This window comes from Eubalaena glacialis, chromosome 8 (genome assembly GCF_028564815.1).
Source record: "Eubalaena glacialis isolate mEubGla1 chromosome 8, mEubGla1.1.hap2.+ XY, whole genome shotgun sequence".
Classification (NCBI taxonomy): Eukaryota; Metazoa; Chordata; class Mammalia; order Artiodactyla; family Balaenidae; genus Eubalaena; species Eubalaena glacialis.
The window spans coordinates 58305355-58882070 of record NC_083723.1 but is presented as its reverse complement, the minus strand read 5'-3'; the positions used below and the strand labels follow the sequence as shown (position 1 = coordinate 58882070).

At 36.7% G+C, this 576716-nt stretch overlaps 2 protein-coding genes and 2 long non-coding RNA genes across 8 annotated transcripts; all 4 read right to left on the bottom strand.

The window, feature by feature from the left end:
• Positions 1-101124: 101124 nt before the first annotated feature.
• LOC133096220 (uncharacterized) lies at positions 101125-178722 on the bottom strand. Of its 3 annotated transcripts, XR_009701751.1 has the most exons (9): positions 178399-178722; positions 128418-128565; positions 127557-127632; positions 122408-122467; positions 119650-119729; positions 116898-117069; positions 112445-112597; positions 109519-109558; positions 101125-101203 (listed from the first exon to the last, which is right to left on the bottom strand). It is a non-coding gene; the product is annotated as an uncharacterized LOC133096220 (long non-coding RNA). The 3 variants fall into 3 exon arrangements; XR_009701752.1 differs by lacking the exon at positions 122408-122467; XR_009701753.1 differs by lacking the exons at positions 101125-101203; positions 109519-109558; positions 112445-112597 and adding an exon at positions 116125-116205.
• LOC133096703 (uncharacterized) lies at positions 154929-165123 on the bottom strand. Its single transcript, XR_009701805.1, has 3 exons — positions 165080-165123; positions 162928-163060; positions 154929-154959 (listed from the first exon to the last, which is right to left on the bottom strand). It is a non-coding gene; the product is annotated as an uncharacterized LOC133096703 (long non-coding RNA).
• Positions 178723-182149: 3427 nt separating the features above from the next.
• CRPPA (CDP-L-ribitol pyrophosphorylase A) lies at positions 182150-508621 on the bottom strand. Of its 3 annotated transcripts, none has more exons than XM_061197723.1 (10): positions 508365-508621; positions 496711-496987; positions 475019-475168; positions 399177-399281; positions 391164-391209; positions 361709-361806; positions 322774-322848; positions 322221-322313; positions 302008-302139; positions 182150-182482 (listed from the first exon to the last, which is right to left on the bottom strand). In XM_061197723.1, the coding sequence occupies exons 1-10, from the start codon at positions 508619-508621 to the stop codon at positions 182378-182380; spliced, it is 1338 nt and encodes a 445-aa protein (XP_061053706.1). In that variant the 3' UTR covers positions 182150-182377. The 3 variants fall into 3 exon arrangements, with proteins under 3 accessions (XP_061053706.1, XP_061053708.1, XP_061053709.1); XM_061197725.1 differs by lacking the exon at positions 182150-182482 and adding an exon at positions 225415-225543; XM_061197726.1 differs by lacking the exon at positions 182150-182482 and adding an exon at positions 288294-288394.
• A 28845-nt stretch (positions 508622-537466) lies between these two features.
• SOSTDC1 (sclerostin domain containing 1) lies at positions 537467-541754 on the bottom strand. Its single transcript, XM_061197722.1, has 2 exons — positions 541436-541754; positions 537467-538937 (listed from the first exon to the last, which is right to left on the bottom strand). Exons 1-2 carry the CDS (start codon positions 541638-541640, stop codon positions 538522-538524), a joined length of 621 nt encoding a protein of 206 aa, XP_061053705.1. The 5' UTR covers positions 541641-541754; the 3' UTR covers positions 537467-538521.
• Between the last annotated feature and the right edge of the window lie 34962 nt (positions 541755-576716).

The following is a 576716-nucleotide window of genomic DNA, read 5'->3' as shown; positions in this document are numbered from 1 at the left end:
CTAATTTAATTCTTTTATATGGAGCTGTCCAGTTTTCCCAGCACCACTTATTGAAGAGGCTGTCTTTCTCCACTGTATATTCTTGCCTCCTTTATAAAAAATAAGGTGACCACATGTGTGTGGGTTTATCTCTGGGCTCTCTATCCTGTTTCATTGATCTATCTTTCTGTTTTTGTGCCAGTACCAGACTGTCTTGATTACTGTAGCTTGGTAGTATAGTCTGAAGTCAGGCAGCCTGATTCCTCCAGGTCCGTTTTCTTTCTCAAGATTGCTTTGGCTCTTCGGGGTCTTTTGTGTTTCCATACAGCTTGTGAAATTTTTTATTCTAGTTCTGCGAAACACGCCAGTGGTAGTTTGATAGGGATTGCATTGAATCTGTAGATTACTATAGGTAGTATATCCATTTTCACAATGTTGATTCTTCCAATCCAAGAATATGGTATATCTCTCCATCTGTTTGTATCATCTTTAATTACTTTCATCAGTGTCTTATAGTTTTCTGCATACAGGTCTTCTGTCTCCTTAGGTAGGTTTATTCCTAGGTATTTTATTCTTTTTGTTGCAATGGTAAATGGGAGTGTTTCCTTAATTTCTTTTTCAGATTTTTCATCATGAGTGTATAGGAATGCAAGAGATTTCTGTGCATTAATTTTGTATCCTGCTACTTTACCAAATTCATTGATTAGCTCTAGTAGTCTTCTGGTAGCATCTTTAGGATCCTCTATGTATAGTATCATGTCATTTGCAAACAATGACAGCTTTACTTATTCTTTTCCGATTTGAATTCCTTTTATTTCTTTTTCTTCTCTGATTACTGTGGCTAAAACTTCTAAAAGAATGTTGAATAAGTGTGGTGAGAGTGGGCAACCTTGTGTTGTTTCTGAGCTTAGTGGAAATGGTTTCAGTTTTTCACCATTGAGAACGATGTTGGCTTGGGTTTGTCATATATGGCCTTTATTATGTTGAGGTAAGTTCCCTCTATGCCTACTTTCTGGACAGTTTTGATCATAAATGGGTGTTGAATTTTGTTGAAAACTTTTTCTGCATCTATTGAGATGATCATATGGTTTTTATTCTTCAATTTGTTAATATGGTGTATCACATTGATTGATTTGCGTATATTGTAGAATCCTTGCATTCCTAGGATAAACCCCACTTGATCATGGTGTATGATCCTTTTAATGTGCTGTTGGATTCTCTTTACTAGTATTTTGTTGAGAATTTTTGCATCTATGATCATCAGTGATATTGGCCTGTAGTTTTCTTTCTTTGTGACATCTTTGTCTGGTTTTGGTATCAGGGTGATGGTGGCCCCGTAGAATGAGTTTGGGCGTATTCCTCCCTCTGCTATATTTTAGAAGAGTTTGAGAAAGACAGGTGTGAGCTCTTTTCTAAATGTTTGATAGATTTCGCCTGTGAAGTCATCTGGTCCTGGGCTTTTATTTGTTGGGAGGTTTTTAATCCCAGTTTCAATTTCAGTGCTTGTGATTGGTCTATTTATATTTTCTATTTCTTCCTGGTTCAGTCTCAGAAGGTTGTGCTTTTCTAAGAATTTTTCCGTTTCTTCCAGGTTGTCCATTTATTGGCATATAGTTGCTTGTAGTAATCTCTCATGATCCTTTGTATTTCTGCAGTGTCAGTTGTTACTTATCCTTTTTCATTTCTAATTCTATTTATTTGAGTCTTCTCCCTTTTTTTCTTGATGAGTCTGGCTAGTGGTTTATCAATTTTGATAATCTTCTCAAAGAACCAGCTTTTAGTTTTATTGATCTTAGCTATTGTTTCCTTCATTTCTTTTTCATTTATTTCTGATCTGATCATTATGATTTCTTTCCTTCTGCTAACTTTGGGGGTTTTTTGTTCTTCTTTCTCTAATTGCTTTAGGTGTAAGTTTAGGTTTTTTATTTGAGATGTTTCTTGTTTCTTAAGGTAGGATTGTATTGCTATAAACTTCCCTCTTAGAACTGCTTTTGCTGAATCCCATAGGTTTTGGGTCATCGTGTTTTCATTGTCATTTGTTTCTAGGTATTTTTTGATTTCCTCTTTGATTTCTTCAGTGATCTCTTCATTATTAAGTAGTCTGTTGTTTAGCCTCCATGTGTTTGTATTTTTTACAGATTTTTTTCCTGTAATTGATACCTAGTCTCCTAGCATTGTGGCTGGAAAAGATACTTGATATGATTTCAATTTTCTTAATTTTACCAAGGCTTGACTTGTGACCCAATATATGATCTATCCTGGAGAATGTTCCATGAGCCCTTGAGATGAAAGTGTATTCTGTTGTTTTTGGATGGAATGTCCTATAAATATCAATTAAGTCCATCTTGTTTAATGTATCATTTAAAGCTTGTGTTTCCTTATTTATTTTCATTTTGGATGATCTGTCCATTGGTGAAAGTGGGGTGTTAAAGTCCCCTACTATGATTGTGTTACTGTCGATTTCCCCTTTTATGGCTGTTGGCATTTGCCTTATGTATTGAGGTGCTCCTATGTTGGGTGCATAAATATTTACAATTGTTATACCTTCTTCTTGGATTGATCCCTTGATCATTATGTAGTGCCCTTCTTTGTCTCTTGTAATAGTCTTTATTTAAAGTCTATTTTGTCTGATATGAGAATTGCTACTCCAGCTTTCTTTTGATTTCCATTTGCATGGAATATCTTTTTCCATCCCTTCACTTTCAGTCTGTATGTGTCCCTAGGTCTGAAGTGGGTCTCTTGTAGACAGCGTATGTACTGGTCTTCTTTTTGTATCCATTCAGCCAGTCTATGTCTTTTGGTTGGAGCATTTAATCCATTTACATTTAAGGTAATTTTCGATATGTGTGTTCCTATTATCATTTTCTTAATTGTTTTGGGCTTGTTTCTGTGGGTCTTTTCCTTCTCTTGTGTTTCTTGCCTAGAGAAGTTCCTTTAGCATTTGTTGTAAAGCTGGTTTGGTGGTGCTGAATTCTCTTAGCTTTTGCTTGTCTGTAAAGGTTTTAATTTCTCCATCGAATCTGAATGAGATCCTTGCTGGGTAGAGTAATCTTGGTTGTAGGCTTTTCCCTTTCATTACTTTAAATATGTCCTGCCACTGCCTTCTGGCTTGTAGAGTTTCTGCTGAAAGATCAGCTGTTAACCTTATGGGAATTCCCTTGTGTGTTATTTGTTGTTTTTTCCTTGCTGCTTTTAATATTTTTTCTTTTTATTTAATTTTTGATAGTTTGATTAATATGTGTCTTGGTGTGTTTCTCCTTGGATTTATCCTCGATGGGACGCTCTGCGCTTCCTGGACTTGATTAACTATTTCCTTTCCCATATTAGGGACGGTTTCAACTATAATCTCTTCAAATATTTTCTCAGTCCCTTTGTTTTACTCCTCTTCTTCTGGGACCCCTATCATTCAAATGTTGGTGCGTTTAATGTTGTCCCAGAGGTGTCTGAGACTGTCCTCAATTCTTTTCATTCTTTTTTCTCTGTTCTGCTCTGCGGTAGTTATTTCCACTATTTTATCTTCCAGGTCACTTATCCATTCTTCTGCCTCAGTTATTCTGCTATTGATTCCTTCTAGAGAATTTGTCATTTCATTTATTGTGTTGTTCATCATTGTTTCTTTGCCCTTTAGCTCTTCTAGGTCCTTGTGAAACGTTTCTTATATTTCCTCCATTCTATTTCCAAGATTTTGGATCATCTTTACTATCATTACTCTGAATTCTTTTTCAGGTATACTGCCTATTTCCTCTTTATTTGTTTGGTTTGGTAGGTTTTTACCTTGCTCTTTCACCTGCTCTGTGTTTCTCTGTCTTCTCATTTTGCTTAATAACTGTGTTTGGGGTCTCCTTTTCGCAGGCTGCAGTTTTGTAGTTCCCATTGTTTTTTGGTGTCTGCCCCCAGTGGGTAAGGTTGGTTCAGTGGGTTGTGTAGGCTTCCTGGTGGAGGGGACTAGTGCCTGTGTTCTGGTGGATGAGGCTGGATTTTGTCTTTCTGGTGGGCAGGTCCGTGTCTGGTGGTGTGTTTTGGGGTGTCTGTGACCTTATTATGATTTTAGGCAGCCTCTGTGCTAATGAGTGGGGTTGTGTTCCTGTCTTGCTGGTTGTTTGGCATAGGGTGTCCAGCACTGGAGCTTGCTGGTCGTTGTGTGGAGCTGGGTCTTGGTGTTGAGATGGAGATCTCTGGGAGATTTTCACCGTTTGATATTATGTGGAGCTGGGTGGTCTCTGGTGGACCAATGTCCTGAACTGGGCTCTCCCACCTCAGAGGCTCAGGCCTGACACCTGGCTGGAGCACAAAGACCCTGTCAGCCACACGGCTCAGAAGAAGAGGGAGGAAGGAAGAAAGGAAGAAAGGAAGGAAGAAAAATAAATAAAATAAAGTTATTAAAATGAAAAATAATTATTAAAAATAAAAGAATTAAAAAGTAATAAAAAAAAGGAAGAAGAGAGCAACCAAACCAAAAAACAAATCCACCAATGATAACAAGTGCTAAAAACTATACTAAAAAAAATAAAAATAAAAAACGGACAGACAGAACCCTAGGACAAATGGTAAAAGCAAAGCTACACAGACAAAAATAACACACAGAAGCATACACATACACACTCACAAAAAGGGAAAAAGGAAAAAAATATATATATATATCGTTGCTCCCAAAGTCCACCTCCTCAATTTGGGATGATTCATTGTCTATTCAGGTGTTCCACAGATGCAGGTACATCTAGTTGATTGTGGAGATTTAATCCGCTGCTCCTGAGGCTGCTGGGAGAGATTTCCCTTTCTCTTCTTTGTTCGCACAGCTTCTGGGGTTCAGCTTTGGATTTGGACCTGCCTCTGCGTGTAGGTCACCTGAGGGCGTCTGTTCTTCGCTCACACAGGACGGGGTTAAAGGAGCAGCTGATTCGGGGGCTCTGGCTCACTCAGGCCGGGGGGAGGGAGGGGTACGGAATGAGGGGCGAGCCTGCGGCCCCAGAGGCCGGCGTGACACAGGCCTCTGTGACCTCTGTGACACAGGCCTTCGCTCACACAGGCCGGCATGATGCGCGCTGTGCGTTCTTCTGGGGAAGTTGTCCCTGGATCACGGGACCCTGGCAGTGGCGGGCTGCACAGGCTCCCGGGAGGGGAGGTGTGGATAGTGACCTGTGCTTGCACACAGGCTTCTTGGTGGCGGCAGCAGCAGCCTTAGCGTTTCATGCCCGTCTCTGGGGTCCGCACTGATAGCTGCGGCTCGCGGCCGTCTCTGGAGCCCGTTTAGGTGGTGCTCTGAATCCCCCCTCCTCACGCACCCCGAAACAGTGGTCTCTTGACTCTTAGGCAGGTCCAGACTTTTTCCCGGACTCCCTCCCCACTAGCTGTGGTGCACTAGCCCCCTTCAGGCTGTGTTCACGCCGCCAACCCCAGTCCTCTCCCTGGGATCCGACCTCCGAAGCCCGAGCCTCAGCTCCCAGCCCCCGCCCGTCCCGGCGGGTGAGCAGACAAGCCTCTCGGGCTGGTGAGTGCTGGTCGGCACCGATCCTCTGTGCGGGAATCTCTCAGCTTTGCCCTCCGCACCCCTGTGGCTGCGCTCTCCTCCGTGGCTCCGAAGCTTCCCCCCGCCGCCATCCCCCGTCTCCCCCCGTGAAGGGGCTTCCTAGTGTGTGGAAACCTTTCCTCCTTCACAGCTGCCTCCCACTGGTGCAGGTCCCGTCCCTATACTTTTGTCTCTGTGTTTTCTTTTTTCTTTTGCTCTACCCAGGTATGTGGGGAGTTTTTTGCCTTTTGTGAGGTCTGAGGTCTTCTGGCAGCGTTCAGCAGGTGTTCTGTAGGCGTTGTTCCACATGTAGATGTATTTCTGATGTATTTGTGGGGAGGAAGGTGATCTCCGCGTCTTACTCTTCCGCCATCTTGAAGGTTTCCCATATACTCTTTTTTATTAGAATTTAGTGGCTCCCTTGCTTGAAGATTGTGTAGAGGCCTCAAGTAAGGTAGATGCTTTGTAAGATGACACTTACGTCTCCAATGATCTCCTCCCACCTACCATCCTGGTAACTATATCAATAAGCATATCAAAAAAAGTCAAATCCCAGCATAGTCTGAACAGGAACTTGAGCCTGATCTGCCAAGGAAGGAGAGGGACTCTACACTGAAGAAGATCCAGGATCTGGCTGATACATACACTACCAGCAAGAGCAGGGAGAGAATGTATAGAATGGGATTCTGAGATGTGCTCAGGGAAGCAGAAACACATCTGATAAGGAAAAGTTTATTGATGTGGAATAGTTTTCTGTGGAATAAGATTTAAAAGTCTGACAAGGATCCCAGGAGATAGTACTAATACATGGCTAAGGTGACTCTTGGAAACTTGTAAAAATCGATCATCCTCCCTAAGTGAAGTATCAATGTCAGAACTGCTATAGTGGTAGTGGAGTAAGGGTTTAAAAGTCTCCTGGAGATAAACTTTCTATAGTAGATATACTACCTAAGGCTGGCAAACATACCAGTTGAATAGGTTCCATGGCAGGGCCTAGGGAACATTCCGTTTCCCAAATAAATTAGGAATGCCTAGTGAGAGTAGCAGCAGCATCATTGGGAAGTTCAGTGGAGGATTTCTTCTGTAGGCAGTAGCTGATCGTAAGACATTCTGCTCCTAGTCTGGGCTTCATGATCGTGATGGGGATGATGGGGCGATAGAATGAGAGGAGCCCAGGTGGCAGCACTTAACTGTTAGATGCAATGGTGGGTGCAACTTTCACAATGAGCAGCACAATGAAATTGTAGCCAGGGCTACAGTGAGAGAGGTATGGAGAATTCTAATTAAACACAATGTCACTGTAGACAAAATAGGCATCCAAGAAGGGTATGTCTTAATTATACAATATAAACTAATTGAGGAAAGGGGCATGTGGATGGACCTACAGCAGTAAGCATAGCGTGTGAAGATATTTGTATTGCATGTTAATGCCCACTAGAGAGCATAAACCCCAGAAGAGAAACTAAGTAAAAAGGTAGAGATAATGACTAAAACTGTTAAAGATAGCCAGTTGTTGTCATTGGTCACCCCAGTACTGGGACAAGGGGAGAATAATGGAGATGCTGTGATGGCAGAGATGGAGGTTACACATGGGCTGCCCCCGCTGAATGTTTAACTGGCCAAAAGAGATACCAATGCTGAGTCTCATATGATGCCAGCCCTAGAGAAAACTAGCCAACTACTTGGTGGAGAGTTGATTGCACTTGACTTCTCCCACCTGGAAAGATGAGCAAGTCAAATTCATACACTGCTTATACATTTGCCCTTCCTACCCACAAAGACTTGGTCATCCTCTCTATCTGAAGACATACAGAAAATTGTATTATCTACTGACATAGCATCCTGCATGCCTATGCCTTGAACAAAGGGACTAACTTTATAGCAACCAAAGTATGGCAGTGGGCACATGACCATGGGATCCACTGGGCCTAAAACATATAAAACCACCCAGAAGTTACTGACCTGCTGAATGGTGGAATGGGCCTCTTAAATATGTAGCTGATCATATGCATCAGTTTGGTTTGAGAGTGTATTACTTTGCTAGGGCTCTCATAACAAATGCCACAGCCTAAGTGGCTTAAACAACAGAAATTTATTTTCTCTCAGTTCTAGAGGCTGGAAGTCAAAGATAAAAGTAGTGGCAGATTTGGTTTCTCCTGAGGCCTCTTCCTTGGCTTGCAGATGGCCACCCTCTTGCTGTCTTTTCACATAGTTATCGCTCTGTGCAAGCACACCCCTGGTGTCACTTTTTTGGTCAAAATTTCCCCTTTTTATAGAGACACCAGATTGGATAAGGCCTCATTTTAACTTAATCACCTTTTTAAAGCCCCTGTCTCCAAATACAGTCACATTATATGATACTGGGGTTTATGACTTCAAAATATGAATTTGGGAGGGGGACACAATTCAGCCCATAAGAGAGAAGGAGGGGTGCCATCCTCCAAGACACAGTATATACCCCAAGTCAAGGAACTTTATATGTTGGTTTATCCTCAATATCTCAAACACCGGAGACTGGGAACCAAAGAGTTGGAGGTAGCAATCGCCCGACTTCTTATCACTCCCAATGACCACTAGGAAAATTTGGGCTCCCTGTGTTACCAGGGACACAGTAAGAGTCCCACTCAACTTTCAACTTGAAAGTTGCTGTCCAGTAACTTCAGACTCCTTGTACCAAGAAAACATCAGGAAAAATAAGAGAATCACCATCCCGACAGGCATCTTGGTAAGAAACCCACCCTAAGCATCATGCTGCAAAATGGGACTGAACATATTTTGTGCTCAAGGGATTCACTGGGGTATCTCGCTGCTTCCATGACCAGTTTTAATAATAATGAACAAGCACAGCAGCCATTGTCTGAGAAGAGCATGGTAACTAGGGACTCAGATCCTTCAGGGACAAAGATCTCATTCACTCTACCAGGAAAACCACCTAGCAAGCAAAGGCGTTAGCTGAGAATGAGGAAAATGTGGAATGTGTGGTGGAGCAGGGTGATGAGCATTAGTTACTGCTAAGAGGTCACACGAAGCAACTGTGGTTCATCCTATAGCCCTTTTCTTGTAAGTTTCCCAGGAAAGGTCAATAAGAACCCTGAAGGAGCTGCTCCCAGATAGGGAAAACTTACTAGAAGTTGTTGGTGGATCTGTACCACTTGGTAATAAACTATAATTATTACGTGGTGCTTCACTCACATACCCTCTATAGGGCTGACACACCACCCCCAGCTGCTGGGAAAACAGGCTGCTGAGAGCTCACTGATACATCCTTCGCTGTGAATTTCCTCAGCTACCGCAGAGAGTGCCTTACCCTTTGTTATAAACTCTTCCAGGGAAGCAACTTATAGCCAGTGACCATGAAGATGCAAAGCTCTGTTCCCTTGCCTTAATTTGGGATAGCTTTGAAGGGCCGTTCCAGCAGCCAGACTTCCATAGGATCAGCTGAGACCTCAGGTGCATTGTGGCCCAACTTCTCCCTCAACCTAGTCCTGCTTCCTCGATGCCTCCACGAGTGTCCTGAGAACACTCCACAATAAATCTTCTTTGTGAAGCTACCATCCTAAATGTTTCCAGGACATGCAATCTAAAGCATTCCACCCTCTTAGCCTCTCACCATATATCTTAACTTTCTTTCAGAGCAATTAATATTATTGGTAATTATACATTTATATGAGTATTCATTTGTTTCTATCTCAACTACTAACATGATTGAGGGCAGGACACATATGTAACCATTTTGTTCACCCCTGCATCCCCTTATACGTGGTACATAATTCGTACTTATTAAATAGTTCTTTCTGCCGCTACTCAAACTAGATAAAATAATCTATTTTTTCAACTCCTCTATTAGTAATACATTGACCTTCCTCTAATGAATTCTTCAGTTACCAGTATAGAAAAACACCAAGCATGAATGAATATAGTTGTCTGCCTTGAGCAGGATGCTGAATTCTGGAGAAAATAGTACCAGCTCCCAGATCATGCCATGAGCTGTAGCCTCTACTTGTTCCTCAACACTGTTTCCTGATCCTTTTAGATTCCCCTAATCAGCTGCTTTCCTTTTCCCCTGAAGAACTAATTCAGCCTTCTCTAAGCTCCTTAAGCACCTCCACCTTCTAACTCGCTGTATCATTGCAGAAGACTTGAACTTCTTGACACGATGTTCATTTTTGCAAAACAAAAACACCGATGCCTGTATCTAAGTCTACTTTTTTAGTGCCCAAATCATTAGGAGTACTTTTTGTCTAAGCTTATCGGCCCTAATTTTTAGGCCAGCACTAATTCTTGCCCCTGCCCTTCACAGATGAGCTTCTTGAAGAGTTGTTACATTTGCTGTTTTTGCTTCTTCACCTTCTAGTTTTTCCCCATCAACTTCAGCTTCCTTTGTGGAGTCCATCATTCCACTGAAATTACTCATACCAAGATTGCCAACAATCTCATTGTTAATAAATCCAACAGAATTGTTTTCAATCATCAGATTACAAAGCCTTTCTTAAGAATGTATGACACTTGTCCTGTCTCCTGAAATGCCCTCTTTCTTGGCTTTCGTGATACCAGCTAGCTTTGTATTCCTTTCACCACTGTTCAAAATTATTGTCAGGCAACTTTATTAACTCCTTGTCTTCTGGGACTCCCATAACTATTGGAATTTTCCTGAGTCGTTGGCTCTCTTCTCTCCATATTTTATGATGCTCAAAAGATAATCCCATTCAGTTCCTTGGCCTCATTTATTCCAACCATATCTCTGGTGCTAATCTCTATGTGATTGTCAAATTCTACATTTCCAAACCCAAATTTGTTTTCTTTCTCACTAGCTCCTCCTCCACTCTCCTTATATACATACTCCATTCACCCAGCAACACAAATCAGAAATTTAGGAATTCAGGAATAATACTTGACTATTTCTCAACTTTTCCTTCAGTTCATCACAGAGCTTTCTGAAATCACACCTAATTATATTAGTGCCTCACTTACATCTGCTCAGTGATCTATACTGTCCCTAAGGTAAATCCCTATTTCATTTATAAGACTCCTAGACCTTTCAGGAGCTGAACTCCCTCTCACCAGAAATATTTTAATCATTCTTTTCTATCGAGAAAGATAGGATAATTCAAGAGAATCAAGATGCCTAAATTTGAATTCATCATGTACTATCTGTGTGACATTTATTATCTGTGTGAGGCAAGAGAATTAATTTGTCCATGTCTTTTTCCTTTAATGTTAAAAGAAATGAATAATAGTATCCATTTGTATATGTATGAGAATCAATTCATATCTGACATGTAAAATTCTACAATGGTCCTGGCAAGTAGGAACCACTCAACAAATTTTACCTATATTTATTATTATTATTACCAATAGTAGTAGTAGTATCTCATTCTAGACATTAAATTTCTTCAGAGAAGGTACTATGGTAGGCATATAATAGATATTAATTAAATGATCATTGTATGGATAAAAAAATACAAGAGCTCTTCTTTTGAAAACCAACTCATGACACTATGTAATATTTTACTACTTTAAATGCTGAAATACTTGCAAAAATAAGCACATTTCAAAGAATTTCAGTAAGTGTAAACGCTGAACTTATGGCAGAAAGAAAATACTCTGATACGTATAAAATGAGAAGGGACATTAAGACTATCTCAGGAGACTCAAGCACTTTACATGTAAGGGCTTGAGAAGCAAATATTTTCTGAAATAATCAAAAAGAAAATGAAAAGTTACGCCATAAATTTATCATGCCTATGGCATAGGAGAAAGCAAGTTTTGCAAAATAAAGCTCAACCAAAGCTGACTTTCAAACTGTCTTATTTAAAACTTCTGGCAGAGACCGAAAACTCAACAACTTGGTTTATCAAAGACCGCAATCAATATAGCAAGGCTTACAAAAGATTGGAATGAACAAGCTGCTCCACAGACTCTGAACATTATTAGAGCTCAATAGAGTGAGAGCCAGCCATAGCATATGGTTGCTGAAAAATTCACTCATCAAGAAGAGCCATAAAATTGCAGTATATTTCCAGAGGCATAAAACTTCTGCCTATTAAGGATTAAAAAACAAAAAACAAAACAAAACAAAACTACAACAAAAAGCACAGAGAACTTGCCAGGAAGGAAAGGGAAGCAAGATTAGAAGTCTTCTAAAATGCTCTTAGAGTGTTTGTGCTACATACAGCTACACAGCAGACAGCGAAATATGTCCTAGGAGCTGCAGAGATAACAGCGATGCACAGAAATTCCAGGCTGTTTGTGAATTGTCTATAGACATTACTGACTCAATACTCACCCACTACTGATAGATGCCCTTCCAATGGCCTTTTCACCCACTACGTGTCCTGATTCAACTACTGCCATGCATTTCCTTCTATTCCACAAACTTTTTGGAATAAAACAAGTATTATGTTTTTCAAATAAAACCACAACATTTAGGTATCAAAACATATTTCTGAATAAAAATAAAATTGACTCTCAGTCACTGGTGAGAAATTCAGTCTCTCATATTACAGATCCTCAGGTCCCCCAAATTGTATAAAATCCAGAATGTTTAAAGAGGGCCTCATGTTTTTTTGGATTTCATTTTCTATTTGTCTGTGCATATCAATCAAGTGGGACTGGTCTCCTGAGGGTGGGAGGCACCACTGGTTTGTCACCAGGCTGAGGAGAGAGCATTTTGCCTAAATTTACAGCTTCAAAGTCCACCATCTGTTCTTCTAGGGATGTCCTGAAGCTCATATCTTCTGACGCCTTGCTACCCCCTCCAAAGTAGCAAGAATCATGCATTGTAACTGATCAAAATGCAACTTTATTTTTGTTTCCTGCAGCCCCATTAAGTCTTATTCAGTGGTAGAATTCTTCCCTATTCGTGAATGAAAACTTGGATGAAATCAAAGTCCCTTTATTTTGTGCTCATTCTTTATGTAATTGGTCACTTTGTCACAAACACTGTCTTATTTCAGTTATTAGCATGTCCAGACCAAGATTCATATTAACCTCTTAACTTGATGAAGCAAAAATCTCTTCTCTAGCCTAGATCAGCCTTAGGCTAGAGCCTGCAAAAGGGATCGCAAAACCAAGTCAGATATTGTAAGTCAGCTGTACTCCTGGCCTTGGCCCGTGGTTAAACTAGACTTTCTCTTGTGATGACTTTCAGTCTCTTCAGGGACCCTCACCTGTGGAAACCTCTATTCTACAGCCCCATGCCAATGTCTATTCCGAGCAGATACTTTGTGTTCTTCTTCAGCATCCTGTGACACACCCTGTGATACCCGCTGTGATACACCGCATCAAGTCTCTCTCAGCTGAGGTCTCCTCAGTCTTCTAATCACCATTCTTGGCATGATCTTAGGTGACCTCATCCCAGCTCACATGGCCCATTCTGATCTGCAGAACATACTCTCACATGCTTTGCCCTGAGAAACTCCACAGTGCTGCAGCATTCTGCTGGCTTGTCACCAAGCAATTAGTTGGCACTTCTTCTGCCCACTAGTGCTTTCGATGTGACCCCCCCAACTGCAGAGACACACACATATTTTAGCTCTCCAAGTCTTCTTGTGAAAGTCCTCCTCACCAGGCTTTAGGAAGTGGTACAGAGCCACGTGACTTTGGTGGAGGGTGCCCAGGTTGGTTACAGAGCTCACAGCACCATCTTCTGCACAGGTGTTATTCTCAGAAATCTCTTGAATAACATCATCTGCTGAGAGTTCTTGGAGTGGCAACACTGGAACTCAGATATTTTATGAATATACATTGCATATAAAGATGTGTCTTATGTCCATCCTGCTACCTCAGTCTCTCTTACTGGAACATATTTGAAACTGAGTCAACATGAGTCTCATTCCAGCATCCTGTCATGGTAGCATGACCTGCTAACACCGTAGCATCTTCAGTTGGGGGCACATTCTCAGACTTTATACTCTTGCTGCTCTGTTTTCCTCCTTGTTGCTTTCTCAAAAAATACACACGATTTCCCCTCAATTTCAATTGGCTTTTAAATCCTCTGTTCTTACAGTGGAGTGGGTAAATAAGATGCAAAGACCAGTCTTACATTTTTCTCATCAACTGATCCCACTTTAAGAATAATAAAAATGAAAGCAAGAGTTTCACATAACTACACAGATCAGTAACTACTGAGAAATAATACGTATTTATTATATAATTTCCCAATAGTAACGGATAAAAGTATACACTTTAAAATTTTGCTAGCCAAATATCCAATGCACTTGAAAGCTCTGATAGTCTTTGCAATGAGTGAGACATCTTTAGTGCTGTTGAAACATTCCTTGGACATACCATGAGTGTTCAAAAGGAAATTTAAAACTTTTAAGGAGGGCAGATATAACAAAACCAGTAATCACAATCAACAACCTGTGGTTATTCCCACAGATACTGTGACAGGTGAGAGCTAAGATCATTCATCTCTAAGTTTCCTTTCCTCTTCTTTCTCTAGTTTTTGTCAAATGATGAGTGTACCTGGGCCTCAGTTGTGTGCAGAAGTATAAATAATGCAATGAATAATCTCAAAAGAGGAGCCATTTATTTTTCAGCTAACAAAAGAGAAAGACAAGCACCAACCCAAAATACTTGCCTGGGATCCCGGAGCTGAAGCTCAATACCTGCATCTTAATAGAAGTTTGAAATTACACCAAGTATTGGAATAGAGAAGTATGTAAAAAATGACAGTGATGTCAATTATTTGAGACATCAGGTAAAATATCAAGTAAAATCTCATGTGGATAAGGAACTTGACTATAGATGAGGGTATTGCTTTGCTGTCTACACATAAATTATTGCAAGGGAAGGGCAAGAAATATTTAAACTGCCAAATGAATAACTAACAATGCCACTTATCTCCCTCAAATACAATGAATATTCATTTAGTTCAATTCAAAATTATTTTTCTTAAGCCTCATTGTTTTAGTTGGTCATAGAATTTCCGTGTGTGTGTGTGTGTACACGCGTAAATGGAGTGAGACTTAGCTCATTAATGGTACGGAAGTAATTCAGTTGATGAATGAAACTGGCAGTGTGGGAGAAGAGTGGTTCATTGTAAATGCTGTACAAGGTATGATATATTACCTGTGATCAGAAAATAAGGAAGGGAGTGATGGTGTTCCTATTCTCTACAGCAACAGGAGTGTGTTTGGGGTGTGCTGAATGGCACATTTTTAAATGTATTGGGATGAACAATAACTCACTTAACAATGTGCAATTAAGAAGAGAAACATGACACCAGTTAACATTTTAAAAATGACAGAAAGAGCTGAGAATGTTTTCTGTGGAGAACAATATTCAGTTGGACATGTAAGCTGAGGGATGTGAGTACTATCTTCACATGTTTGAAACTACCATGTAGAACAAGAGATAGATATTTCTTTAGATGCAAGAGGAAAATGAGCAAAAGGTGAAGGGAGATCATGTTTGGATCAAAGGTAAGATGGGCTATCTCAGAAGGAAGGAGGTTCTCTGCCATCTGAAGTGTTTCGATAGTAGATGTTAATCATATCTGAGGTAGAATCTCACTTGGCTCATGTTTCTGGACTCATGAATCCCGGTCCATCACCTACTAACACATTAGACTCATATGGAACATATTGAAATAGGTTAAAGAGGCAAATGTATAAGAATACCCCGTGGCTCCCTATCCCAATTAGGGACCCCATATTGACTCCTACCGTTGAGCCTGGGGCTGAGTAGAGGTGATAACCAAATCACAGAATTCTTTTGTGTCTTAGACCTTTCCAAGTGGATAGCTCCCTCCACTAGGCTCTGAATCAGTTCTAAAGAATCCTCTATTTCTTTGTTCAATTAATCCATACCCTCCTTTTTTGTTTTCAGTCATGAAACTATTTTTCATGGATTTCATAACTTAAAAATTCATGTGACACATTGACAGACCAAAAAAGCACTTTCCCTTTTCAACATCTGTACTATTGTGATTTATGACCTCTTTTTATTTAGTTTGCTGTCCTACATTTTTTAAGCAGTAGGTAGAAGAATGAGAATCAGTTCTTTGAACTGTATTGTATATAAATATCTGAGCTGAAGTACAATAACGGGTCTGTTGTGCATCACAAAGTAGAACCAGTAAGATAAATAATGTAGCCACATAAAAATATCTTATTATTATAAACACCTCTGATTTTACCTAAACATGGCCAACTACAGAGTAACCTTATCATCTTGGTGTTGTGCATAGCAACTGTGAAGCATATAAACTTGTATGGGTGTTTGTTTTCAATATTTTCTAATCATTAAATGGAGGTTAGCATTAGTTCATCTTTAAATTCAGAGCATTACTCTATACATATGGAGCTTTAACATTTTTTCCCATATGGTGTCATATTTATTTCTACAAAGGAAAAGTGATGACAGAATTTTTTTTTAAAAAAAAGTTCCAAAAAATATGTATTAAAACAGCAGTAGATTTCCCATTAAGCAAAGAATTCCGTACCTCATTTTTCAGCCAGTTGAAGGAGCGCCGAGAATGTACTGGCTTTGGAAAAGATACATCTTTCCAACCAGTCTTCAGAAAAGTTCAATAAGAATAATTTCCATTCAGGAATTCCATCTTTCATATGCCAGGTGTCAGGACTGTCAAATCTTTGGACTGTTTAGTCTTATCAAACCTAATAAAACAATCATACATAACCACTAGGAAACATTTTGTTGTTCTTTTCTTCACAGCATCACTTTTAAGTTCAACTTGGTTTACTAAAAACCAGTTTTGCGTTCTTGAACATCTTGTTCAGATTTCTAAAGAAAATTTTCTTGAAAGTATGTCAGTATAAGGAGTTATTCAAATATACACATAATACAAGAGCGATATTCAGATGCTTATATATTGAATGTAAACTATGAGACATAAAGTTTAAATGGTATTCTTTCTGAGGAAAAAAAATCAGTGGTTGAAACCTTTTAGCCTTATCTTACTGACAGTTCATGGGGAGTCGGATGATGCTGGCTGGATATTTCTTTGTGCCAAACATTTGAAATTCAGTAGAGAAAAGGGGTGTGCAGATGGCCTCCTTGCACCATGATTCAGTTTCGTGATATGATGGTTTCCCTTGTAGAGCTTTGAGTTGAAGGGGTCCTTGTTTTCCTTAGTTCCCATAACGTGTAGTTCTACAAAAGGAATGGGGTGGAAAGAATTTCTCAAATCAAATATTTTAAGTGTCACCTACAGTTGATATTGTTAAAACCAATTCCTTGGCTTAATAACATTAAGGTCTCTTAATTTCTTCATCAATATATTGGTGAATAAGAGGGAAATTTATTTTCAGAGGGGGCTGATGCGATTGCTAACTGTTGCTCTGGCACAGGATGAAGCATGATATAGACTGCATTTTTATAATCCTCTGTGGTTTAAATTTCTCTGGATTTATGAGAGAATAATAAACAATAAATGCTGGAGAGGGTGTGGAGAAAAGGGAACCCACTTGCATTGTTGGTGGGAATGTAAATTGATACAGCCACTATGGAGAACAGTACGGAGGTTCCTCAAAAAACTGAAAATAGAACTACCATACGACCCAGCAATCCCACTACTGGGCATATACCCTGAGAAAACCAGAATTCAAAAAGAGTCATGTACCACAATGTTCATTGCAGCCCTATTTACAATAGCCAGGACATGGAAGCAACCTAAGTGTCCATCAACAGATGAGTGGATAAAGAAGATGTGGCACATATATACAATGGAATATTACTCAGCCATAAAAAGAAATGAAATTGAGTTATTTGTAGTGAGGTGGATGGACCTAGAGTCTGTCAAACAGAGTGAAGTAAGTCAGAAAGAGAAAAACAAATACCATAGGCTAACACATATATATGGAATCTAAAAAAAGAAAAAAAAGGTTCTGAAGAACCTAAGGGAAGGACAGGAATAAAGATGCAGATGTAGAGAATGGACTTGAGGACATGGGAATGGGGAAGGGTAAGCTGGGATGAAGTGAGAGAGTGGCATGGATTCACTTTGTTATACAGCGGCAACTAACACAACAATGTAAAGCAATTATACTCCAATAAAGATGTTAAAAATATATATATATAAATCACTCCTTTGCATACCTGTTCTGGCATGGTTGAGGATGATCCTAGTGCATTTAAAAAGGAGAAAGAAACTTTATTGACCAACTGTCAGATAATGGGCCAGGTGCTTTTAGGTATATTGTCTCCTCTTACAGTCTCAGTTGTCCCTGAGGTTGTCAACCAGTCCTGCCATTAGTTAAGAGGAACTCTAAGCCATGACTTGTTTTCAAATCATCGGGGCCACTAGATCTTTTTTGACTGTAAATTATACTTCTAAATTCAAGGATTCTGTGTTAGGTTTAAAACCAAGTCCTTGACCTTTGTATCAGTTTTAGTACAGGAGTGTTTGGTTTATTCTTTCAATACTGGCCTGATACTTGAGTTCATCCAAGAATACTTGGTTCTGTTTACTTTAACCATGCTTCTCCAGAGACTTGAGTTCAGTCCTAATAGTTGTCACTGGGTCCTGATGACCAGTGGCATCTGACTTCCAGAATATCCAGTCATCAAACCGTTGTAGCCTCTATGATAACCATTACTTTGGAATTACCACTAGTAACTAGTGGGATAGAAATATTCATAAGCCTGTATATTCTCATAGCAGAACAATGCATTTGAATATCAGCTATCATATGTGCCACTTAAAAAAAAAAAGTTGAAAATCATCAGTTGTGGGAATTTTGAAGGTACCGTCAAAGTACAGTTTGTCGTTTTGTCCCCTGAGTGCATAAAATCTTCAAAGCCAGAGAGCCCTTTTCATCATTGTATTCCTTGCAACTAAAATGGGGCCTGGCCCCAGATGCCTGTGTCCTATCTTGAAAAGGCAGGTCTAGTTGCTACATTCTAATCCTTTCCAGTCTATTTCCAGAGTTTGATTCTTGTATCTGATAGCTTCTTTTTTTAGAGCCTTAGGAGCTTAATTTTTTAAAAAAATGTTTAAATGAGATTAGCAGTTGCAGAAGTTGGTGGCAGAGCAGAGCTAACGGTAAAGAAATTGAAGTGAAAGGGAGAAGAAAGAAGGTATACCTCTTATTACCTCCAGAAAATATCATAGGTGATTTTGTGATTGGTCATAGAACCATATTTGACAGGTAACATTTAGTTTAAAAAGAAAAGCTTAGTTTAGAAAATGGGTATTTTAGGGGGAAAGTCATATAATTGACCTATATCGTCTTCTTGAAGAATACTTAATATACTTGTAGGATACTTAATATACTTAAATTACAGTTTTTTTCCACATCAGTTCCCATGGCAATCGATGTTCCCATACCTGACACTATGTGGTCATATCCACGTTTAGGCATCAAATCTAGAATTTTCTCCCCAGTGGTCAAGAAAGCAAGGAAATGAGGATGACACAATACAGATTATGTATTCTTGGTTCTTGTCTAATCACTATTTAAAGTAAAATTTATATGTTTATAAATTAATAAAATTTACAAATTTGGTACATCTAATCTTGTTAGTAGGAAATGTTTAAGCAAAAACAAACCATTAATCATAATTATGAAATAAGATATGAAGTGAATATTAACGAAATGTGAAGGTAAATCTCTATACTGCTAAACAAGTACAATTGGAGCACAGAAATACGAATTATCCAAGAGAACAAATAATTTAAGAAATGCAGGAGAAATCATTTGTTAGGCAAGAGAAATGGTTCATATTTTTTAGAGACTGTGTATAGTCTGCTTTGGTAAAGAATAGCATGTCCTCTCAAACATTAAGTTAAATGATCACGTAGCAGGTGCAAAAGAAAATATTTTGGAAATATGCCAAAATTTCGTAAATTAATATATGCAAGCTCCATAAAAGAATTTCTAAGTGATAATTGTTACACGGTGGCATATAAACATTCTTGTAACTTATAGAACTCAGCAGTATATTACCCTTCTTGAAGAAATATTCTTGAATCTCAGTGATGATTTACTGGGGTTTGTAAGAATATTAAAAGTAAAAACCAATAATTACAGTGATTGTAAAACTATATATAGAGAGAGAAATCATTTTTCAGAAAATGTACACAAGTAATTAATATGGGGTTGAAAAAACTTTCCTCCAGAAGATAGTAAGAAGCGGTTAATACCAACAAACTTCTTAGCAACATGTTTTCATGGACTCTCAGTCACATCTATATTCTTATCTCTTGTCTAAAATCTCCAGCATTTCACTGAATAATTTTAGTTGAGATTTTCAGACATTGAAAAGCTGACTCTGTGAGAGCGTACGTGTGAAATACCTTCTAAAGTGGGTGCCTTTAACATGATTTCTTTGTATGTTTATTTTACCCATATTTTTACTCTTCTATTTTTTTTTTAACGTATTTTCCTTCAAACTTTGACCTGCATATCCTGAGGGTAGATGCCCCTACTTCCTGACACTTCCAAGTACAAAACTCTCTCACTCCGTAGGTCTCATGGGGATCATGGTTTCTTGTCATGAGAAGGGTGCTGTGAGAGTCAATCTACTGCCACTCAATGTAACATCTTTCTAATCCCGGGCGATGGTCAGAGGTCCAGGTGGCGTATAATACTGTCACACACATAGCACAGTGGAGCACAAAGGATGAATATTCATATTTAAATGCTTACAAGGATATCCATGATGACACAGTTGTTAGTAGAATTTGTGAGAAACAAGATTTTTTAAAAATCTCAGCTGACATATCTTCAGGAGATTATTTGCCATGTGTAATTTTAAAATAGATTTATGCTTTAAAAATACAGTCTTGAAGGAAATATCATAATTATAACTCATGAAAAATCAAACCGCAAATAGTGACCAGAAAATATTTTCAGCAAGTTGAAAACTACATTAATTGTTCATAAGAGTATCAGTTTGATCATCTTTTCAGACTTAGTATTGAATTATTTTCATGTTTGAAATTATTTTTCTATTTTATTTCTAAATTTCTCATGCCATCCATGAAAAATCATACTTAAAGATTCAGAAACATTTCATAAATATATTTATTTATATATTATATAAATATAATATACATTTGTATATGTCTATATGTGTGTATATTTCTGTATACACACACACACACACTTTGGAGAATAGAATATTTATCTGTGTTTCTCTGTTTTGCCTTGACTTAATTCAAAGCCTGTGTTTTGAATAAGATTATAAGTGGTTTATTGGTTAAAATTTAATGAAATCCTCTTCGTTTTTTGCATGTACATTCTCCTTAATGATGCTCATTTTTTTAGCTACCTTCTCTACTACAAATTATCATTCCAGATGGCATTCCATTGTTTAAAAATTGATGCCACTTGCCTTCTTTTAGGAAAAGATTGTATTTAATAGGAAGTCTGGGCAGTGTTTTTCTACAGAAAGGCAGAGAGGGTGTAGCTTGAGGAACAATATTAGGCTTTGCAATTGAATTGTTCTTCTGTGAATTACTTCCTAAAAACTGATGTAAGCAAATAACTCTTCCAAGTCTCTAAGAACTGTTTTACAATAGGAAGTATCTCAACAATTTGCTGAAAATATTTTCATCCCTTCACTCAGGAAGTGAAGATCAAAAGTGATTTATTATTTCTTTTTCCTTAAAGAAACACATCATAGGTGCCATGTGTCATAGAACACACACCTTAGCTGTGGGTGTGTACCTGTGTTGAGAAACACTAGTACACTCTTGACAAGAAACATCTCCCTTCCCCCGCCCCCGCCGACAATATGTTTTTAAATAAATTAAATGTAAAGATCACTGGGAGTAGGAAGAGACTTTTATATACTATGGTCATCTCAGTGCCTAGCTCAGGGTCTGACACAGATGCTTGATAAATACTGACCCGATGAATGAAAGAAAGCTGTTGATAGTCTCAGCTGCTGAGCGGCAATCTCTGAGTGAACTAAAGGACGATGGGCTCTCTCCTCACTCACTATATTAGCCCCATACCTGAGAAAGGCCTCAAGGATATCTCAGTATCAGTTTACCCTTTCAGGTGATAAGATGATAAGAACTGTCTATATTATGTCTGGGAAACATCAACTATGGAGATAAAGGCTATATAGAAAATTAGGAGGAAACGAAAAAATCACACAAGACTGAGCCAGATAGGGACCAGATTATCACTAGCCTGTTGTTAGGTGGAGGAGATGGTCTAGGTGTCTGGATCTCTTTCAGGGTCTATATTCTATCATTCTGTGACCATTTTGCCCACAATATACACTAAGTTTGCTTATATACATGGGTGTTCTTGTACTAACAATAAACAAACCTAGATTAGATATCTTAGGAACTCCATAAAGTCACTCAAGAATGTAGAACCTAGAGGGTCCTAGCATCTTCCCTAGTTCTGTTTTTGACATTTCTCTCCATGTAGAGTAACTTTTATTTCAAGTTGAGTTTCACACTCCCTTTGTAACTTTTTCATCGGTTGAGATTCTGCAGGATGTGAATTTTAAGTCCTGTAATAACTATTTTTTAAGGAATGGATTTTAAGGTTATAGTATAGTAGTTAAATTCTGGTTCATCAGTAATCATTTCCCTTTTTTCGTTTTCTTTGGATTTTTCAACTGGCACCCACTGTGCCCTAGACTCACAAAGTCATGCTGCTCTTTCTCTTCTAACGTTCCAGTTAATAATGTTGATCTAGGGAATTCCCTGGTGGCGCGGTGGTTGAGCATCTGCCTGCCAATGCAGGGGACACGGGTTCGAGCCCTGGTCCGGGAAGATCCCACATGCAGCAGAGCACCTGAGCCTGTGTGCCACAACTACTGAGCCTGTGCTATAGAGCCCGTAAGCCACAAGTACTGAGCCCACGTGCTGCAACTACTGAAGCTCACGTGCCTAGATCCCGTGCTCCACAACACGAGAAGCCACCGCAATGAGAAGCCTGCGCACCGCAACGAAGAGTAGCCCCCACTCGGCCGCAACTAAGAGAAAGCCTGCGCGCAGCAACGAAGACCCAACACAGCCAAAAATAAATAAAAATAAATAAATTTATTTTTAAAAAAATAATAATGTTGATCTAAATATCCCAGAAACTTTATTTTTAGTGAAAATAGGAATGACAAGTTCCAAATTTTTAAATTTTATATATGCTACATACTAAACTTTTATGGTTACAGTAACTTACATAAGGGCATGCCATCTAAGAATTCTGAGCACTTCACTCATTTACCACATTTCTTATACTGAGAAAAGACAAGTGACTGCTTCTCCCAGACCCTTGGTGATGAACCTGAAGCAGTTCAAGTCTCACTTCCACTACAGGTTATTCTGCTCACTTTCACTCTGCTGGGGCCTTTTGTAGTAAAGAAACATTGTTTCTACCAGCCCAGCATCCCGTTCTCCTTCTTCTAATATAAATACCCTGATTTTTCTTAGGGAGCCACCCCTCCCTGAGTCTCAACTACATGGTTAGAATGTGCCTGGCATTGCTACTAGATTCAGGACTGGGCTTGTAACCGGAGTTTGTCAGATCATTTACATGACATTGACACAGCAGCTTGTTCAAGGATAGGTGTGTCACTCAGTCCAGTCTAATAAAACTCAAATCTAGAACTTTATTTGGAACTATTAGGAAAGAGAAACTTTTACTGGATTTAAAGGTGACACAGATATTTTCGGCACCGTAATGTGGAAGAGTCCTTGGGAAAGAGGATAGTATGGAGGGATAAAAGGTGATACAGAGACTAGTTATGACATTATTTAAGACATGGATTCAGCTACACCAAAGCCACGAGTCTCTGCAGTCTACAGTTATATGAGGCAACAAATACCCTTTGTCTTCAACAAGTTTTTTGGGGGAGTGGGGTGGTATGGTAGTCAGAAGATAATAGAGAGGTAAATTGTCACTTGTAACTGATTGCATCTTAGTAGCCAGTTTTATCTTTCATTTCTGGAATTTAATGGTAACTTTAAGTCAAATTCCTTCATTCATATGCAGAATAATAAAAACTCACCTAAATTTCAAACCTTGTATCAAATCATCTGGAAATGGATCATGGACCTAAATACAAAAAGTAAATCTAAAAAAAAAAAAAAAAAAAAAAGTAAATCTATAAAATTTCTAGATGAAAGCATAGAAGAAAATATGTATGAACTTGGGTCAGACAAAGAGGTTTGTGACCCAAGTTTGATGATTCAGACACCAAAACACAATGCATGAAAGTAAAAATGGATAAATTGAACTTCATTAAAATTAAAATTTCTCCCTGCAAAATAACCAGTTAAGAGAAAGAAAGGAAGGACAAAATACAGTGGGGGGAAAAAACCTGTGCAAAGTATATATGTGATAAAGCTATCATATTAAAAAAAGTTTTTTAACTCTAAATATTCAACAATTAATAAAAAGCGAATAGCCCAATTTTTTAAATAGGCAAAAGATTTGAACAAACATTTCACAAAAGAAAATGTAAGAAGGGCTAATAAGCATATGAAAAGACGTTCAAGATCATTAATCTTTAGGGAAATGCCAATTAAAACCACAATGAGAGACATCATAACACATCGATTAGAATGTGTAAAATCCGACAACTAGCAATACCAAATAGTGGTGAGCTTGCTGAGCAGCTGAAACTCACATACATTGCTGGTAGGATTAAAATATGTCACAGCCATTTCCAAACTGGAAAAGAATTTGGCAGTTTTTTAATAAAATTCAACATACACCTATTGTATGACCAAGCGATCCTACTCCTAGATATCTACCTAGAATAAATAAAAAGGTATATTCACACAAAGACATGAGTATTAATATCAGCTTTGTCCATTATTGCTAAGAATTGGAAACAGCTACATGACCTTTAACTGCTGAAGGTATAAACAAACTGCAGTATGCATATACCTGCAATGAAGTATTAGCCATAAAAAGAAGCAAACTATTGAACCACACAACAACATGGATGAATCTTAAATATATTTTGCTAAGTGAAAGAAGCCAGTCCTCAAAGGCCACATATTATATGATTTCTTTTACATGGCAATGGAAAAGGTAAAACTACATGGTGAAAGACAAGTCAGTGGTTGCCAGCAGTTGGGGAATGTCTAGCTTGGGGGGAATGTTGAGTGATAGAACTGTTGTATACGGAATTGCTGTGATGAACAAATGACTCTGTGCATTTGTTAAGACCCATAGAATCGTACACAATAAAAATAAAATTTTATTAAGTGTAAATTAAAAAATAAATCAGCCAGGTAGGGGATATTGGGGAGGAAGGGGAAGCAATATTACATATAAATCACTTAATCACATTCAAGGGGATGGGGGCAAAAGGAGCTGAAACAATGTGTTCTAGTGTGTAAATTTCTCTCAGGGGTATGGATTAGAAGTCTAAAACTATTCTATTTGTATACTAGGGCTGAACAAATAAGTGAGTAGACATAGATAATAAGACCCAGTCTCATGCTAGCAGAGAGAGAAGTTGTAATAAGGAAAGGGGAAAGGTGAGAATGAATCCTGCAGTGCTGGATTAGTGTGGATGGTACCAGTATTGACTCATTAAAAAAATATAGGTCTATACACACAGGTAAATAGAAAAATAGCTATGGATACGTGTGCATGCATGAGTTCGCACACATATTTCTTAGCTTTATCCACTGAATGGGGCTAGCATCAGTGACATCCTATTCGCAAATTAGCACACCTCATGCCCAGATATCGGTTTCTTTTTTTTTAATTAATTAATTAACTAATTAATTTATTTATTTGGCTGTGTTGGGTCTTAGTTGCGGCATGCGGGATCTTCGTTGGGGGCTTCTCTCTAGTTGCAGTGTGTGGGCTTCTCTAGTCGTGGCATGCGAGCTCCAGAGTGTGCGGGCTCAGTGGTTGGAGCATGCAGGCTCTCTAGTTGTGATGCACGGGCTCTAGAGCACGCGGGCTCAGTAGTTGTGGTGCATGGGCTTAGTTGCCCCATAGCATGTGGGATCTTCCCTGACTGACCAGGGATCATACCTGCGTCCCTTGCATTGGAAGGCAGATTCTTAACCACTGGGCCACCAGGGAAGTCCCCAGATATTGGTTTCTAAATGCTACTCTCTAATAAAGGAACCAGGGCTCCTGGGAGAATGGTTTTCTCAAGGTGTGAGGCAGGAAAATATGAGATGAGCCTGGAATATTATGTAGTGCCAGAAGTAAAGGAGTGTGGAGAAAAAAAGAAAATGAAGGAGGTAGGCATATGGAAGGGCACAGGAGTCAAACTGAAAGATCTCCCAATGGACAAAGTTTGAATAGCTTGAACAACAGAATAAGTTACTGTGGTATTTGAGATTAAAAACCCCGAAATAAAAATCTATAAGTATATAATAATGTAAATTAATTAATTAATGCATAAATTTAAATGGGAAAAATCAGTGACTCTCCTTACAGAAGAATTTCACTTAACACATTCAAAAGTACTAAGAGAAAATAGAAAACCACCATTTGAACACTAGAGTAAAAATTATCACAGGCAAGATCCAAAGATGGATGCTAAAATGAGTTGGATAAAAGTTTAAGCTCAAACAGGATATTTGCACAGTATTTCTCTATAGTATTTAACAATTACAACAGAAAAAAAAAGTTTAGAATGAAAAATCTTAGCAGACACTTCCATGACCAAGTGGTTAAGTTTACCATCTCCAGTCATATGTACTGACTTCATGTAGCCCCTGATACAATGTATTGAGAGGGGCACAGCACTTCTGTGATAGTCTTCTCATTAATCCGCAGTGTCAATCTAATCATGAGAAAACATTAGACAAACCCAAGTTGAGGGGCTTTCTACAAATAACCAGTACTTTTCAAACGTGTCAAGGTCATAAAACACAAGTAATGACTGAAGACTGTCACACATTGGAGGAGACCACATAGGCATGACAATTAAATGAAATGTGGAATCCTGGATTAGATCTGGAACAGAAAAATAACATTAATTTTTTAAAAATGGTAAATTTTGAATAAGGCCCGTACTTTAATATTAGTGTGTCAAGGTTAATTTCTTAGTTTTTGACAAATGTTTATAAGTATAAAATTTTCCCAGTATTAAAAAAAACTAACTAATTGATCATTTTAACCAGCAGTAGGCTATCAGTGCTATTTATTCCATGTTGCCAATTTGAGTTTTTATTATTTAGGACATTTCCTAATTTTCCCCAATGTGTTTTCTGTGATCATAGAGAAAGCATGGAAATACTGCAAAACATCATGTATATAATTTTTATTAGTTAAGATTGACTAAGCTGTTGTATCGAAAAGACACCAAAGAATCAGTGACTTAAAAACTACAGTTCTCTATCCAAAACAGTACAGGGTGGGGCTTCGAGGGTATCGGGCAGCTTTGGTCCACGGAGTGATTCAGAGATCCAGTTTTCATTCATATTTTTTCTTCACCATCCTCTGTGGTGTCTTTCTCATATGTTACCACCATGTCCAAGTTAGAACTGATGGGAAGTAAAAAGAAAAACTCAGGAAGCTCTGCCTTGTCTTAAGAAATTATCCTGGAAGTGGCACATATCACTTTCACTTACGTAAACTGGGACATCTGTAAGGATGTCTAGGAACTGAATCAACTACAACTCTACTGCTATGGAAGAAGAGAAGAAAGAGTTTGGTGGTTGGCTACCAATCTCTAAAGAACACTTTTAGGAGATTCCCAACTGTTTTCAATAATGAAGAACTTCATATATAGAAAAGAATCTTTAAGAAATATGAATAATGTCATAAGTATTAATGGTAATAGCTGACATCTGAATAGTAGGTTATACTTCAAAAATGATTTTCCTGTGAAATGTCACATTTAATTCTGTGAAACAAATATATTAATCCCAATTTACAGAGGAAGAAATTAAAGCAGAGAGAGATTAAATATTAAATAATAGTACTGCAGGAATACAGTTCTAGATTATCTGACCCAACATGGGCATTTTCTTTATAGACTGTTCATGGATACCCTCAGTTTAATTGTTAAGAATGCTTTGAAATTTTAAAAATCTCACCTCAGTATCATTCAAATTACATTGTTGGAAAATTGTATACACTGGTTTCAGGGAATTAGGAGTTTAAGAATGAGTCAAACTCTCCTTCTGAACATGACCTCACCATATTTGTTCAGTTTGTAATGACTGAATGTTTTATTTAGACCAAAGAACCACCAATTCTAGGCCCTGGTTAAAAGCCAGACCTCAAAGTCTGCTATTATTCCAAGACTACATTTCTAAATATTTTATTTCCTTAATTTGTCTCATGCACTGGTTTTGTCCCAGGCAGTTCTCGTTCATCTCCAAGTTCAAACAAGAGCCTTCAGTCTCACAGTCTCTCATCTCTCCCCCAATTTGTTTTGGCTGATTGCCTCCCACTGTGGCCACATGATTTCTCTCATTTGCACAATTGATGCCATAAGTCACGGCTGTTGACAAGGGAGTACTTGAAAGGGTAGGTTCCTCCATAGAGAGTGTGGTTAAAGGACAGATCCCAGAATTGAGGACCTCTCCAGTCCATAACATTCCATGATCAATCTCCTCCTTGTGGAGTGATAAAATAAACATCACCCCTATACAGCACAAGATTCTAAATAAGTATGCTGGTCCTTTCCTAACCACACAAAATTGATAATAAGATTATAATGAAGCTGCCAAAAATGTTACTTTGATTTTTTCATTAATGGAAGTTTAGGTATCTGAATGGAGGAGTTGCTATTATGTCCTCGCTCTGTGATAGACAAAGCAGACCAGAAACTTTAGGCAAAAGTCATGGTCTCACAGCTTAAGAGGCCTATTTATACCTATGTAACCGTTAGAGAGGGGAAAGGACTCAGACGTTCCAAGAGGAATAAGAAGGGTTCCTTTTAAGACTGGAGAACAATTGTCTCCAAATATTTCAAAGGCAGCCCTGTAGCAGCCCTTAATAAGGCATCATTTTGCATTAGCTAATAGGGAAAGCCCAACTTTGGTAATTATTAGAAATCATATATTAGCTCAACATGAAGAAAAATAGGTATAAACATAAGAGCTATCTGAAAAAAAAAATGGGGTATTTCTACAGTGAGCTAGTTTCTCATTCCTTGGAAGTCTTCAAGCACCAGAGCAGCAGTATCAGAGTCTGTGGTTAAGAGAATAAATGCTGAGCCACACTGCCTGGGTCTGCAAACTTGGACACAGTATACTTTAGCATCCTTGCGACGTAAGTGGAATAATAATGCCATCTATTTTAAACAGATTTGTGGTAATTAGTTTATATGGAAAGTACTGAGATGGATGAATCTTTACTAATTCTAAATGCTCAATAAATGTTGTAAATATTTCATAACAGCCAGAAATGGAGAAAAATCTGATGTAAATGAGAAAAAAAAAAAAAGTATAGGAGATTGAAGAGCTGCATTGAAGATTATAACAGATCTGTAAACTCCCCTTAAGACTCTATATAGTCTGCTTTCCATCTTAATCTTTATTAAATTGCAAAGTATTAGAGGGCAGAGAATGTATGAAGAGAATGCCAATTTGAAGCCAGGGAAGATAGGGTAATGCACTGTTTTACAACCAAACTGTCATGGCTTATTAATGGGCTGTGAATGGGTTACGGATATGGTTAAAGGAGATAACAAAATGTAAATCCATTTTATAACCATTTAAAATTTTTATCAATTGAAATTATTGTATGGAGCTATTTCAAGCATCAAAACTGATACAAAAAAAGTTATGTTCATTTAGCAAGCTTAAGTTGTTCATTAAAACTTCTGAAAACATTAATTGAGACTTTTTATTACTGATAAATAAAATACAGAAAATATGATATTTCTCATCAAGTCTCACATAGACCACCCCACCCCTGAAATCACTTCCAAATGATGCCAATGTGCCGATTAAAGATTATGATTTCCCACGTATTGTGACATTAAAATGTATTAGAAGTACTAGATTCCATGCTCTCTTATATACAGTCGTCCCTTGATACCTGTGGGGGATTGGTTCCAAGACCCTCCCCACAGATATCAAAATACAAGAATGCTCAAGTCCTTTATACAAAATGGTGTAGTATTTGCATATAACTTATGCACATCCTCCTGTATACTTTAAATTATCTCGAGATTATTTATAATACCTAAAGCAAAGTAAATAGTATGTACATAGTTGTAAATACAATGTAAATGCTATGTAGACAGTTGAGAGTACACAGCAAATTCAAGTTTTGCCTTTTGCAACTTTGTAGAGGTTTTTTTTTCTTTTTAAATATTTTCCATCTGTACTTGGTTGAATCCATGGATGTGGAACTTGTTGATACAGAGGGCTGACTGTAATCTTTTTTAATTATTTATATCTTTTACCAAATCCCAATATAAAAATTGCAATAAAACCAAGTTAATCTGGTCATAATGTAAGTTTTTGTTTTTGATTTGAATTTTATTTTAATTTATTTTTTTATACAGCAGGTTCTTATTAGTTATCTATTTTATACAAATTAGTGTATATATGACAATCCTAATCTCCCAATTCATCCCACACACCCCCAGTTCCCCCCCTTGGTGTCCATACGTTTGTTCTCTACATCTGTATCTCTGTTTCTGCCTTGCAAATGGGTTCATCTGTACCATTTTTCTAGATTCCACATATCTGCGTTAATATACGATATTTCTTTTTCTCCTTCTAACTTCACTCTGTATGACAGTCTCTAGGTCCATCCACTTCTCTACAAATGACCCAATAGCGTTACTTTTTATGTCTGAGTAATATTCCATTGTATATATATTACCACATCTTCTTTATCCATTCCTTTGTCAATGGGCATTTAGGTTGCTTCCGTGACCTGGCTATTGTAAATAGTGCTGCAATGAACATTGGGGTGCATGTGTCTTTTTGAATTATGGTTTTCTCTGGGTATATGCCCAGGAGTGGGATTGCTGGGTCATATGGTAGTTCCATTTTTAGTTTTTTAAGGAACCTCCATACTGTTCTTCATAGTGGCTGTATCAATTTACATCCCCACCAGCAGTGCAAGAGGGTTCCCTTTTCTCCACACACTCTCCAGCATTTGTTGTTTGTAGATTTTCTGATGATGCCCATTCTAACTGGTGTGAGGTGATACCTCATTATAGTTTTGATTTGCATTTCTCTAATAATTAGTGATGTTGAGCAGCTTTTCATGTGCCTCGTGGCCATCTATATGTCTTCTTTGTCTATTTAGGTCTTCTGCCCATGTTTTGATTGGGTTGTTTATTTTTTTAATATTGAGCTGCATGAGCTGTTTATATATTTTGGAGATTAATCTTTTCTCTGTTGATTCATCTGCAAATATTTTTTCCCATTCTGAGGGTTTTCTTTTCATCTTGTTTATAGTTTCCTTTGCTATGAAAAAGCTTTTAAGTTTCATTAGGTCCAATTTTTTTGGTTTTGTTTTTATTTCCATTACTCTAGGAGGAGGGTCAAAAAAGATCTTGCTGTGATTTATGTCAAAGAGTGTTCTTCCTATGTTTTCCTCTAAGAGTTTTATAGTGTCCGGTCTTACATTTAGGTCTTTAATCCACTTTGAGTTTATTTTTATGTATGGTGTTAGGGAGCATTCTAATTTCATTCTTTTACATGTAGCTGTCCAGTTTTCCCAGCACCACTTATTGAAGAGACTGTCTTTTCTCCATTGTATATCCTTGCCTTCTTTGTCATAGATTAGTTGACCATAGGTGCGTGGGTTTATCTCTTGGCTTTCTATCCTGTTCCACTGATCTGTGTTTCTGTTTCTGTGCCGGTACCATATTGTGTTGATTACTGTAACTTTGTAGTATAGTCTGAAGTCAGGGAGTCTGATTCCTCCAGCTCCGTTTTTTTTCCCTCAAGATTGCTTTGGCTATTCAGGGTCTTTTGTTCTGTAAAAAATGCCATTGGTAATTTGATAGGGATTGCATTGAATCTGTAGATTGCTTTCAGTAGTATAGTCATTTTCACAATATTGATTCTTCCAATCCAAGAACATGGTATATCTCTCCATCTGTTTGTGTCATCTTTGATTTCTTTCATCAGTGTCTTATGGTTTTCTGAGTACAGGACTTTTACTTCCTTGGTAGGTTTATTCCTAGGTATTTTATTCTTTTTGTTGCAATGGTGAATGGGATTGTTTCCTTAATTTCTCTTTCTGATCTTTCATTGTTAGTGTATAGGAATGCAAGAGATTTCTGTGCATTAATTTCGTATCCTGCAAGTTTACCGAATTCATTGATGAGCTTTAGTAGTTTTCTGGTAGCATCTTCAGGATTTTCTATGTATAGTATCATGTCATCTGCAAACAGTGACAGTTTTACTTCTTTTTCAATTTGGATTCCTTTTATTTCATTTTCTTCTCTGATTGCCGTGGCTAGGACTTCCAAAACTTTGTCGAATAATAGTGGCGAGAGTGGACATCCTTGTCTTGTTCCTGATCTTCGAGGAAATGCTTTCACTTTTTCACCATTGAGAATGATGTTTGTTGTGGGTTTGTTGTATATGGCCTTTATTATGTTGAGGTAGGTTCTCTCATGCCCACCCTCTGGAGAGTTTTTATCATAAAGCAGTGTTGAATTTTGTCAAAAGCTCTTTCTGCATCTACTGAGATGATCATATGGTTTTTATTCTTCAATTTGTTAATATGGTGTATCACATTGATTGATTTGTGTATATTGAAGAATCCTTGCATCCCTGGGATAAATCCCACTTGATCATGCTGTATGACCTTTTATTGTGTTGTTGGATTCTGTTTGCTAGTATTTTGTTGAGGATTTTTGCAACTATATTCATCAGTGATATTGGTCTGTAATTTTCTTTTTTGTAGTATCTTTGTCTGGTTTTGGTATCAGGGTGATGGTGGCCTCCTAGAATGATTCTGGGAGTGTTCCTTCCTCTGCAATTTTTTGGAAGAGTTTGAGAAGAATAGATATTAGCTCTTCTCTAAATGTTTGGTAGAATTCAGCTGTGAAGCCATCTGTTCCTGGACTTTTGTTTGTTGGAAGATTTTTTATTTTTTAAACATCTTTATTGGAGTATAATTGCTTTACAATGGTGTGTTAGTTTCTGCTTTATAACAAAGTGAATCAGTTATACATATACATATGTTCCCATATCTCTTACCTCTTGCATCTCCCTCCCTCACACCCTCCCTACCCCACCCCTCTAGGTGGTCACAAAGCACCGAGCTGATCTCCCTGTGCTATGCGGCTGCTTCCCACTAGCTATCTATTTTACATTTGGTAGTGTATATATGTCCATGCCACTCTCTCACCCTGTCACATCTTGCCCCTCCCCCTCCTCATATCCTCAAGTCCATTCTCTAGTAGGTCTGTGTCTTTATTCCTGGCTTGCCACTAGGTTCTTCATGACCTTTTTTTCCCCCCTTAGATTCCATATATATGTGTTAGCATACTGTATTTCTTTTTCTCTTTCTGACTTACTTCACTCTGTTTGACAGACTCTAGGTCCATCCACCTCACTACAAATAACTCAATTTTGTTTCTTTTTATGGCTGAGTAATATTCCATTGTATATATGTGCCACATCTTCTTTATCCATTCCTCCAATGATGGACACTTAGGTTGCTTCCATGTCCTGGCTATTGTAAATAGACCTGCAATGAACATTTTGGTACATGACTCTTTTTGAATTATGGTTTTCTCAGGGTATATGCCCAGTAGTGGGATTGCTGGGTCATATGGTAGTTCTATTTTTAGTTTTTTAAGGAACCTCCATACTGTTCTCCATAGTGGCTGTATCAATTTACATTCCCACCAACAGTGCAAGAGTGTTCCCTTTTCTCCACACCCTCTCCAGCATTTATTGTTTCTAGATTTTTTGATGATGGCCATTCTGACCGGTGTGAGATGATATCTCATTGTAGTTTTGATTTGCATTTCTCTAATGATTAATGATGTTGAGCATTCTTTCATGTGTCTGTTGGCAATCTGTATATCTTCTTTGGAGAAATGTCTATTTAGGTCTTCTGCCCATTTTTGGATTGGGTTGTTTGTTTTTTTGTTATTGAGCTGCATGAGCTGCTTGTAAATCTTGGAGATTAATCCTTTGTCAGTTGCTTCATTTGCAAATATTTCCTCCCATTCTGAGGGTTGTCTTTTGGTCTTGTTTATGGTTTCCTTTGCTCTGCAAAAGCTTTTAAGTTTCATTAGGTCCCATTTGTTTATTTGTGTTTTTATTTCCATTTCTCTAGGAGCTGGGTCTCAAAGGATCTTGCTGTGATTTATGTCATAGAGTGTTCTGCCTATGTTTTCCTCTAAGAGTTTGATAGTGTCTGGCCTTACACTTACGTCTTTAATCCATTTTGAGTTTATTTTTGTGTATGGTGTCAGGGAGTGTTCTAATTTCATACTTTTACATGTACCTGTCCAGTTTTCCCAGCACCACTTATTGAAGAGGCTGTCTTTTCTCCACTGTGTATGCTTGCCTCCTTTATCTAAGATAAGGTGACCATATGTGCATGGGTTTATCTCTGGGCTTTCTATCCTGTTCCATTGATCTATGTTTCTGTTTTTGTGCCAGTACCAAACTGTCTTGATTACTGTAGCTTTGTAATATTGTCTGAAGTCAGGGAGCCTGATTCCTCCAGCTCCATTTTTCGTTCTCAAGATTGCTTTGGCTATTCGGGGTCTTTTGTGTTTCCATACAAATTGTGAAATTTTTTGTTCTAGTTCTGTGAAAAATGCCGGTGGTAGTTTGATAGGGATTGCATTGAATCTGTAGATTGCTTTGGGTAGTATAGTCATTTTCACAATGTTGATTCTTCCAATCCAAGAACATGGTATATCTCTCCATCTATTTGTGTCATCTTTAATTTCTTTCATCAGTGTCTTATAGTTTTCTGCATACAGGTCTTTGGTCTCCTTAGGTAGGTTTATTCCTAGATATTTTATTCTTTTTGTTGCAATGGTAAACGGGAGTGTTTTCTTAATTTCACTTTCAGACTTTTCGTCATTAGTGTATAGGAATGCAAGAGATTTCTGTGCATTCATTTTGTATCCTGCTACTTTACCAAATTCATTGATTAGCTCTAGTAGTTTTCTGGTAGCATCTTTTGGATTCTCTATGTATAGTATCATGTCATCTGCAAACAGTGACAGCTTTACTTCTTCTTTTCTGATTTGGATTCCTTTTATTTCTTTTTCTTCTCTGATTGTGGCTAACACTTCCAAAACTATGTTGAATAATAGTGGTGAGAGTGGGCAACCTTGTCTTGTTCCTGATCTTAGTGGAAATGGTTTCAGTGTTTCACCATTGAGGACAATGTTGGCTGTGGGTTTGTCATATATGGCCTTTATTATGTTGAGGAAAGTTCCCTCTATGCCTACTTTCTGCAGGACTTTTATCATAAATGGGTGTTGAATTTTGTCGAAAGCTTTCTCTGCATCTATTGAGATGATCATATGGTTTTTCTCCTTCAATTTGTTAATATGATGTATCACGTTAATTGATTTGTGTATATTGAAGAATCCTTGCACTCCTGGAATAAACCCCACTTGATCATGGTGTATGATCCTTTTAATGTGCTGTTGGATTCTGTTTGCTGGTATTTCGTTGACGATTTTTGCATCTATGTTCATCAGTGATATTGGCCTGTAGTTTTCTTTCTTTGTGACATCTTTGTCTGGTTTTGGTATCAGGGTGATGGTGGCCTCGTAGAATGAGTCGGGGAGTGTTCCTCCCTCTGCAATATTTTGGAAGAGTTTGAGAAGGATAGGTGCCAGCTCCTCTCTAAATGTTTGATAGAATTCGCCTGTGAAGCCATCTGGTCCTGGGCTTTTGTGTGTTGGAAGATTTTTAATCACAGTTTCAATTTCAGTGCTTGTGATTGGTCTGTTCATATTTTCTATTTCTTCCTGGTTCAGTCTCGGCAGGTTGTGCATTTCTAAGAATCTGTCCATTTCTTCCAGGTTGTCCATTTTATTGGCATAGAGTTGCTTGTAGTAATCTCTCATGATCGTTTGTATTTCTGCAGTGTCAGTGGTTACTTCTCCTTTTTCATTTCTAATTCTATTGATTTGAGTCTTCTCCCTTTTTCTCTTGATGAGTCTGGCTAATGGTTTATCAATTTTGTTTATCTTCTCAAAGAACCAGCTTTTAGTTTTATTGATCTTCGCTATTGTCTCCTTCATTTCTTTTTCATTTATTTCTGATCTGATCTTTATGATTTCTTTCCTTCTGCTAGCTTTGGGGTTTTTTTGTTCTTCTTTCTCTAATTGCTTTAGGTGCAAGGTTAGGTTGTTTATTCGAGATGTTTCCTGTTTCTTGATGTAGGCTTGTGTTGCTATAAACTTCCCTCTTAGAACTGCTTTTGCTGCATCCCATAGGTTTTGGGTTATCGTGTCTCCATTGTCATTTGTTTCCAGGTAATTTTGATTTCCCCTTTGATTTCTTCAGTGATCACTTCGTTATTAAGTAGTGTATTGTGTAGCCTCCATGTGTTTGTATTTTTTACAGCTCTTTTCCTGTAATTGATATCTAGTCTCATAGCGTTGTGGTCGGAAAAGTTACTTGATACGATTTCAATTTTCTTAAATTTACCAAGGCTTGATTTGTGACCCAAGATATGATCTACCCTGGAGAATGTTGCATGAGCACTTGAGAAAAATGTGTATTCTGTTGTTTTTGGGTGGAATGTCCTATAAATATCAATTAAGTCCATCTTGTTTAATGTATCATTTAAAGCTTGTGTTTCCTTATTCATTTTCATTTTGGATGATCTGTCCATTGGTGAAAGTGGGGTGTTAAAGTCCCCTACTATGATTGTGTTACTGTCGGTTTCCCCTTTTATGGCTGTTAGTATTTACCTTATGTATTGAGGTGCTCCTATGTTGGGTGCATAAATATTTACAATTGTTTTACCTTCCTCTTGGATCGATCCCTTGATCATTATATAGTGTCCTTCTTTGTCTCTTGTAATATTCTTTATTTTAAAGTCTATTTTGTCTGATATGAGAATTGCTACTCCAGCTCTCTTTTGATTTCCATTTGCATGGAATATCTTATTCCATCCCCTCACTTTCACTCCGTATGTGTCTCTAGGTCTGAAGTGGGTCTCTTGTAGACAGCATATATATGGGTCTTGTTTTTGTATCCATTCAGCCAGTCTATGTCTTTTGGTGGGAGCATTTAATCCATTTACATTTAAGGTAATTATCGATATGTATGTTCCTATTCCCATTTTCTTAAATGTTTTGGGTTTGTTATTGTAGGTGTTTTCCTTCTCTTGTGTTTCTTGCCTAGAGAAGTTCCTTTAGCATTTGTTGTAAAGCTGGTTTGGTGGTGCTGAACTCTCTCAGCTTTTGCTTGTCTGTAAAGGTTTTAATTTCTCCATCAAATCTGAATGAGATCCTTGCTGGGTAGAGTAATCTTGGTTGTAGGTTTTTCTCCTTCATCACTTTAAATATATCCTGCCACTCCCTTCTGGCTTGCAGAGTTTCTGCTGAAAGATCAGCTGTTAACCTTATGGGGATTCCCTTGTGTGTTATTTGTTGTTTTTCCCTTGCTGCTTTTAATATGTTTTCTTTATATTTAATTTTTGATAGTTTGATTAATATGTGTCTTGGCGTGTTTCTCCTTGGATTTATCCTGTATGGGACTCTCTGTGCTTCCAGGACTTGATTAACTATTTCCTTTCCCATATTGGGGAAGTTTTCAACTATAATCTCTTCAAATATTTTCTCAGTCCCTTTCTTTTTCTCTTCTTCTTCTGGGACCCCTATAATTCGAATGTTGGTGCGTTTAATGTTGTCCCAGAGGTCTCTGAGACTGTCCTCAGTTCTTTTCATTCTTTTTTCTTTATTCTGCTCTGCAGTAGTTATTTCCACTATTTTATCTTCCAGGTCACTTACCCCTTCTTCTGCCTCAGTTATTCTGCTATTGATCCCGTCTAGAGTATTTTTAATTTCATTTATTGTGTTTTTCATCATTGCTTGGTTCCTCTTTAGTTCTTCTACATCCTTGTTAAATGTTTCTTGCATTTTGTCTATTCTATTTCCAAGATTTTGGATCATCCTTACTATCATTATTCTGAATTCTTTTTCAGGTAGACTGCCTATTTCCTCTTCATTTGTTAGGTCTGGTGTGTTTTGACCCTGCTCCTTCATCTGCTGTGTGTTTTTTTGTCTTCTCATTTTGCTTATCTTACTGTGTTTGGGGTCTCCTTTTCACAGGCTGCAGGTTCGTAGTTCCCGTTGTTTTTGGTATCTGTCCCCAGTGGCTAAGGTTGGCTCAGTGGGTTGTGTAGGCTTCCTGGTGGAGGGGACTAGTGCCTGTGTTCTGGTGGATGAGGCTGGATCTTGTCTTTCTGGTGGGCACGTCCATTTCTGGTGGTGTGTTTTGGGGTGTCTGTGGCCTTATTATGATTTTAGGCAGACTCTCTGCTAATGGATGGGGCTGTGTTCCTGTCTTGCTAGTTGTTTGGCATAGGATGTCCAGCACTGTAGCTTGCTGGTCGTTGAGTGAAGCTGGGTCTTGATGTTGAGATGGAGATCTCTGAGAGATTTTCGCCATTTGGTATTACGTGGAGCTGGGAGGTCTCTTGTGGACCAGTGTCCTGAAGTTGGCTCTCCCACCTCAGAGGCACAGCCCTGATGCCTGGCCGGAGCACCAAGCGCCTTTCATCCACACGTCTCAGAATAAAAGGGAGAAAAAATAGAAAGAAAGAAAGAAAGAGGATAAAATAAAATAAAATAAAGCTATTATAATAAAAAATAAGAAAAAAATTATTACGAAAAAATTTATTTAAAAAATTTTTTTTTAATTTTTTAAAATAAATTTATTAATTTTTTATAATAAAAAATAAGAAAAAATTATTTTAAAAAATTTATTAAGAAAAAAGTTTTTAATTTTTTAAAATAAAAAATATGAAAAAACTTATTAAGAAAAAATTTTTTTGAATTTTTAAAAATATTAAATAAGGAAAAAATTATTAAGAAAACACTTATTAAGAAAAAAAATTTTTTTAAGTAAAAAAAAAGAAAAAACAAACAAAAAAAAAACGGACGGACCGAACCCTAGGACAAATGGTGAAAGCAAAGCTATACAGACAAAATCTCACCCAGAAGCATACACATACACACTCACAAAAAAAGGAAAAGGGGAAAAATTAATATATCCTGCTCCTAAAGTCCACCTCCTGAATTTGGGATGATTCGTTGTCTATTCAGGTATTCAACAGATGCAGGTACATCAAGTTGTTTGTGGAGCTTTAATTCGCTGCTTCTGAGGCTGCTGGGAGAGATTTCCCTTTCTCTTCTTTGTTAGCACAGCTCCCAGGGTTCAGCTTTCGATTTGGACCCGCCTCTGCGTGTAGGTCGCCTGAGGGCGTCTGTTCCCCGCCCAGACTGAACAGGGTTAAAGGAGCAGCTGCTTCGGGGGCTCTGGCTCACTCAGGCCGTGGGGAGAGAGGGGTACGGAGTGCGGGGCGAGCCTGCGGCGGCAGAGTCTGGCGTGACGTTGCACCAGCCCGAGGCGCGCCGTGCGTTCTCCCGGGGAAGTTGTCCCTGGATCACGGGAGCCTGGCCGTGGCGGGCTGCACCGCCTCCCGGGAGGGGAGGTGTGGAGAGTGACCTGTGCTTGCACACAGGCTTCTTGGTGGCGGCAGCAGCAGCCTTAGTGTCTCATGCCCGTCTCTGGGGTCCGCGCTGATAGCCGCAGCTCACGCCCGCCTCTGGGGTCCGCGCTGATAGCCGGGGCTCGCGCCCGTCTCTGGAGCTCGTTTAGGCGGCGCTCTGAATCTCCTCTCCTTGCGCGCCACGAAACAAAGAGGCAAGAAAAGGTCTCTTGCCTCTTCGGCAGCTGCAGACTTTTTCCCGGACTCCCTCCCAGCTAGCTGTGGTGCGCTAACCCCTTCAGGCTGTGTTCACGCCGCCAACCCCAGTCCTCTCCCTGGGATCCGACCAAAGCCCGAGCCTCAGCTCCCAGCCCCCGCCTGCCCCGGCCTCCTTGCCTCTGAAGCTCCCCCCTCTGCCACCCGCAGTCTCCGCCCGCGAAGGCTGTTGGAAGATTTTTTAATCACAGTTTCAATATCATTACTTGTGACTGATTTGTTCATATTTTCTGTTTCTTCCTGGTTCAGTCTTGGGAGCTTATACTTTTCTAAGAATTTGTCCATTTCTTCCAGGTTGTCCATTTTATTGCCACAGAATTGCTTGTAGCAGTCTCTTAGGATGCTTTGTATTTCTGTGGTGTCCGTTGTAACTTCTCCTTTTACATTTCTAATTTTATTGATTTGAGTCCTCTCCCTCTTTTTCTTGATGAGTCTGGCTAAAGGTTTATCAATTTTGTGTATCTTCTCAAAGAACCAGCTTTTAGTTTTATTGATCTTTTCTATTGTTTTCTTTGTTTCTATTTCATTTATTTCTGCTCTGATCTTTATGATGTCTTTCCTTCTACTAACTTTGGGTTTTGTTTGTTCCTCTTTCTCTAGTTCCTTTAGGTGTAAGGTTAGGTTGTTTATTTGAGATTTCTCTTGTTTCTTGAGGTAGGATTGTATAGCTATAAACTTCCCTCTTAGAATTGCTTTTGCTGAATCCCATAGGTTTTGGATCATCGTGTTTTCGTTGTCATTTGTTTCTAGGTATTTTTTGATTTCCTCTTTGATTTCTTCAGTGATCTCTTGGTTACTTAGTAATGTATTGTTTAGCCTCCATGTGTTTGTGTTTTTTACGTTTTTTTCCCTGTAACTGATTTCTAATCTCATAGTATTGTGGTTGGAAAAGACGCTTGATATGTTTTCAATTTTCTTAAATTTACTGAGGCTTGATTTGTGACCCAAGATGTGATCTATCCTGGAGAATGTTCTGTGTGCAATTGAGAAGAAAGTATAAGCTGCTGTTTTGGGATGGAATGTCCTATAAATATCAATTAAATCTGTCTGGTCTGTTGTGACATTTAAAGCTTTTGTTTCCTTATTAATTTTCTATCTGGATGATCTGTCCATTGGTGTAAGTGAGGTGTTAAAGTCCCTCACTATTATTGTGTTACTGTCTATTTTCTCTTTTATAGCTGTTAACATTTGCCTTATGTATTGAGGTGCTCCTATGTTGGGTGTGTATATATTTATAATTGTTATGTCTTCTTCTTGGATTCATCCCTTGATCATTATGTAGTGTCCTTCCTTGTCTCTTGTAACATTCTTTATTTTAAAGTCTATTTTATCTGATATGAGTATTGCTACTCCAGCTTTCTTTTGATTTCCATTTGCGTAAAATGTCTTTTTCCATCCCCTCACTTTCAGTCTGTATGGGTCCCTAGGTCTGAACTGGGTCTCTCATAGACAGCATATACACAAGTCTGGTTTTTGTATCTGTTCAGCCAGCCTCTGTCTTTTGGTTGGAGCATTTAATCCATTCATATTTAAGGTAATTATCAACATGTATGTTCCTATTACCATTTTCTTAATTGTTTTGGGTTTGTTATTGTAGGTCTTCTCCTTCTCTTTTGTTTCCTGCCTAGAGAAGTTCCTTTAGCATTTTTTGTAGAGCTGGCTTGGTGGTGCTGAATTCTCTTAGCTTTTGCTTGTCTGTAAAGCTTTTGAGTTCTCCATGGAATTTGAATGAGATCCTTGCCAGGTAGAGTAATCTTGGTTATAGGTTCTTCCCTTTCATCACTTTAAATATATTGTGCCACTCCCTTCTGCCTTGTAGAGTTCTGCTGAGAAAGCAGCTGTTAACCTTATGGGAGTTCCCTTGTATGTTATTTGTCATTTTTCCCTTGTTGCTTTTAATAATTTTTCTTTGTCTTTAATTTTTGTCAATTTGATTACTATGTGTCTCAGCGTGTTTCTCCTTGGGTTTATCCTGCCTGGGACTCTCTCCACTTCCTGGACTTGTGTGGCTATTTCCTTTCCAATATTAGGGAAGTTTTCCACTATAATCTCTTCAAATATTTTCTTGGGTTCTCTCTCTCTTCTCCTTCTGGGACCCCTATAATGTGAATGTTTGTGCGTTCAGTGTTGTCCCAGAGGTCTCTTCATTTCTTTTCATTCTTTTTTCGTTACTCTGTTCTGTGGCAGTGAACTCCACCATTCTGGCTTCCAGGTCACTTATCCATTCTTCTACCTTATTCTGCTATTGATTTCTTCTAGTGTATTTTTCATTTTAGTTATTGTATTGTTTATCTCTGTTTGTTCTTTAATTCTTCTAGGTGTTTGTTCTTTAATTCTTCTATGTCTTTGTTAAACATCTCTTGCATCTTCTTGATCTTTGCCTCCATTCTTTTCCCGAGGTCCTGGATCATCTTCACTATCATTATTCTGAATTCTTTTTCTGGAAGTTTGCCTATCTCCACTTCATTTGGTTGTTTTTCTGGGGTTTTATCTTGTTCCTTCATCTGGTACATAGTCCTCTGCCTTTTTGTTTTGTCTGTCTTTCTGTGAATGTGGTTTTCGTTCCACAGGCTGCAGGATTGCAGTTGTTCTTGCTTCTGCTGTCTGCCCCCCTGTAACATAAGTTTTGATCAGACTTGGCATAAGGTTGGCTAGATATTTTTCTTCCAAGGAACATAATTTTAAAATTTCGTTAAAACCACACATCAGTGATCTTTCATGGTATGGGCTATGATCTCCTTTTGGGCAGAAAGATTTTACCCAATGGATGAAAATTTACCTGAAATGCAAGTTTTTTCTTCTGTTCTTATGACCAAATGATGGTCAACTCCACACACATATATATTTATGTATAACTTAGAATAACATTTTAAAGTGAATTATTGTGCCTTACTAAATGTAATTTTTATAAATAAAAATTAATGCATTCCACCTGTTTACTGTGGGTTTTTTCTACAGTGAAGTCTGGCTCCCAGACCACATTCACCAGTGTTGCAAACCTGCTGTTGAGTGGTACTCATATACATTGGTTGGAAATTTTTCAGTGTCCAAGAAGGCATCATTTGTTTTAGTCTTGAGTTGGACATATTCAGTATTTTTCAGTTGCTTTTCTTGCTTTCTAGTAAATTCTGTTTTAAACCACCCTGAACAAATTTTGCTTAAGCTATGACATTTTATTTTTATTATAATTGCTCTTCCTCCACCAATAAGAAAGTATAAATGGAAAGTTTAAGTGGACTTCGTATACCTAATGTATTATTATCAAAATAATCTGGGAGCCAATAGTACAGTGAAAGAACAATGAAACTTGAGTCAGAATATTTGACTCTTAATTGTTAAATTACTTTAGACAATTTACTTAACCCCATTGGGTCTATTTCCCCAATAGTAAAAAGGGTAACAACATCCCTATTGTAGATCTGTCACAGAGAATTGATATACTGTAGAAGCTTAGTGATGTGAGCTGTATCTGTGTCCAAATGTTTTTAATGATCAGTTTAGTATTAACATTGTAATCGTGGATTCAAAAAGGGGCTACCAAATAGAAGCCATGGTAAAAAAAAAAATCTCCAGTAAAAACAAACGAAATGAAACAGGCTTTTCTTCAATAAGTTTCTCCCAGAAGAGCCACTGACCACTGACTAGCTGTGATGCAGGCATTCATTTATAAATACATTCAGGCATAGAGTATAATGACTAGACAGCTGCAACATGCCTGACAAAGTTTATTTAATCATTTTAACAATCGTCTTGGGTTTATTGCTGAATTTATTTGATTAAGTGTGCATAAATCTGTTAAGATAAATATAGATAAAGGCTAATGGATCCAATCAAAGCCAAAAAAAAGCGGGGGTGGGGAATGAAGAGGCAAATACAGGTCAGTTGCAAAGTAACAAGGTGTGCTAATTAATTTCTAGATGCATATCTTCCATTGTGATTTGCAGAATACTATAATACCAACATGAAACCCACAGAATGATCAGAAATTAAAAATACTTAGCAGGCATTGATGGATGTAAACTCGGATACAAATGTACATTGAATGTAGTTGCAAAACTGAAAATAATAGAAGTAAAGTCATGGCACACACATGGTTAGGTTAGATATCATCAGAAAACTGCATGGGCTGACAGCTGCATTGAATATTCATGGTTAAAAGTCAGCACTCTTACTGGTCACAATATTCCTGGTGCTTGGGGGCAGAGATCAATGAATTCTGTGAGAATGGTGAGGATTCGGGTTATTAGACTCAGAAGCAACAAAAATAAAGTCTTCCGTAGCAAACTTTCACATTCTATCCCTCATCTGAACAGTACCTGTCAACCCTCCCAAATGAAGTAATAAAGAGGAAAAGCAACATTACATGACTGGCAGCCTCATCTATGCCAAGGAATATTTGTTATTCTTTCTTACCAGGGCTGTTTCCTCTAGTGGGCACTAGTGGAGTCATACAGGCAAATTTGTGAGGAAAAGCATACAGCCTAGGGAACCTTTCCAGGCACTACTTGGAGGAGACTGATTTTCTATTGTTAAAGAAAGTTGAAAGGAAAAAGTCTATGTCTTTAAATCTTATGCACATTAACTTCAGGTTACTTATTCCCTTGACTTTTTCTTGAGGTAGACAATAGTCTGGAGTTATTATGTATATGTACAGGAAGGTTGTACAACATGCAGAGAAGAGTATATGACTATCAATTACAGAAAAATTACTTTGATTTTATTTTTTATATTCATTGTATACATGGTTTGGAAAGAGCAAAAAGCATCACTTTGCGTTCAAATGAATAAAAAGAATTTATTAAGACCAAAGGATCCTAAAGAACAGGGATCACACTTATATGGGCTTGTTGTGTCTTGGAACATAAGCTAAATCAGCCTAGTAAGCTGATTAATTAACTATCTTTGGGTTGATAATTGACCATTTTTGCTGGGTTGACAAGAAATCTAAATCTGCAACCCAAAAGGTCTTCAAATATTCTGTTAAAATTATGTGTAAAAATTAAAAGAAATTCCAATATTTTGAGGATAAATAGGTTTCCTGTAGGGGATACAATTTGGTAGGGAATCATTGTCTCCAGAGCTTTGGAGCTGGATGCCTTGTTGAGATTTTAATTTCTTTTCTCCTTTGCCTGTCAGGCAGGTAAGCAGCTCTATATGTAATCATTTCAGGATAGACGTACGGCAGAAAAGAGGAATGAGCCACAAGTCTTTGTAGACATTTTTCTCAGTGTTTAAGCTCTTAGGAGAACCTAGAGGATTTTATTATGAAGCCAAATCTTTCTTGGTTTCATGAGCATAAATTTCTGAACACAGAAGGAGGATTGACTAGGCTGTGAATAAGAAGAGACAGAGAGAAGGTGATAGATTCACAGACAGGGGACACATCTTGTTCTTCAGCAGTTTCTCTGTGGAGCTGACAGGCTATTGGATGGATGGATGGATAGATAGATAGATAGATAGATAGATAGGTAGGTAGCAAAAGGGTCCTGTCTGCCAAGCATGTGCAGGAAGCAGCAAGGAGTAGCTGAATTCAAAGAGCCTGTCAGCCCTCTACAGCAGTCATCACAAAAGCAAACCATAGGAACCAAAGACTAGAGTCTACATCTAGGATGACTCACATGTCCCAGGTTACCTAGGACCTCCCCAGTTTTAGCACAGAATCCCCTCAGTCTCAGATAAATCAAGACATTTGTCATCTCCCCCTTTCATCCCTCTCCCCCTCCCAAATACAATGTTTAAGTACATGGAACTATGCAACAAGCCTTCTACCCCTCCCCCTACCCCAACCACAATGTTTAAGTACATGGAACTATGGAACAAGTCTAAGATGAATATTTCAAAAAGGACTAAGATTTACACCTGACCTAAGAAATAGGGATTGAGATTCAGAATTCAAAAGGAATTATGGATAGTAAAGAAAGTTCTATTTTTTACACACCAGAACCTGTGTACTAAGTGATATTTACAATAACTGAATACTAAAAGGAAACAATGTCAAGAGTTTTCCAGTGAATATTACTAGCCTTAAATTCTGTACTGAGCTAAAACATTGTGTAGACCCACCAAAGAAATAGTGTCATAATTGCAAAATTCAGAAAATCTGACAGCATTCCTGAAGAAGGTGCTTGAAGGACTATTAGTTGATATAGAAATGAATCAAAAGAAAAACTCGGGAATTAGAGTAATGAGAAATTAGAGTAGTAAGAAATTATGTAATAAGAAATCACATGAAAGCTTGAAGAACAATTAAAATTAAGTCTAAATAATGTTTCTAAAAATGATAGTACAACTAAATGTTAAAAAGGTGAAAAGGTTCTCAAAAAAAAAAAAAGAATTTGACACAAGAATGATAAATCAAAGATAACTTTCATCATGTCGCCTATACACATTTGCAAATTGTACCTTCGATGATGGGGAAGTAAGATCATTTGTTTGTTTATTTTTATTGAAGTATAGCTGATTTACAATGTTGTGTTAATTTCTGCTATGCAGCAAAGTGATTCAGCCATACATATATGTACCTCCTTTTTTTCATATTCTTTTCCATTATGGTTTATCATAGGATACTGAATATAGTTCTCCATGCTATACAGTAGGACTTTATTGTTTATCCATTCCATATATAATAGGTTATATCTGCTACCTGCAGCCTCCCACTCCGTGCCTTCAAACCCCTCCCCCTTGGCAACCACAGTCTGTTATTTATGTTCATGAGTCTGTTTCTGTTTTGTAGATAAGTTCATTTGTGTCATATTTTAGATTCCACATATAAGTGATATCATATGGTATTTGTCTTTCTCTTTCTGACCTACTTCACTTAGTATGATAATCTCTAGTTGCATCCATGTTGTTGCAAATGGCATTATTCTGTTCTTTTTTATGGCTGACTAGTATTCCATTATATATATGTACATCTTCTTTATCTGTTCCTCTGTTGATGGACATTAAAGTTGTTTCCATGTCTTGGCTATTGTAATTAGTGCTGCTATGAACATAGGGGTGCATGTATCTTTTTGGATTAGAGCTTTGTCTGGATATATGCCCAGGAGTGGGATTGCTGGATCATATGGTAATTTTATTTTTAGTTTTCTGAGAAACCTCCATAGTGGCTGTACCAACTTACATTGGGGAAGTAAGATTAAAATCATTCTCTGTTTTTAAAGTTTACCAAAAAAGAGATCAAAAGATTTGTTGACATTTGATTTTTTTAATAATATATAGGGTAAAATAATTGTCTAGAAACCATAAATAGATATTTTTTAATGAAAGAAAAAGAAAGCAAAGGATGAAAGAAAAAGAAAGCAAAGAATAAAAGAAAAGCAATAGGAAGATAGTATAAATAGGATACACAAAACAATTACAAAAGTAGGTCTAGTCATATTGCTTACGATCATGCAGGTTAATGAGTTAAACTCCTTAAATTATAAAACTCTCCATTTACATTATAAAAAATAATTTATTATATGCTGTTATAAGAGAAATGCCTAACTTCACAGTTATCTTTGGGCCATCCAATAGTGCTGAATCTTGAAACCCCATTGTAATATCACTAAAGGGATTATTTTAAAAGACATAAACCCGCAAGGATGAAGTAGGAGTAGAGACAATAGCGACAGAACTTTGAAGCCTGGGAAACAGATGAACGAGTGGCCTTGGCCTGATTTGCACCACAGAATCTTCAAAAGACTCAGGAATTGCTGTCCATGTGTACCTCAGTTAGTGGGGGTGATGGCTGAGGAAAGGGATGGTGGATGAGAGCTATTTGAGAAGCAGTTGTCTGTCTAGATCTCCTCTCCCACTCTCTCCCCCAACTGCCCCTCCCCCACCCTATTCATTGTCTAAAGCTCCCTGAAAACTTGACAGAGGGGATATCTCAACTGAGGGAAACAAGGAAAAGTTGAGGGCAGGTGTGCTGTGACAAAAAACAAACAAAAAATCCCGGAGAGATCAAGGGTACACCTGCCAACTGCATAATGAGACTTCCTCCTCAAGTCCCTTTGCCTTTTTACCAGTGTTACAGGCAAGACTTGACTTAACTTCTGGACAGGACTTGAGTGAGTTGTTCAGTGGGAAATACAATCACCCCCAAAGAAGAGGACTAAAGACACTGGCATGGAGAGAGCCACAACACGTGGCCAAGTCAAATCATCTTACTGTCAGTCTCAAGAGCAACAGGTCCCATCACAGGCACAGAGCTTATAATCAGCTTTTCAGGTCCTTCAGTCTTGAATATAGTAAAGAACCCAGGATTACCAAGCATTTTAGGAAAGCCTCTAATATGAAAGACAGGGGATCAAAACATACAGAAAAAGAAAACAATTTGGAGGAAAAGAAAATTGTGAGAAGAGAAAGAAAACAGAACATCATAATCACAGGGAGGTACTGAATCTCAGACATAAGTATACAAAGACTATATTATTTAAAAAATGGCAAATTATATCTACAATGACACCTAATTTTAATCTGTCTAATGAAGGTTAAAAACAATAATTATTCATGCTATCAAAGGTATGATGTACTTTGCCAAAACCTTGTAGGGGGCTTCCCTGGTGGCGCAGTGGTTGGGGGTCTGCCTGCTAATGCAGGGGACACGGGTTCGAGCCCTGGTCTGGGAGGATCCCACATGCCGCGGAGCAACTGGGCCCGTGAGCCACAACTACTGAGCCTGCACGTCTGGAGCCTGTGCTCTGCAACAAGAGAGGCCGCGATAGTGAGAGGCCCGCGCACCGCGATGCAGAGTAGCCCCCGCTTGCCGCAACTAGAGAAAGCCCTCGCACAGAAACGAAGACCCAACGCAGCCAAAAATAAATATAAAAATAAATAAATTAATTTAAAAAAGAAAGAAAAAAAAACCTTGTAGGAAAGAAATCTTGAGTAGTAAACCAAGAGACATAAAAGTTTATATGCATTTTTGCCCAGAAAACCCAGTTCTAGGAAATGATCTTATGTAAACAATTATACATGTACAAATAGATATATAAGGACAGTCAATCTGAAAGTATTCATAATAACAAAAAGTGAGAAAAATTCCATATGTGCATCAAAAAGTGGATGGTTTGCGTGTAGAGTGACTAAGATTGTTTTAGTCATTAGAAATCATATCATGTAACAGTAATTGAAGACTTTGAAAATTTTTGTAATATGACATTAAATTAAAAATGAGTTGCAATTTCAATTTTGAAGAAGTTTGGGTATATGTGCGTATGTGTTTAGGTATATATATATAATTAATAAATGCTAAAAAATAAAAGACTGAAAAATATATCAAAATTTAACTGTTTATTTCTGGGTAATGGGGTTATGGGTTAAATTTATTTTCTTTTTATACTTTTTATTCATGTTCTAATTTTTAAAATTCAGAAATAGTAAATATTTTGAATAGGAATTTGAAATTCTCTTCAGTTGAATTGGCTAGTGTCAAATATGGGATGAATGCTTTTCCTCCAAAGCATTTGATTGCTATTATAGACGTAGTCTTCCTACTAGCAGAAGAAGCCCAGAATAACCAACAAAAGTTGTTCACACAACTGTGCTGACAATGATATTAAGGCCTAGAACAACATAACAGTTAACTAAGTGAAAACCATGTTGGGTTCAACTCAGTGAGAACCAGAGGAGGGTAAAAGCAAATGGAGAAAGATGAAATTGATGGGGAAAACTGATGCTCAATTCAAGCTCCCAGCCTGGGTGGGCAGTTTGGGTGGGAAACTAACCTCTCCAGAGTTTGGGTTCACTGACCACAAGTGGAACAAAGGTTTGCAGAACAGGCCAGATTGAAGCAAGTAGCTATAAAAGTGTTCTGTTCTGTGAACACCACCCTGCAACATAATTGGCCACCTCAACAAAGGAAAACAGTGCCCAGGGTTTCTCCATTCAGGAAGCAAATATGAAGAGCAGGAACTGGAGCCATGTGCCAACACTTCCCCAAGATCAGAGGCCAAGAAAATAGTATAATATCTGAAAAACAAATCTGGTCAATTTCTCATAGGACTTTCTAACTCAACTATTTTGAATTGGCAGTATATTTCTAAGGGTCTGGGTATTGGTTCTATCCTAAAACCATGAGGTTTTGTGAGGTTATTTTTACATAGCAACAGACTTTGCTATATGAACTATCATTTCTGATATTGGAAAGAGAGCTAGTCTACCTGGATTGTGGGAATACTTCTGCTACTTTAAAACAAAACAAAACAACAACTATACACACACACACACACACACACACATACACATATATACACACACACACATATATATGAAATTAATAGCCTCAATTCCTTTTTTTCATTAATTCATTTGAGTATTCAGCCTCAGTTCTGTGTATATAAGGCATTGATTATGCCTAGGCATTGAAGGGTATATAAAGACAAGTCCCACACATTCTTCTTCAAACCTAGTGGGAAGGGAATAAGATTAATATATAAATGCTTTATTTTTGTAATTATAAATATAAAGGGCTCTTATCAGTCAGTATAGCTAGGCTATGTTGCAGTAATTGGAAAAAAAAACACCTTGATATATCAGTGACTTCACATAATAAAGCTTTATTTATCACTTATAAAAGTCTAAAGAGGGCAAGAAGTTCTCTAGAGCAAAGCTCCACCAAATGGTGACTCAAGAATATAGGCCAAAACATGGCCTCCAAATTTGCTGCCAAAAAGGGATGGAAGATGCACATTGGCTCTTTTTTTAAAATTTTTTTTTAATTGAAGTATAGTTGATTTACAATGTTGTGTCAATCTCTGCTGTGCAGCAAAGTGACTCAGTTGTTTGTACACATATACACATTCTTTTATTATATTCTTTTCCATTATGGTTTATCACAGGATATTCAGTATAGTTCCCTGTGCTATACATTAGGACCTTGTTGTTTATCCATTCTAAATATAATGGTTTGCATCTACCAACCCCAAACTCCCAGTCCATTCCTCTGCCTCCCCCCCTCCCCCTTGGCAACCACAAGTCTGTTCTCTATGTCTATGAGTCTGTTTCTGTTTTGTGGATAGGTGCATTTGAGGCACACTGGCCCTTAAATATCTCAGATCAAAAGTGATATTTGCACCAAGTGTGAGCCTATGTGTGTGTGGTGAGAATATGTAAGATCTGCTATCAATAAATTTCAAGTATGTAATACAGTATTATTAACTATAGTCGTCATGTTGATTTATTCATCTCATTAATGGATATTTGTACCCTCTTACCAACTCTCCTCACTTCCCCCCCAGCACCTGGCAACCACCTTTCCACTCTCTGGTTTTATGAGTCCAACTTTTTTAGATTCCATATATAAGTGAGATTATGCAGTATTTATATTTCTATCTGTCTTATTTCACTAAGCATAATGTCCATGTTGTCTCAGATGGCAGGATGTCCTTCTGTTTTATGGCTGAATAATATCCTATTGTGTGTGTGTGTGTATATATATATATATATATACATACACACGCCACATTTTCTTTATGCATTTATCTCTTGATGGACTCATAGGTTATTGCCATATCTTGACTATTGTAAATCATGCTGTAATGAACGTGAGAGGGTAGATATCTTTTGAAGATACTAATTTCATTTCTTTTAGATATACGCTCAGATGTGAGATTGCTATTAGTTCATGTGGTATTTCTATTTTTAGTTTTTTTAGGAACTTCCGTACTGTTTTCCATAATGGCTGCACCAATTTACATTCCCACCAACAGTGTAAAAAAAAAGTTCCCTTTTCTCTAAACCCTCCCCAACATTGGTTATCTCTAATCTTTTTGATAACAGCCATTCTAACAGGCATGAAGTGATAGCTCATTTTGGTTTTGGTTTGCAATTCCCTCACGATTAGTGATGTTGAGCACCTTTTCATGTACCTGTTGGTCATTTGTATGTCTTCTTTGTAAAAATGTTTATTTAGGTCCCAGGTCCTTTTCCCATTTTTTTCCCTAGATATTTAATATGTTTTATTCACCAAGTTAGGGGAGCTATTGTAACATTTGCTAATGACACCTGCTGTCTTCTCTCAGTGATTTTCTTTTTTTTTAATTGGGGTATAGTTGTTTTACAATGCTGTGTTAGTTTCTATTGTACAGCAAAGTGAAGCAGAGTTCCCTGTGCCATACAGCAGGTTCTCATTATTTATCTACTTTATACATATTAGTGTATATATGTTAGTCCCAATCTCCCAACTCATTCCACCCCCCCCTTCCCCCCTTGGTGTCCATAAGTTTGTTCTCTACATCTGTGTCTCTATTTCTGTCTTACAAACCATTTCATCTGTACCATTTTTCTAGATTCCACAAATATGCGTTAATGTACGATATTTGTTTTTCTCTTCCTGACTTACGTCACTCTGTATGACAGTCTCTAGTTCCATCCACATCTCTATAAATGACCCAATTTCGTTCCTTTTTATCCTTTGCCCATTTTTAAATCATGTTATTTGTGTTTTTTGAGTTGTATGAGTTCTTTATATATTTTGGATATTAACCCCTCATCAGATACATGGAATGAAGATCTTTTCTCCTATTCCATATGTTGTCTTTCCATTTTGTTTACTGTTTCCTTTGCTATACAGAACTTTTTGGTTTGATGTAGTCCTACTTGCTTATTTTTGCATTTGTTGCCCGTGCTTTTGGTGTACTATCCAAAAAAAATCATTGCCAAGACCAATGTCGAAAGCTTTCCCCTACATTTTCTTGTAAGAGTTTTACAGTTTCAGGTCTTACTTTTAAGTTTTTAATACATTTCACGTTCAATTTTTGTATATGGTATAAGATAAAAGTCCAATTTCATTCTTTTGCATGTGGATATTGAGTTTTCCAAACACAATTTATTGAAGAGACTATCCTTTCCCCATTGTGTATTCTTGACACCCTTATCAAAGATTAGTTGACCATATATGCATGGGTTTATTTCTGGGCTCTCTATTCTCTTCCCCCAGGTCTATGTGTTTGTTTTTATGCCAGGACCACAGGGCTGCTTTAGGCTCTGCAATTGGATGGAGGTCTGTGGGCCTGCCTCCGGGGGCCAGGATGAAAGTTTCTCCCACCAAGTGTCTGAGCAGGAAGGACTGCTGTCAGAGCATAGCTGAGAGGGGCTGAGGCTGAGTTACATAGCCATTTCAGGATCTGCTGTCAGGCTGATCGTGGCTGGCCTGCCTCAGGAGGGGTAGGTGGGGGAAACAGGTGGTGTCTCCTGCCTGGTCCCAGGGTGGGCAGAATTGCCTCCAGATCTCAGCCAAGACGGGCTGGAGTCAGGCACAGGACCACACCCAGGACCAATGTCAGCAGGTTTGTTACCCAAGGCACCTATGGGCGTGAATCCTGCTGGGTCCCTTGGGGGATGGTCCTGGGGGCAGGACCAAGGCCGAATGGGGCTATAGCCAATTCCACAGGGGGATGGGGCTATTTCTGGGTCTGTATCCAGGACCATGGTTGGCGAGTCAGCCACCTGGGCATGGGCCTGCCTTCTCAAAGTACCCCTCCTCGGTCTTGGGCTCCACTGGTGTTTCACAGTCACCTACATGGGTCCTAAAGTTCCCACAAAGGCACTTTTGTCTGTGGCTGGCTGCCAAATTATTGTTGCTGAGGGGGCATAGGAGCAGGGGACCTCCTATTTTGCCAGCTTGCTGAAGTCACCTCTCTAATTTCTTATTTTTGTATTTAACATAATAGCCTTAGAAAAAAGTGTTGATACCATTTATTTTAAATTATATATCTATTAATGTAAACCAAGGAGCTTACTTAGCACAATGCCAGCACATAAAAAACTCTTCATGACTATTTTGACACATTAACTAAGAAACAATAATAAGAAAATGATTCCTTAGCAAGCACAAAATAATATCCATGAATGACATGGGTAACTGTTTTTAAGAAATACTCTTTAAATCTAGTAAAATTGACTTGAAAAGAACTGGAAGAGATAAGTAATCAGGTAGAGATTCTAGAAATGTAAGAGCAGCCCTCAGACCCAAATCAAACAAAGTTCTAATCCAAATTAAGAAAACAAAGCAATTTTAAAAATTCAAACCCATAGCAGACATAATTTGTGATCTTTTTCACAGATCTTTCTACCCACAACTTTGTAGGAATTTCTCAAGAAACTTTGTTTCAGTCTTAATTGTTTTATCCTACCTTTTTCTTCTCTTTTGTTTTTAGTTGGCTCCATTTTTGTGTAATTATGCTACTCTTATATGATGATTTCCACATTAGATGATGCAGAATTACTATGCTCTGTGATTATTTTGAAGGTGGGTTATGGCTCAGTGTTTCCATTGCATTTTACCCTTCACTAACCAGTACCAAGAGAATGATACCAACTTTAAAATACACAGTACCTAGGTTTAAACAAACATCTCTGTTGGAAAATTACTGTTACTGAAACTAGCTGCAAAGAAAATAATGTACTAAATTTAAAGGACAAAAATCCAAACAAATGCATTAGAGATATTTCACCCATACTAGTATGCCTTGAAACTTGGACTTCTCTGATTCTAATGGCCTCTCTCATTCTAACAAAGAAAATTTCTAAAGAGAAGTAAGTTCCAAAGACAAGGACTGCTGTACAAAATCTTAAAACATTGCTCCTAAGCATTTATCTTTACAGCAGCCAGAATACAGTTCTCAATTGGCTTTAGCTGCCAAAACACAACCCAAAGAGGCTATAAGAATCCAGGAAATTCAATTCAACTGTTTGAGAGAATGGACTTGAGGACACGGGGAGGGGAAAGGGTAAGCTGGGATGAAGTGAGAGAGTGGTATGGACATATATACACTACCAAATGTAAAACAGATAGCTAGTGGGAAGCAGCTGCATGGTACAGGGAGATCAGCTCGTGCTTTGCGACCACCTAGAGGGGTGGGATAAGCAGGGTGGGAGGGAGACGCAAGAGGGAGGAGATATGGGGATATATGTATATGTATAGCTGATTCACTTTGTTATAAAGCAGAAACTAACACACCATTGTAAAGCAATTATACTCCAATAAAGATGTTAAAAAAAAAAAGCATAGTTTGGAATACCTACTATATGTTGGGCCCCACTGGCCTCTGGAAATACAAAAATGTGTATGGCATTTTCATGCTGATACTGTAGTAAAGACATTTACTCAAACCCTGATACCAAGACTGGATAAATTATTGTTGTCTAAAGAATATTCCCAAAGGTATCCATTAACGTTAAGACTCAGTCAACACTTGTACTTAAATAATAACTAACAGTCATTTATTAAGCTCCCACAGCATTCTAGACTCTGAAATCCACCTAAATATATAGAACTCTCACTCTCATGGTGATACTGGGAATAATGGTCCTATTGTACTAAGATCTCTCATCCCTAATTACTTCTTTATCTGAAAAAAAAAAGCACTATGTACATTTAAATGTTTTATTTCATTATATTAAAGGTAAGTTTACACATGGAGACTGCTGAATACTCTGTACATATGCTGCACTGTTTGTCCTTAAGTCTAGGGATTTCCTTTACTTGGCATGAATTATAGGAGAGGTGCCTAACACCCAGACTGAGTGAGTTATTCTAGCTTATGGTGGTGTTGGAGAGAAAAGCGCATAAACCAGAGGATGTCATTAGACCAGTGACAGTGAAGGAGAAAATATCCAGCGCTGATAGCCCCGCTCACTTGCAAGCTGATGGGTGTCAACGTGTGGAGCAGTACAGACAGAATGGCTTAGGAAGGGGTTTGCTGCATCTGGCGAGAAAGGAAGTGTAACAGCAAAAAGAGAACAAAATATTGTATGTCTGTGTTTGCTCCACCTAGGAAAAGCAGACACAATGAATCTACAGTATGTATAGAGAAGGTACTAACCACATGTATTAATACAGTCTTTGTGCCTCAGCTATAAAACAGGTTCTGGACTTGTAGTTAAAGTGGCTGCCCAGATGGAGCCTTTTCCCCTTTCTTTGCAATATTCCATATTCTAATTATGACTTGCACTGCTCCTGGCACAAAAGCAAGGCCGCTGATGTGGCCCCAAGTGTAGGCATGATAAAAAGCCAGGACCATGAACTTGTGTGACTGCTCTTTTCCACTTCCCTTCTCCTCCCTCAGCTAATTCAGTCTGTTTTTTTATTTTTTTGACAGCATTTGGAATTCTTCAAGCTGTCTCTGGTTGCTTTTCACTCACTGAAAAAAAAAAGAAAAAAAAAAGATCAGATCTTCAGAAGTAACTCTATAGTTACTGGCAGGAGAGGAAGCACAGACTAGTTAATGATGTAGTTTAAAACCCCATAAGCATATAAAGTGCTAATAATTGATTACAGTGAAAAGGACCTTGTGAGAGACAGTGGAATTGTCCAGTGTTCTACATAAAATCCAAGTGCAAATCCACACCATGGGTGACAGGTTTCCCCACTTCATATGGTACTTCATTTTGGCCCTAAATGTTTAGGTTTTCCATTTTAGACCATAAAAAAAATAACATCATAAAATTAACGAAAATCACTAAATGACATGATCTAAATCACGTTGTTACATTTCTGTGATTGCTATTAGAGCCTTGTAAGTTTTCTGTTCTATACAAATTGGTGTTGAACTATTGAGTATTAGAAGATGCATTGAACTATACCTTAACATTTCATCAAACTCTTAAGAAGGACAAGTGTTCATAACAATGAGTCTCATATGAGCTATGTAGCTATAAATATAGGAAAGTATACTACACAATTTGTCCTTATGTCTTAGCTCTTTGAATATAGTACTAACATAATTCTCAGGTAAAGCGTCTTCTATTTTAATGTAAATATTTGATACTTTTTTCCCCCGCTTTTTCGCCCTTGGGAGTCATTTTTTCCCTGAGATCTCAATAATGTGTCATTTAATAATCATGAGTGGGACTTCCCGCAGTGGTTAAGCATCTGCCTGCCAATTCAGGGGACGTGGGTTCGAGCCCTGATCTGGGAATATCCCACATGCCGCAGAGCAGCTAAGCCCATGCGCCACAACTACTGAGCCCGCGAGCCACAACTACTGAAGCCAGCGTGCCTAGTCTGTGATCCGCAACAAGAGACCCCACCACAATGAGAAGCCCATGCACCACAACGAAGAGTAGCCCCTGCTCGCCATCACTAGAGAAAGCCCGCACAGCAATGAAGACCCAATGCAGCCAAAAATAAATTAATTAATTAAAAAAAAAATCATGAGCATTGTTGTATTCATTCACTCATTTATTCATTCAACAAATATTTACTGAGTGCCTGGAAATACAGTAGTTAACACATCAGAATGAAACCCATACTTTACAAAAAGGAGATACATAGTAGATAAAATAAACAAGTAAAATATATAGTAAGCTAGATATTGATGGGAGTTACTGTATAGAGAAAAATAAAGGAAATAAGAGGAATAGGGAATAGAATTTTAAATATGGTGGCCAGGAAATGCTTCACTGAGAATCAGGCTATTTATACTTCAGTAGAAACAGACAGAAATCCAGTCATGTGCATTTATGGTAGAAAATTGTTCTGTAGAGAAAAACGACTGCAAAAGCTTTGAAGGCGGATTATTCATGGAGTATGAGAAAAGCAGAGTGGCTAATATAACGAGAATGGAGCAACCAGCAAAGTTGACCACAGAGACATAACCAAGACCAGATTATGTAGATCAATATAAGGACTTCAGCTTTTACTGTGAGTGAGATGAGAAGCCACTGGAAAGTTTATATAGAAGAGTGACATATTTGAATTTATGCTTCTTAAGGCACCTATATTGATAATAAACTGTTGGGGAGACAAAGGCAGAAATGAGAATACTAGCTAGAAGCTTGTTATAATCATTCATTCAATAAATGATGGCTTGGACTAACTTGATAGAAATGAAGGGAGTACAAAATGCTTGGATTATAGATTTATTTTAAAGGTACAGTGAGCAGTGCTTGGTGATGGATTGAAAGCAGGTTAGGAGAGAAGGAGAAAAATTGACCCCAGAGATTTGGGCCTTGGCAAATGAAATGTGGAGTTGCCATTTACTGATATGGAGAAGACTCTGTGAAGAACAGACTTGAAAGGAACGGTAAGAGCACGATTTTGGACTTGCTGACTTTGAGATGCCTGTTAGATATCTAAGTAGAGAGATGTTGAGTTTAGAGAAGAGGTCTAGGATGGAGATATCCAACTGGGAGCTGTCAGTGGAGAAATGGTTTTTGAAATCATGTAAAAGATGTGATTGGCAAAATAGTGTAGGGAGAGAAGAGAAGGGTCTGAGGACTTAGCCCTGAGTCACTCCAGTGATTCCCGGTCAGGCGATTAAGAGAAACCCTCAAAGGAGTCTTAGCTGAAGCAGCCAGTGAGAAAAAAGAAAACCTGAAGAGTGTAGTATCCTGGAGTCCACATGGGGAAACTTTCAAGGAGGAGGGAGTGATCAACTGTATCAAATTCTGTTGATGGGTCACATGAGATGATGAACAGGAACTGATTTGGATTTAGCAATATGGAGGTCATCGGTGATTAAACAAGAGCAATTTCAGTAGAGTGGTGAGTTTGAAAGCTTGATTGGAGGGGCTGTAAGAAAGAAAGGTAGAATAATTGAGGACTGTTACTTTAGAAAACATTTTGAAAGTTTTTTAGGTAAAAGGAAATGAGAAATTCAGTGGTAGCTGAATGGAATGATAGGGTCAATAAAATCCTTTTCCTTTTTTCAGACGGGAGTAATAGAGCATGTTTGTTATAAATGATCTAGTAGAAAATGGAAGAAAATAATAATTGGAGGGAGAGCAATATCTAGAAGTAGGAAAGTAAGCAAAACAATCTCCTGCCAAGTGGAAGAATTGTCTTTAGATAGGAACGCCCTTAAGTCATCCACAGTCAAAGGAACAGATGCAAGTAGGTGGTTAGTTATTATGGTAGGACTTTGTGGAAGCTCTCTTCTGTTCGTTTCTATTTTATCTGAAAGCAAGGTCCTCAGCTGGGAGTTAGGATTTAAGAGGAAGCATTAGAAGTTTGAGGAGAGAAGAAAAAGTAGGAAATATTTTTCAGGAAGAGTGGGAGAATGAATGGACTAGGGGAATATAATATGATTGCCAGGCAATATTAAGAGCCCACTTGAGATTAGAGGTCATAAATTTAAAGGAAGACAATCGTTATGGTTGTGTTGTTCTGCAGCCATATTCAGCTGTATGGGAACAGATGTGGAGTAGGCAGAGAGATGGATTTAACCGTGGATTAACCATGGGTGAAATTCTGTAAGACAGATACAATGCAAGGAGAGAGAAGAGAGAAATTATAATGATGGATCATGGGATATAAGGTAGCTGAATAAGAAAGAGAGTTCATAAGGGCACAATGAACAAGTGGTATGATCAACCGATTTTGGCCACCATGAGCTATAATATGCATGAACTGGAAAGACAAAAGGTAATAGTCATGGAGAAAGATTCCTGAAAATGCAATTTTTGGAAACTAAGAGTTGTTAGTAATAAGAAACTATATGGTGTAACCTTAGTACTGATTGTCTTATGTAGATGGGAGGTGATCATTTTAGAGCAGTGGTCCTCAGCCTTTTTGGAACCAGGGACTGGTTTCATGGAAGACAATCTTTCCAAGGACCAGGGCGGGGAGGATGGTTTTAGGATGATTCAAGTGCATTACATTTATTGTGCACTTTATTTCTATTATAATTACATTGTAATATATTATGAAATAATTATATAATTCACCATAATGCACAATCATTGGGAGCCCTGAGCTTGTTTTCCAGTTGATTTATTGTGGTCTCTGTGCAGTCAAACCCCTCTGCTAATGATAATCTGTATTTGCAGCCGCTCCCCAGTGCTAGCATCACCGCCTCCGCTCCACCTCAGCTCATCAGGCATTAGATTCTCATAAGGAACGCACAACCTAGATCCCTCTCATGCTCAGTTCGTAGTAGGGTTCGTGCTCTTATGAGAATCTAATGCCACCGGTGATCTGACAGGAGGCGGAGCTCAGGCAGTAATGCAAGCGATGGGGAGCAGCTGTAAATACAGATGAAGCTTCCCTCTCTCACTCGCTGCTCACCTCCTGCTGTGTGGCCCGGTTCCTCACAGGCCACGGACTGGTACTGGTCTGTGGCCTGGAGGTTGGGGACCCCTGTTTTAGAGGAGAGGAGGTCAAGGCACTGAGAAGCTAGATTGAAGGAGCATCTACATAGATTTTGAAGTCAGCAAGAATTAAGACAGCAGTAGTTTAGGAGAGAGTGACTATTATCTAAGAATTAAAATCTTAAGAAAAAAGGGAAGGTGACCTAGTGGTCAGTAAATGAGTGCAACAAGGAAGGGTAATATGAGCTCTCACAGCATGAGCTTTAAAGCAGGAAGAATTGATGAAAGGGGGAGAAAGGATTGCTGAGAAACGACGACAAGCAACAAGTGCATCTGCCCCATCTCCAGGCCCAGGGGTAGGAGAGTGTAGAAAAGAGCCACCAGTTAAGGGGACTCCTAAGGAAACAGTGTCCTCAAGGAAGAACCAAGTTCAGTTACAGGCATGGCTCTCAGGCTTGGCTGCTCACCTCATAGATTGATTAGATAGATAACAGATAGAATAGGTAAGTAGGTAGGTAGGTAGATAGATTTATTTTAGATAAATATTTTTCAGTGTCATTTTTAAAGCTTTCCCCCACAATTCTCATAGAAGTCCTGCCATAGGATTAAAACAAGTAATTTTTCAGTCAACTAAATTCCATGAATGACATTACTTACATCCTCTATTATGTAGTGAGAAAAGTATCCACAGTCACGCACATAATCAGTTTTCATTATCCCAGAAGATTTAATCAAATGCAATTAGGCAGGAAATAAGCTCACTTAAACATTCTTTGAGTATGAAGAATTCTCCAACAATAATAAAGACTAATCCTTCTTCATGTGTAACATTGAAGCTATGGAATTATGTGTGTCACTGGGTACAATTCCGAGATGGCTGCTGATACAGCCGCAGGAAGGCCATGTAGCCTTATTGAACTGGATGTCCACACTGCCTCTATTACAGGCACTATCCCCAAGAAAACCTAGAAATACAACTGTAGTCTGCCATGTTTGTGAGAAAAGCTGTGTTTATATCATTCCTATAAGGTATTATGGTATATAGTTCATTGTGAATTAATGTACAATTGGCGCTAGAGAAAAAGTTCAAGTGCTTAATTCTAAGAGACAAAAGAGGCAATTCATAACTTTTTAAGGCTGAATATTTTATCATTTTAAAATGTGTTCATTTATTCCTTCAGACAACAGGTTCTGAGTATCTAATATGTGCAAGGCACTCTGCGGGCTAATGGGCACACAGCCATGAATGAAACTCTAACTTCCCATAGTTTACATTCTTCTTCACTCTGGTGAAGAGTCTTTTTTATTCACCATCCAAAAAGCAAGATATATGAATGTTCCCGGATAAATATAGGGGGCTGGAATTAACTTTCAATTGGATATTTCCTCCTAAAATTATTTCCTGATATCCCTTGTGAAGACTGAAGATATATAGGAGTCTTACAAAACTTGGAATGAGAACTCACAAACTCAGAGAAAACTAGTTTCTTAGTAAATCTCTTGTGATGTTTGTAATTTCAAAAATCAGAAACAAATGTTTCTGTCACCCCCTAACAAGTGGACGAGGCAGCTAAAATCAACCCATACATCTTTTTTTTTTTAAAAGATGAATACTAAAACATAGATGAGATTAAATAAGAACAAGAGAGATCTGAGGGTTTAAAAATAAAAAATGTGGCCATAATTCCTCTGAGAGGAAAAGCTAAGACAAAATACAGTGGTGCTGCAGAAAGAAATGAAAATCCCCAAGGCAACCCAGCAAAGGAAGAAGAGGTTCTCTTAAAGTATAAATGGGTCTTTGTTGAATTTTAACAAGCCCTCAAAGGACAGATTCCCGGAGATGTCTGAAGTTCTTCATTTAATGTGAAAATACCTTACACTTTCCTTTAAACAAAGAAATCACCCCACTGGCTAGGAGCCAGAGCTTGCACATTTTTTGAGGCACCACAGGAAAAGAGAAAAGAAGAAAGAAGCCAAGCACTTCCACATTCACCCTAGGGGAAGAATGTGCCCCACTTCCCAGAGTTCTCATCAGTGGCAGTTCTGGATCCTGACTAATGATTCCTTCCATGCTCCTGGCTTTGCCGCCCCCAATGCTGCTCTCCAGTTTCAATTTTCACCCCAAATCTGGACGTGGCTCCTCAGTGAAGAAAGCCCTGAGATGATGTGGAGGGAATAAAAGGGAAATGCAGATATTAGTGCTACCTGACTAGCAGGAAATTTGAACTGTATTAACTGAGATGGCCCAAAGAGCTGTTGAAATGCAAGATGAAGTTCAGAACAGGATTACTATGCCATGGATTTTGGGGAGGGGGGGCAGGCGGTGAGAAACAGAGTTTGAACTAAAAGTTTACCAGTCAGTGTGGCATACCATCACTTTTTCATTGCCTCCTGCTCTGGACAGGGGCTTCTTTGAGTCACAGCTGCAGTGAAGATTTTTACTTAACCTCCTGAAAAGGACTTTTCATGTCATTTGGGTGGCTGAGCTGGGATAGCTTATCTGTGGGTTACGATTTATTTAAGTATGTGAATATGATATTCATGGATACAGATAATCATAACACCTACATTTCATACTATTTGGGCTCTATAAATATAAAATAAATAAATTTCCATAACATGGCCATATGGCATAGCAATGGGAGACAGGGAATGTCTGTGATTCACTCATGGTCCCACAGCTAGGAGATGGCGGTCAGGGCTCCAGACTGTGCTCTCAAGCACTCAACCATCAGCATCTCCTTTCCAAGGGAAACATTGATATGAGCACTAATTGTCACTTTCAAAGATGTACAGATGCTCCTTTGGTCACCAGCAAAGCCCACTGGGATTCCCCAGAAAAATAAGATGGAATCCAGGTGAAAGCTCGACCCTCTTCTTTTGCGCTTAGTCTAGTTCCCTTGCCTATAGGGGGCCACCGTGTACAGAGGTCTTGCACCTAACACATGGGATTAGAGTTTCCAGTGCAGAACTGCTGCTGCCGACACCCCAATTTGGCTGGCCGTGTGCATAGATGCGCCCCCCGCCCCCGCCCCCGCACTGCAGCTGGCAGGCCATGTGCAGAAGCGCTGCCCCTGGCACTGCGATCTGGAGTTTGAGCAGCACAGCTGCACCTGCCCCGGAAAGCTTCCCTTTGCTTCTGAACCAAACTCGGTCTCATTCTATTGGCTTGAAAGACACCGGGCAGGAGGACCCTTCTTAGGGATTGACTGGGGAGGGTGGATAACACTTTGAAGAGAAACTAACATTTTTAATAAAAGTAGAAAAGGAAGTATCTAAGAAGGCAACACAGAACAGCAGTGAAGAGTTAGGACTGAGTTTATTTTATTTTTAACATCTTTATTGGAGTATAATTGCTTTACAATGTTGCATTAGTTGCTGCTGTATAACAAAGTGAATCAGCTATACATATACATATATCCCCATATCTCCTCCCTCTTGCGTCTCCCTCCCACCCTCCCTATCCCACCCCTCTAGGTGGTCACACAGCACAGAGCTGATCTCCCTGTGCTATGCGGCTGCTTCCCACTAGCTATCTGTTTTACATTTGGGAGTGTATATATGTCAAGGCTACTCTCTCACTTCGTCCCAGCTTACCCTTCCCCCTCCCCATGTCCTCAAGTCCATTCTCTACGTCTGCGTCTTTATTCCTGTCCTGCCCCTAGGTTCATCAGAACCACTTTTTTTTAGATTCCATATATATGTGTTAGCATACAGTATTGTTTTTCTCTTTCTGACTTACTTCACCCTGTATGACAGACTCTAGGTCCATCCACCTCACTACAAATAACTCAATTTCGTTTCTTTTTATCACTGAGTAATATTTCCATTGTATATATGTGCCACATCTTCTTTATCCATTCAGGAGAGGGTGTGGAGAAAAGGGAACCCTCCTGCACTGTTGGTGGTAATGTAAATTGATACAGCCACTATGGAGAACAGTATGGAGGTTCCTTAAAAAACTCAAAATAGAACTACCATATGACCCAGCAATCCCACTACTGGGCATATACCCTGAGAAAACCATAATTCAAAAAGAGTCATGTACCACAATGTTCATTGCAGCACTATTTACAATAGCCAGGACATGGAAGCAACCTAAGTGTCCATCAACAGATGAAAGCACTGAGTTTTGATCCCTTCTCTTCGTCCTGTTTCCTAGCTGTGTAGCAACCTTGTTAAGATTCAGTTTTCTCATCTGTTAACCAGGGTAATAATAGTAGGTTTACTTTAAAGATTAAATGAGATGATGCATAATAGATAGAACATAATCTGGACAATAACATAATAAATGGTGGCAATTAATTTAATGTCTTTAACATGCCTCCAAATAATCTAACAGTGAATACACCACAATGGAGTCTAAAATTTCCACTTGTTTTACTCCCAGAATATATATTAGAAGATTGTCTTACCTAGCTCAGGGATTGGAAAATGGCAGGGATATTTCTGGTTACAAGAAAGAATTGTGAAAATTAATTTGAGCATATCCAAATTCTGGCAACAAGCTGACAACATGAAGCAAATAATTAAACTTAGAAGAAACGGAGAAGCGGCTGTCCGAGGAAAATCAGAACAAGTAATGCCTCCTTCTTAGTTTGCTCCCCAGATTGTCCCTCAGTCTTAGATGTCTCCTGGGCTGTTTAGTTTCTAGTCGGTGTGCTCTTGGAGCAGCAGTTGCCTAGACCTCAGCATTGTGGTTTCTAGCACCAAAGGAAGCTTTGTGACCATATCACTCTAAGTCACCGTGTTTCAAGCTGCCAAAGACTTTGGGGTTAAGAATGGTAGAGGACTTCTATAATTTAAGACCAGTTTTCTTTTTCTTTTCTTTTTTTTTTTTTCCCATTGGAGCAATTCAATGTGCATTGTGTGCACATGTGTTCCAGGACCGATGGAGACTCAAATGACTATCAGACCCTTTGGTGTGAGTTCAGATTTCCTGAAGGTGTTGGAATGTCTGTAAAACATCAGATGCCCTTCTGCTTGAGTTTTTCTTAAGTAAAGATAATTTAATTCTCTGCTGATTTGAAATCTCACTTTATTTAGGGAAAGGCTTGGCAGTATCTCTGAAAAATTGTTCATAAAAAAAATGTTTTTGAGTTTCTGGCAGGTAACTGATTTTCATATTAAGAAGTTAGATCTAATTTGTCTATAAACAAAGACCAGGCATTGTGTTTGTGTGTGTTCCCTCCCACCCCTAAAATCTAAAATCTTTGTTCTTGTTCCAATACTATTAGTCATATTTTAAAGAATTATTGGTGAGCTGCTGTCATCACTCTTACAATGCTTTTTCCTACTTAAGCTTCAGAAAGTTTTTTCAGGGAGGCTTGGACAATGTTATCAATGTAAGTGTTGGGGTTTTATTTCTAAGCCTTTCGATAACTGTAGAGTAGCTTCCTCTGACTTCATTTTAAACTAATCACATTTGTCAAAGAGAGGAAAGAAGCCTCCCCCAATACTGTGCTTTGAGTACGGGATTCTGCAGTCAGTGGCTTCCACCAGTTACCTTTGTAGCCGAGAATCAAAACGTTAAGAAAATGCTGTGAAAAGGCGAGGACTTGTGGCAGATAGAATCTTTAGTTCACAAAATTTTCGTTCTCAACCAGAAACTGAAAACACAAAAATATCCATCAGTTAGAACATCACCAGCACGCAACTTTGCAGGTGTGCTGAATATGTAGCTGCTTTTATAACATGGTTTGAGGTGCATTTGTGGTTTCTATTTGCCCAGCTATTCCCCTACATAAGATCTCTTACTCCCTGTCCCATGGCAGAAATTCTACCATTAGAGTCATTCCTACGGACTCCAAACCAGAGACTAAAGCAATGCTGCTAGAATGCTCCTGTGACAATATAATATATGATACTGGTCCCCTCAGGATAGGCTTGCTCATGCTGTGGGAGCAAATGACCACCAAGTCACAGTGACATAAAATAATAGAAGTTTTATTTTTTTCTTGCTTACATGACATGTCCATCATGGAAGCAGAAGGCTTCTGCTCATCACAGACATTCAGGGAGTTCTCTCATCATCATTCCGAAAGAAAAAGGAATTCCTAAAATAGTCTTTTTTCTTCTTTTCTTTTTTTAATGAGCAAGACAGGAGGGGAATTTATTTATTTATTTTAACATTTTATTTATTTATTTATTTATTTTCGGCTGCATTGGGTCTTCATTGCGGTGCGCAGGCTTCTCCTTGCGGTGGCTTCTTTTGTTGCGGAGTGCGGGTTCTAGGCGCACGGGCTTCAGTAGTTGTGGCTCGCGGGCTCAGTAGTTGTGGCTCGCGGGCTCTAGAGCGCAGGCTCAGCAGTTGTGGCGCACGGGCTTAGTTGCTCCACGGCATGTGGGATCCTCCTGGACCAGGGATCGAACCCAGGCCCCCTGAATTGGCTGGCAGATTCTTAACCACTGCACCACCCGGGAAGTCCCGAAGATCGTCTTGAAGTTACAGTTAGGTACTCAGATCTCCAGAGTTACACATATCACTTATAATTACAATTCATCTGTCATTACTGGTCTCATGGCCCCCACAACCACAAACACGGGCTAGCAAGCGCATCCAATATGTGCCTGAAGTGGTGAGAACCTGAAAGCATTTGGTTGGAGCACTAAGGACTCTCGACATTTATCTCAAAGGAGGAGTTCTGAATTTGGAAACATCCTTTACCTTCTGGCTCCAGGAATTCTCAAGATTAAGTGCTGGATGAGCAGAGGGGAAGTAGAGCAAGCCTCATTAGGTTGAGAGGCTTCATGGGATGGAAGCCAGAGGGAGAGGATCCTGGTTGTTTGGAAGCAAAGAGCAGATGTTAGAAAGGCAAAAGTAAGACGGAGATCAATTCACTATGCAACTTTGCTCAAATCAGTTTTGCTTAAAACTATATTGTTGCAGTTAGTGTCAGAGGTTTTTTGTTTTTTGTTTTGATGTAAATATACTTTAAAAATAATGCAAAATAATAAATACTGTATGTGAGAATATTATCATAAAAAATGTTACATACTTGTGGACTACTACAAATAACAAAGCTGGGTCATTCATTATTTGCTTAGCATCAAAAGAAAGCAGCTGAAATTTGAAATGTACAGACACTAAGGTTTATGTGTACAAGTTTCTAAGTTTGCTTAGGTAAGTATATTATAAGTATCCTCAGAATTCACTAATATGGATAACTACTTGTCAGGAAATCAACATTTTTTTTTTGTATAAGAGGCCACTTACAGTTTGTTTCAATCTTAGATGTCAATGTTTTTATAATTAATTGCACTTATTTTTATAGTCACTCTCTCCAACCATGAAGCCACTCATGAATACTAGATTACTTAACTTTTTCTTAAGTGTGTCTCAGGAGTTAATTCCTTTTTATGTTGCAGAGTATTACATTGTATGGATACATGTAATTATTTATTAAATGATCTGTTGAGGAACATTTGAGTTGTTTCCAGTTTTTGGTATTACAGATAAAGGTGCTTTGAACATGCAGGCACAAGTGTTGTATGGACGTATGCTTTCAGTTCTCTTGGGCATATACCTAGGACTGGAATGATTGGGTCATAGGAAAGTGTATTTTTAACTTTTCAAGAAATTGCCAAACTGTTTTCCAAATGATCGTACAGTTTTCCATTCCTTTGAGCATTGTATAAGAGTTCCAATTCCTCCACATTTTCACAAACACTTGGTTTAGCCAGTCTTTTTAATTTTAGCCACTCTCACAGGTGCATACTAGTATTTCATTGTAGATTTAATTTGAATTTCTCTAATATTGAGCATGTTTTCATATGTTTATTCACCATTTGAAATATTTTGTGAAGTGTCTATTCAAATCTTCTGTTTATTTTTTGGATTGTTGTTTTTGTTGTTTGTAATTGACTTGGGAGAACTCTACATATTCTTGATACAAACCTTTTGTCTGATACGTGTTGTAAAGCGTTTCTACCAGGCTGTTTTTTGCCTTTTCATTTTCTTAACTGTGTTTTTGGAAGAACAAAAGACTATGTTAAAAAAAAACAAACAAACAAAGTTTTAGAAGAATTAAAAAAAAAAGTACAGGCAACTTACTTCTTAGGTTAGAAAGTAGCTTTTCTAAAGAAAGGGACTATCCTCAAAGTTGCATTGCAATTCTTCTGAGTCTAAGATACTAGATACTGTTAAGGTATGAACAGTCCACAACTAAAGATAATCATAACAAAAACCACCACAACAACAATATCCATTTCCTGAGTGCTGACGCTGTGCCAGGCAATGTGGTTGGCTACTTAAATAGGAAGTGAGTGAGACAGAAGCCTTCCCAACTGCAAAATTATACAATTTTTTATCTCTGCCCAAGCCAGCACATTTCTGGTAGTGTTTCATAACTACTCTGACAACTTAAAAAACAGTGAATAAAAAATACACATTTGTAAACATCCGCTTCTCTGACTCTCTTTTAAATACTGTGATACTGGGACAGAAAAGTAGGTTGATGCATGTGATAATCTCAAAATGCAGGATCAAATCGCTTTGCATTTATCTCACTTGTTAAGAACTGATCGAGACAATGATATAGCATTACATCAAATAACTAAGAGGTTTTGCTTGTTTTTATTTATTTTTAAATTGTTTTTTCTTAATATTTACCTAACTTATTTTTTAACTATTAAAACAAGTTAGTACACTGAGGAAAATCTTATGAATTTTTAAGGTAAAATGTAGTTTCTGGAAAATATCATTCTTATGTTGGGTTATTTCAACTGTACCCTCCTGGCACAGGGTTTTTTTATTCACTGGCATTTGTCATGTGGTTCTCTCTGAGAAAATAGCCAATAAATGAGTTGCAAGTCAAAGGGAGTTTGATGTTTAAGTCTTGAAGGGTGGTAAAAATTTACACACGTACCCATGCATATGGTAAGCTCTAGCATCAGTGTAACCAGTTACAATTTTCAAGCAAATGAACTGAGATTAAATAATATAAAGAATTCAAACCAAAAGAGGTAGAAAGTAGAGGAAATACGTATATACAAAATGTGGAAAATATCATAAATTATAAAATATAGATTTAAACATAAATATGTCAGTAATTACAGTAAATGTTAATACATTAAATTCCCTATTGAAGTCAAAGATTTTAACTGAATTTATCAACAACAGCAACAATTCTATGCTTGTTACAAGAGACACAGCTAAATAGAAAGTTAAGAAAATAATTAAAATTTAAAAAGGAAATATATGAAGAGCAGAAACTAGACACACACACAAAAAGCAACTGTAGTGATAATAATATTGAGGTGTATAAGTCAGAAAGCATTAGCAGAGATAAAAAGGAAATTTTCCTGGGGATAAAAGATTCAATTGACCATGGTGATAAAAGGTTTAATTCTAAATGCCTAATTATATAACTTCAACTTTATGAGACAAAAATTAACTGAAATTCAAGGAAAAGTAAAAAATTAATATGGAATAGTATATAAATTATGATCACTGGGCTATAAAGCAAGAAATGAAAGTAATATAAACCACAATGTATAATTTTTAAAGAAAACATGTACAAACCAAATCTTGCAAGATGTAAAAAAAAATATTCCAGTCAGGAAGGGATTATTCATGTGATGCTTGGTTTTCAAATATTGAACTATCAGTGTATTTAATTACATTAAAGAAATAGAGAAAAAATCCTGATTTTCTTTATACATTCAGAAAAAGAATTAGACAAATTGCAATAACCATTACTTATAAAAAACTTTTATAAAACTGAATTAAAAAAAATTCCTTCATACTAAAGTGTATCTTCAAAAATCTATAGCAAAATACAAAGTCATAAAGTATTAAAATCTTTTCCCTCTAGTGTCCTGTTATCAACACTGTTATTCTACTTTTTATTGGGTTCCCTAGCCATTATAATAAGACAAGAAAGGAAATAAAATATATATGGAATGGAAAGAAAGAAAATTGTCACCCTTTGCAGTCAGAAAATCCAAAATAATCTATACATAAATTATTAAAATAAGTACGTACATCAGGGTTGCTGGATATAAGGTTGTATTTGGGTTCTCCAGAGAAACAGAACCGAGAGAGAGAAAGAGAGAGAGAGGGAGATGGGGGCAGAATTTAAGAGAATGTCTTACATAATTGTGGGGGCTGGCAAGTCTGAAATCTGTAGGGTGGGCCAGCAGGCTGGAAATTCCGGTTAGAACTGTTGAATTCTTTATTTATTTATTTATTTATTTTTGGCCGTGTTGGGTCTTCGTTTCTGTGCGAGGGCTTTCTCCAGTTGCGGCAAGCGGCGGCACTCTTCATCACGGTGCGCGGGCCTCTCACTGTCGCGGCCTCTCTTGTTGCAGAGCACAGACTCCAGACGCGCAGGCTCAGTAGTTGTGGCTCACGGGCCCAGTTGCTCCGTGGCATGTGGGATCTTCCCAGACCAGGGCTCGAACCCGCGTTCCCTGACTCTCAATTACTACGCCACCAGGGAAACCGAGAACTGTTGAATTTTTGAGTCTGAAATCTTCAGAGCAAGTCAGCAGACAAGGTTTCCAATACTGCAGTCTTATGGCAGAATTGTTTCTTCTTTAGGAAACTTTAGTCTTTGCTCTTAAGGCCTTCAACTGGTTGGATATAGCACCACCACCACCACCACCACCACCCCACCCCACCCCCATGTTATGAAAGGTAATCTACTTTTCTCAGAGTCTAATGATTTAAATATTAATCATAATTTAAAAAATAGCCTCACAACAACATATTGATTGGTGTTGAATAAGTAATTGGGCACCATAGCTTAGCCATGTTGATACATAAAATAAGCCATCACAGTCTACCCCTTGTCAATTTGGCACCCATACACATCTTTTTCAAACATATTTAAACTCTAAAGACATTATTAAAGTCATACTTCTGCTTAATATGATACAACTATCCTGTGTGAAACCCAAGTCCCCTAACCCTTTCACCAGAAGATGATGCAAAATGTTTGAATGATAATCGGTCTTCCCTTCATATTCTGTAACTCAACTACTATGATGTAAAGTTAACAAAACTTAACTACTATGAATCAAAGTTAATACATCTCATGTTATATGACAAGAGAGGAAAGAAAAAAATATTAGGTATACACACACACACAAATATATTCATAACAAAATAAGAAATACTCAAAACAATTATATTCCTAGTTTCTGCAATTGGTCACGTGGCCATAACTGGTATTTAAAACTACCTATTCCTCCATCCCTTCCATATTGTCTTAGCCCTCAGAAAGTACCTCAGCTGGCTGTGGTCTATACCTGGTGGCGTGACCCAAACCTGAAGGTCACGTGACCAATTCCTGACGGTCCTAGGCCATTAGTAATCCTGCCTGAATTGAGTTGTTGTAGTTTTCTATTGACTTGAATCACAGGGCATTGTAGTACTAAGAGATGCCCTAAAGGAACTTCTGCATTACAGATATCCTCTTCCTTACCTTCATTTTATAGTAGCAGTCCAATTTCCCTTTGGCAGTCAGGATCAGTCCCCCTAGCCAGCGTAGTAACTCCCTTATTTGCCTGTTGATTCCGAGGCATGAGGAGCCCAAAGTGGTCAGGTGGCCATCTTCCCTTCCAATTCAGTGGAATCATGCTGTGTTTACTGATGGAAACATTCCTCCCTTTGGAGACCTCCAGACCAGGGAAACATAAGATGGTGAGGACAGGAAGAAAAATTTTTAATGATGGACCACTAGCAGTAATAGTGGTGCCACTTCCATTTCCACCCCTTGATCCCTGGACCCATGAGTCCTGGATATGGTAGAAACAAAACCATATGTTGGACACTGATTTTCAAGATTCCTTGATATTTATATTATATTGTATTATATATTTGTATACACATACACCTACATATAAATCCATATATACATACATATATATCAGGGAATCTTGAAAAAACTAAAAGTAAAACACAAATTAAAGAATAAGTTATGAACTATGATACTATTTTATATAACATATGAAAGCACGCCACAATATTATTGTTTATACATATATAAATAAGTAGTAAAGTATTAAAATCTGAACAGAAAAGATACACAAAATGCAAGAATAGGGTTATTATTAGATAGATAAAATGATATGACTGGAGAAAGGTATAAAAGAACTTTCATTCATAAACTTATTTTAAAAAAACATTCTGAATCAAATATGGCAAAACACAAAATTTTTCAAATGGGGCACCTGAGTCTATGCTATGAACTGAATTGTGTCCTCCCAAAATTCATATATTGAAGCCCTAAACCCAATATAATCATATTTGGAAAGGGAGTCTTTGGGAGGTAATTAGGTCTAGATGAGGTCATGAGAGTGGGGCCTCATGATGGGATTAGTGCCCTTATAATAAGAGACGTCGGAGAGCTTACTCTCTGTCCATCATGTGAGGACACAGCCAAAAGGTGGTCATGTGTAGCCCAGGAAAAGAGATCTCACCAGAATTCTACACTATTGGCATCCTGATCTCAGACTTCCAGACAGCAGAACTATGAGCAAATAAATGTCTGTTATTTAAGCCATGTTGTCTATGGTATTTTGTTATGGCAACCTGGGCTAAGACAGTCATCATTACATTATTCAAAATATAATTCCTTATATTTGAAAAATCACCTCTTTTTAAAAAAAAAAATTCATTGCCATGAATATCAAGGTCATGTTGCCCAAAGGGTACAATGAAAAGCAGAATACTAGAAAAATTAAAAGTGAAAGCATCTTTCAAGTTTAAATCACTACACAACTACCAGATACTGTAAAATCCTTAAAAGTAGGAACTATATGAGTATCCCTGGTGCCTTGTGCAGTATCTGCCATATACCAGTGCTTAATGTCTGCTACATACAGAGTACATAAATGAAACAGAAAGTGTAAAGCTCCACAAACTATTGTTCTTCTGAAATCCCATAATAAAGAGATGAGGTTACAACAACCGCAAAAATATATCTTTTCAGGGACATTTTATCATGTAGCAAGTTTTCAAACTTTAATGTTGCTATAAATAACATGGACCTCTTGGTCTGGTAAAAACCAGTCTCCTAATATCCTCTTTACACAAATTATTAACTCTGGCTTCTACAGTTGTGATTAAGCCCTTTTCCTTGCTTTCTTTACAATCTCCCTTCCCTAGTCTTCCTTTCCTAGTCCAAATCCTGGATCATTTCATACTAAACAGGCGCATGTGATAGCTTCCTTCTTTGCTGTCGTTTGAGCTAATCATCCCAAAGAGGGAATCAATCCTATTTTGTATCAGTCCCAAGAGGTGTACTTCAACTTCTTCAGGAAAAGTGATCCCATTTTATTAACCTGCATCACACAAAGTTCAGAAGATTTTTTGATATACCAATAAGCTGTCATTGTAGAGAACCACATCTAGACTATGGGCCTGGATAGAATCATAGAAATGGAGCTATCAGGGAAAATCTAAAAAGAAAAGCATGGCTCCAAGTAAGAATTGTATGTATGGTTCTTTCTTCTCTCTCTTTTTTTTTTTTAACATCATATGTGTTTATACTTTCACTAAATTTCCAAACGTGTTAATTCAAATTGGTCTCCTAAGTATTCCCTTCTGTTGGTAGCATTTAGCTGTATAGTAAAATGAGCAGCTGCCACAGAGCATTTGCTAATGCTTCCTTTCTCAAAGGGAGATTAGTACAAGTTTAAGTTTGTGTTAATCCCCACCTGTAGCACGATGACCTCTGTTGGGTTTTCGTGAGTTCAAATAATTGCTACAAAAATAGTTTGGTCTTATTTGCATAATATAGGACTATAGCAACAATATCTGCACTGTGTCATTAACCTGTTTGCAGTAAATGGTGTTTACATATGGACTTGGACATGTGGTATCTATTAAGTAACATCTCCAAGAATGGACGCTTACTTACTTGTTAAATAGAAATCAAAGTGTCAAAAATAATTTGGGGGAAAGAAAAAGTAAATAGCAAACGTTGACAGTCATGAGGCTTACTGAAGTTATCAAAAATGCAGATTACTTAGACATTAATAAAAAGAAACAATAATAACAGCTTTTCAGGCTTGACTGGGACCATTTATGGCAAGATTTCAACATCACAAAACATGACACATTCATATTTTCCTAATTCAGTTTTCAATTATAATACGATACAAATTTTATTAGTCGTCTAGTAATACTGTAGAATAATTGAAAGAGGCAGTGCATGATTTTTAAAATGGGGACATTGATTCTGATTCTATGAGGCCTTGATTTAAGAAGAAAATAATTAATGAAACATTTTTTATGTAAGGGAAAAATAACTATCTTCCATGGTTTTATCTTCCATTGTTGAATTTTTTGCTTTATTTCAACTGTCTTTAAAAATGATTTGTAATGGCCTAGCATAAACATAATGAACACGTGTTAATTACAAAATGTTTTTAAATGTAAATGATCAGGACCCATTTGAGAGAGAAGAGTCTTGGGTACTTTGGCCTAAGGATAAACGTGGTGTCTCACCAAGTGTTTTCTGCTCCTAAAGAACTGTTGTTGCTGGCATCTCCTGTGACTTCAGATCCAATACAAGAAATGTTCAGCTATTCTTCTCCAAGACCATGCTACTCAGAACTCGAGCAAGAATTCTTCTGGGAAATTGTTCTGCACAGTTCAACTACCTCATTCATAGTGTGAAAGAATGATGGGAACAGATACAACATCAAAAAATGTTGGTACCACTGCTAAGTAAACACTTTTTTGAGCTATGCCACCATTCAGCCCTTAACGTAGTAGAGTATTATAACATGAATTCCAAGACTGAAGGAAGTTTGGAGAAGTGTACTATATCTATGGATAGGTAGAAGAAAGAAATAAAACAAAACAACAAAAAAACCCTACAACTTTGGATCTTTAATTCTTCGATTTACCAGTTTTCATTGATAAATCATAAAAAACATAATACAAGACATCTGTGTTTCTATTTCTTATTTAATCAAACTAATTTCAAAACTGAGTTTCCATCCTGCCAGGCTGGTGGAAGATTCAGTCTGAGTTTTTCTGGGGATCCTCCTACACAGAGGTCCCAGTGTTAAGAAATAGGAAATCTCTCTGACCAGTGCTGACAGTTGGCCTTGGCTGCTGCAGGGAGGCCTTGAGGTTTTGTTGCTCTCAGGAGCCCTGGTGCTCCTCTTCAGGCATCTTCAAAAAAGCTGAGAAGCTGAGAATCTCATCAAAGTTCCACAGGGTTGTGTGATATCTTGGGTCAGAGAAGAACCCCATATTTTTCTGTTTCTCAAAGGCACAACCCCTCTCTCTTGCCCCCAGAGGATTCCAACACAGTACCTTCACTGATTTTAGGCGGAGTCTGCTATATGTACCTTCTATTTTCTGCTCTGCAAGAATCCTCAAGGAAAGGAACGACAAAGGTCAGCTACCCATCTGGAATGCAGGGACTGGCAAATTTGTAGGGGGCACAAATGCTATGCAATATTAGAATAAAATATTGCCATAAAAATGAATAAAAAAATGATTGCCAGAAAATTTTAATTTTAATGGTAACTGAACCAAAATGTGAAAAATATTTTGTCTTGTGCCTTCAGTGCAACCCATTCTAAGATGTCTTAAAGCACATGATATACTTTTTTCCCAGCCATTTTTGTCTGGTTTCTCTTGGACTCAAACTAAAACTGACCTTATCACTCACTAGACTCTCCTCTCCAACCTCCCCAATCCAGTCACTTCTCCCCTCTCGTCTTGTCTGCACTGGGGACTGCACTGCTAAGGTAATGTACTCCTGAGAAGGGGTACATCTTATATTTATTGACTCTCAGTGTTTCAGAAATAGTGATTGATGCAAGCTAGATTCCGTCATTCCATATTCCTCCACCAGTCAACTGGAGATACTTTGCTCCCTATACACTCAGTTACTGGGTCCTATTGATTTTACTTTGTTCCATGAACTTCTTTGTGTTGGCATTTTTATGATGCTCTGGTTACCTTACAGCACTTCATCCAGAGCCTTCTCTTGAGGAATCTGTCTACATGCAGATTTTCCTTCATTCCACCCTGTACAACATCACATGAGTCTTCTGAAAATACTGGTTTAGCTTGGTGTCCTTGGTCTTGCCCAAAAGTGTTCATTCTTTCCCTCTTGTCAGAAGGATTAATTCCAAGCTATTCAGCATGGAGCTTCCAACCTACAAAAATATGGACCCAACTTTCTTCTTTTACCTTATTTCTTCTTATATCTATTTTTAAAAATCAATCTAGGCATGACTTTATGGTTCCTTCCTTGCAACCCACAGGTCCCTATCCTATTGCTCTCCTGCATCTGAGGAAATCCCTAATATTCTTTAAGTCTGGGTCAAGACCCGCCTTCTCCAAAAAAAGTGCTTCACACCCTGTAGTAGAGACAGTGGCTTCTCTTGTCTGAAAACGTCCAGGTTTGCTTTCTGGTAGCCATTTATTATTTCCTTGAGTATAAACTTGTTTAGACTTGTTGTTGCTCTTTTGTCTTTTTAAATCATTCATATTACTAGTGAAGTTTTACCTGTGTGGCTATAGACTGTGGGCTTTGAGTGTGAGACTATGGTTCTTCTGTGTAGAGATCGGCACAGCATGTGGAGCTGTTTCATCTTGCCATCAAGATGTCTGAAATGAATGTATAGCTGTGCCTCAGCCTGAAGACTATGGCCGAGTATAGAGAAGAAAATGTTTTTGGTGAAAATTAACATAGAATAAATTGTCTAATATGTGTGTGTATATATATGCATATATATGCACATAAGTATGTATGTATATCTATAGCTGCTATTACAAATAAAATGGCTAAGTACACATCTTGATTTTTGATAGGGTTGGAGAGAGATATCCGACATTCCTCTGGAACAAAGAAAAAGGAAATTTAACTAGTGTAAGGGATGTCTTTCCTCCAAGAGAAAGGAAAAACCTTCCTCCAGCAACCAAAATCCAATATAATTTTTAAAAAGTATTTTGTATGCATGTAAAAGTGGATAATATTTGAATTATCCATTCATCAAAGCATTAAAACGCAAAAACTCATTTCTGCTCTCCAGAATGGCGCCATCGCACATTTCTGCTCCAGAATAATTCGTGTAGACGGATCTGGCAGCCAAACATGAAAGTGTGGGTGCTGAACGACTGGCAGCTGGCCCAGTATTTAACCCTGCTGTTTTAGAATGCCATAAAATAAGCACAATTTAATCTTTCCAAATCATTTGGTCATTGGCTGTGATTTCCGCAGAAAATAACTTCAAAGAAGACAGGCACCTTTGCTGATGCTTGTTTAAGCAGCCTTGAGTGCCAATATATTTAAGAATAGGAAACAAAAGCCTCAAAGCCTGTGATACATTTTTGGGATTATAAACCAAGGGGGTGTGTAGACCAGCCTATTAATTTTCCCCGGTGGTAAGGATGTGCTCAGATTGATACAATTAAGAGATAATGTCATCAGGTAAAAAGTCATCACAGGTGGATAGATAATGCTTGTTAAAATCTATCAAAGCAAAGACTTTGCCATAGTTACAGAGAACAGATTGGTGGTTGTCAGAGGTAGGGGGTACTGCTCAGTGAAATGGGTGAAGAGAGTCAAAAGGTACAAACTTCCAGTTATAAAATATATACGTCATGGGGATGTGATGTGTAGCAGGGCAACTATAGTTAATGTTATCCTGCATATTTGAAAGTTGCTAAGAGAGTGAGTCTTAAAAGTTCTCATCTTACTCATTCCACAAGGCCACCATCACCCTGATACCAAAACCAGACAAAGATGTCACAAAGAAAGAAAACTACAGGCCAATATCACTGATGAACATGGATGCAAAAATCCTCAACAAAATACTAGCAAACAGAATCCAACAGCACATTAAAAGGATCATACACCATGATCAAGTGGGGTTTATCCCAGGAATGCAAGGATTCTTCAATATATGCAAATCAATCAGTGTGATATACCATATTAACAAATTGAAGGATAAAAACCATATGGAGGTTTGTATGGAGGTTCCTTAAAAAACTAAAAATAGAACTACCATATGACCCAGCAATCCCACTACTGGGTATATACCCTGAGAAAACCATAATTCAAAAAGAGTCACATACCACAATGTTCATTGCAGCTCTATTTACAATAGCCAGGACATGGAAGCAACCTAAGTGTCCTTCGACAGATGAGTGGGTAAAGAAGATGTGGCACATATGTACAATGGAATATTACTCAGCCATAAGAAGAAATGAAATTGAGTTATTTATAGTGAGGTGGATGGACCTGGAGTCTGTCATATAGAGGGAAGGAAGTCAGAAAGAGAAAAACAAATACCGTGTGTTAACACATATATATGGAATTTAAAAAAAAAAAAAAAGGTTCTGAAGAACCTAGGGGCAGGACGGGAATAAAGACGCAGACCTACTAGAGAATGGACTTGAGGACACGGGGAGCGGGGAGGGGAAGCTGGGACGAAGTGAGAGAGTGGCAATGACATATATACACTACCAAATGTAAAATAGCTAGTGGGAAGCAGCCACATAGCACAGGGAGATCAGCTCGGTGCTTTGTGACCACCTAGAGGGGTGGGATAGGGAGGGTGGGAGGGAGACGCAAAAGGGAGGAGATATGGGGATATACGTATATGTATAGCCGATTCACTTTGTTATAAAGCAGAAACTAACACACCATTGTAAAGCAATTATACTCCAATAAAGATGTTTAAAAAAAATACATTAAAAAAAATAGTTCTTAAAAGAAAATTATGTAACTAAGTATGGTGACAGATGTTACATATGCTTATGGTGGTGATAATTTTGCAACATATAAAAATATCAAATCATGATATATACCTGAAACTAATAGAATGCTGTGTGTCAATTATACTTCAGTTGAAAAAAAAAGCGAGACTTTGCTATGGGGAACACAATTCAGTGTATAAAATTGTGATGTCCTACTATTGACCTAGAAAAAAACAGACACACATTTATTTAGGATATTCCTCACAATAACCTCATTAATTTATGACATCGATCTGAAATGAAGATTGCATCATTTTATCTTATGGTTACTTGGAAACTTATAAGAAACAACTCTTTTTTTTAATGCTGTCATTTGACAGTTTGGAGAATATTATGTGATTTATTTCAGTAATTGTTTCTATCATATGTGGAGACAAACTCTATGGAAAGTAACTGATCTCCCTTGACCAAAGCAGAGGATATATTTTAAATTAAGAAAACCAAACCTGAAGTATTCTAGCAGGAGGGACCCTGTTGTCATAGATGAACAAATTGTATCATGGTCAGTGAAACTCTGAGACATGGTTCATTATTAAGACCATCTCACCTTGTCTTGATTAAAAAAAAATGTATAGAAGACCAGACATTCATTATGTTCCCAGTGCATTTATCTGACTTAGACTACAAACAAAATAGAGTAGTTCAAACCAAAATTACTTCTAATATCAATAATACAAAGCAATTTATCTCTTATTTACCTTATCATCAAGAACTAACATAGATGTCACATCATGTATTTTATTAAGCACCCTAAGGTGCTTTTTCTGTCATCAATTTTGTCCTTTATCTCTTGCGCAAATATTCTGTTTTGTCTCCTTTCTTTATATTTTCTGGTGACAACTTCTAATTATTTCACTAGTTAATAGTCCCTTATGTAGTTCAACACGTCATCGATTTTTAGTTCCTTGATCTCTTTTATATGTTCATTGCCAATCTATATTTATATTCTTCCCTCCAAAACTAGGATGCATGATTTGTCCTAATACCATCCTCAAATTCCTTGCCCCTTGAATATCCTTATGTTGTACTTTTTAGATGATCAATTTCTATCTCTGGTTTACTCGAGCCAATTAAGTTCTCTGTTATTTTTCCTTGGCTAGAAATGATTACCAGAAAAACAAATAAAATGGCCTAACTCTACTAATAAATGCCATTACAAACATGACATTGGATGGAGCAATCTTTATGCTGATTCCCGTTTCACCCAGAGATTGTCGTAGATGTTTACATTCTTCTTAAACCTACATGATTCCCTCTGTAGATGATCTATACTCCTTAACCACAGAGTAAAAATTTCTCCTCTCAAATCCCACAGGGATAAGGGTCTGGATCACCCCACTAGGAGACAAACCTAAACCAAGAGAACAACTAGTTGAGGGTGAGGGGCATCTAAAACAGGTGGTGGAGGAGGGGATGAGAGTATTAATTACTCTCCAAAAGATGACCTACTGAATAACCTCCGAATAAGCCCAATACTTTGTGATCCCTCTTGTAGCAAAGCCCTACCTTTCCTTAAAGATTGATGTCAATCACCCCTGCCACTATGGTGACTCATTTGCTTTCCTCATAGTCTTTAGCATAGGAGCCTGAAGTAACAGATTAATAGCTGTAGCGTAGAGTTTAATGGGACTAACTTTGTGTCCATTGGTGGAAGTGTTCTCCTTTGGGAACTAGCACCTCTCAATCCACAGAACCTAAATTTGTGGCAATGAGAAGCACAAGTTCCCCAAGTATGTCACTGGGAGTGATGGTAATTGATATGGCTGCTATTTCCAACACTTGGTCCCCAGACTCATGTACTCTACTTAGAGACAAAACATCAGATGATGGTCCTTGATTTAGAGTGTACACTCAGTCCTGAGGATGATGCAGTCCTGGAGGATTATTCTTGCAGGGTATCATTTTCAAACTTGTGCCTCAGCTGTATCTTTAAGAGGTCAAACTACTGTGCCACCGACCTAGTGGCTTCTTTCTGGTCTTGTATGGGAAAGAACCAGTGGATCCCTTGGTCTTGTTTCCACTGCCATATCTCCTCTGATGTAATTATTAAATTATTTGGTATTATGTGTCAGTGAATAAAACACTCTGTAAATCCTCAGATACTGGGTCCAGACAAGGCTTTGCTGGCATGAAAGTCGATCCCTTACCAAGCGTGTGTGTCGATTACAGTCAAGATGAGTTGCTGCTCCTTTCAGAGTGGAAGGATCCAATGTAGTCAAACAAGAAGCTGATTGGACTCTTCAGAATACAGTGCTGTAATAGGGTCAAGGATTGATCTCTTTGCTGACAATTTGGGCGTTTAGCAGGGGCAGTCACTAGAATAGCATTGGTGAGTGGGAGCCCATGCATAGTCTCCATGACTTCACTCTTCATGTATCCATTGTGCCAGCACTAGAGTGAACAATGATGAAGGCTGGCTGATGTCTACTGGCCAAGTCTCTCTATCAACTTGGTTGGTTAATACCTCTTTTGTGGACAGTGTGTGTATTTTCTGATGGACATTGACAGAAACTTAAGATTGTCACATTTTGCGCTTACTCCATAGGTCCAAATACACGTCACTTCTCCAGACCTCCTGGTCCCTAACTTTCCATTCTTACTTCTCTATGCCCCTGACCAGTCTGCTGGGCTATTTATCACTGTCCATGAGGTCATGTGCCCTTGGGCTATTTCTGTTTCCACACAAAGTGGATGCTAAATTCACCACTCTGAGCTCTGCCTATTGGGAGAGTTTGCCTCTACAATTTCCTTTCAGGGAAACCCCTGGATTGAACTGCAGTGAATCAGCCATCCATTTTCAACTAACACCAACATAACATACCAACCCTTTAGTGAACCCATTACTGAGGAATACTCTTCTCCATCAGCTGGTTATAAGGGACCTTCAATGCTGCCATAGGTGTGACTTGGGGGAAATCTGCTGGTGAAACAGTGCTAGATAATGTGAGGGTAGGTCTGGGACACCTGCTTATGCATTTACTTTTTCTCTCTGTCCCTGCTTATGCCTGACTCTGAATGTACTACTTCCATCTTACAATGACTGCTGGGTCCACCTGGCCATATTAACTCAGTAATCTGAGAGAACTCAGTTCATGATGGCCACCTCTGGATGCTTGGTCACTTGATGTCACAGGGTCAGAAGCTCCATTCCTACCAAGGCCCAGTTTCATACCAGGAGGTATGCAGTAGGTGTATTTTTAGTAGGTGTGTAGTTCTTTGCAACAAATTGTATGGCCTGTTGCAGAACCCAGGGATCTATGTTTGAATACTCCCACTGCAGGTACCGTAGTCTATGCTTTGATTCTCCCATCAGAGATACATATGGTACCACGGTACAGTATGGCTCAAGTGGCAGGTGCTTGCACCACATCATGCTCTTTCTTCCTTTGAGCCCCACAAAAAACTGGGAGCCTACCATGTCACCCAGAAAATGTGTTGGAACATTATCGTAAGTGCTGAAGATGATGGGTGCAGAATTCAGAGTTTTGTGCTTCATTTTTTAGATTCTTTCTATCCACTTTTCCTAAAAATATATTTAAATTTCTACCATGGCCAAACTTTGCCTTGGACCAGGGGTATACGAACGTGGATAGGAAAAATTTTACCTCTTCATTAAGCATTTTCTTTCATTATGTTCTACAGTTGTGATAGCAATACCTGTTACTTTTTCATTAATAGAAGTCATTGATATTTTCATGTCACATTACAGTTATATCTTGAACTATTGTTTCTTTACTTAATCATTTTAATATTGTGAGTTATAGATCTGCCTGTGAGCTCTTGAGTTTTGATAGTTTACAAGTGCGTATATTACTGCATCAAAAATTCATGATTTTTTTTACATATTTGATGTAATGTTTCAATATAGTTGACTCCCTTTATAGTTCTATATATTTATGTTATATATTTATAAATATTTTTCTGAGAAGGAATCCATAAACTTCTACAGAATTCCACAGAGCTCTCGTTCATGGCATAAATTTTCGGAACCCCTGCCTAGACCAGGCTTCTCTCTCCAGCACGCTCTTTTATGACCCTCAGGCTTTGGCTTACATGGCAACCCTCCCAGGCCTTCCTGACCACCCATCCTAAGGCAGCCTCCTGGGCACTTCTAACCACGCTATCCTGTTTTTCTTTCGTCACAGTATTTATAAACGCCTTATATTTCCTTGTTCACATGGCTGTTTGTTGGCTCAGTCTGTCATATTTGATCTAGTTGACATTTCCTTCTTAAATGTCCACTCTAGTATTTCAGGCTTTTCCCTCTGGATTTCCTTCAAGGGATAGATTTCCTTTAAATGATAATTTTCCTTAGTTTTTGTCCACTAACCTTTCTTCTCTAATTCACTTTCCTACCTGAACAATTTCACCCATTCCCACTAGTCCAAACATGATCAAAAGTGTATTACTCCCAAGGAGATATGCAGGCCCACAATCCATGATCTCCCATCCTGAAATCCATAAAGCTCCTTTTTCTACAAAGTTCATTGGCAGCAAAACAGCACCCGAATTCACAAAATAGCCTTTATTCATCTCATGTCCTGTGGATACTCATACATTTCACCAACAGAACTCATACTTTGGTTTATTACATGGTGCGACCCAAGATTCTGCTAAAGATACTACCTTTCATAGGATGTGAATAACATAATAGTTTTCAAACTATTATAATATTTTCAAAACTGTGACATTGGAAGGGCTGAGATCATTTGTCTATTTCTAGCCCGTATCTAGAGAAGGACCCAACTGTCTTCTTAGTATCCCATAGCTCAGTGCGATTGCGTTGCTCTCCTACTTATAAGCCACAACTTCAGTCACTTCTCTAAGGACATCCAGTGCTTCAGCCGCATCAGACTAGGTTCACACACGCACCTCACTTCTCCACACCCCTGCCCCTGGAAAATAAATCCTCCTGTGTAGTCCTTGTAATGTCTACACGTCTCTGAGAATTTTTCCTTAGCCTACCAAAGCAGAATTACTGAATGTCACTTGGGGACACTTTTGATTGAATAATTATTGCTGAAAACTCTTACAATATTAAATTACAAAAATGCGTGTCCTGGTATTTCTCTTGCCACTATGTGAAGAGCTCCATGAATGGAGAAGCCATGTCATATTCCCACAACAATGTCTGGCTCTGTTCTCACACTATGTTAGATAAATTTACCATTTTTCCCCCGCTCCCTCCTCCCGTTTCATTCCGTTTCTGTTAATTGCACTAACAGGTATCTAGTCACTCAAGCAGCGTTCCTTCATTCTCCCTCCCATCATTCTCTTTAACTATAACATCAGTCATTCATGCCTTGTGAATCCATCTTCTCTTCTCTATCTCCTATGCCACTGCTATATGCCCTCATTATCTCTCGCCCAGTGTTTTGAGACACTGTCCTTTTTCTCTACCTGAAAACTCACTTTCTATGCAGTCTGTTATTATTCTAAATGAATGGTCTAATTGTGTTACCTGCTAATTTTAAATGTTTTAAATGACTTTACACAACCTATACAATGCTCAAAATCATTAGCATGGCATAAATATCCTTCAGAAGTTGCCCCAGTCTACTATTCAAGCATCACTCCGTGTTATTCAACCCCAAAATTTGTACTTCCCAGCAAATCTTCTGTGACTTGAATCTTCTTGCTCTTTCTGGAATATAAGCCTCTATATTGGTCCCATATCACGTTTCAACTCAAGTTAAATAGCCAGCTTAAATACCCACCTTTTAAAAAAATTCTCCAAGTAGAGAAGATGGACATCTCAGCTCAAGGAAAGAGAGAATTCACCCTTCTTCTGCCCATCCATACTGGTGAGGGTGGATCTTCTTTACACAGCCTACTGATTGAAATGCTAATCTCTTCCAGAAACACTGTCAAGGATACACCCAGAAATAATGTTTTACCAGCTATCTGAGCATCTCTTATGGAAGTCAAGTTGACCCACAGACTTAACCAACACAGTTAGAATTAAGATAAGGGTATCTGTTATCACCAGTATTATTTAATTACTCCATAAAGTAGTCAACAAATAATAAATGCATTAAACAACAACAACAACAAGGATGAAGCAAAATTTTAATTATTTGTAGATTATATGATAATTTCTTTAGGAAAGCAAAATAACTATTGTATAAATTATTAGAAATTATAAAAAATTTCAATAAAGTAGTCATTTGCAGAATAAATTCTTTTCTTCTACAACAGTATCACATAGAAAATGTATATTTGATTTACAAAATCAACAAAAATATACCTACAAGTAAACTTAAAAAAAAGAGTTATATCCACATGAATATTATGATAAAACTCTACTAAGGGACATTAAAAAGATCTTTAATGAGATATATATTGTATTACGGGAGAGTAAAATTTTAAAATATTTTAAAATATCAATCCTTCCTAAATTACTGTGAAAATTCAAGGCATTCCCAATGAAAATAGACATTTGTTTCTCTTTGGTCTCATATCAAACATGACGAAGCTGAGAAAATTCTTTGAAATATAAGCAATGAGGGTGACCTAGTCTTACATAGCATTAAATGTCATTATAAAGTTAAAGTGATTAGAAACATTCAGTACTGATGGAGAAACAAACATATCAATGGCACAGAATAGAGAATCTAAAAAACAGATGCAAATATGCATGGGAAAATAATATATGTAAAAACTGGCATTTCTACATAGTCTAGATGATTCATCAAGTGGTATTGGGCCACCTGGCTTATAATTTGGAGAAAAAAATAAAAAACAAAACCTGGAAAATAAACCTTGACAACTACTTCACTTTCATCAAAATAACTCCCAAATGGACTTCAAAGCATTATAATGTAAAAGGCAACAAACACAAGAAATCATTTTCAAATATCTTTCATCTTTGGGGTACAGAAGCTTTTCTAAATATGTTGCAAAATTCAAAAACCACGAAGGAAAAAATTAATAAATTTTCAAACATAAAAATTAAAAATAAGAAAAAAAGGAAAATCATTAACTGGGTGGAAAGACAAAAATATAATAGACAAATGGGTAATAATTACAACAGAGAAAAAAGTCCTATAAATCATAATGTAAGCAAAGAACAACACAAATGAAAATTTAGCAAATTGCCTGGACTGGCATTTCAAATACATTCAATAACCTAAAAACATATGGTCAAGTTCTTCATCTCAACAAGACAAAAAATTTACGAATACAAACAATGAAATATTATGGCCATATGGTTAGCAAATATTTTTAAATGATTAATAAGGTAACTTGGCAGTATTTGCCAGAATTTCAGTTGTGCATATTCTTTGACTCCATATTTCCAATTCTATATGTCTATTCTTCACAAATACACAAGTGGTAAAGATTTCAGTATGAAGTTAATATAAAGTAATCTTTGTAATAGGGAAAACCTGAAAATAACCTTGGTCAACAGGAGAAACATTGTTCAATAGGAGAAGGATTCAATAAATTAGCATACGGACTACATAATAGTATGCAGCCATTAAAAATAAAATAGAAAGTTATTTGTGAAACATTTTTGAGTGAAGAAAAGGATGCTGTAGAATAAAATATCAAATAAGATCCTATTTGTGACTGACAAGTAGTATGTACATTAAGAACACATGCCCAAATAGAGATTTTTGGAAATGCACAGGGATGGTGGCAGTGGAGAGGGCAGAGAGAGTGCTGTGTGAGTGAGGGAAGGAGACAAAAGAGAAAATAAAAATTGCCTTTTAATCTTATTATATACAGTTCTATATTGCTAGATGTTTTTTAGATTAGCCTGTATACTTTGTATTATTCTAAAAAGGAAAAGGGAAAAGAGAGAAATTGTGATAAAATTCATGTTTGTATAGGAGTAATAAAACAGGCATTTTTTTATTTTGACAATTTTGTTGGCAATGCAAATTATTACAGTTTTTTAGAAAGCATTTGTTAGCATCAATAAATTGAATAATGTGCATACACATTGAGCCAATAATGATATTTTCAAAAATTACACAATAGCTGTGTAAACCTAAGTATGCAAAACTGTTTATGAGAGAATGCTCAATGAAGAATTGTTTCTAATAGCTAGAATTTGGAAACAACTTAAATATTTTATCAATAAGGAATAGGTTGAATAACTTATTCAGTTTTAAGTAAAAATAAAAGACACATGTTTCATTTTCACCAAGAATTTTATTGAACAATGTATTCATTGACCGAACGAACTTTTTGGCCAATCCAATATTAAGCGAATACAGTGCAATATTAAAAACACTGGAGCATATCTCTGTGTATCGGCAGAGGAAGTGGCCCCTGTAAAAAGTTGCAGGACAGGACCTGTTTCTCACTAAACTAAATTCTATCTGGTTTCTGTAATTTACATAATAATATGAACCATTATTATATACACTGTTGGTGTATACATGTGCAAAATTAGAAATAATATACATGAATCTGTTAACATATATGTTATATATAAATACACATATGTAATCTTTGTTATAGTTGAAGGGTAAGATTAAGGGGATTCTCTAAATTTCTGTTCTCATATTGGTGATGATTTAGAAGATGATTTAATACTTTCAATATCAGAAAAATAATAACATTATTAATTCAAAACCACCTAAGTTTTTAGATGTCCACACAAATATGTTAACATGAAGCATAACTCCGTGCAATTAAATAAGTTGTCTTCTTTGCAAAAAAGCTAGTTAAAATTAATCTGATGAATGTAAAGACCTATCAATTTGATGTCACTCTTGTTAAAATATAAATATCCAAGAGCTCAGATACTGCTCCTCGGCACACTTCACACCACTCACTCAGGTGATGTTCAAGGGTAGGAAGACCTGCAAATTATTCTCACAGAAATTAGCTTCTCTTTCTGTAGACCTATGCACTACAATGTTCATATCTAAAACTTGGTATTGTTTTCTCATTCAATCACATAAAAATTCTTAACAATGACAAGGTTTTTCAGCCTTACCTCTGTGGGTTACCTTTGAGACTTTCCTCTTTCACAGAATTCTGAATGTGGAAATGGATGAACTATATCATTATTAACCAACCCATCTTCTGCATGACTTGTACACTCAAACAATTAGAGGCTATATTCTCCTGCAAAAAACTTTATTCCCGTAAGATATTATGACACTGAAATTGAAATTCACAAAGGTAATATTAAAAAAGACTATGTTTTCAGAGGATTTTATCTTATTTCAGACTTTGGTCATGATTAAAATCTCGAATCACTTCTAATGTGTGATAATAAATATGAAAATTTTTAGTTTAGTAACATGCATTCTAAATATAAGAAATCAAAGTAACTTATGAACTCAATCTAATATATTTGAAGTTAGGAAATATGTGTTCAATATCTAACTTACATGGAACTGAAAAAGTAGAATAAAAGCATGATTAACATGATCTCCTTAGATGTATGTTGAGTAAAAGACTACCTTAATGATAATATTCATTTTTTTGCTTTAATTTGGAGTTAATTCTGGAAATTTCAGTTTCTTAGACATATAGTATTTATGCATCTAACAAACTCAGTAATTTTCATTTTATAGGGAGTCATAGGAAGGCAAAACTCTAAAAACTCAAACTCTAAAATCCAAGCTGAATGAAAATAACACCAGGATATACATATGCATATTTGTTGGAGGCTCTATCTTATAAAGTCAGAGTTTGCAAAGTAACATAAATGAATTACCATTCCTTTTGCACTTATAATTATATATACATATATAAAATACACATATGCTTGCTGCGTGACATATGTATGTATACATATGATACCTACGTATACATATAAAACACACACACACACCTAATACTGCATTTCCTGGACTCTAGAAGCAGGCACCTCTCAACCACAGTCACCCTCACTTAACAGTTTAAAGGCAAATTTACTCCATCCTTTAATAAGGCTGTTTTTAAATTTTGAATCATTTCCTCTAGCGTTCCATGGTAAAGTACATTTTTTAATATTTTATATATATAAAAATACTGAATGGCCTTATTAGCTGCAAGCTATAAATGCCACAAAACAGATTTGGAAATTGGAACATACCCAACATAAATGGTTACCAACAGTGAATGGGAAGGCATACGAAACAGGGCAATAAAGCCACCACACAATATGAGGAAAATCATTAAACAATCTGGAAAAGCATCAAGATGGCTGGCCTCTTTGTAGTTCCAGCACAAAGACTGAGCCTTATTTCTAAATATTTTCCCTGGTGGGGAATAACAGCTTGAAAATAATCCCAGATGTATTCGTTTGTGTAACCATTTGCTTCTTGTAGCATATAGGCATGGAAAAATTATTGAAGGCTTCAGTTCTGGACTTGTATTTTTTTAAATGTCAGGCTTTTGAAAAATAGCACCATTTTTCTTTAAAACCGTTCATTTACCTGGAATGTTGGCCAGCAGGCCTATAATATGGACTTGGTTTTGTTAAGATTGAAAAAATGCCCAATGGCAAAAGAAGAATGGGCAATTTTAGTGGATATAACTAAATATGAACCCAAACTCAAATGAGCAAATGTCCAAGCAGGGTAAAAACCAGTGCTTTTATGATTCTAAGCTAGCCAAGGAATTCTAGATCCTGTTAAAGAAATATCAGTTTAGAGAGAGAAAGTAATCTAGAAAGTTTTCTTTAAAGATACTGAAAGCAGAGCATTTGAAATAAAGTTTAAGACAGTAGACTTTACACTCAGGCATTTCTTTTTTCTTGAAAGTATCCTCTCATTTTGAGATGATTCTAGATGTTGAGACAAGAGTTCCAAAAGCTAAAAGTCATTTTTTAAAATCAATTTTAAAACACAGTTAGATGAAACAATTTACAGTTCTCCATCAACTGTTGACAAATTCATTTAAACTCAACTTTTCAAAGTTCTAAAAATGTATCAAATGATCTGCTAAGTATTAATTCTGCTTTCTACATTTGAGTATACATTAATTATTTTTAAAGTAGAGTCTCTGCTTAGTGTGGTGTAGGTGTGTCCGTGTGGGTATGTGTGTAGAGAGAAAAAGGGAGAATGAGATTTCAATGGCTTTTTTTTCCCCTCACTTGATCAGATTTTTTTTTGTTTTGAATCACTAGGAAATAGCTAACTTTTTTTGGTAGGCATTACTAAAATGTTGTTGTATTATTATTATTATTATAAACTAGATTGTTGTTTAGAATGTGAAGGGGTATGTTTGAATCCATCATCCATTTTACAGATATTTAATGAGCACCTATGCTATGCCAGGCACAGTTTAGCAACCAGGGCTTCAACAGTGGCAGGGAAACCACAGTACATCACGCCTCCAGAAGGCTTCTTCAGAAAAACTAGAATCATACTCCTGATTACCTAAGGGAAACAACCTGGGACAAGAAATAAATAGGGGAGTATTTTTTCATTTACAGAACTCTAAATATTTTGTAAACGTTACATCAGTTTCCCTATAATTTATGTAAAAGATTTATCACCTGAGTATGTGTAACTGATATCCTGTAGCTTAGAAAAAAGATCTCTTTGACTCAAATGATCTCTTGCTTTGAGACATACTATTAGCCACATGACAATGACACCAGAAGGAATGGATTAGATTAATTTCAAGTGAAAATAAGGAACTCAATCTAAACTATGTAAAACTCACCTCACTATGATTTATTGCTTTTTTCAGACCATTGAAGCTGCAAATAAAATTTATGAGGGAAGAACAATAAATTAGGACTGGATAAAGGCATAATTTTAGGCCTCAAGTTGCTTGTACAGTTAGATTTTAACATAAAATTGGGAGCATAATACTAACAAGTTAATAAAATCAGCCAAGTGCTGACATGTAAAAACATTTTTTTTTTAACAATTGGTTGGTTCAATCAGTTAGCGTTGTTGACAACCTGAAATTTCAAAAATCTACATTACTTATATTCAGTGAACATTAAAAATGTAGAAAAGTTCATAAATGCATGCGACAGAAGTTCACTGGTCTTGGAATATATTTGGGGAGTAGGGGTGGGTAAGTTGCCTTTAAAGTTAAAACTATAAAATTACCACATAATAAAAGCCTGTGCTTTGAACACTAATTGCCCATTTATTAAAAAATAAATAAATCAATAAAGCTCTCTTCCTACAATTCTGAGGGTGTGATGTATAAACTTTCTTTGGTTTTACTGAGATGTGTTTTATATATTTTCAGTTCTACTGCTCTTTTCCATTTATTCTTGACTTTAATTCTACTAACATGCATAGCATCAAGAAAGCGTTAACATCTATGAAGATTCCTACAGTGTTTTAATTGAGAGTAAATTGCCTTCAATAAATGGGGCTTCCTACTGGCCTGGAAGGCTGGCCCACCCTAGTGTCTGGGCACAAATGTTCATTAAACCGAGAGTTAAACCGAGGCACGATAGCCCACTTTGTCAGCTGCCTAGAGGGAAGTTGTCAAGTCTGGGACCCTGCTGCTTTATTCCTATAACTGTGTTTTAGAAACACCTCACAAGTGGAATTGTGGTTGCCTCATCCAGAAAATGTGGAAAGGATTAATGTGGCATGTAAAACAAATCACTCCTGAGCTCAGCTGAGAAAGTGGGTATTAAAAGCACTCCAGTCAAAAGAGCTTTAGTGAGAGGGTCACGGTGATATACAGTCAGCATATGTTGGGCTGGTAATGCTGCAGGGTGTTTGGAAATGGTAATGGTCCATGGGTGTAAAGTCTTTCAAGACCTCTTAAAGGCACATGTGTTTCTTGAGCATGTTCTCCAAACAAGGACCTGTTATGGGTTAGATTCACTGAAGCTTTTAAACTTTATTGATTGGTTTGTGGGATTCCAGGTTCACTTACTGCTTAAAAAAAGGAAAAGAAAAAACAACCTGTTGATAAACACAGGCAAGAATCCCACTTTAATCTTAACCTTATGAATCAATAAACAATGTGGGATGTTGCCTCCTCATCGATTATGGTACACACTGTTTATTTTTATTATGGAAGTGTTTGCTAGTTTTCAGAGTTAATGGCAATAGATCTATGTTGTTCTTCTAAATCCAGGTGCTTTGTAGATTTATTTTTGAGGGGGAAGAAAAGGGAGACGTGAAGATTTCTTGCTATTTGAAATATGAACCATGGCCTTAATAAAAACTTGTGGGTTTCAAGTTGAGAGAGAACAAATAAACGTACGAAGTGTAATTTCATAAACTGAAACGATTTTCTTTGGTATTCCCACTTTAGGTACAAATTCTTTCAGAGCTCACATTATAATGCAAATATGTAATTGTAGCCACAGTTGAATGAACTGTTAAAGAAATAAAATGCACTAGTTTTCTACATATAAGTAAACTATTTTTTGCCAGTTCTCCTCTGTTTGGTTTCTATTTGCACTTTTTTATGGGATGCTTATATTTTTTCTAGGTTAGACCTCATCAGTTCATTCATTTTTCTAAATAACCTACACCAAAGGATCATGCAAAATCTTTGAAAAGATGAAAGCACAGGCAAAGTTTGCAATAAATAAGGAGTGATGCGTTTAAGTAGTTGTCAGCACATAGACTCAAAACAAGCATGTGTCTTTAGGTAAGACCTGATAGAATATCAAGACAGGTTAGCAGGAAGTACTGGTTAACTAACCTAAAAATCTCATCAGTGAAACTAAACAAATAAAAATATTACGTGAGACTGGCAAAAGACAAGGTAGTGTGCTTTTGGGTTTGGGTTCAGTGCTCCTGAGTTTGGCCCCAACTTACAACCATGACTGCAAATATTTTTTCACCAGCTTCAAGCATGACATTATTTGTTACCTTTGCTTTACTGCAGGCCTGGTAAAAGTCAAGATCAATAATTTCTCAGGACCATTTCCACTCTACACTGAAATTACAACCAGCCTGAGGGACACAGCAGATATAAAATTTCTTGCCATCTCTGTAAAACTCATAAAGCATCAGCATTGCTTTGTTTTTTAATTGAACTTCCCGTCTTAGTCTCGTTTACGTCACTACTCTCTGACAAATACATTTGGCTGGGAGGAAGGTGTATGGTGAGCACTCACGGTCATTGTATTGGATATGAAATTGACGTGTATAGAAAGATGAAAACGTTACAAAAGCTAGATGGTAAGGACAAGGGAAGCTGTCAATATCGCTGTATTTTTGCCAGGCGAGCATGGAATAGTATGGCTATGACTACTTTATATTCAAAGAAGCAACTAATGTTGCTGCTCTCCACATGCCCAACTGTGGCTGAAAAGGACACTCAGTTTTCTGTGCAAAATGCTCAGTATACATGAGTCACTACCCATGCACCGATTGCCCTTATAGCCTTTGATCTCCAAATGCATTTACTTTATGTGAATAGTCTTCTTCATTGATAAGCATGCATGAGTCTGCAGCCCTGTCTTCCCAAGTTGCTTATAATTACTCTTTCAAGGTATTTCTGCCTTAGATATAAATGGACGTAACTTGTATGCTCTCTGTTAGAAGCCTCCACTTCCAAATGTAAAACTACTCAAAATTTTCTAGTCTAGACTTAGGATTTTTCACATAATTTGCTAAATATGGTAAACGTCCAGAAGGTCAAAGTGCAAGGCTTGTCTGTTCCATATTATTGGAAAAGGTATTTTCTTTTTTCATACTGGAATGATGATAGGAAGCGGATGATCTTGACAACAGTATTTCTTTCGTTGTTAGGTATGTGTGAGTCTGTGCGTGCATGTGACGTTTTTGCCGCTTTACACTGAAGATGGTTCTGGGCCTGAATGGTAGATGCTGAGATGTCTAACTAGCACTGAGCTGGGAAAATCCCTGTGCTCAGGGGTTCTGACTTGGAACACTTCCCCAAACACACTAATTGGGGACCTGGACTATGTTGACTTTGGGAGGTTTCCACAACTCCCAGGCAAACTGCACATGAGGGCAGACAAACCCACACCAGGATGTGCTGCACACCCGTACAACAGATGACCAATTCTAAATGTGCAAAGAAAAACCTCCACAGAATAACGTGATGTTTCCTTCACGTGGTATACCTGCAATGCAGACAGCTAAGGGGCTAAAGCGTGCCACTGAGCTGTAAGTTTTCATTGCTAAAGAAGACATTTTATAGGGCTTAAATTTTATATAGTCCAGTATCAAGTAGTACTCCTAATTGCATGACTTCAAAGTAGACATGTGAGCCCTACTTTAACATTATTTTAGTGGCAGGCAGTCACTGCCCTTCCAATTGTTCTTATGAGGTCCTATATTAACACTATTATTGGGAATGTTATTTAACTTCAATTTTAGTGAAAACTATGCCTCCTTCTCTGAATGGCAGTTTGAACACTGAGACTAAATTGATAGAGAGAATCAAGTCTGAATCAGTACATAGCCCAGAGGTACATTGTGAATCCCATAAAGCATTGTTGCAGGCACCTGGTTAGTGTTCTGAACACCTGCTTCATGTTTTTTTCATCATCACAAATGTCCAAGTGCTCAGTAAGTCACTGGGGTTTGAATGACAGCCGTGCGCTAAGCAAGAAGTTATGTTTTTTCACTACCAAACTGGACCATAAATGATGAAAAAGAGGTCAAAAAGGAAGTACGGAACCATACAAATTTGAAAGGGGAAACTGCTAATAGCTATAAACCTGGTGCAATCAAAGGCTTGGCGAGTCATTGCAAATTACCTGCTCTGTGAATTACTGATCCCACTGCATTATGATATAGAACTTTCTCACTCCTTTCATCTGTAGTAACAGGGCTTTTAATAGCTCACAGATCAAAAGCAGAACACTGCCAGTGGAATTTTGATACAAATAAGCCGAGGTTGCAAAAGTATAATGCATGTGAACAAAATGTTAATACACATCCAATATCGCTTTCAGTTGACAGATTATTTAATATAGTTTACGCATTTTACAAAGCAAACTTACCAATATAATACTTACAGAAAGGGAAGACAGGTAAGGCATGCCTGACTAATTTAAAAGGAAGAGTGAAATCTTGCATGATACTTTCATTAGGGATTAATGTAGGTTGGTATGCTTTAAGCAAGATTTGGCAATCTTTCACATGGAAGATGTCAAGTCCCTAAATCCTTTTCTTCTAGCCCCAAACTCAGACATGTGGGAGTCAGGGGTACTAAAGATTATCCCTCCAAATATTTTTCTTATGAGGGGAAATATCTGTATCAATAAGTTTCTTTTGAAAAATGTGAAATGCCCATGAAGTGTGAAGTCTGGTGGTCATTTGCATGCCGTTATAATCAGATTGTTTTCCTCTTGCCCCCTTGCTGAAGATCATGGGTACTGATTAAATGGACATTTTTATTCTACGTAAAAAAGTCCCAGGGAAAAGAACAAAAAAAACCTTGGACCATCAGATATGTTATCGCAAAGATTTGGCTGAAGTACTGCCAAGCTAGATTTTTGCACTGATGCAAAAATACCCTGGTGCCTGGGAGGTGGAGAAGAGGAAGAAGCAGATGAAGCAGACAGTTGCCAAAGAGAGATTTTCAGTCATACTTGGATCCTTCATACTTGATAATAACTGATATGGCTGAAATAGAAAATTATTTCCTTATTGGTTCTTGGATCTAAGTTCTTATGTAACCCACTGTAATTCTTTTGTAAGAATAATTTTTTTCATTTGTGATCAATTAGTGTTACTCCTCGCTCTACTGTTAAACACAGTGATGAAATAAGAGAGCCAGCGTTCTTATCGTACAGGAGATGCACGTAAGTGGCCACAATGATATAAAGAAATACAAATTGTGACAGTGCTATAAAGAATATAAACAGAAGGCTGGGAAGATTTTGAATAGGGATGCTATTTGAAGGGGGATTGTCAGGAAAGGCTCACAGATGAAATGCTGTTTGAGCTGGGATAGGATCAATATGAAAAAGCTAGACTTGTAAAGAGCAGGGTAGATGGGAAAGATAAGATAGAAAGAAAGAATAATGAAAACAAAGGTCCCAAGTATGTGAAGGGCTAAGAGTAGTTGATGAAATGCAAGAAATACAATGTGGCTGGACCACAGAGAGCAGGGAAGAGAATAGAAGATGAGGAGGGCAGATGATGTAAGGCTGTGAGTCAGAGTAAGGAAAAGAGCAACATGTTATAACTAGCTATTCTAGGAGGAACAAATGATCTGTGAGAAAGCACTGAAGCAAAACCAGCTAGGTAAACATTGAAGTGCCCAAGTGAGAGATGATGGTGGTTTGGATGAGGGTGGTGGCGGTGGAGGAGGATAGAAATGAAAGCAGTCTGACTACACCCATCAAGTCCCCAGAGAAATAGTGAAAGGCTCTCAGCCTTCCAGCCCATGTGATATAGTAGCCCAACCTTCTGGTTGAAGTGTTCCATGAACAATACTCTACCCCCAACCTCCAGACAGAGAATTTGTCTCTCCCACCAATATTCCCTTGAAATTGGTATAGGATTTTTTTTTAAGTCTATTGAATGAGCTAAGTGTAGAACTCAGGGAAACACATGAATTACTCCTGCAGTGTCTATTTTAAAAGTGATTTCAAATCTTTGTGGCACCAGGTGGGGTGGTCAATAAATCCACTGGTCAATAAATTGCAGCTGATGAAATCTGAGCAGCTGAGGTGAAGTTCCATATATTATGAGAGAGAGAGGGGGGGAGAGAGAGGTTGCTGGGGCAAGGAGTGTGAGATTAGGGAGGACTTTAGGAAAAAATGAGTTCTCCTCTATACATTTTTGCTTATTGTTTTTACAAATAGCTTTCATTCACGGTTCTGTATTTTGTATAAATTAAGAAAGTTTATTTCAAAATTATTTTAAAGCATTTGAAAAGAGTATCTGGAGACTTTCCGCACTCAGTACCAGATCAAAGAGGGGAGGCATGAGCATGGAACGGAAGAGCAAACAAGACAGGTTAGAGGCTGTTGAAGTGTAACAGAGAAATGCATTAGTCTGTGCCTGGGGCCAGGGTCCTGGGAGGGGCAGCTGGTAGATAATACTGGATAGTAATGCCTGCATATCACTTATAGTTGCGGTTGCTAAATAATTATTTTATGAACCACATATAGTTTGTTATAGAGTACAGGTTACAGTTGATTGATCCCTTTATGTTTTATAATTTCTCATGAGAGGAGGAAACTTTAATTCGTTAGTAAAGGGAGGAAGATAACACACCCTTGGTCCTTAAGTTACCAGTAGCCGCTGCCTATAAAAAGACCAGTAACCAATATGCCTTGCTGCAGGGCTTCCCCATGCTTTTCTTGTCATAGCATACAGAGAAAATGACCGGATTTGTATGGCTCACTGGAGGAAACTGGAAGGGATTTAAGAGTGTCTATAAATATCTTTGGGGGCAAAAAGTATTACATTTTCTTGACATTTTATAATTACAAAGACACAGAGCATTAGAGAAAATACTGAATGTTGAAATTTTTATCATACTGGCAAATAAAATCTTTTCAAATATCCAATGAAAAACTTGAGTTAACTTTCATGTATAAACTACTTACCTTTGAAGAAATCATCATGTCTCACTGACAAATGCAATTAATGTTGGCATTTCTGAGGACAAAATAATTTTTAATCCAATTGAACTTTTTCATATATTTCAAACTAGAACTCAGAACGTATGCATTGCTAGAGCATCCAACATGCAACAAGCTTAAATGTCACTGAGAGCACAAATGTCAAAAACTTATATAAGTATCCCATATATATGTAATGACAGAGATTGAGGCTGCCACTCACATCTAAACCTAAGAGTCCCTGCAAAATTTCTTAGTCCCTGCAGGCTGCGTGCCACTGTCTTTGGGGATCTGAGACCTAAACTCAGCTACAATATGTTAGGGTGCCCCAACTAACACAATCTGAACCTGAGTCCTGAATAGATGTCCATGTACAGCAGGGATCCCCAACCCCCGGGGCCATGGACCGATACTGGTCTGCAGCCTGTTAGGAACCAGGCCGCACAGTAGGAGATGAGCAGCGGGCGAGCAATCAAAGCTTCATCTGCTGCTTCCCGTCGCTCGCATTACTGCCTGAATCGTCCCTCCCATCTGTGGAAACACTGTCTTCCACGAAACTGGTCCCCTGGTGCCAAAAAGGTTGGGGACTGCTGATGTACAGAACACTCCTTAGCCATTGAGAAAGACTTCATTTTTTAATTTTTTTAACTGAAGTATAGTTGATTTATAATGTTAATTTCTGCTGTACAGCAAAGTGATTTAATTATATATATATATATATATAAAATACATTCTTTTTATTAAAAAAAACTTTTCCATTATGGTTTATCATAGGATATTGAATATAGTTCCCTGGGCTATACAGTAGGACCTTGTTGTTTATCCATTCTATAAATGATAGCTTACTTCTGCTAACCCCAGCCCCCCACTCTATCCCTCCCCCAACCTCCCCCTCCTTGGCAACCAGAAGTCTGTTCTCTGTGTCCATGAATCTGTTTCTGTGTTTTAGATAGGTTCATTTGTGCCATATTTTAGATTCCATATATAAGTGATGTCATCTGGTATTTGTCTTTCTCTTTCTGAGTTATTCAGGTAGGATGATCATCTCTAGTTGCATCCATGTTGCTGCAAATGGCCTTATTTTCTTTTTTATGGCTGAGTAGTATTCCATTGTATATATGTACTGCATCTTCTTTATCCATTCCTCGGTCGATGGACATTTCAGTTGCTTCCATGTTTTGGCTATCGTGAATAGTGCTGCAATGAACATTAGGGTGCATGCATCCTTTCGAAGTGTGGTTTTCTCCAGATATATGCCCAGGAGTGGGATTGCTGGATCATATGGTAGTTCTAGTTTTAGTTTTTTAAGGAGCCTCCATACTGTTCTCCATAGTGGCTGCACCAATTTACATCCCCACCGACAGTATAGGAGTTTTCCCTTTTCTACACACCCTCTCCAGCATTTGTTATTCGCAGAATTTTTAGTGATGGCCATTCTGACTGGTGTGAGGTGGTACCTCACTGTAGTTTTGATTTGCATTTCTCTAATAATTAGTGATGTTGAGCATCTTTTCATGTGCCTACTGGCCATCTGTATGTCTTCCTTGGAGAAATGTCTTTCAAGATCTTCTGCCCATTTTTCGATTGGGCTGTTTGTATTTTTGCTGTTGAGTTGAGAAAGACTATTCAGATTGTCAGATAGCTGAAGGTATCACTTGGCCTTTCTTGCAACCCAGTGTTTGGGGGTCATTATCTATGAATCATTTCAATGTTGCTTATAGCAAGAGGCTACTGAACCAGGATGCCAGGCACCCCAGGCCCTACCTGGATCTTCCAGGACTGGGGGAATATCTTGCCATAAATCTGCAACTCAGATTTACAGCAAGAGGCCATGTACAGGAAAATTCTATTTTACAGAATGGTCACTGAACCAGGAAGCTGCCTCTCTACATGCACACTAGACTTTAGACCATATAGGCCCAGTCATACTCCAACAGAAGTGTAAGCTCTTTGATACACTCATTCCCAGCAGGCCACAGGGAAATGGGAAAGAAGTGGAAGCAAGGAGAAAGAATAAACAACTGGCTTCCCATGAGGATTGTTGAATTTTTCTCATTAGCATATATTTTTGGCTAATATTTACAATATGGCATGTTCTGGCCTCTTTCTGAAAAAAAAAAAAGATACAGAAATGCTCCAAATCCTTTCTTTCCTACCCTGTGGAAATGAAAAAAAAATAAATTCAGACAGCACAAGTTCACTGCCTGCCTTAGGTGATAAAATTAAATTTATAGTGACAGAGAAGCAGGCATATTAATTACAGTAATGAGGAAAGGAAGATTACTATTAATTTTGATTAAAACACCTTAATATTTCTTTTTGAAACACTGATAGCTAATGTTCCTCAGGAAACCAATTTGAATATTTAAAAATACCATCGCAACCATTTATTCAGAGTGTAACTCGTCCAATATTGAGTTGGAATTTGGGTCCCTCTGATTTTCCGTCTTTGCTTTGTTTGCAGTTTGTGCTCATTGCTAAACTCCTGTTTCATAGTCACAGAATATATTTATTTAAATATTTCTCTTCACATGGGCCCAAAGCATATCCAGAGGTGTCACAGAAAATTAATCTATCAAAATCAGAAGAGTATGTTTCTGTATATATATATATACATACAGCACACTATTTTTGAATCACAATCTATATTTTTCCAGTGTTTTTCCACAATGTGTATTTTTCTCTGAAAAAAGAGAATTTGAAAAGAATTGCCAAATCTGTCTTGGAACTTCCACTTTAAATTCAAAACAGATTCCCAAATGTCTACTGGGATATATCTCTAGTATGACTAAGAATGTGCACCTGTGATTACCTAAACCAGCCAAAGAATGGCACCATTGCTTCACATAAATGTAGTCACAGATATTTTTTATTTGGTTATAGAATTTTATCATAAATCCCATGGCTCAGTGTAGAATTCTATCTGTCCTACAGGCCCACTTTTTGCCTTTAGATAACATTTTACGGCAAAAACCTGATGTATTGCTTCTGTCACACTTTGGCCACTAAAGGAACTTAAAACAGCACAATGGGTGAATAATAAGGAGACAAAGGGAATTCTCTGCCCTTTTGGCTCAGTCCGTGCATATGGTCATAATTTTCCAACTTTATGACAATAAGGGGAATTCATTTATCACTCCTCTGCTCCTTCTTAAGTTGATCCTCCATTGTTAAGTTTAGCAGTTGGCCACATGTCTTATAGAATTATTAAATAATGTGAGATGGCCACTTGAGTTTTACAAGGAAATAATGAATGGTGGAGAAAGAGTGGCAGGTTTGAAGGACAGGTTCAGAGAAGCATTAACCAAATTGGATGATTATCTTACAGTTTCTGAGAGTTAAAGAGAAAGCTAAAGATAGCCTGACAAGTCTCAGGCTAATTTGTTCTGTCATGTTCTGTTGCAGACAGGATAGGCCCACATCAGCCCTGGAGTAACTACAGTAAAAAATCTTATCTTTTTTCTTCTTTATAATTGTAGACCACACCTAATAGTCCTTTACCTGATTTATCTATAATTGCTCGTACAATTTGGATGGTTCTTAAGACTGAGTTTTCAGACAACTAATTAAATGACACAGTGATTTCACTGGTATTCAATATTGCTCAGTTTTCAAAATCAGGCAAGGAAAGCAACAGTCCAATTTTTAAAAACACGCAAAAATACTGGACGGTTTACAAAGGAATAAAGTGTTCAATGTCATGACTCATCAGGAAAATGCAAATTAAAATCACAATGAGATACCACTATATAATCACCAGAAAATCTAAACGTTAAAAGACAGAAAATGTCAAATGTTGGTGAGCTTGTGGAGCCAACAGAATATTCATACATTGTTGATGAGAATGTAATACCATGCAACTACCTTGGGAAAAGATCTGGCAGTTCCTATATAAAACTAAACAAATGCCTACCTTGCAATCCAGCAATTCTACTCTTAGGTATTTACCTAAGAAAAATGAAAACGTGTATACCAGAAAGACTTGCACAAGAATATTCGCTAAAAGCCTAAACTGAAAAACTAGATCAAGTTTTCATCAGCAGAAGAATGGATAAACAAACTGTGATATTTTCATACACTGGGATATTACTCAGCAATAAAGAGGAACATATCACTACAACCCCATGGATAAATCTCAAAAACATAATGCTAAGTAAAAGAAATCTTACACAAATGAGTAGTTACCATGTGATTTGTCTGAATGACTATGAAGACTAAAATGGCTAAAAGTAATCCATGATGTAAAAACTGGGACAGTGATTGTCTCTGTGAGCAGGGGGCTGGGAGATGAGGATTATGTTGGATTTGGCATAGTGATATTCTATACTTTGAAAGAGGTTTTAGTTACGTGGATGCAGATACACATCAAAAATCATCAAATGATGCACATGATTTGTGCATTTCACCTTACATAAAATTTACCTTAACAAAAAAGAGTCAATAAATATTGAACCCTGGTTGATGATATTCATACTGTTTTGAGGTGAAGGGCACTGATATCTGCAGTTAACTTTAAAATGTATCACATAAATAAGATAGATTGGTGGATAGAGAGATTAGTGGATAGAGAGGTGAAAAGTAAAGCATGCAAAATTATAGAAACTAGATGCTGAGTATATGGGTATTTACCGTGTAAAACTTTCAAACTTTATGTTTGGAAATTGCCATAAGAAAATATTAGGAAAAAGAAATCAGGCATCGCTGATTTTTCCTTCTTCTTTTGTATTGCTCCTGACAACTTAAAGCTGAAATGAAAAAAAGCAAGAGAAATACTGAATACAGCTCTCTAGTTTAAATAAGGCTTCGACATTCTGCTTGCTATTCTGTTTAAACCCGCATCTCCGTGATTATTTAACGTGGAAGTGAATGACTTCCTTACCCAGAAGGACTCTGTTCTCACAATAAAGAGCAAGCATGGAAAGCAATGAAGCAAGTGCATTGGCCAGGGGATGCACGATGAGCCAGGCATATGAGAGGCCTGCTCACAGACCTCCCCCGTGCCAGCAAGCAAACAGCAGCAGTTCTTCCTCTACATAAGGGGCAAGAAGACACAGTGATTAACTACAAGGCTTTCAAGTCAGGGGCATCTAAGTTTGAATTTGGGCTCGCCCCACCATTAGCTTTCTTTCCCTATCAACATTAGGTTCAGAAAGGTTCACTTTCTGAGTTTTGGTTTCATCATTTACACAATGGACAAATTATTGGCATGTACTCTTGAGGGTCTTTCTGAGGAATAATGAAGTACTGTGGGTATTAACAATTATTGTCACACACACAGACACGCACACACGAATGGAGAAGAGAGAAGAGAAATGAAGAAATTAAGTTTGATGGAATTTAGAGAAAAGTAAAGTTTTTGGAGCAAAGGGTGTAATGATAAAATAAGAAGCTAGAAAGAAACTATCAAACTACACAACTCCTGGTTTTCCCTTTATTGCTTTTTTGTTTTCTTTTTTTGTACCACGTGGGTTGCAGAAGTCTTTTTTTTTTTCCCCCTTCAACATTAAAGCAGTGACAGCAATGATTATTCCTAAGCACAGGTCTGCATAAAAAGCCACACTATGGAATATTTTACTTTCCCTGTAAATCTCCTCACAACCTTCTCATAAATAAATGGGGCTAAAGTCAAGGAAACTGGGCTAAATCCCTCCCTTACTGTTTGGACTATTCCCAAATCATTCATCATGGACACTGGAGGATGGGGGCTTCTCTGTGGCATATATCTTAGGGAGGTCTGGCAGGGTTAAAAGAAAGAGACAAAGGAGCCTATGCTCAAATATCCAGGGCATTTTTGCCAATCTAATGCTTAAAAAAAAATGCACGCACAGCATACTTTTGTCAGTAAATCCTCTAGGTGCTTACACTGAAGGTGGTGAAAATTGCTTAGGTAGTTCAAAATTGTATCTGGAGCTTTTTGCAGTCCAGTGTTCTGACAAGTGAAGATGATCTCTAGATCCTAAACTCAGTGACCTCCGAGAATTGCCAGTAGTTTTCTATTGGATTAGAACGGACTAACTCTTTCCATTTGAGTGGTATCTATTTCAATTCTACCATTATTTCTGAGCAAGGAGGATGATCTTGTGCAGGGGAAACTGGGCCAGTTTTAGGGCAAAAATATCCTGGTCCCAGGGAAACTATGCATGTTGCGTAAGAGTCACAAAATCCACGATAGATTGCTCTGTACAATTGCTCTTAAGTCTGCCTAGGATTCCATGTCCTATTTTAAATCTTTGAAATGAAACTTTATGCCATAGGATTCTCAATGAGAGGAAAGGGTAAAGGAAAGATATAAAGTAAGGCTGAAGCAAGACAGCACATCTGTTATGGTGTGAATGGTTCTTACAAAATCTCTTCCTTTCACTCAAAAATGTCTTATTGTTAACTGTTTTATTTGGGGGTATAAAATTATTTATGGGGTTTAGAGTAGAAGGCCACCATGTTTTATCTTTTTCTGGCTTCTGTGCTTGAGAACAATTGCCAAATTGTGGTTGTGTCAGGAAGACTTTAAGTGAAAAGCATTTTATAATTTCTTTAATTAAACATGATCAAAGGCGCCCTTAGAACATTTGAATGAGCATTTTCCTAGATATGTGGCACTGTCTATATTCTTTTAACATAGCCTATTGGCTCGATGAACCTGTTGTTGGTTCCATAGTTCCTTCTGCTATGAACAACCAAAATTTTCCACTCTTTGAAACTTAGTGTTTTACTATACACAGATAAAACACACCTGTTTCTGATATACAACCGCTTTCAATTCTTGTTAACTGTGAAAAATTCATGAAATGGATAAAAATCTGTATTCCCCTTTCTGGTGTAAAATATAATTTGGAGCTTCACACTGTCGATTAAAAAACAGTGAGCACCTCCTATGTGCATGGAAGGCACTATGAAAGTCAACAAATCTGAAAACGTTCATTGAGCACCTACTTTGGGCCAGGCTCTCATGCACCGTCTGAAAGGTGGGCTATGAAAACAAAAAAAGAAAACCAGAAACAAACACCAATAACAAGCAGAGAAGGAAGGGGGTGGGTTGACGTTTAAACAGGATGACCAGAGAACTTAGTACTGGGGGAAATAAGATTATAATGGGAAAATATGAAGAAAGATGGATAAAAAAATGAGGGTGCAAAAAAATAGAGGTTGTTGGGGAAGATCTTTCTTTCCCAACAGAGGGAGCCACAAAGGCCTTGAGGTGGAGGAACACTGAACACTTGAAGAAAAGAGGCCAGTGATGCCGTAACTGAACACCTGGGGCCGGAAGAAGCACAGGATGAGTTCATAGAGGTAACAGGGAGCCAAATTATATAGGGCCTTGTAAGCCATTGTAAAGACTTTGGTTTTTACCATGAGCGAGATGGGAGCCTTTGGAGGGGATGAATAAGAGAAGACATTATCTAAGTTTTAATAATATCTAAATCAGGATGGTTGCTCTCTTGAATAGACACACAAATGCACACACACACATGGTAGGATGTGAGTGTAGAGACAAGAGAAACCAGTTAGCAAGCCACTGAGTATCCCAGCTGAGAGATAATTATGGCTTGGATCAGGGTCATAGACATGAAATGATGAGAAGTAGTCAGATTCTGAATATATTCTGAAAATAGAACCAGCAGGATTTGTTGAAAGATTGTATGCATGAATTAAGAGAAAGAGATGAATCGATGATTCTAAAATGTTGGTTGCCATTTACTAAGGAGGGGAAGGTAAAGCAAGTTTTGGTGGGGCGGGGGGGCAGTTATGATTTCTGTTTTGGACACATTTCATGTGAGATGCCAAGTGAGGAAGCAAGTGAAGATGATTCAGCACGCAGGTGGAGATAACCATCTGGAGTTGAGGTAGAGATCCAGGCTTGATACATATATTTGGGAGTCATCAGCATTTAGATGATATTTAAAGCTTTAAAATTCTATATGATCATCTTGGGAGTGAGTGGACATTGATCAAGTTAAAAAACCAAGCTTTACTACATTGTGAAGAGTCCAGACTGAGGAACTAAAACCAAAAGAGAGGGAGGGAAGGAGGGAGGGAAAGAGTGAGAGGCCAAGAAGAAATGGCCAATGAGGGAGGAGGAGAACTGAGAAAGCATGACGCCCCAGAAGCCAAGTGAACAAAAATAGAAAAGAGTGAGGATTATACTTTTTGATATACAGAAACAATTCTTTACCTTATAAGGAAGATATAACGATATAAAAATATTCCAAATTTAGTACAGTGAGTGGTAAGTGCTACAAAAGATCTGTATTCCAACTGCTACAGTCACACACAGAAGGGACTTCCTGACCCTCAGTTCATGGGAGGCCTGCATGAAGCAGGTGGCATTTAAACCCAATGTTGAGAGATGTGTGGAAATTTGACGGGTAGAAGGGGAGGAAGAGAGGACAGTTATATCAGAGGGAACATCTTAAAAAGAAGCTCAGAGAAGGGAAAGAACAAGGTATATTTAAGGAACAGGGAGTGGTTCAAGCTGGCCTGGGTGTAGAGGATGTATAGCCTACTTTCTGCACACCTCTAAGGCAGGTGATGTCAGGTTTTGCTATGTGGTTTTTGTTTTTGTTTTTTATTAACTCTCCAAAAGCAATGGGTATAAGAAGTCTTAACACAACCTTGAAACTTTTTCAATCCTTTCCCCCAGTCTAACTAACTCTTACCTACCAAATCTTATATTTTCATTTGTAAATATGGTAACAGTCATGGAAAACATCTGTATCTGTTTATCATCTGTGGAGTTCTTGTTCTGTGTAAACTCTGGTGGGAGGAAAAAAGAGTAACAAGTATGCAAAAATATTTATTGTACTACGAGTCCCTACTGTGTTTCAACTCTGAAGTTGGGAGGAAGAAGTTAGAGAGAGAAATAGGAAAAAGATAAGGCTCACTCTTTGAACAGTTGCATAAATTTATGAGGACAGTCTGCCTTAATGGTTGGAAAAATAGAAAATTCATTCTATAGATTTGGAGTTTGGCCCGGCATAATCTGACCTATGCTCCAGTTCCATGGAGACGAAAAAGTTGTGTTGCCTGCAACCACATACAGAATTCCTTAAAAATAACAGTCGTTATCTCTGGGGTCTGATCAACTCATGGCACTGAAGAGAGAAAGAGATAGAAAGAAACATGAGGAGGAATCACATGAGATTTTATTTGCAGTAATAGACAGGAAATATATTAATAGATTCCATCCCTCAAAAAAATGAACATGGTAAATTTTCTTACAGATTTTTTAATGTGAATTTTAATTTTAGGGCCAACTGCACAAGTTTTTTCCCCATCTTCGTATTGCCAATGGCACAGTGGGATGAACAGAGAACCTATTATCCAATTCAAACTCAGACACCAATTTATGCCCCCGGTCTCTTTGCTCCTCATGGGTCTCATTTGCAAAATTGAGGGAGAGGACACTGGTATATAATAAAGTGGGAAAGACTGAACACTTTGGAGTCATACAGATTTAGTAGCTATATGATGTTGGGCAAGCTACTGACTGTCTGAATTGCAGTTGTTAAACTGCAAATTAGAGAGAATAACAGCTCTCACACAGTGCTGTGATGAGGATTAAAAGAAATCATGTAGGGAAAACTTCTGGCACATAGTAGACCCTCAATAAATATTCATTTCCTTCCTTCTTTTAACTTGAGCATTTCAGTTCCAATATAATGTCAAGCCCTAATTTGGGGGAAAATTTTTTGAGAGAAAGTACAGAGTTTACCACTATTATTAGTTGTTTTAAATTTTTAAAAATTGGCACCCAGTCTGTTTCAGAAAATAAGACAGCCTCTATCTTTAGGGTAAAAATAAAGAATTTGTAGGGAGCACGTACTACATGAACAGTGAGGAGAAAACTGGTATTCCCCTCAGGAGAAAATTTAAGATTATTTGGGAAAAAAGAGGATGGAAGGAAGAGAGGAAGGAAGTTAGTTGATAAATAGTTTTAAAGCCTATAAATTAAAAATGAACCAAGTAAGAGAAAGAAAGGTATTTGCTCTGCCGCCCTTCCCATTAAGATGTTAGGTATTAGGGCTGGCATGACACAGACATCTTTCTTGTTCCTAAAATGGAAAAATATCTTTTATGAAAGTGAGTGAGTTTACAGCAGGAATGTCAGCTCAGTGAATGATTCAGTGCTCTACGTAAGTGGATATATACTTTACTACTTTGACCTTTCTGTATTTTTCATATTTTGCCTGACAACATATTGCAACCATTCCTTTCAGTTAGCAATTAAAGTCTAATTTGCAGCTGCCTTTATAAAACCAAAGCTTCCCTGCAACAAATGAAAAATTTCAAGTCCTATTGTTTGATCTCTAGTATCATACAGTTCGGTATTTCAGACATATAAAACGCCCAGAGTACGAAAAAAACACAGTAAATAGTCACCGTCCCTTAGCACCGTCCGTTACTCAATGTTTCAGTTTGTCATACAGTATGAAATATAAATGAAAAAGAGAAAGGGAGACACAGCAGTAATTTATGCCTGTCTAGAAAGTTTGGCACTGCAGCTCCAAGTACAGGGAGCCATTTACAGGAGAAAAACCGTAACCAGAGAATATGGAAGCGTGGAAGGTGAGATCATCCACCAGCAGCAATCTTTCAAATTCATAAACACTTTCGGATTCATGAGGTGAGAATGCGCAGTGCAGAGAACTGTGAAGTTCATTTGTAGCGTCTGACTTTGTTAACACGCAGTCTCAAGCTGTCTTTGTTATGAGATGGTGGTCGAATAGTCAGTGAAAAAAAAAATCAGTATGGAAAATATCCCCATTAATTGGAAATAATAATAGTGTTACACATAAAAAAGTTAAAGGACTGTATGTAACTTGAAAGTGTTATTTAAAAGAGAAAAAAATATGTAAATTTAGCAGAACCTTGTACCAATCATTTAAAAAAAAATCTTTACCTGAACTTTTAAATGATTAATTTGAATTAATTTCAATTTATTTGAATGCATTTGTCTTCTATTAAGCATGGTCAAAATTTGTCTCGAAACATTTTTTTTTTTAACTACACATTTTCTTCAAGGCAGAATTAAATCTATCAATGATTTAATAATACCGACAAGAAAAGTAATTTATGGAATGAAGCAATGATCCAATGATCCATGCCTTTCTTACATTTCTCTCACTAAGCCCCACATAGATGTTATTTCAATTTCAAAATCAGAAGAGGGAACTGCCCAATATGTCCTAGTAGTTTCTCTAGAAACAGGCAAATCAAAATCTAGGAATCAAATGATAAGAGTCTTTAAGGTGTTTCGGGGTGAGAGAAGGAAGGGGAGGTAGCATCAATATGGCTTTTGGGGTCTGAGTGTGTACCAGAAAAATTAAAATACCGTGCATCAATAAAGTGTCACTTATTCTGAAAGACTGGTCTAGCAATTCAGAAATTTTAAAAGTAAACATTTGGGCTAACAAAAATACACAGGTATAATAATAAACATGATTAAATTAGGGGTAAGATCAGGAAAATCTAAAAGGATACGTAAGGACCTAAGCTGTAGAGACCAGAGCTTTTCAAATTTTAAAGTGCACACAAATCACTTGGGATCTCATTAAAATACAGATTATGAATCAGTTAGTTTGGGGTGGGACCCAAGATTCTTCATTTTTCACGAGCTCCCAGGCCATGCCAATGCTGCTGGTCTATGGACCACACTTTATGTAGCAAAGCCTCAGATCATGATAAAGGAAGAAGGTTTATCCTAGAAATTGCATCTAGAGAAGTGTGAATGTCATATGATCTTTCTGACCAACGCCTGTTCCCACTCTGTTATTTTCAATGGAATTTACTCTAGAAAACATAAATGAAAGTAACATATTCAAATAAACACAATGTGATATTCTACTAAGGTAAATATATGAATTACTTAACTCAGTTCTCAAAAGAGCCTGTGAAGTAAAGACTTTTATTATCTTCACTTTATGGAAAAAGAAACAGTCTTGGGGAATTGAACTAATCAAGTCAAAACCACATATGCAGGATTTAGAAACAGTTCTGAATTTGGCAAATCTTACTCCAGAGCCTAAATATTTTTGTCAGTTTTACTACAATTGTCAAGATTGCCCTATTGCATTCTTAGTAATCTTGCAAACAAAGCACTAGACACAAAAGATACAGTAGGGATACAATGGTGTATGAACGTTGGGCTATACCATCTTCATTGACAGCTTCTAGAACAGAAGTCACTCAAGAATAACTGCTCTTGACATTAGAGATCTTACATGTGTGGTGAATAGCAGCCTTGATGCAATAAATAATCTGTTTCAAGAACCAGAATGAATGAGAGATGAGAATAAAATACTGGATTAAGCTCCTTACGCTAAAGAGCGGACAAATAGATTCTAGATAAGGACATACTGGAGGCTCCACAGCCCTGAACATATGGGATTACCACTAAAGCTCCACGTCAGAAAAAATAGCCCTTAGATTTTAGAATCCCTAAGGGACTTTTACTCTATGAAGGGTACACTATTAAATATTTTATGCATTTGTTTTTTTTAAAGGGTATAATCCTTCCCCTAAGGTGTGCTGGCCCCAGGGTCTTTGAACAAGTCTAGACCAGAATTAATTAGGAGCCATCATTTTCATTACAAGTATGTTATAATTATGTTTGCTTATTTCACACTGTTCAATATACTCCCTCCTGTTCAACTACAGCACAAGGCCTTTAGCACCTGTTGCTTATTTCTGCCAGACTGAAAATATTCCTTTCTCTTTATTATTCGTGTGCAAGGCTAAGATGAACTTGCCAAGAGTTGTCATTCTTGAATGCACCTGCCAAGTGTCAGATACTTTAATAAGTGAAATGCTTACAGCATATGCTGTGTTTGCCGCAGCTTCCAACTTCCAGTGCCCAGTGTTTCAGAAGAGATTGAATATATTCAGGATGACAGATCCATTCCTTGATACATGTGTATGTGACCATATGCCCATGCGTATACAACACACTTATATAACACACCCCCCAGGTTAGCTTTGGCTGAGTATATATCTTACAGTAATTTACTACCTTACATCTTCAACTTTTTAAAAAAAAAGAATAAATCCCTTGGACTATACTTACTGATTTGTTGGCAGTTGCTTTCATGGCATCAGTCTGTGTACTAAAAAATAAAAAAATAAAATTGAGTTTTGGGCTACAAGGTAGCACCCTACGTCCTGTTTCGATAAGTTCTTTGCTTTCCTTTCCTGAGGATGCCTAATACTTTTCCCACACTTCTGTTAGGTCTTCAATCCATCCAGATAAGAGTACTGCAAAGCTACTGTAATTGAGGGATGGGGCCTAGAATAGAGGCATCCATCCTCGATATACTGAGGTACCCAGCAGGGTGAAGATTTAAAGGAATGCATCCCTTTTCCGTGAGTTATTCAACTTTATCCTGCCAGTCTCATCAGATGTTATCAGAGGTGTGAAATGGAAGGAAGGGTAGAGAAGGCTTTCTAGAATGCTGACATGGGACTAATGCCAAGAAAGATGGAGTGATGATGGTTCTGCTTTCATAGCTTTACCACATTCCCAAGGATGAGTGAGGGCTCCCACGTTTTGTTCAGTTTCCGAGGAGCCCATGTGTTTTATATTTACCTTCCCTGCCCGGCAGAACATTAACTTCCCTTTCCTTGACAGATATCAAAAATCCATGTAAAACTTTCCTGCAATCCACAGTAAAACTGACGTCTGCAGCAGGAAGCCGTCTTATTTTATGAGCACCCTTCTTCAGGTAACCTCAAGATAGAACAATTTAGACAACTTTCCCTTTTGAAACAGTAGAGCAAAATATTCCTAGACCTCTCTCTCCCTCTTTTTCTCCCTCACTTTCTCTCTCTCTTTTGCTTTCACTCTCCCTCCCTCTCATATATGAAAACACCATTCAGAGCCCAAGCTGCTTGATAATTAAAGAAGGAATTATACATCCTAAGGCCTTTACTATTAGAATGTACATGAGTTTAGTTCATGAACAGCAAGCTTTCATGAACCAAGTGGTCAAGAGCCTTGTTGATATAGCACCACCAGAATGAAACCAAGGGACCTTTCTCAGAGGAAGAATTTCCCATATAAGTAAGTCTACAAACCTGTACACTGACAATTCATTACACCTTCTGGAAAGGGAGGTGTTGCTGTATAGGGCTATAGTCAAACTGGATTTTTCTTATCCTAAGTTAACTTATGCCTTGGTAACTATACTTCCTTGGATGTGATTCAGTCACAAGTGTGATTTTCTCAGAGGTTCTTGGCACACTTAATTTCTAATTGATGCCACTGATAACATAAAAACAGGATTGGGTTATACTTGAGGACAGAAAGAGATTCTTCAGGTGTACTCCGAATGAGCTCATTTTATCCAGCAAAGGAACGGAAGAGCATCTGCAGGTAAGGTGACTACAACTCTACTACCTGTAAGTAATAGTAATACTGGATCATTACCTAGGAAAACAACCCTAGAAAAAGGTCAAAGCTGGTAGCTTTCAGAGGACTCAGAAAAGCACATAGGGGATAGAGTTCTCTTTCTTTCAGAGCCTAGGCCACTGATCAAAGAATTCCAAAGAGAATTCTGTGCACAGTCACTGATAAAATTTAAAAGGAGATTAGAGGCCCATTTCCAGCCAGAATCATCTGAAAGCCCTGACATGTACCATTATATTGTTTGATGAACATTTCCAGAAGAATGAGATGTCCGTTTTGACCTTTGCAGTGTGAGTAACACATGTCGAAAGGAGGACAGAAGGCTTATTTTTATACAGATAGCAGAAAGCTGCTCTCCTTGTTAAGAAAGCATGGCAGGCTGATTTTGTCTTTCTTTTTTCCTTTGTAATTTGAAAGTCCTCCCAGATAAACCTTTGCAGTATACAACTTGGTTTTGACATCCTGGCTTTATGCCTCTAACTGTTTATAAGTCATGCAAGGAAGTCATCTATCTTGACCAATATGGCTCAGACATATTTTCCATGTTAATTACACATGTTTGGACTGACATTGCAGTGATACAATTTCATTTGTTTAAAACAACAGAATGGATGGCTCTTTAACTCAACAAATGTAGGTAAAAATTCTTCCCAGAGTAACTGCAACAAGTCTGGAAATTATAAAGGCACAGGCACGAGTGGCTGAAACCCCAGAGACTAAGAAGCTGATATTCTGCAATGATCCCTTATTTAGATTAAAAGCATGTTGGAAAACTACGACATAATTATCAAAAAATTATAATTATAATATATGTGTTAGACACTCCAACAAGATTGGTGTCCTAAAAATAATCACCAGTTGAAAAGGAAGCAGAAGCACTTTTAACTCTAATGCAATGGAACTATTCGAATTTGGGCTGTGTTTTTGAGCAGGACCTCCACATTTTTTTTACACTTACCAGAACACCAGCAGTTAACCCCGTAATGGCCAACTGCTCGTTATTACCCTACATTTGGTCCACAGCTGCATGGTTCTGCTCACTTTATTGTCATTTCAGCCCCCAGCCCCTTAGATGCCTGGTGACCGCTTGCATGCAGAGGGGCCTTTGGTTAACTAAATCCCCATCAGGATCACAGCTGTTGTAAAACATTCGGTGACAAAAATATCCATGTGCAACGCATAGTAGATAAATTTGCGAGCCAATTTGAGCAAAACTTGAAAAACAAATGAGGGGACTAGTCGAATTCTCTGGCTTCTGAACTACATTTCCTCTATTTTGGGGGACTATGCTTTGTAACATTCCAGCATTCCCCTCTCAGTGTGACGGATGATTGGGGCTAAATTTCAGAGTGATAGGCCCAGTTAAGCAAAAATACACTTTTCCACCTTCCTTCACTCAGCCTCAGCAGTTAGAGAATGAATGTCATGTTCAATTATTCAGACAGATTCCTGACTTTGGCATAATACTAACGTCAGTATTGGGTATTTATTCACGATGTGCCTCAGCTTAAGACACCAAACCCTTGTTTCAGTTTCTTCCAGCCTGGAGGCCTAGCACAGTGGCTGCATATGTGCAAGTGTGTCTTACCCCAACCATGTGCAACAGCCAACGCTGCCAGGTCCAGTTCATCGCACAGAGGGCCCTGAAAGTGCCCTGTAGGTGATTACGGCTGGTGTTAGAATGGTCAACCCCATGTCCGGTTATGACGCTGAGAGATTGTGCTGATTCTGCTTCACCTTGCTACCAGAAAACGTTTAAAAACAGGAAGAAGACAAGGAGATAAATGACCTACACCCCAAAAATAGAATGAAGAGATCCATTTCTTGAGTGTATCATTGAATGCCACTCCTTTGTCCCATTTTGTCAAGATCCAAAATCAAGTAACAGATGCGATCTGAGACTCCCTTAGATCTAACTAAATTTAAACCCACAAAGGGGGAGTTGATTCTGGTTCTAACTAATCTGAAATTTGGTTTGTACATGCCTGTGTTGATTGATTGAATTCCTACCCCACACATATTCTGTTCATTCACTAAATTGTTGAGATGTTGCTTAACAGTCAGGGTCCTAGATTTTTCTCCTCCATTAACTCATTCAGACATGTCTTAAGCACTCACTATGTGCCAGGCACTGAGGATAAAATATTAATAAGTCACAGTCCTGGCATGCAAGGAATCTAGGGTTCAGAGGCGTATAATCTCTCAAACGTAAGAGAGGGAAGATTCTTTTTTTTTTTTTTTACCCTTCCATTAATTCTCCAGTCCCCTGCTGCCATAAATTATACAAATTTATGAGAGGAAAAAGTGCCATTAGTTGGTTTTAGGTGTTTCCCCAACTTGGTGAGGTAGGAGAGAACTCGTGTATATTACCTATGCACTGATGAGTTATTGACTTCTTAGTAATGTTCATTGAGGAAACAAGATTCTTTTAATTTTGAAACTAAAAATTATCAGGTAGATATCTGGAGCACAACCAATGGATTATGTGCATGGAGTTAAAAAATATAATTTATACATTCTAGCTTTAAAGAATTTAAGTCAGGGAAAACAAGATTATGACAAATAATTAAAAAACATAATTGTGTGTGTATGTCTATATACCTGTGTAAGATGTGAAAAAATTATGTATAGGAGAGCTCTTGGTATAGAATTGTCAAGGCACACTTAATTAGTTTAGATTCTCATAATCTAAATTATGTTGCTGCACTTCATGATATTTTATCATATTGCTGCACTTAATGATATTTTACAGAGGGTCCCCTCCATCCATAAGATAAAGCACTCGAAGGGCTGTGTGGAATCCATAGGTGAGTGCAACTCTGCTACCTGAAGCCGGTAAGCTTATTAAAGATTTGATCAAGACCAGTGAATTCCAAGCCTACTTTGGTCTATCGCCCTTTTGGATCCCTATTTCTACATATTTTAGCTTTTTCTTCTTGTGTCTCCTCTCTATTGGTTAATTCTGTGCTGTTATTTGAAGGCAGGTCATGGTTCATAAAATAGAGGTTTTCTCTCAAGTTAACAAAATAAAAAGAACTTTCTGGATTTGAATGTGAACTTCTTCCTGACCAAGAAGACCTATAAGATATATCCCTTTACACTAAATATATAAACCTGGGGCCAAGGATTAGCGATTTCCCCTCCTCTAATGTAATAAGAAAGTACAATAGAAAACATTTTCTGAACTTGTTTAAAGTTTTTTTTAAAAAAATAGAGCAGCTCACTTCTTATATTTCTCATAATAGAGGAGAAATGAAGATGTGGCATTCAGTTTAGTCCAAAAATTACGTATTGAGAGAGTGTGTGTGTGTGTGTATCCATCCTAATAGCATATATGTATATATGCTATTAGGTGAGATATTGTGAGCACAAAGGAAAATAAGACAGTCTCTTACATAAAGTTACTTCTAATCATCAGAGAAGTAGAAGAGGAGCCAAGAGCTTAATCATGATATAGATAGATTAAAAGAAGAAGGAAACGTATCATAAAAATACATATAAGGATGAGCACCTGGCCCATACCAGATAGGCTCTCAAGAGGCAGGTAAACTAACTCTTAAAAGAAAAGCAAAATTTAGGAAATCAAAGAAAAAGGAATGACACAGACTCTTACTTCCAAGGAAACAAACAGTTTTTGTAAAGAACAGAGACAGACATACAATATGTTGAATTTTAGGGAACAGCAAATAACTCAATACAAAATGCAAGAGTTGGAGAGATAGAAGAGATTGGAAGAGAGGGCTTTATATACCAGATTATAGAGTTTGAAATTTATTAGATGAGGAAGATGCATTAAAAAATTTTATGGAAAAAGAATATCATGATGAGCTAATAAGGGCCTATGCTAAGCACTATTTGCCATGAACAAGAAAAATAAACATATTGAATATATTCAGGAAATAAAATTGATTGATAGGATTTCACTTGGAAAATGTAGAGGAAAAGCTGGTGTCAAATGTGATTAGCAAGTTTTGCCTTGAGTGATTGAGTGATAGATGTTACTACTTGAAATAAGAAACAGAAAAGGGAATGGGATCAAGAGCATAGGTGGAAGCTTAAGGCTTAAATAGGAAGTAGGGAATAAAATATCTGAAACTACAAAGGAGATAAAAAGTAAAAATATAAATGAGTGTTTTACTCATCAATTTTCTCTGAAAGCTAGATAGATGTTTTCTGACAGATTCTTAAAAGAAAGATTTTTTTAAAAGATTACACTTAATAAGACTGAATCTGAAAGTCAACCCTTTTAACTGAGAGAAATAATCCATATTCTGAGAATGATAACTAAGAACAGTATTTCCTAAGAGCTCTAACTACAAAATTTTGTAGTTTTAGAAAACATTACGTCTCACCATTACCTGAAACTAGATTTCTTTATGTAACATATAAGCTTTGCATTTCATTTAAAGTGAAAATACTGTGCTATAAATCTTATAAAATAAATATTGGAAACTATATATTTCATGAGATAGTATTCAATTTTTAATTAGAAAACTTATAGGCCAGCCATTTATATGAGAGAGAGAGAAGGAGAGAGAGAGAAAGAGAGAGAGAGAAAGGTAATAATGTGAGAGAGAGACAGAGAGGTAGTACGAGAAAATATCCACACGCATTTAATAAAAATGAAATAATTTGACATCACTGTTTACCTATCAATTGGCAAAGTTGAAGAAATAGTAAGAAAACAAGCACTTTTAAATACTGTCAGTGGATAAAAAGATAGAATTCCTTATATAGCAGTTTGAAAATATAGATTAAAACCTTTAAATTTTGCACACCGTTTTTATCAAGCATGTTATTTATAAATTATGGGTGTATTCAAGAATTAAGCTGCAAATATATACACACACACACACACACACACATATATATATATGTAATCCCTGTTGTTTATGTATTACAAATGAAGTGGTAGTTTTTAATCAGTGTTTTTTAAATTTTAAAGAAAACATCATCCAATATTCAAAAATATTTAAAAAATGAAAATTTTCATATTTCTCAAAAGGACTTTTGAATGGGTATTTTAGTCATACTACACAGAACTTCCAAAAATCTTCTCCCGTTTATCTTCCCTAAAATCCTCATTACAGTTTGGCAGCTGCTCCCAATGTCTCTGATTCTCTATTAAAACTCTCCAAAACTTTTTTCTACAATTGAGCACTGGCCATTTCTTCTCTCTCACCTCTTTTCTCCATCTTTTCAACTCAACTTTTTTCTTTTCTTGCATGTGTCTTCCTCACATGAATTAACATAGCCTCTTAGACTTACACATTGCTCTCATTCATCCGTTTCCTGGATCAACACAGCAAAACCCCACGCCTGAAATTGCCAAAACAAAGTCTCCTTCCTCTTTGGAAGGTAGAAGAGAATGCTTTAGAAGAAGAGAGACAGCTGAAAATATGTATATATGTTAATTTTTGAAAGTATCTGTCATAGAGAATTTATCATATTTGTCATATTTATAATTGAGAATATTTGAAATTCTAATTATCCAACAACAGATTGGTTACATTAATTATGCTAAATTGATGCAGAATTTGATGACATAGCTTTCAAAAATTTGTGTGTGTATGTACATATGAAGTATATTTAATGACAATATTCATATACTAAATTTTAAATCTCTAGTTTAAATAAACGTGTGTAGAGTTAATTTCTCCACTTTTTATTACTGGCTTTGTTGATATATCAAAATATATCAGTAGGATAAGAAAGTATGTTTTTCTTTTGTCCTATGTTTTCTAAATGTTTTCTAATTAAGTTATTTGTAAAGGTGAAAATCTTTACTGCTCTAATATAAATAACATGTTAAACTCAGAGAAATGAAAATGTGTCTAATTTCATCCAAACTGAATTTTTTTAAAGTCTCCAATTGACATTCACTTACAATCATGTATGCTAGTAGTTCTAAAAACAGATGTGAGTTATTTTTAGCACTAACTTAAAAAATATAGAACAGTTTCCAACTATATTAATTTGCTAGGGCTGCCATAACAAAATGCCACATACAGGTGACTTAAATAGCATAAATATATTCTCACAGTTCTGCAGGCTGCAAGTCCAAGATCAAGGGGGTGGCAGAGTTGATTTCTCCTGAGGCCTCTCTGCTTGGCTTACAGATGGCTGCCTTCTCGCTGTGTTCTCACATGGCCTTTCCTCTGTGCACGTGTATCCCTATAATCTCCTCCTCTTCTCATAAGGACACTAGTCCTACTGCCAGAAAGTGGATATCAAAATAATAGAAAGATACAGTTTATACAGTAGCACTACTGTATATTTTATTATATTTTAACTCTTTGAAAGTGTGTTATCTACAAAATAACTCTATTAACTAAGAAGTATAATTAATTGAAGATGCCTTTTTTCAGTAATGCTAAAAAATAGAAAGAGGCTGAATGTATTTCCTCCATTTTTAATCTAGCTGTGCCATTACAAGTGTCACATACACAACTGTGCTAACAGATACAGTCATCTAGAATGCATAGCTAGAAAGGAAATACTATACTCCAAGGAATGCCTTAAAAAAATTAGGAGGGCTACTCATTAGTTGTTCTTTGTTTTCTACTTTGGATTACATCAAACTGACCCAAACTCCTATTTATTACTACTCCATTAAAACAAAAGCAAAGTTTAGACAGAGAACATTAATCAATTCATATTTCAATAAGCACAAAGACTACATAGGCCAATAAATCATGCAACCAGCTGTGTCTTTTTTAAAAAGCATTGGTAAATAATCAGTTCAACTGAAATTAATTGCATCTTTTCTTCCCACAATCCCTCATACACATAGCAGTGTGAAAGTATCTGGAGACAAAGAATAAACTGAGATTCAGTCATAAATAAGATAACCAATTTGTCATACAGACCAAGTAGGACATGGTGAGATCATTGAGTTCCTATGTATATAGCCAAAGCAAAACGGAGTGCTAAGAAATTAGATCACAAATTTTTCCAAGGGACATAGGTAGTTTTTCAATGTGTAAAAATTCATCCATATATGAGGACTTTTTTTCCTTTTGTGGTATCACCATCATAATGATTTTATTTACCCAATTACTTTTCTTAAACTTTCATCAAATAGTTTACTCAAATGATTTCTGATTGTAACACTTTGTTGGAAATGTGGGTTTCTAGGATTAGCTATGTGAAATAAGTCATCTCATGACCTGAGGCTTCTACTTCATCCACTACCTACACCAACTTGGCAAAAATCCATGCCCAGAAACTTCCTAAAAACTGAAGTATCTTTCCTCTTTAGAAAGTAGCACATGAGAGTTGATTCAGGATGCTTTTATGTTAAGTATTCAAAACTATACCTTACAGTGTTAACTACAGTCACCATGTTTTACATTAGATCCTCAGACTTTATTTACCTTATAGCCGAAAGTTTATACCCTTTTACCAACCTCTTCCCATTTCCCCTACACTTCAGCCCTTGGCTACCCCTTTTCAACTCTCTCTGTATGTGTTTTTTCTTTTTTAAACATCCCCATATATGTGATATCTTGCAGTATTTGTCTTTCTCTGTGTGGCTATTTCACTTAGCATAATACCAAAAGGTCCATCCATTTTGTCACAAATAGCATGATTTCCTTCTTTCTCATGGCTGAATAATATTTCATTTTATATATATATATATATACCGCATCTTCTTTATCCATTCATCCATTGACTGACATTTAGATTGTTTCCATATCTTGGCTATTGTGAATAATGCTGCAATAAGCATGGGGGTGCAGATATCTCTTTGATATCCTATTTTTATTTTCTTTGGATATATGATGTATGAGGATCTAATGTAAAATATGGTGACTACAGTTGATAACACTACATTGTTTAATTGAAATGTGCTAAAGGAGTGGAACTTTAATGTTTTCACCAAAAGAAAAACAAACAAAAAAAGGTAAATATGTGAGGTGATGGATGTGTTAACTAGATGGAGGGAATCCTTTCACAGCGTATATGTATATCATATCATCACGATGTACACTTTAAATACACTTTACAATTTTATATGTCAACTGTACCTCAATAAAACTGAAATAAAAAAATAAAAAACTACTTTGCAGCTGATTTTTCTTCTTCTTCTTCTGGGGACATAATGAGGACTAATTCTGTCACATCTCACACCACTGTTTACTTTGGTCAGCCCTAAATCTGAGTCTCTCAAGTCATCTATTAACTCTAGGACTGCTGAGAAGCAACACAGCCTGGTAGTTAGGAACGCAGATCTAAAATCAGGCTGCATGCACTCTAGAGCTCGCGAGCCACAACTACTGAAGCCCGAGCGCCTAGAGCCCGTGCTCCGCAACAAGAGAAGCCACTACAATGAGAAGCCCGTGCACCACAACGAAGAGTAGCCCCCGCTCGCCACAACTAGAGAAAGCCCGCGCGCAGCAACGAAGACCCAGCGCAGCCAAAACTAAATAAATAAATTTAAAAAATTATACTAACCGAAAGAAGCCAGACACAAAAGGTTGCATATTGTATGATCCTGTTTATATTAATTGTCCAGAATACGCAAATCCATAGAGTTCGAAAATAGATTAATGGTTGCTGAGGGATATGCGGAGTTACTGCTTCATGGGTATGGGGTTTCTTTTTGGTATGATGGAAATATTCTGGTACTAGATAGTGTTGATAGTTGCACGACTTTGTGAATATACTAAAAACCACTGAATTGTAAACTTTATGTATACATTTTATGGTATGTGAATTATATCTCAATTTTAACAGTAAAAAAAAATTAATTAATAAAATAAAATAAAATAAAATCAGGCTGCAACTTACTGTGACTTTGGGCAAATCATTTAAATTTCCAGTGCGTTAGGTTCCTCGTCTGCCAAAGGGGGAGATAACACCTACCTCACCTGTTAGAAGGGTTAAATGATAATATTGGTTAAGCATTTAAACAATGGTTAGCACATAGCAGCCTCAAACAAAGAAATATAGTATATCCCTTAATCTGACCAAATGCTGCCCTCCCTTCCAAGTCTTTTTCCTAGGCCCAGAATAGGTAGGGCCAGCTTCACGGGCATGCTACCTGTGCAGTCACGCAGGACCCCACACTTAGAAGGGCCCACATTTGACATAATGTTTTGTTGCCATCTTGAAATACATAACGATCCTTTTTTTTTCTTTTTTTTGTAAATGTATTCGTTTATTTATTTTTGGCTGCGTTGGGTCTTCGCTGCTGCGCGCGGGCCTTCTCTAGTTGCGGCGAGCAGGGGCGGCTCTTCGTTGTGGTGCACGGGCTTCTCATTGCAGTGACTTCTCTTGCTGTGGAGCACGGGCTCTAGGCACACGGGCTCAGTAGTTGTGGCTCATGGGCTCTAGGGCGCAGGCTCAGTAGTTGTGGTGTATGGGCTTAGTTGCTCCGTGACATGTGGGATCTTCCCGGACCGGAGCTCGAACCCACATCCCCTGCATTGGCAGGCAGATTCTTAACCACTGCACCAGGGAAGTCCAGAAATTCATAATGATTCTTGAACATGATGTCCTGCATGTCCATTTTGCACTGGGCCCTGAAAATTATGTAGCCAATCCTAGCAATATACTATCCTGAGATTTCCTTATCAATTCAATCTCTTCTCTGAGCATTATCTTTAACTTCTTACCTTAAGTCCTGATGGTACCATTTTCCTTGTCTGATGCAGAGGTTTTTTTTTTTTTCTATTATACCCCATATACCACAGGACCAGAAGGTAAGGGGTTGGCTATGTATCACTCCCTCCCATTTGAAGCTTGCACCATCAGACTAAACCACCCACTACATCGCCTTCTTATTCTCATATTTTGACCCAGTTAGTCCCCCTTGACTCATTCTCTTCTCCATCTCAACTCATGCCATCATTCTTGGTAACTTCAGAATGCATATGGATGAACCATTTACCCTGCCTGTCAGATCCTTCCCTTCCTCACCTTCAATTACCTGTTCCTCCACCCCCTCCCAACCAGTGATGCTGGTTGCATCAGCAGTAACTCACCATACCTGAAAACTTAAAATCAGTCACTCCCTTCCCTGGCTGCCAACTGCTGTTCTTTCGGCTTGCATTCCCAAGTACTCATTTTGCAAGAATTCCTCAACTTCAGTGAAACATCTAACCCATTGACTTCACGTTTCACTCTCTTCCAACTTAATTATGTTTCCTCTTCCCCCTTTAACCTGGCTTTTAGTCCATGTTTCCTAACTGAAATAATTCCCTTTTAATTATTTTACCTTGCTTGCCTCCTTTTTTCTCTAGCATGTTCCCCTGGAAAATCCCAAATATTGGCTGAAACCATTTAAAAAATTTTTTTCACGCCAGCATCTGAGAAGCTAAATGTAATTGTAGATAAACAACTAGGAAGAATACAACCACTTTAAATTTATGCTAAAATTTTCATACAGCTATTTAACACTGCCAGGCAATCCTACTGCATTCACACAGTAGTTTCATTTCCCCAAATAAAATCATAAACAGCATTTTAATACTCTCTTCAGTCTTTTCAAACTACTGCCCATTTCTCTGCTCCCCTTCATTGCAAGGCTGCTAGGATGATTTTTTTTAGTACTTATTAATCCTATTTCCTGCCATTCATTATTCAACTTATGACATTGTAGGTTTTTTCCCCATCACTCCCAAGAACCTATTCTTTTGTTACAGTCACTTATGACCATCATCTTGCCAAATCTGCTGTTCTGTCCTCTTCTTACTTGACCTTCACCAGCATTCTATGGTTGACATTCTCTCTTCCTTTGGTTTCCAGATATTTGACACTTTTCTGTCTTGCCTTTACCTACCTCCTCACTGGTGAGCTCTTCTAAGATTCTCTTTCCTCTTAATATTTGCCTGACTCAATCCTGGTGTGTGATTTCCTTGGTTGCTCTTATCCAATTCCATGGTGTAAATACCATCTACATAAGGTGAAAAACTACCCCAGTTTGCCAAGGAATAAGAGGATTCCCAGGTCTTAGAACTTTCAGTACTAAAACAGGGAGAGTCCTGGGCAAACCAGGATGATTGTTCACATTTTACCTATGTGCTAATAACTCCCAAAATCATGCCTCTACTCCACACCTCTCTGATGAGCTTTATTTCCATTCTGGTGTGTAATACACATTTCAAACTCAAATTTGTCCAAGCCAGAAATCTTGATTTGTGCCTTCAATTTTTTCTTCTCCCATTAGCGCCATCTCCATAGATATCATCATAATGTACCAGTTCTTATGTTAAAAAAAAAAAAAAAAAAAAGGAGAGAAAAGGAAAGGGAAGGAAAGGAAAGAAGAGAAAAGGGAAGGGAAGGAAACTAGAAATCATCCATGGCTCCTCATGACTCTTCCTTTTCTATCCTCCAGTCCAGTTACCACCACCTGGTCCATGCCACCACCATCTCCTACTTGCACCACCACAATAGTCTCCTAACTACTCCCTGTTTAACTCTTGATCCTTTCCAAACCATTCTGCATGATGAAAGCTGGGACAATTCTAGTTTTAAACTAGAAAATTCTTTTGTACGATATATATAAAGAGTCATTTCTTTTTAAAACATTTCAATGGCTTACTACCTCTTTGAGAATAGCAACCAAACATCTCTCCAGGTCTTATAACAGTGCTTCTCCATCAACCTGTGGAGAGGATAAGTTTGTTTTAGTTTATGCTTTTGTTGTTTTTTCTCTATTGCACCATGGACTGACGTGCGGTCCTACTGCATATGACTGGAAGCAATCTGCAACATGAGCTGCACCATCCAAGTTCAAACTCACCTGAACTGAGATGAGTCCGGTGATCAAGGGCTGGAATCTCAGCAATGTCAAGCTGCTATAAAGGTTTTAAAATTTAAGTACTTTTCCTGTTTGCTGACTAGAAGTGGTTCAACTCAAACTTTCTATTAGCAGTGGTCTATAAGTCTCTGCCTCCCTGACCTTAATCCACACCACCTATCCATGTGCCCCCGACACAGCTGGTGCCCTGGCTTCCTTTCTGCCCTTCAAATGAACTGTCGGGCCTGTGGATTCAGCTTAGAATATTCTTTGTCCAGCTCTCCACAATAAAGCCTATTGTTATTCTTCAGGTCTCAGCTCAGACACTTTCCTCAGAGAGGCTATCCCAAAGGCTCCCTCTCTCAGTTGATGGTCTCTAATTACTCTCTGAATCATAATAGAGTTTATTCCCTTTATAATACATTCTAGAATGTTAACATATTTTTAATTTTTGTTTTTTAATGTGTTTTAAATTTTGAAATTAATTAGGACTATAATTAATAATAAGTAAAACCATCCTTTGCTTGCCAATTCTACACTTTCTGAGGAAACCAGAATTAATACATGGATGTGTATCATCTTTTCAGTACAAATACATACAAACACACACCTTTCTTTGTTTTTTTTAATGGACTCATTCTCTACATATTACTCTGTGAAATAATTTTTCATCTAAGAATATATTTTAGACATTTCTAAAGTCTATAGACCAAGACTACACTATTTTATGGTTTCTCTTGAAGCGGGTATACATAACTCAGGTAGGTAGTTTTACATAAATGAGATTTTTGGTTATGTTTTTAATTTACAAGGCTTGTTTTTTTGGTTTGTTTGCCTACTTCTTCTCTGTTCCCTTTCTTCACCTTCATCATTCACCCTCCCCCATTATGATTCTTGTAAAAACTCTGCCATTTTTTATAGTGTGTGTTGTGTGTTGTTCTAGTTGTTTCTCTGCATCTTGCTTTTCTCACTCAACAACTCACTGTCATAATCTCTCCAAGACAAATGACACAGGTCTTACTCACTGTTTGTAATTGCTTTTTAATAGCCCATAGTGTAAATGTATCATAATTTTTTCTCAATTGAAGGCCATTCACTCTTTCAGACTTTTGCCTCTACGAAAAAGTACAATAAACATCCTCGTATGTATATTTTTACACAGTGGTGCTTTTACTTCTGAAGAATGGGCTTGCTTCTAAGGCTATGGTTATTTCAACTTTTAGAGGCACTGCTAAATTGTTTTCCAAAAAGATAGGAATAATTTATAATTCCAGTAGCAAAGAATATATAATTTCCTTCATACCCACCAGCAGTAGGTTTATTGAAATTTTAAAATTTTATCAGTCGGTGATGGTAAAGTGATACTTCCTTGTTATTTTAAGGACAGGAAATTTGAGTTTACTCTTTTGTGAATTCCCTATTCATATCCTTGATGTATTTTTCTATTGAGTGGTTTGTCTTTTTCTTTACAATTTGTAAGGATTCTTTCTGTATTATAGACATTAAACGCTCATCATCATCTGGGTTGCAACCTTTTATGTTCTTCCCCCAATTCTATCGTTTTTCTGCTGACTTTATTTATGTTAGTATAGTGGACATTTGTCACGTTTGTGGCTGTTCCAGGATCTACTGAACACTTTTTCTATACGTGGATAATTTTCCACTTATGAGTTCTGTCTCCTAAACCAGAAAGTAGAAACTTGCTTTCCCAGGTTCCCTTGCAGCTAGGGTACTAGAATATGCCCCAGCCCCTTCCTATCAGATTCACCTGCACATAACTCTAAGGTGGAAATGATCAAGGCAAGACAGTGAATGTGGTATTGATGTCCTACAGAGACAGCAGTGCTATCTTCTCAAAAGCAGTCCCTCACTATAGTTTGGGCATTTTCCCTTCCAAATTGCTTTTCTGAACATACAGTTAAAATGTATCTTGTTTTCAACCAAGAACCTTAACTGATACTGATATCAATGTGTATACAAAAGTTATAATTTTTATGTCAACTATATCTATTTTATTTTTTCTGGGTTTCTGGTAATGTTACGAAGTTTCCCCTTAACCCCTATATTGTATAGGTAGCCTTGGTGATTTTCTTCTGTTTTATTTTTTAATTTTAAATCAATAGGGAACAATTAAATGCACATGTATACATATATTTATATTTGTATTTTTGTTTATGTTTATGTGAATATTTATATACATGTAAATATTATACAGAGAGAGAGAGAAATCAGTGCTGTCCAACAAAACATTTTGCAAAGATGGAAACCTTCTATAATCTACACTGCCCAATAAAGTAAACACTAGCCACACTTTAAAACATGACTAAAGCAGCTGAGAAACATAATTTTTAAATTTAATTTAAGTTCCATTAAAATGTAAATAACACTTGTGGCTAGTGGCTACAGCATTGAACAGCACATATAGTGAGAGTGGACCCAACTTAGTTTCCTTCTGGATAAATAGCTAATTGTCATCCCCACTTAATAAATAAGTCATTCTTTTCCCACAGAATAGAAATACTAACGTTCCCATATATGAAATTTTCATATACAGACATTTATTTTCTAGATTCTCTATTTTTTATGGATCCATATGGCTAATACCATATTGATTTGATTGTAGTGACTTTATAGTCTGATGAATAATGTGTGAAGCGTATTTCGCAGCTTCTGATTCTCCTATAATCAAACTTTTCTTGGCTGCTTCAGACATATATTCTTCCAAGTGAACTTTTATATCATTGTATCCAATTCTAAAATCAACCTTGATGAAGTTCTATTTATTAGTACCTCAAATTTATAGGAGAATTTTGAAGAATTGACATTTTTACTGTATTAATTCTTCCCATCCAAAATCACACTATGTTTTTCCATAGTTCAAAGATTGTTTTATGTCCTTTAATATTCTATGAGTAAGATTCACAGATTTTTTTTTAACATAGGTCCTGTGTTTTCTTTTTAAAAGTTATCTGTGAGAATATTATGCTGTTTACTATAAACAGATATCTTTCCATTTTCATTGCCATTTGCTTATAGACAATATAGACAAAAGCCCTTGGTCTTAACATATTTATCTTGTTTTTATCTTAAATTCTCTTATCCATTATTTTTCATTGGTTCTGATTTTAATTAGAATCTTAGGGTTTCTAGACATATAATATTGTCATTAGGAAAAAAAACTTCTATTTTCTAATGTTTTTACTAAATTTTTTTTTAACTTACCATTCCAAAGCAATGGCAGCAGTAGAAATTTACATCTAATTTTTCATATTAATTGCAATGAGAATTTTCTAACTTAATGATAATTAGTTTAATTTGAGGTTGATTATTTTGTCATATTTTATTCTTATTAATTCATAAAATTAAAAAAAATATCTTTATTGGAGTATAATTGCTTTACATTGTTGTGTTAGTTGCTGCTGTATAACAAAGTGAATCAGCTATACGTATACATATATCCCCATATCCCCTCCCTCTTGCATCTCTCTCCCACCCTCCCTATCCCACCCCTCTAGGTGGTCGCAAAGCACCGAGCTGACCTCCCTGTGCTCTGCGGCTGCTTCCCACTAGCTATCTATTTGACATTTGGTAGTGCACATATGTCAGTGCCACTCTCTCACTTCATCCCAGCTTATCCTTCCCCCTCCCCGTGTCCTCAAGTCCATTCTCTACGTCTACGTCTTTATTCCTGTCCTGCCCCTAGGTTCTTCAGAACCTTTTTTTTTTTTTTTTAAGATTCCATATATATGTGTTAGCATACGGTATTTGTTTTTCTCTTTCTGACTTACTTCACTCTGTATGACAGTCTCTAGGTCCATCCACCTCACTACAAATAACTCAATTTCGTTTCTTTTTATGGCTGAGTAATTTTCCATTGTATCTATGTGCCACAGCTTCTTTATCCATTCGTCGGTCGATGGACACTTAGGTTGCTTCCATGTCCTGGCTATTGTAAATAGGGCTGCAATGAACACTGTGGTACATCACTCTTTTTGAATTATGGTTTTCTCTGGGTATATGCCCAGTAGTGGGATTGCTGGGTCATATGGTAGTTCTGTTTTTCATTTTTTAAGGAACCTCCATACTGTTCTCCATAGTGGCTGTATCAATTTACATTCCCACCAACAGTGCAGGAGGTTCCCTTTTCTCCACACCCTCTCCAGCATTTGTTGTTTGTAGATTTTCTGATGATGCCCATTTCACTTCACTTCTAACAGTGAAGTGAAACCTCATTGTAGTTTGGATTAATTCATATAATTTTTTCAGAATGTATTGATATTACCATATGATTTTTTTTAATAGATTGATGTACGTCATTATACTGATAGGTTTCTGGATATTACAACTATCTCTTTTTTTTACAAAGATCTTTGTGTATTTACATAGGAGTTTGAGCTGCATTTTTGTTTTTTATGATAACTTCATAAGGTTTTATATTAAGAATTTTTTCCAGGGGAGTAGTAGCTTAAGTAACATAGGAATTATCTATTTTTTATAAAGACTTGATACAATACAGCTGGGAAAATCTGTGGCCTTAGTGGCTTTCATTAATGGCAGATTTTTAACCTTCTCAATCACTTTTTGATTACTGACATTTTTTTTACCTTCTCGGGATAATTTTAGAAATTTAAATTATGTTAGAAAAGCATCTATGTCACCTATGTCTAAGGTTTTCAGATTTGTTGTCATAGAATTGTCTGCAGACATACTTTATTATTTTATTACTATTTTAATCACACCTCTAGTTATGTCTCATATCTCATTCCCATTCTTGCATATTTTGCCCCTTTCTAGTCCCTTAATCAGGCTTCTTTTTCTTGCTCTTCAAATCTCACTTGACTTTCAGTATAGTTCAGTAGTTGAAGAAAATGTGATCTCTGAAGTCTGAATAGCTATAATTATATGCTATTATAAAACATTTGTCACTATGAATAATAAGAAATTCTATTGTTACCTTGAGTCTTCAAATACAGCTCAATCAGAAGGTCTACTCCCATTCAGTGATCAAAGCTCAGTCCCCCGTTGAGGGCCTATCAGGGGAAGAGAGGAGAGATGGGGCACAAACTGTATTTAGTAAGCAGGTGAGGGCAACTGTTTGTTGGCAGCGATGAGGAGTAGAAGGAAGCAAAGAGAACAGGAAAATTCTTGTTTGACTGGCATTGTTATGAGCTGGCGTGGTGATCCCTGAGGCCTGCAGACATAAAGCTGACTCTGAGAGTATTTCTTAGGTTCTTCAGAAACCTCCATCTCTAGGGAAGAGGTTGGTTGATTACTCCCTCTGTATTCATTGAGAATCCTTCAGGGTCTGGGCCTCTTCAGTATCTCTCCCTTGAGATCACATTCACCCTTCAGAGAGGAGCCTGCAGAAACTGAGATGATCTCATGCAGGTTCCTTCTCACGCACGGCCCGTATATGGTGTGGGTCGGATAGCTCAGGTGTCTTTACTTTGAGAACTTCTAAGCACAAGAGTTAGTCCCTGCTTCCCCACTCCTTGGCTTATCTACCAGCTGCTGGCTAGTCACTCATCTGTGACCTTTATACTTAACAGCCGAAGTCAGACACTAGGCTCCGGTGTCTCCCCCAGTCTGCCATGGACTGAACTAGATTCTCAATGTTCTCTTAAAGCCCTCTCTTTAGATCTGAAGTGAAGAACAAAATAATCCCCACCTTCTGCCTTTATAGTGCGAATTCACAGAACAGCTATTTCTAAATAATTCCTTTACTAAATTATAACAACGGTTCAGTCTCAGAAAAATGAACGAACTTAAGCAATTTTAAGCAGAAAAACGATTAACTCACTTAACTGGTGCCTACCAATCTGGGCAAGGCAGCAGAGGACGCTCCAAGTGGGCCTGGAGGACTGACTCCCAACCACTGCAGAGAGGACCCATCAGGCCTTGGCCACTCCTGCCACAATCAGGAAACTCCACCCGACACTATGTACCAGTTTCTACTGCAGTTCCTGAGGATGCAATGGTGAGCAAATCAGAGAGTAAATTCCTGCAACCATGAAATCTTACTTTCAGGGGGAAAGTGGGGATGGGAGACAGGGAGCAAGAGAGATAAATATGTAAAATATACATTATGTTAGATGCTAATGATTGCTATGGAGACAGATAAAACAGAGGCAGTTTGCAATTTCAAGTAGGTTTTTACAGTTGAAACATTGTTACTTTTCTTACAAGATTGACACATACAAACATATCTGAACATTTTTTGAATAATCCTTGATATTTTCTGCACGTGTTACCTCTTGGGATAATGCCCCAAGTCTCTCAGCCAGTCTCTCTGCCAGTAAATGGGGAGTGAGAATTCGAACTCAGGACTGGCTGTCTCCAAAGCACATGCTCTTTCCACTACCCACTAGTTTTTATAGTAAAATATAAACGAGTTTTAGATTTGCCACATCTCAGTTCTTTTATTAATGTGCATATAATTAAGAATTGATATTATTTAGAGAAATCACTGAATCTAAGTAGATTAAAGCAAATGCCTTTGGGTCTTTCTAGTCATACGGCCATTCCTGGAAAGTTCTGAACACCTGTCTTAATGCCTAGTTATTGCTCAATCTGAAAACATGGTGCCTTGAGTTGGACCTTGGAAGATGGTAACCAAGATGGCTGCAGAGTTGGTGAGGTGTGTTTGGTGTTATCTGTACATTCTCCCAGAACTGCTCTAGTCCTTCCAGTTTATATATTGAAATGCTCAGGAGTAATCACCATTCTTAACAGACTGGATCTTGTCCAGGCCCAGATTCTTGGGCTTCTCTGAATCTCATATAATGGCCCCAGAATCAAACCCTATTAACTGCTAAGGACCACCCAGGAGTAGCCCTTAAACTGGATGTAGACATGTCGAATTTCCCAGAGCTCCTTCAAGCTAAAGTGGGTCACCCAGACCACACAGAGGCAGGACAGGAGATCTAGTGGAGTTTTGGTTTGGACTCCACTTCCAAAGAATGTGTGATGTCTTCTCCAGCACCGAGGAAGCAAGCCAGAAAGGCTAGAGCCTATTCACTCATGGAAACAGCTTGGATGCAGTATATCATCCTACCACTTGGCTTCAGTAATGTGCATGAGTATCCACTGTCCTCATCTGAGGATCACAGCTTATGAATCCTAAATTGTGAATTTTCCCAAGAATGTGGTAAAAGCCATCTCTCCAATCTAGCCTAACCAATAGATTAAAGAAAGCTTTCACTTTGTTTTCTCTCAATTGTCTTTGTCTGATTCTTGGTAAATTCAGATTATTTTCATCAGTATTTTTCTAGAAAATTATTAACTAGGTAATTATATGTGCATTACAATTTTTAGATGACATGTGTTATATATGTGGAAGAGTCACATCGTTTGTCATTCAGTTTATTTCTGCCCATGAGTTTTGGGAACAACACAATCAGAAATATCTACAACATGAAGATTATATCAGAGTGAATTCTGTGAACTGACAGTAGTAAATTGGGATTTGCTTTACTTTTTTTAAAGCCTGATTGTGCTAGTACAGTAGTTGAACTTACACCTAGTTGTATGTCTTTGTTTTATATGAGCAAAAGTAGAAAGTGATAAATGAGCATATTGAACCATTCTCTAGCTGAGAATTTTTGACCTTCTGAGTATCTATTACCACTGCCATGTTGTAAGCCTTTCTACTAAATCGCTTGAGCAATTCCAAATTGATATTGTTATTTAGAAGAAATTTTTCTTGTGTAAAGAGATATTAGTATGGTTACACTACAAGTCACCACATAATCTGATCTAAGCATAGAAATGCCTCTGAAAAACTCAGGATGCTGCTTTTCCTTTAACCATCCATCAACTCGATGACTGAGAGTGTAAGACAATTTTATTTATGATATTCCACTTTCCCCCGAAACCAAGAACAAGAGGTCTCATCAGTTTATAAAATGTTTAAAATTTCATCTAAGATAGATAAATAGATCTGCAAGTGATAGTTCTACAGAGAAAAGAGAAAATTCTGCTAATTTGTCTATTTCTTGAATAAGAGGGGTGGGGGGCTAACCCAAGAGTCATTTGTCAACCACCATGTGGAATCACTTATGCCAGACCGGACCATCAATTAAATTGGAAAGCACTGCACTGCACTTTCTAGATTGTAGAAAAAATGCTTATACAAATGAAAAAGAGGGAGCAGCAAGACTGTACCTGGTTGATCCAATCCCCCAAGTTCCTCCAGTTCTATTACCATAGATTGTCTTTCATCACCTCCTGGATTTTCACTACAACTGCACTGCAATACCAGCATCCAGTTACACATCCACACCACTGGTTAGCAGACACCCTAAGAAATCTCTCCAGTTTAGTCATTTATGTGTCAGTGAGCAGGGAGCCCCACTTCCCTCATTGCCAGAAAACTTACTTCTGCAGGACTGGAGTGATGGCCAGACATTTACAAGCCATTTTCTTTGGCTGACAATTTAGTTTTTAAACCCTTAATGGAGCATCTGCAACTACTGTTTTATTGACATAATTTCAAATGCAGTTGTGTTTCCAGTAATCTATGACAGTTTTAAAAGTTTGAAGAGACCAGGAGCTGGAGACAACAGTAGAGCAGATGTGTTTCATTGGGATTTGTTAACATCTTACTAAACTACGTTATAGAGACATTTCAGGAGGCAGGCATCAGCTCAAGCAACAACTCATCTTTAAACATACATCCTTCCATGTCAAGTGATAAAATGAGAACACACAAGCCACCAAACACCCAGCCCAGTATGCAACTATCATAGATATATATAAGGTGAATGAGTAAAACACAGTCTCGTAAGTGCCACAGCACAGTCATGTTATTAATTTTAAAGAAAATACACCTATTAATTAAGAAATGAAACAACCACTGAGCACCTATTATATGCAAGACACGGCCTTAGGTTCATGGGATCCATCAGTGACTAAGTTACATGAGTTCAAGGAGCTTCTGTTCTGTGGGGGGGGGGGGGGGGAGCGGGTGGCAAAATCAGACTGAAACAAAAATAACAAATAAGTAAATTACAAATCTTCCCAGAAGGTGATAAGTGCAATGAAAAGATGAACAAGTGGAACATGGTAAGGGAGCTCCGAAGTACAGGGATTGGGGAAGGGTGTCAGGTCACAGAATCTTAGTCAGTATACTGTCTGACAAAGTGATGATATTTGAACAAACACTTAAAGGATGTGAGGGGATTAGGAATTATTTTTAAATAATAAATTATCAATTAAATATGAAAGTATAAAAAATTAATACGATAAATTGCACAACAATCTGATAAACAGAGCTGAAAACTAAAGTAAGTTGTCAGAGAGCAAGAATGACGGTAAAAACAAACTTTCCTCAGTTCTCACTGTGCTCCTCCCAACTGCTTCTTTTCCATAACTTCCTTCTTCCTCATTTCCTGCTTCGCTCTTCTTTTCTTTCCCTGACAAATTCACATGCTTTTTCTCCCTTTATAGGTGTATTTTTTAAATTACATGAATAACTAGAAGTGCTTCCAAGAATACATTATTATTTTCCCAGGAAACCAGCACACCCACTTACCTTATTCTTGCTAGAAACACCTTTTTTTCTTTACTCAGGTTGTGACCATCAGAATTATAGTAAGCTCTATGTCTCATTTAATGATTTTAATTTTGTTCCTAAAACCTTGCCGTAAAGTGAAAGGTCGTAAATTGAAAGCAAAATTCATTAATTTTAAAGGGAAAGTATGAGGTATATTATTCCAATCCAAAATACTCAAAAAAATTCTATAGACTGGAATATACATATCAAATGAACAATGAAAACAAGTTTATATAAATAAATAGTATGAATAAATACAAACAATAGTTTGAAAATAAAAGTCTGAACATAAATTGTAATGAAGTTTATTTTACTCACCAAGGAAGGAAGAGACTGAATAAGGGATGGCATTCGCAGTTGGTGCTCATCTTCAGACAGGAATTTGAAAATTGGATCTGCTGGATATATTAAGTTTCCTAGGGCTGCCATAACAAATGATCACAAGTTGGGTGGCTTGGAACAACAGAAATTTATTCTCTCATAGTTCTGAAAGCCAAAGGTCCAAAATCAAGTCCAAAAGCCTTGGCAAGCCTTCTGGAGTCTCCGAGGGAGAATCTGTTCCATGCCTCTCAGCTTCTGGAGATTGCAGGCAATCCTTGGCATTCCTTGGCGTGTAGATGCATCATTTTAATCTCTGCCTCTGTCTTCACATGGTGTTCTCCCTCTGTGTCTCTGTGTCCAGATTTCTGTGCTTATGAAGACATCAGTTGTTTGACGAGCACTCACCCTCCATTATGATCTTATCATGACTTGATTACATCTACAAAGACCCTATTTCCAAATAAGCTCCTATTCACAGGTACCAGAGTTCAAGATTTGACCTTATCGTTTTGGGGGACACAATTCAACCCACTGGAAAAGAATTTCTTTAAGACTGTGACGAAATAAAGGCTAAACCTGAGAGCAGTGGAACATGTGGAAACATGGAAACATGTACAGAAGAGACTACAGATTCAGAAGATGCAACATCTGTCTTCTCACCTGGCATACTAACACAGAGCAAGAATGTTTTGTTTCATCCAAACATGATGCTCAATTTGAATTTGTTGCAAATGATATTCTTATTAGAAATTATTGTTAAGTAATTGGCAATTGTGACTTTTCCTGGAAATATGTTGTTGATTTAGTATATAGTTTTCAGTACATTTTGGGATGAAACAGTTATTTCAAAAAAGTGTTATTTTGAGAAAAGTGAGCTGTTATGGTGAAACTGGTCAATTGAACAGTCATAATGTGAAGTAAATCTATATCTTTAGACTCAAGAGCAACTCAACTGTAATCTAGATTCATTGTTTGTTTTCATGATAATGTACTAAAAGCAGTATTTCCAATGTATGCTACTGAGTAGGCCCTGAAAATTCTTAAATATCCCTATAGTGTATAATTTCTGCATAAAAATGGAGGAAGAGAAAAAAGGTTGTTGCCATGTGGATGTTGCACGTTCATTTTCTGATTAAGTAATTTGAACACCAACTGTTATTGGTTGAATTATGTTATGTTCCCTCAAAATATATGTTGAGGTCCTAACTCCTAGTACCTCAGAATGTTATTTGGAAATAGGGTCTTTGCAGATGTGCTCAAATTAAGGTGAAGTCATTAGGGCCCTAATCCAATATGAATGGTGTCCTCATAAAAGAAATGTGCACAGAGTCAGACACTATGTGAAGAGGTTTTACGAACCTTTATCTTCACATAGATAAAGGCATAACACCATGCATGTACAGATGAAGGCTGAGATCAGGGTGAGGCATCTATAAGCCAAGGCACACCAAAGATTGCCAGAAAACCACCAGAATCTAGGAGAGAGGCGTGGAAAAGATTGGCTCTTACAGCCAATCCTGTCAATACCTTGACCTTGGATTTATAGCCTCCAGATCTGTGAGACAATAAATTTCTATTGTTTAAGACACCTAGTATGTGGTACCTTGATATGGTAGCCCTAGAAAATGAATACATCTCTTAGTGTCAGAAAATTTTATGCCTCTTGGTGTGAAGGGGGCTAAAATTGATATGACATAAAAATTTAAAGTTATTTATTATATGCCATGGACCTTCAAGTTTGGTGTTGAACAATGGAAACCTCAAATACTGAATGCCAGGGGTCTATCCTATACTGGAGCTTCCCAGTACAACCGTGTCCCTACCTCTCTGGGAGAGTATGGTTTAATTATTGCTCCAATGAGAGATGAAACTCAGGTTCCTATAACAAGGGTGGTCAGTGGATGAAGCTGCATCTCTTCTCTTTCACTTTGGGTCACTTAACTCCAAAGAGGAGTCTGAGATGGCACTGAAATGTAACATATGTGTAGCAGTAACTCCTCACTATCAGCATAACCTCCACGTTTTTATTCCTTCCTTTGTGAGAGATGATAGCGGAAGGCAAGTACCCAGCTAAAAATATATTTCTCAGCCTCACTTGCTCAAACGATGCTCAGTAAGATGCAAGCACATCTCATAAGCAAGATGTAATAAACAGTTGGATGAGACCTCTGGAAAAGTTTATTAAGCTGACAAGTGCCCCTTCTTTTCTTCTTCCTCAAAAACTGGTTGTAAGGTGTTGAGGTCCAGCAGTCATTTGGGGACCATGAGTGGAAGGCTAAGAAATTCATCCCAGAATCCCTGACACTCTTGTGCTATTCAACAGCTATCAGTATTGAACAGCTATCAGCAATTGCCTATCTCTATACTTTTTATTGATTGACAAATATACAACCATAGATATTTAAATCACGCAAGTCAGCAGCCTGTCACTGGTAGCCAAATGCAATTCTTAACTGATATTAAAATCTATTCTTGCAGTAGACACTCCCTTGGTTTCCAAGTTTCCAGTTAGCTTGATCTGAACTTGTCACACTTTACAATGCAGATTAATACACTAACATTCTTCATTTTTGTCACTGAAATAAACATTTGACCATGAGAACATTACTGCACATTTCAAGGAACATAATTCTAATGAAACCATAATAAATATTTTTACTCTGAGGATTATTCTTGTTTTATCAGGCGACTACTTCAGAGATAAAGAAAATTCCCCCTCAAAAAAACCTTTAAATTACTTAAATTTTTTTTTGTATTAATCAGAACAAGTAATCATTTTTCAAAGCCACAAAATGGGTAAGACCTAACTATCTGGTGTGAGTTTCACAGAGTTTTCAATTTTGTGGGCAGCCAAAAAGAGATGAAGGTGGCAATGGTTATTCACTGAGACCTCTCCAAATAGCTTCACTAGCAGAGGAGTGGAAATTAGAAAAGGAAGAATGTGACGGATTCTTTGGGGATATTAACTACCTTTTTGGAACCCAAGTAATGTCTAGAGCATAATTCTAAGAGTACTGGTAGGTGTAACATGGAAAACACTTTAAAAAATATACCACAGAGGGCTTCCCTGGTGGCGCAGTGGTTGAGAATCTGCCTGCCAATGCAGGGGACACGGGTTCGAGCCCTGGTCTGGGAAGATCCCACATGCCGCGGAGCAACTAGGCCCGTGAGCCACAACTACTGAGCCTGCGCGTCTGGAGCCTGTGCTCCGCAACAAGAGAGGCCGCGACAGTGAGAGGCCCGCGCACCGCGATGAAGAGTGGCCCCCGCTCGCCGCAACCAGAGAAAGCCCTCGCACAGAAACGAAGACCCAACACAGCCAAAAATAAATAAATAAATAAATAATTAATTAAAAAAAAAAAAACAAAAACCACAGAACCACTTACCTGGGGACCTACCAGGTAAGTTTGTTTTATTCATGTCTTATGGATAAGAGATAAATGGAAGCCATTCTTTGCTTTTATTAATTCCTCTTTCCTTTCTCCATTCAAAGAAAAATTTTAAAAAATAGAGGAAAAAGAAGGCGATCATCTGAATTCCTTAAAAATTGAGGCTACAGCATTGCCTAAGGTTAAGCTTATGTAATCTTCAATATTATAAAGTTAAAAGTATGTGGTCAACAAAAGACAACCCTCAGAATGGGAGAAAATATTTGCAAATGAAGCAACGGACAAAGGATTAATCTCCAAGATTTACAAGCAGCTCATGCAGCTCAATAACAAAAAAACAAACAACCCAATCCAAAAATGGGCAGAAGACCTAAATAGACATTTCTCCAAAGAAGATATACAGGTTGCCAACAGACACATGAAAGAATGCTCAACATCATTAATCATTAGAGAAATGCAAATCAAAACTACAATGAGATATCATCTCACACCGGTCAGAATGGCCATCATCAAAAAATCTACAAACAATAAATGCTGGAGAGGGTGTGGAGAAAAGGGAACACTCTTGCACTGTTGGTGGGAATGTAAATTGATACAGCCACTATGGAGAACAGTATGGAGGTTCCTTAAAAAACTAAAAATAGAACTACCATACAACCCAGCAATCCCACTACTGGGCATATACCCTGAGAAAACCATAATTCAAAAAGAGTGATGTACCACAGTGTTCATTGCAGCTCTATTTACAATAGCCAGGACATGGAAGCAACCTAAGTGTCCATCATTGGATGAATGGATAAAGAAGATGTGGCACATATATACAATGGAATATTACTCAGCCATAAAAAGAAATGAAATGGAGGTATTTGTAGTGAGGTGGATGGAGTTAGAGTCTGTCATACAGAGTGAAGTAAGTCAGAAAGAGAAAAACAAATACAGTATGCTAACACATATATATGGAATCTAAGGGAAAATAAAGGTCATGAAGAACCTAGTGGCAAGACGGGAATAAAGACACAGACCTACTAGAGAATGGACTTGAGGATATGGGGAGGGGGAGGGGTAAGATGTGACAGGGTGAGAGAGTGGCATAGACATATATACACTACCAAATGTAAAATAGATAGCTAGTGGGAAGCAACCGCATAGCACAGGGAGATCAGCTCGGTGCTTTGTGACCACCTAGAGGGGTGGGATAGGGAGGGTGGGAGGGAGGGAGGGAGATGCAAGAGGGAAGAGATATGGGAACATATGTATATGTATAACTGATTCACTTTGTTATAAAGCAGAAACTAACACACCATTGTAAAGCAATTATACTCCAATAAAGATGTTTAAAAAAAAAACAAAACAAAACAAAGGATTGTAATATACGCCAACGCCAAAAATCTGATGATTCCTTTGAAGAATACAGGCTGTTTACTTCCTACATTATCTGTCTGGTTTGTGTAAGCTTGTATTTACAAATTCTGAGAAACATATGACCATTTTAGTCAATAAGTTCAGGAAACCTAGGGAGCTGAATAAAGAGAAACTTGTTCTTAAAAAAAAAAAAAAAAGTATGTGGTCAAAATGTTTTTGTTTTTGTTTTTTTAAAGAAAGTGAGGTTTTAAGAGATTTCCCCATGCTTTCCTAGTTAAAAGAGCTTATTAAAAACCTATGCTTTTTTCTGCAGTTTCCCCCTTAAAATTGTATTATTTCGCTTAAGAAGTCTTAGCTCAATTCAATTACTTGGCATTGTTTCTTTGAAGGTGTCATCGTCCATGTGAAAAAAACAAGTTGCCCATGTTGACCAAGTACCTGAGATGCTTCAGATGGTTTGCTTTTTCTTCTTGGCTACAACATCTAGGCTCAGCAAAACTGTCTTAGTCAAGGGCACAAGTAAAAATATTTTTAATTGATCACCATTCCAGAAAAGTCAGCCAATAAAGCGTTTTTAGGATAGCTCTTCCCGGGCTGATAAGTCACTCATTGACAATCTTAAGCAATGGCAGACTTCACTTAAAAAATACACTGTAGTTCTTAGCCAAAGGAACAAAAGTCACAAGTGGTTCCAGCATTCTCATCTTTCTTTCCTCCTAGTTGAAGATTTTCACTTTAGGACTTCTGATTCTGCTACTATTGTAAGTGCTTCTTCTTCCCTTCCAATCACCATTCTCTCATCTTTTTATTTTCATAGCCATTATCCTTCCAAATCCTGTTTCTGAATGACATCATTCTCGAGTTCTCTGACACTTACCTAGATACTTAAGTGTAACATCTCAAACGTGTTTGGCATCTTGGAGTATAATGAGATTTCATGTTCATTATCTTATTTCTGAGGAGGTAGGTCAGGCTGGGAGAATCATAAATACAAGTTCTGACACTGAGGATCAGAACAGCTACTTATAACTCAGCCAGTATCACATATATGCTAAGTGACAGAGCCAAGACTAGCATCCAGTCTTCAATCCCCTCGTCCAGTTCTTCATTCACTCTTTTGTGCTTCTACACTCACTTTTGAAATGGGTACTTTTGCCCCATCAACTAGGAAGGTGACTGAAGTGACTCATGGGAGATAGAATTCTCTCCCAGTCAGACATGTCTCCAAATTGAATTATTAACATTGCTGAAGGTTTAAGAAGCTACTAAGGTACAGAAAAATGTTATTTTGAAATAAACAATTTATATTATGTTACTCTCGACAATTAGGTCATTTACCAAAACTATAATATTCAATGCCATTCATGCAAATCTAACACAAAGCCATTCTTAAAAGCTGAAAAAATGACAAATGTTTCCAGAGGTATCCCTGGCCTGAATTATGTGGTTACCTTAGGGAATTTTATGAATCCAGGTACAGGATGTCATAACAATGTCTGCTTGGGTCAGAGAGCTTCTGCTCCTAGATTTACAGGACATTTGGCTTGTATTCTTTGTTCCTCTATCTCATCAGTTATTTCTAAGGAGACCTATATTGCCACAGTCTTGAAAAATGGTCTTCAGGGTTAGGGAAGGATGAAGATTGGTGGCAAAAATCCAGTTTTTCTCCTCTGTTCTTCCAATTCCTACTTAATTTTAGCTCTGTCTGTAGCCATGAGAATCAGCCTAGCGTAAACACAAAAATAAGGTTGAGTAAGCACACCCAGAGCCTAAATAAATTAAACCAAACTTTGTAGGTGAGGGTATAAGTAGCTGGAAGCTTAAAAATCATGTATACCTGTATTTTCTCTTGATTATTTTTCTGTTTTTTCTTAGCCATCTTTGTTGGAGAGATATTCTGAGTTTATTTATTAGAGAAAAAAATGTTAAAACTTCTCTCACATTAGGAAGTAATTTGCTGGGACTTCCTTGGCGGTCCAATGGGACTTCTAATGCAGGGGGCGGGGGGTTCGATCCCTGATTGGGGAACTAAGATCCCATGTGCCGTGTGGTGTGGCCAAATAAATAAATAAATAAATGCCATTTAAAAAAATAAATAAAAACGGTTAAGACGGTAATTTAAAAAAAAAGAAGTAATTTGCTAAGTCAATGATCCATTCAATAAGTACCTACTGAGAGCTTATTTTGAGAGACACTGTGGTAAGTACTGGGGATAGAATATGAACCAGACAAGTATGGTCTTGCCTTGATGAAGCTTACCATCGATGGAAATGTACAAAAGTAAAAATAAAAATTAAACATAATAAGGGCTGCAACAGTGAGAATATAGAATTCTATGAGAAAATTTAGAACAAAACATTCCTGTGGGCATAGCTAAGATTAAATACAATCCACTGTATATCTGGTTTAACTCAATTCAAACTTCCTCCTACTCTTAAGAAATTATATAGAAATAAAAATAAATAAGGGTGATATTATTATAAGGATAATCTTGAGCTTGCTATAACATAGAGAAAAATGTAGATCATTCTTAAATTTGAATCCATTAATAATTTTTGTATTCTATTAATTGCAATGTAGTGTCTTCTAATACTATGTGACATCCTCTTTCTAAATATGAAGAGATTATTTTGAACATTAGTTTAGAGTAAAATAAAAAGACATGCTCTTTTATGCTAATAATTTTTTTGTCACAGTAGGACTCCATCTTCCTTGACTTGTGTCTTGAAGTGGCTGCACTTATGGGTGTAATTCCATGTGAAAATAAAGCCACCAAAATCCATTAATATGGTAGGAGATGGGCAGCTACAGCTAATGTTCATCTATACTTTTAATGAAGAAATTATAAATTATTTATTACTTTTAATAAAGAAATTATATTATTCTACAAGATGGTCAGTGCTTTAGTGTGGTCATACAAATATATCACATTTTCAAATTGCTCACCCAAATTCACTGCTAAGAAGGTTTGCCTGATAACCTGATACTGATTTTAATAAAAAAATAATAATGAACTGGAGCACATTACAAATTACTTTTCTTAACTCAGCAAATTTACATAGCGTTTCTATGAGAAATAACCAAGAAACTTGGCAAGATTCTATACTGATTTTACAATGTCATTCCAGGGAAAGAACTTGCTGTAGTAGAACCCCTAAATCTCCACTGCAAAAATCTTAGCTCTGATTGATGATTTGAAAAACAATACCACCACCACCCAAACTGAATGAACATGAACATCTATTTCTGTTTATGAATATGTACTGCTATCATATTGTTTAGGAAATATTTTCCACAAGAACTTTATTCCTATCATCAGGACAACATAACTAGGACATGTGATAATAGATGCTCCAAGATTAGCCAGCTGTAATTTGAACATTTATCATAACTTGAAATACCTTTAAATTTTGATAGTAAGGATCCAGTCTATTGAATTTTAGTCTTGAGTCAGGCCAGAGCTATTTTGGTACTAATTTAATGAAGAAATACCTTGTTGAAGATTTACTTCTTCCTTGTCTTTTTAACAGTATACATATCCACTTGATCAATGATGCAACTCTAACTACAGGAGATCCATGGAGCTGACAGGAATCATGGTACTCCAATCCATAGAATCTGAGTAAATGTTTGCCAAACTCAGATTTACATCAGTCTAAAATAAATACCTTCTAGTTTCTCTATCTAGTCGTGTTTCCTAAAGGGCTACCAAGTCTGACAGCTGCTATAGCTATAGCTATAGGCAATCTTATTTTAGAGCTGATAGTACAAAAAAAACCAAAAAACAAAAAACCACCGCACACACACACACACACAATTTTTTTAATGTTCACATTTCCCAAGAGAGTAGTTGTCAGCTATCCAGGGAATGTGTCTATGTGGGCCAAACCACAGAGAAATATTCTTATCTAATGTATATTTATTTTACTATTTGCCATATTATAAATATAATCCAAATTTCCCTTTCTTCATGAAATGTTAATACATGTTTTCTAATCTGAAGCTGGAAATCTGTGTCATACCAGTGCTCTTAAAAGAATAGCAAAATAAAAAATTTCATATTATATCCAGATATTTTTACTTAATACATTAAAAAAATCTACATTTATATAACTAGCCTCAAATAATAATTAAATTATGCATAATCTTAAAAAATAGAAAAGTGGCCTTAGTCTTTAAATACATTTCAAAAAGAAAGAAAATATTCATGAATTAAGTAATATACTTTCTGTGAATGTTTTCATTGAGTATATGGTATATAGTACACGCTTGAAAAAGATTTTTGAATTTATTGAAAGAACAAATTAAGTATCTAATTGTATACATATACCTAATCACATTAGCATGTTAACTGTGGTATTCTAAACATTCATATATCCAGTCCAATATAAAACCCTTTTTCACTAATTCACTTAAAAACTGCACTTTCAAAACAATAAAAAATAATCATACTTATTTTTTAAAGTTTCTTGCTGTCTTCTCTTTTAAAAAAATAACAGTTTCTAATTAAAATTTGACTTTTTAATAATTTGTAGCTTAAGGAATTTGAGCACACATATTTGCTTTCCTTTCCTGTGGCACCCCACTTAAAATGATAGTAAAACAATAACAACAAAAACAACAACAACAATAAAGAATACACTCATAACAGTGAAAAAAATAGAAGGAGAATTTAACAAGAACAACAAAAAGTAGATGAGGAGAACTAATTTTCTGGCAGTTGGGAAGCCTAGATACTCTAACATAACTTGCCCTGAAAATAACTAAAAATGCTGGATACAATGTACACAGCATCAGTTGAATTTGTGGGTATGCTATAAAGAGGTAAGGATTATTTAGGCAAAAACTTGGTTTTACCTTGAAGATATTTGTCAAACCCAGGTAATCTTGAGCTATAGTTTTCAAAATTTCACAAATCATGGGAAACATGAAGTAAACCCTAGAGCCAAGCCAATATGGAACTCTTACAGATGATTTTTCTACATAAGCTGGAGAGGACATGGTGCCATATTCTTGATTTGAATATAAGCAAATGTTATCTCCTACAATCTCTTACTTTCCCACCCTCACCCTACCCTTCCAACTTCCACCACCACCTACACCTTTTCTGCTAATGATAAAAAGAAAAACTTCCTGAAGTGAAATTTGGTGCTGGCAGAGGAAAAAAAATTAACTCACTTAAGAATTCATAAATACAAATAGTTTGTCAGTGAATTTTACAAATCAATGCTATACTAGCTGGAATACCTAAAGAATTTTAGGTCATGAGCTTATTTTGAAGTGGTCCAAGATCAGTAGTAAGTACAGGCACTGGCAGAAACAACTTCTTTTCTGAGGGACACCAGTCTTAAACCAAGGCCTTAAGGAAATACAGGCTAAACGTCAAAGAAACATTAACTCATACTCAAAAATCACCAAACATGTAGGAAATCAAGCACCATGAAGGAAAGCCAGCAGAATTAACAAATAGCAGAATCAGACAAAAATAGGAACAAAGAACAAGGGCAACAATGAGAAAATAATAATGAACATAGCAGATATTAATCCAACTACATCAATAATCACTTTGAATGCCTAAATGCACCAATCAAAAAATAAGACATTGGGCTTCCCTAGTGGCACAGTGGTTAAGAATCCGCCTGCCAGTGCAGGGGACACGGGTTCGAACCCTGGTCCGGGAAGATCCCACGTGCCGCGGAGCAACTAAGCCCATGAGCCGCAACTACTGAGCCTGCGCTCCAGAGCCCGCGAGCCACAGCTCCTGAAGCCTGGGTGCCTGGAGCCCATGCTCTGCAACAAGAGAAGCCACCGCAATGAGAAGCCCGCGCACCTCAACGAAGAGTAGCCCCCGCTCACCACAACTAGAAAAAGCCCACGCACAGCAACACAGACATAACGCAGCCAAAAATAAATAAATAAGATAAATAATTTTAAAAAATTTTTAAAAAGTATACGTTAAAAAAAAAAGATAGACGTTGTCAGAGTGGATCTAAAAACAAGATCCAATTATACGCTGTCTACAAGAAAACCACTTTTAATATAAACACAAATATAGATTAAAAGTAAATAGACGGAGAAAAGTATACCACACTAACACTAATCAAAAGAAAGCAAGAGTAGCTATGTTAATTTCAGACAGAGCAGAACTCAGCAACATCATCGATCAGTTGGATATAATTAACATCTAAAGATTACTTCATCCAACAACAAAATACACATTCTTCTCAAGTTCATATGGAACATTCACCAAGATAGATGATATTCTGGGCCATAAAATACACCTTAACAAATTTAAAAGGATAGAAATCATTCAATGTCTGCTCTTAGACCACAATGGGATTAAACTAGAAATCAATGACGGAAAGACATTTGGGAAAGATACTGTACTTGAGAAAAGCCCAAAATATATGGAGATGACACAACACACTTCTAAATAACACGTGGGTTAAAGAAGAAATCTCAAGAGAAATTTTAAAATATTTTAAACAAAATGAAAATTAAAATCCAACTTATCAAAATGTGTTGGGATGCAGAAAAAGTAGTGCTTGGGGGAATATTTATAGCATCAAATACATATATTAGAAAAGAAGAAAGATTTAAAAATCAATCACGTAAGTTTCCAATTCAGGAGACTAGAAAAAAAAAAAAAGAGCAAATTAAATCCAAAGTAAGCAGAAGACAAGAAACAATAAGAATTAGAGCACAAATCAATAAAATTGAAAATAAGAAATCAACAGAGAATATCAATGAAACCAAAATTTATTTCTTTAAAAAGATTAATAAAATTGATAAGCCTCTATCCAGACTAAAAGAGAGAGGACACATATTATTATTATCAAAAATGAAAGAGGGAACATCACTATGGATTGCATAGACATTAACAGGATAATAAAGGAATACTATGGACAACCCTATTCCCACAAATTAGAAAACAGATAAAATGGACCAATTCATTGAAAGACACAATTTGCCAAAATTCACACAGGGAGAAATAGACTATCTGAATAGATTTATATCTATTAGAGAAAATGAATCAATAATTGATAACCCTCAGAAACAGAAAGCACCTGGCCCAGATGGGTTCACTGGTAAATTCTACTAAACATTTAAGGAAGAAATTATACCAATTCTCTACTATCTCTTTCAGAGGATAAAAGCTAAGGAAATACTTGCTTCCTAACTCATTTTATGAGGCTAGCATTACCTTAATTTCAAAACAAGACAAAGACATCATAAGAAAAGAAAACTAAAGACCAATATTTCTCATGAACATAGATGCAAAAATCCTCAACAAAATATTAACTATTTGAATCTAACAATGCATAAAAAGAATTATACACCACAACCAAGTGGGATTTATCCCAGGTATGTGAGGCTGGTTCAACATTTGAAAATCAATTAATATAATCCATCACATCAACAGATCAAAAAAGAAAAATCACATGATCTTATCAATAGTTGCATAAAAAGAATTTCACAAAATTTAACATCCCTTTATGATAAAAACTGTCAGTAAGCTAGGAATATAGGGAGTGAACATCTTCAACTTAATAAATAATCTACCAAAAAACCTACAGCTAATATCACACTTAATAGTGAGAAACTCATAGCATTCCTACTAACATCAGGCAAGGATGTCCCCTTTCAGTCCTCCTTTTCAACACTGTACTGGAATGTCTAACTAATGCATAAGACAAGGGGAAAAAAAGATATAGAGATTGAGAAGGAAGAAATAAATGTCTGTTTGCAGATGACATGATCATCTATGCAGAAAATCTGAAAGAACTGACCAAAAACTCCTGGAACTAATAAGCAATTATAGCGAAGTTGCAGCTTATAAGGTTAATATACAAGTCAGTCATTTTCATATGCCAGCAATGAACAAGTGGAATCTGAAATTAAAAACATAATACCATTTACATTAGCACCCAAGGATGAAATATTTGGGTACAAATCTAACTAAAGATGTACAAGATCTCTGTGAGGAAAACTATAAAACTCTGATGAATGGAATCAAAGAATAACGAAATAAATGGAGAGATATTCCATATTCATGGAAGACTCAATATTATCAACATGTCAGTTCTTCCCAACTTGATCTATAGATTTAATGCAATCCCAATCAAAACCCCAGCAAGTTATTTTGTGGATATCAACAAACTGATCCTAAAATTTATATGGAGAGGCAAAAGACCCAGAATAGCCAACATAGTATTGAAGACGAAGAACAAAGTTGGAGGACTAACACTATTCAATTTCAAGAGTTACTATAAAGCTACAGTATTCAAGACAGTGTAGTATCAGTGAGAGAATAAAAAGATCAATGAAACAGACTGGAGAACCCATTAATAGACCCACACAGATTTGATCTTTGACAAGAAGCAAAGGCTGTACAAGGAGAAAAGATAGTCTCTTCAACAAATGGTGCCAGAACAACTGGACTTCTAGGTGTGCAAAAAAAAAAAAAAAAAAAGAATCTAAACACAGACCTTACACCTTTAACAAAAATGAACCGAAAATGGGTCACATACCTAGGTATAAATCACAAAACTATGAAAATCCTAGAAGATAACATGGGAGAAAACCTGGATGACCTTGGGCTGGCAATGACTTCAGATACAACAAGAAAGGCACAATCCATGAAAGAAAGAATTGATAATCTGGACTTCATTAAAATTAAAAACTTCTGCTACGCGAAAACAATGTTAAGAGAATGAGAAGACAAACTACAGACTGGTAGAAAATATTTGTAAAAGACACAGCTGATAAAGGACTGTTATACAAAATATACAAATAACATTTTAAAACTCAACCATGAGAAAATAAATGACCTGACTAAAAAATGGGCCAAAGATCTGAACAGACACCTCACCAAAGAAGGCACACAAATGTAAAATAAGCATATAAAAAGATGCTCCACATCATGTGCCATCAGGGAAATGAAAATTAAAACAATAATGAGATACCACTGCATACCTATGAGAATGGCTAGAATGGTCAGTGTTCAAATCTGAAACACTGACAACACCAAACGCTGGCAAGGATGTGAAGCGACAGGGACTCTAGAACATTGTCGGTAGGAATGCAAAATGGTACAGCCACTTTGGAAGACAACTTGGCAGTTTCCTACGAAACTAAACATATTCTTACCATATGATCCGCCAGTTACACTTCTTGGTATTTACTCCCAAAAGCTGAAAACTTATATCCACACGAATACCTGCACACATATGTGCATAGCAGCTTATTCATAATTTCTAAGACTTGGAAGCAACCAAGATCACCTTCAGTAGGTGAATGGGTACATGCAAGCAATGGATTATTACTCAGTACTAAATAGAAATGAGCTATCAAGCCACGAAAAGACTTAAAGCAACCTTAAAAACATATGACTAAGTGAAAGAAGCCCATCTGAGAAGGCTACATACCATGTCATTTCAATTATATTGCATTCTGGAAAAGGCAAAAATTATGGAAATTTAAAAGGATCAGTGGTTGCCATGAGTTGAGGGAGGGGGAAGGATGAATAAACAGCACAAAGGATTTTTAGGGCACTGAAAATATTCTGTGTGATAACATAATGATACATGTCATTATACATTTGTCCAAACCCATAGAATGTACAAAACCAAGAGGCAACTATGATGTAAACTATAGACTTTGGGTCATTATGATATGTTAATATAGATTCATCAATTGTAACAACTGTACTGGTCTGGTGGAGGATGATGTTGGTAATGAGGGAGGCTGTGCATGTATGGGGCCAAGAGTATACGGGAAATCTCTATAGCTTCCGCTCAGTTTTGCTGTGAACCTAAAATATTCTTATAAAAAAATTTTTTTAAAACATTAGCCTTAGGGAAATAAATGTTTTAGATTAAAAATAAAAACAAGTAGCAGAACACAAAATTAGAACTTAGAAGTAGCTGCCTCTTTGGAGCAGAACTGTGGGTAGAAAGACATGTGGATTAGAAAACTGCTGTTTTTCATTATAAGCCCTCCTGTACTAGGTGATCTTTTTCCTATTAAAATGAACCACCTGCATCTGAATCGATAAATGGATAAATAAATAACACAAAACTAATACAAAAGGACTCTTGCACAGAGCTCTTATCATTCATGCAACTAGTGGCTGCCCAGCCTTCTCTTACATCCTCCACTTGACACTATTTTTACTTCTTTGTCCATATATGCTATCCCATATCATGAGGTATAATGATATCTCTCCTCCTTTGCAGCAAGAGAGTCTAAATAAATCCCAGAGCTGAACTGCAGGAAGTTTCTTCAACAGCTTATAAAATATTTTGTAATCACCACTACACGTGAGCTGAGATGCATGTCAGTCATGGAGGAGGAACAGAAAGAGGCAACTGAGAATCGCTGGGATCATTCAAGCTGATCATTCAAGCTAATTTATAGCCAGAGCACAACGGGAATTTAGAGATCCCTCAGGGCTCCACAGATGGCAGCTCAGCCCTCTGAACAGCAGTGCCCCTTAACTGGAGCACACCCGAAGAGAGACGACAGTGCTCCCTCCACGTCTGAGGTTCAATCAGTGAACCTAGCAGTGACCCAGGACCAGCTAGCATGACTCACCTCTGAGTCAGTCCCATTCTGTCTGTCCCTAGTTAACCTTGTACCAAGTTCCTTTGGTGGTGCTTTTGTTTGTTTGTTTGTGTTTTTAAACAGGCTTCACAACTGAAGAAAATTTTGGAGAACAACATTTTCCCCCTCTCTTCATGTAGGATCAGGAATGACAAGCTATAAACGTATCCCTTAGTAAGGTAGCTGATGCCTCATTGGGTGGTTTGCCACCTATGCAATATCAAAAGGACACAGTTCCCTAGATGTTGTCAAGAGAGCGTAAACTCATCAAGGGACCAAATGTATTCTCTTCCTCCTACAGTTAAAAGAAGAAAAAAGCAAAGTTCCAGTCTTGTCTTCCTATTGCTAGTTGTAATTCAGTCGTCCCTCCAATTTGCTTTCCAAGAGACTTCTCCCGATAAATAACAACCCAGGAACATGGAAACCCCAAATCACACCTTTCTAAAACTATCCCATGTTGACGAACAAACAGTACAGTAGAGAACTGTATTAAAGGGATAATATCCCAGTTTTTATTTTTCTATATTTTGTTTAGTAACTCACCACATTTTCCCATGTCCTGTCTTTACTATGTATTTTCTAAAGCTTTACTTTATCAGAACTGAATGAATCTTGCATTTCGTATCATCTTCAAAGCTATGCAAAAAGAGAAGAGAGAATAATTTCACAGACTAGGTTTCCCAAAAAGAACAGATCAGTAAGAAATCATTGCCAATCTCATGATGAGATATATTTATAGGTTTGGAGTACTTAATATACATTAGCACAATATAATCACTGAGATGACAAAATAACCACAAACACATCAGAATCCGTGTTTCACCTCACTGGACCTGCAGATGCTTTCCATTCTCATGCAAAGAGCAGAGTTTTCACAGAGCAGTTTACCTAAATCTGAATCGTAAATAGTGAAAAAATTATGTAACCAAAATATGTATTTGCCCCAAATCTCTCAGGCATTTTAACGTGCCTACATGTATGGAGCGTGGGGTGCCCTTGCACATATGCGCAGATGAAGTTAATATACCCACATACATGGCACGGACACAGGTTTTCGTGCTGTTCCTCCAACACACCACATGTCCTGCAGGCTTGGGGCTCTTCATTTGCTGTTCCTCTACCTGCCACGCTCTCCCGCAGTTAGCAACACGGCTCACTCCAGCCACAACTTCATGCTTTGCTCAAATGTCACTTTCTTAGTGAGGTGTCCCCAGATTACCGAATTTGAAATCACAGCTCCTCCATCCCAGCAACTCTGAACACTTCTTCCCTGTTTTATTTTCCTCCAAAACACTTAATACCTTCTATTGTATCTATAATATACTTATTTCTTTTGTTCTCTAACATCCATATGCCTTGCACATTGAGATGCTCAAAAAGCATTTTTTTGAATGCTTGAATGAATTTGAAGACGATGCAAATGATGTCAGCTTGGTATCCTGATAAACTTTTTAAAGTGTCAGTTTTCCACTATAAACATGCATTTCCTTTCACATCTCAGTAAAACTATATATTCTTTCCAATGCCCAAATGTTGTTTTGATTTTTTTTTGCTCAAGAGATTTCTTAGCTTCCCCCATTTTCAATTGCTATATCTCACCGGCCTTCTAGCCTGTCTTCATCCAGTGTTTATTTGACATTTCCTAGTTTACTGAGGACTACCTCAACAAAGAGGGGTTTTCCAAGCAAAAAAATTCCCACAAAGAAAAAAAATCAACCCTGCTACAGGAAAGAAGAGAAATTGCTGCAGGAGGTCATGTAAACAAAGTGAAAAATATCTGGGAATTATAGGCAAGTGGTCCACCCAGAAGGAGAGAGAAATTGGACTGCCCAAGGAACCCCTTGCTCCCATTCCTCAGATGAGATGTCTCTGGCAGGGGTCCCATCTACCCCCTCTCAATGGGCAATAATTTTCCAGGAGAGCCATTTGGACACGTGGCTACTTTCCAGTCACTTGAGAAGTCCTCCAGCAACTGTGTCCTAAGATGTCTACAGCGTAGGTATGATTTCAGAAGATGAATCTGCCTGAATGATTTCTTGCCTGGACTTGGCTGGGACTTTTTTCCATCTATTCTAATTTTTTTCAGTCTACATTTTTATGAGTATTGAATAATAAGAGTATTTTAGTTTAGATGTCTCTAGTAGCTGAGATCAAGTCTTAGACAAAAGACTTCTAAGGCTGAAATATATATAGAGAAGAGTTCAGGATGACATCATGTTGTATGCACACCAGAAGTGACCACAAATAACCTACAATAACCTTTAAAATTAGTTTTTTCCTGACTTCATAAAACAATATTTTATTTGGCAGGCATATATTGGCAAGCTCTTTCAAAAGCTCTATTTGTTTTCTGTATCCAGGAAGACACAACCAGTGTTTTCACATAGGTTTCCTTCTATGCTGTGGTTTTGCCATTTTCTGCTTCTCTCTGAGTGGCTGCTGCAGAATATTTTTCTTTGAGACATTTATTAAGAGTAACAAGGATATGAATGAAAAACCATCCGTATAACAATACAGGGTGGGTTTCTGCTTCCACATGCAATGCTGACCAAATCCAAAGGACAGAAGTTGAATATATCAACAGTGATACGGTTGCTTTACTCTGAGGTTATATAATAACATGCAGCTGGATAAAAATATATTATAGTACATTGAAGGGAATCAGTCCATGTGTCCTTTGATGTGTTAATTAAACCCAAGGTTAGAAAGAGAATGTTGCATCATAGCCTAGTTTAAAAAAAAAAGTTATAAAATTATCCAAGCCAAACTGAGGTATAACAGAGAACAGGAAAACAATTTCAAAGTTATCTCATAGGTATGCCAATTGTTCCCCTTTAAAAAAAAATGTTCCTATTACAAAATAAAAGTGATATTTTTTCTAAATATTTTAACATATTATAAAATCCTTCTGAATCTGATTAATTTCATATTACTCAGGTTTCTGAATTAATTCACATCACAGTTTTTCAAACTTCTATTTCCTAGAAGACAAAGATGATTATGTATAAATCCTTTCAAATATAATAAAAGCAAAATTTAAATTTCCCAAATAAACAGCACTTCTAGAATAAGTCACTATATTTCATTTTCTTCTTTTGGTTCCTATTAATCTTTTACTGTCACACAGGCAAAAGAGGAAGGTTCCAATAATTAACCTTGTGCTGTTGACCTAACCAGAATTAACTGGCTATGCAACAATTTAGTTGTCCATATAAAAACAGGAAGAGAGATTTCCCCAAGTAACCCTTATTCACCATGAGAAAAACAGCTGGTGCTCTCTCTTTCCATATAAGCCTGTGAAGCATGGATGAAAGGATGTATATTTCTGATATCCTCTCTTGTAAATGGGTGGTTTTTTCAGTGGAAGTATGCCAACATTCAGTTCCTGAGAAGCAGGGGCCCAAAAAATTCTGGTCAAAATATTTAGAATTTAGAATTATATCTTTATAAGAGGAGGTCTGTGAAAATGAACCAAGTTTCCTCACCAGTGTTACATGAATGATCACTGCAAAATCATAGTGGAAACCTATACCTTTTCCTCCTACGAAAGGAGGGAAAGATTAATTAAAAAACATTGCCCTCCAACAACAAAAATCAAAGTTTTAGTACCAGACTTCTTTGTGTCCTGTTTTCCAGTAGTTCTGCTACATTTCCCACAGTACACTGCTGGGATTTTTTATTTTTTATTTTCGCTACGCATGCTCACACATCTGTTGCACATGTGTGATCAACCGACTAGATTTTTGAGCCAAATGTCCTGTTAAATGGACAGAGTGGGCAGAGCGTTCCTTTGAGAGTTAGATTCTGCCTCTGGTGGATTGCCTCCAAATGCAATGGTGTAATAAAGAAAAGAAATCTGCTCATTTGAATTGCATTGAAATGAACTGTGTCCTCTCCTAAAATACCATATGGTAATGATCCCTGGAGGTATGGCACATAACACCTAGGTCTGGCAGACTCCAGTGGAAGGCTGTAAACGTCCCTGCGTAGTCAGACTGTGAAAGGCAAGATAGTTGACAAGAAGCATGCGGGGTGAAACAAGAATCCTATCTGATGTCCCTCAACCAACTTGAAAGAAAGGAGATTGAACAAAGAAATCCTAGCAAGCTGTCCCGGAGAAATCCTTCTCCCACTGAAAAGCAGTTCTTGGATCTCACCTCCAGTAAAGTGAAACCGTATGGAAAGAAAGCTGTTTCACCTGAGCGGTAGCCAGAGTTTCTTTGCAACAAATTATCTCAATAAGACTCAAGCGTATGTCTGCAAAGCAAAAGGCCGTCTTCAAAATCAAACCTCCACCAAAGCTAAGAGCAGATGGGTCCAGTAACCAGAGGCGCTGAGAGTCCTGCCGCTACTCTGACTATAGCACTCTCAGTGAACATGATCCTACAGTGGGTAGTCGCTGGTGACCTACACGCCATTCTGTGAATCCTCTCAAGGGACACCCCCCGCCCCACACACACACCAGTCCTTTTTAGGGGGGAGAAATTCAGGTAACTCTGGTGGTGAGGTACTGACATGTCTGTATGCCAGACAATAGAAAAGAATAGCCTATTTTATCCCCTATGGCAATAAGGTACTGCTATAGAAATTCAAGTATGCGGTTTAACCACAATAAAACCCCAGTAGCCATTGGTAGTTGTAAAATTTTCAGCTATGTCATCAGTTCAATTCTGGCCTTTCATTTTTCTTGAAAACAGACAAATTTGCCACTAATTTAGTCCCTCATCAAATATGTTTCTAGAAATAATGCAGGAAATTACCTCAAGACATGAAGTTATTCCTGCCTGAATTTTTTTCTATTCTAATAATTTGATCATAATGGTGTATGTCTGCTAATGGGGTGAAAGAATTCCTAAAACTTCAGTTTCTTTTCAATCATCACGTTTTCTTTTTCTAGAAGCTTTGACAACTGAAGTCCATCCAAATACCCAAATTTAAACAATGGATTCATTGTACATGTTCTTAACTTTCCTGAAAATTTGTTTTATTTTTCATGTCAAATGTGACTTTGTGTTTTGATTTCTACAATTCCCTTGTGATAATTTTGAGGAAGCTCAGTTATGATTAATTATAAAACACAGATATTGAGTAATGGGATAATAGTAGCTAGAACATATTGGGCCGTTTTATCTTAAACAAATTAGTAGGAAATTAGTTAATAGTCACTCATTTAATCTTAAACATAATCCAGCAAGATAGGTATTATTAATCTCCCTGTATTTTACAGATGAGGAAACTGAGGCTTGTCAGGATTTTGTAACATGCCTTCGGGCAAAAGCTGACAATTTGGCTGAGGTGTAACCCTATCTTGTGTTTCCAGAGCAGCGTTCTGAAATGACTATTATACCATCATGTTAGAAGGGTTTTTGGTTTTGTTTTGTTTTTGAAATTCAGACTCTAGAACTGGCATTTCAGACATGTCTTCTCTACGTTCTAAGATCATCAAAGGGGAAAATTCGATTTACCTCCATAATCTCATGGTATTTTTAGGAACCATCATGTAACTAAATATTTTTCCTACCTCAAATATGAATCTTTTCCATGACTTAAGTATTAATCCATTGTGTCTAAATTCTGCCTCTAATAACATTATCTGAAAAGCTTAACTTTCTCTTCAATCTTTTCTTTCGTAGAAAAAAACCACGTTTCTTTAATCTTACCACAAAAGTCATCTTTTTTCCCTACTTTCTAAAGCAAGGTACTTTGCCAAAAGTAGAGAGTAAAAATACACAAATAGATTTGATTTTAAGATATTTTGAAGGAACTAAGTGTGTTTAATTGAAGTCCTCCTGTCTATAAGGTTTTCCTCTCCTTGTGTCAATTTTACTTGAGGACCTCTATGAATACTGGGATCACAAAAAATGCCTCTTGGAAATTGTGCAGCAGGCAGCTGACATTTCCAGTGATATCCATATTTCAGAATAATCCTCCTAATAGCAACACAGATGTTTCTTTTTTTCATTAACTGTAGTATCTTCCAATTTAATACTGAAACACCAAATAAATGTCAGCTCTTCTTTGTTGTTGATAAAGACATTGGATTCTGAAGCAGTACTCACATTCATATATTACAACCCTGTTTATTGTTTCAACAGAGGAGTTCTGAGTGCAAAGTGTGTGGGAAGAATATTTATCTTATTTTTACAGATCAGAAAGCTGATGCATAGAGATTAAATTATGTTTACGAGGTCAATGAAAATATCAACAGAACTGTAATGAGCCCAACCTGCATTCCACAAAAGTCTAAAAATAAAGTGGATTTTCAAGTCATATGTAACTAGCATTTTGAAACATATTATAAAATTAAACAATTCATATGTTCATGCCTTTCATTTCAGCCTTAATTTAGGCTATCAACATTTTATCAGATTCACAGGAAATTCCCAGCACAGTTTGCCAATTGATCTAAAAGCATAAAGTCCAAAGGAGTCATATACATATGTATATATATTTTTTAATTTAGAGGATGTATTTCTATAAAATGCATAGTATCATCTGTGCCCAGTAAATGTAAAAGTACTACATTTGCTTTTAGGTGGGGACAAGACTGCAGAAGTACAAGTTCTCACACTTCTCAGCTCAATTCTAAAAGCAACTTTCTGGCCATTTTAATAACGCTACTAATTGTCCTGGATGTAAATTTGGGTGCAGCTATATTTCTTTTTGGATGTTTTGTATCTTTCTTGTAATCCAATTTATAACAATTCCCATAGGGAAGTGATTTGTTCTTGTGGACACACATAAATAATCTCTATCTCTTGCTGATTTTAAGTAAAATTGTTAGCTAGGTTTTAGTGAAAACAAATAGCAGTCTCCACCTATTAGCATAACCAAGAATTTGAGAAATAAGCTCCTAATCAGATATATAAGCATGGTCTGATAATATTCTTGAAAATTATTCCTGAAATTTCACATTTGAAATAAAATTAAGAAATTAACCAGGGGCGGGGGGGGGGGGAGGAGGAAGGAAGAGAGAGGGAGAGAAAAAGGGAGAGAGAGAGAGAGAGAGAGAGAGAGAGAGACAGAAGCAAAGAAGCCCAAAATAAGGATTTTGCAGACTAACCTCAGACAGGTGCCTCAGAGACTTTTTAGTCCAACTGCTGTTTCTCCAGTTAGCATACGATGTGCTGTGTATGAAAACACTCATATATAAACAGGAATTTGAGCTCGGCAACACTTTACTTACTTTCTCTTCCTCTCCCCTCCCTTCCCAATGTCCTTTTACTTCCTAATGTGCCAAATCAAATGCTAAATCAGGAGCAATCGCCTACAATTAGCCTTTTCAATTAAAATGTAGAGTTCAAAGTTGACTCCAGAGTGAGTAATTGCTTTTGAAAACCACAACCAGCAGGCAGCTGCCAGATTATTACAACAGTTTACTTAACCTCAAAACATCTGATCAATTTTATTATCTCAGCAGAAGAGAGATATCCTGGAGAGTAGGGTCTAAAATATACTACTCATCCTAGATGTCTGAGAGAAAATAAAAATTCCTCAACACTATAAATATCCTTTTGCCATCACCTTGCTGAGAAAACAAACTCAGATCACACTTTCTTCATTCGAAAGTCAACAGAAACTAAGAAATTGAAGGCGAAAGCATCATGATATCAGCTGGGGCAAAAGTGTGGGGAAGGGGGCCAGGAACAGACAATTTACAAAATTACAAGGTTTAAAAACATTCAAACATCCGGCTCATGATGTTTGGGGTTTTTAATCATCCAGAAAGGAGACAAAGAGAGGGCTGCCAACCTCACCAAAACAAAGAATATCACATGTCAAGAATCCTGACTTGGCTGTCTCCACACTGCCAACCTTACTTTTCTGAACTCTTCTCTGAGGCCCCAGGGATGAAGAGGATTGAAATCCCTGTGGGATACAAATGGCCTGGGCAGCCCTCAGAGCTCCTGCTTCCACCCAGCAAGGCCAGGGCACAGAATACATACAACCTTCCGGGCCTCCACCCCTGGGGATTTCTCCAGCCCCTTCTTCCTGATCCTTCTATCCCCATCTTGCCAGGCCTTCCCCACAGACCTTTGGATTTCATCTCCTCACTGCTTCTCCAAGCCCACTGGCACCTACCACACTGAACAGGTGGTCTTGATCATTTCACCTTCCCCAGCAGCTTTGTTGTGACGACTGAGTGGTTATTACATGTAAAGTGCTTAGAACCGGCCTGGCACACAGCAAGTGCTATGTAAGTTTTAGCCTTTTGTTTTTATAATTCACTCCGGATGCAGTCTTGACTTTTCTTTGGCTCTGGACCTGGCCTGTTGGGCAGTTCTACCCACTCTCAGGCCCAGCTCCTGGAACATCTCCTCAGATAGTCTGGATGGAGGGTTCAAACAGCTAGTTACCTGGGCTGTTTTGGTGTCCTTACTTAGGAGTCATGTTATAAGAAAGCTTTGATACAATCATATATCTCTCATCTTCCTAGCAATTTAACCACCTTGAACAATGACCCCTAATTATAGTTATTTCCAAAATATACCATCATTCCCAGCCACAGAGGGGTAGCTAGATACCACTAATTCCCATCACTACATTTGAGGAATATTAGTATTGCATCTTTTCTGCCCATTCTAGGAACTGTCAACTTGAAAGAAAAACAACATTCAAAGAACAAGTCAATTTAGGAAATGTTCATGGGAAATAAACCACTCATTTCTACAAAAAGGCTCTTCAGTATCTGAAAAATCATGAAAGCACTGTCTAAATACTTATTCTTTCTTTGAGTTTTATTTTCTGATGATTGTCTTTTATGTCTATTCCCCAATCCCATTTCACTTTTCCTTCTAGAACCATGCTAACATATTTGACAGCCTTGAACTCCTAGGAATTCTTGTGTAATAATGTTTTGTGTATGTTCTAATATAAAGTGCATTGATTTATAACCTAATAATCTATAAAGGTTATTGGTTTGTAAAAATTTTGATTCAATCTGTTTATTACTTTTATTCATTCATCCCAGTGTTCTTACAGTATCTTCATGTTATTTTGTGTACATCTAGTTTGTTGCTTTTAATTACTGCAGACTACTCTAGAGTGTGTGCCCAAGTCATTTTTACCTAACCATTCAATTTCGCCATTAATTAACAACAAAAATATTAACATCCAATACTTAATCTCACATTTGATCAACATGATCTAAAGTCACAGTGATTCTGCTAATTCATTTTTTTCCCTCCAATCTTAAGAGTTTTCCACCTGAATTAGAGACAAATGATCTCTCTTTCACTTTCTAGTAAAGATACACTCAGAGAAATTAGCATTTTTTTCTTTTGAAATCTGATTGTTGGCAACCAACATGTTTTGTCGATAAAAGTAAATATCTTTCACAGACACAGAGCAATATAAAACACAGACATCTTAAAAGCCCTGTGGAAACAGGCCATGAATAAAAAGTAAATAGTTAGCCAGCCACGCTTTCAGCATCTATTGCGTTTTAACCACAAAAACGTAGGAAATGCACAAGATCCCAAAGATGATATTCAAATTCCTGCACTGCAGCACTATTTGAGATAATGCAATAGGGGAAACAATTTAAATGTCTATCAATAGGAAACTAGAGTCTAAATAAAATATGGGATTTTACACAACTATAAAAGAAAATGAAGTAATTCTGTAAGTACTGACACAGGAACATCTTAAAAATACATTGTTAGTGAAAACAGCAGTCCACAGAAGAGTATTTTTCATATGATTCCATTTTTGTTTAAAAAAAAAAGGCAAAAGAAATATCCATGTATAAAAACGTGTGTATATATATATATATACAGGATTGCATGTGCTACAAAGTATCTGGAAAGATTCAAATTGCACCAGAGGGATAGCGAAACCTAAGAGAAGGAAAAAAAATTTACCTTTTAATTTCTGTCCTTCAGTATCAGTATTTACATATTTTTTGGTTGTTTACAAGTATGTATTAATTTCATACTAAATTTTTCTAAATATAAATAAAACAAAAATATAACAAATAAACCTGGCTTTTGAGGAAGGTTGGATATTGGCTTTTTTCACATAGGGCGTAATGGAAGAGCCGACCCGGTGACAGCATCATCCAGGCAAGCAGAAGCAGACGGGAAGAAAGAAACCAAGGAGCATAACAAGAAGTTACCCCTACCCCAAATCACTTATTAGACGGCAATGCAGAATCAAAGTAACTTACTGTTTCCACATTGACACATCACTTGCCAAGCTGTAGGTTTTTGGGTTTTTTTTAAATTGTAATGGAAAAGAAAAAGAAAATTCTCAATTTAAATAGAAGTAACAATTTTCAGTGAACTAGAGAAGTTTAGGGAAGTTTATTTTGTGGCCAGTGATGCTGACAGTAAGGTAAGAAAAAAAGAGATCTGTTAGAGATGCACTTCAAATTAAGTTAAGATGCTAAGAAATTAAAATATATTTGAAATAATATATATGTGCTTCTTTCTCCTTGATGAAGATTATGTAAATTCTAGTTTAAAATATATTTTACCAATAAAAGGCTAATACCTCAATCTTTCATAAATATTTTGCTTTTGAACTTTTGATGTTTTAATGGCCAGTGCTTCAAAATAGATTATAATATTTTAAAACTTGTTTCTCCAAATATTCAAATATTAAAAGTCCAATCCAAAACAGAACTTGGAGACTTCATGTCAAAATTATGGGAAAAAAATAAGAAAATTTTAATGGAAAAAATAGAGTTAAATGCAGAACCACCCACAATAGAAAGAGAATGAATGTGCTTTTATCTCTGAAAAATACCCATTTTTAATTTTCCTAAGACAGACTGGCAGGTTCTTTTAAAAATTTAAGAATGAAACATTTGATTTTGATACTGTGTAATCAAACCAGTTGTCCAGTGGAATAGTTTATCTTAAATGTCTGGGAAAACTATAACATACAGGGAGATTATGGAATTATATCCACGACAAATAAAACAATAGTAACAACAGACTAACAACATTTGGCGAAACATACTCCATGTAGAACCAAGATGTTTTACACTGATAACCACGAATAAGTGATCTGGATTCTATTTCCGCCAGTCATTTAAAATTCGGAATTCTTTACATATACAAATAATATTAATGTTACACACTATATGCTACACTAACTTTTTAGAAGAAAATTTCCTTCGCTTATCAAAATAGTCCATAAGATTTTAATGAGAAAAACATTTTTAAAAGTATGAAATAAATTCTAGGTATTTGCCCTTGAATCTTGCTGTCTTGCTGGCTTACCAGAAGTAAGGCAACAACTGAAAGGCAATATTTATGATGTTATACTCCCTCTAGTGGGCATTTTTTAAAGGGACAGTTCAGCAACCTCCCTACACACGCCAGTGCATTCTGAGTTTTAGGATTCTGATCCTCAGTGGGAAGGGTCTTTGCAGATTACTTAGTCAACCGTCCCTGTGATACAGGAACCTCAAAGGCAGCCAGATCATGTTTGATCTAAGTTTCACTCCCTCAGGAAAGCTACTGTTTCTATCTTGGGATAACTATTGTTAGCAAGTTATGTTTATATCAAAGCAAATTCCATTCTTCGTATCATGCACTTTTGGACCTCTTGAAGAAACTGGGAAGAGTTTATTCCCTTTTCCATTTTGCCCACCCTAAAGTAAATTTATAAAATATCTCATCCTAACAGTAGCCACTGAACAAGTGAAAAACAGTAGCATTAAGAAGCTATTTTAAAAATACATTGTCTCAGGCGGGGGTAACAAAATAAGAATGCCCTATTAATAATCCATGAAATTACAAATATACAATCATTGCTTTATTTGCCATTATATAATACCGTTGCCCATCATATCCAAAACTGAGTGTTGTACCAAATAACAAAGAGTTTATGGAGACAAATATGCCCAATAAATATTTGTTAATTTGAATTAAAAAAAAAAGATCCTTTCACTTTGTATGAAACTACTTAATTAATTTCTATGTGGTGGAAGAACTAGTGCAACTGATTATTTTTTGCCAGTCTACAGTAGTAGAGGAGCCTTGTGTGAAGCCTAAAAGACCTCAAGGGTCTTACTGCCCAAAGGGTGAAGCAAAAACATCTGAACACTTAGTCTCAGTAAAGGGACAAGGTATACCTACCTTACGTACCCTCAGATTCATCTCCCCGATTTAGAAGGCTTCATACTGAAATTCCCACCATTGCGTTAATGCCCCTTGAGCAGAAAATCCTCCTGCCCTTTGCTCCTTTGCGCTAGCACAGAACGTACAACTCAGTAGATGCGTAAGCCATGCTCACTACTGATGAACATGAAGCCCCACGTTTAATGCTTGGGTTCACCAATACTTACAAATTCTCATTTATACCATTTGACAGATTAACTTGGCTTTCTGATTATCTGCTGCTGATAGAGGTGTTTTGGTGGTAAGAAGGAGTGAGGAAAGGTGTGGAGATCAATGAGACTTAGGACAGGTCTTATACTGTGTCATGGTGAGGGAAACCCTGGAGGCAGGGCACTATCGATGTAGGATGGAAGAGACATATTTAAAGAAAGAGACAGGAACATGCAAGACACATACTTATCTAGCCCAGATCCATTAACCCACAGAAAAGGAAGTTCAGCCCTTTTCAGAAGCAAAGCGCCACCTTCCCCAGAGGAGAATTACAGGACTTTTTCTACTATAATAATTTTAATTGTATCTACCACCCTAGGTCTTGGGGTGGGGGGGAAGCATGGCTTTGGAAAATCATTACACGATTGGGTGAGGGGGCAGGTGGGAGGCAGAGGAGAGGTATGGGGATATGGGCAACTGGAGAGCAGTGGATTTCTTTGTAGATTAGAGTACATGGGCACACAATGATGCTTGTACACGTGAACAACTATATAGGCACATCAAGCAACCTAAGGCAACATTTCTCACAGCCTGGCCTTCGATGTCACCTGCAGCACATGTGTACAATTTTTACAAAACACAATTTCCACGATGCAACCCAAGGCCTACCCAATCTGAATTTCTAGGGATGCTGCATGGTACGCAACATAATTAACAATATCTCCACATGATTTTCAGTATAGATATGAAAGTGTAAGAATCAGCATCAGGGACTAAAAAACCTTCTTCACAGGTCCTTATAAAGGAGTGGGGGTGGAGGAAGGTAGGCTCTAAAATTCAACCCTTTCAAGTCCCTTAGAAATTGCCTTTTGAAGGGCAACGTGACATCTCCTGATTCAATTTCCCTTCTGGGAAAGGTATTTGGTTTCTTTGAATAAGCACTAAATTACATAGTTGTCTAACATTTAGAGGCCATATTGAAAAATATCTATCTTTAAATTCTAGGACCACCTTGAGCTCGGAGAAATTATACTCTGAGAATCCCAGAGCAAAGCTGAGACGAGAAAACCACAGCTTTATATCCTACTTTTGGCTAAACCGGAGAAAGTGCCAATACATTGAAAAGCTGGATTTATTCACTCACCCATATATTGAGCAGCTACTATATATAATGTGTTATGTTTAATGACATGAATACCAAGATGATGAGTGAAATTAGTCTGATCCTAACTAATGAGAGTTTCTTAAACTTCCAGAAAATAGCATCATGAAAATTTATAAACTTAATGTGAAAAAGTTTTCAGTAGATACTCTATTTTCAGGTTGATACTTTATAATGTATTAAGAATTCTAGTTAAGTGTACGTATAAGTGCCTGTCGATGATACCACACAGACCACAACAGGTTCTTACTGTGCCATAATCTCATGGAAAAGTTTATGCAGCATCACTCTCAGTGGGCTGCAAAATAGTTCAGCAGTTTTGTGGTTCAAAAGCAACAGAAAAAAAAAATCTTCTATGGTGCAGAGATTATAGGAATCTTGGGAAAAATAAAAGTAAGGTTTTTTGTTTGTTTTTTGCTGCCTTCTACCTTTTGTTAGCTCTTTCAACCATAGGTTTCCTATTTGCAGCTCCACACTGTAGGAGCACAGTTCTTCAACCGTGACCTTCTCTCTCTGCTATGGAGGGGTAGGAGTGGGTTAAAACAATGATTCTCAAGACAGGGAAAAGAAAAGGAGGAGAAGAAAGCAGGAAGAAACTTGCATTGTTCCAAAAATTATGTTTTAGTACAATTTTTATCTTGAAAAAATATGCTTTTTCATAACAAAAATGTCAGAGAACAAACTTCAAAGGAAACTTCTTTGCCAGTATACTAGTTTTTCATTGTTGTTGTAATAAATTACCACAAACTTGGTGGCTTAAAACAACACAGACTTATTATCTTACAGTTTTATAGGATGGAATTCTAACACAGAGCTCCCTGGTCTAAAATCAAGGTGTCAGCAGAGCTGCATTTCTAGAGGCAAATCTGTTTCCTTGCCTTTTCCAGCTTCTAAAGGACACCCACATGCCTTGGTTTGTGGCCCCTTCTTCTGTTCAAAGCCAACAATGTTGCATCACTCTGACCACTCTTCCATGGTCACACCTCCGAGGCTCCTCCTGGCCTCTGTCTCCACTTTTAAGGACCACTGTCATTATTGGACCCACCTATTTAATCCAGGGTAATCTATTTAAGGTCAGCTGATAAGCAGTCTTAGTTTCATCTTCACTCCTAATCCTCCTCTGCCATGTAATGTAATATGTTTACAGGTTATGGGGATTAGGATACGAACATCTTTGGGAGGCCATTATTCTGCCCAACTACAACCGGTGAGGATAGTCAAAGCATGGTCACTACTAACCATAGAAGAGGCGCCCCTTTAAAGGGAGATACAAAATGCAAATCAAAAAAGTGTTGGAGCATGAAATATATAAGTTCATTAGATGTGGACCGGGTTAGGAAGGCTGGGCAACACTGGCTTAGTAGCAATATTCACTGTTCAGGAGGTGGTTTGATTGGGTGGAGAAGGCAAATACATTTATGTCGGTGCCTAGATTTTTAGCCTAACAACTAAAATACTCGCAAAGTGAAAATAAATAACATAACTTCAGATATTTCTCAGTCCAGGAGTTGGTATTTGAAGGAAAATGAAACCTCTAAAATTTGTCAGCCAGTAGTTAGGATAGTCCTTTTCCTTAAATATGATACCATTGGAAGTACACCTATGCCACCAGTGGGGCGTTGTGCAAAATTACAGAGAAAGCAATTTTATACCTTTTGTTTGGGTTGTTTCTTTCACTTTTCTGATGGCTATTGACCCATCTTTCTTCATTTTCTCCTTCGACCAGAATATGAATTTCTCAGATAGGCATCACAGATGAATGCCAGTGGTCCTAAATGTCAGTGCCTACAGAAGCCAGGCAATAAAGAAAAGGAGGCAGAGTGTGATACGTTAAGGAGTAGTGGGGATTATGGAAAATTAGAGTGTGCACCACATCTAAAAAGGGTACTTACTCCTCAGGTTGAGATCACTTGATTTGCGAGAAAAAGACCCCTCATTGCTAGATAGCTGCATTTTTTTAATGAAATTTTCCAATTTTCAAACAGAGGCAATTATTTCATATTTTAGTAGAAACATGAAAAAACATATCTGTGGGTTAAATCCAGCTGCAGAGCTTCCAGTGTGTAAACTCTGGCTAATTTTCTAGTCTTCATAAAGCTATATGCTACAAAATGTCGCTCAACATAAAGGGTAAACATAATACTGCACTCCCTTGCTTGTGAGAGAGAAAGAACATACTCGTGTACTGAGTAAAGGGTTGCACTATCCTGCTTTAAAATATGACTTGAGTTAATATTTTCAAACATTTTTCCATTTTATTTTTATAATTTTATATGAATCATAAAGGCCTTTAAATAAACTTCCTTTAGTACCAAAGCATAAATTAAGTCCTTTCGAAAACCAATTTGGATGTGGGACAGGGGTGGTAGGAAATATTTGGTTTGTGATTATCACACTAAGATCACTCTGGTCATTGCTGAGAGCCTGAATATCATGCAACATTCATAATAATCAAATGCTGAATGCCGTGTTTTAAATGTCAATGTCGGTAAAATAAATTAACAAGCATATTTCACTACTTTTGTGACAGAGGAAAGCCTGCAAAACACACACTCACACACATATGTAATACATATATATACATGTTTGCATATATAGAGATGTGTACAAATTTGTTTCCCTGCTGAATTGATGTCACTGCATGTGCTCAAGTCCAAACAAGATAAGCAAATTCTACCACCAGGTGGAGCTTAGCTTCCATTAAAGCAGCAGATAAGTGAACAAGATTTCAAGAGCTTGTTTGAATTCTTTGTATACCTTAGGAAAAGACTGAAGTAAAAGGTAAACTAGAGTAGAACCTGACTGCAAATAGTGGGGTAGGCTAAGAGGATGGGCCATAACAACAGACAAATGGTGGATTTACTTGCGGGAGAAGTAGGTACAGAGTTATTGAAGAGTGTGGGTCAGGAATGCAGAATGAGAAGAACATTATTTATGTGGCTTATGAAGGGAAAGAAGATTTGGGAGGCCCATTCAGTGTTAAGCTTGCCTAAATTCTTTTACACCTGTACCAACATTTAATAGTCTAGATTCAAAGGAAATAGAGATGTGTAAAACATGCTGTCTACTCTTAACTTGCCTAGTGGTAAGGCACTGTAAGTTCTATAATAGCGTGAAAGTATGACATAAGCACAGATGAAGAAGAAATAAATGTGTGTAAAAATATAATAATAGAGCACATCAGGCAGCAACAGCATGTTCAAAGGCATAAGGCAAAAGAGCACAGCGTGATCAGGAAATGGTAAGTGGTTTGCTGGCATATGTGGCATATAAGGCGTGACTGGCTTATATGGATGAGGGCATAAACTAAAGTGATGGCAGGAGAAATAAGAAAGTCTCGATTTAATGGATAGTTCAAAGGTAGGCAGTTGCAGAGGGAACAAGGTTAAGAAAAAGGGTCCAAAACTCTAAAAGAGGAAGAGCAGCAAGCCCTGGTAACATGAACTTGGAGAACAAGTCAAACTAGGGGAGAAAGTACAACCTCAGTTTTTGATTAAGTTTAACTAAATAGAAATAGTAAGATATCCAAGTGTATAAATGTTGTTTAGGTTTTGTGTGGCTGCGCAGGAGTGCTGGCATGGGTGATTTATCCTGCGGCGGTGTGGGTTTGAGGAGGCGCCCCGCGGGGGTGAGGCGTTTAGGTGCGTGGCCTCCCCACTCTCGTTGGGTGACGTAACAGAGACCTTGGAGCCAGATTTGCTGGGTTTGTACCCCCGCCCCAACATTTACACGCTCTATGGCTTTGGGCAACTCAGGTAGCATGAATCTCATCAGCACAGAGAGAAAGCTTCACTGAAAACTCACTGCAGAGCGGTGGGGGAAGCCGGATTCCACAACAGCAGCAGCGGGGTTCCTGGCAAGAATCACGGCTTGCAGGCCGCCCCGGGTGGTCTCGTCTTCCTGCAGCTTGTAGACCCTCAGGCTTAGGAGCTGTTTCAAACACACAACCTTGAGAGAGTAAGGTGTTCTTGAGACTCTCTGTACCGAATCCGTGACTGAACCCAGTGAAGACCTCTATATAAATGTTTAAGATTCTGGCAGCACATGCGGAGACCTACTCTTTTAGCCACCAGCTGCTGGAGACAGCCTCGTAGACAAATTGCTACCAAGTCAGCCTGTTCTAGCTGAACAGCAATTGTAGACCCTCATAATCTGACTTCATAATGGAGACTGCCACATCCACTGCCATGCGGCTGACAGGGTCTTGGTGCTCCGGCTGGGTGTCAGGCCTGAGCCTCGGGGGTGGGCGAGCCGAGTTCAGGACATTGGTCCACCACAGACCTCCCGGCCCCACGTAATATCAACCAGCGAGACCTCTCCCAGAGATCTCCATCTCAATGCTAAGACCCAGCTCCACTCAACGACCAGAAAGCTCCAGTGCTGGACACCCCATGCCAAACAACTAGCAAGACAGGAACACAAACCCACCCCTTAGCAGAGAGGCTGCCTAAACTCATACTAAGTTCAAACACACCCCAAAACACACCACTGGACGCGGTCCTGCCCACCAGAAAGACAAGATCCAGCCTCATCCACCAGAACACAGGCACTAGTCCCCTCCACCAGGAAGCCTACACAACCCACTGAACCAATCTTAGCCACTGGGGGCACACACCAAAAACAACAGGAACTATGAACCCGCAGGCTGTGAAAAGAAGACCCCAAACACAGTAAGTTAAGCAAAATGAGAAGACAGAGAAATACACAGCAGATGAAGGAGCAAGGTAAAAACCCACCAGACCAAACAAATGAAGAGGAAATAGGCAGTCGACCTGAAAAAGAATTCAGAGTAATGATAGTAAAGATGATCCAAAATCTTGGAAATAGAATGGAGAAAATACAAGAAACGTTTAACAAGGACCTAGAACTAAAGAGCAGACAAACAATGATAAACACCACAATAAATGAAATTAAAAACTCTCTAGAAGGAATCAATAGCAGAATAACTGAGGCAGATGAATGGATAAATGACCTGGAAGATAAAATAGTGGAAATAACTACCCCAGAGCAGAATAAAGAAAAAAGAATTAAAAGAATTGAGGACAGTCTCAGAGACCTCTGGGACAACATTAAACGCACCAACATTCAAATATATAGGGGTCCCAGAAGAAGAAGAGAAAAAAAAAAACGGACTGAGAAAATATTTGAAGAGATTATAGTTGAAAACTTCCCTCATATGGGAAAGGAAATAGTCAATCAAGTCCAGGAAGCACAGAGAGTCTCATACAGGATAAATCCAAGGAGAAACATGCCAAGACACATATTAATCAAACTATCAAAAATTAAATACAAAGAAAACATATTAAAAGCAGCAAGATAAAAGCAACAAATAACATACAAGGGAATCCCCATAAGGTTAACAGCTGATCTTTCAGCAGAAACTCTGCAAGCCAGAAGGGAGTGGCAGGACATCTTTAAAGTGATGAAAGGGAAAAACCTACAACCAAGATTACTCTACCCAGCAAGGATCTCATTCAGATTCAAAGGAGAAGTCAAAACCTTTACAGACAAGCAAAAGCTAAGAGAATTCAGCACCACCAAACCAGCTTTGCTAAAGGACTTCTCTAGGCAGGATACACAAGAGAAGGAAAAGACCTACAATAACAAACCCAAAACAATTAACAAAATGGTAATAGGAACATACATATTGATAACTACCTTAAATGTAAATGGATAAAATGCTCCAACCAAAAGACACAGACTGGCTGAATGGATACAAAAACAAGACCCGTATATAGGCTGTCTACAAGAGACCCACTTCAGACCCAGTGACACATACAGACTGAAAGTGAGGGGATGGAAAAAGATATTCCATGCAAATGGAAATCAAAAGAAAGCTGGAGTAGCAATTCTCATATCAGACAAAATAGACTTTAAAATAAAGACTATTACAAGAGACAAACAAGGACACTACATAATAATCAAGGGATCTATCCAAGAAGAAGCTATAACAGTTGTAAATATTTATGCACCCAGCATAGGAGCACCTCAATACATAAGGCAAATGCTAACAGCCATAAAGGGGAAATCGAAAGTAACACAATAATAGTAAGGGACTTAAACATCCCACTTTCATCAATGGACAGATCAACCAAAATGAAAATAAATAAGGAAACACAAGCTTTAAATGATACATTAAATAAGATGGATTAATTGATATTTATAGGACATTCCATCCAAAACCTCTTCTCAAGTGCTCAAGAACATTCTCTGGGCTAGATATATATTTGTATAGATATCTTGGGTCACAAATGAAGCCTTGGTAAATTTAAGAAAATTGAAATCATATCAAGTATCTTTTCTGACCACAACGCTATGAGACTAGATATCAATTACAGGAAAAAATCTGTAAAAAATACAAACACATGGAGGCTAAACAATATGCTCCTAAATAACCAAGAGATCACTAAACAAATCAAAGAGGAAATCAAAAAATACCTAAAACAAATGACAATGAAAACACGACGACCCCAAACCTATGGGATGCAGCAAAAGCAGTTCTAAGAGGGAAGTTTATAGCAATACAATCCTACCTTAAGAAACAAGACACACCTCAAATAAAAGACCTAACCTTACACCTAAAGCAATTAGAAAGAGAAGAGCAAAAAAACCCCAAAGTTAGCAGAAGGAAAGAAATCATAAGGATCAGATCAGAAATAAATCAAAAAGAAATGAAGGAAACGATAGCAAAGATCAGTAAAACTAAAAGCTGGTTTTTTGAGAAGATAAACAAAATCGATAAACCATTAGCCAGACTCATCAAGAAAAAAAGGGAGAAGACGCAAATCAATAGAATTAGAAATGAAAGAGAAGTAGCAACTGACACTGTAGAAATACAAAGGGTCATGAGAGATTGCTACAAGCAACTATATGCCAATAAAATGGACAACCTGGAAGAAATGGGCAAAATCTTAGAAAAGCACAACCTTCTGAGACTAAACCAGGAAGAAATAGAAAGTATAAACAGGCCAATCACAAGCACTAAAATTGAAACTGTGATTTAAAATCTTCCAACAAACAAAAGCCCAGGACAGATGGCTTCACAGGCGAATTCTATCAAACGTTTAGAGAAGAGCTAACACCTATCCTTCTCAAACTCTTCCAAAATATAGCAGAGGGAGGAACACTCCCAAACTCATTCTATGAGGCCACCATCAACCTGATACCAAAACCAGACAAAGATGTTACAAAAAAAGAAAACTACAGGCCAATGTCACTGATGAACATAGATGCAAAAATCCTCAACAAAATAGTAGCAAACAGAATCCAACAGCACATTAAAAGGATCATACACCATGATCAAGTGGGGTTTATCCCAAGAACGCAAGGGTTCTACAATATACACAAATCAATCAATGTGACATACCATATTAACAAACTGAAGGAGAAAAACCACATGATCATCTCAATAGATGCAGAGAAAGCTTTTGACAAAATTCAACAGCCATTTATGATAAAAACTCTGCAGAAGGTAGGCATAGAGGGAACTTACCTCAACATAATAAAGGCCATATTTGACAAACCCACAGCAAACATCATTCTCAATGGTGAAAAACTGAAACCATTTCCACTAAGATCCAGAACAAGACAAGGTTGCCCATTCTCACCACTCTTATTCAACATAGTTTTGGAAGTTTTAGCCACAGCAATCAGAGACGAAAAAGAAATAAAAGGAATCCAAATGAGAAAAGAAGAAGTAAAACTGTCACTGTTTGCAGATGACATGATACTATACATAGAGAATCCTAAAGATGCTACCAGAAAACTACTGGAGCTAATCAATGAATTTGGTAAAATAGCAGGATACAACATTAATGCACAGAAATCTCTTGCATTCCTATATACTAATGATGAAAAATCTGAAAGAGAAATTAAGGAAATACTCCCATTTACCATTGCAACAAAAAGAATAAAATATCTAGGAATAAACCTACCTAAGGAGACAAAAGACCTGTATGCAGAAAACTATAAGACACTGATGAAAGAAATTAAAGATGATACAAACAGATAGAGAGATATACCATGCTCTTGAATTGAAAGAATCAACATTGTGAAAATGACTCTACTACCCAAAGCAATCTACAGATTAATGCAATCCCTATCAAACTACCAATGGCATTTTTCACAGAACTAGAACAAAAAATTTCACAATTTGTATTGAAACACAAAAGACCCCGCATAGCCAAAGCAATCTTGAGAAAGAAAAACGGAGCTGGAGGAATCAGGCTCCTGAACTTCAGACTATACTACAAAGCTACAGTAATCAAGACAGTATGGTACTGGCACAAAAACAGAAATATAGATCAATGGAACAGGATAGAAAGCCCAGAGGTAAACCCACGCACATATGGTCACCTTATTTTTTATTTTTTTAACATCTTTATTGGAGTATAATTGCTTTACAATGGTGTGTTAGTTTCTGCTTTATAACAAAGTGAATTAGCTATATATATCCCCATAACTCTTCCCTCTTGCGTCTCCCTCTTTTCAACCCCATCACCTTATTTTTGATAAAGGAGGCAAGAATATACAGTGGAGAAAAGACAGCCTCTTCAGTAAGTGGTGCTGAGAATACTGGACAGCTACATGTAAAAGAATGAAATTAGAACACTCCCTGACACCATACACAAAAATAAACTCAAAATGGATTAAAGACCTAAATGTAAGGCCAGACACTGTAAAACTCTTAGAGGAAAACATAGGCAGAACACTCTATGACATAAACTACAGCAAGATCCTTTTTGACCCACCTCCTAGAGAAATGGAAATAAAAACAAAAATAAATAAATGGGACCTAATGAAACTTAAAAACTCTTGCATAGCAAAGGAAACCATAAACGAGACGAAAAGACAACCCTCAGAATGGGAGAAAATATTTCAAACAAAACAACTGACAAAGGATTAATCTCCAAAATTTACAAGCAGCTCATGCAGCTCAATATCAAAAAAACAAACAACCCAATCCAAAAATGGGCAGAAGACCTAAATAGACATTTCTCCAAAGAAGATATACAGATTGCCAACAAACACATGAAAGGATGCTCAACATCACTAATCATTAGAGAAATGCAAATCAAAACTACAATGAGGCACTATCACACACTGGTCAGAATGGCCAACATTAAAAGTCTACAAATAACAAATGCTGGAGAGGGTGTGGAAAAAAGGGAACCCTCCTACACTGCTGGTGGCAATGTAAGTTGGTGCAGCCACTATGGAAAACAGTATGGAAGTTCCTCAGAAAACTAAAAATAGAATTACCATATGATCCAGCAATCCCACTCCTGGGCATATACCCAGACAAAACTATAATTTGAAAAGATACATGCACCCCAATGTTCATAGAACCCCTATTCACAACAGCCAAGACATGGAAACAATCTAAATGTCCACTGACATATGAATGGATAAAGAAAATGTGGTGCATATATACAATGGAATATTACTCAGCCATAAAAAAGAACAAAATAATGCCATTTGCAGCAACATGGATGCAATTAGAAATTATCATACTAAGTGAAGTAAGTCAGAAAGAGAAAGACAAACACCATATGATATCACTTATATGTAGAATCTAAAGTATGACACAAATGAACCTATCTATGAGACAGAAACAGAGTCACAGACATAGAGAGCAGACTTGTGTTTGCCAAGGGGGAGGGTACTGGGGGAGGGATGGAGTGGGAGGCCGGACTTAGCAGATGTAAGCTACCGTATGTATTGATAGAACGGATAAACAAGATCCTACTGTATAGCACAGGGAACTATATTCAATATCCTATAATAAACCATAATGGAAAAGAATATTTTAAAAAGAATGCATATATATGTAAAAACAAAATAAAATAGGCATGGACTACTATATTCTCAAATCAACATTTAAAAAAAGGATACAGGGACCTGGGTCATTTTGCTAGTCTTGATGGCTGGCTTTTTAGGGACAGTGAGGAGTGATGGCTGAGGACTAGAGGGGCAGTTCTGATGCTCTGTTGCTTCTTGAGATCCAGGTTCTTTGTACACCCCTGATGCAAGAGGAGCCTGAACAATGCCAGAGGTTGACTTTTATTCCAACCGCACAGGATTGGGGCCTGAAATCAGGGGTGAGTTGATTTTAAAAAAATAGATATTTTTCGACATATGAATTTATAAATTGAGATTCTAACATATTACATATGCTTCAATGGATTCTTAGATATCATTTGATTTATATATTCTCTCTTGCTCAGCCAGGCTGTAAACTAAACTTGACAATTTATATCCCAACAGATAAAGGCTTAACTAAAGGATTGTTGATACTGCTGCTAGACAGAAATTAAATTTTATACCTGAAAGGGACCTTAGCAGATTACCATTATATTTAATATAAGCTGGAGTTAACCAGAGGACTAAAATTTAACGATTAGCTTCAAGAAGATTTCATCTTAAAAGTGAACAGAGGTGTATAAAGAAAACATTTCAATATAAAATATAATTGGTAATGAACATGCTATGTGAATACCAAAGAAAGATAATGATACCACTAATTTCACTTTTACCATATCACTTTCCATTGCCATGATTTTCATTTGTTTCTCACCTTTCTAGAAAAAGTGTCAAAGAGAATAGGCATCCTGCCTTATCTCTTTGTAGAATATGCCTTTATCTCCTTGTAGAATTTCCATAGGACCCAGAGATCCTGAACATAAGAGATGTTCAATAATTAGGGACCAGGATGTGGTCTGCTAGGTAGTTCTCATCTTAATACCAGGAGATACACATCTACTGTTAATGACTAACTCTGACAGTTGGCCTGAAGCCCATAGAAGAATGAGAATCAAAACAAAAATACACAACTGAATAAATAGATTCTAAAATTTTTATCAATGTATCTATTATTGATCATTTTTTATTGTAATTTAGGATAACATTTAGATCCTATTGATGAGAAGCCGTGTAGGGGGGAATTAAAAAATACAGGATTGTGGTCCTGCTTGTGCCACTTACAAGCTATGTGATCGTAGGATCTTCACTTGGCCTCTAGGAGCCTCCAGCTCTTTTATAAAATATGGAAAACTGTGTTCTCAAGAAAGTTACATCAGATATGCAAAATCTATATGGCAAAAAGTAAAACACACTTAATGGTAATTACTACTGAATAACTAGTTGGTCTCCAAAATACTCTTTTACCATAATAAAGATCACAAAGGAAAAAAGCAGTCTTTTACATACTTTGTCCACTCCTGTGTTACTTTGTATAATTGTCTTCTTTAATTTATTCAAGGCTCATAACATATTTCTCCCAGGGGACTTCCCTGGTGAACACAGTGGTTAAAAATCCGCCTGCCAATGCAGGGGACACGGGTTCGATCCCTGGTCCGGGAAGATCCCACATGCCGTGGAGCAACTAAGCCCGTGAGCCACAACTACTGAGTCTGCTCTCTAGAGCCTGCAAGCCACAACTACTGAAGCCCGCGCACCTAGAGCCCGCACTCCGCAACAAGAGAAGCCACTGCAATGAGAAACCCGCGCACCACAACGAAGAGTAGCCCCCGCTCGCCGCAACTAGAGAAAGCCCGCGTGCAGCAACGAAGACCCAACGCAGCCACAAAATAAATATATAAAAATAAATTAATTAAAAAAAATATATTTCTCCCAGGTAGATATGAGCTATTTGGGGGGGGGGGGGGAATCTTTTTGAGAGTGTTACAAGTGGACCATGGCTGAGACTAAAAAATCCAGACCTTGGGAAATGTATCAATATTCACACTATTTCTCTTGAAGTGAATGGATGACAGCGCTATCACCCATTCTGGGGAGTGTCTAATCGTAATACAAGAAATAAGCTAAGTCCTTTGGATGGGGATATAGTAGAGAGTAGACACTGCTTGCTGTATGATCCAGGTGTAGTTGGGCCCAAACACCCAGGAATCTACAGTGCTTCTGGCAGAGAGCCAAGCGGAGACAGGCCTCCCTCCCTCTGCTTCTCTTTAGTGGTAGCACATGTCCCTGTAGCAACAAAAACATGATTGCAGTTTCAGGGAGAGTCCAGCCTCTACCTCCTGGAACTGCATGCATCTGTAATCAAGCTCTCTGAGTGAGCTGGAAGAGCATTTAAGACCGATACTCTGAACGCAAGTACAGTCCCTCCTAGGGGGCTGCTGTGGGACACACAGGGATGCTTCAGACTGCAGACGGCCGTGCCCAGGAAACTGGTTTTCTCATGAAGGTAATAATAGCGTGCTGACAAGATGAAAACTAAAGGGTGAAAGAAACTAAGGTACTTAGTCTACAGCATGCATGAAATTGCTGGGGAGGATACTGTGAGTCAGGTTAGTTTCTGACAGAAACCACGTGGGTTCATGTTTTAATTTGGGTTTAGAAAAAAAGCGTGTAAAATCATTTTCACATCACAGGCTAGTGAAGTCACCAATATTAAAGTTGTACAATCACAAAAATTGCGTTGAATCTGCATTGCCAATGAGTATTGTTAATTGTATATAATTATGAATATGTATTTATTATGTATAAATATGTACAACATATTTTCTCTATTTTCCCAATTTGAGATAAACCTGGCTAAATCAGTAATACCTAATCTCTACAAGTTCTTCTTGTATGTGCATACAAAACATAAGCTTACAATGCAATTGTTTTAGAACAACTCTTTCAAGAAAATGTTGACATAAAAATATGTGTATATGTGTATATTGCTTTTCTCTTTCTCTACATTCTCATTCTTCCTCTACACACACACAATCAAGAAGAAATTAATAAGACATCATAATGGGGGAATTAAATTTTGGGGTCTTTCTTAAGAGAAAGGTTTACATTTAAGTTTTAACTCTGGTTCAAAAAAATCGAAAAGACCACAATTTTCAATTCATACACTAGAGAGTTGCAAGAAGAGAAGAGTGTGTATCAAAAAAGCTCTACTGGAAAAATCCCCAACCTATCAAACTGTCCTTTACTGTATTCACAGATTTATGCAGATGTGTAAAGAGGTTCATTCACTCTTTATTAACTGTAAAGATAGATAATTGACATTATATATATTTTGTGTGCTAAAAGAATATAAAAGAGTGGCTTCAGAGTTGAAGGTTTGATACTAAGCCACACTTAGAAGTTAGTAAAATAAAAATAAAATTCTATTTAGGCAACACATATAGCTTTGGGAAGGAGTAATATTATGCATAACTCCATGATTAATCCAAATCTTTTAATATCCTTTAAGATTCTCAAATCAGAGCCAAGAATATTTGGTCTATAGTTGATTCTCTCTGCTATCTTATTATAGCATATTGCACTTAATCTTAAATTCCTGATTTATGGTACAATTTATGGATATTCCCACTGGGATACTAAAGCTCTTAATTTGTTTACATAGTTTGGCTTTTTTCCAGATTTATGTGAACAGTAACTGATCCAAGAAACAAACAGGCGGAAATGTCTTTGAATAGCATTCTTTTACTATCAGGTCATACATATCTCCATTCAGTACAACAGGCCACTGAATTCCTGAACTCGGCAGTTCAATAATACATTTTTAAAACTCAGGTGGGATTAAAGAGAATGATTTTCTATTCAAACAAGAAAAGAAAAAGGAACTATGAACTTAACAGGGTCTTAAAAACACATACACAGGATGGAAAAGGAATTCCTCCAAACTACTGAAAAAAATTAGTAACACAGATTTTATCATCTATTTCCTCCTCCTCAAAGGGATGTTTTGTTATCCACTTAGACTGAAGAGCTTGCTTTCAATTAAATTAAGTGCTCAGATGTAAAGAATAGAAAAGAAAAAAAAAACCAAGAAAAGAAAAAGCTGACATACCAACAAACAAACCAATTTCAATAGCCCATTTTATAATGAGGTAGAACAAAGAACAAAATGGATAGCTCCAAAATGGCAAAGCTCCAGAAACCTCATTCAGTTAGTCTAGTAGATGCTTTGCCAAACCTCATCCAAATAACCCAATTATTACAGTCCACAGACTAGTGGAAATTCTTACAAAATTGGCCTCCATGTGAAATCTCAAATCATGTTTCCACTCAGGTCAAAAAGATAACTAGGATTGCCCTGTGGAAGCTTTTGCCTCTGGCTTAACTGCAATTTTGCAAAATGGAAAATAGGGAACGCATCCAGGTAAAATTCTGGATGTAGATATTAATCAGATTTTTTAAAACCTCAAGTAAAGAACAGTCCCTCCTAGTTGTAATCCAATTCCCTGAAACAGTATCCAAGGTAGAATCAGAAATTCTGGATTTCCAAACTCACTTTGGCTTCCAGTGTGCTGGGTGATCATGAGCCCTTTATCTCTGCATCTGCCTTTTTGTAACTGTCATACCACAAGGTTGATACAGACCTACCTCACAGAGACCCTGCAAGGATTAATTAAGGTTAAACAAGAAAAGTGCATTAGACAATCCAGGCTTCATCTGTGCTGCTAAATAGACCCAGATGTTTTAACACCTGTTCAGATTATTTGGTAGCATCTTCACGAAGTAGAGAGTAATTTGCATAATGCATTTCAGCTGTAAAGACTTCTAAAAAATATCCAATTACTTTTATTTTAATTCTATAGTACTTTCATTAGCAACAGAAAACCTGATTTTTTTCCTCAATACACACTAACGTGTTAAAGTCAGATTTTGTGTTTTGTGCTGCACAAATTTAGATGTGAATCTTTTATCTGGTGGTGGTAATGTATATTTTAATAAAGCCTTAAAATTGAAAAAAAATAAGCTCCTTATATAACAGAGTTATTTAAGGACTCGTGATAAAACCCTGCACGATTTTTTTTAGGTTACTTTTTAAGCCCTGGCAATCCAACATCGTCACATGTAGTCGTCAGAGTCCTTTCTCAATCTTCACAGAAAATACCATTTGTAATATTTCATTTACCTAATCAATATTTATTGAGAAAGCCAAACTGATCATTGTTATTTCACCAACTGCAAAATTCAGGTTTCAGCTCCGTGCGCTAAAAAAGAGTTCAGATTATTTATCCATTCACCAAATCAATGTCGAGCACATATTTTGTGCCAGATATTTTTCTAGACAGTCACTAGAAGGTATCATATGAAGATTCAAAGTTCTTGCTTTTATATAATTTAAATTCTAATGAAGAGGCAAAACTTAGAGATGTGAGTGGTAAAGGAAATTCTTTTTAAGGAACTAATTATTAGACTGATGAGCAAATTAAAAAAAAAAAAAGAGCTGGTTATTCGAATATTTAACAGGACAGAACTTCAGACTGAGGAGACACTATATTTGTTTTTGGACACCAATGACAGAATAGGAAAAATCAAAATTGCATAATGAGTTTTTCAATTTACAATAACACCAGGAAAGAGTAAATCACAGCAAAGAAATGTGGAAAGTGTTTGTAAAGGCTATAATTTCCAACACAGTGTTCAGCCCACTCTTTGCTGGTGACTCAAAGTGGGACTTCTCCTTTGAATAATATTATTTAAATTTTTAAAAAATTTATCTTTTTCAATTGAAGTATTATTGACATACAACATTATATTAGTTTCAGGTATACAACATAATGATTCAATATTTGTAGACACTGCAAAATGATCGCCACGCTATGTCTAGGCACCATCTGTAACTATACAATATTACAATTTTTTTTTCTTGTGGTAATTACTTTCAAGATTTACTCTCTTAGCAACTTTCAAATATGAAGACATTTTTAAAAATCGAAGGTTCTAATATTTCAGATAGGAAGAGAAAAAATTCCTGGCTCTGCTCAGGTCAAGCTCATCACACTGACACCGTTCACCCCCAAATTTTCCCATTGAGCAAACACTGTGATCATTCATGCTTAGGAAAGTCTCATGACAAGGGAAGACTTCATACTTCCTCCTGCCTGGGCATTTCTCTAGACCTTCCTTTCTCTTGTAAAGACAGTGAATGGATTTCAACTTTTCAGGTCTTGTTGTGTTGCTGAGGTGCAAATGTCTGTATGCAACTCTGGTTCATCAAGGAAGTATTTCCTTCTACTTTTTCATCTTCCACTTTTGTTATCCAAATATGTCTGATCATTCATTGCCTGAGGAAATCCCAACAACTTTAGAGCTCACAGAGATTGCCATCTCTGTGAGTGATAATAACTGTATGTGAGTATCAGTCTTTGTATGTTTTACTGGCACATGCAGATCCAAGGATGTTCTAAAATATGTTTGTGTGTTGGGGATAGCAATGCACAAAGGAAAGGAAGAGTATAGCAACACTAAAAGGTAATGGGCTTGACCCATTTTCTTTCTCTTGCTATTAACGAAAATAAAACTGAGATTCCCATCTTTGAGAGTCATTCTTTAAGGGATCTTAAAATAGTATGTTTTACAGACTCACAGACTTAGAGAACGAACTTATGGTTACCAGGGGGGAAGGATGCGGGGAGGGATACATTGGGAGTTTGGAATTGATGTGTACACACTGCTATATTTAAAATAAAATGCCGTTCCATGGGGAAAAAAATAGTATGTTTTATAATATTATAAAGAATCATGCTTAGGAATATAAGCTCCAAAGTTAGATAACCAAATTTGAATCACATTTTGCCCACTTGGTGCTTGAATGACTCTGTTACTCAAAGTTATTCAAAATGTATGTGCCTTAGTTTCTTCATCTTTTAAATGGAGACTGGTATACTACCTTGTACATGAAGTTATTATGGAAAAAAAAAGTTATGTACATGCAAAAGCACTAAGAACAGTTTCTGGAACATACTAATCATTCAACAAATGTTAGCTATTTCTACTATCTATTATTTTAATTGCCCGTATTTTAACTCAATATCATTTCAGGTCCAAAAAAGTTTAACTTCTTTTGAAAACTTTTCTGTAACACTCAGGTCTATTTTTCTCCTTCAGTAACTACTAACTAGGGAAGGAGGCATCCAGAGAACCTTCTAATACTTCGGGATTGTTGCCCTAACCAACAGTTCTCCTGGTAAATGTTCTGCTTTAGCAAAATGTGTGTCTCCAGATATATCCTAGACTAGTGAGAGCAAATGTACCACACACTGCCACAGATCTTCTTTCCTTGCTTACCAACTGGTGTTCGATAAAATGATTCAAAACTCAGTACTAGCAAAAAAAAAAAACAAAAGCCAATGAGCATTTATTGAGCTCACCTGTCTGCTGGAGACCCTGCTGATCTCAGCTGGGCTTCTGCATCCATTTGTTGATTAGCTGGAGGTCAGGTGATCCCGGCTCTTGTTTTCCTTTTGGAGGCAGCAGGCCAGGCGGAGTGTGTACATCATGGTGGTGGCAGAAGTGGGAGAGAGCAAGCAGCAACACGCAGGGTCTCTTAAGCCTAGTCTCAGCGGTGCACTGCCACTTGTGACTCACTCTGTTGGTCAAAGCAGGTCACAGGATGAATCCCAAAGTCATGAAGTGGACATACATTCCTCGTATGGAAACTAAATGGAGGGAAAGAATATTGCTAAACAGTAATTCAACCCACCACACCCATGTAAACATTATTAAGTGGTCACAATATTCTTTTCCACTGTGCCTAAGTATAGCTTTTATATCCTTAGCTGCCACAGTAATTGCTGGTAAACCTGCTAAATATGAGGGAAAGAAAAAAAATCTGATTGAGACTTCTGGTTTTGCAAATTTTTAACATATTTTACAGAATAATATATCTGAATCTCAAACTCTATTTTCCTATAATGTAAAACATCACACTTATATTTTGAGAATGTTCTATTCAGTTATTCAGTTGAGACTGAGTCAGTTTGAAAAACATGTACATATACACTAAATATCAATGAAAATTGTCGTTAGATTTTAAAATATCAATAGTTAGCAATTACCTATATTTTGTTGTGTAAAGAGAACATTTAAAATATTTAATAGTAGTTTCTTACTTTTCATTTAAAAAGATCCATACCTCTTCACAGTTTTGAAACTAAGAACATACCAGAACATATATTAATGTTTCAATGCCAAACACCAGCTGCACAGCCACATCTTGTCCACGTATTTTAAACCATATTAATAAACCCTAAAACAATATGTAGTTTTCATTTATTGTTTATTTTTGAATTAAGCTTTCAAAACAATTTCAATCTTTCTTATCTCAAACGGCTTTCTTCACATTTTAATTAAAATATTATCATTTGTTTCCTTGATATAGTGAGTTTCAACATTAAAAGGAAGTAAAATGTACATATTTAACATAAGAAAATGTAGTATTACAACTTGATTTTTATAAAATGAATATTGTATTTATATATATAAAACGTAAAATTTGATAGGTATAATTACAGAAGACCCTCGAACAACACAGGGATTAGAGGCGTTGACCCTCCCAGCAGTCAAAAATCTGTGCATAATTTAGAGTCAGCCTTCTGTATCCATGGTTCCTTCCTAGCTACTGCTGAAAAAAACCCACGTATAAGTGGACCAGTGCAATTCAAACCTGTGCTGTTCAAGGGTCAAATGTACAGTAAACTAGCATAGGAAAAGAGCGTTTTCCTGGTAAACCAATGCAAAATGCTTAAAGTGACCACAGTAAGAATGGCTCTCGGTAGAATATAGGGGTCTGAGGTCTTGGTAGAATATAGGGGTCTGACTTTTATCTGCAGATGAGTGTATTTGCAAGAAGTCATCTCTCAAATTGAGCACTTTCATGAAAAAAAAATACTACCTCTTACCAATATGTCATTAATCAAACTACCGATCGCACTGTTAACTTCCTAAAAAGGTTAACTTTAAATTGCATGTAATTAAGTAGCATACATTTAAAAAGAAAACAGCCTTTCCACAAAATTTGCACAAGTAGAAAGCAATTTCAGCAACCCTCAGGCATACTTACTATAATTTTTAAAGGGATTTTGAAAAGTAAAGTGAAAATGGACAGTTATCATGAAAGTAATTAAGTTTCCCGAAGTGGAGATGAATATATAACTGTAAAGTTGCCTCTGGATCTCTTAACAAATAACAAAAACAACTAATTTATCTTTCCCTCCTGGCCAATAATGTTCTTCATTCCCTTTATCCTTAGCTACAATTTCTGTATGTTGGAAACATGGTTGGAAAGCCAAAAGCTTCAGGACTTTCCTCGGGTCACTGGACTGATCTGTCCCTCCTCGTCCATTCCTCCAACGCTCATTCGGAGCCTCTGGCTCATTTCCCAAGGCCTCTCTGCTGGATGTCCTTTGCCCGCAATCATTGTTACAGAGGAAATGAGCTTAAAACTCATTCTCAGTGGTCCTGAGTTTAAGCCCTGCCTTTTGCTACTAGGCAGACATGTGTCCTTGGAGAAGGTAGTGAGGATCCCTGAGCCTCAATTTCCATCTAAACTGTAAAGGATGTGAGGAGATTTCTTTAAATTATTTTCAATGCTGTGAATCACTTTGTAAACTATAAAGAAAAAAATTAAATGCCATAATGATGATGATGATGATGATTTCAGACGTCATCTTAATATTTTATTAACTAAATCTCATAACACTAAATGTTTACAATTGCCTAGGGTAAAGGCATACTAACTGTCCCAAGATAAATTCTTGTCTGGTATAATATTCCCTTTTGTTGAAATCTAAGGTAACTCAGCCAGCACTCAATAGATACAGTGATGTTGCCTGTGCCAGAGATTGCCTAGTTTCCCACCACGTACCTAAAGGCACTCATTTTCTCCTTAAAATCTTCGTAACTTTTCCCCTTTTGCCTTTATGAGCACTTTTCAAATTCTTAAAACATTTTCACCTGAAGATGTCAAAAGGCGCACCTATGACCTTTTACAGCGTAGCCAACCTGCCTTAATGACGACAGACATTCTAACCAAAATCCACACACTGCCCATATATTTCCACCCTCAAGATTTTTAATTAAATGATTTATTTTATATTTCTTAACATCCCTAGGGAAAGAGAAAAAGTGGCGAGCCCAGGAATTAAGATCCAAGCCTACATTCATTCAAACAACACATTTCATTTAGGAGAATGAATTGCAATAATTATTTCATTTTCTCTATATTCTACTCACTATTATTTAAATGTAAAATATAAACTCTCCTACTATTATGGATACTTGAGAAATGAAGGCAAAATCACCCAACATGCTAAGAAGAGACTGCACAAGGTAGATATTTCATAGTCTATCTTTAACCGAAAACATTTCATGCAATTTTTATAGTTCCCACGTGCAGCCTAAGCCCTGGCATAATCTGATCTAATGTGTTTTTATGAAGTGTATATATAGAATAAAAGGCATCTCTAATGACTGGACTGACAAAACTGTAAAATATAAGGTAGGGAAAAATCATCAATATTTAAGATGTATATACCAGTGGAAATTTGAAAGAATAAGAACTCGATTTAAAAAGGCAGCAGTTATCTGTATCAAAAGAAAATTAATTATTTTATGTGCAATGGACTCTCTTCCTTTCAGAAGAAGACTAACTTAAGATTGACCAAAATAACTTCACTTTCATGAAGCTTTCCAGTCTTCTTTTAAAGTTATTCAGAAAAAATCAGAAGCCTTTTACAATAATGTTAAGTCAAAACTATATTTCATAAACCAAGGAAAACATACAATTTTAAAACATTAGAAAAGCAGGAGATTACATCTCCTTTAGGGATCTAGGGTAATGTGAGGCTAATGGTGCAGATACTCAAAGTGCAGAGTTCACTGCTATCTCCTCTTTTTTTTAAGGTGTGAAAAATTGGAATGCAATTCAAAATAACCCATGGAGAGAGGATAATGTTAGAATTAACAATACTCATTAATCTTATTTATTAGTTTCATTATAGTGTGATTTACTAATTAACAGAGAGATAATAGTTGACATTTCCTAAATTCTCATTCCTTGGAGAATTAGCTGACTCATCATTATTTCTATTTTACCTTTCATGCCTTCGTGAAAAGATTCTTTATGTGAAGGCTATTATTTTCCACTTATCTGTTCTTTTCCGGTTTAAGCAATTTATATTTGACATGCATAAAAAGTTTTCAAGTTCACCTAAGCATCACATCCTCCAAATTATAAAAGACATAAAAGACAACTTAAACATTCTACCATATACAATTCAGAGAGAAGCACAAAAGAGATACTTAGGTAAATGTTTCTAAGAACACAGTAGGTAATTTTCTCCATGTTCTTTATGCTACCAGTAGTTGACCAATGAGTCCGGAATTTCTTTCTTTGATTAAGGCAGCAATAATGGTGGCACCTTGCCTTAAACTTTCCTGTAGCTTCCGTTCATCCTGAAAGAAAAGATAAAACAATAATTATTTTAGAAAGAAAAGATATCAACACATTAAATTTAACAAGGACCTACTTTTCTTTTTAAAAGCAATTTATTTTTAAAAAACTTTACAAACATAAATATAACATTGTATAAGTTTAAGGTGTACAATGTGATGATGTGATACACATATATACAGCAAAATCATTACTAAGTAGGGTTAGTTATCACACCCATCATCTCATATAGTTACCATTTTTTGGAAGGGGGGTGAAAATGTTTAAGATCTACTCTCTCAGGAACTTTGAAGTATACAATACAGTACTGTTAACTATAGTCACCGTCTGTACATTAAATTCTCAGAACTTACCCATCTTATAAATGGAAGTTTGTATCCTTTGACCAACATCTCCCCATTTCCTCCACTCCTTAGCCCCTGCCAACCACAATCACAGACTCTCTGTTTCTATGTGTTCAAGGAGACACTTTGCAAGGCTTGCTGTTCTTTGGGCTCAGCACTGCATAAAACTCAGACCACAGCCATTGTCCCAAATAAAGGAGAAACGCTTTTATAAGCACTTTCATGATAGAAAAAATATCTGCTGAAGGTACCGAAAAACGCAATGACACAATTTCAAAAGCTAATAATATGAAACAAAAGATTATTTTCCCTTAATCCAATATTGAAGACCAACTTTGGCTCTTCACGTAAGTGTGAATATTTCTTTGATGATACAAGCCTTCTCTTCACCTTTTTTTTTTTTTCCCCGAGGGTTCTTCAACAACAGACTTTGTTATAAACTGTGAGTACTGGTGTGGAGGAAAAAAAACAAAACAAAAAACCTGCTTGTTTTTGAAGTAAAGATCAGGCAGATTTGTGAAAAGAGTTATTTCACAAGTTGCTAAAATGTGATTTTCCCTTTGAAATCATATTGCCTATGAAATTCTGTTTTTTCTAATTACTTAGGCTTCTTGAAGGTATGAGGGGATGATAATATGAAGGGAAAATGAAAGCGGAAACAGAGTTAATATCTTAAGGTCCTTGGGTTATGAATTGTGCTAGGTTCAAAAAGAGGGATCTGGTAACCAATTTCTACACTTTGGCATCGTCCGTAATGCCTTATGCCAACATTCAGTATATCACTAGGACCCATTGTTTCTACCTCCTTAATGTTTCTTGAATCCATATACTCCACTCAAACTGCCACTGCCAGCATAATACCTCTGGCCCTGAATTACTGAAACAATCTCATAGTCTCTCTGAAGTCTGTCCTCTTCTATCCTATTTCCCACACAGCAATGAAAATACTGATTTTAAATAATAAAAATCTGATCACATCATTATCCTGCATAAAATCCTTTGAAGGCTATCTTTAAACCTCAGGATCAAGTATTAACCCTTTACCTGGAAGGTCTTTTATCCTTCCAGCCTCTTCTTACCATTCCGTTAAAATCACTCAGTTCTCCAAGCCATGTAGAACTGTTTAAGATTGCCCAATCAAGCCATTTTTCAAGCTTTCATCCCTTTGCACCAGCTAATCCCTTTGCCAGAAAAGCTGTTCCACTCCCTCTCCTGGCCTAGCTTACCCTAGTTACTCTGAGGTTCAACTCAGATATCAGTGACTCCTGAAATCTCCCTTGACTGCTGTTCTTCAACCCAATTTGAGTGAGGTGAATCTATACGTTTCCATAGCTATGAATTCCTCTAGCACACTGAATTCTAATAGTCTTTTTAGCTGGCCATCTATTCCACCAGATGATCAGTTTCTTGATGTAAAGAATATTTTATCTTTGAATATAAAAAACTTAGTTCAATGCCTAACACATGGTTGCCCTCCATACATTATAACAAATTCAAAGCAAAGGAGGCTTGACAATGATAGACATATGTTCACCCTTTCAGTTTGACTCATTTGTTAACAATGACCACTATTTGGTTACTTTGTTTACTCCTATTTACATATTTAGCCAGAAGTCTGGCAACAGTACAAAGAAGAATATTATCTTATCGAAGCCTTCCCACTACCACCACGCCTCCACTAGCCCAGGCCTGGGTTTCTCATCTATGATGATGGTAGTAAGAGATCACCTCTACTTAAACTACTCTTTCCCCTCAGTTTCCCTGATTGTGTTCTAAGAGGTGGAACTGGGGAAGAGGCAGAGGGGCTGAATGTGGCTACTTTGCCTCTTGTGAGTGAGTTTTAATGACATTTCAATAATGGATTTCAAATGCTGTACCGGTTTCCAGAATATCAAATCACATTAACAAATCATTTAAAAGCCAAATATGTTTGAGCTTAAAATGCGATTCACTTATATAGGAGCAGATATCATTCATGACACACCATTTATAAATATAGAAATAGTATTCTAAAACTGAATAAAATACAAACCAACTATAGATATGTATTTGTCACTCAATAATTAATTAATTACAATGTTGCAGGGTATGATACACATCTACTCCCAAGTCTCATTAAAATGAGATATACAACAGATGATGATAATTAAGGTTTCCCATTCAAAAATAAACAGAAAAAGGCTATCTGTATAGCCTCTTTGAAACCAGTTTACACTTATAATGAAAGCAGCATGGTAACAAAGAAATGAAGGGGGAAAACCTGTTTAAGATCCTAGGGCTAGAAAAATCGCATTTCTCTATCTTGGAATAAATATTCCATGCTCATTTTGATTGCTCCACAACTTACATATCTTTAGCTACTAACAAATTTAAGTAAGATTGTTCTTTGAAAGATTACTTTGGCAATTTTTTATACGCATCATTTGGAAAGATTAGAATTCAGTGAGAAGAACCTATGTTATTCCACTAAATATTTGTTTTCCCTCTCTGCCTGACCTCAATCATTTCATCTTTGAAAAATATGGAATTTTAAGAGCTGATTTAAACAAGATGGTGAGACATACATATACTAAGAAAATTCTAGTATGTACAAAAATTAGATAGACAAACAATTTATGGATTTCAAACTCATTTCAAAATTCCATACCTCTATAAAAGTATTGATAACGTAAGTAAAAAATGCAAAGAAATAAATCTTTAAAAAGCATTTCCTGCTGAAAGTGGATATGCAAAACAGTGTTTTCAATCCTTGATGGAGATAGGGAGTGGAGGGGCAATACAGGTGGTCATTTTATTATCAATCATCTATATTTATGCACATGTATATGCATACATTCCTTTATGTGCTCCAAATATTATATAATAAAAATGTTTAGTGTTAAAACTACGTGAGCAAGGTCAACATGAACACTGAAAAATCATGTTGATGGTATGCACTCTTGATATGCTATGATGAAATGGTATTTACCTCTGTGGTCTCCCTCCTCAAAACCCATTACGCCAGTCTAATCATGAGAAAAAACATCAGACAAACTCCAATAGAGGGACATACTACAATATATCTGACCAGTACTCCTCAAAATTGTCAAGTTCATAAAAAACAAGGTAAGTCTGAGAAGCTGTCACAGCCAACTGTGGAGACATGACAGCTGTCTCCTAAGGAGACATGAAAACTAAAGGTAATGTGGTATCCTGGAATAAAAAAAAAAAATTTGGTAAAACCAAGGTAATCTGCATAAACTATGGCTTAGTTGTTAATAATAGGGGAAATTGCACAAAGGGCACAAGGGAACTCTGTACTATCCTCTCAATTTTTCTGTGAATCTAAAACACAAAGTGTATTATTTTTCAAGAAAAGATGTGTTTAATCAGGCTCTAGAGTCAGATTGCTGGTATTCAAATACTGGCCTTCACAACTGTCAAATATCTTTGAGCAAATTATCAAAGTTTTATAGTTCTGCGTTTTTCATCTAAAACTGGGGTAACAATATTATCTACTTTACAGATTTTTCTGTAGGGACTAAACCAGGTAAGACATGTAAATCACAGATACCTAACAAATATTCTATAATAACAGCTGTTAGAATTATTATTTTTATGGAGGGTACTGTTTCAGCCACAACACAGTAGCTGATAACACCTACTCACCATACATAACCATTAAATCTGGTAAACTCTATGTAAAAATGTCGTTTGCGGATCTAAGACAGTAACCAATGCATATCTACAGTCCTTGAAAGCAGAGACCATTCACCTCAGATGTCTTGTTGAGAGAATTTTTCGAAACTATAAAGAAGAGAAATAGAGTCCAAGTGAATGATGGTCTCTCTGGATATAAAAGACAGAGATTACAATTTAAAGTTGTCAAAGTGGCTCAGATTGTGCGAAAAACATCCCTGCGATGGGAGAGTTGCAAAGAAGTCCTAAAATTCTGCGGAAAATTCCCCTTATTTGGCCAATTCCTAATCGGCACTTGCACAGGTAGACTCCATAGGGCCTAGCAGAGAATAATTTCTGGGAAGCTAGAGCAATGAGCAGAGATTTCAGAAGCTGCACTGCACTTAGAAGATTAGATGTGAGGTAGGCTGGAACAAGGAGACCTTGGTGAGCACCCATGGCCTTCAGCCGAGATCTCTGAAAGACCATGCCTATAACCCAGGAATACAGACAAAACTGAACTAGAAATGCCCTAACAAAGCTTTAACAAGCTCCAGAAAAGCAAGTTGATTTCCCAGTAACACACACGCTTGCCAGAACAAATTTTAATATTCTTTGGAGGAAGCTAAAATAAACTAGAGCTTTTATAATGTTTTGTAACTAACAGATGGCATACAATAAAATATTACTTGACAAGTAAAGACCGCAAAACAGCAAAAATAAATAAATAAATAAATATCCATAAACAAGAGAAAAAAAAAATCAATTTAAACAGATCCGGAAATGATCCATATATTGGAATTACCCTGCAAGGATTTCAAAATAACTATGATTAATATATTTAAAAAATAGAGGAAGAGAAGGAAACGTTGATGAAAACTGGAAAATTTCAACATAGAGTTGGAATCTCAAATAAAAAAACAATTTTTACAATTTTACAATATAATACTTGAAATTAAGAATTAATTGACTGATTTAATATGAGATGGGAAGAGCCAGAGTCAATATTAGTGACCCTGAAGTGAAGTAAAAAAATATCCAAACTGAAGCAAGAGAGAAAAATGGTGAATTACTACCATAATCATCTTATACCTTGTAATCACATTACTATTCCATTTCCCTATTCCTTATCTACTGACACACCCTACCACCATCACCAAGAAACCTGCTTGGAACATTTAGAAAACTACATATGGGTTATGTCAGCAGCCATGTCATCTGGGAATATTTACTCCATGAAACAAACAAAAAATTTGAAAAATGTTAACCCCATCCCTAGAAAACCAATGTGATGTAATGTACAAATATATGTACAGGACTAGACTGTAGGTAATATTGCTACAGCTGCACATGAGAGAACAAGGGAATTCAGAGCATGGTAAGATCACATGAGGCAGGAATGTTTCCTCAGGGAGACAGAACCAAATGATGAGAGAAAGAGGAAGAAAATACTGTAGAGTCCAGGATGAGCAAGAAATATTTTGGGACAAGAAATGGCTGATCCTTAGAGTGACATATCAATGTGATAAAGCTATTGTAAGAAGAGTGGGTACCCAAATTTTCACATTAAAAAATTAAGAAAAAAGCACCCAAATTAAATTTATCAGCAGTTTACTTACTATCTGTAACTCCAGCAACATTCATGGCTAGGCTTCAGGTTTATAGTAACCTTGATTTATACTCAGTCATAAAGGGCATAAACTGTGAACATGGCACACCAATGTTTACATACCCACACATAAAAATCAAAAACATTCGTTTAATTAAAAGAAAAACAAGAGGATATTTAATAAGATTATTAAAGTCTGCATTTTGCTTAAATCTAAATTATTGTCGTAACAGTAATTACTTGTTATCTTATTGTTCTGTTCACTTAAGAACAAGGTCAAATTTTTGAAAAACAATAAAAATTGCACTCTATCTTCTCATAAAAAAATAAAAATATAACTTCTAGCTGTAAAATACAACATTCACTCTTTTTCTTGGTTACAGCTGTATTATAAACTAGAAACTGGTCCTAAAGGAAAAAAAAGGATGTAGTAATCAGGTTTCTTAAATTACTGGGAGGGAAAATATCAAAATGTTAACAAGAGTTATTTTTGGATGACAGATTTATGGCTATTTTTATTTCATCTTCATGTTTTGCTATATTTTCAAAATTTTCATAATAAACACACTTTATTCTAATAAGAAAAATAAGTTATTTTAAAACTTAGTTTCAAGACTTTAAATTCGGGGACTAAATTTGATTTGTTATCTCATAAAATCAGTACTTCATAATTGTCTAGATTTCCAGAGAATATTTATCCCCACCAAAAACTTCAAAATCTGTACAAAGAAAACATTTGTTTGAATATTGCAATTTTCAATAAAAGATTTCCAAAAGAATATTAATAATTCACAAAGTTATAGCTTTTTGCTGATTTAGAGGTTAAGAAAGATATCATGGAAGTTAAGCTAAAAGTAACAACAAAAAATGTGTACTTAATTTTATTCAGCATGTTAACAGTTGCTCATTGAGATTTTGAAGAGTTTCTCACAGTTGGGTTTTTTAAATACCAGGAAGAATATTTTAAAAATCAATATAAAATTGCTAATTTTAATTTTTTATATCCTTGAACTGAATTATTTAGGATTAGAATTCACTATAGGTTTTAACCAGAAACTTGTCATATTTAGCTATTTCTCTATCACTTTGTAATTTCAAGATTAGGATGAAATATGCTATGCTTAGATGGGGGCTTCTCTGGTGGCGCAGTGGTTAAGAATCCGTCTGCCAATGCAGGGGACACGGGTTCCATCCCTGGTCTGGGAAGATCCCACATGTCATGGAGCAACGAAGCCCGTGCGCCACAACTACTGAGCCTGCGAGCCACAACTACTGAAGCCCGTGCGCCTAGAGCCCATGCTATGCAACAAGAGAAGCCACTGCAATGAGAAGCCCGTGCACCGCAACGAAGAGTAGCCCCCACGCAGCAAGGAAGACCCAACACAGCCAATAAATAAATAAGTTTATTAAAAAAAAAAAAAAAAAAGATGCACAAAAGTTCTATTACCATTACCTTTTAAAAACAATTTTAAAATTACTCTAGAGTAATTAAGTCTTATCAATGGAATCCTGTACTTTAGGTTTTTTGTATGAGATATACATATATGTATATATATAATTATTATTATTATTATTTTTGGTTGATGGTAGGTTTCTTTCCCATGGTTCTATCTATCATCTTCCATAGAGTAGTGAAGTCTCGATGCAAAAATTCTCATGGGACCTCTAAGCCTTTGGCAAGCTCTTTGGAAATCAGGGAAAGTGGATTTCTTTACTTTCACAGAAGATTGGGAATGAAATGGCACCTCCATTATTCATAGCAGCTTTTTTCCCTGCTCCCCACCGTCTACCTCACAATTTGGACAAGTAACGCCTGCAGTTTCAGAAGTAAATGACGAAGAAGTAGCACCTTGCAAGTGTACCAGTGGTCAATTTTCTGTAATGCCATATCCTCAGAATTCCTTACTGATCCACTGTCCCTTTCAGTTTTCTCAAAGGAGAACTTTTGGCAAAACTATACCCAGTTTTGGCAAAACTTGAAGAACTTTTAAAAAGGTATATTTCAAAACATTAAACCCTATCATTGTACTACACAGATATCAGTACTTGAATTAAAGAGGTATAAACAAGTTTATGGTATGCTGTTAGAATCAAATTTATGTGAAGTTTGTAGGATCTTGTCTCAAAGAATGGCAGGAAAAGCTATGACATCACTGTTCTCCAAATCTTTATAGACAACCTAAAAGGAAATCTTTTGAGATTTTCATCTTCCATACACATCATTCCTAAAGAACACACTGTACTCTGTTAAAAGAAAATCTATAAATTTAAAATATACGTATAAATGTATTATTTAGGCTTTAGATGTCTCAAGAGATTACAAAGGTCTTTTGGAAGGGTAAACATTACATTGTCTCAGCAAATTCCATACCGAAAGCCTAATTCAAGTTCCATGAATTACAAAACTGTCCTGAAATTCAATTTCCTTATACTTTGGTATTAATATCTTTCTGCCATCCATCCTTGTTTTGGCGAACTCATGCAAAAATTATCTAAATGCCACAATATTTCAATCACTCTAAACAAATAAAACCTGTATTTATATATGTCTATATATCTATCCATCCATAACACATACAATATACAAAAATCCTAAGCTGTATACTTTAGAAACATTTTAAGTTTTGTTACATTTGTAACGTAATTAATATCGTATCAAAATAATTAGAGGCTAAATTTCCTTTCTGTATACATTTTGCTGAAATGGAAGAAAAAAAAATCTAATGGTAACACACTGTCCCCTAGTGGAGATGAAAAAAAAAGTTCGTTATTTGTAAATTTCCAAAACTGCAGAAAAAAAGCAGTCACTTACTAATAGTTTGCAAAAAACAAGAGTCCTCTCCAAATGAAAAGTATTTGCCTCTTGCTCATTTGAGTGAAACAAATGTCTTCTGAAAACCTCGACAACAAAATACTAGTGAAAATGCACTTGAGTTTACTTATTAACATAAGTACCACACAGCACTTTTCATTTCCTTTATTCTCCATGCCTAGCAGAAGGTCTTGCACATACTGAAGGTTCTCAGTAAATATTTGTGAAACAAGATAATTAAGAGGAAAGAATTGGTCAAGAAACCCTGAGGGGGCAGCACTGTTACTCTGCTGAATAAGAACAGAGACTAAAGATTAGGAAAGACCCAAACTATGCAGCTCTCAGAGCCAGAGTGCAGTGGGGTAAAACCTGGGCAGCCAAAAGCACCAGACATCTGGCTTGAGAACACGCATTTCATTATCGTGTCAGTTATTTCTAGATCTGGGACTTGTCACACTGTCATACTTTATTTTCTTACATCATTCATAATATCAATTCTCCCACTTAATAAAGTTGAAAAATCTGTCTCATACACAATGTCTCTTTTAATTAGCAAAAATGTTTTGATCCTATACAACTTACCCAACAGTTACCAAGTCCTGCTAGTTTTCTACTGTGACATCCCTCACCAGCTATACTCTGACCACTCTCAGTCTACATCCTTACCATCCTGTACCTAGATTCCTCTAGGATGTCCTAACTGGCTACTTCTCTCTGCCCATGGCTACGGCTCTAATCTCACTAGAACAACCATTTTCACTGTGTCAAGCCCACATTACTTTCAGCACAAACTTCATCTTAGCATTCAAGACTATTCACAATCAACCTAATCAATCCTTCTGACCAGTTTCCACTCCTTTACTATACAGAATCCACTTCTGTGGCCATACTGATATAATCACTGTTTTCTCTTCTCCAGTAAAATGGTTTCCCAACAATTGTCTTTCTAATTCACATCAATTTTCAAGTACCTGGCTGTGATGACTTCCTCTTATGAAATCATTTATTTTACTACACATCAGTAATTTGCATTATCATACTTTGCCTCACAATCTCTTACAATATCTTGTTAGGTTTGCATATGTATAGATCCTATTTTCTTAGCTAAACTGTAGACAGTAAAAGGCAACTCTCCCAAATTAAATTATAAAATCAAATAAAGTACTATACCTATAGTAGGTACTCAGTAAACTAACCAGATTAATTTGCTAGTTAATTCTATAAATATCTGGCTTTATATATAACTATTAAGTCATCTTTGAAGCATCGATGTTTTTAGATAAAGGATATATCATTATAGAAATAACCCCCTAAAAATAAAAATAAGAAAAAAACTTGTATCTATACTTGGAAACTGAAAAGGTGTGAAAAACTATAAATTTGTGCTACATGATTCCTCTCCTATGAAAGAAAGCCTGGTCTCAGAGATAAGTGTAGGGACAATGATAAATTTACACTAACATACCCAAGTCAGGAGGATAAAGGCAGACAATGAGGCAGGCATTCTCTTATTTGAGGTGGCTGCATAAGCAGAAAATCTGTATACCAGGTGTTGGTAGGCAATGAGTCCTGTTTCCACAATGGGTGAGAAAAGATAGGGTGGACAGAAAGATTATTCAGAAGAGTATCTTCTTGAGTGGATGGCCCAGGCGTTAGTAGAAAAATGTGCTGATAATTTCTCTTAGAGCATAAAGATTGGTTGAATTTTTCCCATAGAATTTAGATTCAAACTTACAAACTTAAATCAAGGAAAGATAACTAAAATAGGCCAATTCAAACATAACTTCTTGGAAGCAACATGTGTGTGTGTGGAAAGGGGGGAATTACTATTGAAATAGTTTTGAGCAGTTAAAAAAGAAAAAGATGTCTGGTTAATGACCATTAGACTCTTAAATATTGGTTAGATGGGTGAATAGTTAGTATCCAAAGTTTTAATCTCAAAGTTCCACAGAAAAATATTTACCATTGTATTAAAAACTCTATTTCCTTCCAAGAAGAAGACTTTCAATTGCAACTTACATAAAGAGTTCTATCCTGACCAGAATGGTGCCAATTTTTATCAGTCTTAACTAGCAGATAATTAGCCTTACAAAGTTCCCTCCCACAATGAAGAGCAGAGTTCTTTTTCATGGAGAAGGACACATGGGAGAAGATTACCTATAGAGCTTCTTCCTAATAAGAAGGTAGATAAAAATCAGCAGATATGTGAAACAATTTTCTAGGTGGAAAGAACCTTCTGGAATCGTTAGAATTAACTATATTTCTCTGAAATGATGTTGCTAAATGAAAACAACAAGATTCAAGAAGATACTTTGAACACAGAAGTGGGAACAAAGTAGGAATAATTTTACATCTCTAGAGATTCATGTAGATATTAAGTAAATGTATTTGAATTAAATATCTCATTGGAAGTGGTACACAACCTACCTATTCTATATAAATTTGACTTAGATAAATGGAAGACAGACTTGAAAATTTCTAGAACTCAGAAGAATAAAAGACTTAAAATAATGAGAAGAGAGTCAAGACATTAATTAAAGAACCAAATTGTATAAGGGAAACTTGGGGAGAAGACACAGATAATACAGAAGTCATTATAAATATGTAGAAGAAAATTCCCTGAGTTGAAGAAAGACCAGTGTCTGCAGATAGACAGGTATCAATTTAGACCCTTGCAAAATTAGTGAAAGAACCCCCCCCCAAAAGAAGCCATATTCTGATGATACTTTCAAATTTAAAGATAAAAATTCATCAGGCTGCATCAGGCAATACAGATTATCTTCAATAGATAAGAATGGCTGATGTGTAACTTCTCTGAAATATTAAATACCCCAAGAAAATGGGATCTAAGGAAAAGACTGTTACCTAGGAATCCTGGCTAACTGTAAGAAGGACAAAAAAGGAGACATTGTGGGATATGCAAGGGCTCTGAAAGCATACCCATTAGTAGAGTCTTTCTTTAAAAAAAAAAAGGAGTACTTGAAAAGTTAACTTATTCAATAACGAAATAAGTGAGGAAAAAAATAAGAACAAGACTCCTTTCAATGACTGTATTTCAGGAACTTACCTGATACCAGGATGTAAGTTATATATTAAGATATGAAAAGAGAGATGTTTTTTCCCTTAATGGAATACATAGTTGGGCAAGTCAGACAAACACATAGACACATATATGCATTCACAATAACAAGTTATGAAGAAAACAACAAACCAGTTTAGTATCAAAATGAAACCAGCATTAGAATTTCTAGGCACAAAATAATTTAAACCTATGTAAAAAAAAATCTACATAAACAAACATGGATCCACAGAAATGAGCAGTCTCTTAAACAAGAACAGACTTGAAAAGTAAGAAATACAACTTTTACAAATAAAAAACATTACAAATTTAAACCAAAAAAAGCCTCAAAGTATGGATCAAACAACAGATTAGACACAGCTGAAAAGAGAATTACTGAAACTGAAGACAGAATTGAAGAAATTACTCAGAATTCATATTAGAGAAGACAAGAAATGGAAAATATAAAGAGGTTAAGAGATTTGGCAGACATGATAAGAATGTTTACTATATATTTAATCAGAATCCCAGAAAGGGAGGATAGAGACAATGGGGAGAAATAATATTGCTTAAAAAAGTCCAGAATTTATAGCACATAGGAATTCATTCATAAAGGAAACCCAATGAATTCTGAAGTGGATAAAAAGGAAACTCAACAAGTAGACAAATTTCAGGGAAACCATGGAACACTAAACATAAAGACATGATCCTAAAGCAACTAGAGAGAACAAACCAACAGAGGACCAACAGTTACACTGACAACGGTTTTTCTCACAGCAATAATGGTAGCAAGAACATACTGGCATATCTGCAAACTGCTAAGAATAAAAGCAAAAACAAAAACAAAAACCAAAAAAACCCCAACTCCCTCCAAAAAAACCTATCAACCTAAAATGCTTATACCTCCTACCCACAAACATCATTTATCAAAAATGAAAACAGAAGATGGGCTCCCTCAGATAAACAAAACATAAAATTTTATTCCTAAAAATACTCTGGCACTAAGGGATGTACCTCAGGTGGAAGAAAGATAATTTCAGAAAGACAGTCTAGTAAGTCAGCAAGGCATGGAATATAAAGAAGTAGCTTTAAAATGAGTATATAAATCTAAAACAAGAAGTGTCTTAAGAAAAAAAATAAAAGTAACATACTATTTTTGAAATATTTTGTAAGCCTGAAATTATTTCAAAAATTTCAAGATGAAAAGTTATTAATAACAGAGAAAAAAAACTAGTGAAAAACAAAAATCTTAATTAAACAGTTAAGGAAAAACATGAGAAAAGTAGAACAGACAGAAAGCAAAAAATAAGGTGAGAGTAACCACTCCAAATACTTTTTTTAATTTGAATAAATGTAAATAACTAACTAAGCCCATGGGTAAAAACACAAAGATTGTCATGTTGGATTAAAAACTAAACACAGCTACATGGCCTTCATAATAGCTACACATAAAACACAAGGACACACACAAAAGGCTGAGAGTCAAGTGACTGAGAAGGGTAGATCAGAGAGGCACTAACCCAAAGAAAGCTCGGTTCACTGTATTCAGTATATTCACTATAAAAATACAGACTTTAAGACAAAAAGCAATATTACAGATAGAGGGTCACTACAAAAGTTATAAAAAGTTTCCTTTACCAGAAGCACTTTTGGATATTGGGGGAAATTACAAACTCCATTTTGGACAAATCTGAGATTTGAGGGAGACATCCAAGACAAAATATCAAATAGGCAGTTATGAGTATAGAGCACAGAAAATAGTCATTTTCAAATGAAGGGTATTTAAAACCATATGAGTGGGTGAGAATTCTGGGGGATCACACAGGACAGTGCTCTAAGAATCTGCAGCATTTAGGCATCTAAGAGAAGTAAAGAAGCTGGCAAAGAGTCTCAGAAGGAGCAGACATACTTTGTAGGAAGAAATCAAGAGTGTGATATTTACAGAACCTGAGATAAAAGGGTCATAAAGAAGAAAATGATACCTAGTTGTCCATCAATATTTACAGATTGTTATAGAAAAAAATCATTCAGTTATACGGAGAGAAGGATAATTATTTTAATGGATTATAAAGCAAAGCAATGCTTTAATAATTAATAATTATTCTTCAAAGACAAGGTTTTTTAAAAAATATGTAAACTACATCACAAAATGTTGGAATATGAAGAGGGCTGAAAGTCATACTGAATTTCTTATTTTACACAGTCAAGCCAATATATATTAAATCATCACTGATTTTAAGTTAACAAGAAAGAGAAAAAGTAGATATGCATATAAAACTCAAAAAACAATCAGTAGTAGTATGAAACAGGATACCACCTTACAAAACCACTAGGGAAAAAAAAAGCAAAGAAAATATCACACATCCTATGAGGTAAATTCCATTAACTAGAAATTTAAAACCAAGGCAGCTTGAGTAACTTGTCCAAAGTCACACAGATAATGACTGAAAAATACAGACTTGAAATCAGGATCAGAATATAGAGAGTCCAAGCACTTAACAACTTTAGGGATAATCTTATCCAAGAAAACATGCTTCTGAATGACTAAAGTTTAGACCCATTAATTTTTTTGCTCAGTGTAATATCAACTTAAAAATATAATCCCTCCTGTGGTTTTTTAATGACTCAGCAGCAATAAGTTGGATGTATGGTGTAACACACAGCATGGTACGCATGCCCTGCCCCCAAAACAGCAAAATAAGTAAATAAATAAAAACAACCAAATTAATTTATGTTTTATGATGTGAATATAAACTGATGAGAGAATTAAATCTCTTGGGTCAATAATAATAAAAAGTCTAACTTGGAAATTGGAACACTGATTGCGGAATTTGTGACATCCAGACAAAAGGTAGAAACCAGCATTTTTCAGTGAATATTGATGGAGGAATAAAAAAGGAGTTCTGTAAAACAGATGTAGGGGACATAACACAAATATTTATTGAGTCAAATGTCACCTTCTCTTATAGTTTATGTTGTCACACATATACATTGCAAAGGTAAGCAGGAAGCCTTGTCAATTTCAGGAACTATCACGCCATAAAATGATAAGCCATAGCGAACAACATATACCAGAGTCAAATTGCTAAAGCAAAGGCAAAAATTAAAATTTAAACCAAAACATACATTGATTTGACCGTCATGGTTGGTTGGGTTTGGCATGATCCCTGGCAGGATCTGTTTTATATTGAGACATGATGAACGCTTGCTTTCTGTGCTGACATGTTTTCAGTGAGGTGTAGAACATAGAAAAGGGTAGGCAACATTTTAACTATTTCTCCAGCATTATAATAAACTGAAAAAGATCTGGGGAGAACACAAATAAGCAGCACATTAGAAATCTCCTGTGGCACTCTGGAAACCTTACAAAGGAAGCACTAACATGTTTTCCATTCACCCAGCCTAAGGCATAATTCTCCAGTTTCCTGGATATACTAATTTCATAAAGAATAATTTAAGTGTTATATAGAACACACACGATCAAAAGGAAAAGAAAACCTACAAAATCTTTCTTCCTTTTAATTGTTTATTCATTCTGATTGGGATTGGAAGGCCTTTAAAAGACAAATAAATGCCTGATGGCTATAAATAATTAAAATACTGGCAGAGAGGAGTAATAATTACAAGAAAGAAAATGTCTGTCTGGATTATATACATGTCCAATGAAAACAGCAAGAGACACTGCTGTATGGTGAACACTAAATCATAAAAGCAAAAATGATTGATAATCTTTATAGGAATATATTAAAAGACATTTAAAAGTAAACTCAAGTTCAACGATAGGAAGTTCTTATAAGTAATTATGTACATCATTCTTACAGGAAGTATAGTCCTCTCACAGAATGAAATATTTATTTCTGTGACTTGATAAATGAAAGGAAAACTTGCACTAAAAAATCTAGCCTGCTCAGATTTGTTTTGTTTGGATTCAAGCATTTTACTTGGAAATAAGTTCACATCATTGCAGGACAAAAACAAAACAAAAATAAAAACACACACAGAGATTACCTAAGAAGACTGTAGCTTACAGTGACATTCTTCTGGATATTATATGTCTCATTTTTAAAAATAAGCATTGTGAATTTCAGGGAATGAAAGCTTGGGGAGGTTTTTCTAATTATTATGGAAGAAGCCTTGGGTTTTGTTCTTCACGGTCTCAATAATCAATACTGAAGGGACATCCTGATTTACAATCATTATGTTCCTTCTGAGGTAAAAATTTCTTGTACATCCGTTTATAGCATGTTATCTTTTTGCTTTCAACTAGTTATGTGCTGTTTAGAAGGAATAAAGTGGATGTTTTATGAGGGAAACAAAATACAAATGTTTAATCAAAGAGTAAACAATTCCTTGGTTTTGACTAGGCACATTTTATTTTTTATTTCCTATTTTAAGAATTTTTTTAACCATTAAAAAAATTGACGTATAGTTAATTTACAATGTTGTGTTAGTTTCAGGTGTACAGCAAAGTGATTAGTCATACATATATATATTCCTTTTCAGATTCTTTTCCATTATAGGTTATTACAAGATATTGAGTATAGTTCCACTGTGCACACAGTAGTTCCTTGTTGTTTATCTATTTTATATACAGTAGTGTGTATATGTTAATCCCAAACTCCTAATTTCCCTCTTCCCCCTAACTAGGCACAGTTTTCAGAGAACACAAGATAGTGTGGAGTTTTTAATATCTCATAACATTAGTCTGTTTGCTTATAATAGGCTTATTAATCCAAAAAAAGGGAGTTATGGGAAGATTGTAAATATGATGGATTAATACTATATTTTAATATACTTAACATCTAAACTCTCTGAGAAATGACACTAAGCTTCTCAGGACTTACTCATCTGCCCTTCTAAAAAATTAATTAGTAGTCATTCCCTGCCATGTGATATGTTGGTAATTCCTAGGGTATATAAAACAGCAAGAAAACAGTTTAAGTTATAGAAGAGGAATACTGAATATAGATGAGCCGTAAGGGACTCAAATTTCAGATAAGTCCAAAGGCAAACTATGTTAAGACTCATGAGGACCTACTTGTTTGTTGAGAAACAAGACTCAGAATCCTCAGTAACTTAGAGCTTTGTCCAGCAACATCCACTTTCACATCAACCACAAGAGGCCAAGAATATATTTTAGAAATAACCGTTTTATAGGTCTTAGCAGAGGATCGCCCAACATGCTAGGCCACCCAATGGATATCATGTGATGGTAATGATGAACTCTAAAATATGGATTGTATGCCAAGCTGTATGCTGCTTAAGAGACATGGGAAGAAGTCACCATGCCACATTAAACTATGAATATCCATGGATTGGGGATTTAAAAGGAATATCGAATTTGTGGGGTTTTAACTACTTTTCTTACAACCCTCTACATTTTAGAAAAACAGCTTGAAAAATTGAGGGAAAAATATGTAAAGGTTTATTCCAGCACCAAAAAATTGACAAAATGCCATTTTTATTAAATAAATAAAAACAAAGCAAAAATTGTGAATAAATTTGACATAAACAAGAAACATCCTGATTTTAAACTGCTAATCATCTCTTTTTAAGAGCCACTCAGAAAATGAATACCTGAAATGGCATTTAAAATACAATCTCTTTTTTTTTTTTTTAGCAACTTTATTTTATTTTTAACATCTTTATTGGAGTATAATTGCTTTACAATGTTGTGTTAGTTTCTGCTGTATAACAAAGTGCTCATTGTGGAACAAGGAGAGGAAGCCACAAAAGAAAGAGGAGTTCCATTTAGTTCCAAACTAAAACTAAAACATGATCTTTTAAAAGTGTAAATAAATATAGAACAGAGTTTTTGTTACTTTAAATATAGTAACTATTAATTTTTTTTTTTTTTTTTGCCAGTAATAAAACAGTACCAAGCATAGTCTTCACCATTTACTCACGGCCATCTATGTAATGTACATTTCATCTGAAAATAGCTGATTTGTTTCATGTAACCCAACAGAATAATTCAGAAGCTCATTAAAAATAAACTCATGAATCAACCAAAGAGTAATCACCACAAATTTGAAGATAATGTGAGAAAGAGAACAGCTAGGAATGGACGAGCTTTCAAGAATGGAATTATGAGTAATGAGAATTATCACTGTGGACTCTTTGGACCATCTTCCCCAGCCCCCCTCCGCAAATAGTTATAAATTCTAAGTACAATTTTAATTAAGAAATCAACTGATTATTTTTTAATTTTATGAAGTAGGTTGTCTAATGGATGTTGACTTAAAGAACAAGACCATTCTTAGAAGGATTTCTCATTTTAATAAATCATTGAGAAGCTGGATCAGATGGTAACCTGATGACACATGCTCCCCTCATTTTAAACCTCTGCAAATGTGTATTGGTAATGATGGTGGGATTAAATGCACTCTGGAAGTACACACATGCACACATAAATGCATATATGATGATACTGGAAAATAAAGAAGAATGCTATGATATGACTAGAAATTTTGGAGAATTTCTGAGAAATAGAAAAAGATGGAATCAGACCGGAAACAAAAACCATAGACCAAAACACGTACAAGTTAGGACTCTGTGAAAGACAATTCTGGATTGACTTAAGCCGAGGATGAACAAATTCCAGGAGCAGAAAAAGATCTTGGGCCAATCTTCAGGGTAACTATTCGTTAGCTATATTCTAAGGAGTCAACAGGATGGCCCATCCCCTCACTCCCCACCTGCATTAAAGAACTGGCAATAAAGATAGTTATTCAGAGCCTAAAGCAGATCATGTGGGCACTTGGTCCAGAGAAATAACTATGCTTTAGGTTGGCAGGAAATTCCAAAAAGAAAAGGGGTCCTCTATAAGGAAAACAAGCTATCAGAAGTAAATGACATTTACATAGTAATAATAATGTGGACACAATGCTGTGTTAACTAAAAGTTGTGATAATATGGATGCAATGTTCTCTCATCATAATACATTGTGGAAAAAACAGTTTATACTAGGTTTTCAAGTTTGCTTTCACCATATAAGAATCTATTTCGATTTAACACATTATGAAATTAAAGAAAAAACACAATAGGAATTTTTAATTAGAGGTCAAAAAGCATTCAGTACTATTCAACAACTATCCCTGAGTAAGAATACAAAAAGGGATAAAAAAAAGTGGAACGAACACTCACTGTTTCATTATGTTAAGAATTTCCCTTAAAGTTACAGAAAGCAGAAGGATAAATGGCATGACTACTATAATGTATCATTGCATTGGGTTTCTTAGCCAATGTAACAAGACAAGAACATAAATAAGATGGTTAAATATTGGAAAGTAAGACATAATCCATCTTACCTTTTAAATATAAAAGGTAATCATTTGAAAATATAAAAGAACCACTAATAGTGTTTAGCAAGTAGCCAAGTACAAGATCAATCCATAAAATAATGTGAGTTTTCCTACATAATAGCAATAACCAATTATAAAACTTAACATTTTAAAATATTCCACTCTATAAAATTTGATAGCTCTCAAAACACTGGCAATAACTGATTATGAAATGTAATAAAATTAAATAATCACAATAATAAAGATGAAAATCCATAAAATGGTCATAATTAACTCTTGAAAACTGTCAGGTAAAGCATTGATATTTCCAAATTAAAATAAACTAATCAACAATAAAAATTAGTAATTGCAACTGAAAATAAGTAATTTGACTCTACATGTGTAGGATGTTCAAAAAGAATAAAAATAAAATACACTGTGTGTGTGTGTGTGTGTGTGAAAAAAAAAAAGAATAAATCACAAAAAACTGCTATAATGTTAAATATTCTTCATCCAGTAGTTTTATAGCTAATATTATTAGTTGTCTGAATTTGGATTTATTTTTATTGACTGAGAAAACAATCAAATATGTTAGTTTTGGTTGAGTTTTCACTTACAGAAATAATAAATTTATGCAATTTTTGAGGCTACCCTATTCTTCAACTACAACAACTAAATCTGTTTTGCTACTCTTAGATGTTATATGGGAAAATAATAGAGAAATATTATAAGTTTGTAAAAATTCATCTCAACCTCCCCTGAACAATACCAGTGACTAAGAATGCCATTTCCTTTTATTTTCTCAAACTGATATATAGAACTTTAAGAAAGCAAATCTGTCGTTAGGGGAATCAAAAGTGTGTTTAAATGAGAAGTCTGAATCTGGGTTAGAGCTAATTCTGTGACTTTCACATAGATGATAATCAGGGGGAAAAAAAAAAGGTTTTTAATGTAAAGCGAAACCAAAAGACAAATAAAGCCAAAGGAATAACTTGGCAAGAAAGCCAGATTTTGGCTAGAACATAAAACAAGGGAGTTTTATTTTATTTTATTATTTTTTTTAATAGATTTAATTATTTATTTATTTATTTAATTTTTTGGCTGTGTTGGGTCTTCATTGCTACCCATGGGCTTTCTCTAGTTGCAGCAAGCGGGGGCTGTTCTTCGTTGCGATGCGCGGGCTTCTCATTGTGGTGGCTTCTCCTGTTGCGGAGCACGGGCTCTAGGCGCGTGGGCCTCAGTAGTTGTGGCCTGCGGGCTCTAGAGCGCAGGCTCAGTAGTTGTGGCTCACGGGCTTAGTTGCTCCGCAGCATGTGGGATCTTCCTGGGCCACGGCTTGAACCCGTGTCCCCTGCATTGGCAGGCAGATTCTTAACCACTGCGCCACCAGGGAAGCCCCAACAAGGGAGTTTTTAGTGATGGAAAGAAAAAAGTAGACAGTAAAAGAAAAGAAGAATCCATACCAGGTTCCAATTTGTAAGGCACAAGGAAAAACTAGACCCAAATAACATACCATCTTAGTAGGATTTGGTAATGAACAGAATTAAGAAAAAGCCAAATATGTTACATTTATAACAGAGTATGATAGCCATAGAAATTTTTTAAAGTTATATAAACTAAGTTAACCAATCAAAATCAACACAATTCGTCACTATAAGATGCATGAATTTTTAATTAAATTACTTTTAAATAATTCACAAAAAGATCTTAAAGTCATGCCCAGCCGTCAATTAATAAATTTAATTTAGTCCCATCTTTTTAACAACTAAGTATATTAGAATGTAAAGTGTACTTTTTACAGGATGGTTAAGGTTTATCAGTTACTCATCTGAGAACTTCGAGCACCTTCTCAATATAGAATATCATAACCTATTAAATTATCGTGTGACAAAACTGTGTAAAAATGAATTAATAGACACTATTCTATTTCTTCTGACCCTATTTTCTTTGATTTTCCAGAACAATGATGAATGATTGAGTAAAACTAGTAGCTCAGAGATACTAGAGAGCCTTTGTAACAGATGAGGATAACATCTTTTGAGCAACAATCGAATAAATGCACCCACAGCTGAATAGCTGAAACTATCTTTATATTATTTGGCTTCTAATGGCATCTAAGTTTTATTCTTCAAGTTGATCAGTAAGTTGGTCATAATAAGTTATTATGGCTAGGAATATGATGAGTGAAAGAAATGAAAAGCGTATAAGGAGACTAGTGAGCAATCCAAAGACATCAGAAAATAATTATTTTTACTTCATGATTAAATGTATAATATACAAATTATTTTCAGTCTTATAGTATACTTGTAAACAAGAAACACTAGTATATATTGCTTTAATTATTGTAGCTAAGCCATAAGAGTAAAAGCATAAAAGGAGAAGATTCAAAGTTTTAGCAATCTATCTAATTTTAATTAGTACTACCAAACCCATTATTTTTTAGGGAAAAAAATGACATTGATCCCTCTTGCCCCATCACACATTATGCTTCCCTATAATTATGTTCCTCCTTTATCTCTTTCATCTAACACCATTAGCCTATTTTCAGCCCTTTGAATTTGTTCTCTTCTGTGGCAAGTTCTTCCTACATATTGCTTCCTCTCTCTAGAATATTCTCCCTTTCATCTTTACTTTCCTTCAGCTGTCTGCTTGGGTAGAAAAGTTGATTTTCATTTTCATTCCTCTTCTTCAAGAAAGTCTTTCTTGGCACCCTTGCCTAGGTCAAATCCATCCATCTTAGTAGGCTCTCAGTGTATCTCTCCTTTTTAGCTCTTGTCTCTGTTCCAGTTTTGTATTTGTTAATGTGATCCTCTCCTGGCCAAAAGTTCCATGTTATGGTATCAGATACCATGTAACCTTGTCTGTTTGTGCTCAGCATTTGCATCCTGAGTGCCTGTCATGATGCCCAAGAGAGAAAACGCCAATACATACTTGTTCAGAGAAGTACATATTTTTAATAAATATGTAAAAGATGAAATTCAGTTTTTTTGCACTATTTGTTAATGAATTTCTGCAATTCTTTCAGAAAGTAACTTTTTCTTTTTTCCTATTTTAAGTTTATATTTCATCTCCCTACCACCATTTCCCCTTCCTCCTTAATATGGAATTCTAATGATCAGGAAGGATGTTTCTGTCTGAGCATTCCAACCATTCTAATGTTCCGATATATCACTATTCCAACACTCAGGAACCATTCTTTCCTGGTAGATTCCCTAGCTTCATGGAAGACCTGGGACAAGAATGTGAATGCAATCAAATAAATAACTACTGAACTTAAAAAAAAATACGTTTTCACATTCTACCTCAGATCATCTCAGATTCTATCCATAGCATGGCTATAACACCCCTCAGAAAATCAGCTGTCCTGATCAAATTCTTGATAGGAGTTATGTGCGATAAAAATACAACAGCAAAGTCATTATAATGTTAAAAATATTAGATATATTATAATATTTTTGGTCATTGGAAATAGATAAGCTGTTCTGAAAACAAAAGAATTCATTATTTTTCTTTAATGGTGCATACCGGATATTTTCCAGTCAAGAGTAAGCAAGAAAGAGAGAGAAAAAAAGGGTCCCTTTAAATAAAGCCTCCAGAAAATCTTCAGTTACATCTCAGAGACCATCCTAAAGCATATGGCTAGCTAGGAAATGATGTCATTATCCCGAATAAAACTGGCTTTCTGAAATGAGGAGTAGATGGGCACCTAGCAGACTCTGTCTTGCATGTTTTATTTAATCCTCACAACAGAATTAAACAAGTGAATAAAAAGAAAAAATCCATGACTGTAAATTCTTCCTTGTGTTCTACGCAGCCCATTCCTAAATTGAGGAATGGATTTCCAAAGGGCACGTGTCAACTTCCTAACACTGAACCCAGCCCTTATGCTACCAAGTTGTAATAACTGGGAAGTTCCCTGGAAACTTCTTTCTTCCTTTTGTATACTGCCGAGGAGCACATTAATTTATGGGAGTTAAGTAACAAATCTCTGTATCCTATTTGTTAAAAATTAGGTCCAAACTGAATAACACCAGGAAGATATTCCTAGGAGTTTGGGATTTAAAGGTGAGGAGGTTCCTCATTTTCAGAATGGAGTATATTTCCTGTTTTTGGTTCTTTTAGTTCATTTTAGTGAATTTTCAGCAAAAAGCCATATGTATTTACATATTTAGCCCTTATACTCTACAAATCTTCTTCCCAGGCTAAGATTATGCCTTCTGTTTACTTTGTTTCTAGTACTATTTTTTATGACATGGCCCTTTACACAGTTACTAAATACCTATTGTGTATATATACAAAGTGCTGCATAGAAAACCATGAGGTATACAGAAATGTATTAACAGGTAGTTCCTACTATAAAAAATGATATTCTCTAAAGATTTTTATAGTGAAGTATATACCAAAAATTTAAAGAATAATACAAAGGTTAACATCTCAATATTCTCAGATATGGCCTCAAAGCCTGCTTGAAAACAAGCAGAAAATCAAGGAAATTTAAGTGTCTCATTCTGCTCCTCAAGTAGATAAGACTTTGGTTTCATCTGTTTTATATAAAAGGGAATACACTCCATATTAAATTATTTTTGCAAAATGGATTTCAGTGATAGAAACAATCTTTTTAAAACAAAGATAATAGTAGACAGGACGAAATAAATGGTTATAAGTAACATACAGATAATGACATAAACTCATTGGAGTAACTGTCTCTTACAACAGTCAAGTAAGCCTTCGAGGACTTGAGCTGGGAGTTTAGAAATACAGAGAGTAGAATTCCCTGGAACCACAGAAAGGAGAATGCTGTAAAGACACTTGGGGCCTAAAATCCATGCCATATTCTGTGGAAGACACCACCCTGACTAACAAAGGCAACAGAAGATCCCATAGCACAGGGCTGGAACATATTAGTTGCACAAGTCTGAAACCAAGGTCGAAAATTTAGATCATATACTCAAGATAATACCCATGAAGATGCCTCATCAGGTGATTTATGCAATGCGAGTACTATTTTCTTTTTAACATCTTTATTGGAGCATAATTGCTTTACAATGGTGTGTTAGTTTCTGCTGTATAACAAATTGAATCAGCTATACATATATCCCCATATCTCCTCCCTCTTGCGCCTCCCTCCCACCCTCCTTATCCCACCCTTCTAGGTGGTCACAAAGCACCGAGCTGATCTTCCTAAAAGAATCATCTGGGGCTTCCCTGGTGGCGCAGTGGTTGAGAGTCTGCCTGCCAATGCAGGGGGCGTAGGTTCGCGCCCTGGTCTGGGAGGATCCCATATGCCGCGGAGCAACTGGGCCCGTGAGCCACAACTACTGAGCCTGTGCGTCTGGAGCCTGTGCCCCGCAACAAGAGAGGCCGCCACAGTGAAAGGCCCGCGCACCGCGATGAAGAGTGGCCCCACTTGCCCTCGCACAGAAACGAAGACCCAACACAGCCAAAAATAAATAAATAAATAAATAAATAAATAAATAAAATGCTGGCTTAAAAAAAAAAAAGAAAGAAAAAAAAAAGAATCATCTGGAGGAGGAATGATCAAAGATGGATTAGAGCAGCATTTCTCAGTCTAAGCATTATTGTCACTTTGGGCTGAATAATTGTTATGGGGGGCTGTCCCGCGCTTTGTTCGATGTTTATCATTATCAATGGCCTCTACTCACTACGTGCCCATAGGACCATGCCTTCGGTTGTAGCAACTCCACATGTCTCCAGATATTGCCAAATGTCCTCTGGGGAGCAAAATTCTCTGCTTGAAAACCACTGGATTAGAGGTAGGGAGAGCAATTATTTTTAGATGTAAAGTGAGAGGGACCATGACTCAAGTGATGAAGCCAAGATCTATACAGGTCTTACATACATAATGAAGAAAGTATATACAGAATTCCCTTATTGATTCCAGTTTCTAGTCTTTGTAATGGAAAAATAACAATCAAAAAAAAAGAAAATTAGCGAAGGAAGCCTATTTTTTAATGAGGTGAGGGAAGGTATGGAAAAGAGATATTGGGTGGATGATCTCTTCATATGAAACCTAAGTCTACAGAGAATAATAACTATAGAAACCCTTTCTGAACTTTTAACAGAAAGATAAAAATAAAAATATAAGTAAATGATACAGAAATGGTCTGAAAATACAAGCAATCCGGTCATTCCTAAACTTGCTTTAGTAAATTATGATTGAATTGCAGCTAGATCACACACAAATTTATCCCTTGTCAAAATATCAAAAATGTTGCTAAAAAGCTGCACAAAATTAAATCTAACTGTAAAGCAAAGGTTTCATGAGACGTTCCGTATTTAAGTGGATACTGTATCAAACTTTTCCGAAAAGTAAGGAATGAGTTTGTAGTATCATTACTTATTCATATACCTGTTTTGAAGTCTGGATTTTTATACTGTATTTCTCTAAAAGTGAAACACATTATTAAAAAGAGTAAATAAACTCCACTAGGTGTCCTTGGCCTAGATCTCAAAACCACTTTATTCCAGTATATTACACCTAAGAAAAGATGAAGAATTTTCTGCCTTTTGATGATCATGTTTTTATCGCTACTGTTAGGTACTCTTGGAAACGCTCACAACAAAACAGAAAATCTGTAAGTGTATGTTTTAAACAGGCATAATTTCAAATGCACAGCCAGAAGGTTTTACCAAATCTAAACAAGTACAGTGTCGAGCAGTAGGTTAATATATACCTCTATGAAGACCCCTGTTTGACTGGTCCTTGAATATTTTGTGGTTAGGTAAGACTTTATTATATAAACTATATATTGAGCTTTATGCCTTGTAATTATATTAAGTGTTACTTGTGAAAGTTCCTGCAACTTATTTGGAATTTTGCTTCCTCAGCTGGCAGCAATTATAGATTCAAAGACCACCGGAAATAATTCTTCAGCCCCTTTTGAGATCCACAAGCTTGTTATGAACACTTAAGCAACTGTACAGGAACATTATACTTCGGTAATAAACGAGGCCAGAGGGAAGGTTATTCTTTTCCATTAGAAAAAAATCCTGCTCATAAATAATTCAAAAACCAGAAGAGAAATGATAATTCTACCAACATATGGAACTTCATCTGAAATCAGAGCCACCCTCCGCAGGATTTTGAACTTTGAAAATAACAGTTCACACAAATTAGTGACTACTTCTTGCCCAGGCAATACATTCAACTAACAAAGCATCTTCCATTTGAGCAACCACAAACATTTCTGGCTTCAGTTGTTAATCTCCAATGAAAAACTATTTCCGTACTATTTTAAACTTGTATATGGTAATAATTACCTGTTTATCTCTGAAGCATGGACACTCTTACAGTGCCCTTTAGAATGTATTTGTGTACCATTTTCCTTTCCATGTCCTTGACAGACGGAAGTATTCACATCTTCCTCCCAGAACAAAAGTTGAGAAGCACACTACTTTCTTTTCAATTGGCTCACTTTTTGTCTCCCAGATTCTCACACTACTGGGCCTACTTCTCAATAGCTTTCCAATTTTACCTTCTTAGACAAAAAATGCAATTGTGTGATACTTGAAGCCAATTAATATGGAAGAGTAGATTACATGGCAAATGAAATTCATAATTCACCTTGACCACATATGTATAAAATTAAGTTTTAAAAATTTTACTATAAATTAGAAATTGATATTAAAATGGATAAGAATCCTTTCAAGGTAATTATAGATCTTAACTAAGATTTCTTGAATGCCTTGTATCAAGTGTTTCAAATTAACTCGTTTAGTCACTTAATAACCGTATGATATGAATATTATTTTATCTTTACAGATAAGAAAAATTAAGTATCTCATCCAAGTTTACAGAGCAAATAAGTGATGGTCCTGAGTATTAAATCCAGTTCTATCTGAATTTCAAAAATAACATTTTTTTCTATGATTCTATGCTCTATCCTTTCTGAAGTTCAAGAAGGATTCAATTACCAATGAGACTGACTTCAAATATGTACAACCTGAAATAGAGTTACCAGTTAATGCAAACAATTGCTAAGCAACCATACAACCAAACAATTGCTAATGCAAACAATTGCTAAGCAACCATACAACCAAACAATTGTTAATGCAAACAATTGCTAAGCAACCATACAACCAAACAATTGCTAATGCAAACAATTGCTAAGCAACCATAAAGACATGGTCTTTATTCTTAAGGAACTCATAGTCTAGCACTGGAGACACTTTTATTTCTATGGTGTCTTTTAGAGCTCTCTCTGTTGCATCAAATACATGGAACATCAGCACTGCACATAGAAGGTTTCGCAGAAGAAAATAGCTATCCATTGTTTATTAAAGTGGAGTGAGAGGAGGGTAGTGGAATATATAGACATATAATAACTGATAATATTGTATTATTATTGCATATATTATAATTATATTAATATTGTATACAAAATAATATATTACAATAATAATAATATATCATTGTTAATTGTAATATTAATGTATAATAATATATTATATAAACATATATGTAAATCTTTATACATGATATATCTTGCCACTACCCTCCCCTCACTCCACCTCAATCAACAATGGATACCTCCTTTCTTCCACAAAATCTTCTCTGTGACGTGATGTTCCAATATATTTGATAAACACACATACATATTACACAAATATGTATATATCATATATGACATAGCTACACATTATATATACCTTAATATATATGTATGTATACATTTTATTTTAAAATCACAATCTATAAAAGTATTCCCTATGTCTGAGAGCTCCGAGCTCTATAATTTGGGCCAAGTCTCAATTCATTAAGATAATTTCTTGAAACACTATATTACAGAGAACAAGATTAAGATCCTACTTTACAAAGGAGAACTAAGATTCAACTCTAGTGACGTGTAGTGCACCTTTCTTATGCAGTTAACCATTGGAGAGGAGTGGAATGGATGGATGAAAAGGGACTTTTGTTCTCTATTAAATATAATTCTCTATTTTTAAATTGTTTTATAAAAAGCCTGGGCTCATGTATTAGCTCTATTTAATGATAACACCACCAAAGATATGTAGCATTTAAAATGAAATACCCAAAGGAGAGTTGAAATTTAGAAACAGCTAAACACAATCTCTTTTTATTAGCATATGATTAAGAATACTATATAACATTTAAATTTTCAATCATCTTATTCCAACAAGGTTAAATCTTCCCTTTAACTTCAACCGACACTTTACTTGGTCTTTCTCTAGAATATCGACTGTTTTGATGATTCTATTACTTTCTATAAGCATTTCATACAGAAAAACAACTTGAGAATAAACTTAATGAATAATTCTAAGCCACATTTAAAGATAGCTATGACATTTGCTTTTTCATTACCATATTGTATGCAGTATACAAACAACGCATGATGAATTGTAAATTGCATGCTTGCAATTATAATCCTGCATAAAGTATGAGCATTGAGTGCTGATTAAACTAGTAATGCTTTATTAAACTTTAGGAAAATATCCTGTAGGAAACAATGTTTCACAAAATAAGCTTTATTCATTTTTGAAGTGACAAAAAAATAACGTAAACTTAAAACAATAAAGCCAAAATGCTGAAAAATAAGCAAAGTTAATAGAACATAAACTGTCAACTATTCATATATATCTGACATATTTCTCTAAATGAACCGCTTATATATAGCTGAAGATATTTATGTGAAAATAAGATCATCATTTCTAGAGAATATCTGCTGTTTACTTACCCCCTACAATAATCTTTCAGATAAGACAAATCACCTGCAGCTAAAATATCTACAATTTCTCAAGAAAAGGATTTGTCTACGCAAGGGTAGAACTGGCAAAGGTACTATATGTTGGGGTGAGTGGAAAAAGTTAAAACTATCCTTGAGTATAGCCTGAGAAATATTTAAAAAAATAAATAAATTTGAAGTATCTTAAAAAACTATTAACCAGGAATATTTTAGAATCATTCAAGAGCTTTTAAGAGATCATCAGAAGATATCCAAATTATACTGCAAGTCCACATTTACCTGTATTAACCTGTGTTTCAGGTTTATCTTACATCAGTGAGGTGCGTAAGCTCATTATAACTGCAATCTTACACAAGCTCCGAAACATAAACACAAGGAAAAAATGTAATTTGATGACCCTAATATACTTTTCTAGTTATAAAAGTGCCTACATATTGTGAAATCATTTTTAAAAATAGAGTCTTCCTTAAAGTTATGTTGTAATTGAATGGTAGAGACTAAGAATCATTAGTTAAAGTATCTACTAAACATTTAAAGGAACCTATTCAGTCTCTTTCTGAGCAGCTCACTTCACATGAGAAAGTCATAAGGCCATTAACTGAAGAAGAGTCAGGGTGGAGTATTGGAAAGAATATAAGTTTCATCTGCAAAAGAGAGACAACAAAACCTAACATGTCCACCCTGAACCTGCCCTATCCACACTAGAATTTTTCTAAATTGTAAATGGGAGTTCTAAGAAAATCCTGATCAAATACAACATTTTATGAAGTTAACTCTCATATATATTTTATCACTGTTCTCTTTATGCTACTGGGGAAAAAAAGTTAAATAAAAATACTACTTTATAACATGAGTTTTTTTTCTGAGCAAATTAATATTGTTCTAAAGTAATTTAAAATATAAATGTGACACCAAAATCAAATGCTTTTTCTTTCTCTTGCAATTAGACTATACTTGCCTTCAGATCCACGGTGCCTGAAATATAGTAGGCACTTAACAAAAACTGATCCATAAAAGAAGGGGGCTTCCCTGGTGGTGCAGCGGTTGAGAATCCGCCTGCCAATGCAGGGGACACGGGTTCGAGCCCTGGTCTGGGAAGATCCCACATGCCGCGGAGCAACTGGGCCCGTGAGCCACAACGACTGAGCCTGCGCGTCTGGAGCCTGTGCTCCGCAACAAGAGAGGCCACGATAGTGAGAGGCCCGCGCACCGCGATGAAGAGTGGCCCCCGCTCGCCGCAGCTAGAGAAAGCCCTCGCACAGAAACGAAGACCCAACACAGCCAAAAATAAATAAATTAATTAAAAAAAAAAAAAGAAGGAAGGAATGCAAATTGTATCTCTTGTGTTACCCAGACTGAAATTTGCTATGTAGTTTAAGAGTTGATATAATTTAAATATTGCCAACTTAGATACTGGCATAATTTTCTATTTTGTAATTCAAGACTAACCATGTATAGTTGCTTCATTTTTCCAGAGCAGAAAACCTGCTACAAAATACAGAGAAGTGCCATGGTTAACAGACTCATTGTCTGGTCAGCCATACTTCCCACAGACATAATTAACTTTAAGATTACTACTATTTTGCCATCATTAAAATTCTTTGATAAAAAAAGTCAAGTAGAGTCATTGCTCTTAATAAAGTGTACCCAAAGGAACACTACACAGGCTAGGGCAAAAGAACAAAAATGTATGTACCATATTTATGTTATTTACTAATTTACTATTATATGACTGGTTTTTAAGAATTATCATGTTTCCTTTATTCATATAAATTATTTTGCGGAGACATAAAGAAATGAACTATCAAGTTGAACTGCCTCAGTTGAAGAACCAGGGTAGAAGGACAACAGTGAAACTTCTCTTCTCTGGCCCACTCTCTACCCACAAAAGCCCCAGAGGGGATCTGTCAAGTCTTTCTGTAGAGCATAGTTTAAAAACCACAACCTTATACAAGACTTTTTATCTCAATCTTGTAAGAATACCCTTTTCTAATTCATAGGGTAACATAAGATTTGAATATTTCCCAGCATTTCCTGTATATATGTTTCAATAATCCAGGACACATTTATTATAAAATTCTGCCATTTTTAACACAAAGAATTTTGTTTTAACATTTGGAGGTCACTAGCTGCTGAGAACTGTTCATTCATTTATTTTTTTAAACAACTAGTTTTTGAGTACCTAGTATGCCTTAAGCACTAAACACAGGTGTGAAATATTTCACAAGAAAACGGAACCAAAGCACAACATTTTGGATATTAACGCCTAAAACTGGTCAATGGATCTAACGTTCAGAACCTTTCCTTAGCTGGTCCTCCCCACTTGGTCAATTAGCATCCTGCATCTTCCTCCTTCCATGTCAGCTGGGATCTTACACCAGGGGTCAGAAAACTACGGCCCTCAGAACAAATCAAAGCTTTTGCAATTAATGTGCCATTGGAACATGGCTATTCATTCATTTGCTGTTTGTCTATGGCTGTTTTTGTCCTACAATGGCAGCATTAAGTACCCACAAAACCCCATACCTTCTTTCATCTTTTATAAGAAAAAGAAAACTATTTTATAACAATTTATAAAAAATAAAATATTTTGATACCTAGGCTTTCATTATACAATTTCTTAAATATTTAATCAAGACTTGACATCTGAATTTTATACGAAATACTAATGACCAACTTTTCTATAGTTTCTTCACAAATTTATGTAAACGGGTTAAGAAAATAGACCCTAAATGAGCTAACAGCTGTACGGAACTTCTGATTTAGTTTTCTACAAAGACTAACAAATCTAAAATATTAAACACAAGAGATTTAAGTGAGCTATGTAAATATGAATATTAAAACATTTCACTTTAAAGGGCAAAACAAAAGGCATTGTATATATTCTGCTTTTCACTATAATTCTTATCCTTCACAGGCTAGTAATTATCAGAGTGTTAGGAAGATTATTTATTTAACTGCATTTGAAAATGTTTGATAAGAAAAGCCCCAGTGAAGCATTTGTACGAGTAAAATAAAGCAAACCTGGATATTCCACTGAGTAAAAAGTATGCATGCACCAAGTATCAAGGAAGTTCTATATTAATTTAAATACAAGAACACACTTAAGGTGGAAAGGCTTCTAATGTCAACAATAATGTTCTATATTGTATTAAAGAGACTGTACAGGAAGAGAAAGACTTTACACATTGAGATGTGCAAATTTAAATATAAATGCTGATAAAACTTGGATTTTGAGCTAGTCTTGGATAAACAACTGTTCCAAAATAATCCCCATTTCTTAAAGAAAAGTAAAATCTGTGAGAAGAGTTTTCCTAGATTTGTATTCACACACTAATATTTTAAAATTTCTTTGGCTACCTTCCTAGCCTACTCAAAATGCAACATCTATGTTATAAATATAAATATGTAATAAATCTCCTCTTGAGGATAATGCATAATTCAAAATTCTATCCTCTGTTAAATTCTAATGAGGTTTTAAGCACTTTTAGATTTTAGCACATTAATGCGTAATAAAATCACCAGAGCAAAGAATAATGAATCTCAACCCTAGTTCACCTATAACTTAGTTTCTTCATGCTCAAACAAGGATTGTAATAACATTTCACCAAGATGATTTAAAGATGAATAATAAATGCCTGAATTACATCAAGAAAAAATTGTAGTAAATATCTGTATCCAGTTAGGCTTGGCAGTTTTATACTCTATGTAAGCTCATGATTAAAAAAACAATGCTGGGGGAAAAAAATTCTGTATCTTGTAATTGGCTGAGTTAAGGAGTACAAAGCACTGAGAGTAGTATGCAGCATATGGTAAGCAGGATACAAAGTCTGAATCACGAAAATTACTATCACTACCATCACTATCACCTCATCTCAGAAATAAAACAACACAAACAAAACAAACTCATGGAGAGACAACTCTCCTCTATAGGAGTGAAGCACTTGAAAGTAAAAGTGATTGAAATGCATGCTTCTAGGTATTAAAAAGGTGAAAATTGCCAGTATTCTGGAAAGATTTTATCATAAGACATCAGGGAATTAAAAACTTCTCTTAGACAACAATTTTGAGACTAAAGTCTGTAGAAATACAAGGACAAAAAAGTGTAGCAGAAGCTATTAGATTTCATTAGGTCCCATTTGTTTATTTTTGGTTTTACTTCCATTTCTCAAGGAGGTGGGTCAAAAAGGATCTTGCTGTGATTTATGTCATAGAGTGTTCTGCCTATGTTTTCCTCTAAGAGTTTTAGAGTGTCTGGCCTTACATTTAGGTCTTTAATCCATTTTGAGTTTATTTTTGTGTATGGTGTTAAGGAGCATTCTAATTTCATTCTTTTATATGTAGCTGTCCAGTTTTCCCAGCACCACTTACTGAAGAGGCTTTCTTTCTCCACTGTATATTCTTGCCTCCTTTATCAAAAATAAGGTGACCACATATGTGTGGGTTTATCTCTGGGCTCTCTATCCTGTTCCATTGATCTATATTTCTGTTTTTGTGCCAGTACCAGACTGTCTTGATTACTGTAGCTTGGTAGAATAGTCTGAAGTCAGGGAGCCTGATTCCTCCAGCTCCGTTTTCTTTCTCAATATTGCTTTGGCTATTCGGGGTCTTTTGTGTTTCCATACAACTTGTGAAATTTTTTGTTCTAGTTCTGTGATACATGCCAGTGGTAGTTTGATAGGGATTGCATTGAATCTGTAGATTGCTACAGGTAGTATAGTCATTTTCACAATGTTGATTCTTCCAATCCAAGAACATGGTATATCTCTCCATCTGTTTGTATCATCTTTAATTTCTTTCATCAGTGTCTTATAGTTTTCTGCATGCAGGTCTTTTGTCTCCTTAGGTAGGTTTATTCCTAGGTATTTTATTCTTTTTGTTGCAATGGTAAATGGGAGTGTTTCCTTAATTTCTTTTTCAGATTGTTTATCATTAGTGTATAGGAATGCAAGAGATTTCTGTGCATTAATTTTGTATCCTGCTACTTTACCAAATTCATTGATTAGCTCTAGTAGTTTTCTGGTAGCATCTTTAGGATTCTCTATGTATAGTATCATGTCATCTGCAAACAATGACAGCTTTACTTCTTCTTTTCCGATTCGGATTCCTTTTATTTCTTTTTGTTCTCTGATTGCTGTGTCTAAAACAATGTTGAATAATACTGGTGAGAGTGGGCAACCTTGTCTTGTTCCTGATCTTAGTGGAAGTGGTTTCAGTTTTTCAACATTGAGAACGATGTTGGCTGGTGTATGTCATATATGGCCTTTATTATGTTGAGATAAGTTCCCTCTATGCCTCCTTTCTGGAGGGTTTTTATCATAAATGGCTGTTGAATTTTGTCAAAAGCTCTTTCTGCATCTATTGAGATGATCATATGGTTTTTCTCCTTCAGTTTGTTAATATGGTTTATCACATTGATTGATTTGTGTATATTGAAGAATCCTTGCATTCCTCGGATAAACCCCACTTGATCATGGTGTACGATCCTTTTAATGTGCTGTTGGATTCTGTTTGCTACTATTTTGTTGAGGATTTTTGCATCTATGATCATCAGTGATATTGGCCTGTAGTTTTCTTTCTTTGTGAAAAGACAACCCTCAGAATGGGAGAAAATATTTGCAAATGAAGCAACTGACAAAGTATTAATCTCTAAAATTTACAAGCAGCTCATGCAGCTCAATATCAAAAAAACAAACAACCCAATCCAAAAATGGGCAGAAGACCTAAACAGACATTTCTGCAAAGAAGATATACAGATTGCCAACAAACACATGAAAGGATGCTCAACATCACTAATCATTAGAGAAATGCAAATCAAAACTACAATGAGGTATCACCTCACACCAGTCAGAATGGTCATCATCAAAAAATGTACAAAAAATAAGTGCTGGAGAGGGTGTGGAGAAAAGGGAACCCTCTTGCACTGTTGGTGGGAATGTAAATTGATACAGCCACTATGGAGAACAGTATGGAGGTTCCTTAAAAAACTAAAAATAGAACTACCACATGACCCAGCAATCCCACTACTGGGCATATACCTTGAGACAACCATAATTCAGAAAGAGTCATGTACCACAATGTTCTTTGCAGCTGTATTTACAATAGCCCGGACATGGAAGCAACCTAAGTGTCCATCGACAGATGAATGGATAAAGAAGTTGTGGCATATATATACAATGGAATATTACTCAGCCATAAAAAGAAACGAAAATGAGTTATTTGTAGTGAGGTGGATGGACATAGAGTCTGTCATACAGAGTGAAGTAAGTCAGAAGGAGAAAAACAAATACCGTATGCTAACATATATATATGAAATCTATAAAAAAAAAATGGTCATGAAAACCTAGGGGCAGGATGGGAATAAAGACACAGACCTACTAGAGAATGGACTTGAGGAGACGGGGAGGGGGAAGGGTAAGCTGGGACAAAGTGAGAGAGGGGCATGGACATATATACACTGCCAAATGTAAAATCGATAGCTAGTGGGAAGCAGCTGCATAGCACAGGGAGATCAGCTCAGTGCTTTGTGACCACCTAGAGGAGTGGGATAGGCAGGGTGGGAGGGAGGGAGATGCAAGAGGGAAGAGATATGGGGATATATGTATATATATAGCTGGTTCACTTTGTTATAAAGCAGAAACTAACACACCATTGTAAAGCAATTATACTCCAATAAAGATGTTAATAAAAAAATAAAGAAGATGTGGCACATATATACAATGGAATATTATTCAGCCATAAAAAGAAACGAAATTGAGTTATTTGTAGTGAGGTGGATGGACCTAGAGTCTGTCATACAGAGTGAAGTAAGTCAGAAAGAGAAAAACAAATACTGTATGCTAACACATATATATGGAATCTAAAAAAAAAAAAAAAAGAAAAAATGGTTCTGAAGAACCTAGGGGCAGGACAGGAATAAAGACGCAGATGTAGAGAATGGACTTGAGGACACGGGGAGGGGGAAGGGTAATCTGGGATGAAGTGAGAGAGTGGCATGGACATATATACGCTACCAAACGTAAAATAGATAGCTAGTGGGAAGCAGCCACATAGCACAGGGAGATCAGCTTGGTGTTCTGTGACCACCTAGAGGGGTGGGATAGGGAGGGTGGGAGGGAGACACAAGAGGGAGGAGAAATGGGGATATATGTATATGTATAGCTGATTCACTTTGTTATAAAGCAGAAACTAACACACCATTGTAAAGCAATTATACTCCAATAAAGATGTTTAAAAAAAAAAGTGTAGCAGAGAAATCTAAGGGCATGTATGAGATCCATTTAAGACAGGGGTAAGTAGGATGGTAAGTATTTGTCCATAGAAACAAGTTCATGGCTACCTGAAGACAACTACATATAAGGTGACTGGATATGCAACATTGAACACTGAACATTTAATTCTGATTGAAGTAATATTAATAGGGTCTACTTCTCTCTGACGGGGGATGACTAATTATGGTTTGCATAGTCACAGGTAAAGCGCTAATATATCTATCATTGCTCTCTCTTAATGGTAGTAGCACTGTGCCAGTGGTATGGGCAATGGAATCAGATGCGGTCAGATATTTTAGTGGTGGGATGTAGACAGTTTTTAGAAAAGACATAGTAGAGGGACCACCTTAGGAAACTACCCCAGCTTCTGCCAAGAGGCAAGCAGCACCTGACTATTATAGTGATCACAGCAGGAATGAAGAAAGAAAGTGGGAAATGCCAGAAATATAGAATAATTAGAATTCAGAGCATTTAGTTATTGGCTCTATCTAGGGCATGGAGAATAATCAGAAGTGATTCTTGAATTCGGGTAACTGGAAGAACAGTGGCTCCCCTAACAAACAGGAGTGTCAGGAGAATACAATGGTTCAGATTCCTTATCGATAAAATTGGAATGAATACTTTGTGGAAATATCATGACAATTAAAGAGCTAAAGCATGAAGACTAAGCACTGTGGCGTACAAAATCAGGCTTTCAACCCACTAGCCAATATTATATAAATGGAACTGATGGCCTTTGAGAAAGGTAACTACGGCAATATTTGCAATCAAGGGAAAACTGATTCATGTAGCCGATTTATAGCCTCATATAGTATATAAACTTTACATACAATTTGTTCAATAGATAAATGTCGCAGGAGTAAATTGCCATGTAATATACATAATTGTGTGAAGTGGGTAGAGCTTTTGAACCTCATCTAAATTTTCCACACAACTATTATAAGTATGATTTTGGACTCAAATATGGTTCTGTCAAAATATTATTAGTGTATATTCAAAATAAATGATGGCATGCACAATTTTTACTAGAATTACCACAAACACTTTGAAAACAGGCTAGTTAGAATCAAATGGGACATAATGATTATTAGTAATAATAATGGTACATAATAGCAATAATAACAATAATAATTAAATATAAAAGAAACGTATGAAATTAAAGATACTAAGAATTCTCTGTAAAATCCCTCAGAAATACCATAAAACCTTACTAAACCTCTGTGGTTCTCTACTACCTGCAAAATGTAAAGAAGAAGAATATAAAGGAACTAATTGGAAATTTTATTGAGTGTAAAGGCATAGGACCTCCTTCCCCATGTCTAAGCCATAAGCTCCTGAGGCCTCGGTTTCCACATGTGTAAATTTCTGTGTGAAGGCATTTCTCCAAATAACATTACATGATATATATAGTATGTACTGTAATAAAGGGGTGTTATGGTCAACTAAGTGTGGGAAATAATGGGTTAAACTAACTTCTTTCCTGCCTGACTACCCAGAGTCTTCTATAAGTCAATATAAATTGTGAGTCTCCATGAGTGTGAGTGGAATAAAATAATATCATTTGGCAAATAAATTTGATCACACAGTAACTCACTTCTTGGGGGTGGAGTGGAGAAAACAATACTTAGGAACCTGTGCTTTAGGTTATTTCACATGAGTTTCCAATCCAGTATATCATTTGAGCTTCACAACAACCAGGGAAGAAAGCAGAGCAGATAAGGATCCAATTAGTGATAAGGAAATTTAAATTCAAAAAGATAATGAAAGCAGCAAATAGTGAGATTTACCTTTAGATGTTTTCCACGTCATTCTAGCAATACGGTTTTATTAATTGAGACAATTTCTGATCTCAAGGAGAATACCACCCACACGCTGAAGAAACTAATATCTCTTCCAAATATGACATTTTCTTCTACTCTATAAAGCAGCCACAGTACAGCTGACTTGCTGTCTCACTTTGAAACACTTAAGCTATTTGGAAGCATGATTTGTTAAGTTAAGCCTAAATGTGGAGGCACTCAGTTACTAAAGCGTGTGCCATGTAAAGTTTTCACCCTCCCAAGAACTTTCTGTGATATCTAGATTCAAAATACGAGAAGTTCACTCAGTTGGTGGCTAGAAGACAGAGGAAGGCAAAATAAAGCCTTTCAAAGATAAGTAACATTTCCGAAAGGACAATCTGCTTCTAGTTTTTCAGCGACAACCTTCATGAGAGACTCGTTAAAATTCTTGAGAAATTATTAACTGCACGTTTGCTTTAAGAGTCAAAAATACATTTTGCACATGCCTCAGTTTAAATTGTAAAAAATATATATAGGGCTTCCCTGGTGGCGCAGTGGTTGAGAATCTGCCTGCTAATGCAGGGGACAGGGGTTCGAGCCCTGGTCTGGGAAGATCCCACGTGCCGCGGAGCAGCTGGGCCCGTGAGCCACAATTACTGAGCCTGCGCATCTGGAGCCTGTGCTCCGCAACAAGAGAGGCCGCGATAGTGAGAGGCCCGCGCACCGCGATGAAGAGTGGCCCCCGCTTGCCACAACTAGAGAAAGCCCTCGCACAGAAATGAAGACCCAACACAGCCAAAAATAAATAAATAAACAAATACTTAAAAAAAAAAAAAAAATATATATATATATAGTCATTCATTATCTTATGTGAGAGACCGGGGCCCAACACCAAAAAAAATCCTCCTGAGAAATCTCATTATGGTGTTAGTTGCAACCCAGAGAAAATAATTCATATTTTGTTAAAGCACATACCCTACACACACAGACATGCACACACAGATACACAGACTTCATTATGAATTTTAGGAACTTCAACAATATACAAAGGATTTGGGATATCTCTTCACCAAGATCATGACCTATATAGGAACACGATCCTCCAGATTCAAAGTACTTTATTATACTGTTGATATGTAATTAATCTAGGTGCTGGCATATTTATAATCTTGTTATCATACTTAAAAATACATATACCTCCCTTTTATACTCCTTAAATTACATTGCTAAACTTACTTCATTTTGGTTTGATTAAAATTGTTACTTAATCTGCAAGGATTAAAACACTCTCTACTGCCCTAAGGCTTTTATTTTAAATTATACTTGCATCTATTCTGAACAAGATCATGATTTAAAATTATGAGATTAAATTCTATTAATTTTGACATTCCATTCTGTAACTCCTCGTGTCATTAATATGTAATATTTTCTTTCAAACGTCTTCTAACAATAGCCTGTAAATGATCCTTACCACCATTAAATGTTTACATATTAGTTGTCTATTTGCTGCCATAATAAATTACCACAAATTTAGTGACTTAAAACAATACAAATTTATTCTCTTACAGTTCTGTGGGTGAGAACACCGACACAGGTGTCACTGGGCTTACAGCTCTAGAGGAGAATTCATTTCCGTGCCACTTACAGCTTCAAGAGGTTGCCCACATTCTTTGGCTTGTGGCCCCCTTCCATCCTCAAAGCCAGCAACAGCTGATCAGTCTTTTTTCTCACTTCCTTCATTCTGACACTTCTGCCATCCTCTTCCACTTTTAAAAACACATTGGGCTGGGTCCACTCAGATTACTCAGGATAATGTCCCTATTTTAAGGTCAGCTGATTAGCAACCTTATTTGTATGTGCAACCTTAATTCACCTTTGCCATGTCAGGTAACATATTTACAGGTTCCAGGAGTTAGGACCAGGACATTTTTGGGGGGAACCACTACTCTGCTTACTAGAGTTGGCCACAAGCTCATACTCTATATGCTGTCAATCAGTATTTGTGTTTATCATTAAAGGTATTTCTATTTAAATAATGTTTACTACATAAAGTCTTAAATTAGAGCAAAATAGTAAGTGGCTTGGTTATAGAAAACTGGGGACAAAAGCCTTAAGCAACTCAATTAAGATCTTGAGCATAATGTACCATTTCAGAAATGTTAACAGAACCCAACGAACAAATTTGAAATCATGAAGCTAGGATGATCTCTCAAGTGTCATTCCCACCATCTCTCATAAAGAAGCAATTCCCTGGCTTCCATAAAAGCACCTGCCTGATGCATGCCACATGCCTCTCGTCTACTTCCTTTATAAACTCCCAAGGATTCATGTTTTAAATTAAAGCTTCTATCAGTAGCCTGATATAAATGCATGTGGTTACAACAACACCTACTTTAACTTCCTAATCACACACGCCCACATTCTTTTGTGCATGACCCTACCAAGCATAGTTTTTATGACTGATGCCATTTATGCAGTAGTTGCTTAATTATCTGTATTCAAGAATTAATCAAGTAACAGAACTTCCTTTTTGAGAAACATAAAATATGAATTTTTTCTACCTAAATTAGTTATACTCTAAGCTCTTTGATGGTCGGAACATGTTTGTCTTATTTTAGTGCCTTTCACAGATCCAAGCATATAATACAGATCCAAAAAATAATTGTTCAAAGAATAAATGAAGGCATATTAAACATGTATCTTAAGCCTTCTACCATTTTTGTCCTTACTTGCCTAACAGAATCTATTACTCTCATTATATAAATTTTGCTTTAGTTAAAATCCAACATTCAGTCATAATTTACAAATATTTACTGAGTGCCAACTATGTGTCAGGCTCGTCAGATTCTTTATTAATACAGTGGTAATTTAGTTCCTGCCTTCATTCCTATGATTTGTGGTCTTTCAGATTTTTCAGTCTTTTGCATTTGATGCATTTGATGTTGCTATCTATTCCATGAAGGGTTTCTTAATCACCTCAAGCAGAAATGATCTGTCTCTTCTAGTCCTCAATATTGTCTATTCCACTCACCATTTACACTGCCTCATATAGCAATTATTTATATGCACATCTCATCTCCCTTAATGCAATTTCTTATATAGCCCCTTGTAAGTTATCTTACACACACACAATAGGTGGACATAACATGCTTTCCCCTTAAAAATATAACCTCTGCAAAAACTTAAGAAGGATGTTTTCTACTCTGAAACTGTAATTCTCTTTTTCATTTATGTAATTCTTTTCTTTTTATCAACAGTGAAATATTTATGAATCTTGGCCAATAGGAAATAGAGTGTGTGATTATAAAGAAAAACTACAGTACTGTGGGTAAATGTACAGTAATTATTAATTTGCAGATAGATAATACTCAGTTCAATTATCCTAGTATCCTAAAGCAGTTACAATACACAAAGTTTTCCTCTAAGGGCCGACCATTACAATCTGTCCTTCCTAATGATGTCTTTGTAATGACTGACATTTGGAGCAATCATGATACTACAAGCAGATTCATCTCATTACACCTTCCATCACAAGGGAAGTGAGACAAAGGCAGTGCAAGATACACAGTTAAAGATAAAATTCAAAATAACCTTCAAGATATATATTTTATATGGAAATTTACAAGTTTTCTGTAATGTATGTAGAGATGTTTTTTATATTTTGTGGTGTTAATACAACAACAGCACATAAATTCTGCACATGCGTGATAGGGAGGAGTGGCCCTTCATACAGTATGTTTGAGTCTAAAAACTTAAATTAGATGACAATAGATGTGTGGCCCAGATTAGGTAGATTGTGCCCAAGACAATGTGGCTAGTTGGCAAGTGAACTAAGACTTGATCTGGAAATAATTGTCAGCTCTCGTTTCTAACCCTTTCTAATAAGTAACACCGTCGCCGCAGGAAAGGGTACTAATGCAGACCTGTGGAGTAGGGTCATTTCTTTAAAAAATTTTCCTGCCAACTAATATTTTAAAAATGCTCTTCAAAACCTTCTTAAATGAACAAGTCTGCCAAAAACAATAAAAACTAGTTGATATGCTACAGTGAAACAAGCGGATAAGCAATAAACTACATGCAAAACATTTCACTTCATGCATAGGAGGAAACAATTTCAATGGTAAACAAAAATAAAATGCTCTCTCAGTTAAGTTTTTGAAACATCTAAGGTACCCTTTAGGCTTGAAACAATTTGTATCCAGAAAAATGAATACTGTGTGTTAAGGATCAGTGAAGCCTCAAATTTACTTTTAAAGTTAACTGTTGCCAAGTTTGAACATTTCTTCCATTTTATTTCATTTATACTTAATCTTCAGAAAGGAAGAAAACTCTTTAACCTCTAAGCAGCCTCTCTATTCCGCGACCAGCCTTTTGTAAGAATCATTGTAATCGTGATATCATTACTGTACGCAAAGGAAAATCAATAGCAGACTCAAGTCATAATTTCACGTATTTACAATGAAACCAGATTTTAGAAGAACAAAGATGGAATTAAAAATAGTTAGGTCTACATATGGATTGTTTTACCAAGTCACCAAGAATCAAGTCATTGGTGATTTGGAAGGAACTGAGTTGACTCACACTCACCTGGGATGAATCCCAGGAATCTCTCTTTTTAAATGCTTTCCAGAGAAGCCATGAGAAGCCAGGTTTGGCTCTTCCCAGTCCAGGTCACACAGAATGTAAAGGATTTCAATGCTGGAGAAGTGGAAACATTTGCATTCTATCCTGTCATAGCTCAGAAAGACAGAATGCAAGATCTAGAAGCATTGTGCTGGGAATGTACAGGAAACATGCATATGTCTTTTCATGCCACCACAGTGATCACTCATTAATAAACATTATATCACTATATGTACAGGTACTGTGTCAGTATTGAGGAAATCAAGGCCCTTATCTTGTATTCTCCATTTCTTCAAAATTTAGCATTCAAGCATAACAATGTTTTTATTTAAAAAGATAATATGTGGTATACCTATACTTTAAAATAGTTCCTTAGGTTACCAGATCCATCCATAAAAATTACAGTTAAGTTCTAACTATATCTATATATAATCATTTAGCTTCCTAAACAGAAAAAATCAAATATTAATAGAAGCTCATTTTATCTCATTGGGTAATTCTATATACAATAAAACTGGTGCTCTCTATTTGATGCAGTCAGAGTGTTTTGTGCCATAATTATGTAAAATCTTTTATATCTGAATATTTTAATGACATGAGCAAAATGATTTTTTTAAATAAATTTATTTATTTATTTATTTTTTGGCTGCGTGGGGTCTTTGTTGCTGCATGCGGGCTTTCTCTAGTTGTGGAGAGCGGAGGCTGCTCTTAGCTGTGGTGCTTGGGCTTCTCATTGCGGTGGCTTCTCTTGTTGCGGAGCATAGGCTCTAGGTGCGCGGGCTCCAGAGCGCAGGCTCAGTAGTTGTGGCGCACGGGCTTCGTTGCTCCGTGGCATGTGGGATCTTCCCGGACCAGGGCTTGAACCCGTGTCCCCTGCATTGGCAGGCGGATTCTTAACCACTGCACAATCAGGAAAGTCCCCACAAAATGATTTTTTAATGACAGAATATCAAAAACCCTGCACTACACAATTTCAATGGGATATTTAGGGAACTAGGATTACTTAATCGTTTTATTTCCCCTCAGTTTATGGATAATCAGCAACTTCCTTTTTACTTTAGAATTTTTTAAATTTATTTAAACTATGAAAACAAAACCTCTCAGTCTTATTAAGGATACTGTTAAGATTAATAGAATGGCTATTCAGTGTAGGATGCTGAAATGATTCTGGTGACAAACCACATCTAGCATTGTTGAGGATGCTAAATGTCAGGACTAAACCTGCATGAATCCCTTGACACATTTCGAAAGCTTGAACCATGGCTTTTTAATGACTCTTCATCTCATGTTGAAAATCTGGTATAAATAAAGAAGTGCATTCTATTTTGTCATTTTTAGAATTAAAAGAACAGTAACACCACAAAAGAAAACAAACCTGTGAGTGAGAGTTAAGACTGTCAGTCGGCAACATTTCCTGAGTGAGCACCATATGCTGTAAGAAAATACCAAGAGTCCCATCTTCCAATCACTAATAAAAAACTATCAACAAATAGTTGCTTTCTTAGAATTCTGTTAAAGACACCCTGCAAGATTCACAGAATGGTACAATAAAACAATGTAAACGAGGTGGGTGTTGTGTCTCTTAATGCCTAAATGAGCCAAACATAGTAAATCGCATATTTATTTGTTTATTTATGTTGTCCCTTCCAAGGCAGAGAATATTTTGATTCATAACAAATATAAGACCAAAGAGCTTCAAAAACTTAGAAATCACTGCCTGAAACCATCAACTTGCCAAAACCCAACTTGGGAGGGCTCAATTTCCTTTTTCTTTGCTTAACACTCTAGACATATTTCTTGCAGATTTTGAATAGGTAAAAAATCATATTTTAAACTATATGATTTCTTATATTATATATATATATACACACACACATAATACACACTATAGTGGATGCACAGGAAAAATAATCACTATCTTGACCTCCAGAGTTTGATTTTTATTTGTAGAGCACTAATATTACTAACTCAATAAAAATCTTTCTATATATAAAGCTTTCTTCAAAATATCTGCAGAAATATTGATTGGGTTTATTATATCTTAAATGATTTTTTAGTTTCTAACTAATGTATGCTTCCTAGGAAGTTTGATATATATTTTTCAGAAAGAAACAAGACCAGTGTTGTATGTTCTTCAGCATAAATTCTACTCTGTATATTATGGTGTGCTTCTGATTGCCTAAATTATCGAAATAATTGATGTTTTAGATTTTATATATTTAGAAATCCAGCTTTTAGGGCAAAGGAGCACTTTGCTGGTAGCTTGTCTCTTATTTAATCTTAGCTTTAAGTAAAACTAACAATACAAATTTAGGTTTATCCAATAGAATAAAAATTAAAGATCTATTAACCTATCAGAAAGATTTGCTGCCAATTTATTTTCATAATTTCTTTATATATAAACTACCCATAAGGTATTTAAACTATTATTTATAATATCAATATAAGTCAGTAGCCAGAAAACTATAATTAGAGTCGAATCTGGCTCTGTGGCCTATTTTTGTTCAATCCATAAGCTGAGAATGATTTTCATATTTTTAAAGGGTTTTAGATAATGGAGAAAGAAAGAATAGGAGGCAGAGACTCTATGTGGCCCGTGAAATTTAAACTGTTTACAGTCTGTTCCTTTACAGAATAACTTTGCTGACTACTAGTATACTACTAGTATAACTTCCTATAATTTTTTTAAATTAAAAAAACTGACAGTCAACCTTCAGAATTTATTTACTGTATAAAGCAAAGAAAACTGCAGGTAAATAAAAGGTATAGATATAAATATCTACACCAAGTCATATTTCTTAAACTTTTCTCACACAAAGGAATCTAATTCATTCCACATATCACAGAGAGCAGGCAGGTATTATACAAGATACCTCACATTTACTTAGTTGTCTCTAAAATGGTCTCATGTCACTGAAATTACGCTGAACATTTTACAGAGTAGGAACCTGAACCTCTGGAAGATTAAGTGATTTTTCTCTAGAAAAATAAATTGTGTTTAAAATGTACTAATTAACATTTTTACCTTAAATAACATTACCACCTCCTAATTTTGAACTTTCCAACTTCCCTCATGTGATAAACTCTAGGCAGAGGTGAGAAGCAACTGCTGGAATTAAATATTAAGCATAACTAATTTCTCCCAGTGTTGTATTTTAATATTTTTTATTAAAATAATGCCAATCTGATTTGTGTTTTATGTAGCAGAACGCAGACATTTAACCACTCAACTCAAAATTATAATTATAGACTTGCATTTGAGACAATTGTATCTGGAAAGCCTTTCATTGAGTAAATTGTTTAAAATTGCATGGTACGTGGCTCTCAAGTGATTTATTACGTTCTAGCAGTCCAACAACAAGCGGCAATAAATAACTTCACGGGGGTAGAGGCCTGCCTCCCACTACTCGTAATGGGGTGTGCCAAAACCAAATAAAAACAGAACTCAAGCTTTTTATTTCCAGGAGTTTAATATAAACAAATTTATTGAGCACTGGTTAAATATTATAGGCTTGATTCCCTACATGAGTTATATAGTGAACGTGAAGGAATGCTTATACAGAGTGTATCAGGTCTAAATACTTAGAGTGACAAGATTAAACTTCTGTCATACACTGTAAGAGTAAAACCACATGCCTGAGTATTAAATATATAAAAAATAAATAATAAAACACATGCCTGAGTATTAAATATATAATATATAATATTTATATATATAAATATATAAATTAAATACATTAATTTCTTCTTGGACTCCCTAACCAGATTAGAACTAGAGATTACATTTAAAACTTGCTGGGTTTTGAGACTTTATAAGAAAACATGAAAGTGTTTTTAATGCAGTTCTCTTTGATTAATTAACATTAATATTTTACTAGTGATTCTTATTTTAAAGTTTTGAAAAATAATGTTACTGGACTTGAATACTAATGCACTGCTGCTTTGTGTCCACTGTTCTATTTATCTCTTTCACCAAACCGTGGGTCAGCTATCGATCGGTATCATACATATTCTACATATATCAATTGCCCTCTCATTTTAATGGTACAAAGATTCCTGCAAATCATATTTCTTCAATATCCAGGCATGTGATGAGTGGACTTATCTCACTGAAAAAACTATAGGCCAGTTCAGATATTGCTGAATTTAAGGTCGTGAGTCACGTGATAAGCTGCTGGCTAGGCACGTACAGTAGAAACACAATGACAGATTCAGAGAAATTATAATTTAATCAAACAAAAAAACAAACAGAAATGGGTTCTTTAACCTCAGTTAGTTTGATAAGCACTACTCTCCAGGATATGGTAGGGATATAAGTGGAAATCAAGGGGAAGTGGCAACATAAATAAGTATGATTAAGGTCAATATAGATACTGTATAAATTTCTTAAAGACTAAACCATTGTTTAGTTATTAACGAAGCAAACACAAATGAAGCTAAACTCTGTTCTGAGTTATTGAGAAGCAAAAAGTAATCACTACATAATTATGCTATCTGGAATTTGAGAAGTGTGTTTGGGTTAGTTTATTGGAGTTTTGGCCAAGGTTCAGACTCACAAATATCTCTAGGGTCAACACTCATTCTCATTTTATCTCACTTGCTTTATCTCAGTAACTGTCACTGCTCTGTCTGAGTTAGACAAGCTTTTGGCCAGTTTTGCCCACACTTGTACTTTGCAGCCAATTTGTCTGTCTAGTACAGACATTGGCAGCTTTTGCAAAGGGCTGTGCTAAGGGTTTAACATCCCTTCTCGTGGCTTGCATGGGTGAAGGGAAGAACACCCAAACACGCTCCTAGTCTTGAGAGTCAAGTCTGGACCCCACACTCCCTCGAGTGATCTCTGTAACTTCACTTGGTTCTCCCCTCTCCATCCCCTCCTACCAGATGCTGGGATTTTATTGATGGCATCTTAGAAGATCGCAGAGGAAATAAGAAGACACAGCATAACTTAGGAATGAATGCAGAAAATGACAGGTCTACATCTAAGAAAATTCTATACTATGTCATGTGGAATATTTTCACTGCCATTGAAAGATGGAAGCTGTATGGCCAAAAAATCCAGTCCTGATTTCAAATAAGTGCATTTTTAAAAAACTTTTTTGGAGTCCCAGAACCCTAAGAATCTGATGAAATCTGTGGACCCTGTTGTAGGAAAATGCTTGCATCAACAAACAGAATTTTCCATTTAATTTTAGGCAGCTCATGGATCACCTGAAATAAGGTCAACCATCCCAATTTAAGAAACTCTGATCTAATCCAATCTTTTAATTTTACAAATAGCTCAATAAAGCTCCAAAGAGGTAATGTTGTTTGCCTAACACAACACAGCAAGTTAGCAGCAAAGACATACAAGTTTTTTCACTCCAAATCTAATGCCCTGAAGAGACTCTTAAAAATCACAGGAAGCTTCTGAGAAAGAGGAGAAATGCTTATAGTGTTTTCTGAGACATGGGGAAATCTTTCAGAGCACAAATCCTGTTTTTTTTCCCCTCAAGAGCCAAGAAGTGAAATTCATAAGCTTCTCTTTGTTACTCTGATTTGAAGAGACAGAAGTGAGGAAGATAAGCAACTCGAGTTAAAGTACCCAGAAGGACATGTAAGAGTTGGGAGAACGTCCTCATATGGAAACAACATGATTCTGCACCAAGTCTATATTCATTAGGATAAAACCAAGTCAACCTAAACATTATTGTACTTATATTAAGAAAAGAATATTAATTAAATTTCTAAAACAAAACACGTTTCAGCTCCCTCTCTAGCTGCCCCCTCTCCCCCAGTGCCTACCCTAGTTACCACTACCACCAACTAACTACACTGACTGAAGCCTGAAACCTGAGTCACCCTAGGCTCCTCCCCTTCCTTTGGCTTCTAATGCTCTAAGACCCATCAGTACTTCCCCTAAGTGGGTGTCTCTCGAATCCATCATCTGATTTCCTCTCCATCATTCCTGCAAATCTCAAGCTCTAGCCACCTCTTGCCTGGCTTTTCTTTCTACTCATGTTTCTTTCTACCTCCATTTCTTTCCAATTCATCTACCAAACTGCTCTGAAAGGGATCTTTCTATAAAACAAATCTAATCACATTACTCTCTGGCTTGACCCCCGCTTCAGTGGCTACCTGTTACCTATAAGCTTCCTTTAAAAAATTTTGTTGGATTTCTGAAATATTTTCAAATGTTATATAATTACTTTTTCATTTTGCATGGTTAAAGATAAAGAATAATGCTTATTTTAGATTATTATTTTATCAGAGATTATATAAAAAGTTGTATAAGTTATATATAAAAGATATATATAAATATATAGTTATATATGAAAGTTATCCCATGAAGTCTTTAAACTCATTTTATATGTAAAAAAGAGAGTTCTTATTCCTCTCATTGAAAAAGGATGGATGCTATTTGTATTGCTGTATATTTATTTAAGGAAAAAAAAGATTTAGGGCTTCACTGGTGGCGCAGTGGTTGGGAGTCTGCCTGCCGGTGCGGGAACACGGGTTCGAGCCCTGGTCTGGGAGGATCCCACATGCCGCGGAGCGACTAGGCCCGTGTGCCACAGTTGCTGAGCCTGCGCGTCTGGAGCCTGTGCTCCGCAACAGGAGAGGCCGCGATAGTGAGAGGCCCGCGCACCGCGATGAAGAGTGGCCCCCACTTGCCGCGGCTAGAGAAAGCCCTCGCACAGAAACGAAGACCCAACACAGCCATAAATAAATAAATAAATAAATAAATAAAATTTAAAAAAGAAAAAAAGATTTAGAACATACTGCAATTAAAATACAGACTGAACTTTTATTCTATTACATAATGAAAAAAAGATAATACTTTATACCCTAAAATTTGATTTTCATAATTTGAGCTTAATAATTTTTTATTTTTTATGATGATATGTCTTATTTTTTATGATGATATGTCTTATGTTTTATGATGATATGTCTTATGTTTAAAAGCTAAGAAAAAGAAAATATTCTATAGTACCACTTGTAAGGCTTCTCCATAGTGACATAAATCCCAGGGATATGTTCGCCTACCCCAGGGGTTTTAGAATCACCAAATGGGTCATGCTGAGTTACCAGTATGGCATCCAAGGCTCTTCTCAAGACTTTGCTCCATCTCTGGGTCCTTCACTCTATTTACATCAACTAATTTGGAGTTCCCCAGACCCCATGCCCTTGAATACGCCATTTTTTTCTTCCTGTAGGGTCCCTTTGATTCCCCTTTTTGCAAATGTAGACATTTCCATTCATTCTTTACACCCCAGAGTAGGAATCATCCATTCTCTGAGGCCTTCTCTGAAACACTTTTTCCTTTTGCCATCCCTCTATTCCACGTATGACACATTATTGTCACCATATACATTTTCCTTCTGAACTCTTAATCTCTAGGTAGTAGGAAACTCAATACCAAAACATAGTATGGGGCAATACACATTTATGAATAAATTCATCAATGAAATGAAAAGTTAATTTAGGAAAATAACTAAAGCAACTGGAAAATAGAACAGGTACAGGTGAAAATTTTCTCAACACGACATGGCTTTTTATGTAATGTTATATTGTTACTTTCTCCTTTAAGTATTTTTTTGGGGGCGGGGAGGTGGAGAGGATATCCAAAACATGTTATACGAACTTCATGTATTGTGACTGAGTCTACAGTGGTGCAGAGTAATCTGGCATAATATTAATGTGACAATCCAAAATTTTACTTTTCCAAAATCTCTTAAGGAGTGGGATGATGCTCTTAAAACAGTGTCTTTCTCCCTAGACATTCAATTGTATCTATGTCAGATATTGCGAGCTGTCCACTAAAGACTTTCTCCTCCCTCCTCAGTTATAGGAAAGTGTAACTGAGACACAGCTGCTGGCTGGGGACTGCATTTCCTAGGTCCTTCTGCTACATGTATGGCCATGTGACTAATCCCTCATTGCTAATGGAGTGTGAGCGAGAATGATGTGAGCAACTTCTATTTGACTTGCTTAAGAGGAAATCTCTCACCCAAGGCTTCTGTTCTTTTCACTTCTATTTAGAGTAGTGGCAACCGGTGACTTTGGAAGCTGGGCACTAAAAAACGGTAGAGGCACTGTCTGCATGAAACAGAGCTGCTAACAGACATGGATGATCTATCTGGACTGGTTACCCAAGACAGAAATAAACTTCGATCTTGGTTCAGCCACTGAATTTTGGGATCTGTTAGAGCAGTTTAGAAAACTGCAAGTCTTTGTATGTTTCTACATCTACGATATCTTTTTATCCACTTTAAATAAATCCTCAAAGCAGGTCTTTTAAAACTAGCAAATGTTAATATTTATAAGGAGAGATTCATCTTCTGAACTATAAAACTTTTGGATAGCAAATTTTATAAAGCCTGATATAAAAAAGGTAACTTTGTATCTACATTTAGAAGTGATTTGCTGACAAAAGTAAACCAACTTTTATGCAAAAGTGACATGATAACATTTCCTGTTATGAGGCCCTACAGAAAGGGAATTGCCAAAGTACTAAAAGAGAACCATTTGTTGCAAACCCCAACAGGTTGATGTTTTCCAAAAAATGGTTGGGTTACATTAAAATTTTCTGAAGTTTGAGTATACCTCCTGAATCATTAAATAAAACTAAGAAGACTGACAGTTTCTTTTGTTACATATGGGATATTTAATTATTAATGGAATCCTAGCTCCTTGTAAGACAGAACTGAGAGTATAAATACGAGGTAGAATTATTATTTAAAATTTAGTTTCTGCTAATTTTCAAGTTGACTTCAGAATAAAAAGTTATGGTTTGTTGCAATCATACATATTTTATAATTCATTATAGAAATGAACCCTGTAAGTAAAGTTTCTATTCGATTTTTATTGCCAAAGGGCACTCATGAAAAAAATAGGTCTACAATAAAAATTAATTTCCTGTAGGAAAGTATTCAAAGAGGGAGTTCTGTGGTGCTACAAATAAATGGGTAAAGAGATACTTTCTGAATACTTCTTTCTAGCATTTAAATTCAATAAAAAGATATAACTGACAGCTCAATAGCATCACTTCTGGCATTATTTTCATGGCTTAAAATAATCTGGCCTCCTTTTGTAAAGTAGATGTTTGCTTCCCTGGGGATGCTATCAATACCACCATGCTGAAGCTTCACTGCCGATGGTCCTGGCATTGGCAGGGCTCCATTAACGTGCTAAAGCATGAAATCTTGTAATTTCTTAAATAAGTAACCCCTATCAAATGGGTCCAAGACTGGCTCTATTTTGATAGAAATGGTAAAATCTGATAGATTTTACTCCAAAGTACTGAATGGTACACTGCTTCCTACTTGGAGATTGGCTTTTTCTGTCATTCCTCTGAAAAATTTACACCTCTTTATTTCAAAGAGAGAGTACCAGACATCAGACAGGAGCTCCCTTGACTTAGTGCCACCAAGGTTACAAAGCAGCTGTGGCAGGAACCTAGCCTTTCTCCTAGCATTCTGCTAGAAGCCAAGGGTGTCCCTCCTCTTGTTTCAGGCCCACCACTTAACTATGCCCTGTATCCCACCGCTCTGGATGTACAGATGCTGCGCAGTAGCCCCTCTCTCTTTCATATTGCCACTTTCTTAACTTCTCCTTTACATCAGCGTGGTTTCCCATCGTAAAACAAGAAACCTCTACCTACCAGTCTTCTTCAGGCACTTACCTTCCTCCCTGCCCTCTTCACAGGTATTATCACTGTCCTCCAATTGCCCAGCTCTCATTAGACTTGAACTTACTGCCATTTGATTTCCTCCTAACGACTAACACTGTAACAGCCCTTGTCAAGGTTAGCAATTTCCTACATTTTAAAACAAATGCTTTAAAATCCTTAGCTTACTTGACACTGTTTTAGAGTCTGAGAATCTCCTGCATTAACCAACTCTGCATATACTACTCTGTAATACGTGAACGTGGGACAAGGGGTTCTATTTACACAGTTACAACCTAATGGTGGCACTTGGTGCTGTGAAATGTAGCAACCTGCTTTTTTCTTTGTGTCTGGTAATGTTAGCCAATTCTTTTCTTCCTTGAAATGTCCTTTTACCTTAGTTTCTATAATATCATACTTCCTGTATGGTTACTTCTCACCAGGTCCTCATTCCTTTACTCATCCCTTAAATGTCGACTTCATTGGGACTCTATTCTAGGCTTCCTCTCTTCACTGTCTGCCTGTGACATGCTATTAAATCTATGGTTTCAACTGCCTATTATTGATAACACCTATATATCCACATCCTAATAGTAATAATGATGAGATACTATTTCTGTTACTCTTACATTTTGCCATGCATTTTATGTGTGTCGACACATTTAATCACCACAACAATTCCATGAGGAAAATACTATCTTTATTCCAATTTCAAAGATGTGGAAAGTTAAGTTCAGAAAGGTTTACGCAACCTGTCCATAGCAGCAATGTTAGTTGGTGGCACAGCCAAGATTTGGACCAGATAATTTGTCCTTCAAATTTCCTTGGGATGCTGCCAATACTATCATGCCAAACCTTCACTATTGCATAGCTCCAAGTCTAGCTCAAGCCCGTACACTGAGCCTTACCCACGCTGCCTCCTGGACTTTAGATCTTCATGTATGACTACTGGCTATCACCACCTAAGTGTAGCTAACGTTTCAGTAATGCCAACCGTATGACCGGCTAGACCTGCATATGTAAAGACTTTGGTCAATAGGGAGCCTCAACTGAGACAAACTAAACCATCCCCTGGCCAAAGATGACCAAGATGAAGGTGATCAAGTTGGAGCAAAATATGTTCCTACTTCATTCACACAAATATGGTATAGATAAAACACAAAACTTAAATATAGACATAATTCCAACTTTTCCAAGTGAAAAATTGTGTTTTGGGAAACTTCATAAATTCATGATGCTATACATCTGACCATTTATTTACAGGAAATACATTACATGAAAATGCAAAATACGTGTAATATTCATTTCAGTTTAAGAATGCGATTCACTCAGAGCTGTTTGGACCATTCTGGCCACATACTGACCAATCAGAACACAGCAATACCCGGACCAAAGGCAATTCACAAGATGAGATATGTATTTGCTCCAACTCTGGAAGAAAGAGTTGTCATAAAGACGTACATTTTAGGTACCACAGATATATGAAAAAGCAACTTAGTCATGGTAGCTGGCAAAACGACAATGTTTATCTATAATAGGTATACACGTGATAAAGGCAGAAATTCTCATCACTTTATGTTAAACAAGAGCAGTGATAGTTTGTGTAACTTCAACTGAGCTCTGATGCTCTATAGTTCCTTTAGTCTTGAATTCATTATACCCAGAATGGAACTCATCATGTGTTCCCTTGAACCTGGTCCTTCACTGTCAGGATTGCAGTGAAGGACCCCATCATGAAATAGTGGTCCAGCCAGAAACATGGCCATCATCTTTGATTTCTCCCTCTTGACAATTTCCAAAATGCTTTTGTAATATAACATCATATGATGTTTTGATGATAGCAGTCCTGTGAGGCTGTATTATCCTCATTTTATAAATGAAGACATTTATATTCAAAGAGGTTGACTTCCCCAAAGGCACAGACATAAGAGTTAAGATGTTTATTTTGTGGTGCCTCAGTTAATATGTTTATATACATTATCTCATTTAATCATTAGAACATTCCTGTGATTAAGCTCTTTTTTCTCAAATAAGGTAATTAAGTACAAGAGAGATTAACTCAGTCACTAGAGGAAGTGAGCCAGGATTTGAACTCAAGTCTGTCAGGCTTAAAAGTTCCTCTTAATTACTCCTGCCCTCAGGAAATTACAGAGTAGGCATCTAAATCCAATTTATTTTCCCAGTAGGTGATCATTCAACTGACCAGCTATCCTAGTGATGGGACATTTGCCTTAATTTGGGGCTAAAAGTGTTATAAGAACCACTGTTATATTTTAGATCTTTTTCTTGAAAATGATAAACATTTGTACACACCTTTACTTTTGCAGAGACTATTAAACCTAGATGATATTTCAGTGACTGAGAAATTTATAATGCATTTCAAAGTTAACCTTATTAAAACTAATTCTCTATAACAGTGCCGGAGTTTTTTAATAAATTTATTTATTTATTCATTTATTTAATTTTTGGCTACATTGGGTCTTTGCTGCTGCACGCAGGCTTTCTCTAGTTGCAGTGAGCGGGGGCTACTCTTTGTTGCGGGTCGCAGGCTTCTCATTGTGGTGGCTTCTCTTGTTGCAGAGCACAGGCTCTAGGCGCGCAGGCTTCAGTAGTTGTGGCACACGGGCTTCAGGAGTTGTGGCTCGCGGGCTCTAGAGTGCAGGCTCAGTAGTTGTGGCGCACGGGCTTAGTTGCTTCGCGGCATGTGGGATCTTCCTGGACCAGGGCTCAAACCCGTGTCCCCTGCATTGGCAGGCGGATTCTTAACCACTGCGCCACTAGGGAAGCCCAGTGTTGGAGTTTTATTTATAGAAAACATAGCAGAACACAAAGAAAACCTAACACACACCAGACTCTGGAAGATACTTTTCTTTAGAGGACTTTCGTAAGTCTGTTTTCTTGCCATTTTCTTTCTTATCTAAAATAAAGATACCTAACTCTTCTCTATCCATCTTCCCTCAACCTCTCCAAGAAAAACCCAAATGTTCTGGATATTTTTAATTAATAAAGCCTGTAAGTTTTACACATGATTACATATGATAAAAGGGAAAGACTGAGAAATTAAATGATCTGTTTAAGTTATAAAAATGGACCAGCAACAGCACTAGGTTGTATTATACTAGGAGCATAATTTATTTAAATTTATCTTGCAAACTAAACCCAGATACTTGGTTTTTGACATGTGGGAAAAAGAGCCACATTTCTAAAATATGTTCAGCCTTCATTAGTTCTAGGAACTAGATCAATGGCATAAACATATTCTTACCATCGAAGAGCAACATAAGACTATGCTATAGCCGCAATCAATGTACGGGACCACCACACACAAGAAGAAATTATCAATTAACTAGCTTCCTATGTTCATTTTGCCAGATGGAACCCATATATAAATACAAAATTTAAAATACCACTTTTCCTTATAAAATACTTAGAATGAGGTTTTGAAAATGCCTTAATTGCTTTTTTTCACCTCTCTCTCTCTCCTTCCTCTCTCACTTCCCCCAGTTAGACTACTATAAAAATCATCAGTGGCCAAACATGAAAAAAAAATGTATAGCTCATGTTGGTAAGTCAGGTACACTTCTATAGAGGTCCTGCCAGGTGTCCTGGAGGAGTCTCCTTTAGACTGAGGGATCAGACCTAGCCTATAAAGATACTGTAAAATCTACAGGTTGAACAAAGACATGAGGTTCTAGCTACTTTATCCTCACTCATTTCCTTCATTTAAAAAGCTCCATACAAATTGTGAAATTTTTTGTTCTAGTTCTGTGAAAAATGCCATTGGTAGTTTGATAGGGATTGCAGCTCAATATCAAAAAAACAAACAACGCAATCCAAAAGTGGGCAGAAGACCTAAATAGACATTTCTCCAAAGAAGATATACAGATTGCCAACAAGCACATGAAACGATGCTCAACATCACTAATCATTAGAGAAACGCAAATCAAAACTACAATGAGGTATCACCTCACACCAGTCAGAATGGCCATCATCAAAAAATCTACAAACAATAAATGCTGGAGAGGGTGCGGAGAAAAGGGAACCCTCTTGCACTGTTGGTAGGAATGTAAATTGATACAGCCACTATGGAGAACAGTATGGAGGTTCCTTAAAAAACTAAAAATAGAATTACCATACGACCCAGCAATCCCACTACTGGGCATATACCCTGAGAAAACCATAATTCAAAAAGGGTCATGTACCGCAGTGTTCATTGCAGCTCTATTTACAATAGCCAGGACATGGAAGCAACCTAAGTGTCCATGGACAGGTGAATGGATAAAGAAGATGTGGCACATATATACAATGGAATACTACTGAGTCATAAAAAGAAACGAAATGGAGTTATTTGTAGTGAGGTGGATGGACCTAGAGTCTGTCATACAGAGTGAAGTAAGTCAGAAAGAGAAAAACAAATACCGTATGCTAACACATATATATGGAATCTAAAAAAAAAAAAGGTTCTGAAGAACCTAGGGGCAGGACAGGAATAAAGACACAGACACAGAGAATGGACTTGAGGACACGGGGAGGGGGAAGGGGAAGCTAGGACGAAGTGAGAATGGCATGGACATATGTACACTACCAAACGTAAAATAGATAGCTAGTGGGAAGCAGCCGCATAGCACAGGGAGATCAGCTCGGTGCTCTGTGACCACCTAGAGGGGTGGGATAGGGAGGGTGGGAGGGAGATGCAAGAGGGAAGAGATATGGGGATATATGTATATGTATAGCTGATTCACTTTGTTATAAAGCAGAAACTAACACACCATTGTAAAGCAATTATACTCCAATAAAGATGTTAAAAAAAAAAAACCTCCAAAATCCCACATTAAATTTTCCTTAATTGAAAGAAAGTACAGAATTCCCCTGATTACATTTTGTCTAAACATGAACATTTTATGGCTCTCCGTCATCAATCACCTCTTAAATGTTATAATATCCTTGTTTGTACACAAAATTAAACCTGTGTTTCTATTCAGCAAGCTTTGTTAATTACACCAGTTTTGCCTGTTTTCATCTGTACAGTCTTAGAAGAAAGATGTAACTGATAAATATTTCTCTAATTAAATGGTTATTTTTAATAGCACTAGAGTAAACAGTTGCTTGAATGTCTCTGACAGTGTTGTTGTAGCCTAAAACATTTTTAACAAACCATAAAGAAAGATTATACGACTTCTGTTAGTTATCAATTAGTTAAAAACACACGAGCTTCTCAACAGCCTCCAGTGTTTCCGTCTATCTACTGTGCCAAGTTTAAACTCTTTCAACTACTTTTCAGGATTCTCACAGCATGGCCTTACTGGGTCTCCGCTGTTCTTTGATAGGAACCCAACACCCCTCTGCTAAAGGTGTCATGCTTTTTTCCATTTCTTCATCTTTGCCAATGCCCTTCTCTTTATCTTTAACATAAAAATACAATCCTAAAATGGTCTGTCATCTCTTCAAAGAAAGCTTTCCCCATCTTTTCCACCCCACTTTCGTTACCAACGTCTATAAATCTGTAGAAAATTTGTTAGGCTATAACACATACTGGCATTTATTTATATGCTGCTTCCTAGCTGATTGTGTTGAGTTAATTCAATCTTGTCATCTAATTTATAAACTCTGTAAGCACAGGAAATATGTCTTACACTTTTCTGGACATTTCCTAACAGATGCTGCCTATATAGAAGGTGATGGATATATCCAAATGTACTAAGAGATTAAAACATTTTCTGCCCCAGGTTTTCCAAGAAGGGTTATCCAGTCTGGAATAAAGGCATGGGGTCCAAATTGCCAGGTCCATCGCTTATCGGGGCGTTTCGGTCACCGAGGTCGTGTGGTACATGCTGGAAAAGGAATGGGCTTGTGGATATTCCAGCTTTCTACTTACTAGCTATCTTACATAGGCAAGCAAGTTAATCTCTGAGCCACTGACACCTCTGTATAAAGTAAAAAATGAGAATACTTACACCTCACTGACTTCTTTGCTTTCCTTGAATATGCTGTGCATATCCTGCCTCAAGTCTCTTTCTTCTGCTTAAATATTTCTTCCCCATCTATTTACCTAGTGAATGCCTACCCTTAAACATCACATTCTTACAGAAGCCTTCCTTACTCATTTCTCACCTCACTTTATTCAATGACCATCTTCCTTGGTAAACTGTACCCTGATAGAAAGCATGGATTGCACTGGTGTAATTCACACTATATATCCAGTGCACTGTATAAATAAGCAAACATTAGTTACCCAACATTTGTTTCCTTTCCTCTTTCCTCTCATTATGTATGATTTATTTGTATTTAAGATCCCATAAGTGACTTTTCTTATTCCTCGATGTGCTCTTAGCATTTGACCAACCACCATACAAAAATGTGAATTAGAAACACACAAAAATTATGTTATTTACATAAAGAAAGCAACAAGGTCAAGCAAAACAACACAAACAGGGGTCCACATCCCCTTCGTGTGAACTGGCTAAGCAGAGGATTCATGGTAATTTCCAACCTAGCTGCTTACTGGGATACAAGTAAATACTTCTTACAACTTGATTCAATTTAGACAATATTTTTTTAACCTATTAATGTGAAACTGTTTAAAATTAAGTGTACAAAAAGAAAGCACCTCATGATGGAATATGAAAACGTTAATCTGGAAATTCTTCTTTGTATACAAATTATCACTAATAGGTACTATACTGGAATAGATTTCTATGATGGAGAAGATAAAAATTTTAAATTAATAGGCATTAAGATTTTCATACCTAGCATCAGTATTTTCTGTCTCATTAAACCTGCATAAGAATCCAGACCAATACAAGTTATTAAGAGTGAAGTAAAACACACCACACACAAATCACTGACATAACACTGAAATGAGAACTGACAATGCCATTCTCTTTGAAGTGAGAAGACACTTGTTATTAAAATAAGAGAGCTCTAAACTCCATTTAGTAAGAAAAAGTAGGGTATTTATCTAAAAAATTCTAAAAAAAAACCCCAAAACCCTCAAAGGTTGTACAAATAAATTCTCATGTTCAATTTATCCAGAGTGAAGGTTAATGCTAACCAGTACACCCTAAAGGAAAAAAAAAAAAAATGTATACTATGTGGTTTTATTTACACAACATTAATGAAAGTAAAGTTCTCAGCAAACAGGTAATGATAACTATTCAAGCAGTTACAACTAGATTTAGCTCACAGTACTTGGCAGAGCAAGGGTCCCTGAGGGGGCTTCTCAAGTAAAATTATAACCCCACACAGCCAAACACAGGTAGTCAATGCCAACATACAGGGGATGCAGGATTTAAGAAATTGAAATCCAAATCCCAGGAACATGACTTTCTGTAGTCCTTAGCTGGCAGAATTACACCATCATTCTATCTTACACAAATAAGAAAAGACCATGGAAATTATATCTTATTTCCACTTTAATACCTGGTTCACATCTTCCCTAACTTATAAAAGACAAGATGTCATTCAAATAGATAAAAATACTACTGTGCACATTACAAGGTATATGTACTATATTAATAAAAAAGAAATAAAGGATAGGAAATCACAAGGTAAAAAAAAAATTCAATCCATTCTCATTTGAGGAAATAAAAGTTTTTTGAAAGATAAAACAATCTTTAGCTGTACACTTGTCTAACTTGACTTTTTGTCTAATAGTTTCACAATTAAACATTGCTAATTGTAATCTAAAACTGAGAGTCAGGAAGGTGAATTATACCTAAATGGACGATTTCTCATAAAACGGTGAAGTGATTGCCTTGTTTTATCATTTTACAACATATTAAACATTTGCAGGGGATCAATCTTACTCGGACAACAAGAATGTAGGCAGCTTAAGGATGAAATACTAAGGCTTTAAAATTCAAGAAAGAAAAATGAACTTAATGATATTTAATGTCCAGCTAACTCACAGTGACTCAGTTGCCTACAAATAACTGGTCCTGAGCCAGAGATCTTTCTGCCCCGTGTTGCATCCCCATTTCACCAGTGCCTCTCTCAAGGATTACATCAGGGGGACTTCCCTGGTGGCGCAGTGGTTAAGAATCCGCCTGCCAATGCCGGGGACACGGGTTCAATCCCTGGTCCCAGAAGATCCCACATGCAGTGGAGCAAGTAAGCCCGTGTGCCACTACTACTGAGTCTGCCGGCTGCAACTACTTAAGCCCATGTGCCTAGAGCCCATGCTCCGCAACAAGAGAAGCCACCGCAGTGAGAAGCCCACGCATCGCAATGAAGAGTAGCCCCCACTCGCTGCAACTAGAGAAAGCCCGCGCGCAGCAACGAAGACCCAGCGCAGCCCAAAACAAAGGATTCCATCAGAAAAGGAAACTATAAAATTCATATGCTTCTTCTTAGCGATTGGTTAAAATGAGGTTATTTTCAACAATAGTCCTTTCATCTACTTAGATAAAGGAAAACAATTCTCCTTAGATTCAGAAAAATGAGAAGGCCTGTACTGAGGGAAAATAAAGACAAACACAAATGTTAAAAATAAATTATAAACAAATAATTTAGACTTTCCCAGTAGACATGATAATATACTGGTTTTAGGAAGCTCTAAATTTCTGTGACCAGCAGCTAGCATTTATAATTAGTCCACATATTAAAGGGAATTTTCACACCCTAAATAAATTAAAATATGCTATTAGAACCAAATAAAATATGAAAGTATAAATCACAAGCATCCCATAATGTAGGATGTGATTACTTCTGTTAATTTATGGAAATGATTCCCTGTCTTACCTCTTTGAGAGTGCTACCTGCCTATATTCTCCCATTTCCTTTGCAAGGACAGAAAGCAAACAATTAAAACTGTATATAACTAATTAGCAAATAATAAGAAACAGGCAGCCAGAGGAGAAACATTGGAACGTTAGAAAATTTTTACTTTACTTTAAAAAATTTTTATTTTAGAATAGATTTTTAGCTGAAAGGCACTATTTTTAAATCTCTCACTATTGCGTATCAAGAGGCACCTGCACAGCATCAGCAAACATTTAACATGTTACTCCCACCTTTTATGTAACTCAGCACTGACTGTCTAGCTGATTATGATTAAAAATCTAATTCATATTAAAATTTAAACAATGAAATTAAAATGTTTTGCATATTTTTTATATTACTTGTCTCCTCTGCATAATTTTGCTTAAAGTATATCATTGATTTAACTTCAAAACTTCCCCCCCACCCAACTCACTACACAAGTCTAATCAAAAAGTACTTTCTAAGAAAAGCTCTATCGAACAAAGGAGAATTTTCCCCTAGAAATGGTGCTTTCTGTCAGTGGTCCTGCATATTTTTCCCTTGCCAAGAGATTTAAGGCATAGTACACATTCTTAACAGGTCCACTTGCTTCTGGCATCCTCCTGGTACCAAACCTGTTGATAATCCTGGTATAAATATTTTCAAGTAGTTTATTCAGATAATAAAGGTGACCTGTGTTACAAACAGTACTATAGTTTTCTTCCTTTCCTATAGAAAATGCCATTTGAGTCCCATACACTTTCCTCACCTCCCTCCTCAAACTGGCAGAGGAAGTCTGCTCTTCCATCTCCCACACACTCTTAATTTGGTAATTAGAAGGGATTCTTTCCCAATTCCTTTCCCACCATCAATAAAGTAGTAGGGACACTGGGGAATTTCCTCTCTGTAGTCATACAAAGAGGAGTGGCCAGAGTAGACATTAAGAAGCTTGATGCTCACTGTCCTGGAACTGGGGCTGCAACTATAGGGGAAAGTGTGGTTACCAGGAAGCTGCAGAGGTGGACTCCATCCTCAGAGAGTGGAAACAGGGAGAAGCAGTGTGGCATGTGACATGAGGACTGGGTGCTCAGGGACAAAAGGAGTAAAGAGCAGAGGACAGGAATGTCTCATAACACAGAGAATCTGAAAGGATAATTCTTCCTGTAGTGATAGCCTTGTCGCCCAAGAACATGAGCATTGAAAAGATGACTTTTGGATATATGGATCATTTCTATGTCAGGTTTTCAAAACAGGAGTTTGCTAATATTTGAGTGGTCAATAAACACATTCTGATAATGTAGACAAATGAAGACCCCTTAATAGCTTTTCTTTTCTAAATTACACATGTGCAATTATACATATTTTGACCTGTGGCGCTCATATTTATCACATGTGACCTTCATATAGGTCTAGAATAGGTGTGCAGGTGATGGATAAAGGAGATTTAACCTGTCAGTCTCAAACCCAGCTCATTTAAGGAACATTTAAGTAGAACATAAGGGCTCCTGGGGTGAGTAAAGACCTTTTAACACATATCAATTTAGGTATTAAGCAGTCATCGGTATACCCAACATACTATAGGAATGCTTTTCTCCCTAAGAAACTAAAACTGTCTTTTAACATTAAAATTCATGACATCCACGAATAAAACATCGATGTGTTTTGTTTTTAGCTAGAGAAATCCACAATTCTCTATAGTTTTGTCCATATATTTTAAATTATGGAGTCAATATTTTAAATTTTAAACTAGTTTAGATACATATTCTTTAGAGGTTCATTTGTTAAATGGACTTCTCCAGTGATTTTCAACCTAGTTGCCTAAAAGAATCACCTGGGAAGCTTACTGAGGTCTGAGCCCTATCTCAGACCAATTCAATTAAAAACTCAAGGGCTAGAGCTCCAGGTGATTTTAATGGAGGCTGGCAGTAAAAATCACTGGTCTAATCCCATTTCTAGCTCTTTTGTGAAATGTATTAATTTGTATTTTAAGAAAAAGTTGCCCATTGTCAAATGTTTGAGACCTAAACCTAGAACAATCACTATATTTAATTGATGCCTGAAGCATTCTTTTAATGATAGAGAATAAGATGAGTATTTCTACTCTTACCACTCCATTTAATGCAGTTGAGCAAGTCCTGGTCAATGTTATCAGAAAAAAAAGAAAGAAAGAAAGAAAGAAGATACAAAACAGCCTGAGGGAAGATTCAGACGGTTTCTATTTGCAGACTACATGATCTACTTACAAAATTCAACAATAAACTCCTAAAACTAATCGGGAAGTTCAGCACAATGACCAAATAAAACATTAATTTATAAGAATAAATGGCACTCCTCTAATTTAGCAATAAATACATAGAGAATATGATAAAATGAGAATTAACACACTAAGAAAAACTATTCAGTACATAGGAGTTAAAGTATTCATGAATCCCTATAGAAAAAAAGTTAAAGGCCTTTTAAAAGGCATAAAGAACTGAATAAATGAAGAGATACTCCATGTTACTGGATGGGATCACTTAATATTAACATAACGATGCTCTCCAAGTTAAACTATATAGTAAATGCAATTTCAATAAAAATTCCAGTTGCATTTCTTTAAGAATACTCGTTAGTAGGTGGCATTGAAACAAGTAGCTCATTATATTGAAAAACTTGAAAAAATTTCAATTCTTAAAGAGAACAATATAAAAATTGGATTCCTGTTAAAGTTTCTAAATGTGGAAAATAAATCAATGAGTTAATAGAAGAGAATATAGGAGAATACATTACCTTTGTTATCTGTGTGTGAGGAAAGACTTCTTTAAAAATTTAAAAAAAAAAAGGCTACGTATGGTTCAATTAACAAGACTGTCTAGAAAACACAAAACAATAGGGGCAGAAGATAGCAGATCAATAACTGCCAGGTACTGGGTGTGAAGCAGGGGAATGACGGCAAAGGGGCACATGAAAACTTTTTGGGGCGACAGAAATGTTTGATATCTTGATTTTGATGGTAGTTGCAGAACTATACACATTTATCAAAACTCAATAAACTGTATATTTTAAAACAAAGAATTTTATTTTGTGTAAATTATACCTCAGTAAATCTAACCCCAAAATACCTGTAAATTGTAAGGTTGAAAATTGATTAACTTATTACATAAATACTCAGAATTTATATTCAAAGAAGGACAGCATGAAAAACATTAGCATTTGGAACAAAGACATTATTCTCCAAATGTCAAAAACCAATGAAGTTTATTGTGTCAATTATATCTCAACAAAGCTGTTTAGTATATAAAAAAAATATGAAGGACATACATATATATAAGGAATTCCTGCAAATTAACAAGAAAAAGACGGACACCTCAATAAAATTATGACCAAGGATAGGATCAGACCAATCACAAAAGAAGGAAATTCAAAATGATAGTAAGGATATGGAAAAAGTGGCTCAATTCATTAGTAACAACAAAGATGGAAATTGAAGCAAGATATCAGTTACACCCATCAGATCCGTAGTTAGGCGGTTGAATACTGTCAAAAGTGGACATTTAAAACCTTTCATGCACTATTGGTAGAAGCGCAGATTAGTGAAGAGATTCTGGAGACTGACTTCCTATTTTTTAAGATGTCAGTTTTCTTCCCCTACTCATTCCATGTCCTTTTTCTTAGTACTCTTCACCTTCTGATACTTTCTTGTTGTCTGTTTGCTCCCAATACAATGTAAGCTACCGTGAAGTTAAAAGGTTTTGTCTTACTTTCTTTATTTTGTCAATTTTGGTGGGGTTTTTCTTGACTGTTTTGTCTACTATTGTCCTCCTAAGTCTATAACAGTGAATATGACGTTGAAGAATTCAAGATATATTTCTAAATAAATTAATAAATAGACACTACATTACATCTTAAGCAATATTGACAGGTTTTTAGGTATAAAGTCCATATAGTGTTCTTAGCTAAATCAAAAGATTATTTTTTCTACTAAAACTACTTAGAAAATGGGCATATGTGCATTGGAATATGTAACAGAGAATTCATGAGTTACAACAGCTCTATTTAATCACACCCTATTAATTTTACATCTTCCCTTATTGTACAAAAATATGCAAAACAAGTAAACAAAAACTGCCTGTATGTAACCTAAAAACTACAAAGATGAACATAACTGAGGCGGATTAAATGCTAGGCTGCCAATTTGAACAAAGTCAACATAATCAACAAAAAAAGACATAATAGGCTGGTCACTGAGATAAAAATTCTTTCACTGGCAAAAATAAAAAATCAGGTAAAGTGAATATATACTTCTGAAATAGCAACAACTCTGGCAATAGCGTAAATTCTTAGGCACAGAATCAGTGAAACATTGAAAACATGCTTTCAGTGACAATAAGTAACGGCTTGATAACAACATCCTAATGTAACTCAGAAAACTGAATTATATAATAATCTCAAATGTAAAGGAAAATACATGAAAGTTGTCATGATTGGCAACCTTCATCTTGAACTAAGGGTGAACAAATCTTTTCTGTAAAGAAGCACATCGTAGTATTTCAAGCTTTGTGAGCCAAATGGTCTTTGTCAAAAACTACTCAGCTCTGCTTTTGTAGCACGAAAGTCGCCATAGACAACACAAATGAATGAACCTAGCTGCATTTCAATAAAACTTAGTAATTAAAAACAAGCAATTTGCAGATCTAGCCCATGGGCAGTAGTTTGCCAATCCCTATTAAAAAATTTGCTTCCAACTAAAATCAATTATAAATCAGAAGTCACCAGTCTTTCATGCATATTCACAAGGAAAAATTATTAAATGAAAAAAAGAAATTGAGGTTTAAAGAGTTACAGAATTACAGGAAGATAATAGTACCCAATTCTAATTCTATTTTTAACATGAAGTACCCAATCAACTACAAAGTCCTTAAACTGCATAATTTTAATTTTTAAAATGGAAAGTATGGAGATTTATGTGGAATTCTTTAAAGAGAAATTCAATGAATTTTAATTATTTAGAAGACTTACATCTTTCAGTTAATATATTCCAAACAAGATTTCAAAGTAACTCCTACATTATTCAGCAAAAAGTTCAAGTTAGGATCAAAATAGTCTATAACATAATATTCATCCTACTTTTTGAGGGATAAAATAACTAAACTCTAAACATTTCCATACATTTTTAAAGCCAATTACAAGATACACTTCAGGTCTCCAACTGAGAGAATAGGAGGTAATTTTTGTCATTTTTTGAACAACATCTGGGAATTCTTTATAGTTACACGCTCACATGGATTGGTGGAAATGTACTGCATTTTTAGGCAGTACATGGAAACCAGTGAAAATAGTTCTCACAGGCACAGTTTTAATATTAAAGTTAACAGAATGAATTTGTAAACATACATAAAGGGAAGTTGAAAAACTGGAAGAATTTGAAAGCCTGATGTTTAGGAATCTTAAACTAATCAGTTTTAAATATAGAAATCCAAATCACAGTACTCTCTAAAGTATTCTAGTTTCCTCTTCATCTCTACTGAAACTAAAAAGAATACCATTGGAATAATAAAATGTTTAAATAGAAGAGACAGAATGACAGTTTAAATACTGGAGAAAATTGTTTTACCTGTTACTATGAGTCATTCTGGACTTAAAGTTGTTGAATGTTTTGTTATCAGTCCCAAAGCCTCTGAACTTTGACTTAATCCAAAGCAATGCTACGTCTCAAATCCAAGATTTAGTACAAAACCAGACTTTGCATTAACATAGGCAGTTGTATCATTTTTCATATTCTCGTTATTGGAAAAATGAACTCACCAATTAGGTGAAAATGATGTTTTTATCCTAAAAGTAAACTATCCTAAAAAAAATTCATATCTAGGCTTTGCTTAATAGAAATATCTAGAATTTGTTCTACAATATACACAAATTTCATATGGATGTTTCTTATAATGACTTTCCTTTATCCAAAACTCAGCAAAAGCAATCCAAGTCTTTAGCATTTGGCGCTATAAATTCACAGAAGTCCTTGAGAGCCAGGAGTGCAGAGGAACCACAAAGATGACAGAGGGGAAGAAAGAGACCCCCCCTTAATGTGTGTATAAAGTCCTGGTAAACTCTGAACTGCACGTGTGTAGACTGACTCAAATAAATATTGCCAAAGATCTGAAAACTGAACTTTGATGCAGAATGTTGTTCAGGTCCCAGATTTTTCCCTGGTGGCACACATGGGAGATGATTGGATAACACTGCAAAAGCTTGAAAAACTAAACTGACATTGAAACCACAGCCCTCAGGAGGCAAGATAGGATTTGAAATCTGAATATAAGTGGGTGGATAGACTGTTAAAACAAATCAACATTATTGGCAGGATTTTAATAGAATACAGAATTTCACAGTGTAGTACTTAAAATGTACTGGATACAACAGAAAATTTACTCACTAGGACTCAAAGAAGCACGAAAAATCTCAACAACTCTCAAGGGAAAAGAGAATAAACAGACACCAACATCTAGATGACCCAGATGGTAGAATTATCAAAAAACTTTTAAGCATGTATAATAACCATGTCCAATAAAGAGAACAAAAACTCTCAAAATGAAGTGAATGATATATATCTCAGCAAAGAAAATACAAATTACAAACAATTCAACTAAAAAATGGGCAAAGAACTTGGACATTTCTCCAAATATACACAAATGGTCAATAAGCACATTGAAAAGATGCTCACCATCACTAACCATCACAGAAATGCAAATCGAACCACAGTAAGATACCACTTACATCCATTAGGATGCCTATTATCAAAAGATTAATAAACAAAAACAACTGTAGGTGAGAACATAGAGAAATGGAACCCTTGTGCACTGTCGGTGGGAATGTAAAGCGGTGCAGCTGCTAGGGAAAGTGGTGCAGCAGTTCCTCAAACAATTAAAAATATAATTAAACATATATGATCCAGCAGTTTTACTTCTGGTTATAGTACACCCAAAATAATTGAAAGCACAATCTTGAAGAGACATTTATATAACCATGTTCATAGCAGTATTATTCACAATAGTCAAAGGTAGAAGCAACCCAATGTCCATAAACAGATGAATGAATGGGTAACCCAAATCTGACATATACATACAATGAAATATTATTCAGCCTTAAAAAGGAAGGACACTCTGACACACACTAAAACACAGATGAACCTTGAGACATTATGCTAAGTGAAATAAGCCAACCATAAAAAGGTAAATACTATATGATTCTACTCAGACAAGGTAATTTAGAACACTCAAATTTATAGAAGTAGAAAGTAGAATGGGTGTTGCCAGGGGTTGAGGGTAAGAAAAATGAGGGGTTACTGTTTAAAGAGTTTCAGTTTTGTAAGATGAAATACGTTCTCTGAATGGATTGCAGGGATGGCTGTAATAATGTGAATATACTCAATGCCACTGAGCTGCATACTTAAAAATGGTTAAAATGGTAAATTTTGTGCTATGTATATTTACCACAATTAAAAAAAATAATTTAAAAGAAAATAATTATTAAAAAAAAAGGGAAATTTTATAATTTAAAATACAGAATTGAAATTTGTGCTGGATGAGCTCAATAACAGACTGAAGTCAAAAGAGGAAAGAGTTACTGTCAAGACAGACCACTAAAATTTTCAAATCTGAACAAAAGAAATAAAATAATTGAATCAACTCAGCAGAGTCTCAGAAACCTGTAAGACAATATAAATATAAAATCTGACATGTATATTCTTAGAGTTCCAGAAAGAAGAGAGAAAGACTGATGCAGAAAAATATATATTTTAGAAAATAATGACTCTCCAAATTTGATGAAAAAATATATTTAGGGATTCAAAAACAGGAAACTGCAAACTCCAAACAGGAAAAATCCAGAAAATCATGGCCAGATGCATCATTAATCTAACAGGTGAATACTAAAGATTAAGAAAATATCTTAAAAGCAGCTAGAGAAGAAAATAACACATTACATATAGGAGAACAATAAATTAAATGCTTTCATTTTTCTTGACAGAAACCATAGAAGCCAGATGACAGTACAACATCATTCTTAAAGTTCTGAAGGAAAACAAAAATTTTTAAAGTCAAAGTAGAATTCTACAACCAGTAAAAATTTCCTCCAGAAATGAGGGCAAAATAAACACATTCTGAAATGAATGAAAAGTAAGATTTCATGATCATTGGATCTGCTCTAAAAGAAATGCTAATGGAAACTTTTTAGAACAGAAATGATACTAGAAGCAAACGTGGAATTCAGGAATGAAGATCAATAGAATTGTTAAATATCTGGGTAAATATTAATATAATAAACTGTTTTTTCCCTTCATAAATTTGCTAAAGTATGAATGACTGTATGAAATAAAAATTATAACATTGTTGGAAAGATTTCAAAGTGTCCAGACAGAATACACCTGACAACTACAACATACAGGAGGAAGGGTAAAAGGAAACGACATGGTTGAGGGTTTCTATATTTCACTTGGAGTGAAAGACTATTAAACTTAAGTAGACTACGAAAAGATAAGTATGTATATTATGAGAAACCAATGAATCAAAAATACATAAAGAGATAACTAAAAATCTATAATAAATTAAATTGCAAGCAACAAGAATTTACTATATAGCATGGGGAACTATATTTAATATCTTGTAATAAACTATAATGGAAAATAATTTGAAAAAATATGTATAACTGAATCACTTTGCTGTACACCTGAAACTAGTATATTATTGTAAATCAACTATACTACAATAGAAATTTTTTAATAAAATATAAATTAAATTGGAATGCTAACAGATATTCAAACAATCCAAATGAGCGCAGGAAAGAGAAAATAGAAGAATGAAAAAACAGGGTACAAACATAAAACAATTATAAGTGGTAGACCTAAGCCTGTCCATGTCAGTAATTACATTAAATGTAAATGGTCTAAACAAACATAAAAGAAAAAAAAACCATTTGGATTTAAAAAATAAGTAAATAAAAATATTGCCTACAAGAAACCAGTTTTAAATAAAATGATATTGTTAGAGTAAAAGTAAAATGATGGGAGAAAAAATTCAACCATGAATACACCAACCTAAAGAAAGCTATAATGACAATATTAATTTCAAATAAAGAAGACTTCAGGTAAAGGAAAATTCCCAGGGATAAAGAGGGTATTACATAGAGATAAGGGAGTCAATTCACCAAGAAGATACAGACCATATCCCATGTCCCCAACAAACTTTAAATATTTAAAAGAACTGAAATCATACAAAGTATATTCTTTGGCTGTAATAGAATTATACAAAAAATCAACAACTAACATACATCTTGAAAATCCCCAAATATTTGGAAATTAACACATTTATAGCCAGTGGGTTAAAAAGGAAGTCTCAAGAGAAATTACAAAGTATTTTGAACCAAAAGAAAATGAAAATACAACACAACAAAATTTTTGAGCCATAGCTAAAATAGTGACTAGAGTAAAATCTATAGTAGTAAATGCTTGTATCAGAAAAGAATAATGGTCTTAATAATCTAAACTTCCACTTTAAAAAAACAAAGAGAGGGATCTCCCTGGTGGTCCAGTGGTAAAGAATCCACCTTCCAATGCAGGGGACATGGGTTTGATCCCTGGTCGGTGAACTAAGATCCCACATGCCACGGGCAACTAAGCCCATGCCACAACTGCTGAGCTCGTGCACCTCAACAAGAGAGCCCACATGACACAAACTACAGAGCCCACACGCTCTGGACCCCATGCACCACAACTAGAGAGAGAAAAAACAACCTGCATGCCACAACTAGAGAGAAACCCGCGTGCCACAATGAAGAGCCTACGTGCTGCAACTAAGACCTGACGCAGACAAAATAAATAATTTAAATAAATTAATTAAATAAATAAATATAAAAAATACTAAAAAAAAAAAGGTCCACATCAAACAAAAAAAAATCTAAAAAAAAAAAAGAGAAAAGTGAACTAAACCTGAAGCAAGCAGAAAGTAAATAGTAAAGAGCTTAATCAATGAAACTGAAAACAGAAACACAAAAGAAAAAGAAAAAGAATTAATGAAATCAAAAGCTGGTTCTTTGAAAAGAATCATAAAATTGATAAACCTCAACTTGATAAAAATCACTTATGAAAAACCTAAGCTATTCATACTCAATAATTAAAGTCTGAGTGCCTTCATCCTAAGATTGTAAAGAAGCCAAGGGATATCCTGACAACTTTTCTTTACCACTGTAATGCAGGTCCTGGTCAGTGTAGCAAGGTAAGAAAAAGAAAAGATGGATAGATTAAAATAATAATAATACTAGTAATATTCTATTTGCAGACAACATGATTTGATTGCCTTTGTGAAAATCTCAAGGAATGTACAAAAATAATTCTAAAACTAATAAGTAAGTTTATCACAAGACACAAGGTCAAGATATATAATCAACTGTATTTCTGTATAACAATGAACAATTAAAATAATTTTTTAAAGTTATCATTCATGATAGCTTCCCTAACCACTGCCCCCCACAAAAAAAAGATACTCTTAGGTATAAGTACAAAGGATCTGTAATTTGAAAACTATAAACCAAAAATGAAAGAAATTAAAGTAGTCCTAAATAAGTGTATATATATACTATATTCAGTGATTGAAAAAATTAATATTGTTAAGATGCCAATTCACCTGAAACTAATCTATATATCAAAGGCAATTGCAAGCAAAGTCCAAGCAAGAAATTTTATATTGTAAAGCCCATTCTAAAATGTATATGGAAAATCAAAGAAACTGGAACAGCCAAAATAATTTTGGAAAAGAGGGATAAAGTTGAGAATCAGATTTGAAGACTTATTATAAAGCTACAGTAATCAAGATAGCATACTATTGGCAAAACAACAGAAATATAGATTGATGGAACAGAATAAGGAGTCCAGAAATACCTATATCAACACAGTTGTTATTTGAAAAAGGTACAAAGGCAATTCCATTGACAAATAATAGTCTTTTCAATGAGAGTGTTAGAATTTAATGTCTGTATGTAAAGAAAAAAGAGAACCAAAACCTATACCTTATACTTTGAATAAAAATTATTCAAAATTGATCATGCTTCTAAACAGAAAACCTAAAACTATGTAATGTTTAAAAGAAAATATAAAAGAAAATCTTGGTGGCCTTGGATAAAACAAACTTTTCTTATATAACACACTCCATAAAAGAAAAAAAATGATAAATTTAGATTTCACAAAAATCAATATGTTTATTCTGTAAAAGACATCACTACGAAAATAAAAAGACACATTACAGACTGGGATAAAAATAATCATAAATTACTTATCAGATAAAGGACTTGTCTGAAGAACATATAAAAAACTCTGAAGACACAATAAACAAGTCATCAAAAAATGGCAAAAGATCTGAACAATTTAAAGCTAGATGGACAGCAAGTAAGGACATAAAAAGATGTTCAACATCATTAGTAATTATGGAAACAAACTAAAACCACATAAGATATCATTACACACCTATTGGAATGGCTAAAATAAAACTCATAATACCAAGTGCTAGCATTGATGTGAAGCAACTGAAAATCATACATTTCTGGTGGTAATGCAAAATGACAGCTACTCTGAAAAAGAGTTTAGGAATTTTCTTATAAAAGTTAAATGTACCCTTTCCATATGACCCAGCAATCACACTCCCAAGTATTTACTCTAGAAAAATGAAAACTTCTGGTCATATAAAAACCTGATAGACTGGGAGTTTGGGATTGACATGTACACACTGCTATATTTAAAATAGATAACCAACAAAGACCTACTGTATAGCACAGGGAACTGATCAATATTCTGTAATATCCTAAATGGGAAAAGAATTTGAAAAAGAACAGATATGTGTATATGTATAACTGAATCACTTTGCTGTACACCTGAAAGTGACACAACATTGCTAATCAAGTATACTCCAAAATAAAATAAAAATTAAAAAAATAAAATTTTATTTACATGGGTTTTTCAGACTATGAATTTATGGACAAATGAGAAGTTATCATAATATGAAATATGGGGGAGAATATTTTTGTAAACATCATGTACACAAATATGACCCCCAAATATTTTATTTTTCTATATTAAAGGAAGATAATGAAGAACAATTATATATTAGTTTTAAACTATTTAATTTTCAACAGGGAGGAAATAAGGTTTAAAATGATTTTATTTTAGGGAAGTTTTATATTTCCTTAAGGATTTGGTTTGTTTTCTCTTCCAAATTGAGAACTCTATAACAAGTTAGGTTTCCCTTTTTGTAATAATTTTGAAGAAGTTCAGAGTCAAATTTAAAATTATGTTGAATATCATGGCTGGCATTTGTATCGTCATTTTCCTTTGTTCTGACTTTCTATTTTTATTGCATTATTACTTGTATTTATCTTTTATGATAAGCCAATTAAGAAAACTTTATAAAAATGAATTGGAAAATATAAATAACTTTAAATAACAAAAAAAATCTATAATTACGTGAATATATATCTGTATAGATATTAAAAAATGAAGTTTCAATCATCCATATATTTCTTAAGCACCTATTTTGGAAATTATGAATACAAAAATTATTAATAAAAGAAAATCTAAGATAGCCATCCATTCCTTCTCTTTATCATATACTCTAGGATATAAACGTTTAAACTAGAAAAAGGTATTATTTTTTCTTCAATATATTAATGTTTCTGAAAATCCTACATGATTTTTACAAAACATTTTTTTATATATTTCACATTATGAAGATACTTCTCATTTGTCCACAAATTTATAGTCTGAAAACCTACATAAATAAGAATATATACTTGTGATTTCCTACATAGCTCTTATTGCAATCATGCTTACTCCTGTGATTATTTGTTTAATATCTGCTTCTATTCTACTGAGGGCAGGAACTGTACTTACCTTGTTCATCAATTTCCACATTCCTCTAGAGCAGAGGTCAACAGACATTTCTTTGTATAGGGCCAGATGATAAATATTTTAGGCTTTGCAGACCATAAGATCTCTCACAACTCAGTTCTGATGTTCTAGTGTGAAAATAGCCATAGACAATAAGTAAATGAATGGGTGTGACTGAGTTCCAATAAAGTGTAATTTACAAACACTAGTGGCAGGCCATAGTTTGATGATTCCTGCTATAGAGTTCTGTATGCATTCAATATTTTTGAAACTGAATGAATGAGAATCTTAAATTCAACATAAGATCTAGAGAAAGAACAGATTCCATGTTTAACAGCACTAATGGTGGAAGAATTCTTTGTTCTTTTTTTAAATCACATATTACTTCTGAGTTGAAAATGATATTAAATATTCTAAAAGAAATTAGGACTAAAGTTAATATGTTCATCATTGGCCAACTCTGGATGGTAGTACAGTCTAAAGAAATATTATTTTGGTTGTTTGCAATATAATATCGGTGGTTTGTCATTATGATTTTCCCTAAAAGGAAAAATAATAAAATTGTTATCATTAAATATTTCAAACCTTAAAAAAAATACCTGTGCATGAAAATTTATACCAGCATTACTTATAGTCACCTAAATTGTGAAACAAATTAAATATACTCCTTCAGGCTGAAATATGTTACATCTATCAAAGAAGAATACTACTCGGGGCTTCCCTGGTGGTGCAGTGGTTGAGAATCTGCCTGCCAATGCAGGGGACGCGGGTTCGAGCCCTGGTCTGGGAAGATCCCACATGCCACGGAGCAACTAGGCCCGTGAGGCACAATTACTGAGCCTGCGCGTCTGGAGCCTGTGCTCCGCAACAAGAGAGGCCGCGATAGTGAGAGGCCCGCGCACCACGATGAAGAGTGGCCCCCACTTGCCACAACTAGAGAAAGCCCTCACACAGAAACGAAGATCCAACACAGCCATAAATAAATTAAAAAAAAAAAAAAAGAATACTACTCAACCATAAGAACAAACTATTGATATATGCAGGAACATGGGTTGATCTCAAGTGCATTACGCTAAGTGAAAGAAGCTAGACTCAAAAGGATACATGTTGTTGATCCCATTGATATTGATATTGTTGAAAAGCCAAAACTATACAGATATAGAAGAAATCAATTATTGCTACGAGTTAGAGGTTGAAAGAGAAAATGACTAAAAAGGTGCAGAGTGAGGTAATTTTTTCAAGGTAAGGAAACCGCTTTGTATTCTTTTTGTACTGGTTGTTAATGGACATATTTCTTAAAGCTAACAAAAATGTACAATTTGGATGGATGGATGGATGGATGGATGGATGGATGGATGGATGGATTGATGGACGGATGGATGGATACTGAGTGTATTTCAAAATGAAAAAAAAAATACTGTTAAATATAAATATCCAAAAAGGGATCAAGTAGGTAATATGTTCTATTTGGGGCAAATTCATTAACTCACTTTTTTAAAAAAAGTGGTGATAGAGTACTTTAAGTTCACCAAGCCTCTGTGTAACACACAGAATCATAATTCTATGAAGCAGTTACAATTAAGGTTGTGGTCAGATGATCAGTTAGGTCTAGAAATAATCACTTGAAAGTTTACTCCCTATAAATGAGAGAAATGAATATAATAACTCAGAAAATAATAAATGTATATATTTCTATCAAATATTATTCAACACTAAAAAGTTCAAAGGCCAATGATTTAAAAACTCAGAGCACTTAATTGTGAAAACACTCCCTAAACACAAAACATTCCAATTAAATTTCTTCTTCACATAATCTTTCCTTTTTAACTAAAACTACAGTTGGAGCTAAATAGCAAGAGTAAATACATGATAATTTTATAAAACTAGGCAAGTTATTACATGGATCATCAAATGAAGGGCTATTTTCCGTTGGAATTTTTCTGGACCTACTAAAACAACTGTGGTTTTCCAAGCACTGCAACTACTGAGTAAATTTTGTTGTATCTTTCTGTACACCTACTGTACTATTATAACTTCTTCCATCAATTAGAGAGAGAAGATGTGTTAAAAGTGTAAACCACAGAGAGGAGATTAACAAAGTTTTCTTGGCTGTTGCCTAGGATAGGGGAAAAAAAGACAGAAATGGCAACTTTGACTGGAACTTGATTAAGACATCTGAATGTTTTTAAAGGCAGCTTTGAGATCTTCTTCCATCCAAATTGTACATTTTTGTACAATTGAAAAAATATTAGAAAAAAATATTAGAAGCAGCAAGGGAAAAGCAACAAATACCATACAAGGGAATCCCCATAAGGTTAACAGCTGATCTTTCAGGAGAAACTCTGCATGCCAGAAGGTAGTGGCAGGACATATTTGAAGTGATGAAAGGGAAAAACCTACAACTAAGATTACTCTCCCCAGCAAGGATCTCATTCAGATTCGACACAGAAATTAAAAACTTTACAGACAAGCAAAAGTTAAGAGAATTCAGCACCACCAAACCAACTTTACAACAAATGCTAAAGGAACTTCTCTAGGCAGGAAACACAAGAGAAGGATAAGACCTACAATAACAAACCCAAAACAATTAAGAAAATGGGAATAGGAACATACATATCGATAATTACCTTAAATGTAAATGGAGTAAATGCTCCAACCAAAAGACATAGACAGGTTGAATGGATACAAAAACAAGACCCGTATATGCTATCTACAAGAGACTCAGTTCAGACCTAGGGACACACATAGACTGAAAGTGAGGGGATGGAAAAAGATATTCTATGCTAATGGGAATCAAAGGAAAGCTGGAGTAGCAATTCTCATATTGGACAAAATAGACTTTAAAACAAAGACTATTACAAGAGACACAGAAGGACACAACATAATGATCAAGGGATCAATCCAAGAAGATGATATAACAATTGTAAATATTTATGCACCCAACATAGGAGCACCTCAATACATTAGGCAAATACTAACAGCCATAAAAGGGGCAATTGGCAGTAACACAATCATAGTAGGGGACTTTGACACCCCACTTTCACCAATGGACAGATCATCCAAAATGAAAATAAATAAGGAAACACAAGCTTTAAATTACATATTTAACAAGACGGACTTAATTCATATTTATAGGACATGCCATCCAAAAACAACAGAATACACTTTTTCTCAAGTGCTCATGGAACTTTCACCAGAACAGATCATATCTTGGGTCACAAATCAAGCCTTGGTAAATTTAAGAAAACTGAAATCATACCAAGTATCTTTTCCGACCACAACACTATGAGACTAGATATCAATTACCAGGAAAAAAACTCTAAAAAATAAAAATACATGGATGCTAAAAAATACACTACTAAATAACCAAGAGATCACCGAAGAAAACATACAGGAAATCAAAAAAATACCTAGAAACAAATGACAATGAAAACACGACGACCCAAAACCTGTGGGATGCAGCAAAAGCAGTTCTAAGAGGGAAGTTTATAGCAATACAACCCTTCCTCAAGAAACAAGAAACATTTCAAATAAACAACCTAAACTTACACCTAAAGCAATTAGAGAGAGAAGAGCAAAAAAAACCCAAAGTTAGCAGAAGAAAAGAAATCATAAAGATCAGATCAGAAATAAATGAAAAAGAAATGAAGGAAATGATAGCAAAGATCAGTAAAACTAAAAGCTGCTTCTTTGAGAAGATAAACAAAATTGATAAACCATTAGCCAGACTCATCAAGAAAAAAAGGGAGAAGACTCAAATCAACAGAATTAGAAATGGAAAAGGAGAAATAACAACTGACACTGCAGAAATACAAAGGATCATGAGAGATTACTAAAGCAACTATATGCCAATAAAATGGACAACCTGGAAGAAATGGACAAATTCTTAGAAAAGCAAAACCTTCTGAAACTCAACCAGGAAGAAAGAGAAAATATAAACAGACCAATCACAAGCACTGAAATTGAAACTGTGATTAAAAATCTTCCAACAAACAAAAGCCCAGAACCAGATGGCTTCATAGGCGAATTCTATCAAATGTTTAAAGAAGAGCTAACACCTATCCTTCTCAAACTCTTCCAAAATATAGCAGAGGGAGGAACACTCTCAAACTCATTCTACGAGGCCACCATCACCCTGATACCAAAACCAGACAAAGATGTCACAAAGAAAGAATACTACAGGCCAATAACACTGATGAACATAGATGCAAAAATCCTCAACAAAATAGTAGCAAACAGAATCCAACAGCACATTAAAAGGATCATACACCATGATCAAGTGGGGTTTATCCCAGGAATGCAAGGATTCCTCAATATACTCAAATCAATGTGATACACCATATTAACAAACTGAAGAATAAAAACCATATGATCACCTCAAGAGATGTAGAAAGAGCTAATGACAAAATTCAACACCCATTTATGATAAAAACCCTACAGAAAGTAGGCATAGAGGGAACTTACCTCAACATAATAAAGGCCATATATGACAAACCCACAGCCAACATCCTTCTCAATGGTGAAAAACTGAAACCATTTCCTGTAAGATCAGGAACAAGACAAGGTTGCCCACTCTCACCACTATTATTCAACATAATTTTTGGAAGTTTTAGGCACAGCAATCAGAGAAGAAAAAAAAAATAAAAGGAATCCAAATCAGAAAAGAAGTAAAGCTGTCACTGTTTGCAGATGACATGATACTATACATAGAGAATCCTAAAGATGTTACCAGAAAACTACTAGAACTAATCAATCAATTTGGTAAAGTAGCAGGGTAAAAAATTAATGCACAGAAATCTCTTGCATTCCTATACACTAATGATGAAAACTCTGAATGAGAAATTAAGGAAACACTCCCATTTACCATTGCAACAAAAGGAACAAAATACGTAGGAATAAACCTACCTATGGAGACAAAAGACCTGTATGCAGAAAACTATAAGACACTGATGAAAGAAATTAAAGATGATACAAACAGACAGAGAGATATACCATGCTCTTGAATTGAAAGAATCAACATTGTGAAAATGACTCTACTACCCAAAGCAATCTACAGATTAATGCAATCCCTATCAAACTACCACTGGCATTTTTCACAGAACTAGAACAAAAAATTTCACAATTTGTATGGAAACACAAAAGACCCCGCATAGCCAAAGCAATCTTGAGAAAGAAAAATGGAGCTGGAGGAATCAGGCTCCCAAACTTCAGACTATACTACAAAGCTACAGTAATCAAGACAGTATGGTACTGGCACAAAAACAGCAATATAGATCAATGGAACAGGATAGAAAGCCCAGAGATAAACCCACGCACATATGGTCACCTTATCTTTGATAAAGGAGGCAAGAATATACAATGGAGAAAAGACAGCCTCTTCAGTAAGTGGTGCTGGGAAAACCAGACAGCTACACATAAAAGAATGAAATTAGAATACTCCTGAACACCATACACAAATATAAACTCAAAATGGATTAAAGACCTAAATGTAAGGCCAGATACTATAAAACTCTTAGAGGAAAACATAGGCAGAACACTCTATGACATAAATCACAGCAAGATCCTTTTTGACCCACCTTCTAGAGAAATGGAAATAAAAGCAAAAATTTAAAAATGGGACCTAATGAAACTTAAAAGCTTTTGCACAGCAAAGGAAACCATAAACAAGATGAAAAGACAACCCTCAGAATGGAAGAAAATATTTGCAAACGAAGCAACTGACAAAGGATTAATCTCCAAAATATACAAGCAGCTCTTCCAGCTCAATATCAAAAAAACAAACAACTCAATCCAAAAATGGGCAGAAGACCTAAATAGACATTTCTCCAAAGAAGATATACAGATGGCCAACAAACACATGAAAAGATGCTCAACATCACTAATCATTAGAGAAATGCAAATCAAAACTACAATGAGGTATCACCTCACACCAGTCGGAATGGCCATCATCAAGAGGTCTACAAACAATAAATGCTGGAGAGGGTGTGGAGAAAAGGGAACCCTCTTGCACTGTTGGTGGGAATGTAAATTGATACAGCCACTATGGAGAACAGTATGGAGGTTCCTTAAAACACTAAAAATAGAACTACCATACAACCCAACAATCCCACAACTGGGCATATACCCTGAGAAAACCATAATTCAAAAAAGGGTCATGTACCACAATGTTCATTGCAGCTCTATTTACAATATTCAGGACATGGAAGCAACCTAAGTGTCCATCGGCAGATGAATGGATAAGAAGATGTTGCATATATATACAATGGAATATTACTGAGTCATAAAAAGAAACAAAATTGAGTTATTTGTAGTGAGGTGGATGGACCTAGAGACTGTCATAGAGAGCAAAGTAAGTCAGAAAGAGAAAAACAAATACCATATGCTAACACATATATATGGAATCTAAAAGAAAAAAAAAAAAAAGGTTCTTAAGAACCTAGGGGCAGGACAGGAATAAAGACGCAGACGTAGAGAATGGACTTGAGGACACGGGGTGGGAGAAGGGTAAGCTGGAACGAAGTGAGAGGATGGCATGGACATATATACACTACTAAATGTAAAATAGATAGCTAGTGGGAAGCAGCCGCATAGCACAGGGAGATCAGCTCTGTGCTGTGTGTCCAGCTAGAGGGGTGGGAGGGAGACGCAAGATGGAGGAGATATGGGGTTATATGTATATGTATAGCTGAGTCACTTTATTATACAGCAGAAGCTAACACACCATTGTAAAGCAATTATACTCCAATAAAGATGTTAAAAAAAAAACCCAACATTTTTGATGTTAATTTACATCAGCAGAGAATCCTCCATAGAATGACCAATAGTAGCCATATCTGTTACATTTTGATAGATTGCATTCTTTGAACATATTTATATGAAAAAAGCTACACTTTGTGAACATCAGCAATAAAATCATAAGGTTACAAGTCAAAGGAAATGTTAAATTTTTTAGGTTTTATAAAGAAAAATATAAGCCACAGCAGTATATAAAGTTTTAGTCAAATGAAATGTTACAATAATAACTTGATAAGTGTATTGCACTATACAGACTACAAGTCCTCAACCCCTGTTGCACATTAGCATCACCTGGGGAATTCTAGAGATTAAACTCCATTTCCTGACCCTACCCTGAGAGACTCTGATTTAACTGGTATGGGGTAAGACCCAGACATTTGTATGTCTTCAAAGGCCTGCAGGTGATTTCAATATTCAGTGAGGCAGGGCTGGGAACTAGCAATATAATCTTTTATACCAGTATATAACCTTTAATTAGTAATAAAATTTTGTTGAGAGAGGTAAAATGATCATAGTTACAACAATATAAGAAGGCAACAAATACATTATAGAGGAGTGTATCTGTTATGCTGTTATATTGGAGGATGCTATGCTTCATATATAACAATAATGGCAGATTTATTGATCTAGCCATATGTGTTTGTGTAATTTTTCTAATCTCATTAGGTGCTTATGTGGCAACTATTGTTATTCATTGGTTGAGGTATATAGGAATTATTTTAAAGAAAGTATCACATTTAAGTTTAAGACTTTCTTAAAAGAGAAAAAACTGAATACTAACTATAGACCTCAGAAACATATTTACTTTCCAAATTAAAATATACTAATATGCATAAACAACATCCATTAAAATGTTCTAATACAAAATTAGAATCTGTTTTGTTATCACCACAATCAAATTTACAGGTGTAAGAATATACACATAATGCTAAATAGGTTAAATTCTTGAATTTTGTTAATCTTTATGTGTTTTCAAATCTCCAGCTTCAAGGTGTAAACAAAACAAATTATGTGGTATCAAGTGCACCAAAACAAAAACACAAACTTAATGGCATGAAATTGACAGTTTTCACTGCTATAATCCAAGCTTTTTCATTACAGTACTTTTTTTTTCAAACTGACATTCCCTTTGAAAATAAGGGAACACTTTTCCAAGCATAAATTATTAAATTAATGCAAGGATGTGATACTTGCTTGTAATTATCTTACTTTACACACCTAATGATGTCATGGCACTTTTATACTAAGAAACATTTAGAAATAGTATAAATACTAAATATTAGCAAACCAAAGAGCAGTGATTATATCCTTCAAACAAATAAAAATTATTTTTTAAATCAGACCATTCTGTTTACAGTAAATAACTTACACAGATTTTTAATCTATTCCATATACAATCCATACACATACACAGAAACAATGTAATTAATCTCTAATAAGCAACAGAACTAGGGTAATTTTGATTATCATCAGTATTTATTTCTCAATCTGTAAACCTAATGTTCAATTGCTAGAAAGGATGGTAAACATTTACCTGTGAACAATAAATAAAAACATATATAATCCATACTCTGCATTTGTTTAATAAAATCTCTGACATCTAGCTGAAATACATTATTTCAGATTCTTCTATCATTGGCCAACTAATTGGTGTTAGGCAACCTTAATAGGGAAAACAGGAGAAATACTTTCTCCTGGACAAATTACGTCAATGATTATATGCCTGAAATCATTTTCAATAGTATTAAAAAGTTTTAAAATTTTAAAAGTTTATGAAATATATAAAGGTTTATTAGGAATTTTTTAGGAGGTGGGGGCTTGAGGTAAATAAACCACAGTAAAATTTGTTTCAACAGAAAATGATTTAAGAAATAAGTATAGATTGTCACTGTGGTTTATAAACATCATTTCAATAACATCTTAGTAAATCAGCCCATTGGGGACAAAACCCCTCTGTAACAAAGTGTTAAATAGATCAAGTATTTCATAAATTATCCAACAGAAAACTCCAGTGTTAACCAAAATAATGCGTAGGTAGGTAGGGCTTCAGAGAGCATCTACTCCATTCCTCTCATTTTAAGGCGAGGAAATTGATACTCAAAGAATTATACTTATAATTTTCATAGCAAAGTTCATCACTAGTGAAGCATCAGTCCTGGCTCCCCGATTTCCACTTCAAGACCCTACTCACCCATAGCAATTTTTAATCAGTTAGAACTCACCCAAAGTTTAACTGTGACTTGTGCCAAGTTTTTCTTCTCCTTACCCTTTCGAACTTCTTCAGCCAACCCTATGTCCCTCCACTTTCAACACACTGCTCTACCTTAAGTCAAAAAATTCAAGATGAAAAAGGGTCCGATGACCCACCTTCACCCTTGTTAAGTGTACACTTCCATCCTGTGCCAGTGACACTGAGTTGACAAAGTAACAAAAATTGCCTTGAGATTTATTTAAGCACTTTCTGTAAATGTCTAAAGAAAGACTTTATCAGACAAGACTGATAAACACTGAACCGCCAGGGAAGCCCCTAAGACTGCGCTCCCACTGCAGGGGGTGTAGGTTCAGTCCCTGGTGGGGGAACTAAGATCCCGCATGCTGAGCGGCCAAAAAAAAAAGACTGATAAAGAAAATGCTAAATCACATGAGTTGGCTCAAGTCTTACACAATGAGGACATTATTGCCTCAATCTCCAAGTGCTTTACAGTCAAGGCACCAGTTCCCCGTCTCAAGAATGCAGGGTTTCTCCATCATTTTGATTTGCTGCCAGCAGTGTGGACTTCATCTTGAGGTTAGTTTTGTTTTTTGTTGATATATAAGGAATGGAGATTTCCCTGTTTACACCTAATGGGAGTGAAAATGGTCTCCCACAGGCTTCTCTTAAGAGTGTAAACAAACTTCCCAGAAGCCTCCAGAAAATTTCTCCTTGCATCCCAACAGCCAGAATTCAGTCATGCCCTAAAGCAATCATCAGCAAGGGAGTGAAGATTATCTTTAGACCAACTAGTACATCTCTGGCACAAAGGACAAGGTGGTTTTCCCTATGAAACATGACTTTTTACAACAGGAACAACATTTCAGTTCTGCTAGAAAAGAAGAAGGGGATCATGGTTGCCAAGGAGTCAGCCCTCAATGTTAATTACTCCTTAGCTGCAAATTTCCATACACAGCTTTACTGCCTTATTTTCAAAATTTCCAGCACTACCTACATGCTTCTATCCCTTCCCTAAAGGAAAAGACCCAAAGTCTCACATGGTCCCCGCATCAAGCTCCAAGTCCAGTATCTTCAGGTAATAGCCATTATCCCCAGTGGGTCCAAACTGCTTAGTGAACTCTATCTATATGATAAAGTATCTACTCCTTCATATTTACACACCAATCGATGGTGGAATAAGACCAGAAAGCAGCTATAAAATGCCAGATAGAGGATCAATAAAAAGCAATCAAAAGTAAACATGGGTCCAAAGCATGCTCATATCCTTTCCCTGGACAGGGAAGGAGCAGATTTCCAGGTTTGGGAAAGGAACAAGTTCTTGGGGGGCCCACATTTCTGCTTTCTGAAAGGCTTACCCTCACCCATTTTCCTCGATGGACACATTGCTGAATGTGTCTATCAGACAGGATCTAAGAAAGATTTTTAATATTCTAATTTTAGCCTATAATTTAATAATTTTTTCTCATGTACAAAAAAGATGGAAATGAAGTATTTAAGTGAAAGAAAGCTCTTCTTTCATAATTTTCACTTTTCAGAAAAGGTTTTACAGTCACAATTTGGAGGGGACGGCATAGTTATTAGTTAATAAAAAGAAAACCTTTCTTTTTTCTTTTATAAATTTATTTATTTTAATTATTTATTTTTGGCTGTGTTGGGTCTTCGTTGCTGCACGCGGGCTTTCTCTAGTTGCGGCGAGCGGGGGCTACTCTTCGTTGCAGTGCGTGGGCTTCTCAGTGCGGTGGTTTCTCTCGTTGTGGAGCACAGGCTCTAGGCGCGTGGGCTTCAGTAGTTGTGGCCCGCAGGCTCAGTAGTTGTGGCTCACGGGCTCTAGAGCACAGGCTCAGTAGTTGTGGTGCATGGGCTTAGTTGCTCCACGGCATGTGGGATCTTCCCGGACCAGGGATCGAACCTGTGTCGCCTGCATTGGCAGGAGGATTCTCAACCACTGCGCCACCAGGGAAGCCCAAAACCTTTCTTTTTTCAATTTCATAATGGTAGCAAAGTTAAATACAAAATTTCAAATAACTTTAATTGGCATCATCAAATATTATTCAATGATATAGAGATTAAATGACAAAGATAAGGTTTACTTTCCTCAGGTATTACCCTCTTGCTACTTACTTTATTACTTTAGGCCCATTGAGCATATGGATCATATGATTTCCTTTCTGTTTTATTCGTATGTGTTTAATTAGTCATGGTACACTGAAAACACACACTCAGTCACTAAGCAAATTTCTAGGGGATTTTCTGTTCCTGAAACTTGAACCTCATGATAATATTTCTGGATTACGGCCCAATAAGCACATTTACATTCTTTTGTTTAGTTTAGACAGAAAGACATTTTATTAACATTTTAATAATCCATGCTACAACAGAAAAAAACATATGAAATGGGGCATTTTCCTGAATCCTTTTCACACCTATTTTCAGCTAATTAATTTTTTAACTATTCTAACTATTTCATTTTTCTGTTAATCTTAAAAGATCTAAAGCAACTCATTAAACCAAGAGCAAGTAACAACAGTATTCAGCTCAATTATAGCTATCATGAAGGAAATATAGATACATAAAACATCAAAAAACCCCTTAAGGCTCCATATAAAGAGAAATACGATGGCGACTTGGTATACATATACACAATCTGGTAGTTTGGAGGGCACATGGAATGGAGAGGAATTTAATAATTCCTTAAAAACTGGGGAGTGCATGAAGAAGATACACAGATTGATGAGAGGCTGGAGAGCCGAATCTTTTCCACAGAAAAAAAAACCAGGAAAAGCATTAGGAAGAACCTGGAGGTTTATATGGCTGAAGCAGATACTTGTATTAGAGATTAGTAAGCGTGTGTAAGAGCTGGGAAGTGCAAATACCCAGGATGAGCACTTCAGGCTGAAGTGTGACCTAATTTGTTATCTCAGATAAATGAGCTGCATCAATGTGAGAAGATGCATGATTTTGGACAGAGTCATTATTTCCATCTTTAAGTAATCTTTATTTTGTGCTATTTTATAGCTAGGGAAACGAGAACAAACGTGTGGTATGAGACAAAGATAAGACAAGACCGGGGAGTACTGTAAAAAAGATTAGTATCAAAGTACATGTTCAATGACACAGATATTTTTATGGTTTCAAAACCAGACTCAGTGATTGAAATGGTTATTATATATCTATGTATATATAATACATTCAAAAAATGTATCATGGGCTTCCCTGGTGGCGCAGTGGTTGAGAATCTGCCTGCCAACGCAGGGGACACGGGTTCGAGCCCTGGTCTGGGAAGATCCCACATGCCGCGGAGCAACTGGGCCCGTGTGCCACAATTACTGAGCCTGCGCGTCTGGAGCCTGTGCTCCGCAACACAGAGAGGCCGCGATAGTGAGAGGCCCGCGCACCGCGATGAAGAGTGGCCCCCGCTTGCCACAACTAGAGAAAGCCCTCGCACAGAAACGAAGACCCAACACAGCCATAAATAAATAAAAATAAATAATAAATTGCCATATCTTAAAAAAAAAAAAAGTATCATATAGTATTGTAGTTGTTAATGTTACAGGCTTAGATATCAGACTGGCTTGAGAGTCTATTCTACATCCGCCTCTGATAGCAGCATGACCATGGCCCACTTATAGAAACTCTCTGAGCCTCAGTTTCCTCATCCACGGTGATAACCCCCGATAGGGTCATTGTAAGCATATTAGATAATCAACCTAGAGACCTAAATTCAGTGTCAAAACAGCGTAGTCCCTCAGCCCTCAGTAAATAATAATAATATTTGTCATCATCTGCCCAACTTCTCAAAAACAGTATAAGCTATATATGAAATTGCATTTACTTTTATGCACATTTCAAAAGAAGTGTCTCATTTTATAAAGACAATCTGAAGATTATTACAATTGTGTCTTTTTTTCAGTCCAAATGAATTTTATAAATAATAATTGACTAATATACATCAGGTCTTTCAGCTCCTTGACAAGTTCCTTAATAAGTTCAAAGAACCATTATTTCAGCTCTTCTAGCCATGATAATCAAAAAGAGAAGAAAAATAGAAAAGAAGCAGAAAAAAAGGGCAAATTGAATGCAACTGAATGACTCCCATGCAAACATTTAGTATTTTGCAATATCATTCAGCATCTCCTGGCCCCTGGTGGATAGATACACATGAATAATCTTATGTACGTTTCAATGGCTGCAATTTCTTCTCTTTGGTGGCTATAGGTCATCAGGACTAGGGTAAATCTCAGGAAGAGTGTGGCTGAGCCTATCTCACTAGCAGCCAGTAGAGTAACAAGGGAAGATATCCCCTAATGGTGAATAAAAGAACCACAAATGTATTGATAGAAACCTGAGGACTCACAGAAGTCAAGTAGGAACGGGAGAGCCAGTTTGCTGTGACCAGATCTCATTTAATATTCACAGAGACAAAAAGTACCCAAGAAAAATGCATAATGTGCATTCATTCCCTCCCAGACAATAATATTGTCTGGAAAATTGTGGCTACATATTTACCATCTGGCAACTGGGAAACATTAGCAGTCAAGCAGCTAGATGTTTGAGCAAGAGCTACCACATACCAGCATGGAAAATCTGAATCAGCAACAAAGCCAGAAGCATACGTCCTGCCAAAGAACGAATATTCATAGTGTTGCCAATACCATACGGGTTGAATTAAACACAAATGCAAACAACTGTTACAATTTCACATTGATATTCTGCCTGACAGCAACATCAAAGATCAAAACATAGCATGATATAGGATAATTCATCAAGAGTATGTATACAGTTAGCATGAGGAAATGAATCAGAGACTAGCAGTAATCTACAGAGGAATGGCCTTTCTGAGTGGGAAAGAATACTGTAAAGGAACAGAATACAGATCACGTAGAGAAGTAGACAAGGTAAACAGGCTTTGGAAATCCCTTACAAAGATGAAACTGCTTTAGCCTTTCGAATCTGAATATGTTGATTTCCATCTTTCTCAAGTCTCTTAAAATGTATTTATCGCTACCCTAAAACCATTCAACATTAAGTATCAGTAGAGGGACTCTGCTGATAGTAAATATATATTTCCAAATCTCTCATACAATAATTCTTTGGTTTACCATAGTCTATATCAAGATCAAATTTAAAAGTTCAAACACAGAAAACTAAACTTTCAAACTTGAGGCTAAAATGAAAGTTCATCCAAACATATAAATGTCAAATCAGCCTGCAGACACGTAAACCAGATGTTTCCCTGCTAGCATATGCATTTACCCTGACAAGGTTCTGTTTTCACTGTTCCCACTGTTTCATTTCAAGGTGTCCACGCAAGGTAAGCTAGATACCTATTTTTAATTGTTGACTTTTAATAGAGGACATCTCTAACTTGGAAATACTGCTTCAAATAATGTATAATGCAGAGAAATTAGGATCTGAATCTCTTGTAAGCATCAGAAACAATGAATTAAGTACAGTGCAGTTTGGATCATGGTGTTACAAAATGAACCAAGTAACTGTAATTAAACCATACACATTCCTCAGTAGATTTATTCTATTTGGCTTCCTCTGGATAGCCAACAATAAAAAGAAATCTTCCAAAAAACAGGTCTGATCATGCTATTCCTCCAGTTGTAAACTTTCAAAACCCTCCCTTGTCTTTAGAAACAGCAATTTTTAGTGTGGCTTTTGGGGCCAACTTCAATCTGGCAATCTTACAGCGTAGAACAGAGGTCTTTCCAACATTTCCAAGAATGGGGAGGACCCTTTTCAACTTCAGAATTGCTCAGAGTCTATATGCCACCCAGCATGATTACAGAACTTTCAGTGTTGATCACTTGAATCATGCATAATAATAATGAATTTAGTAATGTCTTTATCAATTATAATGTCTACATATATCTGAAAATAATATTATTATCATCTACACAAAATTCTGGGAGCAGAATAGGTTTGAAGACCTCTGTAGTGGCTTTATATCTCATGGTTGAAGAACCACTCCTAAAGTGAAATGAATAAGAAATTAGGAATTCCCTGGGCACTGCTGTCACTCCATTGCCTAGCACTATGCTTGCAGGAAGAGTGTTCATATTTATGTGCTAACAGAATGAACTACTTAAGACCACAGTTTCAGCTGTAGTCCAAGCTTTGAGGCTCTGCTTTAGTTGCTTCCTCTAGTGGACTGGCTCACCTGGGTATCCACAAGGCTCTGTCCCTCAGCTCCTTCAAGCCTCTGCTTAAATTCCACCCTTTTAGTGAGGCAAACCCCATGCGGGATTCTCAAGGCCCCTCTAACTTAGTCCACTGCATTTACTTTCTTCTAGCACTAATCACTTTCAACCATTCTCTAAATTACTATAGAATTTTTTTTGTATTATTTTTTCTTTGTCTCCCACCCACTAGAATGCAAGCTCCACAAATGCAGAGATTTTCTGTGATTTGTTCAGATTCTAAAACAATGCCTGGCATAGTGACTTTTAAAAAAATGATTAAATCTTTGGATAAATCATGTCCTTTTGTTGATTCTGATTGTTCCTCTGTAAAAAACAAAAGCAAAAGGGATAAAACCTCTCCTACTCAATTTACAGACTGGTTTGAGGATCAAGTGAATGTGATCTAATCATTGTTCTGAAATTTATGTAATCAAACTTGTAACTCTTTCACATGGGATGCTGCAGGTGAAGAGGGTGAGAGAAGTGAGGCTTCCCCTCTCTCCTAGAGGCCTACAGTTGGGGATGATAATTCACCTCCTCAGCCAGACACAGTTCAATTCATGAACATGATTGTATTCATTTCATTGACATAACTGATAGTTCTAACTATAAAGATAGGCTACATGTTTTAATTACAAATTATAAGCCAGCCTGCTTCAACTTGGAACTTTTTTACCTAAAATACCTTTAGTTTCCCAGCTGAGTTGAGCATGATTCTCTACAATCATAGGTATGATGATTAGGCTTGGCTAGGCTAAGGTGCTCAGTTGTTTGGCAAACACTAGTTTAGATGCAGCTGTGAGGTATTTTTCAGACGTGATTAACATTTACAATCAGTTGATGTTATGCAAAGCAGATTATCCTCCATAATGGGTGGGCCTCATCCAATCAGTTTAAGGCCTTAAGAGCAATGACTGAGGTTTCACAAAGAAGGAATTTTGCCTCAGGACTAAGACCTAAAAATCCTGCCTGAACTGCCTGCCTGCCTGCCCTACAGATTTCAGACTTGCTGATTCCCACAATCAAGTGGCAGTCTCTCTCTCTCTCTCTCCCCACATATATTCTGTTGGTTCTGTTTCTCTGAAGAATTCTAATACAATAGAGTTCTAAAACTGAAGTTTTAGAAACAATGCTAGTGACATATCTTCTTAAAAAGCAACATGCACAATTTCATTGTTATTGCTTACGGAAATTACTTTAATGTACTTAATGCACAGATTTTAAGTGTAAAGTTTAGTAAGTTTTGACAAACCCAACTGTATATCCACCATCCCCATCAATACACAGAACATTTCCATCACCCCTCTTGCCGTTTTCCACTGTTCTGATTTCTATTACTACAGATTAGTTCTGCCTGATATAGAACTTCATATACAAGAATTCACACAGTGGGTACTCCTTTGAAAATGGTTTCTGTTGCTTAACAGTGTATTTCAGATTCAACCATGTTGTCATGTGTATCTACAGATTTAGTTTTGAACTTTTATGTTTAGGTTTCTGATCACCTTGAATTTTTGTATTAGGTGAAAAGTGGAGGTTGGAGTTCACTGCTGTCTGGTACTCTTCCCAATTGCTCTAGAACAACTTGTTGAAAAGATTTGCCTTCCCTTATCAAATCACCTGAGGTCTTTGCAAATATCAATTCACTATATATGTGTGTCTATTTTTAGACTATGTTGTTCAATTCCTCTTTCTTACACCAATTCCACATAGTTTTAATTCTGTAGTCTTATGAGTCTTTAAGTCAGTTGGTATGAGTTATCCAATTTTATTATTTTAAAAAATAATCACAGCTATTCTAAGTTGCATTTCCATATAAATTTGAGAATCAGTTTGTCATTTTCAAAAATAAAGGCCTGTTGCTATTTTGACTGGCATTGCACTGAATTAAAGCTCAATTGGTAGAAAACTCTCATCTTGTCAATCCAGGAACATGATATGTATCTCCATTTATTTAGATATTATTTAATTTCTCTCAGTAATATTTTGTAGTATTAAGTGTAGAGATCTTGAAAATTTTTTATAATTAGTATTCCTAAGTCTTTTGTGTTTTATCATGCTACTGTAATAGTTTAATTTTTAACTTTAGTTTCCAAGTTTTTGTTGCTAGAATATGAAAATAAAATTTTTCTGTATTGACCTTATATTTAAAAAAGCAATATTTCTCCAAAGTTAGTTAACTATGGAACTTTTTCATAAAATACATTTTAAAAACTCATGAAATTAATATTCTACATAGCAAAATGTAGAAAAACTTGCTTTACTTCTAAGGTAAATTTTGCTTCAGTAAACAACTCTATATTTATAATTTGTGATACACTAATGCTCTCAACCACAAAGTCTCCCATAGATCAAAAAATATAAACTTGGGCTTCCCTGGTGGCGCAGTGGTTGAGAATCTGCCTGCTAATTCAGGGGACACGGGTTCGAGCCCTGGTCTGGGAAGATCCCACATGCCACGGAGCAACTAGGCCCGTGAGCCACAACTACTGAGCCTGCACATCTGGAGCCTGTGCTCCGCAATAAGAGAGGCCGCTACAGTGAGAGGCCCGTGCACCGCAATGAAGAGTGGCCCCCGCTCGCCACAACTAGAGAAAAAGCCGTTGCACAGAAACGAAGACCCAACACAGCCAAAAATAAAAAATAAATTAATTTAAAAAATTTATATATATATATAAACTTTATGATGATAATTTTATATCTTATGTTGCTGCTCTTACAAGCTTAGGAAGAAGTGGAATAAACACTCTAGTATAAATGCCATAATTATAAAAGATGTCAAATGTCAATCTTGTTTTTTAAAAACAGTCTTTATAAATCAATGCAGTAGCACTGCTTTTGCAGAGGCAGGACACAAAGATCTCAAGGTACAACTCCTCCATGTGCTTCTCCCCTCGGTGTGAACAGGGCCAATTCATTCAGCATTTTCTTCTTCATTTATGCAGGATTCTCTCCCCTTCTCTCTTTTGGAATTTAGAACTCTCCCAACCTCTTCACCACCAATACCAACTTTCTTCTCCTTCAACCAAATGGCAGTGAATCTGAGTTTTCATACTTTGTTGCTGATTGATTTCAATAAAACTGAAATATATCTATGGTAAAATTTAGCAGGAGCAGGCAATTTAAGCCTTAATTAAACACCTGTTCACCTATGTAAAAAAAACATTAGCAAGCAGATGCGGAACTACGATGATAGAAAGGGACAAACTGGCCTTTAAATCAAATCGGGATTTTACCTGGAGGAAATCTAATTTAGGCTTTTAAGCTATGCTGTAAAGCAGAGAGGTCTGTGAACCTAGGTCTTCATTGTCCAGACACAACACTATTGTCCTGAGATACACAACATAGGGGCCTTCTCCAAGTCGATGAGACAGGGCACTTTTATCCCTGGCTTCTAGAATATGGAGCCCACTCTGTCCAAGTGGAATATGGAGGGCTCATTGGACTCTTATAGACCACTCCTACTCTGCCCCCAAGGAGATTTTTTTTTTTTTTAAGGAACTAATTTTTTTTCTCTTTATTTGTTTTTGGCTGCGTTGGGTCGTTGTTGCTGAGCGCGGGCTTTCTCTAGTTGCGGCGAGCAGGGGCTACTCTTCATTGCGGTGCGCAGGCTTCTCATTGCAGTGGCTTCTCTTGTTGCGGAGCACGGGCTCTAGGCGCGCAGGCTTCAGTAGTTGTGGCACACAAGCTCAGTAGCTGTGGCTCGCGGGCTCTAGAGCACAGGCTCAGTAGTTGTGGTGCACGGGCTTAGCTGCTCCACGGCATGTGGGATCTACCCGGACCAGGGCTCGAACCCGTGTCCCCTGCATTGGCAGGCGGATTCTTAACCACTGTGCCACCAAGGAAGCCGCCCTCAAGATTTTATACATATACATACACACTTTTGTTCATGCTTATTTCTCAAGTCTCAAGCTCCCTTACCAATGTCTATCCACATCCTTTTTGCCTCTTAACCTTTCCCTAAATTTGATTACAAGGCTTCTAACAAAGTAGCCCAACATGGAGCTACAAGCCATCTGTCAACACAAACATACAACTGTTTTATCAGAAAAGAGAAAAATCTATAGGAAGTTTTTCTCTACCCAGAACAAGCTAGGAAAAAAGAAAACTAATTTTGGTTTTACTCCTTACATGTTTTATTTTGCTGCAGTTTTCATGAATAAGTTTTTGTTTCTCTGTGTCTGTTTTTATTTTGTTTAATCAATTGAGTTGCAGGATTATAAGGTATACTTTCCCTTAAGGTCAAGATAAAGAGGATACCACAGACAAGATGACCAGATTGAACAGTAGTTAGTAGTCTGATCCACCTTAATACTTAGAAACTTATGCAAACTTGGAAATTATGCTCTGTGAGTTTAAAACCTTTTGGTTTGTTTTCTCTCTGGTGTTCTTTTTTTTGGGGGGGGCCTTAAAGAATATGGCATATTTTCCAGGAATGTTTCTGGGGAGGTGGCATCTGGGAATCACTGGGGTGAGAGACTGGAATAGAGATTTTGCAGTTTGAGACATCTCCCCAGATCATCCTGATGCGTTCCTGCACCACCACTATTATTACCTCACCCCCACAAAGACTCATGGGGGCAAATTATAAAAAAAAAAAAGGCATGAAAAACACTGTTTACAACACTGTTCTTTATAATACACAATTAGGAGCCCAACCCAAAACAAAGTAAGCTATACAATGATCCCTGAAAGCAAAGATAAGATAAGCAGATAATTAAGGTGAATGCTATTAGAAAAACCATGTTCTGGCTCCCTAGTGCTCTCTGGAATGTATCTCACTAAGCCAATTCTGGCAGTGAAATACAGCAAGCATCTAAGAACAATTCCTTCTGGAACCAAGTATATCCATAGAGATTTTGCTTTATTTTTTTAACAGGGTTAATTTTTAAACTAACTTAAACTGTTATTCTGTTTCTCTGAAAACTTAAAACTGTTTTTCTAATACAGCCCCACCTGCAGCTGATCAAGGTAGCCCAGGTCAGGAAACTATCTATCTAGGTCTTGATGATGCCACAGCCAGTATCAGATCCAATTGCACCGAGAAGAACATTTCCCAGAAGAGCAGAGAATGGCCTCAGCCTCCCACATTTAAAATGATGCAGAACAAGTCCTAGGAAGTCCTTAACTTCATTCCAGCCACAAGGCAGGTCTGAGAAAGTGCAGTGATATTGAGAAAGGAAGGGGGCAGGGCACAACCTTTAAAAGAATGACACAGCTGTTGAGGAAATGACATAAACTGGTTAGAACCAACTAGGTCCAAGATGACGGAAAGTGATTTCCACTAGACCTTGAGCTTCATTATACTCATTGTAAAACATTAGCATATGCTAAATGACACAACCACCAGTGCTATGACAGTTCCTAGGCCCACCATAAAAGGCCAAAAAGTGGGTGGTGGCCCAATTCCTGGAAATCCCCGCCCCTTCCCCAAAATAGTTGGAATAATCCTAATCATTAGGCTATGAAATTACCCAGCCCTATAAAAACTGACCACCTCGTACCCTGACGCCACTCTTGCCTTCTGAGATGGCCCACACTCTGTGGAGTGTGTTTCTCCCATGGCCTCTTGCCTTCTGAGATGGCCCACACTCTGTCTGTGGAGTATTTATCTCCCTGAATAAACCTTCTTTCACTTTACTATGGCTCACTCTTGAATTCTTTCCTGTGTGAAGCCAAGAACCCACACTTGGCGGCCGTCCTAGGACTTGGACATGACCTGGGATGTGACCATCCTCTCCCACCCCACTCTTTTCCCTGCAACAATACTGTGAGGGCTCCACTGTAAACAGCCTCCTCCCCTTGATAGGACTTTTTCTCAGGCAGTGTCTTCAGGCTCTGCTCTCCAAGCCCCCTCCCACCTCTGCACATCCATTCTCGCCACTCCATGGAAACAGACCATTTGCTTCACCTGCATTGCTTGCTCTTTACTGCTCTGTAAAAACTAAAGACAAAGACTGGTTCTGGGTTTCCAAGCACACCCAGGCCAGGATTCCTTTGATTCACATGCCATAGTCAAGGAAAGACCCTGCCAACCTCCATGGCCAGCAGCATCCCATCCCTAAATAGCCAGGAAGAGAAGGTTGGATCATAAAGTAACCTGAAAAAGAATATGAACTGCTAAATCAAAAGTCCACTAAATATTAATAATTTAACATTTTAGAGGGTGTGTATGTAATCTTTTTTTTTTTTTTTTTTTATTTAAGAAGCCCTTCTACAAAAACCTCACTGGGCAGGTGAACACTGTGGTGCATATGAGGTCCAAATCCAGTTCAGCCACTTATTAGCTCATGGTATGGGGAGTTCCTTAAGATTCTGGGCCTGGGATTTCTCACCAGTGTACAGTGGAACTATTACCACCCACATCACAAGACTTCTCTGAAGTTCCAGTGAGAGTGTATATGAAAGTGCCTAGCACACGCAGTGCTCAAAAAGTGTTAGGCTTCTTCCCATACTCCCTGAATGGCTTATTTTAACAAATACCCTTCATTTAGCAGCTTCACTCACCTAGTGGGCAGAAGAAAAAAAACAGAATATACAATGAGAATTCGTGGGGTTATTTTAAGCTGAGAAAAGAAATGCTGTAGATACAGTCAAGAGAAAAGCAGTGGTGTTTTCCAAAAGCATGGCAGACTGAATTTCAAAGATACAGAGTCTCAAGCCTGAGCGTCTGCAAAGAATTCCAGAATTCACTCATAGTTAACAGAAGAGCCATCTTCACTGATCAAGGGAGAAGATCTGCTCCTATCACATCAAACTTTCTGGTCACAGGAAAACAGCCATCACTCTTAGTTTCATTTCCCCTGAACAGCAAAGACTGTGAACACCTAGATTACTCATAGAATTTTGCTGCTATTTTCATAGTAACAAGTCTCCTCATAACCTAATGATGTATATTATTTTAGTACACAAAATATGCCAATCTTGTTAATTACTCAAATGATGGTAATCACGTTTTAGTGAAAAACAATAGCACTTTGTTCATCTGACAACATAGTTGGGAAAACCACTTAAAAAAAAAAGCAGCAATCTTGAGAAAGAAAAACGAAGCTGGGGAAATCAGGCTCCCTGACTTCAGACTATACTACAAAGCTACAGTAATCAAGACAGTATGGTACTGGCACAAAAAAAGAAATATAGATCAATGGAACAGGATAGAAAGCCCAGAGATAAACCCACACACATATGGTGACCTTATTTTTGATAAAGGAGGCAAGAATAGACAGTGGAGAAAAGACAGCCTCTTCAATAAGTGGTGCTGGGAAAACTGGACAGCTACATGTAAAAGAATGAAATTAGAACACTCCCTAACACCATACACAAAAATAAACTCAAAATGGATTAAAGACCTAAATGTAAGGCCAGACACTATAAAACTCTTAGAGGAAAACATAGGCAGAACACTCTATGACATAAATCACAGCAAGATCCTTTTTGACTCACCTTCTAGAGAAATGGAAATAAAAATAAACAAATGGGACCTAATGAAACTTAAAAGCTTTTGCACAGCAAAGGAAACCATAAACAAGATGAAAAGACAACCCTCAGAATGGGAGAAAACATTTGCAAATGAAGCAAGTGACAAAGGATTAATCTCCAAAATTTACAAGCAGCTCATGCAGCTCAATATCAAAAAAACAAACAACCCAATCCAAAAATGGGCAGAACACCTAAATAGACATTTCTCCAAAGAAGATATACAGATTGCCAACAAACACATGAAAGAATGCTCAACATCACTAATCATTAGAGAAATGCAAATCAAAACTACAATGAGGTATCACCTCACACCAGTCGGAATGGCCATCATCAAGAGGTCTACAAACAATAAAAGCTGGAGAAGGTGTGGAGAAAAGGGAACCCTGTTGCACTGTTGGTGGGAATGTAAATTGATACAGCCACTATGGAGAACTGTATGGAGGTTCCTTAAAACACTAAAAATAGAACTACCATACGACCCGGCAATCCCACTACTGGGCATATACCCTGAGAAAACCATAATTCAAAAAGAGTCATGTACCACAATGTTCATTGCAGCTCTATTTACAATATTCAGGACATGGAAGCAACCTAAGTGTCCATCGGCAGATGAATGGATAAGAAGATGTTGCATATATATACAATGGAATATTACTGAGTCATAAAAAGAAACAAAATTGAGTTATTTGTAGTGAGGTGGATGGACTTAGAGACTGTCATAGAGAGCAAAGTAAGTCAGAAGGAGAAAAACAAATACCATATGCTAACACATATATATGGAGTCTAAAAAAAAACAATGGTTATGAAGAACCTAAGGGCAGGACAGGAATAAAGACGTAGACCTACTAGAGACTGGATTTGAGGACACGGGGAGGGGGAAGGGTAAACTGGGACAAAGTGAGAGAGTGGCATGGACATATATACACTACTAAATGTAAAATCGATAGCTAGTGGGAAGCAGCTGCATAGCACAGGGAGATCAGATCGGTGCTTTGTGACCACGTAGAGGGGTGCGATAGGGAGGGTGGGAGGGAGGGAGACTCAAGAGTGAAGAGTGAAGATGGGGAGATATGTATATATATATAGCTGGTTCACTTTGTTATAAAGCAGAAACTAACACACCATTGTAAAGCAATTATACTCCAATAAAGATGTTAAAAAATAAATAAATAAATAAAAATAAAAATATAGGCCCAGTCCCTGAGAGTACGGTTTGATATTCTAGATTGGGTTTGTGGAATCTGTCATTACTTTAAAAAAAAAAAAAAAAAGGCAGAAACCTACCTAAACCCAGGTCAAACAGAATAAGGTAAACATGATAAACGTGACACACCTTACACCATGACTACACCACTGTGAATCTGAAGAAAGCTTTCAGGTACAGAAGAGAAAACCTAGTTATGAAACCAAATCACACACCCAAGAAGGGCAGATGCTACTGTTAGGGTAGCAGATGGGAACCAGGCTGGTGGGGGTATTATGGTAGAGGCTTTCCGCTGGGTACTACTGTATACAGTTTAAGTTTAAAACCATATGAATTCACTTTTTCTCAAAAAAAAAAAAAAAAAAACAGAAAATTTTAAAAGAAAACACACATCTGTAAACCTTAGCATCATCTCATATGCAAAAAAACTAAACTTTCAATTCAGGACAGTATCTCCTTCATTCCTTTAGATGTCAAATTTTCTATTTTTTACTGGAAAATTAGGGGGTTTTTTCCTTTTGAGTTTTGTATAATACAAAATCATGAGAACTGCAGAACTCTTGGCACATGAAGACTCTGCCCAAACCTCTGCACTAAGACATGACAAAACTCTAGCACAACTTCTAACAGCGTTAAGGCCCTGTCCCCAGGATAACCCTAACCCCTGGGGAAAAAAACCACTGCCAGTAGAATTTACTGTTTGTTCCAGCAAATACCAGATAATCCCCTGACCCCCCTTCAGAGTATTTACTAAAAAGGACTTAAAATTGTGAATCTTTTCTCGGTCCCTTTGAGATGTATATGTATCTCCTACAAGTCAAGAGGATCTTTCTCAAGAAACTCAAAGTCATTCCTTTGAAATGTAATCATCAGGAAGGACAGGGCTTTGGTCTCCCAGACTCTGTGGGAGGACAGAATCATAAGTTTAGTAATTGCCAGCTAACAGACACAGCTGGCCTCATCACATTTATATTGACCAACCTTTTGTTATTTCTCACTTGATGCGCACTCTTTCAGCTCTTCCCCACTCCTTCATTCTCCCTTTAAAAGGCCCACTCACCTAAACACAAATCAAATGGAACTCAACTGCTCCTCCTAGTATTCAGTCAGTAGCTACTGAATAAAATCTGTTTTCATAGCTTCAGCTAGTGTCTGTTTTTTTTTTTAATCTTTGACAGTAGTGCCTTTGATATGTATAAAGAATATATCCAAAGACCCTAATTAATTTTTAAAATCTCGTTTAGCATCATAGCACAAAACTGTCCCAGTAAAATGGATTAGAATAAAAGAACTAAAATATTTACTTGATGCCCTTAAGTCTTCTACCAATTCTATAAACATACACACACCATTTAGTATGAATCTAAGCTGCAACTCTGCTGAATGAGCCAAGAAAAACAAAGAAAACACTAATCCTGTAAACACACACTAAAATTATTTTCATATTACCATTAAAATAAAATTCTCTTGAATCACTTTTCCAAGTAGAATTTATATGTTTCCTGAGTATATACTCAAAGCGTAAATTTTTTTTTAAACTTCAGGAAAGATTTTTATCTTACTTGATGAAGTATTTTTGTATTGACTAGAGAATTCATTAATGTAGATCTATTCATCGTGTTTCTGGTATCCAGATTTTGTTAATTTCATGGACCCAAGCAACCAGACGTTTCACTCTAATTTATTCCGAAACTATCACCTTCAGATCTGTCAGCTTCCAAAAGAAATGCCTTTCCTTCTATGGACATTACTACTTTTCTACAAATAAATGCATTTCTACCACCTCAGATGAGTTCTTGTGCAAGAAGCAAACTGGCTATGCTTCAATACATACTAAGTGGCATATTTCTCACCGTTACAGTAATTCGAATGAATGCCTCAGCATAACTATAAACTGTTAAATGTTATGGATGTTGAAAAGCATTCTCTCACACTAGAAATTGAAAGGGGTAACGCACAAACCTCAAATCTACACAGTATTAAAAAATATATATATATTTTTTCTTACCTCAAGTGCAGTATTTAATCACAGGAATAGCTACATTTAAAATAGACATCTAGAAATACTATGAACACGATCTGCATTAAATATTTTCTGCATGGCATTTATATTCCTACAAATTCAAAACACTTATGGCGTTCAAGAATAATCTGAGGGGGCTTCCCTGGTGGTGCAGTGGTTGAGAATCCGCCTGCCAGTGCAGGGGACGCGGGTTCAAGCCCTGGTCCGGGAAGATCCCACATGCCGCGGATCAACTAAGCCCGTGCGCCACAACTGCTGAGCCTGCGCTCTAGAGCCCGTGAGCCACAACTACTGAAGCCCGTGCGCCTACAGCTCGAGCTCCTCAACAAGAGAAGCCACCACAATGAGAAGCCCGCGCACCGCAACGAAGAGTAGCCCCCGCTCGCCGCAACTAGAGAAAGCCTGTGCGCAGCAACGAAGACCCAACGCAGCCAAAAAAAAAAAAAAAAGAATAATCTGAGGCCTAAAGATTCAATTAAAAATGTAAGTTGATGCCTAATTTGATTTCTACACACCACTGAATTAATCAAGATGCAGCTACTTTATCATTATCTTAAGATGTCTTGTAAGTCCATTAAAATTTTTCTGCAAAAATTTTGCTAAAAGTAAAATCACATGGCTTTTCAAAATGTAAATATCACATACATTTAAATGCATAATATTGTGAAAGATTAATAAATTGGCATGTCATCAATTCCCTTAAGCAATAAAGCAGGTACCTAACAGACACTGACTGTTCACATGATAATGCAGTGAGAAAGCTTGCAGAAACCTGAAACAAAAACATCTAGAACATAGATATAAAAAGCCATTATTGCTTAACAGCTCACGTTGTTGCTAAACTCTTCCAACTCAAAGAGTTTTTTTCATGGTTTTTAATTTCTGCTTTTAATGGTACAAATGAACTTATTTACAAAACAGAAATAGAGTCACAGAGGTAAAAAACAAACTTATGGTTACCAGGGGGGAAGGGGGAGGGATAAACTGGGAGATTGGGATTGACATATACACACTACTAAATATAAAATAGATAACTAATAAGGACCTACTGTAAAGCAGCAGAAACTCTACTCAATACTCTTTAATGACCCATATGGGAAAAGAATCTAAAAAAAGAGTATGTATGTATATGTATAACTGATTCACTTTGCTGTACAGCAAAAACTAACAAAACATTGTAAATCAACTATACTCCAATAAAAAATTAATAAAAAAAATTCTGCTTTTACATTTTTCTAAACATTCTTCTCTCAATATTTTTGAGCTATGTCTGAGAATGAAGATAAATAATTTCAACATATAAATACACTAAGAAATCAAACTCTTTGTAAGGTAAATGAATTAAAAGAGTAATTATAGACCCTGTAAGCTGAAAGGAGATCAAAGGAATACACACCCACCACTTAGTATAATTCTATTTAATAAAAGATAGCATTTAAAGTTTCTGTTTGTTCTTATGTTGAAATATTTATTAGTATGTTGATTATATATGCAAAACTTTCCTGAGTTCTTAAATTTAAAAATTGGTCTGCAGATTCTCAAGGTTTCTACTAAGATAATATTATTGGCAAATACTGATAAGGTTTGTTTCTTACTTTCCAATCCTTTAAACCTTTTATTTCTCTCTTTTGTCTTACTGTGCTAGTTAGGACATCCAGAACAAGGCTGAAGAGAAACGGTGATTGTGGCCATTCCTTTCATGTTCTTTATTTTAAAGGCAATGTTCCCAATACATATTAAGTTTGATGTTTGCTTTAAATTTTTGGTATATCACTTAGCAAGTTAAGAAATTTTACTTCTACCCTCAGTTTGCTAAGAATTTATCATGACCTAGTGATCAATTTTATCACATATTTTTGTTCCAACTTTGAGATAATATTTTTCTTCTTTAGTTTGAATACATGGCAAATTACTGTAGTGGGCTTTTTAATAACAAACTGTCTCTGAATCCCTGGGAGAAGCCAATTGGCACTCATGTTTATGAATGATATTGACTTACAATTTGGAGTTTATTATAACTTTTACCTCTATAAATTCAACTGATAACATAAATGTGGTTTAACCCTTTTTTGTTAATAGTTTACACATTTTCAGGAATGCAGCATTAACAGAAAGCATCAGAGAAGTACAGTTGGTCCTCCGTATCCACAGATGCTGAACCCATGGGTGCAGAAGGTCAACTGTACCAGGCAATTTATATGAGGGACTTGAGCACCCACAGATTTTGGTATCTGCAGGCGGTCCTGGAAGCAATCCCTTGCAGATACCAAGGGATGACTGTACTTTAAATCAGAAAGGTAAGGATACCACTCAAATCTATTATCTTCTGACAATATGTGCAAGTATATGTTCATTTTTGCACAGTACATGTTAGTATATCAACATATAGTTATTAAGGGCCTACTTTGTACTAGGCACCAATCCATATACTAGAAATAAATCAGTAAACCAGATTAAAACACACACATACACATAAACACACACACCTCTGCCTTTTTAGGGTTCACATATTAGGTAAGTGAGATGGGTAATAAGCACATATAAATAAGAAGCATTGTGCGCAGACTGTGTTAAATTGCTATGGAGAAAAAGTATGATAGGTGATGGCGAGTACCAGAGTGGGAAAAGGGAAGGTCAATATATATACAATACAAATCACATCTGGAAAAAAAAAATACAATAAAGGAAACTGAAACTAAGCGTTTAGACAAACAGTATAAATACATGAAAGCTCTAATTTTTTTTTTTAATGAAAAAGACAATTATGGCAAGGCTGATAGATGTGATAGAACAGTAGTTTTCAACCCATTTCCTTCCATTGTCACAAAAACAAAGAATGATGCTCAGAAAGTGACCTATCCTCTCCTTCCTCTCTCAGGGAGCATGGTGGAGTGAAGATGAGGCAAATAGTGGCTATTTTCATTATTCAGAGTCAATGTTTTCCAAACAGTGGAACTATCTTTTAGCAATGTATAATTTACAGTGCGCTTCACAAGTGGCTAAAAATAACTACAGTTGGTAATATTTCAAGAAGAGTCTGACTACCTGCATTTTAAGGTCCCCTAAAAATGTGATACTCTATAATTCCACAGTTAATTAGTAAACAAGCACCCAAATTCACATCATGTGGACACAAATATTTTGTGTCTTTATCTTACACATTTACTAAGATAGAAAAATTTCCCAAATTAAAAATTGTATCAGTTCAGGCTGCTATAATAAATTACCGTAGACTGGGTGGCTTAAACAACAAATATTTATTTCTCACAGTTCTGGAGCCTGGGAAGTCCAAGATCAAGGTGCAGGTAGATCCAGTGTTTGCTGAGAACCTACTTCCTGGTTTGCAGATTGCTGTCTTCTTCTTGTATCCTCACATGTTATAGAATATAAGGGCACTAATCCCATTCATGAGGTCTCTACCCTCATGACCCACTTATCTCCCAAAGGCTTCACCTCCTAATACTGTCACATTGCGGCTGGGATTTCAACACATGCATTTGGGGAAGACACAAACATTTAGTCCATAATAGTTAATAATAGTTAATAATAGTTAATAGTTAATAATCTATCATTATAGTTAATAATCTATCATTATAGTTAATAATCTATCATTTCGGCCTGTCCAGCCTGTCTCCCATGCTGTGGGGAATCGTACCACAATTTTCTTTTGGGAATGCACCCAACCCTTGTACCCATCCATGTAGTTTGGGTGAGCTAACCTGGTTCCAAAGGTGGGCATATGAAGTAGGCCTGGTTAATAAAATGAACATCCACATGGGCCAAAGTAATTGAATCAGAAAATAAAGACACGTTTTACCAATAAGCTTAATGAAAATGAGAGCCAAGACTTTTGTTGAAGATACTGGGATATAGATATTCTCTTTGCACTGAGTTTACTAAACTTACAGAATATAGACCTGCAGCAGCTGGTGCTTATGTTTGATACTATTCAGAAAACCACATGAAAATAAAGACCCAAGTTATTGGGTATATAGAGGGGTGGAGAAGAGACAGACAAGAGAGAGAAAGAGGCAGTCCCCCCTTTGAGCATCTGGGGTCCTATAATGCATAAAGCCATGAACTTGAATTTTTCAGTTATATTGTTAAAGCGATTTGTGTTTTGTTTCTGACATTTACAATTAAAATTTCCCAACTGATAGGGCAATTAGTTCCCCAATTAATTCAACTGGCTTAAAAATCCATTGTGCCTCCAGTAAATTTAGTTGAAACTGACATAAATGCTGCATTTTTTAAGTTTTGAAATGATCATAAAATTTGTTCAGGAAGCAAGATACTGAAATTTATACGTTAACATAAAGCTACATAAAGTAGATTTACACACATTTATTAATAGATAATATGTTTCAGAGACAAAATATCACTATTTTCAAAATTTCAAGGTAACTGAAAATTTAAAGATGAAATTAATTCACAGTTCTATGTTATATAACAAACTATGGCAGGTGTACGTTTATTTCCCAGCTCATTAAAACTGATCAATCTATTTACCTAAGTTACAATTTTATAATTTGCAAACATTGCATAGTCTACGTTTTCCTTTTTAAAATAAAAATCTTAGTAAATTTGGCATTTTGACTAAAAACTTTCATGTTTTCCATCTAAGATATCATATTAGACATAATACATGACATTTGAACTGAGACAAAGGGAAATCTGAATCAAATTCATATCCAAAAAATATAAACCAACTTAAACTCTGAGAAAGCTAGGAGCTAGCAGTAATTTAGCCACCATATCTAAGTCAAACTTTGGATACCTGATGAAACAATTACAGAATTCTAAAATTTCCACTTGAGTTTAGCACTTAGAGTTATATGAAATGTCCTGGAGAGGAAAATTCCCCTTCCTTCATACACCTCGTTAAAGCTACAGAAGCTATAACAGTAGAAACAAATTTAGTAATTTCTCAAACTTTTCTAAGATTTTTAAAAAACTTGGTAAGCTTTTTGGAATTTTACTTATTATTTTTCTTTACTGTACATTTTAGTCAGCCAGGAAATTCACTATTCTCAACGGCTTAAGCAAGATAGCTCTCTCCTATTTCACCTTAGCACATATGCTTTCTTATAAAGTCCCAAAGATACACTAGCTGAAAAGGTCTGTAATCTCAAGTGCAATATAAAGGGTTTTAGAAGGTACAGACTTCCACAGAACCAGCCATGCTGGTGGCAAAAGGCAAAATACTGGGTTGATCATAAAGTTCCTTTGGTTTTTAAGTAAAAATAAAAGACACATTTTCATTTTCACCAAGAACTTTATTGAACGACATATTCACCGTTTTGTTCCACTACCTTCCGCCATTTTTCAGGGAACTTCATAATTCCATCTTCCCAAAACTTTTAATCTTTTTGATCAAAGAACTGTTCCAGGTGCCTTTTACAGTCTTCCATGGAATTGAAATTTTTTCCATTAAGAGAATTTTGTAAAGACCCAAATAAATGGAAATCCAAAGGTGCAATGTCTGGTGAATACGGCGGATGAATCAAAACTTCCCAGCCAAGCTGCAACAGTTTTTGCCTGGTCATCAAAGAAACATGCGGTCTTGTGTTATCCTGATGGAAGATTATGCATTTTCTGTTGACTAACTCTGGACGCTTTTCGTCGAGCGCCGCTTTCATTTAGTCTAACTGGGAGCAGTACTTGTTGGAATTAATTGTTTGGTTTTCCGTAAGGAGCTCATAATAGAGTACTCCCAATCCCACCATATACACAATATCACCTTCTTTGGATGAAGACCAGCCTTTGGTGTGTTGATGGTGGTTCATTTCGTTTGCCCCACGATCTCTTCCATTCCACATTATCGTACAGTATCCACTTTTCATTGCCCGTCACAACTTTTTTTTTTTTTTTTTTAATTAATTTATTTATTTATTTTTGGCTGTGTTGGGTCTTCGTTTCTGTGTGAGGGCTTTCTCTAGTTGTGGCAAGCGGGGGCCACTCTTCATCGCGGTGCGCGGACCTCTCACTATCGCGGCCTCTCTTGTTGCGGAGCACAGGCTCCAGACGCGCAGGCTCAGTAATTGTGGCTCACGGGCCCAGTTGCTCCGCGGCATGTGGGATCTTCCCAGACCAGGGCTCGAACCCGTGTCCCCTGCATTGGCAGGTAGATTCTCAACCACTGCGCCACCTGGGAAGCCCCACAACTTGTTTTAAAAACAGAACGTTTTTGTTACGTTTCAGTAGAGAGTAGCATGTGGAAATATGGTCAAGAAGGTTTTTCTCGCTTAGCTTATGTGGAACCCAAACATCAAAGTGATTCACATAACCAAGCTGGTGCAGATGATTTTCAACGCTTGATTTGGATATTTTCAGTATGTTGGCTGTCTCCCGCGTGGTGTAACATTGATTCTTCTCAATTTATTGTTTTGATTTGATCGCTATCAACTTCAACTGGTCTACCCAACCGTGGAGCATCGTCCAGCGAGAAATCTCCAGCACGAAACTTCGCAAACTACTTTTGACACGTTCGATCAGTCACAGCACCTTCTCCATACACTGCACAAATCATTTTTGTGTTTCACTTGCGTTTTTACCTTCCTTGAAATAATAAAGCATAATATGCCAAAAATGTTGTTTTCTCCCATTTTCAGTATTAAAATGACTATACAAAAATTCACCAATTTTGATAAGTTTTTTTAAAAATGCATGCTAATATGACAGCTGTCACAATACAAGCTAACAAAATTGTTTTGAATGAAGTTAAAGACAAGTAAGCGTTACTAGAGCCATCTTACAGAAAAAAACAAATGAACATTTTGGCCAAAGCAATAGCTATTTTCTATTACTTATTGTCATGAACTTACCACAAGGGCCACGTTTGTTATTGCTTAGCTAACCACTGGGAAACACATACCTGTGGAAATAATTAAGCTCTAAAAAGCAGAAGTTATGCATTTATAACATCTAATTAACCTGACATAGTTCCTTCAGTAAAACCTCTCCCTGAGGGCGAAGGTCAAGTCTCAGCCACCATTTGACTTCCTCAAGATGCCTTACAAAAGGCCTTGCACATATTTAAAAACAAAAAACAACCCACAAAACTTGTCCTTCTTCCCAAGGCCTTAAAACACTCAGTAAAAATTTGAGGAAAGGTAGGAAGCATTCACTTATGATTTACTTGACTTGAGAAAGTATATTTGTGAATAAAACTCACGTTCTTGTGACGGTGCTGGCAAAGCCTGGTGTTCTTTTAGGTTATGAGAAAAACGGTAACTACAAAAGAAGCAGCACGACTTTGGAAAATATGACTGAGGCTTTTTGAAATTATACTGACCAGGTCATTTGTTGAAAATTATTAAGCTGCTTCCCAGTCATTTATATAGTTGTTCAACTGGTTATCTTTTAGGGTAAATGCAATGCCTTCATTATAGAAATTGCTATCAACGTTCAGAAATGTTTGTCACTCAGTGTTTTAATTGTTGCTCTATGATCAGTATGTATTTTTTTTTTAAATTTTGTAACATCTCCATCTAAAAAATTAGATTTAGGGGTCATGCCTCTTCTCTTCATGGGCCAGACCTCAGAATTCAGTAACTAGATTTTTAGCAACTTCTTATCTAGGTTTTTAGCCTATTTCTTCTCTTGAAGGTCAAAAGAGTACTAATAATGTTGTGTTAATGCTGGACTTTCTTAAAAGAGGGAGAAGAGACCACCCTCCCTGAAGAGCTTAAGTCCTTTAATTGCATCAAAACATCTTAAATATGAAGTCAAAAATTTAATAAAGGTATAAAAGGACTAAGATGATGAAGAATATGGCACAATTATTTTAAACCCTCGTATATACATATATTGAGCAAAACTTATTATTCCTATTTAAAATTCAAAACTAAACAGATTAAGTCAGAATCAAAGATATGTACCCAGTAGACGAACAAGAAATGGCCTGACTTTTCACTAGAAAGGAACTAGAAATATATAGTATAATATAGATGCATTAGAAAACCATAAATCTGTACATTTATACATTTAATAATTTTGCCTGTAACTTGATATTTGCTAGTTGGTATCTGTTCAAAGCAGCATATCCTCACTAGAGAATCAATTTTTTAAATTGACTTCACTATCAAGAATAGAGTATAAGATTGGCTCAAACCTACAAACTAAATGTAAGCACATACTACCAGTAAGTGGTATATAGATTACTTTAATGGTCTCTATTTTAATACATTTCACATTGCCCCAATTTCAGCTTGCAAGCCTATGAACAAAAATTAAATTTCCTCTCTTTGAATCTTTTAATGAAAAAGTCTTTGTGGTAAACAATAAAAAAAGTACAGCATGTCCTATAATAAACGTTAAATTCTTGTGTTCCTGAATCCCCTTGTAAAAAGTCTGTCCATATAGCAGATCTGTGGCCTAGTTATGAAATTTATTACGATTCAGAACCTTTTAGGCCATAAATACACATGGAGAATCGTATTTTTAAAAAGGAAATAGAGTAAAAATGCAAAAGATTAAAATAAATAATTTTAGCTGAAAAAAATGGTAAATTATCTGTGGTACTCTTGAACACTCTTTCCTTATATTCTTCGTCATATAGGATTTCAACATGATATAGTGATTAGAAACATACAAAATATAAACACTGACCGAAGCATAATAATAATCATGAATGGTGTCTTTGTAAAACATCTGTGCTTTTTCTGCCCATTAAAATCCAGATTCTAAAAGAGTGATTGTAGATATGTTTGTTATTAAACCAACTCATTTCCTAATAGCATTAGTATATAATTGCCATTATGCATTCAGTAATAGAAAGTTGAAGCTTAATTAAAATATATTTCCTTACCAGTTGTCAAAGATGAGTAATGAGATGGATGGAAAACTAATAAACTTCACTGTTTTCTATACACAAATCCTTACGCCAAACATTACTCATAGCTTCCTGACTCTCAATGGAGAAGGTCCCTCTATATTTCCTTTGTGTTCATAATCAGAAATGTTGATAGGATTCTCAGAGACAATAAACACATGTTCTAAATTTACAAACTATTATCTTTTCTAAATCCTGATGGTTTAGGGCAGAAAATAAGGAAGTTACATACAACCAACTCTCATTCCTGGAACATGGTCCTTAGATAGTCCCAGATTTTGGAAATGTTACCCTTAATCTAAATGACACGCAATAGCTAAAAGTCAATAGGCCCCAAATATTTCTAAGTATTCAGACTTATTGCCATTGGCTTAGAATGCTAAATCTTTATTATCTTGACTTCACATTGCTTCTATCTAGTTTCACTTCCCACTCTGCTTGATGTTTTCAAGTCCTCTAGCATGCACATCATGTTCTCTCTACTTGATTCAGTTAAACACTGCAATTTTAGAGTTCTTTGTACAGCTGCTTCTGCAGTTTGGATAATTAGAGTTACATAAAATGAAAATAAACAGAGAAAGATATCTCCCTCCCTCTAATGTTATTTAAGGAAATTCTACATAAAACTGCTGTGAACAGTATATATATATATACAACATGTTTTATTTCAAAGGGCTGAAATAATGCCACATGCATTAGGAAACTCTCCACTTCCCAGGGAATAATTACTCAGTTTGTTCTTTCAACCTATTTGCCATGCCTATTTTTTTTTTTTCTATTTCATTAGTTAAAATATCAGAATTTGGGTAATGAATGAAATTAAATCCTATTTTCCACTTTTCATTGATGTTAGTAATATGGCAGGAGTTTTACTGGGGAAACAGTTTATAGGAAATCAGATAACGCCCAATGAAGTTTCTCAATGCTTTCTACAAGTGCACAAACACATCTTCCCTGAAGATTACCAAAAGGATTCCAGTTGTCAGATTCACTGGCTTCTTTTAATTTCTAGTTCTCCTGACTTACTACAGCAACTCTGTTTCCTGGAAACTGTTTTTCAAGCCTCTGAGACACAATACTTCTGGGTTATATGCTCCACTGTAATGAGTCTCAACTCCCTCAAATGCAAAGCCACCATTTTATAGCAATTATTTTCTAATACTAGCTTCACTAACCTGAACTGAAATAATAGAGCCTATCTATGAATATATGCTCCCTAATTTATTTGATGTGGATCTGACCTAAATCAAGCTTTTAAAAATTGTACAGATAACATAAAACTAAGTTTCCATTTCGTTGGCTCCCCACTTCCCTGCTATACTGTCTCTAGCTGTTACTACTCTATTCAAGCGTCAAGAAAAAAGTAAGTTTGTGTAATCATATGTACGTGTGTATGTATGTATACATATATGTAAAATCTGTGTGCAAGTTTTTCACCTTTACACATTTCTGGCCCTATTTAGGTTATAAACCCCTTACTTTGCTTGGAGTGGGTAGCAAGAAATATAATTTTTAGCCTCCTATAATATTAGCATTCTGGTATTATTGTGGTGGGCAGCATCTGATATGGCTCCCAGTCATCACTACCTACTGGTACCCACGCCCTATGTAAATCACCTTCCCTGTGTGTAGGTAAAACTTTGTCATTTGTTTCCAATGAACAGAATACAATAAAAGTGACAGGATGTCACTTGGTGATTATGTTACAGAAGACTGTGACTTCTGTCTTCGTTTTCTCTCTCTTGCTTGCTCTGATATTGTGGGATGCTCTATGGACAAATGCCCATGACAAAGAATAGAGGCTGGTCTCCAACCATGAGCTTGTGAAGAACTGAAGACTCAGCCCAGAGAAACTGAATCCTTTCAACAGCCAGCTAAGTGGCTAGGAAGCAGATCATTCTCAGTGTAGCCTTGAGATGACTATAGCCTTGAGAAAGACCCAGAGCCAGAGACCCACAGAGACTGTGAGATTATATATGTAGTTTTAAGCAACTAAGTTTTGGGGTAATTTGTTATGCAGTAATAGTTAGCTAATACATTGTTCAAAGGATTTAGTTCATTAAGAATTTTCCATGGTCTTTTTCATTCATAATTTTGCTTTTTTTATTCAAAAAAGTTAAGGAGGGGGTTTCCCTGGTGGCGCAGTGGTTGAAAATCTGCCTGCCAATGCAGGGGACATGGGTTCGAGCCCTGGCCTGGGAAGATCTCACATGCCATGGAGCAACTGGGCCCCTGAGCCACAACTGCTGAGCCTGCGCGTCTGGAGCCTGTGTTCCGCAATAAGAGAGGCTGTGATAGTGAGAGGCCCGCACACCGTGATGAACAGTGGCCCCCACTTGACGCAACTAGAGAAAGCCCTCGCACAGAAACAAAGACCCAACACAGCCAAAAATAAATAAATAAATAAATATTTAAAATAGTGTGGAAAAAAAAAATTAAGGAGAGTTCTGTAGCAGAAGTTTGTAAGTAATAATCCATTTCATTTAGATATGTCTAAGTATAATAGCTTATTGCTACTCTCTCTGATGCGTCTGCAGAGTAAGCTAACCAAACTCCCTGAAAATAGTTTCAGTTTTTCAAACACACAGTTGTTTTTCTGTTTGTTTGTTTGTTTTAACATCTTTATTGGAGTATAATTGCTTTACAATGGTGTGTTAGTTTCTGCTTTATAACAAAGTGAATCAGTTATACATACACATATGTCCCCATATGTCTTCCCTCTTGCGTCTCCTTCCCTCCCACCCTCCCTATCCCACCCCTCCAGGTGGTCACAAAGCACCGAGCTGATCTCCCTATGCTACGCAGCTGCTTCGAACTAGCTAGCTATTTTACGTCAAACACAGTTTTGAAGAGACATTATCTTTCATAACCTTCCTATTTTCCCAAAGAATGACTAAATCTAAATAATGAAAGCCAAAACAATTTGAAAGTGAAAAATATTTAGTCTCATCAACATTCCCACGTTGAAAAGCCTGATTACTCTGAACAGGGTATTATGGGTTTCTGTAAACAGATTTGGTGCTGCATGTTCGGTGTACATGCCGTATGACGGCATGGAAAGTAATGTGAGTTTAGTAAATAATTCAGTTAAATTCCAAGTAATTGCTCACTGCAGGGAGTAGAGTTTTAAGTCTAATCTCCCCAAAGATTTTCATTAAAAAAAATCTGTGTTCTGCTACTTGATAGCATGCACCTATTTGTTCACCAAGTGATCACACATACTTGATGGCTAAGAACACAGAGCAAATGGGGTGCATTTGAGAGGAAAGATTGGTGTACATTGCATCCTACAAATTCAGGTCTTTTGGCACAAAGGTATCCGAGAGCAGTTGGACCTGTTCATATAGTTCTTAATGTTTTATTTTGAATTTACCTGAAGTAATTACAAAGAGATTCATTGTCAAGAATGTTTTCTGGATGTCCTTTATAGTACACACAAAACCTTCAAAACCCAGACAACAGAGAAAGACAATAGTACTTAACTCATCAAGTAGAGAGATCTTGCCTACACTTTGGACAGAAGAACAATTTACACATCTTTATCTAATTTAATGTTTTGCCAAACAACTTCATTTCACCACTTCACATCTTATTTTGGAGGTTTATAAAAGGATCCTCATAAGTTTTTTACAAACAATTGTTTTCTAAAAAACAAAAAATTACAAAACTGCTTTGGTAACTTTCCTCCTTTTTCTATATGCCTCCCAGAGCCGCAGCAGTTGTAGGAAGAGAGGAAACAGTGGCATTCAGGAGCAGGGAGAAGGTAAGGGCTCCCCTGTTTCACCCCTGACCTCTTCAAGACTTGTTTTCTGTAGCTCTGCCTGATGTAGTCCTTTCCAATGGCCTCATCTTACGAAAACACTAAGCCAACTATTGCTTTCAGAAGTCCTGTTTCCCACTGTATCAAACCCAGTAAAATGACAGTACAAAGGAGAAGAAAGGAGACAAGATAAGGAATAGATAATAAACGGCACATACTCCTGACATGCTAACATATTTAATATTTCCCTTAACCTTTCTCTAATGGATGTTAATTCCTTCCCTGTTATGGACTGAATCTTTGTGCCCCTCCTCCAAATTCATATGTTGAAATCCTAACTCCTACGTGACGTGACGCTATTAGGAAGAGAGACCTTCAGTTGGTGATTAACTCATTAGAGTGGAGTCCTCATCCATAGAATTAGGGCTCTAGAGGCCTCACCCTCTCCCTGCTCTGTGAGCATACAATAAGAAAACTGTGCTCTGCAACCAGGAACTCCCTAGAACTCAAACATGCTGGCACCCTGATCTCAGACCTCCAGCCTCCAATCTATGGTATCTGCTATAGCAGCAGAACAGACTAAGGCACCACCCTTGTCTTCTACTTTATTAAGGTGTCTGACAAAAAAAAGAGAACAGTTTCCTCTCTGAACTAGAATAAAATACACAAACAATAATGAGTAATTCTGAATAAAATAAAGGAAATAATAGTATAGGTGAAGTTTATGGTCACATAGGGAGAGGAAAGAAAACCCAGGCCCAGTTCTAGAATTCCCGTGTCAGAGTGAGAGATGGTTGATGGTACCACATGACACAGCCTGCACACCTCTTGTGTCTCCTCTTTCTCATCCGACAAAGGCTTTCAAACAGAAGTTCTGACTTCTGCATTTTAAAATGGAGAATCCAAGGCCGTGAAAACTTATATCCCTTGTTTAGGGTCATATATCTTGTTTTTCAGTTAGAGGGGAAGATACTAATTCAATGTGTTATCAGTTATAATAATTTTAGGAAATAATTTTAGGAAACTCTTTAACCATGAACCTGTGTGACTCATCTCTAAAGCCCTGAGTACATAAAATGCACAGATTAAATACAAAACTGCTACAGATAAATTTTATAGACTTTGCAAATTTTATTATTATAAAAGTTCATATGCAAAATTGTAATTAAAAATGTATATTTGGGGCTTCCCAGGTGGCGCAGTGGTTGAGAGTCTGCCTGCCAATGCAGGGGACATGGGTTCGAGCCCTGGTCTGGGAAGATCCCACATGCCGCGGAGCAACTGGGCCCGTGAGCCACAACTACTGAGCCTGCGCGTCTGGAGCCTGTGCTCCGCAACAAGAGAGGCCGCGATACTGAGAGGCCCGCGCACCGCGATGAGGAGTGGCCCCCGCTTGCCACAACTAGAGAAAGCCCTCACACAGAAACGAAGACCCAACACAGCCAAAAATAAAATAAAAATTAAAAAAAAAAATTATAATCATTATAAAAAAAAATGTATATTTGTGGCAGACACCATATGGAAAGCCTGGATATAGACAAATAACAAGCCCCTGAATGTAAACACATGTTAAAGGTGCTCTGTTTGATTTCATTCCAACCTAAGACAGGATTCTATAACATAGACGGGGCTGATATTGCAAAGTGGCGCAAGCAATGCCTTCCCTAACCATAGCCCATCTTTCATTTCTGCGCTATAGAGACTACAGAGAAAAAACCAAGCTACGTTTCCCCAGATTCTGTAGCATCTAAATTCTATAGATTCTATTACGCACATGGAGGGGACTTAGAAGGTAGAAGTGGTGCCAGAACAAGGAGACTAGATCTAGGGAAGAGACCTTTCATTTTATGGATCAGCTATGGTAGAGTTCCTACCCATGGTCCCCTAGCATATTATATAAGCAGAATCAGGGATGGGAGGCATTTTTCTTAGCACAGTCCCACAGGATGGTTGAGCATTTCTGTTAACTGTACTGTTCCTGGCTAGCTAGTATCCAATCTTGGTTCTGTGACTCTTGAGAAATTCTATAAAGCTAAAAAATACCTTTTCAAAACCCGTCTTTTAAACAATCAATGATACACTTTTTTTGTTTCCAACTAATTATCTTTATCAATATAACTGCCCTATTTTACTGAGAGTTTTTGAGTGTTTAGAACAGTTGTCCTTAATGAACAAGAAGACAGATTTCGGTTACCTGAGAAACTTTTTCAAATGGCCATTCTTCACTCCCTTACCAAACTTAATCAACATTCTATTATACCACCTGGTATATCGGAGCCTCCACTGATGTGACAGTCCTACACAGATTACAAAGGGAAATCAGTGATTCCAACATGCCAATGGAATGAAGGACCACTGACCTGCATCAGTCATTTAAATCTGGCTCACACTAAACTTTCATCACAGTTTGAGCTTGTGAAACATAGAGCCCCAGGGATATCCCTGATCTCTTGAAATAGAGTCAGGGAGGTACAGACTAGGAATCTGTATATTTAATTCCTCAGGTGACTATAATATTGTCAGCTGGGGATTTTTCTAAGACCCAGTGTTTAAAAAGCTACTGGCATAGAAAATCAATCATTTATTAGCGGGGTCTAATGTATGTTCATTTAAACAACTTAAACTTATTTCTTTCTTTGAGAATACCAGTAGATTACTCAAGCAAGGGACAGCTGTACAAATCCCAGATCTGGACTTCAGGAAAATACCTAATAAGATGTCTCATGATATCTTTGTGAAGACGGTGGATAAGTAAAGCTGAATGCAAAAATCAGTTGAGTGGATTATTCAATGTTGTAATGTCTGTACAAAAAAGTTACTAATCAAAGGAATAATATCGTTGTAACCTAGAAGTTTTACCTGTAAAATGGTCAGTATAGTTTAAGTTGTATTACAGCGACAACGGAGTCTAATTTCTTTTTCATGCTACATGTTCACTGTTAGTTTGCTGGGGACTCTGATTTACAACATTTTCACTAGGCACCTAAGCCGAAAGAATGTCCACAAGTTGGAAAACCTCTGGTGGGATTGGGTAGATAATAGATATAGCAAGTTTTATACTGGCCTAAAGATTAATTGTTTTTCTATTCTCAACACTTCTGCCACCAAATGTGTGTTTTATTTTTCCCACACTAAACAGTTCTGACACTCACTACCTGGAGTTAGCACTGACCACACACCCCAGGCTTAAGGCCTCAGTCCCACCAGGCTGACTTCTACTTCGGATGCCATCTGTACTTCTGACCAACGAGCTATAGGTCACGGGTTCCTGCAATCCGCTTCTTGAATGGCTCACAGAACTCAGGGAAACAGTTTACTTACTATCACAGTTTTAAGGAACATTATTTTAAAATGTAAACTCGCAAACATTTGCCTTAAAAAACAAAGTCATCATGAAACTATTTTAGATTTCAACAAAATTAAGACTGTAAACTTGTAAGCTACTGGCTTGAACAGTTCATGACAGAAATACTAAGTCTGTATATGTTCACTGCCATATTATCAGATACAGATTTTCCAATAACTAAAACATGTTCCCCAAACACATAATTTTATATCATGGACCTCAATGATGGTTTGCATAACAAAGCTGGATTAACAGGATGAAGAATAATATTTTATGCATAGAATTATTTAAAGTAACACTTAAAAAGGGACTAAGATCCTTTATATGGACTCAACTATAAAAACTGGTTTTAATTATTCATAGTTATTTTTGTATGGTTATTTTTAAAAAAGGGATAGGACCTGATTTAAATTCATTCAACAAATTGTAAAGGCAAGCTTTATGCTACATTTCTAGTCTAGAGCATAAATTTCAAATCTTTCCTGATTTGTTTACAACTTGAGGAACTGAAAACTGGATGATAACATTAGAAAACTTTATACTATGGTCAAGTATTTTTTACTTATATTTATATATGTGTGTATATATAAATGTATAGATACATATATATACACAGTGAAGCCTGTCACTTGATCTATAACTCTAAGTTTAAGCTACCCACAAAGAGCTCAGTTTAAATTATTAATTTTTTGAGGCCACTAGAATATTTTAAAGGCAATTTTGGGAAAAAAAAGTTAATTAGTGCCTTACTATGGTGATATAGATAAGAAACTAGCATATTCAATAATTTAGCAAATAATCTCTCTCAAAGGCAGAAAAAACACACACATAAAGCTTATCTAGAGTTAAGTAAAGTATTTGTTAAAGTTTCTTATATCAGTAAAGAAAATATGGAGAAATTGAGTTAAGATATTATAAAATTAGATGCATTTGTCGGTGACTGAATTATTAAATTATCAGTACTTGATCACAGACAACATTGTAGAACATTTATAGATACTAAAGAAGGAATCAATCCTTAGCTTTATCCAAATCAATTTTTTCCTTAAAGGTATATACAAAATATAGATGACATCTAATTTGTAAATTATATGATGCAAGAAACTATAGCTAATTAATCATATGCTATAATCTAGATCAAAAAAGACAATGAAAGACTGAAATAACAGAATAAAACTAATCAGCTTAAAATTGCCAAACACAAAAACTCCTATACATGTGTGTAAAAGAACTCTATACAAACACAAACAGAGGTTTAATAGCATCACGTATTTAAAAAGAAAAGAGCCTACATAATTCTATTTAACTATAAACATCATATACATCAACACTGTGAAGGTGCGGCCAAATATCAAGACCATCTACATTATCAGAAATATCACATACATAACAAGGGAGGTTTTCTTTAAGCCAGAAAGAACATATGTGTAACACAGATACAGAAGTCAATTCGATACGTTCTCTCTTCCAAGAAGGGGCTATCAATAAACTGAAAACCTATCCAAAGAGGAGGCACCTGTGCTAGTGTCTTATGAAAAATGGTTTAAAAAAAAATCTAGAAAGGTTTCACTGATCAGAGACTTAGAAGCATACACAATAACTACCTACAAAACACCTAATGGCTCTTACAGAGATGAATTAGATTTAGGGAACAAAGTCCAGTGTATGAACACTACAAAAAGTTGTATCTCACAGCACAGCGGAAAGCACAGAGCAACACTCTTCACTAAACAGTGAATGAAAGCTCCATCTTATACATCTTCATATCCTTGGTGTTTGCAGTGTCAAGTAGGCACTCAATGTTAGAAGTACTGCTTTAACTAAATGGAAAAATTAGTACTGAAGTAGAAAAAGACTGTACAGAGGTAGTGCTCTCTTTACGTCACGGTATACTTGTGAGGAATGTTTCTCAAAGTTTCTTTTAGGGAACATTAGTCCCATGATTTATCTATGGTTAAAGGATTACAGGAGAAAATGGAAAATGGCATAGCCCTTGTCCCCAGGTTGGAGATATGAAATGCTCATCAGTATATTAAGGATTTGTGAGAAGCCCTCATTAAAGAAGTCTGTTTAACTCTATTCACTGCTGCCTCTCCAATTTTTTAACCACAGCTCTTTCTTAATGGCATATCTAACAAACATCCCAGGATCTCTTAGTAAATGCTCTTTAAGGTGGAATTATGCATTGGACAGTGTGTTGGGCTAGTAAAAGTCAATTCACGTCTGTGTCTTTAAGGACAAAAGTAAACCTTTCATTTTAAACATTTTCACATACTTGAAACATCATTACTGAAATGTTAAGAAGAGACAAGCAACACCTAAGTAAGCTATCTTTGCATCCTAAAGCAATGAGAGACATATCTTGAAGGGCTTGCAGGACCATCTTTTTCCCACTTTTGGTAACTTAGTAGACAGCTGGCTTAGCAGGTCCAAGTTTGCTTAAAAGAGCAGTCAGATACCAAGCAGTGGGCTGCAAAGGCTCCTCCTTTTCAACAAGGCTACTTTTCCAATCAGGGAGCCTTCATAGGTACAGAGTCACATAGATACTCACTGTACTCCATTCCATAAAAGGGTAGAACATGTCAAGTGTGAAAAAAATGAATACTTTTATGTAAACATGAACTCTACAAGTGTTACCAGGTTTAGCAAATAAAACACAAGATGCCCAGTTATACTTGGAATAAAGAATCTTTTGTGCAAATATGGTCCATGTAACATTTGGGACATACTTATGCTAAAACATACTTTTTCTCTGAAATTCCATGCTCTATTTCATCTGGCAACCAGACCCTCTACTAGAAAGTCAACTACAGACCCTTTGTGCTTAGTCTAAATCATAGGACAAAGAGAGTTCCAGAACTGTGTGTGCTCTACCACTCCCCAGCTTTTGAGGTTTTCCTGAGTGAACGCTATTTTATACCTGTATAGCATAGCATTAGTCCATGACTCCTTTGCATGGCACAACAGAAATAACTGATTTCTTTTTCCCACCACGTTAATCTAGGGTACAACCAAAGACAATATTGCAGAGGAAACATTCCTGAAGGAAGATACAGACCTGAGTTCTAATTCTTACTCTGCCAGTTTTATGTCCTTGGGCAAGTATATGTCTCTCTTTAGGCCTTGGTTGCGCTGACTTCAGGAACCATACAGCACTAACGTTTTACAATTCCATGATCCTAAGTGAACTAAACTTTGCCTTGTCCTTAGGACCAACTGGAGGTCATGCTTGTCTATGTCAGAAGCAGAGGAAACAACCTCAAAGTTAAAGAAAACCAAGGAACTGGTTAAAAGATGGCCCTTATATTCAGCTAAAATCCATTTGTTTCAAAAGAAATGTTGTTACCTTCAGGCTAAAAAGGCACCTTAAATATTTCATAAACGATAGCTGTTATTCATCAACCATATAGTACGAAATCACTTTTATTCCAGACCACTAAAAAAAAAAGCAGTTGACCATTTTACTTCCTTGACTCCTATGTGGTACACCTCTAAGACACCATGAAGCTTTCTGCAAGTTCTATGAAAGGTATCTATGCACAAAGGGCAAATCCATCTTCTCTAACAGATTCTCCAAACAGTTTGATTTAAATAGCACTTCTCTGCACAAAGAATCTATAATGCTAATTCATTTTGCCTTCAGCTTAAGTAACTCGCTATTAAAAGACAGCGACAGTAAGAGTTTTTGTCTAGTTAAATACCATGCCCTCATGTAACCCAAATGCCAGCCACTGCTTTCAAATGATTAAAGTCTTGATTACCAACATCTTTAGCACAGCATTAAAGGAATAAACAACTTTAAATTATACAAACGGCTAAGATCGTGACCTTAGAGTTGCCAGTTAAATACAAAAGACCAGTTAAATACGAAATTCAAATTTCAAATTCCAAAATTGGAATTAAAAATAAAATTATTTATTATTTATTTGAAATTCAAACTTATCTGGGGATTCTGTATTTTTATTTGCATATCTGGCCATTTTATGTGGGCTACCTAGTGTGAGATCTTTGCCAATTTTCATCTTTTTTTCCCCCTAATCAAAACACTTGTTTTGATTTTTAATTTTCCCTTAGAGTCAAGAGTTTCTACCTGCTGCAGAACATGAATAGATAAGTAATTTTCCAGCCCAAATTTTTTAAAATATTTCTTTGCTTTTAACAAAATCAGGTTCCCACCAATAAAACCGTAGTCTAAAAAACATACAATCTGAAGAGACCAACATTTTACCTACCTGTGGGTAATATATGAGAAGGCCATATAATAAAATATTTGTTTTTTTCACTTCCTCGGCAAATTCTCTAATCTGCATTAGGTTTTCCATTTTCTGACCAAATGGTACTGATTCATAATCAAGAAATTGCACCTGCAAAATAATATAAAAGGTAACAATCAGAGTACCATTCAGTTTCCCTTGAAAAGTATGACATTAAAGAAACTTAAAACACATATAAATTGAAATTATTTTTATCATTTTATTAACTTCTAATCATTTCAACCCATAAATACTTAATAAAATGAATCAATCATCCTTTATAAATACAGATGCAGTAAACACTAATTGAAAAGTATAAAATGCTAATATTCTATTTCAATTTGTGTCAGAGTCAAGTGTATTGATATAAAGAATATATGATTTCATCAATTCTTTCAACTTACTTCCTAATTTGTAATTTGAAACTAGGCTAGATAGAAATAAATAGGTTAAGAAATTAACAATAACAATAAAATTCAAGGGACTGCTTATCCAAATACATAGTTTTTTAGAAGATTCCCTTTCAAAGTAATAATTGGAATTTAATAATAATCTACTTCTTAAAGTAAATCCAGAAGAATTTTATGTAGAATTCTTTTAGCAGTGTTAGTGTTTTTCTTGAAATTATTCAAGTGACTATTTTTTAAGCATTATTTTTCATTTAAATTTAAGGTCTCAGGGTGATCTGTGCTCTTTTCTACAAACTACTACTACTGAGATGATACAATACTGTCTGTCTTTCATGGGATATAAAAACCTAAATCACAACAATAGCTTCAAAATAAACTATTTAAAATGCAAATGCACATATACAATGAGCATAAAGAAATATGTGTATTCTTTTGCAATATCAAAATTTTAAAACTTAAGAATTATTTGTTCAATTATGTGTATTTATTAACTAGGAGCATTTTATAATATACTCCACCTTATATACTAATACTAATCCCTTATACCAATCTTATACTAATCCCTTCCTCTCTGCTCATTCACATGGAAATGTGCTCTTTATGACAATAGACAACAAAACATCTTATGTTCTTTCTGTAAAACAAGGGAATGAGAGGTTTTTTTTTTCACCCATTACATTTTGCTTTTCCAGGGAAAATTGCTTATATAACATCCATTTTTAAAGATAATTGAGATAATGTGCAATATATTTTAATTTAGTAGATATTCAGTAACTTTCTTGGAACTTTTCATTAAATATAGTCAGTTGAAAACATATACATATAGCTGCTACCTCTTGAAATCTAAGGTAACAATATAGACTTTTTTCCTTAAAAATGTCCAATTCATAAACCAAAAGAACAAAGAAAAGCACAAAAAAATTTTTTTGGAAGATAAAAAGCAGAAAGAATAAGTTTCAGGTTTTTCTATCTGCTGAATAGCTGAAGAAAAGACCATGTAACCCTGAAACCCTGGGCTCACCTTCCCCTAAGCTCTGTTTCCCTGAAAACTTATGAAAGTGAAACTTCAGCTTTTTTACCAGGTGGCATTACTTATGGTAAAACTAACTCCTGACTGGTGAACCACACCCAGGCTGGAAGAATTGTGAATGAACTATAAATACTAGACCTTCCTTGAAAGTAATTCAGCTTATAGCCAGGTGTTCCCCTTGCTGGTACCTGGAAGCTAATGACTATCAGCTGTTGCAAAAGATGTCAGTCCCTATTTGCAGCTGAAGCCTTCTGAAAGGAAGGCTCACATACCACCTTCTGTGATCTCCTTCCCTCACCCCTGAGAAGCCAAGGTAGAGGGAGAAGTGGGGAGAGAAAAGCAGCCCCTAAACTCATGTGAGATGATGGATGAGCTCAGGAGCTAAAGCAGAAGACACGCCCACCTCTGCCCTGCCTTTTTCCCTGCCCTGTAGTCTTTCACAAAGTTGGCCCAACTAGCGCTATAAAGGCTTCTACTCTTAGGAGTCTGAACCTAAAATTGCTGGCGGTGTGCTTGCTACAAAAAGCAGGCTAATTCCCCAACACTGAGGCAATTTTGGAAACGGCAGTCATGGTATGGATCTGAAGCCAGGGGACAGGCTGAGGGTAAGAGTCTCTCCAGAGCCCATATGGCCCGATCACTACATAGCCCCATACCAGCTGGGCTGGGGAACAATACTACTGTTTGCAGTTAAAAGCCTCAGTGGACTGTTTAACTCTTTTAACTGTGTAATCACCTGTACTATTCAGATACCATGAAATGCTAGCGGCCACCTTGCCCAACATATTTTAGGTGAATGGAATGCCCTAGAATTTTGCAATACACAACCTGGGCAACCTTACTGCCAGCCTAGATAGCTAGCTAGACAGACAGACATTTCTTGTTTAATACAAGTCTTCCTGACAAAATTTGAGTTCAGAAAAATCTTGCACTAAAGTAAGGGAGGTGGGTGGTAGGGAGACGGTTTGTGTAAAAATAGCACAAGGAGCAGAAAAGACAAGACCACTATAACTGGTAATTATAGCCTGCACAGAAATTTAAAAGGCACAGAAATGAAAGAGCGGAAATGCTGGTAATGCATTAATTAGAGAAGGAACGATGACTATGATACAACTGGGAATGAGCTCTGCGCCAGGAAGCTGCCATGAGGGTTGGCCCAGGAGGAAACGCATGCTGCCAGGAGCTGGGGAACCTCTCCGGGAAGTCAGAGCTGGGAGCAGGTACTCATTTTTAAGTTTCCTTAAAGAGTGTCCTACAAGAGAGCCTAAAATTAATTTTTTAAATACCAGTTAATTACATTAACTATTAATTGTAAAAATAAATTATAACTCTGGGAGTCTAATAAAATGGTAAACCTAAAACTCTCGACAAGATTATATTGTAATGAGAATGTTCAATAGATAAAGTGTGCTGAATCTTTTTCTTTTTTTTTGAAGGACAGAAATTAGACCTTACACTTGGTTAACTTACAGCTAATTATGTATATTAAAAGTAATGCTATTTAATTAAAGCTATATACAATTATATTGTATAGTTTCCAAACTTGCAGAGGGACTAAAGGATTATTTGTATCAATGCAACAAAGCATAGGAGGAAAGTAAAGTAGCAACAAAACAATTGGCCAACAGCAATAACCAAAAAAAACAAGCTTGTAGAAAGAATCCCAAATATAAAAATAATAAAGATAAATGTAACACTTTTTAACTCTTTCTTAAGTGACAGATTTATCAGATTGGATTTTTAAGAAAAATCGAACTATATGCTAGTTATAATATAAATGTCTAATGAAAACTATCCTGAAAGTATGTACTTTACAGGACAAGATAGTTTTCATTAGACATTTATGCATGTACTGGTATGAAAAGGCATACCATGCGAATACTACCAAAAATTAAGGTTGTAGCAATATAATAGGGTTAAGACAAAAAAAAAAACATTAATACAGATAAACAGTACATAATAAAAAACAAAACTTATAATAACCATAACCTTATTACTAAGAACATAGATTTTTAAAACACAAAGCAAAAAAAAAAAAAAAAAAAAGACTGAATTATGAGAAAACAATATCCAAATCCATAAACACAGAGGGATGTTTGACTGCACTTCTCTTAGAAACTAATGCATCAGACAAAATTTTTTTTTAACGTCAAAGGCTTCTGCTACCAGTGCAGCAGCTGAGTTGAGGGTGTTTCTCTTTCCTCCCAAGGTTATCATTCTATTCCTGTTTTTCTGGCTGTTTCTATCTAGGAAAAGTTGCACACAAGCTGATGCAACTTCACATTAAATGGACCTAACTCCTTTATTTACTAATCACATAGAAACTAATTTTTCTTACAGAAACAGATGTTGTAGCATAGAACATCTAGGTTGAACTGAAGGACATGCTACATGTACAATAGTTTTTAAAAGTTCTCACCAAGTCATGAGATTCTAAACTAGGAATGGAAGGCTTTCACTCCAGCTATAGGTCTGTAAGGTTCAACATACCCTAGCTTCTTGAAAAGAAAAAATGTTAACGGCACTCAAAAAAATCAGTAGGTCAATTCTGTTCACCATAGATTCCACAAATTAAGGAAATGGTGCGTAAAAGTGAATTCTGGGCAAACTATTTATATACCTACAAACTGCCTATTTACCGCATTGTTGACCTAAAACAAAGATGGGTTTATTCATTTGGGATCATCAGAGAATTGTGATTCGGTGTCTGTAACCATGGTGAGCCATGTGCAAATTCTCACACAGCAAGAAAAGGAGAAGGCTTTTATCGAGGGGGAAAAGGAAGTTGGAGGGCTATAGTAAACAAAGAGTCCATGCCTTTCAATTCACTGAGTCTTCGCCAGGAAGGAAGGGGAGTGTTTCTTCTTCCTGCCGGGCTCTGCTATTATCTCAGGGCATGAGAGCTCCCCCTTCTGGTCTCCTAATTCTTTTTAATAGAGGTTTATGTTTATTAATTTTTTCATACTACCAAACCAAGTACTTAAATTATAGGGAAACTTTAAGACATAAAGTAGTAGAACATAGGAGAATAACGCAGCTCCTTTTCTAAATACTTAGTATGTGCTAAATATTATTGTAGCTGACATATGTCACTTTTAAAGAAACAGATACGGATATTGACCTTATGAAATGTATATAATCAGGTTGATAAAATTCGAGCATGAAGAAGTAGGATGCATCTCAAAATTCTCTTTCACCATGTGAGAAAGCCTGATGACATCATAAAAACCGGAAGATAATCTCCAGCAGATGTACTTCCTAATACCAATAACGTAAAATTTAAGCATATACATAACACTGTGCTACTAATTTTGAATTCTAAAATACACCAGATACTTATGAGGTCCAGGAAAACATTGAGTTGGTACAATACAATCAACTTTAATTTTAAAAACAGGACAGATTTATACAACTGTAGCAGAAGGTTGCAAAATGGTCATGATAACTCAAGAAATGTAAATGTTTTTGCCTTAATAAAACAAACAGTTTGGACAGGATACAAGCACTTGTATCCATTGAAATGTAGCAAAACATTTCATCTAGGTTGAGTTCTGCAGATTTGCTTATAGCTACACCAAATATATATTCTTTGGTCTCTTTTTGCACCATTCACTAATTTACTACATGTAAATTATAAGAAAAACAATATTCCCCAGTTAGGATGCCATTTCTAAATGTTCTTTTTCATGCATACATAAAAAAGATATGGATATCTTCCTACCCACCCCCCCCCCAAAAATAATGTAATTTCATCTTTTTTAAAGGTAGCAAATTCACTCCTATAAAATAGTAAACTGCTTAAACATTTAACATGTGGATAACTTCATGGCTTTGTGGGTGGGCGAGGTTTCTGGCACTCAGAGTTTGGAAAAGGCTTCTCTCTGCCTCATGTCTTCTACATTCAGTTCTACACATGCTTTATATTTGTCTTAGTAACCATTTAATATACCCCTGGTCCCCAAGAACTCCAATTATTTTTTTATATTATAAAATGTGATTTTTCACTTGTCACTGAGGACAGGTACATTAATTAATACATTAATTAAAGGACAATAGTTAATATCACGTACAATATTCTTTAAAATATCAGGAAAGTTCCATAACACCACATTTAACACTTCTGTCTCATTCCAGAGTCCATGTTCACAGGAAGGCCTGAGAAGGGAGTCAGGATTTGTGGTAGAAGGGAAAACAAACTCTTTGTTTATTTGACTAAGAAAAAAGTCAACTTGTGAAGCTTATGTATATATCCAAGTAATGCATTGCTTAATGCCCACCAAAGTAGAAGGAAGGATGGTCAAAATGAAAGTTCTGGTAATTATCAAATAATTGAGTTAGAAAGAATTGGTAGATAGACCAGAGGTTCTTTGAATCCACACAATAGATACTGCAAAATTATCAACATATGTGTACAGAAAAGTAAATTGTGTGAATGAGGCCCAGCATCTTCAAAACATCACTTTTCAAAAGAAATATCAGAGAAATCTAAAAATTGATGAAACTGGCCAATACTATGCAAATCAAAGTAAGAGTTTATCTTAAGGATAAAAAAGCCCCAAAAACTTCAGAAAAATTTTCATCTCACTTCAACTACTTATGAATTACATGGATTTTATTAATGAAAATTAATTTAATAAATTGTACTTCTAAAAAGAAAAAAGAATAAGCTTTTAATATTGAATCACTTCGTTTTAGAACAAGTTTAAATCAATGCCATCATGAAATTCAACTCATAATTCTGATGAACAGAAACGAATTAAGTTTTAAGCTATCATGGAACCTGAGAGCAAATGCCTAACAACTCATTTGTAAATCTTAACAAAATAAAATACCAGCAAAGCTAGCAGGTTGGGAAATAATGGCATTTAATAAAAGGTAGTAAATAAAATAAAATAGTACTTTGCATTAAAATATCAACCATAGAAAAGGTTTAAATGTTTCTATTGATTCAAAGAATTAAAAAGTAAATGAGTTTTATAGTACCAGTAAAAATGTTACATTTGTATATACATTTTTTTTTTCAGATCCTTATTTAAAAGATCAAAGTAATGGAATGAGAACTTCATATTTTAATAATTTTTCTTTGTCTTTAATTTTTGTCAATTTGATTACTATGTGTCTCGGCGTGTTTCTCCTTGGGTTTATCCTGTATGGGACTCTGCACTTCCTGGACTTGGGTGGCTATTTCTTTTCCCATGTTAGGGAAGTTTTCAACTATAATCTCTTCACATATTTTCTTGGGTCCTTTCTCTCTTCTCCTTCTGGGACCCCTATAATGTGAATGTTGGTGCATTTAATGTTGTCCCAGAGGTCTCTTAGGTTGTCTTCATTTCTTTTCATTCTTTTTTCTTTATTCTGTTCCACAGCAGTGAATTCCACCATTCTGTCTTCCAGGTCACTTATCTGTTCTTCTGCCTCATTTATTCTGCTCTTGATTCCTTCTAGTGTAGTTTTCATTTCAGTTATTGTATTGTTCATCTCTGTTTGTTTGTTCTTTAATTCTTCTAGGTCTTTGTTAAACATTTCTTGTATCTTCTTGATCTTTGCTGCCATTCTTTTTCCGAGGTCCTGGATCATCTTCACTATCATTATTCTGAATTCTTTTTCTGGAAGGTTGCCTATCTCCACTTCATTTAGTTGTTTTTCTGGGGTTTTATCTTGTTCCTTCATCTGGTACATAGTCCTCTGCCTTTTCATTTGTCTATCTTTCTGTGAATGTGGTTTTCGTTCCACAGGCTGCAGAATTGTAGTTCTTCTTGCTTCTGCTGTCTGCCCTCTGGTGGATGAGGCTATCTAAGAGGATTGTGCAAGCTTCCTGATGGGAGGGACTTGAGAACTTCATATTTTAAACAGTCAATAGAAAAACCGAGTATTACTTTAAAACATGTAAAAAAATCATAAAATGAACATTTTTCAGATTATTTCACAAGATTGATTCTCTTATAAGGACATAACTCTGCCACTGTTGTATTTTGCTATTAATACAATTATCTGAAGCATTATGTACAACTACAATTAACTTAACTAACATCTGTATCGTCTGTAACAAATTTTAGAACCAAAAGTTAAAAGCAATCCCAATATGAAGCATTGATTTGTTTAGCTACTATTATCTGAAATATTTAACTCTGTATTTATTTATTTACTTATTTTTCTGTTTGAGAAAACTCTGAGAAAAATTGTCAGAGAATACAAATCACTGAAGAAGTTACAAAAAACAGGTGTGTGATTCTTCACTGAGTTTAGTATATAATCTTTATATATTTTAGTGACTTGTCAAAATTTCATCTTACATGATAAAATTTATTACTGCTATTAAGGTTGTCTGCAGGCCATTTAGATCAGCATTTTCTGATTTTTTTAAAAAACATATTTTTGGAGTTCACAAGTAAAGACACTCTATGCATTGGGGCAAACCACTACAAAAGTCCATTATAATACTTTGAATTTCTAAGAATAACTGATTCTGTTTTAATGTACCTACATTTGTAAGTGAAAATGTCAAGGCAAATTCAAGTCAATAAACATTTCTGAACACCTACACAAGCTGTCTTGAAAAAGGGAAAAAGACTCTGAGCACACGAATATAAAGGAAGGATTCCAAGACAAAGTATTGTCACTCATACTTTAAGGATAATAGGAGTCAAGCAAGCAAGCACTAGAAAAATGGTGTCTCAGGTAGAAAAACTCACCAGAGTAAACACAGATGTGTCAGGTAACACAGTACATGTGCAGAACTATAGTAGTTCAGTATTACCAGAGGGCAAATTGCTCAGTGAAGAAAGAAAAATAAGGATGATAAAATTAAGCAAGAGCCAGAACAGCCCAAGGCTTTATGATCTGACTGAGCTTTGTCCAGGAGGGGATGAGGAGTGTCTAAAAGGTTTAAATAATGACGGGGTTCAGGGCAGGCCACCCCAAAATATACCACTTTGACATACTGATTGTTTTGAATTAAAGTTACCTGAGAAACAGTGGGTACAAGAACACTCTGAGCCTCCTTTATGTACCCCCCGAAAGCAGGAAATACGTTCCCATGTGGAAGCCACCCTCCCTGTACCAGGAGGTAAACAGACATTCTTATGGCCAGAGACAGGGCATTCAGGGCCGAGAAGTCTGTGTAAACACACTCTTCTTAGTTTCTTCACTAATTAGTACTGAAGCCTAAGTTTCTTTGTCTAAAAGGGTATATCAACAGGCTGCTTTGATTACTCTTGGGTACCTTTGCACATACAAAATTAAAATTTTTTTTCTCCTGTTAATCTGCCTTGTATCAATTATTAGACCAGCCAAAAGAACTTAGAGGGGTAGAGGGAAATTTTTCCCTTCCTGACAATGAGAGTAACATAGTAGATCTGCAATTAGCAAAATCTGTTATAGTGGCTGTGATGAGGTCAAAACTGAAAACAAAAGAGACTCTTTTGGGAGGGACGGTTCTTGGAAGGAAGAAGATGATTACAAACTTTTTAAACTTCATGCACTTAAACATTCCTGTCAAAACATAGGAATAATGAAAATTAGATGTAAAAATGTAGGAATTGGCACACAAGCAATACTTTAAATCATGAGACTGATGGCCCAGAGAGTATATGTCTATTAAAGAATGTCTAACAGATATTTTAGTAAAGGTACTAAGTAACTGTGGCAAATAGATCATTTTGGATTGAAAATTTAAGCCGAAGTTCGAGAACCTATGGCCCATGAGTCAATCCAGCCTCCTGCCTGTTTTCTGTGAATGAAGTTTTATAGAAACACAGCCAGCCACACATGTTCTTTGACATCTTGTCTATGGCTGCTTTTGCACTATAGCAGAGTGGAATAGTTGTGACCAAGACCATATGGTCGATGAAGTCTAAAGTATTCATTATCTGGCCCTCTACAAGAACAATTTGAATCTGACACCCCTAATATAAAAAAATTATCTCAGATCCAGGGAAAGAAAATGGCCTCAATTATCTCTTGTAAAATGAGAGCATTCTAGTAAATGATTTTTCAGACCCTTTTCTTCTTTAACAATCTATTGTTACTTGAAAAGGGCAAGTATTGACATCCCTCATCAATGTCATGTGATAAAGTGAAATGAGCACAGCGCTTATTCTTGAACTGAGGATAATAGCATCTATGATAATCAACTCTTAGGATTGCTCTGGGGATTAAATGGGATTATTTACTTTAAAAGAAAAGGATAGTGACTCATTATGTCAAACATTCAATGAGTGTCTGTTATTACTAACATTAACATAATTATACTAATAATATGCATTAGCAGGCCACATTTGGGGTTGGGGTGGGGTTCTGAGAATTATAAATGTCATGAGAGCTGCATTTCTTGCAAATGGGAAGAACAAGAAACAGAAGATCAGTTATATTTTCACTGGTTGAGCAAAAATCCTAGAACTCAGTTATTACCATAAACACATGGAATTTTTTCAGAAGACATTTATAGTTCTTTCTCAAATGATCTAGAAATGGGTATAATACTTAGAGTACTCAGAAGAGACATGCAGGCTTAACAGTCCTGTCATTCCCAAACAAGAATTTTCCACTACTGACACTAGGATTATCTTGGCAACACTTGTTGCATTCTACCTTAGCAGGTACCAGTAAATAAAGTATCCCGGCATTTGAGTAGAATAAGTATAAACTTCAAAATCCCATAAAATAAAACCTGTGGTGCCTGGAAAACTGAATCATACTATACTTTTCAAAAGTGTCACGTATAAACTTATTGCAAGTAGGGTTCAAGCCAAAGGATGTCTGGAACAAGCAGCTTTTTGCACTAATTCCATCACCTTTCCATTCTTTCAATAAAAGAAAGTTGAGTTTCCAGAAAACTGCCTAAGTAATCTATTTTTAGGTAGCTATAGATTTTTATCCTAAGGGAATAGTGCTTAGGCTTGGAATATTCTTACCATCTTCCTGTCTGCTAATGACTCAACCCATGGACAAGATCTGTTTTACTGTTTTTGTTTTTTCTCAGAATGTGTAGCATTAGTACAGAGAAAATTTTGTAAAAAACATAATCCATCATACAAACAATATATAACTTGGCAAAAGCATTATAATATGAAAGGTATTTTAAATTGTGCTTATACCTGGAATTCTATTAAAATTCAATTATTAAGGAGGCCTTGGAGGCATGTAACTTGCCTTTTCAAGTATAGGTTTTAGGATAAAAACTTCTGTTCAAACACACACACACATAAAACACCAACACACAAACGCCTAGAAAGCTTTTGGATATGAGTGAAATCTTTCTAATTATTTCTGCCAACAAGTTCACGATAATCATCTGCCTATTCAGCTTTCAGAAACAAACCATAAAGATCCTTCTCTAATGTTGCCTATTTTGCTATTATGCACCCAATTTCACAAAACATAAAATTGGAGATTATGCTTCCTCTCTTATTAAATGAAGCACTAAATCTTAGTACTTCTATCTCTTAAATATATCTTGATTCTAGCCATTTCTGCACATTCACTATAAAACTACCCTAGTCCTAGCCACCACCATTATTTCTTAGACTATTGCAATAGCCTCTAAATGAAATCAAATGCATCAAGGAATCCCTCTGGATCACTTTAGTCCATTCTCTGTGTTGCATCCAGAATGATGTGTAAAATGCAAAGCTGATCACATCAATTTCTACTGTGCAGTACTCCTTTATAGAGTTCAAACTTCGAAGGCCCACCTTGACCTAGACCTGTGTAGTTCTCACCTTAACTCTCCCCAATGTGTAATTCATTCTCTCTGTTTCAGATACACTGGCTCTTTCCAGTTCTAACCATCCTATGTGCTACTCTTTCCAAATAGAAATGCTATTCCTCTTACTCCTCATAGACTCAGACCCCGCTCAGTCTTCCAAATTTCAGCTTTCTCCCTTATACTTAAGAAGATCTATCCTGATATTCTATTCCAGGCTAAATTGCCCCTTTCTCAAACAGACCTAATTAAAGTTCTTACCTTGGGGTGGTGGATAGAAGGGACAGATAGTGACCAGGGTCCTGTGACCTCCCAACCACTGGGTCACTTCCCAGGCTAACTCATCTTTTAATTAAGCTCATATTATTAAGAATCTTCATTTACAAAAACAAAAATAGCTAAATAATATTATTTCCTTACTTCAGATCAAGATATGAAAATCTGGAAAATCAGCACATATGGAAATGCCTCATTCTTCTAAAGTAAGATGTAATTTTAAAAAGTATTACATTATGAAATAAGCTACATGTATGTCAAAATACCTGACACACAGATGTTCAGTAAATGCTATATGAATTTATATTAAGCAATTAATTAGATAATGAAGAGACTAGGATAGTTCCCTGTAAAGTGCTAACTAGACAGCACCTAAAGTAAGTTTAAAATGAATTAGTAAGAAACAGCATTGGAGTGAGTTTTAATGATTAAGAAATCATTTTCAGAAGGTAGGACCTGGCTACACATGGAAGGATAGATTTCTTGGGAGATGGGAGAAAAATTAATCTTGCAACTGTTGTTAAAGAGAGAGAAAAAAAGGGATAAATGCAAAAGGGAAGAGCTAGACTTAACGCAATAAAACCCAGACTATGAAAGAGGAAGATACATAAGAAAGCGGTAAATACAAGAGAAACCATTTTTAAAATCCCATGAGTCTTGTGATAAGGATTAAAGTACAGAAAGGTGTCAAAAATTGCTCAAAAAAGGAATATCCTACCACCTGATTCATATTGAACATGACTATAATAATCTAAATTGCTCTACTATATCTTTATGTAAAAGACATCCATCGTGGATCATACAAAAGTAAAAAGACGTCACAAAATATTGTAGTATAGACAATATTTTTAGAAAGAGAGGCTACTTAGATGTAATCAAGGACATCCTGCTCTTTTATAGATAAAAATTCTGACCTAAAGTTCAGAGACAGGAAATAACTTGACAAGGTTAATAGGTGTGTTATTTGCATACACCTAGTACCTGTACCTTGAATCCCACTCCAGGTTCACATCCTTACCTTGCCAAAGATCTCCTAAAACGTTAAATAGCCAATTCTTTTCTATTCAACACCTCCTTTACAAAAACATAATTTTGTTTTCTCCATGAAGTAAAATCCTTTTAGATATTATAAACAAAGTCAGGCTTAGCTATGTTCATATTAACATATATATTAATTTATAATAAATTACAGAAGTATAACATGTAATTTTAAAATAATAAATGGTACTGAAAATATATTTGGCTCCATCTTTGTAAAGAAATAGCATAACATAATTAAGCTAAGGGCCATTTCCACTGTTTAAAATAGAATCCAGTGCACAAAAAAATCTAATAAAAGAAATCCCCAGACATAATTTTTAAAAACTGAATGACCAAACCAATTGTTTATTTCCTTTTCTAGGGCTAAAATTCATGTAAGCCACTTAACAAAGGAGGCTATTTTCATTTATTTTGCCTCCTATTCATTTCATGTTAAATTTTATAAACTGATTTGCTAGGACAGCACTGGCAAATAAATTCACAAACAACTTTGCTCATCTGACCAAGTTTAGTAAACTACTTAAAACAGAAAATTAGTGATTCCAAACCCCATGCTTAATCAAGAAAAAAAAAAATTATTCAGAAAACAGAGAAAAAGTTATCTGGAATTCATTCTATTTGTACATCCATTAGAACATCATTCTATCTGAAAATAAATAACCTTTTTTCATTAAAAGAAAGACTATCAGAAGGTATGTCCTATGAGAATCAGTTCTTTACACATCATCAGTTTCATGTCCATCACAATTAATCTTAGGGAATTTCTATATCCCACAACACAAACTTTCTAGTAACCATTTAGCCGGAAGCAAAGATCTCCTAAAACTTAAAAAAACAGTCAATTCTTTCTATTCAACACCTCCTACAAGAATGACTTCATCATTCCTCATCTTTGTGTTAGATATGAATCCCTTTGTGACTGAAAGGGCAAAAAGGTTCTAAAGGTATTTTAAACCAATATTGATTTAGGCAGGAAATACCTGAGACTTACTATATGAGAAGAAAAATGAAAACATTTGTAGAAATTTTGTGGAAGTGATTGCATTTCTGCCACTGAAGCTGTGTACAAACATGAAAGAGAAAACTTTAAAGTATCTTAAGTGATGACATCACAGACGTTTAACATAAAGTTATAATTTTCTAAGGGAAAAATCAAGGTATCCATAAGGCTACAATAGCAACATGGTTGAGATAGGAATAGAAGAGGGAATGGGGCCTAATCCCTTGGTCATTCATTGGCTATTAAACACACACACACACACACACACACACACACACACACAAAATATCCATTCAAAAATAAATGTAAATAAACTAGGACCTGAAACATTCATAGTTGACCCTTGAACAGTGTTGGGGGTTAGGGGCACCAACCCTTTGCACAGCTGAAAATCCACGCATAACTTACGGTCAGCCCTCCGAATACACGATTCCTCCTCCACCCCACAGTTCCTCAGCATCCGTGGATTCAACCAACTAGGATCCTGTAGTACTACAGTATTTACTACTAAAAAAAATCTGCCTATAAGTGGACCTGCGCAGTTCAAACCAATATTGTTCTAAGGTAAACTGTGCCCCATAAAGAGTAAACCCAATATGGAAGCAGTAAGAATTACGATAAGAAGTGCTCTCTTTTTTGGTCTTATAAGAAATTTTGCCTTAAAAACACACTTTCTTAGTCCAGTAGTGATAAGGTTAACAGAATGAAATGTATAGAACAAGAAGTTAAAGTGAAAAATATACATGCTGGGTTCTGTTAAGAAATTTAACAGGACCACAGATTTTTATAACTTAAATTCAATAAAGGCTCAGTACCCTGTGAAGCTAAAGAAAGAAAGCATTAGCACTTAAAAGAAGGAATCAGTGTGTTTTTCCAATTGTCATTTGTTCTTTATTAGGAAGAAATTTTAAACACATATATATATGTATATGTGTATTTTTAATCTCTTTCCATCTTATTATTTAACACATTCATGAGAGCATAAGAGTAACAAGTGTATATGATAAACTGCACATTGGATTGATTCTGTTCCTGGCTCTGCCACTGGTGAGTGTGGAACCTTCTGGAAACAATTTACATCTCTGTGACAGTTTCCCCAGATGTGAAAGTATCAAGTGTCAATTGATGGTGGTTTTCCATTTTTTTTATTTGCTGACATGTTCAAATATTAAACATTTTGAAGTATTTTAAAGATCATGTATTCTGATCTGTTATGTCAATAAACTACTTCCCTGTAACTAGAACTAAATTAGGTACTTTTGAAGGTTTATTTATGTTTGTCAAAGCATTAAAATTCCATATGGGAATTTATGTTTTTTGCTTAAGTAAATTCATGAAAAGATTCCTATCTCTCCTAAAGCACCAATAAAATTACTGTCTACATTGTCAGGGGAAATTAGAGCTCTTGGGTAATTATCCAGATAATTACTGTAAAATTATTTTTCTGTGGAAAGTGATAAACTATTTTATCAAGTAAAATTAAAGAATTTGTTTCATTTCTCAGTTTTTAACTTCCACTTAAATTTGTGGCCAATTTCTGCTTTTAAAAATTAAACTTTTGGTGCCTATTATATGAATCAGCTATGCTCACTGAATAAATAAGAATATACTGTCCATTATCTCATCTGATAGTAGTACTAAAGGATATTTTGTGGCAATCTTGCCAGATCCAAATAAAGTAGAATCTCTATTTTATTTTCTGGACATGGAAAGTATTTTTTGACAGTTTTACATCTGATTTTACATAAACTTGGATGGAAAACAGCTACACTTAGCCCTGTCTTCTGAAAATCTCCTCCATTGCCGGGGAAAAAACACCTCTCTGATCATTAATTTCTAAGCAAAGACAGCCTACAATTCAGACTCTTAACACTTTTGTGTCTTGTACAATTTAAATAGAAGCCTATGGGGTTTTTTTGGAGTGATTTTTATATCAGAAACTTTATGAATTTACCTTTTACTATTCTAATAGATCTAAAATATTGTCTTTTCTAAATATTTATCATTACTTAAGTAGTGAACAAAAACAAATAATAGGAGTAGAAAATAGAGAACTGAACATGTCCCATGTTGATAGTTATTGTATCAGATGATTCCAAAAGAGCTTTCAGATGACCCTCTTGACAGCTGCAATCTGAAAAAGGTGCTAGCAGTACTATACACCCCCTGGTAACCGCAAGAAAGAGAGGCTAACAAAAACTTCAGTCAACTCAGGATAAAAACTTGGCTCCTTGATAACTTACGTGATAGACTAAACAGCATCAGAAATCACATCTGAAAAGGATTCTTAAACATAATTCCTACACAACTTTACGAAAGAAAGCATTGGCTTTTAATGTTTATAAGGTTTTTCTTGTTAAAAAAACACAGAAAGTGATCTAAATTTTTAAAATTCCTTCATGCCAACCAGTTTCTAGTTTTAAAAAGGCTTTTTTTTTTCTTTCAAGTAGAGACTAGTCTAGTACAAGGTGTGATTGCTATCCAAATATGTGTTCCCAAAGGCTCACAGTTGAAAGATTGCATACAATAACAAACGTCATCCTAAGCCACACAGATGCACTGAGCAACAGAATACTTAAAAAGTGACCCCACCCAACTATCTCTGCTCACTTTAATGCTGGCACCTATTTTATCATCCGTCAGTCTCCAGCTGACTACAGAAATCTGGAAAATTCGGATAATTCATTATAACTACAATTAAGTTATACCTACCAAAACAAAAGATTTTTTAAGTTGATCAAATTAACATTGATAAATTCCTTAAATCATATTCAACAACATCAAGAATTAAGAGGCAGGCAAAATTAGACTACTTGAAATACATAAAAAGAATATAAGAATGATGACCAAATAGATGGTCCAAAAGGGTATTTAGAACAAAGTAGTAATAAAGAATATTTCTTACAAAACTAAAAATAACCAAAAATATTTTCGCAAAAATGACCACTTGAAATGAAGTATGTCACAACGTATCATATAAATGTCTACAAGATCATTCAAAAAAGTTTATTTTTGCAAACATAACCTAAATTTTAAAAATAGAAGATAAAATAAAATTATTTTAATAAATATCTTAGTTCTTCTAAAATAAAATCCCAATTATCTGTCCTACTTTTCATGCTAAAGTTTTGTTCCTTTCTCTACATGGATCTTAAAGCAGTAGCCTCTACCTATGCCAGTTTATCTTAGATAACAAAAACCTCCTACATTAAGTATTTCCTAACCCATTTTGCTTTCATAAAATCCAGGGAGAAGTTGATCTCTGATCTTTGAACAACCAAGAATCCTACAGAACCCGAACTAAAACCTAAGCATCCTAAATACCTAGAACCCAGCACCACTAATCGTCCATTCCTTTAGTAGTTAGCTCCCTCCAAGGGGTAAATACTCCAGAATGAAGTTGAAAGTCACACGTACCTTTTGAATGACTACTGAATGACAGCTAACCAGGGTATTCCAAAATATTTTTCTATATCTACATAAGAATATAATAGAAGAGATATGTGGGCTTCATCAATACTGTAGGCCTGACATCAATTTTTTAGCACTGAGAACATGATCTAATGTTTTCGTCAAACAAATGCCCCAGCTAAACTGACTTTCAGTCTCATTTCTTCTGAATGTTTGTCCTTGTACAGTAAAACATGATGACACTGCAAATGACAGCCTTAACTAAATACCCTCTGAGTTGAAAAAACCCTCACAAACACCTACTCAACCACAATTTTCCTTTTCATCTGACTGATTCCTACCAAGCCTTCCTCTCTTCAGATGGACTGAAAATCAAAGTTGATAAACCTTGGCATAGGAAAAAGGACCACTGTACTACATCTCAGCCAAGAAAAAATAGGCCCGTAAACATTTACAATACATGCATTCAATAACTATTGAATCACATAATCCCAAAATAAAAATGGAGATACTTTTCTATGACTCGGATATCACTTTGGATTTATTTTCTGATGAATAAAATCTACCTGTTGAGGGAAGCAAATGAACCGACTCTTCTCAGAATTTAAAAGTGCTTTAAAAAGGCTTATTTAAAAAAAAAAAAAAATCCCCCATGGTAGGGTCCTTTTTGTCTTGGCTTAATCTTCTAGAGAAGTAATTCAGATAGAAGCAAAGTAAACACACCATAGCCTCAGAGCTACCTGATTCACATAATATCTTTTCAATTACATATATATGTATATATGTCTGCATATGTATTCATACTTTCATATCCACACACTATATGTATATGTGTATGTATTGTTCCCACTTAACTAATGTAAAAATTGTGTCCCCAGATATCTAGACTCAACTTTAAGTCTTTTATTCTACACTATAATATTTTCCACACAACTGTTTATTTGGGGAATATTTGAATGATTCTGCCAAATTTTAAGTCACAGGGAAACTGAAATGGCCTTTTGGCAATTTGGGGGTAAAGTAGCATGAGAAGGGAATAAAAAGTTGAAGCCTTTACACAATCATTTACAGGACAATTAAAAAATCCAGAGACAATTTACTTGACTCTCAATCCAACAAGGCAGTATTCTTTACCTTTCCAGTGATTTGTTCTACCCCAAGGATACGGATTCCAGATATGTTCTAGTGACATTTTCCTATTAAGTTTAATAATAACCGTAATAATCACCACACTGATTCTACCTATGCAATGGGAAAATAACAGGTAGACAAGTATTAACTACAGAGTGACAACTCTCCAGTTTAAAGTGAACATTTTACAGTTTTTATAGCATATTGACTTAGCGTATACTGACTTATAATAATACTACTCTAAAACTAGTTCTCGTAGACGCTTCCTTCCTAACTAGAGGATGGTCCATCTTTTCCCTTAGTTTAATACAGAATACTAGGTAGCCAAAAAAAAGGATGAAAATCTGGCATTTACTAGGATACGTGAAATGGAACTCTACAGAAGTCAACAGAAAACTAAATTCAAATATTTATGGAAGCAATACAAAGGACTGAACTTGAGATACAATAGTAACAATAAACTACAAGAACTAACAGTTTAAAAATGCTGTGTGTATGTGTGTGTGTGTATGTATTTGGTGAAGAGAAGCAGAGGAAAGGGGTAGAAGGAAAATTCAGTGATGACACAGATTCCCACGTGCGTGCCTGCCGCAACTATACTGCCACTAAGAGAAGTCAATTGACGGGGAATGTGCTTTTGGGAGAGATCTGACATGCTAGGTGTGAGAAGATAGTCAAGTACTCAAATGGAAGTACCTGATAAAATGCTGAACAATGTAGGACTGAAGCTCAGGAATCAGATTAGAGCAGCATAAGTAAGCTTTGACTGATCTCATCCAAATTGGAAAGAGCAGGAGCTAGACTGTTAAATGAAACTAACATTGCACGGCTGCCAAGGGCCCAGCACTATAATATCAACTACATTTTACATTCATTCATTTTAATCCTGACAGTGATTTAAGAAGTAGGGCTACTAGCCTCATTTCTAAAAGGAGGAAAGCAAGCCTCAGAAAAGTTAAGTAACTTGACCAAGGAACCGAGGTATTCTGAATTCAAAGCCTTTGCTCTCTTTACAGTACTCTTCTGCTTCTTCAGAAGAATATCTGGGGACATGGTGTGAATGAGATTTCTAAGCAGGTTAATGTGGAGCAATGAATAGGGAGCCAAACAGAACTCTGAATTTATCTCCAACCTATGGAGACTTAGAGCCCTTCGGCACTGGGAACATCTCCTGCTGTTCCTAAAAATCTCAATGAAAACATCTATATTTCTGTTGAAATCATTCACATGAGGAATTTGGGTTTCCATGATCAGCAGCACTCATGGACCTCATCTCTAGGGCATAAAATCAAATACAATAGGCAGGTGAAATAATCAAACTTCCCCCAACTGCTAATTTGTTTCTACTTGCAGGGCTCAGTCTAGAGCTACTTATTTTTAGTGCAAATTTTCTTTATTCTGTATTAATAATCTCACCTAACAAGAATTTAATTCCCACACTATGGCACAGGCCTGAGCTTTATGAATTCAGCAATTGCTAAGCAATTGTTTTGAGAATTTCATGTTTGGAACGCCTTCCCACAGCAAAATGCTGCTGACAACAGATTCTTCTCAGCTAGTTTGTCAGTCCTGGGCTCTGATTTTGTTACTTCCTGGTTTTGCCCTCTGAAATTCCCCTCTGCTGCACAGTTTAAAAGGCCAATCAAGTAAATTCTGTACTAAACATACACTTCTAGTCTTTCACAGAAAAGATCTCTCCAAAACTTTCATGGGCCATTCTTCTAGGACTTCTCTTTTATCTGTTGCTCATTCTACTTTTGCTGTCCATGGAACAGAGAAGATGAAACAACCTAAGAGTATTTTCTTCCATCTGATTTGTGCCCCTCAGTTTTTTAACTTTGGGATTTCTTCTCTAATGGCATTCTGGTAGTACACTAAAATAAAGCTCTTTCACATTATCCAAACAACAAGTCAACTCAGCAATAACCTCTGAAATTCTAATGAAGGAAAAGACATGCAATTTTTGCTAGGGTGAAAACCTAGCAAATCAGTCCAACCAAATAATTGAAATAATAAGGACCTGCAGTCAGAGAAGTCAAAGCAAGAAAGTGCGTTCAAGAACCCACCGAGAAGAGTTTCTTCTTTTGGATTTAGATGGATTTCTTCAGTTGGATGAAATTTTGTTAAAAAGAAAAGTTGAATTTCAAGGAACAAAGCCTAAGTTTGAAAAGTCTGCATTAATTCACTTACTGAAATAACAACAACAGGATATAAAATGGAAAGATTACTCTCTTCAAGCATATTCAGTAATTTCTGGGTTTCTTCAAAATCAGAGGTCATAACCTGAAAGACCAGAAAAATAAAAGAAGTTCTTAAATGACTTAAGAGTTCATTCAATGAGAAAAATGGAGAGCTTTTAAACATTTAAACATTCAAAATATCTATCAAGCTTAATTTTAAATTTTCAAACAATGTTAAAGGATACCCATAAGATTATAGCTATTAAAATTTTTTAAATTCATTAATTCAAACCTATCTTCTTATCTACTTTTTACAAGAAATTTGAAAATACCGTCTAAAGAAATATCACCCTCTTCTCATTATGTGAGCTAGGTTGTTAGAAAATGTTATTTCCCTATTTCAAAAGACAAAAATAACATTTCTAAGTACATATTGAATAACACAACTCACCTATCAAAATCTTAAATTCAAATACTTAAGAATCAAGAAAAGTAAGTACTTGTCAAACATTACATTTATACAAATCCTCAAGTGCTTTCAATCATTTGTATTAACTACTTACATTCACACAAACAAAATTGTAGCATTCCTCTAAGATGATTTGCTGAAGATCTCTGCCAGATGTGACTTTTACATGCTAGGAGAAAAAATTAGAGGAAAAAAGAGTTTACAAACTAGATAGAAAGACCAAACATGAGCATAAACAACTTTATGAGCACAAAATTTCTATAGGCACATAACGCCAAGGACCACGTATAAGAGCAAAATAATTCAGACTGAAGTTTATGACGCTACCAAAAAAAACCCCACTTGAACTAGTCCAAAAATAATTAACATTGTTGTAGCAAATAAGGATATAGGAAATTGTTTTAGATAAAAAAATGTTGAAAAGGCTCAAGATATATTCAGGAATAGGCAAATAGTCTGGTTTTTCTTATACAAAAAATATACAGTAGAAAATATTTGAATAAAATTTAAAAATTGGTTAGACAAGAATTTTTAAAGAATTCTGGAAGCATGTTAAGTACTACAGTTACAAAGAATACATTTAACTAAATATGGAATGACTAGAAACAGGGAAAGCAACAAGAGATTACCATAACCGGCCTTCTTCTGAGGGTCCAGATCAAGATAGCAGAGTAGGAAGATCCTGAGCTCACCCCTCCCATGAAACACCAAAACTACAACTACATATAGAATGACTATCTCTGAGAATGACTTGAAGATTAGCAGAACAGACTTTCTACAACCAAGGCTATAAAGAAAAGGCCACATCAAGACAGGTAGGACGGGCAGAGGGCCAGACATGCAGTCTAATCAGAACCCCCACCCCCAGTGCAGCAGTCCATAAGCAGGAGGGATATCGCAACTGTGAAGGTTCCCCCTGAGGAGCTAGGAGTCTGAGCCCCACATTGCCCAAGGGGCCTGCACCAGGAAGATGAGTCCCCATAATGTCTGGCTTTGAAAACCAGTGGGGCGCACATCCGGGAGAGGTAGAGGGCTATGAGAAATCAAGATACCGCTCGTGAAAGGTTCACAAACAAACTCACTCACTCAGAGTCCCAGCACAGAGGCAGCACCTTGAAAAGAGCCTAGGTATTATCAGAAGGAAATTTACTGACTAATTTTAGGGCTTGTGCTGGAGGGGCAGAAATCTGGTAGAACTCTCTCCAGGGACGGAAGCACTGGCAGGCAACATTTTTTTTTTTAAACTCTTCTTCTACCTACCAGGCCGTTGCCATTTCTGCCACTGTTTATCAACCTAGTTAACCCATGTGCCCCACCCCAGTATTCCCCTGAGGAACAGCCCTCCTCAACCCACCCAACTGGCCCAACCCAACCAACCCACCCAACCCGGCTGGCCTCTCCAAAGTAGCTGCTACCCCACCCCACCCAGTGGCTGGCCTCAGTCAGCACCAGCACCCCTCCAAAGTGGCTCCTGCTCTCAGGGGCCAGCCCCACACATCAGCAGTCCTGGAGCAGTCGTGGCCAGACCTCTCAGCCAGCCAGGCCAAGAACCAGCACACGCTTTCAGCGTGCCTGCAACAACTGTGGCCCAACCACAATAGGAGGGCACAATGACCAGGAGAGACTGCACCATCAGGCCCCACAGGACACCATTTATATAAGGTCACTCTTTCAAAACCAGGAGATGTAGCTGATATACCTAATACACAGAAACAAACAGAGTTAGGTAAAATGAGGAAACAAAAGACTATCTTCCAAAGGAAAGGTGGCAAAACTTCAAAAAAAGAACTAAACAAAATGAAAATGAACAGTTTTATCAGATAAAGAGTTCAAATTAGCAGTAATAAATAAGCTCACTGAATGGGGAGAAGAATGTGAACTCAGTGAGAAACTAAAAAGAAAATATAAAACAGAGCCAATCAGAGCTGAAGAATACAATAACTATAATGAAAAATACACTAGAGGGAATCAGCAAGAGATCAGAAGATGCAGAAGAATGAATCATCAATCTGGATGATAGGGTACTTGTAATCACCCAGTCAAAACAACAAAAATAAAAAAAGAGTTTAAAAAAACGAGAATTAAAAAAAAACAACGGACCTCTGATACAACATCAAGTATACTAACATTTGAAGTACAGGGGCCCCAGAAGGCAAAGAAAGACAAGGACACAAAACTTACTTGAAAAAAACAATGGTTGAAAACGTCCCAAATCTGGGGAAGGAAACAGACATCCATGTCCAGGAAGCACAGACAGTACCAAACAAGATGAACCCAAAGACACCCACAACAAGACACATTATAATTAAAATGTCAAACTTTAAATATAAAGAGGGAATTTTTAAATCAGTAAGAGAAAAACAACTAGTTACATACAAGGGAACCCCCCCCATAAGACTATCAGCTACTTTTCAGCAGAAACTTTATAGGCCCCAGAAGAGACTAGCATGATATATTCAAAGTACAGAAAGGAGAAAACTTACAACCAAGAATACTCTACCTGGCAAGATAAAGAGTTTCCCAGAAGCAAAAGCTAAAGTAGTTCATCAGCACAAAACTGGCCTTATAAGAAATGTTAAAGGGAATTCTTTAAATGGAAAAGGCCACAGCTAGAAACCAGAAATTTATGAAGGAAAAACTCACTGGTAAAGGCAAACATATAGTAAAGGTAGTAGTAGATCAACCACCTATATAGCTAGTATGAAGATTAAAAGACAAAAGTAGTAAAATCGTCTGTATCTAAAATATTTATCTAAATGATACCCAAAGTAAAAAGTTATAAAATATGACATCAAAAATATAAAACATGGGTAAGAATAAAATGTTGTGCTTTTAGAATGCATTTGAACTCAAGACACCATCAACTTAAAATAGACTACTATATACATAGTTTGTTATATATGAACCTTATGGTAACCACAAGTCAAAAACCTCTAACAGATACACAAAAAATAGAGAAAGGAATCCAAACATAACACTAAAGAAAGTCATCAAATGAGAAGGGAAAAGAACCAGAGAAGAAGAAAGCGATAAAGAACTACAAAACCAATCAGAAAACAACTAACAAAATGACAATAAGTACCTACCTAATAAACAGTCACTTCAGTCAAATGAACTAAATGCTATAATCAAAAGACACAGGTGGCTGAAAGGATAAAAAAAAAAAAAAAAGATCCATCTATAGGTCACCTTCAAGCGACTCACTTCATACCTAAAGACACACACAGACTAAAATGAAAGAATGGAAAAGATTTTCCATGTAAGCTAGGGTAGCAATATGCATATCAGACAAAATAGACTTTAAAACAAAAAATGTAACAAGAGACAAAGAACGTCATTATATAAAGATAAAGGGATCAATCCAACAAGAGACTCTAACACCTATAAATATCTATGCACCCAAAAAAGGAGCACCTAAGTACATAAAGCAAATATTAACACACATACAGGAAGCTATTGACAATAATATAATAGTAGACTTTAACACTCCACTTACACCAATAGACATATCAGACAGAATATCAATAAGGAAACATTGGCCTTAAAGACACAATAGACCAATAAAACTTAATAGATATATACAGACCTTCCACCCCCAAAACAGTAGAATACACATTCTTTAAAAATACACATGAACATTCGCCAGGATAGATCTCATGTTAGGCCACAAAACAAGTCTCAATAAATTTAAGAAGACTGAAATCACACCAAGCATCTTTTCTGACCCAAACAGTATAAAACTATAAATCAATTACAAGAAGAAAACTGGAAAAAAAAACCACAAACGTTTTGGAGCCTAAACCAAAAGCTACTAATCAATCAATGGGTCAATGAAGAAATCAAAAAATACTCTGAAACAAATGAAAATGGAAAGACAATTGTTCCAAAATCTATGGGATGCAGCGAAAGCAGTTTTAGAAGGGATGCTTATAGTAATGCAGGCCTACCTCAAGAAACAAGAAAAATCTCAAATAAACAATCTAACTTTACACCTAAAGGAACCAGGGAAAGATGAATAAAAGAAACACAAAGTTAGTTGAAGGAAGGAAATGATGAAAATCAGAGCAAAAATAAATGAAATAGAGACTTTAAAAAAAACTTTTTAAGTCAATGAAACTAAGAACTGGGGTTTTAAAAAGATTAAAAAAATTGACAAACCTTTAGACAGACACATCGTGAAAAAAAGAAAGAGAGCCCAAATAAATAAAAAGAAAGAGAAGAAATTACAACTAATACCACAGAAATACAATGGACAAGAGATTACTGTGAATAATTATACACCAATAAATTGGACAACCTAAAAGAAATGGATAAATTCCTAGAAACATAAAATCTTCTAAGACTGAATCAGGAAAGAATAGAAGATTTGAACAGACTGATGACTGGTAATGAAATTAAATCAGTAATGAAAAAACTCCCAACAAACAAAAGTCTAGGATGCGAAGGCTTCACACGTGAATTCTATCAAACATTTAAATAAGACTTAATACCTACCCTCCTCTAACTATTCCAAAGAATTGAAAAGGAAGAAATGCCTTCAAACTCATTTTAGGAGGCCAGCATCACTGTGATACCAAAGCCATATAAAAACACTACAAAAAAAGAAAATTAATATTCATCAGGCCAATATCAATGATGAACATAGATGCAAAACTCCTCAACAAAATATTAGCAAACTGAATTCAACAATACATTAAAAGGATCATACACCATAATCAAGTGAGATTAATTCCAGGGACACAAGTTTGATTCAATATTCACAAATCAATGAACATGATACAGCACAGTCACAAAATGAAGAATAAAAATCATATGATCACCCCAATAGATCTAGAACAAACTTCTGACAAAATTCAACAACCAGTTATGATGAAAACTCTTAATAAGGCAGGTATAGAGGGAACATACCTTAACATAAAAAAGGTCATACATGACAAACCCACAGCTAACATCATACTCAATGGTGAATAGCTGAAAGATTTTCCTTTCAGATCAGGCAAAAGACAAGGATGCCCACCATCACTTTTATTCAACATAGTATGGTAAGTCCCAGCCACAGCAATCACACCAGAATAAGACACAAAAACCATACAAACTGGAAGAGAAAAAATAAAACTGTCACTATTTGCAGATGATATGACACTATGTATAGAAAACCCTAGACTCCACCAAAAACCTATTAGAATAAATGAATTCAGTAAAATTGTAGAATACAAAATATGTAGAAATCTATTGCAGTTCTGTACACTAATAATAAACTATCAGAAAGTGAAATTAAGAAGGCAATTCTATTTATAATTGCATCAAAAAGAATAAAATACCTAGGAATAAATTTAACCAAGGAGGTTAAAGACCTATACTCTGGAAACTATAAAACATTGATGAAAGAAATTAAAGATGACACAATTAAGTGAAAAGACATACTGTGCTCATGGACTGGAAAAAAAATTTTTGTTAAAATGATGATACTACACAAAGCAGTCTACAGATTCAGTACAGTCCCTATCAAAATACCAATGGCATTTATCGTAGAACTAATACAAATAATTCTAAAGTACCTATGGAATAACAAAGGACCCCAAATAGCCAAAGCAATCTTGAGAAAGAACAACAAAGCTGGAGGTATCATGCTCCCTGATTTCAAACTATACTACAAAGCTATATTAATCAAAACTGTATGGTACTGGCACAAAAGCAGACATATAGATCAACGGAACAGAGAAGAGGGCCCAGAAATAAACCCACCCATATCTGGTTAATTAATTTATGACAAAGAAGCCAATAATACATAGTGTGGAAAGAAAGTCTCCTCAATAAATAGTTTTGAAAAAACAGGACAGTTACATTCAAAAGAATAAAACTGGACCACTTTCTTATACCACATACAAAAATATACTCAAGATAGATTAAAGACTTAAATGAAAGATCGGAAACCATAAAACTCCTAGAATAAAACATAGGCAGAACACTCTTTCACATAAATCATAGCAAATTTTTTTGGATCTGTCCCCTAAGGCAAAAGAAACAAAAGCAAAAATAAACAAATGAGACTTAATTAAACTTACAAGATTTTGAATATCAAAGGAAATCATTGACAAAACAAAGATACAACCTACTGAATGGGAGTATTTGCAAATGATATGATCCAAAAAGGGTTAATATCCAAAATACATAAACAGCTCATACAACTGAATATCAAAACAAACACACAACGCAATCAAAAAATGGACAGAAGTCCTGAACAGACATTTCTCCAAAGAAGACATATAGAAGGCCAGCAGGCACATGGAAAGATGCTCAACATCACTAATCATCAGAGAAATGCAAATCAAAATCACAATGAGAGATCACATCATACTTGTCAGAATGGCTATCATCAAAAGGACCACAAATAGCAAATGTTGGAGAGAGTGTGGAGAAAAAGGAACCCTAGTGCACTGTTGTGGGAATGTAAACTGGTGCAGCCACTATGGAAAACGGTATCGAGGTTCCTTATAACTACTATACTAACCAGCAATTCCACTCTTGGGTATTTACCCAAAGAAAATGAAAACACTAAGTCAAAAAGATATAAGCACCACTGTGTTCAATGTAGCAGCCAAGATATGGAAGTGCCTGTTGATAGATGAATGCTTGAAGATGTGGAGGTGTGTGTGTCTATTTTATATATATATATATATATATATATATATGTATACATATGTATGTATGCATACACAGTAGAATACACTCAGCCATAAAAAAGAATAAAATCTTGTCATTTGCAACAACATGGATGGAACATCCATGATATTCCAGAGGGTATTATGCTAAATGAAATAAGTCAGATAGAGAAATACACTTATACGTGGAATCTAAAAAACAAAACAAATGAACAAACAAAATAAAACATAAACAGACTCATAGATAAGGGAGAACAAGCTGGTGGTTGCCAGAGGGGTGGGGATGGGGGAGGTAAGGGTATGGGCAAAACACATGAAGAACATAAAGTAGTACAAACTTCCAGTTACAAAATAAGTCATGGAATGGAATGTACAACAAAGGGAATCTAGTCAATAATATGGCAGTAATTTTGTATGGTGACAGATGGTTACTAGACTTATCTTGGTGATCAATTCATAAGGTATATAAATGTTGAATCACAATGTCATACACCTAAAACTAATATGTCAACTATACCTCAATAAAAAATAAAAATAATAAAAACAAAAAGAAATTATTATATATGATAGAGAAATAAGACTTAAACTAGGGCAACAATAATAAGAGAAGAAGATTATTACTAGAGGTAGTCCCAGACTAGATAGAAAATAGTACATACACTATAAAAACTTTCCTAATAAAATTTTTCTTCCATATAGTTCAATGCTCTAATTAGTCTCTATTTTTTCTATTATAGCAATATGAACAAAAAACTACTAAACAAGGGCTCTGTTATAATGATATCTCTGCTATAACTCTGTACGAAGTCACATTTTCGTGGTTAATACTGGCATTACATTTAGAAAGCTTTAGTTATATATCTAAAATACAATGCTTGTTCCATAGTAAAACATGAAACTCTGTATCTCTAAGAGCATTGCCTCTTCAGAAGAATTCAGCTTAACTCTACCTAATTTTGACAAAATATTTGAGAAAGAGAGGTAAAGGTTTTGAGGTCTTAGCTACGCTATAGAAATCACTTGGCTCGTGAATTTCAAGAATTTTACTTTGGTTTAAAATTTTTGAGTACAAATTTCAGAGGGAACATTATTCAAAACAAAACAAAAAAACTTCCATAGTCATCAGCCATGTATCAATAGTGAAATAAAGAAATCAGCTTCCGCTGTGCAACAGTGAGTTTGCTCAAGGAGTCTCATCTTCTAGATATTACAGGGAGATTATTTTTCAGGGGTTTCTCATGTATCCAAACATTTTAAAAGGCATGAATAGCTAATATACTCCAAATTGGCTCTTCAAGGATGTTCACATAGCCGTCAGACTTGCAAAAATAGGCATCTCTCTTCTTGGAGCAAATGTGCTTACATTCTAGAAAGTAAAGATAGAGACATCTCTCTCCATAGAGCAATCTGCTTGGCATTCTAGAGTAATAAAGACAATGTCTCTCTTGTAAGAGGAGGATGGGCTGGTTTGCCAGCAGTCTCTGTATAAAATAAGGGCAGTGCTTCCCGATATCTAGATTCTTCTTTAATGCATTCCACTGCCTAGCAACACCCAGCCCTAACTGCATTTCCCCCGGGGAACTGCAATTCAGAAAATCAGTGCTGCACTGCTATCCTCCTTACTGCTACTGTTGTAACAAATTCTTTCCTCTGACCCTGGAGTTTCATGTCTTTTACCGATATTTACAATACTGGCATGAGTGTTTGCATAAAAATTGGGTATAATCCTCAAATCCTGCCTAGTTCCTGCCTTGACAGATATGAAATAAGGCAACCACGTATCTCAACTTTAACAAGTGTGAGTGAATTCTGTACTCAAAAAAAAAAAAAAAAAAAAAGACTTAATTTAAAAAATTTCCTTTTAGGGACTTCCCTGGGCAGTGGTTAAGAATCCGCCTGCTAACGCAGGGGACACGGGTTCAAGCCCTGGTCCAGGAAGATCCCACATGCTGTGGAGCAACTAAGCCCGTGCACCACAACTACTGAGCCTGTGCTCTAGAGCCCTAGAGCCACAACTACTGAGCCCAAGTGCCACAACTACGGCAGCCCGTGTGCCTAGAGCCCGTGCTCCACAACAAAGAGAAGCCATCGCAATGAGAAGCCCGTGCACCGCAAGGAAGAGTAGCCCCCTCTGCCACAACTAGAGAAAGCCCCGTGCAGCAACAAAGACCCAATGCAGCCAAAAATAAATAAATAAATAAATAAATAAATAAATTTTTTTTTTCTTTTGGAGGTACATAAGTAAGGTCTAGGATGAGAACATGAGGGATATTCCAATTTAGCTTTTCAAGTATTAAAACTGATAAAATTCTTGAGGACCCCATACTCTTAGGGCATGGGGTCTCTGAGGACAGAAACATGTTTTTAACCAGTAGCAAATGCTTGACAAATAGGTTTTTAAAACTTAGCACAGTCTTGTTTCAAGAAAAAAAAAAAAAAAGTATATGTTCTTAAAATCAACTATGTGGAAGTTTTTTAAAAAGGTAAAAAAAAAACTCATCCAAAAATAACACTACCTAGAAATAATTACCCTGAACATCAGGTAAGTATCGTTTCAACAATCCTCTATTAATAATATATGCAGTAAGCTGGTAGGACAAAAGGATGAAGGAACAAAAGCATTAGAACATTTTATGAAAATGGAATCATATGCATGTCATTTAAAAATTATTTAATGTTAGCAAAAAAAAAAAAAGCCCTTAAATATAATAAAACTGAAGGTGCTGCTATACTTCAGATTATTCTTCACCTCCAGGGAGCTTTTCCTAAATGTTAAGTAAAATATCATGAACAGGATTAAGACATTGGACTTTTCAATGGCACAACACACTTCATTTGTAAGTCAGTACTAATTGATTTCCTGCTATGAGAGAGAAAGAAATAGCACTTTGTACCTCTTCTACCCACTGTTCTGGTCACTTGTACTTTTCTATCCTGACAAGGTTTATTAGATTCATAGACTATTCTATAGCCATAATTCACACAATTTAGACATAATTTATCTATGCTCAAGACAACTGTTTTAAATAAAAACCTCTCCTTTTATAAATTCATTTTAATTCACTTCTTTATTTGATGAACTTCAGCTGCAAGTAGGTTTTGTTTGTTTTTTAATAAAAACCTCAACATTTTTATATTCCTAGAGTTTTTCCTTCTATTAGTTGGAAGAATAGCTTATCTGGGAATAAAAGTTTAGTTCACACTTTCCCTCAGAGATTTGCAGTCTCTGTACCACTGTCTTCAAACACTGTTTCAAAGCATTGTCCGGATGCTTTTTAAAGTCCATGTGTCATCTACTCACTCTCTATTCACCATTTTTTGGGGGTAGATTTCAACATCAAGTAGTTCCACCAGGAAGTAGTCATAGAAGTTACATATGAATTTTTTTCCTGTTGTCTTTCTAACTAAATGACAATTTGGCTGGTGGTAGTATTCTCAGATTCCCCTTTGATTCCCTCCAAAGTTTATAGACAACGCTTCACTGTATGTATTTGGATAGTAAGTATTGTGGAGGTACAAGAGGTCAGGCAGAGTATCCTCCTTTCTGTAAGTTTTGTTTTTGTTTTTTGCTCCTAGGTACCTACCTGAAGAATTCTTTATGAGGAGTTTCTAAATCTTAATTAGAATCAGACCGTATTTAATTGTCAGTTGCTGTTCCTCAATTCTTCTTGAAAATATGCCCTCTACATCTTACAGAACTAGTTAGTCATTTCAAGGAAATTTTCTTCTAACTTTCAGAATAACATCTTGGTTTGTCTACTTGACATATAAACATGATCCATATGTTGGATGCCTTTATTATCATTCACACCTATTCTCTTATTTATCATTTAGTTTTTACTTGGAATACACTGTGATTATCCCAAGTTTCCCTCTATGTTAATAACCTGACCTGACCTTTGCTATATTCTATGTCTAATGTACTAATTATTTCTATAACAGTGTGGCTCTAATTGTTTCCACAATTATCAGTCACTCTATTAATCTCTTGCAATGCTGTCTTTTCAATTTTTAACCTTCTTGAATTCCGATTTTTACTGAGTTATTCTACAGAACCAAAAGGTGTGAGAATATTTTGAGGGACAGAGAGAGCCTTGAGGTTTCTTCCAGATTTTTAAAATCAGATTTGTGTGTTCTGTGACTTTCAGTATAAATTGTAGAGCTTACTAATTATTATTTTTACAAGCTGAAGAGTTTTAAAATGGTAGGCACTGATAGTTTCCCCTGCCTCTGTTGAGATACCACCGAGAATTGAGGGATTTTCTGACTTTTCCCCAACCTTCATTTTTTTACCCCCTTTGAAAAAAATATGAAAACCAAACTACATTTTTTTCCATCTTGCAATTGAGACTCTTTTAATAATTGTTTCCAGTGAAATTTAACTCTTTTATTTGGTCATACTGCTTTCCTCCCAAACAGAAAACAAACAATATTTTCCATGCTTGAGCAAAGAAACTTAGATTCTACCTAAATATAGCAAAGGAGACTTTGACACCTTTAATAAACAAAGACCACCTTAGACAATGCTATTAGGTTGTTTATGAAAAAGTTCTATGGCATCATCTTAAGCTATCATTCCTAATGTTTCCACACTCAAACACAACAAATGGAACAATCTGCTGGCTAGAACTCCTTGTTCTGTAAATATTTTGGTTCGGAGAACATTTAAACAAAATTTAAAACAACCTTCCAATGCGTTTAGTAAAATTTAAAAAGTATGTCCAAAAAAAAAAAACCCCCACCATGAAATACTTTCCTTACATCATAAAAAAAATAAGAATTTACAAAATATTTACTATTAACAAAATGCAAACATCTGCATATTCAAAGTACTATTTAAAGTAGGGATATTAGGAAGGAAGCTGCGTTGCCAAAAAACGTTTTCCATTTCAAGAAGAGTTAAGGCTTAACTAAGGCTGAAAGGCATTGGTTTCCAGTCCCATGAGTCAGAGGTTCAAAAACGTGTTTCTGAAAGCCAGCACTCTTTTTACAGAACATGTTGGCTGGATCATTTCTTAATCTGAATCCATCAATTTCCCACCTCCTTCCCATTCAAACAAGGGCACTAATGTGGGTATATACAAGGGAATCAGAGAGAGATGCACTTTTCACTCTGTAGACAACACATTAACAATTAAAAGTCTTGTGGCCGCCAGAGGGTAGGGGAAATGGGGAGATGCTGGTCCAAGGGCAAAGTTTCAGTTATGCAAGATGAATACGTTTTTAGGGATTTAATGCGTAGCATGGTGGCTGTAATTAACAATAGTATATTGTATAACTGAAATATACTTAAGAGGGTAAATCTTAAGTGTTCTCACCCACACCCCCAAAAAAGAAAATGGTAATTACGTGAGGAGATGGATCTATTAGCTTGATTACGGTGATCATCTAAAAGTGTATGTCAAAACATCACGCTATATACATTAAATACATGCAACTTTTATTGGTCAATTATACCTCAATAAAGCTGGGGCGGAAAGTACTTCTATACTGCAAATCCAGAGAACCTTACGTAGCTATGACTGATGCCAACAGAATGCTGAGTCTGGGCCATCAATTCATCAGTCACTGTCTTTATCAATGGAGTCACCTCTGACCTGTGGGTGCTGTGTCTGGACCTTCAGTCACAGGGTAACAGCCCAGAGCCTCTCCATCCTGCTTTTCAGCAGTCTTTACCTGAGACACTCCTTTAAGAAGTACTATTTCCAAATTCTGAGTTGCCAATTAACATTTACTTCATGGTTATTTTTAGACTTCTGTGGAGGTTTTGTCCATCTAGCATTGAACATTTACTCTATTATTTTTTAGACAGCTCTAAAGCTCTTTCTTGCAGTTAAGAACATGGCACCTGGAGCCAAGATCCCTGGGTGTTTGAATCTAGCTCTGCAAAAAATTTGCTGTACAACTTTGGGCAAATTACTTAAGCGCCATGGCTCAGTTTACCATCAGAATTGATAGATCAGTTAAATTAATATGTTGAGAGTTAAGGATTAAATTTTCCAAAACTTCTTCCCTATCGGCTGGTCTCCTGGAAAGCTTCAGAGAAAAAAGCTACAGCTTTAAAACAATGAATGTCGGTAGAGTTTTGAGGTGGTAAGTAAATCAGGTTACCACTCTGCCATGCTATATGAACTATGGACCTCCAAGTATGAACACTAAGCTGGTGGATCATACCAGTGGCCTTCTACTTCCCAAGCTACCACCACAAGACTCAGATCCTAGCCTGTTGGACATACCAAAGTCTTGTTAGTGTTTCAATCCTATCAGGCAGGCAGAGTAGCATGCGAACCAAGGTTCTGCCATGCTGCAACGGTGTTAGATCACGGGCCCTTATCACACCAGGGAAAGGGCTGGTTCTCCCTTAATTATGTAGCTTAAAAGCCACACTGCACAAAGATTAGAGTCTTATAATGCAGTGAACACTGCCTCTGTTCCTGAGTCCATGGATTGGACTTTCCCCAATAATCATTGTTCTAGAAAGACCCTATTCTAGTGTGAGTCCTGTCATGTCATTCATCTTTGTTTTCTTGAACTTATGTGAAACACTAATGACCATCTTTCCATATAGTGTACATTAAATGTTTGCTATTATTCCACTCGCTTCTCACTTAACTTCCACTTTTAAATGACCCTTTCACACATCACCACATCTCCATTATCCCTTTACATTTTAAATCTTACATTTATTGAGGTTTTACTATTCGTCAGAATCTGTGCTAAATACTTTAAACAATTATCTTACTGAAACCACATAACATACCTCTGCATATATTATCATTATCCTCATGTTACGGATAAGGAAGGTAAGCACAGAAGTTTAAAGAATCTGTCTGAGACCGTACTGCCAGTGAGGGGTAGTACCCACACTAAGGTCTGTGGGACTCTCAACAGTTAACCTCTCAAGTACACAGGGTGTCAGTTTACTCCAGGTAACTAGTACTACATCATGGAAGTCACAAGACTTTACTCAGAGGGCAGTGACACTACAGGTCCCAAGGTCAACTCAGGAGAAACACCTCATCTGGAGGAAGTCATTTGAGTGCTAAAAAGCTTAATTGCCACCACAGACAATCCCCTAACTCAGATCATTTCTCTGGGTCCTAGACAGGGGAGAGAGTATCTAAGGTAGGTCCTCCAATTCAGGTCCTCAGATTTGATCCTGGAAGAGTCAAGGGCTTCTGAACCACTGCATTCAATATACGCCAAGCAGGTGATGGTTACAGAAGTAATTATTGTGATAATACAACCTTAATGAAAGTTCTCCTTTATATGTCCCTCTGTCTCACTGTTAAAATTCCCTTTGAAGGCCAGTTACTTTTCTGATGCAAAACCACAAGAATTGTGGAATGGAAAATACAAGTCCTGGGGGAGGGGCAAGATGGCGGAAGAGTAAGACACGGAGATCACCGTCCTCCCCACAGATACATGAGAAATACATCTACACGTGGAACTGCTCCTACAGAACACCCACTGAACACTGGCAGAAGACGTCAGACCTCCCAAAAGGCAAGAAAATCCCCACGTACTTGGGTAGGGCAAAAGAAAAAAGAAATAACAGAGACAAAAGAATAGGGACGGGACCTGCACCAGTGGGAGGGAGCTGTGAAGGAGGAAAGGTTTCCACACACTAGGAAGCCCCTTCGTGGGCAGAGACTGCGGGTAGCAGAGGGGGGAAGCTTCAGAGCCACGGAGGAGAGCGCAGCCACAGGGGTGCAGAGGGCAAAGTGGAGAGACTCCCGCACAGAGGAGCGGTGCCGACCAGCACTCACCAGCCCGAGAGGCTTGTCTGCTCAGCCGCCGGGGCGGGCGGGGGCTGGGAGCTGGGGCTCAGGCTTCGGTGCTAGCCGGGAGGGAGTCCGGGAAAAAGACTGCAGCTGCCGAAAAGGCTAGAGACTTTTTCTTGCCTCTTTGTTTCGTGGCGCGCAAGGAGAGGGGATTCAGAGCGCCGCCTAAACGAGCTCCAGAGACGGGCGCGAGCCCCGGCTATCAGCGCGGATCCCACAGCAACAGGGACGCAGAGGGAAAAGCGGAGAGATTCCCGCACGGGGGCTCGGCGCCGAGCAGCACTCACCAGCCCCAGAGGCTTGTCTGCTCACCCGCCGGGGCGGGCGGGGGCTGGGAGCTGAGGCGCGGGCTTCGGTCAGATCCCAGGGAGATGACTGGGGTTGGCTGCGTGAACACAGCCTGAAGGGGCTAGCGCACCACAACTAGCCGGGAGGGTGCCCGAGAAAAAGTCTACAGCTGCCGAAGAGGCAGGAGACTTTTTTTTGCCTCTTTGTTTCGCGGCGTGCAAGGAGAGGGGATTCAGAGCGTCACTTAAACGAACTCCAGAGATGGGCGCGAGCCGCGGCTATCAGCTCAGACCCCAGAGACGAGCATGAGACGCTAACGCTGCTGCTGCTGCCACCAAAAAGCCTGTGTGCGAGAACAGGTCATTCTCCACACCGCCTCTCCCGGGAGCCTGTGCAGCCCGCCACGGCCAGGCTCCCGTAATCTGGGGACAACTTCCCCGGGAGAGCGCACGGCGCGCCTCAGGCTGCTGCAACGTCACGCCGGCTTCTGCCGCCGCAGGCTCGCCCCGCCTCCTCCGTACTGCTCCCTCCCCCCGGCCTGACTGAGCCAGAGCCCCCGAATCAGCTGCTCCTTTAACCCCTTTCTGTCTGGGCGGGGAACAGACGCCCTCAGGCGACCTACATGCAGAGGCGGGTCCAAATCCAAAGCTGAACCCCGGGAGCTGTACGAACAAAGAAGAGAAAGGGAAATCTCTCCCAGAAGCCTCAGAAGCAGCGGATTAAACCTCCACAAACAACTTGATGTGCCTGCATCTGTTGAATACCTGAATAGACAACGAATCATCCCAAATTTAGGAGGTGGACTTTGGGAGCAGGATATATTAACTTTTCCCCTTTTCCTTTTTTTGTGAGTGTATATGTGTATGCTTCTGGGTGAGATTTTGTCTGTATAGCTTTGCTCTCACCGTTAGTCCTAGGGTTAGGTCCGTCTGTGTTTTTTTGTGTTTTTTTTGTTTTTTGCTTAAAAAAATTTTTTTTCCCTAATAAATGTTTTCTTAATAATTTTTTCCTTATTTTCTATTTTTAAAAAATTAAAAAAAATTTTTTAATAAGTTTTTTCATATTTTTTATTTTAAAAAATTAAAAAAAATTTTTTCTTAATAATTTTTTTCTTATTTTTAGTATAAAAAATTAATAAATCTATTTTTAAAAATTAAAAAAAAATTTTTTTCTTAATAAATTCTTAATAATTTTTTTTCTTATTTTTTATTATAATTGCTTTATTTTATTTTATTTTATCCTCTTTCTTTCTTTCTTTCCAATTTTTCTCCCTTTTATTCTGAGCCGTGTGGATGAAAGGCTCTTGGTGCTCCAGCCAGGCATCAGGGCTGTGCCTCTGAGGTGGGAGAGCCAACTTCAGGACACTGGTCCACAAGAGACCTCCCAGCTCCACGTAATACCAAACGGTGAAAATCTCTCAGAGATCTCCATCTCAACATCAAGACCCAGCTTCACTCAACGACCAGCAAGCTACAGTGCTGGACACCCTATGCCAGACAACTGGCAAGACAGGAACACAGCCCCATCCATTAACAGAGAGGCTGCCTAAAATCATAATAAGGCCACAGACACCCCAAAACACACCACCAGACGTGGACGAGCCCACCAGAAAGACAAGATCCAGCCTCATCCACCAGAACACAGGCACTAGTTCCCTCCACCAGGAAACCTACACAACCCACTGAACCAACCTTAGCCACTGGGGACAGATACCAAAAACAACGGGAACTACGAACCTGTAGCCTGTGAAAAGGAGACCCCAAACACAGTAAGATAAGCAAAATGAGAAGACAGAAAAACACACAGCAGATGAAGGAGCAGGGTCAAAACACACCAGACCTAACAAATGAAGAGGAAATAGGTAGTCTACCTGAAAAAGAATTCAGAATAATGATAGTAAGGATGATCCAAAATCTTGGAAATAGAATAGACAAAATGCAAGAAACATTTAACAAGGACGTAGAAGAACTAAAGAGGAACCAAGCAACGATGAAAAGCACAATAAATGAAATTAAAAATACTCTAGATGGGATCAATAGCAGAATTACTGAGGCAGAAGAACGGATAAGTGACCTGGAAGACAAAATGGTGGAAATAACTAATGCAGAGCAGAATAAAGAAAAAAGAATGAAAAGAACTGAGGACAGTCTCAGAGACCTCTGGGACAACATTAAACGCACCAACATTCGAATTATAGGGGTCCCAGAAGAAGAAGAGAAAAAGAAAGGGACTGAGAAAATATTTGAAGAGATTATAGTTGAAAACTTCCCTAATATGGGAAAGGAAATTGTTAATCAAGTCCTGGAAGCACATAGAGTCCCATACAGGATAAATCCAAGGAGAAACACACCAAGACACATATTAATCAAACTATCAAAAATTAAATATAAAGAAAACATATTAAAAGCAGCAAGGGAAAAACAACAAATAACATACAAGGGAATCCCCATAAGGTTAACAGCTGATCTTTCAGCAGAAACTCTGCAAGCCAGAAGGGAGTGGCAGGATATACTTAAAGTGATGAAGGAGAAAAACCTACAACCAAGATTACTCTACCCAGCAAGGATCTCATTCAGATTTGATGGAGAAATTAAAACCTTTACAGACAAGCAAAAGCTGAGAGAGTTCAGCACCACCAAACCAGCTTTACAACAAATGCTAAAGGAACTTCTCTAGGCAAGAAACGCAAGAGAAGGAAAACACCTACAATAACAAACCCAAAACATTTAAGAAAATGGGAATAGGAACATACATATCGATAATTTCCTTAAATGTAAATGGATTAAATGCTCCCACCAAAAGACACAGACTGGCTGAATGGATACAAAAACAAGACCCATATATATGCTGTCTACAAGAGACCCACTTCAGACCTAGAGACACATACAGACTGAAAGTGAGGGGATGGAAAAAGATATTCCATGCAAATGGAAATCAAAAGAAAGCTGGAGTAGCAATTCTCATATCAGACAAAATAGACTTTAAAATAAAGACTATTACAAGAGACAAAGAAGGACACTATATAATGATCAAGGGATCGATCCAAGAAGAAGGTATAACAATTGTAAATATTTATGCACCCAACATAGGAGCACCTCAATACATAAGGCAAATACTAACAGCCATAAAAGGGGAAATCGACAGTAACACAATCATAGTAGGGGACTTTAACACCCCACTTTCACCAATGGACAGATCATCCAAAATGAAAATAAATAAGGAAACACAAGCTTTAAATGATACATTAAACAAGATGGACTTAATTGATATTTATAGGACATTCCACCCAAAAACAACAGAATACACATTTTTCTCAAGTGCTCATGGAACATTCTCCAGGATAGATCATATCTTGGGTCACAAATTAAGCCTTGGTAAATTTAAAAAAATTGAAATCGTATCAAGTATCTTTTCCGACCACAACGCTATGAGACTAGATATCAATTACAGGAAAAGATCTGTAAAAAATACAAACACGTGGAGGCTACACAATACACTACTTAATAACGAAGTGATCACTGAAGAAATCAAAGGGGAAATCAAAAAATACCTAGAAACAAATGACAATGGAGACACGACGATCCAAAACCTATGGGATGCAGCAAAAGCAGTTCTAAGAGGGAAGTTTATAGCAATACAAGCCTACATCAAGAAACAGGAAACATCTCGAATAAACAACCTAACCTTGCACCTTAAGCAATTAGAGAAAGAAGAACAAAAAAATCCCAAAGCTAGCAGAAGGAAAGAAATCATAAAGATCAGATCAGAAATAAATGAAAAAGAAATGAAGGAAACAATAGCAAAAATCAATGAAACTAAAAGCTGGTTCTTTGAGAAGATAAACAAAATTGATAAACCATTAGCCAGACTCATCAAGAGAAAAAGGGAGAAGACTCAAATTAATAGAATTAGAAATGAAAAAGGAGAAGTAACTACTGACACTGCAGAAATACAAAGGATCATGAGAGATTACTACAAGCAACTCTATGCCAATAAAATGGACAACCTGGAAGAAATGGACAGGTTCTTAGAAATGCACAACCTGCCAAGACTGAACCAGGAAGAAATAGAAAATATGAACAGACCAATCACAAGCACTGAAATTGAAACTGTGATTAAAAATCTTCCAACACACAAAAGCCCAGGACCAGATGGCTTCACAGGCGAATTCTATCAAACATTTAGAGAAGAGCTAACACCTATCCTTCTCAAACTCTTCCAAAATATTGCAGAGGGAGGAACACTCCCCAACTCATTCTACGAGGCCACCATCACCCTGATACCAAAACCAGACAAAGATGTCACAAAGAAAGAAAACTACAGGCCAATATCACTGATGAACATAGATGCAAAAATCCTCAACAAAATACTAGCAAACAGAATCCAACAGCACATTAAAAGGATTATACACCATGATCAAGTGGGGTTTATTCCAGGAATGCAAGGATTCTTCAATATACGCAAATCAATCAACGTGATACATCATATTAACAAATTGAAGGAGAAAAACCATATGATCATCTCAATAGATGCAGAGAAAGCTTTCGACAAAATTCAACACCCATTTATGATAAAAGTCCTGCAGAAAGTAGGCATAGAGGGAACTTTCCTCAACATAATAAAGGCCGTATATGACAAACCCACAGCCAACATTGTCCTCAATGGTGAAAAACTGAAACCATTTCCACTAAGATCAGGAACAAGACAAGGTTGCCCACTCTCACCACTATTATTCAACATAGTTTTGGAAGTGTTAGCCACAGCAATCAGAGAAGAAAAAGAAATAAAAGGAATCCAAATCGGAAAAGAAGAAGTAAAGCTGTCACTGTTTGCAGATGACATGATACTATACATAGAGAATCCAAAAGATGCTACCAGAAAACTACTAGAGCTAATCAATGAATTTGGTAAAGTAGCAGGATACAAAATTAATGCACAGAAATCTCTTGCATTCCTGTATACTAATGATGAAAAATCTGAAAGTGAAATTAAGAAAACACTCCCGTTTACCATTGCAACAAAAAGAATAAAATATCTAGGAATAAACCTACCTAGGGAGACAAAAGACCTGTATGCAGAAAATTATAGGACACTGATGAAAGAAATTAAAGATGATACAAATAGATGGAGAGATATACCATGTTCTTGGATTGGAAGAATCAACACTGTGAAAATGACTCTGCTACCCAAAGCAATCTACAGATTCAATGCAATCCCTATCAAACTACCACTGGCATTTTTCACAGAACTAGAACAAAAAATTTCACAATTTGTATGGAAACATAAAAGACCCCGAATAGCCAAAGCAATCTTGAGAACGAAAAACGGAGCTGGAGGAATCAGGCTCCCTGACTTCAGACTATATTACAAAGCTACAGTAATTAAGACAGTTTGGTACTGGCACAAAAACAGAAATATAGATCAATGGAACAGGATAGAAAGCCCAGAGATAAGCCCACGCACATATGGTCACCTTATCTTTGATAAAGGAGGCAAGCATATACAGTGGAGAAAAGACAGCCTCTTCAATAAGTGGTGCTGGGAAAATTGGACAGGTACATGTAAAAGTATGAAATTAGAACACTCCCTGACACCATACACAAAAATAAACTCAAAATGGATTAAAGACCTAAGTGTAAGGCCAGACACTATCAAACTCTTAGAGGAAAACATAGGCAGAACACTCTATGACATAAATCACAGCAAGATCCTTTCTGACCCAGCTCCTAGAGAAATGGAAATAAAAACACAAATAAACAAATGGGACCTAATGAAACTTAAAAGCTTTTGCACAGCAAAGGAAACCATAAACAAGACCAAAAGACAACCCTCAGAATGGGAGAAAATATTTGCAAATGAAGCAACTGACAAAGGATTAATCTCCAAGATTTACAAGCAGCTCATGCAGCTCAATAACAAAAAAACAAACAACCCAATCCAAAAATGGGCAGAAGACCTAAATAGACATTTCTCCAAAGATGATATACAGATTGCCAACAGACACATGAAAGAATGCTCAACGTCATTAATCATTAGAGAAATGCAAATCAAAACTACAATGAGGTATCATCTCACACCGGTCAGAATGGCCATCATCAAAAAATCTAGAAACAATAAATGCTGGAGAGGGTGTGGAGAAAAGGGAACACTCTTGCACTGTTGGTGGGAATGTAAATTGATACAGCCACTATGGAGAACAGTATGGAGGTTCCTTCAAAAACTAAAAATAGAACTACCATATGACCCAGCAATCCCACTACTGGGCATATACCCTGAGAAAACCATAATTCAGAAAGAGTCATGTACCAAAATATTCATTGCAGCTCTGTTTACGATAGCCAGGACATGGAAGCAACCTAGGTGTCCATCATCGGATGAATGGATTAAGAAGATGTGGCACATATACACAATGGAATATTACTCAGCCATAAAAAGAAATGAAATGGAGGTGTTTGTAATGAGGTGGATGGAGTTAGAGTCTGTCATACAGAGTGAAGTAAGTCAGAAAGAGAAAAAGAAATACAGTATGCTAACACATATATATGGAATCTAAGGAAAAAAAAAAAAAAGGTCATGAAGAACCTAGTGGCAAGATGGGAATAAAGACACAGACCTACTAGAGAATGGACTTGAGGATATGGGGAGGGGGAGGGGGGAGATGTGACAGGGTGAGAGAGTGTCATGGACATATATACACTACCAAATGTAAAATAGATAGCTAGTGGGAAGCAGCCGCATAGCACAGGGAGATCAGTTCGGTGCTTTGTGACCACCTAGAGGGGTGGGATAGGGAGGGTGGGAGGGAGGGAGATGCAAGAGGGAAGAGATATGGGAACATATGTATATGTATAACTGATTCACTTTGTTATAAAGCAGAAGCTAACACACCATTGTAAAGCAATTATACTTCAATAAAGATGTTTAAAAAAAAAAAAAAAAAAAAACAGAAAATACAAGTCCTAATCTTAACAAACCAGAACACTATCACAAAGAATTCTAGGCTCCCATTTTATCATACAGATTATACATCCAAAGCTAGAAAGTGTCTAGGCAAAAGGCAAAGCTACCAAATCTGCTCAAGCTTATCTTTCCACTGAGGTTTACTATAGAACGTTATACTATATATAACTAACGGGCAATTCTGTAGTAAATGAGAAGTGACTGGCATTAGCTCACATAAATCATGTTTGGCAGGCATATTTTGTAAATATTATCCACTTTGTAAATGCTATGTTAAAAAGGCATGTATGGTAATATGACCACTTTACATTTCTTAGTAATGCATAAGACATTTGCAAGCTGAGAACTGGCAAGCTGACGTAAACAAATCTTATCTGTCTTAATTAAAAATTTTTAAAAAGTCATATAGAGTAGGGTACCCTACTATCCATTGGATTAGCGTAAGTTAGAGTTTCATTCATTCAACCAATAAGTTATCTATTGAGGGCTCTGGGCCAGACACTAGATAGCACATTGAGACCATAGCAATAGACTAGACAGTTTCTTTCCTTATGGAGATCATACTGGGAAGATGAAATAAAGTCAAGACCTGTGTTTCTCCAGTTTCGATATGCATAAGAATCTCTGGGAATCTCGTTAAAAATATAGATTTTGATTCCATTAGATGTGGAGCGGGGTCTAAGAATCTGCATTTTTTTTCCAATTTAAAATTTTATTTAAAAAATGGAACAGATTCTTAAACACATGAAAAAGTCATCACAGATATCTTTTCAAATCAAATACACAGTATGGTTCTATTATACATCCACAAAAATGGCTAAAATTATAAAACTGACAACAATAAATTCTGTTTGGGTGTGAAATTGACTCTAATTCTTGGTGGTAGTGTAAAATGCCACAATAAGTAGAATCTGCATTTCTAACAAGCAACCAGGTAATGTTGCTATAGTTGGTCCATGGATCACACTTTGACGCAGCAAGCAGTTAGATAATATAAAAGTCCTCTCTCATTTTCAGTAGATATATTTACTGAGAAATGTGCCTCCAACTAACAATCAGAAGGTAACTTTAACCTTGATTCTACTGAAGGTACTGCCTTTCTGTATCATCTAAAATAAGTTACCTATATCTTTTATTAAATATATCAGTATGGCAAGCTAATTGACTAAAATTAAAGAATTTATTACTTCAACTGTATTTTCCCTTGAATTCTTCCCAAACTTACAGCATAATCTAATTTACACTTACAAAATTTTAACTTTTCTAAGTAATATAGACACTGCCCAGATATATACAGAAGTATCAGGAGAGCCTAGTTTCCATATAAATATGCACTAATAAAGTATGTACAAGTTATGTTCTAATCAAAATATCATTAATTTGAAATCACTAATTAGAATCCACACCAAATACTGTTTCCAATTAGTTTTATAAATGATTTAAATAGTCTAAAGATAATAGTCTATTACATTTAGCTATGCATTCATTAGAAATTACAATTATATATACATACACATATACAAATATATATGTATATATACGTGTGTATACACACACACACACACCTTTATCCCCAAGCCATTGTAAAATTTGAGTGTGCATGAAACAAAAGTTTACATTAGCAGTTCTTAACTGTGGGAAACTTTGTCCTAAGAGGAAATTCAGCCATATCAGGAGACATTTTCGGTTGTCAGAAGTGGGAGAGGGAAGTACTACCAGTGTCGAGTTGGTAGAGGACAGGGATGCTATTAAATATTCTATAATGCACACGCAGGCCAGCCTCCAGAACAAAGAGTTATCTGTCCCAAAATGTTAATAACATAGCAACTGCAAAATCCTGGGCTAAATGGAGAGTTGTGGTTTTTGGTCTTCAGCATTTATTCAGAAATCAGTAGCTGACACCAAAAGCAGTAATATTCTAACCACTTAAAGGCTTTAGTACAGTCATTTTTTAACAAGGGAAATACTAAAATTGCATTTTATCAGACAAGTGTTTTAATATAATTTTCAAATAACATACCATAAATATGACAAGTGTGTTCAAAATGGCTAGATGAGGTCTATATGATATCGCTTATATGTGGAATCTAAAAAAATAATACAAATGAACTTATTTACAAAACAGAAATAGAGTTACAGATATAGAAAACAAACTTATGGTTACCAGGGGGGGATGAGGGGGGAGGGATAAATTGGGAGATTGGGATTGACATATACACAATACTATATATAAAATAGATAACTAATAAGGACCTACTGTATAGACCAGGGAACTCCACTCAGTACTCTGTAATGGCTTATATGGGAAAAGAATCTAAAAAAGAGTGGATATATGTATATGTGTAACTGCTTCACTTTGCTGTACACCTGAAACTAACACCACATTGTAAATCAACTATACTCTGACAAAAATTAAAAACAAAAAGAACAAAATATATTCTCAGCTTGAACTCTGTCTGCTACCAAGTTTTTAACACTGTCTCTAATTTTAAATTAGATAGGAAATAAAAAAAGAAGAAAACTAAAATCAGCTTATAAACATGCATGAGTAGCTTAGTGAAGAGTTCCTTCATATGTAACCACAGAGAAACAATGCACTGATTAACTTTTTTTTCTTTTTTCTTTTTTTGGCCATGCTGTGCAGCTTATGGGATTTTAGTTCCCCGACCAGGGATCAAACCCGGGCCCTCAGTAGTGAGAGCTCAGAGTCCTAACCATGGGACCCCAGGGAATTCCCAACTTTTAAGGAATATTTAATACCACCCTAACACTTGTACAATCCAAATACTGCCAATATAATTGTTCAGACCCTACATAGTAAGTGATTTTTATTAATGTATTTTCCTCTTGAGTGAAAAATATAATTACTGTATATATAAAATAAGATTTCCATCTCATACAACTTTCCATTATGAGTTACATAATAGTAACCTACTGAATATACATTTAGCCCATAGGCCCAAAACGTTTTTTAAATATTAAGGATAAATTACATTTTGAGCAAAAATAACAAAAACATGATCATGTGACTTATTTCAGAAGTATGTGAACAATTATCTACCTCAGGATATTTTTAAAGCAGTATGTTTCTAGATGATACAGAAAGGTAGATTCATATGCTGATATAGAATCTTATTACAGATCCTAAAGAATAAAACTTAAAATGTTGCTTATGGACCTGTTTCTTCAAGCCACTGCAATTCCCCCTCAGCAGAGCTCAGTTCCCCATCACTCTCTCTCTCCCTCCCCCTTGCCTGACAGAAGGCTTCTGGCCACCAACTTTATCACCATAGCTAACTCCAGTTCATCTCATCAACATCTTTTATTTGCTATTCTTTCCCCTCCATTTGTAAAAACAGTTTTCTTCTGGTTGGGAAATCAATTATAACTTCTTGGGTGTACTCTGTGTTCTAAACTCTTCTCAACTGTTCACATGATTGATGGACGCCCAGCAGCTACCTCTTTATCTCCAGAAACACATTTGGCTGATGTCCAGGTGGAGGGGTATTCCAGAAGCTTGCTTGTTCATCGTTCTACCACCACTAACCACAACTATTTGTCTGGCTCCCCCATATATACAGCACTGTGCAAGAGATCAGCGATAAAAGAGATGGTGAAAGAGACAGGCAAAAGAATAACAATAAAAAGTAGCATATGCAGAATGACACCACTGTTGGTAAGTAGTTTAGAAAGTCCAAGAACCAGAAAAAATGGGAACAACTTCATGGAAAGAGTAATATTAAATCAAGTATTAAACAGAACTGACAAGGATGGCATGCAATCAAGCAGAACACTGAGTGAAAAAGAGTGAGAGAAAACTACAAAATTTCAAAGCATGAGCAAGACAATATGCTGGGCCACAAGAGAGTTGACATTGTGAGTGCAAGGTTCAGCACCAACTGTGAGAAGTCTGAAATAATGGGTCAATATGTACAGACTCTGACTCACATGCAGCGAACAGTCATTGAAGATATGAGGAGAAAGAGAGGAGATATTTAACTTAAGGAGACAAGTACTATAAGGCTTTGAAAACAAGTTCTCAGGTACCAAGACACCATGGATCATTTATTCTGACCATAAGTTCAAGGGGTATATTTGGTTTACTTTCCCTAAAACAGCAAAAACCTTGGAGCCATTATTTACTTAAAGCCACCAGAACAAAAGAATAATCTACTTTATGGTGTTACTAAGTATAGTCATACTACATGCAAATAGTTGAAATGTATCACCAAACTCAATTATTAGGGAAACATTAATAAGCATAAAATTATTATTTTAAAAACATTACATATCCTCTATTCAGAACCGAAAAGAAATCAATAAAATGAGATGACATCAGTGAATAAGTTTTAAAACTTTATCTCAATTTAAATAGCATAAGAAAATTAGTGTATACATATTCATGAAAATCAACTGTTGGAGGTTGGAAACTATAATCTACATGCCAAAGAGCAATTTTTTTCAGCTTCTTATAAAAATTTTCCCTCTAAACATATTTACCATGTGTGTAAAATCAATTTTCTGAATTACAAGAGAAGACCTGATTTTTACAAATATATCCCCAAAGCTAGATGTTGGCTATTCTTTCGGCTTACTTGTTTTTAACTTAGCAAAACGTAACTAGAACTTGTGTGCAGTGACCTCATTCCTAAGCGGACAAGGATTATCATTTTTACAAATTAACCATCTGGTTCCTTTAGAAAGAGTAATATTTCAATACGTCCCTATGTTTCAAAAATACACACAGATACAAAAGGTGAATACATGTTAAGTATACAAAGAAAAAGTAGAGAAAGTGGCATTTAGGGAGGATTATCCTTATTCCCTCATTAATAACCAAATTCTAAAACTCTGACAACCAATTATAATTATAAACTGTTAATTTTATTAAATAGAGCATGAACATAATTAATACCATCCCAAGCAACTAGGTGGTCCAGTGATTTTGGACATTTTTACCTCTGGAAAACTGATCAGGAAATCTGGCTAACATCCCAAACAAACTAAATGGATTTTATTGGATGGTCTTCAGCTAATTTATGTAGTCTTGTACATACACCAAAACCGCATACTCTAAATGAATTAATTCTGTTGGCATTGTTCAGAGTCAGAGGCCCAAGAAACATTGTTCACAGTGTTATTTCACTACACTGTACAGTGTTCAGCTTCAAAAAAATGAAAAATCGGTATTTTAAACATAATATTTAAAAATATGTTATGTGCCAAAATAAGCATGAAATAACCCTAATTTGAACAGGTCTTACAATGCTGAGATGACTGAATTTGTTCTATTTCTTTAATTTCTGTTTTTCTTCTTACTTCATTTGTTATTTTGGATGTTTTGCTTGATGAATATGTCATACACTGAATTTAGTTATGTCTATTTTTTAATAGACATAAAAAGGCACAGATCCATACTCTGGACAAAACCTTGAGGGCATTAGGAAAAATAAACTAGGTACCACAGACAACCTCAACAAAACCAAAGCATGCCTTTCACCCAGGAAAACAAATGATTTTCAGTTATATCCTGGCTTGTCATTTGTGGTTACACAAAACAATAATTAAATTATGTGCTCCAGGAAACAGGAAGGGGTGGATAAGCAAAACACACAAAAAGCCCCTATGGTCCCTGTTTGTCCAGATTATAGATCAGCATTCTTCAGGAGCTTCTTTTCTTTTATTATAGGAACAAAAATTGGGTTGAAGACACTTGTGATTTTAGGGGTACTGTGATGTATAAAAACATTAAATACTACCTGTCTTTTTCCATAGAATTTTACTTTTAAGCAGCAGCAGCCAACGGCCTTTTTATATATGTAAATTGGATCGTGACATTTTCAGCTGAAGTCTTCTACCACTTCATTTTGCTTGTAGGACAAAATGTAAGCAATGGTAGTGGTTACAGTAGTAGTGTAGGTGGTGGTAGACACAGTATGCTTAACAAAGCCCACGAGGCTGCATTTAGACCCGTCGCGGTCTCTGTCCTCACCTCCCACCAGCCCACCTCCACTCCAGTCATACAAGTCTTATTTCAGTGCCCCTGAACGAAGCTCTTCAAGGACCTTTCACACATTGTTCCTTCTGCATTTCTCTTTAAATAGCTAACTCCTGAACACCAGTTTAGCCTTAAGTAAATGCCACATCTGCCAAGAGACGCTCACTTCCTGCCCTCTACTCCCAATTTACATCACTTTCCAGGGCTCTCTTACATAAGGACAGTTTACTTTTTCCTTAGTATCGTTATCACAATTTGTAATTAAACATTTTTTGTGTGTTTGTTTACTGTTTTATCCCCAACTGCACAGTATGCTCCTTGAGGACAGGGAACAATACCTGCTTAGTTCAACTGCATAAATCCAGTGACTAAATCTTGACAGGCATTTAATATTTGGTAAATACATTCATGAATTAAGTAACTAATGAAACACCAATCTTCCTACTTATAAATTCCTTACTGTTCTCAGCACAGTATATAGCAAAAATTATTTTTCAATGAGAGTTGGGAAGAAGGGGCGAGGTCTCTTCCATCACTGTCTACTGCCCTGACGTATCTTCTAGAGACCGCTATCTCCAAAGTAGGTAGGTTCTGTGAAATACTTGGACCTCCTTAAAGAAATCAGAGAAGGAATCTAACAAGCCTGATAATGAAGTCTTGAAATTTAAGTCTGGGTGAAATCTGCATGTGTATGGAGGGTGGGAGCAGTAAGTCTCTACTCAGTTAATTCCTTATTTCACTTTTTAGCAACCTCTTCCATGTATTTGGTGTGTATCATTACATTAGAGTTGAGATATTCCGTTCATCGCTAAAGTATGTCTCAAAATCTAGCATGGATAATTATAATAAGCATACTCAATTTCTTCCTTTAGTTTCATCAGGAAACATCCTTTCTTTTCATGCCAATAAAACAATCCTCCTGTTGTGCATTGAGCAGCTCCACACCTACACAGATCTGCCCTACAGGTGCCTGGATTTTAATAGTGGTGACTTCATCCTTTTTATATGTCCTTTGCAAAATGAGACAAAAGCTCTGGAGGTAAAAATATTAGAATATGTGGCATTTTACGTTTATCTCTAAGTTATGGGCTGAAAAATGCCATAAGATAAATGTGCCCTTATAAAGGGAGAGAAAATTATAGAAAACTGGTAATTTCTTTTACAAGGAGACTTCTTTCTGACCTTAGACATAATCCTTCTGTCAAACTTAAAATTCTTTTATTTCACCATTTCTTAGAAAAATACTCAGTAGTAGAAATCATAATGCATCAAGCAGCACGTACATTCAATTAGTTATATAATCTTAGACAAAGTATTAAGCCATAAGGTTTCCCTATTTCTATTTGTAAAATGAGAGGGAAAGTCATAGGTTTATTTTAAAGGATTAAGGTACATAATATTCTCTCTGGCAAATGGAAGGCACTCCATAATTGTTAGTCTTGTGACTGTTTACGAGAGAAAACATCCTGATAAGTCCTCGTGTGGTTTAATAGTTTTTAGGCAAATTTAGAAGCCAGGGCAGATTTAGCAGAAATAAATGACATCTCCTCTGAAGGTCAACCAAGATTGTCTGAGTAAGGTAACAGGACCCACAAAGTTCCGTTTTACAAGTTCTACCTTCATTAGACTCATTTCTTCTAAAATTCATGTTATACTCAGTATGTTTCATCAGATTATACAACAGGTTACCTATGGCTATACTACGGACTGATCAATATAAAAATCTAAACAAATTAGTCATTAATTCTTTTCTTGGTTGGTTTATATTGGATAGAATGACATATAATTCAGGAGATTATATTCATTCCTTGGTGAGAGTATGTCCTCAGGCTGTTGGTTTTGGCTAGTTAGCGCCTCTTGTCCGTTGTTGATTCCAGAACTATTCAGAAATTTCTGATCATCTCTGGAGTTTTTATACAGAATTTCTGGTAGACTCAATTACTAAGGCCTAGAATCCATATAAAATAGACTGTACCTCCACTCATTTGACTAGGGAATTATAGTTGAGATGGATGATGATCTTGATGAGGAAATTTTAGGCACAATAAAGCAAATATCTCATGTTCAGAGAAGACTCAGAGTACTGCCTCACATGCCACAGGAAACCAGGATGGCCATGTTAGTGGATGTTTTCTTTTTACAACTTAGAAGATTTATTTTGAGATAGTAACAGTTTGTGATAATCAATCTCTAAAACACACCCCCCAATGATACCCACACTTCCCAGTATTCACAACCTTGTATAATTCCCTCCTCTTGAGTGTGCGTTGGACATACAGACTTGCTTCAAATGAACCGAATATGAAAGAAATGATGGAATGTCACTTCTAAGATTAGGTTACAAAAGTACTGGGCCTTCAATCCTGAGTACCATGTGGTGAGGCAGCCCTGTGGAGAAGCCTACATGGCAAGGGATTGAGACCTGCCAACAACCACGTAAGTTTGAGAGCAGAATCTACTTCCACATCAAGTCTTCAGATTAGACTGTAGAGGACAGCCTATAGAGGACAGACAGCTTGACTGTAATCAAATGAAAGACCTTGAGTCAAAGGAACCTGGCTAAGCTGTGTCTAGATTCTTAACCCACAGAAACTGAGACAGTAGATGTTTGTTACTTAAGGTCACTAAATTTGGGGGTAACTTGTTACGCAGCAAGCACAGTACAATATATAATACAATGTCCAACTTAGTAATAAGAAGTCATGATCATTTATCCATTCATTTATTTATTTATTCAACATTCAATAAATGTCCCCCTTTTATCAAGACTGCATCATGCCGGGAATAAAGACACAGACCTACTAGAGAATGGACTTGAGGATATGGGGAGGGAGAAGGGCAAGCTGTGACAAAGTGAGAGAATGGCATGGACATATATACACTACCAAATGTAAAACAGATAGCTAGTGGGAAGCAGCCGCATAGTACAGGGAGATCACCTCGGTGCTTTGTGACCACCTAGAGGGGTGGGATAGGGAGGGTGGGAGGGAGGGAGATGCAAGAGGGAAGAGATATGGGAACATATGTATAAGTATACCTGATTCACTTTGTTATGAAGCAGAAACTAACACACCATTGTAAAGCAATTATACTCCAATAAAGATGTTAAAAAAAAAAAAGACTGCATCATGCTTTGGGAAGACCTCACATGGGGCTGTATAGCCTCTCACAAAACACAATAGAAGGGTACATAAACCAGACTTCAGGGGAAAAACAAACAGGAAAAGCTCCCTGGGGAAAATGACATCGTGGGTGAAGGCCCTGGAGGTAAGAAAGTACTAGCACATTTGAGAAGCTGCAAAAAGTAGAGCTGGCCTGAAGACTGCACAGTTAGTTAGAGAGTGCAGGGCTGTTTGGCAAGGGTGCCGGTTAAGAAGACAGATTTTGGTGTTAAACGAATCCAAGTTCATCTCCATGTCCCTGTTCTGCCCCTTCACAACAATGTTAACAAGAACCATTTAAACATCCCCTCTATGCCTCAGTTCTTTCATCTGTGAAAAAACGTTAACAGTACCCATTTTAAAAGGTTGTTAAGAGCATTTGCTATTGTACCTAGCATAAAATAAGTGCTGAAAATCATTGGCTGTTATTATTGTTGTTTTTGTTATTTTTATTAGTAGTATTAGTCATGTGAGAGATCTTATGACACATAGCAAGGAATTTTTATATTAATTTAGAAGCAGTGGAAAACCAAGAAACAGATTTGAATGGGGAATAACATGATAAACAATTTAGAACAATCATTCAAACAGCCCCATAAAGAATAAATCTGAGAGGGGCAAGACTGAAGGCTGGAGGTCAGTCAACAGGCTGTTGCAATAATCCAGACAACAGTTGGGGTGCCTAGGACAGTGGCAATGAAGATAAAAGGACACGTATGAAGGATAATGAGAGGTAGAATTCAAATGTTTTGGAACTTGATTTGCTTTGGGAGTGAGATAGAGAATGAGTCCAACTTTATACGAGGTTTAGAGAATGAGGAAATGATATGCATTTTCAGAGACTGAAACCTTAGCAGATGGAGAAGGACTGGCTGGAAAAAGAATTTGTGAATGTGAAATATCATCGACATCATCGACATTTAAGGGACCTCTGACTGACTATACAGATCTGAAATGCAGGAAAATGAATAATTAAACACAGGGCTAGAGAATATTTTGTGTCCCTAGAAAATGAAGGATATGTGAAGCCATCAGCATTTTTTTTAAAAAGAAGTCCAATTACCTATGTACAAAAATCTAAAAATCATCAATAGAATCTTTTTTTTTTTTTTTTTTTTTAAACATCTTTATTGAAGTATAATTGCTTTACAATGGTGTGTTAGCTTCTGCTTTATAACAAACTGAATCAGTTATACATATACATATGTTCCCATATCTCTTCCCTCTTGCATCTCCCTCCCTCACACCCTCCCTATCCCACCCCTCTAGGTGGTCACAAAGCACCAAGCTGATCTCCCTGTGCTATGCGGCTGCTTCCCACTAGCTATCTATTTTACATTTGGTAGTGTATATATGTCCATGACACTCTCTCACCCTGTCACATCTCACCCCTCCCCCTCCCCATATCCTCAAGTCCATTCTCTAGTAGGTCTGTGTCTTTATTCCCATCTTGCCACTAGGTTCTTCATGACCTTTTTTTTTTTTCCTTAGATTCCATATATATGTGTTAGCATACTGTATTTCTTTTTCTCTTTCTGACTTACTTCACTCTGTATGACAGACTCTAACTCCATCCACCTCATTACAAACACCTCCATTTCATTTCTTTTTATGGCTGAGTAATATTCCATTGTATATATGTGCCACATCTTCTTTATCCATTCATCCGATGATGGACACCTAGGTTGCTTCCATGTCCTGGCTATTGTAAACAGAGCTGCAATGAATATTTTGGTACATGACTCTTTCTGAATTATGGTTTTCTCAGGGTATATGCCCAGTAGTGGGATTGCTGGGTCGTATGGTAGTTCTATTTTTAGTTTTTTAAGGAACCTCCATACTGTTCTCCATAGTGGCTGTATCAATTTACATTCCCACCAACAGTGCAAGAGGGTTCCCTTTTCTCCACACCCTCTCCAGCATTTATTGTTTCTAGATTTTTTGATGATGGCCATTCTGACCGGTGTGAGATGATACCTCATTGTAGTTTTGATTTGCATTTCTCTAATGATTAATGATGTTGAGCATTTTTTCATGTGTCTGTTGGCAATCTGTATATCTTCTTTGGAGAAATGTCTATTTAGGTCTTCTCCCCATTTTTGGATTAGGTTGTTTGTTTTTTTGTTATTGAGCTGCATGAGCTGCTTGTAAATCTTGGAGATTAATCCTTTGTCAGTTGCTTCATTTGCAAATATTTTCTCCCATTCTGAGGGTTGTCTTTTGGTCTTGTTTATGGTTTCCTTTGCTGTGCAAAAGCTTTTAAGTTTCATTAGGTCCCATTTGTTTATTTGTGTTTTTATTTCCATTTCTCTAGGACCTGGGTCAAAAAGGATCTTGCTGTGATTTATGTCATAGAGTGTTCTGCCTATGTTTTCCTCTAAGAGTTTGATAGTGTCTGGCCTTACACTTAGGTCTTTAATCCATTTTGAGTTTATTTTTGTGTATGGTGTCAGGGAGTGTTCTAATTTCATACTTTTACATGTACCTGTCCAATTTTCCCAGCACCACTTATTGAAGAGGCTGTCTTTTCTCCACTGTATATGCTTGCCTCCTTTATCAAAGATAAGGTGACCATATGTGCGTGGGCTTATCTCTGGGCTTTCTATCCTGTTCCATTGATCTATATTTCTGTTTTTGTGCCAGTACCAAACTGTCTTGATTACTGTAGCTTTGTAATATAGTCTGAAGTCAGGGAGCCTGATTCCTCCAGCTCCATTTTTCGTTCTCAAGATTGCTTTGGCTATTCAGGGTCTTTTGTGTTTCCATACAAATTGTGAAATTTTTTGCTCTAGTTCTGTGAAAAATGTCAGTGGTAGTTTGATAGGGATTGCATTGAATCTGTAGATTGCTTTGGGTAGCAGAGTCATTTTCACAATGTTGATTCTTCCAATCCAAGAACATGGTATATCTCTCCATCTATTTGTATCATCTTTAATTTCTTTCATCAGTGTCCTATAATTTTCTGCATACAGGTCTTTTGTCTCCTTAGGTAGGTTTATTCCTAGATATTTTATTCTTTTTGTTGCAATGGTAAACGGCAGTGTTTTCTTAATTTCACTTTCAGATTTTTCATCATTAGTATACAGGAATGCAAGAGATTTCTGTGCATTAATTTTGTATCCTGCTACTTTACCAAATTCATTGATTAGCTCTAGTAGTTTTCTGGTAGCATCTTTTGGATTCTCTATGTATAGTATCATGTCATCTGCAAACAGTGACAGCTTTACTTCTTCTTTTCCAATTTGGATTCCTTTTATTTCTTTTTCGTCTCTGATTGCTGTGGCTAACACTTCCAAAACTATGTTGAATAATAGTGGTGAGAGTGGGCAACCTTGTCTTGTTCCTGATCTTAGTGGAAATGGTTTCAGTTTTTCACCATTGAGGACAATGTTGGCTGTGGGTTTGTCATATACGGCCTTTATTATGTTGAGGAAAGTTCCCTCTATGCCTACTTTCTGCAGGACTTTTATCATAAATGGGTGTTGAATTTTGTCGAAAGCTTTCTCTGCATCTATTGAGATGATCATATGGTTTTTCTCCTTCAATTTGTTAATATGATGTATCACGTTGATTGATTTGCGTATATTGAAGAATCCTTGCATTCCTGGAATAAACCCCACTTGATCATGGTGTATGATCCTTTTAATGTGCTGTTGGATTCTGTTTGCTAGTATTTTGTTGAGGATTTTTGCATCTATGTTCATCAGTGATATTGGCCTGTAGTTTTCTTTCTTTGTGACATCTTTGTCTGGTTTTGGTATCAGGGTGATGGTGGCCTCGTAGAATGAGTTGGGGAGTGTTCCTCCCTCTGCAATATTTTGGAAGAGTTTGAGAAGGATAGGTGTTAGCTCTTCTCTAAATGTTTGATAGAATTCGCCTGTGAAGCCATCTGGTCCTGGGCTTTTGTGTGTTGGAAGATCAATAGAATCTTGAATCCTGCAAAAGAAACTTAGAAGAAGCAGCCAAAAATGAAAAAGGATAAAAGAAAAACAAGATGTTACAGAATCCACTGGATGAGACTCCTTCTAGAAAAAAATAGTATCAGACAAGAGAGTCAAGTGGTGCAATAAATAAGGTAAGGACTGATAAATGTCTTGTGGATTTCCCATAGGAAGGTCACTGAGGACTTCACCGAGAGCAGTTCCTACGGAAGGTTGGGGCAGAAGTCAAAATGCAATGAACTGAGGAATGAGAAGATAAATTATTTTAAAGAAGTTTGGTTACAGGGTAACCTTGGGTTTAGAACTGTTTCTTTGTTTTTGTTTTAATGGAAGGAACATGTATCTGTTAATGGGGGAGGGGGAAGGGGGGAAGAGAACCAGAGCTCAGGAGAGGAAATAGTCTCAATGAGAAGATGGCTACAGATGCAAGATTCTTTAAAGGTTTGGTGCTTGGAAGAAAGGAATGTTCCCATATTGGAGTATATAATTATACTCTGAAGTTAGAGATAGGACCATATTTAAGAGTGGAGGTGAAAATGGTGGGGTTAGACCAGTGGTTCTCAACCGGAGGATGATTTTGTCCCCCCTCCAGGCAACATTTAGCAATGTCTGGAGACATTTTGTTTGCTACAACTAGGGGGTATAATACTGTCATCTAGTGGGTAGAAGATTGGGATGCTGCTAAACAGTGTCCATGGCACAGGACAGTCCCTCACAATATCTAGTCCAAAATGCCAATAGTGCCAAGGTTAAGAAACCTGGGTTAGACATTTAAGGAGAGAGGAAAAGGTTTAAAATATCCACTGAGGAGAAAGGGGAGCTCACAGTGGAATCACGGTATGCTTGCTTTACAACATTCAGGGCCCAGTGAAGATTGAAGACCAGTATTTTTAAAGTATAATAATCTACACTGTTGTATACTTTTCTCCAGCAGTGTTAAGACTGAATATAGGCTCAGAGAAGTGAAAAGTTAGACTGATAACATGAATGAGGTTTTACTAACTGGGTTTAATAGCAGGACAAGGGAATTAAAGGTATTGGTAAGAGATCCATGATCCACTGAAGTGATGGATCATGGTATCTAAGTTAAGTGTGAAACAAAAGGTACCTGAAAGAGAGAAGACAGTGGGATTAGAGTTTCCTATAAAATTTAAATATGTGCAGTGAGAGTAATTTAGTATAAGATAAGGAAAGGTAAAATATTGTGGTCAGAAGTTAAGAAATAGCCTTAGTATTTATTTTTCAGCACAGTTAAGATGATGGCTATATCCAGACTGGGCCCAACAGGTGGGTAGATGAAGTGCACTGAAAACAACGGACACTGGAAATGAGAAGGACAGGACCTGAGAAGCGAAGGCACTGAAAAAAAAATCACAGAGCGCCAGTTACACACCATTGTGTGTATCCCTAAATTCCACATCATATCATTATTTAAACAATGATTTGAAAACATACGTGGACCCAATGTATCACTGCAGCACTACATACAACAGCCAGGACACGAAAGCAACCTAAACGTCCATCAACAGATGAATGGATTAAAAAGATGTGGTATATACATATATAATGGAATACTACTCAGCCATAAAAAAGAATGAAATAATGCCATTTGCAGCGACGTGGATGGACCTCAAGATTGTCATACTGAGTGAAGTACGTCAGACACAGAAAGACAAATATCATATGATATCGCTTATATGTGGAATCTTAAAAAATGGTACAAATGAACTTATTTACAAAACAGAAATAGAGTCACAGATGCAGAAAACAAACTTATAGTTACCAAGGAGGAAAGGGGGGGAGGGATAAATTGGGAGATTGGGATTGACATATACATACTACTATATATAAAATAGATAACTAATAAGGACCTATTGTATAGCACAGGGAACTCTACTCAATACTCTGTAATGGCCTATATGGGAAAAGAACCTAAAAAAGAGTGGATATATGTATATGTATAACTGATTCACTTTGTCGTACAGCAGAAAGTAACACAACATTGTAAATCAACTATGCTCTAATAAAAATTAGAAAAAACCGCACAAAACAATGAATAAACAAATTTCTCTCTTAAAACAGAGTTGGGAGACCAGAAGGGGGAGCCCTCACACCCTGCAACTACAGCTGAGCCCAACAAGAAGAAACGGTCCTCTTCTCTCCTGGTGAGGACTCAGCAAATAGAAACCATGGGCTGTCTATTTACTCTAGCCCTCCCAACTTCCTTGCTCCTTCTATAAAAGTGTCCTTCCCTTGCTATGCAGGGACTTGCATGTGGCTTGTCATGGTTGCAGACCCCAAATTTCAATTGTCTGTTTATCCTGAAGAAACCTATCTTTGCTGAAGAGATATCTGGCAGTCTATTTGTTTTAGATCAATAATTACCAAACATATACAGGAAAAGCAGCAACAAAAAGAGACTATCATAATAATTGTAACAAAAAGGACTCTGTAGAATCTAACACTGGGAAGACCAAGGAATGAGTCACACAGGATGCATCAGTTGGGTGCTCAACAAGAGTGTAGAACCCAGCTCTCTAAACCTAGGGTTGATAGCCAAAGTCCCAGTAACACTCTTTCAGGGTTCCATCTTATTGGCTACTGCACTGAATGGATAAAGCACGAATGAAATTATCCAAGAGTAGAAGACTATTTTTCAGGCAAAACGTTGCCTCACGAGGTCAGACAATGCGAAGTTATCTACACTTAAATATCCTGCAGGATACAGCAGAGAAATTAGGGCACAGAACTTAGGAACAGATTCTTAACAGGTGGATTTGAGATAGAAAGCAAAGAACAAGGTGCTAAAAATTCCAGCAACATAGGAGGAATACTCAGAAACTCTACGAATAAAGGCAACTTGGAAAAGAAGATTGTAGTATAACCTTTACACCCAAGAGACAGCTGAGGTGGCTGCCATTTCTTTCCAGCTTTAGATTGTTGCTCCAAATGCTACTGGTAGAATTTAGCACTGACTGCCATCAAAACGACCACAGGGAGCTTGTTAAAAACTGAAATTCCAGAACTTATCCCAGATGATTCACTAAATATTTACGCATTCCAGGAATCTATGTATTTAACAGTTCATGTATTTAATACAGGACTGAAATTTGGGAACTCGTAGTATCTACTACTACTTAATACTGTCACACCTTCATCTCACCTGATGAGTTGAGATGTTAACAATAGATGTCATTGTTAAGTCTCTTATAGTTCATATTTATTGAAAACTTACGGTATGGCAGATGCTTTTCTAAGCACATTAAAATACATTTTTGAAGTTCAGTTGTCCCAACAACTTTACAGTGCAGTTGTTATTAACATTTTCAATTTAAGATAAGGAAATTAGGCAATAAAACAGACATCTGAGCACTGGCAATCTGATACCAGAGCCTGTTGTCTTTACTGACTGTGCTATCATGATAGAACTAGCTTACTAAAATAAACCTTTTCCTTTTGCTTTCACCTAGAATTATGTATGTTGTTAAAAAGCCATGACATGTTGATCATAAACCCAGGCAGTTACACATTTTAATGAAAACAAGGAAACTGATGAAAACAATAAAATCAGCTTGGCAAGCAAAACATTTCAAAGCACAAAATTGTCATAAAAATAATGGATGTCCTTAGGGGTAAAAGTAGTAAATAATTCCTATACACCTCCTCACACTCACGGCTACTTCTTGCATTTCCTTAACCTTAATATTAAATATGAGGTTGACTTGGACATTGATCAGTTCAAAAAGGGGGGGGGGGCAAGAAACATCCATTCACTTCTTCAATATCATAATTATCCTATATTTTGCATATCTGTTTCTCTCTTTTTTCTCTCTCTTCTTAATCTCTTTCTTTTCTTCATGTATTCAACAAACTTTAGTAAGCATCTAGCATGTGCTGGGCACCGTGGCTCTCAAGACAAGTGTCAACCTCATGCAGGGGCTCATGTGCACCGGGGCAGGGAGTTGCTTTCTAAAGAAGTCACACTGACTCTGAATTTTAAAGGAGAAATAGAACTCGGAGAATGAAGGTGGGGAGGAAATCCAGAAGAGGAGTGGAGAAGGGGAACGAATTGTATTTCAAGTCAAAAGTGATGGCAAAACAGAGGATTTCATTACAGCAAAATAAGAAAATTAGCTTGAAAGTACTTTTATGCCTTCTCAAGGAAGGCATCTTTGTACGATAAAAATCTGTGGCAATCAAATGTATTTTATCAAACTGGATCTTTGAATACTTACATTTAATTCATTTTTTAGCATTTCTTCAAGACGATGACCTACATGTTCTTCATCTTCTTTTGTGTCCATAACTACACAAATTTGTTGTGAAATTCTTTCTGAGATAAAAAAGAAAAAAAATTTTAAGTTTCAAACAGAATATGGAGCAAAGCCCTAGTATGCTGAAACCTATACTAACCTGCTGTTCATAACTATTGAACAAGAATAGGGAGGTGTGGCCTTTGGGCCAAGTGGAGTGACTTGGACTGCACAGAGATGTCCTGGACTCAACTGACCATCCAAGCCAGTAAATCTATGTATTTAACGTTTTGTGGGTAGGTAAACAGGACATCATGTAAGCAACAGAAATAAGAGATCTTTGGATATATTTGAAGAGAGTAACTGCAGGTGACAGCTACTCGGCTCAAGAATTCAATCCTTCCACATTTACAAGGAATCTCCCAGAATCTGATGGAATCCCATCTCCCAGGCAGATCCTCTGGTTAGGCCATAAGATGTCTCCTGCGTACAGCTCACTGTGCCACCTGGTGCCCTGGCTACGCACAGCATTTTCCTTGCCACTCCAGTCAATTCAATTAAATTCCTGCCTGTTTAACTATTACAACAACAAGGGAAAATAGCCAAAAATAGATTTTCTTCAAATTTGGAAGGCTTGAGATGATATAATTTAAAATCATAAGTTGTATGACATAGTGATATTCACCTTTGTAAACCCTGGATGCACTCTCCCCAAATATGTGCAGTCCTCCTTTACAGTAAACAGGTCTAAAATACTAAGAAATGGCTATATTGCTGCCAGTTAAGAACACATTTCATGGTATTATGTCATGGATTTTTTTAAAAGCCTAATTTTAAATAGGAGTCCCAAACCAAAAGTTAGTTTAACTTATGACCTAGCTGCTTCTTACACTGGCAACTCCACATAACAGGCTCTCTAGAAACACTGTTCTAGCAATAGTTAATGATTCTTCCCAAAAAAGCTAGGGAGGACCAAACTTTTTTTCTTTTTCAATAAATCATGGCTGTTTTTTTAATTCTAAGAGAGATTTTTGTTTTGTTTTGCTTTGGTTTGGTTTGTTTGGCCTCGCCACACGGCATGTGGGATCTTAGTTTCCCGACCACGGATCAAACCCATGTCCCTGCATTGGAAGTGTGGAGGCGTGGAGTCTTAACCACTGGACCACCAGGGAAGTCCAAAACATTTAAAATAACGTTACCAGTTAATGGTATTCCTGTTACTACCTACCTCCCACTTATCAATAATTGTATATGTTCCAAGAGCCATACCCGATATTCACACCATTTCTCATGATGACCCTGCAAACAATATTATTGTGAATCTATGTGACAGATTCAGGAAACGACTTCAGAGAAACAAAGTAACTTGCCCAAGATCACAGGGTTATGACTAGAAGAAAAAGAATTCAAATCCAAAGAAAAAGCTTACGAACACACAGCTATTCTATGGCACTAAAACGAAAAGAAAAAGACATCTGACATGAATTGAACATCAAGCATTTTCATATGAGAGGTCCTAATGCTTCATAGTTATTATCCTATTTACTGCCTCAAAATAAATATGTATTATAAGCTATGTATTATAATTCCTGTTTTTACTCACAAGGTACTTAAATCCAGGTCTTCCCAAAGCTTCTGCCTTTTCTATCATGCTTCCTACCTTACAATAATTTCTGTAAAAGAATGTGAAACGGGCTTCACTCTTTTATACCCTACAAATTCAAGAAAACTAATATTAGCGTAGTAATTCAAATGGATTAAGAGGACACTTCTCTGCTGGATACAGATCTGCTATAATTATATTATCTTAAAATCATTTCATTTTTTATCATTTTTCATCATTTCACTTTTAGGACTGTGTTCACCCATCAGTAAGGTTCCTACCAACTTGAAAATGTCTATAATTTTGTTACACAAGCCTAATAAAATTAAATATAATTAAGAACACAAATGGATGGTACAGATATTAAGTGCTATGGAACATCACTGTGATTAGAAAGGTAAATTGGTTGACAAGATTAAATAAATCTTTATGCTAAAATGAGCTAGGAGCTCACTTTTGAAAGGTAAACTTTGCTTAGTAGAGCCAAGGGGCTTGAAAGTGATTAAGAGAAACAAGATTTTTTAAAAATTTAATGTATTGGGGTAGAAAGAGTACAAGCATAAACTTATTGTGACAAGAGACAAGATAAGTACTCAAAAAATCATGGAATGATTTAGCAGTGAGCTATGAAGTGGTATACTCAGTGAAGCCAGAACATGAAGGTCCCATGCTTTCCTGAATACCTAGAGTGTCTTGAAAGCTTTAGATGTAACTATAGTACAAGCAGTAGCTTTTGAAAACCAAGTTAATTCAAATGTATGTATTGTATTCTCTTAAATATTTGGAGAAATTTGGACTTTGTAATGTCCTAGCAAAAATCCAGTTACATTTCCAAATGCTTCTTTCACATACACCAAAAACATTATAATAAAAAATTTAATGTGTAAGTACAAAGTAATTTACTACATATATAATATGATGGTGCCACAATAATTCTGACTAATTTATAAAATAATGCATAAACAATACTTTTTAAAACAAAACACAACATATGCAGATTTCCCTTCCTTGTTTCATCATATATCCTTTATAGAATTCCAAGCTCTATCAAATGTAAATCAACAATAAATTAAAACTGACATTATCCCCCTCCAAAACTGAGATACAGTTAGCCCTTGAACATGGGTTTGAATTGCAAAGTGCCCACTTATACACAGATTTTTTTCAATAGGAAATAGTACAGTGCTATATGATCCTCAGTTGGTTAAACCCACAGATAGGGAGGGCTGACTATAAATTATATGTGGATTTTCAATTTTGTGAGGGTCAGTGCCTCTAACACCCATGTTGTCCAAAGATCAACTGTATAAATAAAATGAAGTAACTCAAAATCAATTTGGCATTAATTTTTTGCCATGTGTCAACTGTTCTAAATAGCTTTTTGTTCGGGAATCTTTGCATTACCATATAAATTTTACAATAAATTTGTACAAAATCACCTGCTATTTATTTATTTATTTATTTACTTTTAAGTATTTTGCTCATGTGCGCGGCTTGAGGAAACTTAGTTCCCCTATTAAGGGATGGAACCGGGGCCCCATGCAGTGGAAGTGCGGAGTCCTAACCACTGGACCACCAGGGAAGTCCCTCACCTGCTTTTTAGACAAAAATGACATCTTTAAAATCGCAAGTCTTTCAATTATAAACATAATATATTCCTCTATTTATTGAGATCTTCCTTAATTTTTCTCAGTGTTTTATAGTCTCCAGTGTAGAGTCTTTTTGCAATTTTTGTTAAATTTCTAAAAAACATTATTGATGCTATTGTAAATAATATCTTTAGTTGCATTTTCTACTTGTTGATGTACAAAAATATCTTAAGATTTCTATACAGTCTTTGCATTTAGTAACTGCTAAATTCACTTATAAATTCTAAGGGTTTACAAGTTATTTCAAATTTTTTATATATACAAACATGTCAATTGTGAACAAAATTTTATTTCCTTTTTTCTAAATCATAATTTTTTAATCTGATAATGCAACCTTTAGAATTTTGCTTCTACGTTCATGATAAAAATTAGCCTGTAATTTTACTCTTATAAGGTCCTTGTCAGAGGTTCATTAAACATTTACACTGCCTTCATGTAATGGGTTGGAAAGTTCTCTCTTTTTCTATTTTCTGAAGAAATGTGTATGACTGGTGTTATTTCTTCTTTTCAATGGTTTTGTAAAATTCACTGGTAAAAGCCAACTGTCTTTGTGGTAGCGTTTTTAATTAGATTCAATATCTTAAATGGATGAACAACTTTTCCTAGTTGTATTTGCCTATGAATGTGTTCATTTAACCTAAATTTAAGTCTATTAGCATAAAGCTATGGACTGAATGTTTCTGTTCCCCCAAAATTCATGTTGAAGCTTTAACCCCCGCAATGTGATGGTATTAGGAAGTAGGGTCCTTGGGAGGTAATTAGGTTTAGATGAGATCATGAAGTGAAGATCATCTCATAGGGTGAAGTCCACATGATGGGATTAGTGCCCTTATAAAAGGAGGAAAAGACACCAGACCTTCCTCTCACATCCATGTGAGGATCCAGCAAGCAGATAGCTATCTGCAAGCCCAGAAGAGAGCCCTTATCTGGTAAATGAATCAGCTAGCACCTTTATCTTGGAATTCCCAATTTCCAGAACTGTGAGAAATAAATTCCTGTTGTTTAAGCCATCCAGTCTATGGTATTTCATTATGGCAGCCCAAGCTGACGAACAAAGTTGCTCACATCTCATTGCAATGTCTATAGGATCATCACTGATGCTCTTTTTTCATTTCTGATAATAATTATTTGAGCCTTCAACATTTTTCATGATCACTTTTGCCAAGGTTTTATCAATTTTATTAACATTTTCAAAGAAAAGTTGTGTTGATTCTCTCTTATGCTTGTCTTCTAACTCATGAATGTTTACTATTTTCTTCAATATCTTCTTCATTCTACTATCTATAGATTTAGTTCACTGTTCTTTTCTAATTTCTTACAAAAGAAAAAAAATAGTGGGCTTTTGTGCTTTTCCTTTATTCTAATACAGTCAACCCTTGAACAATACAGGTTCGAACTGTGAGAGTCCACTTACACCTGTTTTTTTCAATACGTACATAGTACAGTACTACATGAGTGTGATTGCTTAAATCTACAGATCCAAAACTGTGGACACAGAAGGCCAACTGTAAAGTTATCCACAAATTTTACACTGTGAGGAAGGTCAGGTTCCAAACCCCATGTTGTTCAAGGGTCAACATTTAAGGCTCTAAATTTTCCTCTAATAACAGCTTTATTTATACATCAAACACTGTGATATTTTTCAGTTTAAATTATTTCATTTTCAATTTAAAAGATTTCATTCATTTTTTTCTCACCTTATACACTTCTAGTTTCCACTGTGATTTCTCATTTGACTCATGGATTATTAATTTTATTGTCTTTATTAGTCTGCTATTGTGCAAGAAGTTGCCATAAATTTAACAGATTAAAACACCCACTAAGTATCTCACAATTCTATAAGATAGAGAAGGAGAAAGCTAGAGAGAGAGAGAGAGCAAAAGACAGCATGAGCATACACAAGAAGAAATGATAATGAGCTCACACATAAAGAAATGATAGAGCAAATGGGGTAAAATGTAAAAAATCAGTGAACTGGTGATCTGGGTAAAAGACAGATGGAAGTTATATGTACTATTCTTACATCTTTGCAGTTTGAAACTATATTAAAATAAAAAAATATTCTAACCCCCCCCAAGAAAATAAGATTCAATTAAAAATAGATTTATATACACACACATACACACACATAAATAGTAGAAGACTTTAAAATTCATCTCTCTAAAGTTTTAATTACGTGAGGTGATGGATCTGTTACCTAAACTTATTTGTGATAATCATTTCACAATATATGCATGTAACAAACCATCATATTGTACAACTTAAAATGTTTTACATCAATTATATCTCAATAAAGCTGGATAAATTTATTAAAAAATTAATTCTGTTCATCAAAGATCAACTGAGCAAAACATAATTAAGGACCTAGATTCAAGACAATGTAACAATAATGAACAAAGTCAATCTTTTATCATGTTGGTTTCTGTATTGTCTGCTGACTTCTTGTAATTCCCAGTTACTTGTATTCCACTTGGAAGTCTGTGCCAGAGTGGCCACTTTCTAATAGTGTCTACAGTCCATATCAATATCATTTAGCACCAACAATGATACATTTTCTATCCGGCTACGGTCATTTAAAGTCTAAACTAGGTTCAACTGCTTCTCAAACATGGCTGCACTTAAGAATCAACTCTCAGTATCTTTTTGTTCTGCCTTTATATTTTTAAGATACATATGCTCATAACTCGCCCAACAAAATTCTCACCTGTACTTTCTGAAGCTCCAAAAGTGATTCTAATGTTCAGCCAGGTTGAAAACCTCTGCTTACTCACTGCACTGATTTTCTATAATGTGAGGTTTATAAAAGGTTTCTCTATCTTAAAAAAACATAAAAATTACCTACGATAGCTGATTAATCCCATCAAAATGGTATAAGTCTTTTTGAGTATAATAATTTGGGGATAATTTTGTAGTTTTCTCTCATTTCCATATTGTGGCAACTGAAGGATGACGAATTTAGTGAGAAAAAAAATGTGTTGGGTTACTCATTTCCCTTTGATATTTCAGTGTGAAATTTTTAAAGAAACCCAAACCCACCCAACTCCTACTCTGATCTGCATGGCTCACTGGAGTTTACAATTTAGCCATTTCGTGCCCAATATTTTAAAGGCAATATTATAAGAATAAAATGCAATGCTTACATTTCAATTATAAGTATGAGGCACTTCTTGGGTATCCAATATTTGTTAAATTATTGAGGTAAATGCAATTTTTCAAAATCTTATACAAATTCTGTATCTGAAAATAGTATATTCATACTTTGACAGCATTTTACATGTATGAAACGAGATGAGAGACTAACAATTACTATGTAAAGCCAAATTTTCTATAAGGAGTTTATAAGTATCTAAAAGAAAAACAGGAGACATGGGAATAATAAAAGATACTACATGAGGATTAATGAAGATTGTATGAATTAATATGTGTAAAGTTATGCAGAATGCTTTGTACAAGTATATCCCCAATAAATATTCACAGAATAAATGCTATCATGGTCATATACATTCATTACGAATATAAGTTAAGATTCCTTTTATCTTACCAAAATACAACCCATCTCTAATTCCAAATGGTGCCTTGTGGTCTTAACATTTCAGAGTTTGATAAACAATCCCTATCAACTTTGTCCCACTGCTTTTCAAGTTTCAAAGTTTCACCAAACATGCAGTAGTTTTATATAGTAATGGAATACACATCTTGAGTAATCAATAGTCCCGTTTTCATCACTTAAATCCTCTGAAGCTAAAATGGATACCTTCTAGCTCTAATCGTCCATATCTTAGTTTGTCCACTAGACCTAGGCTGAAATATCTTACATGATTTCTATTAATGATTCCACAAACATGCACTGACAGGCTTAACTGAAAATGTTGATGTACTTAAGATCTTCATCAAAAACAGGCATCTGCCATAACTGTACTTGTACCATGCAGATGGAAGGCCAAAACGGGAAAGAATGTAAGCTGTAGGAACAGGGCTCAAATAAATTGAACCTCCTCTCTTCCACAGTTATTCTAGTATCCCCCAACTCACGAAGACGGGAAAAAAGGCACATTATTTAAAATTCACTTTCTTCATGAACCACAAAACACTTTCCAATCATTAATATGATTAATCCTTATTATTTCTCAATGCAGACAAAGTATTTAACAACTTCCTTGAGGTTAATGATGAAATCAAAAGAAAAAAAAAGTCTTTAGAATTCTTGATATGCTGTTCTAACTATTAATAAAGCACTTCTTAGAAACATTTAGAGTTTAAAATAAAAACAATAGCACTGGGGAAAAACCATAAAGTCATTTCACTTCCTGGAATCATAAACACTCTAAAACAAGAATCTACTCTTTGTTCTCGCCCCAAAAAAGACCTAAGGATAAATTGGAAAAACATTGAAAATAATTTTAAATCATACCTGACCAGTCAACTTGATGACTAATATTATTCTCTGAGTTTTAGTTTTCATACTACCCTCTCTTTTAAACAGCTTTTAAAAAATCTTTCTAAAAGGCACCTGTGTCACATGATGAAATGTTTTGATATCTAAACCACTAGGGTACATACCTCCCCTCAAAATCATTTTTAACACGTACTCTGATTTACACTGAATAACTTCATTTATATATCACATCTAGTGTCGCACAGCTCTCACAGTGACAACATAAAATTCAAACTGGAACATAACTTGGAAATCGACAGGTTAGAATTAAAAGCTGTAAGCATTAATTAATAAGCTCAAAATTTTCAGTTAATACCTCATCCCCATGCATGACAACTTCTAAATGGTCAAAGAATATGTATGATTGCCAATAATTAATAATAATGCCAAAAATAAATAACGTGCAACTTGATTTTACTTTACTGGCTATAGTGATTAATTTTGTATGTCAACTTGCCTGGGACACAGGCTGCCCAGATATTTGCCCAAACATAATTTGGGTATTTGTCATGGTATTTTTAGATGAGTTTAACATTTATATCTGTAAACTAAGTAAAGCAGATTGCTCTCTCTAATGTGGGTGGGTCTCATCCAATCATTTTAAGACCTGAATAAAAGAAAACGTTGACCTTCCCCCCAAGTAAGAGATGATTCTCCTGTATAACAGCCTTCAAACTGAAACATGGCTCTTCCTGATTCTACAGTAGTCTGCTAGCCTTTGGACTTGAACTGGGACATTGGCTTTGTAGATTTTGGACTTGTCAGTCTTAATAATCTGTAATCATGTATGCCAATTCCTTACTGTGTGTGTATATATCTCATTTGTTGTGTTTCTCTGGAGAACTCTAACTAATTCACTGGCAAAAAAATTTTAAGCATTCTTCAACAGATAACTCATAATTCTAAAGTCCTGACCAGAGGATTCCCACCTCCATATATTTTATACAGAGCAACATATCATCACCCACAACACATTGGGCTTTACACCTCATTCTTCAGCCACCAAATAATATCACCTACAATTCCCTGGACACATCATGATCTTTGCAATAATGTTCATGATCCCCCCGCCTGCAGTGACATTACATTTCCTTGTCTAATTCTCCAATAAGGACTACATCAAGCATCATCTGCATTAGTAACTCTAGGCAAATGCTTTAGATGTATTTTGGTGAGAGGAGAAGAAAAAAGGAGGGAGGAACAGAACCACCAGGAAGAATTTTGTGAAACTACAGTACCCCCCCATCTCCAAACCCCCAATTCTGATACATAATGATATCTCTCTCAAACACGTATAACCATACAACTAGGATTCTCCTTATATCCAGGTAATCACTGCATTGCTGAATTTGAGTGTTCAGGAAAAGGCCCTGCAGTGTAGTTTCAGAAGTGGAAAGAAATCCACATGTACTGTGACCCTAGTAAGTCTACTGGCAAAGCAGATGGTCAGATAGTACACACCAACAGAGCCATATCAGTTCCTTACAGCCAGCAATCATTCTGGTTGTCAGTGCATTCATTCTGATTATTTAGAACTCATGACATTCTATAATTATTGCTAATATTGCTTTGGCTTTTTACTACGGTAGATACTTTTATACATTATTTCATTTAATCATCACAACAACCAAGGAGAGAAATTATTCTCCCTATTTTACAGATGAGTTAAGCGAGGCTATAAAGCCAGTAAGTTGCCCAAGGTCATACTGCCATGAATTGTGAACTTTAAGCTTTCTAACTCAAGTCCATGTGAAGTTAGCATCCTAAACGATATTTTTCCCTCTCATACTGTTCTACATTTTTATTTTACTTTCATTATAGTTTTTACATTGGATTATATTATCTATTTGACTTTCTCTCCCACAAAATCGCAAACTCCTAACTCTGTAACTTATAATTTCCCAACATTATCCCCAGGTTTTAGCACAGGGCACCAAGAAGGTATTGAACATTGATTAGTTTCCATCTCTGGGCTACGAGCATAACTAAAACACTCTTAGGGTGTGAACTGTGTCCCCCTCAAAATGTGTATGTTGGAGTTCTAAACCCCAGTCTCTGAGAATGTGGCTGTATTTGGAGATAGGCACTTTAAGAGCCAATCAAGTTAAAAAAGACATTAGGGTGAGCTCTAATCCAACATGACTGGTGTCTTTATGAAAAGAAGAAATGTACACACAGACATGCACAGAGGGAAGACTTTGTGAAGACACAGGTAGAAGACGGCCATCCACAAGTCAAGCAGAAAAGCGTCAGAAAAGTCCAACCCTGACAAAATCGTGATCTTAGACTTCCAGTCTCCAGAATTGTGAGAAAATAAATTTCTGTTGTTTAGGCCACCCAGTTTTTGTACTCTGTTATGAACTAATATACAAATTCTCTTATCTAAAATTTGTTGAATAAAAATTAGCATTGTTGAATAAAAGACTATATCTCATATCTCATTTTCTAGAAGAGGAAGCAAAACAAATTTGTGAATATAAGGAAGTAACTAGATATCTAGAAAGACATCAGGAAATTTTATCAGGAGAATCTAACTTCAGAGAAAGGAAATTTAAAAATGCAACAATTTTGCTTCAAAACAAATAACTTTAAATATAAAAACATTCCTAACTTTGAAATAGCCAGGCTAAAATACTTATCTTAAATCTCTATTTTCTAGAATAAAAAGTAAAAAAATAAGGTCAGCCTTAAAAAAATGCCTTCAATACAACGTAACTCCAAGTTTTGTAGACTTAACATTTAAGAATCATATTCACTTTACTAGGTACACACACATTATTTTCTCTTCCATTTGAGAATATATAGATATACATACATTTACTAGTTTCCATATGGAAAGAAGTAGAAAATATTTAATCATGCACATGAAGGTGACCTATGATTAAGAGAATTTTCTTGAAAGAAACATCTCAATTCATTTGCAGTATTCTGCTCAATACCAACACTAAAAATTATTTATTTAAAAGAGAAAAAAAAGGGAATTCTTGAAAAGTGGCACTGACAGCAAAGGAACACTTTTTAATTTCTAAGAAGCCCCATATAGAAACAAAATTGAATAGCAAAATCAAAAACTCAGGGACAACATTTTCAATAAACTTAGATACAAAGGTTTCATCATAACACTCATGATGCAGTCAAATGAAAACAAACCAACAACAATGATGCAAGACCTGAAATACTGGACTCTATCTGGGAACAAGTAGAGGGATCAGTAAAACAGGGTATCTGACAGATTGGTTAATAGAAGAACCTTAAAGTTTGCCAACAGATAGTCACTGAAAATTTAAGAGCAGCCCTAACTGGAGGAGTTTTACCCACGAAAATAACTTTTTGTGGGGTTAATACAAGAGAACTTGGTTAGGTCTGAAGGAAAAGTGTACATACTGTGAAAATGGACACACCACCTTCAGCATAGGGTCCAACTAAAAGAGAACTTGGAAGTGGAATCAAAATTACACAGGACGGGCTTCCCTGGTGGCGCAGTGGTTAAGAATCCGCCTGCCAATGCAGGGAACACTGGTTCGAGCCCTGGTCTGGGAAGATCCCACATGCCGTGGAGCAACTGAGCCCCTGCGCCACAACTACTGAAGCCCGCGCACCTAGAGCCCGTGCTCTGCAACAAGAGAAGCCACCGCAATGAGAAGCCCACACACCACAATGAAGAGTAGCTCCTGCTCGCTCCAAGTAGAGAAAGCCTGCACGCAGCAATGAAGACCCAATGCAGCCAAAGTCAAAAGAAAGAGAAGATCCACCTGAAAGTGTGATAGGAGAACAGAGCCAGAAAAATATTAGAATTGTGCTTCCACATTTGTGGACACCACAAGAAGGCAACAAAAGAGGGAGATCTTTGAGCTATCGTCAAAACTGTCTTCCGACACTATCAAACTCTTAGAGGAAAACATAGGCAGAACACTCTATGACATAAATCACAGCAAGATCCTTTTTGACCCAGCTCCTAGAGAAATGGAAATAAAAACACAAATAAACAAATGGGACCTAATGAAACTTAAAAGCTTTTGCACAGCAAAGGAAACCATAAACAAGACCAAAAGACAACCCTCAGAATGGGAGAAAATATTTGCAAATGAAGCAACTGACAAAGGATTAATCTCCAAGATTTACAAGCAGCTCATGCAGCTCAATAACAAAAAAACAAACAACCCAATCCAAAAATGGGCAGAAGATCTAAATAGACATTTCTCCAAAGAAGATATACAGATTGCCAACAGACACATGAAAGAATGCTCAACATCATTAATCATTAGAGAAATGCAAATCAAAACTACAATGAGGTATCATCTCACACCGGTCAGAATGGCCATCATCAAAAAATCTAGAAACAATAAATGCTGGAGAGGGTGTGGAGAAAAGGGAACACTCTTGCACTGTTGGTGGGAATGTAAATTGATACAGCCACTATGGAGAACAGTATGGAGGTTCCTTCAAAAACTAAAAATAGAACTACCATACGACCCAGCAATCCCACTACTGGGCATATACCCTGAGAAAACCATAATTCAGAAAGAGTCATGTACCAAAATATTCATTGCAGCTCTGTTTACAATAGCCAGGACATGGAAGCAACCTAGGTGTCCATCATCGGATGAATGGATAAAGAAGATGTGGCACATATATACAATGGAATATTACTCAGCCATAAAAAGAAATGAAATGGAGGTGTTTGTAATGAGGTGGATGGAGTTAGAGTCTGTCATACAGAGTGAAGTAAGTCAGAAAGAGAAAAAGAAATACAGTATGCTAACACATATATATGGAATCTAAGGAAAAAGAAAAAAAAAGGTCATGAAGAACCTAGTGGCAAGATGGGAATAAAGACACAGACCTACTAGAGAATGGACTTGAGGATATGGGGAGGGGGAGGGGTGAGATGTGACAGGGTGAGAGAGTGGCATGGACATATATACACTACCAAATGTAAAATAGATAGCTAGTGGGAAGCAGCCGCATAGCACAGGGAGATCAGCTTGGTGCTTTGTGACCACCTAGAGGGGTGGGATAGGGAGGGCGGGAGGGAGGGAGATGCAAGAGGGAAGAGATATGGGAACATATGTATATGTATAACTGATTCACTTTGTTATAAAGCAGAAGCTAACACACCATTGTAAAGCAATTATACTTCAATAAAGATGTTTAAAAAAAAAAATCTAAAAAAAAAAAACTGTCTTCCTCTTCAAATTCAAGAAAATTAACTTCACATCCAAATGAATAATGGAAAAATATCAAAGCCAAACCCCACACAAAATTATTATAAGCAAAAAGACAATAAGGAGCAGAATAACACCTTTAAAAATAATGAAAACATGCCAGAAACATGTGCCCATCAAACCAATCAAAACTGTAATCTACTTCAAAACAAGCTAAAAACCATTGAGCTAATGAAACAACACATGAAACAACCATTTGATTTGGAATTTTAAAAACTCAAATTAGGTTGCAGAACTCAGAAAAGAGCTCAAAATAGAAGAAAAGATCATTTAAGAAATGAAGACTATACTAGAAGTGACACACGTATAAAACTAACAAATAATACTTTAAGAGAAAAAGGTAAAAATAATTTTTTTTAAATAAACACTCAATATAAAGTAATAAATATTAAAGTTAGGTAAAGATGATCTAACATAAACATAATAGAAATCTATAAAGAAAAAAGAGACTACTAAAAATTATACAGAAACACCCATACACACACACAAGTACATCACATATCAATACCTGCAAATATTTACCAATAAAAATCAACACCAGACATTTTCTAGCAAAATTACTAGACTTAAAAAAAATCATTCCTTTGGGCACATAGCCAAAAAGAACAGAAACAGATAACAGAATAAAAATGAGATAATCTTTAGGACTTTACGTAAGAAAAATAGAGGAACATATTTAAGTTATGACAGGGAAAATATATGAGCCAAGGATTTTACATTCCGCAAAACTAACTTTCAAGTGTAAAGCACAAGCAGTTATCAACGTGAATTAAGTAAACAGTTTCCCAGGAAACTTTCCTAAGAAATGTACCAGAGCTCAAGCTTCGGATAACCAAAGTCTAGAGATATGTGAACAAAATTATCGATGAATAGTATAAAACAGAGTTACTAGCAGAACTGCGACTAAATAAGAGCTAAAGTTAAAACAGGACAGTGTATAACAGCTATACAACCTGAAAACATACAGTGTAAACAAAAAAATGGAGTAGGAGAGCAAATGGGGACAGTATATGTAGGAAAAATTGTTTAAATTTTTATGGAAATAACATTGGTTTATAGCATTAATATTGACACTTTGAGACCTAGGGAGTGCACTGTTGAATAAAATGAACGAACATTTACAAAATATTCTATTGTTCCCTGTAGCTTTGAGAACCATGATTCTCAATGTGCGGGAAATAAGATACAACTTAATATTGAATTGGAAGTACCATTATGAACTTATGAAGTATTTCATCTTTATGAAACACACACACAAAATAATTGGTAACTTTAGAGAATGATGATTCTTTCGCTTGAAAACTGATAAAGAAAAATAACCAAGCATTTATTTTTGTCATATAAACTGTACCACTGGGTAAGTAAATAGTAGATGAGTAAAGTTTATTTATGAAAATACCTCAATACCTGAAAACTAATTAATAGAATTCAAATATATATATCATGATTCTGAGCCACCCACACAACCTCTTAACAATACAGGCATTGAGTATCAATGGCTGCTATCATCACAAAATTATGTAACCAGACATTAGGTGTCTCCTAACAAAAAACTCACACCATCTCTAGTCTTGAGAAAAAAGATGAAACTAAATCTGACCAAGCTTGTAGATCCAGCTATGACTTTGTAGATGACAGAAAAACGTAAAGAACTGTACCATGCATAAATATGCACCCATCAAAATTCAAAAGAGAAGAAAAGCTACAAGTTACATGGCCTAAATTCAGCAAAAGACAAAGTGCAAGCAAAATAAAGGGATAAGGAACCTGTAGGTTGAGATTTTAAATGTCGTTTAAAAAAATTATCATAGGGCTTCCCTGGTGGCGCAGTGGTTGAGAATCTGCCTCCCAAAGCAGGGGACACGGGTTCGAGCCCTGGTCTGGGAAGATCCCACATGCCGCGGAGCAACTAGGCCCGTGAGCCACAATTACTGAGCCTGCGCGTCTGGAGCCTGAGAGGCCGCGATAATGAGAGGCCCGCGCACAGCGATGAAGAGTGGCCCCCACTTGCCACAACTAGAGAAAGCCCTCAAACAGAAACGAAGACCCAACACAGCCATAAATAAATAAATAAATAAAAATTAAACTTAAAAAAAAAAAAAAATTATCACAACCAAACTGCAGTGTTGAGGGATGCACATTTGAGTGATAAAGTTCAAAAGAAGTATGAGGAGGAGATTGCTATAAAATCTGGTTAGCCACTACAAAATACAGGAAAGGGCTTCTGAGGTGCGTGGCAAAGTTCTCTTCATGATCTGGGTGATGTTACGCAGACATGTGCATTATTCTTTAAGCTACAAATTAGTTTTAGATTTCGGTATCCGTGGGTTATTTGACAATAAAAAGTTTTACGAAATAAAAAAAAAAATTACCTGAAAGTACACCAGTCTTTTCATCTGTACTTCTATTCATTCAGAAAGTACCTTTATATATGATCAAGGGACAAAATTAGGTCTTCAGTATAGCACATAAGGATACAAAAAGGTCTGTAACATGCTATTAAAGCAATCAGTAAACTTTTTAAAATTTAACTTAGAGGAAAATTACCAATAACATGAAAAAATAAGAGCAATGGTATTTTTATTTATAAGGATCTAAGCTTTAAGAGCTCAAAATATCTTAGGGAGTCCTTTAAATTCTAATGAATCAATGCAATATTACTAATAAATAGTTAGAAGATATTAGCCTCCTTTAAAGTAAAAGAAGATATTAGCCTCTTTTACTTTTTTAAAGTAAAAAACAATTGAGGCCCAGAGTAACTCGGCCAAACCACTGGATTATTGCTGAGTGACTGACAATTAATTATTATTATTATTATTCTGTGTTATAATAAGCATATATTAAATTCTAACCAAAATCTACCTGGCAAAATCATCATGGCCTCATTAGAGATGATGATACAAATGACTCACCTGGGATTATACAGCTAGTAAACTCAGGAGCCAGGATTCAAACCGGGCAACCCGGTCTGGAGTGAAGGCCCTCAACCACTCCACATGCTGACAGAATCAGTAAAGAAGATAAGATACTTCCCCAATTCAGCATCTTACCCAGGAGTTTCCCCACCTTTTTTTATTGGAGTAATACACGTCAAACGACAGTCTCACAGGTTCATGGAGTAAAGAGAATTCTCCACGGGCTCTGGCATTCCCCTTTCCCAAACGTTAAGGCATAATAGAATGTAAGAGCAAATGACATCACTCTGGGGTGAATATGAAATCTTCTTTTGTAGCTTTTAATGAAATAACTGGCAAACTTTCAGTACTTAATTACTGTATTTCATTGATTGAAACTTCCATTTTTCCTCTGTATAACTTCTCTGAAATAGGGATGGCATCATAGAATTGCTGCCCATCAGGGCCTTATAAAGATACACTTAACCTCTATTAGCATTCAGTAAAATTACCTTTCCGTGTATACGGTGGTCATTTCCATGATTGTAACGTTACGGATTTGTGTAACGACCACCACAGTCATAATACAAAGCAGTTCAATCCTTCATGCCGTCTTTTTGTACTCACCCCCTCCCCAGCTCCTTAGCCTAAGCAACCTCTGATCTATTCCTTGTTACTACATTTCTGTCTCTCCAAGACTATCATTGCTAGTCAACTATACTGCAACATAAAATAATTTTTATAATTTAAATAATAAAAAAATTAAAAAATAAAAAGACAAAAAATAAAACAGATAACCAACAAGGACCTACTGTATAGCACATGGAACTCTGCTCAATATTCTGTAATAACCTAAATGGGAAAATAATTTGAAAAAGAATATACACATGTATATGTATAACTGAATCACTCTGCTGTACACCTGAAACTAACACAACATTGTTACTCAACTATGCTCTAAAATAAAATTAAAATTTTTTTTAAATCATATAAATGGAATCATTCAAAACATAACCTTTTGACAACAGTTGAGATCTCAAACCTTTTGAGATCATTCAGTATGATTCCTCTGAGATTAAGTTATTTTGTATATGGACAATTCATGTATTTTCATTTGAGTTGCATTCCATTGTATAGATGTACCAGTTCACCAATTCATCCGCTGCAGGATATGTGGATTGTTCCATGCTTCTGATGATTATGAACAGAACTGCTATAAACAGTTACATACAGTTTCCTGTGTGAAAGTAAGTTTTCCTTTCTCTAGGGTAAATGCATTGGAATGGGATGCTGGCTCATACAGTAAATGTGTTTTTCTCGCTATAAGAACTGTCAACAGCATTTCAGTGTAGCTGTACCATTTTCATTGCCACCAACAATTGTATAACAGTTCCAGTTGTGTCTTCCTTTCTTTTTGCAGTCTCATGATAGGTTTATTAGTGTTATTACTCCTTTCAGGTAACCAGCTTTAGGTTTTTTGTCTCTGACATTTTGTTTTCAACTTCATTAATTTCTGCTCTTTATCATTTCCTTGCTACTGCTTGGTTTGGGTTTGCATTGCTCCTCTATTTCTAGTTCCTTAACACAGCAACTCAGATCATTGATTCAAGATCTTTCTTCATTTCTAATATAAGCATTTAGGTACTGTTTTAGCAGCATTCTACAAAGTGTGATGTCATTTTACTAAAGTTCAAAATATTCTCTAATTTATCTTGAGACTTTCTCTTGGACACAGATGATTTAATGTTTATTTTCCAAGCGCTTGAAGGTTTTTCTTTTACCTATTATCGATTTCTAGTTTGTTTCTATTATTGTCAGAGAACATACTTTGCATGCTTTCAATTCCTCTAAATTTGTTAATATTTGTTTTATTACCCGGGGTACATTCTGTCCTGGAGAATGTTCTCGGTGCACTTGAAAGGAATGTTTATTCTTCTACTGCTGGGTGAAAAGTTTTGTGTAAATTAGATCAAGTTAGTTGGTGGTACTCTTTACTCTTTCTATATCCTTGTTGATCTTCTATTGATTCCAGCAAATACTTAGAGAAATACTGCAGTTTCCAGCTATAATTGTTGATTTGTCTATTTTTCCCTTCATTTTGGTCAGTTCACGCTAAGTATATTTTGAAGCTCTGCAGTTAAATGGATATACATTTAGAATTATGTCTTTCTGGTGAATTTATCCTTTTATTATGTAAGGTACTTTTTTATTACTTTCATATTAATATAGCCATCCAGTTTTCTTTTGATTAGTGAATACATGGTATGTGCTTTTACTTTTATTTACTTGTAACCTACCTTTAAAACATTATGTTGGAAGTAAACTCTTGTAGGCAGCATACAGTTGGGTCGAATCTTAATATCCATCCTAAAATCTTTATCTTTTAGTTGGTGTGCTGAAACCACTGACATTTAATGAAATTACTGATGTATTTGGATTTAGGTCATCTATTTTATTATTTATATATTTGTTTTCTCCCTTTGTTTTGTGTTCCTCTATTTCTCCTTTCTCTTCTGGTTTAAACTTGTTCTTAGTATTCGGTTTTATCTCTTGTGTTTCTGATCGAATCTCTTTGTATAGTTTTTTTAAGTGGTTGCTCTAGGGATTTCAATATTCATATTTAACCTTTTAGAGTCTACATAAAATATTTTACCACAGCAAGTAAAATGTAGAAACCTAACCATGGTATTATAGGCCCCTTTACCTTACTGCTTTTATGTTGCACTTAGTTATCTACAACACTGCAGCTGTCTCATACATAGAAAAACTCATCAGAAAATATTACCTTTGCTTTCAACCTATAAATAGTTTAAAAATGTAAAGAGAATTATGTGAGTCTATTCTATTTATTGATTCTGTTGCTCTTCCTTAATTCCTGATGTTCCTAGATTCCTTCTGGCATCATCTCCTTTGTATGAAAGGCTCTGTTGAGATATTCTTTTAGAGTACATCTTTTGGCAACAAACTTATCTTTTTTTTCCTTTACCTGAAATTGTTTTTATTTTGTCTTTATTCCTGAAGGGCAATTTTTTTTTTTTTTTTTTTGCTGGATATATTATACTGAGTTAATAATATTCGTTTTTAGCACTTTAAAAATCGTATTCTACTTTCTTCTGGTTCCCATGTTTTCTAATGAGAAATTTATAGTCATTCAAATTATTGTTCCTTTATAAGCAATGCATCATTTCTCTCTGGTTACTTTCAAGATTTTTGTCTTAGTTTTCAGCAGTCTGCTTATGAAGTAAGTATCTGGATATGGACATCTTTGGGGTTATCATGGTGCAGTTACCTGAGCTTCTTGAATCTGCAGTTTTATGTCTTTTATCAAATTTGGTAAGTTTTTATTCATAGTTTCTTCAAATGTTTTTTTCTGTACTGCACTTTTTCCTCTGCTTCTGGGATTCAGATGACCTGCTGCATTCCCACAGATGCTGAGTACTGTTAATTTTTTTCCCCATTTCTTTTCATTCTGTAGTTCAGAATGAAAAACTTCCAATGATATATTTTAACTTCAGTGGCACTCTGCCATCTCCATTCTGTTATTAAGCCCATCTAGTAAGTTTTTATTTTGGTTATCTTCTTTTTTTCAGTTTTAAGATTTTTGTTTGGTTCTTCTTTATTTTCTCTATGCCTTTGCTGAGACTTTTCATCTTTCAAGAGCATTTTCCCTTACTTGTTGCAGCATTTTTATAATAAGTGCTTTAAAGTATTTTTCAGAAAATTCCAACATCTGTGCCATCTCAGCATGGGTATCCATTAATTGTCCTTTCCCATGTGAGTTTAGATTTTCCTGACTCTTTGCATGTTAACTGACCTCAGATCATATCCTGTACATTTGAGTAATATCCTCTCTCACCTCCAACCTCTCCCTGTACATTCCACTTCTTTAGTGCATCCCTTTTCATTACTCCTACCAGAAAGCTGGGATCCTATTTATCCCATTTTGCACACATTTCCCATGACTGCACCTGTGTCCAAAGCTAAGCAACAGGAGAAATTAAGAACAGCAACAGTGGTCATCCCACCTCTTAGAATCATAGCAACGCTGATTGAAGAGGAATGTTCACTTCTCTCAGAATTTTAGGCTTCTCTGGGCCCCCACTGATGCCATTGTTAATGCCACTATTGCCACATGATTGCTTGGGAATTAAAGCACTGAGTCAGAGAAAAGAAAAAAGGGGAGATATCTTCACTTGCTGAACATTAGGAAATACCTTTCCTGCTTCTCTGATCAGAATTAAGGGGCTTTTCTTGGAACTCTGTCAACTCCAATGCCCACTTCTGGACATTGGACCCAGGGCTGCATTGGACCCAGGTCAGGACAAAACAGAGCCTGACATAATTCACTGCCAGTTAGGCAGTACTTCAAATTTGGGTCTTACTCATTAATCCACCTGTACTGTTTACTTTGAAGCCTCAAACAGCTGTTCTATGTATTCTGTCCATATAGATTCATTCGCTAGGAGAAACAGAGTGGAGTGAGCTTGCTCCATCTTACCCAGAACCAGAACTCTGCCTGTGTCTTTTTACATATGAACAAGTGTGATAAAAATATATGCCTAAATAAACATAAAAGAGCTCATTTAATAAATATGTTTATAAGTTTCTAAGTGAAAATAAAACATTACATTGTAGTTTAATAGGCAGCACTTTTCTTTTCTCAACGGTATAAAAATAATATTGCTTCTTACAAGCAATGGCACCTTAGAGTCAATGAAACATGGTAGAAATGAAGTACCTGGTTACATGCCTCCCATGACTCCCTAGTCACATAACAAGACCACGCTGTGTTTGACAGCTGCTTATCTAACAATGTTGTCCGCCTCATGCCAAAAGAGCAGAGACCATCTAAACCTTTAAACTTCAAAAGCAAAGTCACACTGTCTCTCATTTGCATACTTAATCAGGCAAGAGTTAAGAATACTCTTCAACAGAACCCTAAATCAGATGCTTAGAGACTTAGAAAGTAACATAAAAGTCTCAGCTGGTTCACTAGGTCACAATATACTAGAGAAGACAACACTCTCAATACCAAAACCAATTAAGCATTAACTGAAGCCCATAAGGATATAAAATAGAGACAACAACTCAGAAGGTCAGCTGTCCTCTTGTGCAGGACCCTTCAATGCTACAGCTACACACTATTACTCCAAGTGGAAGAAGGAGAAAAGACATGGAGGTCCTTCCAACAGCAGATGCTCCTCTGCCTCCGCTTTTCTCTCTGCTCTCCCAGGAGTTGACAGTAGCAGAGAAGAACATTAACACAATTCCAACCATCTACCCTGGAGGTGCATCAAAGGACTCCTAGCATAGATATCCGGAATGCCCAAGTTTTCAATGTATCACAGCTTCATCTGCCAAACTCTTTTGAAATTTTCTCAAGTTTCAATCTAGCTGTTAAGTACAATGGAATTCTTTAAGCGCTTTCAATCCCCCGGTTTAACGTGCTTCGCAACCTACAACTTAGCCACCTTTGGTTAGGATATACAGTTTAACAAAATATATTCATACATAATGTGTTTTCCTAAGTGTTTAATTCCAGTGTCATTCTAACTAAAGTCCTATATAGGAGGCATAAAGTATAATCTCAAAGTTAACAAATGAGGTCAAAATCTAATTTATAATATACTCATCTTTTAGAAATTCCTCTAATTGTCCTTGAATATTAGAACTCTTGGAATACATAAAGTATCCGGTCTTATTTGAAGGGTTAGAAAACAGATGCAATTTGGAATCTTCATTTAACTTCACAAAACAGTAATATGTAAAATCTCTAACATGCACAGCTTCCTCTTTACCGTGTGATAAACCCACTGACACATTAACAAGGAGCAAGAAATACCTAGACATATGCTTCCATCAATTAATCATGAGTAGGGACACATGAGTGCTCAGGATGGTATTTGTATTTTACAAAAATTTTCAAACACAGTGGTGAAGAGAGAAGTAAACCTAAATACTAGATTAGTTCTAGAAGCAAGTAGGCAAAAAATCCAAAAGTCAGTTTTCCATTTTCTTAGAAACATCTAACACGATGAATTCCATCAGGCCTCATCCACTACATTGACCTCTTGAGCCAAAATTTTTGTGTTCATAGGTAAGTAAGAAACAACTATATCAAATCCAGAAATAGTCATTTCCAAAAGATGTCAAGTCCTAATCCATTCAAAGTGGGGGCAGTCATCTTCTATTCTCCTGTCCAGTTCATTGAATCAAAAGCCAATCTTAAAAAAAAAAAAAAAAAAGCCAATCTTAGAGTCTATTTTCTGTCTCACATGAACAATTTTAAAGGAGTCAAACAGAATCACCAATGTTGAGCACTGAAATCCCCATCTCAGTTTCATCTGTAGTAAGATGCCTAAGGTTTCTCTGAACACCTATCTAAAGGAAGCTCTTAGAACAGTAAGGGCAGCAGGCCATCAAGCAAAGAGAAGCAGTCAACAAGCCATGACTACAGGACAAGTGGACAACAGGGATAGTAACTAGAGATTTGAGAAAGAAATACAGACCCACATTAAAAGGTCAAAGTGGTCTTCTGTAAGTTGGCTTTCTTCTCAACTGTACATGTTTTACCTGGAGGACACCGGGAAGGCAGATTTTTTTTTTAAGATGTTTTATATCAGATCTTAACCACATTTTTAAATGAGTCACTGAATACCAAATGAAGTTTCCTACCTTGCAACTGAAAATAAGCAGACATGTGACATCTTGTCTCCTGCACGTGTTTTTACGTGTAAGGATATTACTGTTTTCCAAGAAAACGATGCAAAACTTTTTTTTTCTTTTCAAAGTATATATTCTTTCTTAGTTAAGAGAAATAAATTTGAAGGAAATGCAATTTTCTAAGGCTAGTGACTCATCAGGATATTTATAAAATGTATTGTATTATTACTTAAAGCATAAGTGTCATGTTTGCATTTTTGTTGTTTTTTTCCTACCTACATCAGAGTTAAGCCTAACTGGCTAGTTTTTGTCTGTTATTAAGTCTTATTTAGCTAGTTACTTAATACCTCACTGTGACCTTAGAAGTTTTTGAACATGACAGATTTACTTGCTTATGCTTGAATTAGCATCTCACTAACGACAAATTAAGGAAATTATAAAGTTAAACAAAAAAGTGAACTCCACTTTCTCTAATCTTGACCCGAATATTTAACTTTCTAATTTACATTTTTTTTTCTAGTAAGAGTCCAAGGAAAACAAATTGCTATTAAATCATATTGCAGCCTTCCTGTTCTCACTAATTAAAGCTTGACGCAAATGTCGATACAGAGTCACGTAAGATACAATGGCAGTACTATTCAAGAGAGTAAAGAATAAAAAGTGTAGTATTTACAAACAAGTTATGGTATTAATGTGAAAATTTGGAAAATGAAGTATCATCGTCAATAGCCAGACACATCAAAAATTACAGTTTCCATGTAAATCTTAGCTTTGCATTATCCAAAAAGCATGGTTAATAATAAAATGGCATCATCACTGGCTATTTAGCAAGAAAAACCTAATGAGGACATACCACAGATGTAGAAAACTGATTTAAAGTTTTTCATCTTTTCAATTTGAGAAGATTTGAAAAGGCTATGCACTTAAAATGCCATGATTTTAAGTGAAGATATTAAAGGATCACTAAAAAACAAAGGCATTCGTTTCTCCATATGCATAAAATACAAACTACAACACCATGAATCTTCCTAAATCTCAGGAACACTGAATCAGTTTTATCCACGTGTGATTTGATTTTATTCCTTTCAGTCAGAGACAACTTAAAAGTATATTCAGCTACTTTCAATGTATAAGCAGAAAAGAATTCAATTGCTTGCCTACTGATTTAATTCCTTTAAAAAATTGTATGAAACATAAAAAAGCAGGCATATGGGGATTTATAGCTTGACTGTGCATAAATACTTGACACTGAAAGAAATCACCTGTATCAATGATGTTGAAAATAAAAATCTATTTTCAGAATAAAGTCTAAAGTTCTGAACCAATAGGCGATAATGTAGTTTCGAGAAATCAATTTCCTTTAACATAAAGTTCTTAGCAAATGGAAAACATTACATAATGACTGGGGAAAGACATTTTTATATGAACATTAATATTAACTATTTTAAGTAATATTAATTAAAGCCAGTTAAAAATGAAATGATTATCAATGTTACCTATTTTTTCCATTTTTATATAAACTACCATGAGGCTTTTTTACAGTACTAGCTTACTTGGGTTTGTACAATCATAACCAGGAGAGAACAAAATACAATTATTTTTAAAACACTCCAGCCAGAAAACTAAAAATATTAAAATATGTGATCAAAGATGATGGTAGAAAATAAATGCAATGTTTTACTTAGAAATCCCTTAGGGGCTTTCCATCTTACAAAATTTTAGCATACAGTATTGATCCTTTTGCCACGATATGGTCAGCATAGTAAATCAAGTGTGGGTTTGGGACTGTTTACATGGTACACGTAAATCTAGAAAAAGTATATTACTGCTGTAACCATTTTAATAGTTTGCGTAGGTCTGAGCACGCAGATCAGGCTTGGGTGGGCTCAACCAGCTTATGTGACAAAAGTACAGTATATCTTTGTTAAGTGGCTCTTCACAAACCTGTCAGTCAACCCAGAGTCTTGCTGCACCAATTAACCACACTATTCCTTAGAAAAGTTTATATTTTAAATTTCACACACCAAAGCCTAAAAGAGTTAAACATTAAAGAACAATGACCGAATCCAATTCTCTACCTCAGAAAAAGGAGTATTAAAAATGCTTTGTTTTACATAAGAGTAAATTTGTGATTCACTGTACATTTTTCAAAGTTGTGTGTGTGAAAGACTGTAAAAGAAATCTGAGAGTACTACTTATATACATGTTTCCTATTATTGAACAGTTCACTGTAAGTGGAAATCCACATAAATATACTGACAGTAAAATAAATTAAGCTTAAAAGTAAAACTTAGCTAACAACATAAAATAAAAGTCAGATTTTGAGACTTGCTATAAACCATAATTTGAGGATTTGAGCATCAAAAGCTTGCCTGAAGTTAGTTACATCAAAATTCCCATACTGAAGAGATGGACTTGAACATAAATTAAGAAGGACCAAAATATACATGCCGTTTCAGTGACAAGTCAATCTGGGAATACGAAATGCTCTTACAAGTTTTGACATTTATCCTAGAAATATTTTATAGAGTTTGAAAAACACTTAGTAAACAAGAAAATAGTTACATCAGAATATAATACGTTGACCAGCAATAATTGGTATTGAAGTAAAAAAAGCAGCACAGGAAAGACAACTTACAGAATACTAAGCACACATATCACAGAGAAAAAAGTTCCATTCTAGAAGAGGAAAAACTGTTATGGCTCAGTGATGAATGTTAAACTACCGGAATTTAAAAATGAAAGAAACAGTACCCAAACCATCATTTTGAAACTATTATTCTGATGTCGAATTTTAATTTTTATTCTTTCTCTAGTCTTGTCTAGAAATCTGCTGTTTCAATATTATCTGCTTTTCCCACACTCCCACACTCTCTAGAATACTACTGTGTGCTTAGCACAGCACTAGGAGATAACATCTTCAGCATCAATTGTGTGATCATTCTTCCCAGCCGAAGACGGTTTTAAACCGACAGAACCTGAACTGGGCAGGCTGGATTTTATAAGCCATTTGCTGTACCCACCAAAGAGAGAGACTGAATCCAGTATCCACTTTAGCGGTCAATGTGAGTAGGGACATGACTCAAAGTGCAGTGGCCACGTCCCAGAATAGAGTCAGGCTTAAGGTGAAGGGAGAAGGGGATTAAATTGTGGATCCTGTTCTTACTATGTGACCTAGAGGAAAGTACTAAATCTCACTAAGTTTCAGTTTTCCTACTTGCAAAATTCGGAGCAGTAATATCTATGTTAACAGCATTATACAAAACAAATGAAATAACATATAAAGTACCTGGCATGACTGCCATGTGCTCCAAGTCCTGGTTCTAAACCTTGACGAAAGTGCATACATTCAAATATTATATCATCTCTATTTTAAAAAAGAAAAGAATAGATCTATACACTGGAGCTCAATATGCACACGCTGGAAGCAGGTAGAGGTAAGGTGGGAGGGAAAGGCCATCTATTCCCATAATTTATGTTCCTTAGATTCTAAAGAAAAAATACCAATAAATTTGGTTCAACTCAATGTCAGAGGATAGAAAAAAGAACAGACATTCTTTCCCCCTTCACTGAATCAAATCTAAAAGAGGGTCACACCAAGTTACAGTTAATGCTGAAATCCAAAAAGTTCTTAAACGTTTTTAAAATTGTTTTCATATATATATTTGATGGCAAATGCATAGCACAGGGAGATCAGCTCGGTGCTTTGTGACCACCTAGAGGGGTGGGATAGGGAGGGAGACGCAAGAGGGAAGAGATATGGGGATATAGGTATATGTATAGCTGATTCACTTTGTTATAAAGCAGAAACTAACACACCATTGTAAAGCAATTATACTCCAATAAAGATATTTAAAAAAAAAATTTGATGGCAAAATGAGTCCTAAACTTGAACTGGCTAGGGGCTTTATAGTCATTCTAAATATTGAGCATAAATATTCATGTACCGTAAGTTTCATTATGTGGTAAGGTCCCAAATCCCACTGGTAATGTGATATAATGTATGACATACAGCAGTAGCTTCTGAAAATACACAGTAATCAAAATTCCTAAACATATGTAGCCCAAGAATTTCAGAGAGGGGAATCTGAACAATCTCTGCTTAAGGAAAAAAGGGAGAACAGCTGTATAAAGAGGTAAACTGACTAAGGTAGAAAAATTTATAGTTAAGAATTAATTTTCTATCCTTCTTAAATTAGTATTTGCTTAGGACCCTTGAACATCCTATAATACAGAAACAACCACACTACTTACATCATTGAGTTCTTGGAGAAGCAAGAGATAATCTATATAAAATGCTTTAAACAATGCCTGGCACAAAGTAAGTACCCAGTAAATGCTGTGTCATACAAGTGCCTAGAAAAATACTTTGAACATTTACATGGAAAACGCAAACAGGTGAATAGATAGCTCAGATAGTTAGCCTGCTATATACCATACTCTATTTTAGAATTTTATTTTTAAAAATCTAAGAGTTTTCCTTTTCCTATGCCCGGAATTGTTTCTACTATGAGGCCTCAGAGACAGTATTAGTTCAAGTCATGGAAGCAGGTAGCAATCCCAGTTGAGCCAACAAACATTTGAAACTGACAGCGTGGAAAGACTTGAAGCTCTAAATACAATAAAAGATATTATTTAGGGAAAAAAAATCAACTATTCAAGACTGGAGAGTAGCCTAGAAGAATGCTTCTGGAAATTAATGTACAAACTAATGAGCCAGAGTTTTTGTTAAAACGCAGATTCTGACTTAATGTGTCAGGGCCAGACATTCTGCATTCAAGTTCTCTGGTAATCACAACACTACCGGTCTAGAAACCCAGACAGAGTAGGAAGGCACCCCAGCAGTGGTCCTCACAGGGTAGGAGCAACATCAGAGTCTCTTGGAAAGTTATTAGAAATGCAAATCTGAAAGAACGTAAGGAGACTCTTCTCTAAATCAGCTGTTGACATCCAGACCGGTTACTTTCCCTAAGAATAAAAGCAGAATACTTCTTAAATACTTGACAAGGAGCATACTAGAACATGCTACCTAAACAAAACAATTTCTCTCTGCAAACAATTTCCAAAACTAAAGCCCCCTGCAATTATACTTAAAATGTAGGCTTTTAGGGGTTTCCCTGGTGGCGCAGTGGTTGAGAATCTGCCTGCCAATGCAGGGTACACAGGTTCGAGCCCTGGTCTGGGAAGATCCCACATGCCGTGGAGAAACTGGGCCCGTGAGCCATAATTACTGAGCCTGCGCGTCTGAAGCCTGTGCTCCGCCAACAAGAGAGGCCGCGATAGTGAGAGGCCCGCGCACCGCGATGAAGAGTGGCCCCCGCTCGCTGCAACTAGAGAAAGCCCTCGCACAGAAACGAAGACCCAACACAGCCAAAAATAAATAAATAAATAAATTAAAATATTAAAAAAACCCAAAAAACTGTAGGCTTTTACATGACAAGAAGCCTGCTCTTGATAATACATAGGCAAAGTACTGAGATATGTAGCATCCTCACTTGAACCACTTACCAACTTTTCACAAAATGGCTCACTTCCATTTTACCTAGGTCATAGAGATATGAGTTTATAAAGAAACCAGACTGAGTTTTATATTTCCTTGTGCTGAGAATATAGCAAACTACAACATGGTTTAGGCAACTTCTCCAGAGTAATGTTTATACATAGCCTGGCTCATATGTAAATATATGTCAACATTTTGATTTATAGCTATAGATGATCTGTTTACATACACAGATATACAAATTAAAGTACATTAATGGTTTGAAACACAATATTCTTGAAGGACAAAAAACATGAGGATAAACTACAAATACAGAATGTTATGAACAAAGAAAAGATTTCAGTTTTCTGAATGTGAAGCCAATTGATTGTTAAATAAGCTTTCCATAAAATAAAATAAAAACTGTTGCCCTCACAATTCCCATTCAGTATTTCTTTCAACTTCAGTCAACATCTGAATTTACAAGGTCACTTCTCAGTCGCTATCTGAGTACATCGTTCTGTCCTTAACATATTTTTGAAGGAGTAAATTACAAATAGATTGTAAAGCACCACACTTGCTTAGGCGCTGGGGGTGGACCCCTCTGATTTTGGCTAGGACCATGTATACATACAACAGTGGTGATGTCAGGAGACATTTGATGGTCACAGCAGGGGAGGGGAGGGAGGGAAGAGTGCTTCTGGCATCTAGTGAGTAGAGGCCAGGCAACTTTTAGGATGTTGCCTGTCAAAACAGTCCCCAGAACAAAGAATTACCTGGCCTAAGATGCCAATAGTGCCAAGGTTAAGAAACTATGATTTGAACTGTGGAGGTTGCAAAAGTACAGAATGAATGTCCCTTGTGCATCATCATTACATTTCTAGCACGGTGTCAAGCACAGTAATAAATATTTGTTGATTATGAAATAAACTACTTCTGTGTAGCTGAGATCTTAGAGTCAGAGATGAAAAGAATGAGAAAGGGGTTATTACATATATAATATCTAAAATTACAAAACAAAATTGCAGTCATTGTCAGGACTAAAAGGAATTAAAAATCTCTCAGCCCAATTTCTCTATTTCAGAAAATTTTTTTTCTCATGCAAAACATGCTGTCTGATGTACTGATATGGCAGTGTTGGGAGGGGGTAGACAGTCCTCTGAATAAATAAAAACAAAATATAATATATTTATAAATTAGAATATCAGTTTTCACTTCTAATAGTGTCAATGTCACCTACGTTTCTCAAATTAATAAAGTATTTCCTTTATAAAAGCTAAAACCAATGTTACATAAATCATAATAAGTGATATTTCAAAGCAGGAAACAAAATAAATGTAATTATTTTTCAAAAAAACAACTCACAGACCTCCGTGGCCTACAGCATTTATACTTCTGAGAATTCTGGGCTTTAAAATGTCATGAGAAATTCTCAACTGGCTTACATTTTTGAAACATAGGAACTGACAGTCATTAAGGCCAAACATACCCTTAATAATCGATTCAGCTGCATACAGATCTCGTTTGTAGGTCACCTAGAGGACAGATAAACTTCATTAGACTTAACAGAGTAGGAAGGAATGTGAAAGCAATAAAATTATGCCCCCAAGGAAATTCTTGATTTTGGAGAAACTATAAACACATAATACTGACAATTTTTAAATTATAACAACATCAGTTTATTCAGAAAAAATATATATTGTTTCTACAAATGGTTGAAGATTTGCTTTTAAATCTTTAAGTAAATTGAGACGTTATGTGGCAGTGGTTACCAAAGTCTTATTAATATAAGTATTATATCAAAGAAAATGTGGTAGCATTTAAATAAAAGTATTAGAATTATTGTTTAATAGTAGGTTTTATGTTGGAAGGAAAGAAGGAAAAGTATATATTAAAAAAATTACCAAATTGCATTTTCAGTTGAAATGAGATAATTCTGAAAGACCAATTCACATTGAGGGTCTTCATTCTGAATTGAGTTTATCTGTATACATCCAGATAAGGTTCACCTTTTTAAGATTTTTATTAATACATAACTGATAGAAAGAGCCTGGAGGGTACCACTATGTATATAAGAACAATCATGATCTTTGCTTAAGAACATACAGCCTCCTTGCAATAACCTATTCCTTGTAATATACCCTGCATGGTCCTACAGACTATGGTCCTACAGCAGATAGTTCCCAGACTACATCCAGTGAGCTCAGGTACAGAACATGTCAAGTGCATGGCACTGCAGAATCACTTTTCCTGCATCACAGAACTGAAGAACATAATAAATAATCAAATATATTAATAAATACTATAAGGTCTTAGGAGCTTACCATTCACGTGTTCAGATGATTATGATGCAAATGGTCTAAAAACCCACTTTGAGAAATACTCACTAATTAATACCCTTCCATGTCTATAATTTGGACTATTTTCCTCAAGATTATATCCTAACTAAACTTGTACAGAAACTTTGTTCAGCTAAGTGGCTCAGGGCACTTCTACCCAAAATAGGTTTCCCTGCTATGCCTGTATCCTGGCAGGTAACCCTGGTCCAAAACTATACCTTACAATCCAGAACTAATGTAGCAGCTAACCTGTAAGACAGATGGAAATTTCCTCAAGCACTCAACCAATCTATTAAAATCAAATATGACATTGTTAAATTATGTCTAAAACAAGCACATGTGAACCAAAACTAGTACTATAGTTACTGATCCAAAATGCAGTTCTCTTATCTGGGGAAAAAAATAGAAAACAGACACTTAAAGCTTCAGACTATGCATTTCACCAAATTAAAGAATGTATTGATCTCATTCACTCATTCAATAAATATTTATCAAATAACTACCATGTTGTACATCCTGTTCTAAGGGCTGGAAGAGAGCAACGAAAACAGTGAGCAAAACTCAACCTGTAGAAACAACATTTTAGAGGATAAATTTCTCTTGTAAGAATTGAATAAAACACATTTGTTTCGGGCTTCCCTGGTAGTGCAGTGGTTGGGAATCTGCCTGCCAGTGGGAATCCGCCTGCCAATGCAGGGGACACAGTTTCGAGCCCTGGTCCGGGAAGTTCCCACATGCCGCGGAGCAACTAAGTCCGCGAGCCACACTACTGAAGCCTGTGCTCCGCAAAAAAAAAAGCCACTGCAATGAGAAGCCTGCGCTCCGCAAGGAAGAGTAGTTCCCGCTCTTGGCAACTGGAGAAAAGCCCACGCACAGCAACTAAGACCCAACGCAGCCATAAATAAATAAATATTTATTTTACCAAATAAAGACAAGACAAGGCTGCGGAGCTCAAGACAGACAGGAAGCAGAGATCCTCAAGGCCTAGAGTAGAGCCACATGGGGGCTTCACGGGCGAGAGATGAGGCTGGAAAGTCGGGGCTCCCGCAACACAAACCCACACACGCACCTGTGGTAGAGGCCTCCTGTCATGTCAGTTACATCTACTTATTCTTTTAAATGCCTCTGAACACCTTCTAACCCCCGGCCTTCGGCCAAGCAATGGGGACACAGCTACCTCTCATGGTATTAAATATTAATATTAAATATTAAATATTTAAATATTAAAAAAACACATTTGTTTCCATGAAAACCCAAAGTTAACTAGATATCTGAAATCACTCAATATTTGCAATTTAAATGAGAAAAGGGGCTTCCCTGGTGGCGCAGTGGTTGAGAATCTGCCTGCCAATGAAGGGGACACGGGTTCGAGCCCTGGTCTGGGAAGATCCCACATGCCGCGGAGCAGCTAGGCCCGTGAGCCACAACTATTGAGCCTGCGCGTCTGGAGCCTGTGCTCCGCAACAAGAGAGGCCGCGACAGTGAGAGGCCCGCGCACCACGATGAAGAGTGGCCCCCGCTTGCTGCAACTAGAGAAAGTCTCGCACAGAAACGAAGACCCAACACAGCCATAAATAAATAAATAAATAAATAAATAAATTTATAAATGAGAAAAGGCTTTTTTCCCCCTATAACTGTCCGCCATGTAAGGTAAACTCAAATCAGAAATTAACAGGAAGATGCCTAATTACCATAGCTGATTTTTTATTCCTTCCTGCTTTCTTTGAGAGATAAAACCACATTCCAAATTTAAATAGAATAATTGTGAAAGTACTTTATTCTTTTTTCCAAATAAATCTATCTTAACAATGGGTTTTTTAAATGAAAAAAACTTGGTCTCAAATACTAAAATGATTTTTCTAGCATATTTGCAAGACAACATTTTTGCATTGGAATCAGTCTTATGAATAAAATACATGAATTATTACCTAAAGGTTCTTTCTACACTAATATTAAATAAGTAATTGTATAAACAAGAAAGACGTCAAAATTTGAACTGTGCCCTCTGCAGTGAAAGCGCGGAGTCCTAACCACTGGACTGCCAGGGAATTCCCCTAAAATTCATCTTTTTGTCTACATTTTCTTGTTGGCTGTGGATATGTACTATACACAGATTAAAGTTTTTGATGTTTATTAATATTTTCTACATAAAGCCTTATTGAAAACCTCAACTATACTTCTCAACAAACATTAAGGAAAATAAACTACAAAACATTTCTGACAAACTTATAAAGTACTGTGTTGAAAAACAGCCTTCTGTTTTTCTAAATAAAACAGCTGCCATATTTCAAAGGGAAGAGTACTGAAAATGTTTTAATTCTGAATTGATGACTCTTTTTCTATCAAGCTTTTACAGTAATATGGATTGTCCTTTCCTTATTTTTAATTTTATGAAAAGTTTAATAACCAGTTTTGAGATTGATTTTCTTCTGTAAGCATGATCTGCAGGTTTTCTTTGACCTTGCATAATACCTCAGTATGGAAAACAGTTACTTAAAAAAAAAAAAAAAAAAAAAAAATCAGCCCTAGTGATAGAAGAGCCTAAATCCTCTGATTCACTGGTTTTCACACTGTGCTCCTTAGAGCTCAGGGGCCACCGAAAGACCAGTGTGGAAGCTCTGTGCAACTGACGCTCAAAGCCCCACATCTGCTACTCACCTAGTTTAGCTCAATTTTTGCCTGTTTTGTTTCACTGTGCTTCTGTGCAATATTGCATCTTAGTATTTAGCTTTAAAAATATTTATATTCAGTGGAAGAGAAACCTGAAACTGAGAGCCACAGAGATAGTTGCCTTTAACTCCTAGGCCAGAGCACTCTCAGCTACGTCAAGGTGAGTTCCACAGGACACTACTGTACCTGCTTTGTCTTGCTCTGTGTTGACAATATGGTAAATTAAAGAGACTTCTCAGAGCCAGGTCCAGTTGGCCACCATCTTACATAAATCAGACTACACTTAATGTTCTTCCATCTTTCACCTCATAAGAAAATGAGTATGTACTCCAATAATTAGAATAAAGCCAGAAAATCTTAAATTTCAAAGACAGATACAAATTTAGATTTGGATGGGGATATTATATTGATTTCCAGTTCATCAATTATGTCTATCTAGAAAATGTTCTTTCCTCTAGACTGGATAACTAGATGAAAACCTCTAAAAAGACACAATTTCACCACAGTGTATTTTTGAGGTTAAAAAGCAAAAAGTGAGACTATTTTCTTTTGTTTTTAACAAAGATGCTAGAACACTTGAATCTAAAAAAAGTAATTCCCATCAAAAGAAATCCTCAAAAGTCAGTCACTCCAATAATGTTGTGATGACACATCAACGCCTTCTAAAGAAGCATTTTCAGACAATGGAATACAGTTAAATTTCTTCAATAACTTATTATGAATCTTTTATGCCTTGAAGACAGATTTAACACTTAGAAACAAGAAGTCTGTTCAATTAGGTCTGTGTAGCATAGTAAGTGACCAACTCTTTATATTGGGACAAAAATATGGTACAACTATAAATTAAAGGAATGGAGACTAAATGTAGTCTCCTCTTATGTAGACTAGATGAAATTTCACTAAAATAAGAGTATGTTCAGTAAGAGCTGGCTAGGCACAACCACGCAGGCAGAGCTTAAGAGCCAACCCCTATCCTCAGGAGTCGGTCCTGTATTCTTCTGTGGTTGGTCGCTCTAAGGGAGGGGAAAGGAGGGAGAAGAAGAGGGGTTTGCTCATTCACAAGGATGTCCTCTACCCCGCATAGTGATCTGAAAAAACTGATGTTTCCTCTAAACCCAGAGGAGCTACTGCAGGAAGGTTGGCCTCAACTGTGAATGCTGACTTTTTGCATTTACTTCTATTTTTTTTAAAAAGAATGTAAAATACAAAATAATAGTCCTCCTGGGATTTCTGGCAGCAGATGAAATAACAGTCCTACATGTGGTCATGAGAAATTTCTAGTCATTCTTCCCAGCACCAGGGGTGAACTCCCTCACTTTCTGAGGGGTAGGGGAAGGTGTCCTGGCTCCGTATTTCAGAATCCTCCTTTGCCTTATTGCTTTGTGGTAGTGAAAATTCCCTTGAAATATGCACTCTCTTTACTGTGCACTCTTCACTGTGTCAGATTTCTGAATCATGTTCCAGGTATTTGGCCTGCCACCCAAGTTCAATGCCAGTTTTAGCATAATTGTACTAAATCTTCTTTCAACTCTGAGTTGTAAAAAGTTGTAGCATTGTTGGAATTAGTATTGAATTAGAACACTTATTTCAATGTGTAGATTCCATTGCTTTGGTTTAAACAGCAATGGTAATACTCTTTATCCATGCAAAATAAAACCATACAATTAAGTTAAAAGCTTATACTAAAGACAACTCACATAGTATCATCAAAAAGCTAAATAGGGGACTTCCCTGGTGGCACAGTGGTTAAGAATCCGCCTGCCAATGCAAGGGACACGGGTTTGAGCCCTGGTCCAGGAAGATCCCACATGCCGTGGAGCAACTAAGCCCGTGCACCACAACTACAGAGCCTGCGTGCCGCAACTACTGAAGCCCGCGCGCCTAGAGCCTGTGCTCCGCAACAAGAGAAGCCACCGCAATGAGAAGCCCGCACACCACAACGAAGAATAGCCCCCGCTCGCCGCAACTAGAGAAAGCCCGCGCGCAGCAACGAAGACCCAACGCAGCCAAAAATAAATAAATAAATAAATTAAAAAAAAAAAAAAAAAAGCTAAATAGGGCTTAATGAACAGCCAGTAAATATCAAAAATATTTTTTAAAGGTAGAGGATGATGAGACAGGAGGCAGAAGAGGGAAATAGGGAACCTGAAACAACTACATCATTTGCACTCAAAATAACTTCCCCTCAATCACAGAAGAAATTTGACACCTTAAAAAGACCTCAAAACTGCAATTTGAAAGACTTTTTGCCCAATTCACTGCATTACATGCCCTTTTAGAATCCAAGATCCTGGTAAGGCACATCATTATTCAAACATTCTAAGAGCAGGGCTTCCCCACTCCGGCCCAGTTCGGAAAGTGATACTATGAAAATGACCCCTCTGGGCCTCGCAGGATATCACCCTTTGGCATGTGTATTAGTTTCCTAGGGCTGACATAACAATGTACCACAAACTGGACGGCTTAAAAGAGGAACATATCCTCTCACAGTACTGGAGGCTAGAAGTGTGAAATCCAGGTATCAGCAGGGCCACTGCCCACTCCGAAGGCTTTAGAGAAGAATCCTTCCCCATCTCTTCCTAGTTTCCTGGGGTTGCCAGCGATCCCTCACTTTCCTTTGCTTGTCGATGCGTCACTCCAATTTCTATCTCTATTTTCATTGGCATTCTCCACCTATCTGTATGTGAATCTTTTCTCCTATTCTTACAGATCCGATTTAGGGCCTCTTCTTTACCAATCTGACTTCATCTTAACTTGATTATATCTGCAAACACTCTTTTCAAATAAGGTCACATTCACAAGTGCCAGGGGCTAGGACTTGAACACGTCTTCTGTGGGGGGACGCAATTCAACAACCCACAGCAGCATTATGAAATGACTCAGCAGGAGAATGAGTAGAAGCACTTGGAAAGGCCAACCACAGCTCAGTGCACTGACATTTGTCGCACATAAAAGGGAAGCAGAGCGCCAAGATGTACGGACTAAAACTGTGACACTGTATTGCTGGTGGAAGCAGTGCAATTTGAGATTTCACTCAAAAATACTGAAATACATTTGTGAAGACAGAGTGTAAAATTCAAAGAAGAGCAGTGTGCTGCTTTCCTTTCACCTGCAGACCTGAGGGTACTTTACAAGTTTAAAGAAGGCTCAGAATACCCACAAGAAGTAGATACTCACACAGCCTAAAACATCAGCAATGAGGCCAGAGAGTGCTGACATGTTAGTAGCAATAAAATGTCTTGAGTTTTTACTTTTTGTTTTTTGTTTTTTTTCAACATTGCCTGCAAATTAAATCTAGCAGGTCTATGGTGACATGGGTCAGGATCTTTAACAAAATACCTAATTGGTTACTACCAAAATCCTCCCAATTGATATGTATATCACCATCTGAGCCATATATAGAAAAGGATAAACAAAATGAATAAAATGTTTGTCTTCTGGGTTGATGATATTCGGATACTCTTAAAAGAGCAATAAGACTGCATTAATTTACTCCACCAGGCAATAATTCAGGCATGTCAATATTTTGTAATCTTAGAACAATTTAAGTATATATGAGAAAATCTTAGCATGCAGCAAGGCCCACCACGTGACTTACAAAATACCTAATCAACACATAGGGCTTTTTGTTTTGTTTTTATGTCAATGAGGAAATATGCTTTTAGATTCATATAATCTCAGAATTAGGATGAATGTTTACTAACCAGATTTAGATGGATGCTTTATAAAGATTTCATCCAACATTTCAAAAGCAGCAATACTTATTCAAAACTATGATGTGACCCTACAATTCTGTTTCAGAATACACTGTTCAATTCAACATATTTCTACCCAATCAAACACAGGAGAGTCATGCCGTAAAGCACTCCTGCCGCAACAGGAAGCTGAACTATGATAGTGCAACAACCACTTCATTCCTCCTAAAGAAAGAAGTTTGCCATAAAGGCAGTCAAACCTTACCACAGGAAACAGCACAATCCTCTTAGGAGGAGGTGAGTGGTTCTAGCCACCAACCCCACTGGGTCAAAACTGGCAGATATGTGTTTCAACCCAGTTAAGTTGGGGTGACCACCCCAAGGCCTGTGAGGAAATGTTGTTATTTTGGGAAGCAGAGTTGCACCCTCAATCCAGGTGAAGGTAAGGCTACAGAGTAAAAGATTATATGTAAAGAACACACACAACAATTGTGAATAAAACAATCTTATTGGCTAAAATGGAATTTGTTTGAATAAATTATCCCAGCGTGAATTTTCTTGCAACCGAGCAATAGAAATGATACCATATTTGATGGTTTAGAAAACCTAGTGAGACTCAACGCCTTTTATGTATGCATATACACACACATCTTTATTCCTGGAAATACTGTTTCAATATGAAAACAAATATTTTTATACTTCTCTATCTTCTAAAGCACCTGGAAATTGTCTGTACTTGTAGACAATACGTCTTTAGGAATGACACACCAACACAGAGCAAAGTACCAACTCTCTTACCTTCCAGAGGTCAGGAGATCCTTCTATAAGTTTGGCTTTGATGTGACAGTATTTTAGAGCCAAATGCAAACACTCAGTTCCAAATTCCAAGTCATAGTCACTACACTGTGTAGGAAGAAAAAAGAATTAACAAGTTGAAATATAATTTTAAATAAACTAAACTTTTAATTTCATAATCAACTGTACATAGAAAAGAGCCTAGAAAATTCACAAACTCTTTAGTTAGCTACTGATTAATCAGGTAGATGAATCTTCCCCTTGTCCTAAAAGCCAAATGAAACAAATAGAAAACAGGAATGTTGCAATCATAAGAGTTTTTAACTTCCTGAATAGTTTCAGGTGCCAGATAAATATAATACTTTATTTCCTTTGCTCAAAAACTACATTTCCAAACACATTTGTGAAATCCCTCAAGGTATGACTGAGGATTACCATATCAGACTTGATTTAACAAATCAGGTATCCATAAAACTCCAAACCCCTTATCTCATATTTATACCTCTTTCTTATTAATCGGTATTTTAAATATCAATATATCCTTTTTAGAGAATATATTTTGATTCTGAACATGGAAATATTTCAGTCTTTCATTATGAGAAAAAATATAAATGCCCATTAGATTTTAGTAAAATATAAGTAACATTTTTTAGCATTTTAAGCAGAACCATCAAAATGACCAACACAATATAATTCAGCTGAATAACAGTCACTAAGTACCTATCAAGTCCAAGGTTTGTATTAAGGACCAGAATATAAAGACAAATGAAACATGTTTTGTGTCCTCAAGGAACTCAAGTCTAGAAGGGGAGATTGATCTATAACAAATATTTTATAACAGAATGTGATATAGAGCATTAGAGGAATATTTATAAGTAGACCAGGAGATAAAGTACTTAATTCTATATGAGGGTATCAGGGAAGGCCCATCCGAGGAAATGGTCTCTGATCTCATTCCAAAGACTGAATAAAACTCAAGCATAGGGATATCCTTCAGGCTAAAAGTGCCAAACAAAGATACAGACGTTGCAGACATCTGCTGGATTTGCATTTTACAAAGAGCATATCCATATAAGACAGACTGCAGGAAGGCAACAAATATGAATATGACATTTAGCATGCTCTGCCAATCTTTATTGTACTGAAGATTACAAAATGCCAAATTTTAATGATTTATGAAGTTAATGTACAAGAAAATATAACCATCAAGTATACCCAGAGTCCTAAATTAATCAGAACAGTCTCAGCTTAAACTTTCCATACTGATATACTACATAACATGACATTTATTAAACATTTTCATCTTTAATATAGTATTATCAGCAGTAGTTACATTCAAATAAATTAAGTTTTGGTAAACCTCTGCATTCTACTTTCAACGTCTGCACAGGCTCATCTAGTAGTATGCAAGTGACACCAACCTACAGTAAAAAAAGAGTTCTCTCCTAACACACGGTTAAATCCCAAAGATGACCAGCAATAACCCTTTTCCTGCCTCTTTCCAGATGCAAGATACTGAACACATTCATGGACAGCCTTAAAAGCGCTCACAAAGTGCATACTAAGAGGAACCCACAGGAACAGCTACTTCCTTTGTATCTCAGGAATGAGAATTACTTGATGCTGTGTTCCTGCCACTCACGTGATGTACCAGCCAAGATGGCAACAGCTTACAAATTGCATGAAGTCTTCAGGATTCCAATCGACAGAGCCAACAGGAAACAAGGAAAATGATGGATCAGGTACTTATGAAATATATAGTAGAAACAGATACTGAGCCATCTTGGCAGAAATAGCCTGAAGCTGTTATTCACTGTATAGATTAACATTACAACTATTTACGGGGTTTTTGGTAACTTTTTTGCATTAAACCTTGCTTCTACAGTTAGCTCAAAAAAAAAGCATGCTTAATGACAAATTAAATTCTGAATGCATTTCTTAAGAACATGGATGACGATTTCTACTTCTGCCTAGATATGGAAAGCTGACAAAAATGATGCTCATTTCAGAACGAAAGAAAAAAGCAGACAAACTACAAAAGCAGAACTTTTTCTCAAAACATCAGAGCTGAGGTCACAGGATTACCAAGTAGCCCTAAATCTAAGAAAAAGCATGCCTCCCCCAAAAAGGGAGAGAGTGCCATACAGGCAGGTAAGAAGAAATCACCTAAAAATTCCAACAAACTGTTAAATACTGAGTGGAGGAAACTAGGAGAATGTAGAACCTCTGGGAATCACAGCCACAACAGGAGTTTATACCCACCTGCAGGGTCTTCTTCAGCAACCTGTTACTGGGTGCTCATGAAGAGGTGTAATAGTATTTCAAAGTGACTGTGATTTTAAACTCAAGGTAATCACTAAACAAACGCTTTATAGTAAGAAGTCAATAGTGATAAGAGGGAATCATAAAATGAGAAATTAATACAAAGGCAGGCAGAAAAAAAGAAAAGGAACAAAAATAAAGCACCCAGCAAGATGGTAGATTTTAATCAAGTAAGTTAAGTAATGTGTAACTACACAAAGTATCGACATTGTCCAGCATGGGGGCCATAGTGCTATCACTGATCACATGAAAAACACACAAATACATAGGTGCGGAGAACCCTCTGCCTCCCTAAACTTGGAGCCCAAAATAGTGTTAACAATGTTCTCCTCAGGCAGAAGCCCTTAGCACACTATTGTCAGAGGTCCCCACATACACTGCCGACCCCAGTCACCTTACAGTGAACCTCACAATCAACAGCCCCACTTATAAAATCCACCAAATCCAACCAGTCTCCAACATACACACATGAGCAAAAAACCCAGATTTAACTGAAACCCAAGGTAAAACTAAAATGAAAGATAACGTGAAAAAGGCAAAAAATAAAGTATTTTGTAGGAACTAGAAACTATACAGTTAATAAAGACTTAATAACACCAGAATGATAGTATCTATACTCATAAAATGAGGATAATATTTAAGAGGATAATATTTAGAAGGGTGGAAAACAGAAGAAGATAACAGATGACTCAACCACAAAGTCCAATATGTTAAAAAAAAAAAAAAAAAAAAAATCAGGGACTCCCCTGGTGGCACAGTGGTTAAGAAACCGCCTGCCGAGGAAACTTACACAACCCTCTTAGATAGCCTCATCCACCAGAGGGCAGACAGCAGAAGCAAGAAGAACTACAATCCTGCAGCCTGTGGAACAAAAACCACATTCACAGAAAGATAGGCAAGATGAAAAGGCACAGGGCTATGTACCAGATGAAGGAACAAGATAAAACCCCAGAAAAACAACTAAATGTAGTGGAGATAGGCAACCTTCCAGAAAAGAATTAGAATAATGATAGTGAAGATGATCCAGGACCTCAGAAAAAGAATGGAGGCAAAGATCGAGAAGATGCAAGAAATGTTTAACAAAGACCAAGAAGAATTAAAGAACAAACAAACAGAGATGAACAATACAATAACTGAAATGAAAACTACACTAGAAGGAATCAATAGCAGAATAACTGAGGCAGAAGAACGAATAAGTGATCTGGAAGACAGAATAGTGGAATTCACTGCTGCGGAACAGAATAAAGAAAAAAGAATGAAAAGAAATGAAGACAGCCTAAGAGACCTCTGGGACAATATTAAACGCAAGAACATTCACATTATAGGGGTCCCATAAGGCAAAGAGAGAGAGAAAGGACCACAGAAAATATTTGAAGAGATTATAGTTGAAAACTTCCCTAACATGGGAAAGGAAATAGCCACCCAAGTCCAGGAAGGACAGAGAGTCCCATACAGGATAAACCGAAGGAGAGACACACCAAGACACATAGTAATCAAATTGGCAAAAATTAAAGACAAAGAAAAATTATTGAAAGCAGCAAGGGAAAAACGACAAATAACATACAAGGGAACTCTCATAAGGTTAACAGCTGATTTCTCAGCAGAAATTCTACAAGCCAGAAGTGAGTGGCATGACATATTTAAAGTGATGAAAGGAAAGAACCTACAACCAAGATTAGTCTACCCAGCAAGGATCTCATTCAGATTCGATGGAGAAATCAAAAGTTTTACAGACAAGCGAAAGCTAAGAGAATTCAGCACCACCAAACCAGCTCTACAACAAATGCTAAAGGAACTTCTCTAAGTGGGAAACACAAGAGAAGAAAAGGACCTACAAAAACAAACCCAAAACAATTAAGAAAATGGTCATAGGAACATACATATCGATAATTACCTTAAACGTGAATGGATTAAATGCTCCAACCAAAAGACACAGGCTTGCTGAATGGATACAAAAACAAGACCCATCTATATGCTGCCTACAAGAGATGCACTTCAGACCTAGGGAAACATACAGACTGAAAGTGAGGGGATGGAAAAAGATATTCCATGCAAATGGAAATCAAAAGAAAGCTGGAGTAGCAATTTTCATATCAGATAAAATAGACTTTAAAATAAAGAATGTTACAAGAGAAAAGAAGGACACTACATAATGATCAAGGGATCAATCCAAGAAGAAGATATAACAATTATAAATATATATGCACCCAACATAGGAGCACCTCAATACATAAGGCAACTGCTAACAGCTATAAAAGAGGAAATCGAAAGTAATACAATAATAATGGGGGACTTTAACACCTCACTTACACCAATAGACAGATCATCCAAAATGAAAATAAATAAGGAAACAGAAGCTTTAAATGACACAATAGACCAGATAGATTTAATTGATATTTATAGGACATTCCATCCAAAAGCAGCAGAATACACTTTCTTCTCAAATACACACGGAACATTCTCCAGGATAGATCACATCTTGGGTCGCAAATGAGGCCTCAGTAAATTTAAGAAAATTGAAATCATATCAAGCATCTTTTCTGACCACAACGCTATGAGATTAGAAATGAATTACAGGGAAAAAAACGTAAAAAACACAAACACATGGAAGCTAAACAATACGTTACTAAATAACCAAGAGATCACTGAAGAAATCAAAGAGGAAATCAAAAAATACCTAGGAATAAATGACAATGAAAACACGACAACCCAAAACCTATGGAGCAAAAGCAGTTCTAAGAGGGAAGGTTATAGCTATACAAGCCTACCTCAAGAAACAAGAAAAATCTCAAATAAACAATCTAACCTTATACCTAAAGGAACTAGAGAAAGAAGAACAAACAAAACCCAAAGTTAGCAGAAGGACAGCAATCATAAAGATCAGAGCAGAAATAAATGAAATAGAAACAAAGAAAACAATAGCAAAGATCAATAAAACTAAAAGCTGGTTCTTTGAGAAGATAAACAAAATTGATAAACCATTAGCCAGACTCATCAAGAAAAAGAGGGAGAGGACTCAAATCAATAAAATCATAAATGAAAAAGGAGAAGTTACAACAGACACCGCAGAAATACAAAGCATTCTAAGAGACTACGACAAGCAACTCTAGGCCAATAAAATGGACAACCACAAAGAAATGGACAAATTCTTAGAAAGGTATAACCTTCCAAGACTGAACCAGGAAGAAACAGAAAATATGAACAGACCAATCACAAGTAAGGAAATTGAAACTGTGATTTAAAATCTTCCAACAAACAAAAGTCCAGGACCAGATGATGGCTTCACAGGTGAATTCTATCAAACATTTAGAGAAGAGCTAACACCCATCCTTCTCAAACTCTTCCAAAAAATTGCAGAGGAAGGAACACTCCCAAACTCATTCTATGAGGCCACCATCATCCTGAAACCAAAACCAGACAAAGATACTACAAAAAAGAAAATTACAGACCAATATCACTGATGAATATAGATGCAAAAATCCTCAACAAAATACTAGCAAACAGAATCCAATGACACATTAAAAGGATCATACACCACGAACAAGTGGGATTTATCCCAGGGATGCAAGGATTCTTCAGTATACGGAAATCAAACAATGTGATACACCATATTAACAAACTGAAAAATAAAAACCATATTATCATCCCAATAGATGCAGAAAAAGCTTTTGACAAAATGCAACACCCATTTATGATAAACACTCTCCAGAAAGTGGGCATAGAGGGAACCTACCTCAACATAATAAAGGCCATACACGACAAACCCACAGCAAACATCATTCTCAATGGTGAAAAACTGAAAGCGTTTCCTCTAAGATCAGGAACGAGACAAGGATGTCCACTCTCACCACTATTATAAAACATAGTTTTGGAAGTCCTAGCCACAGCAATCAGGGAAGAAAAAGAAATAAAAGGAATACAAATTGGAAAAGAAGAAGTAAAACTGTCACTGTTTGCAGATGACATGATACTATACATAGAGAATCCTAAAGATGCCCCAGAAAACTACTAGAGCTAATCAATGAATTAGGTAAACTTGCAGGATACAAAATTAATGCCCAGAAATCTCTTGCATTCCTATACACTAATGATGAAAAATCTGAAAGAGAAATTATGGAAACACTCCCATGTACCACTGCAACAAAAACAATAAAATACCTAGGAATAAACCTACCTAGGGAGAAAAAAGACCTGTATGCAGAAAACCATAAGACACTGATGAAAGAAATTAAAGATGATACCAACAGATGGAGAGATATACCATATTCTTGGATTGGAAGAATCAATATTGTGAAAATGACTATACTACCCAAAGCTATCTACAGATTCAATGCAATCCCTATCAAATACCAATGGCATTTTTTACGGAACTAGAACAAAAAAATCTTAAAATTTGTATGGAGACACAAAAGACCCCGAATAGCCAAAACAGTCTTGAGGGAAAAAAACGGAGCTGGAGGAATCAGACGCCCTGACTTCAGACTATACTACAAAGCTACAGTAATCAAGACAATATGGTAGTGGCACAAAAACGGAAACATAGATCAATGGAACAAGACAGAAAGCCCAGAGATAAACCCACGCACCTATAGTTATCTATGACAAAGGAGGCAAGGATACACAATGGAGAAAAGACAGTCTCTTCAATAAGTGGTGCTGGGAAAACTGGACAGCTACATGTAAAAGAATGAAATTAGAACACTCCCTAACACCATACACAAAAATAAACTCAAAATGGATTCGAGACCTAAATGTAGGACCAGACACTATAAACCTCTTAGAGGAAAACATAGGAAGAACACTCTTTGACATAAATCACAGCAAGATCTTTTTTGATCCACCTCCTAGAGTAATGGAAATAAAAACAAAAATAAACAAATGGGACCTAATGAAACTTCAAAGCTTTTGCACAGCAAAGGAAACCATAAACAAGACGAAAAGACAACCCTCAGAATGGGAGAAAATATTTGCAAACAAATCAATGGACAAAGGATTAATCTCCAAAATATATAAACAGCTCATGCAGCTCAATATTAAAGAAACAAACAACCCAATCCAAAAATGGGCAGAAGACCTAAATAGACATTTCTCCAAAGAAGACATACAGATGGCCAAGAAGCACATGAAAAGATGCTCAACATCACTAATTATTAGAGAAATGCAAATCAAAACTACAATGAGGTATCACCTCACACCAGCTACAATGGGTATCATCAGAAAATCTACAAACAACAAACACTGGAGAGGGTGTGGAGAAAAGGGAACCCTCTTGCACTGTTGATGGGAATGTAAATTGATACAGCCACTATGGAGAACAGTATGGAGGTTCCTTAAAAAACTAAAAATAGAATTACCATATGATCCAGCAATCCCACTACTGGGCATATACCCAGAGAAAACTATAATTCAAAAAGAGACATGCACCGCAATGTTCATTGCAGCACTATTTACAATAGCCAGGTCATGGAAGCAACCTAAATGCCCAACGACAGACGAATGGATAAAGAAGTTGTGGTACATATATAAAATGGAATATTACTCAGCCATAAAAAGGAACGAAATTGGGTCATTTGTTGAGACGTGGATGGATCTAGAGACTGTCATACAGAGTGAAGTAAGTCAGAAAGAGAAAAACAAATATCGTATATTAACGCATGTATGTGGAACCTAGAAAAATGGTACAGATGAACCAGTTTGCAGGGCAGAAGTTGAGAGACAGATGTAGAGAACAAACGCATGGATACCAAGGGGGGAAAGCCGTGGCGGGGGTGGGGATGGTGATGTGATGATTTGGGCGATTGGGATTGACATGTATACACTGATGTGTATAAAATTATTGACTAATAAGAACCTGCTGTATAAAAAAATAAATAAAATTAAATTTAAAAATTTAAAAAAACAAAAAACAAAACAAAAGAATCCACCTGCCAAAGCAGGGGACACAGGTTCAAGCCCTGGTCTGGGAAGATCCCACATGCCGTGGAGTAGTTGCGCCACAACTACTCAGCTTGTGCTCTAGAGCCCGCGAGCCAAAGAAAAAAAAAAAAGAAAAGAAAAAAAATGAAACCGCCTGCCAATGCAGGGGACATGGGTTCGATCCCTGGTCTGGGAAGACCCCACATGCCATGGAGCAACTAAGCCTGTGCACCATAACTACTGAGCCTGTGTGCCACAACTACCGAGCCCACATGCCACAACTACTGAAGCCTGCGTGCCTAGAGCCCATGCTCCGCAACAAGAGAAGCCACAGCAATGAGAAGCCCACACACTGCATCGAAGAGTAGCCCCCACTCGCCATAACCAGAGAACACCTGCACGCAGCAACAAAGACCCAACGCAGCCAAAAATAAATTAATTAATTAATTAACTACTTTAAAAAAAATCAGAAGAGCAGAAAAGGCTAGGAGAAGCGAACAACCAAATAATTTTTTTACTTGCAGTAATAAAGAACATGAGTTCCCAAATTTAAAAAATCTTATGGAATATAGAAGCTAAGAGACAAAACTATACCAAATCCAATTAACAACAACAAAAAGTCTCTTATAAAGAAGTAGGAATCCAAATTGGACAAGACTACTTAGCAGCCAATCAGAAAAACAATGGAACAGTTTCCTCCTAATTCTGAAGGCAGTGGTTGTCAATATAAAACCATACTCCCGGAAAAGCTATATATCATGTTTGAAGGCAGAATATGGGCTTTTTAGAAACATTGGAAGTCTCAACAGAATTTTAATTCCTATGTATTCTTTCATTCTAAGTTTCTTAACAGACTTTGTTTTTTAGAGTTTTAGGTTCAAAGCAAAACTGAGCAGAAAGTACAGCTATTTCCCATTTACCCCCATCCCCACATACGCACAGTCTCCCTTACTAACAAAATCCTACACCAGAGCAGTACATTGGTTAAAATCAATGAAGCTACACAAACACACTAATACTACCTGAAGTCAACAGTTTACATTAGGGTTCACTCTTAGTTTTTTACATTTTATGCGTTGTCACAAACGTATAATGGTATGTACCCACCACAATGGTAACGTATAGAATACCTTCACTGCATTAAAATTCTTTGTTCTCCTCCTGTTCATCCTCCTCCCTTCTCGCAATCCCGGGCAACCAATGAACTTTTTCCTGTCTCCATCGCTTTGCCTTCTCTGGAAGTCATATACCTGGAATCATACAGTACGTGGCCTGCTCATATTGGCCTCTTTCCCTTGGTAATATACATTTAAAGTGCTCCATGTCTTTCATGTCTTGAATTATTTTTTAGCACTAGATAATATTTCATTATCTGGATGTACCACAGTGTATGTGTGTACACACCTACTGAGGAACATCTTGGCTGCTTCCAAGTTTTGGCAACTATGAGAAAAACTAGTATAAATATTCAAGGGTAGGTTTTTGTATGGATATAAGTTTTCAACTCATTTTAGTAAAGACAAAGGAGTACAACTGCTGGATCATATGCTGAGAATATGTTTAGTTTTGTAAGAAACTGTCAAGATGTCTTCCTAAGTGGATGTACCATTCTGCATTATTATCATCAATGAATGAGAGTTCCTGTTACCCCACATCATCACCAACACTAGATATTGTCAGTGTTCTGGATTTGGGCCATTCTAATAGATGTGTAGTGGTATCTCATTTAATTTGCATTTTCATAATGACATGTGATGTAGAACATCTTTTCATATGCTTATTCCCAATCTATCTTTTTTGATGAGGTGTCTTTTACCCTTTTATTAACTGAATAGTTTGGGGTTTTTTTAGAGTTTTAAGAGTTCCTTGTATATTTTGAGTAAGAGCCCTTTGTCACATGTCTTTTGCAAATACACACTCTCAATTTGTGGCTTGTCTTCTCATTCTCTTCAAAGTGTTTTTCATAGAGAAGTTTTTAATTTTAATGAAGTCCAGCTCATCAACTCTTTCCTTCATAGATCATGCCCTTGTATTGTATCTAAAAAGTTATCACAGTACTCAAGATCATTTAGGTTTTCTCCTATGTTATCTTCTAGGAGTTTTATAGTTTTGTGTTTATCACTTAGGTCTATGATCTATTTTTTTTTAATTTATTTATTTATGGCTGTGTTGGGTCTTCGTTTCTGTGCGAGGGCTTTCTCTAGTTGTGGCAAGTGGGGGCCGCTCTTCATCGTGGTGCGTGGGCCTCTCACTATCGCGGCCTCTCTTGTTGCGGAGCACAGGCTCCAGACGTGCAGGCTCAGTAACTGTGGCTCACGGGCCCAGTTGCTCCACGGCATGTGGGATCTTCCCAGACCAGGGCTCGAACCCGTGTCCCCTGCATTGGCAGGCAGATTCTCAACCACTGCGCCACCAGGGAAGCCCTATGATCTATTTTGAGTTAATTTCTGTGAAAGGTATAAGGTCTGTGTCTAGATTCATTTTTTTTGCATGTCAATGTCCAATTATTCTAACATCATTTTTTGAAAAGACTATCTTTGCTCCAATGTGCTGCCTTTGTCAAAGATCAGTTAACTATACTTACGTGGGTCCATTTCTGGGCTCTCGATTCTGATTACTTGATTACTACAACTTCACAGCAAGTCTTGAAGTCAAGTAGTGTCTGTCTTCCAACTTTGTTCCTCAGAATTTTATGGGCTGTCCTGGGTATTTTGTCTCTCCATACAAACTTTAAAATAAGTTTATCAACATCTATAAAAAAAAATTGCTGAGTTTTTTATTGGGATTGCTTTGAGTATGTAGATCAAATTGGGAAGAACTGACATCTTGATAATATTGAGTCTCCCTATCCATGAATAGAATCTCTCTCTACTTCAGTTTTTTTGTTTTGTTTTTTGGGTTTTTGTTTTGTTTTCTTTTGGTTTGGTTTGGTTTTTTTGGTCACAGTTCTAGAGCTTCCCTTATATAGACCTTACACATATTTTGTTTGATTTACAACTATTTCATTTGGGGGGCACTAACATAAATTGTGTGTTTTTAATTTTAAATTCCTATATATCAGCAACGAACAGGTGGAACACAGAGGACAGTTGTACATTAACTCTGAATCCTGCAAACTTTCTATAATGACTTAATTCCAGGAGGTATTTTGTCAATTCCTCCAGATTTTCTACATAGACAATTATGTCATCTGCAAAGACAGTTTTATTACGTCTTCATGAATCAGAACACTTGTTTCTTTTTCTTATTTTATTGACGAGGAATACCAGTATGATGTTAAAAAGAAAGGGTGAGGAGAACATCCTTTGCTTTCTCCTGATCCTAGTGGGAAAACTTCTAGTTTTTCATCATTAAGTATGCTGTTAGCTGTAGGTTTTTTGTAGATAATCTTTATCAAGTTGAAGAAGTTCCCCTCTATTCCTAGTTTGCTGAGAGTTTTTAATCATGAGTGGGTGCTGGATTTCATCAAATACTTTTTCGGCATCTATTGAAATAATTACTTGATTTTTCTCCTTCATCCTGTTGATGTAATGTATTCTAATAATTTATTTTGTAAAGTTCAACCAGCCTTGAATACCTGGGATAAATCCCACTTTGGTGTAGTCTATAATTCCTTACATACACTGTTTGATCCTGTTTAAGAATTTTTGCACTTATGTTCATGAAATATTGGTATGTAGTTTTCTTATAACGTCTTTGACTGGTTTTGGTTTGGCTAGCATCAGAATGAGTTTGGAAATCCTCCCTCTGCTTCTATCTTCTATAAGAAATTGTCCAGTATTATTATCACTTCTTCCTTAATAGTTAGAATTTCCAAGTGAACCCATATGGGCTTGGTGTTACTTTGGAAAATTATTAACTATTGATTCAATTTCTTTAATAGATGTAGGCCTATTCAGATTGTCTACTCCTGTGAGAGTTCATTGATTGTGTCTTTCAAGGAATTGGTTCATTTAATCTAGGTTGTCGAATTTGAGGGCACAGAATTGTTCATAATATTCCATTATTATCCTTAAATGTCTACTGGTTCTGTAAAAATGTCTCCTATTCCATTTTTGATATTAGTAATTTGTGTCTTTTCTTCTTATGTGGTTTATTGATTTTATGAACCAGCTTATAATTTTATCTACTGATTTTGTCTGATTTTGCTTTTCATTTCATTGATTTGGCTCTAATTTTTATTATTTTTCTTCTGCTTACTTTGGAATTTGCTCTAACTTCCTAATATGAAATGTTAAAATGACTATTGATTAAGTTTCTTTTTTTTAATATATACACTCAATGCTATGTATTTCTCTTCAAGTACTGACTTTGCTACATTTCAAAATTTTGAAGAGTTGTGTTTTCATTTGTGTTTAGTTCAAAATATTTTTTAAATTCCTCTTGATATTTATTTTTTGACGCATGTGTTTAGAAATGTATCATTTAATCTCTAAGAGTTTGGGGATTTTCCATTTATTTTCCTGTTACTGATTTCTAGTTTAATTCCATTTTGGTCTGAGAGCAGACATTGTATGATTTCTATTGTTTGAAATTTATTAAGGTGTGTTTTATGGCCCAGAATGTAATCTTGACTAACATTCCATGTCAACTTGGAAGGAATATATATTCCAGTATTGTTGGATGAAATAGTAGACAGATGTCTATTGTATCCAATTGATTGATGGTGTTAAGTTCAATTATGTCCTTACTGATTTTCTGCCTGCTGAAACTGTCCATTTTTAATAGAGGGGTGTAGACATCTCCAACAATAATAGTGGATTTATCCATTTCTGCTTGCAGTTCTATCAGGTTTACCCCATGCATTTTGATGTTCTGTTGTTAGGCACTTAATATTAAGGATTTTTATATCTTCTTGGAGAATTGAATCCTATATCTTTAAATAAATCCTTCTTTATCCTTGGTAACTTTACTGTCTCTGAAGTCTACTCTGAAATTAATGACTACCTCTGCTATCCATGAGTGTTAGCATGGTAAGTCTTTCTTCACCTGTTTACTTTTTTTTTTTTACATTTTTTTTTTTGTTATAGTTGATTTACGATATTACCTACGTGTCAGATGTAACAATATAGTGATTCACAATTTTTAAAGGTTATACTCCATTTATAGTTATTATAACATATTGGCTATACTCCCTGCACTGTACAATGTACCCTTGTAGCTTAGGTATTTTGTACAGAGTAGTTTCTACCTTTTAATCCTCTACCCCTGTATCCTGTCCCTGCCCTCTTACCTCTCCCCACTGGTAACCACTAGTTTGTCCTCTGTATCTCTGTGTCTATTTCTTTTTTGTTATATTCACTAGTTTGATTTTTTTTAGATTCCACATATAAGTAATGTCATAAAATATTTGTCCTTCTCTGTCTGACTTAATTCATTTAGCATAATAGCCTCCAAGTCCATCCATGTTGTTGCAAATGCCAAAATTTCATTCTTGTTTATGGCTGAGTAGTATTCCATTGTATTTGAGTGTGTGTGAGTGTGTGTACACACCGTATCTTCCACTAACCCAAAGTTAGAATAAAAGAAATCAAAGATCAGGGTAGAAATAAATGAAATAGAAACAAAAAAAGAAAAGAAAATAGAGAAACTAAGAGCTGGTTTTTTAAAAAGATAAACAAAATGGATAAACCTTTAGCCAGATTCATCAAGAAAAAAAGAGAGAGAAGGTCCAAATCAGTAAAATCAGGAACAAAAAAGAAGTTACAACTGATAACACAGAAACAAAGGATCATAAGAGATTACTACAAACAACTGTATGTCCATAAAATGGACAGCCTAGAAGACATGGACAAATTCCTAGAAATGTACAGTCTCCCAAGACTGAACCAGGAAGAAATAGAAAATACAAACAGACCAATTACCAGTAATAAAATTGAATCAGTAATTTAAAAACAAAAGAAAACAAAAAAACTTCCCAACAAATAAAAGTCGAGGACCAGATGGATTCACAGTTGAATTTTACTCAACATTTAGAGAAGAGTTAACACCTTTCCTTCTGAAACTATTCCAAAAAATTGCAAAGGAAGGAACACTTCTGAACCCATCCTATAAAGCCACCATCACCCTGATACCAAAATCAGACAAAGGTATCACAAAAAAAGAAAATTACAGGCCGATATCACTGATGAACATAGATGAAAAAATCCCCCAAGAAAATATTAGAAAACATAATCCAACAACTCATTAAAAGGGTCTTACACCATGATCAAGTGGGATATACCCCAGGGATGCAAGGGTAGTTCAATATCCACAAGAATCAATCAATGGGATATATACCATGTTAACAAATTGAAGAATAAAAACCATATGATCATCTCAATAGATGCAGAAAAAGCTTTTGACACAATTCAATATCCATTTATGGTAAAAACTCTACAGAAAGTGGGTAAAGAGGTAACATACCTCAACATAATATAGGCCATACATGATAAACCCACAGCTAACATTATACTCAACAATGAAAAGTTGAACACATTTCCTCTAAGATCACAAACTAGGATGCCCACTCTCACCACTTTTATTCAATAGAGTATTGGAAGTCCTAGCCACAGCAATCAAACAAAAAATAAAAGGCATCCAAATTGGAAAAGAAGTAAAACCATCAATGTTTGCAAATGGCATGATACTATACATAGAAAATTTTAAAGACGCCACTGAAAAACTACTAGAGCTCATGAATGAATTCAGTAAAGTCGCAGGATACAAAGTTAATATACAGAAACCTGTTGCATTTCCATACACCATAATGAACTATCATAAAGAAATTAAGGAAACAATCCCATTTACTATCACATTAAAAAGAATAAAAATACCTAGGAATAAACCTACCTAAGGAGGTAAAAGACCTGTACTTGGAAAACTGTAAGACACTATTGAAAGAAACTGAAGACAACACAAAGAGATGGAAAGATATACCGTATTCATGGATTGGAAGAATTAATACTGTTAAAATGACTATACTACCCAAGGAAGTCTACAGATTCAATGAAATCCCTATCAAAACACCAGTGGCATTTTTCACAGAAATAGAACAAATAATTTTAAAACTTGTATGAAAACACTAAAGACCCTGAAGAGCCAAAACAATCTTGAGAAACAAGAACAAAGCTGGAGGTATCACACTCCCTGATTTCAAACTATATTACAAAGTTACAGTAGTAAAAAAAAAAAAAAAAAGAGTATGGTACTGGCATAAAAACAAACACATAGTTCAACACAACAGAGTAGAGAGCCCAGAAATAAACCCATGCTGTCATCGTCAATTAATCTATGCCAAAGGAGACAACAATATACAATGGAGAAAAGACAGTCTCTTCAATTATTGGTGCTGGGAAAACTAGCCAGCTACATGTAGATGAATGAAAATAGAACATTTTCTCACACCATATACAAAAATAAACTCAAAATGGATTCAGAGTAAGTCTTCCTAAACGTAAGACTGGAAGCCATAAAGCCCCTAGAAGAAAACATAAGAAGAACACTGTTTCACATAAATTGTAAAAGTTTTTTTTGTTTTTGGCTCTGTCTCATAAGGCAAGAAAACAAAAGCAAAAACAAATAAATTGAACCTAGTTAAACTTAAAAGCTTTTGCACGGCAAGGGAAACTGTAGACAAAATGAAAAGACAATCTCCTGAATGGGAGAAAATACCTGCAAATGATGTGACTGATAAAGGGTTAATATCCAAAATATATAAGCAGCTCGTATAACTCAACATCAAAAAAACAAACAATTCAATTTTAAAAAATCAGCTGAAGTCCTGAAGAGACATTTTTCCAAACACAACATATAGATGGCCAACAGGCACATGAAAAGATGCTCAACATCGCTAATCAGAGAAATGCAAATCAAAACCACAATGAGATATCACCTCACACCTGTCAGAATGGCTATCATCAAAAAGACCACAAATAACAAATGTTGGCGAGGATGTGGAGAAAAGAGAAACTTTGTGTGCTATTGGTGGGAATGTAAATTGGTACAGCCACTGTGGAAAACAGTATGGAGGTTTCTCAAAAAACTAAAAATATAACCACCATATGACCCAGCAATTTCACTCCTGGATATATATCTGAAGAAAATGAAAACACTAATTTGAAAAGACACATGCACCCCAATGTTCACAGAAGCATCATTTACAATAGGCAAAATATGGAAGCAACCTAACTGTCCATCAACAGATAAATGGATAAAGAAAATGTGGTATACATATATACAATAGAATACTACTTATCCATCCCTTTACTATTAATCTATGTCTATTTAAAGTAGATTTATTATGGATAACATACAGTTTGGTCTTGTTTTTTGACCCACTCTGCAATCTCTGCCTTTAAATTGGTGTATTTAGATTATTGACATGTAAGATCATGGATATAGTAGGATCAGTATCAACCACATTTGTTACTGTCTTTTGTGGCCCTTGTTCTTTTTTGTTCCTTCTCTGCCTTTTGTGGTTTGAATTAAACATCTTATATGATTTCTTTTTCTCCTTTCTTAATATTTCAGTTATAGTTTTTTTTTAGGGGCAGTCCTAGAATCTGCAATTACATTTATCACGATTTTCAAATAATACTGCATTGATTCATAGGTAGTGTGAGTACCTTAAAACAAAATATTCCAATTTCCTCCCTTCCCTCTCTTGTATCACTGCTGTCATTCATTTTGCTTATATGTTAAGTATACATAAGTATATATAAACATACACAGCATATAAATACACTGTTGATTATTTTGAACAACCTGTTATCTGTTAGATCAATTAGGAATAAGAAAAAGAAAGCTTTTTCATTAATCGTCACTTAATCCTTCCCCAATTCCTTTGCTTTCTTTATGTAGATCCAAATCTCTGACCCATATCATTTTCCTTCTCTGAAGAACTTTTTAACATTATTGAAAGGCAGGTGTACTGGCAACAAATTCGCTGGATGTTTGTCCTGGAGTCTTATGTTATTCCTTCACTTTTGGATGATAATTTTCAAGAGTACAGGAGTCTAGGTTGTTTTTTTTTTCTCTCTCTCTTAATGCTTTAAGTATTTCACTCCACCCTCTTCTTACTTGCATGGTTTTGAGGAGAAATTTGATGTAGTTCTTATCTTGTGCCTCTATAAATAAGGTGTTCCCTCCCCCTTTTGGCTTTTTTCTAGATTGTTTCTCTTCAGTTTTCTGCAGTTTAAGTATCACATGTCTAGGTGTAATGTATTTGGCATTTATCCTTCTTGATGTTCTGAACTTCCTTGATCTGTGATTTGGTGTCTGACATTACTTTCGGGATGTTTTCAGTCATTGCTTCAAATAGTCTCATCCTTTGTCTTCTTCTAGTATTCCCATTTTATGTATAATTTTTATAGTTGTCCCACAGTTCTTGGATATTCTGTTCATTTCTTTCCAGTCTTTTCTTTGCTTTTCAGTTTTGGGAGTTTCTATTATGACATCCTCAAGCTCAGAGACTCTTTCCTCAGCTGTGTCCAGTCTACTAATGAGCCCAAAGGTATTCTTCATTTCTGTTAGTGCTTTTGCTCTCCAGCATTTTATTCTCAGAATTCCCATCTCTTTACACTGTCCCTCCGCTCTTGCATGTTATCTAATTTAACTGTGGAGCCCTTAGTATGTTAATATTTTAAGATTTTCGGTCTGATAGTTCCTACATGTCTGCCATTTCTGACTCTGGTTCTGATGCTTGCTCTCTCTCTTCAAACTGTGCTTTTTGCCTTTTACTGTGCCTTGCAATTTTTTCTTAATAGCCAGATATAATGCACAGAGTAAAAGGAACTGCAGTAAACAGGCCTTCAGTAATGTGGTGTTAAGATGGGGGAGGGGGATGCGTGAGGAATCATTCTTTAGTCCTATGATTGCGTCACAGTCAGTTAATGAGTCTGTGCCCCTGGACTGAACTTCACACGTGCTCCCAGTCCCCCACCATTATGTGGGGGCAGATAGCTGGAATGAGCTGGAGTTGGGTATTTCCATTCTCCCAGGTATGTTAGGCTCTGAATAAGAGTTTAGGCTCTGGTACATCAGGTTCTCTGGAAGACCAACTTTGTTAAAAAGAACAATGCTCTCTGGTACTTCAAAATGGTTACTTTTCCCCTCCCCTTGCCAGAAGTACGAGGGAATTTTTCTCGTATACTCACTATGAGAATCTGGTTGAGCTCTTGCGGGGAAAACGCATAAAAGTGGGGGAGGGGCTCTCCGTGACAGGGTAACCCCTGGAGCTTTTTACACTGACTTGTCCCCACTGTGTCTCCAGTAACTCATCAACTGCAGTGTAGGTTTTCCCACCCTGGGACTGGTTCCTGCAGGGGTTTCTGCTTATGGATTTTTGCTCCAGTAGGTTGTGAGTCTCTGTATTTGCCTGTTTCTGCAATTTTGAAGACAGCGGTTTGCCCTGTGACTTCCCTTCTCTGACTGACGTAAGACACGTTTTTGATTTTTCAGTTTGTTTAACTTTCTCCTTGTTGTTAGGATAGAGTGACAATTTCTAAGCTCCTTACACGCATGGAAAGCAGAAGTTCCCCACACACTCTTTCTCAGGAGATGGTGCTCCACAAAACTGGGGAGTGAAGTGACAAAAGGGAAGACATGAGATGCAGAAAGCATGATATCCTAACAGGAGAGGAATAAAGAGAACAGCTAGAAGAGTAGTGAGGAACAGTCTCAAGGTGATGGCTATTTAGGAGGCAGAGTGACAAAACAGGTTCGAGAGGGAACTGGGCTTCCTCAGGATGGATGCCTACAAATGGAAAATAAAAGATTCTGCATAAACATGCAGGTTAAGAATGAGTAGAATCTCTTTGGAAGGTCTCAGGAGAAATTGCCTCTGGGAAGAAAGACTAAGAGACAGAGTTGACATGAAGATTTTATTTTTACCCTTGCCATGTGTACATGGTCCTTGTACTTATTGGGAAAATAAACTTCATGTAGTATTTACGTAGTATAATGTAATATGCACTATAAATGTTATATTCCCAAGAATTATATGCTTATAAGAGTTAAGATTTTGTTTCTAAACATATATATTTAATACTTTCAACAAATCAACCTGATGTTCTGGTGATAATTAAGTTGCAGAGCATTTAAAGCTCTAAGCACCTGAACCTAAAAATAGTATGTGTATTACTATATTATAAAATTTTAAATCTGGCTACCATTATGATAAACATGGGATATTAATTCTCATACAGTCAATTTGTTCTTGTTCTTACTTTTCTTTTTCTAACAGTAATTTAAAGCAATTGGAAAACTGTGCATTAAAATTCATAACAAGTCCTTAGATAGGGTTTGCTTAGATAATGAAAGTATATATGTACTTTACTGAATTTGATGCACTGTTACCAAGTGGTATGCATGTTGCAGTCAGTTGGATTCCAGCTGTGGTCTTTCTACAGAACGAGCTGTCTGACTGGGGAGAAGATATTTTAGTAGTCTATCCCTCAAGATTGTTCCACTTTAAGAAATGGAGACTAAGAGTTGCTAAAAAGAGCAAACATAATAGCGATGTAAGGTGTCTGGCATAGTGTCTAGGTTATGGTTATTCCCTGATAAACTCTGGCTAGTTAGTGATTATAATACAGATAGTTAACCATACAAACTGGGGTTTAAAAAGCAGCCAGAAGCTATTCAGTAATATCTAATGGATGTGTAGAGTTCTATTTTCTCTGTAGTGTGGGTAGCTCTGAAAATGTGTACAACCTTCTCCTTCTACTTTCCCTTACACCTAGCTTGCATTAAGAAAAATGGAAGAAAAATTAGCAGTGAAATTGGAAGAATAAAGGTAGAAGATGAACAAAGTTTTAAAGTATATTATTCTCAATTGTGACAATTACAAACATGGATATTCTCTTCCCATTTTGATTTGTTCTGTAAATCACACATAGTTGAAGCTTCTTTGTTATGTGTATATTGTTTTCCTGTCTTTTCTACATAGTGGTTAAGTGACTAACATCAAATAAATAGTTTATAATACACCTCTCACACTGTTCAGTCTCCGTGGACCATCACCCTATAGTTAACCTCCTTCCCAGCCCTTTCTCCTGTACCATCCTCTGTTACGTTTCAGTTCACTCAAACTCATTACCTAATAGGTTCTTCACCTCCTAGATTTGAAGGAATACCTATTGCTCGCCAGCATTCTCAACTGGTTTCTACTGCTTTTCCCAACCATCACTAGTAAGTGGTTCAAAGGCAGGGTACGAAGGCAGGATTAACATTCCAGATCCCTACTGCTCTTCTTCCATGCAAAACACTCTTTCCTTCCAAAATGCATGCCATCTGGACAATGTTCCAACCTTCATAACACTATCATCTCTCACTACTTCATAGGCTCTGCAGTTTCAGGCACATGGGATCAGTCTTCCTTTTTACTCCAATTACTGACATTATACTGGCTGAATTCAAGGTCCATGTGCACAAACTTTAAATATTCTAGCCATTTCCTTGACATTTAGCTTCACTTGAACAACTAATTTCTGTTGTTGGGAACTTGATTTTTACCTTTATCTGTGACTCCTCTGAAACGTTTCATTCCATAATCCAGTCTGACTGGAGGATCTAACCATCATTTCTCTTACTCTCCTCTCACAATGAAGTTGCCCTTTTCCCTGAATGAGGCATCCAATCCTATAAAACCTCCATTTGCTCTTGATTAGGAAATGTTCACTTTCTTAGACTGTCCTTCATCAACCAAGAGACTATGGTGGAAGGCATGAAAAATGTCATTATTAGCACCCCAACTGCCTTGATCTCTTGTCCATCCACTAGATTTCCTTTATAAACTCCAACTACAAAATCATGTCATCTATTCTATTTTCTAAATTTTTAGTTCATACATTTCAGTTATCAAACTACATAGTTCAAAGAACCAAATATCTCTATAAGATTTGTTATGAAAAAGTCAACCTCACCCCCTTCACCCTACTTTGTCTTCTCCAGAGACAATCATTTTTCCTTCTTTCAATGGACTCTTCTAATATTCATTTCCATGTGTAACAGTCAACTATCAGTGAGTAACAAATGTACATATAATCTCAGTGGCACATAGCGATACACTTCTTTCTCACACACGGCTGTGGGACAGCTGAGATGACTGTGCTCTAAAGCTGCAGGACTGTAGGCTGGCTGTGGCAGTTCTGATCTGTGGGTCTCACACTGCAGGCCACAGTGGAGGGGCAGCCACGAGAGTATGCCTTCCTTAAGGCAACAGATGCACCAAAGGGCAAGCCCAACAGCACAAGCACGTTTATGCCTCTGCCTATATCACATCTGCTAAAATCCCAAAGCAAGTTAAGAGACCAAATCCAGAATCAAGGAGCAGAGAAATATACTTCACTTACCAGGAGGCCATAGTAAGGGTACAAAAGCAGAATACTGTCAGGCCTGAGCAATCGCAATTAAATAGTCTACCATCACACCATCTCTCTAAATAACATACTTGTAATGCTGCCTCTTTATTTTCTGAGTTGGCCATCATATATGGAAGAACTTTGTCTTCTCTCCTCCCAACATCACCACAGTACACACCAACACTTCCCATTCCCCATGCCTTCAACATCCTAATTTTGGTTAAATCAATGTGTGTTTACATTACTGACTACGTAAACATTACTCATAGCTAGGTTATATATTATGATTCCTTTCCTGCACAAGTCTTTGTTTTTCCTGGAATTAGAACTTCTCTTTTGTTTCAAGTGTTTGGTTTTCTACGTAGTTATGACTCATTCAACAGCAAAGAGCTACTTGTCTAGATCTACTCTCAAGATATTCACACACCTAAGGCATTTCACCAACTTTATGTTCCTGAAGAAGTCACTTTTGGAGTCTTCTGACCTTTTTCAGCATGGACTGATTGTTGTCCTCTGACAGTGACACACAGCTATCATCCTGACAACGCCCTATACCATGATCCTGGGGATACTCTTCATCTTTCTCCTATCATGAATCTCCAATATCCCATGGAATCTTTTTGAATGACACTCTCCTTTCTGTGGAACACATCCTCTAATAGCTTTCTGAGAAAGGAAATATAAGAGGTAAGCTTTAAAAACACTTTTTGCTGCATTATTTCTTTGATATTTCCTCCTCTCAATTTTCTCTTTCAGAAAGTTTTGTTATTGAATATTGACTTTATTTGATTGGACTTCTAATTTTCTTTTCTTTCCTATATTTCATCTTTTTATCCTTCATGGGAAAGTTCCTCAGATTTATTTTTAACCCCAGATCTTTTTTATCCTCTGAACATTTTTTTTTTTTGAGCATTCTGATCTTATTTCACGTTGGCAATGAACTTTAATCTCTGTAATGATATTTTTAAAAGTTTTCCTTTCTCTACATATTCGCTGCTTCCTCATATTATGCTTTTCTGTTTGTTTTGGTCTCTATTTTCCACAGTAAAGTGCATTCTTCACATGGGATGGTAAAGTCGTCAGCTTATATTTAAGAGTGGACGATTAAAAAGCTATTAAGCAATGAGTGCAGGGGTGGGGTTTGTGAACGGTGAGCTTCACTATACGGTGATGGGGAACCTCTGAGGTTAGTACTTTTAGGTCTTTCTTCTTTGACTAGACATATTACTCAAATAAAACACTTCCAATCTCCAGCCAGGAGAGAAAGCTAAGCCGCCAGGATGTTGGCTGCTGAGTGGGAGAAGAGACCATGGGCTTCCCACATTGGGCAGGCAATGTGCACATGGTCTGTTAGTCACTGGGGCAAGGCACTCCTTCCCTCAACTGCACCCAGTGTTCTCCCCAGACGGAGGAAGCGTTTCACCCCCACCTGTCTCTTGGGTGGCGGGGGGGGAGGGGGGGAATCACAGAGTGGAGAAGGTGATTTAGAGATCAGACTATTTTTTAAATATGTTCCAGCAAAGCCTCCTAATTTTGTCCCCCTTCACTCAGTTCTAGGAGTACCTGGTGCTACCAACCAGGTCTTGAACTTTTGGGGAATTCTACTGGAGTCAATTTTAATTCTTAGCTTTCCCTACAACTCTCTTATAATTCAGCCTTCTCAGATCGACTGCATCAGTTACTACTTATTCACCTGTTTTCTGGTTATTTATTTGTTTGCCATCACCACCTCTCATTCTCCTTATTTCTGTGGGTTCATGTTGGTTTTAATCCCTTGCTAAGTGGATTTAGTGGGGTTTGAGTAGTGAACAAAACTAGATACATGTTCAGTTGGTCATCTTTACCCAGAAACAGGTAGGTAATTCCAAATTGTCATCCACAGAGGTGGCTTCAATTTATATTCCCATAAACAACACATGAGAATGTAGCAGAGTTCTTAACATGAGGTGAGTGAATAGGACTCAGAGGGACTGGAAAAACCTCTGAAAATAATATTGTGTGTATAATGCAGTTATTTTTCTGGGAAGGGATTCTACAAGTGTCAGAGCTTTTATAACACAAAAAAAGTGAGGAACTATTGTTTTATGGTAATCATATAATGGTCCATGGTTACAAATAATCCGATTACATACCTATTTTTCCAGCTTTAACATCACTCACAGTATTAGTTCTGCAAAGCAGCCTGGGAAGTTTGCCCAACAAAGAATATACACATTAGAGAAAAACTAAATCAAAGGCATGCATGCCCAGGTTTCTCACTCTGCAGTTATAGAACCATACTCAGAATGTTTCAAGTAGAAACAAAATAGGCTATCTTACAATGAGGTAAACAATGAACACCTGCATTCAATTTATCATTTGAAAATCAAACTTGAAGCATTTTGCATACATTTACATTGTTTGAATTCTGCAATGTATTCGAGAATTGCAGGAGAGACAGTTGTCCAAGAAGCTTTGTTCTTACAATATATCCAATCATTTTATGAGTAAATAAACCACCTCAGACTAAGTCCACATGAGGCTGATAACATAAATGCAATCCTCAGTCTTCAGGAAACAAATTACAAATGACCTGGCTAAGGACAAGATTTCTATGAGTACAAATTTTTAGAAGAGTTTATACAGAATTACATTTACAAACGGCTTTCAAACACTTATCAGTTAAAAAAAAAAACAAAAAACTGTCAGTTTATTCACATTTTTATCAGCTCTACCCAACCAAAAGCCACTATGAACTTACAGGCAAACACCACCCATATGCATCAGTTAAACATTACCTAGAAGATGATACTTCTTTTCTGCATCCAGATAATTAGAGGGAAAAATAACATGGAAAAATAAATTTCACTGGTAATTGTGTAACTGTTTTTAACTATTTCTGTTCAGCTTCACAATCAAATACTGTCAAGCACTATTAAAAACTAAGAGGTTCACTGAATATTTTACTCTTACGTATCTTCTTTGAAAAAGTAAACTGATCGAAGTCAGCAAATAAAATGAAGAAATTGAGATAGTGCCCAGAAACCCACTGAGTAGACATATCACACATGCATTGTCCAGCCCCAGGGTCAACAACTAAGGGAAAAACTGAAAAACTGTATCAATACCCAACCGCAGACATAAGGCAACTTTAAATTCATGCAGAGACAACTGTTAGAACAGGGGTCCCCAGCCGCCAGGCCTCGGAAGGATAGTGGTCCGAGGCCTGTTAGGAACCGAGCCACACAGCAGGTGAGCGGCGGCGAGCGAACAAAGCTTTATCTGTTGCTCCCCGGCACTCGCATTACCGCCTGAACCATCCCTCCCAAAACCCCGACCGTGGAAAAACTGTCTTCCACGAAACTGGTCCCTGGTGGCAAAAAGGTTGGGGACCGCTGTGTTAGAAGGCTGCTATTATGAACTCATCAAGAGATCGTGAGGATCTGAAATAAATCCAGGAAACAGAGAAGGGAGGGCCCAGCGCCAGAAGCTATTTCAGCATCAACAGGGTTGGTGACATTATTACCCCAGTTGGAAGGTGCAGAAAAAGGGAACAGTTCCATTGGTTAGATTCATGGTATCAGTTTAAGTTCCCTATAGAACATCCAGTAGGAATACTCGTAAGAAGCTGTAAATAAATGTCCAACATTTATGAGAGACCCATGAAAAAGAATGATCAGAAAACTTGAGGAATATCTATCCAGATACCAAGCAAATATTTATGGAAAATTTGCCAGGCATCCTTCTCTAAGCACCGAGAAGAACGAATGAGGCTGGGGAAGATATACAAGCAAATATAACACAAAGAGATCAAAGTTAAATTTGTATGTTCACAGGCTGCGGGAAATGAAGAGAAGCACCAATGACTTCATGACATCAGTTCTACTTTTTCTTCAATGATACAAGTTGCACAAAATTTAACCTGAGTTCAGTGCAACACTTAAAACTGTAACAATCTACTTTAAACCCCAAACATTATCTCATTATCTCAAGACCAAAACTATAGTTTTAAAATTATCCCACCTTCTCAACAACTTGCCCAATAGCCTCCTGCTGGCCCATTCCTTACACTAATTTTAGTACCTTCAGCCTTCTCCCTGGCTCTCATATTTCACATGATATTTTCAAATATTTCTTCCGAGTCTCACTTTACAATCTAGTTCCCCCAGCATCAACTGTTGACTTAAACACTGTGAAACTCTGTTTCTAGGTTTTCTATGCAACTCTGTGGCTCCTAAAAACTCTTCTCTACAGCCTAGCCTACATCCTTCAATCATGAAAAGTCATAGCTAAGAGAACAGGAATTAAATTTGCCTGAACACTAGGCCATTGAGGCTAAAACTAACAATGACAAGCTATTCAGCAATAAAACAGAACAATGGACTGACATGTGCAACAACATGGATGAACCTCGCAATCATTATGCTTTAGCCTTAGAAGCCAGACACAAAAGACTACAAATTTGGCCCAATAGAAGGCAGCAATGACAGTGTGCCAGTGGCAGATCTAGGCTTTAAGAAACTTTGTGTGTTTCCACCATTTTATACCTGCCGTCTCCATGAGAACATGCCTGGATAGACTGCTAGTCAAACAAAGGTGAAAGAATGGAGCAGAGCCGTCCAGCCAATGTACACCTGCAGTACAAAGCAGAGCTGCCCCAAAGCACAGCACATGCGCGTGTGCGCGCGCACGCACACACACACACACGCACACACACTTACTGATGAGAGCCTGGACTAAGGCCTGCATGTCCCTCCCTCACCATCAGAGAGCTAGGCTGTGGTCTCTGGGTCTCTGGTCTTACAGACCAGTGAGCACCTATTTAGTAGGATTGTCTGGGGACACTGGGAAGTCGGCCAGGGACACCTGGATTGCAATACTTCTGTAATAGGTAACATTCTATTCTGAGAAACTTAATAGATCTCCTTAGCAACAAGGAATGGGGATCATTTCATTTGTTGTCAACAAGTATAGAACGTGTGAGGGAAAACACAGCCCAAGAGGTTGGTCACGTTTCTGCTCCTTTTCTGCACATTCTACAGATTCCAGCATGGACCAGCAGAGCATGCCACTGGCAAACCCCAACTCCTCTGTGCCATTACACCTCACTCTGTGCACCAGCCTTTGATGTACTTAGACCCTGTGTTCAAAATGAATTACACCGGCCCTTGCCACCTCTAGTACAGATGGAGGCAAATACATGGTGCACCACTACTAACAAGGCCTAGGGAAAATGAACACTCTTCTATACACAATCACTCTCCTCATTATCCTTATGTAATCCATCCAATAATGTAACAACTGAGTTATAAAAGACAGAATTTTAATTTCATCCTTCTCATTTTTATCACAACAGGCAAAGTGCCGGAAACAATGTGAGGTTTTCCAACTTTGCCCAAATTTATCTGCTCCTATTCCAATAATTAGGACATCGAAGAGATATTGTACTTGAATTTTTTAAACAATATTGGGTGCTGGCCGTGCCCTCCCCACCCCTCCACCCCACCTTTTTTGGGAAAGAAAGTACCCAATCTACAATCCCTGCTAAGAAAGCATCAACCTTGTTTTATTTTCCTGTCATACCCATCCCTCCCCAACCCCACTCCATAGGTTCTGCTGACTGGTCTATTGGTGGGGACCTATCTCTAGAGGAGCCAGTCCATCAGATGATCAGTAGCTTATGATCTGGGTGAATTGGCTGATGAAGGCTCTATATGCCTGAAGTTTGAACTAGGACATGAGAAAAGAATTTGCCAGTTGAGAAAGGAAGTCAAATCTACTATGGCATGCCCTCCTCTTGGAGAGCGAGGGTTATGGCAACTAAATCTGAAGTCACAGAAAAACAGAAATCATAAATTTAGAAGATGAGGTGAAAAAAATGGATTAATCATAAGGCAGCAAAACCCCTAGCAGTAACTCAGGTCTCAACAGCTTGTCAGTTACCAATGAATTCTCTTTTTCCAATAACTTACATGTCTTTCTTGGGAAACTTTGAATCTCTCTTCCTTGCAAACTCAAGAGCTAATCAGGGAACTTCCATAGACATTGGAAAGTTCCAGTACCAATAAAAGTTCCTGATAGAGGCAATTACCTCAAAATCCTTCCGAAAGATTGTATAACTACCAGCATCACTGATGATTATTTGTAAATATGGCGAATTATCCAAAAACCTTTTCCAAACCAAAATGACAAGTATAAGACTGACTATTCTCTGTGAGAACGCTACCTGGGTACCCCTGTCACAGCATATTTGAAGTCTCCAGAGTCTTAGCTCATCAGTATCAACACGGATAGACTCTTCTCCCATGCACTGAACATTCAAAAAATTCCATTTTTAACCTTAAAGTAAACTTGTACGATGGAATATATCGACCATACAACCAACGTCAAAAGAAATGGCACTCCTCTTTGAACCATGTTTTGGGAACATATAATGAACTTGGCAATATAATAGGTGAGTGATAGTCTGTCCAAAAACTACTGTGAAAAAATTTAGTCTTTATACTCAAAAAGCATAGTGTAGTAACACCTTTTCATAAGATTGGGATATGTTTTAAGAAAAACAAAGAAAAAAGAAATTTCGGTGATAGTACAAAGGACAAAATGTACAACTCATACCCAACCTCAGCTCTCAGTCCTCTGAAAGAACTGCATTCCCTCCCAGATTAATAATTATTTCCTGAGTGTTGACATTTATTCCCTGCTATTCAACGTAAGCAAAAGCACATTCTCTTTCCAAAAGGATTATCGTGATATTAAACAGACATCCAACATAGAAAGGCCTAGATGAACTACCCAAAAAAAAAAAAAAAAAATTACAGGAAAAGAAACAGCTCTGATTAGTTTTCATTGTGAAAATATCAAGAGTAGCAAACACATGTAGATATCAAAGAAGGAAATCCCTCTTAAAATCTGGATGTCCTGGGATCTGGATAGATCACCTGTCCTACAAAGCTTATCACAGAGATCTTATTCTCTAGGGAATCCTCATATTAGAAGATTTAATAGCCATCAAGTCCATTATGAGTTAAAATTACCTTAATTTGTATGCATTGGGACCACAAAAAAGCTGAAGCAGTAATCCTGAAAAAAGTAATTAATCTATGTTAAATACATTTGATCAGTTCTGTATGTGTTATGTTTTCAGGTTAAGAAAAAGATTCAAAACATACCTAAATAATTCTTGCCAAATCTTTAGTTTGTTAAATTGTGTAATTTTTTTCCCCAGAAAGTACAATGCTTGTGAAAGATCTCAGGGTAAAAACACTGAACACAAGAAGCTATCTCTTGATCATTCAAATGCACAGCAACAAGATAGAACAAACTTCCTCCCTGGTGTAATTCCAAATAGGACCAATTTAGGACCAATTTTATCCAGTGTCTAAAAACTATCAAATCACAAACATGCCATATTTGCCCCACCAGGGACCATTTCTAGTTGCCTTGCTGCAATGTCAAAGAAAAACTAGGAGTTTGAAAATTGCTGTCTTTCCAGGTTAGAATAAAATGAAAATTAGCACCTTGAATAAGACATTCCAGTTCACTTGTACCATGGTTTTTTTCTGTTTTTCCTAAAAGAATCAGAATATTTTATAGCATCCTTTCAAATCATCACCTAAAAGAAACAGCAGTTCTTTTACTTTCTCCTTTCCCAAGAATGGGGAGTTCTCCAATTCACTCCAGGTCAAACTCTGATTATATTCAAATATATCTCGGCCTTGGGGAAAAGCAAGGGAAGGTGGCCAGCACTCAAGGGTATCAAGTAACAAGCACCCTAGCACTTTTTTCAAAGTGCATCTTGTGCAAACAGAAAAACGGTAACTCCAAGGGAATAGCCATTGGAGAAATGCATATACTCTCCCCAGGATGAAATATTTTTTCTTTCATACATTCAATTCACTAAAAATGTTCTTAAGTTAAATGGCGATTTTTATCCTAAAACTGTATGCTTATTAAGAAATTATATCAATATATACACTCATATCAATACATACATATCAGTATCTACATATGATATATCAACAGAGGCACTAAAAAGGGGGAGCTCCTCGGTTCAGCAATAAAGGTGCAACGTGCAACACTCACTCCCCTTGCCTTGCACAGAAGTGAAAATTCACCACACCTGACCTTGGTATATTCCACATCATGGACTTGCAACAAAATGCCAGGCCATATTCACCACACATTGTCTTTGCCAAAGGCTAAGAAACTGTATAATTAGTCTTTTTTCTCAGTTTCTCCATAAAAATCAGATTAAAAAGGCTTCCTGTTTGTAACTTCCATTTTATCTAATATTTTTGAAAGCCACATGTATTTCACCATAGAGGAAGATGATACTGACTCACACGTCCACTCACTGTAGAACCGCTGGTGAGAGAACATCTTTTAATTTCTTTTAACTTTTAGAAGTTTTTCTTTTTTAATGGTTTCTCCTCCTGTTGTTTATTCCTTGGTATTATTTTATTCAGTTTCCTAAAAGATTTGAGAGCCCTGACTTAATTTTTAACTGAAGAACTTAAATATCTTGGATGTTTCACTGTACAAATGCACTGATTAAATACAGAACAATCTAAGCAGTAGACCACATTCAAAAGACTAGTTTTACTTCAATTTTACCATAAATTAAAAACACTACAAAGCATTACATTTAGATTAAATCATAATACTCTTGCAAATCAATTCCTAAGTTGTTGCTTTGCTTATATGAACCACAGATAAGTAACTCTACCTCTAGTTTTCATAATGGAATACTTCCTACTATGTTTTGAGGGAGAACCTGTGGTAATTTGGGGTCATTTTTAACATGATTGCCTGCTAACCACCACACAACACAGCACACACCTCAGGCCTCAGCAGGAGAAGTGGATCCTTCAGCAATGGCTGTCTAGGCAGCTTATATACAAGACCTGGAGTTAAATCATTGAAACAATTAAAACATTTTAACCCCACTGCGGGAAACTTCACCAAAGCACACTTTTAAAAGAAGACGTTTCTTCATACAGTTTTAATTACTGATTATATCCAAGAGGTACATCAGACTTATTCAAGGCCCTATGCAAAATGAAGTTAACACTGGCAGTAGTTAGGAGCCTGTGAGATAATGAATGTATTATTTTATCCATTACTTCATTGCTAGCATTTCTACCTGTGCCTGATAAAAATGCAAAGGCATTTTTAATCAAAAAGTAGCATATTTTAAAACTATATTCCACAGGTATCAAACAGATTCTTACAAAAATTTAGTGTAAATCATATGGCTCTGGAAACCATATACTACTGTCATCTGGATTACCTGAGAACAGTATATCTGTACTAATTTTTTTCTTTTTTTTTCTTTTTTTTTTCTTTTTTTTCTTTTTTTTTTTTGGTACTAATTTTTAATCTAAGATTGCTTTTAGTACATGTGAAAAATTAACTCCTGAGAGATACTGGCTCATCCTGTGCCCAACCTTTTCTTCTCATCTGTAAACTGCATACTAATAGTGTAAACAATCCCACACACGAGTACGTGTATGCACACACAAAAAGCCAGCATTCGCAAAAAGCCAAAGATTCCACAGTCAGATTAAGCCTTAAATTATGTATTTTCATAAGGAATCTCTTTAGTTAAAAAAAAAAAAAAGGCCTAAATAAAATCTAATTCTCCTGTGGTTGCAGTCACAAAGGACATAAAAAGGGCAAGTTCCTAGAAACCATGATGTTAGTTAGCCACAAGTAAAAGAAATACTGCATTCAACTCTGAGGGATTTTTAGATCAGGTTAAACCAGCAAATGTACCTGCTTGTTTCAGAAGTTTTCAATAGCTTTCCCTCAGTTTACCAATCTAGAAAAGGTAAAGCTCAGTCATCAAGGATCTGGAGCTGAAAATAACTTTCATTTTCCTCTAGCTTTCTTTCTTATAATAAATTCCATGAAACTGTAACATCTTAAAGTTCACAATAAAATGCACTCATCCATTACACACATACCCACAAGCTAACAACTGCCATATGTCACGAATTCTGCAAAGCAATAAGAACCAATTCACTGCATTCTTAAAGTTCTATGGCACAAATAGGAATTTTTTAATTTTTAAAAGCCTCATTATTACCCACACTATTTTTATGATACAGCTTAGCAAAAATAAGTAGATTTCTATTCCCCAGAAAAATACTTAAAACAAGATTGCCTTCATCTTTTCTTGCCACTGCTCCTCACTTGCCCTTATCTCTCCTTTAGCTGTAACTGAAAAGTTAAAATACATGAAAATTGTCTCCAAGGCCATCAGTTTTGTGCAGAAGTGCACTATTTTCTGAGTGTTACTAGCTGGGATCCACAGCAAATGTTCCTTATGCAAATAAGTTCAGGAAATGCTAACTTCAACACAGTTCAGCAACTTCATTTCAGAGACTTTAGTTTACTAATATGCATTTTGAATATTCGAATGGGGGATATCATGTCTAGCATTTCCCAAGTATATTTCACCAAGAGATCTTTTTCCAAAACTTACTCTCGTCAGGAACAGTGTTCCATGGAACACAGCTTGAAAAATTATGATTTAACCCTTCCTAGTTCAACTTTTCCACAGAATATGCTCACAGTCTATGTCTCTCTTCTAGTGTCTCTCCCTCTCTGTTTTGTTTTGTTTGTGTTTCTCTGTCTTTTTCTCTGTCCTTCTCTATTTCTCCTCTCCTCCCGCCCTCATCTCTGTATCTATTTCTTTCTCATCCTTTTTAGTCTCCCTCTGTCCCCCCACTTCCTCCCTCTTTTCCTCTCTCTCTCTCTCTCTCTCTCACACACACACACACACACACACACACACACACACAGAGCACCTCTTTTAGAAAAGTCTAACCATTGGTTTCATGCCAACCATAGCATCTATATATTAATAATGAGCCTGTATTTAACAACAAGTGAGACTTTGATTATATATCCTAAGAATTGAGTTTCAACTCACTAGTTCAGTGTAGGCATGTGCTTTGTATTAGACACTGATATTCTTGTTTCCAGAAGCATCTCGTAAGTAAAAGCTTAAACACTTTTCCTATTTAATCACAAAGGGCATTAAGCCACTAATTCCATCTAATGTGAAAATTACCAGTCTACTAGTCTACTACTAGTAGTCTAATAGGAGACTAGTCTAATAGGAGAAAACATGCCTGATCTGCTAATTTAGCATATCTACTTAATTGTAATTAAAACATCAAAGCAGACACAAACACATTTTAGAGAAAGATATTTCCAATTTAAAGAACAAGACATTTAGAAGCTATTTATTTAGTACTAAAATATAATTTAAAATAACATGGTGGATATGACATGTATATAAATAGTATACATAGTATCAACTTTTGCATATTTGGTTCTTTTATATCTGACATTAATACTCCTAAACTCAGGAGTAACTGACTTACAAAAATCATGCGAAAAATCAAGTAATAAAATTACTTGTTGGGACTTCCCTGGCGGTCCAGTGGTTAAGACTCTGCGCTTCCACTGCAGGGGGCGTGGGTTTGATCCCTGGTCGGGAACTAAGATCCCACATGCTGTGCAACACAGCCAAAAAAAAACAAAAAACAAAAAATTACTTGTTGAGGGGACTAAGCAAAAGGAGCTAAGTATTCCAAAAATGCTTTCTTCCATATGAACAACAAGAATATTGTTAGATATTATGAAAATCAGCTTTCTAAGAACTCTGCAAAGTAAACAAAGGCACATGACGATCTGTGGAGTTGTTCAAACACATAGCACTAAATCTTGGTAAAAACAGTTAATGTTGTAGAATTTTAATTTACCCTGTTCTGCCACACATTCTCTTCTGAGCATGACAGCCCTGAAAACCAACTGCCTACAACCACAATGAAAACCAGAAGCCTGGCAGCCACTGGATAAGGTAAAACAAGGCTGGATCTTCTCAAATCCCAATTCCCACATAACTGCCATAATTTTACCTGTCCAGAAGTTCCCTGAAAAATCCAAATCCAAAGGTTTGTCTTTATTTGACTTGAGTCAGAGCTTTCCAATGCAGTGTTTCCTTGGGAGCATTAGCTACATACTATCAATGCTAATTGTTTATTACTGCAGCTGCCTAATGTGGTTTTAACAATTGAAAATAAGCTGACCAAACAATTAAAAGGAAAAGCTGGAAAATGAGATGTCCACAGGGGACTTTGAAAAGCTCCAACCTATTCCTAGGAATCTAGGAAAAAGCCACATACATGCATAGGGCTGTGCACATAACAAGGAAAGACCTGAAAATGCCCTATGCTCTCACTTCTGCCTGACATTTTGCATCTTCACAAGCTGGAAGTGAGAACTAAGGCAGAGTTGTAACTGCTTTTCTGAGTATAGGAAGTGTGCCCCTACACACACAGAGAGCCCTTAGGCAAAGCTGGGAAAATTGTTAGTTCCAGACATTTAAGGAAATCTCTAACCATTAGCCAACTGCTATAAGCTAACTTAGCAGACTTCAATGGCTACATATGACTAAGGATACAGATATTCCAGAATGAGTTCAGGAAAGTTATTGAACAGTAGAAACAACCAATATTTACAACAGTAAATGCTAAGGGGATGGGTTCTTATTTTCATAGTTGCCATATTAGTAAAAATATCCAGTTTAACAAAAAAAAATATCAGATACGCAAAGAAAATGAAACATAAGTAGAGAATAATCATGGGAGAGAAAGTGTCCTGAAGAAGCCTAGACTTCAGATTCACTAGATGAAGACTTCAAATAAGTTTTTTAAAAATAAGTTCAGTGAACTGAAGGGAACCACGTCTAAAGAACCAAAGTATGAGAAAGTTGCCTCATCTGTTAGATGATATTAATAAAGTAGAAGAACCAGATAGAAATTCTGGAATTGAAAATTATAACAGAATTCACTAGACAGATACAATATGGTTGAGTAGTCAGAAGAAACAACTGGCACATTAAAGATAGGTCTCCTGTGTTGGTATGCTTGATGATGTCCCACCTAGAAGGAAACGAGAAAAAGGGACAAAAAGAATTTGCAAAGAAGTAATGCCTGACTACTTCTTAAATTTGATGAAAAAAGTTGATTTATAAATTTAAGCTCAATGAACTCCAAAAAAACAAACAGGAAGAGATACATGTCTGGATGCATGACAGTCAAATTGTCAAAAAACCAAGAAGAATTCTGAAAGTAACAAGTAACTTATGCATAAGATTCACTATTAAAGTTAACAATTTCTTAACAGAAACCATGGAGGACAGAAGGCAGTGGGAAAACATATTCAAAGGGCTGAAAGAAAAAGATTGCCAACCAAGAATTCTATATCCAACGAAATAATCTTTCAAAAATGATGTAGAAATTAAGACATTCCCAGGTAAGCAAAAAGTGATAGAATTTGTAGAAAGCATGGTCTACAAGAAATACCAAAGGGAGTTCTTGAGGCTAAAATGAAAGAACACTAGACAGCAACCTGAATCTACATAAAGAGTACCAGTAAAAATAACTACATACATAGGTAAACATAAATGATAGTATACATGTATTTTTGGTTTAACTTTTTCTGCTTCTTAAAAGACAGTTGCAAAGAGCAATAATTATGAGTATTGAAGGGCATGCAGTATATAAAGATGCAATTTATATGACATTATAGCACAAACTAGTGTATAGAAAGTACAGAATAGGAGAGTATTACTGACTCTTACATTGTTTAAGAAGGAAATCATGTTGATTCTTTTAATGCCAGAAAAATTTCAATTAAAAAAATTATGTAGGACTGGGGCTTCCCTGGTGGCACAGTGGTTAAGAATCTGCCTGCCAATGGAGGGGACACGGGCTCAAGCCCTGGTCTGGGAAGATCCCACATGCCGCGGACCAACTAAGCTTATGCACCACAACTACTGAGCCCGCGCCACAACTACTGAAGCCTGCGCGCCTGCAGCCCATGCTCCACAACAAGAGAGCCACAGCAATGAGAAGCCCGCGCACTGCAACAAAGAGTAGCCCCCACTCGCTGCAATTAGAGAAGGCCCATGCACAGCAACAAAGACCCAACGCAGCCAAAAATAAATAAATAAATTTTTTTTAAAAATTTCATGAAAAACAATTATTTAAAAAAAAATTATGAAGGACAGACAAACATATCTGTAGGCAGTACTCAACCATCAAGTCACCAGTTTTGGGACTCTGCTGTAATGTCACTCTCAGTACTAAAAAACTTATAAAATATGTACAATTATCCCATTTTTTTTTAAGTTTTTTTTCCGCAGTTGCATTTTTAATTAATTAATCAATTTATTTATTTATTTATTTTTGGCTGTGTTGGGTCTTCGCTTCTGTGCGAGGGCTTTCTCTAGTTGCGGCAAGTGGGGGCCACTCTTCATCGCGGTGCACGGGCCTCTCACTATCGCGGCCTCTCTTGTTGCGGAGCACAGGCTCCAGACACGCAGGCTCAGCAGTTGTGGCTCACAGGCCTAGTTGCTCCGCAGCATGTAGGATCCTCCCAGACCAGGGCTCGAACCCGCGTCCCCTGCATTGGCAGGCAGATTCTCAACGACTGCGCCACCAGGGAAGCCCCTATCCCATTTTTTATATAGGAAATTCACTCCCCAAGTGTAAGCAATCTGTCATTAAAGCTGAAACATTTACTCCGGTTATTTTCACCAGAACCCAAATGATTTCCTTTAGTCCTCTGCATCATTAATATATAAATTAAGATATATAATATGTAAAGGTTTTGTTTACTCATTGCTAAGCTAACTTCCCTAAAATAACACTATTTATTTATTCTCACATAAAGTCTTTTATTGTATAGGTTAAGTGTTCTAATGTGGTATTTTAAAAATGCTTGTAGTGAACTGCCACACCAAAATAAGATACACTAGAGAACATAATCAATTCCAACTAAAAATATAAACCTATATCTTCCAAGTTTTTAGTTTTTATAAGGGATATATATATATATATATATATATATATATATATATATATACACACACACACATATATATTTTTTTTTTTTTAAATGAGTGGCTATTACATGCTAGGCATTGGGCTCAGCACTGAGGGTAACGTAGTGAACAAGACAAAGTCCCTACCCTCTTGGACTACAACTTACAACTTATAGGGGGATAAAGATAAGAGACATGTAAACCAGACCAAATAGATAATTACAGATTACAATCAGTAAAAAGACTGACCATAATGAGAGCCACCCAGTCAAGCCCAGCTTATATCAACCAACACCCAGCCAACTTGCAGACCAAGAAAGGGAGAAGAGTTGTTGTTGCATGCCGTGGAGTCTTGGGAATACTTGTACATAATGACAGCTGACCAGCACTTGCAACATCAGGCACTGTGCTAGGAGCTTTCCATGTGTTACCTCATCCAAACTTCCCACTGATCCTTCGAGATAGATAATATTTTTAGCCCTATTTAACCAATAAGGAAATTGAGGATGACAGGTTGAATAACCTGCTTATAGTCACAATGTTAATAAGTGTGAGAACCAAGAATCAAACCCAACTGGTCTAATTTTAAAGTCCTCTGGCTCTTTATTACTTTGATAGTGTCCCTTCTCCTAAGTTGGCTTCAGTCTACTAACAACAGTATCAGTAAGTATATCCTTGCCCTATTTCTTTTCTAGCACTCATGGATGTAGATTATAAAAAATACACTACGAACTCAAATTGGTGTTTCCAGATTTATTTTTGTTGTTCTTGCCGCCTCACGATCTCCTTTACCTGGGTGCAAACTAAACAGTGCTACCAAGCTTTGATACCACTTGAAATGATTACACTGTTTTATCTTCCAGAAAATAGAAGAAGTTACACCAGCAAAATGAATTTTACTATTTATCATTTAAATTAGATTTTTTAAAAAAATTTTAATTAAATTCAGTTTTTACAAAAATGTCTTACTGAAAATAATATTATTTCCAGATGACATTGTAAGTATACAATTTGATAGTGACAACATCCTCCTGGAAAATAAAATATAATGGCAAGAATGTTCCTTTTCGGAATAAACTAAATTTAGTAAATTCCTTCATCTGAATCAAGAAATCCAGGGTAAGTATAAAAAGTGAAATTTATTTAAAATGCAGCACTCAATATACAGTTCATTTTTTCACATAATATTATAATGCTTTATATACCACCAGGACATGATATAACATGATGATTTGTACTATGGTTGAAAACAAAGGGCATTTATGCTTTCCATAATCCATCAGAATCAGGTATGAAGTAGACTAGCTTACTTCTAATGACAGGAAGTCTGTGACTTCCTGATGCTCTTAATTCCATTTAGTATTTTGTGGTAGGGAACACACAGACTGCACGAAAGGATATAACCTATCGTTAACAGCCTAAGGAAGCTTTGGACATTTACCCTTTTTTTTTTTTAAACTTATAAAGAAACCTGAGATCTTTAAGGGAAAGAAAAAAAAAGTCTGGCCAAAGCATCTTAGAATTTTTAGTTTTTCTTAGAAATGGAGCATACAAAATTTTTCCTTGCAGTTTTCTTATTATCCTAAAGACAATAATGGGTAAGAAAAGGGTGTGTTTCCAAGAAAGGAATTTAGTGTCATTAAACACATAAGTTTAATAGAATGTTTCCTGAACCTCCACACTGAACTACAGCCATCAGAAATTAACAGTCAGTCATCCTATTTATTGCTACTATTTCAAATACACTCATTCCCCTATGGCATGTATATCAAAAAATATTCAACATTAGAACCAAATCTCAAAGTGAAACCAAAAAGATGAAAACCACACAGGTAAAGACAGACAACATGCTAATCAAAATGCACTGCTGAATATATTCACAACTAACCAGCTGAGGACATAGCTGGTAAATTGAAAAGACTGGAGACTAAGACCATTGCCTCCAGTCTTTTCATCCTATGTTATCAAACCTTATTAAAAGGTATTTGCAAAAGCAATTATACTTTTTTATGGGCAATTATTATCAAAATGTATTAAAATAAAGCATGTTGTTGTTTTAAGAATTAGTTACAGGAAACATAACAGGTAATCAGGCTGTAATTTTTATCTTGTTTCTGCCATTTAATACATATTGACCTTTATAAGTACCTTGACTTCTTAACTACCAAATGGGAAGATCACCTACCAGTTATTCTTCCTTCCATATCCCACTCAGTGAACTAGTTTCCCTTTCACTCTGTGTGAATCAAAAATTCGATGCTAATTTAACCAAAGTCCTAGATGAGGCCAAAGAGGACATTTTAAATCTGTTTCGAGGAATCGAATAGTCTTAAAGACACATACACTCCTCCCCAGTCAATCCCCATTCTAAACACATTTCCTGGGACTTCCCTGGTGGTACAGTGGTTAAGACTCTGCTCTCCCAATGCAGGGGGGCCCGGGTTCAATCCCTGGTCGGGGAACTAGAGCCGGCATGCCGCAACTAAAGATCCCCGCAACTAAAAATCCCACGTGCCGCGACTAAGACCTGGTGCAGCCAAATAAATAAGTTAATTAATTCTTTAAAAAGATGATTAAAAAAATAAACACACTTCCAACTCACACAGCTCTCAGGAACAGATGTAAACGCGTGCCCAAAGTGGATGCTTAGACCAACAGGCACCCAAATAAGAACTGTCAAAGCAAAGGGCAAGTAGCTCTAAACCAAGTAATAGGGATTCATCACTTGTTCAATGAATACATTCTAACAGCTGTTATGTAGAAATTTTAAAAGAAGAAATTGTCATTGAATAAAAATGTGATGTGGTTAGATCTGTTTTAGTTCTGTAAGCTGAAGAATCAATTATTACTGGAGTTTTGCATACAAAGGCCAGTATTATTCCCCATTGAAACAAACCTTCTAGTTTTTTTCCCCCACTAACTTAAGCCTGAAATCTCTTTCGAAGCAACTGTTTCTTCTCTAACACAATGTAAAATATCCCTGTGGTGATTCATCTGGTAAATGCATTTACCACTAACTCCTCATATGTTTAACTCCATCCTGCTATCAGCTTAGTTTGCTTGGGCTGCATTAATATCTCATGCCCATTTATGCTCATGTAACCAACCAAATGACCATTGGATGGTCCTTTCCATCTCTACTCATCTCACTGGCTTGACAACTTATATACCCCATCCATGCTCAATAACAAAGTATAATTTGAACAAGAACAAAATTTCAGGGAAAAAAATCCTAGGTTACTTCCGACTCTCAACATTATGAAACTTAAAGAAATTAAGTTTAAAGCATTAACTGTAAGTTTTTACATGTGAACACTTTACTAGGGACTAAACAAACTGAAGCCAACAATGGACTTACAGTAATGTGTAATAACTTCCATTAATTGCTGCTCTTTCCAGTTATTTCCTTCTCAACAACCCAGCGAAGATATTAACCCCTTTCATGGTCAAAAATACCAAGACTCAGAAAAGTACAGCAAATTACTGAACATAAAAGTAGCAGAAACCAAACACAAACTCAGACCTGTGTGATTCCACATTTCTTACTTGTACAGCATGATGAATGTGGTGGATTAAAGAGAGCCACAAATTCCTTGTGGGGAGGGGGTGTTTGTCTTCCCTCTCCTTAAATATACGGGCTGGATTCTAACTGCTCTGACCTACTGAAAACAACAGAACTGGCGGAGCTCCAGCTCTGGGCACAGGCTGTAACAAGACCGGCAACGTCCACCTTGATCTCTTGGAACCCAGGCTGTCTTCAAGTTCACTGTCCCATTCTTTAATTCACTGTTGATTACAGTGAATAGATTCACTATAGATTTTTTAATCCGGGATATATTTCCATTCTCAGATTTTCATTTGATTTTTCACCCTTTCCATATTTGTCTTGAAATTCCTCATCACTCATCCATTCTACCAACCTTGTATATCAGTTCAGGTCTTGTAAATTCTTCAACGTATTTTTTCTTCAACCTATTTGTCATAGTTATTTTAAAGTCTTATACTGCTGCTTCCAACCGTGGGGTCTTTTTCTATTGACCTCTTAACATGAGTCACTCTTACCTTTTTAATGTTTAATAGTTTTGAAAAACGTACTAGACACTGTAGAGGATGTATTCTACTAACTATAGATTGTTGTCTTCCATGGTGTTTCCTGGGAAGTGAAATGTGGTCCTAAAATGTGGTCCTCTTAGAATATTGATGAAAAGCCCAAGGTGTTTACCAATTCCCTTTGCATAACAAGACTCCAACTGCAAACCCTGTCTTCCTTTGGGGTGAGCAGCTCAAGTCTCTGCTCATCTGCTTCAGGCTTCCAGTTGATGTTTCTCCCTGGGGCTCTTGGAATATTGCCCCACACATGCACAGCCCAGGAGTCAGCAAAGGCTTGAGGAAATTTTATATGCATGTTATCAGGCCTCCCTCCTCTGTGGCTCCTTATGTTCTGGAATAGCTCCCTCAATGGCCAACTTCCCTGGCAGCTCCAAACTCCATCCTCTGGTTTCTCAGGATTAAAAAAAAAAAAAAAGCTTTCTGCCTGGCCACTACAGAGACTGAGAAGTGACCGCAGGGAAAAGCACTTCATGTATCATTCAATGTTCAGTCAGGAGTTGTAAACTACACAAAAATTTCAACAGGAGAGATTTAATATACAGTATTATTAACTACATACAATAGTTACACTAAGAATTAATAAAACAGAACTCTAAAAAACATACCAACTCTGAGGGAAAACACCCAAGGAAGGAACAACTTGGAAAGAAGAGGGTGTGGGGCCTCTATCCAAGGCTGAGATTCAAATCTCATTGGAGAAGGTATGGCTGTAGCCCACTGGATGGTGGAGGAGTTTAGCAGCTCGACCTGGGCCAGAGATGGTACACAGTCAGCAAGCCAAGGCTGGCATTTCAGGAACCATGGGTGAGGAAGACTGGCAAGCTGGGAGCCCCTCTGGATGGCCCGGAGCCTGAGATTGATGAACAAGGAACTGCAGACAGGGACTGACAAGCCCAAAGCCTCCTGCTGGAATGCCAAGAAACCAAGGCTGGCACACACACAACTGTGGTCCAGGACTGCAAACGGGAAATCCTCCACCAGCCTGTCAGCAGGCAGGAGCTGGCAGGCAGAGAATGGCAGGCCAGAACTCGCATCAAAAACTCGTTCAAGAGTGAGTGGCACTGAATGCCACACACACACACACGCTGCTGGCAGCTGCGGAGCCAGCAGGAATGGAAGCACACCAAACTTGGGACGAAAATCCCCTTCCTTTCGCACCCTCCGTTGCAAAGGAGAGATGTCCGTGGGATCCAGCAACGCAGTGAAGAGTGGATTTAGAGCTGAGTGGCACACCATATATATGTGGATCTTACCTAGCATGATCCCCTTCTTTCAAGGGTTGAATGCTTTCCAATTTTTGCGCACTTTTGGTCCTCACTGCTGTTATACAAATACAAATATATACATATATATCTCATCTCTCTTTCTGTAATCATGTCTCTGTCTCTCTCAAGAGAGAGAGATTCTGGAGTTTATCATTTTTATCCACTGAAGAATTGGCTGTTCAAGCACTTCTGCCCTTACAAGGAGCCAAAAGCCCTGGGAAATGATTTGACACAGAACCTAGAGAATACCATAAGCAGAGAACTACCACTATTTTGTTTCAGACTACCCACTGTGAGGTTTATGAGGTATATGGCCATCTTGGCATTCACAGTGCTCCTAAGTTTCACTAAAAATAAACCCTTGTCCAAAATATTCTCAGTAAAAAAAAAAAAAAATGATTCCACTCGCTCTAAAAGAAATTGAGTTCCTTCAAAAACCTATGAAAATGTCTCCCTTAATGGTCCAGATAATGCTAAACTACATCTCAAGCTCATATTTTGAAACATCAAACTCTTTCTCAAGATATTAATGCCCACATATAACAACGTCCATAAAATAAAGACAAACTTTGAAATCATGTGCAGGGCAGAGATTAAAGTTTTATTTGTTGTAAGTCAACAATATCTCAGAACGTGTTGAAGGGCACACAGTTTGAAGGGTTGGCCCACACACAACTATTTCAGATATGACTAATCTCTACAACAAAGGTGGTTCCTAAACACGCCAGATTTAATATAGTATAGAGTTAATAATCTTTTTTATGTCTCTATATATGACTTTTCAATGTTCTAGGCAACAGCCCAATAACACAAAACCCTGCCGGAACCACTTAAAAGCAAAACTTTCCTTCTGGTTCTTTTGGCAACACTTTGTGAAACACCCAAGAAGAAAGCTATATTACAAACTCAAACAACTTTGGCATCAAACAGCATGGAAAATTGTTACTTTATAAGAGACATGTGTATCTTCTAAAAATGCTAAGAAAATAATTTAGCAATGGCAAAAAACAGTAAGAGCTGCTTGTACGACATTGTAAGTGGACACAGTATGGACAAAACTCCACAGCTGAATTAAATGTATCAGTCTGGGGAGTAATATATGATAAGGGATTATAGGAATTAGACTTCAGGTTGTGTGTTGCTAGGGAAGATGTGCACTGGAAAGGTAAGTTCAAGGATCAGAGAAGGCTTCACTGATTAGTCAGTCTCACTAGACAAGCACATCCCACCACCAAAGGCGGAAGGTGAGGGGAAGTCACGGAGAGGTCTGTGCAACTACTGCCTCAATTGGTCCCCAGACCACTGTCTTTGTCTGGTGGTGAACTGGGGTAACAATCAATGGCTCTAATAGTCAGGTAGACAAGGCAGACGGAGTGAGACAGTGAGGACAGGGTGAAACTACCAGGCATCTTTGTGCCTGTCGGTCACCCCATCTAACAACAAAAAGACCTTAGGAGAAAAATGGCTTCTGCTGCACTTCAGCTTTCCAAAACTCATTCATATTGTTCTTTTGGCCAATCTAACAAAGAAAAATAGTTCCCAAATAGCCAAATTGACACAGCAATGCCTACCACAGATGGGTGTAATTCAGATATCCACTACAATAGGATATAATTCAGAGACGCGCAGAACTGTCATTAATTCACCCGCTTAACAGAACAGTTTGATAGGTCTAAATAAAATTTTATGAATTTTAAAATTTATATGCCTTCATGATAAAGTATCTCCTCAAAATATCTCACCATACTTTTTCCATCATTCTCCAATTTTTTCTAAAATAAAAGAACCTCACAGGGGAGTTTAAGTTCCTAAATCTGCCTGCAAAACTTTTTTTGGCCAGGAACTGGTAAGCTACCATGAGATGTTAATACATATACTACACAAATTAATATAAGAAGCCCAAGAACTAAATGAGATCAAAATTTATTTCATCATCTGATTCTGGATGAACCCAAACCTTACAAGATTTCCTTTTACAGTCAAGTGAACCAAGAAGTTTTTCATTTTGAACCTTATTTCTTCCACCTAAATAATAGCAACTCTTTGCTAGTACACAGTACAGTTCATGATATGATCATGGAATTGCCTGGTAGTCTGGAGCTCTGTCATTTTTGGAAGAGCATAAATTAGAAGGACTGCCTGTGTGCTAGAGTCTGTCGGCTCTTGTCACATACAAAGTGTGGAATTGGACTGCCAGTTATGTATAATTCTTCAGTGTCCATGTAATTTCTCAAACCTCCTTATAAATCCTGCCCTCTCCCAACTGTCCTCCAGAAGTCAGCACCTACTTTGAGCTGCAGTAAAATATCAAGAAAAGAAATACTGTATCTCTCAGTTCATTTCTATTTATTTTAAAAAGCAGCTTCTCTTGCCAAATTCTGTAAGCCAGAGATCAGGATTTTAGAGATAAAACAAAAAGGCTTTGACAGCTCGAAGAGGCCTTTCTGCCTACTGCTTAAAACAGAGTACGTATTTCCATTGGATGCTTCTTCCCATACATTTCATTCCCCACCTTTAACTTTCTCATCAGAAAAGCACAAACATACCAAAGATTTCCAGTAATCTCCCAGAATGGAAACTTTTTCCCCAGGATCTTATTTTTCCATTACAATGCCACGAACGCAGGACAAACTACAGGAAGAAAGTAACGACCCTATTATTTTTGTTATCCTCTCTCCAGTCTGATTCTATGTCCTCTGTTTGCCTCATCTTTTGCCTGTCTTTTGTTGTTCTTACAGACACTTGCAATTGGACTGCATCCACAGTGCATTTTTTAAAAAATCATCTAACACAGGTAAAGACAGACGTTCATATCTTATTAAGACACAGTTCCTAAAGAACAAGTGTGAATCAAGGTAAGAGCATGAAAAAAATTGATATATATTCTCTACGGTTTCTACAGTACGTCCAGTTTTCTACTCCATGGTATATAAGGAAAATAAACTCATAGTTTCTATTTTATACTATAAAGTCCTCACAATTTTCAGAATTCTGACAATAACATGTATTAAACATCTACTAGATTTGAGGCACTATTCTGGATATTTGACACAAAAGAAAGATTTAGAGTAAAATATGGTTAGCGTCAATTATACTAAAGAGTGCATTATCACCCCAAATACCCAAAACAATCCTTGATTTCAAAACTTACTATAAAACTACAGTAATCAAATCAGTGTGCTACTAGAATAAAGACAGACATATAGACCAGTGGAATAGAATAGAGAGCCCAGAAATAAACCCTTACATTTTTGGTCAAATTATTTGGTGCAAAGACTATTCAATGGGAAAAGGATGGTCTTTTCAACAAATAATGCTGGGAAAAATGGATATCCACGTGCAAAAGAATGAAGTTACGCTCTTACCTAGCACCATACACAAAACTAACTCAAAATGAAACAAAGACTTAAGTGTAAAAACTAAAGTTATAAAACTCTTAGAAAACATAGGAGAAAGCTTCACAACACTGACTTTTGCAATGATTTCTTGGATGTGACACCAAAAACATAGACAAAATTTAATAGATAAATTAGAGCATATCAAAATTAAAAGACTTATGCATCAGAGGGCACTATCAACAGGGTGAAAAGGCAATCCATAGAATGGGAGAAAATATCTGCATATCGTATCTGATAAGGCATTAATATCCAGACTATATAAAGAACTTGTACAACTCAGCAAAAACACAACCCAATTTTTGAAAGGAACAAAGGACTTGAATAGACATGTCTTCAAAGAAGATATATAAATGGCCTATTTTTACACAAGTAGCCTCTCCCTACAGATAAAACTTGATTAAAAATAATATGCCAATAAATTTGAACATACAAATAAAACAGATAAATTTCCAGAAAAATACAATGTGTCAAAATTGGCACAGGGAACATGACAAAGCCTTGATAATTCAATAACCATTACAGAAACTGAAATGTTAATTAACAATAACAATCAGGTTCCAGTCCAATATGGCAGCATAAGACGACCCTGAACTAACCTCCTCCCATGGACACACTGAATCTACACCTACACACAGAGGAATTCCTCCTGAAGAACTGAGGGCTTACTGAACAGCTTCTGTACAACGAACAAGAGAAGGACCACAGAGAGATGGGTAGGAGAGATAATACCAATGGGAACCCCACCCCACAACATGGCAACCTGCAGTAAGGAGGGACATCACCAAGGGGCCTGTGCACAGGTTTGCCTGCCCTGGGGCATCATGGAAAATAAATAGTGGTTTAAAGGGCATCTATACTACATGAAGGAAATCCATTTACTAACCATAGAGCATTTGCCAAATGGGTGGGGTAGGGATAGTGGGAAATAGCTGAAACTCTGGGATCGGAGGCACCACGGAATGCCATTGTTTGCATTCACCCTCCATCTTGATGGTACAAGTGAGAACACAGTCCAGGCACTCAAGCTGGCCTGCCAGTGCTGCCACAGTGTACCCCAGCCCCCTGGACCACACCAGCATCTTGCCAAGTTAGCTCTCCTACAGTGCACACCAGGACCCCACAGCTAGTGCCTGTTCAAGCTCCAGCAGTCCTTCCAAGGTGGCCCCAACACAGTGCACCCCAAGACCCCCACTGGCCCAAGCCCACGCCAGCCCACCTGTCACAGTCACCCGGCCCACAGAGTCAACACAAGGTATATTCCTAAACAACGCCAGGCCTTTAAGACCAAGAGATGTAGGTGTTCTGCCTAATTCACAGAAATACAGAAAGACTACCAGAATGAGAAGGCAAGGGTATGTTCCAAATGAAAGAACAGGATAACCACCCCCCCAAAACCTACTAAAACACAGATAATTTACCTGATAAAGAGTTAAAAGTAATAGTCATAAACATGCTCACCCAACTCAGGATAAAAATGGAGAAAAAGACTATTAACAAAGAGTTAGAAACTGTAAGAAAGAACCAATCAGAACTGAAGAACACAATAACTGAAATGAAAAGTACACTAGATGGAATCAATAGCACATTAGATGATACAGAAAAATATATCAGCAGTCTGGAAGACAAAATAGTGGAAATCACCCAAACAATACCTATCAATATTATCAATCATTTTTGATGTAAATAAACTAAATGCTCCAATCAAAAGACAGAGTGGCTGAATGGACAAAAAAAATGAGACCCGTCTATATGCTGCCTACAAGAGACTCATGTCAGATTCTGTATTCTGCAGAATACACATTATTTTCAAGTGCACATGAAACATTCTCCAGGATAGATGACATGTTAGGGCACAAAACAAGTCTCAATAAATTTAAGAGGACTGAAATCAAATGAAGCATTCTTTTCCAAACATGAAACTAGAGATCAGTTCCAAGTAGAAAACTGGAAAAAACAAACATGTGGAAACTAGACAACATGCTACTAAATAATCAATAGATCAAAGAACCCAAAGAGGAAACTAAAATACCTTGAGGAGGGGATACCTTCAAGATGGTGGAGGAGTGAGATGTGGAGATCACCTTCCTCTCTACAAATACATCAAAAATACATCTACATGTGGAACAACTCTTACAGAACACCTACTGAACACTGGCAGAAGACCTCAGACTTCCCAAAAGACAAGAAACTCCCCACGTACCTGGGTAGGGCAAAAGAAAAAAGAAAAAACAGAGACAAAAGAGTAGGGACGGGACCTGCACCTCTGGGAGGGAGCTGTGAAGGAGGAAAAGTTTCCACACACTAGGAAGCCCCTTCACTGGTGGGGACAGGGGGTGGGGGGGGGGGGGGGAAAGCTTTGGAGCCATGGAGGAGAGTGCAGCCACAGGGGTGCAGGGGGCAAAGCAGAGAGATTCCCGCACAGAGGATTGGTGCCGACCAGCACTCACCAGCCTGAGAGGCTTGTCAGCTCACCCGCCAGGGCGGGCGGGGGCTGGGAGCTGAGGCTCGGGCTTTGGAGGTCGGATCCCAGGGAGAGGACTGGGGTTGGCTGCATGAACACAGCCTGAAAGGGGCTAGTGCGCCACAACTAGCCAGGAGGGAGTCCGGGAAAAAGTCTGGAACTGCCTAAGAGGCAAGAGACCATTGTTTTGGGGTGCACGAGGAGAGGGGATTCAAAGCACCACCTAAACAAGCTCCAAAGATAAGTGCGAGCCACGGCTATCAGTGTGGACACCAGAGACAGGCATGAGACGCTAAGGCTGCTGCTGCAGCCACCAAGAAGCCTGTGTGCAAGCACAGGTCACTATCCACACCTACCCTCCCGGGAGCCTCTGCAGCCCACCACTGCCACGGTCCCGTGACCCAGGGACAACTTCCCCGGGAGAACACACGGCGCGCCTCAGGCTGTTGCAACGTCACGCCGGCCTCTGCCACCGCAGGCTCACCCCACATTCCATACCCCTCCCTCCGCCCAGCCTGAGTGAGCCAGAGCCCCCGAATCAGCTGCTCCTTTAACCCCATCCTGTCTGAGCGAAGAACAGACGCCCTGAGGTGACCTACACGCAGAGGCGGGGCCAAACCCAAAGCTGAACCCCGGGAGCTGTGTGAACAAAGAAGAGAAAGGGAAATCTCTCCCAGCAGCCTCAGGAGCAGCGGATTAAATCCCCATAATCAACTTGATGTACCCTGCATCTGTGGAATACCTGAATATACAACAAATCATCCCAAAATTGAGGCAGTGGACTTTGGGAGAAACTGTAGACTTGGGGTTTGCTTTCTGCATCTAATTTGTTTCTGGTTTTATGTTTATCTTAGTTTAGTATTTAGAGCTTATTATCACTGGTAGATTTGTTTACTGATTTGTTCTCTTCCTTTTTATATATATGTATATTCTTTTTTCCTTTTTCTCTTTTTGTGAGTGTGTATGTGTATGCTTCTTTGTGTGATTTTTGTCTGTATAGCTTGGCTTTTACCATTTGTCCTAGGGTTCTGTCTGTCCTTTTTTCTTTTTCTTTTTCTTTTTTTTTTTTTTAGTATAGTTTTTAGCGCTTGTTATCATTGGTGGATTTGTTTTTTGGTTTGGTTGCTGTCTTTTTTATTACTTTTTAATTTTTAATAATTTTTTTTATTTTTTATTTTAATAACTATTTATTTTTTTCTTTCCTTTTTTTTCTCCCTTTTCTTCTGAGCCGTATGGCTGACAGGGTCTTGGTGCTCCAGCTGGGTGTCAGGCCTGAGCCTCTGAAGTGGGAGACCTGAGTTCAGGACATTAGTCCACCAGAGACCTCCGGCCCCACATAATATCAAGCGGCAAAAGCTCTCTCAGAGATCTCCGTCTCAACGCTAAGACCCATCTCCACTCAACGACCAGCAAGCTACAGTGCTGGACACCCTATGTCAAACAACTAGCAAGACAGAAACACAACCCCATCCATTAGCAGAGAGGCTGCCTAAAATCATAATAAGTTCACAGACACCCCAAAACACACCACCAAATGCGGTCCTGCCCACCAGAAAAACAAGATCCAGCCTCATCCACCAGAACACAGGCACTAGTCCCCTCCACCAGGAAGCCTACACAACCCACTGAACCAACCTTAGCCACTGGGGGCAGACACCAAAAACAACGGGAACTACGAACCTGCAGCCTGCGAAAAGGAGACCCCAAACACAGTAAGTTAAGCAAAATGAGAACACAGAGAAATACACAGCAGATGAAGGAGCAAAGTAAAAACCCACCAGACCAAACAAATGAAGAGGAAATAGGCAGTCTACCTGAAAAACAATTCAAAGTAATGAGAGTAAAGATGATCCAAAATCTTGGAAAAAGAATGGGGAAAATACAAGAACTATTTAACAAGGACCTAGAAGAACTAAAGAGCAAACAAACAATGATGAACAACACAATAAATGAAATTTAAAATTCTCTAGAAGGAATCAATAGCAGAATAAGTGAGGCAGAAGAACGGATAAGTGACCTGGAAGATAAAATAGTGGAAATAACTACCACAGAGCAGAATAAAGAAAAAAGAATGAAAAGAATTGAGGACAGTCTCAGAGACCCCTGGGACAACAATAAATGCACCAGCATTCGAATTATAGGGGTTCCAGAAGAAGAAGAGAAAAAGAAAGGAACTGAGGAAATATTTGAAGAGATTATAGTTGAAAACTTCCCTAATATGGGAAAGGAAATAGTCAGTCAAGTCCAGGAAGCACAGAGAGTCCCATACAGGATAAATCCAAGGAGAAACACACCAAGACACATATTAATCAAACTATCAAAAATTAAATACAAAGAAAAAATATTAGAATCAGCAAGGGAAAAGCAACAAATAACATACAAGGGCATCCCCATAAGGTTAACAGCTGATCTTTCAGCAGAAACTCTGCAAGCCAGAAGGGAGTGGCAGGATATATTTAAAGTGATGAAAGGGAAAAGCCTACAACCAAGATCACTCTACCCAGCAAGGATCTCATTTAGATTCGATGGAGAAATTAAATAGAAATAAAAGGAATCCAAAATTGAAAGGAAGAAGTTAAAATGTCAGTGTTTGCAGGTAATGTGATACTGTATATAGAAAACCCTAAAGATTCCACCAAAAAAACTAGTAACAATGAATTTGATAAAGTTGCAGAATACAAAATTAATATACAGAAATCTGTAGAAATTTCTATACACTAATAAGAAGCTATGAAAGAGAAGTTAAGAAAACAATCCCATTTACAATCCCATCAAAAAGAGTAAAATACCTAGGAATAAATCTAACCAAGGAGGTTTACCTGTACTCAGGGAAACTGTAAGACACTGATAAAAGAAATCAAAGATGACACGAACAGATGGAAAGATACACTGTGTTCATGGATTGGGAGAATACAATTAAAAGGACCATACTACCCAAGGCAATCTATAGATTCAATGCAATCTCAATGAAAATATCCATGACATTTTTCACAGAACTAGAACAAGTAATCCTAAAATTCATACAGAAAAGTGAAAGATCCTGAATAGCCAAAACAATCCCTAAAAAGAAGAACAAAGCTGGAGGTATCACACTGCCTGATTTCAAACTCTACTAGAAAGCTATACTCATCAAAATAATACGGTACTGACACAAAAACAGACACATGGATTAAGTGACTAGAATAAAGAGCCCAGAAATAAACCCACACTTGTAGGGACAATTCATCTATGACAAAGGAGGCAAGAATATACAACGGGGAAAAGACTACTTCTTCAATAAATGGTGTTAGGGAAACTGGACAGCTACATGAAAAATAATCCAACTGGACTACGGACTACTCTCATAGCATGCACAAAAATAAATTCAAAACGGATCAAAGATTCAAATGTAAGTTGGAAGCCATGAAACTCCTAGAAGGATACATAGGCAGTAAGTTCTTTGACATTGGTTGGCCTTAACAATATTTTTTTGTATATGTCTCCTCAGGCAAGGAAAACAAAAGCAAAAACAAACAAATGGAACTGCACCAAACTAAAAAACTTTTGCTCAGTGAAGCAAACTATCAACAAAACAAAAAGGAGAAGATATTTTCAAATGATGTATCCAATAAAGGGCTAATATCCAAGATATATAACCAGCTCATAAAACTCAGAAAAACAAACAACCTGATTTAAAAATGGGCAGAGGATCTGAATAGACATTTTTCCAAGGAAGACACACAAATGGCCAACAGGCACATAAAACGATGCTCAACATCACTAGCCATCAGGGAAATGCAAATCAAAAACACCATAAGATACCACCTCACACCTGTCAGAATGGCTGCTGTTCAAATAGACAACATAAAACAAGTGTTAGCAAGGATGTGGAGAAAAGGGAACCTTCACACAGTGTTGGTGGAAATGTCAACTGGTGTGACCGCTGTGGAAAACAGTATGGAGATTTCTCAAAAAATTAAAACTAGAAATACCATAAGATCCAGCATTTCCACTCCTGGTTATCTATTCAAAGAAAACAGAAACACTAATCCAAAAAGAAATATGCACCCCTATGTTCATTGCAGCATTATTTACAATAGCCAAGATATGGAAGCAATGAGTCCATCAATAGATGAAAGGATAAAGAAGATGTGAGGTATATATATATATATATATATATATATATATATACAAACACACACATACATATATACATATATATATATATAAAATGAACTATTAGCCATAAAAAGTATGGATGGAGCTAGAGGGTATTACTCTAAGTAAGATAATTCAGACAGAGAAAGACAAATATTGTGTGACTTCACTTACATATCTATCTGAAAAACAAATGAACGAACATAAAACAAATAGAATTATTGATACAGATAACAAACAGGTGGTCGCCAGAAGGAAGGGGGGAAGGAAAGAAACAGGTGAGGGTGATTAAGAAGTATAAACTTCCAGTTATAAAACAAATGAATCATGGATATAAAATGTACAGTGTGGGAAATATAGTCAATAACTATGTAATATCTTTGTGTGGTGACATATCGTAACCTCACTTGTGATAATTTTGAAACACACAGAAATATCAAATCACTATGTTGTATAACAGAAAGAATGTTTTTGAAGTATAATTGACCTACAACACTAAAACTTAGAAAAATAAATTTGTGTTCACCAGAGGAGGGGGGTGGGAAGGGGAATTGAATGAAGGCAGTCAAAAGGTATAAACTTCCGGCTATAAGATAAATAAGTACTAGGACTGTAATGTACAATATGATAAATATAACTAACACTGCTGTATGTTATATATAGGTTGTTAATAGAGTAAATCCTAAGTTCTCATCACAGGAAGAATATTTTCTTCTATTTCATTAATGTTAAATCTATATATGATGATGGATGTCGACTAAACTTACTGTGATAATCATTTAATAATGTATGTAAATCAAATCATTATGCTATACACCTTAAGTTTATACAGTGCTTATGTCAATTATATCTCAAAACTGGAAGAAAAAAATGGGCAGAAGACCTGAATAGACATCTTTCCAAAGATGACATATGGATGGCCAAAAGACACATGAAGACACACTCAACATCACTAATCAGGGAATTTTTTTTTATTGAACTATAGTTGGTTTAAAATATCGTGTAAGTTTCAGGTGTATAGCATAGCAATTCAGTTATATATGTATATATGTGTGTGTGTGTGTGTGTATATATATATATATATATATATATTCTTTTTCAGATTCTTTTTCCTTATAGGTTATTACATAATACTGAGTATAGTTCCCTTTGCTATACAGTAGGTCCTTGTTGGTAATCTATTTTATACATAGTAGTGTGTATATGTTAATCCCAGCCTCCTAATTTATTCCTCCCTCCACTCCCCTTTCCCCTTATGGTAACCATAAGTTTGTTTTCTGTGTCTAGGTCTCCTTCTGTTTTGGAAATAAGTTTATTTGTGTCTTTTTTTCTTTTAGATTCCACATATAAGCGTTATCATATGATATTTGTCTTTCTCGGTCTGGCTTACTACACTTAGCATGATAATCTCTAGATCAATCCATGTTGCTGCAAATGGCATTATTTCATTCTTTTTTATGGCTGAATAATATTCCACTGTGTGTGTGTGTGTGTGTGTGTGTGTGTGTGTACACACACACTACATCTCCTTTATCCATTCATCTGTCAATGGACACTTAGGCTGCTTCCACGTCACGGCTATTGTAAATAGTGCCGCGATAAACATTGGGATGCATGTATCTTTTCAAATTATGGTTTTCTCCAGATATATGCCCAGGAGTGGGATTGCTGGATCACATGGTAGCTCTGTTTCTAGTCTTTTAAGAAAACTCCTACTGTTCTCCTTAGTGGCTTTACCAATTTACATTCCTGTCAACAGTGTAGGAGGGTTGCTTTTTCTCCACACCCTCTGTAGCATTTATTATGTGTAGACTTTTTAATGATAGCCATTCTGACCAGTGTGAGGTGATATCTCATTGTAGTTTTGATTTGTATTTCTCTAATAATTAGCGATGTTGAGTATCTTTTCATGTGCCTTTTGGCAATCTGTATGTCTTCTTTGGAGAAATGTCTATTTAGGTCTTCTGTCCATTTGTTGACTGGGTTGTTTGGTTTTTTTTTTGATATTGAGCTGTATGACCTGTTTGTATATTTTGGAGACTAATCCCTTGTCAGTCGCACTGCTTGCAAATATTTTCTCCCATTCTGTGGGTTGTCTTTTCATTTTGTTTATGGTTTCCTTTGCTGTGTAAAAGCTTTTAAGTTTAATTAGGTCCCATTTGCTTATTTTTGTTTCTTTTTCCATTACTCTAGGAGGTGGATCCAAAAAGACATTGCTCCGGTTTATGTCAGAGTGCTCTGCCTATATTTTCCTCTAGGAGTTTTATAGTATCCGGTCTTACACTGATGTCTTCAATCCATTTACTAACAGGGGAATTTAAATCAAAGCCACAATGAGGTGTCACCTCACACCTGTCTGAATGGCTATCATAAAAAAGACAAATAACATGAGTTGGTGAGAATGTGAAGGGGAACCCTTGTGCACTGCTGGTGGGAAAGCAAATTCATACAGCCACTATGGTAAACAGTATGGAGGGTCCTCAAAAAACTAAAAACAGAACTACCATAGGACCTAGTGATTCCACTTCTGGCTACTTACCTGAAGAAAACAAAAACACTCATTTGAAAAGATATATACACCCCTATGTTCACTGAAGCATTATCAATACAATAGACAAGATGTAGAAACAACCTAAGTGACCATTGATAGATGAATGGATAAAGATGCGGTGCATGTGTATATATATATGTATATAAGGGAATATTTCTCAGCCATAAAAAAGAATAAAATGTTGCTCTTTGTGACAACATGGGTGGACCTGGAGTGCTTTACACCAAGTGAAATAAGTCAGACAGAGAAAATCAAATACTCTACGATTTCACTCATGTGGAATCTATAAAACAAAACAAACAAAACCAACATTCATAGAGAGAACAAAGTGCTGGTTGCTAGAGGGGAGGAAGGTGGGGGGATGGGCGAAAGAGGTGAAGATTAAGACATACAAATTTTCAGTTATAAAATAAATAAGTCACAGGAATGTAATGTACAGCATAAGGTATATAGTAATAATACTGTAATAACTTAGCATGGTGACAGATGGTAATTGGATTTATATGGTGATCATTCATAACATATTAAAATAGCAAATCACTATGTTGTACACCTGAAACTAATGTAAAGTCAATTATACTTCAATGAAAAAGAAAAAACAGTAACAATCAAAAGCTTGTTTATAAAACAGTGAAGAAAGTTTGTACACAAATAAATGCAAAGACACCCAGTGTTCATAGATGGGAAGATTTCATACTGTTCAAATATCTATACTTACCAGTGCAATGTGCACTTTCAACGCTTCCCCAAAAATCCTAGTGACTTTTTTTTTTTTTAATAGATTTAGGGAAAAAATCTTGAAATTCAAAGAACCGCCAAACACCTAGTATAGCCAAAACAATTTTAAGAAATGAGAACAAAGTTGGAGATACTACACTTCCTGATTTAAAAGTATATTACAATATTAAGTACTCAGAATAGCATGGTACTGGAATAAAGTGAGAGACGTAGACCAACAGAATAGAATAGAGAGCCTAGAGATAAACCCACATATACACACTCCACTGATCTTTGCCAAGATTTCTGAAAGTAAGAATGGGGAAAAGATCATCTCTTCAACAAATAGTGTTGGGGAAACTAGACGTCCAGATACAAATTAATAAAATTGGACCCCTATCTTACATCATACACAAAGTTAAACTCAAAGTGAAGTCTTAAACGTAAGACCTAAAACTGTAAAACCCCTAGAACAGAGAAAACGCTTCTTGACATTGCATTTGGCAATGATTTCTTGGATATGGTACCAAAAACATGAGAAACAAAAGTAAATACAGACATATGGAACTGCATGAAACTAAAAATCTTCTGCAGAGCCAAAGGAAACAACAGAATGAAAAAGCTAAACTAAGGAATAGGAGATATTATTTGCTAAACCATGTATCTGATAAGGGGTTTTTTAATACTGTAAGAGGTATAACTGACTTCATACTATATTAGTTTCAGGTATACAACAATTCAGTATTTGTATACATTGCAAAATGATTACCACGTTAAGTCTAGTTAACATCTGTCACCTAACATAGTTATAAATTTTTTTCTTGTGATGAGAACTTTTAACATGAGGTTAATATTCAATATCTGTGAGAAACTCGTAAAACTTAAGAGCAAAACAACCCAATTTTAAAATGGGCAAAGTACTTATCCATTCATTTCTCCAAAAAAGACATAATGGCCAACAGGTATCTGAAAAGATACTCAACATCATTGGTCAACAGGGGATCACAAATCGAAACTAAAATGAGATATCACCTCACAACAGTTAGGATGGCTATCATCTAGTTTGGGGAAAGGGAAGTGCTGGCAAGGATGTGGAGAAATTGTAACCCTTCTACACTGTTGGTGGGAATGTAAAATGGTACAGCCACTATGGAAAACTGAATGGAGGGTCCTGAAAAAGCTAAAAATAGAGAAAAAAACTGTCTTCTAATCCCATTCTCCTTTTAAAAAATCTCCAAACTTACATAGTTTTACTGGAAAGAATTTCAGCAATAGTATGTTTCTCATAAAAATTGTTCAAGAATAATTACCCACCTCATTTTATAAAAATAATACAGCATTGCTATAGAACTCAAATAAGGACAGCACAAGAAATGAAAAGGGGCTTTTCCACGTATAAACAAAGAGGAAAAATTCTAAATATCAGGTAGCTAAATCCAATAGTATAAAAAATTACATCAAGTAGTGTTTATCAAGGAATCAAAGATGGTTCAACATCAGTGAGTTTCAAGTTAATTCATCCCATTCGACAAAATGAGAAAAAGTCACATGATGATCTTGCTAGATACAGAAAATCAAAATTTCAAAAAGCATACTTGTGATTCTGTAAAAGAGATCAACTTTTTTGGAAAAGAGTTAAAGATTAGTTCAACTTGTTGAAGACTTTCTATCAAAATAACACCTACAACAAACAGACTCAAGTTAGATACAGTCCCTTTAAAGAAAATCCAGAAGACCATACTCCACTTTGCTCTTCTGCAACATGATACCAGAGGTCCTGGCCAAACCAACAATGAATAAATAAGGATTCAAAGGAAAAAGACAAATTTGTCATTATTTGCATACAGTATAATCATTTATGGGAAAACAGAATTCAAGAATAAACTTAAAACCAGAGTTCAATGAATCTGCCTATTATAAGTTCAATCCTCCAAAGAGGATGTGAGGGAATATAACAGCAAACATAAGTTAGAAAGTACAAAATAAATTACAACAGCTAACACATAATCTAAGAAATTACCAATAAAGAATATGTAACACAAAGTAAAAATCCTTCAAAAATTTAAAAGACCTGAATGAATGAGCCATACTGTGTTCATAAATGGGACAACTTACTAAAGACATCAATTTGATCCCTTAGTTTATAACTCTAAAACATTCCAATAAAAGCTTCCAACTGGTGGGAATTTATCAGGTTTCAAATTTTTTATCAAAGTAATAAAGGTCAATAGCTTAATCAGTCACATGTTATGCCCTGCCTCAGACTCTCTTGGTCTCATACACCCTATGGCACTGAAGTGACTAACCACATGTGGGCCCACATGGTCCTACAGGCCACAAGCCAGTCTCTGGTTTCTCCCTATAGCTACCTCTGGACACAGTTACGGCTCCCATGGTGTAAGTCATGGGATCTGGTTTCCCTTGGGACTGAGTGGTACAGAGTTCATTCCCTGTGGGAGAAACTTCAACCAAAAGTTGAAGTTTGGGTTGAAGAGATGGCCGATGAATTCTGTCCCTTAGAACGGTCTGTTAGCAGGAAAAAATTGTTTCTTATAAGCCTGTCTGGACATGTCCTGTGTAATAAAGTGACCAGCTGTGTTTGTGAAGCAGTGGCCAGACTGGTACACATACCTCACATCAGTATTTAAGCCTTGCCTAAGGCTCTATATGCTAGGGCACCTGTACTAAAAACAGGCAATTTTTGAAGTAATTAACGAATTCAAAACAATGGGGTAGTTTCACAGGAAACAAGTACACCAGTGAAAAACTCAGAAATAAATCTATGTATATTGAAAATTGTCAATATAACAGGCTGTTTCACAAATTAGGAAAGAATTGATGAGTTAGTAAATGATGTTGGAAAAACTAGCTTTATAAAGATTAAAAAACTAGAATTATATTGCAGAATATTTTCTAATGCCCTCCAAAAAGATTGAAGACTTAAGTGTGAACTGAAAAAACTAACACCAATAGACTATAACCACAACACAGGAACAAATTTAAGACCTTAAATGCACACAATTTGGCCGCATATAAATGAAGAACATTAAAGATAACATTAGCAGAGAAGTTATAGACTAAGAGAAAATATTTGTAATGTGTACAACTAAGAAAGGAATACATCCAGGATACAGAAGAAACTCCACCAAATAAAGAGAGAAGAAACTCAAGAAAATGGACAAATGATATTAATACACATTAATAAGATAAGCAACACAGAAATGTAAAAATATATGTAGAATGGTAGCAATAAAACTCAAATTAAAACAGATCAATATATAATATGCCTATTACATTGACAAAAATTAGAAAGTTACAGCCCTTCAAAACTATAGAAGATGCGGCTGAAACTAGAACTTCTCCACCCTCCACTTCATTGCTAGTGGAATCTCAAACTGGTGCAGCCACTTGGAGAGCAACCAGGTAGAAGAATGAAATGAAGAATGCATGTACCCCATGACCTAGCAATTCCACTCCTTGATATGTACCCCAGAAAAACTGTTGCACTGTGCTTACAGTGACAAATATGGGGACTACCATTACTGCACTTTTGGGAGCAAGCAATGTAGGTCTCCAAAGAGACAGACAAGTAGAATGTAGTCTACGCACATAATTAAAAACTATGAAGTAATCTAATCAAGAACAAGGAATGAGCTCTAGATTCTTCAACATGGAAGACGTCATAGTGAATAAAAATCAAGATCTGTTAAGTTTTAAAAACTTAACCTGAATAAGACATGTATTTAGATACATATGATAAGTTGACTAAGAAAAGCATTAAATACAACAGAAGAGGTTCTTCAGGAAGCAGAAGAGTAAGACCTTGGAAAACGGAGAGAAAAAATAAAAAATTTAAAAACAAAGAGGTGGCTAGCACAGATAAACTGTAGTAGCCAACGAAAAACCAAGAAGGAACATCAAGTCAGTTCTAAACACCTAAGATCCAAAACAAAACAAAAAGGGAACTGACAAGTTTGCACTTTAATGTATCTCTAAATACACGTTAAAAACTTTGATGGTAAAACACTTTGGGGTATAAGGCAACAGATTTCAAAGGTTTCAATAAAGGGAAAAATATCACCAGGAATTAAGGTGACCAATAAATGATAGTGAAGTAGAAGTATGTTTTACTTTTTTAAACTTATTTTATACCTAGTAGTTTGTACTTCTTTATCTCCTACCCTATCTTGCCCTTCTTACCTTCCCCCTCCCCACTGGTAACCACTAGTTTGTTCTATATCTCTGAGTCTGTTTCTTTGCTGTATTCACTAGCTTCTTAGATTTCACATATAAGTGATACCATATGTTGTCTGACTTATTTCACTAAACATAATACCTCCAAGTCAATCCATGTTGTTGCAAATGGTAAAATTTCATTCTTTTTATGGTTGAATACTATTCCATTGTGTATATATACCACATCTTTATCCATTCACTTTTTGGACACTTCGATTGCTTCTATATCCTAACTATTTTAAGTAATAGTACTATGAACATGGGAGTGCATATGACTCTTCAAATTAATGTTTTTGTTTTCTTCAGATATATACCCAGGAGTTGAACTTCTAGATCCTTTGTATATTGAGGAAACTCTATGCTCTTTCCCACAACAGTTGTACAAATTTACATTGCCACCGTCAGTCTACAAGGGTTCTCCTTTCTCCTCATCCTCTCCAACATTTGTTATTTGTGGTATTTTTGATGATAGCCATTCTCACTTGTGTGAGGTGATATCTTACCGTAGCTTTCATTCACATTTCTCCAATCATTAATGACGCTGAACATCTTTTCATGTGCCCATTGGCCACCTGTATGTCTTCTTTGGAAAAATGTGTATTCAGGTCTTCTGCCCATTTTTGCAGCAGGTTCTTTATTTTGGACATTATATGAGCTGTTCATATATTTTAGATATTTACCCTTTATCAGTGATATCATCTGCTATTATTTCCTCCCATTCAGTAGATTGTCTTTTCATTCTGTCGATGCTTTCTTTTGCTGTACAAAACCTTTTAATTAGGTCCATTTGTTTATTTTTGTTGTCTACCTATTTTTACTGAAATATGAAAGGAACAGTATATACCCAAAGTAGACATAATAGGATAAAAGATGTGGTAAGGAAACTAAGTCATGAAGTCTGTAGACTGGAGTTTTGAGCAATGAACTATAACTGTATGCCGTGCTAAGGAGCTGGTACTTTATCCTGTGAACCACAGAGGACCACCTACAGTCCTAAAGCTGTGGGTGAACACTGACAGATTTGCATGTTAAAAGGATCATTTGTGGGGATCACTGGTGTGGAACATTAAAGATGGACAAGGGGCTTCCCTGGTGGCGCAGTGGCTGAGAATCCACCTGCCAATGCAGGGGACACGGGTTCGGGCCCTGGTCCGGAAAGATCCCACATGCCGCGGAGCAACTGGGCCCGTGAGCCACAACTACTGAGCCTGCGCGTCTGGAGCCTGTGCTCCGCAATAAGAGAGGCCGTGATAGTGAGAGGCCCGCGCACCGCGATGAAGAGTGGCCCCCGCTTGCCGCAACTAGAGAAAGCCCTCGCACAGAAACGAAGACCCAACACAGCCAAAAATAAATAAATAAATAAATAAATAAAATAAATTAAAAAAAAAAGATGGACAAGGATGGCAGGAGGAAAATCATCAAGAGAGATCCTCCCCCCACCCCCACCCCCACCCAAGTCCACATGAAGGATGAGGGCTATATCAAAAGATAATCAAGTGATTAGTTTTTAAACTGTACCATCAAATCTTATCAATGTAAGGGAAGATTCAGAAAAAAAGTTTGTGAAGCAATAATTTATAAGGTTTTCTCCATATACATGAAGTAAATAAGAGACAAAGTACTGTTTTAGGCTATGGTTAAGAAACTTCTGAAGGTAAAAATATTCTCAAAGGAGATCCCAGCCAGTGTCACAGAATCGTTTTTTCTATAGCACTTTCGAATTTCTCCAAAATAGAACCAGAACTCATCTGGTTACCTGAATATATATAAGTAGGATAACTGGAAGAAAAATAAAGGTAGAAGAGAGAAGGATACAATCTTGAGAAATATGACCAATAGAGAAAAGCATGACTTTGGGAAGTGTTTAATAAATTCAAACAAACTATCAAGTTGTGAATTTATTTTCTCAAAGTATAAATCTATAGATCATGGTTTTATTTATGAGATGTGCAACTTGCTACCATAGTTTGTGCCTGACATTTGAGGGGCAAAAATAATGTTTTGCAGATACTTCCACTAATTCAACAAGTCGCTCATTTCCAACTCAAAGCTTTACCATAAGAGCCCTCATTTGTTTTTCACTCATTTTCTTCATAGTTTCTTCCATCTTTCACTTACTCATCCCACTACATATCTTTTCATTTCTATCCCTTCCTCAATTCTTCATTTATAAAAATGATTACTGCCCTCCTATGTTTCCTACTTTTCCTTTTCAAAACCCCATGTGATGTGAGGTTTCTTCTGAAACTCTATCCTGAGGCTCTTCCTCATCACCTCCAAATTCAATCCAGGCCTAACTAAACACAGAGAGGGAGGCAGAAGGAATGGGCAAGTACACTCTGTAAAAACAGCAATAAAACCTCCGAGAACTGTAATGCTTGTGGATATAAAGGAAAGACTCTTCATAAAATTCAATGCTTTTGACTTGTTTCTTGTTAACTCGGCATTTAAAGCCCAATGTGTTAGCACTCAGTACAAGATACAAGTCCTATTTCATTCTAATGCATGTGGGGTGTGAGCAGGTACGTATTACAAAATGAAATTCCTATTATATTCCTTTAATTTTATAACTGTATTCTTGGACCTAGAGACTTCAGTGACAGGAATCTTTAAGAATCAAAGGGCTGTTTTAGGCACGTTTTTGAAAGGTGGTTTTTCCCTTTCAGGTTAAACAGCCAGTTTTATTAAAATACTCTTAATGGAGATTGAGAAAATTTAACACCTAAGTATTTATCTCTGCAGTGAAGTCTAGTATATCAAACCAAAAGGTACATAATTAACACTGCAGAGAACAATTCTGTCACTGGTTGAGTCCTGCTCTGTCTTCCATGCATGTGCATTTTCATGAAAATTTAACAAGTTATCTTCTAAAATTCTCATTGAGAACTTAAAAACTTGTGTTAGAAATGAGGTCAGGTCTCAACAAAGTTTAGAATACCATCTGTGCCCATCATACCAATTTTCCTCAACAAATTGATTCATGTAATTTAAAAAGCTTTTGTACAAAATTTTTCTAAAACAGTATAGAACATGATTATGTATTTGAACATTCAATAAGAATCCTCTGGACCAATCTGGTGTTTTCCTCATGTTTCTATAGACTGAGTAATTTTCACTACTGAATTTGTTACTCTTTAATTTAGCCATCTTTTCCTTTAGCAGCTGCTTAATGCATCGTTAAAAATTCAAGGAATGAAAGTTTTTCAAATCGTTTTTAAGCAACAAAACCAAGTACGTGGGAAAGTCCAAAACCAATCAAATCCAAATACTTAAGTATTTATATATTTTAAATGTGTATCACATCTGCAGATTTTTAATGACTTCAATTACTATCAACCCAGTCACATGTCAGTATTCACATATCCAACTAGTTTTTCTATTTTGTATGTGTACTCATACACACACATGTGGACATGTAAGCATAAATACATATTATATATAGTTAACATAATGAGTTATATTAATATCATGAGCATTTTCATGCTCCATAAAGATTCCTCCAAAACAACTTTAAGTGACTCTTTAAATTTATTAAAACTAATCTCTAGAAATAGAGGCCGAATAGAATTTCTCACATTTACAAAAATGCTGCAAATCACTAGCTTTACACACAGATGTTTGCCTATACTTCTGATTTCTCAGATGAATTTCTTGAAGGTTTTAGAAAAAATTTCAGTATGTACATAACATATATATTACCCCATGTAAAGCTTTTTACGTAATAACTGACCTAAGTGTTAACACATAAACATGTATCTACATATACCCGTGTATGTATAAAACTTACATTTGAAAATGTTAAGAACATCATGTAAGCCATGAACTCTTCCAGGTGCTAGAGATAAGATAAAATTCCTGCTCTAATGGAGCGTTCATCCAGGAAAAAGAAAAATCTGCCAAAAATACATTAGTGATATCTAATGAAACTAAAGCAGAATTAAGCAATACATGACAGAGAATATTTTCTTATATAAGTTATCAGTGGAAAGCTTCTCTGAGGAGGTGACATTTGCATAGGGACCTAAATGCAGAGTGGAAACAGTGTTAATATCTTGAAAAAGTGGCCCAAAAGAAGCAGTACATTGGATATTTTTCATATTTATATGCATACACTTTGATGTTCATCCATTGAACAAATATGTACTTGGTACTAATAAAGTATCAGGCAAGTTGCTAAGACAGGTACCATGCCTACTTTCACAGGGCTCATGGTCTAGCAGGGGAGTTGGACATTTCATAAGTGATTTCCCAAGTAATTATTCCATCTAATTTTGATGCTGGGAAGAAAAAACAGGGCACTAGGAAAATGTGTAGTGGGTTGGACTAACCTAGTGGGGATGGGGGTGGACAGTAAAGGCTTCCCTAAATGATAATTTACTTACTACCTAAAGGATACACAGCAAGATAGGAAGTAAAGTTCCAGAAAGGACCAAACTTGTATTTGAGGAAATAAAGTGAGCATAACTAGAGCACATAGAACAAGAGGATGAATGACATGAGACAAGAAATGGTGGGGGAAACAATCCAGCAGATTCATATACGGAATTGCAGCTTGACATCTATAACTTCCCAGCACCATTTGATGAGGAAAAGTCATCCATAACCTCAAACTCGGGAAAAACAACAACAAAAACCAAAAATAACCACCTTTTTGGCCACAGTCCATATGGCTTTGGATCAGATTAAGATGTGTTTCTTCTATGTATAATACAATCTCATATGACCTTACTTACAAGTGCCCGATTTCTGCTCAACTCAGTAAATGATCAACACTATTATGTATTTTCTACATGAGTACCACAAAGCAAAGTTACACCCTTGATAAGATATAGCAAGTTCACATGTCAAGTCCACATTTCAAGGCCACATTAGTGATGGACCCATTTGATGGTTTTGCAGTTTTTTTGATCAAATATTTCAGTTTCCCATAAATGTCCAGAAAATAGCCCTGGAAAATAGATATATTTTTTCTTTGGGATGATTTTGTGTATTTTTAGCTTAAGTGTAAGAATTTAAGAATAAAAGTCAGTATTGACTATGGACTACAGGTATCCTTTTCTATCCTAAAGCCTAGATACCTCCCCCATCCCTGGGTCTCAGCCGATGATCTGCACCCCACATCACTGAGAAAATAAAAGCCGGACAACAAACTCCAACAAATCTTCCCACTACATCTATTAATCTACATCTGTACCCAAATATGGCCTTTCCTCCTATCCCTGTGGATGAACTATCCATCCCCTCTCAATACAGTATCAGTCTTTTCCTTTCTACTAAATCACTCCATCATTATATCAATATGTTATCATGCCATCCACCTTAATAAAAAAATTCTCAGTTTAGAACGCCCTTCGGCCACCCCATTTTTCTGCTCCATATGCATGGAAGTTCCTATAAAAAGCGGCCCTCCTATTCTCTAGTCAATCAATTGCAACCAGGTTTCCATAACTAACACCACCACCACCCCGACACTGGCGATCTCACACTGGCAAGGCTTGTTATGCTCAGTTCTCGATCCTTTTTTTAAACCACTATGCAGCATTTAACAACTGCTCAATCACTCTTGAACCCCTTTCTTCACTAGGCTTCTGGGACATTACCCTGTTACTCTTTGGCCACTCCTCTTCTGAATAATGCCCCTTCCCAAGATATCCATGTCCTAATTCCCAGAATCTGAATAAGTCATTTAGAAGGCAAAGGGACTTTGAAGATAAGATTAGAGATTTTGAGATGGAGAGATTATCTGGGACTATCTAGATGGGTCTGACGTCATCACTAGGATTAGATGTGACATTGAAATCAAGAGCTTGTAATGGTATGAGGGATAGGCCAGAAGCCAAGGAATGCAGGTGGCCTCTAGAAACTGGAAAAGTCAAGGAAATAGTCTCCCCTGTAGTCTCAAGAAATACAGCCCTACCACCTCGATTTTAGATTTCTGATCTCCAGAATTTTAAAGTATTTTTTTTTTAATTCTGTAAGTTTGTGGTAATTCGTTTCAACAGTAATAGGAAACTAATATATCTTCCTAAACTCAATCTTTGACTGCCCCAGGATTCAGCCTTTGTACCTCTTACTTTCTCTGTACCTGTTTTTCTAGTTATGTCAGTTAACTCCAAGGCATTAAATGTCTGCATGATGGCAATTCTCAAGTGCCTATCATTATCTGGATCTTTCCACAGAATTCTAGTTCCATTTAGTCAAAAATGTTACGGGATACAGTTGAGTATGTCTAAAGGAAATCTCAAACTTAGTCTATCAGAACAAAACTTTTGATCTGATCACACAAAACCATCTCTTCCTCTCGCATTCTCCATCCCAATAAAGGGCAACTGCAATTGGGAGATTGGGATTGACATACATACACTACTGATACTATGTATAAAATAGATAACTCATAAGTACCTACTTATAGCATAGAGAACTCTACTTAATGCTCTGTGGTGACCTAAATGGGGAGAAAATCCAAAAAAGAGGGGATATATGTATACTTATAGCTGATTCATTTTGCTGTACAGTAGAAACACAACATTTTATTGTTTTTTCCTTTTTTTTTTTTTTTAATCAGTCATCAATTTTATACACATCATTGTATACATGTCAATCCCAATCTCCCAATTCAGCACACCACCATCCCCACCCCACGGCGGTTTTCCCCCCTTGGTGTCCATATGTTTGTTCTCTACATCTGTGTCTCAACTTCTGCCCTGCAAACCAGTTCATCTGTACCATTTTTCTAGGTTCCACATACATGCGTTAATATACGATATTTGTTTTTCTCTTTCTGACTTACTTCACTCTGTATGACAGTCTCTAGATCCATCCACGTCTCAACAAATGACCCAATTTCGTTCCTTTTTATGGCTGAGTAATATTCCATTGTATATATGTACCACATCTTCTTTATCCATTCGTCTGTCGATGGGCATTTAGGTTGCTTCCATAACGTGGCTATTGTAAATAGTGCTGCAATGAACATTGGGGTGCATGTGTCTTTTTGAATTAGTTTTCTCTGGGTATATGCCCAGTAGTGGGATTGCTGGATCATATGGTAATTCTATTTTTAGTTTTTTACGGAACCTCCATATTGTTCTCCATAGTGGCTGTATCAATTTACATTCCCACCAACAGTGCAAGAGGGTTCCCTTTTCTCCACACCCTCTCCAGCATTTGTTGTTTGTAGATTTTCTGATGATGCCCATTCTAACTGGTGTGAGGTGATACCTCATTGTAGTTTTGATTTACATTTCTCTAATAATTAGTGATGTTGAGCATCTTTTCATGTGCTTCGTGCCCGTCTGTATGTCTTCTTTGGAGAAATGTCTACTTAGGTCTTCTGCCCATTTTTGGATTGGGTTGTTTGTTTCTTTAATATTGAGCTGCATGAGCTGTTTATGCTTTGGAGATTAATCCTTTGTCCGTTGACTCATTTGCAAATATTCTCTCCCATTCTGAGGGTTGTCTTTTCGTCTTGTTTATGGTTTCCTTTGCTGTGCAAAAGCTTTTAAGTTTCATTAGGTCCCATTTGTTTATTTTTGCTTTTATTTCCATTACTCTAGGAGGTGGATCAAAAAAGATCTTGCTGTGATTTATGTCAAAGAGTGTTCTTCCTATATTTTCCTCCAAGAGTTTTATAGTGTCCGGTCTTACATTTAGGTCTCGAATCTATTTTGAGTTTATTTTTGTGTATGGTGTTAGGGAGTATTCTAATTTCATTCTTTTACATGTAGCTGTCCAGTTTTCCCAGCACCACTTATTGAAGAGACTGTCTTTTCTCCATTGTATATCTTTGCCTCCTTTCTCATAGATTAGTTGACCATAGGTGCGTGGGTTTATCTCTGGGCTTTCTATCTTGTTCCATTGATCTATATTTCTGTTTTTGTGCCAGTACCATATTGTCTTGATTACTGTAGCTTTGAAGTATAGTCTGAAATCAGGGAGCCTGATTCCTCCAGCTCCGTTTTTTTCCCTCAAGACTGCTTTGGCTATTCGGGGTCTTTTGTGTCTCCACACAGATTTTAAGATGATTTGTTCTAGTTCTGTAAAAAATGCCATTGGTAATTTGATAGGGATTGCATTGAATCTATAGATTGCTTTGGGTAGTATAGTCATTTTCACAATATTGATTCTTCCAATCCAAGAACATGGTATATCTCTCCATCTGTTGGTATCATCTTTATTATTTTTTTTTTAAAACATCTTTATTGAAGTATAATTGCTTTACAATGGTGTGTTAGTGTCTGCTTTATAACAAAGTGAATCAGTTATACATATACATATGTTCCCATATCTCTTCCCTCTTGCATCTCCCTCCCTCCCACCCTCCCCATCCCACCCCTCTAGGTGGTCACAAAGCACCGAGCTGATCTCCCTGTGCTATGCGGCTGCTTCCCACTACCTATCCATTGTATATTTGGTAGTGTATATATGTCCATGACACTCTCTCACCCTGTCACATCTCACCCCTCCCCCTCCCCATATCCTCAAGTCCATTCTCTAGTAGGTCTGTGTCTTTATTCCCGTCTTCCCACTAGGTTCCTCATGGCTTTTTTTTTTTTTTTCCTTAGATTCCATATATATGTGTTAGCATACTGTATTTGTTTTTCTCTTTCTGACTTACTTCACTCTGTATGACAGACTCTAACTCCATCCACCTGATTACAAATACCTCCATTTCTTTTTATGGCTGAGTAATATTCCATTGTATATATGTGCCACATCTTCTTTATCCATTCATCCGATGATGGACACTTAGGTTGCTTCCATGTCCTGGCTATTGTAAATAGAGCTGCAATGAACATTTTGGTACATGACTCTTTTTGAACTATGGTTTTCTCAGGGTATATGCCCAGTAGTGGGATTGCTGGGTCGTATGGTAGTTCTATTTGTAGTTTTTTAAGGAACCTCCATACTGTTCTCCATAGTGGCTGTATCAATTTACATTCCCACCAACAGTGCAAGAGTGTTCCCTTTCCTCCACACCCTCTCCAGCATTTATTGTTTCTAGATTTTTTGATGATGGCCAATCTGACCGGTGTGAGATGATATCTCATTGTAGTTTTGATTTGCATTTCTCTAATGATTAATGATGTTGAGCATTCTTTCATGTGTCTGTTGGCAATCTGTATATCTTCTTTGGAGAAATGTCTATTTAGGTCTTCTCCCCATTTTTGGATTGGGTTGTTTGTTTTTTTGTTATTGAGCTGCATGTGCTGCTTGTAAATCTTGGAGATTAATCCTTTGTCAGTTGCTTCATTTGCAAATATTTTCTTCCATTCTGAGGGTTGTCTTTTGGTCTTGTTTATGGTTTCCTTTGCTGTGCAAAAGCTTTTAAGTTTCATTAGGTCCCATTTGTTTATTTGTGTTTTTATTTCCATTTCTCTAGGAGCTGGGTCAGAAAGGATCTTGCTGTGATTTATGTCATAGAGTGTTCTGCCTATGTTTTCCTCTAAGAGTTTGATAGTGTCTGGCCTTACATTTAGGTCTTTAATCCATTTTAAGTTTATTTTTGTGTATGGTGTCAGGGAGTGTTCTAATTTCATACTTTTACATGTACCTGTCCAATTTTCCCAGCACCACTTATTGAAGAGGCTGTCTTTTCTCCACTGTATATGCTTGCCTCCTTTATCAAAGATAAGGTGACCATATGTGCGTGGGTTTATCTCTGGGTTTTCTATCCTGTTCCATTGATCTATATTTCTGTTTTTGTGCCAGTACCAAACTGTCTTGATTACTGTAGCTTTGTAATATAGTCTGAAGTCAGGGAGCCTGATTCCTCCAGCTCCATTTTTCGTTCTCAAGATTGCTTTGGCTATTCGGGGTCTTTTGTGTTTCCATACAAATTGTGAAATTTTTTGTTCTAGTTCTGTGAAAAATGCCAGTGGGAGTTTGATAGGGATTGCATAGAATCTGTAGAGTGCTTTGGGTAGTAGAGTCATTTTCACAATGTTGATTCTTCCAATCCAAGAACATGGTATATCTCTCCATCTATTTGTATCATCTTTAATTTCTTTCATCAGTGTCTTATAATTTTCTGCATACAGGTCTTTTGTCTCCTTAGGTAGGTTTATTCCTAGATATTTTATTCTTTTTGTTGCAATGGTAAACGGGAGTGTTTTCTTAATTTCACTTTCAGATTTTTCATCATTAGTATATAGGAATGCAAGAGATTTCTGTGCATTAATTTTGTATCCTGCTACTTTACCAAATTCATTGATTAGCTCTAGTAGTTTTCTGGTAGCATCTTTAGGATTCTCTATGTATAGTATCATGTCATCTGCAAACAGTGACAGTTCTACTTCTTCTTTTCCAATTTGTATTCCTTTTATTTCTTTTTCTTCTCTGATTGCCATGGCTAGGACTTCCAAAACTATGTTTAATAATAGTGGTGAGAGTGGACATCCTTGTCTCATTCCTGATCTTAGAGGAAATGCTTTCAGTTTTTCACCATTGAGAATGATGTTTGCTGTGGGTTTGTCATATATGGCCTTTATTATGTTGAGGTAGGTTCCCTCTATGCCCACTTTCTGGAGAGTTTTTATCATAAATGGATGTTGAATTTTGTCAAAAGCTTTTTCTGCATCTATTGAGATGATCATATGGTTTTTATACTTCAATTTGTTAATATGGTGTATCACATTGATTGATTTGCGTATATTGAAGAATCCTTGCATCCCTGGGATAAATCCCACTTGATCATGGTGTATGATCCTTTTAATGTGTCATTGGATTCTGTTTGCTAGTATTTTGTTGAGGATTTTTGCATCTATATTCATCAGTGATATTGGTCTGTAATTTTCTTTTTTTGTAGTATCTTTGTCTGGTTTTGGTATCAGGGTGATGGTGGCCTCATAGAATGAGTTTGGGAGTGTTCCTTCCTCTGCAATTTTTTGGAGGAGTTTGAGAAGGATGGGTGTTAGCTCTTCTCTAAATGTTTGATAGAATTCACCTGTGAAGCCATCTGGTCGTGGACTTTTGTTTGTTGGAAGATTTTTAATCACAATTTCAATTTCCTTACTTGTGATTGGTCTGTTCATATTTTCTGTTTCTTCCTGGTTCAGTCTTAGAAGGTTATACCTTTCTAAGAATTTGTCCATTACTTCCAGGTTGTCCATTTTATTGGCATAGAGTTGCTTATAGTAGTCTCTTAGAATGCTTTGTATTTCTGCAGTGTCTGTTGTAACTTCTCCTTTTTCATTTCTAATTTTATTGATTTGAGTCCTCTCCCTCTTTTTCTTGATCAGTCTGGCTAATGGTTTATCAATTTTGTTTATCTTCTCAAAGAACCAGCTTTTAGTATTATTGATCTTTGCTATTGTTTTCTTTGTTTCTATTTCATTTATTTCCACTGTGATCTTTATGATTTCTTTCCTTCTGCTAACTTTGGGTTTTGTTTGTTCTTCTTTCTCTAGTTCCTTTAGGTGTAAGGTTAGATTGTTTACTTGAGATTTTTCTTGTTTCTTTAGGTAGGCTTGTATAGCTATAAAGTTCCCTCTTAGAACTGCTTTTGCTGCATTCCATAGGTTTTGGATCGTCGTGCTTTCATTGTCATTTGTCTCTAGGTATTTTTTGATTTCCTCTTTGATTTCTTCAGTGATCTCTTGGTTATTTAGTAACGTATTGTTTAGCCTCCATGTGTTTGTGCTTTTCACGTTTTTTTCCCTGTAATTCATTTCTAATCTCATAGTGTTGTGGTCAGAAAAGATGCTTGATATGATTTCAATTTTCTTAAATTTACTGAGGCTTGATTTGTGACCCAAGATGTGATCTATCCTGGAGAATGTTCCATGCGCACTTGAGAAGAAAGTGTAGTCTGCTGTTTTTGGATGGAATGTCCTATAAATATCAATCAAATCTATCTGGTCTATTGTGTCATTTAAAGCTTCTGTTTCCTTATTTATTTTCATTTTGGATGATCTGTCCATTGGTGTAAGTGAGGTGTTAAAGTCCCCCACTATTGTGTTACTGCCGATTTCCTCTTTTATAGCTGTTAGCAGTTGCCTTATGTATTGAGGTGCTCCTATGTTGGGTGCATATATATTTATAATTGTCATATCTTCTTCTTGGACTGATCCCTTGATCATTATGTAGTGTCCTTCCTTGTCTCTTGTAACATTCTTTATTTTAAAGTCTATTTTATCTGATATGAGTATAGCTACTCCAGCTTTCTTTTGATTTCCATTTGCATGGAATATCTTTTTCCATCCCCTCACTTTCAGTCTGTATGTGTCCCTAGGTCTGAAGTGGGTCTCTTGTAGACAGCATATAGATGGGTCTTGTTTTTGTATCCATTCAGCAAGCCTGTGTCTTTTGGTTGGAGCATTTAATCCATTCATGTTTAAGGTAATTATTGATATGTATGTTCCTATGACCATTTTCTTAATTGTTTTGGGTTTGTTTTTGTAGGTCCTTTTCTTCTCTTGTGTTTCCCACTTAGAGAAGTTCCTTTAGCATTTGTTGTAGAGCTGGTTTGGTGGTGCTGAATTCTCTTAGCTTTTGCTTGTCTGTAAAGCTTTTGATTTCTCCATCAAAAAGTAATCTTGGTTGTAGGTTCTTCCCTTTCATCACTTTAAGTATATCATGCCACTCCCTTCTGGCTTGTAGAGTTTCTGCTGAGAAATCAGCTGTTAACCTTATGGGAGTTCCCTTGTATGCTATTTGTGGTTTTTCCCTTGCTGCTTTCAATAATTTTTCTTTGTCTTTAATTTTTGCCAATTTGATTACTATGTATCTCGGCATGTTTCTCCTTGGGTTTATCCTGTATGGGACTCTCTGCGCTTCCTGGACTTGGGTGGCTATTTCCTTTCCCATGTTAGGGAACTTTTCAACTATAATCTCTTCAAATATTTTCTCTGGTCCTTTATCTCTCTCTTCTCCTTCTGGGACCCCTATAATGCAAATGTTGTTGCGTTTAATGTTGTCCCAGAGGTCTCTTAGGCTGTCTTCATTTCTTTTCATTCTTTTTTCTTTATTCTGTTCTGCAGCAGTGAATTCCACCATTCTGTCTTCCAGGTCACTTATCCGTTCTTCTGCCTCAGTTATTCTGTTATTGATTCCTTCTAGTGTAGTTTTCATTTCAGTTATTGTATTGGTCATCTCTGTTTGTTTGTTCTTTAATTCTTCTAGGTCTTTGTTAAACATTTCTTGCATCTTCTCGATCTTTGCCTCCATTCTTATTCCAAGGTCCTGGATCATCTTCACTATCATTATTCTGAATTCTTTTCCTGGAAGGTTGCCTATCTCCACTTCATTTAGTTGTTTTTCTGGGGTTTTATCTTGTTCCTTCATCTGGTATATAGCCTTCTGCCTTTTCATCTTGCCTATCTTTCTGTGAATGTGGTTTTTGTTCCACAGGCTGCAGGATTGTAGTTTTTCTTGCTTCTGCTGTCTGCCCTCTGGTGTTTGAGGCTATCTAAGAGACTTGATGGGAGGCTCTGGTGGTGGGTAGAGCTGACTGTTGCTGTGGTGGTCAGAGCTCCATAAAACTTTAATCCACTTGACTGTTGATGGGTGGGGCTGGGTTCCCTCCCTGTTGGTTGTTTTGCCTGAGGCAACCCAACACTGGAGCCTACCTGGGCTCTTCGGTGGGGCTAGTGACAGACTCTGGGAGGGCTCACGCCAAGGAGTACTTCCCAGAACTTCTGCTGCCAGTGTCCTTGTCCCCACGGTGAAACAGAGCCAGCCCCCGCCTCTGCAGGAGACCTTCCAACACTAGCAGGTAGGTCTGGTTCAGTCTTCCCCAGGGTCACTGCTCCTTCCCCTGGGTCCCGATGCGCACACTATTCTGTGTGCGCCCTCCAAGAGTGGGGTCTCTGTTTCCCCCAGTCCTGTCGAAGTCCTGCAATCAATTCCCACTAGGCTTCAAAGTCCGATTCTCTATGAATTCCTCCTCCCGTTGCCAGACCCCCAGGGTGGGAAGCCTGACATGGGGCTCAGAACCTTCACTCCAGTGGGTGGACTTCTGTGGTATAAGTGTTCGCCAGTCTGTGAGTCACCCACCCAGCAGTTATGGGATTTGATTTTACTCTGATTGTGCCCCTCCTACCATCTCATTGTGGCTTCTCCTTTGTCTTTGGATGTGGGATATCTTTTTTGGTGAGTTCCAGTGTCTTCCTGTTGATGATTCGAAACACAACATTTTAAAGCAACTATACTCCAACAAAAATTAATAAAAAAGAAAAAAAAAGGGGCAACTGCATTCTAGTTATTCAGAGCAAATTCTTGGACCCATGATTCTTCCCATTCTGATAACCCATACGTGACCAATTGGCTTATCCTCATTTTATTTTTAAATATATTCAGAACAAACACTTCACACCAAATACTCTACTATCCAAATTGCCCTAACTGTCATCATCCTTGCCTTGATCATCACTATAGCTTACTTCTTCCCTTACCTTCTGTAAGGTACCATCCCCACAACTGACAGGTGACCCCATAGAAGTGAGGTTTCACACAGCACCATTCAAAGTCTTCCCTTCTCATTCAGGGTAAAATCTAAAGCCCATAACATTGCCTTTAAGGCTCAACAAGATACCGGACCCAGGTACACCTCCTACTTCCCCCCATGATGTCATTCTCTTCCAGCCTCGCTCGCCTTCTTAGATTCTGCGTCCTGTACGTAAAATAATGTTCTGTCAGTTACCTGCACGACTTATCACCTCACTTACTTCCTGATGTTGGTTTAAACTTTACCTTTTCACAGAGTACTTCTGACCGCTCTATAGAGAACAACTTCCCACCCTTGGAACTCTGTCCTATCTTACTCTTCTCTATTCGTTAAAAGCAAACATATATATACACAAATCATATAGATGAGAGAAATATTTTATACAAATTTCCTTATGAACGCCTTTATGATCAAAAATAATTTTCATAAGAACTTGTATCAAAACCTCCAATATGGCTTGAGAATTCCTCATCTGAACCACAGAACAGTTATTTTTGTGTGACTACGTTCTCATTCTCCCAAGAATGCAACAGAAGAGAATTTATCACATACAACAGATATCTTAGGGTGCTAGTTCACAAAATTCAGTGTCAGGATCACGTGGCCAGCTTGCTTGTTAAAACACAAATGGGTGGGCCCTATTCCCAGAGTTTCTAAGTAACTAAGTCTGAGGTGGAGGCGCAGAATTTGCATTTTAACAAGTTCCAAAACATGCTTATGCTGCTCGTCTGGGAACGATAATTTGAGAACTATTGCCTCAGTGCATTAGGGCTTAGTTCTCTACCAAAAACTGTTGAAACATGCTACTCTAATGTGAGGATCATAAGGTTGTATTAAATTTTCTAAAATAGAGCTATCATATTTATTCTTCTTAATGTAAATGCTTATATAAAGATGAACAAATTCTTTCATTAATCTTAAAAAAATTAATAATACTTAGCAAGATTCAGGCTTTTTAGGATTATCAATAGGGTAATATTTGATTAATGACCAAATACAGGTAAATTTCTGTATAACGAATTTTAAGAAAACAAAACAAACCACTGACGACTATTCATACCATGAAAACTGATTACGATTTACATTCTCAATATTTAAAACAGTAACTGATAGTCAAGATTGATTCATTGTGATTAACTTTCAATCCAAAATGTGGTATTCTTTTATTATAAAATGTCAATATTTATGCTACCATTATCTCATATTCTTTAAAGTCCATCTATCTCTATTTACTGATTGTCTAACATCAGCCAAGCATTGCCTTAGTTGTTGTAAGTGATCTTATTTCATTGGGAAGTTTCTGACAAGCATAATACCTGATATTTAATAACTGTTTAATAAATAAACACAGACATGAATAGCAGTAAAATTTACAGGTACAAAAATGTTTCCAAAACATGAAAACAAAGACAATCCAGTATAATCTAAACATGAATGATTTGATATTTTGAAATCACTTACCTTTAAAATTTTAACAAAATATCTATACAGCTGTGCAAAATGTTTACTACATTAGGCCTGAGATTGCAGGCCTGAGCAGTAGACCTGCTCACCAGGTGGGCCCTCGGTCAGTGTCTGGGAACTTGGCTCTTTGAGTGTTTCCAGTGAACAGTTAACTGATAAGAGTGGCTCACTATGCCTAGATGTTCACATAAACAATATGGTTTATGTCGAACACTGGCTTTTCTCCTGGGGATCCAAAGTTTATGTGCAAGGCAGAGGGTATCTATGTGACCAACACAATACCTTAGACATCAAATCTCTAATGGCCTTCCCTGAAAAGAAACATCACACCCAAGCTGCTGCCTTTTCATTGCTGGACGGAAGGTGTACTTTGTGCGACACTGAAGGAGATAGATCATGAGGAAGATTACACATGGATTCCTCCAGACTCTGCCTGGGTCTTTTTCTCTTATCATCCAACTTCACTCTAATCAATTTTAGCCTTGAGTCCAACTATGTACTCAGTTCCATGAGTTCTTCTAGCTAATCTCCAAATATGGGGGTGGTTCTTACAGACCCTCAACACAGCAGATTGTCAAAAAGCCAAGATTCTTACCTGCTGATACGCTTCATATATCACATCAAATAGAAAGGCCTGTGGCATTTCACTTGCCCTGTGTCTCGCACGTTCCAGCGAGTGGTCTAAGCAGCCATCTGCAGATGGACTGATGACAGTAGATACAAGAGGTCGGATTGCTCCTGCAGCCTAAAGGATAAACAGAGGCAAATGACACATTTATTTCACTTAGAAAATATCTGAAAGTCAAATTCTGAACTCTGTATCTTTGTTTTGAAATGGATCTTACACCTTCAACAAGCTACCTCAAGAACATATTTAAACAAGTCTTAATTTCATTCCTAAATCAAATCATTTCCAGTCAAAAACCAATCTCATACCACTACAGTTCCATATATTAGAGATAGAAATAATTTTTCTTTATGGATCCAAAATCCTCTTCATCACAGGCCATTGAAGTCAAATACTAAAAAAGGATGCTAAGATACAATTGAGTATTCCCTGAAGATGGGAAGAAGGAGACTATTGTCAAAGAACTGAAACGGATTATACATGAATATTTACTTGTTAGTGTCCCTTCAAATATTTAATCTACACATTACATCATTAAGGAACAAGACATATTCCCTAAGATCCCCAAAATGAGCTCAGCCACCAGCCAAGTGACAATGAATATATGTCTTGCTCTAATTCCTGCAAAAAAACTGCTCCCTTCAAACATAGCATCAATGCAACGCTCCCTGAGGCAAATATCCATTAATTTCAATTGCTCTTATGAAAGCTCTGTCTCATTAATAGATGCATCTAAACTTTAAAAAGACACCTCATCTGACAGCTTTTCCCTTTACCTTTAATAAGTTTCACTGTAATACAGTCTTGAAGGTCATTACCAGACAGCTACCTTGGTGAAGTAGCCTTAAAATAAACTTCCTAGGGTAGGCCTTAACCCAGCTGTCTTATACTGACTATAAAATGTCCTATCTTTCATGTAATTGCAGCATATAACATTAAAAACCTAAGAACAAATTTGGTCTCAAGGAGACCAACATCTGAGAAGGACAGTCCATAAACTAGTTTACAAAAGCCAAGGGACTGGTTGAAAGTCAAAGCTAATGTGAGAGCCAAGTAGACTGTACAAATTGTGTCGCCATTTCCAGTGACTCAAGCAGAGATTTGGAGCCTAGGCATAATAGCAAAAGTGAAGAGACAGCCAGCGGTGATAGGAAAGGAGTAAAGTCCAAGTAGGTGAAAGGTAGATAAAGAGCAGGTCTGTATGGTAGTTCTATTTTTAGTTTTCTAAGGAACCCCCATACTGTTCTCCATAGTGGCTGTACCAGTTTACATTCCCACCAACAGTGCAGGAGGGTTCCCTTTTCTCTGCACCCTCTCCAGCATTTATTGTTTGTTGATTTTTTGATGATGGCCATTCTGACCAGTGTGAGGTGATACCTCATTATAGTTTTGATTTCTCTAATGATTAGTGATGTTAAGCATCTTTTCATGTGCCTTTTGGCCATCTGTATGTCTTCTTTGGAGAAATGTCTATTTGTTTTTTTGATATTGAGCTGCATGAGTTGTATATTTTGGAGATTAATCCTTTGTCAGTTGCTTCATTTGCAAATATTTTCTCCCATTTTGAGGGTTGTCTTTTCGTCTTCTTTATGGTTTCCTTTGCTGTGCAAAAGCTTTGAAGTTTCATTAGGTCCCATTTGTTTATTTTTGTTTTTATTTCCATTTCTCTAGGAGGTGGGTCAAAAAGGATCTTGCTGTGATTTATGTCAGAGTGTTCTGCCTATGTTTTCCTCAAAGAGTTTTACAATTGCTGGCCTTAAATTTAGGTCTTTAATCCATTTTGAATTTATTTTTGTCTATGGTGTTACAGAGTGTTCAAATTTCATTCTTTTACATGTAGCTGTCCAGTTTTCCCAGCACCACTTATTGAAGAGGCTGTCTTTTCTCCATTGTATATCCTTGCCACCTTTGTCATAGATTAGGTGATCCAGCAATCCCACTCCTGGGCATATAACCAGAGAAAACAATAATTCAAAAAGATACATGCACCCCAATGTTCATTGTAGCACTATTTACGATAGCCAGGACATGGAAGCAACCTAAATGTCCATCAACAGAGGAATGGATAAAGAAGATGTGGCACATATATACAATGGAATATTACTCAGCCATAAAAAAGAATGAAATAATGCCATTTGCAGCAACATGGATGGACCTAGAGATTGTCATACTGAGTAAAGTAAGTCAGACAGAGAAAGACAAATATCAGACGGTATCACTTATATGTGGAATCTAAAAATAAGGGTACAAATGAACTTATCTACAAAACAGAAATAGAGTTACAGATGTAGAAAACAAACCTATGGTTACCAGGGGGTAAGCAGGGGAGGGATAAATTGGGAGGTTGGGATTAACATATACACACTACTGTATATAAAATAGATAACTAGTAAGGACCTACTGTAGAGCACAGGGAACTCTACTCAGTACTCTGTAATGGCCGATATGGGAAAAGAATCTAAAAAAACAGCGGATATATGTATATGTATAACTGATTCCCTTTGCTGCACACCTGAAACTAACACAACATTGTAAATCAACTATACTCCAATTAAAAAAAAAAAAAAAGAGCAAGCCCGACTTGTCAAGCCTAGTACTCATCAGCAGAGGTTAGAAGACAGGAAAGGAATATACATGCACACACGCCACAGTGTTTTTTAAGGAAAAAAATATAGTTCTATTACTTATAGTTAATTAACTATATATATTTAATTCTATGCCAGACAATGACATAAAAATTTAAAAGAACATGAGACATACAAAATGTCTCCATGAAGAGCTGTGCAGACTCTCTGCAACTAGAGGAAAGCATTTTTAAAAAACAACCATTTAAAGCCTTTGAAAATTGTCCTAAGGGCATTCAACAAATTAACATTTAAGAATATCTCTTAAACCTTGGAAAGAACAGAGTCTGTGGTACTGGAACTGTCATCTGTTTTCTTCCTTCATTCCACAACACCCAGCTCAATGTGACTTAAGTTCCACTCAGAGTAGGTATGGCCAAAAAGAAAGGGTTCCCTTCCCACCAGCTCCCAGTGGGCGGGACAGAGTGCCAGCATTTCCCATCTCACTCAACTCCATGTCCCAAAGGCTCAGTTACCAGCAAGTATGGCCAAGAGGTTGTAGACTCCCTTCACCCACATAGCCTCCACCCAATAGAGTGGAAGACCCACCCCAGGCATGGTAGGTAGAGAATACTGGGGCCCTGATCACACTTGGCCCAGTCACACACAGGGCAGAGTTTCTGTGCCAGGAGAGGCAAAAAGAAGATGAGTCTAATGCTTCCAGGCAGCACCCTGCTCACGAAGTAGTGGTGTCACTCAAACAACATGCCCACCTATAGCTCCAAAGCAGTGGCATGGTGACTTTTCACAGGGAGAAAGACAGGCTCTAAGAAGAGACAGCTACTAAGCTCTCCCCAAGGGAACTTGCTTAATTGGAAGTGTGAGGAAGTTTAAGGGTAAGCACACTCTCAAAAGAAACGGAGATCATGGTAAGCAATTAAGAGGAAGGTGAGAGCTTCATGAGAGAAACAAGCTGAACCATAGGGAAGCTAGTTTATCAGAGACAACCAGAACAAGAGACAGCTAATGAGAACCACCCACCCACCCCCAGAATCAGAGCAAACCTCCAATACCGGCTTTACAAACTACCCCTGCTAAGGGACCAGAATTTACTTGGATCAATCTGTAGGGTACTTTATGTATTTGGCACTGTTCCAAAAAAAGAGCAGTCATTAGGCAATGAATGGAGCTTACCAGTTGGGTGTCAGAGGCAGACAGTATAACAGAGATCGGGGAAATACAGATGAAGCGAACCCTGCTAAAACAACTGTCATTCCGTGGTGACTGAACACTCGTCTAGAACTGTACCCTCTGAAGTGACTTCAGAGGTTTTGCCCTGTACAGGAATAAGACTGTGACTTTGCTGGTCTATTTTAGTAGCCAAGAAAATAATAAGTCTTGGGGAGGTACTTGGAACTGACAAAATACGTTATCTAAAATATGCATTTTTCAACAACAACAAAAGAATGGAAAGACATGCATCCAAACAGGAAGGTGTGATCTATACAAAGAAAAAAAAAAAAAAAAAACAGGCAACAGAAACTGCCTGTGAGAGGGCCCAAGTGTCACACTTATCAGGTAAGACTTCAAATCAGGTATTATAAATATGTTCAAAGAACAAAAGGATATAATGCATAAAGAAATAAAGTATGATGACCATTAGTATTATCAATATTAGGAATACATACTTTTAAAAACTGAGTAGCAATTTTAGAATTGTGAAATAACTAAAATGAAAAATTCACTAGAGGGGTTCAACAATAGATTTGAACAGGAGAATAACTGATCTTAAAGTCAGATCAATAGATTACACGAAGAAAAATGAACAGATTCACAGAGAAACGTAGGACATCATTACAGACATTTTTGTAATAGGAGTACCAGAGGGAAAATGAAGGCAAGAAAGGAGCAGAAAAAATATTCAAAAACTTATGACTGAAAATTTCCCAAGAAAAGCAATCTGCACACTCAAGGAGCTCAGTATACTCAAAACAGAATACACACAAAGAAATTCATATCCAGACACATCGTAGTAAAAATGTGAAAGCTAAAATCACAGGAAAAAAACTTGAAAGCAGCCAAAGAAAAATGTTTTATCATTAACAAGGGAACACCAATAAGATTAACAACTGATTCTAATCAGAAACAATGGAAGCCAGAAGGCAAGTGGGTGATATGGTAACTGCTCAAAATAAAAACCTGTTAAAGTTTAAGTCCAGCAAAATGAGCATTTACAAAGATCAGATCAAAATAAAGATTCTGAGCAAACAAGCAGAATTTGTGGCTAGCTGATTCACCCTTCAAACACTGATAATCTTTAAGCTCAAAGAAAGCAACCCTAGACGATAATTCAAATCCACATGAAAAAAGAGCACCAATTATTTAAAAAATAATAAAAAACAGTTATAAATGCCCTTTTCTCCTTTCTTATGTTAAGAGGTTGAAAAAGGAATTGTATAAAATAAATATATAAGTTAATTGATCAACCTATAATACTGAAATATATATTTGACAAAAACAGCATATTGTGACGAGGAAAAGATGAGTAAAGGTGTATCACAGGAAGAAACTAACAGATGATAACTTGAATCTACAGTAACAAATGAAAACTGAAAATGGAAAACAAGAAAGTTAATATGACATTCCTTATAAATACAGCTCACCTTTCTTCTCAGCTTCTATAACTGGTGTAAAATAAGATGAAGTGATAACAACAATGGATTATTGGGTTTCTAACATACATGCACCTAACACTAATAGCACAAGAAGGCAGAAAAGGGAATAGACCTATTTAAGAGTAACATTTCTGTACCTCCCTAGATTTTAGTTAGCATATATCTGAATTATGTTAAGATGTATACTGTAAGCCCTAGAGTAGCCACTAAGAAAATAAAAAGTTAAAGTGAGAAAATAAACAAATTAATGTTCCATAGAAAATATTCATTTGATACGAAAGTAAGCAGTAATGAGAAAAGAGACACACATGAAACAGAAAGTAAACTGGCCAATGTATATCAATGACATTAATTTTCAGCGGATTAAACAATCCAAAGTCACATTGTCAAATTGGATTAAAAACCCAACTGTATGCTTTCTACAGGAGACACACATTTGAGACTCAAAGATCCAAATATACTGAATACAGAAGGATGAAAAAGGATATATATCAAGCTAACAGCAACCTGTAAGAAAGCTGGAGTAGCTATATCAGAAAAATTCCAAAAATGTTAAAGATAAAGCCATCTTATAATTTAAGAAAGGTCAATTCAACAAGATACAAAAACTTATCTAACAGATCCCCAAGTACATGAAGCAAAAATTGGTAGGATTTAAAGGAGAAATAATCCAGCAGTTGGAGATATCAACACCCCACTTTCAATAATGAGTAGAACAACTAGGCAGAAGATGACCATGGAAATAAGACTTGAAAAGCACTATAAACCAACAATATCTAACATATCTATTGAATACTCCAACAAAAGTCTATGTTCTCCTCAAGTATACATGGAGAATTCTCCAGATCAGACCATATGTTTGGCCATAAAACAAGACACAATAAATTTTAAAGAATTAAAGTCATACTAAGTATGTTCTCTGATCTTAAGAGTCGAATTAGAAAACAGTGGTGCAGCCAGTATGGATAACAGTATGGAGGTTCCTCAGAAAGTTAAAGATAGAGCTACAAAATGATGCAGAGATTCTACTTCTGGTTATTTATCTGAAGCAAACAAAAACACGAACTCAAAGATACCCACCCCCATATTCACTGCAGCATTATTTACAATAGCCAAGACATAGAAACCTAAATGGCCATCTTCAGAACATGTGAAGACCTCAAGGGCATTATGCTAAGTGAAATTAATCAGAAAGACATATACTGTATGATCCCACTTATGTGGAACCTAAACAAAACAAAACGACAGAAATAGCTCATAGATACAGAGAACAGCCTGATGGGGGATGGGGGTAAAATGTGTAAAGGAAGTTAAAAGGTACAAACTTCCAGTTATGAAATACGTCATGGGGATGCAATATAGTTAATACTATATTGCATATTTGAAAGTTGCTGAGAGAATAGATCTTAAGTCTCTTCAGAAGAAATTCTGTAACTATGTATGGTGACAGATACAGACTTATTGTGGTAACTTCTCAATGTATACAAATGTTGAAACATGTTGTACACCTGAATCCAGTATGTTGTATGTCAATTATACCTCAAAAAATGTTTTAGAGAAACAAAAAGAAATGTGAGAATTAAGAACATAGCTATTGGGCTTCCCTGGTGGTGCAGTGGTTAAGAAACCGCCTACCAATGCAAGGGACACGGGTTCCAGCCCTGGTCTGGGAGGATCCCACATGCCTCGGGGCAACTAAGCCCGTGCGCCACAACTACTGAGCCTGCGCTCTACAGCCTGCGAGCCACAGTTACTGAGCCCACAGGCCACAACTACTGAAGCCCACGCACCTAGAGCCCGTGCTCCACAACAAGAGAGGCCACCGCAATGAGAAACCCGCACACCGCAGCTAAGAGTAGCCCCCGCTTGCCGCAACGAGAGCGCATGCACAGCAATGAAGACCCAAAACGCAGCCAAAAATAAATTTTAAAAAGCAAAAAACAAACAAACAAAAACATAGCAATTGAACAACACACTACTAAATGAATCCAAGAAGAAATCACGATGGAAATGATACTTTGAGATCAGTAACATACACAATGTAAAGTAACTTGAGAATGCAGTTAAAGCAGTCCTAAGAGAGATTTATAGCTGTAATTGTGCATATATAAAAGGACATTTTAGGGGGTTCCCTGGTGGCGCAGTGGTTGAGAATCTGCCTGCCAATGCAGGGGACACGGGTTCGAGCCCTGGTCTGGGAAAATCCCACATGCCGCGGAGCAACTGGGCCCGTGAGCCACAACTGCTGAGCCTGCGCGTCTGGAGCCTGTGCCCCGCAATGGGAGGGGCCGCAATAGTGAGAGGCCCGCGCACCGCGATGAAGAGTGGCCCCCGCTTGCTGCAACTAGAGAAAGCCCTCGCACGAAACGAAGACCCAACACAGCTAAAAATAAATAAATAAATAAAGTAGCTATAAAAAATAAAAAAGGACATTTTCAAAATCAAAACCCTAACCTTCCACCTCAAGATACTGAAAAAAGAGAAACACTTAAGCTAATGCAGGCATAATAATAAACAAAGAGCAGAAAATAGAATAGAGAAAAACCAAAACCAAAAGTTGGTTCTTTGAAAAAGATTAAACAGTTTTTTTCTAGTTTAGCTAAAGGTTTATAAGACTCAAATAAGTAATATCAGGAATGAAAGTGGTGACATTTCCACTAACCTTATAGAAATAAGGAGTAAGAAAATTGCAAGCGTATTTTAACAAATTAGGTAACAGATAAAATTACATTTTTCTAGAAAGACACAACCAAAACTAATTCAAAGATAGAAAATCTGAATAGACCTTTAAGAAAATTAGGCATTTTTTAATTTCCCACGAAGAAAAGCACAGCCCCAGATGGCTTCACTGGTTAATTATAATGAAAGTATTTTTTTCAATACCAGTTCCTCACACTATTTCAAAAAAAATAGGAGGGAACATTTCCCAACTCACTCTTTAAGACCAATATTACCAAAACCAGAGACATCACAAAAAACCAAACTACAGATCAATACTCCTGAAAAATATAAACACAAAAATCTTCAAGATAACAAACCAAATTTGGCAACATGTAAGTAGTATTGTGCACCATGACCAAGTGGGATTTATCCCAAGAATGCAAAATTAATTTAACATACCAAAAAAAACAAACTCAATGTAATACACCATATTAATAAAGAACAAAAACACATGAACATCTCAATAGACTCAGAAAAAGTATCTGACAATATCCAACACTTCTTCATGAAAAAAGCATGCAACAAACTAACAGAAGAGAACTTGCTCAATCTGATCAAGGGCATCTACAAAAAAATCCACAGCTGACATCATACTTAATGGTGTGATGACTTAATGTTTTCCCTTCAACGTCAGGAACAAGGATGTCCACTGTTGCCACTTTTAATAAAAGTACTGGAAGTTCTCGTCAGGGCAGTTATGCAGGAACATCTAATAAAGGCATCCAAGAAAAGTAAACTATCTTCACTTGCAGATGACACAATCTTATACATAGATAATTCTAATGAATCCACTAAAAATACTATTAGAACTAATAAACTAGTTTAGCAAGAATGCAGAGGAGGGGCTTCCCTGGTGGCGCAGTGGTTGAGAGTCTGCCTGCCAATGCAGGGGACACGGGTTCGAGCCCTGGTCTGGGAAGATCCCACATGCCGCGGAACAGCTGGGCCCATGAGCCACAATTACTGAGCCTGCGCGTCTGGAGCCTGTGCTCCGCAACAAGAGAAGCCGCGATAGTGAGAGGCCCACGCACCGCGATGAAGAGTGGCCCCCGCTCGCCGCAACTAGAGAAAGCCCTTGCACAGAAACGAAGACCCAACACAGCCATTAATTAATTAATTAATTAATTTTTTTAAAAAAACTAGCTGTTTATCCTCAAGCAACCACTCTCTTTAAAAAAAAGAAAAAACCACAGCATGTTATACTAGATATATCATTCACATTATAAACACATCTTTAAAAAAAACAAAAAAAAAAGAATGCAGAGGACAAGATTAATATATAAAAGTTAACTTTATTTCTATATATTTGCAAGGAACAATCCAAAAGTAATTCATTTATAGTAACTTCAAAAAGAATACTTAGGAATATATTTAACAAAAGTGCAATATATTTAAATATACTCAGTAAGTGCAAAACATTCTAAGAACTACAAAAAATTTCTTACCTCTTTTCTAAGATCCAACATCTCCACATACTTACTGGCATCCATTCCTTCTCCTGTAGGTCTCTATAGCAATAGTCTTCTGTCCTGCCTCAATTTTGTATTCTTTTACTGAATTGTCTCCATTAGAGTACATGCATTTTGTGACATCTCCCATCATTAAATCAGTCTTCCATTGATCATACATCTGCCAGTTAGTACCAGTTTAAAATAAGACTCTTTCAAACAATTGTCCATACTATACTATTCCTTATCTGTAATTTTTCTCTCCTCCCATGTGCTCTGTAGTCTACTTTTATTAGGATTTTATCTCCACAACTCCACAAAATAAAATTTTCAAGCTCACAATGACCCTCACATTGCTAAATCCAATGGATAGCTCTTTATCTTCTTGAGGACATTTGTTCACTTGGTTTTCAGAAACCATTATCACCAAGCAAACTCTCTCATCTTCTCACACTTTAAATCCTAGATCCTTATATCCTCCTTCTAAATGGAAAGCATTTCCAGAACTCAGACCTCAGACTTCCCTAGCTACATTCATTCCATAGGTAACCCCTTCAAGTCCCACAGTTTTAAATACCATCTTATACGAGACTTTGCAAATTTATAAATCCAGCCCAGATATTTCTCCTTAAATCTGGAGTTGTACATCCAAATACCTATTTAACATCTCCATTCAGATCAAAACACACAACCGGACTATAAAAATCCAAGTTCTGGTTTCACCTATACCACACACCCCTAACTGGCTCCTCTACAGATGTTCCCATCTACATAAACGTCTACTCTATTCTTTTAGTCGTTCTTACCAAAAACATTGAAGGTCATTGATTTCTCCTCCTCTCATATTTCCTATCCAAACCATCAGCAAAACATCAGCTTCAAAATATCCCAAATCTGCCCACTTTTCATTGTTTCTACTGACACAATCTGAACCCAAGGCACCCATATTCACTCTCTCAGATCCCACACAAATCAAGAGCCATAAAGGCATTAGTCATTTTGGCTATATTGAAATAAAAATGCTTGCTCATCACAAAACAGTATTTTAAAAAGAAATTTTTAAAAGGGAGGTAATAGTTACAAAGCATATACTTTGCAAAGTATTCGTTTCCAGAATAACCCCAACAAACCAGTGGTTATTTGAGAACTAGAAATGGGGGCAAAGGATTTACATGTGCAATTCAATGAGAACACATAGAGCCCATAAATATATGAAGAATACCCAACCTACTTATAAGATGCCAATTTAAACCACAAAGAGAAAGCACTTTCCACTAGCTGGATTAGAAAAAAATAAGTCTAACAGTGTCAAGGGATGGTGAGAATGTGGGGCAACAAACTGTTGTTAATACACTATTGGTGACTGTAAACTGATACAAATTTAGAAAATAATTCAGCATCATCTGGTAAGGCTGGTAACATGCACACATCTTGACTAGAGAAATCCTTGCACATGTGCACCAGAAGACATGAGTAGCACTGTTCATGCTAGCAATGTTCATATTAGCATAAACTAAAAATAAATGTCCACTAACTGTAAACAGATAAATTGTGACATATGAAGCAGTGATCATGATTGCATTATAGATGCACAGATTAATGTGAATACATTTCCCCCAATACATTGGGCAAAAAATATATATACAAAACAGTTAAAAATCATATGAACATGTGAATTATACCTCAACAAAAAAATAAAATCTAACAAGTATGTTCTTTAGGGATACATGCTACAAAACTGAAGACAAGGGCAAGTAAACAAAGCTCAAAATAATGTTTATCCATCTGGGAGGAGTAAACAAGATCAAGGCAGGGACAGTTTCACAGTGACCAGTAATGTTCTATTTATTATACCATGTGGTAGATCTGCAAGTGTCCAAAGTTCTCTGCCGGTTTTTGGTATTTTTAAAAAGAGAATTTCTAAGATGTGTATTTATGGACCCTCATTTTGATTACTGAAAACTAACTTCAAGAGCAGAGATCATTCATTTTTGAGATGTCATTATGGTAGGATTAGTATATTGCAGAAATTACTAGGTTCTTTCCTATGGAAGCTAAAACATCAGTTGGAAAGTAACACAACATAAAGACAATTGAAAGCACAAGGTGGTTACCAGCTTCCTAAGTCTCACTACACAAAAAGCCGAAGAAAAGAGTCACAAGTGAAAATACCTCTGCTGTCCAAGTATGGACAAAGTGAGTTGCCTCTAAAATACAGCTATCTGAGAAGTTTGTCTTATAAAATGTAATTCCCACGTTATCAAACACACTGTTTCCATGGGAATTGGCATAATGAGCTCTGACTGGAAGCTTAACAGCTCAGCACCACAGTGATTACGTGCCTCTCAGGCTAATCTATCAAATATTTCCACATATCAATGCATGGAAAACATCTTAGATACAAATCATACAATACGAATAAAGAACACCACCTCTCCTGTTCACTTTTAAAAGCAAAACTGAACAATGCTTATCATCCATCAACACAGCAGGTACTAACATGCATCCCTCCTCAGGCATCTGCATTCAAGCTAATTATGACACTCTACAACAGAAATCCTCTGACTAGGTAATTACAATTTCAGTTAGCTGAGTTATCTTTATTCAGAGACTACTTAATAAATGTTTACAGAATAACATCTTCAAAGCTAATCATTGCCAATTATGAGATTTTGACTATTTCACATTTTTATAGTAGAATACTTCCCATCTCCTTTTATGAGGAAAGAATCTATAGTTCATTCAGTATAGAAATATAGGTTTTAGAAAAACCTGTCCAAACTGTGCTATCACTACAAAGTATCCCTAAACCTGAATATGCAGCACAAAGGCATAAGGAGCCCCCGCTGTACACTAAACTTTAATTCTGGAGAATTAGAGTAATACCATTTATCTGAAACCTAATATGATCAGAGATAAACTTGGATATGTACTAAACTTTAATCCCTAGGTATACTCATCTTTCCTTAATCTACCCTTTCAAACTTCATTTTAAAGTAATTAATTGAACAGATTTGCAAGGGCAGATAGTTTCAGGTAATTAAGCAAAACAAAAGCCTTTCACATATCAGCTTCTTTAGCATCAGAAACAGATCAAGTTTCACCTCAGACCATGGCAGTCAGGGAATAAGTAGTTCACCACCTGCCCTGGTCTTAATTTAAACCTTTGTCAACATTTCCCAAGAAATAATCAGAACTCACTGTTTTCTTCCGGAACTCACTCATTCTTTAGACATAGGACTTAAATCAATACCAAACTTTCTCTTGAGTAGATAATAAAGGATCCATTTGGCCCAGGAGAGCTTATTACCTGACCCCCACCCAGGACTGAACTCTGACCTTCAGTGTGGATCATCATGATCACAACCACCCAGAGATCAAGTGATTACTAGCCATGGTCAATTCTACTTTATGTCAAATTTCCAAATACAGAGCCAAATATCTGTTAAGTGATTTTTTCATCTCTATTTTAAAGCAATCCAATCCTAGGTATTTTATTCTTTTTGATGCAGTGGTAAATGGAATTGTTTCCTTAATTTCTCTTTCTGATTTTTCGTTGCTAGTGTATAGAAATGCAATAGATTTCTGTGTATTAATTTTGTATCCTGCAACTTTACTGAATTCATTGATGAGCTCACTCTGAAAACTGTAAGATACTGATGAAAGAAATCAAAGATGTCACAAAGAGATGGAAAGATATGCCATGTTCTTGGATTGGAAGAATCAATGTTGTCAAAACTACTATGGTACTCAAAGCAATCTACAGATTCAATGCAATCCCTATCAAATTACCAACGGGATTTTTTGCAGATCTAGAACAAAAAAATCTTAAAATTTGTATGGAAACACAAAAGACTCTGAATAGCCAAAGCAATCATGAGAAAGACGGATGGAGCTGGAGGAATTAGCTACTGCAGACTAAACTGTAAAGCTACAATAATCACAACAGTGTGGTACTGGCACAAAAACAGAAATAATAGATCAATGGAACAGGATAGAAAGCCCAGAAATAAACCCACACACCTATGGTTGTACCACTCCAGAGAACAGTGTAAAGGTTCCTTAAAAAACAAAAACAGAGTTACCATATGATCCAGCAATTCCACTCCTGGGCATATATCCAGAGAAAACTATAATTCGAAAAGATACACGCACCCCAATGTTCTTTGCAGCTATTTACAATAGCGAAGACATGGAAGCAACTTAAATGTCCATCGACAGATGAATGGATAAAGAAGATGTGGTACATATATACAATGGAATATTACTCAGCCATAAAAAAGAATGAAATAATGCCATTTGCAGCAACATGGTTGGACCTAGAGATTATCATACTAAGTGAAGTCAGACAGAAAGACAAATATATGATATCACTTATATGTGGAATCTAAAAAAATGATACAAATGAGCTTATTTACAAAACAGAAACAGAAAACAAACTTATGGTTACCAAAGGGGAAAAGTCGGCAGGGGGAGGGATAAATTATGAGGTTGGGATTAACATATACACACTATTGTATATAAAATAGATAATCAACAAGGACCTACTGTATAGCACAGGGAACTCTACTCACTACTCTGTAATAACCTATATGGGAAAAGGATCTGAAGAATAGATATATGTATACGTATAACTGAATCACTTTGCTATACACCTGAAACTAACACAACATTGTAAATCAACTATATTCCAATATGAAATAAAAATTTAAAAATAAAAAACAGTCCAGAATACATTGCATAAAGTTATAAAACTGGGTAGTGAAAGTATATTCTTGATGCATACATACACATTAACTTCAGCAGAATTTCCAAAGTGTTGTTCATCATTGCTAAATAGTCATGCTGCACAGTCCTAAGAGATCCCACACACACCCCATGTCAAAATTTCTCATTATATAAATTCCACTGTTTCTCTTCAGATTAACAATTTTCCAACAAAAACTAATGTTGCTAACTATGCTATAGCACATGGGATAGCCCCCCCACCCCAAGAATAAAGAATTATCTTACCCAAAAGGTCTATCGTGTCAACTTTGAGAAACCTTGTGCCAGGTTGATACTCAAATATAGGAAGAAACAAAGTCCTGGAGCCTGCTTTCAGATACAAAAAGTCCCTGTTTTACATATTGCAAAAATCCAATACAGGAAGTATAGGAGACCTTGTTTTATGAGAAAAGATAAGATAAATCATGAACCAGTGCGGAAAAGGTCCCAGGCAGTCATAACCCTTAGGCAAATGTCATTTCCATAAATAGGTCTGTAAAGATGTGGCAAGCAAAAAATCAGTGCCTAAACCCTAATTTCACAGAAACTTGGAGGCAAGGGTGGGGAGGGCAGGAACACAGGGATTTAGAGAGAAGAGATGAGGACTACCTCAGGGAACAGAAAAATGAAAAGCACACAAGATACATGTCCCTTATTTCCTATGGCTCATATACCACACCGTTAGTCAAGCCCAGGCAGTCCAGTGCCCTGAACATTTTAGTACAATCTACTTCCCTCTCCATTTCATTTGGCTTAAATAGGATTCATCATCACTCAGCTGCACCATTACTGTAGATCCCAAACAAATTTCACTTCCCTCAAACTCTCCCTTTAGTCAACCTACCAAACAAGGCAGACAGTCATCTTTGTAGAATTCAAGTCTTATTATTCCCTCCTCAAAAATCAGTAGCTCCCTCTTACTTATGGATGAAATTCAAGGAAAGATATCAGGGAGGATTAATGAATTCCAATCTGCACATGATTCCAGAGACACTGAAAAAGGCAAATTTAAGTGGTTCTATCTAGCTGGAAGTTGAACACAGCAGGTCTGGAATTCAGAAGTGAGAAGCCTGAGAATGAGAGAGATTTGGGACAGTGTGTCAGTGGGAGTTAAAATAGGTGCATACAAATGTGTTGTACCCAGTGAAATAATAGTCTTAAAAAGTTACATGTTGTATGACTCAATTTATGGATTCTGGAAAAGACAAAAATACAGGAACGGAGAACACATCAGTGGTTGACAGGGGTTAGAGGAACAAGGGTCTGAATACTAAGGGCAACAGGAGGAAATTCTTCAGAATGTTAGAACAGTTCTGTGTCCTACCTGTGGTGGTGATTATAAGAATCTTTACAGGTGTAAACACTCAGATTGTACATTCCCCAAAAGTGCATTTTATTGTATGTAGATTTAAACAATATTAAGTATTGTGGGCATGATTTAGATTGCTCAGAAATACTTTGTTTGGTGATAATAAAAGTTAAAGGAACCTTATTTAAAGGATGGGAAGAAGTATCTGAAAAGTGAGTGATCAAAAAAGTAAGAGGAATGAATAAAGTCACAGAAGCCAAGGTAGGGGCAAGAGTTCCAAGGAAGAGCTAGTTAACACTATCAGATTTAAGGCATTCTATACACACTGGTGTACTCTAAAACTCAGTTCTGATGTCAGCCACCCGGAGTTAGCATAAACCCATGGTTCATAACCAGACTGCCGTTACTTCACACACCAGAGAGAAGTGGGGTTCCCCAGGCCACCGACACTTCTGACCAACTGACTCCAAATTCAAGAGGTTCCCACAACCTCTATTCAAGTTCAATAATTCACTAGAATGACTCAGAGCTCAGGAAAAATGCTTATCACATTATGATTATATGATTATGATTACTTACATTACATATTTATGACAAAGGATACAAATCAGACTAGATAAATAAATGAAGAGACACATGGGGTGAGATCTGGGGGAGACCAGAACACAGAGCTTCTATGGTGCCCAAACAGTCAGGGAGCAGCATGTTTTCAGCACCTCGTTGTTCACCAACCAAGTAGCTCCTCACTGCGCTTCAGTGTCCAGAGTTTATTGGGATTTCACTTCGTAAGCATGATTAATTAAACCATTGAGCACGTGACTGAGTTCAGTCTCCAGCACCATTCCTCTCATCCCAAAAATCCAGCTGGTTCAAAGCTCCATTGGTCTTGCTGGTAACCAGCCCCTATCCTGAGTCATCTCAACTTATTAGCGTAAGCTCAAATGAGATCCAATGGGCTCATGAAAAACGAAGACCCTTGACAAATTTCAAGGATTTATTCACCCTGCAAGGAACCAGGGACAAAAGCCAGTCAAACTCCTTGTTATACAAAAGACTAAAAATGTATTTAGTTGGGAATTAGAAAGTTACAGGTGATTTTTAGGCAGAACAGTCAGAGGGGAAAGAGGCCAGACTGATTGCAATGCACTGAGCAATAAATTGGAGATGAAGAAGCAGAAGCAATAAATATAAACTGTTACTGTAAGAAGTTGATTAGGGAGGAGAGGATAAAACATCATTAGAGATGCAAAAACAGAGAGCTCAGGAAAGAAACATATGCAAGTAACTAAACTAAACATCTTCCCTCAGGAGCAAGTCTTTAGGAGGTTGCTCTACTGATAGCATGAACTGAAAATGAGACTTCACTGGCAGTTCTTAGAGTATATGCAATAGCTTATTAGTCCTTCTAAAAAGGATTCTCCCTACATCTTTATTTTTCAGTGCTCCAACTTATTTTACCCTTCCAACATATCCCTTATAACAATGTCCTTATAACTACATCTCTTGACTTATAATTATGCAGAAATATACAAGTACTTCATACTTGTAAAGGACTCCTATTTTGGCAACATGGCAGACCACATACCTTGGAAAAACCTATTACAAATTTTTTAAATGCAGAAGAATTCATAAACAGCTTTTAAAAGTAACTTTTAAAAGTGCCTTTTTAAAAAAGAACTTTAAAAGTATGACTCTCAAGAAAACTCCCTAGAACTAACATGATAGCCAGAAACCAAGGAAGTAAGATGGCAGAGACCTTTGGGTTAACAAGAGGCTTTAGTTTTAACAAATGAGACGGAATGAGGAATTAGATCTTGAGCCTGTGCTACTTGGTTGGTTAGAACTGTAGCCCTCAAAGATCCATGAGAAGCTATATACTCATTTAAAGAGTAGACTGGAAAAAAGTGCCCTCAGTGAGGAAAGACAAAGCAAAATTGTCTGTCCTGGCTTGGGATTTGGGGCGGGGTGGGCAGGAGGGTGAGCTGGGGGTGGGAATAGTCTTCTCTGAGAAGTGGTAATGATCATCTATACTTTATACGTGTGTTTGAAATTTGTTTTAACACCACCATAGGATCTACAAAACTTCAACCCGAGAATTGACAAAAGTTGCTGCAGGTTGGAAAAGCCCTTGGGATCCCTGGCAGAGGGAACACAAATTCATGTTTCAGAAACATACCTTCATCCCATGCCCAGAGGATTCCTGCTGATCGAGTCCTGCCAAACATGGGCTTACAATCCAAAGTGCAAAGGAGGACACCAATCATCATGAGAAAAAGTGAACAGAATTGAAGAGCTGGAGAATTAAACTACCAAGAATTACTATTAGCTACAATGTATAAAACGTTTAAATACTGAAAGACAAAACAGAAAAGCAAAATAGAAAAAGACCAGTCACATTTGAAATGGACCAAACAGAACTCCTAGAAATTGATAATTATTACAATTGTAAAACTCCTTAAGCAAAAGATTAGAACTGAAGAATGAAATAGAAAACTGAAATTACCCATGAGGCAGTCCACGAGAACAAGCAGAAAATATTAAAGTTGAGACATGAGGACAGGATAAGGTTTATCATATATAGATGCATATGGATAAAGAAGAAAAAAAGCTGTCTGTTGGGAAACGGGACAAGGTCAATATTCAATAAGATAATCGCTTAGGATTTTTTAGAATTGATTTTTAAAAACCATAAAATTCATAAAGGACAAAAAATCCAAAGCAAGGGAAAAAAGATTCATATATTGAAATACCAGAGACACTGCACAAAACCTGAAAAATTCTTACATGCAACCAGACAGAAAAGGCAGATTACTTTCAAGTGATACAATCAGACTGGTTAGCAGACTTCTCAAAGGTATATTAAAGTCAGGAGACAATGGCATAATATATTTTCAAGGTACTGGGTAAAAAATAACTGTACATTTAGAATTTCATACTCTGACCAACCCTACCAAAAGTAAAAGAAATAAGAAATAAAAGTAAAAGAAAATAAATGAAAAGCAAAAGTAAAAGAAATGATAAAAGCTGCCCTACTGAAGTCATCTTGCCTCTGTGGAACCCAAGAACGGAGCATACAGAGAAAAGAACTGGGGTCCTGGCAACACTTTTGAGCCCCTATATGCAGACAACCTAATGTCAGCCTTAATTTTGGGGCATCTTAGTCTCTTGAAGTAGTACATCATCATTAACTTGGATTTTTTAACCAAAATGTAATGTGAGTTAAAATATCAATGTTATCTTAAGCCTGCATACCCACCAGGGGGCTGTCACAGTGTCTCATTTATTCAGAAAATGATTTATCTGAAAGGGACCTTTTTGGGTAGGGTTTGAAAACTAAGAGGTAAGAACACAGGACAATCAGTTGAGAGTCTATAAAACACAATTTAAAATAACAAAGGAGAATGAGTTCAAAGGAATCCCAGGCAAACAATTGTCTGGTAGCTCTAAGCAAAAATCTTCACTACTTTCTTTAGAGAATTTAATTCAGACCAGTTTTCTGCAATTTGACCTGAGGTTAAAACGATGCCAATACTTGCCACCAATTCAAGAACTTCAACTACTAGTAGTACATCTCAATTAGTTGTGTTTTTGTTTTTAGGACTAAAATTTAGAACAGGGTAGGAGAGGTGGCAGAAAGTAGTGCCTGAATTTCCTGAGGCTACTGGGTCACTATCCTCAACATTCTAAGGAAATGAGAATAAGCAAAATAAGTGTCCCCAATTGAAAACTGTATTGTTTAGAGCAAACCCTTCCTGATTAGCAGAAACCAGCTTTTCATTGCCCTTGAGCTCTTTTACAACTCTCATAAATTATAGATAACTGATAGTAAATGGAAAATCATTCTTGCCTATAAACTTGCCAATAGATTCTGCCCAGTGAAGGTTCAATTGGCACCCCTCGTCCCGTGGGGAAAAAAAGTTTTGTGTATTTGTGAATTAATTTCAACATTCCTTTATTCCATATAAATTTGTTCTCCTCTCAATTGTAACATCTGTCTGGTTCCCTCATTAATTAGGGCAATAAACTCCTTAACATGCTCCTTATAACTGCATGAAACTAATAATGATTTTACACTTATGAAAATTATCCCTTAACACCATCAAAAACAAGGCAGTATTTCTTAGACACCAAATTTCTGAAGTTTTCTTAAATTCGTTGTAAAGATTTTGCTTTAAACCAGCTTTTCAATGTATTTGGAAAGTTTCAGATTTAATTAAAACATAATTTGTTTTATTTAGAAGGCATAATGAGACCGAATCTTGCAAATTATATTCTGATCAACAACTTAAGAAAATTAGAGTCTAAAAGCAATTCTGACAAATCTGCAACTAACAAAAAACCACCGAGCTGCTATACATGTTTTATTAGTCACCTGTTAAATGATATTCTCAGCGTATTAATTGGTGCAAATTAGTCTTTTGCCTTTCAGACATACTACCAAAAGAATCACTTTATAAACAATCTTAGAAATTCTCTGAATACGCAAAAAACCCAAATGTTTGACTTTCACAATGAGTTGTAAGTGCTATTTTCCCAAAAGGTAACATAGGCAAAGAGCCATAATTTATTTGTACTATGGGTATGCCTTAGACTTTCTAACTGCCCAAATTATATAGTCTTCCCTAAGAACTTTCAAACTTGTAAAGTTTCACTCAGATTCTTAAAAGTTATAAATCCTTTCTTCTTTTATTCCTCCTCATCACCCTTGCACCTGGCCACATTGTCTCTTCCACAATCTAGGAGCCTGGAAAAGAGGAAGAGGTCACAAGAAACACAGGAGCCGTGAGAAAGTTTTGTGGTCACTAATGTTCCTGAGCCATAATTTTCACTACATCAAAATACCACTTAGAAGTTATACTAAAGATAAGAAAAATGTTTCATTTTACCTGTGGAATTCTTACATAGGTCTAAATGTAAAAGAAATTCATGTTGTAGAGAGATGAAATTAGGAGCAATTTCCTGAAAATGAAAATCCAAATACATATAGATAACTAAATAGAAATCAGACTATCTTTCCCAGTTGAGTATTTTATAACTTCCTGGCCACCCAGATGGCTAGGAAGGCTTAGATGACTCCTTCCATTGGTCTACAATCTTTCAAGGAAAATATTATCTGAGATATTATAATTATTCTTACAGTAATACCACTTTAAATACTTAGCACTTTACTATGTAGTTAACATATATACAATTTCCAATCCTAAAAGCAACCTTACAAGTTAGCATCTATATTTTTAAAAGGAAAATAAGCTCAAAGAAGTTGAGAAAGCTGAACATATTATACTACTACTAATTAGAAAAACAGAATTGGGCGTCAGTCTGTCCAACTCCACAGCCTATTTCTATCATACTATACTAAGTCTGGGCCATGAATTTTCACTAAGTCTCAAATTTAGACCGCAAACTTAAGTTTAGTATCTATTATGTCATTTACAGGATTTTACCCAGTAATTTTAAAAAGCAAATATGTTCCAAAGATTACAATAGATCTTTTGCTATCCTGTGTTTATTTTGGTGAAATAGAAGTGAACACAGAATCCTGTCATCCTAAGATTATTCACTTTAAGGGGTGTGAAAATCTTGCCTGGCTGTTTGTGCTAAAAAATAAACCACTTCTAAAAAATTAAAACAAAAATTGGGTGAAATGAGCCAGGTTTGTTTGGGTTTTTTTTGCTTTAAGTCACATAGCTCCTAGACTCTTACAAGATTCTTAGGCTTTTTTTTCCTTTTTTGTCATGCCGCGGCATGTGGGATCCTAGTTCCCCGACCAGGGATCGAACCTGCACCCCCTGCATTGGAAGCGTGGAGTCCCAACCACTGGAATGTCAGGGAAGTCCCTCTTAGGCATTTTTAGGTAAAGGAATGAAATTAAATATGCAGCTAAGGTCCATCCATTCATATCCATACTCTAATGACATTATTGCATTATCCTCCAAATAGCTCATATTACATTACGATAAATGACTACCTAGCAAAAGAAGTTCCAGAACAGTCTCACGATCTATAATAATATAAACTTCCTAAAACAAATTAGCATAACATCTTATGTCATCTTGCTCATTTTAATTAACTTGACATTTAAATATTGACTATAATTCCATCAAAATCCAGCAAATGAATATGTGCTATCGCGTTTGCCCCTTTTATCCGTTCTCAGAAGTATTTCAGTACTTACCCCATGTTCCTTAGCAGCTGTGACAACTTTAAGGAGGACATCTTCCTCAACAAATGGTCTCACAGCATCATGGATAATCACTACTTCCGGCTTTGAGAGTCTACGGTTGGGCTGATCCTCCGCCAGTGCTTTTAATCCATTGAAAATTGACCTGTGGCGGGTCACTCCGGATTCAACCAGAGAGATGCCTTTATGCTGGTACCTCTGAATAATACACTTCATTGCTTCCATGTTCTCTCCAGTGACTGCCACAACAATGTCCTTTATCCAAGATACTCTATAAGGAAAGTATGCACACATTTCGTTATCAATTGATTCTTAAACAACTAAAGTTAAGCTAGTAACAAAACTGAGTTACTAATTACTACTAATACATCTTCATAGGGACATTAAAAACGGAAAGCGGGGGCTTCCCTGGTGGCGCAGTGGTTGAGAATCTGCCTGCCAATGCAGGGGACACGGGTTCGAGCCCTGGTCTGGGAAGATCCCACATGCCGCGGAGCAACTGGGCCCGCGAGCCACAACTACTGAGCCTGCGCGTCTGGAGCCTGTGCTCCGCAGCAAGAGAGGCCGCGACAGTGAGAGGCCCGCGCACCGCGATGAAGAGTGGCCCCCACTTGCCGCAACTAGAGAAAGCTCTCGCACAGAAACGAAGACCCAACACAGCCATAAATTAATTAATTAATTAATTAATTATTTTTTAAAAAAGGCAGGAACAAAAAAAAAAAAGCAAAGCTATTAACTAAGTCAATGTTATGCATTTTTAATCATGTCTAGTAAAGGGGTTGATTAAGAATTTGAATTTTTCATACTGTAGAAACATGAATATAAATATAAGTAGTATTTTTCAATACATAGTGTGAAAGTACCCATACTGCAAAACATAGATTAGGTATAGATATGTATCACAGATTTCTTAAGTTAAATTTAAACAATTAGCATATTCATCAGTAGACTGAGAGAAAAAATTTAAGATTATGCTTTTAAATTGCTTTTTTTTCCCCAAATAATTCTCTCCATTAAATAGGAACAACTCAAAGCACTTTTGAATTCCACAAGTTCTGTCTCTTTCAAGAAGTCCATTGATTTGGCAACAAAGCTGGATAGCTGAACTAAACTTTGCCTATATCAAGGTGAAATGTTTTAGCTTAAATAGGGAAACTATGCTAATTAAGTTTGTATAAGTATAAATCAGGCTCAAATAAAAGAGAAAACTCATATTTTAATGAAATATAAAATTAAAGGAATTCATCTGCTGAGTCAGATACAAAGCAAAGCAATTCTTCTCTGTTCTGAAACACTTTCTTAAAGACCTACTGACATACAAATACTAACAGTCCACAGCGCTGAGTGGCAGGGGCTGCAGTAAAGTTGGGCAGAATTCTCTTGAAGACCAGTGTTAACAGAGGCTAACGTGATTATACACTCAAAGTTCCACAGCTGACGGGCCCAAGCCAGGAAAACTGCCTCTGGCCCATGATATCAACTCTGATTAAAGGCCACTTTAAAATTTAATGGCATTCTTAGCCTCTGAGAGCCTACATGTTCATGCTAGACAGTTAAGTCTTATACTCACTTTTAAAGAGATGAAAGAAGGGTCTGAAAATTACTGAGTAATGAAATTAACTATCGATAAATGAAAAACACTGGGTTGCTTCACTCAATAATTAACCATCTCCTACCTTCTGCTGTTGAACAAACCCTTCCTATAACCCAAAACCCCATTCTGCCTGTGGCTACGACAGCACTACACTGATGCACACAACCAAAACTTCAGGGCACACTATCCTTTCATTTTAAGTCCATTCCTCTACCAAATATTTATCGAGCACTGAATAAATTATCAGAATTGAGTATACAATGGAAATAGTTACTGCTTTCACAGAGCTTACAGATAAAACAAAGAACACCAGCAATTGCAAGCTGCAATAAACTGCTGTGAAGGAGAGGTCCAGGCTCCAGGATTGCATGCAGCACAATATTTGACCAGCACAGAGAAGGCCAAGATAATGCTCCCTAAGGAAGCAGAGTTTTCTCTTCAAGTGGCAAGAGGCAGGAAAATAGGCAAAAGGATTTGGAGGGAGAGAGAGAGGGATGGTTTAAGCAGAGGCCGTAGCAAGGTTCTGAGAAACTAGGAGGAAATGGAGGGGAGTTCTTTAAGCACGGAGAAGAGCCCATGAAGAGGCTGGAGAACCAGACAAGAGATGGGCTGGGCTAGGCCATGGAGACCTCCAAGGCCTTATTAGGGGGTTCTAGTCTTTAATCTTAAAAAATAGGAATCTAGAGAAAAACTTTATGCAGGACATTTACACTCAAATTAATACTCACCTCCCCCAGTATTCTATGCTGTTCAATGACATAATGGGAACTGTGGTAGGCAGAATAGTAACCCCCAAATGATGTCCATCACCTAATTCCCAAAACCTGTGAATATGTAACCCTACCTATCAAAAGAATTTTCTATATGTAATTAAGTTAAGGATCTTGAGTTGGAGATCATCCTGGGCTATCTGGTGGGTCCAATATAATCACAAGAGTCCTTAACAGTGAAAGAAAAGCAAGTGAGTCGAGGGAGAAGATGTGGTAACAAATGCAACACTCATTATGACACACGACCATAAGTCCCAGAAAACAGGTGACCTCCAGAACCTGAAAGAGTAAATGGATTGCCATCTGGCAAGTAAATGGATTGTCCCAAGAGCCTCCAAAAGGAACACAGCACTGCTAACACCTTTATTTTAGCCTAGTGAAACCGATTTTTTGACTTCTGACATCGAAAAGTTTAAGAATGTATTTATGTTGCTTTAAGCCACTTAGTTCCATGGAAATGTTTACAGGTGTGATTGCAACTTCTAATTTAAGAGCATAAACTTTACTCTGGTGCAAGATGGAGAATAGATTGGGTAGAGAAAGCATTCAGACAGACCAGGTAGGAAGCTGCTGCTGAAGTCCGAGCAAGACAATGATGGCAGCCTGTCTATCAGATGGTGCTTGTGGATGAGATTTAAGAGATGGTAATCTTCCTGAGTTAGAGGTAATAATCCTCCTGAGTCAGTAAGAAAAACTGGCAAAATAAATAATTTATCAATTAATATGAAATAGTAAGTTAATCGATGTTAGCTAAGTCTTCAGCATTAGTCATGTTTTAACTCATGTAATCCTCACACTCTATACTGTCTCATATGGAAAACATCAGAAGGATCTGATACACAAATACATCGTACTTTATCTTCCTATACTGCCATCTGATGCCAAAAAATACTTGAAAAAAATATTTTGACCATTTTTCATCAAAATACAACATTCCATCTTCTAGAATGTAGGCTCCATGATAGCAAGGACAATATCAGTTTTGCCCATTGCTTTACGCCTAGTAGGTACTCGATAATTATTTGTTTTATCAATAAATGATTTTGGTCTGTCTCATCTACCAGCATCTTACAACATAGCATAGTTTCAAGGATTATGAAAACAGAAAGCTCTCCTCATCAACCTGAAGAGAGAACGAAAATCAATGAAAATGCCGTCCCTATGCAATATTGTTTGTTGATTGTTTTGTTTCGATGAGTTTGACTCTTTACTCTGATTTCTAGTTTCTAAGGCTCCAAGGATGACTGGGATTACTTATGTTTTGTCAGACACCTTGGGGGAATGTTAATCGCAAGCAAAGCAAAGCAAACAACACCACTCACAGAATACCAGACCAGAAAATATGTAGTTATCTGAACAGGCAATAAAGAGGATTCTGGAATATGACCAAGCGTAAGTTGCTCTTTGTTTTGTAATCCATCCATCCCCCACGTCTATCATTGCAAATTTAACACTGCTAGAACTTACTCTATTTACATGGTTTACAACTTATACTGTGCTTAACCAAGTCCTTAGCAAGTGACAGTTCCTCAGTGCCCCCTAGATGTAAGGTTTCCCAAGGTTCTGTCTCCACTGGCACAGCTGTGACCCAGGCAGCCATCTCTCCCATTATTTCTGCAATAGCCTCTTAGCTCGTCTCCTCCTTCTCACTTAATCAGCACAATCCACTCTTACCACTTCTAGATGACTTCTCTCAAGTGTAAACCTTAGGCCATCCCCTGCTGGCTCTTGAACAGGACACTTCAAGACCTGATCTCAGCCTTCTCCCTGCATGACTTGGTCTCTGCCACGCCCCTCTTTCTCTGACCGCCACATTTTCTCACATCCAGGTCTCCGCTTATGCTGCTTCCTCTGCCTCTCAACATTATCCCCCATCCTCATCGTTCCTCCACCCCCACCCTCTCCTGGCTGAGTCCTACTGTTCTTCAGCTGTCAGTTCAGATGTGGCCTCCTCCAGCAAGCTTTCCTTGACATTCTGGGTGCAGCATCTCTGCTCTCAGCTCCCAGAGTACTCTTATCGCTAGGGAGTCTTATCAAGCATCATACTGTTTCATTTTTACCTCCCTCACTAGGCTGCCAACTCACAGAAAGCAAAGACTATATCCCAGGGCTTGGCACATACCAAGCTTTCAGTAATATTAATAGCAGCAATAGCAACAAAGATGTATTAATTGTTGGCTAAGTGCCATGTACTGTTTGGAGCATGTGTCTGTAATATTTCACTTAACAGTCACATCGGCTCCGAAAGAAATCACTATTATCTCCATTTCACAGATGGCACAGAGGCAGTAACCTGCCCATGATTATACAGCTAGGAAATGAAGGGACCTGGGTATACTCCAGTCTGACTTTGGAGCTCACACTATAAACCTCTGTAGAAGCACTAACACTGAGAGGTCATAAAATCCATGAGAGAAAAAAAAAATCACGTCTGGATCGTCATGTCCCCAGCAATTCATTTATTTTGAACAATAATGCTGCATTTGTGGTCAAAAAATGGTCAAGTTTATTTCTTACAGTTTAAGCATAAGTAAGTATTCCTTCATTCATGTGTTCATTTAGTCATTCAGAAAACATCCAGTAAGCATCTGTCATTTGCCAGACATTATACTAGTCACTGGTAATCCAATAACAAAGACCGGCAGAATTCTTGACCTCACAGACTATGTATCAAGAAGTATCTGTTAGGGCTTCCCTGGTGGCGCAGTGGTTGAGAATCTGCCTGCCAATGCAGGGGACACGGGTTCGAGCCCTGGTCTGGGAAGATCCCACATGCCGCGGAGCAACTAGGCCCGTGAGCCACAATTACTGAGCCTGCGCGTCTGGAGCCTGTGCTCCGCAACAAGAGAGTCCGCGATAGTGAGAGGCCCACGCACCGCGATGAAGAGTGGCCCCCGCTCGCCGCAACTGGAGAAAGCCCTCGCACAGAAACGAAGACCCAACACAGCCATAAATGAATAAATAAAAGAAGTATCTGTTAAATGAATCAATGAATAGATAAGAGGAAGCTTAAACAATTAGGAATAAAACGTGCTCTTGAGTTTATAGAAAAGTTTAAAAGTAATCAAATCTATTTAGTTTATTAATAGGACATCACACTAAGTTTGCTTTTTTTTAAATAGAGAAGTTTTAAGTACATGTTCAACTATATCAGTGGACAGGATTTTTTTCTAAGGCAAGAGCTTAACCTGTGCCCTAACCTATCACCTTTTACTTTCCATAGTCTATTCTATCAGAAAAATCAGCTAAAAGCAACTTTTAAAGACATGTTGCTTTTTTGACCAAAAATTACATGAAATTAAATGTTAAAATATAGAATAATGAAGAGGGAGAAAGATAGGACGTTGCTTGACAGTAGTCATTCAAACATCTGAGTTAATGAACTCCCAAAGGTCAATCCCAATTTTACTGGAATGCCTAAAAATATCTATAAAATGATTACCTATGTTCCATCAAACAGAAAGCAGTCCAAAAAAGTAGATATAGATTAGACAGATATACTCGTGGCCTAAGACTATCTGAAGCAATTTTATGAGGCTCTAAATAGAAAAATGTTTTAAACAAGTGTTTCTCAAACTGCAGATTTCAGGACCCATTAGAGTATCATCAAATCAATTTTGTAAGTTAAGACTAACAGTTTTGAGTCAATAGAAATTAATACAATAGTAAAATTCGAATGCATAGCAAGGACAGATTGTTTTCATGAAATTCTCTTTCAAATATGTTGGATGTAGTTAAGTATGTGTCACTGAGTCATGAGCAAAATCTAATTCTTATAACAGGTCACAATAAAAAAGTTCGGAAAGCTGTTTTACACAACTCTTAAGAGATAATGGGCTTGTTATGCTATTTTGTTCAGCAACCAAGCATACATCCAGCACTTGCAAGCCTTTATAAGTACTTGTTTGTGTTTCGAAGGATTTATTCACATACTTCTCTAGTTATAGAATTAAAAGCCTTTTACAGTATTAAAATTTAATATGTAGAATCATGGCACTAAGAAAGGCCTTAAGTACCTCACACAGTGCCTAGTGAACAAATATTTGCTGAATAAATGAATCTGGTCGACCTCGTTAGCTGAAGGCAAGTCCACACTGAACCCCCTGTAGCTGGATTTTATCAAGTTCTGAGTATTTCCTTCCTAGCACATTCCATAGGCAAATACAAACCTAACCTCAAGCTCCATTACACCTACCGACATTTTGAGGAAAAAATACAGTATCTCAGATGTACTCTTCTCCCAGAATATTTTAATATTATATTTAAATATAATATATTTCTATTAATATGTGTATTATATTTTAAAAATAAATATTACTTACAGGTCTATTGTGCTCAGACAGTTCAACAAGATCAGTTGAAAGTAGATTTAAACAAATGTTTTTAAAAAACAGATGGAGGGGGCTTCCCTGGTGGCGCAGTGGTTGAGACTCCACACTCCCAATGCTGGGGGCCCGGGTTCGATCCTTGGTCAGGGAACTAGATCCCGCACGCCGCAACTACAGATCCGGCGCAACCAAATAAATAAATATTTAAAATAAATAAATAAAAACAGATGGAAAAATCAGGCCCTGTTAACACTCCTTAAGTGCTCTCACCCAGGCTGCAGAAGTTTGGCCCCAAGGGACAGTGACAGCTGTGGCTCACTGACATGACAGTTGTCATGGAAATTAGGCCTCGGGATTGTACTGTGGCCATAATTTATAGATTCCTCATTCTCCATAAACACCCTGATATTTTAGAAGGAAAATACCGAATTGGTGTGAAGGGGCTGGCTCCTGACTGCCTTGACAATGTCAAGCCTCTTTAATATGGCCCATGAAGGCTTCCACTGGTCAAGCCCAGACTACCCGTCCTGGTCTTCTCTCTTGTCTCACAGTAGCCACAGGGGGGCCAATGGGAACTGAAATCTCCAATCATCTGACCTGTGCAAAACACAGTCCCACTCTATTTCTTCTACAATACAGGCCTCTTCCTTCCCTTGACTCAGACTTAACCCTTTTATTAATGAAGCATCCAGACAAAATGTTTAAGTCAAATTCATATATCTGAGCAATCACTCCAAAGCATCCTAAATTCATCTCTTTTTCTGAATCCTTAGTATAATTAATCACTAAAAATTGCCAATTCCTATCTTCTAAATATTTCTCCTGTCTTCCCTACTCTAGTCCTACTTTCAGCTTAATTCAAGCAATCAATATTGCTCATTTGAATTAACATTTATGCTTTCTATTCTCTTTTTCTAACAGAATTTGCAGTGGTTTTCAGAAACACAGTAGGACAGAACAATTTTTCTAAGTACACAAAAAATATTAAAAGAAAACTTTCAGAAGATCAAATAAACCAGAAGTTAATCCACTGAAAAACACCATGGAGTCTTTAACAGTTACTAAAAATGGACTTTCATCGATTTTCCAAGTAATAAGAAAGCCACCCAGTCTCAATCACAAAACCCATGGTTTCCAGAACATACAAATTGACAAAATGAATTTTTCATCTGGATTGATCAGACTCGAGGAGCCTAACTCACATTAACCAAACTAAAAAGGCTCTGAAACATGAATTTGAATGCCAACGTATTAATATACAACAATACACATTACTATCACAACATCCGCTAAGTTCTTTATCAATGCAACAGCATATTTTCTTCCTATAAAAGATTTCTCTGGGAAGCCAATTTATAATAACAGGTTTTGATGAGCATGAAACCTTATCAAGAAACATCTTAAGCAGTGTCCTCAAGAACTCAAGAAGCCTCGTGAGCTATGGAAAGGGCTGTGCCTGACTTCGTTCAAATCTATTGTCAGAGAAATTCCCACCTAGTCCACAGCCACCAGGAGTCTGAATAAGCATGGCCAAAGTTTGCCTCTCTGACTTGCTTTCATTGTAGTTGTCATTTGAGTCTATTTAGCTATTCCAGGTTAACTAGCTCTCCTTAATAACACTTTCTTTCCCTAGATATTTGAAGCCAGAAATTAGACTGCCAGCAGGAATTTTTACTTCCTATTTCAGACCTGGGAATACATTTTTTTTTTAACCAGTAAAATTTAGATATCAGTTGATCAACTGTGAGCAGATTTTACAACCGAATTGTCAGAGCTTTAGGCCCCTGCCAATAATACCACTGCCACATGATTTCTTAAAGCAACGCTTCCTTTTGCAAACTCAGGTCATAAATAGTTACGAAAAGGATTAATACCCTTGACCTCAGTTCCTTGTTAACAAAATAAGAAAAATCAAAGTTCTCTTCAAGTTATAATCTGTGGTTCAATTTATATTTTAATTCCCCCTAAAAGGCCAAAATGAAATTTTAAAACTCCTAGAAATGTTTTTAGTCAACTTCTGAAGACCTTTGTTCTTACTACAACCTACAAATTAGTTACACTTGATCCTTTTAGTATAATGCCTGTAATGCACAGATCTGAACAAGTTGCATAATCTCAATATACTCTGTGAACATATAAACATATATATTCTTCTACACATATAAAAGCTAATTGTAACATATACACACACACAACTAGTTCAGATGGACTTTGAGCCTCCGTTGGTCCAATGAAAGCCTTTAGCCAACATGTTTAAGATTTGAGGGTTCAGAGATTCTTTTAAATCTCATTTCATCTGATAATTAGTTTACGAAATTTCAATGGCACACAAGTAAAACGTGGCTAAACTAGAAAATGTGTGTTTTTCCCATTTCAACTGAAGCAGAAAAATAAGAAGTCCCAGACAATTCACAAGACAAACCTCTCAATGTCTCCTCCAACTTCTCAGTTATGCAAAGACAGGTGCTTTAATGCGTAGCATGTTTGAAAAGTAAAGTACTTCCTTGAGTCTACCTTAAGTGCTAAGGATCTCATTGGAAAATGAGAATCTGGCTCTTAATTTCTCTATGGCCATGGAGCTCTTCACTCTGCCATTGGCTGTGCTGGTTCTGAGCCTGAAGCTAAGCCTCCAGTGTTCTGACAGGGTTCTGGGAGTCTGTCTTTTTGAAGGTTTCAACCAGTTGCCTTTACAGCTGTAGACAATTGTTCTCTGTCTACCTTACCTTAATTAGTACTTTTAACTGCTGAGTCTTTCCAAGGTTCTATGACTTCAATCAACTTGCTTCCTTCACAGCTCTTCTACCTGAAGGCTTACGTTTCTGCTTCCTTGAGCCTGTTAAAACAGACTGTATGGCTATACATTTTTACTTGCTTTGGATAGGTAAGTCAATGAGTAGAAATAAATGTTTACAAGGCATTAACTGAAAACCAAACTAGTCATTTTTTTTGCATTTCCCTATCCCATTTTGGGGCCAAACTTCAGGGGTAACCTCCTTCTGAATCCTCATTAGTTCTTTACATTGACTCTCAGTTCCAAAAGACAGGAACTTCCATAATTTATCTTTCGGGATGAAATGACCTAGGCCTTTTAGCACCACACTCTAGGAAAACTATCAGCAGTCCACGGAGCTCATCTTTTACCAATAGAAGGGCTTTCATTTGGCAAATGGCTAAGAAGCACCCATAGATACACCCCTGTGATGCAAGGTTTCCAAGGATTTCCTGAGACATACTCCAAAATAACCATATTCCATAAATTCTTCAGGCATTGTAATAGTTTACAAAGAATGATCCCGGAAGTATTTCAAAATGGAGGTTTTGATTAGTTACTATTGCTATTAGGATTTTATTACTGCTGTGATCAAATTAAGTAAATATAGAAGTGTTCCATCTTATTTTACATCAACAAGGCCTTTCCAGAACATTCTTGTACTTTAAAATCAATATTTTTTAATATCCACCTATCTCCTGCTGCCTCAGAAGAGGCAAAACTGCAAATACAGAAGTTTTGTGGGGGGTTTTTTTCCATATGAAGGAAAATTCAACGTAGAAACGTCTGCACTCCCTTACATCTAAATGCTTAATACATAAAGATCCTGCTGGCTGAGCTCTATTGTGTCCCCTAATATTACCTGCATAAATGAGCTACGTTGTCACAATATCTATGACACTGGAATATTGGAGGAGCATGAATCAACTACTCAGAGAAATGGAAAACTACAGAACCGAAAGAAGCACCTGGAACTCTTTCAATGTTTGTATGAGTTTCACATGTAACCACCAGCCACGAATCAAAGGTGATTATGGGTCTTTACACTTCCACTTACTTTCTGAATAGTGTCATTTGGAAAAATTACCATATGCAAAGCAACTGGGGCCTTTGGCTTCTGGGGTGTGTGAAAGCGTGGGAAGTAGGGGTCTGTTTTCTGGATAACATGCTACTGTCCTTTGACTAGAACCTCATTAGCTTCGTCTTCATTAAAGCCTCCTAAAGCAAACACTTCATGTCAATCCACGTGAAAACATATTCCCACAGCTCCACACTGGCTTCTATAAGTTTAAACACCATAGCAACACCTATGTGGACCTTTGTACTCCCCCCCACCCCCGCTTCCCATCCCTCCAGCCTCACCCCACGCTCCACATTACACACGGCTAAAAACGAGCTAAAATAACATATCCCTCCTTTTCACCTCCTTCGATCCTCACTACTACTCCCCTGGTCTTCCTTATCCCACTCCTTTTCCCTCCATTTCCCCAGCTAGTCCGTTTTCGAAGATACAGCATGTAGTTAGCGCCCTTAAATCCGTTTCCACCATCAAAAGGTTTGGATTAAATCCTGCTTCTCGGTCCACCTTCACTACCTAGTATTTAGCACAGTATGTCTCATATCAGATACTCAGTTAATATTTGTTACTAGTTGATAAAAAGAATGACCAAAGGCCCATAAAACTACATTTGCAAGTAAAATCTAGTTTGCAACTAGATTTTAACCTAATTTGCAACTCATCATCCACGCATGCGCGGAGACAGCCGCTGAGAGTGAAGAGTGAGCGTGAGAGAGAATATGAGACAGGAACAGGGAGACTCCTAAACCAGCTTCCCATTAGTCCCCACAGGCCCCGGGGTTAGAACTAAACGTCCCCCGCGCTAACCCAGTCAGTCTTGAGGGCAGCTCCACAGGCCGGCGGCTGGAGCAGTAAAGGGCTCCGCGGGGCAGCCCCGGGCTCCGCGCCCGTCTGTTAAAGGGCCAGAGCTCCCCTTCCGTGAAGGGCTAGCGGGAATGGAGCCCGAACTCGAATGACCGAGCGGGTGGAGTCTGGCCCCGCGGTCCGCCGAGAGCGGGTGCCAGCGCGAGCACAGCTACTGGAGCAGGTGCCGCGCGCGGGCTGCCGTGGGCGTGAGGGCGGGGAGCAGGGGGCCGGGGACCGCAAGGCGCGCTTGGCGCCGCATTACCTCTCCAGGGCCTGCAGGGTGTAGCTGATGAGCGGCCTCTCCAGGATGGGGCAGAACTGCTTCGGGGTGGGGACGCCCATCCTCTCCCCGCTCCCCCCCGCCGGCAAAACGGCCGCCACGGCCGGCGCGCTGCACCCAGCTTCGGCCCCGGCCCCGCTCAGCAAGGAGGCCGAGGCCGCCAGGTCGGCGCCGCGCAAGCCGCGCAGGCGAGGCCCGGCCTCCGCGGGCCCAGAGCCGCCTGGCGGCCATGACTCCATGGCGGCGGGGCGGGCCCTGCTCGCTTCGGGCCACTGCGCCTGGGCTCTTCTCCGGCCCTAGGCTGGGGTCGCAGCGGGGAGGGCGGGCGAGGGCAAAGCGCGCACACAGACAGCGCCCACACGAGCCGCGCGGGCCAGGCCGTTGTACGGCCCCAGGGGACGATCCAGCTGCCGGTCTTCCCTCCTGGCGCGTCTTCGGCCTCTGTCCCGAGCCCAGCGCCCCGGAAGGGCTGGATTTCCCAGCTCTCGGCTTCTCCTCTGGCAGGCCCAGCAGTCGCCGCAGGTGGAAGTGTCAGCCCTCCCTATATGCCTAAGGGTCTCCTTAAACCTTAACAGCTGTGCGCAGGCAGTAGCGGTCAGGACTCCCTCCCATCCCTCTCCCCTTGAAGAGATTTGGATGCGAGCCACGAGATGGGACAGAGAAATGTGCACCTTAGTTATCTGGCTTTCATTCGCTCATGAGGCATCCTGGTTCCATCTCGGGTAAAGACAGGTGGATGGGCAAATGTTATTATGAAATATCAGTAAGCCAAACTGCAGCCGTTCCCAAATTTGCCTGCAAATTGGAAACACCTGGGGAGCTCAAAAAATGCTGACGCCTATGTCCCACCCTCAGAGATTGGGTTTAATTGGCCTGGTGTGTGGCCTGAGAGTTTAAAGATATCCCCAGGTGATTCTAATGAGCAGGCACGTTTTTTTGGAACCACTGAGCCAAAGCGATAATACTAATAATTGCTGAATAGTCGGCACACATTATCTCATTTAATCTCCAGGAGAACCCAGCTATTACTGTTCCCCTTTTACAGAGGCGGAAATCAGGTTAAAATGGTTAAGTAACTTGTGTAAGATTGCACACCTAATGGCCTTTGCACAGAAGTACAGCCAGAGTTGAAAAATTCCAGGCCTGAAGCGTATCATGCCCTTATTTAGTACTGTCTTTGCTGGCAATGCTTACCATGAAAGTGTACTAAAGTATTTGGAGTGTCAGAGCAGATTGTATTAGGCCCCTGGAATGTAAACTCCTTGAGAGCTGGGTCCTTACTTTTTTGGTTTGGGTTGTGTCCTCAGGTCCTGGAATATAAAGGAAGTTTAATAAATATTCATTGAATAAGCTACTGATTGAATGAATGAATGACAATCGAAGTATATATAATTAAATATTTGCTAATTTATCAATCTTCACCCATCAGTAGTAAATATAAGATTCATAAAATAGGAGTCTTTTAAGCACTGAAAATATTATCAGATTATAATATTCCAATTTAGTATTTTTAGCCATTTTCCCAGTTTAGAATGAAGCATACAAAATTAAGATTTAAATTTTCAACTTTTATTGTCTTTTGATTTGATCTTATTATTAAAATCACTATCAGTTTTATTTTTGTTCCTTTTATATTATAATCAACGTTTAGCTCCATTCTACTTGAAATTTGTCAGATCACTTACTCAGTCGAAAAGTAGGCATCATAATACATTTCACTTTGTAGCCCCACCACGCGTATCTAACCTATGGTATGCATTCAATTAATACATGTTGACTAATTGATGGATAAATGAATGAATGAGTCTACCTACAGAGGCAGAAAAGCAATCAAATAACTGTTTCTATTAATATTGATCTTTAAACCTCGCTTTTTTTTTTAAAGGAACTCCTTTATTTACTTATTTATTTATTTATTTTTGGCTGCGTTGGGTCTTCGTTTCTGTGCGAGGGCTTTCTCTAGTTGCGGCGAGCGGGGGCCACTCTTCATCGCTGTGCGCGGGCCGCTCACTATCGCGGCCTCTCTTGTTGCGGAGCACAGGCTCCAGACGCGCAGGCTCAGTAGTTGTGGCTCACAGGCCTAGTTGCTCCGCGGCATGTGGGATCTTCCCAGACCAGGGCTCGAACCCGTGTCCCCTGCATCGGCAGGCAGACTCTCAACCACTGCGCCACCAGGGAAGCCCCAAAACCTTGCTTTTTAATCTAATGGTGGAGCTAAAGCTATTCTTCATTTTCTTATTCTTGAGCAAAAATAGCATAGTAACAAAGGTCTTGTTACATTAATTTCTATATAATCATTAATATAATTAAACTTTGAAAATTTAGCCAGAATCTTATTATATTGATTTAGTTCTGTTATTAGAACAAATATATTAACTTTGCTCTGTTCACTATGAACCCGTAGATCTTACATAGCGTATGTTAACAATGTTTAATAGATAGACTTGTATTGAAAAAAAAGGACAGACTTTATTTGTATATCATAATATGAGAAGCAAAGTTTTTTCCTGTGCCTTTTTATATGGATATAAATAATTCCTTATTATGCATACTTTGGGTAAAGGATGTAGTTTCCATGTTACTTTTTTTTTTTTTTTAATTTATGGCTACGTTGGGTCTTCAGTTGCTGTGCGCGGGCTTTCTTTTTATTTGCAGCGAGCGGGGGCTACTCTTTGTTGCGGTGTGCAAGCCTCTCATTAAGGTGGCTTCTCTTGTTGCGGAGCACGGGCTCTAGGTGCGCGGACTTCAGTAGTTGTGGCACATGGGCTCAGTAGTTGTGGCTCGAAGGCTGTAGAGCGCAGGCTCAGTAGTTGTGGCGCACGGGCTTAGTTGCTCCGCGGCATGTGGGATCTTCCCGGACCAGAACTCGAACCCATGTCCCCTGCATTGGCAGGCGGATTCTTAACCACTGTGCCACCAGGGAAGTCCCTGTCTTTACTTTTTAATGCATATAGAAATACCCATTAAATGGAAGTGGCTCTTGTCTTTGTATCTGAAAGGCCTAAAATTCATGTTTTTGGTTTGTTTCTACATGTCCGTGTACCATGGAAGATTTATCTTGGGGATTTTATTATTATTATTATTATTATTATCATTATTAGAGAATTTTAGATCAAATTGGGTTCATTTTTCAAGTGTTAATTCAAGGATAATTAGCACTGTCAATCACTCTCCTCCTCCCCAGCCATACTTACTGTTTTAATAGCATTTCTGGAGGTTAGCTGAGGTGTTGCTCACAAATGCTAATGAACAGCTTAATGGTTTACCCTTTAACTCTTTTCAATTCAGAGCCAAACAAAATAAATTATGGTTCCAGCAGGGGCCAGCCCCAGCATTTCTGTCAGCCTATGAATTCTGATTCCTGTTTTGCTATTGTGTATCCTATGTAAATGAGACAGTCTATTAACCTCTGACCTTTAACTCATTTTTATACATAAGAAAGGTAAGGCTCCGAATTGAGGTCTTTCTGTGGATAATTAAAACTAAACACCACACGGCAACAAGAATATTATCTTTCCTTCTCTCAATATTTCTTATAAAGTTAATTATCAACCGTCTCAACTGTCCACCTTGTTTTTCCTGTATAGCTAAAAAGGGAAATAGTGGTGAATAGCCTTAGGACTGAATGATAAATTTGACTTCATTAATGCTACCAGAGTTTAACTTTTCATAAGAATCATTTGGGGACCATTGTTAATATACATAGTAGTTCTTATATAGTTTATATAATATAATCATTTACATATTATATATTAATCTTAGAAGATATATTATTGGCACCTTTGTTTCAGGAAGGAAGACCCCTTCCAGGGCCAAAGAGTGGGCTTTTGTCTAACACCTGGAAGTGAATTGTCGAGGATACACACGTGCTGCCAAAGCAAAAGACTTTATTGGGAAGGGGCAGCCGGGTGGAGAGCAGCGGAGTAAGGGAACCCAAGAGAACTGCTCTGCCAAGTGGCTCTCAGTCTCAGATTTTATGGTAATGGGGTTAGTTTCTGGGTTGTCTCTGGCCAATCATCTTGCTTGGCCCATAGTCTGACTCAGCATCCTTCCTGGTGGTGCGCGCATCTCTCAGCCAAGATGGATTCCAGTGCGAAGAATTCTGGGAGGTTGGTTATCTCCTCCCTCTTTTGGCCCCTCCCGAATTCTCCTGGTTACTTTTCGGTGGCACACCATGTTCCTATTGGGACCTCCTGTTGTGAGACAACTCAGGCAGGTGGTTATCATCGTTCCTGGCCAAGGTGGATGGTTTCAATCAATGGTCCCCTAACACCTTCTGACAGAAAGTTTGCTTCAGTAGATCTGGAGTAGGCCCAGAAATCTGCATTTTTAATAGGCTTCCTTAGGTGATCCTAATGTAAGTTTGGACCAGACTTAAACACTGAATTAAAAAAGAATTACACCCCAATTCACTTTATATCCAATGCATTTAATTTCAAGACCTAATGCAAAATGCATGTAATATATTAAACATGCCATATAAAAATTGCATAAGAAATCCATTAAAATGTCTGTTTTATTTCCTTGTTAATTTATAAAGAAGAAAACACGAGGGGAAAATGTTTAAGTGCCAGGAATTTTTTTAAAAAGATGATAGAGACCTGGAGAACCGAATTATCCCCAAGATCTTTCTACAGATCTGTCATTGAAAAACACATCACCTCTGACAGCCACCAAAGGCCATGTCCTTGATCACAGCTTAAGCAGAATTGAAATTGTTGCCTGGAACTCTGTCCTGAGCATGGAACTCAAGGGTGCGATTCAATTGAGGGATGACACATACCTCCAGAAACTAAAAGAGGGGAATGCCCTCTATGGATAAGAAATGTGGGAGAGATGATGTCTTTGATGGGTTTGTTTAGGAAACAAATGACTACTCTAGAATTGGTGGTAGCCAGTTTTCATAATCTGTGGAAGAGAAGAACATACAGAATCATCAATGAAGACAAACAGCTAGAAAAGGAAGATTTGCCATTTCTGTCAGGAAAGATCTTGGCAGCAGTTATTCCTATATATTTTAACTGCAACTTATTACTAAAACAAGATTTAAAGAAAAAAAAAAAAAACCTAGGCTTTAAGAAGAAAATGCTCCCTGAGAATTCAAAGTCATATCTGTTTACTAAGGAATAAGAAAAGAAGAATGTGGACATTTGAATGTGGCATTATTACCACAACCACCACCCTGCTCCCTGCCAAGCACAGAGTAAATATAGGATGTGAGCCGTGCAATAGAGTCTGAATGTGGGACATCATTGCCTTATAATGCCTCACCTAAGAGGGTACCAAGTCTTGATCTTAAGCAGATCAAAAGGGACTCTGGTGGGGTATGGTACAGAGAGGCAAAGAAGTGACATGGATGAAGGCAGAGAGAGAAGACTGAGACGATGATAGAGTCTCTTCAGTGATATCCAAAGGATATGAAGATATAAACAACTTTTAATTTTTTTTTTTTTTTAAAAGTGCTTCACTGCTTTTTAGCATGGGACACTTACTTCAACAGCCAAAAAAACAAAAAAACAAAAAAAAGAAATGAAGAAGAAGAAAACACAGAGTAGTTTGGGCAGATGCTGTAATATCTAGTTAGGAGAACAATAAACTAAACTGGTTTGGACAGGAAGCACTTAGTAGTGATGGAAAGACCACGTTTCATGGAGAAGTAAATTGTGGTAGATTGCAGAGAGGAAGAAATGAGGTCACTGTGTTGTTTATGCTGTATGTGAATAGAAATAAGTTAAATAGAAATTAAGTACTTCCATTTGTGACCGTGGCTACCACTAACTGGCATAAGACATAAGTGAAAGAATGAATGAATGAAGAATGTTCAATGTGCCAATGAATATAAACCTAAATGCATGAAGACCAATTTACACTTAGTCTTCAGAAAAATTAGAATGCTTAAAACTATTCCCAAAAGAAAAAATTGTTTTGTTTTAAAGTTGCACAGACTATCCTCTTTCTTCCTCTTCTCCTATCATTATTCCTTGAAAGAACTAAAGACCTTGACAAAAGATTAAAAAGAAAAACAAAACACTTTCCCTTTTGTCAAATCTTTCCTTAGTAGTTATTTTTTTCTCTTAACTTCATAAAAAATCTGATCATTAACTCCTATAGTACGATAACAAAAATATGCACAAAATTAACCAACACTGGTCCTGGGCAAAATTTCAAATTTCATTATGTTTCTCTTTGGCTCTCCTGGCCTCTCGCCTTCTGGTCCTTTTTCCTTTCTCCCTACTATCTCCTGAACTGGGCATCTCACTATCAGCTCTGCTGACCAGAAGTTCATCTGTGGCTTTCACTGATGGGCTTAACCCTTTCAGCCTTGACCAGGACAGGTAGCTCCATCCTGTGAGAGGGCTACACCTTGAATTTGTCTCATTGCCTAGAAGAACTGCTTTACCATTCATGGGGTGTACTCACCTCCTGGCAACCTTCCTCCTGAACTCTACTCCCATTGACCCAGGTCTTATGATTGTCTCCTGCTTGGACTTCCACATCTCTTTGGCATAAAGTAGAACACAATCCCAGTTTGACTGGCTAGGCTTGCATCACCAGAGGGCTGTTCTCTGATTAATTGGCTGGATAACTTCTCTGAAAGGGTTAATCACATAAAAACATGTCACCACTTAACTGGTTTTAAATGTCAGTCCTGTGAACTATGATACCTGGGTCTCACTAGGATGTTCTATAACCTGGCCTTGAATTACTTCCCATGCCCACTGGCTGCCCCTGCTAGATCTGGGTTTGGTCAAGTTATATGACTAAGGCCTTCCTGCCCCTACTAAACCTGGCTCTCAAAGTGATGAAAATACAACCATCTCATTTAGCCTGGGAAATAACAACTAATAACAGTTGTTTCAGACATTTCCATTTAAGTAAATATCAGAATCATGATTTAAAGGCATGATATTCTAACCTTAAAAATTCCTAAGGCCAGAGATAATAGCAAGAAGTCACCATACACGAGGCCAGCATGAGTCTAACCTTAAAAACAATCCACTTACTATTCTTTATTTTTGAATGGATGGTCAAAGATAAGTGTGCTATGTAATTGCTAAATCACAATAAGCTCTAGAGAACAAGAACTGTATCATTTTACAATTTTTCTGAGTTGTCTATTGTGTATAACAAACCATTCCAAAATTTAGTGTCTTAAAATAATACCATTTTATTGCTCACAATTCTATAGATCAGGAATTTGGGCAGTACTGAATGAAGACCGCTCATCTCTCTTTCATTTGAGGTTGACCAGGGTAGTTCGACTGGACCTGGAGATGAATCCGAGATGGACTCATTCATACATCTAGGGCCTTGGTGCTTGGCTATTGGCTGAGGTATCTCAGTTTACTTCCACATGATCTTTCTCCAACAGGATAGCCTGGCCTTCTTTATATAGTGGATGGGTTCCAAAAGAGCAAAAGTAGATTCTACCAGGCCTCTTAAGTTCTATGCCCAGAATTGGCACAGCAATACTTCTGTCTCACTATATTGGTCAAAAGAAGTCACAAGTCCAGCCCAAAGTCCAGCTCAAGAGGAGGGAAAATGACTCCACACCTTTTGATGCAAGAAATGGCGTGTACTTATGGGGCATGGAGGAATTATTAATGGCCCATCTTTGCAGTCTTCTGCAGCCACCAGTCACCCACTTATGGAGATTCGCATGTCTTTAGATCAGAACATCTACTCAAACAATACAGATTTCATAGATTCCTGGCCAGAGCAGGGCAAAGGATTCAAAGGGTCATTCCCTTGCTTTCCTGCCAAGAGAGGAAGAGATTGAAGAAATACAGCATGATTGAAGAAATACAGCATGATACAGCCCTCTCTGCTCTTTCAGATCATTTGTTTCTACAAGTTATTCACTAGAAGTTATCAATAACTATCCAAACCCTCTTTTTTGCCATCATAAAACCCAAAACTAGGGCTGAAATATTAGCAAAGTGAATATATACCCAAGAAATTATTTCTGTTACTGAAGCCCCTCCTGTTATATATACCCCAAGTGATAGGCCAAGAACTGATTTCCAAAATGTGACAATCTTTTAGTCTCACTTGTACTCATACTGTATGGACTAACACTTTATTAGAGAGCAAAATGTTGGTGATGAGGGTTCTTCATTATCTGAATATTCTTTCAATTTTTTAATTGTAATCATAAGCATTAAATTTATTTAACTTTAATCAGAGTTAAAACTATTTCACATGATAGTCTTAATTTAAAATTCAGTAAAACTAAAAATGTGAGAAAATATAGTATTTGCAATAATGGAGAGGACCAACACAACTCCTTTGAAAGTCTATGAACAATTTGGAAGGTGGCTTCTATTACCCCCAAACTGAAAATTGTAAGCTCCAAGTATTAATATTTGTTATGGCCATTTATTCTATTAAAGAGCCATGTCTACAAAATGATTTGGGCTTTTTCCTCTACCTACGGCTATAGACTTGGTCAACTGGGAACTTCTGAACATTAAACCTACACTATCTTGGAAATGGAGCCAAAGGGCCCAATATCAACTAGAGATGCACAAACTTGTTTCAACCAAATGACTACCTAGCTGTCAGTTTTTAATAAACAAACCACACCCCCAGTGGTAACACTAGTGGAGACATTGTATTTTGCCGGATTTTGTTCATATGGACGTGGGGTCCTGCTTCAACAACCTCGTTGGTGTGAATTAGGCCTCTCTTTTGAAATCATCTGTGCCACATTTGAGCGATAAATTGCTTCTTCATATCTTGGGACAGGAACTGAATTAAGAGTCCTGTCTTGTGGGCAACTGCTCTCCATTTTCAAATCCCCTGAAGAGCATAAGTAAATGTCAGGCCAGAAAACAGTGGACAAAACTACCCACAGGTGGGGAAAATCAGACAGAGTGGGGAAGGGAGGGGGACTTTGACCTTTGCCATTGCCCAGCACAGTCCAGCTTGATGCCACTGCAAATAGAAGCAAAGAGAGCCCACGTAGTAATAAAGGCAAAGGCAGCTTTGTCCTGATACACTGGAGGTGTGGCAGGTAAAAAGCAGGTCCAGCTCCCTCTCAGCACATAACCTAAATTAACAGTTCTCAGCCAGGCTGCACATCAAAATCATTTGTGGGTGCAGATTGCATCAGGTGCAAAAGCTGAGTCAGAATCTGAGGTGAGATCTTGGAAGTGCTTATCCTGATGAGCACCTACATTTCTAGTCACTTTACTAGATCATACACAAAGATGGAAACCTGGCCGAGTTTAACAACTTGTGATTGACCAGGGTGAACAGAGGAGTTATTGCATGATGGGGTGGAACACTGAATCCAGGAGTAGGGCCACTTTTACTCTATTGCATGTCAGGCTCAGTATTATATGCATATATCAATAATTCTTTCAGGTCTCACAACTGCTTTTGTGAGACAAACGTTATCATTGCTCCCTTTTTACTGATGTGGAACCTGAAATTAGTGACTTGCCAAGGGAAGCGATGGGCTGTGATGCCAGGTCTGTCTAAACAATACTATCCTCCGAAGGAGAGGGCAGTGTTTCCAATTTGTTTTCAGTACTCTTTAGAGTGAGGTTCAGCTCTTTAATGCCCATCTTGACAAAATATTACAATAAATTATTCTTCAGTGAACAGTGAGCATTATCTCCTACAACAAAATTTCCTGGATGAAACAGATGAACTAAATGAAGACGGCACTGAAAACTATAACATGCCATAGAAATTAAAATTTCTTCTTATCTTGAATGATGGCTGTTATATCATCATCCTATAATACAAATTAAATTTTTTCTTAAATATTCCTACTTCCTCATTTTATTACCCAACTTCAGCATATTGTATTATTTTAAATTTGTCATGTCAAAAATTTTCTGACCACAAATTTTCCATTTCAAAAATGTTCTCACCATCACAATTCTTCTTGAATAGAAGAGTAATGTAAATAAATAAATTGAAATTGAGCCCCCTGTTGGTGATGAAGTATTCCCCCCAAATGGCATAGTAACTCAATTTTTGACGGTCTTTGTCGTTGAACTTTGGAAAGCTTTTTGAAAGTGTTAAATACGTTCAACTGGTTTTTCAAAGATCACTAGTATAACTTAGAGACATTATAACCTCTTATAAAAAAACATATTTTCATTTCCCCAATAACTTTTTCTAGCTTAATACTCAAGGACCAAGGCCACAATTGCAAAATTTCAGGACACACCATACCCAGAAAGTATACTGTAAACTTTGCTTCCTGAAGTTTGGTAATGCAATAGTACAGATGAAAACTTTCATTTATTATTCCATTGCTTGTTATTAACTACTTTTAGAAGACTGTGGGGATTTTGTGTGTGTTCATTTTGGGAGTTAAAAAAAAAATGATTGTATGTGCCTAAATTACATGTTTTAGACCCTTCAAAGAAAGGATGAATTAATATTTGCTTATTTTTTCCTGGTAAAAATGATTCATTGAGCGAACATCTAAAAAAATGAATAATTTCAATATTACCATAAATTTGAAGTGGAAAATGTTTTTCTATAAGGAGTTTGTATAAATTATTTAAAAAGTAATTAAACTGGAGCTCAACTAAAGAGTGTATTGTAGGAGGGAAAGTGATCTCTTCATGAATAGAAACTAAATGTTTTCATAAAGTGGTGTAGTTATTGTGACAGCACAAATTGTATTAATAACTAGTTGGGAATTGAAATAAAATGTTACTAAGTTTCAAAGGCTTGCCTTTTAATTGAATTTTGTGTGATTATTACATGAATGAAATAAAATCTAAGTATTTCTCCTTTTTGTGCTCGTGGGGCAGATATTCATTTGTTCACAATTTTCCTGCTTGTAATCATTAGCATTCAAACTTTTTTTGTCAGGTGGTCAAAACACTGAAAAGAGCAACCCAGAAACGAACTGGCAGAAGTGAGTATGAAACGCTGTCTAGTGTGACAGACACATTCATGACTGGAGTCTGAAAAATCAGGGTTTTTTAGATTCCTGATTATTACCCCATAGCTTAATAGAGACCCAGAACTCAATGCAAGTACCATCTCCCCTGTACCACCTACCCACATTGACTGTCTCCCCTTTAATACTTGTTTAGAATTCATTATCTGCAATAACAATGATCTTCAAAGAAAGGTATATTTACCGTCAGGAGTATGCAAGATAATCCATTAGGATACAGAAAGTAAACATTAAAGCTTCTATTTGTTTTTTATTTCCTCCTTCTTAAAACGTACTTTTTGCGAGTCTTGTAATGTATTAACATTAGTATATATGTATACTATTTAAAAATTTTTAAATGTATATTGCTAGTGCATGCTCAAAAGTTTTTTAATGGTAGAGACTCATGTCCAAGAAATTTTAGAGCTAATGTTCTATTGTTCTGTACTTATTTTAACACTTAAGTAATGACTGAATCTTCCTGGGCCCCTACTATCTTTATGATCTTAGCTCAGTTATTAAATTCCTCTATGTGCAAAATAGAACTAAAAATGATACATTGCAGTGGATGTAGTTCTGATTGTATCATTTTTATGAGAACAGTTTTGTAAGAGATAAAGTGCTACTCAAATGTGTATGAATACCTTGAGAGCAGACAATAGTTCATTTTTGTATTTCCAGGACTTTTCACAGTGGCTGGCAAATAGAGCATGTTTAATAAATATATGAATAAATGAATGAATGAGGGTCTCTCTCTCTCTCTCTCTCTCTCTCTCTCTCTCTCTCTCTATATATATATATATATATATACATATCATTAACATTCTTATGAGAAAGAGCAAGATGTGGTGGAAAACATTAATGATCATAAGTGAGAAAAATCAAATTATCTTGCTCTATCCTTGGCACTGTGATTTTTTTAAAAACAAGTCATTCATTTTGGCTGAGCTCAGTTTTTCCCTCTACAAATTAGGCATAATAAGATAATTATCCCGCCCTACTTCACAGAGCTGTTTTTAGAATAAAATTTATGTGAATTATATATGTGAAAGTTTGTCATGAACTCTTATGAAAATTCTAGGCTAACATTGGTGTTGATTTCTTACGGTTCTATCATCTCCTGCTAAATTGCACTTGACTAGAAGGAAAAGTTCCTCCCTGCCTTATGCTTTTGTTACATTCCCTTCTGTGCCTAACACAATGCTTTACCCATAATAAATTCTTTATTTAAAAAAAAAAAAAAAAAAAGGAGGCTTTTTAAGGAATGGTGACCTTCTGTTTTCAAACCTGCCCATGCTTTTGAGCAAAAAGCTGGTGGTGTTTGAGGGGTTCCAAACCAGTACCAACTTGTGTCCCCCCAAGCACTTTTTATCAGTAAAAAGGCAAAGCATGTACTGGAGAGAATGCTTGATTTATACCTGTCTAGGCAATCAACCTGCCACCCACAGAAATGTTGGAAGTTTGGCAGTTAATCAGCAAGGCAATTTTTTTGCTCTATTCTCCGTTGACGATCCTTTGAGTTTGTTCCATAATGGTGTTCCTTAGTCATTTTGTCCCATAATAAAAGCTCTGTGAATAAGGACTTTGTCTGTATCTCCACAGCACCTCCAGAACAGTGCTGGAGAACAGTGCCAGAACAGTGCCTGGTATATCCTGGGTGCTCAATAAATACTTGTTGGATGAATGAGCTAAATGACTCATGGAAATGAAGAATATGTATACTCAAGATTTTGAAGTATTTACCCAAACATTGATTTGATTTAATTCAGTAAAAGTTTTCCCCAATTTCCATCATTATAGAAAAGACTGAAAAAACTAGAGTTTGTGCTGAATTCTTTTCCAGTGTTAAGCTCCCCCGATAGTCAAATTACATTGCAATTTCTCTCCTGTGCTTATGCGTATGCATATTTGTTTCAAATACATATAAATAATGGGCATCCTTTTGATTTAAACCCAGTCCTATATAGCTCCTATTTTTTCTCAGGACCATAATTTCATGTTTGAGGAGAAGAAAAAATAACCAACACGTTTGAACATAAATACATCCACTCTCAAGGAGATGTCTTTCATTGGGCTAAAGACACATTTTTTTCCCCAAATATATAACCCAAGAAATTATTTTACACACAAACCAAAGAGGTTACAGAATGAATTTTTAAATTTAACCCTTCAAGATACCATTCTATTTCTTTCAGAAATTACATTATGAATTTGAAGATTAGAAAATAATCACATTTTCAGTGCTATTTAAGTGTGCTTTCCCTAAGACTCAAAATTTAAATGCAATTTTTCTCACTCTCCTATGTAGCACTTTTCTAAAGCAGTTGCATATTATCTCTACAAGGTTTATAGAGTAAGAATACTGAGGGCCCAGAGATGTATCCAGTTGCTCAAGTGACCAGTTAAGTTCCTTTCTCTTTTCTCACCCTGCCCACCTCCTGGTGGGTCAATTGATGAGGAATGAATTGGCCAAAAGGCAAGGAGTGGGGGATGAGAGGCAAAGTCCTGGATAAAGAGAACTAGATAATTAAACACTGGATAGTGAAGAGTTGACTTAAAACAGCTCTTTTCAAAGGAGACTTCAAACTGCTGTCTCCTTACCAGACTGGAGAATCCAATTTGTCAGGATGAGTTGATTCTCATGCAGATGATGTAACCTGACAGCTAGCAACATGTAGCGGTCTGGTAACCAAGCCAAGAAATTTGGTAGCACAGAGTAAGTGGAGATGAATCTTTTTCTAATCAATCAGGATTACGTTTCTTAGAGGTTGTTTAGCCTGTTACACATTAACAGCATATTTTAAACACATTCTGTGCTTTTAAAATTGTTATAATTACAAAAATGGATTTTTTCTGCTCACAAATTAATTACAGGAAAAAGTGATGATGAAAGTATAGTTATTGACTCATGTTCATATCCTAGAATGCCAAGGATATTTCACAGGCAGATTGGCATAATTCAACTTCCTTTGAATAGTGACTAAATTGGGCTCAAGGAGAACTTAGAGTTTGATCTATAAATATTCATTTACTATAATACAGTGGGGCTCTTTTTTAAGTGACAGTTCTAACTCATTATTAAATATATGCAATAAATTTCCGGGATGCCTAAGAATATAGCCAAGGGAAAAAATGCTTTTGAAGATTGAAAAAAGATTCATGCACTCTCTGGATCTCAACTAACAAAAATTAATTAATTAATAGGTCTAAATTATGTCTGTCCATAATGCAGCCAAAGTACCAGCTTCCCAGATGTTCTTAATGTCACCGATCCCATTATAATTCCTCAAATGCCAACAGTACCTCCTTTGGGGTAGGGGAATTATACAAGAGAACAGATGCTAGCAGGATGGAGGAGTACAACCATAGGCATGTTGGTCAGAATAATTATAGTTGTTAAAGCAAGAATATTCAAAGAGCAGTGCATAATCATGCATTACCAAAAAATCACAATGATAACCTGACCAGTCTACAACATCCTCCACTAGAGAGGGACACCTCCTTTTCGACAAGTACCTGCAATACCGGAAGGCAAATGGCAGTACTGAATAGCCAACTGTTTTGCGTATGTTGACTGTGATTGTCAAACAAAGGATCCTCTTTTTCAGGGTGCTTTCTCCATTGGAGATACTTGGTTAATATTTGCTACACTCTCTTCATTTCTTTCATTGCACCTTTTGCCATTTATCTATTTTCTTTTTTGCTTATTTGTCTCCCATTCTAAACTGTAAACTACCCATGGTCATTTTTCTTAGGGAGGGAGATAACTTTTTATCAAATTATAATATTCATGCAGTAAAGTACATATATCCTTAGTGTAGAGGTCAACGAATTTTCACAAATTAAACACAACTGTATAGCAAGTATCCAAATTAAGAAGCAGAAGACCAGCAGCACCCCAGAAGACTCCTGGTACTATGTTCTAGGTTGTTATACTCCAAAGGTAAACATTTCCTGACTTTTAAAAACTGTGATTTCTTTTGCCTCTTCTTGGACTTTATTCCAAATAAGGCTGCTCTAAATATATGTTCACAAAAAGTATATATCTCTGGTAAATATATGTACATATCTTTGTGGTATATATACATAGTAGTATAATTTGGGAGTCATAGGGTATGCATATGTTCAGTTTCAGTAGACATGGCAGACAGTTTTCCAAAGCATTTAAACCAGTTTCCACTTTTACCATCAGTGTGTGAGTGAGGAATCATATCTGGTTTGTTCACCATTTTATCTCCTGCACGTGTCACAGCACTTAGCACCAAGTAAGTACTCAAGAAGTCTTGGCTGAATAAATTAAATTGATATATGTTAGAATGTCTAAATGACTATTAGCATTTCATCAATCTTTTCAAGTTTATAAGAAGCCGAAACAAGTTTCTGGCCCACTTCACAATTTTGCTGAGAGCCATCCCTAGGTAATCAGTCCCTGAAAAAAACACCTCTTCACTGAATGCTGTTTTCTAGGACAGATTGCTGACTCGATGGAATAAACAGTATCAATCTGACAACATAATGAGTTTAGATATGTTAGCAGAGGAAGACAGTTTAGTGTCAACTTTCCCAGCTGCTCTTTATACAGTTAAGGACACAGAGGCCAAAAGAAATCAAATTAGGTGCCCTTAGGGTAAGAAAGGATTCATAAGTGGACATATTCTTTGTTTTCTTCTTTAAAACTTTGTAGTGAATGATTATTTTATTTGTATACAATAATGTGTTTTGCCAAGAACAGACTAGGATTTTTATTTCATTGGTAAAACTCATGTTTTTACTGTGACCATCCCCTAAAACACTTTTTTCTTTTCATTACCTAAACAGAGCAAATTACCTTTGTCATTATGCAAAATTGCTTAGATTTTGTCTTTGGGATGAGATTTGCTCTATTTTTTGCATGGTGTGATCACAATCAGTCCTGAGGTTCAGTGGTTTTTTTTAGGATGGACTTTTTATTTGTTCATGTGTTTTTACCAAATGCATCTAACAAATAAAACCATGTGGAAGAATAATAAAGCTTTAAGTCTTTCATGTAAAAAATAAGTACTTTATTGTGAATACAATGAAATTGGAGAGAAATTCAACATTTAGTATGTTTCTACCCAATAATTACAAATACTCTGAGGAGGCTGAATCACTGCAGTGTTCCAAGGTCTGGGACATAGACTGGATCTGGATGAAGATACATGTCCTAGATTCTACTAATGGCTTCAAACCTTTACCCCTTCTTGAGTATCAACACCCTTTGATGTGTTACTTCACAGTTCTAATAAAGAGATGGAGTATACTGCCCCATTCTTTGACTTTAAATTCAGTTATGTGACTTTTTTTGGAAAATGGAATGTTAGGGTACATGAGTGACAAAGGCTTGAAAAGTACCAATGCATTTAGGCTTTCTCTCTTGAACCTCTCCTATGATAATGAGATACCCTAGCTAGTAGGCCAATTCCTGCAGGAAGCTGAGAGTCATGTAGAACAAAACCCGACTGCCCCAGCTGAGCCTAGCGTGGGTTGGTTGACTCCAATTGACCTCCAGATACATAAATGAGTCCAGCTGAAATCAACAGGCTCATCCAAACCCCATCCAGATCAACTGACCCCCACCCAGAAAACCCTTAGATGTGTGATCTAAGTAAGTGCCTTCTTATTATTGTATGTCATTGAAATTTTGTGGTGGTTGTAATGCAGTGGTATTGAAGGCATAGTTAAGGGATACAAGTATCATCAGATAAGCACGGGTGGATAATGACCATGTTTACCAGAGGATGGTAAAAGGAACAGGTGCCACAGCAAGAGCAACTTGTCGGTGAATTCAAGTTATAGGTAGAGAGTCTTTTTTTTTTTTTGTAAATGTATTTATTTTATTTGTTTATCTTTGGCTATGTTGGGTCTTCGTTGCTGCGCGCAAGCTTTCTCTAGTTGTGGCGAGCAGGGGCTACTCTTTGTTGAGGTGCTCAGGCTTCTCATTGCAGTGGCTTCTCTTGTTGTGGAGTACAGGCTCTAGGCGCACGGGCTTCAGTAGTTGTGGCACACAGGCTCAGTAGTTGTGGCTCACGGGCTCTAGAGCGCAGGCTCAGTAGTTGTGGCGCATGGGCTTAGGTGTTCCGCGGCATGTGGGATCTTCCCAGACCAAGGATCGAACCCGTGTCCCCTGCGTTGGCAGGCGGATTCTTAACTACTGCGCCACCAGGGAAGCCCGGTAGAGAGAGTCTTAAAAGAAGGACTGCTGTTCAGTAAATAAAGAGCTTAGAAGTTACACTCTGTCCTAACAACAAGTGAAAAGCTAAACAAACTGAAAAATCAACAACTCTTCTTAAGCCTATCAGAGAAATGAGGTCAAAGGACAAACCACTGGCCCCAAATTAACTTTTATAATGTCTTATAGTTCAGATGTGGGCTTGGGAATCCACCTTTGGAATCCTCTCTACCCACTGAATGTTATTACTAACACATTTTATGTGCCATGTTTTGTCTTTCCAGAAATATGCTAGATCTTGCATAAGAGTAAACTACTTACTCACCGTAGGCTATTGCTAAGGCTTATTAAACTTCAAGTCTCATCTGGAGTGGGAAAAGACAACTTTTTCAAGAAATAACAAATTGTAGGAGGTAAGGCTAAAACGAAGGGCTGTCAGCTCTCTCAAGTTTCATCAAGTTAAAAGAATATGTCAATATTAACACCTTTTTGGATATGGCTTGAAAACAATTTTTACTATGAACATCCTTAAAAGGAGCTTAGGACCAGCGAGAAGAAATAGAACAATCATAACAGCCTGACTCAACAAACCCTATTTTGACGTAAAAAACCGTATCAAAGAGAGCATGCATCAATTAGATTTGCACAAAAACCTAATTTGTTTCATCCACATTCTTGAGATTTTTCTGTTTTATTAGACAACGATTCTTAGTTTTAAGGGCAGAGCGTATACACCAGCTAGTCATCTCTCTGAGTTTCAAAAACTGTTCGGCATGCTGATTTCACCTCCCTCAAGGACTGAATTACAGAATCAAGAAATATAGTAGAGAAATGAGAGTGAGACATTGAGTTGAAATAATGAGCCTAGAAAAAAAAGTCAGAAAAAAATAAGAATCATTAGGGAAAACACCATCTACATGAAATAGACTTTCTATAAATCCCTGAGGAATGCCGGATTCACTCTTTGTATTGAAATACCTCTTCCAGCCAACCTCACCAATACTTTTCGTTTTTCTATTAATTACTTTACAACTGTCTATTAGCGCTCATCTGCTACAACAGGATCCTAGGCAGCCGGGAATCAGGGATTGTGTGAGACCCACCATCAGGAGGATGGTGGAGTGGCAACCATGCCTCTTTGCCATGGTTTGGGAAGAATAAGAGGCAGCACTCTGGCCATCTTGATATCTAAGAGTCTCAACAGCCTCTGCCTGTCTCATAGCAATAGTCAATCCCAACTCCCCCACCCACAAAGAAATTCTCTGGTTTGGAAAAACAAGATGAATTCTTCATTAGGAGGGTACCAAGCTATTATACAAGAGCTATACAGATGGTACAAAACATGGTTTACCTCTCCAAGAAATTTCACTCTAATTGAAGAAAAAAATGATGTACACAAAACTAGAGCAATTAAGTGGTCAATTACGTGTTTCAGATTATAAAGGCAATAGATTAGATCAGCATTCAGTAATAATTTCTATTTTCATTCCAAAAGAGTTTGATTGTTAATGCAAGGTTTATGTGCTGCTGTTGTAATAGAAACAGCTGACTAATCAGAGCTGCTTTAACTTGTATGTGACAGTAGTTTCACCTGTGAAAAGCAAGCAAAAAAACAGGGGAGAAAAAGGGGGTTAATAGCTAACTACTATTTCAAAATTACCAAATCATACCTCGTTCCTAGCATAAAATAGTAAAACAACATTTTTTCATCTATAGAAATGAAAACTGTAATGTTTCTAGTGAACCTTCCTTTTCTAATATTAAAAAAATACACAAATGGAGAGTTAATATTCATATTAAATGCAGGCATTAATTAGGAATTTAATGTTTCTAAAGGATATAAAACAAATTTGCCAAACATACTAAGGGTACCCTGATATAAGAAAGTTTCATCACTTTTTTTATGCCAGTAAACTATGTTGAAAGAATCTTTAGCAACAAAACCTCTATTTATAATTCTTCTAAATATCTTCTTGTGAGGCCAAGGATAAAATATACTTCCAGATACAGCAGGCATGTTTCCCTGGAATTTTGCCATTGCTTTTTAGAATGGTGTTAAATATTTTATTTCCGTTTATTTTACTGTCTTCTGGCTTTCCCCTCATTAAACCCTCTTGACATATACAAGAAGATATATATGACAAAGAAATTAGTAAATAAGGGAACAATTAACAAGTCGTGATCTCAAAGGAGACTATAATTTGTAATACACAATTATTGATAACACAGAACATTTTAAAGTGTAGTAATATAGGATTGAGAAATGTAAGAAATGCTTAGAGGTATACTTTAAATAAACAGTATAAAATTTGCTCAAGTTTTCCAAAATTATATGGCATTTATTATTTTCAGAGAATACAGTCAAGTTTACTTGCTCTTGTTTTTCTTTTTTTGCATTATTATTATTATTATTATTTAAGCTTTAATGATCCATTGGATACAGGAAGAAAATCTGTTTTCAGTTTTATCTCATTTTATTCTATTTCTGTTTTTAAATGTGTTTCATAATGTACATAATACATTAATATGATTTTATATATATATATATATAATTTATAAGTAAATTAATGTGTTTTGGAGAAAAGTGCCCCAAATTCTATTTTTCTTGTGGAAACATGTTCCAAAATTTAGAGGATGACTTCTAAGCCATCAGTTAACATAAACTGTAAAAAGAAAAACCAGAAGAAAACAGTAGCCTGAACATTTAGGAGTAGATTGACATATTGTATTGGAATTATGAAAAAGCAGGAATGAAGTAAAAGAAAAACTGCTCTGTTCCTTTTGTTGAAGAAATGAATGAGAGGGTGAGCCCTGAAGTGACATATTGGTAAAGTAAGCAAATACAATAGCAGTCAACACCGAGCATAGGGGCAAAAGGAGGATAAATGTGTGAAAATGTTTCCTACATCAGTTTTTGTGTCACACAAATATATGAAATGAATGAGAAATGACAGCATAGCCAAGAAAAGCAAACCTGGGGTGATTCAAATGGGAATGGATAAAGGCATTGACATAGTAAAAGAGAGAGAGAGAGAGAAAGAGAGAGAAACTCCCTCTTTGAAAACTACCAAAATGCCAAAGCTATTTATTTTTATTTAAAATTAACTAAGATCTGTCCAGAATATCTTCCAAAGATGTGTCTGCCCTCCACCTTGCATTCCCCTACCTTGCTAACACTTGCTCCTTTCCTCTGCTTCTCTCTGACCCACTCTTGGTCTACTTTCTTGACCAAGAGCTTGGAGAAGATGAAGTCCTTACCCAAGCCTATATTCTCCTCTGCTCAAATAGCTGGTCTCAGCTTAAGAAATATAATAACAACAACAGTAATATCAGTAACAACTAATGTTATGAGCCCATACATTCAGGAATTCTTCTAAGGTAGAGATAATTACCCTATATTACAGCTGAGGAAATTGAGGCATATATCACTCAAAGTAGTCCATTAGTAAGGGCAAGGTCAGGATTCAAACACATGTATTTTTGGCTCCAATATCTATGCTCTTGACTACCCTGTGATACTATCTAACAATATACCAAATAAGTTAATTTTGAATGGATTCCCCATATAATCTTTTCTTTGTATTCTCATTTCTAGGACCTCAACATTCTAAAACCTTTATTTAGATCAAGTAATATTACTATTAGTGGATTAAGCCCAATGTCCAGCTGTTCAAGTGTAAGAGAGTGGAATAAGAGGAAAGGGGAACTATTCCAGTTACAGATGTTATTTCTATGCATTCAGACATAGGTGAAAAAGAAATTGCAAAGTTGGCAGTGCTTCTTTTCCTTTATACATCTAAAGGCTGTGCCCGGCAGTGTAACCACTAAGCAAAGCCTGGCACAGCTGTTCATTCTTTCTCATCGCCTTTTATCTATGCAGTGCTTTCCCGTTAATGTGAGTCCTTGAAATTCTGAAAGCCAAGTGCTTCATTTCCCATCATTCCACACCTAAGCCAAGTTTCTAAATTGGCTTTGATGTGTATTTAAAATGGCTTGGCATCCTACTGTCATCATTCCCTGGATCAGTCCCACTCTGTGAAACTGTGATATGATTATCACTGTCCCAAGTGAAGAGACCAGCTGCATATGGAACCATGATGATGTCCTTCTGCAGCTTTGGGTTGTTCATGGATTACAGTGATGACTGCTGGGGAGTACAATGTGAATGGGTAAGAGTTACATGTTTTGAGATCATGTAGGAGTATGTAGCGATCTTCCTTTTAATCCATAGATTAAATCCATCCTTCAGCCTTAGGGTTTTAGTTCTGAAGTTTTATTTTCATAATAGGACAGCCAAGCTTAAACACTGCCATATTCAAATGCTTTCTTTTCTGAGGTTGAGGAATAAGCTTAAGATAGGACATATATTTATATTCTAGATAATGCCTTTTGGTGAGAATTGTCATATTTGGTGAGTAGTTCTTAGTTAATGTGTAATGGATTTATGGAATAGATAGTTTCTTTTTCCAACTAATATGCTATTTCAAAGTTTGAATGGCTTTCATGAAAAAACCCCAGATAGAAACTGATCTGTAGTTAATCATTCACCTATGACTGCATGTTCTAATGACATGGTTGTTATTAAAAACACATAACAACAATAATAGCAAAAATAAACACCCAGTTCCTATCCCCCACTCTATCCATAGAATGTAAATAGTGAAAACTTCTCAAAGGTATAGGAATCTATAGTAAACATGCCCCTGCTTTTCATGTGCTGCATGAGATATTGCTCAAAAAAATGTTATCTCAGTTTTTGTATTTTAAATAGGTTTTGGCTTTAAATAGCCTGACTTGTTTCTTGAGGTACATGATATCTAACCTTAAGGTAGGCCATCCAAAGCTCTCAGAATTTCTCCCAAGTGTCTCTTTTAGATTCTTATCTCAAGCATGAAACAGGAAGATTAATACTAGAAGAGACCTTGGATCTTAATCCTTACGACTTAATTTCTACATTTTAGAAATGAAAAAAGAAAAGAGAGAGAGAGATTCTATAATAATTCAGTGCCTACTAAATGCAATACACTGTTCCAGTTTTCCAGTTGTAAAGAAAAGGCTGCCCAAGAGATTGTGCCAGGCAGATATGTTTGACTTTCCATATCCATCCTCTACTCTTCATGCTGCCCTCTGCCCCAAGGCTGACCTGTACGGATAACGTTCACCAGCTCTCAAGCCCATGACCTCTGAGGGGGTCAGCTAGTGGGGAGCCCTGGCAGAAGATTAATCTGAAGGATGAGGGAGAAAGTAGAGTGACAAGGGTATTATTCCCCTGGACCCCTGGCTTTGCAGCTTCCCCTGACTGACTGCTCAGCTTGACAATAGCCCACTGCTCCTCTCCATGTGTCCCCTCACCTTCCAGGCTCCAATAGCCTCATCCTTCCCTCTTTTCTTAGGGCCTGGTGTTGTGACAGCTTTGCTGTTGCTGGCCTGGGCTCCTGCACTAGGCCCTGTACTTTCCCTATTCCCCCCCCAGACTTTTATTATTAGTCCCCTTGTAAATAAATCCTCCTTAATTTATTCTGAGTATGTTGTCTGTTTCCTTTTGGGATGCTAACTAATACAGAGATGTCAACTCAGATCTCAGGAAGTTTACATTTTAGCTGAATTTCCCAAGGCCATTCAGAAGTGGCACCTTGGGGATTAGAATTAAATTCTTCTAACTCTAAACTGAGATATCATTTAAGTGCCCCATATGGCCCATAGACCAGCTTAAACGGACACAACAAAAGGGCCAGTATGCATACTTTTTCAAATACAAGATTTTTAAAATCTACTGCTCGCGTTTATAAATTAGGAAAATTCATATAAAGTATTTCGATTTTTGGTGGAGTTTTATTACTCTATATGGGAGCAGATTTGAAACTGCCATTTTTTACGCAGGGCTTTTTTCTATAGTCCCTTTTCCCTTTCCCTTGCTTTATTCCCAACCTACTGGTCCTAGTGAGGTTGCAAACATTATCTTGATGTGTTTTCTCTTCCAGAGATGTTTGTATTTGAGAGGAATCAAAAATGATAACATTAAAAGGTGAATGAGGTATCAGTAGTTGTGGAAGAGCCAGAAAGAGGATTTGTTTGTTTATGTGTTTGTTTTGTTTGCTATTTTTACCAGGGAAGAGAGCAGCAGACCTTCTGATAGCATGGAAATTATACAACGTTTGAAGGTTCCTGTTTTGGGCAGCAGCCCTGAGAGACTGTGGCTTTTCAGAACTCATTCCAGAGCTATGCTATGGTGTTGATTGTGTGTCCTTACAAGCCTCTCCTCCCTGTCATCAGCATTTCCAGCTCTTTATTTCAGCTCAAAATAGAGCTGCTCTAGTACCGTGGTCATCTTCCCCTTGAACATGCTTATCATTACTACAGGTCATAAAAGAGATAATAAAACAAAATAGAAAATTCTCATAACCCAGGATGTCCAGGAACCACACCTGTTTTAGTTTAATAATATTACTGAATCATAAATGCGTTAACTCCAAAAGAACACAATGATTAAAAAAAAGGCGGGGGGGGGGCGGGGAGCTTGTTCCAGCTCCAACATCTGCTGAAGGCATTCTCTTGGATTTCTTTCCTCATTTTATGGATTAAGGAATGAGGATAAAATATACATTTACACAAATACAATTCAAGCCATTAAAAACATTATTACCCTCAAATGTATGTTAATGACTGAAAACCAACTTAAGTTATGCAATATCAGCATGATTTGCATGATACAGCAATCATCTGGTGTAATCAACAGAATTCTTCATGTTTTTGGAGATTGCTTTGCTGGGACCTTACCATATACTGCCAGGCAGATCATCCTATCATTACAGGCCCTTTTCCAGAGCAAATTGAGCAAATTGACTACAATGGCATTATTTCAAAAGTATACAGTTTTTTTAAAATATCCATATAAATATTGGCTATAAGCCATATTTAGTGTCCTAGACGCACAAATCTCTACATATTTTTTTTTGCCAAAGTCATCTATAGCTCTTTCCTTTACTCATGCTATCATCAGCAATAAATGGCTTCACCTAATATGCAGAAACTATCCGGAAACTGGAAATTATATGTGGGAAATGCCCAGTAACAGGTTATAGTCTCAGCCCTCCTGGAGTTGGGTCTCAAATTTCATCTTATATAGCCTGCCTTAATGAGGTATTGGTAAAGATGGAAAATGTTAGTTCCGTAACAAGTTTGACCAAAATCTTATTCTGAAATTTCATAATTGAGTGACCTGGAAACATCATCAAAACTGGAGAATAGTACTAGTCGAATCTACCTTTTTGGGTGTCAGTGTGATTGAAAATATAGCCATATTGTTTGGGATAATAGAAAGTGAATATTTTAGGCTGGAAGACACTTTAGACATTATCTAGTTAAACTCCCTTATTTTACGGATAAAGTAATTGAGCCTTAGGAAGCTTAAGACACAAGTGTGATTTCACCCAACCAGTTAGTAGCAGCACAGTCTAAACCATAAAACAGGTCTTCTGTTTCCAAGTTCACATGTCTTGCAGTCACTTGTATAAAAATTGCTACATAAAAAAATTCAAACAGAATTTTTTGTTTATTATGTGTTTAAAATGTCCAACTATGTCATAGATTAAATGTAAAATGTTTCTTAATTAGTATACAAAGTGGAAAAAATTAATCAACTCTTTGGAAAGAGTGTCAACAAACAGGCAAAATGGCAACTCTTCATTACATTATTAAATGCATTTGACAATTTTTGTCTTTGGCTTGCAATAAGAAAATTTGTGGCAAGACAGAGTTGTTGTTTAACTCTCTAAGCTTGAGGAAGTAAAACAAACAAATGAACAAAAAACATAAAGAGAATATTTTATAATGTATAGACCACATATGAAAAGTAAGAGAGGAAACAAGGCAAAAAAATATACAGAAAGCTCTAGTTAGTAAAAACTGTCAACTATTTAACATAAAGTACAATGCTAGTTAAAGATGGGAAAGAGTTGTTAAAAAAGTCCTGGTTACTGGACTACTGGGGTCAGTGTTTTAGGCTGTCTTTGAATGCCAAATTTAGGGTAACATCTCAATAAATAAAAGGACTCAAGTGATCATTTTGTGAAAATTCACCAATATTGTAACATAAAAGTTTTTTTTTTTTAGTGTGAATTTAATGACAATAAATTTCAAAAAAAAAAAGAATTTATTCCTACTGAAAAAGGTGATGTTTACAGTTTAATAGTAAGTTATCTTTAAGCCTATCAGGCTCTTGATCGGTTTTACTAACAATGAACTTTAGCTGAATATGTCTGTGTCACTGACAATGTCATTCACTTTAGACATTCTGTCTCAATTCATACATCTACTCCCACCACTAAGAAATAAAATCAATAATACAAGGTAACCCTTGGTTTGCAGTTACTAAAATTCAAAAGGAAATATTTAAGTTCCTTCTTAAATCTCCCAAACTGTTTCACTCTTCATTTGTAACAGAAAATAAATCCTTTAGCAAGCCTGCCAATGCAGATGATAAACTATCACTCAGTCTAATTTGCACTGGAAATAATTATGCAGTCAGCTTGGCATTAAATCATTTTAATCAGTTCTTGAAACTGGAAGTTGAAACATCTTCCCACTGGGATTTTTGCAGTAGTTGTTACCCAGTAGCTCTTTGAGACAATTTGCAAAATATGCAGGTAAAGGCACCAAATGGGTTGTTAGCTATGGAATCGGAAATGATGGACAGACCAATACAATGGAATGTCTATTCTAGTAAGTCTCTCTTAGTGGATGTAACAAAGATTTCTAGTGGCCAAATGTATACTCAGTTCACAAATCTAAACTCATTTTAGTTCAACATAGAGCTATATTTTAATAGGTTCCAATTAAACCAAATGCGAGTCATCACTATCTGTCCTTGAGGGAAGGAAACATTTTAACAAGATAGTACACTGTAGCACTGAGGATCCCAAGTCATTTTCCCGGTGAACTCCTGAGTGTCTACAGGAGTTCATCAAAGGCTTGCCATGCATTTTATTTTTCATTAGAATATGTCACTACAGAAAGCATATAAATGCTGAATTTACGGTGTGCAGTGAATTGCCACTTTAGTGCTGAAAACCATTTTCAAGAGTTAAGTCTAATCCAAACCAAATTTTAATTTCAAATGTAATGAATTAGACTTTGATACTTAAATTTCATGATGGTTGCAAAAAAAAATTCCAACATACTAAATTTAAACTCTCAAAGGCTTTAATTTTACTCAGCAATTTGGAATTTTCCTCGTTTTGCTTTGGCTAAATACTATTCTTTCCATTCATAACTGCCTAGTATAACCTACTGAATATCTATTAAAGTAAATATGATGCAAAATAGATAGATCAGGTTATACAATTTTTAAAAATCATTCTAGTAGCGTAGGGTGAATGATACAGCATGATCTTCTGGCAAAACCTTACTAATTTTATACAAGGCAGGAATGGATTAAAATTCAGTCTTTCTTAAATTAAAAAAACACACCCTAATTTTCATTGGTTTTCAAAAAATATACAGCAAAATAAACATGGCTAACAGAGTATTGCCAATTAGTGGTTATTTGTAACTAGCATAAATGAATAAATATAAACCATTTGTAGTTAAAATATTAATTTTTTTTGCAAATAGATATTTCTGAAGGCTCCATGTCCATATTTAGCTTAGGTGTAGCACCCTATATGTATTATTTATTTGTATATATACTATTAATTTTTCTTCCATTCTTGTTATTGATAAAAACACCTATCTATATATATCTAAGATAACTATAAATATCAATATCTATCTATCTACCTATCTATCTATCAAACTATCTTCTATCTATCAAGCCACTTGAGTAAAAGCTCTCTATCCATATTGGGCAAAATAAATTTGATAAACAAATCTTTAATTGATAAATATTATGATGTAAACTAGAGGTCAGACTCTGCCAAAATGATCACAATCACCATTTTGAAATGATAGTTACTAAGGCGAGAATACAATTATGCAGTTTAATCAGATTGGAATGTGTGAATTAACTGGAAAAAAAAAAAAGCTGAAACATAATCAGCAATTAAGATGCAAGTGCTTTTTAGCATTTTAAAATAATAACTACAAAGCTACTCTTTCTGTTTAAATTTTTACTTCACTGACTGATTGTATCCTAGGCTTTTCTTATTGATTGCTGACCTTTTCCTGTCATTTGATGTTAAATACCATGCAATGAATGCATCAAAATGTAACATGGCCTGAAATGGATCAGTAAGTTGAATGTGACCATAAGAAATGGATCCAATCCTTGACTTAGCAGAGACTAATCTTATTTATAAGGTTGCTTTATTCCATTTCATTTTTCTTAGTACATTCACTTACTAAATACTATTAACAATCAAATTAGTGATGATTTTAGTATTTTATCACCAAAACCTTTGTTTCAATGTTTTATTAGTAAAAGGCAACCACATAGTCTTCTTGATTTTGAAGCCATTGTCTAGTCAACTCCTTTTTATGCCTCAGGCCTTAGGACACACTAATTTTAAGACCATCTCCAAGGCCTTCTTTAGAAGGTGCTTTGATGTTGAGAAGGAAGAAATGGCCAAAGTGTCTTAAGTCTTCTGTTATGTTAAATATCCCATATTGAGCAATGATGAGCAAGTAAAATAGACATATGAAATAATACATTCTTGGTATATTCAACCTATGATATAATTATTATGAATGTTCCATGCATTGATATAACGATATGAAGTAGTTTAAGATCTAGTCAGTAAGACTAGAAAATAAGTCAATAGTGGACTATGAATCATTATTTTATTTAATGATACAATAGTTGGCATTATTACAAAATGGAGAGACGTTTTCTTGTCTTTATGTATGTTGAGACTCTCCTACCTCTCATAGGGAAGGGACAACATTAATGTCCTTATTTAGCTTACTATGATTTATGTCATATACATGTGACTTTTAGACTTGTAATTACAAAAAGAACAATCTACCACAAAAAAGCACTAAGGACTCCTTCATGCTCAGGATCCAAAAAATGAAAACCAAGATCTTATCAATACATAATCAAGCCTCTTTGGTTTTCTTCACTTGAAGTGATGGGATCAATCATTGATTGAACTGACAAAACAGTTATTTAACTGTATAATCTTGTTCAAGACTCATTACGTTGGTTAATAAATGACATGTCAAACTTGAAAACAGTGAAAAACTAGTTTTTGTTTTCTTTTTTTTAGTTTTTGGTTTTGGGACCATGCAATATTATTCAAATATTCAAAAGTTTCCCAACATATGGTAGTGATTTTTCCACAATTCCTTTCTCAAACTTAACTGCATATTAGAATCACCTGGAAAACTTTAAAAACTGCTGATATCTGAGTTCCACCTTCAGAAACTATGATGTAATTTGGATGGCAGCCTGGGCATTGGGTCTTGTATCTCCCCCAGGTGATTATAATGAGCAGCAGACCTGGTATATTTAAACATGATATTCTTATCACAACTCACTGCTGGAGTGCCACCCAACTTTTTCAAACGTCTTATTTACTGAATAGATGGTCTCCCTATCCCTCTCTTTTTTCTTAATATAGAATTTTCTATCAAAACTTGAATATGCCTTATATTAAAAAAAGCAGGAGCTTCCCTGGTGGCACAGTGGTTAAGAATCTGCCTGTCCATGCAAGGGACACGGGTTCGAGCCCTGGTCCAGGAAGATCCCACATGCTGCGGAGCACCTAAGCCCGTGCGCTACAACTACTGAGCCTGTGCTCTAGAGCCCTCGAGCCACAACTCCTGAAGCCCGGGCACCTAGATTCCCGTGCTCTGCAACAAGAGAAGCCACCGCAATGAGAAGCCCGCGCAAGGCAATGAAGAATAGCCCCCGCTTATCGCAATTAGAGAAGGTCCGCGCACAGCAACGAAGACCCAACGCAGCAAAAATAAATAAATAAAATAAATTAAAAAAAAAAAGCAATTACTCTGATACTTTATTCTGTAGTTTTTGTAAACACGTACTTTTTAATACATGTTAGAGACAAGGACAATAACTTTTAGCAGTGTTTATTTTTGTTAAAAGAAACTGATGGAATTGAAGGTCAAGTCACCTTCCGATTGCACAGATTAAACAAGAAAGTATTACATATTTCATCTTTACAAAGCATCTTATTGATTTAAAAAGATCCATACTATTGATAAAGTTCATGATGAAACATATATGTAATAAGGAGACTAAAATATTTATCTTACATATCTACAGTATGTATTGTCCTATTTCTAGATCAACCACAAATTACACAGGAAAATATTTAGATACATGAAAAAGCTTCAGAACATAAAAAATTAACATTTTGAAAAAAATCACTTGTGAAAGCTCATTAAATAATAACATTGACAAATAAATAGTTAATCAGCTTTACTTATTAGCTGCTGCCATGCATTTCTGGCATTCCATTCCAAGCGAGGGTCAGCATGCAGGGTATAATTTCATACTATGAGACTGTAAAAAGCTACAGGGCTTATTTTTGAAGTGAAATGTCACAAAGTCTTTCACTCTTTCAAAGGGCGATCACTCCTGGCTGCTAAACTGTTCCCATGAAGATTACCAAAAAAGCACCTTCCTGAAGTGTTAACTTGAAGATTCATGGCAACAATTTTTAAAAAAAACTTTTCAATTCTGAAGAGGTTTTGTTGGGGGGTGGGGGAGATGGTTTGGGAAATGAAGGGTAACTGAGAAGCTCTTTTCCTTTTTAAAAGTAATGATTCAGTGATGTGTATAGTATCACCAGTCTTTCAAGAACTAATACTACAGGATGTGTGGAATTAATACTACAGGATGTGTGGAATTTAAATGCAAATCCCACTCATGGATGTGCGTACATCTTGAAAAACGTGAAAAGAAAAAGCTATTTCCAAAGAAGCTCCTGATACTTAGGACAGCTTGCTGGGTTTGATCAAAGCAGAAAGCATATATTTTCAAGTAAGAAAATAGCAGTGGCAGGCTTGAGTCTTCCGAGCAATCAAATCTGTAAAGCAGATGGTTACCAGTCAGTCCAGTTTGGAGAGTCTGAATTCTAACTCATGCTGTGCTTGCTGGATTTGCTGGCTCTTTTCCGCTCTCTGTGATGCTGGGCTGGCTTGGCAGGCGACATGCTCTCGAAGTTATGACTGGACTCATTGTGCTGCCGCGTGTACCTCTTGCACTTGCAGGCGGTGACCACCGTGATTTTGTAGGTGCGCGTGCTGCCATCTTGGCACTGCAGCTGGATTCTCTGGGTACGCGTTTTGTCATTGACACACCTCCACTCCTGGGAGCTCCTCCTGCTCCAGTACTTTGTTCCATAGCCTCCTCCGATCCAATTGGGGAGCACAGGCAGGGGCAAGCATTCGCCAGCGCACACCAGCTCCTTCAGGGGGCTGATGCTAGTGCACTGGCCGTCAGAGATGTATTTGGTGGAACGCAGTTCCCGGCAACCTACTTGAACTCGAGCTGCAGGAAACAGGAAAAAAATGTGCATCAGAGGCAAAAAGCAAACGGACAGTTTTTTTAAAAAGTAATCTGCAATGACAAAAATAATGTCCAAATGATAGCAAATGGCCAAATAGGAAGTGAACACCTATTTTATTTTCACAATGCAAAACACTGCCTGGATGGTTGTAGAGAAAGCGTTCATGAAAATTATCAGCTTATATGGCTACAATTTATGGAATAAAATAAACTAGGCCTGATTTTTTTTTTCATGTATAACATTAGCTAATAGCTTACTGGAGTATATGAAAATCCCATTTTCTTAGGCTTACTCCCCAATAAGTATTAAGCAGGTCTTACATTTATGTGTAAATATTCTTTAATGAGCTAAGAAGGAGTATACATTAATGTTCTTTTACTCACGGGTCATATTAGTTAATGTCTGCAAGTGCTTTTAATCAGGTTTTTTAAAAAAATCTATTGAGAATATGTGGAAAATATTTAAATATTGTGTACAATGCAATCCATAATATTTTGTTTCAATTATAAAATTCAGCTGCAGAGAATCATATATACATATGTGTACGTTTGACATTTTGCATATCAAACTTAATAACTGCATTTTAAGCATAAATTCCCAAGCTGTCTTTTAAAAACACAAATATTAAAATGTTTAAATGCAAAATGTCACTACACCTCAATATTTAAAGAATATAATACCCCCTAAATCAGGAACGTATGGTTGCCATAACAACTTGGCTACATTTCCATGAATTTTATGGCAGAAAAATGCCTAACATGTCTGATTTACAACTGCAAAAGGAACTACGGTGTTCGTTTCCTGAATACTGGTTATGGCAAACTTTTTGTTTAGTCATTTGAATTTGATAAGCATGTTCTCTAATTGACTGTTTCTCGTTACATGCCTTACATAATTAAAGCAAAAATTAATCTTGAAATATTTGAGTTTTCCTTTCCATTGCTTTGTTATCTAAACTTGAGAAGAAATGCCTGAAACAAGCTTGGGGGAAAAAAATCGAGCCTTGTTAACCAGAAAAATATATATATTTCAAAGTACAGACTGCTGAAATTTAAAAAAATAAAAATTATAAGGGACATTGAAGTGGTCTTGCATAGAATATCGAAAGCTAGTATGAAGTAGATACTAAATTAGGAGTTTTACTTCAGTTCTGTACCCCAGTACTAGTAAGGTGAGAGATATAGGCTAAAGGGATGTGATAGTTGTGAAAAAATTTAAGGTATATGCACATACATCCGTGCAGGTACAGAGTGTGAGACTGAAATTAGAGTGTAAACTAGCTGGCTGGTCAGGGTACTCTGCCTGTCTGATTCTGATTCCATTTCACCTTCCTGCAGCTGCCTTAGGAATGCACCTGGAAACAGCTGGAGATGATTTTGACCTGTCTAGCTTTTTGTTCCTGTTCATATAGAGATTTGGCATTTTTGCAGTGACAGTTCATTGACAATGAATACCCACCACATTGCTCGGTAATCTAATAATAATAAAGTAGTTCCTGTGTACCTAAAAGCAACCATCCTCATGAAAATTAAAACACCTTGGTTTTCTTAGAAAGACACTAACAGTCACATTTGCTTTGACTTTTCAAAGGTCGAAACTCCTTTTAGCACTTGAATGACGAGTGCTTGAGGACGAGCTAAAGATTTGTGTAAGATTTCTTGTGTACCGTTTCTCTGTGTCTCTCTTAAAACCCTATTACTAGCATGTGAACTCTTCTAAAGGAAAGGAGTGAAGTAAAAGTTAGAAGAAATTTGAATCCCTCTAACTAATGGTCAATGAGTGTGTCAATTAAGCAAACAGAAAAGAAGAAAAATATTTTCTATACGAAGTATTATTGTACTGTCATTATTTTATCTCTCTAAAGTCATGAAAGTTTCCCCAGTCTCTCACAGAAATATAGTTACCTAAATTTTGATCTGATTAATGAGGAATTATTTTGGAGAATATGATTCTCCAATGTTTTCAGTTTTATCCCTCTTTCTCAAAGATCATCATCCAAACTTCAACTTTTTCACTAGACATGTTTTAGAAATCGGTGTGAGCCATTTTTTTTCCCCCAAAAAGCTTCGTTTTTTCCCTTGTGCTTTCCCATACATGCTTTGGTTAATTACCTTTATACACTTTACCAGAATTGCATGTCCTGAAATAAACAGAAAACAACCTGAATTTAAACTAGAACAACACTTTGCAAAAATTCTCATTTTGCATGATTTTAAAGAAGCAACAGTCTAATTCCTGGAAACATTTTCTTTTGGAATGTTTAGAAACTTAAGTCTGCGCCTACATTATCAAATCACTGTTTTAGTAATGTTAACTTTGTAGGGAAGAATGCCAATATACACGTGCAGCAGATTTTCCCAGATTGTTTAGCAAAACATATATGGTTCAGGTTAGTTAGCAATGAAACAGTTCTACAGGAATGCGAGCTAATGCTACCAAATAAGAAAAAACCAAATCCATGGAAGTAAAACACACTTACTGTTCCGATCCAGTCCAGTGTCACTGAAATGCCTGCCTCCATTTCTGGCTTGATTCATCGTGCTGTTGTTGCTGGGCTGTGCTGGAACAGGTTTAACCACATGTGAATAAAGGATTTCTGTGGCATCATTTTTAAAAGCCAAACAGCTTTTCATGAGGACGCATGCAAGGGGAATGAGATAGAAATGAATGGCAGGAGGAAGCATGGTGAGTAGAGGATTTGCTTGGCTGGAGAGCTGGTTAATTCCTTTCCCTCTGCTTCTGCACTGTAACAGTGAAATTCCTCCTCAAGGTTCCCTTTATATATCCACTGAGGTTTGGCGTTCATTCAGGTGTAAAGTTGTGTAAAGCTTCAGAGTGAAAACACAGAGAAGGGGTGGGATCCCTACATGACCCTGCAAAAGAATTTTACCAATGGAAGAGAAGACTACAGAAAAGGAGGAGCTTGGTATACAAATTGCCTGAAATTTCAGAGTTGGACTTCATCAGTTGTCTGTGAGCTGAAGCAGCCAGACACACTCTATAGCAACTACAGCCCCTCTCTCTCTCTATCTCTCTGCCATTTCCTTTCCTAAATCTAGTTCACATTCGGGTTTAATTTAAATGAAAATATGCTGCTGTTCATTTGAAGAGATTTACATTCCCACAGTTGTTCTGTATTTGCGATAGGGAGAGGGTTCATCCCAGATAATAGGAGGAATTCAGGAGTTTAAATATTGTAGGGCTTGCATGAAGCACCTAATTAGTTAAACATATCTTGTTTCTCAAGACGCAAACCACCATTTTTTTTCTTAAATGTATAGGCACAGAGCTAAAATCTCCCCCCTGGACACACTTAAATAATGCAGCTTTGATCTGCATGAACTGCTGCGCTCCTAGGTAAATTATTGCCAGGGGTTCTGTGTGGAGAATAATGAGCATAGCTCTGTCTGCATTAAAGTAACTAATATCAATTTTCATCTTAAAAATGTGACACAAGCATTAACATTCATTGCCTCATTTTACATGAAAGAAAGCCATTTCTGGCAGATTATTGTTTAGCAAATTCAAGGTAATTTTTACAAGGTTTTTCATTTGCTGCAGAACACGTGTTCTACCTGCATTTACTGAACATTTTGTTCATTACTTCCTTTGGCTCTGCTGCTCAGATAAGAAACATGGTAGTTTTCTGTTTATCCACACAAGGCACAGATGTTCCATTAATTACTAGAAGGCCACTAATCTCTATCCTTAAAACAATTATGAAATTCCAACTGATTGGTGGGACATTTTGATTGGAATCAAAATTCTGAATCTCTTTTCAATTTTAAATCCATTCTTTTGCACTTTGTGTGGCTATTAAACTGACCTTATGGCATGGATACATCTCTTTATAAACTTTTTCCTATTGTAACTGATATTCATACCTATCTGTCTACCTATCTATCTATCTATCTATCTATCTATCTATCTATCTATCATCAGTCATCTGGGTTTTTCCACAGTGGTACTATCGGCATTTTGGAATAGATACTTCTTTGTTATGGTGGGGTGGCATTCTGTGAGTTTAGTAGCATACCTGGCTTCTACCCACTAGATGCCAGTAGCACCCCCAGTTATAACCAAAAATGTCTCCAGACATTGCCAAACGTCCCCTGTGAGCTAAAATGACTCCACTTGAAAACTACTTGTTATCTATCTATCTCTATCTCACTATAAAAGAAAGTACAATTAAGAACAAAAGACTAATTATTTAATAATACTAAGGAATAATTAGGAGAAAAATGGTACTGTGGTTTTACTTAAAAACAACAACAGCTTCTCTTTTAGAGGTATATACTGAAATATTCCTAGATGAAATAATATGATGCCCGGAATAAACTTCCAAAACAACATGGGAGGGGGGTAGTTAGGTGTGTGGATGGGGCATGATTTGATGGCTGTTGTGGCAGGATTCTGGATATTCTATTCTGTTTACTCTTGTATATGTTCAAAATTCTACATGATCAAAAAGTTTTAAAAAACTAAATTCAAAAAAATCAATATATACATACAAGTAAGTCCCCTACATACGAACGAGTTCGTTCCCAGAGCATGTTCATAAGTCCAACAAAGTTAGCCTAGGGACCCAACTAACACAATCGGCTATATAGTACTGTACTGTAGTAGGTTTATAATCGTTTTCACACAAATAATACATAAAAAACAAACACAAAATAAAGAAAACATTTTTAATCTTACTGTACAGTACCTTGAAGAGTATAGTAGTACAGTACAACAGCTGGCATACAGGGGCTGCCATCGAGTGAACAGGCAAGAAGAGTTACCCACTGGAGGAGGGAGAGGAGGTGGGAGATGGCAGAGCTGAAGGATCGTCAGCAATAGGAGACGGAGGGCAAGCTGCAGTTTCACTCACGCCTGACGTTGATGGAACGCATGTTCGAATCGTTGAAAGTTCACAACTTGAAGGTTCGTATGTAGGGGACTTACTGTACTGCCAATCTGATCTCTATCTTAGGATTGTATGTAGTCATTTATTCTAACATCCTTCCTGGAAAATAATATATCAGTTTATTCTGTGCACATAGAGATTATAGATCAGACATCCTTCTAAAATAGTAACTATGAAGGATTTCTTATCCTGCTTATCAGGGGACTTCATATTAAATACATGAAGTATGTTAATATTAACCATTGACTGGTAGACCCAATGCCACAAGGAAGTAGGAGCATCAAAATATCTAATCTCTTCCCCCTTACTATTTTTTGTGTCAGGAGGAGGAGATTTGTTTGTTTGTTTGTTTGTTTGTTTGGCTGCACTGCACAGCTTGCAGGATCTTAGTTCCCCAACCAGGGATTGAACCCAGGCTGGGTGTGGAGTCTTAACCACTGGAGGAGGAGAAGATAGTTTAATCTGCACTTTAATTATTAGGTTGGGCTAATCAAATTGACCAAATTAGCTCATAATTGTTAAATCTGCTCTGTACCTAGTATTCTGTAGGCGCAGCCTTAGGATATCCCCTCGGGCAGGAGCAAAATTAGGAATGAAGGCAATGTGGTTGATATACGTGGACAGGAAAAATTCAGCATTCAGACGTCACTTCTATGATTAGGTTAACAAAATACTGTGACTTTCAGTCTTGCTTGCCTGCTCTAGCCATCTCACTTGCTTCTATGGAAGTCAGCTCCCATAATGTAAGCTTTCATATGGAGAAGCCTAAGGGGCACGGGACTGATGTCTCTCACCAACATGGAGCAGAGGCCCTCAGCCAAACAACCCGTGAGGACCTGAATTCTATCAACAACCACATGAGTGAGTTTGAAAGCAAATCTCTCCACAGCCAGTCCTTCACATGAGGCTGTAGCCCTGGCCTACACCCTAATTGCAATCTTATAAGAGACTTTCAGTCAGAAGCACCCACAGGAACTATGAAATAATAGAAGTTTTAACTAAGTTGGGGTAGCTTGTTACATAGTCATAAATAATTAACACAATATTATCTGCTTAAAAATGAAGAAATAGTAATTAAGCCATTCATTTTGTGAAGAATGCTAGGACCTCAAAAGCATGGAATCATTTAATATGGTGACTGAGTAACTTTCATTCTTTGGGCAAGCTTTGAAACTTATTTTCCAGGTCTCAGCTCAGTCATCAATGTGATGTCATTATTAATAATCAAATAATGATATCAGAATTACTACTATTGGTCTGATATGCAAAAGCTTGAGAGTAATTTTAGTACTCTAAAATAGTATTGTTTATTATGTGACTCTTGGCACTGGAATCAGAAAATCTGAATTTGAATCTTATTTCTGCCATTTATAATCTGTATGAACTTGGATGTATTTCCTGAAACTCTCTAAGTCAGTTCCTTCAACTGTAAAACATGACCAAGCTTACCTACCTCACAGAGGGATAAGAAAATGTGAACATGTCTAGAACAAAACCTGGCCTGGAAGAAATGTGGAAAAAATATTCACTGAATATGAGTCGAAGCCTACTGTTTCTCATTAGAGTCTTTGAACTTAAAAATGACCTTGGAAAAAATAGAAAAGTCTCAAATAAATGCAATTATCCTGTTTAAGGTGGGGAACAAAAAGTCATGAGAAAGGATTAAATATGAAATAATGAGTAAATATTATTTGATTAAGAAAATAATTAGCCTGACTTTTTCTCTTTGACAAGAGAAGAATCAGAATAAATATACACAAAACATATTTATCGAATGCGATATCTGGTGAGCTATATCTGGTCCTCTATGGATTTAAACTATTTTCAGAGAGCTCCAGCTAATAAGATAGAACTTGTAAACTGGAAAAGTAACCATCATTAGTTTAGAAGAAAATAAAAACCACGTAAAGACTCTTCATTCATAAAAATCCTTAAAAAGAGGATGGGCTAACATCTTGCATTTATTTCATATCAACATGTGTTGAAACCAGTGTTTATCATAGGTGCTGTAGTTCAGGGACTGCAGAGCTGAATGAGGCGTGGAGCCTGCCCTCTTCCCTTTCCCAAACGTTCCTCTTTAGAATTCCACTAAAGGAGCTCCCTTGACCTGATCTTCCTGTATCACTTTCTTCCTTCTTCACCACCTTTCTCAGTTGTCTCTTTATTTTTATTTTGTTTAAATGCTTTCGGTTTAATATGTAAATATTCCTTTTCCTATAAGCTTCCTCAACAGAGATAATATTAATTTAGATAATACTGCTTATAATCCAGTGTAACCTGATGTAAAACCCAAGTGGAAATTCCAAATCTGGTGGATATATCTCTAGGTAGAACTTCTCAGTCTTGGCACTACTGATATTTTCGGCTGGATAATTGTTGTTGGAGCTATCCCCTATGTTCTAGGATGTTTAGCAGCATCCTTGGGCTCTACCCACTAGATGTTAATAGCACCTCCCTCACCCAGTTGTGACAATCAAAAACAGTCCTCTGGTGTGCAAAATCGTCCCAGGTTATAAACTACTGGTCTAGGCAAATTCTCCAGTAAATTTCCTAAAAATGGCAGCACGCTGCTCTTAAGGAAAACCTCACATGCAAGCTCTAGGGAGCAAGTTAGGACAGTAGAGATAGGGTTTCCATCTGATTGTACAAACTAGGGCAAGTAGTAAGTTGTCCTTTTTATTGGCATTTGCTACCTTGCTCCGTAGGAATTGATGTCCTCATTCTGTACCTTTGGCTCACCACACAAGTACCTAAACTCAGTTTGACCAAGGCTGGCAGCATATTAAATATCCTTTTTTTTTTTCTTGGAAAGGCATTTTATTTTAAATATAGCAGTGTGTACATGTCAATCCCACACTCCCAATGTATCCCTCCCCGCCGTAACCATACGTTCGTTCTCTGTGAGTATGTTTCTGTTTTGTAAATAAGTTCATTTGTATGATTTTTAAAAAGATTCTGCATATAAGCAATATCATACGATATTTGTCTTTCTCATATTAAATATCCTGCCCCCAGCGGTGCCTGGGGGCTAGAACTAGTTTTGTTCGACAAGCCTAATAGTTGTTCTAAAACCACGTTTCACCTGGGAGTTTGCTAGATATGCAACTTCTAGGCCTGATCTCAGGCCAGAATCAGAATCCCCTGGGGTGGAACCCAGGAACCTGTGTTTTAACAAGCTCTCCAAGTCATTCTTATGCGTGCTAAAATTTGAGACATACTGTTCTCAAATCACATGTGCCCTCCTAACTGTGGCCTGTCCCCATAGTCTCCATTACAGTCACCTCATCTATTTTAACTGGGCCTCCACCTCAGAGTCTTCCAGTTTGCACAGTCAGATGGAAGTCCTGCCCTAAAGCTCAGCCCAGCTGACCAAAACCCGACCCCTTTTCCTCTTCCTGCATTTATTTCTCCCCACAGACTGGATGCTCTCAGTGTCCCCCAGTGACTGATCAATGCTTTGTTCCACAGAGATGGTCACAACAATTACTACCTACAGTGATGTCATTGCTCACTAGAAATTTTGGCAGTCATATCTGATTCTCTCAGATATCGGTGTGAACTCAGATTTAGGCAAAATACTTCGACCACTGTGATTTTGATTGTTTTCCACCAGCCCCTGGAACATACCATAGCCACGTCAGGCTCCTAGACTGGTCAACATGCAGTCTGGCTTCACTCTTTCCTGAGGAATCTCTTACTCAAGTACCAGCGGGTGTCATGGCCAAGCCAAAGATGGTAATAACTTACATCACCAATAGAGACTTAACAGTTGGTAGTTCCTTGGTATGTCAGAAAATTGGGGAACAAAAGGAATTCAACAGAGCATTTGGCCCAACAATGCCACCGTCTTTTCTGGGAAATAAAGTTGTTATAGACATTTCTAATTTCAATTCTGATTTTTTTTTTCTTTTTGGCCATGCTGCGTGGTATGTGGGATCTTAGTTCCACGACCAGCGATCGAACCCACGCCCCCTGCATTGGAAGCGCGCAGTCTTAACCACTGGACCGCCAGGAAGTCCCTCTGATATTTTTAATGAAGTAATTTGCCTCTTAGTTATGTACAGATGGAAGCTGTGGTGTAGAGGATTCCACAGCAACAATGTAGCTGGAGTGAAGGGAACGTGATAGGGAATATGGGAAAAAAGTTTGACTACATTGATTGGAAAGGTAGATTGGAGCAGATCATGGACTACAGGCCTGTTTTGTAGGTTTAGAAGTCTCGACATTATTTGGTGGACAATGGAGAGCCATTGAAGGATGTGTGGTGTGTTTGTGTGGGTGGTTTATTTTTATTTTCACAAAGTGAAAATGCTGTGTAACATATACCGAGGTAAAGTGATAGAACGTTTCCGGTACCCAGAAGTTCCCTTCCTGTCCTTTCCTTGTAACCACTTCCTTCCTCCTCTCTAAAAATAAACCACTATTCTGATTTCTGACACCAGTTATTAGTTTTGCCTGTTTTAGAATTTGATTTAGAAATGACTTTTTACACTGTTGTGTACTACTACATTGCATGGACATCCACAATGTATTTATCCATTCTAGACTGGATTGATTCCAGCTTTTGGCTATTATGAATAACACCTCTCTAAACATTCTAGTACCTGTCTTTTGATGCATATAGGCATACATTTTTGTTGGATATATACCTAGTTGTGAAATAGATGAGATACAGGATGTGTGTATGCTCAACTTTAGTAGATAATACTGAAGAGTTTTCCCATGTGATTTTTAAAATTTTATTTTTTAATTTATTTGGCCGTACCGCGCGGCTTACAGGATCTTAGTTGCCTGACCAGGGATTGAACCCGCTCCCTTGGCAGTGAAAGTGCGGAGTCCTAACCATTGGACCACCAGGAAATTCCCTCCCATGTGATTTTATTAAATAAAATTTCTACCAGCCCTGACGGATTTCCCCTGACAGGGAAAGGACAAGATCAACACGATGTTTCAGGAGACTGAATCTAGCTGCAACCTCTGGGATGGTTTAGGTGTGGTTTTATTGCAACACAAGAAGGGGGAAACAGTGTTGCAAGAGCTCAGGTGAAAAAAAGATACTGAACTTGAAGGAGAGAGGAAAGGCTAGGACAGAGATTAGAGATGCTAGGGAGGTAGGTTGGTAGGTGATTGGAAATGAAGGCAAAGGTGAAAATAAAGTTTTAAAGCTGGGTCATGGAGAGACTGAGGTGTCAGGAGAACCAGGGTTGGCAGAGTTTAGAGTTTAATAATGAGTTTGGGCTGAGTTAGAATGAGGTTAGGGTGCTGATAGGAATCCAGAAGAAAGTGTCTTAAGAGACAACTGGAATCAGAGCTCAAGAAATCTGTCTAGCGGCTGACATCAGTTTCACTAGGATGCTTTCCTGTAACATTAGCACAATGGAACTTGGTTTAGAAACACTTTGTCAAATAACACTAAGACTTTCATTTATATATCTACTGCCATCTAATCATGCCCCTAGGCTTTTAAAATCTAACTCCCTACTTTCTGTAATTCCCAAGGAGGATGAAATATTGTATAGATATATTCGTGTTACCACCCCTCCCAAGTCGGTCCCCAACAGGTGTTCTCCTGGCCAGTGTCCTTTGAGCCAACAGAATGAGACTGAGTTCAATTCAGAAGCAAAGGAAAGTTTTATTCTTTGGTCAGAGAATGGAGACGTTCAAGCTCCCGCTCGAGAGCACACACTCTCCCAATAGGTCCTGGACGGAGCTGCTTTATAGGGTCTCGGCAGGGGCAGGGGGCGGAGTTCCCGCTTGGCCGGCGCAGCTGTGCTGCTCGCTCCAGATCACAGTGTCGGGTGCAGCGTCTCTGCGCACGGCCCGCGGCCGCCATCTTGAATTGCGGGGTCGTGCCCCGCGCTTCTACACCGGGGTCTCTCACTGAGGTGTTGGCTGCAGCGTTTCACGCTCCGAGTTCTGGCCTGAAGTGCTGGGTGACAGTCCTCTGCCCGCAGTACCCTGTAAGCGAGTGAAACTAGACTGAGCACAAAGGAAAAGAAAAAAGGTTAGACTTTATTTTATTACCTAGATTCTATTTTTATTTTTATTTCCTGAGAATCGTTAAGGGCCTTTGCCAGTGACGTTTGTATAGGCTTATCAGATGAATGCCCTGTGTTTTATGTGAAACCATAAACATTTTTCAAGATTTCTTCTTCGTTTATTTCCCCCGCAAAACCACTGGCTTAGTTCAAGTTTCCATCGTTATTTTCCTGAACTACTCTTTCCATAACTTTTTAACAGATCTCTTGTCTTCTGTTCTCATCACCCTAAAATGCACGCTCCACAGTGAGATCCAGAATTACCTTTAAAAAAGGGGAGTCGAAACATCTCATGTAAAAGTGTCATTTGCTCCTTTTACTTGCAGAACAAACACCTTCATAAACCAGCTACCCTCATTTCATGCCACCCTCTTACTTGTGTTTTATGCTTTGGTAGTAGTTTCTCATGCTCATCATTCAATTTAACGCTTTCAGGCCTTTCATTCCTGTAAGTGTTACTTTCATAATTCAAAACTCTGCTCTTTACCGTCTTCCTTGAATATATAATTTAATCAAACAATGAGAAACAAGGAAAAGGACAACTGAGGCAAAGGAAGCTTTTCTGAACATTCGGTAGATGGATCTCTGAGAATTATATACTACAGTTTAAAATAATATAAAGACATTTATTTTAATTTCAGTAAAATTGTGTGTTTTACATTTCCAGCCCTAAAATACTGCAAAACACATTTAAGATCAGTAAAATAATTTAAAATATAATAGTATGAAGTATTAAAATATTAGAAAAAAGAGTACATGTAGATTTTCAGCATGCAATATTTACTTAATTCATGAAGTTTGAAAGAATACTGCTTTAAATTTTCAAATTTTCTGAATGCATATCCTTTTTAATGCTCTCATGCCGTTAACAAGAAAATTAACATGATTACTTAATAATACTTAAACTCATTTTAAAATGTATTAAAAAAAAGAAAAAATGTATTGAACAAATACAAAAAGTATTGTATTATGGAAAATATTCACATCATCAGATTTCTACTCTTTTAAAAACTGGGGTTATGAAACAGTGAATATAACATATGCATGTTGTAAAAAATGTCAACAGTTCATTAAATAGGATAAAATTCACCTCTTCCCATCCCTCCTCCAATGCTGTTCTCCAGAGATAATCACAGTTAAGAGTTTCTTGTGATGTCTTCCAACATTTTCTGCACTTACAAGAACATTTAGTTATACATGTATATGTGTGTTCATACAAGTATGTTTTAAATTTTTTTACATAGACTGGATCATGATATTCATATGATTTCTCAAATTACATTTTGTACTTAATGACCTATCTTGTACATTTTTTATATCAGAATGTACAGATTTACCTCATTCTTTTTAAGCCTTGCATTGAATGAATTGTATGGATGTGACACAAACTATTCATCCAGTTCTCTATTGATGGCTATTTAGATTATGTTTAGATTACCTCCTTTATAATTGTGGCGGGATATTTGTTGTGTACAATTATTGTTTTTAGCCCCAAGTTTTCCCCTTTTCCTTCATTCAGGTAGTTGAGGAGGGGGTAGAATTGGGAATGGAAGAGTAAGGTTGGTTATGTGTACTCCATGAAAGACCAGAAGCCAAGCCTTACTCCTTGACAGCATGCCAGACAGGTGGCTAGCCTACAGAAAGGCAGGGTAACCACATTCGTTAAAGATTCCAGCAGGAAATGTAATTTCAGAGCCTCTGGACCTGAAGGAAGCATGTAGACTGGACATGAAGAGCCCAGTAGTGACCAACAGGAAATGATTGCTAATGAATAGAGCCTAGAGGAACCTCACCAGTGCCTTGGCCATATGGAGGAAACTTTGCAAAGTTCTTGTTAGGGGGCTGGTGGGCGAGGGGCAGGGATGAAAGGAAAATGAGGGTCAGAGTTCTAAATTAAATTGATTTTAAAATATAAAGAAATACAATATATATTTTTTGCACATCTAAGCTTCTAGACCAGAATTCATACCATCTTTGAAAACACTTAGATATACCTTGATATATTTAAAGTTGCACTTTAATTTTGGAGGCTTTTTATCCATAGAGAACAATTCTTCTTCATTGATTACAGAAAAAATTCTCATTTGAAATAATGTTTTTTTAATCTTGACATCATTACATGTGGAATTTTGTGATATCCATTTGTTCTTTCAAAATGTAATTCCAACAAGAATAAACCATGCCTTTATTATAGTCTCAAGTTGTTAAGGATTTATTATATCATTTGGATGTCATACTTACATCAAGCATAGTTTAGAACACATAATATGAAATGATAAAACTTAATAGTCTATTTTGAAGAGCAAAAAAAAAATTTATTTATGGAAAAGTCATGCTTTTACTATGACCATTGCATTTTTGTTTGCCATTGCTTTTACCTTTAATTGGTACTTTTGCAGTCTTTATTGAAGGCTTTAGCCTGGTTTAAGGTTGGCCAAAGATTAAGTCAATTAAAAATCTCATGGAAACAATTTAATGATTATTCTCTGATTAAGAAGCACTGATTAAAATTGCTTTTAGAAGGAAAGACGGAAAAAAATCCTGAAAATGCCTTATGGCTTAGAATTTTATTATGTCAACTAACAGTTTATATTGTCTTCAGGCCTAATTCTCTAGCGTGTTTATATAGCAGTTGGGGGCTGTTGACCTGACAGTGCCTGGGGAGGCAAGGCTCCTCTGAAAAACAGCCAAAGAAGAACTTGAAACAGACGGGGGAAGGCCCACTCCTGCCAGGACACTGCAAGCTGTTTAGTGACCGTCTAGATGTTCTGCTAGTTTTGTTGCCATACTTGGTAGTCCTGGGAATCTGGCTAGTCTCAGAAGTTGAGCAAAACAAAATACAACTGTGCACAGCCACGCCCTAGGGTGACTGTCTCCAAATACCATACAAGTCCAAGGCTGAAGCACTTGAAAGGCTTGTATCTCTGCAGATCAAATCTTCATCAGATTGAGCCTTTAAAGACAACCCTTAAGCACATAAATGTTGTCATTTACGGCACTGTTTCAGCACTATTTTACCTTTCCAATTATAAAGGTGGCTAATGCACATGATAATTACAGTTCCTTAAAATTTATGCACTCTCAAGCAGATCAGCTCAGAAATGTTGGCACAGTTTCAGGGTTCCTTAACAACTGCTTGCCAAACCACTCTTTGATCCAGTGAAATCATCACATGATTCAAAACAAGGCCTAGAGCCTTTCAAGAAGTCACATCTCAAGTCCTCACCTTCATCGGCCAACCTCCCCAGGTTCAACCTAAAAACTGATTTTTTCCTTATCAATGCCAAAGGAGTACGTTTTTTCTCTGTGGGATTTATAATATGCTTTCTTGGTCCCCATTCATTTAGTCACCGTTTTAGCTAACATTTATTGAGTGCTTATGTACCAGAGATTGTGGTTTATCCTGTAGTTTAGAACTAAGCTACCTCCCCTAAATTCACTGCATAAGGTAGCGGCAATCAGTTAAACAGATAATTACCAAAAAGCGCTATAAGTCAGGGCAGGGTAGAGTAGGAGGACAGACTTCGGGCTCAAAGCCACTGGTGGAGGTCAAAAAGAGTCCCAGTGGAGGTAATTCTGAGTGGAGCATTGAAGAAAAATTAAAAGTAGGCAGATGATAAAAGCAAGTGGGTGGGAGGATTCTAGAGAGAAGAGATGGTGTGTGCACTAAGGTCTGGCAGCAAGAGAAATGGCCAAGTTTAGAAGCTAAAAATGTTTTGCTTGCCTTGAAATGCCTCCCATGGAGTAGCTAGAAAAGAGGTGGGAGAAAAGCATGCCAGGAAATTGAATAACCATTTTTTTGCCCTCCTGAGGAGTTTGAATTTTATTCTAAAGTCAGTGTGGACTTTTAGAAGAATTGTGAGCAAGAAGGTGACTTGACCAGTTTGGAGTTTTGGATAGATGACTCTGAGGGATTGTAGAAGAAAGTTCAATTCAGAAATATTTAGCATATAGTGAGCATATCTCAAATCAAATTGTTGGAGGACTGAGGAGAGGATCTGGTCGTGAGGACAGTGCTGGACAAAAAAAGACTGAACCATCACTGATGTGGGTCAGGACTATCATAAAGAAAGAACAACTAAAGAGGAAAAAACTAAAAAGGAAAGGGAAAAAAAAAAAGGGGAAATGAAAGCTGGAGGGGAGAGAGGGGAAAGGAGTGGAGGTGATTTGGAAGCAACACTTGCTGCTTAAAGCCTAGCTCTCCAGTCAGGGTTGAAAAAGAGCAGGGAGGAGAGAGTCAAAATATGTGTCAATAGCATTCTATTTCTTTAAAAAAGACACAAATTATTTTCCTTCTTTAAAAGAAACCACTTTATTGAGGTGTGATTCACATACAAAAAGCTGTACATACGTAATATATACAACTTGATAAGTTTGAGGATAACTATATACCCATGAAACCATTAGCACAATCAGGGCCATAAACTTATCCATCACCTCCAAATGTTTCCTCCTGCCTCTTTTTGTTTAAAGGTTTTAACAAATTATTTTCTTTTTCACCTTGATGTCGGAGCAACTAACATCAGTAATTCATGGTAATCTGGCCTGTTCTGAAAATAATACAAAAAAATTCATGAAATTTCTATAAACCTTTCATGATTATAAATTGAATATCATATCCAATTGATTTGGTCAAAAACTCTTTAATGGCTCTCTTTCTATCCCATGTATTTAAAATCTACCAACAAATAATACCCGCTCTTTCCTTAAATTATATCCAGAGTCTAACCACTTCTCACCCTCTCAACTACGACAACCTTGACCCAACCTCTATCCTGGACAATTACTAAGCCTCCTCTACCTACTGACATCCTAGAAGCTGCTAACTCTCCAGTGGTTTTCCATCACCTTATAATGATCCAGAGACTGTGAATGATCTGGTTCCTTGTTACCTGTTTGTCCCCATCTCCTCCTGCTTTCCCGTCTTCTGTCTCTGATCCAGCTACACTGAGACTTTTTGTCTCAAATGCACTATTTGTCCCAGGGCATTTGCATTAGTGGTACCCCTCTGCCTGGGACATTTCTCCCCCAGATATCTTTTGTTCACGTGTCTCTGTAATTGAAAGGTTTTCACCATCACCTTAAGTTAAAATAGCACTCATCACCATTCACATTTTATGTTGTTTACTTTGTTTTTCTCTCCCCACTGCCACCAGCAGAATGTAAACTCCTGGAGAGGAAGGACTTTATTTTGTTCACTGTTGGGTCCCATTTGCCTATATCTGGAACAAAGTTGGTGCTCAGTATTTCTTGACTAAATTGATAAACCAATCAGTATAAAATTGTCCCCTTAATAGTACTTTTTTTGCTTTATGTGACACACAGTAAGCATTATTATTTATAAGAGAGTTGTGGTAGAAAACTCAGTCCCTTCTCTACAGATAGATATTACAACATTGCCAGAATCCTGGAGGGTAAACAACTTCAGCATGGAAATGAAAATGCCAGTTACTCAGCAGTGGTTACTCAGAATTTAACATCTTTTCAGGATTTCCAAGTAATCTGAGAATGGGCCAAAGTTCTGTTCCACTCAAAATGGCAATTTTTCAAAGGAAATAACATCTTGTGATGGGGCAACTCAGAAGTATTTAAGGAAAAAGAAAACTTAAAAAAATCATCCTTACACACTGAGAGATAACCAGAGTTATCACATAGGTGCATCGTTGATAATTTGATTGATATGGTATTGAATTGATGGATTAATTAGGAAGAGTGTTTAACTGAAATCTTTACAATATTTACTCTCTATGCAATATTTTTGTTTATGTATTCCATTTATTTTTGTCCTTAGTCAAGTTTTGTAGTTTATTTATATCTGTCCATACATTTCTTAAATTTAATCATAGGTATTTTATATTTTCGACTGCTTTTGGAATGGGATTTTTGGAATGTATATTTTCTAAATATATATTGAAAAACTACAGAATTTGATAATTGATCTTATATCTGACTTCAGTACTAATACTGTTTAATACTTTTTTAGTTGATCTCAGTATTTCCTGGTAATCACACCATCTATCAATAATGATAACTTTATTCTTCCCTTTTCAGTGTTTTATATTTTTGTTTCCGTCATATATTGCTATTTATTCTTCTGGTTAAAACTTTCCACCAATCTTAATTTCTGTCAGCGATGATGGGCAATCTTGTATTGTTCCTGACTTAACTAGGAATGAATTTAATATTTCATCTTTAACTTTGGGTATTGGTAGTTGTGTTTTGAATAGAAACTTTTTAGGTGTCTCTAATTCCTTGATAATTTAAACACACTGAAGCAAATATCTTTGTACATAAATATTTGTATTTTTTTATTATTTCCTAAAATGGATCCCAAGATGCCAAATTGTTTCCAGAGCTTCATGTACAAACTTATCTGCAGTGTATAAGTCCCACTCTTATCAGCATTTAGTATTGCCAATTTAAAAATCCCAGCAATTTAATTGATAAAGAATATTTTTTTTAAACACCTTTTTTTGTTTTTAATTATTATTTATTTGTGGCTGTGCTGGGTCTTCGTTTCTGTGCGAGGGCTTTCTCTAGTTGCGGCAAGTGGGGGCCACTCCTCATCGCAGTGCGCGGGCCTCTCACTATCGCGGCCTCTCTTGTTGCGGGGCACAGGCTCCAGACGCGCAGGCTCAGTAGTTGTGGCTCACGGGCCTAGTTGCTCCGCGGCATGTGGGATCTTCCCAGACCAGGGCTCGAACCCGTGTCCCCTGCATTGGCAGGCAGATTCTCAACCACTGCGCCACCAGGGAAGCCTGATAAAGAATATTTTTAATCTAATAAGTAAGAAATACTATATGTCTTAATTTCTTTGCTCATTATTGCATTTGGTTCTTTTTTCATTTCTTAATTGGCCATTTGTATTTATTCTGCAAATTATTTATTCCATAGTTTTATTTAGTTGTGAGTTCTGAAAATATAATAAAGAGAATGATTCCTTGATTTTTGTATTGCTCATTTTAGCACATTTGTGAATAATGCCAAGTTGCTTTTCAAAAATATTCTCTTGGATAATCTTCAGCCATATGTGAAAGTGCCCATTTCTTTCTACCCACCCCAAACCTGAGAAGAATAACTTTTTAAACTGAATTGCCAATTCAATAGGTGAAAATTGCATATTTTAAACATTTCACTTTCATATCTAAGACTGTTAATAAATAGGACCATTTTTCATGTTTATCATCAGATTTTTTTCTTCTTGCATTATTTGTTCTTGTCTTTAAATTGTATTTACTTTATTCTTTCTACGTATTTGTGAGAGGTCTTTACCTATGAAGTTATTTCTATAAATAGGAAGTATTTTTCAATTTGATTTGCCATTTAATTGTGCTGATGGTTCTTATTTATTTGCTGTACTGAGTGTCTCTTGTGCCCTATCTTAAGTCCTCTAGCCTCACCTCTTATTCCAGCCACTGTTGCAGAGTTCATTTCCCTGCTGGCTTCACCTAACTTCTCCTGGGTGCAGCCTGAGAGCATTTACCTGAAGCCTTTGTTCCAATCCTCTTGCTTCCTGACCTCTCAGTAGCATACACCCAGGAACTCACTTGTACCCATTTTTGCATCCTAAAAATATAGAGGAATCAACAATCTCTGGTTCCTGCTACCTCTGACTAATGAGGTCTGGGGGAAATGGATCTTCTTTAACCCTTCAAGTGGACCTTCTGAGTTATCTCAGAACATCCCTAGGGATAGGGTAAACTGGCACACAGAGGGTGGCCAACAGGATCATGTATCTTTGTATTGACTCTTTCTGCTAACCTGTCCCCCTCCTTCTGTCACTCATTCCTGCTCTCTGGCATCACGTTCCCAAATAAACTGCCCACACATGGATCTTTGTCTTAGACTCTGCTTTGAGGCCAGGTCATATGTGCTTTTACATATAAGCTTTGTCTATGTCTGTGTGTTGGTATGGGTATGTATGACCACATATATACTTCATGTATTTTATTGTTTCTATTTCTTCATGCTTATAAAGGCTTTCTCTATCACCAAGGTCAGATAAAGGTATTTGTGTACATTTTAGTTCTTTATGATTCATTTTCTCATTTTTCTTTATTACATAAAGTCTATTTGCTAAGTAAAAAACACATCATTTACTTCTATCTTTTATAACATACATTATCGGCCACGTTTTTCAAATATAAAGTGCTTAATATTTCAAAGTGTGTTCTTCTTTCTAAATTTATTTTCCTGTATGTTTAGTGATGCTTGGCTAATGTTGCCTGCATATTAGAGTACCACAGTACATCTTGGGTTAAGAGATCTTTTTTTTTAAACATAGCTATTAAATTATTCAAAGGCAAAAAAAAAGTTTATTTGTGCAAAGTAGTGATTTTTTTTGTCCCAAATAATTTTTTACAAAATTAATTTTTAAATAAACTTGACTGAACGTCTAGCTTTTTCTCACTGATTTTGACGCTTAACTTTTCGGGGTTTCAGGGGAATTACAGATTAACAAGAATAGACTAATCCTCATATTCCTACTCTTCTTCACACATAATTATGATTTAATTAGCCAAAGATAGATACATATAAATATCCACAGAGGAGGAGCAGATGCATTATATCAAGATGCTTTTTCTCCACTTCCTAGCTGGACTCACAGCCGCTGGTGACACTCCGCATAGAGGCTTGTCACAGCAGAGTAAACAGCCGAACACTAACTGTGCCCTAAGTCTTAAATATTTAGGGCTTATATCCTCATTCCAGGAGAACTTACATCAACAACCTAATTGCTTCCATTTATGTACACTTTTATGAACATGAAATTATCCAGATTTTTTTTAAACAAACCTAATTATCCACAAGGCCACAGCCACATGAGGGTGGGCTGTATGAAACAGTGCTCTAGTATTCATGAATGATATCATTGCCTTAATCTTCTGAGTATCTCAAAAACAAAACAAAACAAAACAAAAAGCAAACTGTGCCCCCACAATCATGCACTAAATATTTATGTGTACAGGAGACTGTTTCTGGCCTTCAGATCCTTGTCATTGAACTTTCAGTCTCCTCTTATGACAGGACTACCAGGGAGTACTGAGGCTTTTCAAATATGTTTTAATGCCTGACAGAGCAAATCCTTTCTCTTATTTTCCTTTTTCAAAAATTTTTTGGCTCTTCTTGTGTGCTTATTCTTCCAGTTGAACTTTTTTTTTGTTTTTGGCCATGCCACAGGGCATGAGGGATGTTAGTTCCCTGACCAGGGACTGAACCCACGCCCTCAGCAGTGAAAGCTCGGAGTCCTAACCACTGGACCACCAGGCAATTCCCAGTTGACCTTTAAAATCACTTTGTCACGTTCTTCCCAAAATGTGGCAGACACCAAGATGCACAGCCCAGAACCCCTTCGAGGAAGGGCTTGTTGCCCAGCTGTGAGGACTACATAGATACCTTCCAGCTGTCAGCTCCTTCAAGGTCTTGCCCTTCCAGAGGCCACTTCCATCAGGTACCTGGGAGAAGTGGTAATAAAATCAGTCATTTCAGCTGGCTTGGGATGACTCCATGGGGCAACCAGCCCCCAGTTGGTTAGCTGAGGCTTTTTGCATCTACATCTTAGTCTACTTCTCCTTCTATTAATAATTCTATTAGCTATTATGAGATGGGCCAACATCTTTATGAGGATGGCCATAATAACTTACTCATAGAGTGATTCATCCTAACAATACTTGCTGAGCAATTCTGCTACTTTCCCCCTCCTTTTCCCACATGTCAATTCCTAATAAATGTCTTATACTCTAAATTCCTAAATTCCATCTCAATCTCTTTCTCTGGAGAACTCAACCTGCAGCAAATTTAATTGAAATAGTGTCAAACTTATCAATTAATTGTGAAAAACTGACTTTTTTAAACTCAGTTTTCTCATTTAGGAGTAGGAGATGTCTCTAAATTTATTCAAGTGTTCTTATATATTTCTTAGCAAACCTCTCTTCGTATAGAGTTTACAGATTTCTTTTTAAGGTTTTCCATGTTTGTCTTATATTTGTGGCTATTATTGATTTCTCTATTGAATAAAGCTCTTTCATTATATCTTTTAAGTGACCTATAATGTTATAAATTTATTTATAAATAATGCTATAAATGTTATAAAACATTTTTTTAATTGTAACTTTAGTGAGTTCACTTGCAGAGTATGCTTATTTAAAACATTGTCTACATTTTTCCCGTCAAGCTTCCTCTCTTCCTTCATTATAATTTTTACCTGGCTTAATGAATTATAACCCTGATATATCAAAAAGATTTCAGTTTTCTGCATTTTAAGAGTAATCTCAATGGTGATAGCATCTATTGAGAGCCCTTAACGTATCAGGCATTGGTACGGGAATGGTCTGGTGATATATAGCAGCCACCCTACAAGGATACATTATAACCTATGCTTTTCAAAGAATACACATAACTTACCCATTAGCTATTGCTTGCAAGTTATTGAACCAGGAGTCAAACCCTGGAAAATTTAACTCTAAAGTAAAAAATATAAAGACTTTTTTCCCAGGCAACATAACCAAACCATGCCTTCCTAAGTTCACTTTTATTTCTGTCACATACAAATATTTAATAAGTATAAATAATATATATTTCAATTTTGATAATATATACATTTCAACTTCATAACACACACATATAAACTCCATGAGTAATTTCTAAGTGCAGTCTTTATATAGCATTCAAATGTAAAGAAGCATATAGACTAAAAAGCTAAATTTCACCTTCACCTTACTCCCTTCCAAATGCTTGCCCTTCTTCAGAGGAAACTACTATTAACAATTTTCCATATATCTTTACATTTTCTATTAAGTTATGCATTCACATGCACAAATGTACACTCACATGAGTTTGCATATATGCATACCAAGCTAGTATATATAAATTTATTTTTGTGTTTGTTAATTTATTGGGTTTATACTTTACGCATTATCTTGTAATTTGCTTTTCTTACTTAACAGTGTCCTTAAGTCATTCCATGTCAGTATGGAAAATCAACTTTTTCTCTTTAAGCTCTTCAGGACCACCTGACTAGCACTCAAGCCCCCTAAAAGTCCAAAGCCGGATTAGGCAAGGGCTTGATACCTGAGGAAAATTGGAGCTCCAAAACCAAGTAGAGAATTGGGGGAAATTATTTTGAAGACAGATCTTTAAATAACTAATACATAAATACATACACATGCATACATACATATATACATATGTAGGTATAAGCCAAATATTCCCATCTTACATTAATTTAGTTCACTGAAAACTTAACAGGTTCTTACCATATTTTTGTCACCAATAACATTTTCTCGGGTATTGCATTATTTAGAATAAAGATTTGGCTGTATGTACTATAAATCCAAAATCACAGTGACTTGTGTAAGATGGATTTTTATTTTCCTGCCCTTAACAACACAATCTGAATTATACGTATCACTTCTACTCATATCTCTTGGTCTTCAAATCTAGTCACATGGCCACATCTAGCTTCAAGAGTGTCTGGGAAATTTAATCTGAGCCACCATGAGCCCAGCTGAATATTTTTTTGCTAAGGATGAAGGGGAGAACTAGTTGATTGTTACAGGCTGTGCTCGATAACTTCATGATTCAGTTTAGAAAAGTACCCAAACAACCACTTTTCCAGGGAAGCTTTACTTTTTTTTTTTCTTTAAATGCTTGATCTAATCCCTTTTGAAAAACTTCTTAAAATTGAATTGAAAATGCTAGTAACTCAAAACAGCAAATCTAGTTTTGTGAAGTTTCTTTACCTAAATCTATTAGCTATTATGAGTGGGCCAACATCTTCATCAGAATGGTCATAGTAACTTACTTATAGAGTCATTCATCCTAACATATGTTTATTGAGCAATAAGTTCTTACATCAGTCCTGAAAAACACACCAGAAATAAAGTAACAAAGATGGCCCCCATTGTGTGTTTATCTGTATCATATAATTTCATCCATCGCATCTGCATTGATAAATATTAGTGAAGAAATAGAAGACAGTTTACCCATGTTATTTCTATCATAAAAAAAAGAATTGTGTATTTCTGACTTAATTTAGCATTTAGTTATAGGATTCAGAATGTAAGGTCTTTACTTTTACAATAGTGAAATAAAACAAAGAGGAAGATTAGTGTTCCAACCATCTTATAGCCAAGAAATTCTTCACATTTATTTGAGTAATGCATCTGACGAAGTGAAATATGTTACTCATCAAAATTAACCTGTCTTTTACTTGAAATTTTACTTGAAAGAATAATATGAGGTTAAAATAGAATGAAAACTGAGTTTGAAAATGAACTTCAAGAATACAGGACACCCAGCTGATAACTGTCTATCAACCCAGTTATTTGAGGAGAGGCATTTCTTGATACTAGTTCGGCTTAGCTGTATATTGAGGGTATATATTGAGGGTGTATATTGATGACAGGTCACTAGAAAAAGTCCCTGGGAACTGAGTGACAAAGTACTGTATCTCTCTATCAAATTGACTTTGTAGTTTAACACAGATGCCTTAAGCTCCAGAAAATTTTTCCAGTAGGGATTTTTTAGTTCTGGATCATGATAATGCAACATATATATCCCATGACTTTTGCCCTTAGGATCCTGGCACCTAACAGGACAGGGATGAATTTATATACATGATCTTTTGCTCAGTCTCTTGCAGCCTCTACATGTGTTTAAGTAGATGCATTTTCTGACACTAGCATTTACTTTCTTAGAAAAGAATATCCAGACAGTAAAGTATATGCCTTTTTAGGTTAAAAATAAAATCTTCCAAGGGATACCCTAACCAGATTATACTAAATATAACCATTTGTCCATGGTTGTACATGTCTGCTCCAGTTCCTTACTGCCCATTCGCAGGTAGCATTTACTGACCCATGAGCACAGCACTGTGGTAGCCCCACTATGTGTGGAAGTTCAGTGAAGCTCAAAGTAAACATATTAATGTCTACTATGGAGTATTGTGTGTGTGTGTGTGTGTGTGTGTGTGTGTGTGTATGGCGGGAGGGAGGTGTTGGGGGGAATCTACAGCCCTGAGAGGCCATACTTTCCCATTTGAACCAGAACACAAAGAAAGGTAATGTCATTCTAAGAAACATGAACAACCGAGGAATCCTTTTCCTACTCCTGTTAGTACTCTGTAGTAGCAATCTCTTACACTGAAAATGATGACATAGAAGAGAAGGGAAAGTTAGGACAATTCATATCTCCTTTCTTTTCAGTTCTTCCCTACTCATCAGCATGCCAAAGGTAGAGAGTGTTGGTAGAATGCCTATGTATCAAGAAGTAAAAAAAACAGTTGAGATAGTTTTGTGCAGAGTTTCTATTCTTCTAGTAAGGACAAAATACATATGCATGTATAGGCTATGACACATGAATTGTGGTGATTTCAGTAATTTTGCATAAAAACAAAATGGTCTTATATTTGCATTTAAGACTGACATTGTACACCAAGATGAGTGATAAAATTCATACTACAATTTTTTAATTTTAGTTTTTTCCGTACTTAGAACAACACGAAATAAATAAAAAACACCATGACAGGTTGAGAGACTGCAGAAAAAAGGAAAGAGCTCTATATTTTAGTGTCTTTAATGGAAATGTTCCTATTTTTTGAAAAAGTGGCCCCATATTTTCACTTTGCACTGGGCTCCGCAATTTATGTAGCTCCTGTGTGAGCTCAGTGTATGTATCCCTCAGCAGCCTCTACCATCTGATTTAGGCATTGTCCTTTTTAAGTCACTTCCAAGTCTGACTCTCTGTTACTCCTACCTCAAGAATCTAAGAGCCACCCAGGGTCCTTTAACAAATTCCTTTTCTGTTTACTCTAGCTGGGTGGGTTCTATCCTTTGCAGCCAAGCACAGTGACTGATAATGATAATAATAATAATAATAACTAAAATTTATAGATTCTTACTCTATGCCTAGTACATATTCTCATAATAGTGTGTTAAATACGATCAACTCTATTATCCAGATGAGAAAATCTAGGGTTAAAAATCAAATAAATTGTCTGAGTTCACTAGCTAATACATCCAGGGCCAGGATTCAAACCCAAGTGTCTGATTCCAATCCTGTGTGGAGCCACATTTATTGCCATTTGTCCTTTTAAACTTTGTTGATCACTATGGGAAGAATTTGACTAAGTTCTAAACAGGCACTGTGCCACCTAAGCAAATAGCCATTGTTAGAATCTGAGACAGTAAATGTTTGAATCGGCTTGTTACTGAAAACATAATTCTTAGGGAAGATCCAATAAACTGTCTTTTCTGAGAACCACGTTGGTGGTGATCAAGAATGTTCAATGGTTTTTATGTCTCTGGGATTCATTGTTTCTGGATTTTATTTCCCTAGATTTTACAAGATTTTACCAGCATAGGATTACACTGATTAGCAAAGGCAGACAAAGTGAGGAATTTGGATGGCTTTAAATACCATACAAATACCTCTCTTTCTGTTTATCAGAGGTGTTAAAATAGCTTTCTCAGCAAGTTGTTTTCATGCTGCTTCTGCTATTGTTTTTCTTACTGAAGTTCACACAGATAACCTGACAGGATACAAAATTTTGCAATTACAACAGATTCTTGGAAAGTTCTGTATAAATAAACGAGGGACAAAAAAGATTGAGATTGATGGAGTTTGGAAGCTTGGACCACACCTACCTGTACAAAGTTTACCATTCTGCCATGAGTCCCGCACTCTGTGAAAATTAAGTGACTCTAATTTAGGACACACATCATTGCAGTTTTTAGATGTTTCCAAGTTTTGCTGATACAAGGTAACAGAAACACGGTGCTTTTTTAAAAAGTATGCAGTGTACTGTAAAAAAAAACCAAAAACCAAAACAAAACAAAACAAAAAACCCTCATGTAATGTGGGCTGAACTATGCAGGTTAAAACACTACAAACCACAAAGGTGAGGATCATAGGACAAGCATTTCTTTACCAGCTATGGGTGGGATAGTTTCTTAATGATTTATTCTGAAATAACAAAACAATCTGAAACAATGAAATGTTTCTCTATGCCTCATGAATATATATGAATTCAGTTCATGATAGAACAAGTCATTGGCTGCCTCAGCCAAACAGCCAAAAGGGGATGATTGATTGTTTTGTGCAGAACCTCGCACAGTCGAAAGGTACTTTAAACCTGTGGTTGACCAAATGGGAAACACTGCCAAAAATGAATGTAACTCTTCAATAGTATCACAATATTAATACTGATGACCAGAAGTACTTGAGGACTAAAAATCACAAACTTCCCAAATCCACTACAGATTTGTTTATATAAACTATGTTTCTATTACTTCTTTTTTTTTTTTAATTTTTTTAAAAATTTATTTTATTTATGGCTGTGTTGGGTCTTCGTTTCTGTGCGAGGGCTTTCTCTGGTTGTGGCAAGTGGGGGCCACTCTTCATCGCGGTGCGTGGGCCTCTCACTGTCGCGGCCTCTCTTGTTGCGGAGCACAGGCTCCAAACACGCAGGCTCAGTAGTTGTGGCTCACAGGCCTAGCTGCTCCGCGGCATGTGGGATCTTCCCAGACCAGGGCTCGAACCCGTGTCCCCTGCATTGGCAGGCAGATTCTCAACCACTGTGCCACCAGGGAAGCCCTCTATTACTTCTTTAAATAAAAACTCTTATTGCCTTTAAAGTACATGTACTAGAAAATAGATTTGATTAGCTTTAGTTGCTCACTTCATACATACTGGAGGGTTACTGCTTTCATGAGAAAAAAATTTTTTTACCATAAGTGAATATGAGCAAGTGATTTATTTTATTCACAGTCAGATAAGGAAAATGTCCTTTCCTGAAACGTAAATGGTATAATTTTTTATTTACTTAGAATCTAAAATTATATCTTCATATAATTTGGTGATCATTACTGCAAACTCATTTTTCAAATTTATGGCTACTTGAAATTATTTGAGGGGAAAGGGATTGCTTATACTTACTTCTATCCATAAAAATGTTGTCTTAATGTAGAGTCCCCCAAATGTGAATTCCAAGACATGGAATTAGATTTATTTGAAGGGCAACACAGGAAGCAGGAGTGAAGGGGCAGGGAGAAAGAGAAGGGAAGGAGAGGCCATTACAGGTGTGCATACAGACCTGCTGCTGGAGGGAACAGGGACTCAATAGTGCAGGAAACCGTGAGAAACAGACAGAATACTCGCCCTCCACTGGAAGGACAGGTGCTACGTGCCAGTTCCCAGCTACCATCCTCCATTGGTTGAGGGTTACTCCTGGGGGCATGAACTCCCTCCCACTGCTGGGCTCATATACCCAGGCTGAGGATGCTCCCGTGGCTTCAGAGAAGGCTCTGTGATGGAAAAGTGGAGACCCTCCAACCTAGAGGTGCAGTAAAATACAAGATGCCCAGTTAAATTAGGATTTCAGATAAACAGTGAATACTTTTAAAATTATAAATATTATATGAGAGGGGCTTCCCTGGTGGCGCAGTGGTTGAGAATCTGCCTGCCAATGCAGGGGACGCGGGTTCGAGCCCTGGTCTGGGAAGATCCCACATGCCGCAGAGCGACTAGGCCCGTGAGCCACAATTACTGAGCCTGCGCGTCTGGAGCCTGTGCTCCGCAAAAAGAGAGGCCGCGACAGTGAGAGGCCCGCGCACTGCGATGAAGAGTGGCCCCCACTTGCCGCAACTAGAGAAAGCCCTCGCACAGAAACGAACACCCAAACACAGCCATAAACAAACACATAAATAAATAAATAAACCCAAAGTTTAAAAAAAAAAAAAATTACATGAGATACACTTATGCTAAAAAAATTATTCCTTATATTCCTTATTTATTTAAAATCTAAATGTAACTAAGCATCCTATATTCTTTTATTTCTCTTCTAAATCTGGCAACCCTACCACTGGCAAAGTGTTTGTGATGGGCTGCTGTTGGCCTGAGTCTGAACTTGCCCAGAACTGTCTATCTCTGCTGCAGCTAAAGTCAGAGGTGGGCTGAGGGCAGGTGAAGCAGGGCACCAAAAGTGTAACTTAGATAAAAAATAAATCTACCTAACTTCACCAAACAGAATACCACATACACTCATCCTATGTGTTTTCATTTTTCTAATCGACACTTTTTTTTTTTTTTGCTACAAATAGATATCCACTTAACCTCCTCATAAGTAATCTTTTACTTAACTCTGTACAGCACAAGTTTGCTTAACCAAAATTATGCAACAGATTACTTATCTCCTGAATCTTCTCAAGTCCTCTTAGGCTTGCTCATGCCAGTTTCTTGTCACATTGTGATCATAGATGCTTCATATGATACCAGTAAATGTTAGTCTGGGCCTTCTGAGGAGCAGATGGAAAGACAGGACCAGCCATGCGAGAGATTTACGAGGGGCAGCAAAGCCTGTGAGAGGAATATGACGAGGTTTGACCACAGTGAATGAGAGAGGCAAGGAAAAAGGATGGGTAGAAGAGTCTTGGACTGTAGTACAGTTATAAGAGATCTAGGCAGGGCCATTGGGCAGTCATCCTTCAGAGGAGTCCTGTGTGCTGCGGGAGCAGGGCTGCCTTATTGACCCTGCCACACTCAGTCACCGACCAGGAACAACTCCTGGGAAGCGTGGCCTTGGTGTGGACAGAAATGGACATCAGAGCACAGTATCTGGTGCCCTTGTCAGTTGGGCTCAACTGCTCACTTTCATGTGCAGTTGCTACACAGTTTCATAGCAAGAGGTACAAAATACACCTGCTAAATGTACTCATTGACTGAGTACCCTGTTTAGAGATAGTTTTGAAAAATACTTAAGTTAATACTCATATCCATGAAACTGAAGTAACTGTGATATCGCATTCGTAGAGATATTTCAGGGCAGTGAAATTTTGTAGCATTTTTTCTCATCATACTTTTTTAGACAACAGCTTATTTCATCAGCTCCTTAGACTTGTCTTGCAGTAAACTGGCAAAATATAGTAATAGTAGCTACTTACTAAGGCTATTGTAAGGATAATATGAAGATAACTCTAATAGAACCCTTAGCATATCGCTGCCACATGGTAAAAGTTCAATTAATGTTAGCTATTGGTGAATAATTATTAAAAACCAATGTGGCATGGAAAAAGTGTGACACGTATCCATGTAAAATTGCCTTGCTTTTTTTTTTAAAATAAATTTATTTATTTATTTGTTTTTATTTTTGGCTGTGTTGGGTCTTGGTTCTGTGCGCGGACTTTCTCTAGTTGAAGCGAGTGGTGCGCGGGCTTCTCATTGCGGTGGCTTCTCTTGTTGTGGAGCACGGGCTCTAGGCCCTCGGGCTTCAGTAGTTGTGGCTCGTGGGCTCTAGAGCGCAGGCTCAGTAGTTGTGGTGCACGGGCTTAGTTGCTCCGCGGCATGTGGGAATCTTCCCACACCAGGACTCGAACCCGTGTCCCCTGCACTGGCAGGCAGATTCCCACCCACTGTGCCACCAGGGAAGCCCCGACTTGCTTTTTATATTATTCCTAGCTCCACATTCCTGAGGAAGAACACAACATCTCTCTTCCCATTGCCAAAGAAACTGAGAAGATATGGGAGGTGATGGATGTGTTAACGAACCTTATCGTGGGAATCATTTCACAGTATATACGTATATCAAATCATCACCTTGTATGCCTTCATAGTACACAATGTTTTATGTCAACTATATCTAAATAAAGCTGGAAAATTTAAAAAAAAGAAACTGAGAGGAATGGGTCACGAGGATTGATTCTTTTACTTGTTTTTAGGGATAGATGCCTGCAATTGTGGATGAACAACTCAAAATCTACCACCTTTATTTGTAATGTCATCTACTGCTGCCTAATAAATCACCACTAAAACTTAGTGGCTTGAAACAATACATAAGCATTTATTACATCTCAAGTTTCCATTGGTCAAGAATTCAGGAAGGGATCTTATGGGCAGTTCTCATTTGGAGTTTCTCATTCAGTTGTAGTCAGATATTGGCTGGTCCTGAAATCAACTGAAGGCATGATTGGGTTTGGAGGATCCATTTCCAACACGACTTTCATTAGACTGGCAAGATGGTGCTGGCTGTTGGTTGGAAGCCTCAGATCCTCTACACAGGGTTGTTTGAGTGTCCTCACAGCATGGCTCTGGCTTCCTCCAGAGACAAAGGTGAAAGCTGTGATGCTTACATGACCAAGTCACACACCATACCCTCCACACAACTGCTCACACAGGGCTAGCACACAAGGGTATGAATACTGAACACAAGGATTATTGGGAATCATCTTGGAGCTAATATGTTTATTAAAACCTCCTGCAGAATATATGTGTCCAGGAAAAATTACCTTTAATAAGAGTGCTTCTAGTACTTGAGACTACAGACAAGAATCATTTTTCACCAGAGCTAAACTAAGCCTTGGTTTTTCATTTGTAGACATAGGCAAATGCAACATGACTACCATATCCTACCCTTTTAGGAAAGGCCTAAAGCAAGGATGTAAGTGGGCAGCTTTCAAGCAGAATTCACCCCAAAGTCATACAGTGTTTGGCTTGGCCTAACCAGTGTGTATAATGAATATGCAATTAAATACCTTTAGAGAAGCATTTGTTCTCCACTTTGCCACCACTCCCTACAGTCTTAAATCAAGTTATATATTATCTGCTCGACCCCTGAAAGGTCCCAGCAATCCCTACCTTAAAGAAATGGAAATTCTAAGTGTAGAGAAAAGAGGGCCAAGGGGGAAAGAGGAATAGAGAGTTCCTGAAGCAAGCTCACTCAGCTGTCCTCCTCCATGCAGAGGATAATTATAAGAACAAATGAATATCTTGGCAGTATCATGAACGATGTAACATAGGCAAGAGAACAGTGCTCTTGAGAGTGAAGTCTGTTCAATACTAAAGTACGGAAATGGAAACTCCTCCGGAGGTCTTTAGAAAGAGGAAAGATTCTAATCTGTCTGGAAGAATTTAGGTGTGGTTTTTCTTGGGGATAAATGGGTTGGTTTATATAACTTACAAAGTTTCTTCTATGATTTTTTGACCCCCTTCTATGATTTTTTAAAAAGTTATTCCTCCTCCCTCCACTCTCCCCACACACAAAGTCCCCTTAGGTGCAGAGTACGTCATGCCTCTATCATGAAGCTCAGCAATTCCCTCTTCTGGGAAATGGGAGACCACCCAGGCGAACAATGATAGGCTGTCCCCTAAAATCTACATATCTGGCTTGCTGTAAATTGTCTGTCATTTCACTCTTCCATTTGTAGAATTATTTTCAAAGTCTGGTCATTAGCACTATTAATTTCAAAAGTTTCTATTATTTTGTTTCCTTTTTTCCCAAAAGTATTCCCCATGCAAAAATATTCTGATTTTTAGTATATCCAATAATATATGCATATCTTTAAAGCTCAACACTTTCAACTAAAGAACAAAGTAGTCTGTAATTTACGCTTTATCCCAAGCCCCAAAATTTTCAATGTGTGTGTTCTCATGTGAAGAAATCCAATGCTTCCAACATATTCTTTGAATGTTATGTTTTCTTTTCTAAACAAACAATGTGATGATCAATTTCAACCTTATGCCCAGGCTTCTATACAAGTGTGTTTCCCATTAAAGTTCATCATAACTTTTCCAAATGTGTTTCTCAAACAAATCAAGATTCTTTTATCCCTATATAGCTAAATAGTCTTGATTTAATTTGAGAGAAATTTCACATATCAGAGGTCAACAGAAATTGTAGCTGAGTGCCACTGTTAAAATTTACATTGCACTTAAAAAGATTGAAAAGATATAATATACATCACCTTTTATGCTCAAAATTTAGAAACTTCTTAACTCCTTTTATCCCTGTGTTCACTCAGTGAACTTTTGTTTTTACCTTTATTGAGGTATAATTGACAAATAAAATTGTAATATATTTAAAGTGTATTTGATGATGATTTGATATACGTATACATTTTGGAAGGATTCTCCCCATCAAGTTAATTAACGTATCCATCACCTCATATATTTACCTTTGTGTGTGTGTGTGTGTGTGTGTGTGTGTGTGTGTGAGAGAGAGAGAGAGAGAACATTTAAGTTCTATTGCCTTAACAAAATTCAAATATTTAATACAGTGTTATCAACTATAGACACCATGTTATACATTCGTATCTTTAGACTTCATTCATCTTAGAGCTGAAAGTTTGTACCCTTTTTACCAACCTCTCCCTATTTCCTCCACGATCTATTCCCTGGAACCTACTTTTCTACTTTGTTCCTATGAACTTGACTTTTTAAAAAATTCTGCATATAAATGATACCATGCAATCTTTGTTTTTCTCTGTCTGGCTTATTTCACTTAACACAATGCCCTCAAGGTCAATCCAAGTTGTCACAAGTGGCAGAATTTCCTTCTTTCTCATGGCTGAATAATATTCTATTACATATTTAGATATAAGTCTTGGCTACTGTGAATAATGCTGCAATGGATATGGGGGTGCAGATACCCTTTGATATCCTGTTTTCATTTCCTGTGGATATATACTTAGAAGTGAGATTGCTGGATCATATGGTAGCTCTATTTTTAACTTTTTGAGGAAAATCCCTACTGTTTTCCACAGTGGCTGCATCAATTTACATTCACCAACAGTGCAGAAGGGTTCCCTTTTCTCCACATCCTTGCCAACACTTGCTATCTCTTGTCTGTTTGATGATAGCCATTCTAACAGGTGTGAGGTGAAATCTCATTGTGGTTTGGATTTGCATTTCCCTGATGATTAGTGATATCGAGCACCTTCTCATGTACCTCTTGGCCATCTCTATGTCCTCTTTGGAAAAGTGTCTATTCAGTTCCTCTGCCCATTTTTAAAACAGAATTGTTTGGGGGATTTTTGCTGTGTGAATTCTTTAAAATTTTTGCGTATTAAATCCCTATCAGATATATGATTTGCAAACATTTTCTTCCATTCCATAGGTTGCCTTTTCATTTTGTTGGTGGTTTCCTTTGCTATGCAGGAATTTTTATTTTGATGTAGTCGCACTTGTTTATTTCAGTGACTCTTAGCTTTTAAAATCCAAGTCCCTGTTGTTAATTTTGAAAAATTTCAAACTTATAGCAAAGTTGAAAGAATTTTATAGTGAACACCCACATATGAATCACTTTTTACTATACCTTACTACTCGTCTTTTACCATACCCAGGTACACTTTTGATAAACATAAAACAACTGTCATCCCCTACGCCCCACAGTCTGACGCACAGGTTATCTTAAGAATTTCTGCTGTCATCTGTGTATCCCCACCAGAAAAAAAAATTTTTTAAAGCTTTATATTGTTTGTTTTGAATTATAATGATAGCAGGTTAAAAAATAATAATGACTACAATGGATTGAAAAGTAAGAATTCAAGAGATCATAATAAACTTGAACAAAAATTCATTGGTCATCTTTGCAGGTTTCTGGTACCAGTTCACCACTCTGAAAATGAATTAATAAATTGAAAAAATAAAGCATTTGTTCTGTTTGCCCTGTACAAACTGTATTTCTGGGTAACTAAATCTTCAACAAGAGAAAGTTATTTATAGAAGAATTACAGCTAATAAATGCAGAGAGACTGGAAGAAAAGTCACCTTTTGCAACCCCTTAATGAAATAAAGGAACTAGACAAACATCAAAGGCTACTAAAACCTTTAGGAAAAGGTGGAGAGGGAATATTATAATGGGGTAATCTGGCTGACAACTCCTGAATCTACCAATCAATCTTAGCATCACCAACTGTAGGACAAAAGACATTGTGGGTCTCCTGAATGATGTAATAAAGAGTACACAATACCATCTATAAAGTGTTCCTTCCTTTAAAAAAAAAAAAAATTGCACTAGAACCTAAGTCAAGACTCTGAATAGCTCTACCTCCCAGTTACAAAAAAAAAAAAAAAAAAAAATACAGGCGATGGAAGCACTAGAAGCACAAGGTAAATAGTACCATGAGGAAGCCAGCAAACAAATGCAGAAAAATAGGACATTATTCAGGACCAATGAGCTGCTTTATTCAACAGCTGAAGGATATTAAAATGAAGGAGGGTAATAAGTGGAAGTAGATTAAAGAAACTTAAGAAACACATTAACCAAATAATAATTGAGGACCTTGCTTACATCCTAATTGAAACAAATTGATTGTAAAAAGACATTTTTAAGATAGTTGAGGAAATTTGGATATGAAATGAATAGTAGATGACATTAAGCAATTATAAAATTATTTAGTTGCTTTAATAGCATTGTGATTATGTTTAAAATGTCCTAGATCTTACAGTTAAGTACCAAAGGTGAAATGCTGTAATATTTGGGATTTGCTTTAAAATACTCTAAAAAATTATGGAAAGATAGATAAAGCAAGATTAACAAGATATTCTCTACACATATGATGTTTGGATGCTTTTATTAAAAGAGGTTAAGAAAGAATAGAAAAAATGTCATCAGGAGTGGTAATGATAAAGGAAGGCACGTGAGGGAGAAAGAATAGAGTTACCCATGGTTCATTAGCTTTAAAATATGTTATATTTAGAAAATTAAGTGAATAAATAGGAATGTGTTGAAAAATTATGCTGAGGTTGTATTGTATATGTGGGGGTGTGCGGGTGGTAGTCCTTTAATACCACATTAAGAATTTAATTATTTATTTTGTAATAAATATAAACCCAGGAAGGAACTTTACACTGAACAGTAATTAACCTTGTTTTGAAAAAAAATACGTTACCTTTAAAGTTTTTTGCATTCAACCAATATGAAATCACTTGAGCATCACTTATTTTTTTTTTTTAATAAATTTATTTATTTTATTTATTTATTTTTGGCTGCATTGGGTCTTCATTGCTGCACACGGGCTTTATCTAGTTGTGGTGAGCGGGGGCTACTCTTTGTTGTGATGCGCGGGCTTCTCATTGTGGTGGCTTCTCTTGTTGTGAAGCACGGGCTCTAGGTGCTCGGGCTTCAGCAATTGCAGCAGGCAGGCTCAGTAGTTGTGGTTCGCGGGCTCTAGAGCACGGGCTCAGTAGTTGTGGCGCACAGGCTTAGTTGCTCCGTGACATGTGGGATCTTCCTGGACCAGGGCTCGAACCCATATCCCCTGCATTGGCAGGCAGATTCTTAACCACTGTGCCACCAGGGAAGCCCGAGCATCACTTATTTTAAAAAAAGCTTTTTTGTTCATCCATTTTAAAAATATACAATAATCTTATAATAGTGAAAAGTTGTTTTTAAACCATTTTCTACCTCCTAAGATTCTGAGATGCTCTGTATTCTCTCCTTCCCACCCACACCCCATCATTAAGTTGAGAGTTTCCATTTAATGTGTGTATGTGCTGTGGGGCGGGTAGCAGACAGAGGGCAGAGAAGCAAGAGGTCCTAGGGCATCAAAGGGTGAGAAACAGAGGCAGAATGAATTGTGGGAGCTGACGCCAACCTCTACTACCTGAAACCTTGCCATTTTCCCCACTACAAGATATAGAAATGAAGCACCAAGGAAATCATGCCCAGACAGATTTCTGGCAGACTTTGCCTTCAGCTGGAACAGATAGAAGGAGACGGTCTATTGGATCCAAAGCAAGAAGATCAAGGAGTGGAGTAATGAAACTCTCAGTTAGGGTTTGCAGACTTCAAGTTCAGGGAGCATTCAGCCACTCTGTCAGCCTCCTTAGGCAAGCAGGAGTTTTCCCTAAACACGGACGCCTCAAGTGACTCCTTTCATGGGAAAGCTAAACAAAGCTTCTCTGGGTAAGTCACTGCAAGGAGTCCTGGAGAGATTTGGCAGCAGCTTCAGGCTTCATAGGGAGCTGGCAGAGGCAGCAGAGAAATGAGGTCGCACAGTGTAGGAAAAATCTCCTGACAGAGGCAAGCATTCAACATTAGAGAACAGATACAAGTGGCAAAAAAGTGGTATTGATGAAAGGGAAGAAATGAATAAGGGTAGGGCAAGCATGCCCAATGTGTTGATCTGGTGGTGAGAGTCACCATGACAGGTTGGGGACCTAAAAAATGCAGAAAGCAAGAAAAGAATGAAAAAAAGAGAATGTGGTGGGGGGAAGGAAATTAGGGGGAGAAAGGAAAAGCAAGCAAGCATGAAAGTGGATACTGAGGGACTTACCTGGTGGCGCAGTGGCTAAGAATCCACCTGCCAATGCAAGGGACACAGGTTCGATCCCTGGTGTGGGAAGATCCCACATGCCGTGTAGCAACTAAGCCGGTATACCACAACTACTGAGCCTGTGCTCTAGAGCCCACGAGCCACAACTACTGAGCCTGCATGCCACAACTACTGAAGCCTGTGCGCTCTAGGGCCCACGTGCCACAACTACTGAGACTGCGTGCTGCAGCTACTGAAGCCCACACACCTAGAGCCCGTGCTCCGCAACAAGAGAAGCCACCGCAATGAGAAGCCCGCGCACCACAACGAAGAGTAGCCCCCGCTGGCTGCAGCTAGAGAAAGCCCGCGTGCAGCAACCAACACCCAAACGCAGCCAAAAATAATAATTAAAAGAAAAAAAGAGAAAGAAGAAAAAGAAAGTGGATACTGAACCAGCCTAGAGAATCTTTATACATCTTTAAGGTATAACACATTTACCCCAACATACCATGGAATGAGATATATGATTTGCAAACATTTTCTTCCATTCCATAGGTTGCCTTTTCATTTTGTTGGTGGTTTCCTTTGCTATGCAGGAATTTTTATTTTGATGTAGTCGCACTTGTTTATTTCAGTGACTCTTAGCTTTTAAAATCATTATTCTCATGGAAGAATAATATCAAGGTAGAATATCAGGGTTAACTCAGATTACCTTCTCCTTAACATGTGCCATATTTATTAGACATTCAACTGTTTGGATTTTTTCTCATAAATAAACAATATTCTTTGCCTAAATAAATTGTAATGTAGCCCTCATCTACTGTTCAAGAAGAATAAATATAGAAGCAATTTTGCTAGAAGTTTATTTTTATTACTTGCTCAAGTATTGGCTTCTGTTTCAAAGTATGTCACAAGCCATCTCCTATTTCTTCCCTGCCCAGGCTCACCATGCACTTTGAAGGTGGCTGCCCCAACAAAGGAGATGGATCTCTCCAGCCTACTTGTACCAATGTGTGTGCCATTTCATCCTGCCCTCTCACCTTTGCTCTTCCCCAATTCCATTCCAGTATTTCCTAGTCTTTGATACTTTAGGCTTTGCCTCTCCATTATTGGACTCAACAGTATGATTCTATTTACCTGGCTTTGACTTTTAAATATTTGCTAGCCTAGGAGTAGCTTTTCATGCTCTGGCTAGAGTGGAAGAGAGAAGGAGAAGCTGGCACAAATAATAGAGTATTGGCAGCCTTCAAGTGTGTCTAAGCACAACTTTGATGGATGCCAAGAATAGCATTTATAGCATGTGAATCCTTGCTGGGAGGCCCTGCAAAACTAGGCTTCATTCTCCTCTCTGTCCTCCTGCTATTGGTTACCTTGGTTTCCCGCCTTCACTTGATCTAGCACTAATGTCTAAAAGAGTGATTCTCAACTTCAACTGCTTGTTAGAGTCAACTAGGGGACTTTAGCAAATACTGATGCTAAGGTCCTAGCCTCCGTGATTTCATTGCCATCAGCCTGGGGTGCTGGTTGGGCTCTGGGATCTTTCAGATCTCCTCACGTAATGTTATCATAGAGCCAATGATAAAAATCACTGCCCTAGAAACATACCCCAGAGTTCTGGTTGCCTAAGTGATTCCAATCTGACCAATCCCTATTTATTTACATTGGGGAGGAAAGGGGATTGAATATATGATAACTGAAGTATCATTTACTAATAAAGTAACAATTCTGAAAATGATAGAGCCAATCCAAGTGTATCAATATGCATTGGAATGCTGTAGCATTACC

Coding starts and splice junctions, on each gene's coding strand:
- SOSTDC1 (XM_061197722.1), bottom strand. CDS start 541,640: ATGCTTCCTCCTGCCATTCATTTCTATCTCATTCCCCTTGCATGCGTC. Junction 538,938..541,435: donor CACTGGACTGGATCGGAACA/GTAAGTGTGTTT, acceptor TGTTTCCTGCAG/CTCGAGTTCAAGTAGGTTGC.
- CRPPA (XM_061197723.1), bottom strand. CDS start 508,621: ATGGAGTCATGGCCGCCAGGCGGCTCTGGGCCCGCGGAGGCCGGGCCT. Junction 361,807..391,163: donor AGCTGAATCGATTATTAAGG/GTATGTTTGGCC, acceptor TTTTTATCTCAG/AAAGAATTTCACAACAAATT. Junction 182,483..302,007: donor TTCTCATATATTACCCACAG/GTAGGTAAAATG, acceptor CTTTTCTTTCAG/GATGAACGGAAGCTACAGGA.